This window comes from Aquila chrysaetos, chromosome Z (assembly GCF_900496995.4).
Source record: "Aquila chrysaetos chrysaetos chromosome Z, bAquChr1.4, whole genome shotgun sequence".
Taxonomy (NCBI): domain Eukaryota; kingdom Metazoa; phylum Chordata; class Aves; order Accipitriformes; family Accipitridae; genus Aquila; species Aquila chrysaetos.
In genome coordinates, this window is record NC_044030.1 from 10,232,613 (window position 1) to 10,780,253 (window position 547,641).

Consider the following 547,641-nt stretch of genomic DNA (forward strand, 5'->3'; position numbering starts at 1 on the left):
TGAGGTCAGGGCACAAATCCTTCAGTCAGACTTCCAGTTCATAGTGTTGTTCAGCTTGTCCAGTTGTAATGACCTTCCTGTAGTTCAAATAATTATTTTAAAGCTTCTTGCAATGCCATAGTAACAGAAAGAGAAATAAATAGTATTCCCATCTGACAAAAAACCTGTCTGTTCCAGTTGGGTACATAACCCCCCCTTTCAACACAATGTTTTTAAACGTGCTGACCAGGTACATTTCTCAGTGTTACCTCAAGGAGGTAAAATATCCATGAGTCATCCTGCTCCCGGCTGAGGAGAACCTTCTGCTTCTACTTCTTCTGAGGCTGATGTTGCTCAGTTGCACAGGGGCATGGGCAAGGTTGTGTCTTACACCAGCACTTCTGCAGGAATAGGTGGTGATTTGATAGTGATCCTTCAAAAAAAGAAGCTGCATGGTACCAGAAACCTGAATATTGGCTGGAATTTTTTTCACACTGGATGTCATTTATTAATTTGCACAGAAGCCAGAAGCATGATCAGAGGGCTATGTTGTAGTTTTCCATAACAAACATGTAGCTTGCAGTAGTTCAGATTTCCTTTGCGCCGAGCAGCAGCCAAGCAGTCTGCTATGCAGCATTTTTCAGGTGGCGGCACCCAGAACATAGATGTGGACTGGAAGGTCCTGATTCCTCATCGCTGACACCCATTGACAGCTTCTCCTCTGATTTCCAAAGGATTTAAAACACGGTGAATGCTACTGTGCTATTCAAATGGAAGAAAAAGTGGTCAGCCTTTCCTACTGAGAGTACCAGACATAAAGATTGTTGCAGGTTCACGGCATTTCCATGCACTGATCCTGTGTGTGCTGACATTGTTTTGGTCCTATTTCTATGTCCTTGTTTTTCTGTAAGCTTTCACACACTTTTATGACAGTCTGTGATGTTTGCAAAGAGGGCACAAAGCTCAGCTAACAAACCCAGACTCAGTGAATACAAGTCTGAATCATTTATACCAGAAAAGTGCCATAAAAATTACATAATCTAAACAGAAAGTACAGTAGGAGTCCTTCACAAATTATATCATCCCTCTCTGTAAATTTGTATTAGACATAAAGCAAAGACAAAATAATTTCTAGGGCACACCAAGGCTAATACAGGGAGATTAAATACAGTCAGCAAACCAAAACAGCATCTGGACTCAGTCGTTAATGGAACATTTCAGTATGAAGTTATAATGCAACCTAATGCAGTAATGTTAGCTGATTTTTCACAGACTGATAGTTATACATCATTAAAGCTTTTTATGCCCTGATCAGCAGCTCTGAGTGCTGCTCCTGCTTGCAGACTAGGATCAGCCATGAATAAAATTGGTTTAGCGTCTTGACTAAAGGAGTGCATTTTCAGAGAATACAAAGAAAATCTAGAGTTGAAAATACTAATCCTGCCATAGCCTTACTCTAGCCATGCATGACACCATAACGCAGCTATTCCTTCTTCCAAAAATAGCTTTCTTGAAAGGGGAGGCATTTCCTTTGGAATAGGAATCTACCAAGGATTTTAAAACCTAAGCTTTGTTTACTTGGTTGTTTGTCCTGTCATGAGTCATGTCTCGCAGAAGAGCCCAAGGCCCTGACTAGACAACCACTGTTCAGAAAAGAAGTCAGATATGTGTTGCTGCATATTATCTTTGTTAATTTACGCTGTAGCATCACTCCAATCACTACTTGTAGACTGCTATGGTAAATGTTGTGGAGATGCTATTCCCAGTTCTGTATAGGTCCTGTGATCAAACATTACCAAGAAGGACTTGCATCATACTTAAGGAGAAGAGCATAAGATTGTTTCTGTCCCTTATACATATATTATCCTGTCTGTTCAGTAGCACCTCCATCCATTTAAAATGCCACCCTCCATTTATACACTTCTTCAATACTCCACACACTTTACATAACCTTTCTTCACCCATATTTGGGACAGCAAGTTAATGCCAACAGTGCACTGCACCATGCCCCATGTAGTTAGGTGAAGAAATTATGCCAAAAAAATTAAGAAGGAGACTGAGGTACACAATGTTGTTTTTCCAGAATGGAATGCAATCCCATGAGTATTACCATCTGCTGAACTGCAGTTTGCAGAGATTACAAAACTTCTGGGTTTTTTTACATACCTACAAAGGTTAAAATTAAAAAAAAGTATCATCTTGTCATAGTATATGAGGCTGCTGATTCTCTGTTGATCTTACATAAACTGGGAGTAAAAGCTGTAAAATTAAGAAGTTGAGTTTCCCTTTGCTGAAGGTCAACATTGTTAGTCTATAGCAGTGCAGTCAATAATGTTTCAGTTAGCTGCAAGTAAAACAAGATGACCCTAAAGAGGTGTGGTGCAGAAATGTCTTTCTCAGCAAAAGCCCCTTTGTGACAGTACTGGTACTTTACAGTCAGACAGAGCCAAGTGGGAGATATTATAAAATTAATATTTTTCCTCATACAGCCCAGAAGGTGCTTTTCTTGAACACAGAAACAAGTGTCATCAGGCCTCATGATAGTTACTGTTCTCCTTCAGGATCTCACACAGACTAGTTTTTTAAATGGTTCTTAAATCTCATAATGAGGAACACTATACTGTCATGGGATTCTCAATGTGAATGCGGCAACCTAATTTCATGTGAAGCGTACGAAAGGGGCACAAATGAGGGGGGTGTAGTACACCCAGGCAGTGCCCTTTTGGATAGTAGTGTAGCTCCACATCCTCTGTAAGAGTTTCATCACACAGCCATGCAGCAGAATGAATGCTGCCCTTGACCAAACAGACCCTCACAGGCTTGACATATGCCTATCTGTAATGGGATTACTTACCCCCTGTTAGGTAAGCAAAAAGCGAAAGGAAAGCTTTGCTGCTTCAGAGCCTTAATTCATTTGCTTACATACCCTAGACACAGCCTGATATGAAAACTCAGCACTTTGAAGAAGCTGCTTAAGTGAAAATGCAAAGATCCCATGGCACTTTTTAAAAAGATATATGTAGATAACCTGTGATTAAGAGTTAGAGGAATATTGCCACTAATTGGAGAAGATTAAGAAGAGGCTGGGAAAGATGACCACAGGGATAGAGTCACCCTTTCTTGCAAGAGATGGCTGTGCAGACTGCGATTTGTTAGCCTGGAAAAAGATGAACTGGGGGAAGCATGGTAGAAATCCATGAAGCATGAATGGCTTGAAGAGGCATTTTTGACTGAAGGATGCTGTGGGTGCTAAAGGGCTATTGAGGTTCAAAGGGTGAGTGTACAGGCTTGGGGCAGCAAAGTCCAAGAAGGGTTATATACAGCTCAAGAAGTCTCTGAACCTCAAATGACTGGAAACTGGGAGAACACTTGGAGGAAGCATCATATATATGATCACCCTTTTAATGCATATCTTCTTCCCTAAGGGCCTGCTATGGCCCACTAGGCAAAGGCTCTTTGCTCTGATCCAGCACAGTCGCTCTCTCATTGTATGACTTCCTTGGGGCTGTAACTGGTAAGCTTGCCCAGATGATCTGACTGTCCTTTTCTCCATCAACGAAATGGTTTCTCTACATCAAGAGTGCTGTGAAGAATCAAGGATCTAACTGGAAAGTAACAGTTACATTGCTCTTAACGCTGCAGCTACAGGACATGAAGTATTTAGTTCTTTAATAGGCACTGTGCCTTGGGACTGTTGTTACATGCAAAGCTGCAGAGAGAAGTGAGTCTTATTTTATTAAAAATAGGTCAAGGAAACAGAATTTAACTTTTTAAATAATTGGATTCTATCCAGAACAATTATTTTTGCCATCAACATGAGTTTGAAGTGCGAAGAACGCAGGGCATTCTTGCAAATTGAGTAATTTGCTGTTAAAATGGACTGTCTTCATTTGACAAAGCAAACATTTATTTCATGGAAGAAGATAAACATATTCATTGGGAGTAAACACTGGTGTACTGAACTAAATGGTCTACAGTGATGACAATGGATTTTGTGTGACTAACTTGAGACACCATAGAAGATCCTAATTTCCAAAATACTCTATGTCTACCTCAAATTACTTGTTTCAATTCTGTACACCCTAAAATACTGTTTTATTTTCACTCTTATTTTTAATAGAGGCTAATAGGCTTCTTTAAGAAGAAGACATAACTTTCTTGCCTTTGGGAAAGATGGATGCCAGATTCACTTCTAGGAAATATGCCAAAAGAATATGCTTCCTTCCCTGAGTCCAAAGCATGTGTTGTACTAACAATTATTTCAGTGAGACTGATGGACTAGAGCAATTAAGCACACAGACATTAGCAGTCTGACCAAAAATCCCTCTATTATGCATTCAATTTAAGAATTCCAGTATCAGTGTACTGATGCAGTAAACAGGTGTAAAAATCACAAAAGTATCTTGCTTTTCAGAAGTTAAGAAACACCTGAATTCAGGAAAAACTAATAAATGTCTCCAATAATTAACACCTTTTTATCTTTTTTTATAAATTTTTATTTTTAGACATCATGATATCTAAGTTTTCCTAAGACCTTCCTCAGTAGTTACTAATGGAATGTCAATCAAGTCATGATGTACTGTAGCAAAAAAATATCTTCAGGGTACACCACAGGTAAGCAGCTCTGAAACACGTCAGACAGCATTGTTTTTGCATCAGATGCAGATCAGAAAGTAGGAAAGGAGCATAAGGACTTGGCTGACATGATCATTGCTCACTCACTTACTTACATTTTCTGAGACATCTAAAAAGACTGCATGTATTTAAGACTTGACTCTCTCACTAGCACTTAGCCTTAGTTACCCCTAAGTGAGGAACTGTTGTGTTCAATAAAAAATTATGTAACTGATTTTTCCTTTGTTGTTTTAATGAAGATGATCTCATGGAAATGGACTGTGGATGGGAGGGTAAGACATCCTTTGCAGAGAAGCATGTTTGCTACATCTTGCTTGGAAGTGGAACAATGATGTACCCAGATGTTGTAGCAAGAGTTGATCACCCTCTGCTATCACAGCTGAGAGAAACTCCTGGAGCTGGAAAAAAAGGAGGCTTAGTCTTAAAAACTGGAACAGGAATTCTAGGTATCAGATGGCCAGACTGCACTGTCAAATGCCATTGTCTGCAGTGTGTATCTTCCTATAAATGAAGGGGAGGGATGCTTTTCATAGGTGTGGCTGAAGACCTTATGCAGCAACACCTCCAATGGGACAATTACGAGCAAGCCAAGTCGTTATTCCCTACCATAACATCAGCTGGCAACCGTGATGGTGTTTTGACCGTTGAACTCCTCACTGAATGGTGGTGAATTAATTGAAAGAAGTCTGAACCAGTGAGAGCAATACAAAGTAGCAAAAAACACCCCAAAGTACCCTGGAAAATCAATAAGCCTTTCCTACAATACTTGCAAAGTCATGTGTTTACAACTAAGAAAGAAGTGTACATACAGGAAAAGATCACAGTCGTGCTTATCTGAGGATGAGACACCAGGTCTCAGTAGATGCCGTGCCTTGATAATTTTTTCCAGGAATGCTAATGTTCTGTCATTAGATAGGATAGGTCATTAATACAGAGGTTTCATTGGCTTGATCTAGCAGGCAGGGAGAAACATAATTGCACCTTACATGGCATAAGCTGAAACAAGGAATTAAGAAAAAACTGTAGACTGCTAAAAGTGCCTTCCTTGGGCTGGATTACTACTGCTAATATTTCAGTCACTAGACTAGCCACCAAAATAACATTAACTCTGTTTTTAGGTACTGAACAGATTTTTGTTTGCTTTTTACTTCAGGCATTGAAATTCTTATTATCCCCAATTGCCTTTAATCAGTCCTGATCGTCAAATGTTGGGCCAGAGTTTTACTTAGAAAACTAGGAAATTTTTATTCTTCCAGTTGCTGTTTGACACATTTCTGAAACTGTTGGATGCTGCGCCCAGGGAGGAACATGAGACAACTTCTCCAAATATTGACATACGTTAATAATGCCTTCACACTCTTGAAAAAGAGATTTTACCTTTGTGTTGTCAATGACTGTAGGAACAAGTTTGATTCACTGCGCAAAATAAGTGCCTGTGACAATCACCTGATGCAATTAAACTATTTTGCTGTGGGATTAGCTTTTCTTGTGAGGGATGTCTTCTAATGAAAGATGCTTGAGATGAAATGAGACATTGATTTCAAGCAACAGGGTCCCTGACATAACCAAAGGTTAAGCACTTTCATGGATCCCAGTTTAGGCATATAAAAAGAAAGGGCAAAAGCCTGTTCTCTCATCTTTGGCATTAATTACATATGAATGTGATGACAGCCAAAGCAATGTATCTTTCACACCACAACTTTCACTTTAGATTATACATACACCTTTACACAAGTTTCACATGCTTTTAACATCTGCATCCAAAACATAATTTATACAAGTTACACACAAATTAAATTCATCACTTAGCAATCTGAAGAAGTTAGGAAAATTGAGGTTTTCTGTTTTATTCTTTGAATATTGAGGTGAAACTACCCCTTCCTTCCCATTCCCTTTCCCTTTCTTCTTACATCCCTTCCTCCTGCCCTACCAGACAATATTCAGGGGATGGCAGTGCTGGATAGACACAACTTAGCTTATGCAAATGTTGAAGCTATCGTGAACATTCAATAAAATACTCACTTTAAAGGAATTATGGCTGGGTGGTCTTGCACTACAAAATGTTGCCAGCAGTGCTCTATTGGTAACAGATACAGTTGCTCTGCAAAATCACTGTTCCAGCAAAATCCCCCATGTACTTCAGCTGGTCTAATTTCATACAATGATACTGGTGCAAATTGTTCTAACCAAAACACAGTTTTGCCAGGTACAGCCATTAGCTCTAGAGCTTTCATTGGTACATGAGTATATTAACAAAGCAGTACTGATGTGGGTTTGTTACAGCATAGACCTGACAATGCTTTAGGACTTTGATCCTCAGCTGACAACACGTTGCATTCATTAAAACTCACATCAAACTTACTGACAGCTTGTTTGAATGCTTCCCTTGGTAGGCTGCTGAGTCCCTGCTGTTGCTCTTCATTCCCACTCTCACTGAGGTGTTATCTGAGCTGCAGCTGGAAGGTGGGATTGCAGCATAAGAACAGGCCCACAGTAGCTTTGTGTCAGCTGCCCTGGGTAGCAGCAGAACATCTGTGCAAATTGTACGCTGGATACTGAATTGGACGTCTAACCAACACTCCAGTTTGTATTGCAGAGGCCCTGCTACATTATTACCCAAGTTAGATGGATTTAAGCTAGCATAGACATGCTTTTCCTTTCCACAGAAGAGCCACATCCTTAGACTGCATTTTGTTCAACATTTGTGCAGTGACTGGCACAATGCAAGTCTTTATCCATGGTCAGGCTGCTACTGGAATCCAAATAATGATGGCTGTTTCTTTTTACTAGGTAATGGATGGCACCAGCTATCAATACAAAGGCGATGGAGTTTAGAGATGATCACTTATTCTTCCCTTCCCTACCCTGTGCTGCCCTTCCTTCCTCTCCATTGCTGTCTCCTCCTCTTCCCTTATTTTTCTCCCCCTTTGCAGCTTCCTGAAATACTAAAGGTTAGGGTGCGGTTTGGACTCCTTGATAATGAAATAAATACTTTTATGCTCTATCTGCAGTCTCTGCTGGACTTTTAGGAATATTGCATCGTTTCTAGTGTCTCACAGGGCTCAGTCTTCAGTTGAGTCACCAGTGGCACAAGGGAGTAATGGTTCTGTCGCAGGAACAAAACAACCTCTGTATAGTGCCTGTAGGAAATTCAATTGGTGTCTGTCTGGCTGCTTCCCTTTCTTCGTGGGGACACTTGTGAGGCTCTATAATTGGCTTAGCCGGGGAGATAAGTGACAATTGTGGATGGGAGGAGGAAAAACAGGAGGAGGAAATCTCTCTACTTTTTATCTGTCTATTGAGAGGTCAGTGTCAGCCAAGAAGCACTTAAAAGAGATCTTCTGCTCTTATCTGGCAAGAACAAGGACACATGGAAAGATCTAGTCATGAGAGGAAAAGCCAGCTACAAGGCTGCATGTGCCTAGGGCTTTCTGTAATGTTTCCTGACGAGTGACTTACTGGCATACTCAGGGCTAGATCACTGTTCTGGGAGACGACAAGAGAGAACAAGTACAAATCTTTGGGTTTCTACCAGGCACATGCATAGGTTCATAGTCACAAACATTAACCTCTCCTTGCCCACATTAAGTCAGTACAGCTCCACTGACTTCCTTGATCTCAAAAGCACACATGCCTATTTCCTACAAGTCTTCCAGCATCACAGGCTGGCTTACACGGACTGGGCAAATCTGAGCTGATATGGTTTTGCCTGCTTTTCTTAAGAAGAGTGCCTCTCTGTGTGATGGGGACACTTTGGAGTCTAATTACATGCAGGTTGATTCAAATGGTACCAAGCCATACGAAAATGAGAGAACCATTGGAGCTCTGAGAGCCTCTGTGTTTCCTGGTTGTGTACAAAAGACACTGCAGCAAATTGTTTCGATTGGCATAATCAGATGAATGAATCATAAAGCAGACAAACAGCAATTCATCCCCCCGTGCAGCTTCTCCCTCTAATAGCATTGTAGTTAGTCAGCTCAGTAATAATACTTTCAATAAAATTTCACTTGCAGTCAGGTCCCCCTGCTCTTAATCCCACACTAACCAAAAAGGATAGTGTACTCTCACAGGTTTATTCCATAAAATAAAATAGTTTTGTACCTCTACAGAATTTAATCCCAGGTACAAAGATCAGAGTTCCCCTTACCAGATACATGCCCATCAGCAGTCTCTGACCCAGGGTAACCTTGGAAGTGAATGTTCAACTCATTCTCATAGACCAGACCAGTACAAATCCTGTTGAACAAGGCACACGCTTCGAGCTATTCATCAACAGGGCAGAATACCCACCAAGTTGACTCTCAGATTTTGTAGGACCTGAATAGGCTTAACAAAAAAGTTTCTGGTCAGAAGCCAAAGCTTATTTTTGTACCTTTTTGACATCAGTTTTTCAGTTGGTACAGGTTTCATACACAGGCACATTGTAAAAAATGTTTTTCTCATTTTTGAGTTTCATTGCTTGATAGGGTAAATATAAAATACTAAATTCTGCAAACTCTGCTCCTCTTGCCTTCACAGGTATTTGCAGAGAAAACAGCAGCTTTTGGAAACATCTTCTGTGTTCAAAACTATGCAGCAAAAATTACATGGTAGTAATTGGCAGCATAGGCATTATCTTTTATGCATGCAAAATTTAGGTGGTGGTATTTGAGCTTCTGGATCATTCCTGAATACACAGTTTTGACACCAGTCAAGGGTGGCAGTATCAAAGATCTGTTCTGAGTCAAATGTACAACACTGAACTGTCTAGCTTACCTCCTTGGCATTCCTTATTTGTAAATACTAAGGGACTAAGCAAAATCAAACCCCAGCATCCATGTATCATTTTCTAAAAAAGTTTCTTTGGCTTCCAGCCACCTCTTCCTACAAGCTCTGGAAATCATTAGAGTTCTTCTTTTCTCATTACTACTGTGGATAACGATGCTGAAGATTAAAAAAAAAAGGGGGAGGGGGGGTGTGGATAAAACATGGAGGAGGACATAAAGAAGTTTCCATTGTCAGCAGTTTATGTCAGCCTGGAGTTTATTTTACACCACAAAAGGACTGCTTCAGGAGACTGGTGAAAGCTTTGCATGCCCTCAGCTAGACGCAAGCAGTCACGTATGTTACACACCAAATTGAGTCATACTTCAAGTCACTGGCCTGAACCAACCTTAATAACAGATTTTGACCCATCTGTTATATCTGCCTTGGCTAGTGGAGAATTTGTGTCCATTTCTATACTTTGATTCCTCTGACCTTCAGTGTAGCACTGATTTGATATCCACAAACTTGGTTCTTATTTGAGTGCATTTTTTTTCCTGCATGGTATTTGCTTACACTGCTTTTCTCTATAGTTTTTTTCTACTTGTTTGCCTTTACCATTAGTCTTTTAAAATAACTATACCTCAGTCTGGCTTTTTCTGGTCACCAGCTCCTGCTATTCAGTAGTTGAGAGAAGGCATTTCCTAGAGATCATATGCCTTCAATAAGAATGCTCTTGTGCTGACAGATTTCAAATGTGATTTTCTGCAATATTCATTTAAGGCTCTGTCTTTATGGGTGTGCCTGCCAGTTCAATTAGTTGTCTGTTTTTAGAAAGCCATGCAGAAAATGGTGGGTTAATGGTCAAAACTAATTTTCTGAAAAGTTTGAATACTTACAGACAATGTTTAGGTTTTGTTATGGTTACAGTACAAATGGCAGTTTGCAACCCTCTTTAGTCACTGTCAGTTGTCATCTGCAGATGACTAACTTTGCTATCAGCTCCTCATTGAACCCCAGTCACTTTAGCTGGCTGCTGATTTCCATATTACTTTTGGGGCACTGATTTACAGATGTGCCAATGTCCTGCCATCCAGTGCCCTACCAAAACTTAAGTTGGATAAGGCTGTCTTCTGATGAAGATGGTTGGTATGATATATGGTAACGAAGATGCATGGATGCATCTTTTGCACCCACGACAACGTGTGTCTCACTGTAACTAAACAGGTTGCAATGTATCTGAATTTGTCTTAGAACAGAGAGTTGGACTATGGATATGTCCAAAGTACTTCCAGTCCTATCTTTGGCATACATGAACAAGGTACCAACTGCAAATGATACGCATGCTTGCAAGCCCTTCTGGCATGGAAATCTATTAGATCAGTTCTTGTCTGAGGGGGTAGCCAGTGGACACCCAACAGATGCCCAGTCTGTTCCTCCTCAGATGGAGGAAGGTTACCTCCATGTGGCTTTCTTCTAGGAGGAAGAAAACAAATCTCAATTCAATGGTCTTTCTTTTTGAAAGTCATTCCACACTGGCATTCGCACCTTTCTATTACTCTTACAATTAATAAAGGTGCTCTAAACAACCATAGTCACTTTGGAAAAGTGACTAAATGTGCTTTTCCCTCTCGATGCCCATGTAAGTTTTAGGTCAGCACCTGCATAAAGTAAACAGGCAGCTGGGTAGAAACAGAAAAAGTAATTGGAAAGGATTTATTTTAAAGCATCAGAAAATAACAACGAAAGGGCTGGAACAGTAAACAGGCTTCAGTAAGAGAATGCAAATAGCAGAACCAACAGAGGAAAACATCAGAGAAACTGTCTGTTTGTGGGCATCCACAGGCACAGTTGTCAGACTGGCAGCAGTTTGGTCTGGCTTATGGGGGAAAGAGATGGCCCACGTCTTTCTGGCACAGTTCACTACTTTGTAAGTGAGTAAGCACCTCAGAGTATATTGAAGAGCATCAGCAAAGGCAGATTAGAGGAAAACTACTAAAAACTACTAGAAGCTGCAGCTAGCTGTAACCAACAAGCATAAGAAAAGGCAGCAAAACATGGTGTTTTCAGGCTTTGCATTCCAAGGCCTTTCAACTCCAGCAGAAAAGGACTGATGGTCCTCAGCCTTCTCGGGGGAAGATACTAAGCCTTCATCCTTGCCTCTGATGCACAGGGGTGCCACAGCCATGCCTGCTTCACAGCCACAGCAAAACGGCTCTGCTCTGAGGTCCCCAGTGGTGCAGCCTTTTTATTCACACTTTTTTGTTGTTGTCATTTGTGTTACTCTCTCAGTCTTCGGTGAGGGTGAGATTAGCTGGAGGAGGGTCAAAGCTTCAGCTATTTTCTCTCTATGTTGCATCTAAGCATACAGTGCTTTTCCTGCAGGTCCGTGAAGAGGGTGCAAGGCAGCTGTGCCACAGCTTCTCCTGAACCATGAAGGGAAAAGAGGAGGGGGTGGAAGTCCTCACACCTCATGACCCCAAGTGAGCTGGAGAGTGGCAAAGCAGGGCTGGTTTACTGTGGAGATTACATGAGCAAGGTCTGCTCATTTTGTCATTGTATTGAGTACTGCCACAGCTTAAAAAGATCTGGCTTGGCCAGCCATCACCTCACAGAGGCCTCCAAGTAAGTTTTCTGCTGTGGAGAGCATCCTTCCAGAAGGAGACTTGATGTGCAACTTTATGAAATCTTAAAGACAGACTTAATGAATGACACTTAGCTTGTCCCACTGCAGTAAAATGAATCCAAGAAGGGGACCCGATCTTAATTTTCTTGCTGAGAGTAGCCTGCAGGGCCTGAAATTCAAAGATACAATATCTGCTTTGTTAGTCTATGAGCTTGCTGTAAAATATGCTGTAATCTTTGCCAGGGGTATGTTGTGCATTCCCTGGAGGTTTTTCAGCACTGAGGAACACTTCAGACTGCTTAACAGTTTGTTCAGGCTTTGCCTTATAAGGCCTTTTAACTCCAGCACAGGCACATGACAAGCCCTCCAAGTGTCAGCCTGTTGGGAACAGATCACAGCAACAGTTTTCTCTGCTCAGGGAGCCACATTTGTCCCATCTGCCTTCACCTGCTGCCCTTCTAGGCCCTGTCCTGACAGCTAACATAAAAATGTGTCCTTAGGGTAAAGGGTGGGGAAGGCAAAAGCTTAACTGTGCCTGTGTGCATGTCCTCGCTGCAAAGGTTGAATTACTTTGAATGCACCGAGGTGGTTTTGTGTATTACAGTGACTTCGGTTACAGCTGTGATGCCCTGGGAAGATTGGTGGTCTACCACTGATATGCAGTCTTCAGCGGTAAGGCATGGGATCGGCTGCTTTTGGGGAGACATCTGATCTGCCAGTGAAGCTGAGGGAGCCATGAGTTAAAAGTTGCTCTCTGTCATTCCCACTCCGTGAGGATATGTAGCTGCAATGGTAGTAGCAGCTCTATATCAGGGCAGCAGAAACATTTTCACTTTTTCTTTTCTCAGTGTGTATATGTCTTATTTTAGCAGCTCTGAAACATCAGCAGATTAGGCTAAAGTATTGAAATGGGGAATGCAAACCACTGAAAGCAGAATATGCTCTGCTTTGACTTAAAATATCCTCTCTGAAAGCTGGCTGAGTTATAAGCCATGGGAAACAGCCATTTGTGGAAATCCAGAAAGACTCTCAGCCTCTCCCGCAGTTCCCGGCAGCGTTCCCATCACGGCTCGGCCGGGCTGCGCATTGGCAGAGACCGTACCGGACTTTGCAAGTGTTTGGAGCTGTGGGTACAAGGAGACCTATGTGGGGGTGACAGAGTGGGGCAAAACAGCCAGGAACAGACCTAGGACCTCCTGCATCGCAGTCCTCTGTCAGAAGGCTATCCCATCTCCTGCAGGCAAAACCCCCCTCCTTCAAACCTCTCCACACCCAAGAAAGCCTTCCATGGTTCAAAAACCTACAAATGGTAGCACCTTCAAATGGTAGCACCTACAAACAGTAGCACCTTGTACTACACAGGCTCAGCAGTTGAGTAAATCCAGACCGCATAGGGCAAAACATGCAAAAGAGGCCCCACAAGCCGAGAGTTGTGTGACTTCAGTGGGATTACCACTTGCAGAACATTTGTTCAAGGGCTCCAGATAGAAACCATGGCTTGTAACCTGCTCTGGGGGTGAAAGTGAGAGATGAGACATGGCACTGCATGTAATCCGCATTGTCATAGCCAGTATTTGTCATCACACAGTGATTTATGTGGAGCCAAAAGATCACAACTTAAGCATTAAAACTGCAATAACTGCAGTATCCATGGACCTTAGGTTGGTCAGTTAGGCATACAACAGGATGATTTTTTCAGCCAAAGGAAAAAGAACTGCCTAGGTTGCACATGGAGTTCCTTATACAGGTGGGCACATCCATATAAAAATTTGAGCTGCTTCTGCTGATTTCCAAAAAAAATTAAACCACCTTTTAAAGCCTTTTGAACCAATTTTTATTCACAGTCCTCTCTGATGTGGGCACTGCTGAAAGATTTTTCCAGCTTCCTACTTGCAGCAATGCTGCATTTGACTCTCTGGCTTTGTAGCTGCTGAAACTGCAGCTTACTCAAGGCAAACAAAAGCCAAGCTAATGCTTATTGTGGAATCTTTTACACAAAAATAACAGCCTAAAATACTTGCTCTGCTTCCCCTCAAACATCAGTTGAATCTGACAATGCACACCAGATCTCCGATCTAAAGGCAACCCCTGTTTTTCCTGCCATTTTTACATTATTAACTAACTCTTTTTTCTCAGTACCTTCTTTGTTTCTTTTCAAAGTATCAAGAATGTTCCTTTTGTTTTGCATCTTTCTTCCTCTCTGCCTCAATCCAGAAAATTATGAGCTACACTCTGTTTCTGCAGTAGTGGGTTCTTTATGGTGTTTTGGAAAACTGTGCTCATATCGATTGCAGGAATGATTCCCATTATAAAATTTCACAGCTGGTACACTTTCATCATGGGATGAGATAGGCAGCCTAGAGTATTAAATCAAAACTCTGATAGCTGGATAACAGGTGCACTGAAACCAAGAAAAAAAATAAAGGTTATTAAAAAGAAGCAATTTTTTTAGCTAATTTGTGGAACTCCTTGCCACAATATACCACTGACAGTCAGAACTAACTACAAATCAGTAGAGGTCTGGAAACTTAGGCTGATAAGAAGTGCAACATGGTTCAATAACAGGGTATTTTGAAAGGGAAATCAAATCCAGAGTTGTTGTTCAAGCTCTGATTGTGAACTCCCAGGCAATGCAGTATTATTTTGAAGGTAGTAATAAGCAGGATTTCAAATCATTTTTTAATCCAAAATAAAAATATATCACATCATTTGCAAGTTTATATTCCCACATTTACTCTGTAAAGAAGTAAAAAACAGTGTAAAATGCTTTTCTCAGAACATGTCTTACCTTTAGGAAAAAAATCAAACCTTTTGAGAAATTCACCAAATAAAATGGGAGTGTTTTTTAATCTTTCTATCTCTTTAAATTTATTGCACATCTTGTGTGTTAGCTAGATTTCATAAACTATCATTGTTTTGCCACTAATGATACTTCTTCTTAAACGCTAAAGATTAGCTTAATATTTTGTAGGTGCAGCTATTGCAATGCTGGATGTAATTTAACTAATTGTCACCCTTCCTCAGCAGTCACACAGCAGGCAGTCCCAGTACTGAGGAGTTCACATTAACAGAACAAGAAGACAGCAGGCAGAGAAACCCCTTCATGAAAGGAGAAGTGATTTGCAAGTTGTCAGGTCTTGATTAGTAACTACACCTATAGTATGTCTGCTTATTGATCTACTCTACTAAATAAAATCGTCTAATGCTGTTTAAGTTAGAGTTTGTTTTGTAAGTAGCGTTACTGATTTGGAGACATATAAGTTTGTTATTCAAGTAGAATACTTGGGGCTTGACATCGTCACTTACACACCCCATGTGAAATAAGTTGCAAATGTTGTTACACTTCCACATCTTTCTATGTATGTAATCGGGCCAGGGGGGCCAGGGGGGAAATACTGAAATTCCTAGATAGATCTGAAATGTGAGAACTCAAAATACAACTTTAAAAGTCCCTTCTTTCATGTCATCCCAGTTTTCTGAAAGGTGCCATCATCCTTAAATGGGACTCTTACATCAACATGGAGATAAGTGCATTCAGTATAGCTGAATTAGGGCTTAGCAATTAGTAATTTGGCAGCTAGAAGATCTGTTGAAGATGTTGTTTAAAACAGACATGTCCAGAGCTCCTGTCACCTCATTGCCATCACACACCAGATACAATATTGGCATCTGCTGTAGACATATGTACGTAGGTTTACGCAGGCTAGAAGTATCCTGAAGCAGCTATAAAACCACACTGTGTGATTGCCTGGGCACTGGAATCAACCAACACTTTGTCTTCTGCCAAATCTCAACTGGAAGTATTTTATCAGTCTTTAAAAAGTACACTTTTCCATGATAGGAACAGCCTAACATGTGGAGAAAATTAAATTGCCTAAACAGATCTGACACAGACAGATAGTACAGCATTCTCCATGCCTTTGGTGACTTCCCAAACTGCAAATGTTGTATTGCCCACAACATCAGAAGATCAAAATAAATCAGTCATCTAAAGAAATCAAGGGAAAACATAGAAAAAGGGAGATAATTTTTCTTTTTTATGAGAAAAGAGTAGACGATCACATTGGGTAACATCATGAAGAAGAGATGTATTTTTTTATTAGCTGTATCTCTTCTCTCTTTATAATTTTATAAGTAAAGCAATGCTCTTCTACTATCCTTATGAAAGAGTCTCAGACTGTTATGCTGTGAAGAGTGGGCAGTGGCAGAAGCAGGCCTCAACTGATGGATTTTCTTCATCTTCACTATATTGATTCAATCCTCCTAGGAAAAATCTGCAAGGCTCTAGGTCTGCAGAAGAATTATTCAAGAAAAAAAAAAAGTCTTATTTTGTTAAATTAACAACCTGACAAGTCTCCTTTTTCTCCATTTTGTGCAGAGGGCCCTGCTACATGGTTAGTATTATTTTAATTTATGATGATCTAGTGCCTAGAGCACATAATTACAGCAGACTCTGTTGTGCTACTGCCTGTTGTAAACCAGTCCCAGCCTCACAGGGAGCCTCTTTCTTTTCATTCCTGGCACACCTAGCAGTAACTATCTTAGCTACATGTGAACAGCCTTTCATACCTTTCTCAAGAGGTCTGAATTTACCGTGAGGCTGAGGATACCTGCAGCCTTACTCCATGTTTTGTTATTCTCCAGTACAAGAGACATCAACCAGAGCAAGTTGGAGAAAGATGAAAAGCCTGCTTAAGTACTAAATTAAGATATAATTGGAGGTTTTCAAGGTTGAAGCATTCAGCCTCTTCCCAAATATCTTTATTTAAAAGGTTGGGTGACTGCTTAGTGTTGAAACAATTACATATTGTACTCTCTTCCAGGTTCCAAAATTAGAATATATGCAGAAGCTTAAAATGTAGACATGTTAACAAGGATTTTCAAAGCAGTCTAGAGGATTAAGAATAATTTTCCACTAAAATTAGTGGAAGACAATGTCAATCACTTAGACTGCTTTGTAAATCAGCATTAAATTTCATCCTAGAAACTGCTGACTGCTAGGTTTAATGAATACTGTCTCCCCTGAATGCTACTTACCAGACAAGGCATTTGTACATAGTGGTGCGAGATGTAAAGATGATTTCCTAATTAGCTACATGCCAGAGATACTAGTTTAATGGTAATCTCGAGTGAGGCTTGTATGCGGTATGCAATATAGTGTAAAACAGTTCTCCAATTTGTACTTTATAACATTAAAGTATAAAGTAATACCATTAGAGTGACATGAATAGGAAGTCAGTGGAACTTGCATTTTCCTCAGAAAGCCCTATTACGATTTTCCTCAGCATCTACTGCTGCTGTCCATAGCACTACTCTTTAAAAGGCTTTAGAGGGAATACTACTTACTTGCAGTGGCCCTGAGCAAGGAACCGGTGGGGATACCTTTCCCATGAAAACGACATCACAGTGTGCTTGCACGCCTTTGAGTTGAGCACTGGAAGTGGGACCGTGGAGAAGAAACAGCCTTAACGATCCTTGGAAGAAATCACTCGCACATATGCAACACAGTGGCTTTGCATAATACATAACGCATGTTATGCTGGTTCAAGGCAAACTCTCGGCATCTTGTGGCTGCCTCAGGCTGTGAAAAGCTTCATGAATTCCCTAGCTAACGAAAGTTGGATGTACCAATTTGGGCATAGTGTAGACTGATCCAAAATTCATATTAAACTTCCATTATGGATCCAGAAAGTAGCCAGGTTTTTTGTCTCTGCTTCTTCTATGTGACTCTGCCACAATCTGAAGCAGAGGCCAAAAGGCCAGGAGATGATTTCTGTGCAAAAGGTTTCCAGTATTTTCAGGTCAGAGGACCAAAGATGGGATACTGCCTAAAAATCTGTCATTAGGGGGTCCTTTTTTTATGGCTGGTACCACTAGCTAGCAGGCTCAAAGGCTACATGACAGGTCTCTGGAGAATTTCAGAAAGATGGGCTGTGATAAGTAGACCTGACTCACTCCTCTTTCAAAGTACTGTCAGACCCCTTATTTGAATGGATGGATTTAACTCCTCTTCATCAAAGAGATTAAAAAAAAAATTCCGGCTCTTTCATTGCTATAATGTGCTGGAGTTGATGTGGACTGATCTGAAACGCCCATCGTTAAATTACGGCCTTGATGCAGACAAGCTGAAGACACCTCTCTGGGCAGCCCCTCCATGGAGGAGGAAGGCATGCTGTCATAAATTTCCTGGTTATTTAACCTTAGCTGAAAGCTTGTCATTAACAAAAGCTGTCCTTGTAGACTGGAGTGGACTCATTATTATTCTTTTGGCATTGCAAATCCAATGCCAATCCCCTAGTCCTTCTTTGAGGAGCCTGTTGTGATAGGAGACCAAACTGAGAACGGACTAAAGAGTCTGGAGCCAAAAGGGTGTTTAAAAAGGAGGTATTAAGTTATCTTTTTGTCATATATGGGAGAATGGAAGCAAAGGTCACACAGTGATCAGAGCAGCAAGAAAACCCAAATATTCAGATTCTGGCCCCAGTTACCTTCTGGGGCAGTAGTGTATTTTCACCTCTTCTATAGCTTTTGCCAGTTGGGCTGCAGGTAACTTCTTTCTGTTCTTTACTATCTCACTTCTGAAGAAAAATCCAGTGTACTAACCTCAGCAGTAAATATTTTGTGATTTTTAAGGGAATATCATTTCGGCTATGTACTATATGTGGAGGATGATCAGCAGGCACAAGAACAGAAATAAATGCTGCTAAAAGAAGCTTTCCTGCTGCAATCTGGGTTGTTTGAACAGAAAGGAGAAGGACATGCCAGAATCTACAGGAACCAAGCTCTAGTTTTTAAATCCAAAGTAAAAAACGTATGGTTTTTTCCTCTTTCTCTTGGCAGATTTGAATAGCCAAGCCAGCTTTAAGGAGCGAGAGGGGCAAGAGTCTCTTCCCTATCAGCATTAAACTTGTCAGGATCCATGAAACCCAATGCCACAAAATGTTTCTAATGAGCGCATAACAAAAGTCCTGGTGTACATGTGAATCTCAGCTCACTAACAGCTAGAGAAGGATACGCAGCTAAGGGGTGGTGACCTATTTCAGTGGCATCATTATGCTGATAGAATAGAAATTCAACAAAAATTCTCTTTTTAGTGTAGAGTTGTCCTATTCATAGATATATCTCTGCCCTGCACTGTAGTGCTGGGAGTGTTACTTGCTCTCGTCACCCCTCCCTGCACCAGCTGGATGTAAAGTGTCAAGGGAGGCACTGAGAATAGAAAGTGGAAGGTAAGGACTAACCAGGATTTTCTTTTTGTGTAATTTCAGAGAGAGTAAAGGAAATTGGGAAAGGTTGACTTACACTTCTCCTCTGCAGGTCATCCAATCACCCTCTGCTCCCCAGGAGCCACGCTGGGCTGCTGCAGCAAGGCATAAGCTGGGTAAGCAAGCTGTGGTGCCAGCAGCTGGCACTGAAATCCCAAGAGGAGACAGACTGCTTTCCTCCACTTGGAAAGCTTCAAATAATCCCAGCTACCAGGACAGGAAAGAAGGGAGTAAGGTGAAATGCATACATCATTTCTTCTTGTTCTTCCCTACTTCAGGGAAAGTCACTGCAAACAGGATCTCCTGGTTTACTGCTCTGCAGGCTTTGACAGGGTACTCTGTGGCTTGCTTCATTAATTACTGCCAAGGGCTGAAGTTGTTGAATAAATCTCAGGCTAACAGGAGGCTGTTTAAGCATGGCAGGGGGGCTGGCAGGGCAAGATGTCTCAGGAAAGCCACTGCTTCTTGTCCCTGGTATCAGCAGAATCACTTACAAGCAACTGTTTGTGGACAACAACAGACATCATTGGCCAGGAGACATCTGCTCTGAGGAGGCTCCTGACGGCCCCTTCCACTCACAGTATCTGGTGGTCCCTTGGGAGGAGGTGTCCTGCTGCTGGCATGACCGCATGGAGTCCCCTCTAGTCAGAGGATTTCTCAGTGCAAGCTCCCCATTGCTTCAGAATGAAACCAAGCAAACATGGAAAAACCTAATAGACTGCACTTATTAATAAATTATGGTTTACCTATTCATAAGCCTGCTGTCTTGGGAAGGTTTAAAACAAAGCCCTGTGCTCTAGCTTTTTATTTCTTAAACAATGCCATCTCCTGCTGTGTGTGCTTCAACTCTGTGTCTTGATAGCAAGTGGCAAAACTGAAACAACAGAAAAGGAGGGGGAGGAAACAACTTCAGTTAAACCAAGTCCGATATAAAGATGGGTTTTTTTCAATGAAGAAAGAATGATCTTGTGCACTTACAGAACTGGACTCAGAGGTACAGGCTGCGCTCTGCCACTGCCCTCCTGTTCAACCTCAGGCATACCGCTCATGGTTTCTCCATATGCATTTTCCAGGTGTGAAATCCTGTGAGAGGTGGAGGGGATATTTCCCAGCCCTTGCTTGTCCTGTCACTCAGGATGGTTTTCCCACCAGCCCACAAGGCCTGGGGGCTGCAGCCATGAAAACCCATGCGAGGGGCAGCGGGGGATGAAGAAGGTGTACAGGTGCTAGCATCTGCCACCCCGCAGCAGAGGGGTGAGTACACTTATTGGAGTGTTCAGCTACTTCTCACTTTCACGCCTGCAAGTCATGAGTGGCAACAGACCTGGCACCCTTACTACCGGCCACCCAGAGTGGGTGTGCAAGGGCTTGGACACACAGCCCCCACCGTGCAGCCATCACTTACTGGGTTAATGTGCCCAGGTGGGATGAGGACAACAGTCCCAGGGTGATGGCTCACTGGGATGGGGGTCCCTGAGGTGCAGCTCACAGTGGTGAGCTTCCAAGTGGCCCAAGCACAAGCCCTGGTGCCGCAGCCACTGTGCACCCCCAGCAAGCAGCCTGGGTACGGGAGAGAGAATGTCAAGAGGCTGTTGTCTGACAAGGCTGAGAGCCCCAATTAAAACTGCAGATGGAGTAGCCTCTCCTGGAAATGTCAGATGGTGCCACTGCCAAAACTTTCAAAGGCTGTGCTGTGTGAGACGTCGTGTTTGAGGGAGTTCAAAAAGTGAGCATGGACGATGGACTCAGGAATCTAGAAGTTTAGATGAACTTTTCATTCCTGGCCTATTTTAATATAGCATCTGAGGCCACAGTCTGGTAAGGAAGATAAAAAACAGATTAATCAAACCTCAGAATTTCAACTTAGATGAAAATAATATGGTTCAAATGTGCCCTAGGGAGGAATGCTCGACAATATTGAGGATGCCAGAACAGTGTTAGTGCAGCACAATGCAACATGCTGGCATGTGGTAATTTTAAGAGCCAGAAGTATCTCCTCTTAAACAATCTGAAATGCAAATGTGAAGCCTGTTTTCCCTCCTTGCTCTGTGTTTTCTTGACAACCGCTGCCAGGATCCAACCACTAACTTGTCACCACAAAAATATGTCAATGCATTTGCAACGGCTGAGGCGTTAATCCTGACCTTCATGTGTATGCATGTGCCTTCCTTACACAGTCTTCAGGCCAAAGTCTGGTTTCTTAGACTGATTCAGTCCTACCAACAGCCAGGAGAAGGGGAAGCCAAAGGTTTTGCCCCAGGGACAAGATGCCCATTATCATGCAGAAGGATTCTGGTTGTATGCAGGGCAATAGCGGAAAAAAAAAACCCAGTTTGTCAAAAAAAGGAAATGGCTTGTGAAAAGACAAACACGGGTCATTTAAACTAGAACCTTTCATAATCCAGCTCAGCTCCACGGCAAGAACAAGAACCTGATTTCCACCATATAACTAAGCTGTCTCATTAAAAGTTCAGGCTGCACATAGCTCAGAGTGCTTTCAGGATCCTCTCCAGCATTGAGCACTGCCTACAGTTTCCTACACTCTTCCAAAGAAATGAAAATAAAAACCTGTTTTGCATGGAACTAGGATGCAATTCACACATTATTAAGATGTAGCAGTTTTGCTCTTTTAAAAACTGTGGTGAAAAGAATAGCATTTTAACTGACATTTGAAAAATAATAGGGACATTTTTCCTTTCTTCTTCATATTTAGCTACTGAACAAAGTATATTAAAATATTTCTTTATTCTTGCTTGCCTACTCTTCTAGAATCTTCTTGCTCCTCCCTACACCCTCCATCCTCTCGTTTTCTTAGTGACTTCAAAATTTGGAAATACTACCCTGACCTCCTGCCCTAAAAGTAAAACAAAACAAATAAAAAACTGTGAGGCTTAACACAATTTCTTATTTTTTTATTAATTTTCCTTATCAACATAGCAAAACATTCTGGAAACAAAAATCTTAATCAACATTGTCAAAAAAATGTGTAAAGATGGACAGGGTGGTTGTTTTGTTTTGTTTTGTTTTGTTTTGTTTAATTTAAAGCTGCCTTCACGAACCAAATGTCCATAGGGGCTGTCCCCTGCAGACCCTGTCATGACCTAGTAAGTCACTTTATAGAGTTTATTTCACCTGGGTGTGCTCTGTGAACCACCTGGGTGAAGGATTCCCACCTCACTGCATTGTAGGCTTCAAGCTATACAAAAGACAGACACTGTAGAGAAGCTAGTGGCTGTTATTATTGCATGACTTCCAGCATTTCTACTGCATTGCAAGTCACCAGCAAGAAACTGCTCCGCTGCTGATGCATCCTCTATCATTCCAGTACAATTGTAAAGATTCTACAGGGTGGGCTGCTACAGCAGAGCTGATCCACGTTTCCTTGGCAAACTAAACTGAAGAGGGGTGCGCAGCCCTGCAGCATGTTTCACTGGGGCCAGGAATGCCCCAGCACTCACTTACCCTGCACCCTGCTTACCCCTTGCCTGCAACAAGCATTGCAGTTAAATGGGAGAGAGGATAAACACGGGGCAAATACAGTGTCAAGCTCAGCTGCAGTTACTGTGCTTCATGAACTGCTGTGAAGTTTCATATCAGAAGTGAGATACGCAGATGCACTTCTATATATGACTACGCTGAATGCACTTAAATATACGTTTAAATGCTTTGCTGAGTGGATGCTATGTGGAAGGAAAGAGGGGATGGCCTAATGTAGTGCATTTCACACACCACTTTGGCAGCATCTAACATGAACTACAGGTCGTGGAGTGTATAGGTTGCCTGTCCTAGCTCCAGTTAGCACTGGGGCATACCCTTGCCTTTGCTGGATATAGCCTGTAGCAGAATTCCTCCCCTGGGCAAGGCTTAACAGCAAAACTTGAGAAGGGTATTGAATGGACTTAATTGCATAGCTTGCAAGTCTTAGTAGGAGTTGCCCATATATGTTCTCAGTGCACATGTGGGAGTATAGATGTCTGGATCCTGTGTGATGGGATATTTCAAAACCAGCTGTAGTAATATAAGCAGCAATACATAGACCTTTATGTGGTGACTGAAAATGAAAGAGAGGTTTTGAAGAAAAAACTACAATCTGAAAGGGACCAAATAAGCTACAGGACAGATACCATCCACCAAATTACTTAAAGCTGGAAGACTGAAAAAGTATTCCAGTTTAAGCTGGAATTGTTGCATTTCCCCTAGCTGCGAGCCCACCCCAACACCAACTTACAGATACTGACGCACACGGTATACAGCAATAAAACTTTGCTTTTTGGCCACAGAGACTACCGGAATTATATAATGTTCTGTGAGTTTTCTATACAACAAAGGACCTCTTTCATGGAGGCAAATCTAAGCAAGAAGTCACTTTGACATGCTGTCATGAGACAAGGAGGCTGGGCACCAGTAAGGGAAATGGGACCAGGAGGTGGAAACACTTGAGAAAGCCGCTGCCTTGAAAAGCAGCCTGCAGCAAGTAGCACATCCCGGAGCTGGAAATGGGATGGAGGTGAAGGATGTCTGGGAGAGGAGACAGGGGTGCCAGCAGAAAGGTAAAATGCCAGGCTGGGTGGCAGATGAAAGGGAAGGCACAGGGGAAGCAGGGTGACCTCCAGATCGCTTTCCCCCAAGATGATGGAGTTTCCCTATGTTGTCAGCATGGGGTTATTAAACTAAAATTATACGCTGGAAAATGGACTTCAGCTCCTTGTGGCAGGACAGCAGCAGGATGCCACACTCAGTCCCCAAGTGCAGTGCAGTGGCTGTCCTGGCTTAGGGGCGTCCCTCTGCCAGGGGAGCTCTGTGCTCACCCTTGCAGCAGCACCCCATGGGACCAGGCTCAGAGAGAGGCTTCTTTGCCGTTTATGAGAAAACGAAGCAGATGGGAGATCATACAAAAAAATGTGAGGAGGTTGCGTGCAAAACCAAAGCCACACTTGAAATCAAAGGTACTCTCAAGATACTGGCTCAGGCCTCCCCTCCCTTCCCCACCTGCCTCCTTCCCTATTTAACGACACACCTGGGGTCTTCAGTCAGACTGTACATACAGCTTTGTCACTTTTGAGTGTCTGATGTCAATACAGTGCTTTAATGTGCAACGCACGTGCAGGGTGCATGGGCACCTTCCCTCTTCCTCCCCACACATGCTCTTCACCGCTGCTCTGGGGGGCTGCCCTGCAGCAGCCGCCTTCTGCAGCGTGCCATGCTCCTGCTGCATTCACGAGGGGCTGTGCTGCTCCCCCACCGTCCATGCCCTCCCTCCTTCTGCCGGCCCCATCCTTTCCCTTAGCCAAACCTGCTGTAACTCGGGGCTGCAGCCGCTGCCTGCCTGCCTGCCTGCCGCAGCTCCCGCTCACTGCGTCGTGTACCACAGTCCTTCCCTCCCCGACAGGCTGCTTGCTAAGGACATGCTGTGGCACAGCTGCCTGCCGCCTCTGCTGCAGTCATGCAGGTTTGGATTACTGTGCACGCTACTGATGTCGAGCTCCTGTCGTGACCCAGCGCCCCATAGGAGGAGCAAATGAGCTGAGACGTCAACGCAAAAAATTATAGCCATGCGAGCCATCCCTGCGCTCAGCTGCTTGGAGAGTGCATACATGGCTTGTGTGACAGCAACAGCACACAGAAGCAGCAATGAAATGCAGTTAGCAATACAGCTGGGAGACAGGCAGCAAGGCAGGCACTGGTCCAGTGACTAAAATGATCCTACCGTGAGCCAGCCTGCAGTGCCTCCAAAAGTGGCTGACTACTACACAGGAGCTCGGCTTTCTTTGCAATTACTCCAGTTCCCCCCGGGTGACTGCAGTGTGTGCTCTGATTTGGTTTTGTTTGCATTTTTTGTTTCTTTTTTTTTTTTCCCCCACCCGTCTCCCTCTCTCTCCTCCTGTGTCCTTCTCTCCAGGATGGCGGAAGCCGAGTTGCACAAGGAAAGGCTCCAAGCCATAGCAGTAAGTCAGTTTCATTTTACTTGCTCTTTTGTCCATAGCTGCGGGTTGCAGAGGGAAGGAGGGGATTCCGGCATGGTGGCTGGGAAGCGCCCGGAGAGCCTGGCTTTCGCGAAGTTGTGCGTGGAGTTCCCCGTTCGGGAAACGAGTGGTTAAAGTCTGCTCTGCAGTTTGGCGGAGAAAGAGGGCTCCGAGGAAGAGGGTTGAGCTGACACGTGCAGAAAGAAAAATGTGAATGCACAGTGGCACGTTTAAAAGATTGATGATGGAGAAGAAAAAAAGGAATAAGTGGGGAGGAGGGGAGGTTGCAGGAGAGAATCAGTACTCTGCTGAAAAGATATTTTCTCACAGTGGGAGCTTTAGCTCAGCTGATTAAGAAGTTAAACAAAATGATCTGCTGCAGGGTGGCTTTTACTGCAGAAAATAATTGTGATATTACTAATTTTTAAGACAATTGAATACAAACACTGCATTATCAAAATCATGTAATTATTTGATCTACTAGTTAAACTGTCACCTCAGCTCCACAGCTGAACACATGCTTTCAGACAAATTCCCTGCTGAGTTGCTTCCTGCCAGGGGTAAAGACTAGGCAGGATTTTGCCCCATTTTAGATAAAACTTTTGTTTTCATTTTTAGTACCATAATTTGGAGTGACCCATGGGCTCAGTGGGTGCAGACCTCAGAGGAACATGGGCAGTGACACCTGGTGAGGATTGGGCCTGCGTGTTTAAAAACCACCACCATCCCAGCATACAGAAATTGCCAGCTCATCTTCTAGCACAGCACAGGCACCATGTCAAAAGGCCTGTGTTTCTGTGGGCTCTGCCAGTCTTCCAGCCCCACACAGCCTGCCCTTGTTCAAGTGACACCCAGCTCTTCTTTTTCCCCATGGGTGAGATGTTGATGCAGCTGTGCCGGTCCCAGTCGGATGGCACGGTCAGTGCTGGGGGCTGCACACCTGGAGGTCTGAAGGGAAATGATAGAAGATGGCAGAGCCCACATGGGTTTTACATTCCCTTCCCCAGTTCCCCCAGTGATCAACAGATGCTACGTTTTACTGTAGCCAGCAGAGATTACAAATTTCCTTTGTAGTAAGAGGAATGGCTGCTGCTGCTGCTGCTGCTGTTGCTGCTGCTGCTGCTGCTACTGCTGCTGTTCCAAGCTGTTTTCTTTAAGTCCGCTATTCCGCTAATAGGTCCATGGAGATTTAAAATAACCAGATGTAAAACAAATAGACTGGGGTTTTTTTCACTCTAAAATATTTCCTGAAAAAGAGCAAACAGTATCATTTGATATGGGGGGGGATATTATAACGGTTTAATTTTCAGGCAGCAGAAAGTAGATGCATATTTTGAAGCTGGTTCACAGTTTTCTGGTAGCATAGGCATTGCCAAATCTCCAAATGGAAACACCGGGAACATTCCCCAAGAGGCAACCCTCGCCACTGCCTCTGGTATGGGACTCCTGTATGGCAGAACCGTACTGCAGAACTGCTCCGTGCATTGCTGCTGTATATAACTCTGAGAAACTTCTGTCTCTACATTAAAAAAAAAGGTTTACATTATTGCTGCTTCTTTTGACTGCTATATAACAGAGGACCAAGCAGCACATATTTCCAGTCCACGTGATGTGCTTAAACCTTTCACCAAAGTAAATCAGATGCTCTGCTTCTTGGTGCCTTGCATTTCACACCAATGAGGCCATTATGGATGTAAAATTATCACCTGGTGTATTGCAGCTTTTTACAGTAGGTTTATGTTGGTATAAGAGAAGGCCTTGGGAATCTGGATCTTTATTTTCTTTATATATTTTCTTTTTAGTTTCTGTTTCTGGCCACAAATAAAACATAGTATAGCAATGTATGCAGTGAATTAGACGGAAAGAATTTTACTTCAGCATGAAAAATATTCAGCTTATTTTAAGCTTGAATGTGGGTCCATGGGCTGGCTTGTTTGCTTACCCCCTCTGCAGAGCAACAGGTTTTCCATATAGGCTTGTTAGGTAGCATTATTCCTGTGGTTGGGCTGCTGCAAATGTTTGTCAGAATGCAGAGAAGTTTATTTCTACTGTAAGCTTTGCTCCATCAGGATGAGTGACATGACACAAGTTAGGCATTTCTCTTCTTCCACCAGTTGGCTGTAATAAGGTCAGTCCTCAAAAGTTGCATGGCCTTTCTTAGAATAAGAAGAAGGTGGCATTTTGGTTCAGGTTGGTGTTCCCCCTATTTTAACAAGCTACAGTATCTCACTCAGATGAGCAGAAGCTTACACCAGCACTCTTCAATTGAGCTGGTTGAATGCTGGGCATACAGAAAGACATTAATTTACCAGTGGGACTTCTAGACACTGTTGCCTGCACATTTGTGCTTGTTTCGATAATCACCATGGCAAATGAGCTTGCCAGGAAGACAGGCAGAGTAAATTTTAAGTGTACATCACTGAGTATTTAAGGAAAACAAAATCCAAACATGGAAATACGAATATTTGCACCAGAAGGCTGACACCTTCTGAAGAGTTTGATTTTGTACTTTGTTACTCTGACTAATCACAGTTTTAATATATGCCTGTCTGGCACAGAGGCAAGTGTCATGGGAAGAGGAGAAAAGGGGTCTAACTGTTAGGATATTTATCTAAACCTTGGTGAACATGAGTTACCCACTTGTTTTGCCAGCAGCAAGTAGTTAGCCTCTCTATGCATTCATTTTCCACCTGTAAACTGTGAATAATGGACTTTGCCCTTGTCTCAGAGAGCTGTTAGGGATGCATGCAAGATTGAGGAGAACTTGGATGCTATGTTTTACCAAGGCAAGAAACAGCTAAGTAAGTCTTCAAAAAATAGAATGCATGACTAAAAAAAGAGGAGGTTTAAATGTATATGTTTTTAATACCATTGTACATGCTTAAGCTGTGATTTTTAGATCAGTCTGTTTCTAAGTTTCTAAAATTCACAAACTGACTATAGAAAGACTAAGAGCACTGTGGCAGTCCAGTTTGAGAAGTGGGGAGATGTGAGACAACTACCAAAAAGTGGAACCCAGTTGTCTCTGCTTGGGAGGAAAACATAAGCTCTATGTACTGGGGAGGTCCTATGACGGCCAGGAGCGACTGGTTTTCTGATCCTCCCTTGACCAGAGATCACATCACATCTCCCCACTTGGGTATCATGTGTGCCACAGACAGATACTGGTAAATCTTTCTGTGGTGTCACATCGCTCTTAACATCTGTTTGAGCCTGACCCTAAATCACCACAGCAGCGATCTGCTGAGCGCCACCAAAAAAGCCAAGCGGTCCTCACTCTGAACACTGTGGGAAGATGCCTTGCAGGAAGCAAGCAAGAGGTTAAAAGGGGAGGTTGGAAGCCGTCTTCTCTCTAAGCTTGTTCTTGTAGCACACTTCAGTGCTTGTGCCTGCTGTTTTCCTGAGGGGGGATGGTGGGTAAAATTTTGGGTGAAAAAGGAAGCATTTTTGTGGCTTTAAAAAATATGCCTGCTGTGAGTTGCTCAGAAGTTTGGAATGCAAATAGTCCTGGAGGAAGCAGGCTCAGTGGCCAAGGGACAGGTAAGCTGAGTTAATTTATCACATTTTGGATAAATAAACTGTGTGGCTCCACAATTTATTATATGGTGCATTTCTCTGTGACTGCAGAGATCACCACCAGATAGTGATCTAAACATAGACAAGCATTTACAAAATGTAAATATTTTCTGTCGCTTAGCTAGCAGTCATAAAGCTGGGAAGTGGGGCATTGAGTATGTATCAGTGCACCTGGGTACAAATGCACATATAATGCAGTGAATATGTATTACCCATATATCAGGTGAATTAAAGGCAATCATTGAGGGACAGCACTGAGGAGAAATCGTCCACTAGAGCAATAATGAGGGCAGGAGCTGGAGGAGATTTTCTGGTTAAGGAGACGTCCAACCTACAGATGCAAGTGGGAACCCACTAAAATGTACTGATTTCTTAGCAAGTAAAAAACAACAGTAATGATGGTTACCACTTACCAGTGCCCAGCCCTGAGAACCAGTAGCTCAGTGAAGCATTAAAGAAAAGTAATTATTGACATTGAAGTAGCCACATCAAAGGTACCTCATGTTGAACAAGACCATTCTTGCTTTTTCTATGAGATTATGAGTTTGTTGAGCTGGATCTAACATTACTTAAATGTCATCAACTAAGTGTTTGACTTAGTACAGCAGGACACTGTTGTTTAAAAATAGCCCCCTTCTGTATCAGTGGGGTCTGCCTTAAATGAATTAAGGACTGGCTAACTGACAGGTCTCAAAAAGTCACTGTTAGTGAAGGAGACTGCTGAACAGACCCTTGTTCACTGAGAGCAAAGGCAGGGGAGAGCTTAGAGGAAGCAGCTTTTCAAGGCTTGAAGCTGTTCTGCATTGGTACTTTGATGTAAATGAAAAATCAAAATTCATAGTGTGCTGGTAACGTAAAGACTGGTGGAGGAGTAAATATGATGACAAAAAGCAGTCCTGCAGAGCAAGTTGGATTATTTGGTAAGCGGTGTCCTCCATTTTAAAGAAGTCCTTCACACCTTTATACAGCTGGTGTTAAGAGAGGCCAGTGCAAGATTGTGCACCCAAACATAAGGGAGTACAGGGCCAGCACCGCAGAAGAGGGCTCTGCAGTCTGAGCAGTGCTGCCTTTTGCAAGGGACTAGAACTAGTGTGGGAAATAATTCAATAGGGATGAGGAGGGGATCCTTGTCCTGCAAAGGAGATTAGTTTCACACCAGTTAAACCTGTACCAGGTGAGGTTTTAGAGTCCTCCCAAAAGGGAGGCAGGTGCATGTATGTTTACATACAGCATTGCACTAATTTTTCAACAAGTCTTTGAGAGTAGTAATACAATTATCTTTTGAAAAGAGAGTACCAGTATAGTTTCAGTATCACAATTGCTGGTAACCTAGGCATTCTACATTTCTGGGTTGGACACTCAGCAACTGCAGTGAGCATTATGTGGTGTCCATAAATTTCAGAATATTTATTCACAGAAAAACCAGTATGTCTCTTTTTTTCCTGCATTCACCTATTGTCTATTACCCCACAGAATTAAAACTCCTGACTAGTAGGTCTCACTCTCACAGTCATTTTACTGTAACACTGCTCCACAATTTTTGTGAGTCCTTCCAGGGAACATTGTTCATGAAAATTAGAATCTCTGGTGCTGGGGATCACATAGAAAGATGTGGCAAATTAATTTAATCAAGCTGTGATGACTTAGTACATTAGTTTCCTATGCCTTCATTTAGGAAGTAATGTTTTTGTCCTTATAGTTAAGCACGTGATCAAATCTGTCTGAATTCAGTTGTTTTGAGACCTAGAGCCTACAGGAAAAAAGGCAGCAAGATACGGAACGAGTAAGCCGGCTGGGATTTTTGTGCTTGGAAAATACATGAGTGAGAACAGCCTGCAGAAGTCTATAAGATCATGAGTGTTACAGAGGTAGAGGATAAGGAAATAGTACTCACCTTTTGGCACAAGAGTTAATAGGTGTATGCTCTTCCTAAAATGAGTTGTTAAGCTGTAGAGCCCCTCTCTCCAGGATGTGGTGGATGCTAAGAGTGCACCTGGGCTTGAGGAGAACCCAGGCATGCTCATGGAAGTGGAATCCATGAAGGACTTTCTCATTAGATAGAAGTAATTTTTGAGTTGCAAATTACTAGAGGCTGGCAGAGAAGTTTTACATATATTTGCCATGCTCCTGAGGTCTTCTGCTTTAGACACTGTGGTAGAATGGAGCATGAGCTAGATGGTCCGACGCAGTGCAGCCATTCTGTGTACTCAAACACACTCCAGGAGTAACCATACCTTTAAGTGCTTTCACGAGTTTCAGCACTAAAGAAAGCCCCCCCTTGTAATTCGTTGTGAAGCTCATTTGAATATTGCTGCTCCATATTTTAATCCAATTTTTCCATTCCTATTTTTCCCTCATTATCCTATTTTCAATTGTATTTACAACTCTGACTGATCACAAACATTCTTCTGCCATCTTGTTCCATAGCAGTCCTAACATCCAAGTACCTGAAATAGAAAATCCTCCTATATCTGTAGCTGTCCTCCTTTTATATTCTAAGCTGAAAAAACTTGAGGGCTAGTGAGACCTTAACAGATTTCCAGAGTACTCTATGGTGAGGAAGACGTGGTGGGATTAGGAAGAGTCTGTATCCTGCTGCAAATATTTCCAGGAATGGGTTTAGCATGTGTGAACTAGGGATTATCAGAAACCAAATCTAAAGAAGATCTATATTGTGAGCACGGTACGAACCTCTGAGGTTCCTGTGAACCTCAGTGGAAATCAGCTGTCAGAGAGGAAGTGTTATGTTTGCAATTGCTGTAAAGGTTGAATAGAGGATTCCCTGCACACGGATCTGGAGCCCTATCCTGGACTGCAGCAATATCATGAGTCAGCCTCATGGCAGACCTTGCACAGAGAAACCTGTGCGAGCACAGTTGTATCTTGTCTTTACTTCTGGAGCATATAAAACACTGGGAGTTCATGCACAGTGTGAGACATGGTATGGCCTTTGCCCATTCTAAGCCAAAGAAAAATGCCTGTAATGTCTGAAAACTAAAATTACCGTCTCGGGTTTTATCTGTATTTTTTGCTTTTGGAATGTTTACATGACAGCAAGAGAAGCGGAAATATGATGAAAAAATATTGCTGTCAAGGTATCAGTGAAAACTGGGAACAAATAGAAACCAGAAACAAACTTGCTCTTGAGAAATTTCTAGACAGTCTCCAGACTTACCCAAACTCAACTGTTTAAATTTAGAATTGTTTCCACAGCACATTCCTAGCCCTTAACACATCACCAACATCTCTTGAGCACAGACAAGGAGCTGAAATATTGGATTTCATTTTGTGCCTTTCAAATTATATTTTGCAAAAGAAGTTGAAAATGGGCAAAAAGTTTTTGTGATTTTGTTGTTAAGTCTCTGGTAAAGTAAAATAGTTGTGAAAGATTTACATTTTTGGAAACTATTGAACAGCTCTAGCTTGGAGTGTAACTTTAAGGACAGATGCCACATGCCGTGGTAGCAGTGGGGTAGATGTTCATATGAAGTCAGAGGTGAGACTTTGGGATTTACAGGCCGTGCTAGAAGTGATGGATAGCTGGGTAGCTGGGATGAGGGTGGGATGGGCCTCAAAGGGGGTGCACAGTGATGCTCTGTCTCTTGTCAAGCACTCTTGCTCTTCCAGGAATCACTCCTTGTATCTAAATCCTTACCCAGTTTACAAATACTGGTTTATTCTTGTGCAGAATGAAGTGTATTCTTTCATCAGCTGAATTGTTGCAAAGTACAGTCATCAGCAAGATGGTTGGTCTGCAGCGTGTGTTTGGGAAAGCACCGGACTGTGCATGTGTAGTAAATTATGAGGACTCACAGCAGTAATATTTAGCTTCTGAGCTGCTTTGTGAGTGGGTCCCAAGGAACTTTGGAAAGATTTCAGTGTATTTGTTTATTGATAGGGAAAACGAAGCTCAGACAAGGGATTTGTTTGCCTGTTTCACGAGCAAAACCAACAGAACCATGAATTCAATCCCATGCTTCCCTATTTGGGTAGGATGGCATTGAAATGTGATCTTAAACCTTGCCCTCTCTCGAATGGCACAGGAGCACATGCTGAGCCTGCATGTGCTGAGGCACTGTTCGGACGGAGGATGCCTTTCAGGAGCAGGACGCAGGAGCACGGGGATGCTACATGTGCCTCTGGTCCTAATTTCCCTAGTGTAGAAAAGCCTTTTCTGTTGCAATTTCTGATCTGAGAAAGCTACATGCTTGCAAGGGTTAACATCACCCAGCAAGTCCAGTGGCAGTGAAATGGGTATGGCCTTTTGGCAAGTGCACACCAGACCTGTGTAGCTCTTGACACACAGATGCTTTTTGTTACTTAGCTGACTTGCAGCGAGGTTAGGCGCTGGAGGCATGTAAAGCTTTCTTCCTCTTCGCCAGTAAAAACAAATGCTCTCTGTGCACAAAAAAAAGGCCAACAACCAATGCAGTTTGGGGAGCTCTTTTTGGAAGGAGACAGACCTGCTCTAATCTATGAGTTGCTGCCCTTTCCAGATGGCGCAAAGCTCAGGTTGTTGATTCAGGCAGTGCTCTTATTATTTTAATTTGATCTGCCAGCATCATTTGTCAGGATCCACAGACAACAGTTAGCAGGGTGGGGCTCAGCCCCTCTGCAATGTCTAATAATAGCAGTCGCTGACAATCAGCGGAAGATTAGGGACAGCAGAGGTGTGCTCAGATTTTAAAAGATACATACCTTGAAAGAAAGCCCTCAGTTTATCAGCAGAGGGCTAAATAAAAGGTGATTTCCAGCCTTTTGGGGACACGTCATTGTCAGCTCCTCTGCTTCGGCCATGTTCTTCTGCTATGCAGTTAGAAGCAGCACTGCAGCAGAAGGAAGTAACCTGGACAGGTAACAGCTAAGGAGCCCCTATTAAGAGGTTGAAAACTGCAGACAGAAATTAGAAGCCAGATTGCCATGTAATTTATTGCTAGAGGAGGAAGAGTTGAGCAGCCCGTAATGCTTGCTGCAGAGTCACACAGCTGCAGTCTCTTTATGGCGGCAGCAGGAGTGAGTGCAGAGCTGCGATTACTTGGGATAGCGGTGCTAAATGCAAGCATCTAGCTTTAACCAGCTGAGTGCCACATGCTGCAGTGCCAGCATCAGACTGACTGGTCTTTCCCAGTGGGCTTCCCAGAGGGAAAGGAGTTGGAGTGCACATACATGCCCGCACACACACACTGGTTAGCCTCTCATGGAACAGGTCTGTGCTGCACCGTGTCAGGTCCTTGGAAAAACTCCCGCTGACATCCATGGGTTTTTAAAGGATCCCTAGTCATCCAACTGTTTCCCATTTGGAGCATAAAGCAAGCATTTGGCATCCAAGGTGTCACTAAATTGACGATAACTGCAGCACAGGGGACTGGATTGTCTCATACACTGGCTTTGGTACAAAATTGCTGTCTTGGATGTGTTGGCAAGTTTTGGCAGCTCTGTGCAGATAGTATAGTGTTTGGGAGTTGGTCCCTTATCTATTTTGAATTTCTACCTACATTGACATAAAAAGTAATGCTCACTTGTTAATCATGTATTTGTTCTTAATAAATATAAGCATATGCAAGCACTTGCTGCACTTCAGAGAAGTAGGCTCCATCAGAAGGCTGATTGATTCATTTTCCGGCATTTTAAGCTGCATCTTTAAGACCACTCCTTGTGGTCAGGATAGCTGCTGAATTAGGAATGTACGTAAACTCATCCCAGCATCATGGTGAACTTAGTAAATTGTTCTACTTAAGGAAGTAACTTCTAATCAGCCAGGAAAAAAAAATCTCCAGTTTTTAAAAAAATGAAATAAAGAACAATCTAAACATAACATCTTTAAGAACTGTGTCCCTGTATCAGTAAGACACTGAGAAATATCAGTTCCATGTGCTAAATTTACACTTGTTACTGCTGAAGTTTCAAAAAGTACAAAATTTAGACTGAAATCCATATAGGATATCTGAAACTCATCTGTGAAATAGAGACATGTTCATACTTCTCATGCTTTTCATTATCAGCTTCCTGATCTCCAGAGGAAAAATAATAGAATCTAAGTGGTTTACAAGCCTTTTCGTCCTTGTTATGTGTGACATTGTATACCATGCTGAGCAAAGGTTTGGATGAGATTGATGTGACACTGAACAGTGCATACCTGCTCCTCTGTGAATTTCTCAGCAATTCACTGGAATCAATGTCCCACAGAGAAGTTGTTCCAGAATCAATAAAGTTTCCAATATAGACAACTCTTTACATTAATGATGATTTTTTTTTGCGGGCTTTTAATACAGTATAGTAATTCATAATTAAGGAGACAACATGTCTTTTAAAAATTATTTCGCTGCTGAGAACAAAGCGATGGACAACACTGCTGAACTGGAGAGAGGTAGTAGGAGCTTCCTTTTACAACTCTGCCACAAATCTCAGGGTGCCGGGAAGAATTCCCCTCTGCATTTGGCTCCTGTCTCTCAGGAGAGTGCTACACCATCCTTCTTTGCCTGAGAACTCACAGCCCATGAAAGCAGTCCTGAAAAGCAGATATAAGGAAACAAGACTGGTATTTTGGTGGTCCAAGTACCTACAGCTCCAGTTTCTACTTCGTATTGGTCTGTGACATTGTAGGGCAAACCACTGTCCTCACTTAGATACATAAAAGAACAAAAATAGTCTTTGGTCTCTGTTACTTTGAAAACACATGTTCCTTGGTGAAATAAATCCAATTTACATTGATGTGGATAACATTGACCATGTGATTGTGGGCAAGTCACAGGTGGCTGGTTGCAAGGCGGTAAGGTCCAAAAAGATCAGGTCGCCCTGGTTATATATTGTCACTATCTGTATGGATTGGAGAGTGGTTTAACTAAGCTCCATCCATGTGCCACTGAAGGCAAAAGCGGTATTGGCCTGTGTGCTTCCCTGAGCTGCTGTGACACCAGTGGGCTCACCAACCATGAAGCCACACCTGCAGGGCTTGTTGTGTGGTTTGTCCTTTTGGCCACACATGGCACACTGAGCTGGAGGAGGTTTCAGTGAAAAGAAGGTAGACCTAGTTTCTCATTGTCATTGTTGTGTTGGTCACATCTCTGTCGACGTGAAGCTAACAAACAGGTGCAAAAGTGGCTGGAGAACTGAAGCCAGAACATACATACTAGCAATCAGCTGTCACAGTGGAAACCTGTACCAAAGAGTGTCCAGCCTGGGTCTGACCTTGTTCCATTTCTAGACAGCATTTCATGAACCTGGATCAGGTAATGCAGCGCAGTCACTGTATCTGTAACCTGGGCTTCGCTGGAAAGGACTGTGAATGCAAATGAAAAAGAGAGTTTAAAATGGTACTGGAGGATTACTAGCCCTTTTCACATGGTGTCTCCAAAACAAATGAAAGATTCTTAACACCTAGTACTAATCAGTTGCTGCCTAGCAGGTCTGAAGAAAAGATGATAGGGGATAATCTAGTGAACATTACTCAGCAGTCTCATCCATTGTGAAAAAGGCAAACAGGCTGGTGTATATATAGACAGGAATGCTGCCTATAAGGCACATGAAATGTTGCTCTGGTCAGACCCATGCTGGATGTTAGTCTCCAAGAAAGACACGAGCCAAATGGAGAAGAGTCCAGGAGAGACAAGAATGATCAGAAGTGGGGGAAAATTACTTCTGAGGGAAGACAGAATAAGTCAGATTTGTCTGGCCTAGTGAAGAAAATACCAAGGTTTAGCTGATCTTGTTTAAGGGTAGGAAAATCTTTCCGTATTCCTGCTAAGGCGGATCACCAGTATTTTTGCTTCTTCTCAGGTGTTGCTCAGTCACCTGGTGATAAGTACCTTACATGTAAAGGGTTCTTCTGAAGGCAGTCAGTTTTCTTGCGATGCCAAGCAAAATGATTCCCTGAGATTTGACAGGCAACATGTGGATCCTTGGAGACCCAGGAGAACAATTTAATCCAACCACAGTGAAAGAAGTCTGAAGCTGGGTTGGTTTACTTTGTATTTTGGATAGGCTAAATGCATGGGTAGTCAGTCACTGGAGTTCACATACGTTGGGGAACATGGTCATGTCTGAGTAAATAAAATTACCTCTTTTGTTGGATTTAGACCACTAGTCCCTATACTCTTGTCCTGCAGTAGGACCCTGTCCTGCTCCCAACCAAGTTAATAGGAATTTTGCTGCTAGTTTCACTGGTGAGCAGGATCAGACCCACACTATCCCCATAAGTGTTCACACTATTTCTGACTCTTTATCATCATAGAAATCTCCAGATATGTGCCAGATCACATGTCCAAATCAGACTTTCCAGGACGAGTTATAAGGCTGAAGGTAAATAAAGTGGGATTCACCATTCCTCTAAACTTGAGAGGTGCATGCTTTGCCACTCATAATACGCTCTTACCAGTAGTACAGAGGCACAGTTAGAAAGTGGCTAAACTCACCTATTGAAAGTTCAAACTTTCATTTAAAAAATGACTAGATTTTAAACTCCACATGTTATCATTCACCCACAGGAAACAGCCAGTTTTGAGAGCCTGGGTCTTTTAACAGCTACAGCTCTTGACTTCTTCTCTTGTATGTTACCAAGAGTCCAGATTTTTAATAACCTTTGCTGGAATAAGCTTCCCATGCTTCACCTGCACTTCGTAAGGACCTGCTTTTTCAGTTGAATCTTCCTTCTAACAGAAGGTTTTTCTCTTGCTAGAATGTTACCAACAGAAAAAGAGGATAGTAGCAGCCTTATTTTCTCAGTCGGGTGAAGGGGGGGGGGGGGGGGGGAAGGAGGGAGGGTGGGGCGAAGAGGAGTTCCAGGGAAATCATGTTTGTGGTTTCTTTATGGATCGTGGAAGGTGTGAAACTGTGAAGGCTTTGCAAGCTGAAGTTTCCCTAATGCTCTAGCCTAAAGTCAAAGGGAATGAGACCCCTGCCCTTCAGCTAGTGTAAAATCATGCTAGCAGAAGCATATCAAGACAATACTGTCATTGAATTGCATTGTTTTTCTCTTTGTCCAGCCTAACTTGGTTTTTAGTTGCCTTTGCAAATCAATGCAAAACTTTGCACTGAAACTTTGGAGCAGATCCTTAGGACATATTTGGGGGCTGGAAAACAAATCACACATAATCTGTAGTGCAAATGAATTGTCAAAGGCCTCTGGAAAGCTCAAGTTCAGCAGGTGATTCCTTTGTGGCTGCATTTTGACCTGTATGTGCAGAAATCCATTCAGCATGCATTAAGGTAAGGCAACAGGTGCTCAGCATATAGCACAGCCTTACAGATTTATCTTTCTCTATTTAAGAAACTGATCAGAGAGAGCTTTCACTCCTGATGTTAGTATTGCACTCTTTCAAACAGTTCCTCCTTTTTTAGCCGAATTTTTTAACTTAATAAACCCCCACTTAAACCATGAACAATGAGCAATTGGTTTGCTTGTGGATATATTGCTGAAGCATTATATGTTTCCATGTGCAATCCTGAATTGCAGATACTGGGTACTTACTAGAGTGCAAAGGTGGCAAAGCTGGCAACAACCTTTTACTGTGTTGTAGCAGAGATTGCCTCCTGAGTTTTAAACCATTACAATTGTCACATTGGCCTGTGATTTAACAACTTAACTCTTTATTTTAGACCAATTTTGCTCCCTTTAAAAAACAAAGCAAAAAACCTATTTTGGATAACTGAGAAATGCCAACAGTGGTTTTGGTTGGTCCAAGAGTTGGGATTTTTTTACTGTGAAGTGCATCACTTTCTGAAAAGTGACTGTAAATGGCCTTCAGCAATTCAAGTTGTATTGTCTTTCAAAGGTTACCATAGCGTATTCCATCTACAAAATATTGGAAATGTTTTCCTTGGCTAAAAGGCACCAAGAGAACAATTACAATCCTGTAGGGCATGTCTAAATCATGCACTGAAGTACCTACATCTGTACAAAGATGCACATCTGGCCTTTGGGTCTGCTAGGTATCCAAAACAAGTTCTCATTGTGGCGAATCAGATGTTTATTGAAATGGATGTACAACAGATATCAAAGGTAATGGAAGCAAGCTGGTAACTTGCTCCAAGTTCAGCACAGAGCAGTTAGGATGAGCACAGCTGCCTCTGCACAGTGCTGTGGTGTATGGCATCCATTAACTCCTCATCTGACTCAATAATACATGCCAAAGAGCCTTACTCAGTAAACTCAGCATGAAGTCTAAACTTCTGTTTCAGAAAGGAGGCAATGCCGTTGTGTATTATTCTCCTTAGTGTCCTTATTCAGATTTTCTTTTTTCAAACAACCACCATCACAAACTTTATTTTTTTTTGTTTTCCATTGCTCTGATGAGGCCTAGCTATCTCCTCACTTTTTTACTGACACATGAGCAAGAGCAAAATTTTTAAAAGTATCCACTAACTCTTAACACTCGGCATGAGACATTTTCAAAGCCCGCATTTTTCAGAAAATAGATTGTTGTGTAATGCTTCATATATCCAGAATACTTCTTACATTGATGTGAAAGACATTGTGAAACTTCAGTGCACCTGAATTTTACAGCTGCTAGACATCCAAAGCAAATCTGCATTGTGGCAAATCAAGTGTTTATTGAAAAGCTTTAGCCTGAAGAGACTTAGAGCATTTTATAAGGTAAAAATAGTTTTTCCTGAGACAGCTGACCAGTTTCACAAGTGGCAAATGGAACAACAGCACACAATTTGTGATAGCAGAAAATTGCACTTGCCCTTTTAACACTGATTGCATCATTGGTCTTTGTACTTTTAAAATTCAATCAATATTCGTTTGTTTGTTTTTCTTCCATGAAACATAGATAAAAGGAAGAAGGAGAGAAACCAAACCTATTCAGTAGTAAGGAAGACAGGACATGCCAGTGGAGACCAGAGTATTGGTCATGCAAAAAAAAAGCACAAAAATCCCCTCTACAATAGGTTTAGTTTTTGTTTTGTCACTGAATCATCCTGTAGGATTTTTCGTGCCACTTAAACTTGCGTCCCCATCCTTCCTTACATGATGTGGATTGTGATACTTACTGTTACACAGAAACAATGTGAAAACCATCTATATCAAGTCTAAATGGTGTTTTGAAGACAGGACTCCTGGCACAAGTGCTTCCCAGAGCCTTATTATTGTGTCTCCAGCAGTTGATGAAACTTGATGCTACAAGGGAGGCAAAGGAAACCCCATTATGCACCTTCTGAATAGTTTCAGGGTAGTTTTCTTTCTGTTTTGGCAGTGGGAAAGACGAATCTCTATTGTTCATTACTGGCATTAGGACAGTGCCAGCTGAGGTCTACACCCCATTGTGCTCGCACAACAGCAAATGTGTGCCCAACGTCAACCTCCAACAGAGCAGAGACGAGGGAAGATGAGAAAGGAGCACAGAAAGGTGAAATCATTTACTCGAGGACAGTCAGCAAGCTGAACACTATAGGAACCTCTTTTGACTGCAACATTGGCAGGCTACACACTGAACCCCACTGTTCGTGTCCACATTAACTGCTCTGGTCAAAGATTCCCACCCTGCACTGAAACCCACAGTCCACTGAACTGCTTCTGTTATGGGTGCAGAAAGACTCTATGTGAGCACGGGGGTCTTGTCTTCTCTGTCTTCTTCTCTGCAGGATGCTCTGACCCTTTGGTGGCCCCAGCTCTCCACCACCTCCATAAGCCATGCCAGCAAGACCTTCAGCAGAGCATCTTCTGTAGAGCTTTCATGTATTTTCATTAGCTGGCATCAATAGATTTCATCTTCCAACATGTGCTTCAGTACTGATCCTCAGCAGTGTTGCGTATGTTCTGGTACTACAGTGTGTGCAATCAATTAACCCACTGGTTTTCTTTTTTACTGCCTTCCTTCATGCAAACAGCCTTACCAATAATACAATTTCAGAGATCCTTCAGAGGTGTCTCAGGACGAGAATTTGCATTGAGTGTCTGCCTCCAGTACAGAGGCATTGGAAGCTAGGGAAGGAACCTGGATCCAGACCTGCTGACCTGGCGGTTCTCCATTTTGCTTATGTTCATGATCACTGTTACTGATCGCCAGAGGGTATAGGGGCAGGTTTTGTTAATACCTTTGCAATGAGGGACAGAGAGAGTTTAGAAGCTGATAAGCCATCACACAGAATATGTAGTACAGCATTGCCCCTGTGAATACCTTATGCTTCTTTCTAGGGAAGCAAAACAAGAACATCCCTTCACAGTCTAGCATGACCTAGGAAATAAATAGAATGCATTTCCTTCTCTGCAGCAACACCACCTATAGACATAGCTTGATTTTGCTCCCCTTCTATTTTAATTCACAGACACATCCAAAGATAATGTCCCTGGGCAAGTAGTAACACTTAGAAGGAAAAAAATAATTTATGCTGTGAGTAAAGAATGGCTTTAGGAAGGAGAAGCATAGATGGAAATATTTTCAGCTGTACAGAACTGTTCTGTCCAAGTCATTACAAATCACGTAACTGTGGCATGTATTTGCAAAACCTAGCAGTGGAATGGATCATTTTTGCCTCTGCCTTTCAAGCTGTGATCTTGGACAGGTGGTGGGAAATTCTGAGTTTTTTAAGGCTGTTAAGATTCAGAGAGGAAAACCAAAAAGGTGAAAGTGTTGGCGCCAGTTTCCTAACATGCGTCTTTGAAAGAAGAGAGCCTTTTCCACTACTGCCAGTTATCAGGACTCTCAGCCAGCTGGTTGCTCAACAAAGATGCATCCTCGTGACAAGAAATGGTAAAAGAGTCATATTTTATTAGTATGTATATCTTCTGTGGATGCCAGTTGTTCAGCACAGGACTGCAGGAAAGATCATTATGGCAGACTTTGACTTGGCAAAAGTTACATAAGATGTAACAGAAAAGATTTTTTTTTTTCTGTATCTCTTTCTGTTATAGAAGCTTTCTTGTAAATGGGAGATAGAACTATTACTGCCGTTTCCACTGAATGCTCCATCATGTGGGTCAAGACATGCTGATAACAGTTTGTTTAGAAAATTATTTCTAAACCTCCTCCCTTTTTAATGAACCCATGCAGATTTAATTTTTGGCCTCTACTTGACATACCTTTATCAAGCACCAGAGGTTAAACTGTTTGTGAATGTGACTGAATGTGTGTTTGTTTCATTATCAAACTGACATGATCATATTTTTTTTAACTTTCTTCTTTACTTCTGACATTGGTGTGCCTTTGAACTAAGCAATGTAGCAATCCCATGCTGTGCTCTAGCATGGCAACTGGCCATAGTGGAGACAAGTCATCTCTTGCAAGTATTGCCTGATGGTTCAAGCGTATCAAAGGTTGTCATATTTGGGTGGCAGTCAGGGCCAAGCTTGATGTGGCATAGAAAACACCTAGTAGCAATGTACAGTGGCCAAAAGGAAAAATCCATTGTTCAACACCATGCTGTCTTTCTCTTTAAGGGTTTTCTCCCTCCCCTTGATAAGAAAACTGAGGAGCTTGTACAGCTGCTGTTTCATCCTCGGCATGTGTGTACTTGCACATTTTTAATATAACTCCTGACTGTTTGTCATGTTTCTTTCCTTCCCCCACAACCAACCTGTCTTGCAGTTTTTGTGCAGAATACAAACTCTTGACCAAATTTGCAGAAGAATTCAGCATGCAGCGTACAATAGGAAAGGGTTTCAATGAAAGATGCACCCTTGGAAGTACAGACTCTGTTGTGCATCCCCCTTACCGTTTCTGTATGCAATAGGTTATATTTTCATAATATACCTCTAAATGTAGTGAATATGTCTACGATAAACTCCTGGTGGGTGGATCCCATCTGTTTGCCACACTATAAGAAAACATTTCAGAAACCTAAGGAAAAAGAAAGTCATAAATGTACCATCCTTACATCTCATCCAGGCTTCTCATTCCTTGTCCTGTTTGATGTCTGTCTATGCAAATGCCAAGATTGAAATTCAGTCCTTTTCCCAAATCTTTTTTCACTCAAAACTTAACCTTCATGTTTCTCTTATCAGTGTTTGAAACTGTCTTGCAGTTTTCCTTTCAAAGAGGGTAAATAAGATATATTATTCTTGTACTTGCATGCCAAAAACTATTTTTTCCCCTGTAATCCAGTCTCTTCAGACCACTTTGTTACTGGAGGATCAACTACAAGATACACTTTAGATGAGAACCATCCATAGCAATTACCAGCTAAATCTTTTCTCATACCACACTTTAGAGGAAATTATTCCAGGGGGAAATTCTTGGCAAGCTTACTATTATAAATACTGCTTAAAGTATTTCATGGTTATAGAAAATGAGAGGGGAGGGGAAGGTCTGCAGGAACCACTGTCTTCTACACCTTTAGATTGTAAACCAATGCAAAGGAATTGTAGAAAGGCTATGGACATTTGAAAAAGAAAACCATGTAGATCTGAGCAAAAGTTAAGTTTTAATTTGCATTCAGTCACTTCCTTGGCAACTCTATTGCTTTAAACTTATCATCCTTGTTTCCTGATGACAATGTGTTACTGACATCAGCTCAAGTTGATGGCAAAGATATTACCAATTTAGAAAATAAACTGTCATCTGGCAGAAATGATCTGCCTTTGACAGTTTGATGCACTCCAAAGTGCCCAGCTGGAGCTGTGGAGTCATAACATTACCACTGCTTGGGGGAGCAAAAGAGATCACAAGGAGTCTAGAGTGCAGTAAAAGAGGGGTGTTCATCCTTGCCGCTTTGCATGGAAGAATATGATTATATGTTGGCTCCATAATGAAGTGGAGATTTGGCTTATAAAATACAGACAGTAAGAAAAAAGTACAATATTTTATATACTTTTTTTTATTCTTTTCCACAGTTGGATCATACTTCCACCTTTTCCCTGCATTCATAAGGACTCATAACTTGCTTTTTTATATGAAAGCTGAGATTCCCATGTAGTCACATAACTCTATAGCTAAAGTTTTAAGAAAAGCAGGAGATGTTGTGAAACTTGCTATAAAATCACAAGAGCTGGCAAAACAGAGCTAGCCGTAATGTTGTTTGATATTTATCCTGTGTATAGCCCACAGTGACATTCAAGACTTTTACTAGTAGATCTGCAGAGGATGTGATCTGCTTCTAGCAAGGAGAGGCTTGGTTAAGTATCAGAAACGTGCACTTTGAGACCTAGACTGAGAACAGATGCAAAGTTAAGACAGAGAGCCTGCAGCTGCAATTGACAGATTTCTTTCATGGTGACCACCCCTTAAAAAATAGCTTTTGCAGGACAAAATACCACAACTGAATTGCAGCAATGATGGAGGTTACACGTGAGTAAAGATTGCTGTAAATCTCCACGTGGAAATCTGGTAGTTGTTATAACTGAATCTTAAGTTTTGTCTCCTCGTCTGGGACTTCTTGGTATTACTGTAGTGCAAATGGTAGTACCTAGTACTCATAAGCTTCATTGTTGCTTCAAAGTAATTCAAAATTTTCTTACAAAACTTGTTTCTCTTGCACATTAAATAAATGGTGACAATAAGTCTGATTTTAAAAATTAGTAGTGCTCTGTTAAGCTGATACATCTGCAGTCTGCTCCCTACTCCCATTTATCATCTCATAGCAGGTTGAAGGCATTCCTCTCTCAAAGTATTGATTTAGCATAACAAAGTATGACCTTTCTAGCATTCTGACTTGGAAAACAGCTGTTGTGTACCACATTGCATATGACACTCTTCATAGGGCTCTGCAGGGATGTACCAGCGATATGGAAGAACCAGAGAAATAATGGTTTCCTACAACAAATCAGATAGCTTTGTGTATGCACAGAGCTAACCCAGTGTAATGAGTACCTTTCACATGTGGGACAAGGGGAATTTGCACTTTGCTAGTGGAGCACAGGTGATTCTTCCATGTGAGATGCCACCCCAGCTCCTCTGTCATTAAAGCGTGGTTTGAATGTTGAGATTACTGGCACAGGAAGGGTTTCCAACTTTGCAGCCTTGACAGCACTGCATGATACCTGCACATTCAGGAAGGGACATAGAAGTGGTAGAAATAAGTGTCGTGCTTTCTTATGTTCCATAGAAAAGGCATCTCTCCTTTCTAAAAACAGAATAAATTTTGGTCTAAATTCTCTTTGGACTTTGCAAGGCCTGTTTCATTGCATTTAACGAGGCTCTGGGAAGTGCAACATGCTCTCTGCAAGAAATTTTGGGTAACTGGGTAACTGTTGTTTTCTACACACAGTAACCAGAATTTTTGGGGGACCTCTGGGCATCTCTAATACAGAATGGCGAAATGGGAAGACCGAGACAACTTTTAAGCATGCAGTGTTTCAAAGCAGTCCCATAGAATATGGTGCCATCCACGGTCTGTAGGATTTGACAGGCACAGCATCGGCACAGCAGAGAGACAGGCAGAAATTGTGGTATTTTGGTTTACCCAAGATAAAAAGAGGTGGGACGGTATAGCAGAAGTTCTTAGATCTGAATTTTACCTGAACCATCAGTGGTCAAAGAGGCTAAGACTCCTTTGTTTGACAACGTAGCACTCAAGTAAGAGAGGGAGGTGTTAGGGAGGTATTATCTAACACTTCAAATTAGTATTGCCATCAGCAATGTTCCCCTCCCTCACCAGAGTCAGGTAGCACTAGGTCTGTAGCATCAAGGTGGTAGGCACACATTGAGCTGTGGTGAGTTTCACAGCACTTGGGGACCATCGGGCAATAAGAGAAACTCACCCTTTTGTGTATGCATTTATATCCAGATCCACAAAGGTCTGTTAGCTCTCTGTTCCCACTGAAAATGGTGGGCACCGAGCACTTAAATCTCCATGGGGAATGGAAAGCCTCAATTGCTTAAAAGCTAGATAGTTCTTATGAACTATTTGTCACATGGATTTGGGGTGACTGACTGCTCACCTACCCTGGGAATACTCAAGGGGCAGCCTAAAAAAGCCTTTAGCAACAATTCTTTTATTCTTCAGACTGGCTACCATTACAGAGACAGGGTGGGCTTCTCCTTCAGTAGAAGCCCTTACTATGCCTGTGGAAGAGCTTGACTAATGCAAACTGACTCTTGACTGAGGACTCTTGCCAATCAGCAACCTTTTCTAGCCATCTGTTAGCAAATATTAGTATTTGCATCATCCCCAGAATAGCATTTCTGCAAGTACCAAAGAGTTTTGCCAAATTATAAGTGCTGGGCACAGAGGTGTTGCAGAGCCTGAGGAGCTGTCGCAAGGGCAAGCAGTCACGGCATGCTGTCCCCATGTACATGCTGGGACCCAGTGCGTAGAAGATACTTCAGCTGCCCTTGCAGCTCTTGTACGTATTGGAGACTGAGGCAGGCAGAGCATGAAAGGATGCAACATGCAACATACAGTTCAGCAAATTTGACTGTTTGGGCTTGTTTCTTTTTGTGTTGATCCAGTTAAGTCACTGCCATTCACAGCTGGCTGGTTGGGTTTTAGAAGCCACCACAAGAAAATCTTTATTAGGAATACACAAACAGCCAAGTTTCTGATCTATCAGAAAATGGAGAAGAGAGATGCTCCTGAAAAGAAGAATGTATAGAAGTTTTCTATTGGGTGGGGAAAAAAATTAGTTCTATTTGTCCTTTCTAAGAATCTATGGAAAAGTGAATAAATTATTCTTTGCAGCTCCTTTTATTATTCTGTGCAGCTGTAGGAAAGGGCTGTATAATTTATGTGCATTCTTGAACTAAAATGTGTGGTCTGGTGACTAGACACGGTAAGAGGGCAAGCATTCCTCTCACTCCACAGGATTTCAAAGATTCTGACATGTCCTTTCAAAAACAAAACTGAAAAACTTAATCCAAAAAGTAAAAGCTTATCTTTCCTTTTGATCAGATGAAATATTTTACTATTTTAAAATATAATTTCTTTATTTCTGATTAATATTTGATTAGACATTGTGACAATATGAAATGCAAACATGGCATGTGAAATAGCTTAAAAGTAAAAATGTTAATTTTTAATTCCCACAGTGGCCCCCACTTGAGTCATACTGTGTGGTCATTAATAGCTCTTCGTTGTCAGTCTGTCTTGTAAGATGGCCACATAGCTAATTTCCCTGCTGTGCAAGTACCATACTATGAAACACAGAATTGGGTTTGTGGGCTGCATGTCACCCACAGGCTAGTTTGTTTTGCAGGTCTGCTGTAGCAGGTCTCCCCTAAGGCGGACACAGACTCTAAAAGAGACCTTGAAAGTAGCACAATATCTGCCCAATGAGATCCATCCGGTCTTGTGAAGAATTGGCCAGCCATGAGTGATGGTTCAGCATGGAGTAGAAACCGCATAATGTCCAATGTTTTGTATGCCAGTTGTGGGTTGGAAACTGTCCCTTTCTAATGCAGTTTTGCTTTAATTCCTGTTAGACAGGAACTGACAACTGTTACAAAAGCATGTCAGGCAGGTTAGAGAATCCAACCTTTTATGAATCCCAGACCATAATGAAGAAAAAATTTGCTTAATTGTTAATTTTTAATAGGATTAGACTGGAACAGTAATAGAGGAAAACTGTTTTAAATCTGCAGTATTCATTAAAAAATAGCAAACATGCCATTTTATGGTATCCAGGGGAATGATATATGCAAATGTACTTAGAGGATCTCATCTTCATTTTGGCTAGCCAGAACCTGTGTGCCCTATGCCCCAAACACCTCTGCTGCTAGGGCTGTTGACATGCATGGTGTCAGACTGGTCGCCAGCTTGTTGCAGAAGGCTTCTGCAAGAAACAAGGAGCAGGCACCTATTAGCTCACCTGCTATTATTTTCTCATCATCATGTGGGTTGGTTGACTACACTGTCCAAACACTTAAAAGGGACAGTGAAAGGGGGAAAACAGCAAGCCCACAGAATCCCCATTTTGTACACTGGAAAGCCATGCCATTGCCAGTAGTACATACATGTGCTGTAAAGGAGAGTCCAGTATTTCTTAGATACTGATTGAAGATCATATATTCTGTGCTCAGACTGCACTGTAGAAGAGTTAAATTAAAAAAAAAAAAAATTAGAAAAACTTAATGCAGGCTTTTCAGATCTTTGTGGCTGAACCAAAATGGAGAAAGTTCTTATACAAAAGTGGTGGGGCCAGCAGTGTGCTTGGCTGAGCACAAAGAGACATTAGGATTGGATTAGAATCAGCATTTTTCCAGAATACCTTGTGTATTAGTCCTGTTATGCAAATGCAACTAAAGTGTTAGCAGAAGCATGTCGTCAGATGCTCTGGACCCAGCTACAGCCCTGAGGAGGTGACAACACCCAGATGTGGGACCACGTTTTGGTAGAGGCTCCACAGTCAGTGGAGCAGAAAACTTGTTTCCTCCATTTAAACCAATGTGGCTGACTTTGCACTGAAGCAGATGCCTCCGAGCAGAAACGTTACTGTAGAGCAATGTAGCTTCTGGCAAGAAGGCAGTTACAAGCAGCTGGAGAGCAGTAATTTCCTGCAACAGTGAAGTCCTTTGGAAAGCAGATATGTGCCTGTGCCTTCAGTTGCACTGAGACATAGGTCCTAAGTGGCCGTTGCTTTGGAAGGTGAGAACTGATGTCCTCAAGCATAGGAGTCCGGTGCAAAATATATCTGGAATGTTCTGCATTTATTGCATGAATCTTTATGAAAATTTCTGACAAATTTTACTTTAAAATATGAGATTTTTAATAGATAAAATTTCTTCCTAGATAACAAATTAAAAACATAAAACAGACATGATACGCTTGATAACTGTAAAGGGAAGAAGTATTTTCTTTCATTGCTCTGGGGTTGCTATCAGTATCTCTGTGTATAAAATGGAGTTCAAATAATTGCTAGAAGATGTGTGCATCCACCATCCCTCTTCAGGAGTACCTTTACACAACATAAAGTGAATACTCCCCCAAATAACAAAACTTAGCAAGAGAAAAGGAGGTGGACAGAATCAAGTGTTAGTTTGACTGGGAACATCTGGAAAACAGAAGATAATGTTCCACAGACTTGTCTTTTGATTGATTGCTGGAAATTATTTGCAAAGCTGAACCAGTGGACGAAGCTTGATACAGAAGATGAAAAAAATATCCTGGCTTTGCAGTAGCTTCGCTGGTTTGTTGCCATTTTTAAGACCTGGGACTTAGGTTGAGTAGCAAAAAGAACTTTGTGGTTATCATTACAGGGAAAGGTGTTTCATGCACAGGTAGGCGTTAGACAGCTTCTTTGCATGGTATCCCTGCAAAAACTGTTGGTTTTGTCAGCGTACAGGGTAATTCAAGCCTTTCTGCTTCCACGTGACTATCCCTAACACCACTATCTATATTGTCCATACATTCCTCACATGCAGAAACCCGCAGCTTTGTGTCAGTTACAGCTACAGAGAAATTAAGTTAAAGAAATCTCATTATAAGTTTTCATTTGTAAAGCAACTGAAAAGAAATGGTTTTTTTTGTTATTCCAGAACTAATTAATTTAGTTTAAAAGGTCTATTTTCAGGGAAGTCTCCAAGCCTGCCTGTAGCAGAAATCACAATGTCTACCTGCAAAGTTTTGCTGTCACATGTTGTGCTGCACACAGCAATAGCAGTGTGAAGGGCACGGAGGAAAAAGTCTTTGAGTTCATCTGTTAAGTGTGTAACTTATTAGCACATGTGTAACTTCTTCCTGTTGGAAGATAAGCCAAGTATTTCCCTAATGAGCTTAGTGGGGCATAGAGATGGCTATCCTGCCTTCGGAAATGATCAGAAAGCAATTGTTGATCTTTGGAGTCAAACATGAGCTTCCCTTGGCACTACAAAGCTCTGAGTTAGATTTTGGATTTGTGCCACATCTCCAGCACATGCCTGTGACAGCAATGCCAGAGTCGCATCTCCCTCCCAGCAGAGATGGCAATGGCTTAGCTGCCTTAAGGAAACCCCTGGTTGACCTTAACGTGGGGAATGAATGTTCCTTGGAATAAACAGTTTGCAAAAGGAGGCTGCTAATAGCAAAACCTCAAAGGCTGTTGCACAACTTCAGAAGGAGGAAGCTGGTGCTTTTGACTTTTCCCAGCTTTGAGTGTTCTGGGAGGAATGCAACAAAGGAGCTGTTGACATCTGCACTCGGAGTGGGTCATGATGTACTCCTGGTGGGAAAAAAATTACATTCTTGGGTTTCATAGCTGCACTTTTTGAAGCTTTTTATAGCTGGTAGAATTTGTCTTATGTGAGCCCAGTTAGAGAGAGACTACTGTATCACATCAGGAATAGTGCTAAAGGCTAAATAGCTTGAAAGAGGAGCCTCCAGACTTCATCCTGAAGCAAAAGGTTAAAATTCTCTGCTGCTTCTGTTGCAGAAGCAATGATTTTTGTGTTTTCAGGAGTAGTTACTGTTCAATAAATATTATCACTTTTCATCTGTCATCTCAGACAGCAAAACATGCGCACAGGGAGATTGCTTTCGGGTTTGGTGCCCCTGCAAATTATAGACCATGGCCCCATTTCGAGCAGCAGCTAGACACCTATCTCAAGGGGGCCAGAGGGACACACGAAAAAGAGCAAGCGCTTCCTTAAGTGGGGCAGACAAACAGCAGGGTACTTGCTGTTAAAAGCTTTTGAACACATAATCACCACATCTTATCCCAGCGAATTCTGATTATAATTATAGGAAGGAGGAAATGACAAACAGAATGTGTGGGCCAAGAAAAGAGAGAGAGAAAGAGAGGGGCAAGGATGAAATTGGTGTGCAGCCTTCGGGAGGGTCACGCAATTATTCATTGGGTGGGAAGGGAAGGAGGTGGAGATGAAAAAAGGTAGAGAGCCAGGCTTTGCCATCATGAGCTTAAGAAAATGACAGGAAGACTGGGCTCAAGCCCACAGAAGTCAAGGGGAAGCTTGCCATTAGTTCCAGCTTGCTTTGCAGCAGGCTTTAATATCCTCATCTTTGCTTCCAAATACCTTTCTGAAATGCTTCTGGTCAGTCATCAAAATCAGGTTATGGGGTGTTCCTCCAAGCCTTTCACCTGTGCATCCGTTGAAAGCAAAGCAGTGGTCTGCCTGCCATCTTCCGCGTGACAGCCTGTCTCAGGACGCACAAGGCTGCGGGGAACTGACAGGGTTTTTATTATCATTTTCATGGGTATCGGAGAAAAGGGCCATTCAGTCCATCTAGTCTGTTGTACCATCCTGATGGTAACAAAAGCATTACTGCATTTGCCCAGTGCCCTACCTTCTAGGGGAATACAGTGCAGCTGTAAACCAGCTGTGCTTCATTTTGCATTCAGAAACAGAGCCCTTTTGTCTGCTTCTACTGTTATTTACCATCTTTTCCTTCACCTTTCCTTCCTTCTCCTTCTCCCCCTACTTTTGGCTCTTTACAGGCAAAGTAGTTGCTGAAAGACAGGTTCACACTTTGAAATGTGTCATTCACTGGCACTTAGCATCTATCCTGAGAATATTAAATGTAAGGCAGCTTTCCTTATTTGTCATATGAAGTGAAAAATGACTCCTGTTGAGTGGGTACAAAAGGGTAGCGCATGTTGCTGCCCTGGCTGCAGTTTCATTGGAAAGAATGGATTTCTCCCAGAGCTTTAAGCACTTGGCAGAGGCCCTGATCTGTTGACGTACTGAAGCGAGTTTGCCAGTCGGCCATGACTGCTCTGCCAACTCCACATTTAAAATAATTTCCACGAGCCACCTAGAGATGCTATGTTGATCACTGAGGAGAGATGTCGCAGTTCTAGCATCTCCAGGGTATCTCCCATGTTGCAGGAAAAAAAAAAAAAAAACACATTTCCCATTTTATCCCTAAATCAAGGACAAAGCTGAGTCAGAAAACAAGCACTTTTTCTAAGGCAAGATACTGAAATGAAAGTATAGAACCTGATTCTTCAAAGTGAGAAGGTTTGCTGTGAGCATCTCCATCAACACCATTTGGAGCATGGGTAGCAGCAAGCTCCTTCTCTCACTTTAGTCCAGCATAATTTCCCCCCCATTCCAATGGCATCTTTGCTTACAAAAAACCCAGGGCGTTTGGTGCAGGTACTAATAGAGCAGAAGTGGGTGGACCATTTCTAATGCATGGATCAAAAGAAGATAGTGACATATTACTTCCATTTATTCCCTGCTCCCCTAAACCAGTGCTTAGGGAGTTGCATCCATCCAACAGCTAGTAGAACTAATCCACTTCTTAAATGACTTTTCAAGTACAGCATTATGGCCACAAATCCCAAAAGAGATTTGGTGCAGCCCAAATTCCTGGTGTGCAGCTATGGTAAACAAGGAAGTGACATATTTTGCAGTGGTTTAGGTCACTTTTCCTCTGACCTGTGCAATTTTGGCAGAGATGGAAGTAGTGTTGCAGGCTGCCAAGGGGCTGCTGTTTTGAGCGGTTTTTTCAAGAGCCAAGGTTTTTTTCTTGGCCCAACAAATGCTGGGCTGGCAATGGTATTTTGGATGCTAGTGCCATCCAGTGGCCTGTAAAGAATGCCATAGGGTACTTCAGTATCCCCAGGGAACATTGATCTGTTGCATTTTCAGCCAAAGTAGACCCATGCTGAAAATACATCATCAAAAAAGTGAAAGTCTTGAATTTTTGAAAGGTCCCTTTTTTATTAATATTTTAAGCACTATGAGCACAGGCCCATTTGCAAAAAGGTGTTCAGTCCTTGGCTGTGTTTAGTTCCAGTTCGGTGCTCTCTGAACGAAGGTGGGTGCTGAGAAGTAAGCACAGCTATCTTATGTTGCACACTGTTAGTCATTTTTCTCAGGATTTAAAGCAGATGATTATCAGGAAGTAATTTGGCTCATATGAAAAAAAGGAAAAATAAGCTGATACTGCAGTGTATTATAGGTGGACAGTAATTCTGCAGTTTAGCAAAAGGACTATGTATCTGTTCAGGAATATATACGCATGCACCCACATATCAGAAGGAAATGAGGCAAAGTTTATTGGGCCAGCTGATACCGCTGGAAAAATAAAACCAGACAAGACCTTATTCGGGTAAAGGAAGAGGAAGTAGTAAACTACATATGAACCATTGGTCTGAGTTACATTACTCAGACAAATACCAAAAAGGGATTTCAGTGTAAGTAAAGGAATTGTACTGTGGGCCATTGGGAAAATTGACAGGTGCTGTGAAATTTGCCATGTCTTCGTCATTTCTTCATTTGCTGTTCTTACATGCTCTTCTTCAAGGGCAATGCGTGTTTGTCCATGGGAATTTTTCTTCTCTTTTAGTAATTTTTATGAGGGTAAGGGGTTGTCTGAAGACTAGGAGCAGGGGTAGGTTCAGGAAAAATGCTATTTTGAGATGTGAGCCATAAAATAGATGTTTGTAATCCAAGTGTATTTGCCAGTCTTTTTTGTCTATACAGAAGGTTTTGCTCTTGAAAGTGCTTTTATATGCCCCACCTTAACGTTTCCAAAACTTGAAGGACCTTGAACACAAAAGGCTTAACACAAAATAGGCATCTATTATGCTGAGCAGAGTAGTACCAGGATTTTTTGCCTGTGGAAATTTTCTTTGAGATTGCTGCTGAAAATTGCAGCTCACAAAATGCCTTCCAGGAGGAATGTGAGCTGCATGATCTATAGACTACCCAGCTCTGATCATAGCTAGCTACAGGAAAACAAACAGCCATCTTCCAGTAAAGTATAGACCTGACGCATAAACCCTTGCAATGGGATTAAAGTGTGGATACACATGGCCTCAGAGTCTAGCCTGATCCCTTGATTGCCTCACACAAACAGAATAAATTGTTGGTCACAAACAGAAAACATGCATTGCAGAGGCCTCTGCCCTGCACTGGCTTGGATGTGATGATTCTCGTGACATTAATATGAATAGACTGATTCACTAGTTGTGTCCCTGCCTAGAAGATGGTATCTTTATCAAAACATATTTTCAGTTCTCAGAAGAGTGCTAAAAGTAGTAGAAGTGCTAAACCAACAGCAGGAAGCAGACTCTATGGATCATCATTTTATACTCCAACCTAGTTAACTACATTGGCTCCTAAACAGTTAATAATGTGGGGAGGGACTCAAAAGAAATTATGCTTGTTGCTTTTATGCATATATTATATTTGTTAAGGATGAAACACAATCTTACCTGCAAGGAACAGTGTAGCATTGTGCAGCTCCGAAGGCAGACCAGAAGATAAATCATGGCTCCAGGAATCAGGATTTCTTTTGATTTTCCTATTTTAGGAGTTCAAATGCTCCCACTGATTCCCCTTTAGAGATCAGTTGTCTGTGTTGTTGATAACTCAGAGTATTTCCCTCCAGCCATGCAGCTGTGATGAAAAGAATTCAGCATGTTTCCCAGTGGCTCTTCTCACCTTGTGTAACTTCCCAAGGCATGAATACCTTGTGCAAAAAAATAGAGACTCCTCAAGCTCTTTCCCTTACCTTCAATGTCACGACAGCCTGGCAAGGTATCATCTAGAGCTATGTGCTCTAGATGTGCTATGGGGTATACTCCTGCTCCAGGGGAGTGACATGGGGTCCAGCTGTTGCAACGAGCCACTGTGCCAGAATAATCTCCTGTAACTGATGCCTGGAAGACTGAGGCAAAGGAGCCAGTAATAACAAAGTGTTGTGTTTCATTGTTCTGGATTCTCCCCGGGCTTTCTGCCATTGAAGTAGAAGCTCCTGAAGAAAAGGGGTAGATTAAGGGGAGCAAACTATATATTCTCTGGGTGGCAACCAAGATCCTGTTGTGTTCCAACTCTTCTGCATAGTTGTTATAGACAAATGATTGACTGAGTATGTGCTTTGCAGAGTTATGCTAAATAATTACCTTTATTTCACAAGCAAGGGCCATGAGAACCAGGTTTAACGTGTTCTGGAGGAAGAGGTCATATAAGAGAATATGTGTGGTCATGTGGGATTGTTTGGACCCAAAGAAATGTTCTAGGAAAGGTCTTGCTCTTTTCAGTCATGTTACTGACCTGATACTTACCACAGTACAGAGCAGACCAAATCTCGGGCCTGAAGGCACCTGGTGGAAGAGCACTGGTTTCCTAACCTTTGGTAGAAGATCTTCCTTCTACAATGTGTACCTTCTATTCTGTCATTTTTATTCTTTTTCCTTCTTTCCACAAAAGTGCTCTGTCAATGGTGGTTTTGATGCTTTTGCTCACCACGAGGGTGAGCAGGAAGAGTTTTTCCCCAGAGCAGAAGCATGAGTCAGATTTTGTGTAGAGATACCTCTAGAAGGAGCTCCTAGATACTATGATGCTTACATCTCTTCTACCACTTGGCAAAAGTAAACTCAAAACTCTTGTCCTCTCCAGGCTCTCCTTTCAGGTGATGTTTAGTACTAGCCTAAATTACAAATTGTGTTTTGCCCTACATAACACTGGTTAGGGAAATATGACGATTTAGGTTTTGTTTTCGCTAGCAAAAGCTAGATGGAAGAAGGTTTAAGTTTGGGTTTTTTGGAGGATGGCAAGGGGTCAGGTCTTTTTCTTCCCACCAAACCCAGACTGAGAAAGTGTGGACATCTGCAAATGAAACGCTTTCTCCTCTAGCGGACTTCAGCAATTTGCTTCTTCAGGCGTGAATATTATGAAAAAGCTTGTGATATTACTGATTGTTACCAGCACACCCTGTCCCCTGGCCATGCTCATGGGAGTCCATCTTGTAAGCTGTTGTAGGCTGTCTGTTGGCAAAAAGGGGACACAGCTCTCCCTTTCCCCATCCTTTCCTGGCAATAGGGAGTTTTGTACATTTGATTTTCAGGGGTCTGTGGAGAGCATGGATAAAGTGGCTTGAATTGATCAATAGCACCTCTCCTTCAGGCTGCATCATTCACCTCGCAGAGCAACCTGCTCGGCAGTGAACTCATTGTGAACTGTGTTCTTGCTGGAGCACTTCTATAATCAGTCCTTGCTTGAGTGGAGGGATACCTAGGAAACTCCCAGCATTTCAGGGACAGAAGCTTGCAATTCAGTAGCATCACTACTAGCAGTCTTGCCATAATCTGATTTTAGTGATAGTGTGCATGCTCTGTCAAGCAAAACTCAGCTTGCTGTAAGAGCTTAGTGCTGTGCCCTCTTTTCTTTGTGGTATGTAGCTAGTCTTACAACTTGTCATTTTTAAAGTTTTAGTTCCTGTGACAGTAGTCTACAGATAGGGAAAATCTATTCTTTCCAGGGGCTGCACAGAGGGGTGATTTTGCAAGCGAGCTGACCCTTGTCAAAAGTGGATCTCAGATGATTTTTGTGGTACAGGAGGCAGATGCTTGCCAGATCAGTGATGTAGCCTGTAAAGTTTATTCTGGTGCACTGGAAGAGCATGCACTGCAGATGTGCAAACAGTGACCTCATTCTGTTCATATTGAACACAATGGGTGAAGCCATTTGAAAATCCCAGTGATAATATACTTAAAGTACTACTGTTTTCTTTAACAGTTATACTATTACTTAGAGCTTGATAGGGTGTCAAACTAGTGTCCTTCAACAGAAAAAAGTTTGAATCATAAAAACAAGTTATAAATCCTGAGCAAGTCTTTGTGGAAAATCAGTTTTCCCTGTTTTTATGAGCCACCACCTCAGGAATCTTTTCCCCTGACAGTTAGAAAACATCCTGATTTCATCAGTGTCCATCTATAGCACTGCTGAATATGGTTAAGGTTTAATGACGAACACTGTGTTCTCTTCCTTGAGCTTCCACTGTGCTTGTACTCACATACTGAAATGTGATAGGAGGAAATGTTCAGGTACATTCTGGTTGTTTCTTCCTGGAGGAGCACAGTGCTACATCTCTGCAACATACCTGTCCAAGGAACTGAGCCACAAAAATTCATGTAATGCCAGGTTTTGATCCATCTCTGCTCAGGATTTGGGAATCCATTTAGTTTGAGCAGAACTCTTGTGCACAGCCCTCTGGCTGCGAGACTGTTGCTGTCGTAACGTAATGACCCCAGGCAGGAACTAGTACCTCTTTATGTTAGATTTTGTGCAAACATAGAACAGAGAGACTGTCTCTGCCATGAGGGTCTTGCAGACTAAATAAAGTTTCCCATGTCTGCCAGTGGAGCAGTTGGAAGCCCAATCAAGATAGTGCAGGTAGTACCGTCTCTGCCACGGATTTAGAGATCCAAAGAGGCCAGCAAGGAAACATCAGTGAGTGGCAGGAGTGGTTGAGGATGAAGGTACTTTTCTATTTTTAAATGACCTTACAAAAAGTGAATATTTTAACATTCTACACACTGCCCGGAGCCCAGGCCTGGTTTGCCAAACTCTCAATGAGCAAGAAATAAAATATCTTTCTAACATGACTGTACTGAGGCCTTTAAGTACTCTCCTCATTTGAACTATTTGGTCCCCTCCTGTGTGGAGAGTTGCAGCCAAGTGTAATGCTGACCTGAGCTGTGGGAACTGGCTTTCGTGCAGAGCTCAGCAGCTCCTGCCTATGCAGGACAAGTGGTTCACTAACATTCAGACCTCCATGAAAAACCTCCTTCAGATTCCTTCATTGTGAGGGATAACTGAATTACGTATCACACAAGTGCTAATGCCCAGAGGAGGGGGATTTTTCATCCCCTCTTCTGTACCTGGGAATAAGTTCCCAGCACTCTTCCCAGACTCTCCTGTCATCCCTGGAAAACAGTTGGGTATGTCTTTTCTTAGTGGACCACGGGTGTTGGTCTTACATCCCCTCCTGCAGGTCCCTGCAAAGACGTGCAAGTAGGTTGTGTGCAGCACTGTGTCCAAGCCTATAATTTTGTCCCGTTCGGGCTCTGCAATGATCCAGCTTTTCAGGTAGCAGCACAGCCATCAAACTGTAATCAGCTTTGTGTGGAAGATGTAAGTAGTTCAGTGGAGAGCCAGCAGTTTTCTTGAAAACGTGAAGAGATGAAAAACATTGGGTGTTTCTCAGCAAAGCTGGTTTTAGCTTGGTTTGAAACAAATAAAAATATGAGTTTTGATTCTCACCTCACTCTGTCAAATGGCACCCATTATGTAGGTGGGGAGCTGTTGTTGTCCCTCTACCTCTCTCCTTTTTCCTTTACCTTTTGCTGAAAAAAGAGACAATATGAGCACTGTACCTACCAATGTAACAGAGTACCTCTGAGAAGGTTTGCCAGTAATGTGTCCAGAAATTACATATCTCTGCTTCATAAACTGGCAGAGTCAGCTCTGCTGAGACAAAGCCAGCATGCCTCAGAAACTGTGGAGCAGCCTGACCACCAAGGGCAGATCCCATTAAACGTAGTTTATAGAGCAAGGTAGGTTTTTACTCCCAAAATTTATTACCATGCTGTTAAATGCAGGGAGCATACATGATGATGGTTGCTTTAGTTTAGCACAAGCACAGAGCAAATACCATGTTGAATTCGTTGACAAAGTGACCTTACGCTAAGGTATGAGAAGCAGGTGCTGGAATTTACGTGGTGTTTTCTGTCTCTCTTGACCAACATCCTCCAACATCTTTTGCCTTTTGAGCATGTTTCTTAAGGTCTTTCCATTTAAAAGGTCAGAGATCTCCCTTGTGGATGTCTCTGAGGCCAAAGAGAGGCTGCAGGAAGAGGCGGTGGGGTATGCTCCTTGAAGCCTGCTGCTCTGCTGCACCATGGCTTCAACGGCGCAGCCAGCTTAGGAGATTAGACTTTCACTTCTTCTATAAGCTCCTGCAAGAGATTAGAAGTTACAAACCATATAAAATACTGCAACCTGGCCACAAGCTGTATTTTGCACCTTTGTCGTGGTTTAACCCCAGCCAGCAACTAAGCACCACGCAGCTGCTCACTCACTCCCCCCCACCCAGTGGGATGGGGGAGAAAATCGGGAAAAGAAGCAAAACCCATGGGTTGAGATAAGAACGGTTTAATAGAACAGAAAAGAAGAAACTAATAATGATAATGATAACACTAATAAAATGACAACAGCAGTAATGAAAGGATTGGAATGTACAAATGATGCGCAGTGCGATTGCTCACCACCTGCTGATTGACACCCAGTTAGTCCCCAAGCGGCGATTCCCCACCCCCCCCTTCCCAGTTCCTATACTAGACGTGACGTCCCATGGTATGGAATACCCTGTTGGCCAGTTTGGGTCAGCTGCCCTGGCTGTGTCCTGTGCCAACTTCTTGTGCCCCTCCAGCTTTCTCGCTGGCTGGGCTTGAGAAGCTGAAAAATCCTTGACATTAGTCTAAACACTACTTAGCAACAACTGAAAACATCAGTGTTATCAACATTCTTTGCATACTGAACTCAAAACATAGCACCGTACCAGCTACTAGGAAGACAGTTAACTCTATCCCAGCTGAAACGAGGACAACCTTAAACCAGGAGCTGAGTAAAGACAAATATGCATTTCACACAGACCTGAATGAAAAGAGATCCTTCACCAGGGACTCCTACAGGGATGTGCAGAGCAACAGGTTGAAGACAGCAGCAGATGATGACTATTCACTGACTTTATGTTACTTAAATCCCTGGAGGTAACTAAGCTACCCATCTTAAAAAGATAAAGCCTGAAGGAAGGTGATAAACCTCCTGGGGCAGCCTCAGAGAAGGATCTGACCTTCTTTGTGAAAGCTCAGGTGTGCAAAATAGTGTGTCCTGTATGTCAGGATGGATGGAGTAGCAACAGGAGGAAGAAAGAACATGACTTGTGGGAGGGGACCTATCTGCAGTTGCATCCTCTCCCTCCTTCAGCTTACTGGGAGGAATTGCTGCACACATGCATTTTCAAGCTAACAGAAGAGCAAAACTGACAGGAACCCCCCCGCCACGGTAGGAGGAGAGGAGCTGTTTCAAAATCTGAGATTATGCAATAATAAGACCTCCTTTGCTCAGAGGTCTCCAGGAGACCCAGGCAAGGACAGAGAAGTTGCACTGGAGCAGTTAAACAGTACCCTCATGACATCTTGTAGGGGTTCAGGAGAAGAGTCCATGTTGCTCTGACTGGAGGAGGTGGGCAGGAATCAACCCACCTCCCTGAAGCTTCTTCTGGTATCTGCATGTTTTGGGGATTTTTGAGCACTGTTTGCTGTTCAACAAGCCGTTCAAATGGTTCACGGTTTTATAAACTTGTCAGGTATGTCAGCTGAGTGTGGAATCTATCCAATGTACAGGCTTTGTTGTTTCAACCCCCCCTACACTCTGAGCATCTGTGCAGGCAAACCTGCACAAACTACACAGCAGTCATATGGGTCACTGAGATGACCTTGAAGCTGTGAATTCCCAGCTACACCTCACACCAGGGATGCAAATCGCAGAGAAATTTGGGCATTTTTCTGAAGGGTGGGAACCTTTGATGGCAGGGCAGAAATTTGCCCATCTGTAAATGGATCCAGGCTCTGTTGCCAAGCATCAAAGCAGTCGGATGCAGACTGTTTTCTTGTTGCACTGCCCCAGGTCTCCCCTATCAGTGCAGCAGACTGACACTGTGCACTCCTCTGCAGCCTGCCCGAAGCCACTGTGACCTGCAGCTGTGAGCACCCTGCCTTGAGGATCTGCAGCTAACTCATCCCTGGAGAGCCCAGTGGGCATGTGTTGCAGGCTTTGCGTGCTTACCCAGTCCTCCTTACTTAAGGTGACATGCTGGTGGTGAGAAGCTGCTGTGGGTCTGTTTGTGTTGCCAGGACCAGGGTGGTCTCTGCCTTTGGTCATGCAGGGAGAAGGCTGGCAGATGAATTTGTTATGCAATCCATAGCGTAATGTCCCAACTGTTCCTATTCATGAAGAAAGCATTGGGATGCCTGACCTAAAGGAATGACATAGCGGTAATACCTCCTGCATACTGCTAAGGTTCAGCGTTGAGGCATGTGATCCTACACCTGTCAGATTAAATAAGCTTTCCAGAAGTAAGCTGTTTGGAGATGAAGCCAGTTCTTTTATGTGCTGCATAGGCAAGATGCCAAGGCCGAGGCTGGGTAGGATTTTTAGCATACCTAGATCACACACGGAGCATGCTTTTTTACCAAGCACACAGATGTATCCACCCTCTCAGTCACTATCACGTTAATCTTTTATGGTCTCTGGTCTCTCTATGGTCTCATGTTGGAGTAATGTGACTCCTCTGATGAACTTGAGAGGAGGCAGGGATGGCATGTCCAGCAGCCCCATTGGGCTCCAGTACTCAGCAGGGAGATGCCCCTAACTGGAGAGAGGCAATGGTGCCCTGTCAGACCTGTGTCAGTCTTCACAAGGTGCAAATGTATGGGATCTTTAAGGCTGGTCAAAAAGCAAGAGGAACCCAGCCCCTTACAGCCCCTTCAGAAAGAAAGAGAAACTTAGCCAGAATGGTGATTTGTGAACTGGTGTATCATCTCATTAACATCACCAGTTTGGAAGGAAACTGATAGCTGGGAGGTGGCAAGTCTCGGGCTTCCAATTGCATCCCCCTGTGCTTGTAGGGAAGTTTCTCTCCCTCTTTCTTTTCAGTATAAAACAAGGCAGTCTTTCCCTTCCTGGATGTAGAAGTTAGGACTCAAACACAGCAGCATCTGCAACTTAACATCAGCAGATACCCGAGCATCAGACGAAGTGAGTATCCTTAGCTCATGAACAACATTAGACAAAAGCTTAAAGAAAGGGTTTTGAACTAATAACTTTATCTTGCAAATGACAAGAAGTGCTTTTCAGCAGCAGAGGAGTCCTGTACAGTACAGCTGCTAAGCACAGCCCTGCGACACCAGGAGATCCACCATGGTGCCAACAGGTCAGCACCAAAAGCCTCAGTGTCAGCAGGCAAGCTGCCATGCTCACAAGCAAAGGGGAGGAAGCCTCAGTAAAAATATTTTGATGTGAGGCACTGAGACTCTGAAATAATTGGCTAATCCAGCCAGACTGTAAGGATTAAAACACAAAGCCCAGCTCTATGTATTAATTCCTTCATTTGGGTCTTTTATACCATTGCTTTGAAAATAACAAGCAAAAAGCTGGATATGATTCAAGTACCAGAATTAGCGCCAGTGTCGTCCCTACAGGTCCAGGCCATTGCTCTGTGCTGACCAGCCAGACCAGTTTGTTCCCTTTACACAGCAGAAAATCCAATTTCTTCTTCCCACTTAATATGCTGTGTCCTGGGGAAGTTTAAGTTTCTTGCAGTGGAACTGTCTGTCATATATGCAATTAAAGTGGATAAAGAGGGAAAATAAATTCTGCTGAAATCACAGTCTTAGTGATTCTGATCTAAGTTCTCACCAAGTGAAAAGTAACACATAGAGATCCTCACCAGGCACTTGCTTAGGGGGAAACCAGCATAAGGAATCACAGCTTGGATGCCTTGACTTAAAAACTTTGTGATTTATTTTTCATTTCTTAATGCAAGAGTTACAAATTCCTTAATGGTTGTCATAACGTTACAATCATCACCTGCTTTGTAGGTCAAGATCAGCCTTGTATAGGTGTTTCATTGCACATTCAGCATCTTGCTGCAATCAGAGTTGTTTCCCCAAGCTTTACAACATCGTGTTTGGCAGTGTGAAGAGATATTTAAAGAGTGTATGGGGCATGAGGGTAAAAAAGAGACACACACTTTTCTTTGGAGCTGTGGAAATGTGATTAAATTAAGCCCATACCGACCAAATCCTGTTTTTCTCCTTTTCAGCAGCAAACAGTGAAAGGATGTACATTGAATGATTTAAACCGAGGCCAATTAGTGTCAACATGAGGGTAGGGAGAGTTAATGAACTGGTTTTCTACAAATAGTCTACTCAGCCTAACAAGAACTCCTTGTTGTATATTTTTATGAATGAATACTTAGATCAAAGTCTGCTTAACATTGTTTAACCAAAATATATGAAGAAAAATACAGAAAAAAATAACTGAGTAGAAGTAGCTTCTTTCAGAATTTTGCTGGTTTTCTAGAGAAAATAGTTCCAGATTTTGTTCTACACAACATTATCTAGAAAATCCCACCTTACTTTTAGGAAGAAAAATAATTTTCTAGATGAAGACACTGAATTTTCCATCTAGCTCAGGCTAGAACAAGGTCAATGCTAGCAAGCTATAGACATGACCTTGGAGGTTAGCTGTAGTAGACACTAGGTAATGAAGTTCAGCTGCCTGGCATTTATGACTGCTATTAAGGATTATCCAGAATAATGGATAAATCTGTCTATTAGATTATTTATACTAACAATGTGCTCTGTACAGTCTTTTGAGTGCTTTCCAGAAATAATTGATGCTGCAGAGAAGGTTGCCACAGGACTCAGGTGGTCCTGAGCTCTTACCCATTTTCAGGGTTATTGTAAAAACTTGGAAGTTTTGGAAGAAATGCTGATGTGGAATTAATAAAGGGTGGGAATCTGGCATTCATAGGACATTTGTTTGATTCACTGTTGCATCTCACAGAAAAGATACTCAACTCCAATGACCTGTCACCTCTCAGCAGCCATTTAAGAGCCTGACACTCTTGATCAAATTGTAAATGCATAGGGAAGTGGGGCTTTATTCCTGTCAGTGACAGAAGGGAAGCAGCATCTGTGGGTCTCAGCCCATGTTCAGTTTCAGTTCAGACTTGGGAGGAAAGAAGGAAAGTCAACTAAACCTTTTCATATTTCAAGGACTCATTATGGTGGTGGCCCGCTCAAAAATGCACATGGCTTGTGTTAGACCTGGAACACTGCTTCCAGTGACCCGGTAGCATTCAGTGAAAGGCAGATATTGCAGGTAAATTCTGGGTTGCATCAAAATGGGGATGACTGCTCCATCAAAGTGGGAATTTCTTCATGGGATATCAGAGGAACCATGTTTTCTCATAAAATAATTTTACTTCACCATCTCAATGAGACATTTTTCCATTGTGTTCCCTTTCAAAAATGCTAATGAGGGAGTTTTTCAAAAGGAAATTCCTTCCCACATTCATCACTTTTCATTAAGAGCTGTTGTTCTGGGAGCAGTGCCATCCTTTTATTTGTTGTTTGACATGCATGGTGATTTTAATTAAGTGGTCGTTGTCTGTGTGCATCATGGTGATTGCATACGGTGACCGGGGAGCTATAATTATAAGCGTGCAGGGCAGCTGAAGTTTTTGGTGCAACCGTTTAGCAGATTGTTGTCTTCACCAGAGAGGATCCTTTCTCCTCTTGGACAGCTTTGTCCTGCATAGTCTCAGGTATGGCAGTGGGCTTGTAGCTGTCATGAAATGTTCATATTCAGGTGCCCCGAGCAGTAGTTAATCCTATAGAGCTCTATGTGGATGAACTCCTCCTTTGGTGTCCTGGACATGCAGGATGACTGCTACAGTTCTCTTACTTGAGCCCTGAATTGCAGGCAATGCGCATGTGGACACAGAGCTATTCTATGTGCTTTAGCAGGTCAGCACAGGAGAAACCCATCCTTTGACATTGTGCAAGGGTAGCCAAAGTGCTAGATGAAATGGAGAAAATGAATTTTGCAAGTGTGTTTTCCCCGACTCGAGCAAGAACTGCTATTATGCATGCAAGCGACAAAATCAGCAAGAAGGGGAGCTGCAGACCAGAAACGTTTGCTCCTTTACTGGGACCACTTAAGTTGGTTACAGGGAGATGTATCTCCTTATCTCTCTCAAACCACCCATTCTTGTACATACAGACATAACTTCTGACATTCACTACTGGAGAAAAGGGATGCAAGGCTGCAACGAAAGCCAGTGCATTTCTGGCCTGAGGGCATTTTCTTTCTTCACCCTGAGGGTTCAGCTCTCTGCAAGAGATTCTGCCTTCTCCTTAGCAGGACCCTGTTCAATATAAGAGAAACAAAGCATTTCCGTAACTTCCAGGCTCTTCTACTTACTCCCTCACCAGGGTCTGCCTCTGTGAATTAAGTCTATTCTGTGTCCAAAACCAACATGTCAAGACATTTTTTGCATGTTGTAGCAATCTGTCTATTTAATGGGAATCAATCCTTGTGACAGCAATCTCCAGTTTAAACCAGTTGCACAAGAGAGGAGGTGAAAGGCATACCTGATCATTAACTGTTCACCTTGCCTCTAGTCTCTCCTTTGCTTCCTCCTGTGCATACAACCGTGGAAAGAGCAAGCATGAGGAAGGGAGGTAAACCCAGCCCTTATTTTTAGGTGGGTTTCACTTGCTCCCCTCAGGCATTTATCTGCTGCACCTGTGCCATTGAGAACTCCTGTTGTTCATTCCTAAATAACCCATCTGCTTGTTGCTTGGAGTAATGGAAATGGCCACAGCTTTGTCATAAGATATGTGGGTATATGGAACATACATGGAAAGCATTGCAGCAGCATCCTGTACTCCTGCTGTCCCTGCATCCCACCTAGAACTTTCCAACATACAGTTTGCTTTGTTCAGGTATGGAGAAGGTGAAGTCAGGTGAGCCACCAAGGTCCTAGGCACTGAGGACATTTGAAATCATGAATCTGTGCTTTAGGTAATAAGCCTCCTGCACAGCGAGACTGTAAGGAAAAAGGGTGACAGTTTGTTAGATGCTACCTAGGAGCACAGAGTGCAGTTTCCTTAAGTTCAGAAGTTGAATTCCAGTATACACATGCAGGGAAATTGTCCCTGGCTCATGTTTTAAGTGAAACAAACCTTAGCCAGGTGGCCACAGGTTTCAGGGGACTGGGGCAGAGGAGGGTCTTGCAGGAGAATGCCTGAGGGAGGAATGCCAATAGCTTACATTTATATGTTGTTGATGGTGTAACTGCCAGAGAAAAATGGATCTCAGAAACGGACAAGTACACACTCTGGTTCTGCTGGGTGCAGGGTAGGAGAGGAGCTGCAGCAGGAGTCATTTCCCATAATCTGAAACAGGACATATTTCCCAGTGCTTGAAACAGGACACCACACAATCCTTCAGCTTGCAATTACAGAGGCTGTATGGCTACCCATAACAACGAGATTTTCACTGAGCACAGTCATGCCAGTGCATATGGTGATCTAGTTTGATACACTAGGCAGGACGATGGGCTCCATCTTCTTGTACTGGCAGCAAGTAATGAAAGTGGGCATTGATGATGCAAAAGGAGCAGGCATCCTGCCACCAACCTTCGAGGCATGTTTATTCTGCCGTAACAGTGTCTCTGCTTCAGTTCTGCGTCCTGCCTCTTCTGGTGCTGTGATTTCTTTTGTATGCTGTTTACAACAGCAGAAAACATTTAGAATTGCATTTTGCAAAGTGCTGCCAGTACTGGGCTGCATCGTTGCAAGTGGTAGGGATGGTTGCTGTCGGGAGAGTTTCCCACTATGCAAACACAACAGGAAAAGAAAAGAATTGACCAGATGGGAATGAAACAGGTGGGGGGAAAAAAAGAGAGGGAAAAAAAAAAAGGCAGGGGGGGAGAAAATTATCCTCCTGTCTTTCTTAATATTTTATTTCCTGTGAACCATTACTGTTGAACTGCAAAAGAGGAAACAAATTTACAGATTTGATTTCACTGTTGAGAGATGTGAAGTCACCACAGGGAAGATGGTCATTTAAACTACCACCCTTGTGAAAGTTTCAGTTTCCATGAGGAGTGATTTCTGGGGATTATGCTAACTGCAGTTTGAAATTATTAGCTGAACACAGATGCTCCTTTTCCCCCAGTGTTCTGGATGTCCCTGAACTGGCAACAGAAAAATGAGGTGTCAGCAGCTCTTTTGCTTGTTTGTTTCCTTACTTGCCCTAAAAATCTGTGAGCTTTAAATAAGCAGGGAATAATATCTGCTAACTGTGCAGAGTGGAGAAAATAATGTCTTGCTGAAGAAAATTGCATGATTCTTTGAAGACAATTATTTGTAACTGTTTTCCTTGCTTCGAAGCAGACTATAATTTTCCTCCACCTGTGCCATTTTTGGGTGCATTTGTTTTGCATTGGCATGACAGGCAGGAGCTCACCCTCTTCCACCCGCTCGTCCGTGGCAGGTTGGACACTTGCTGGGGGTGCAGGATGAAGTCCATGGGAAACCTCTTTACTGAAACTACCAGTGGTAGCTCCTCCAGTGTTGTGCTGCCTGTCTCCTTGAGGGCCACAATATCCCAGTCAGGTTTTTTGTTGAGTTGGGGATTATTTTGGTTTTCCTACCATGTTCTTCTGGATACCTGTACCATAAGCCTTAGTCTGCCATCAGATTTGGTCATGTGTTTTCCCGGTGAGGTCAAACAAATATTGTGTAGTTTCTGTGCTGCTCCATGGAGTGCTTTCTGCACGTGTCTGAGCTGGCTTTAAACCAAAGAAATCAGGTGCTTCTGCCGGTGCAAGGGGAGCAGGGGGCTTTACCAAGGCTTTACTGCCCCAAGGATTTACACAGCTTTAGAGGTGCAGGTTTCTCCACAGACAGTTATGACTCTGTAAGCTGAATAATCTCGGTATCACCTCCCACGCTGTGCGGGCAGATTTCTAAACAGGAACAAAAATGATTTTGTAATGGAAAATTGAAGTACTCTGTGACTGCAGTGTCACAGAGTAGCATTTTAGTATAACTTGTTTTCTTCAAGATCTTATGGGTGTGGATTTTTTTGTTGTTGTTGTTGGTTTGTGGTTGTTTTGGTTTTTTTGACTGGAACAGTTTGACAAGTCCGGTACTAAACTGTAGGTTATTTTGATCAAATGTAACACACGATTCAGACAAAAATCCTGCACCCCTTCTCTGATGAATGAAAAATCAGCAGTGTTAGGATGAGCATGAGAGAAGGACAAGCATACAAAAACTTAGCAAACACTCTTAAAACCATCTGTGGTTCAGGGGCTTCCTGAACCAGATGTAATTTCAGTTTGTGTAGTAACCCTTACAGTATTTCTTCTCTCTGACTCTCTGTCCCCAGGCTTCCCTGGGACCCCCATCACCTTCTAGCACCCACCGCATGCCGAGGCAAAGATTCCCACAGCAGACTGTTGCCTTGGCTTCAAAGCTGCCACATCCAGTTTCACTTGATGCCCTTTTTTTTCTTACAGGGGAAGACAGAGTGAGCAGTAGATGCGCACTGGCTGTCTCCATGCCCCACTCATGATTTTACAGATCTCCGTTTTGTCCTCCCAACACCTCTCTCTCCTCCAAGTGGATGGAGTCTTACTGAGTATCTGACGTATTTGTTTTTCAGCAATAGGAAAGTGGCACTGGCCACCTTTGTTGCCAAGAAGCAATTGCTTCCTTTCCAAAATCAAGCTTCTTGGAAAATGAAATAAATTTATTTTTCCATGTTGCAAATCCACATGTGAATGCCTGAGTACAAATCTCATTTTTCATTGAACAGATTTCAGAGTATGAGTAACCTTGCCATTTGACCTATGTTCTTTTCCCATCATTTGGGTCTGTGAGTAAAAAAATCAAGTACTTTCACTTTCCCATTTGCCTAGTATTTTTGGTGAAGAGGGATGTAAGGTTTAAATCTTATTTTACTCATGAATATCCCAAATACTCAAAGCATCCTGAGTGCACCTCCCAAATGGTACTCCTCTACCATTTTGGAAAGGTAACCATCCATGATGATTATCTGTATTCTTACAAACGCAGCACACCTCAGATAGATATAAATCTTTTCTTTTAAACCTACCACATTCACAGTAAAAGTGGCTTCGGTACCTGTTTTCTCCACCTTTTCGACAGGCATACTTGGAAAAAAGGTAGACGAACAGAGTAATGAGGAACACTTACTGGCTTCAAAGTAGAAAGTGCCTTAACAAATGCTCAGGTGTAAGCACGTGCTTTACATCCCCGTGTTTTCAGTAAAGTCCTGAATCAGGAGCCTGCTTAAGTGGGGGCTGGTTTCATCTACTGAATATCTAAAATCCTTGACATGCTGATTTTTCTACATTCTACATTCTTCACATTTTTTCAGAACACACCTATATAAACCAGGAACACATATGGTCGCAACCTTCCATGACTGGGAGAAACCTAAATTTAATGTGATTTAGTGACCTGAGGTGAAAAGTCCTGATAGCTAATTACCAAGGCTGCAATTCACACAATCTTCAGACAAAAAAACCCACCTTTGCTGTCATACTCCTCAGCCATAGCTGTGCTGTGGTACAAAATCAGAGGGTAGAGGCGTGCAGTCAGGCTGACTGAAAGCCAGTGAAATGGAAATGTGAACAATATTGCAATTTAACTCCACAGAAGCCCACTAGTTAGTAAGTAGTTCAAGTATTTTAGTGCCTGCTGTGTTGCTGCCTACAGGGAAAATACTCTAAGTGCTTTCCCTTTCTCACAAAGAAAAGAAGTTTCCATCTATGTTTTATAAGGCTGTCTTGTCACATCCATTATACATCATGACACAACCAGCCAGAGGAGGTACTGTGGTATTTCCATCGTGTTTTAGTGAGAAGGTTTTTGTGAAGGGTAGAATTCATATATATATAAAACCCCATATGTATGTATATACACACACATAAATGTAGGTCAGTTAACTGTGAAGATGTAGGTGTCTTATGCTGGACTATGGAGTGTCAGATGTGGGGTGTTAATGCCTACGTATATGAAATCCAAACATTCTACCATCTGGCCAGCTTGGCACAAACAGGGCAGAATTACCCTTGTTCTGAGAATATTAGGCCATTAACTGGAACAGCTTTATTCCAGTCCATGGCTTGACTAGCTATGTGAGGAAATAGCAAAGAACAAATTCTGGTTTTCAGTCTCCAAAGTGCGCCGTTAATATCACAGAATGAGGAAAATGGCAAGAGAGATCCCAACAGGGGTCTTTTAACCCCTCCAATATCCTGTTCCATTCAAAAATGCGAAGGGGAAATGGGGATTGGAGGAGTGATAGGGGGATGATCCACAGACTATCAATTTTACATAAGGAAGGATTTTTAAAGGTGCATGCATAAATTTTGTATGCTTGTGTATGCACAAATGCAAACTATCTTCTGCATGCACAGAGGAGTGAGATGTCAAGTTTTCAGCTGAAGACAGGCACCATTTGTGACATTTTAGTTATCCAAAAAGCCAATTTTGCTATTCTGAAACAACTTCAGCACAATATTTTTGTTCAGCAGTAATATCCTTACATACTTCAGACAGTGGGGAGTGTGTGTGTGTAGATGTAGATAAACACAAATAGTCAGCATGTAAGAGTGTACAGTGTATCACAGAACTGCTTGACATATGCCTCATTTGACTATTTTGCCTCTTCTGGGTTCATTACTCCAGCCGTCCCATCACTGTTCTGATGTCTCACTCTTCAGCAGGAGTGGTCCAGACAGTTATATAGCTCCATGGTTTGCTTTGTTTTGAGTGAGCCTGGCATGAAAAAAAAGGTTTCCTGATCTTCCTTGTAAATGTAATGCCTTCACTCAAAATGCCCTGGTTTGAGGTCCCATATAAACACAATTAATTTCTGTATAGGCATCATCTTATTGCATGCCCCTTGAGGGTGAAGCATGAAGGTTTGAAATCCCTGGACAGCAGAGAATTCCCAGAGCATCAGTAGGACACCTAGAAATGAGACAGAAAAATTACTTTGGGGATTTAAGGAATCCCCAAATGTCTTCAAGCCCAACCTTACAGCTACTGAAATATTTAAATAACAAAAACATGCTTTCACAGGTAGGGAATAAAAACTGTTGTTCCCCCAAAAAACTGAGGCTGGTACACTTATTTGACTGCCCCCGTTTACTACTCAGTATTTCTGTCTTGGCTGCAAAATCTAAAATGAGAAAAGACCTCCGGGAGAGGGAACCTGATCTGGGCTAGGGGTGGGTGAGGAGAAACACTCCCCAAAAGGTGCAGAAGACTGACAGAAAGCAAACAGTTGTAAGAGGAAGGTGATGCAAGTGAGAAAAGCAGGTCGTTCTCCTCCTGGAACGCCTGCTGAAGGGAGCAGCCTGGGCACAGATGAGTGGCGGTGTTCATGAACATGACCATGCAAACTCTCAGCTGTAGAAATGACCATGCTGTCCTTGGTGCCTCTTGGTCAGTCCAGCTCCTGGGAGCCAGTAAGGGCCAGCTGCTACTGTGTGCTGGTGGCTTGAATTTTAAACAAAGGCAGCTGGGGGTTGTCCATCCCATTCACTTTGCAGGTAAATCCCGTGCAATCTGGCTGAAACACTTTCTCCCCATTGAGCTCAGGGAAAGTCTTACCACCAGCCTTGCTGGGGAAAAAGACGGTCTGCAACCCAGCTCCCTTCCTCCGTGATGCCACCCACTGCTTCTGGGTCGCCTTACTGTCACACATTTGCACCAAGCAATCCATGGTTTTGGCCCAGTGTCTCAAATGCAAAAGCACATCTTTGTCCCTTTAACTTCTCTCTCAGCTGTTATGCCTGTTTTCTCCCCTCCTCTGGGACTGTGCACTCTGTTGCTGCTCCGGCTGCCGGGAACAAGCGAGGAGAATTTCTCCTGCTGGCGAGCGACTGGCTAGTCTGGGGCTGGCGTCTTCCCAGGACGCTGCTGTTTGCATACCAGCAGGCAGAAGAGCAGGTGAAATGGGACTGGTGACATCTGTACAGATGCGTTTGACTGCTTACATGCTCTTACGAATCCACTACCCTTAAAGCCTCCGTTTCTCTGACGAGATCTCTCTCTCTCTCTCTCAAATTATTTTTCCAAGGAGAAAAGGAAAAGGCAGACAGAAATAGAAGGCAAGAGACAACAGCTTGAGGACCAGATACTTCAGCTGCAGCATTTCAAGGTAAGGGACTGATGCCAAAAATTATGGATTGACTAAAATCTGTTCATTATTAGACATGCAGATCACACGTCTGAAAGCTGGGAAAAGCCCACTCCGACATGAAGCAGCTTTCATTGCCGGAGCCTATCTCTTGCAGTGATCGTGTCCTGCCTGCTTTTCATTCTGTGTGTTTCATACACAGGACCATGTTGCAGAAACAGCCTAGGAGCATGGAGCCTGGAGGGTGTGAGCGCAGGCAGCATGGCAGTGCTGTTATTATTAAACACTGTTATTTATTATACATAATGATAAGACACCAATCACTGTGGATTGGGTGTGAACTGCATGGCTTCGGTGAGCACTTTCTGCCTGCAGAGCTGCATTGGATTTTTCTGGTGCCTGTCATTAGGTTTTTTGTGTGTGTGTGTGTTGCAGAGGGGGTGTTAGTTAGCATGCGTGTGTGTGTATAAAGCTTTAATTTTAGAGTGAAGTTATTAGGCATATGTAGCGTAATAAAATGGGTATACGTGCACATGCAGTGAGGGTGTTGATGCATATGTGCGTGTCTACATGGAGAGGCGCCTTGATATTTAACAGGGTGCCGAGCAGCCCCAGTCCCTGTTGGACTCCATGACAGCTGCAGATATCATCATTTGAAAGCCATCCTGGTTATTTCTATCATTTATCCTTCCTGTCAGTAGCAGTTTGTCTTTACATTTGCACATAGCAAAGCAAAGAACAAAAAAGTGCATGTGATCTTTGTGAAACCAGTGCACATTTGTGGGTCACATCTCAATAGATTTGTTCAGTAGGGGAGCCCGAGGAATTTCAGTGATCAGAATATCTAAGATGATCAGGACTGGACAGTTTATCCTTGCAGCAAGTGAGCTGGGCTGTGTTTTTAAAAATAAGGTATTAGGTTGTTTGTGCAATAGTATGTGTGTGTGTGAACAGTGCGCTGGTGTGGGGAGATGGTGCGCAAAATATCTTCTCTGCCCACACATGCGCTTGAAGACCAGACTTCAAGTTATGCTACAGACAGGATCCTTATCCTGCCTCTCCAAGCCCCTGCCATCATGTTCTGTAAACCATTCCTCATTTTCTGGTAAACATGATGCAGTTAAGCCCAAGTAATTGATTGCAGCCTATACAAATGCTCCATCAGGTTCACCATAAATCTGTGGATGTCACACATAGCCTTTGGTGTTATCAGTAAATGATGTGATTGCATTTCTGTGGGGCAATAGGAGTTGCCATTTCGTTCAGACTGCCATTGACTACAGGCAAGGGAGAATTTCTTCTGATGGCAGCAGGTTGATGCAGCAGGGCAGTAAGATGCCTTTCCAGTGCCTTCATGATGCTTGCTTTTTTTCTTTTTGCTGCAAAACTGAGGACTTCCTTTGTCATGTTAACTGTTTCCAAGCTAGCTGAATTATGCTGTTTCATGAAATTCTTTAAGCAGACCCTTTTGGAAAGGCAGTTCTGGAAATTCTCTACTTCATCTGATTTATTTTGATATAGCTGTTGCTAAACTGAATTTATTATCATCCACAGGGAAAAGTAAAACCTCTCAAGGTGGTGCAGTGGGGTCAGCCCCTTGGCTGGTGTGAACAGGCACTGACTTCAGCCCTGCTGTGCTGATTGCCAGTAGCAGAGATTCAGTCTTGCTGCACGGATTTCTTGAGTGACACACATGAAAATTAACTATTTCCCGTTATTATTTAGCTCACAGCCTGGTGCAAGAGCAGTAATCATACAGGAAGCTAAGGGGAGATCAGGGCACAGAAATTTAAAATGGCAGCTTTCTCAGCTAAAAGCACAGCCAGTCTGTAATGCTGGATGCAAGGATGAGTATGAAGGTATGATAGGAGCTTCTCTACCTCACCATTCAGTGACATCACTTGGCATCAGAGGAGAAGTGCGTTGATTTTACTGGAGCAGTCATGGTGACTGCTGCTCCAGGAGCTGCCTGTACCACCTCACTGTACCACCAAACAACTCTCTGCTGGGAGACCTGGATGAGGTAATAGCAGAGGACTATCTGGGATTGCAGAGTTCATCCTCATTGCTACTAGGCCCGCCCCAAACAGAGGAAGCCCCCAGGCTCCAAAGAAAAAAGTAAAAAAAAAAAAAATAGAGGCACTGGCTGGTGGTAGTATTTGCCTTTCTCTGTGGAGACAGGCCAAGCAAAGTGCATTTTTTTTTTCATGCTTTGTTCAGTGTTCTTTTTGCTTAGTGGGGTGCTGACCAAAATGGTATTTGGCCTTCCAGGGTGCTTTGTTCATTTGAAAACTGTGTATCCTCCCCTCACCTCCCCAGGGCTCTCCCTCACCTTACTCTTGCTGCCCTGAGCCTCTGCAAGGCAGGGGCTCCAAGTCTGCAATGAATATAGTCCCCCAGTCTGATATGTCTCCCCAGTCTGGCTCACACAGCCCAGAATAAGTGCATCCATTTTCCTTTGGAAGTGCTAGGTAGAACATGGTTCATTTCCTGAAATATGTGGATTTCAACACATTTCTATGCAAGGCATAAATCGAGGTCAAAAAGACCAGGCATGCCTAGGAAGCCCATGTATTTACTTAAAATGCTGTGAGGTTGTTGATGTCAGTGTAGTGTGTAAGGATTTCATACCAGTGTTCATTAAAATCTGCTGTGGAGAAACCTTTGAAAATAATATCTGGGTTAATCCTGTGTCTGAGGTATCTGGGTTGATCCCACAAACATAACAGCTTGAGTTCACCCAAAGACATTCATGCCAGGATTCAATGGGTTTGCTTCATTTTTGTGCAATGCCAGAGTAATTTTCTTTTTAAAATACACTGTGTAAAATACCATGTTTGGTTACCTAATAAAGGTTCTGGAAGCTACAGGGGTTCTGTTAATTTCAGACAATTTTATTCACATAGGAAAAATATCTAATAGAAATAGTTTATTGCAAATGTTTATGCTGTATTACCTACAGTTTTCAAGTTGCTGATGCCAATTAGACCCCTGGCAAAATGACTTAACCCTACTACCAGTTCATTCATTTTTCCCTTGTTACATACCTGGCTGAAAATAAGGGAACAGTGGCCGCTGCCCCATTGTTCTAGGCAGAACAACCCAGCAAATACTGGAGTTAGTAAATGTCAGCACTGAATGTGGACAAGGATTTGGCAACACATTTTGCAAAGGCTTCTGAGAATGAGGCCAATGGCTTTATGGCTGAGGACACCAGGACATGGCTCAGCTATTAATGGTCTCTGTAAGCTTCTGAGTTAATCAAGTGAAACCCTCCAGGTGTGAAAGTCTGGAGTGGGAGAGAGTTTAGAGTAGTGTAGGCTCTAAAAACTTAATTCCATCATTGCTGACAGTGAAAGCCTTATCACCTCTTAGAATCATCGAACCATAGAATGGTTTGGGTTGTAGGGGACCTTAAAGATCAGCGAGTTCCAACCCCCCCGCCATGGGCAAGGACACCTTCTACTAGACCAGGTTGCTTAAAGCCCCATCCAATCTGGCCTTGACCCTTCTGTGAATCACTGGAAAGTAGGTATGTTGGTGGGCACAGAGCATGCACGTGGTACTTCAGGGCCGTTGGGGCACTCAGTTGAAGGCAGGAGGTGTATTTGTCTACATTACAATCAGATGCTCCACTGGAAAGGCCCTTGGTGTGGGAAAAGGTATAAAGGTGCTTTGAAGCCCCGTTTTTTGAGACTGAACTTGCCGGTTTGCTCTAATAAGAGGCAATTTACAACAGCTCCCCTTACCTCCCACTTACTTTAATGCTTAATATCAAAATAATTCTTCTTTCATACAACACAAGATGTGGTGTGTTTTTTAACAGTAGATAGAGTTTAAACTTCATGCTTTGGCAGTTCTTTGGCCATATGCCTACAAATGGGGCTTGCCACGTCCGTGGGAACTGGAGGTGTTACCAGCTTCTATAGTGTGAAACCAGAGAAGTGGGCAAAATTCACCTTACACAAATACACTGTCTGCAGTATCCATCAATATCATGTGGTTTCTTGAGGAAGACAATAATTGATTTTGGTTGATTAGTTGCACCAGAGATACAACCTACAAACAACAGCTGCTTTTAAGAACTTGTTCAGCTAGGCAGCAATTGGGCGGGCCTGTTTTAATGGAGATGTTTACTATTTCAAATAAACTCTAGGGTAGAAGTGTTTCTTCCAAGATCTGGCCTCCTCTGTAGTTAGTTGAACAGAATTTCTATAATTGTTTACTGTAGCTCTGTTTGGTGGCTGCTGGTAATAAAATAAACACAAAACCTCCTAATTGAACGAAAAATTACTTCTCTGCTGTTACTTTAATTATTACAATAAATCCATTTACCACAATTAATTTATTTCTGGAGTGGTATAAATATTAGGGACCTATTTCTGTTAACATCTGCTTCTTAAAGGCTGCAGTTCTCGAACACTTAATCTAGAATATAATTACATCTTTACTCTGAAAGAAAGGAAAGTAAAGCCTTTTTATGTTACAGAGATTTTGTTAGGGTATGGTTTTAGCTGAAACTATCTTATCTATAAATAAATTTTAACTTTATAATTCCACAGTTATATTGGTATCCTCAATTTATTCTAGTCTTAAAATAACTGGTGTGAGACAACATAAATAGATATATCTATCTATGTGTCTATCCATACATATATATATATATATGCAACAGTGTGAAAAAACAGAGATAACTTTTGCAAATGAAGGAATCTTGTTATTCCTTTATGTTGAATCCCTTTATGATTTTCAAGTAAATTAACCCTTAAACTGAATGGCAACTCAGTCAAGCACACAATGTTTGATGTCATGGGTAGTCTCCATTCTCTACAGAATCAGTGCAATAGCCCCCAAAACCTCTTCTTATTAGTAGTTGAGCACTTTTCTGGTATGTGATGTCTGCTATGATAGTCCCAGGCTGACCCTCTGTTTTTAATGCACTGAAGCCCACCGCACCTCTGTGAGACTGGAAGGTCCTGTCGTCTCCATTTCCCAAACACAGTTCTGGGGCATGGAGAGGTTAAGAACTAATTTGGAGACAAATTTCCATGTCCAGAGCATAGGGGACCCCTGTTTATCCCTTTCTGTGCATTAGTATCTTCAGGCTGATGCCCACCTTTCCCTGGAAATCTCACCTCTGACCAGGATTTAAGCTGATAATTGAGAGGCTCTCTGCCAGATTTGTTGGGCCAGAAAGGGAAAGGGAGAGGGAACAGGACTTGACAGCCTAAGGATGTAGGGCACTTGCTCTTTCTGAATTGCTTACAGCATACGAAACCTTCAGATATCCTTGCTGGGAAGTAGTGGTTGGAGAAGAGGGATTTCAAAAATCCTTATATGTTTTCTTTTCAAGTAATCAGAAAACAAAATATCTATCCCTAAGTAAAATCTTTTAGCCACAACAGAATAGCTTCTCCAGGCCAGCTGCACAAATTGACCACCCCAAAGAGATGAAAGCTTTAGTCCTTTAATTCATGTTTCTTATCTGCTTGCATGTCATTGCCATGCAGCTGAATATACTGTAATTATTCTAGTATAATCCCTCTGTGAGAACACTTTTATTCAGGAAAATGGTATTGTTGTGTGAGTTGTACTTTGAACTGGGACAGAGTTATCCTGGGATGACCATGTAAGTCTCTCAATACAGGCAGGAGTTCCTTGAAACCCATCAAAATTGACACTCATGTTTTCACCAGTAACAAGGTCCTTCAAGCAGGTCAGTGCCACTCGGGCAGTTTTCATTTTAGCCAGACTGTGTCAAAGTAGCTCAAAGATCTTTACAGCTTGCTGCAATCCAAGTCGCTTCTAATGGACCGACATGTGCTCAAAAATGAATTCACATGACCTGAATCCAGCTTTTTAAAACAGTGAATATAAGAACTTTTAAGACCAGAAGAGAAAGGAGTCTCTAAAAAATAGCTTTTCTTTTTGCCTCTTTTGACTGATGTGCGTATGTGTGAAGGAGTGATAAACTGAAGCTGAGGATAGACTAAATGTAGAGAGGTAATTATTCTTCCAGAAGATAACAGTAAAAGCAACTGTGGCTGTGTAGTCATGGAGGTAACTTGCAAAGCCTATTTGTTTTGGGGAGAGGGTTGCCAGTTTTCAAAATCTCAGATTGTTAACTATTCCAAAAAGAGGGGTTTTTTTTGGTTGTTGGGTGTTTGGGGTTTTTTTCTCTCAAAACAATGCTTTACTTCCTTTGAAAACATGGAGTGAGTACTCATAGGGAAAACCAAAGCATACCTAAATTTCTGGCTCCAGGACGTAAAAGCGTGATCGAAATCTTTTCATGTGTGTATCTGTAAAAGAGGGTCTTACTCAATTTTTCAGCCCAACCACATGAAGCCCAGAAACTTTAGCTAGCTTGAAGCTATTTCTTACTCCAGCTCCAAAATTCCCTGGGAAACAGAGATGTTCTCATGGAGTTATAAAGTAATTTATGTGTGAGGGGACCCTGGAGGTCTCATGCCCCCGCCAACAGGAGCAGGTTGTTCCCATGCCCATCCTTGTCCCATTATGTTTGGACTCTTGCCCAGGATGGAGATCCCATGGTCCCCCTGGGAAACCTGCTCCCAGGTTGGGCCGCCATCCTGAGGACTACATATGACCTCATTGCAGCATCCCCTTTTGCAAGCTGTGTCCCCACACTGCCAGTGTGTGCCTGCTGGGACAGCCTGGTCCCCTTATCCCTCCCCTCATCCCTGCAGCAGCTGCTGGCGGTTGTTTATTGTTTATTTTCATTATGGTGCTTAATCTCGCCACAAGCAAAATGCCAAATAATTGGACAGAGCCATCATCATCATCCTGCCGTGAAGAAGTCTGAAATCTTAACTGGACTTCCTGAAGAGAGATATTGAAGAATAAACCCCGACTCTCCAGCTTAGGTACCAACAGGATTGCTTTCACCTGTGACTTCAAGCAGAACTTTATGGTAGCATGGAAGTATAGGTAATAGGTGTAGAAAAGAGCCTATGTTTGAGTTGTCTTTCATCTTACTGTTGTTTTCTGTCTCAAAGTCATCTCGAGTCTTTAATGAATATTAAAACCCCTTACCTTGTATCAGGCCACACCTATGATCCCCTTCAGTGAAACTAGTCTGTACAGACCAGGGCTCTGTGGCTGATGAATAATCTGAGCAAAAAAGGCACAAACTTTGTGTCTTGTCTCATAGAGTCTTGATAATGTCTCTTGCTGTGGTGGTTTCCTTGCAGCTGAAAGAGCTTGGGCTTTATTTCTTCTTCCTCATCTTTGTATGGAAACAACTGTCTACTTGGTTTACAAAGTTAAATAAAATATGGGACCTGAACAAATTAAAAGCAATGCACGCAAAATGTTTACACTGGTGATCTTGCTAATGGATGGGAAGCTTACTCTGAGGATGTAAAACAATTGGCGCTCTATTCCCCCAAAGCTTTCTTAACTGGGCCCCCATCTGTACAGCTGCAATTTCTGTTCCTGAGAGTTTTTAAACAGACAAAGCATGAGACCTTCATGAAGGAGCTGTAACTATCATCATACCTACCCTTCAGGTAGCTTGCCACGGACATGCCTTCCCCAAGCATCTGCAGCTCTGGTTGCATGTGGCTTATACAGCAGCTGTGCCTTTGTATCCCCTTGCCTTACTACGGGGTCACCCAGCTGAGATCTAGCCCTTCCCAAGTGAACACAAATCATGCCAGCTATCTCGGTCTTCCTCACCCATTTCTGCAGTCACATTGCACTGATTAACACATTCCTGTCTGCTCTGTTGCTGTGCTGAAGACATGCTCTGAGAAGGAGAAGTACTCAGGGCAGCTGAAGGGCTGTCGAATGTACCAGGTACATCAAACAAACAAGGGGGAAAGATTCTCTCTGCAAAGTCTTTTGGCAGCCATGATTCCAGGTGGTGCTTATCATAATAGTGGCCATCATTTATTTTTATTTACTTATTTACTTACTTTATTTACTAATCTCCCCACGTGCACCCCCCCTTGCACCCCCTGCCCAGTGGCTCGCTGGTGCTTGTAGCAAACCTCTGTCACCCCAGGAGCTACAGGGAAAGAGGAGACAGGCTTCTTGGGGACAGGCAGAACAGTAGTCCCTTGGATGAGCAGACTGCCTTGGAGGCACCAGGAAACTTTTGATTAGCTCTGAAACAAGACCTGAGGACCAGTGATCCTGAGCCTGGGGGTCTGCTGCAGTAAGGGTTTTATGAAAAGGGAAAACTCAGGCAAGTGACATGGTAGCCTGTACCCATGTGGCTAAGAAGAAACTTTGAAGAGGTTAAGCCATCAGTCTCCAATGTCTGGTCACAAAAGGTTGTCAATTACAATGGGCAGGTCTTAACTCGCTTGAAAAAAGTTAGTTAATGTGTTTTAGTGTTCTGTGTGATGAATACACAGTAACTGACTGCTGGAAAATGTTTGCGACTCTTGGCCTAAATGTATGCTTCTTAAAAAAATTTTAAGACATCAGTTCCTTAAGATATGTCTAAGAAATGTTTTATTCATTTCTTGAACAAAGCATAACAACAACAAACTTGCAAATCTACGGGATAATATTTAATCTGCTTTATAAACATGCTATTTGATCTTGGGCTGGCTAAGCTCCACCAGCTAACATACTTTTTTTGTTGAATTATACTTATGTTAGCTATGACATTGTGATTGAAGTCAAGACTACAATCAAGCTGCAAGTTTTTCAGCATGACTTAATTCCCTAATCTGCGCAATGTTTGAGTCATATCCATGTGATGCATACATGTTCCTTAGGCTAGATCAAGTGTTTTAGATGACTGGAAAGGCAACAGAAAGTTTTGCTGCTATGCAAAACCAGATTATATCAGCAAGCTGGAAATGGCTGCTTGTTCTGTTTCAGGGCCAGTCATGCCATACAAGGCCACATCCATCTTGTGGCAGAGCAGAGTAAAATCTCTTGTGTTTGCTGAGGACCACACCTCTCCTCTGTTTTGCAAGCAGACTCTTTCACACTGAAATCCCACACTGGAAAACTCTGCATCAGTGTGGGCAAAGAGTCGGACAGTTTTGTTCACCTACCAGAAAATGAAATACTACAGCATCACTCAGGAATACATTTTGAGCAGCTGCTTACTTCAGGATGGACCTACCTGTCATACTGCTTATGTCTACAGTGCTTCTCTGCATTTGCATATTTATTCATGAATGGTTAAGTACATCTAACATTAACATGCCTGCTCACACTACAGCCATGTAAACGATTTTTTTTCTTTTTTTTTTTGGAAGTCAAGGGAAGGCCTGCTGGCAAAGGAACAAGCCTTTCTATAATCTCGTTACTTGTCCCAGTAACCTCTTTACTAATGCTGGCAATTGTGCAGCACACCAGCAGGTCAGACCCAGACCTGCTGGGTGACCTACACTAGCTGGGTTAGGGCCAGCTGGATGGCAGGTGAAGCTGCATAAAAATATGGCAGGCAAGAGATGCAGTGTTCGGAGAGGCCGTGGGAATAGGTTCGAAAGGAAAAGGGAGGAATCCCAGCAGAGTTTTAGTGGTGGTCATTCTTGCACTTGTGTTCCTTGCAAACTCAGTTTTATTGACCCAGGCAGATGCTTGGGAGCATGCACAGGCAGAGCAGGCTCTACCATGCCGGTAAGCTCTCCCTCTTGTAGCTGATCCACTGGCTGACAAAGCTCCAGGTAGCTGCTGAACAGCAAAGCAGGTCTCGCTGCTGCCTCCAGAGCTCCAGATCTGCCTGGAAAACTCAGCCTTATTGCACCAAGGGAGTTTTCTGAAATGCAAAGAGAAAATCTGAAATGCAGCCAGTTGTGCTAGCATCCTAATGGGAGTGTTTGGGGCTAATATCTGACTCACACTGCCAGGTGAAGGAAGAGTTTATTACACTCTTTTAGTAGGGCATGGGCTAGTTATATGCAGATTTGAGAATATGAGGAACCAACCTCCTGCATTCACCTTTTTTCCAGGACAGAAATACTGAATGCATGTAGGGAGAAAATAATTTCAGCTCTAAATCGTTAATGTCTGGTCATCTTCAAACCTCAAAACCCAAAGACTTTTGACAAAACTTCAATTTGGCAAAGATTTCAGTAAAAGTGCCTTTGATGTAGCACTACTGATTTCAGTGGAATTACACCAGTGAACATTATTTCCCATTTTGCATGGCACAGAAGAGCACCATTACCCTGAGTAGTCTACATTCAGTAGTGTTTCTCAAGAGCAGGCACATTTTACTGAAGGAGGCTGTCTTGGGTCAACTTTTGTCCTTTGTTTCACCTCAGGATTATCAGCTTCCTTGAAAATTACTCAGCAGGCAGAGAAGTGCTCCACTTGAGAAAGCACTGCTCTCAAGGAGAGATAGTACTGATTGCCCCTCTAACCACTTGTAAATACAAAAAAAAAAAAAAAAAAAACAACGAACTTCTTGAGGAAACTACATCAAAAGGTAGCAGCACAGCAAGAACTGGCTTTTATATTGTCATAAAGAGTCAAATGGCAAGTCTGGCAAATGCAACCGGGCTTCAGGTTAAGACACTGCCACACTTCATGTGGGACTGGAAATGTGTTATTCCTTATGAGCAATGTTTATGGAAGTAGGTACGAAATCAGCAAGACTGATGGGTAGAATTAATCACCTTTCACAAGTAGGGAGACCGGAGGTGGCATGTAATGAGCATAATGGTATATGGAAATGGTGCTAAAAAGATTTAGTTGCTGTAATAAAACGTCCCCCAATACTTAAACTTTTGATGCAACATTAAAGCACAATGCAGCATTGAAAGTAAAGATTTTTCTTTTCAATACAGCATTTATTCTACCATGTGCATTTGAGGGGCTATGCATTATTTCCTTGCTAGCACTAAATGTAAACAACTTAAAACCCTCAGACTTTACTGTCCTGAAGCATGAATCTGGAATAAATAGCATGTAAGGGAGCCGTGCACCACATTTATGGCCATCACTGTGTCTACTGCGTTCAGACATTTGGCATGATTTCTTTCTGTCCTGTCCAACATCTGTTCACTTATTTCTGTCCTCACCATGATCTGTTCACAGAATCATGACCTGTTTTTTTTCCTTTTTTGCATGGTGCAGAAGTCACTCTGCTTTCCTGTGCTTGAACAAAATAAACAAGGAGCTGGCATCTCTGCAATTTCACTTGTGCGCAGAGAAACCGAGTCACCTGAGAGCAGCAGTGACCTAGAGCATCGCAAGCCCAGTGCCCTTTCCACTTCAGTAACAGAGAGCCTTTTTAATGACATGATCTAATTTCTGCTGAAGGATTTAGCCCTGAAGAAACTGTACTGTTGCAGTAAATGAAGGAATACTAATACCAACTGTACATAGCATAGTTGCTGTTGTACCAGTGAAGTGGTGCCTTCTGAAAGTACAGCCTATTCACGTTCCAGTATTGGAATGAGCTGTACAAATACCTGTAATTTTATGACAGTATATCTGGCCACTTCTGGAGCCCTCTGTCATTTTGACAATGTTTAATCATACAGCACAACTTTGGTGCATAAAGAAGCTCCAAGATGCAGTAGAGGGTTAGAGCTCGTAACAGACAATGAAGGCGGAGCAATGCTGAAATAGTAGCTTGTGGCCATTTTAATCACAGATGGTTAAGTAAAGCAAATGCACAAAATCATTGTTAAGCAGGGGTAACTCGCACAGCTAGCTATTTTTGGGCTCCATTCTCATGCAAGCATTCTCCTTTTAGCAGATTTGAGAAACACCTCCTATTCTTCCAGGGATAAGATTTTGCAAGATTTTTTTGAGAAGCATAACCTGAATTTCATAGCTGTGGAGGACAGATGGCAGTGAACCGCCTTTTATTTCCAAGCCACATCTGGCTCTGGTTTGCATATGGCTGGACTGCCTCGATGCTGGCTGCCTCACTGTACTGTCTCATACCCAGGAGCTGTGCCCAGTGCAGCTCTACCACCACCTCCCTATTGTGCCCTACTCACCCTTGGTCTCATCATGTGTGCCAAAGCATTCCCCCTGGGTTTCTGATGAAAATGCCCTGGGAAAGGTTTGCTCAAAGCAGGTGAGAGATTCTTCCACCCCTGCTGACTCTCTCAGCAGTCATCTGGCCAGTCATCTTTCCGGACAGCAAGATGGTCCCCTGACACGTGCCTGCCTATTTGCCTATTGTATTTGCAGTGGGTGTATAAATATACATAACCTCAACAGCTTGGCAAATAGACCCTCTGAATTTTCAGAAATGCTTCTTATAAATGTTTCTATTTCTCAGAGTCTTCCTGTCTGGATTCCTCAGTGTAGTATTTAACGAATGCCTTAATTTTCATCTTAAAAAAGAGAGCCAGAAACATCAAAGTACCAGCTTTCCTGTTTTAGATAAAATATGCTGACATTTCACCCAAGAGGGAGGATTTTTAGTAGATCATAGCATTCTTGTCTTTAAATATGTCTTTTAAAAAATCTCATTGATGCTTTCCAGTTTCAAATTCATGCTATTAATAGGTCAAAAAAAGAGGCTCCTGGGAGAAAGAAATCATGTGATTTTGTAACTTAAATGTTTCACATAAACAAAGACCAAAACAAAAGCTGCACAAAGTATCTCATTTTTGGTGTACAGCAGTTGTACTGAAGCAACTGGCTTCTCCCTGTCTGAGCATCAGCATGGAGATTCTGTAAAAGCACATCGAAAAAAGCCTGGATTTTATCTGTCCTCCTGTAGCAAATGAGGACTGGCTGTTAACTGAATGTCTTCAGTGCTGCCCAAGCAGCACTTTGCCAAAGGCTTTATTAGGACTGCTGGAGCCATATCTAAAAGAGGTTTAAAACAGAGAAGGCTGCCTTCATCTTTAGAGTTTGGTCTTTAGAAACTTGGAGGTTTTTTTCCAACGTGAGTATCACTCAGGTTTTCAGATTCAAGACCGCAGGTGACTATGACACGTGTAGCAACGTAGTTCCACATGCAGCTGGCCACATTTCTTTTTAAAGAAAAGACAGCAATTTTCTAAAGAGCAATCAGTCTTCACAGTGCTTTGCACTGGATCTAGCCCAGAAGGTGTCCACTGAGTTGTGCTTCTGAGACCTCTTAAATGCCAAAGCACAGGTTGTTAAATGCTTAGCACCACAGGACCTGTAAATCAATTTTTGACTCTCTCACTTTGTTTCTTGGTACATGTTGTGACTTGTGAGTCTGCTGCTGAGGGGACATTTCAATAGCACATTGGGCCTGAACGAACTGATGAAACTTCTGGGCAGTAATCAGCTGGGTTGAACTGGAAAGCAAAGGTCCCACAGAGAAATCTCACTACCAGCCCACAAAATGCAGCAGGAGGCACTTGTAGATGGTAGTGGCAGCAAAAGGAGCAGCAAACTTGCAGAAACTGTGTCTGGAGATAGCCATCCCTAATGTATTGTGAACTAACACCTTGGAGGCCATAAGCAAAGCTGATTTCAGCGGGGTGGAGCATATCTCCAGCATCAACAGGTCCAACCATTGAACATGACTGCATGGTAAAGAGCACGAGACCTCTTCTGTCATGCAGAAGTCCTAATTTGTATAGAAATCACTTAAAACACACCTAGAAGCCCTCTGGTGCACAGCACAGTTAAAGTCAGTGAAAGCTGGAGTAATTTATAAAGTCTAATTCGCTTGTGTGGTTTGTATTGCTTTCTGTCTGCTGCCTTACTAAAATCTAATTGCCTGATGTCAAATAGGCCTTGGAGTGACAAGAATAGTTTGTGTATAGATACTATGTCTATATATACACTCAAAAACTAACAAGTAAGCCTTGTCTGTCATGTCAAAAATCTTTCTATTTTGGGCTGGGTTTGAAGCCTGCTTTTAGTAGTGAATGTTTTTTCTTTGTACATAGTTTGCACAAGTCAGGTTCCATTCCAGCAATGAACATGGCATTGAAAAGACTGATACTGCATGTTTGGGCAGCCTCTGCAATCCTATTTCTTTGAACTGATGATTTCCTTATTAGCTTGTCTTTGCTGGAGAGGATACACGCTCTCACAGCTGGTGCCTTGAACTAGCATTGCCAGTTGCTTTGCGAATTCAAAACCAAGGCTCCCCTTTTCTGGTCAGTGCAAGAGGCTAATTTGGTCAGTCCCTTGGCTGACCATTTTTTCCACCAGCTCCATTTCCTTCTTGCCAAGGAGCAAAGTCCTGCGTGGCTTTGGGCTCCTGATATTCCTTTTGACGGGTGCTGGTCCTGTCTGTCAAATGATCTGCCGCATCTCTCTGGCAGGATTTGGGCCAAACAAGACACACAGTCTGATGTACTGTTTAAAGGATTGCTTGCAACCAGTGCATCGCCACTGGTGAAGTCCCCTGGGTGAGCTGCAGCTGGATTAGACAGTGGCCAGGTGAGGTTGTAGCCATGTTTTTGGTGTAGAAAGCACAGCAAAATTTCCAGGAATAATTCTATTGGATGTATGCTATTGTTGCTTTCTGTGACAGTGTTGCTGTGCCCTGGGACACCCATGGTTTCTGGAAGATGTTTGTTCATTTGTTTTAATTTGTGTCTAGCTAAAATGTGATATGTCTACTCGTGTGAATGTATATGTGTGTGTGTCTGTCTGTATGCCTGTAAATGTGTGGAGACACATCTGTGGTATAAATGAAAAATAACATCTTTGATTAATTTAATAGTAGACTGATTTTATCCTTCATGAAACTCATTACATTTAGAGCACGCTGCTCTTTTTTTTTTGAAGCTTTAAGAAGTTTATGATTTTAGTCCTTCCAGCACATGCCTTGTCATTCACAAGAGATCCGCAGTTTTGTTCAAAGATTTCAGTTTTTGCAGAACCAGCTAATTTGTGTGGTCTAAGCTCTTGATTTTATTAGGATCTAAAAATAACTTCATGTTAAGGCATTGATGGTGAATAAAGTGTATACTGTAAAACTGACACTCTAAAACTGGAAGACCTGACATCTGGATAAACAGCCAATGGATTGCCTGAAATTGACTGTAAAGCAGTAATCAGAAATTCAGTGGGGACAATCTAATATTCAAAAGCAGAGGCAGCTCCTTCTCAATCTTCAGATGGTTTTTGTTCAGTCTGTTCCTAAGGTTTGGATTTTTTCACCTTACAGTCAAAAGCTCTTCGGGAAAAATGGCTGCTACAGGGAATTCCTGCTGGCTCTGCAGAAGAGGAAGAAGCCAGAAGGAGGCAGTCAGAAGAGGATGAACTGAAGGTGAAAAAGCTGGAAGAAAACATACACAGGTAGGGACAGCTTCCCTTTGCTTTGCCTAAGAACAGTCACTCCCACTAAGGCTAGAGACATTCCTCACCCAGGTCCTCATCTCCGGCAGCAGCTGATGGCAGCTGCACAGGGAAGAGTGTAAGAGGCAGGCACACATACAGCCAAACCTGCCCGGAATTTGTCTCCCAGATGTCCATGGTTTGCAAGGTAGAGCTATCATGGTATCTTTGTGTTTAATGGACTTTGATGGACTTCTCTCATGAGGGAGCTAAAAAGAGGGCTGATTTGCCCCTTCTGAAGCATGTTTATGACTTGATCAACTCTCAAGAGATTCTCCATTGCTTTACACCTCCTGCGGCCAAAAGGTGTTCAGAGAGGGGCAGCACTCTTTTCCACTCACTTTTCACTGGTGCAAATGACTTTTTGAAATGGAGCAGCAGATGCCACCAGCAGCTCAAATACCTACTGCTTTCAGAAGCAAGTTTGGGTGTTAGATTTATTTCCTTTTATCAGTTTCCCATTGCAGTCTGAATTGACATTTGTCCTCTTTTTCGTGTTTTCCTTTGTTTTGATACAAACAATGGGATCTAAAGCTCATAAGGAAAATGCTTTTATCCCTCACAGGACAGATTCCAGAGCTGCTTCATCTGCAATTTACGCTATGTGAATTTAGAGTTTTTTCAGCTGGCAGAAAATTGGCAAAAGTTGGTCAGATTTGGCACAACAGCTTTTACAAATGTGTCAGCTGAGGGATGTAAGTGACAGAAAAAAGTAAACAGGACCAACAGTCCAAGGGTTGAGGAATTAGCCTATCATCCGGTAAATTCAATTTGCCTTATGCCAGGTTTCTTGTGAAATTTCTTGGAGAAATCACTGAGAATGTTTCTTTGGGGATATACACAAGCAGACCAACCCTAAGCTTGGGTGACACTAAATGGCTTCTAGGTGGAAGTAATAGATCAGCATGAATGTAAGAGTTGCCTCATACTACTGGTCTCTGTCTTGTGATTCCTGTTAATTAAAACTGATCTGAGAATGTGTATTGGTTTTTTACATCTGTGGTAACACAAGGCAAGAAAGTTGGGTTTTTTTAGATTTCATATGCTACCTGATGTTTTACTCCATAAATTAATGCAGTAGATGGAAAAAAATCATGGGCTGAACTTCAGAAACATGTGCTGCAATACATATTTCATCTAGTGCTGAATGCTGCAAGGTATTAAGTGCTCTGACCCCATCCAGCAAAACACATCAACATGTGCTTAATTTCAGCTGTGTGAGTACCAGCACTGAAGGCAATGAAACCTGATTTGCTTAATTAGTTCAAAGTGTAGGATGAAAGTCTGTGTAAAACCTTTGCCCCTGTTGTTTGTTTTTTTTTTTTTCCTTAACTGAGGCCATGAAATAAAATCTTTTAATATTTGGAAGTAACGGAGCTCTCTTCTGGTGTGACCACCTATCTGTCAAATTGACAGATCAGCTGCTTTCTCCTAAGTTGAAAGGACATTTGTTTGACAGCCTTGCTAGCATGCTTAACTTCCCTGTTATCTTTTTAAGGGAACTCCAAAGACAGTAAAAAAGTATTTTAATTTAAATGAGAAAATATTCACCTGAACTGCAGAGATAAGACAGGAGAGGTTGAGGTCATTAGTCTAATTACAATTTACATCCATGACAACATGACACATCCAGAGCCCATCAAGATAGGCTGAGAAGGTAAAGGGCTGTAGAAGGGGTAAGAAAAGAGAAGTCAAGCACATTATCTGGAGGAGTGAAGTAGAATGAACTCATGCTGAAAAGATTTTTTTTGTGCCTGTGCACCACATTTCCCCTCTGCATTCCCAGGAGAGAATCAGAGAGGAGGATTATGGGGGAACCATTCATATGTTCATGTTTGCAGGGGCCTAACGGTCCTGTGGAATTGCACTATGCACTATCCAATGGGACCGCTATGAAACAGCCCAAGCCTTCTCAACAAGGGCAACAGAGGACAGACTAAGCTGGTTCACCAGAAAGATATAAAACTACTGCAAGACCAGCCATAGAGTTGATGCCAGGGGACTGTACAATCACTGTGCCATGGATCTTGCATATTCATTAGAGTCACACTGCATTGTATGTGCAAGCACAGAGCAGCTGCAGTATCAAGACATCTGTGAAAGAGTCTTGTGGCACACATGCTGGGTTTGTCCCTACTGCAAAATATGCGAAGTCTTTTACATTTGCTCCAGGAGCAGGGTGAAGCTTACTCGTGAAGGCCAATGTCCAACCTCTGCTGGCAGCCAGCACCCATGCCCCTGCTTTAGCAAGGGGGAACATGAAGTCATCCCCTTCCTATTGAAGCAGAGCATCCCACCATCTTCGCAGAGAGCAGCATTTCTTCTGCTCACACTGAAGCGCTCAGGAAGGTCCCTTTCTCGTATCTCTGCATTTACTACATGAACAGTCATGGCACAGGAGAAATATCCGTCTTTATTTGCAGGCCAGACATAAACAGTAGGTCTGACAAGCTGAGTGAACTGCAGCACTTAGAACAGAAAATGGAAGGAGATAGTGTTTGAGACCAGACTAACGTTCATAAATGAGGATGTGGGCTCATGTAGGTCTGTGCTGTCGAGAAGAGGCAAATATCTCTACCTTAGAGAAACAGTGGGGCTGGCTGTGGGTTTGTAGATGGTCCTGAAGGCCTTGCACATAACACAAATGCTTCAGTTGAGTATTGTTCTTTCTAATTCAGTTTTAAGTGACTTTGCCACTAAAATCAGATGTTTAGCAAGATGTACACGTGCTTGTAGTGCTTATTCTTAAGTTAGTATAACCAGTTCTCCTTTGTGTGGGAGGCATTTCATTTCAGCTGGACAGAAAAAGTGCATGAGTGTACAGACTACTCTTTATTAGACTTCCATGTTATCATGATACAAGAAATCACATACATCAGCTTGCAGCTTGCAAGGCTATGTGCATATGAATAAAATTAGACATGAGTAAGTGTAATGATTTAATGAGCTCCCTCATCTGCAAAAGCATTTGGAAGAAGGATGCCTACATTAGTCAGCATTTCTGTACACTTCATGCCAAGCAACTGAAAAAATATCTGCATCACAAAACTAGAAATAAAGCAGAACAAAGAATGCAATACAAATAATTAAATACTATCATTATGCTGATAATTACCAACAGGAGGACACAGAAGTACCAGATGCACATGCAAGTTAAAAAAACAGGGAGTGCAAGACTAGGACAAGATGCAAGCATATGAACAGTGTAACAATGGATCACAAACAGAATGATCATTTGATATTTGGGATTAGTTTAATACGTTTAGAGATTTTGAAATGTGTGAACACTAGAAACAGTCTTTGTATCCAAGAATGCAAAGTGGAAATAGAAGAATAAGCACACTTGAAGCAATTTTGGTCTAGGACTCCCAGAATTTCTGCTTGCCTAACTTGAGTCTTCAGAATAAGACTTATGCTGCCCCATGTAAAAACCCTGGTATTGTCTCTCACATTTCTTTAAAAAATTGTTTGGTCCAGTGAACTGAACAAGAAGATTGGACCCCTTATTCAACATTCATTGAGTGTTAAGTGGGCTGGAAATTTGTCAGTAGTGGGAAGGATGGAAAGGCATTGCTGCATTATTAATGTTTGAAACCTGGCTGCAAGTTTGGTGGTACCATTGTATCAACGGCAGAGCAAAGCCAGACATGGATTTAGGATATGTCTCGGCACAAACTGTCCTTAGACATAGACAAGCTTTAAAGCTAGTTTAGTTTTTTGGGTTCTCCTAAAGATCTCGGGTCAGTGTTAGAGGAAAGCAGCCACTTCTGAGTTTCTTTCCCATTGTCACACAGTGAGAAAGTGATCTCCTGTTTTCTGCAGCTGCCTTAGATTTGGGGTAAATGATACCAAAGGAGTAAAAAAAATGAACAAAAAGCATTTCTCTTCCCTTAAACTTATTCTCAAAATCACAGACCTGAAATATATTGTTTAGGATAGCATTGATATAGATGCTCAGTGAACTTCCACAGACAGATTTCTGATAGTGTGTTGTAGGTGAAACAAGCACTGGAATGTGTGGCATGCCTCCCATGGTTATTTTTACCACATGACAGTTTGTTATTTTGCAGCAGTGAATGGAAAGTTGGCATTCAACATCTGGGTATTAATAGGCAACATTCATAGAATAGAGCAGCCCACCCAAAGCCTGCTGTTCCTGCACAGCATTTGAAAGGCTCCCCAAATTAGTTAGTTTTACTAGATTACGTTACAGTACGTGCTGGCAGCCTGAGTTTACTACAAAAGGTGAAGAGTTTTCATTGCTCTGAAGCTTTCATGTAGCATGCCAACATGAAATACTCTGTGACAACGTATCTCCCTACTTGATGATGGACACTGGCATGAGATACCAGGACTGGACTTGTTGTGCTCCTGGAGAAAAGAAACCCACTTAGATAAATCCTCAGTAAAGTGGCATATCCCTTCAGTAATCAACAGTCCCTCTGTTCACGTTGGATGAGGAGGCACCCATCAACTCCAAGGAGAAAGAAATCATTGTCCTAGCAGAGCAGCCTTTTTGGACATGTGGACCACGCAGACAGGTTAGAGCAGTGGATGCTGGATCCCCAAAAAGCACACGCAAGAGACACTTGTGGCACTTTGGCACTGTGGCAGCTCTTGGGGGTGAAGCAATGCAGGACAGCAGCCAAGGTGTACGTGTGTCCCCTGTTCTTTACTCAGGGCTACTCAGCTGTCAGCACATCCAGCTCTTAAGGTTTGCAAAAGCCCTTTGGGCCTGTGGAGTGCTTCACTCTTGTGCACGCTGGTGAGCCACAGCTGTGTCACCTCTAGGAGAAGGTTTTTCCATGATGGTCCAGCATGCAGGGAGAGCTCCAGTGTTAATGGTGGCAGGGGCAGGTGCTTTGGACATAGGTCATGAGCTCTTTCCTGGGACAAGCACATATCTTTGCTGGTTGCTGTTGTCTTGCTGATGTGGGCAGGTGGTAAATACATGCAAAAACTCCCTCCCTCCCAGCAGCTCCCATCTCAGAGTGCTGATGTTTTTCTATACTTAAAAAACCTTGGAAAGTATTTTAAAGAAATGTCGAACTGAAAGATGTCTGTGAGAGGGACTGCAGGACAAGCACAGCTTCCATCCAAGAAAAGCACTTAACCTGATGGACCAAAAGAGATGCTGAATGTAAGCTTACACAAGAGAGATGACCAGTGATGGAGGAAGAGAGATGACATCACCTCTCAAGCAAAAGGTGCCTTGGTTGTATGAGGGTCTCTGTTGTTGTACTGTGCTCAACCTATGACTGCTTAGCAGGTATTAGACAGAAGTCCTAATCTAGGTAGAAGAAGATCCAAAATGGAGTAAACTTCTCCAAACCTGGCAGAATTGTCCTCTTCTTCCATTACTGCAATTGAATATTTCCAGGTGAATGCTCAGATTTGAGTGTTGTCAGAGAGACTGGGCTAGCCCCTGAGAGGAAAACCCTCACCAAGCTGATTTGATATGCAGAAAATAAAATCTTATTAATACACTATCTTATTAATAGACTATGAGTGCTTCACAGACCTCTGATGTTAGATGGGGTCTACACCAAAGTCTCTTCTCATTGCAGAGTCCAGCAAATACAAGCTTGTAGTTAAGCTGAGCTTGTCATGGCTGCAGCACCTGTAGCATTTTCTCTCCTCCCAGTGTCCATTCTTTCATTTCTTCCTGATGCCAAGGTTTGTTTCCTGCTTCTTTTTCCCAGGATAAAAACTTAGCATGTCTCAGACTGGGAACTCTGGCTATAATTCAGTCTCTCTTGGGACTATCACTAATAGTCTTTGCATGACAGAGGGAGAGAGAGCACGTAAGACACATGTGAGAGCACTCCTTCAAAACAAGGATCATCTGATGTCAGAACCAGCTGCTCAGACCACCCCTAGAGCAGACAGTACAAGCCAGGACCAGAGGTGCCATAAAACTCTCCTTAGCAAGGTCTCACCCATTTCCCTTCCATCTTAGCCTTTAGAGAGATATGAATGGTTGCTGAAGCTTACGCTAGTGCAGAGAACAGTGTGTCTTCCAAGAGCATGGTCCACATGAGTGTGACTGTTTTGCAACTTCCACATTGATGACAGCTGGAGAAAACGATCAGGAACATTGCTTATTCAACATTTTGGGGGTTTACCTAGAAAGCCAGATGTAGCTGTAGACAAGCCCTCTGTCTGCCTCCACATGCTGCCCATATGACCAGTTTCATTGGGTGAGCTCTCTAAGAGTGAAATAGCAAAAATGAGCCAGGCAGTCTCTCAAAATTCTGCTCACATTATGAGGAAAAAATCAAGCTTTCTGCACAGGAGCAGCTGTTTGTACCCAAGCCCTCTTGTCTGATTCTCTACTAAGATTGATCAATATCAGATCTCATCTGCTGAAGCTCCACAGATTCCAATTCCGGCAACCCCTAAGGACTTTGGTTTCCAAAACAGCTCATCCTTCACCTCCCATAAAGCTTTTGCTGCAGTGTGTTTCATATGTGATACATTTCTTGGGAAAACAAAAACCAAAACAAAACCAGGCAAAAAGCCTCAACAACAGGAAATCTCAGATTTCCAAAGGAACCCACTCTGCAGTGTGATTAGAGAATTCTTCAGGACTTGTAGGATGATCTCAGAAAAGCAATGAGTTAGGAGCTACTGGGTGGCAATGGGTTTGAGGTTTTTACATATGGTATAATATATTCAGATTATTTTAAAAAAAAAAAACAAACCCAAACACTTAAAAACAGTAACACAGCTTACCACCTCAGTTCTGAAACTCGACCCACACTTAAAATAGCAGAATGACATGCCAGTGCTTTAACAGTTGCCTAAATGCTGGTGTTCTGGGTTTAGGAGTTCTGGGTTTAGATCGTAGGATTTTCCACAACTCCTAGGCATTGCTAGCTTGTAATTACTTAATGATGCCTATGTGTCTTATAAAGTGGGCAGAAGGATTGACTGTTCAGTTTGAACACAGACCCCCTCCACTCCAGCTGTGTCTGCTCTCCTCAAATACGTGTACCAGATATGGACCTTGATAAAAACACCCATTTGCCTAATTTGGGAACAAAATACAGAAGAAATTCCAAAACCCCATCTCTACATATCAAGGAATTTCCACCTCAGGTGCTTTTGACACTTCATCCATGTCAGTATGCTATAGATTAAGAGACATGTTCCTCAAGAAGGAAGGGACACATAGGCTTAAATTCAGCCCTGGACAGAAGTAGCTTTTCAAGAACAACTCTTCGAGGCAAGCTAACGGATTGTAAAGTAGGATCAGTTTCTAAATGGATTAAACCTTTAGTACAGTAGATCATATGCTACAGCCCCTTGTGAAAGGGGCAGTTACTACCTCTGGGCCAGGTTCAGCAAGAAAAATGCAATTTCAATCACTGCAGTCTTTCCATAAAATGGACGTTCTGTGCAAGGCTGGGTTTCTGTTGCCATACCAGATGAGACCCAGTAACAAATTATCAAGTGCAAAACTTCAAAGCCTCCTTGGCTTTAACATTTCAAAGCTAAAAAATTCACTTGACTCTCTGTGTGATGCTGTTTGAAAAATGGGGAAATCTCTTCATAATGCATGTATTTATCATATGTGTTGAATTACCACACTCCCTCTGTATGCAAAGCCATCTAAGATCATCACACTTCTTTTAAGCCTAGTAGAATTGACAGAGGTGTCCTGAACCAGTAAATTGTGGTATAGAATAAAGAGTAGGAATTGTTGACTTCATTACATCTGAATTAAATCTTAATCATGGGACAAATGGGATTGTTGCCTGGAGTAAAACAAAAAGGACTTGTCTCCATTCCTTTCCTTGTTATGCTTACCTTTGCTGGAGTTGGCTGGTTGGTTGGCTTTCCTTGTACACGGGCAGTGTACTACCACAGGGCAGTCCTGGTGAAACAGTCCCTTCCACACAGTTAGTCCATATAGTGCTTGATGGATGGAAAAAACCAAAATTGTGGAAGTTCTGTAAAAGAAAGGCATGTTTGTGTGGAGGTGTCATACATGTGCACAATTTTGAAAGAGATGACAAACGTGTAGTGTATTTACAAAGAGAAGGCACAGAGCTGGGCAACAGCCTGGGTTGATTTTATTGTGTTTGTGCTTTACAGTGATTATTTACTCTGTCTGCACCTTAAATCAGAGGACTTTCCTCTTCCCCACCAAACATCTCTTTATGTGCTGTGTCTGTGTCTGGCAAGGCCAGAACATGCAGCATGCACAACATGCTCACACACACGTGCTTGCAGAGCCTGGGAAGTCACAGCTGCAGTTCTGGCCCTTGGTAGCTCCCTTCTCCCAAAGGCTCGGGTTCATTCTGTAAAACTGCAGGAGTTTAAATAAGTCACCTACCTATAGAGCATCATCTCTAATGTAATCTCATTAGCCCCCCATGCAGTCAGTGAGAAAAGCATCACCTCCATGGCCTGTGTAAGACTATCCCCCCTACTATAGGTGCCTCAGTAAAGTGTCTCAAGTGAAATGGGTGGAATTTAAGCCTTAATGTTACTTCCTGCACAGGCACCCTCCACTGGGCCTCTGGGTGCTACCGTGATGCAAATAGTCACTAATAACCATTAATTATGTATCCGGTGCATCATGCATTTGTAACTCCAGGCCCTGCCCTGTCATTCTTGCTAGTAGTCAGCACTTACACGTATTTCTGCAGAGCTGGGCTAGCTCTGAGTAGGTAGAAGTGCAATTAGAGGAGGAGTAAGGTGCAGTGTCTAGAGCCACCCAGTGGGCATTGCAAGTTTAGCCTCTTTTTTAAAAAATCTGCAGTCTGAAAAGCACGTCACCTTCCCTGTACGGTTTTTTAACTGCTGCATTATGTGAATTCTAAGGCAAAAATAATGCAAATCCTGGCTAGTGGTCCACAGAAGACAAAGAAAGTCTGAATGTGCCATCAGGAATCCTGATTGATAAGAAAGGGACAGCTGTAATGGATTTTATTAAGAAGTTGCAGTTGAAGAAAAAAGCAAAGTCCCAAGGAGGCACATTCAGTAGCAGAGAATAGTCTGCTGGCACGTGTTATCGTGGTCTCACTATAGAAAAGCAAATGAGTAGTAACAGGGAACCTCAGTGTGTTGGAAAAATGCTGGTAGCCATCCAAGAATATAACACATGAATGATATGGTCAAATCAACAACAAAGGACATTCAGAGGACTCAGATCAGCATGTTACAAATGTAAAACATGCTCATAGCCATGTACAAATATGGGCTTTGTAGGATGAAGTGATATATGACTCTGTAGTGTAAGACACTGAGAAATCAGGTCCCAGTGCCAGATTGTTGTAAGAACTCAAACTAGAAAACTGACTTGGTATGACAGATGTGCAGAGGGGCAAAGAAACAAGTTGGGGAGAGATAGGGAGTAATAAGTGGAGACAGTGGAAGAAATTAAACAAAAAATGCACATGGATTAAAACCATTTAAAAGTCAGACTTGCATGGCATCTGCTGTGACCTGTTGTTGTTGCCATGGGTGAAAAAGGACTCAACGGGGATGTGAAAAGTACTGACAAGCAGTAGGAAAAAAAAAACAAACCCAAAGACATTTTGCAAAACCAACAACATAAAAGACGAGTTCAAGGCCAGATATAGCAGAGCTTTACCACAGATTCCTACAATCAGCACCCAGAGCTGCAATTAGAACTCCTGAACAAACAGCATGTTGCAAAGTTTGTTCAGCAAGGTGAAGCAACTGGAGTAGCTTATGACCTTAAAATGTCATTAATGGCTTACAAAAAATATCTGGAGGGGGAGGTAAATTCCAATTTGCAAGGCATTGGAAGCAGACTTGGACAACATCCATGTTTCTCCTTAGAAGTCCTTCAGCCAGTGAAGACTACCTGATATACAAGGAGTCATAGCTATGGCACAGTGGAAGAGAGGTATATACTGAAATGAGTCCAGCTGGATACTACCCATGTAAAAGAATCTGTGGAGAAGAGTTTGTTACACCCTAGGTGTCAGTGACATGAGGCTGCTAGGGCTTGAAGAGGGATCTGCTCTCCTTTCTCTGTAGCTGTCAGTCTGCATCAGGACAGATTCACCTCAGTATGGTATCAGCATCCTAAAGAGATAAATAAGTTCAAGAACAAAGCACCTGCTGACAAAAAGATGCTCTGAAAAAGGTGAAGCTGATTCTGAATAACAGGATCACTGGTGAGATAGAAATTTCAAAAAGCTGTGAAAACAGACTGTAGATTGTAACTGGTCTAGAAGACCTGGCAGAACAATGCCATGTACATGCTGTTGCATGCCCAGGAAAATGCATTTAGTCCTTCACGTGAAAGATTGTTAAATTATGCCTACTCTGTACTAAAACATTTTTACTAATGCAGCTACAGAAGCAAAGCTACCCTTTGTGGATTCATTTTTTACCAGCAGAAAGTATGGACACTTAAATGGAATGAGCTCTACAGACAGAGGTTATTGTATAACCACTTCTCTACTGGAAAACATACTGAAATAAAAAGTGTTTAAAAATAATCTACCCTCTAGGCAACAACAGCATGTTAGCAGGATAGTCTGAAGTCATTAACTGGAGAGAGACATGGGGACCAGGTCTTTGCATCCTGCATTCCTCTAGACCATGTAAGTGATGCAGAGTGTGTCCCTGGGAATTGCCTCAAGGAGAGAAACCAGCCATTACAGGATGAAGCCCCAAATTACCCCTGGATTAAATTCTTGCCTCTACCACCGATTTCTTGCATGACTTGAAGCAAGGTACTTCAGCATTTCTTCCACATCTCGTATTCCAGTGTTCATTTGTGTAATTATCTTTCCCACACTTTTAGCATCATGTGATCCGAGCTCTCTGGTACCAGAATTGCTTCTCACTGCATGAAGGGAATATCACTAGTGCCCCTTAGATATCCTGAGCAAATTTTCATTCTTCAGAATTCTTCATGTTCTTCTCTTATTTTGAAGTGGCAACACAAATACGAAAGAGATGCTTATTAACACAAATGCTCTATGCTTCTAGAGAAAGCAGGAAAGAACAGCCTTTCACTGAATGAAGTGATTCACACTGTGACTGGACTTCTGCTTCTTGCTAAGACTGTGTATCTGGCTCTTGGTTGCACACCATACTGATGTATCAAAGCAGCATGACTTGAAAGCAGAAAAGCAACATAGTATTTGGGTGCTGTGTGCAAGTTACCGTGTGAAACTTAGGCTTTAACTCTTTAATATGCAAAAGACAGAGACAGGCAAGTTTAAAATGTTCAGCAGCATCTATTGGGTATAGGCTCTGGTGCTGACGAAGTAAATAATCCTTCAGTTAGCTCTGAACTTGTGTGCTGATTGCACTGCAGCTGTAGCAAGGTGGAGCAGCTCTGTAAATACTCAGGTGGTTGACTGTGCACTCCCATGGCTGGTGGTTGCGTCTAAGCTAGCTCAGATATCTTACCACTGTGTTACATAGCACTGAAACTGGTGCAGACTTTCACACTGCAGCACGATTACGTCAAAATCTGAGGGCTGGCTTCAGTCTCAGTGGTTGTGGTAGTTTCCACTCATCCGTAGGTAGCTGGTGCAGCACAGGCGCAACATGGTCTACCTAGCCACCCAGCACTCAGCTGGCTAGCTTGAGCTGGCATCTAAGCTGCTGCAGCCTCACTCATATCAGCACTGAAACAGTGCAAGCTCTGGGTGGGTAGGCCACACCCCTCTGTGCTGAGATCATACTTCTGGTGGTGCTGAAGACATCGTTTGAGGTGCCTCAGGCCTATAGAGTGACACAGCTGCATAATTAAATGGGTAGCTTTTGTTGATAATTCCTGGGGGTGTTTTATTTTTTAATTCAGCTGTCAAAATCCAGTTCCCAAATGATTCATTCATCTCTGGTGTGCTGGTGTTTTTCTTATTCTTGCCCATTAACCACTAGGCTTGTTTTATTTATGTGTGAAGGAGCTTCTTTTAGTCATTTCTGCGAAGAAGAAAAATCTGCAGCCTGCTAACTCCACAGTACTTTTGGACTGGGCTACTGAAAATGGCAAATGCATTTCATGGTTTTCCATGCAAACAGATGAAACATTGATTTCTGTGGCTTCTTTTTGTCCTGATGTCATTCTCTGTATGCAGTGATCCAGGAATCCTGGATCCCCACTGGATCTCCAGGTGGGGTCCATCACCCCACCAGATGCCATGCACAGTGATATATATATATTCATTGCTGCAAAGACTTTATAATGTAAGCCAGTGAGGCAAGCAATCACTAGAAAAGGAAGTGGGGACCAAAAGCATGGACTATAGCCTCAGTTTTCCAAGCTTGAGTGACCTGCCATGTAGATAAGTCAAGTCTGTAACCAACTGGTGGAATGAAATCGTAACATAGATCTTTAACACCAGAAGAAACGCATGTTCTCTGTGAACAGATACCAGAGAGGAAGGCAGTTCCAGGACAGACCTTGTCATCTTTGATGGCAGCCCAGGGAAAACGCCTTAAATAGTGGAGCTAGAGCTGGGTTATTTAAAGGACATTTCATTTGTAGGAAGCCTATTTGGGAAACATGAGCTTGCCTACAGAATCTTAACTGCACAAAAGGTGAATAAAACAGATACTCCCAGTAAACATGGGTTACTGGGTTACCTTACATAGGTAAGAGTGTATGTGGGGTGGAGTGTGTAACACTTTAGTCAAAGAAATGACCAGAGAAAACAACTTTTATTTAAGTCTTGGAGCCCCAAGCCTTATATGACAAGTTTTCCATTCAATTTTATTTTTGTGCCTTTTTTTTTTTTTAATTTAGAAAATTGCTAATACAGTTTCCTTGTAGGTGTCCCTCTTTAGCCTCCTTTCCACTCTTTAAATTTAAGGGTGCTTATTAATCAGGACAGTGAATTTTATACAAGTGATCCTCACAAGAACCCACATTGCAATCAGGAAAAGGGCTGGCAGCCTAATGTGCAGTGAGATGTTTTTCTTTAGGTCTGTAAGATAAAGGGACACTCGTAACAACCAGGGTAAGGTTTTTTAAGTCTTTCACTTGAAGCTAAACCTCTTAGTTCCAAAAGAATAGAAGTGGAAAATGAAATAATAGTAAGTCACAGCAAAAACCTAAGGGTTTTCTGACTTGTCTGATGGTCTCTGAGCTTTGTGACTTGGCACACCTGGAATGGGCTCAGAAAGGCAGAAGGCTCCTCAATTTAGAAACACGTTTCAGGCAGCAGCTGCTGCAGAACAGCAGTATGTCACCAGCAGAGCCAGGCTTGTAAGCCTCATCTTGCTGGCAGCATCCAGACTGGGAAACCAGAGAACCACGTTCATGCTCTAAATGCCATTCCAGATGGGTCACATGGGGCCAGCCATTGATCTGGTCAGGCGAGGACAATCAAGCCCACTGTTCACAAGTTACTCCCAGGAGCTTAAGATATCACTCCTGGCCTAGGGGCAGATGGTTCGTATCTGTTACACTGGCATTCCAGTTTTGATGCCATAGGATTTTCAGCTAAGTAAAGAAAGAAAGAAAGACAGAAAGAAAGAAAGATGCCATCATAACAGCATTCTGACTTTAGGAAACGCTGTAGCAGGAGAAAACAATGGAGCTGCGACAGGCTTTCCACACATACCATATTCATGTCCCAAAACATGCAAGAAGAATGCCTCATGCCTTTGAGCCCTTAACGCCTTGGGATTGCCTTTTGGGGAGAGCTGTGGTGTCCAGGAATGGGGTCCAGCATGAGACAACTGCAGGGTGTCACTGTGCCAAGAACATGGTGATCCTCAGCTCTGTTTTCTTCATGTGCAATAACTGTGCTTTCACTTAGGCATGTTCTAAAATATTTTACCACCTGCCAAAGGCTGTAAGTACCCACCAAATCAGATGTAACTTTTTATGTCACATGTATGACCACTGAAAGCCCGGTTTTAAGGCTATGGGTAACATTAAGTAGTCTTGCAGGCAGGCAGCAGTGGTCAACACTCCCTTGTATCGTCTTTTAGACAAGTTAATTTCAGGAGCAACCACCCTACAGACGAAAAAGCCATGTAATCCTCTGCTCTTTGCTACTTAACATCAGCTTGACAAATGTGAATCATCAATCATAATGAAGCTATGTCACAGAAAAACCATCCTATTTTCCTGTTGAGGCTATCAAGAAAAAGTCTTTCATGGTTGTGTAGCATGAAGTGTCTGGTAGAGTCTCTAGCTTGGTCTGGACAGCAATGTCTGAAAATGATATAAAATTTTTGGAAGGATGGATTGAAAACAGGTTCCAGTAATAGAAGTCTGCTTCACACCAGGGTTTTGAGAACACATTTTTTCTTAACTAGCTACTTGTTTCTTAATGTTGGTAGTACATAGTTTCTACGCAGAGAAATTCATTTATCAGGTATTGGTATAGTCAAGATGATACCACCTAAGGCAATGCAAAACCTCAGGTGTAACAGAGACACTGCTGTGTTACCACTGGTTTGTTAAATGCTTTCCTTTCAAACTTACAGAGCATGAACACAAAACATTATCAAACCCCAACAGATCAGACCAATGTCCACCATGTAAGAGTCACCCAAAATTCCATACACACAAAAGAGGACTTGCTTTCTCTCATCACATTGTCATTTTCCTAGCAGAAGAGACAGGCTTGAAATATCACATGAAAGCCAAAAAAACCATTGTTGCAGCAGATACAAAAGAGGAAGAAATTCAGAACTAAACTTGGAGTGAGAAACGTCCTTCCCTTCATCCATGCCTCAACTTTTCCCTCTCTTAGGACTGGGAATGTAATAGCTGACAAATGCTTTGATATCTGCAAGCAATAAGCAACATACATGAGAGCCATATCCTGACATCCTGGCTCATGGTGCCTACATCTACCAGGGATCCCAGGACCAAATTTCTTACCTGCAGTATAGGTTGCTACACACCACTTTTTTGAAGACTGCTGTTGCATAGCATTTTGCAGGCAGTCATGTCACTCTTCAAGCATTTCAAAGAAGAAAGGAGAACAGAGTACCCACACTTTCTCCCTCTCAAGTGCAAATGGAGGACAGGAGAGTGCACTGTGGTTCTAAGGTAGTGAAAACACCTCTTTAGATATGGCATGTAACAAATGAAGACATTTAATGAACAGGATGGCTTTTACAGGTCCCTCCTTGGTGCAGACACCTGTGCTTCAGCAGGCCCCAACAAGCACCACCAGACCTCCCTTGGGCACCAGGTTTGCTCAGTGTGGCACAGGAGCTCTGTTGGGTTTTCCCAACTAAATCACAAACTTGCTTTCTTCAATGAAGCTGTTCTACACTTGCCTTGATTGCAAACGAGATAATATGGCTTTTCTTTTGGAAGATTACCAGATCAACAATATTCTTGTACAGGAACGGATGTGAAACAAAACACCTGAAGCAAAGCAAAGTAGTGTGTCTGATATTACTTCCTTATTACCAGTACTTATTTTGTCAACTGTAGTGTCTGTAGGGGGTGACTGCAAAATTACCTCTCCTGAAAATGTCTTTTTTCTCACTAAAAGCAGTGGTATTTAATAATTTCAGAGCTTCATTAAGTGGCTTGTCTTAACACTAACTGCATCAGTACAGACTACAAAGATCATACTGGTATCCTGAATAAGATGAGAAATATATTGATATTTTTCCATCCTAGCAGTCCCTGCTCAGCCACCTCATCTCTCAAAGGAGAAGACATTTGAAAAACCTGATGCAATGACCCAGCGTTTCTGAAAGGTGATTCTTTCTTCATTAGTCTTTGCTTTTCACGCTGCTGAGCTGAAAAGGATTCAGGGCAAAAAAAGAAAGAAATAGTGATAGCTGCTGTTTGATCAGGAAGGAAGTAGATTGTGCTTAGTATTCTCTGGCTGAACTGCTTGTCATTGTATTAGATACATACATAGCCTAAATGACTATGCATGAACAAAGCTGAAAATGGGTTGTAAGTGGGCTTTTTACTCCTTTTTCTGAATACAAATGACCTTCTTTCAAAGAACAATCATTAAGGAAGCAACATGTATTATGGAGATCTGAGCTTTTTTCATGCAAGTATTCTTTGAAATACATGAAAATCCTTACTGGTTGGCACAAAAATTTTGTAAAGAGATTCTTGGAAGCTGTAGTAGCCAGTAATATACCAATTTTGCCCATAGGTATTCAGGGCAAATTAACCCTTACACAAATCTATGTTGGATTAATCTGATTTTTTAGTAAGGGAAGCTTTTCCTGATAGTAGGTAGGCAGTAAAATAGGACATAGAACATCTTGGGTTTACCTAAATTTTGTTTTATGATTTACTGGTGAAAAGTCCATGCTGTTCTATGCACTGAGAAAAATTTGTAGAGCTGCATATTTCAGAAGGAATTATTATTTTCATCTGAACACATGCATTTTGGATATGGTCCAATCTTATGTAATTCTTTGAATGATTTTCTTTCCTTCACAGGAAAGTGTCTTCAAAACAAATAATAGTGGGTTTTATCTACCGTAGGAAGAATGCTAACTGGGAAATAGCCCAGAGTGTACAAATTGTGTTAATGTGTCCGTTTGCCCCAGGGATGCTGAATCATGTTTTTGTGAGACTGTGCCGAGAGGGTTTGCATAATGAGGGGCTTGAAAATTCATTTTTCCCAGCTTTTCCTGACGAGCAAGAGTCCGGTGTCTGCCGGATAAAATTTACCTTTAACAAAGAACTGAGAAACCTTGGCAGGCAGAGCGCTTCCCAAGGAGAATCAAGGTGAAGTGATAAAGCACTACCTTCAAAATCACCAAAAGTGCTCCAGCAGCTCCCATTGCTGCTTTTTTTTATAAGTAGCTGCTCTGTAGTGGTTAGTTGCACTTCTGCTTTTCAGGGCCAGGCTTATTTCATGCAGTAGATACTGCTTGTGAGATGTCTGAAGTACAGCCTAAGGAGCATGCACCAGTTATTCATTAGGAGATTAAAATATTCATTGCCCCCTTCTCTCTCCATCACCCAGGACATATGAGAGGAAGTGGAAAGAACAGAGAGGCATTCCCTTTTTGCTGCAGTTGGGTGGATTGGCTTTTTGTTGGTAGGATGGATCATAAGGATTTATAGCCCTCAGGGCTATTAAAGTTACCCAGTCTTTAACAGCTCCCACAGCTTTCTGTCTCTTAATTGCTGTTCATAGCCATCTTTTCCCCTCCTGCCAAGTCTCTAGTTTCTGGTTTATTTCATTGTTTTATATTTAGGAGTTTGATAGCTTCTTCAACATTTCCATTCAAAGGGCTTGTGGGAAACAGCTGTTTGTTGCAGATTTCTCTTCTCTCACATCCCAGTAAGGTGACTTGCCTTACAGGCAGCCTCCACGGCAGGCAGCTAGGTCTGTAGGCAACATTAGGGTTCCTGCACTCCTCTTTTGCAGCCCAAACACCTTTTACCTCTGAACAGCAACATGGCATGGCTCCATGGCAAACCCCTCCTTGCCCTCCTCACCTCCTCACCCCTCCGCACCCATCGGTGGTATGGTTCTCCCTGTACCCTTGTGCCACCCTACTCACTTCTCCCTGGGGCGGCGGGCAGGGATGCTCTTGCCCTTTCTAGCAGAGTGGGCGCTGGGGAGTGCAAGAAGCTTTTCCAGGCTTTAGCCCTAGCATCTTTGCCTCCTTTTGTCCCAGGGATCCCAAAGCGGGTGATTTGCAAACACACGCCCTTGAGTTTTGCTCAGCAGCATTGTGGACCCTTGTATCTGCCAGCTACATCATCTGTGCTCGCTAAGCAGGCACCACAATGGGCTTCAGGCATTGCCCAGCCTGTGTGAGCGTGGCTGGAGAGGGCTGGACTGCACAGGTTGATCCTATTAATCCAGAAAAAAAGGACCACGGGTGGTGTGGGGGTGATTCTTTAATTTCAGAACACATCAGGAATTGTCAAAATTATACCTTCTGTTTCAGCACAGGTTTCTTCTCTGACTCCTACTAACTCCCCACTCCCCTCTTTTTCCTCATTATCCTCCAAGGGAGATTATTTTTTAATTAACTGGGAGGGTAGATTTGCAGAAGAGACTGAAAGCCTTCATTCTTCGTGTCCCAAATTGATTAACATTCTTGTAGCTTCACTGTTTGCTTATCTAAAAAGAAGCCGTGGTTTCACTGAAGAAAGAATAGCTTTTGCATTTTAATTTTCTCCTAACCAAAAGCTTCTAAGATACCCTAATGATACTGGAAAAGATTCTGGGACTCACTTACCATTCTCAAATTCATCTAACTAGTAACATCCCCTGAAAGGTCCAGTAGAAGAAACACTTACAGGAAGAGCAAGTCGTTAAAAAAACCTGCTTATTTAAAAAAAAAAAGTCATAATCGTCTTAACCTCACCTCGCACAGTAAAGCAAATCTTTGGAGCATAAGCTTATCTTTTTAGCTAACTATGCAGAAAGAGGAAGTTCATGAACTGTGCACTAGAGTGATTAGTCCATGGCAAGACCCCTCAAGATGGAAAGGTTAGAGAGCCTCTAAGATGACCGTGAAATTACAAAGTCTGTGACTTACAAATGGAAAAGCAAACTAAAAAAGAATGGGTTTGGGGTAGGCAGATTTCAGTAAACTCTAGAGAATTCATAACTGAAAGCTTTGATGGATAGGGGAGTTATACAGAGTGAACAACCATAAAAGCACAAACTGGCCCAGAAGAAAGGTAAGAGGTGTAGTAAGAGACTCACTGTACCAAATCAGTGGAAAAGAAGAAAGTTCACAGAAAATGGAAAATAGTTCAGATCACTAAGCGTAACTTGACTAGAGTTGCAAAAGCACATGATGACAAAAACCAAAACGGCAGAGGCATAATGTGTCTGGTACTGTAACAGGAAACGATTCTGTGTCAGCGTTACTGGTAGAGAGAAAGCAGAGGAAAATGTTGATCTCCTGTTCCACAGAGAGGAAAGACAATAGATGATACTGAGATAAGAGACTTTTTTTGTGCTTCAGTCTTCACTGGAAAGGTGTGTGGCAAATGTAGTTACACAAGGTACATATCCAGAGCAGAATTGGGAAAAACAAGTTGGAGAGTACTGAGACAAATCAAACTGGTTTCAGATCATCTGATCCATCCCCAAAAAGGAGAACTGGCTGAAGCAGTCTCAGAGACTTTTGTCTTTGAGATCTTGAAAAGGGCTGTTCATAGGAAGAGCAAATGTCACACTTAACTTTACCAAGGTGTCATGGTTTAACCCCAGCCAGCAACTAAGCACCACGCAGCCACTCACTCACTCCCCCCCCACCCAGTGGGATGGGGGAGAAAATCAGGAAAAGAAGTAAAACTTGTGGGTTGAGATAAGAACAGTTTAATAGAAGAGAAAAGAAGACACTAATATTGATAATGATAACACTAATAAAATGACAACAGCAATAATGAAAGGATTGGAATGTACAAATGATGCGCAGTGCAATTGCTCACCACCTGCCGATCGACACCCAGTTAGTCCCCGAGCAGCGATCCCCGGCCCCACTCCCCCCAGTTTATATACTGGGCATGACATCACATGGTATGGAATAACCCATTGGCCAGTTTGGGTCAGCTGCCCTGGCTCTGTCCTGTGCAAACTTCTTGTGCCTCTCCAGCTTTCTCGCTGGCTGGGCACGAGAAACTGAAAAATCTTTGACTTTAGACTAAACACTACTTAGCAACAACTGAAAACATCAGTGTTACCAACATTCTTCGCATACTGAACTCAAAACATAGCACAGTACCAGCTACTAGGAAGACAGTTAACTCTATCCCAGCTGAAACCAGGACACAAGGGTACAGGGAAAAGAGAAGTTAGGGAATAGCAACCAAACTTCAATCCTTAGAGAAGTACTTGTGGTTCTCTAGAATAATACATAGTGAATTATAAACAACCTGAATTTTTCATATAAGGTCTGTCAAGACTCACAAGCTTCCTTGACCGGCAGCTAGCAGACTTTACAGCTCCAGGTCAGTTGAGGATGCCAAATATCTTGATGGTAAGGAGACTTTGATACTTTTATAGTCAAGTAGTAGGTATATGAATTGGACAAAACTTCTGTGAGGCAGATACAATACTGTCAAGAAACTATTCAGTCCAAATTGAAGGAATAAGTTTTGATAGACTCTATGCTGGGTCTGAGACCATTTAATCATCTCGTTAACACCTTAGGTGATGAGAAGGTATATGAGTAGAGGAGCTGTTCATTAAAATTGAAGACAACATCAAACCCAGGGGCACACAGTGAAGAACTGTATGATGATTACAAATCAGAGATGGTCTTTAAAAACACAATGGAAGACAAGTACAAAATTCTACCTTTAGGCAGGCATAACCAACTGTGCAGACAGGGTGGGCTGTGGCTGTCAGCCCAGTTATCTCAAAAGCATGTGGGAATTAGAGTGAATAAGAAGCTGGATGTGAGTCAAAGATTTTGTGCTGTAAAGACACATTGGTATGTAGGTAATGAGACATAAAAGAAACCTCCTCTGCTGATCATTAATAAGGCCTCAGCTAGATTAACGTGCAGTTTGAGTGCTGCACTGGAAGTACAATGCGGACTGCCACAAAATCAGAAGGAGAAAATGGAAGTGGTTGGAGCACATGGCCTTCAAGGAAAGACTGCTCAATCTAATGCAGAGAGTAGGTCTTAAAATATTTCATCAGCCGTTGCAATGGAAAGGAATAACGTGTTCTTTGTGTTCACGGTAGAAAGGACAACAACTACAGAGATTAAGTGTTGGCAATGGAAATTCATTAGGGAAATCCTTCCAATGACCAGAACAGTGAAGCACTGGGGAGGCCATGGAGTCTCCATCGTTTCGGGTCTCTGAGACGAGGTCAGATACAGTCATCAGGAGCAGCGCTAGTTTAGCCAACACAGCCTGCCATCAAGCATCTGTCCAGACCCCTTCTCCCAAGGCACTGGGGCTTAGCACTTACATCCAGCCCCCTACCAGACTTTGCTCCCTGTTTCTGATCACAAAGATCCACAACCTGCAAGAGAAAACTATTTAGGCAAAAGGAAGGTGAACAGGGATATGACAATGCAACTAGTTTGAAAATAGCTATAAAGATGAGGAAAATAAATTCCAAAGACAAGAGAAGTTGGATTAAAATGCCAGAACACCAAACCTTTAAAAAAAAAGTCAAGCATTCTTCCCCCACACCTTTTCCAAGAGTGATCACAGTGAAACAATGGAATAGGTTGCTAGTTGCCACAGGGGGATCTCTGCTCCCAGACAATTTTAGGAAGGGGCCTGACAGGCGTTTGTTGAGAGGCTTGAGGTAAGGGGGACAGCTGCACTATTTTCTATGTTTCTGTAATTCTCTTGGAGAAGGGAAGTGCTAAAAGTATATGGAAATGAAACAGAGAAGTGAGAGCAGGAACTGCTTTTTACCAGAGCAAATCACAAACTGTGAAACCCAAACGAGGAAATTAAAAATGTGGGGACAGAGAAACCCCAATTTTTTGCATTATAAACAATCAGCTTGTTGCCCTTGTTGATTCATTACAGTGGCGTATTTTACAAAATTCAAGGCAGGGTCTCCAAGGATTTACAGAGTGAATTAGTGTTTAGGAAAGGGTGTTGGCTCTTACAGTGTAGGACAAAGCCAACTTCTTGCATTGAAGGTAAGGAAGAAACTTTCCTGCATGCAAGTTAACCCTGAATTTTTGGTATGTTTCCATGAAATATCTGGAAACAGCCACTGCCAGGCACAGAACTGGATGGACTACCAGTGCAAACCAGCCTGCCAGCTCCCAGTACAACTGCTTGAAATCGTGATGGAGTTGTCTTTCCATTCCACCTCCACTTGGTAGCTGGCAAAATATTTCTGTGTTGGAGTCACTTGTTTCAAAGTTCTTGTTTGAAGACATAAATAAATCTGGTGGTTTGCATTCAGAGCTCCAGTTTCATTCTCCAAATAATTTTACATTGTTTCATTAGTCTGAAACAGGCTGTGGATTTTCATCCTTTGTCATCAGAGTCAGAATAGACATCTGTGAAGAGGAACAGAAGGCATAAATTTTAGACTCTGTGGACCCTAGAGGGCAGGATGATGAAAAGCTGAAGCTATAAATGAAATGGCAGCATAAAGTGATGACTTGAATGGGTCAAAACTTAAAATTTCCATCTCACAGAAAATTCCAAGACTTTGAAATTTCACCTTGTTTCAAATACAGATGAAAAATAAGTTTATTTAAAATGTTATGAAAGAGAGCAATTAATATTATTTGTTTGATGTTCTGGAAACATTTATTTTGCTAAGACTGAAACATTATCAACATTGCCACTTTAACACTTTTATCTGTTCATAGTTTAAATGGTAATTTAAAAGGTAGATGTTTCTGCTTCACAGAAACAAAATATTGAGATAATCTCCTGTCAGATTATCATGAAATGCATACATTCCCATAAACATTTTACATATAATTAAGACAATGTTTTCCACAGGAATAATACTTCTCAGGGAAACCACCAACCATATGCCATCATTTTCTAGTGTCCTTTAACCCCACAAATGTCAAAATGGTAGATACTTCGAAACAAAGACAGAAAAATAATCTATGGTCAGGCTCATATAAAGCCATTTCCAGAATGAACCAAAACTGCTTAATACTGCGTATGAATGCTGCATAATTGTTTAACAGCTATTTATCACATCATGTCTGTGAGGAGAATTAAACAGATATATTTTCTGTCCTCGCAGTTGCTCCATACAAATGGGTCTTATGAGTATTGTACTTCCCTTAGGTAGTTTGTCACATCTCTTCATTTCATATCTTCCAGATTTCTGCTAAGAAATGCCAAGAGCATTTTCCGGTCTCTGCTATTGATACAGCATGTTAAACATCCAAGGCTACAGGGAATTTATTAAGCTACTTTCCTAACCTATATGATATTGCTAATCTTGTCACAGGCAAATCACAGTTCCTTTCCTTCATCCTGCTTTGTGGCTGTCACAGTGGCTGCCCCACAGCACCCTGCTGGGACCCAGTCTGGCGTGCTCGGCGCTATACACTAGCAGGCTTCCTCCCTCTGGAGGAGAAGTCTTCATTGGACTTGTGTTCCGTAATGACTTCTGCTTCCTGCTCAGTACTGTCCTAAAAGCAGATTTTATACGTCAAATAGCTCTCCTGCCATGCTTCGTGTTGTCCCAAACATGGATAGAGGAGATGTTGCTTTTCAAGGCTGCCAGGCAGATGTGTCCTGCAGTCTGCATGCCAACAGGCAAACCAGGAATGAGGTTTCCACGAGGGGTGCTGGTTGTTTACTGTGGTGGGATGGTGCCTGCCTTCTCTCGAGGCTCCTGTGACCTAAATGCTACTGGGTCACCTGCCCTAAGAGTACAACTGCCTGCCTCCCTCTTCCATGTCTTTATTTCTGCATAGTGGTCTTCTGTCTAAACACTTCCACCTTCATCAGCTGCTCATTTTAAGTTGAGAAGAGCAAAATCCGAGAGCATTTCTTGTACGACAAAGAGGCTCTTCTGACAACAATCCCTTCTAAGGACATGTGGAAAGGGTCAGCAGCAGCCTGACCCCATATCTGCTTCCCAATGGAAATGTAATCGTAATGTTGCAAAGTTCGTGCTTTTGGCATGCACTTTTTTTTAATTTTTTTTTTTTTTAACCTACTGGAGACTAGGTCCTGACTGAAGTGTCCAAAATACAGATAGTTAACTAGAATACTGAAACTTATATAACCCATTTTTCAGGATGTCAGGACCCCACCCCAGAGAGTGGGCAGCTGTCTGCAACCATTAGGAAGCATCCCTAGGAAGGCTCTGGTTTACCACAGAAAAGTATTTTTATGTCCCTCACATCCTCAGCTAAAACTGGAAGGACGCTGTACGTTTCATCTATTTTCGGATGTGGGACACACAGGTCACCTACCGGTCAGTGTGGCGTGGGAACAGGCTGCAGTGATGCGTAGAGCATCCAGGCTCGCCAAAAACCACTGCTGCTCCAGCCCTGAGGGAGAGTGGAGTGCCGTGCTGCCATACCCTGCTGCCTGTCTGCCAACAAAGATGGCTTTGCTGCACCTGGCCACAGGTCAGGAGAGCATTTCAGCACAGGTTTCTGCCAGGCTTAAACATCACATTTTAAGTGTGTTCCATAATCAAAAATGTTTTTAACAAAGCAAGACCAACATGAGGAATCCACTAATAAAATCAACTGAATCAAGATGCCTCCCAAAAGCTACCCAGAATGACACTGGACTATTTCCTTTCTTTAAAATACTGTGACTAAATTCAAGATTAAAGTCTGGTGGAAATCAAGGACCAGAATATCAACAAACATTACACTGAAATGTGCTCAGCAGATATCAGAGCTCATTTTGGCAGACCTCTAGAAATTCATTGTATTTAACATATCCCTTTAAAATACTCATTAATAAACATTTCCTTTGGGGAACCCCCCACGACCCCACTATGCAGCAGCCCTGCAGTAGGTTTCACATCACCACTATAGCTTTCTTCTTACCATCTGGGGTCTTAACATGAGCTTTCCTCCCACCACATGTCATTTCCAGTGCTCTGCTGTCACTGCAGCCTGGGGGTTGACTCCTAGATGACTGTAACCACCAGAGGGTTAAGACACAGCTCACAGGTCAACTCCACATCTGGAACAGCTTCTTCCCTATTATAACATTTACAGCTAGAAGGTTCAATGTTGTATTTTGGACTGTGTGATTAGTTCTTATGACATCTATTAATAGCCTCCTCCTTGCCATAGGATACCAGCGCATGATCTGTCTAGCTGTTTTTAAACCAAGGAGATGTGGGCGAGAACTGGAAGTACAACATATGCAAAAACTGCCATTTTCATTGTATTTTCTAAGTGAAAGGCAGCCTGTGAGAAGTCACTCCAGGTGGTGTTGTCCTGATGCCTCTGTCAGTGGAAACGTTGCTTGCTTTAGGGTTTGTAACTTGCAAAAATCACAAGGATGACCCACTAGCTGGATAGCAAAGAAGACTCTACTGGCCTTGTCATATATATTCACCTGCGCAACAGATTGAGGGTGGTAGCTTGCAGTCTTCTTTTTAATTTGGTGAAATACAACAGCAACTGGCATGTCGCAAAGATTAGAGAAGATGCCATTTGTTAATCAAGTAATTTCTATTTTCATGTTTCCAGAGTATCCACAAAGGGATGCTTCAGGGCAAGAAGTTCAGTGAATGTAACCAATGGAAAATGAAACCTTGGGCTTTCTCTTTTTGCCATGTTTTAAAGGAGAAATTCTTGTTCTTTGCTAGGCAAAAGCTGAGGTATGTATGGACTGTAGGAGAAAGCTTTAGATGGATTGAGGTCAAAAGTTACTTGTTCAATAGTGCAAGTATATGGTCCCAAAGACCATGTTTTATGCCTTCTTTGTTTCTGGTGTGATATCAAGGCGGCTTGCATTTATTTATCTTACAATGAATACTAGTGAGAAGAATGTTAAGAAGGCAGCTCTACTTAGAATAAAAATAAATTTGCATAAAATTACAGTAGCAAAGCCAGAGAGGTCTATGTTCCTAAAATCTGGCACCAAGTTTTGATGTCCATGTGTGTCCATCCACTGTGCAATATATGTTACAGTCTCCCAGACAGTTATACTCAGGAATGTGGGTTTTCAGACTCCTAAAGAAAGAGACCGCTTTTTTCTGCTTAAGGAACTGACAGATCACGTGAAAGATTTTAAGCAATAAAACCTTCGGGGGGGGGGGGGGGGGGAGTGGAACAAGAAGAAAAGAATTTTGAGAACAAATCTGTATTTTATTTGTATGCAAAGAATACTACTGTTATATCATAGTTTCCAGTCTTTAATCTAGAAACAAAATGTATCATCCTCCACTGAAATAATCCAAAGACTGGCTTTTTCATAGCAGTGTTACAGAGAATGTTTTCTGTTCATTAACATGCAATAATAGGAAGTTGTTTTCATGTAACAAATCCATCATAATTATAAGGATATAACAGTAATTCTCTGAATGAGGAAAAGCTCCATAAGAAATTTTTGGTCTCATGCCTTCACAGTTGCTTCAGGTTTTTGAAATACCAGCCTGATGTTCTTTTAAAGAATGACATAGCCTTTTTGTATAAGTTGGCATATCTGAAAGTCTCACATCTGTATAACATCCTTCCTAGATTGAGGACACTGTAAGGAGCAGGAAATGAGAATTTTGATTCAAGCCAAGCAATTGTTTTCCATAAATGTGAAAAAAAGTGCCATGTGACATACACAGAAATCATCTGGCAAATTCAACAGACAGAAAAGTGTGGCCTTTTTTTCTAGTGCAGAAATGTTATATTTTAATACTTTGCTGTTTCAAAATACCTGGTTTTGCTACAAAATTATGGTGATTTCTGAAATAAAAGTGCAGGGAAGCATTAGTTAAATACTACATAATATATAAAAAGAACAAATGAGGTTTTTTAAGTGAACTATAGTAAAAAGCTCTATTTTGTGTTTCTCCTGAAAAGCTTTCTATTTTTATGCAACACCTACTAGTTTCCTCCTCCTCTACCCACTGGAACTGTCCTGTATCTATTTCCTAATCTTCTAGTTTAGCAACCTAGACCCAGCAACCCAACCTTGATCCAAAACTGGCATTTCAGTGTGCTCTGGTCTTTCTCATATAAGCTATGAAATAATGTTTGCTGTCACATTCAATAACATTAAACTCACACAAGTCATTGCAGTGTTAACAGCATTTGGGAATTTTTTTAAACAAATTTGAATTTGAGGCCTAGAAAATTAGTTCTTTAAATTAGCTGTGGAAAAATTAGCCCTTGAAAATAGACTCCTCTGAAGATTTTCCTCAAAATCCATCTGATGACAAAAAAAAAAAAAAGGAAGACAGTTCAGTGCTTAAGGCACAGAGATGGGAAATAGGTAGATTTCTATCTCCATCTACAATGTGATGACGTTGCACTCAAAAACTTCTTATGACAAAAAATAAACACACTTTTATGCAAAGCTAAGAATTTGTTGTTAAGGTAATCAAAATCCTACCAATCTAACAACAGAATTATTTTTAGTCTCAGTCAAAGTATTATAGGAGGGAAAAAGGAACAGTATTACTTAAAAAGTCTCCAGAATAATAGTTAAAACTGTTATGCCTTCTAGTACTTGCCCCTTTCTCTGCTCTTACAGTTACTCTTCCACAACCCCTTTGGATCAGTCCTGGAGAGACATAAAAGATAAGGCAAGTGATCAGCATCTCAAGCATATTATGTTGATGGTGAGGGTTTCTTCCCTTTGCCAGGAGAAATGTGATGTAGATGTTGATGGTTTTCTTCTCCTCAGTTTTGAGTCCACTTTAGGCAATTTGTATACATTTTCTAACACCCTTTATACCTTGGTCTTTCTTCATGGATCAGTAATTCCATATCAGATACAAATTTGCTTTATATGGAGTGTATTATATATGTTAGATAGAATCATAAAATCATAGAATGGTTTGGGTTGGAAGGGACCTTTAAAGGTCATCTAGTCCAACCCCCCCTGCAATGAGCAGGGACACCTTCCACTAGACCAGGTTTTTCAGAACCCTGTCCAACCTGACTTTGAACATTTCCAGGGATGGGGCATCTACCACCTCTCTGGGCAACCTGTTCCAGTGTTTCACCACCCTCATCACAAAGAATTTCTTCCTTGTGTCCAATCTAAATCTACCCTCTTTTAGTTTAAAACCATTACCCCTTGTGCTATCACTACAAGCCCTGCTAAAAAGTCTGTCCCCATCTTTCTTATAAGCCCCCTTTAAGTACTGAAAGGCCGCAAGAAGGTCTCTCCAGAGCCTTCTTTCTCCAGGCTGAACAGCCCCAACTCTCTCAGCCTTTTTTCATAGGAGCGGTGTTCCATCCCTCTGATCATTTTTGTGGCCCTCTTCTGGACCTACTCCAGCAGGTCCATGTCTTTCTTGTGCTGAGGACTCCAGAGCTGGATGCAGGACTCCAGGTGGGGTCTCACCAGAGCGGAGTACGGGGGCAGAATCACCTCCCTCGACCTGCTGGCCATGCTTCTTTTGATACTTGTTCTTTGTTTTCTTTGTTGCTCCTAAAGTGGTTTTGTCCAGCTCTAGGGCTGCATGTCTTTGTCTGACCATTGTGCATTTGCTCATAGCCATGGGGTCTCCAGGGCCAACCTGTGCCCTGTCTCATCATCCCACCCCAGCCTCTTCTTCACAGCACCCTGTGTCCCGCTCTCCAGGCTTCAGCTGTGCCATCAAGCCCATCTTCCTCTGCACTGAATCACTACAGTGGGGTCATAAGTATTTCTTTTTACAGAAAAAGCTGCTTGGCACTGTTATCTGAAAATTGTAGCTACACCTTATGATGCAAACATGCACAGAAGTAAGACAAATGGGGCAAGTATAGACAGAGCCTGACAAGTCCTAAGGGCCTTGCAAAACTATTACAAAGCTTGGGACCTGTTACTAGCAATGGTGACACTGTATTTATCGGGCTGCAGGGTTACAAAGCTAATTATATTTTGTTTCTCCTGTCCATAGCCTGTGTAAACACACACAGACACATATTGGAATAGCAAATGCTTCCAGATGTGCGCAGTTATATTCACTGGGACTAATAATGACACGCTGAAAGTTAATTTTATGTCCTAACATTTGCAGGTTAAGGTTTCAATGACAATTCAGGAGAATGTGGAACAGTTTGTCATTGTTACAATTACCAAGCTCCAGGTTTACAGCTGTTCCAGAGACAGGCTGGTGGACATGAAGAGTTCACCCTTGAGGCAGGTCCAAACAGGTCAAATAAGTGTCCAAGAGATGAGGAAGTGAATCCATTCGTTCTGCTGAAGGTAGATAAACTAGTGGATCGTGTCCTTGCCTGGCTCCCAGCATTCAATGAGATTAAACTGATGTTCACTAGATGAGGATCTTCCAACCTTTCCCTTCCAGTTTTCTGAGGTACCTCTAGTGGAACAGGGCAAACTTGCTTAAAAACACTTGTGTCTATGCTGAAAGTGGAAAGTGTCACTGGGGAGCCAGAAGTCATGTGCTGGCACCTGAAATGCCCAAATATCATCCCGTGCTCATGTTCTCCAGTGTTGTACCGCTGGCTGAAGAAGCATAGTTTGTACCAGAACAGCATGACGCTGGCTGTAGGTTTCGGGGTTGGCCATAGGTTCAGGCATATTCAAGGACTCTTTGCACAGCCACAAAAAGCTACCAAAATCCCCAGATGTCTATTGTTGCTCTTATAATCTGGCAGCCTCACAGGAGACACAGGAGAGTGAATGGGTGGCATGGCTGGTCGTGTGTTCATGCCCAGGCAATCAGTCCAGTCTGCTCAGAAGCGAAGCGTGGTGACAGGACTTTGTGGGTATAATGCTTTGTACTGCAGCAGTTTTCCTTCCAGGACTATCAGTCCAGCACCATGCAAAACACAAGCATCAGTTCTCTAAGATCTTGAAATTGTTAACACATCACTTTCCCATCCTTTGCCCCTCACCAGGTGTTTGTCAGGGAAACCACCATGTACTATGGAGGAGCCAATGTCTCATTGCTCCTCAGAAGGTTTTATCACCACTCCAGTTGCTGCAGTGTCCTCTGGCTGAGCAGTTCCCCTTGTCATCACCAGCTCTGCGGCTGAGGACATGATTCAGTGGAAACTTGGACACTGCATTTCCACTGCTAGTGTAGCTGGATTTCTAACTTCCCACAGAAACTCAGCACACCAAGCTCCTTGGCATCAGCCGTGCCCTTTCTGCTGTCATCCTCTCCCCTCCTGCAGCGGTTTTCCTCCTTACACCTTGCAGCGGAAAATACTGTTAAAGTGTGTGTGTGTACCTTGCCAGCAGCTAGTGTGTGAAGTCTTGGCTGAGGCACAGAGTGCAATGGAGAAAGTGGAGCTGTTATAATGCCCGAGCTCGCTAGATGGCCCCGTACACTGCAGAGAAACTTCCCAGAAATCCTACCTTGTAAAATCTCTTCATGCGTGCAGTGGTAGGGATTTTTTATTATTATTGTTTTCCAATTTGTTTAATAGCCAGACCTGGACCCCTCTCCTTGATTCTTCACCGCTGTGGTAGACCTGTTTCTGTCCCCTGGGCAGCGGTGGTCTGTCTGCGGAGCAATCCTTTCCAGTTACCAAAGCAAGCCACATAGCATGCAGCAGGAATGGGAAGCAGAAAGGGAAGCTAGTATATGACCTTCAAGATAATACTCTCTTTGTACAAACTGGTGCAGGAGCACAAGTGAAGTTTAGCATTTGGGGCTATTCTGCAGTGCTCCTTAGGTCCATGGAGGTATATTTAGCATGTACATCTGAAGGTTTGTTGTATTATTTTTATTAGGGAGAAAACTGCTAAACAAGCATTTCCTAATCTGTGATGTGCATCTCCACACAATATGTTATGGGAAGAGCCAAGACTCAACAAAGGAGAAATGCATGAGGGAGGGCTAAGGGGAAGTGAGAAAAGAGAAAATAGCTATGGGTTGTGCAATATGGACTGGACATTAAAAAGTTGCACTATTTGTGGTATTTTCTTGGTCCCCCTGGCCACAGCCTTTGAGAGCACTCTTGTCAAGCAGGTATTTACTGCAATGCTGATTTCAGGGGCAGGAGTTTGAAACAGAAAGAGAGGAAGGACTCAAACTCATGGTCAGGTTACCAGAACGCATCACCTCACCATGTTCCAGATAAGCCATGGTAATGAGCCACAGTCCACCACCAGCCCTCTGCAAATGCAGAGTAAAGCACAACTTCAGCCACCTTCCTGGAGGACTGAGCGACCACAGACAGGATACACTGAGTCATCTGCTGGCTCTCAGCTGACAGGTTAGCTGAACAAGTTACAACAGCTAGACTTGTGTTTCTGGGTGAAAATAATCCATCCACGATTACATGATGTACATCCTACATCATGTACATGGACATAATAAACTGAACATGGCTCTCACCAGCTCTTGCTGGTGTGCTGTCAGAGAAAACCACTCCCCTCCTTTGTCCAGCACCTTTTTTTTACTGAGTTTTGGACCTCTTCACATTTGCAATTGTACCAACCTGTTCAAAAGAAGCAGCACCCCTCTGCTTTCTTTCCCTTACTATAGCTGACTATAACACCAGGAAAGCAGTGGCGAGGCAGTTTGCCTGGTACCTTTGGAAACAGTTTCTACTTTCTGTCTCAGTGGCACCCACCTGAGCCAGCCATAGGCAGAAATTATGCTGTGAAAACATGATGGTGAGGGCTGTGCTGCAAGGCCAGGCAGGAGCCATTCTCTGCAACACAAGAGCACCCACCGAGCCCTGTGTGGGACAGCAGCCACCTCCTGGGCTAAGCCTTCACATGGGCAGTTGTCGCATGACCAGCCTTTCCAAGGCAAGTAGATGTTCCTGTCATCTTTAGGTTCAAACGTCAAGCCATCCACAAGTAGCCTGAATCAGGCAACTCACGTTTCCCCATCTAAATTGTGGTTTGTGTTGTTCTACAAATCAATCCACACAGAGTTTTTGGAGCTCAGCACAAGGTCATTCCCAGGTTCCCTTGTTTCACAGAAATTGAGTTTTTCAAGGATTTCTTGGCCTCAAGACTTTAGTACTTCCCAAAGAGGACATGCCAGTGAAGAAGACAGGAACAAGGAAATGCACGAGGACTTTCTGCAAGAGGACTTCCTGACCTTGATGCTACAAGTCCCAAACACAGAGCAGGAGGCATGCAGTGGGGCAATGAGCAGGGACCAGAGCAGCCCTATAGCCAGAAGGCCACAAGAGCACTCAGTTTGGGTTTGGATCACCAGGCAGAAGCCAGGAAGGCCTACAGGCACAGCTGGCTTGGGTGCAATGCTGCATCTTTAGACTCTTCTACTTACCAGTGTTAACATAGCGTAAGGTGGCAAATACCAGCAGTCCTGTACCAACCTCACAAAATGCCTCTTTGTGACAGATCACAACAGCTGACATCAATAAGAGAAGACAAAAAAAATGAAAAAAGTAAAGGAGAGTGGCAAGAAATGGTGCTGTGGGTGTTTCACACTGCTAAAGAGGCAAATTTCTTTAGAGTATGAGGGCATAACCGGCAAATGCACAGCTCTTGCAGGGACTGTCACGCTGATGGGAGCCTGCACACTGGCTGCAGGGTGTATGCCAAGGGGGCTGCCAACAGCAAAGCTGAGAACTGCAGGCAAAGCCAGGGAGTTCAGCCACAAATGAGGCCAATTACAAATGAGGGAGAAAGCATTTAGACAGTTGGTGGTGTCCATCTGGTGCTTAGCGACTAACGTACCAGCCCTTTGGCCAGTCATCTCAACAGCCTGCACTTCCAACTGCCCTCATGTAGTGGTAGTCATAATGTATGATTATGCTGTTCCCACTCCCAGACTATTGCTGCTGCTCTCAGTTTCTATGCCTTATTTCGTATAAGGCCTTTTTAGTTCAATTTCATTTTTAGTCTGGCCATTCCAAAGCACTGGGACAACTTTCCTACTTTTGAGCTGTCTTCAGCAGATTAATGTGGTTACCCTTTAAGCCTTGAGTCAGAGAGACACTTCAACATGTGCTTACATCCAAGTGTATTAGTTTGTCTATTCAAACCACTGGAACTACATACACACCTACAGTTTAATGCCTGTTTATCTCTCTTGTTTAAATTCAAGGCTTTGAGTACTGCTCTGTCATCTACTGCCTTATCACTTCAACCATAAACATCCACAGATGAAGCCTCTTTAAACAATAAAGCTGGAAAAGTTCGTAACTATTCAACAATTGGCATGGAAATCACAGGAAACAAACTTTCAAAAGTACCTACATCCCATTTTCAAGAGCATCCCTATCACTTTTAAGTTTTTTTTGTAAATCCCTGCAGATGCCTACTTGCATCTTTTGTAACTTAAAAACTGGTCAGTAATTTCTTAACTTCCTGTACCCTGAGGGTGTACACACTTGCCTGCATGAAGTAAACTGGGAAATGGGGCATAGCCTTCTCAATAATATGGGCATCTGTGAAGCCTTTGCCCTTGGTCTCATGTTGGTGTGAAATTTTAGACAAAGCAAATGAAAATGTTCTGTCAGTGCTGTAAACCTGAGCAGATTTTCACAATGGTCTCACATTTATTATTACCCATTCTTACAAGAACTTATTTTACTTGAATGCCTTGTCCAACATAAAAACATTGTGGGCACAGACAGGAGACAAGAGGGCCAATTGTACAGGTAAAACCAAGAATGTTCACAGGTTTGCCAAGACTCAGCTGAGGTTTTCTCCAGGTCAGGATTCTCAGTGATTAAGATCACTGTGGGACTCAAAACCAGACAAAATAAACTATTTAGACTTTAGGAAAGTCCTGCAATACTAACCTCTTTTCCCTCATTACATAGCAGGAATTTCCAGACATGTGACAGGGACCATTTCCCCTTGGTACCCCATCCCTCAGTACCACCGTTCCAGGCTTAGAGATTGTTCACACAGACAAGGACATCCCTGGGAGGACGTTTTGTGTAGTCATGGGATCCACTGAAACCGCAGAAGGCAAACCAGCTCCTCACAACCTGTCAGCCCCTCCCCAGGACTGTAGCCAGGAACCCATCAGGCTACACTTGGCTTTCCTCAGCTTGCTGCAGAAAGAATAATGAACTGAGTGCAAAGTAATTTATCAGAAAGTAGGGGGTTACCACACTGCTAGATGGCTTTGAGATTCTCCTCTATGATATTTAATCTCAGAAATGCAGTCCTGTGCCACCTTTCTGTTATGCCTTGTGGCCAGCTTTGGGCCAACCATCAAAACGTAGATCCTGGCATGCTTTTGAAGGTCCTCTTAAAAAGGAAAATAATCCCTTTTCTAACCCATCCTGGGCTGCAGGTGCTCTACTGGCTGGTTTTCCCTCCCCTGAACCAAATCAGTCCAGATGCCTGCTTTATCCTGACTTGGAAGCTCTGTGGCTCTTAGGAAGTCCAGGGGTCAAGAATTTCACCCGTCCAAGACACACACAGGCAGGAAGCCATCAGCTGACTTCTACCACAAACATGCAGCACAAAGTCAAGACAAACTTTTCAGCTTCCCGCAATTAAAATTGTGCTTCATTCCAACTTTCCATGAGGTAGTAAGGGGGACTTATGATCCATTGTGGAAAATAAAAAGGAGGTCATTGTCATGTTATTAAACTCACTCTCCTTTTTTTTTATTCACACTCCAGCACTGTGAGGGATCAGACAGCAATGACTCAGGTGTGGCTGATGTTAGGTAATGTGGAGCAAAGGGCTGGAAAACTAAGCCCCAAGCAATCTCAGAGCAATTTTTCCCACTCGTTTCATCATTCACACGGCTCTGTAGCTGGCTCTATTCACCAGTACAGCTCAGAAACGACACTTCCAGGGATCTCTCTGCAGTATTACACATGCTGTCCAAGCACAAATTCGATCTCACAATTTCTCCACAGCACGGGAAGTTGTCTTACACTGTAGATGAAAACCAAAGATGTGTTCATGATTACCTGAGCAGGTGGTGGAAGCCTAGAAACTGGTTTTCTGTGATTTCCAGTTGAGACTGGAGCACGGGGACTACAGCACCCAGCTCCTCTCAGTCCTTCCCACTTCAGGTAGGAACTCTTGAGATGCATCTGATGAAAGAAAAACATAGTCATGAAACTCAGAGAATTAAAAAATGAGATATGGGCATTGTCCCTTGGAGGCCTGGATAGTTACAGCTCTTCTGGTCCTCTAATGGTGTGATGGAGTTAGACCATTGTAGGTGACCTCCTGTACTCCTGGCAAGAGAAAACTAGGCTCTGGATGGCAGAGATAAAACCAGAGCAGTCAATTTCTAGAGTACAGTCAGTAGTTCCTCAGCTTTCTACAGCTCTCAATGAATCCCAGGATGTTGTGGACTTGCTGCTTCCACCCACCCACCACCTGCTTCTCCTGGGGTGGTAAGCAATTTCTTGAGCTAAAATTCATTCATCGTTCTATGGCATGATTTCATTCTTGCCTGGCTAAGCACGGCCAGAGGAAAAAGGCACTTTGCTTTGCTGACTGAGATGCAGTTACCACCACAGCGCCACCTTCCCTGCATGTGTGTGCTGGAAATTTGTGCTGGGAGCCTGTGAAAGCAATAGCACAGAGCTCTCCATGTGCCTGACAGGACCGGAGGCCTCCCCAAAAACCCTTGCCGGCGGTAGTAACACCACCCACCAGCCCGGTGGACACTCAGAGAAAATGACAAGAACAATAGCAGGAAATGTCTAAGGGTGGAAACAACAAACCGAGCACAGCCCACGTTTCTGGGGGCTTCCTGATCGGCTTGATTTGCCTCAGCAGGAGCACTTCGGATAACCTTGGATTTACCCCACCAGGGCAAAACCTCTCCCCAGTGAAGCCACGTTTGTTCCAGTGCTTCCTGGGGCACGGGGACACTTGCTGCCAAGCACAAATAAATGAACAAACACAACATGAAAGCTCTAAGGTAGGTCAGATGGATGAAGCAGGATAGGGATGCTGCCGCCATTGTGCTCAGGGTGGCAGCAGCTTGGTGCATCCCTCGCTGCTCCTGGTGGAGAGTCTGTCCGTTCCCACAGGACACGTTCCTTGCTTCACATCAGCCTTCACCCTGGAAAAATGGACTGTGAGTTCCTGTAAGTGAATGACAGCAGAGGACAGAATCCAAGAAACTGTTTGCATCAAGAAACAAACAAAACAAGTAACGGCTCCTACTGGGTGTTCCCCTTCCTGCCTCGCTGCTCTTTTTCTGTCCCTGCTATCCAAGTCGCTCTTGGCAAGCAGTACAGGGGAAGGCATGTGTGTATTTGTGAGGGCCACATAATATGGGGAATTTTTAAAAGGACCTAATAAAGCTCAGTGCCTGAGGCACACTGACTGTCAGCTGCACATACCCACCTAACTCCTTTGTCAAGGACTTCTGAGGGCACTTACAGGTTCAGGCAGTCGTGACTAAAGCACAACACAAAAGGCAAGGAATGGTTTGTTAAAAAAAGGTCTGAAGGAGGCAGATGGGATCCCTGTAAGTTGCAGCTTACCATGGTAGTAAACTAGTTGTGTTTTAACAGCCGCATGACAGCCAGGATGCAGGGGAGGTGTCATCACACCAATTATAATGCTTTGGTTGGGTTTTCACATTTTCAGTGTAACAGCCTGAATCCTCTGGGGCTCATTTTCATTTTTAGTATTATTCTCAGACTACATTCAGTCAATCACATGGGGTACCTTAGGTCAGAGTGCTGGATGCTGGGCAGCACTTACTTCTTAGACCAACAAGTAGGCTTGTAAGTACCATGTTCCTTGAACCAGCACATTTTAAGCCACCACTGCAGAAAGCAAATAGATAATGCCTTGTTTGCACCAGACGTCCATTATAAAGTCTGTGCAGTCATTAGCAGCAAATCTGAGTCAAGTCAAACCAAAAATCACAGAAATCTCACATGTACAGTGAGCATCTATAATTAATAATACCAGCTAACAGATCTACCAGGGATAAGCATGGTCTGATGTATGATTGGACCGTATAGGATTGGCAAAATGTACTGGATCAAGGTGGGGAAATGGAGGCAAAGTGATTTACTGGAGGCTACAGCAGGAATAAAACAGACAACTCTAGCCCCTGATTGCTATTTTTGTCAACATTGCTTTTCTAGTAAATAACTGCTGTACCTTTTCAGTGATGATCAGATTGCCATATGCAGGAGTCATCTGTGTGTGCTCCTAAACTGCTTAAAGTCACACATGATGAGGGCAGGCAGGGATTCAAAATATCCAAAATGGGAAACCTGCAAGGAATGGAATCCTGGTTTGTGAGCAGTAAGGAACAAGCTGCCATGGACTTTGGACGGAGCCAGTGCACTGCCTCAGGAGGGAAGAAGACTGAGCTGGAGTCTGGTGTGGAAATAACCTGTGCAGGAATTCAAGGGAGACAAGAAATATGAAGGGGGGGGGGGGTGGGTGGGAAGGCAGCCTGTACAAGAAAAAAACTTGTCTTTCACTCAGTGTGCACATATCTACATATATATGTATTAGGCCAAATCCACAAATCAGAGCATTTTCAGGTGTGCTCTCAGGTATTCCTGGTTAGGCTTGGACTGTAACATATCTAACATATGTGTCAACAACTAGTATATACTTTCCTTAAACATGCCTTAATCTTCTCATTGACTTGAATGGGCATTACAGTAGGCAGATAATACTGTGCTTTTTGGTGCTGGTGTTTACCTAGACACCTTGCGTGAACAGTAAGAGCAGCGATATTATAGTGTAGCTCAGTGCATCATTTCAAATAATTTCTTCAGAAGAGATACAACACTTGCAATGAGTCTCAGAGTGAAACTTTGGTGCACATCTTCATGGCATTAAAGAACTTCTACATCTTATCAACTATCTGTGCAACCAGAAAATTAGAATTGTCCATGATTTTTTTTCCTGCAGTTCTACTATTTATCTTAAGAAAGATCTTGAGTTTGCTAAGAGCTATGTAGCACTGCAGAGAAACAAGCAAATGCTGATGTAATCACTGCTACATTGTATTAGCATCCATTCCAGGCAATCTAAGTAATAGGTACATCAGAAGAAGAATAATATTTACATCAAAAGTATTTACATCCTTGAGATTGAAAAAAAAAAAACCAATCTTTGGCGCAAAACAAGTAGAAAGAATTGTCACTACAAGCTGAGCAAGAGAGGAAAAGTGCATTTGAGAAAAAAATTCGGACAGGGAAAAAACAGCAGCACACGCTTTTGTCTGTTGTATGTAGACTGGCTACAAAGAAAGTCTTTTCATTAGGTCACTTGCTAGCTCTGTAAAATGACAGACTTTCTTTTTCCTCAGAATGTTTGGATGTACATGTCTTTGCTGGAATTTGTATGGCACTGTCAAAATGGCTTTTCTGAGCGTCCCCACTGAGGGGCAGAGTAATGTACATTCCACATCATGTACATCCCATGCTTCGTCCTGGATAATCAAAGCTGCAGATTAGCACAGCCCAGGGATTGCTGTGCCTCATGGCCCTAGCTTCATTATTCCTCTGCGTTCACTCTTCTCTGAGCAAAAAGGCCACACACGCAGCTTACGGAAAGATGTAGGGAAAAAAATATTATCAAGTATCTCCAAAACCCATTAAGTCTTTTCACTCTGGTGGACTCATGAACTTTCTTCCAGGCCCTTTTATGTGAAAGTTTTCCTATACACAGACTGAAAAATTGCATTGTGCTAACAAGATGTCCATTGCTGGTAGCACAGTCAGGCATCTCTCAACATCGATGGCAGCATTCATGCAGCCTGTATCGTCATTTCCCAGTGGTTATGACAAACAGAAATGCACCAGATGGTGAGTAATAATTTTTAGGGAATTATAGTTATATAACATACTATATGTTATTTTTTATATATATATATAAAATAATATGTAATATGTTATATATAACACTGCAGTGTGAGCACACATGGACTTCCTCCTTTGAAGTATGGGTGATCCCATCAGCTGCAGCTGATGCTTAGATTTTCCCCTTTCTGTAACATATTTACAGAACTTCTAAAGCTGCACGCACACTTCACCCTAGAAGCTGGAAAGGGTCTTGGTCCCCTGTGAAGCATAATCCCCTGTGCTCTGAACACCTCTTTACTGAGGAGCGCAACCTTTAGTGAAGGTGACAAGACAGCCAGCCTGCAGATACGAATGTTGGTTGAACGGTCAAAAGTGAATGCCCTTGGCTTACATGAGGGAGAGAGGAGAAAAAAGAGAAAGGACGATGAGGAGACAGTACACATGGGGATAATGCTTTAACAGGAAAGGAAGTGATATGATTGGAGAAGTAACGAATGGAGACAGGCTGTGAGGAGCAGAGGAGTTGCAGGGAGGCAGGGGTGGCCAGGAGGTTTCAGAAGGGCAAGCATGGGGCACAGGGAATGGTGATGAAGGGATGGGATCCACCAGGAATGTCAGCACAGGAGTGAGAAAGGATGCAGCAAGCAGCAGGAAGAGGACGTAGAAAAGGAAAGAGAACAGGTGGAGGAAAAAGAAAGGAAAAGGAGATGGACAAGGCTGGTATAGAACATGTTTGCCTGTCCTCTGGTCTTCTGCACTGTGTTAGCAGAAAACAGTACCAGTGTGCTGGGGCTGAGGAGCTAGCTTAAATCAAGGGAACCTGTAGGTCTCTGGTTACTTGAAACTGAGAGCAAGTCACAGCAACACTTGTCTCTGGTCCAAGCATGCAGCTACAGTTGATTCACAGGGTTGGAGGGATGGTGGATGCTGGAAGAAGCATTAAAATCAGAGCAAAGGAGTCAGGGCTGAGCAGCTCCAGAGAGGAAAGCTGGATTCAGGACAAGTTGGGAAAACCTGTCATGCTTCTAAGGCACCATCCAGTGTCTGCTCTTGATTCCTGTGCTCCACAGATAACTGCTATCAGTTCGCTTGCTGCCTAAGCATGTTCTGTGGACACTTCAGGTACAAGAGCGTTCCACAGCTGAGGAGCAGACAAGTATCGCGAAGTCCTCAAACACTACTCTGGGTCACCACCAGAGCTGATATCCTGATGTCCTGGAGCCCTGCCAGGTTCTCCTCTTGTGTTGTCCCCTCTGCCCCTGCCCTTCACTGCAGTGGCCCATGGGTGACTGAGAGGGACAGGAGCGCTGCTCTCTGCAAGATTCAGTGTGCAAGACCATTGTCAGATCCCTGGGAAGAGCAGCCAGGAGCACAGAGAGCACCTACCCAGGACTCGCAGTCCAAGGGCAAGAGGCCAGAGCAGATGGTTGAGGAAAAAGCTGCATTGACCTGAGGTCCAGGCAGAAGACCATGCGCCCGCTCCAGCCCTAACTAACAGTGCTACCTTTAAACCCAGCCTCCCATGTGTTTTGCTTTTCAATGTAGCACTGCTTGCACTCTGAGCTTGCAGAAGTTTATTGCATTTCTGCTGCAGCCCCTCCAGAAGCAGCTGTAATTTTTAATAAGGATAAAAATTGAAGAGCCAGTGTCTGAAGTTTCTGCTGTGGATAGCCACTTAACCTGGAGGTTATAGGACCCACCTTGCAGCAGCTGGCTGCCAGGGTATCCTTATGGTCATTCTGCTGCAACCCAAGGAGTGTAAATTTGATGTAATAGAATCATTGCATCATTTAGGTTGGAAAAGACCTTTAAGGTCATAGAGTCCAACTGTTAACTTAGCACTGCCAAGCCCACCACTAAACCATGTCCCTAAGCACCACGTTTATACATCTTTTAAATACCTCCAGGGATGGTGACTCAACCACTTCCCTGGGCAGCCTGTTCCAGTGCTTGACAACCCTTTTGGTGAAGAAATTTTTCCTAATATCCAATCTAAACCTCCCCTGGTACAATTTGAGGCCATTTCCTCTTGTCCTATCACTTTTTACTTGGGAAAAGAGACTGATCCCCATCTCGCTACAACCTCCTTTCAGGTAGTTGCAGAGAGCAATAAGGCCTCCCCTCAGCCTCCTTTTCTCCAGGCTAAACAACCCCAGTTCCCTCAGCCGCTCCTCATAAGACTTATGCTCCAGGCCCCTCACCAGCTCGGTTGCCCTCCTCTGGACACGCTCCAGCACCTCAATGTGTTTCCTGTAGTGAGGGGCCCAAAACTGAACACAGTACTCAAGGTGCAGCCTCACCAGTGCTGAGTACAGGGGGACGATCACTTCCCCAGTCCTGCTGGCCACACTATTTCTGATACAAGCCAGGGTGTTATTGGCCTTCTTGGCCACCTGGGCACACTGCTGGCTCATATTCAGCCGGCTGTCAACCAACACCCCCAGGTCCTTTTCCACCAGGCAGTTTTGCCTGGCTCATGCTCTGCCCTGAGCTCCCCATGACCCTTAGCAGCTCATGTCTCAGCTGATAGTATAAATTGTGGACAAAGACTATTCCCAGTCTGTACATGGGAGCCTGAAATCTCTTCAGGGCAAATACTTTTAGTAATTTCTTTTTTTTTTTACTTCCCTTCATTAAAAACGAAGGTGGAGATAAAACTCATACCCTTTTCCAGGCTTCCTGCCTTCCCTGTAAATGCTGCTAGGTAACTGAATGTGTATCTCCAGTATACCACTACGTATATGAATTGCAGAAAAACATCCTCCTTGCTTGGCAGCTTGTAGTATGGCTGCTGCATAAGGTCACGTGTTCTTTTTGATTGTACATCCACGCTACCCTGGGTAATGCTGCAGTAGCCAGTGTTGCTGCACTATGGAAGAATGAGCACTCAAAAGTCATCCCCCAATTGCTCTCCCTCTATTTCTTGGACCTCTCCCAAGATATAAATAACACAGTCCACTGTACAGCTGAACTGCTGGCATCTGTTGCTAAACCTAAATGAATTTTCATGTGCATAGCTGCAATGTGCCAGCAAACTGTTTTTCACAGGGCTGGCCACACCTGTGTTGCTTTTCTAGTCTCTGAGTGCGTGCTGCCGTGTATGGGGACTTTATGCTGGAGGGAACTGCACGTGCAACCCTCGTTTGCCTGGACCACATCTTGCAACACATGCCTTCCAAACCCAGGTCCCACCACAATCGTTGTGACCTTTCTGGAGCCTGTTCCCAGTGCTCAGAGTGCCTGGCCAGTCCACTGAAGTACACCTCAATGGTAGGAGCAAAGCACAGCATGGGAGGGGGAGAGGATTTCACGACAGCAAGCCACATGGGTATGTTTGTTTCTTGTAGTCTTGCATGTCCTCAGGCATCCCAGGGAAAACTCTCCTGGTGCTTGGCCTGCCAAATTTACTTAAAGCTGTGGGAGACCAAGCAAGTTTCTGCAGGGTTCTGTGTCTTCCCTGAGTCTTTGCACCTTCACCTTCCAATTACAAAGTACAGTGCACATGTCCTCTCTCAGATGACTATTTTATCTTCCCTGCCTTTCTCCTGCCATCCCAGTAAGTACTGAACAATGAACCACAGATGATGTGCCCCTGTACTTGCAGTGTGAGTTCTGTACGTTGTCTGGTGCGACTCCCTGTCTGTCTGGACATGGAGAGTTGTGTGTTTGGTTTTGTGCAGCCTGAGTGTTTTATATCAGTTGTGGCTCTGAATTCCTTTACTTTATTTTAATATTTTGGACACTGAACCAAGAAGCTCCAGAAGCAGGAGGCTTGCCCTCTCTCTGGGCTGGGAGGGAAGAAGAAAACAATAGCAATGGTGAAGATGCAAAACAAAACCCAGCTTTACCAGGAGGAGCCTAAATATCCATTTTCATATCACAGGGCTGGGCCGAGAAACCAGGACATTTGTGCCATTTGTTTTAAACACAAGTGCTCCAAGAGCTGGATGATTCAACAGCCAGACTGCCAGAGTGGATTAAGCTCTCAGGGTCTTTACTTGGCTGGTCAGAGAAATGAAGGGGTTCAGTCAGATCTGCCAAGTCCTGCCTGGAGCTAGTCAGGAGCACAAATGGGAACTTTCAGATCCAAATATTCCGGTATAAGCAGACAGGGAGAAAATAAGTGGACTCTTTGCTCTTTCACCTCTTTGGCCACTCGCCAGGGGACTGGGTTCAGACCAGGGTTTTGGGTTTTTTTTTTTTTTCCTTTTTCCCCTCTATTTCCCAAAGGAGGGTCAAGCCATGTGCTCCTATGCTGTAAGGGCAAGCATCCAAGGCACAGTGATTCACTGATTTCCAGTCAGTGATCTGCCCTCTCCTGAGAAAGTGGGAAGTTTTTAAGATTGCAGTCTCTCCCAGGCTGGAGATATCTCCTGTTTGAAGAAGACTGGAAGAACTTGGCCCTGGAAGGCTCACGCTTGTAAAAGTCCCCAAACAAGTGTGGGCTGTAAATGCTGTGGGGGTAAGAAGTTGTGTGTTAAGGTGATATGAGAATGATACTGAAATGAGATAACACCCTTCTAAAATAGAGAAAAAGCAGGTCATGAAAAAGTTGTTCCAGTTGGAAGAAGAGTCACCCCAGAGAGCACTGGAGGTCCCCATGCTTGGGAGATTTAACACTGCATCAGGCAAACCACCGACAATAATTAATACACAAACAGTGTTGTTTTGGCAAGGAAAGGGACTTGATCATCTAACTTCTGCAACTCCAAGTCAAAGCATTTGTGTTATGTCAACACTAAGCCTTCTATACCTGCAGCAGGCAACATTTTACTAACTAGATCAGGGTAATGATTGTTGGGTTTTACATCATCATGTTTAGCTCAAGAAATCCTGTGTCCGGTGCTTGACTTGCTGGCCTTGATTTGTCTAACCCAGCAGGGATTAACCTGGTCCTAAACAAGGCAGATGCAAAAGATCAATATACAGCTCTTTTTCTATGCACACATGTATACATTTACTTCAAACAGCAAAGAGAATTACAGCAAGTTTTTCCTCTCTTCCCAAGTTCATCAGCTGGTACTGGGAGGGAATAGTTTCCCTTCCTATGTATCCAGGAAGTTTCATATAGATTACCAGAGCAACTCATTCAGCATCATGTCTGAATCTTATTTCCAAGCATTGATTGGTGATAATGTATTCCCAGTCTTTCAAGTCACAGAGGTTTTGCCTTTTCAAAGATGCTAATTATGTTTTATTATCAGCTGCACTCTGTAAACAACAGCCTTTTGGAAATCACAAGATGTGCACTGCCAGCTTTCCTCTTTGAGGGTGCGCAAAAAGGATGAGCTCTGCAGAAAGACTAAACTAAGAAGCATTGAATTACTCAGCTCTGGAATCCCATTTCAGATCCTGCAAGAGACCTGAAATCAAGCAGGTTTTTTGCCATCAGCACTGGCTGTGTGTTGATATACAGTGACATCTACAAATGGTCCAGCTGGCTTTGGCACAACTGCCAGTGCTTGCTAAGAAAACTAAGCCAATGTGGAAACTAAATCAAGTATTAGTCAGTGATTCCCCCCTCCCCTACAGCAGATGAAAGGCACTGTTCATGGCTGTGGCATGTAAGTTTCAGCTCCAGTTTCTTAGGCATGTTGGTTTACAGCCAGGCTGCTGGTGCTTGGCAGTGGATACGGGTATAGGAAGCATGTCAAGGACTGAGGTGCTGGACTGGGATTTAGGGTACAGTTCCCCATATCTTCCCCAGTTCTGCTGGTTTCAAGAGCCTCAATGCAAAACTTACATATCTTGCAGGGAGAACCCTTTCCCTTTGCAAGTTCATTTTCCAAGGTTATTCTGAACCTGGGTGAGCTAACAGGTACCCTGCTGCCCCAAAAACCTTTACAGTGACCAAGAAGTGGTAATGAGAGGCCCATGGGGTGGAGCATTTGTGCCAGTGCTCTTTTGCACTGGGAAAAGGCACATGGATCTGCTCACAGAAGAGTTGGATCCTGCACGTTAAGTTTCAGTTTCTGTTTTTTCTGTATGGTCAAAAGCTTTGAGAGGGCAAGATCCTTGAAACAGGCACGGAGTTTGTGCAGAGATCAGTTTCATCCCTAAAGGCAAGCCCAGTTATCCCTAAACTTGGTGTTTAACTTTCTGTTTAGTAAGCATCAGAGGGGTTTGTTGCAGTTCTCTGCTTGTGAATCTGCCGTTTTAATACCAGGTGTAACACCTCAGGATGTTCAGCTCTGAGAGACCTGGCACTAATTACTGATAGACAGGCCATGTCTTTTTTGTGCCTTTTATATAGGGTTGATTTAGGGTGTCAGTCAAGCAATAGCAAAATAATCAGTTTACAGATGAGCCGTCCCCCACTCTACATATGCATCCGTCACCTTTTCCCTTGGAGTGCTTACCCTGATTAGGTCTTTCCTGTTTTCCTCTTAAGTTCTGAATACTTGTATATTTTCCTTATTAGTGCTGATGAATGTTCTTGTTTCCACTGACATGTCAGTGTGTATGCTGCAGACATAACTTCTATTACATTTCTATCTTCACTGCAGAAATGACATGAGTATTTCTCAGGTGCAACCCAGCATGCAGAGCTAGTACAGGCTAAAGAAACTGGTCTATAAACCTGCAGCTGTTCTCCCTGTTTATAATGCTGTTACCATCCCACCCTGAAAAACAACACACTGCTGAGCCAAATGTAGGTATCTCTAGAAATCACATGTCTGCCAGAGTTAATTAGCTGGATAGGGGAGGCTGTTTTCTTCAGGCATAGTTCTGCTTACCTGGGATTTGTGTGCTCCTGTTGCAAAGCAGTGTGACTCTGCACCAGCTATGTGAGTGCCCTGCAGGATCCTGCTCAGGGTGCCCCTCATGGGGTCGAGGTAAAGGCACCTTGTGACAGAACAGCCTCTGCCTTTCAGCAGAGAGGAAAATGACAGCCCAAGTCTGTGGGTTTCAACACCTTAGCATGAGAAACGGAGGAAATCCTTCACCTAGAGAAAGAGCATTCAGCACCTTCAGGCTGTAAGACAAAACAGAGCCCTACATCCAAGCATAATGTTTGCAGGGTACTGAGTGCTAAACATAAATGCACATGTATACATACCACAGTGCCAAACACCTCCTTCTGCCTCTTCACTTCTTAGATGTCCCTTCTTAACTCCCCTTTTTATCACCTAAATTAGTCTTCTGTGCTGCCTAACAGCTCTTTTGGTCCCTGATCACAGCGTCTCTGCAGGAGGGTTCATTTGCTGCTTCTGCCTCCAGTCCTCTCAGAAACTGCATTGGGTGCCTTGCCTACACTCATATAGCCACCTGGTTAGGTCAAAAAGCCACCAAACACACAGACCAGACTTCCTTTAGCAGTCTGTTCCATCCCCTTCCCCTGCAGTACTGAACGGTTCTGGTCTGAATTTTGCAGGGCATGATGTCTGATAGCTACCGACTATGTAGCCTTAAATTCCGCCCCCCCCCCCATCATTGGGGATTTTCAAGCCCCAGCTGGAAGAAGCCATGAGCATCCTGATCTGATCTCAACGGCTGACCCCGCTTTGAGCAGGAGGTTGGGTTAGAGACCTCCTGAGGTCACTTCCAGCCTGAATTATCCTACGAGCCTTTAATCTTACTAACCAAGGAATCAGGGTGTCCCCAAACAACAGCAAAATACTGTCCAAGAGACAGCATCCCTTCTGCTGTTCGTGGTTTCTTCCCCTTTATAACAGGCCAGCACCATTAATGTGAGCAGGAGGGTCACCTGGCTTACATGGGCAGCTCTTCTCAGCCCCACTGAAAATCATGTTATACCCTCAGGTGCTTATGGCAGCCATCCATTAAAGAAAGCTACAGGACAGACAGACTAGTAGCCAGGCAGGCTTGGCTTTCTGACTGGCAAAATCTCCCATTTGTTTCTGTGATATTCGGGGAAATAGGGCTCCATGTACATCCACCAAAAAAACATACCCATGCCAAAGCAGCTCTGGACTCCCTGAGCCATTTTTACTCCTTGTACAAACAGTTTAGCAAACCTCTGTGATCAGAAAACTGCTTGGGCCAATAAGCAGCAATACTGTCTGTTTTACACCACTTCTACCTCATCTGGATGTCCGTTTTGTTTCTTATTTTTTTCCCTTCAGCACTCCAGATATTGTGGTTGTTTATTTAACTGACTATTGTTGTGGCCGTCTTTCAAATGCCAGCCTGAAATCTGCTAAGAAGCCAGGAACAAGGGAATTATAAGGTTTCCTTGCCAGGTGTCAAATGACAATTAAAGCACATCCTTTTTAAACTGGGCTAGAAGAAAAGGACATTATTCAATATTTAACAGGTTTACACAGGAAGAATGTAGGCACTTTGTATATGTACGTATGTGTACATGTGCATTCTGAATGGATTTATTACTATTTAAACCATTATGTAGCATGCTGCTTGAAACAGGTGTGATATTAGTGCATTTTGGTTTTCAGGCCAAATTTGCATCTCTGTTGTCTCTTGTTACCAAAAAAGCAGGCAGTTCTTATCACTCAGCAATTCTGATCATATGAAGCTCACTAAAAAAATAAAGTGTGCAAAACAACCTTCAGTTTGCGTTATGATTTTAATTTTTACATTGCTGGCCCCTAGCTAAAACGGCCAAAGGAAGTGGTGAAGACTCTAGGTCCAAATTTTCCAGTGAGGTCTGTGGTGCCCAGGTGGTTTACTGATGAATGTATACAACATCTCACATGGAAACTGTACCCTTGAGTATTTGTTACCTCAGCACCTCAGCAGCATTACCTCAGCCTTTAAGCCTAGAGGGTACAGACGAGAGTGGTATAAAATGGAGCAAAAAGGTGTAAAGCAACCTCCTGTGGATATTAATGCTTGGTATATGATTCCTGTGCCACGTAACAGGTACCTTCTGGCTGAATGATCTGTATTTTTCCTGCCACAATTAGGTATTCAGACCCATTCTACAAAGTGCCTGGGAGACTCTCAGTCTGCCTGCACTGATTTCAGTGGAAAAAGGCCGATTTGTACCTATGGGATGAGTTTGTATGCATTCTTATTCAGTGTCACATAGGAAATCTGTGTCCCTACCAGCTTCACCCATGTTTCGAAATACTGGCAGCTATGCCTCCATCCCTTTCCACTTTAGCAAGTTGTTGTTAATACCACTTCTAAAAGGAACTGAAGAAGAGATTCACGAACAAAAGCCCACAAGATGTCTTGTCAAAGTAGGGTAGCCTAATGTTGTATCTGCCCAACTTGTTTTAATGGTGAGGGTAGGCTGGCACAAAGGAAGCAGAAACTAAGGAAGTGAACCAGGAGAGGAGAATAAAGGCGACATAAACAAGTAAAAACAAAAGAGCAAGTAGCCAGAAAGTAAGAAAATATAAATCAAATCAGTTGCTGGGTGTGCATGTGCAAGTGCACATGTGCCTGCATTAGAAGGAAACTTTCTCTGGATGACCAAACCAAATTCATGACAAACATTCTACAGTTTTAAGCTGGTGCACAAAAAATGGTGCACTTATGATCACCCCAAATTACAAGGAGTCTACTTGCTTATAACCTTATTCACATCAACATCAGTTGCCTTACACCACGTATACTCACAGTGTTTTCGTTGTCATAAATTATTAACTAATGTCCAGTTCATTTGAAAGAAAAAGGACTTCTTTCTTCCCCTGTATTTTGTTGTTGCTGACTTCTATACACTCCCATTTTACAGTCTTTTCCTGGATCATATAGTGAGCAAAATGTACCAGGATACAGAATATGTATCCTGAAAATGCTGCTTAGTGATCAACTTGGGAAGAAAAGAAATATACCAGTAAACCCCACCTCACCCAGCTCCACAATGTAATTTCAGCAGACAGCACAGCAGAATACTTCAGGTGTCTTTATCAGCAAAGTATAAATGTATGTGGATCTACTAATGTTCCCAGTGATAGGGAAGCAAAAGAAGCCACCTTCCTGTTGACTTCTAAATTCATTAAGTAGGAGTACGACAATGACTGACCTCAGTGACAAATTATTTTTTTCACTTCACTAGGTATTTTTAAAAATTTCCTGGGAAGAAAAGTCAAGATAAAACAGTATTTTTTGAAAGCATTCTTCCTGAATGACAATATGAGGGGGAATATCAATCCAGTATCAAATTGTTCCATTTCAGCCGAACTAAATATTTTGTTTCAAAATGTTTTGCATTTTTTAAGTTTTTGTATTGATTTGGAGAAAATATTAAGTGGATTGGAGCAGAACTTTCCAACAGTTCATTTTAAAATCACTGGAATTAAGCCATTTCAACTTGGGGATGAGGGAGTTGCCTTTAAGAGAGGAAAACAGCGGTTCGACAAACCACCACAAATTTGAGACCATTAAGTATTCACATACTTCAGGAGAGCAAAATCTGCCTTTTTCCATCTGCAACAACTTGAGGCTGTGATACTTTTGCCTCCCTCTAATGAAAAGCGTTATCAGCAAGTGCCACACATCTTTCATCCTTGCACAATTAGAAAGTGGGTAAAAATTTCCCAGGTGGGTGCCTTAAGTTAGACCCCTGCATGCATATTTACACACATGAATTTCAGAAGCAACTCACGTTGTCAAGCCCCTGAAAGGAGCAGTCCCTCCCTCCCTCCTCCCTGGCTGCTCACTGTCACCTTCTTCTCACCCTCTGCCTTATGATCGAACAAGCATTAATGAAGTCCAGTGCTAAGCAGGGCTGGGAAAGAGCGAAAATATGTCCCTTTGGCTTGGATCAAGGCACTGATCCTTCACTTGAGAAGTGGTGGCAGAAAGGCAGGAGCAAGCAGCCATGGGTGAGGAAAGTACTGGGCAATGCTGAATTGTCACATTCAAAAAAATATGGTCCAACAAGCTGTGAGAAGCTACTGTTCTTTCTGTAGACAAGGGAGTTTTAGGTAACTATCCGTGCTCAAAAGTGTTCATCTTAGCCCATATTACAGGTTGGGGGTTTTTGGTCAAAAGTGAGAAAATAAAGATGGTGGTATACATAAAAATAGAGGGAGAGAGGGAATATTACTGCACCTGCATAAACCATGTCAATAAAAGGAGGTTTGAGTTAAAGTAATGGAGAATCTAACCCTGCTTAAAGTGTATCCCAAATCACAATCAACACACCTTAAGGAGTGAGTGCCATTAGGTCTCACCAAGAGAAATGAGAGTGCTGAATCCTTACTGCCTAGCAAAATAAGTTTGTTCTCTGAGCAGCCTGTGTATTTTATTACCTGAAGCCTCTGGGGTCCCCAGTATCATGCAGTAAGAGTAGAAAGCATGGATAGGTATCCCAAAGTTTTACTGTCAGGAATGGGCAAAGTACTGGTTCAAAAGAAACCCCTAACACAACTGGCTGACTGCCAGCTTCCAACAACTACTTCCAGTTTCATTGTCTGGAGTACAGAAGCATTAGAAGACACCTATTCCTCCAATTACTACTGCACATTTACGGTTATATCCCGTACTGTGACTTCTAAAATGAAAGTCCATATCTGAGAGGTGTTACAGAATTGGGGTGAAGGCATACCGAGGTATATTTTTAGTCAATCTGCACATGCTTTTGCAGAAATGGATAATAAGAGAAATACTGTGTCTCTTTTAAATAGATGTCTGGTTTACAAATCATTCACGTGCCCTTCATGTGCTAGGAAACCAGTTGTGAACAACAAGAGTGAAAGTTGTTCCTGATGACATTTGAAATGCTACTTCATACCTAGGAAACAATGGCTTACTGAAATAATTTTTACATGTTTTATTTTTGTGTGTATGTGCATGTCTGTATGTCTTCCACAGGCTGGAACAAGAAATACAGAAATTAGAAAGTGAGGAATCCCAAATATCTGCCAAAGAACAAATCATTTTGGAGAAACTGAAGGAGACTGAGAAATCCTTTGACAACTTGCAAAAGGTATTATAAAAAAAAAAGGCACTTGAGCACAGATTGAAACCAAGGTAGACTCTTAGCATTGTTTGAAAGCAGCAGTTATAATTCATGCACTGACGGGAAGATTGAGGGCAGCTGCAGAGCACGTAGCTCAAACCAGGATGAACAAGACTAGAAAAGATACAGAGGCATCAAATCTATTTTGATTGGGTTATTTGGATTTCCCCTTCCCACTCCAGCTTTTTTTGAAAGGGGATTTCAGAGACTATGTCCCTAGCTTATCTGCAGGGAAACAATGTGAGCTTTCAGCCCCACTGAAAGATGTCAGCAGGATCCTGAAAGGCATCTCAAACTTCCCTGCTCTCAGTGGCACGCAGAGATAGTGGCATTCACCACATGTACCACTTCTGAACATTACAGCTTGCAACAAACAGCAGTGTTCTCCTTTTAGTTACACCATGTCCCTCTCCCTCAGCCTCTAATGGCACCTAAATCTGAGAAGCCACACCCCTAGTTACCCATTTAAAAATTACAAAGAACAATAAAAGCAAGCCTAGCATAAAAATCAAGACTTCATGAAAATTATACCCACATATAAAAGGTTTAACCAAATGTCTTATTTTTTCCCTTCGCAGAATTTCTCACATCAGGATGGTGGTAAGTGCCTTTTTATTATTGTATAGCTTTGGATTTAACAAGAGTTGTTACTATAGCTTTGTTGCAAAGGTTTACAGCATGGGAGTTGTTCTCTTCATTATATGTTTCTGATTTATTGCTAGAGCCATTGCCTTTTTCTTTGGTATTGCTATAGTGCAAGCACAAACATCACTACTGTGGTGAAACAGTATTCCTTTGGCAGAGCTCCACCTCTTATGTGAAGCAAGGGGAAAGAACAGCATGGATGACTTAAAACAGACATCGTACAGCTTCTATTATTGGCCTCTTTCACCACATGATAGCCCTGCACTGCAGACCCCTTTTCACCTCTCTGCGGTCATTCTTCTCCATTGTATGCGCTCAAGCTCTGTTCATAAACAGTTAAATACAATGAGGACTATTCCTAATATACAGGAACAACTATTAAAATTAGATTACTTCACTGATGAATGATACTCTCTGTGTGATGATTCTTACAGAAGGAAAACCTCACATGGGTGGATGAGGATGTAATAATTCCTAGTTTGTTACACTCAGTGTCACACTATGTGTGATCAGTCTAAATACTGAGCTATAAGTTTAGGTGTCTTGAGTGAGCAAATAATGTGGTTGATTTCCAGGAAGTTAGAGAGACCCTTGTAGTGCTTCTGCAGGACCCTCAGGACCCAGGAAGGATATCATGCTGATCCATCTGCAGATAAATCTGTGCTCTAGACACTCATTCTCAGTACATGTCTTTGAACTGACAAGATTCAAAATACTGAGGTCAAGACTAGCTCCTCCAGCTGCTGATAAAGTCATGCCCAACTGTACTGTGAGTACAGATTAGGGATATGTAGGATGATCCTAACATTAAAGCACTGGGACACAATGGCAGGTTAATATGTAGTATATGAGCTGACTTGGAGCTGTCGTTTTGAGATGATTAATATTACTTAGTAAGAAGGTTGTCTTTTTAACTCAAAGATCTAGTTCAGAAATTTTCACTTCTGTTAGCAATGTAATTCAAGTTTTACATTAAATGCCATTGTCAAAAAAAAAAAAAAAAAAAGTCCCAGGTATGATGCTCCATGGTAAGAACTTACTCTTCCTTCCTCCTGGAGCATTTGAAATTGGCTACCACAAAGTAAATAAAAATCCAGAACGGCAAATATTTTGTTCCTATGCAGAGTTTCACCATGGTTGTTGGTAAGTTTCCAAAAGAGGAATGGTGCCTACAGGAATTAGCACCCAAAGTGCACAGGAGCTTTTATGACTCCTGCAAGACGCAGTCTGCCTCCTCATCCATGTTGTGATAAAACAGGAACCAAAGGAAGCCCTAGCTAGCAAATACAAAGAGGTAGTGTCCCCGAGGGTATTTTCTTGTAGCAATGTAGTATTTCATTGGGTTCAAGAGGAGCCTCACTGCTCTCCAGATTTTGCCTGCTTTCAGTGGATCCCTCCCTCACAGACGAGACAGAAGCAAGGATAGCTCGTGATTTCTGAAGGGTAACAGAAAACTGCAAAATTATGCCAAAGAGAAGAGGGTGCCTCCGGAACAAATATGCAAGCAGAGGGAGCAGGGTTATAGCTAAGTTAATCAGTACCTCTTCTCTTCCAGACCACTTCCTTTAGATATCTCATCTCTTCCTCTCAGCAGCTGGTCCCTGTGGGCTGAGGCAGGCCCAGGTCATCCACAAAGCAGTGCAGTACTCTGCTCCTCTAGGGATGACTGAGGCTGCAAGCTGTCCTGTTAGCCCTCCCACTGTGGGTGTAATGTGACCATACATCTTCACATGGTGAAAGCTGAGCAGGTCCTCTGTTTTCTGCTCTCTGACAACAGTCTGGGAGGGTAGCTGATCAGAGCAGGAAGAAAACACGTACATTGCTAGCTGCGAGCCCTTTGGTACCATAGATTTTTCCTTCTTTCAAAAACATGTAGGACTTGCTTTGCTGCAGCAGATCAGCCATCTGTCTGGCAACCATCTGTAACACCTGCTACAGAGGAAAATGGTAGAAGCCATTGGATAATACAGGAAGGCTGTGTAAAACAGAGACACAAACTAACACCAACCTGTTGGGGCAATTTCTTCAATTGCTGCCACATCCTGAAAGACTTTGAGTCCATAAATCTCATATTAGTTTGCTCTGCATCCATCCCTTCCTTTCTTCTAAACACGATGACAGAAAGTGATTTATCTCACCATTGTGTCCCTGTGCATGTTTTTGTGCCATATATATGGTGGTGACAGAGCTTTTGAGTGTGCAGAAAGCACAACTGCAGGTAGTTCAGAACCCAGAGGGGTCCAGGTGAAGGCTGCAACGGAAGGGGAAAAGTGGTGGTGAGCACCAGTGGCTAATCAAGTGACTGTCTGTGTCCTTCCCACCCTCCCCAGAAAACAGCTGTGTTTGGCATAGAGCATTTCTGAGCTTGAAGTTATCCAGGCACAATAAACACAAATCCCATGTTTTCCAGGACATGAACACACTTGCCTTCATAGATCACTGTGTGAGAGAAAGCAGAGCAGAAATGCTGAGGGTGGGGGCTGTGGCCCTGTCACCTGCAGTTGTGCTTCTGCCAGCTCCTTCGTGGCTTTGTCACTGACAAGCTCTCCATTAAACAAGGCCTGAGATGATGCTAGGAATGACATCATTTGCTGCTGCTCATGTCTGCAGTCAAAACCAGGCATGCTGTAATGAACAAATGGAAAGGAGAGAGCTCTTACTCCATGTGTGCATATGTTTATGGCTCAATGTGTATATAAAACAAAAGCCACATTTAAGATCTGCTGTAACTCCCTTGACTGCTGAATTTGCCTCAGGGGTAAATTTGTCCTCTGCAATCTTTGGCCATCTGTATGCAAATTACGTGCTGCTACTTCAGCCAACATACAGAAGCCACAATTGCAGTAACTCTACAGTTTGCACAAATCTCTGTTTGAATTTGGTATGTATTAGCATATAATTGGCAAAGATGTGGCTCTGGAAACCTGGACCTGGCCTGGATTGTTTAGTTCCCAGCACACTGCTGAGAGACTCTTCTGGTTTTCTCTCCTCTGATCATGACCAGCTATGCAGCCCAACAGCAAAACAGACAAGCATGTCCTCAGAGGAGTCCAGTATGGATCTTCATAGAGTGCTTTCCACATGACCTGTAAAAACTCCTCAGTGATAGTTTTTCAGTTGAAGGGGTTTAACTTTTTAATGTGATCTGCATCTATGGCTGCCACAATTACAGCACCTCTGGCCACCTGACTAAAAACCATTGATCACCACGCTTTGAGTGCAGCTTGTTAGCCAGTTTCATACCTACCCCTTTCACAGACCACTCATCCAACCTGTATCTTGCCAGTTTGTCCAGGAGAAGGCTGTGGGAAACAGTGCCAAAAGCTTTGCTGAAGTCTAAGTAAACAATATCCACTGCTCTCACCATGTCAACAAAAGATGTTATTTTGTTGTAGCACAGGTGATCAGGTTAGTCTGTCATGATTTGCCCTTGGTAAATCCGTGCAGGCTTTTCCCAATCACCTGCTTCATTTGGTTTGTAATAGTTTCTAGGAGGACTCACTCCCCACTTTCCCAGGGAATGAAGACCAACGGGCCTCTAGTTTCCTGGGTCCTCTTTTGGTCGTTTCCTGTAGATGGGTATGACATTTCCCTCTTCCAGTCATCAGGGAAATCCCCTGATCTCCATGATTTTCAAATATTACAGGTCTCCTTGCAACAAAGTCAGCCACTTCTCTTAACACCCTGGGGTGGATTCCGACAAGACCCATGGATTTATGTGGGTTGAGCCCTTGCAAGAGGCTGCAGACCTGCCCTTCCTCCATTACTGGCAGGTCAACAAATGAGTTGTTGTAGCTACTTGATCTTGTGCTCCGGGGTCCAGCTACACCAGTAAGGACAGAAGCAAAGAAGGTATTGAGAGTATCTGCTTTGTCAGCACTGTTAGTGACTAGTTTCCCTGCCCTGTTCAGTAATGGGCCTATGTCCTCCTTGTGCTTCTGCTTACTGCTCATAGATCTGAATAACCATTTCTTGTTGCACCTGACATCATTGGCCAATTTCAGTTCTAGCTGAGCCTTAGCCTTCCTGACAGCACCTCTGCCTGCCCTAGCAAGGTTCTGGTCATCATCAATGGCTATTTGGCTGCCTTTCTGTAGCCGGCATGCTGCTTTTTTGCTTTTAATTGCACCTAAAAGCTCATTGTTAAGCCAGGGTGGTCTTTTGTTCAGCCTTCTTCCTTTCCCTTTGCAGAGGATGGACCGTTCTTGTGCTTTCAGCAGGCACTCTTGAATAACTCCCAACACTCACAAGTTCCTTGGCCCTCCATGGATGCTTCCCATGGAATCCCTTGCAGCTGGGGTCTGATCATATTGAAGTTGGCTCTTCTAAAATTCAGGGTCTTCGTCCTACTACTGGTCTTCAGTGAGCTCAGCAGGATCTTAAACTCCACAACATTGTGGTCACTGTATCTAAGGCTGTCATTGGTAGTTACATTGTAAAGTAAGCCTTCTCCATTTGCAAGCAGTAAATCTAATAATGTGCTGCTCCTAATCGGCATGTCCAGCATCTATAGCAGGAAGCAGTCCACAATGCATTTTAGGAACCTGATGGACAGCTTGTGCACCAATTTTTTTTTTCCAACAAAAGTCTGGGTAATTGAAGCCACCCATGAGGACCAGGTTCTGTTGGCCCGAGACTTCCTCGAGCAACCAAAGTAAGGTTTTGTTGGCTTCATCATCCTGATTAGGAGGTCAGTAACAGATACCTAACATAAGATCCTCCTTGGTGATAATCCCTCTAAACTTGATCCAAAGGCATTCATTCAATAGAACTGGCATGGTCTCCAGAGCTGTCCTCTATACACTAAATTTTCTCTTTCACATAAAGTGCAACTCCACCTCCTCTTCTTCCCTTCCTATGTTTCAGAAAGTATTTGTAGCCATTCACTGTGGTCTTCCCATCATGAGAGTTTTCCCACCAAGTTTCTGTGATTCCTGTGACATGTCTCAGACTGGGCACAGAGCTCTAGTTCCTCCTGCTCGTTGCCCAAGTTACACACATAGGTATACATGCACTTGAGGTGGCCGAACTTAGAGTACTTGCCTTTGGAAAGTGTTGGGGAGCATTCCTTACTGCTGTGGTAGGTACGCTCATCCACCCTGTTGCTTATAGATATACAGCCGTCAGCTGTGGACCCTACCCCCCCAGGTTCATTAATTTAAAGAATGATTCACTAAGTCAGAGACAGGCTATTCAGCTTTTAGCAAAGCTTCCTACTTAAACCTCCATTTGTGGTCTTACAAATGTGGTGGGAGGGTTGTAATCTCTCTTCCCTCTGATGTAGCCCCATGGAGCCCCAGAGGGCTTTGCAGGTGGAATAGCTCTGCCCTGGAAGCCAGTATTTGCAGAAGACGTACCATTAATTTTAGTGGTAGTCGGACTTTTTAAAGATAATCCAGCCCTTGGAAAATGAGCTCATCTGACATTTGGCCACACGCCTCTGCGTGGGAGCTATTCTGAGCAGTTCTGAAGGTTTAGTTTTGTGTAAGCACCCTTGAAGGATTATCTTGTCCCATATGCTTTCCCAAGCACTTGTCTGTTTGATAATATGGAAGAGTGCCATAGTCCTAAAACACAGTTTGTTGCAAGCAGTACAAAAAGCCACAGGACATGTTTTGTGGCATCCTTAGATATTAATAACTGAGCAGAGGTTGAAATGAAGATATTGAATGCAGTCAGTTCAAACTTATATTCTGTCTTAGTTCTCATGTGAATGAAATGATGATTTGTGTCTTATCCGCTGCTTGTAAAATTGATCTCTTATATCCTTTTTAAAGGTGCCAAATGAAACAGACCTTGTTGCCAGTGAGATAAAGGGAAATGAGCATGTTCGTTTCATCAGGGGGGTGGATGAGACAGGAACTGGCAGAATCAACTAAGCCCCAACTTCTAGTCAAATACCTCATTTCTGACACATGGCACCACCACTTGCTTCAGAAGAAAGTACACAAGAATCCCACCACCCTCCCCCTGGTGTTACCTTCTCCAGACAATGAGAGATTGTCAGGAGCCCTGAAGCTAATTTTTTAATATTTTATTCTAAGTAACATCCAGAGAAGTTTCTAAACTGAGTCAATATTAACAACACCTAACACTTACCTAGGTATTGTCTCCTAACGTAGGAGGCAAAAAAACCCCAACTTACTAAGGTCCACAGACATGTACAACATCAAAGTGAGATCTTCACCATCAAGCTGTACAACTGATCTTGCTAACTGCTAGATATCAGTGATGCTAGCTGCCAGGATGGTCATCTCAGTTCCTTGTACAGGCTCTGGGGAAAAACAAATGCTTGCAAAGGATTTTGCCTCCTGCAGTGCCCTTGGATGAGAATTGTACTCTAACTGTTCCTATTTATTCTCATGGACAGCTAAAGAAGTAAGGATGATTAGTTAAGCAGCACAAGTCTGCATTGATTACACCCACGTGTGGACAGATAGGTCTGTCACTCAAGTCTCTGGATAAGTGTGTACTGAAACTACTATTCCAGCATTACACTCTATGGAGTGAATAATTACTAAATTTCTGCCATTTCTAGAACACAAAGTGCGTTCTTATTCTGGCCCAGAAAAACAGTGCCCACTTCTTTCTTCTGAGAAATTACTTCAGTTTTCAATAATGGCCTGCTCATTTGCTGGTGATATTTCCCAGAATAACAACACTAAGCATTGTACCAATTTCTCATCAGAGGCAAGAAACACTGCAAAAGAAAGCAGCTGTTGCTGGCCATTGCTCAGTCAGCTGTGTCCTAAACAATTATTTCTTCTGGGCTTTACTGCTAAAAATAAAAAACCTTGAGGAAACAGTATGCATTGAAAACATAAAAGCCCGTTTGCCAAGACTGCCATTTGTCCACTGAAGTATGAAATAAAATAATATTTCCCTGGCTAAGTTTTTTTTCAAATTCATCTGTTACAAACTGAACTTACATACTAACTTCATGGCTTTCTGGAATGAATTTGCACTGTGCCATCCTACTCTGATGCAGGAAGGGGGAAAGGAGACCTCCTTACCTGAGTCACCTACAGTGCTCCATGGAGGGTTGGAGTGTCTTCTTGGGGACTGTGGTTACTACCTTCCTGCACCCAGCAGCACTGGTGGCCACTGCAGGATGTTAAGGCAGTAAAACCATTTCACTAATACCAGGGCCAATTTTCCTGCCAAAGGACCACACTTTGGGATTAGAGGTGGCACATCATGTCTTTGCTGAGGATGCCACCAGGTCTAGGGTTTTTTTCCTGAGAACTGTGTTAGCCCTTAGGGAATGTGATGAAAGTATCTCCATTCACCAGATGCAGTCAAGCAGCCTACAACAGGACATTTCATATTCTGCCTCCTTTCACCAGTTCACTTTTACGGCCTGCGCTGGTCTTCCTATCTCACCTGCTTGTAACAACAAGAGGCACCAAGGAAGGCAGATTCTGCCTCCTACCCTGACACATGGACCGGGCCATACTGAGGGCTTGACAACTTAAATTACATGCATTGTACCAGCAAATTACTCTTGGAGGAAAAGGAATGCTCTGTTTCACACCAGATAGGATCTTATGTTTGAACAGAAATTTAGCCATTTCCATACAAAACTGAAAACATTTCCAGCTGATAGGAGAGAATGTGATTTTTTTTTTTTTCTTTTTTGTTTTTGTTTCGTGCCTGAACTGTAAGTTGGTTATTTGCACATCTCTCCTCTAAGCTCTGCTTTTAGCTCAGCCACTGAATCCTAGTAGAACGATACACACTGTCTAGTTATATTTAACTCAGCCACAAAACATCTCCCAGTAAATATTTGTAAATTTCTTTAATGTCGCTTTTAAAGAACATATTTAGCTTATGCTAAACAACCATAAGCTCAAATGTAAAACAAGTCAGTCCTTTAAGATAGCTTTCTACTAGTTCAGGGTCTGTTAATGAATGTTAATGTTTGTTCAGCACTACAGAACTGGCAGGCGCTTAATACCTACTGAAGGTCACAATGGGCACCCTATCAGTATCTATATGTGATTTCATTATTAGCTAAATTTCAGCTTTAAGAACAAAAAGCCAAATGCTGGTTCAATAATATTGGAAACAACCATTGCAAAAGAGCTGGCCTTTCATCCCATTCCGTGAACACTAGCATTTTTAGGCTTTTATATCTCTATTTGAAAAGTCAGGTATTCTGGGTATCACGTTAGGTTTGTTCCTTACCTTCCCCCTCACTCCCTGCCATTTTAAAGGTCATGGACTTGATAAATCCAGAACCTCCTGACAAATAATTTTATGTGTTCAACTGACATAAGGTTTGAGTCATCTGGACCTATTGCCTCCTGCCTCAGCTAGTCTATTGAACACCAATCACACGACAGTGACTTTGCATTTTGTTTGCTTTGATCCAATTATCTAGTACAAAGCTCCAGTGACTATTGTCAGGGCTGACAATACTCTGCTGTCTAAGCAATGAAGCCACTGGGGCTCGTAGCATGAATCTAACTGTTTCCTGTTCTCTGACACCAGATGCAGTAAATTACATTTACTCCCAGATCCCTGAACTCCCAACCCTCTATTCACGAACAGCAGAGCCAGTTCCTGGGTGGGACGGAGCAAGCAGAGTAGCTGGTAAGTCTCAAGGAACAAAGTATTATAATAACAGTCCAGTAGCCATGAACTTTTTTTGTTGTAGTACCTTAATGGGTCTGGTGTCCTGATATCATTTAAATGCCAGGAAATGCCGTTTGATTTGTATTTTGTAAATAAGTCAAGGCTTTTTGAGCAGCAATGAGTACTCTCAAAACAATGTAGTTGAATACATACAAGTAGCATAGGAAACGCATCCAGTTTTTTTACATGCAACCATTCAGTTCTTTCTATCTCTGCTGATACAAATACATGGTATCTAGGCCAAGGTTTTGTCTCCTCTGTTGTACCCATGCAACTCCCATTAAGATGCCTGAGACAGACAGGCATTCACAAGATCCCATGTGGGCTTCAAATGTTCACGTCATTTTATACTTATTTGTATGCCATTCTTTCTTCTTGGGGAAAAGTTGGGGAGAATTACGCCATGTTTTGTGCTTGGAGTCATACAGAGAATTTTCTAACACTTATTTTTCAGATTGAGTATGTGTCTTAAATGTAACAACGTGATTGTTAAAAGCTGTATGTTTTTCTTACTTTCAAGATCCTTCTTTTCTAAACAATGTGTTCCCTATCTCACGACCAAATTGCTGGTGGCTACTTAAGAGGTGTCCCAAGGAGTGGGAATGCAAGGTGGCTTACTTGAAGAACAGGTTAACAAATGTAGCAAAGCAATGTCTGCAGCTAAGACACTGTACACAGCTACGGGATATGTCATATCGTTCAAAGTCCTGTTGCAAGCCATTCCAAAAGCTTCCATTCCACCAGTGCTTACCCTGATCTGTCTTAAAAGCAAGCTTTTCCCCGTGTGTTTTGTGCCATTTTGTCAACACCAAGAAAACAATAATTTCTTTCATTCTTCGGATGACCCAGAAGCCTTGTTCTTGTAGTCCTTGATAAGAGTATCGTGTGTGCAGTAGGTTAAAGAAAAGGCACCAGCATGTGTGCTCAAATGTAGACTGTAAGCATCCATCTTAAAATAAGCTCAAAGTCTATTAAGATTTTTTTTTTTTTAAAGAACAGCCTCTGAATCCACATAACAGGCAGAAGCCAGATCCTTTCATCTGCACATCAGGATCTTGTTGTCGTGAAGCACTGCATCATGTTACACTGTGATTGAAGCTTGTGCAGAAAACTTGTATTTGTGAATACAGGTTGTCATCTTCAAGTACTGCTTTCAGTTTCAACTCTATTGTCAGATAGTTTTGTATTGTTTTAATAGAGTATATTTTGCAGTAAATAAGCTCTGGTTAAATAAAGACATTTTAGAAATCAACATTAGTTGACTTTGACAATCTGGGCTGCTAGGTTTTCCTGCAGAGAACGAACATTATGCATACAGGCAGGCAAGCCAGGTTCTGCTATTCACTTCTCCCATGGCTATGCATTTCACTAGTGAACTGCTTTCTAAGAAACTCATGTATGTTTATGCATTCACTTGCACAAGCAGCTTTAATGTGATCCCTGGGGCAGGTCATAAACCACATGTTATGCCAATATCTAAAAACACTGCTGCTGAATCACGGTAGAAGAAATGAAAAGAAAATGTTGACAGTGGCAAATGCTTAAGCAAATTAGCCAAACATAAAATACACAAGGACCACACCTGTTAACTTCCTAGATCAGATCAGCCAGTAGGACAGAGTCTTCCAATCACTGCTAGAACTTGTTGCACAAAGTCTTCCTAATAAGTAAGATGTTACTTATCAGTACTCCATACCATAGATAAAAAGATATATCTTGCAACTCTTCTTAAATATGGCCAGGTCCACGTGATTTAACTATCAGATTTTCCCTATCTGCTTCTGAATTCAGGCCCACAATACAAGCCTTCTTTTAATGCACACTACTGAATTAAATTTGTTCATCAAAACAGAGAAGGTCTGGCAGATTGCACCCTCTTTTGAACTAAAAATATGTGCAATAACATGGCACTCAACTATTTCACAGGAAAATCAGCAGCCTTTACTGAAAAGTCATGCCCCAGATAATATTTTTATTTTTCAAAGAAAATGAGAAGCACAGGATGTCTAGGGGAGCTAAGCATGCTGCTTCTCACCAAGAAGGTAGCAGGTGGCCAGCCTGTGGGCCAGCAGCACCCTCCCTCCAGCAATGTGACGCTCAGGACAAATTAGGAACTTCTGCCCATCAGAGATGATTTTCTGGATGTGCTGTTATTCCCTCATAGTTCAGCTTTGCTTCAGTTCAGCTGGCTACCACTCAAACACCTCCCAGTGTGTCAGTTTTAGCATCTTCACCATAGGCTAGCCAACCTCTATTTTTACTTCTGTAATGTTGGAAGTTACTGAACAATATCTGCCTGAGCAGCCCTGGTGAGGTCAAGCAATGTTCCAAGCCCACTCACGCAAGGCCCGGGGCCCAAGCCAATAAACAAAATTGCTCTTCCTTTACTCATCCCCACATCACCCCCACCCAAGAAACTGCACCTAGAAGGGAGCAAATTCCAGAGTGTTAGTGGTGGCACCTGCACCTTTTTGTTTCATTACCTCTATAAGTTGGATTAAAGGCTTCAGGGCAGAGGTACTTGCAAGAGACTTGAAGGGCACTTGCTCACCAGCTCTTGGGCTGGGACGGTCCCAAGCAAGTGATCCATGCCAGCTGCTCTCTGAGCTGCACCATGGTGCAGTCTCCCACGGCTCCTCAGAGCAACCTGCTTCAGGGCTTAATTGCTACCGGCCTTGGGGTGACAGTGTTTTCCCTTATTTACAGCCTAAATCTCCCCTGTTTCAGTCCATGCTGGCTGCTGCTCAGTCTCCTGCCATACACCTCGGAGCAGAGCCCAGCTCTTGCCCCTGCAGCTTCCTGGCTGCTCAGGCTGCTGTGGGATGGCCAGGCATGAAAACTCCAGATCAAAAAACTGATATCCCTACTTCGTTGTGAAAATGGGCATCCTGTGCTCAGGGCCATGACGGCTATGGACACAGCTAGTCCATAAACCTCCCAAAGCAGTGGTAAAACACAGTCCTTAGGGATATTCCCCCAGCTTGCAATGGCCAAGGTGAGATCCCTGCTTCTGCAGCCCACTACAGCCTTCAGCAATGCCTTGCTCTCAGAGGTAGCAATGCTCCTTCACCCACCGGCACCTCCATCCTCCAGCTCCATGCAGGTGTTTGTGTGGCATTGCACTTGACCTAACCAGCCCTGCCAGTGCTGACTGAGGTCTGGGCAAATGCATACAGCACGTAGGTGGCCAGACCCCCCCCCCATTTGGCTAGGCTGCCTACCAGACTGCACTCCCAGGGGCCAGAGGACACCACCTTGTGGGTGCCAGCATCCACCCTCTCAGAAATACATGAGTTTTCTGTCCAGAGCTATAGGGGGTGTCATGAGGCACATCATAAGCTTCCTATTGCTGATGAAATACTTTGCTTTAAGGATACAGAAAAAAAAATTCTACTGTGTGTGAATAATAAGACTGAGGGAGTATATTGAAGCAAGAGTAGGTTTTTATATTCATGATTTTTTAAATACAAGCATACCAAGCTACAGTGGTTCTTGGGGCAAGGATATTCTGTACTCACTTGAAAATAAGTCAGGGAAAAAAGCCAACACATCAGTTTGTGGTGTCCCCAGATAAGACAAATCATGATTATACCATTGAGGTTCATTGGTGGAAATGGTCACCGTAAGTTTCACGAACACTTGTCACTGCCTGTGGTAATTTGTAATCAAGTGTCTGTGGATGTCTGTCCAGGAGCCAAATTGTCTTCATCTGCGTACAAGGAATGCTTAAACAGATGACCACTTCTGGAAAATCTGTGAGATCTTTGCACATTTTTCTTTGAAAAGCTGTCTAGTGAGATGCAATCGTATCTCAAAACAGGTGTTAGAGCAGTGTAGACTGCCTATCTATTCCTACTGTGTGGTCTCTACAATTTTCATCTTGTTACTGCGTCCTTCTTAACTGCTAGAAAAGCTTCTTTGCTATTCTAAAGCAGCATCCCTCACTCACATGTTTTTACCTGTTGTTTCATGAGGCTTTGAAAATCAGTTCATTATTACTTTCTTCTTCAACTTTGGCAATGGTGCTTAGGGCCTAATTCAAAAAAATGAGGGAGCATTTCTTAGCCATTTTGTACATTCTCTTAACCTGCAAGCAGAGGTCACTGTTGATGCCTTGGTGTGGAAGCTGAGACCTGCACTGCCACGCATCTGCAAGAGAAATTATCCCGTTCCTGTGTGATTTTGTTTTCCCACCTGTAGAACAGGGGTAAACAATGTTTCTTCACCTCTCTAAAATGTTTTGAATGCTACGGATGGAAGAGTTAAGCAAGAGCAAGCACTGATAATAAAACAGTCTGGGTGTTACTTGCAGCAAACAAAACTTGTTACCAGCTAACTGGCAGTTTGATGGCAGAGAAGGAAAAGAGAGTAGAGAAGTTCCTGGAGATGAGTTTCTCTCTGAATTTCGAGGCAAGTTCAGAAAGGAAAGGTTGAGGGTAACCTGCATGCTGGCATCTCCCTTTGTCTAAATTACACCTAACCCAAGTGCTCCTGGCGCTCCTAGTTGATCAGAGACAGCTCCACGTGGCGTGAGCTGGAAGACTAGGTCCTGTTTGCCACAGCCGTGCCTAGCCTCCAGCTGCATAAAAAGCTGTAGTGTAATAACTATCTCTGTCCACGGCATTGCATCCCACCTCTAACGTAGAATGCTTGGCCCTTTAGAAGCAGGAGGTAGGAAAAGGGGCACCGTAGTTTTCTTTGTCTGTTTGGCAATTAACCATTCACTGGCTTTTTTTGTTGTAACATGCACTTCCTCTCTTGTTTTCATTCAAGCTTTGTGCACCATGGAAATTAATGTGGAGAAAGACAAACAGACAGGAGAGACCAAGATTGTCTCTGCTTCACCTATTGGCCCAGATGAGGCCCATCAAAGAGGATTCAAAGTCTATGATGATGGTACCAAGGTAGTCTATGAGGTTCACTCTGGTGGCACAGTGGTAGAAAATGGAGTACATAAATTAAGCTCAAAGGACGTAGATGAACTTATGCAAAAAGCTGGACAATCAAGTGTAAAAGGAGGGTATGAAACAGTGACTGTGTCAGACAGAAATGCGGTAGCCGATGGAAACCTTAGCCATATGAAGGAGCAAATGCTCTTCAAGGAGGCAAAGCTGGAAATGGTACACAAACCCAGCAAAGGGCATGCTGTGAACCCTCAGCCCCAAGACAGACCCTGCGGTGGCAAAGCCCCAGAGGCCAGCACAGATCAGCCAGTGACAATGATATTTATGGGTTACCAGAACATCGATGATGAAGAGGAGACAAAGAAAGTGCTGGGCTATGACGAGACCATCAAGGCAGAGCTGGTCCTGATCGACGAAGATGACGAGAAATCGTTGCGGGAGAAGACAGTGACGGACGTCTCCACCATGGACGGGAATGCTGCTGAGCTGGTCTCTGGCAGGCCACTGTCAGACACGACAGAGCCCTCCTCTCCCGAGGGGAAGGAAGAGAGCCTGCCCTTGGAAGCTGCCCCAGGTACACAAAAGAAAAAGCGCTGTCAATGCTGTATTGTCATGTGAACACCTCCTCCTTCCCCGCTCCAGGCAGCTCCTGCTCCATCACTTACCTAGACCTCACTGTACTTCTAACTGCAATACTGTGAACTGGAAGTGAATGCCTCCATTGCCTTGCAGTTGGGTTGCTTTGCTTTCTAGTTCTTCAGGAAGAGGAACGCATGGTTATTTTCCCATCAGACGTACTATTTGGGGTTTGGGGAGGGGTTGGGGGATTTTTTCCTTCTTTTTTTTTGTTGTTGTTGGGGTTTTTTCTCCTTAATATTGCAGAGTGAGAGATAAATGGGAAATGGAACAAATGTTTTCATATTTATTTGATTTTTATATATATATATTATATATATAATGAAAACACTTTTTACATTTTTCTTTGGATATCTGGCAGGCTTGATCAGATTCCTAGGATTTTGCGGGATTCTGAGTTTCACAGCAGCCAGATATGAGAGCCTTAAAAAAAATGTTGCTTCTTTTTTTTAAGAAAAATCACATTTAAACATTATTTTATAGATCCTATTTTTTATTTCTTGGGGGAAGGCTTAGATCATTTCACTGGTTTAATTTGCTAAAACTCAGACAAGTCTTTCCCAAAAAGTTTGCATAGTTCTGTTTTATAGTAACTTTCCAGTTTAGTTTGCGGTGTCAGAAAAACCCATCAGCCATTTCTGCTTATTGGTGATACCAAAAGTGGACCTTAATTATTCTTTCTAGAAAATGTATGAATGATCATTTTGCCTTATATAAATCTTCCAGATTACAGTATTGTATGTGTACTTCATCTCCCCAAATTACAGTCGAAATTAACTTGACGTGAAAAAGATGCAGCTGTCACACCAACTGAAATGGAGTCACTGATCTAATTACTTGCCTTTCAGTAACTCTGCCAATGTTTATACATGAAGTTTTCCTGCTGAACTCCAGTAGATGAGAGATACTGCTTTCTATTTCCTTAGAATATAAATTAACTTCTCTCACAGTCTGACCCTGCTCCCACTGGACTCAGTAACGAAATTCTCAGTGCTGGAAATGGGGGCAGGGCCAGAGTTTTATTCTGTAGTTCTTAGGGAAGTGTAATTTCTCATAGAGTGTACCTCCAGTGCACCTATGTAATGACAGGTGATAGGTCTGATCCTGCCCTGCTTACCCAGGTAAAACTCCCGTGGAGGCCCACCAGAGTTTTCTTGGAGTGGCTGTTTCGGGAGAAGATCCTACAGCTGAAAGGCTAACATTTTCAAAAACTGCTGGTGGTTTTGGATGCTTCATTTTCTGGTGTGGGACACTTCAAAGAGGCCTGATTTCCAGTAAATTTTTCTTCATCTCCCCTCTGAAAATCAGGCCTGTTAAAAACAACTCCAGGTGAAAATGTAAAAAGGCAAAGGCATCCAAAATCAGTACATGTTTCTTTGATTCTTCTAACTACAATGAAAAAGCAACCAACTTTTTCATGGCAAGATATTATGAGCCTGATTCTTGTCTCACACCAGTTTTGCTTATGTGTAGCTTCACTCACTGTAGTGGAGTTATTCTGGATTTATAATTACATAAGTGAGATTAAAAATCAGGATTTACATTTTCTGATAGTGTTAAAAAGTACCGAAGATTATTTTGAAGTGTCTTTGAAACTATCAGACTTCAAAAATCAGTAACAGCAACTGAAAAACAACATTAAAAGTTAAAAAAAAAAAAAAAAAGAAAGAAAACAACAAAAAGCCTCTTTTCAGTCTGAGGTGGTTCCTATGATATTTCTGTTCTTCTTGGATGGTGCTTTTACTGCATTAATTGTTAGTTCAGAACATCCGATTAAACAGAGTTCTTGCTCTGTACTCTTTTCTTTCTGTGCCGGTAAAGAAGACACTTGTTCACGGTGGTGGTAATATGAGGCACACTGAAAACATACACAAAAAACATGCAAAAGGTAGTTCCTGCATTAGGTCACTCAGCCATCAGTATGGAGCTGGTCAATGTAACTTCTCACCATTGCCCAGGTGACAGTCAGGAAAAAAAAAAAGCACGCAGAGAGTAGGAAAAGACAGCCACATCCATATTACGCCTGCAGAAATTTTGCTGGCCTCCATATCTGCCGCAGTGGCCAGATTTAATAGACTTCCGCATGCTCCCTCCATCTCCCCCAGGGGGTCTTGGATGGGAGAAGGACCAAATTCACCCACAGAAGCTCTGCACATCATCCCTTGACTCAGGCTTAGTTAAGTTTTATCAAAGAGGGGAACGGCCGCAGAGCCCCACATTGTGACCACAGGTCTGGTGACTGTTTGTTGGTAATTAGCAACCTGTGTTTTGGGTTTTTTTGGTTGGGTTGTGTGGGGTTTTTTTTCTTTTTTCCCAGACACGCTAAGAATTTACAAATCTCAACATTTCTTAAAACGAGACCTTGAGTTTTCAGCCCTGGGGTGGCCTGGCAAGGCTGTCCTCAGGCACGTTTAGGACACCAAAGCACTGCAATGCAAAGGGTGAAGCCCTTTCTGTCTGGCCCCTACCCCGTGAGTGCCACAGGAGGTGGGCGTGCTTTGCAATAGTTCTTTCGCTCTGGGGCCTATTCACCGCACCAGGAACGCTCGAAAACAAATCTGCCAGCCATCTCCTCCTGGCCTGGCCGGTCATCTCCTTGCTCACCACCCATCCCTCTCTGGGTGTGATGCCACCTTCACGGCCATCATGGCTTCCCGGTGACTTTTCCCCCTGCTGCTCCTCTCCCTTATGGTCATTTTTTCCTGAAGCTTTCTTCTCGGGAAATTTGGGGTGTCGTCTTTACCCTAACCTGCTCTGTCCATACATCTCGTCAGCCACGTGCTCCCTTGTCAGATGACCTTCTGGTTCAGCACAGACTCAGCATTTTGGGGATGACTCCCTCAGCAGCCAGCTTTGGGAGATGCTTGCTGAGGCTGAGACCAGAACATGTCTGAGACCACTGCACCGTCCAAGGCACAACGTGGCGGGGAGATGGTGGCATGCAAGAGTCCAGAAGTGGCCCTTTAGTGGTTAGAAGTAGAGCACAAGCCTTAAACCTTAAACCTGCCAAATACCTACTGCTCAGTACTTGTAGCTAACATTGAGTGCCTAGGAAGGCCAGTGTTTTTTATGTGTTCATATGAACTCCATGGTTAATGGGCCCCAATAGATCCAGAAAAGCTAAAGGTTTGTCTGCATTGGGTTTGCCTTTACGGATCAAAGGTAGTTCCACATCTGAGGTCAGGAAAAATGTGAAACGGGAGCAAATTGGTCTGAACTCGGAGGGCCTTAGTTATGTCGGCTGAAACACACTTACCCCAATCATAGTCCTCCACAAGGGCAGCAGCCCTGCCTGGACATCGGCTCGTCCCTTCTAGATGTTAGCTTTCAGCCAAGTTACAGGGAAATTCAGATGTGTTAGCCTACGCTGATGAATGTAAACCGGTATTCCAGGGCTGCTTTGGGCTTCGAAGGGGTGGGTTTTCCCCTCGCCCTCAGATAGGAAGCTGCCTGTGGAAATTCATGCACAATCAGGCGTGAAGGAAGAGGTCTGCTCTACAGTCAAGCAGAGAGAGATTTTTGTAAGGATCATTATGGCAGGGGTTTTTTGTATTGTTTTAAGCAAACTCCCTGTCTGTTTAACTTACTCCATCACATGTACATTTTCAATTTCAGCATGAGGGCATACAAAAAAGTAGAGTCAGAAACTGGTTCAGTGATAGCATTTTGCCACAACAAACTGCTCGCCTTAACTTTTGTAAGAAAAACAAAAAAAAAACCTCTTTTCAGTGAATCTTTTCCTAGACTGGGAAAAAGTAACCTATGAAACTTTTTTATATTTTGTATTTTCTAAGTTTCTATGAACCCACTTTCCATGTTGTCCCTCGTTTGCATTCAGGGACTGTTTCTTTGCAAACCACTGCATTTTACTTCCATTCTTTCTTTTTGTTTTAACAGAAGAAAAATACAAATCAAAAACCACAGCATTATGATTAGTGGCTAGGCAATCTCTTTCAATTACAAGAATATCAATACAGAAAGAAAAGAATTACAGGGTTGTTTTCTTTTTTTAATTTCCTGTGGCTGATGTACTGTATGGTATATGTTTACAGAACTCCTCTGGTCTGCCTTTGTGATGTTATCTAAATGAATGACAAAGTAGGTATGATGTGCCATTTGACAGTTTGCCTTAGCACTCTTGGGTTTCCTTCTTCTTTTTGTATCTTTCTTTTCCTTATTTTTTTCCAAAAAGTGCAGGCTGTATTCCAAAGCTGTATAAACACAACATTATCTTTCAATCCCCAGCAAGAGAAGTGTGCACAAGCCCTTCTCCATGAAGCGTACCTCTACCAGTGCAATAGAAGACCTCAGCCCTGCAAACAAAAACGCATACGCCTAATTCTGCTGTGTGTAGACCTATTTCAGTCAACAGGACTACTCACAGGGGGAATATGTGTAGGTGTCTGCAAGATCAGGGCATGAACGATTAACACAGGGTGTAGTTTGGGTGTTATTTCTGTACCTGTACTGATTTTATGCACTGCTGAATTTGCCCAGGGTGGTGTAATCCTAGAGGCTAACTCTGAGCATTGCTACTTCTGCTGAAAAAAACACAAAACAAAATGGTGCTTAGCATCTGGTCCAATTAGGTCCCAAGTCAGCATTGCTGCCATGGCAGTGGTATTCATGAGCAAATATTAAGTGGGACTTCCCTGACAGCTTATATATTCATCCCCTGCTGTTCTACCTAAGTTCACTACTGATTAAAATTAAAGGGATAAAACAAATTAATCGGAGCAGAAAGATAGCATACGGAGTTGCTAGAGAAATAAAAGGTGTTCTGCCTTTTGATTTAGTCTAACATCCAAATGGCATACTTGGAAAGTAAGTGGGGATATAATAGAAAATGTAGTATTTTACATTTGTGTATTTTTTTAAGGAATAAATATTTTTGTAATGAGATACAAACCCTAAGTGGGAGTTGAGTTTCTGAATATCATCTTTCCCATGACATTGAGCCTTTGAAATTTTTCATATGTTTATGACAATGCCCAGCTTCTTGGGATCTTTTGTAGACCTAACCACAATTTTCTCCAGGAAGCAGGTTCACAACACTTTTTAAAGAGTAAAGTTAGAAGAGTAGAATCCAATATACCTGCTATGAACACAGCTAAATAAGTAAATTTATTTCATAGAAAAAGGTGGACCTATGCTTTCTATAGCTAGACAAACTTTGTTATCTAGAAAGTCAACATGGTAGGCAATAGCTACCTACTTTCAGCAGAGAGGTATGGCTAAATAGGAGAACTATACGTTTTTTCACTTTGTCATACTTTATCCAACATTAGATTTCAAAATGCAAGAGATGGTGCCACTGGAAAGAGTACAACAAAATCATTTAGACAAAGCAGAGGATTATCCCACAGGCTGAGATGTGGTGTCTTTTATTTTTTCTAAACTCACGCAGTTTCAACCAGTTTTCTCTGTCTATTAGAAAGTCTAGGATTTGCTCAGATTATGTTTCATGAGCCTTCTGGGCAGCAAGAGTAAACTTCAGTTCTGAGCTTAATCAGAGGTCACAGGCTATGACAATATCCAACAAAAATGTGGACTGTAATTTTTGTATGTAAAAGAGTAACTTGTATAAAATGGTTGAATTTATTAAGTTTAGAATATAAATGGATTGTCATCTAGTCCAAAGAGAATATAAATCCAACTTGTAATATAAACTTATAATAATAACTTAGCTTGTAAATAGTGACAAGGGTGCATGAAGTTCTTAAAAATGTCCCACTTGTATTTAAAATCAAAGCATTATAAACCCGAGCCTTTTTCCTCATGGGTTCAAAGAGTTGCAAAATCTATAGCTTTTTTTCCTGTGGTGGTTCCACTTAGGCCGTTCAGTGGATTAAGAATAGGCCACTTTTCTTAAGGGCAGACTTGTGAAGAATTCTGAGCCCCTTCCTCCAGTTTGCAAAAGCTTCCTTTATTTTCAGGGCTTTTGCTGTTATTGTATTGCAAAGCTTTCCTGCAATTGTTTCCCAAATTCTTCTCAAAGGAGGATTTAAGGGTTTGTTTTAAGAATTAATCTACTTTAGAAATTAAAAAAAAAAAACAACTTAGTTAATTTTTTAGAATTAGCTAAGTAAATCAAGTCCACCAGTTCAGATGTATTTGTACATTTTTAACTTGCATGGGTATGTTAGTGACTCATACCTGAATTTAGACCTTGCATATCTATTCAGTAGGTTACTAAGACTTAAAGACTTGCCCATGAGCATAAAATTAAGCACCCAAGCAGCCCTTTTTAGTTTGATGGGATGACCCAGACAAGTGAAATTTAAGCACATGCACAAATGCTTCTAGGGTCTGGTCTTTAAACAATATGCTACAAGCGAGGCTTATGCTGCTTTAACTGTGTCTTCTCATTCCTTTAATTAGATAGAATTTTAAATTATATTGTGAAACTGGTGCACTTTTCTGCAGAGAGGGGTTTAGAGCATGGTCTCCTTGCTGACTGTGTTTGAAAGTAGACAAACACCCTCTGGGAACTCTAAAAACTCTCAGTGCCTGAAGAGGGTGGGGTTGAATTTCATACCTGCACACAAACACAACGTAAAAGAGGCAGTGTAAGTTTTTCTTCAAAATTTTTCCCTCTGCACACCTCTGCTCCAGACTTTGCCTGTCCCCTGTCTCTGTACTTGCTCTCATTCTGGACACCATTGCTCAGCTGCTCCTTTCTTCCCCCTCTGCCTGCTTCCCTTTTTCTGGTCTCCTATGAGCAAAGACAGAGGGAAGAAAAAAGACTGGAGTTAAAAATCTCATCTCAGGCCTGTTGGCATGAGTCCCAAGTAAAAAGAAATGACAGTATCCTGTCCTCAGTGTTTGGACATCTTCCTGCATTTTCCTAGATTCCTAGGGCAGATATGATACTAGAGGAGCGCTCTCCCTATCTTTTCATCTGGCATCCCATGGGTTGCCCAAACAGTGCATCTTACTAAAATCTTACTGTTTAGGTAAATCTGCTGTCTCTCTTCCCATTCCTGTGGGAATGCTCTAAGCCCCCCAAGCCCGTATGAGCTAGCTATGCCCAAGTGCATAAAATATCAGCATTCCGAAGCCACTTACAGAAGCAGAAGGCAAGCCACCCCCTAATTGTCAGGTTGCTATTGGCAGGGTAAAGGAGCCAGGAGAAAATGTGAACTTCCCCGCAGACTGATCCAGCATGCAAAGGCATTCTTAGTAAAACTAGCTGCCAAGAAGCTACTGGTATCCCTCCAAGTAATGTGCTGGTCAGAGAGAGGCAAACTCAAAAATAAAGATGGTTTTGTGCAACCGTATAAAGTCCCAATTGAATGTGGCGCTTAAGCTCCACTAGTCTTAAGCACTTGCCTGAAGTGTAACACATAGTTAAGCACTGTGCTGGTTAGGGATAGCCTTGAGGGTATGTTAAGATTGGCCCTTATCTATGATTAAGGTGCTTTACTGATGATGCGCTCAAATTTTGTCCCTGTTATTTTGCAAGTATGGATGTAAACACTGCTTAGGGGCAGATACAGGAGAGAAATCCATTTGAAAGCTTTTTGCTTTTCCAGTGGCCACTGAATCTGAGTGCAGCAAAGGTAGCCAAGCAAGAGCAGGTCAGAACAAAGGCAAAGAACACATTTCTGAAGGTTTCCTGCCTCTCCTGACTATGTTCACTCCATAGATGAAGAATGACTCTTTATAGGGGTTCAAGAAAATGTTGTGTAAAATGCAGCTTTTATGGTGAATGTAGGTTGTGGTTGAGATTTCTTTTAAGCTTTAGTCTCCCACTTTCTTTGTGAGCTAATGTAAATAAAATCCCATTTTGCTGGGGAAAAACTGCTGTGCTAACACTGGATTAGAATTGCTGGGGATAGCTGCTGTACTTTGTAACCTGAAGTGTACTTTTTTGACTGTTATGTTTTTTTCTTCAGATTAAAAAAATGAGTACAAAAAAACAAAAATAAAAAACCAAGAACACTGCCAGCAACAGCCATGCTGTAACTGTGGCTTCTCTCTTTTTTTTTTTTTTTCTCTGTACAGTATTACTAGTAAATAAATCTGCCTTTTCACTGCGCCTACTTCTGTGTCTTTTTACTGTGTTTCTCTCTAACTACCACTCTTCAAGATGCTCTGTGATCACAAGGATGTACCGCACTGGAGCTGGCTCTCTCACTAAAAGAATTAAAGCACTAACTCCACAGTTTTCGTTTGTTCCTTTTTTTTTTCCTTCACTGCTGTGCCCTGCTGCTCTGACTGTTATTTTTATTAGATGCTTCAATACATGTTAACTCATCATACCTGTTACTGTCTCATTTCTCTTTTCCCTTTCCTTCTCATGTGATACTTTGCCAAGCACATTGCGGACCCTGTTGCTCTAGGATCACATGGCATCTTTTCATATTTGCAGAAGATAAAGGTTTGGCTTTCGTCAGCAAGGCAGTATGTCCCGGGTCAACTTATTTCCTAACTGAGGAAAGTATTCCATACAGCATATATAATTTCCCAGAAATAATCACTAAAGAATTTAAGGACTACCAAAATAAACAGTGTGCAGTTTTCTTCCAGGGCTTATCACAGACAGTGTCCTCTGTATTTCAGGACTGGAAGAAGCTTGCCATAGTCTGACTTGTAGGAAAAAAAAAGAAAAAACCCTCATGTAGTTTTTTTCTCAAGATGTTGTATTTACATAAGCTTAGAACAGTGATGGGATGGGTAACGTAGCCAGGCATCATAAGCCTCCTTCTCAGAAATTTAAAAATTCAGCTTGAACTCAGCCATTTAAGAAACTCACCACAAATTGCCCATTGCTACATAAGTACCCTCCCTCTGCTCCTTTCACCCAGTAGCCATACAGATAAATGTATATGCACACACACATATGTATCTGAGCCTTTGCAATATGGTACTTTTTAGCATCACAGAAGGGGAAATGGCCATGTGCCCTGCTTTGCTGCTTTACAGTTTAGTCCTGAAAGTTTTGCAGTAGGTGGGACTTCAAGTTGGGAGGTTTTTTCCTACTTGTGTTTGAGTGACAGAAAGTCAATTTTGTCTGTCCTAGAAGACACTGTGAATGACTGGAGAACTGGTATGTTTCTGTCACCAAAGGACTAGAATTGATTTAGCTGAGAGAAGTGATCATAACTATTCATATTTCTTTGGTTTTGCAAGGACCTTCCTAATTCAGTAGGTGTGTTAACATGGCAAAAGGAAGGATCACGACCCTGAGCTAGCAGAAGTGTCTTGTGTGAAAACCATGAAATGACAAGGGCATTATCATGTGTGACTAATTTAGTGCTTGGACACTTGGACACGTCAGGTACATATTCCATTTGTTGGTGCATACCATGGCCTGTGAAATACTCTTATTTTCATTCCACCTCATTTAATTGTATAGCCATGAGAAGGTTTTCAGCTGAAAAATTACTCCACCGCACAAAACTGAGTCATCCAAGAAAACATCAAAACCAAACTAGACAATTTTGATACTGCTGCTCTTACTACAGTTTCAGAAACAAAATATTTCTATGCATTTCTCCTTTTTATATCTCTAGGAAAAAGGTGAAATTTTGATTTATTTTTATTTCTTTTTTTTCCCACCCTCATAGCATGTAGGAAGAAAGAAAATGCTTAGCAGCTGGTGACATAGCGTGGCACTCTCCTGAAACTATTCTGGAGTGGTTCCCTGGAGCTCAATGACTTAACAGAGTAAGGGCATATTCAGCATGTGGGAGGCCAGCCCTCACAGGTTTTTGGTCTTTTTTCTTTATTTTAGTAGTTCTGTATCCTTCTCGTAACAGAAGGAAGATAGGTCCTTACTCTGAAAGTTCAATACTCGAGGTATTTCGGTAGTTTGTCAGGGGGTAGAAGTGGAATAGCTCATTTTCAGACAGCCCCTTACTTTTTCACAGGACACTTGCAACCTGCCCTTGATCCCTCAAGACTCATACCAACTCAGCAACACTTCTTGCCTCACACTATGATATTTTTGAAGTTACAGGAAGAAACCTTTAAGGCTAATAACTAGGAATGAATAATAAAAAAGGGACAAGAAATTAACAATAATTTTTGCTGTCCCAAGACCTCCATCTGCTGCAAAATGTCTGTTCCAATGTCCATTGCACTGTGCACAGTCACATATGAATCCTCTATAATGGCTCATGGGGGAAACACAGGCTGGTCCCTAAAGGAGTTTACAAAACCACAGAATGTGGCACGGCTGTGCAAAACATCATCCACATTTACCTGTGCTAGAAAAACTACCTGCTTCATTGTCACAAGTGTCTAGTTGACAGCAACCACCTTCTCAGATGAGACAAGGAAGGAGATACTTGCATAGAAGTAGAGGTTGCTGTATCAGACTTGGAGGAGGGAACTTCCTAGCATATAACCCAAAAAAAGAATAGAGGTAGTAATCAGCTGGCAGAGAGAGAGATTGTGTCACTCCAAATCAGGGGTAGGGAGGAGTTGTGTTGCTGCACAGACACTGGCCTGCAAACCTAGGTACTCAGTTGCCTCAGAAAGACGGGAATTGGCTTCTGTCTTTTATACACAGCAGTTCCTCCCCGTGTAATTAAGCAAGCTGTCTGGACTCACTGAGCACTAATAAAGATGCTGGTCCAGGTCCTGGGAAACATCATTTCCAATTGCTGCTGATCTGCACAGTTCAGCATGACCTCACAAAAAAGTCCCTCATCTCCAGATCTACAAAGGTATGTAGAGACATTATCCCCATGGTTTAGATGGGAAATGTAGGTACCTAAATAACTCTGTTGGTCCAAGTTTTTTTATATGTTTTACATCTGTAGTTTAGGATAATTAGCACTAGCCTGCCTCATGGGGCTGTGGTGATGCAGCTGTTAGTGTCTGTCACAAGACTGCGAGAATGTGGGGCATACTCTGGGTACACAGCGTCGCAAAATGTCTTCTTCACTGTTACAGGTTTTGGAGAGGTTCTGCTTGTAATGGCACTGCCAAACCAGAAACAATATGCTATATTGCAATCAAAACTGGCCATTCACAGCAGTCAGGCATTTGCTGGGAATGATGGGTTTGCCATAATTTAGGAAAAAAGGATGTAGCAGTAGCACGTTGGGTTGCTTGTAGGTGGGAGTACAAAGGGAGAAGAACAGGTGGAGGGGAAAAAGGAGACAAATGCAAAAAATGGATCACTTTCTCAGACATGACAAATCAGTTCAGCTTCCTTTTTGAGTATTTCCATAGCATGCAATGCATCACTGGCTACAGATTCCCTCCGGCTATAGATGAGTTTGCTCCAGCACTGGCAGCAATATGGTAGCTTTTGGGGGCGGGAGGGAGTTGATTAAGCTAATTACCCCTGCTGAGAAAGAGGCTATCTATTCACTTGAGCATAACCTCATGCTAAAATGACTGTACTGCTCTTTAGCTAGTATGGTTACCTCTAGACAGCATTGCATTGTGGTTTGTAAGCATCCTATGGCTTAAAAGGAAGGATACTGTTTAGTACCAGCAGGTCTTGATCATTATATTTCACTGGAGTGCGGTACATATATCATACAATTTAAAGCAAATGACATTACTTAACCGTGACAATTTTTTAAACACATTGTTGTGCTGCTTAGGTTTTGTTATATGGTAAGATGTTTCTTCTTAACAAGCTGCGCTAAGTTCTAGAAGCATCGATATCACTGGAGAAATAGGGGTTCATAGACCCTGGGGGTCTATGGTGTGGAGACAGAATAAATGCTTCCTTCTGCTGAGCAGCTTAGGCAATTTTATATTGTTAGATATGGTTAAGTTACCAGGGAGATGGGGTAAAGTGATGAAGCTGTTGAATACTACATGAAGTTGCACACTGAGGACAGGGCTGACATCTGTAAATTCTCCACTGCTGCTGTTTCAGTCTGGATTTTTTGTTACTGAAGCTGGAGGTCGTCAGGGAGTTAGTAAATTGGGAGAGTTAACTAAGATAGATAGTTTCCACTTACACCAGCCTGGGAAGAAAATAGCCCTTAACTTAACATGAGAAGTCATTCCCATTTTTGCTGCTACAACTTGTGCTGCAAATCCAGTGCTATTTGGGGTCCTTTTTGAATCTCCAGCTTGTGGAGTCAAACAATTTGGGGAGAGTCTTTGCTATCACTTAAAAGAGACAAGAAAAGAAACAGTACTTTCTGGGCTTCCTGGCTGAGGATAAAATCCAGAAAATACTTGGCTCTAGCTGCATGTACAACCCCTGCAGAACTGTGACGCTCTGTGTCTCCTTGTCTGTGGTATTTAAGAGACTACAGACACTATTCTTAAGCACTGTTGAATACAATGAGGAAATTATATTAAGACATATGGAGAAGCTACTGAAAGATCACACACTGTTTATTTTCTTCACTTATTTTATATGTCAGAATTTAGAATTCATAGAGCTGGAAATACTGTGATTACTTTACTGATTTATCTTCACAATATGCCAAACATTTGCCAAATATAAACCAAGCCAGGACCTACCATGGAGGCTGTAGCCTGCCTATCTCCATTTTCTCTGCTCATTACAGCTTCTACAGAAGAAACACCAGGGCTGAAAGCTGTAGACAATGTTCAGAGTATTTAAAAGCTGTAATTGAAAGTGGAGATAAAAGGAAAGCAACTCTTTTCTCTCATCCAGCATCAAGAAGGGTCCTCCTCTAATCCATAGACGAAAAGGGATTAAATCCAGTCTGATGTCAAAGGACAATTTTCACAGCTTAACAGCTGCAAATACTGCAAGCAGGGCCACGAAGCCTCTTAGAAAAAAATCCACATTTGCTTTCAGAATCAGGACCTTACACCCCGAGCTAGCCAGGTGAACTCAGAGTGCCTGTGTGGGGTCAGTCAGGGCAGACAATTGCCACAAAGCACTAGAAATAAAGAAAAGTATTGAAGTTAGTTTGAAAAACTATCTCTGATGCAATAATATTTTTTAAAGATAGGTCCCTGAGTGTCAGAGAGATTGCAGGCTGTAAATAACCAGTCCTAGAAAGAGAAAATCAGGGAGAGGAGCACAGGCTCTGATGCAGATACCAAAGAAAGCACGCCCAGCTTACTCTGAAAAAGTGCACTACCTGTCACTGGCAGCGCTGGAGAAGCAATTGGTTTGTCTTTTATAAGGAAAATAAGTGGCACACAAGCAAGATCTTCTCTTCAGGAAGGGCTCTGCTGTGGCCAGAACTTCAAATAGCAAATCTGCTTACAGCAGCAAGAGCCAAACAGGGGTCGAGGTTCCAGTTAAGCAGCCTGGAGTACCTGTCGTGTACCGATATTACCCACTATAAAAGCTCTTGAGTCCCCAGTTTGGCCAGAAGATTTTATAGAAAAGCTAATCATTTTTTTCAATAATAAGCAGTTAGGTTAGTGAATTATGGTGATACAGGTTGCTGAAAGCCATGTTGTTCAACTCGGTGAGAAAAAAAATGTCCAGTGAAAAACAAAGGATACCTCAGAGAACAGACCTGTAAAAGAGAAGTTGGAGAAAAATGTAACCCTTCTACTAGTCTTTGAACTCCCAGGAATGGCATTTGCCCTAACAGAAAAGAACTAGCCATGTGCTTGAATTTAATAACATGGGTAGCCAAATTTACTTCCATGGATCTGCTTGTATCATCCCATTTCATTAAACACTTCTTCACAAAGCCCCAGATAAATGGAAACAGCACAAGAGTCCCCCAGATGAGCCATCCTATAAAGCAAACACCATTTTTGGAGAACAGCAGAACAGCATTATTAAACAGTATCAGGCAGGGAGAAGGTAACAATGAAATGCAGTTAACTGCTTCAAATGAACTGGTCTGGCTTGACCTGAAGTGGAGAAGGTCTTGCTTTCTACATAACTAACAGCTTTTCTTCCAAGACCTCTATTTTGCAGAGATACCTTCCTTGGCCCTCCACTGCTAGTGGGCTTGGAAGTCAACCATATATGGTCCCTACAGAGCATGGGCAGCCAGGATGGTGCTGGGCAGGGAAGGGAAGGAGGCAAAAATTATTGCTGCATGCTCTTCCATCTGAAGGAAGCTGAAAACACTGTCAGCATCAGAGCAGAGTAAATAATATTGTTTCAATTCACTGGTGAAAATGAACAATCAAAAGCAGAGCAGGGGATTCTACCATGCTGAACCCAAATCGGAACTTTCTGAATTGACCAGTTGTTTAAAAACAAACCTGTTTTTTTCAAAATCGGGAGTTTCACTGCCAGCTGGAGGCATTTCCAAAAAAAAAAAAAACCACCAACCAAAAAATCTACACCAAAAAAACCCACCAATATCTCATGTGGAATATACTAAAAACATTGCTTTGACATTACCAGCACATTCCCTTCCACTTTTTTTATCCAAAATTATTATTAGTGGAATTCAACATTATTTCATTCTCTCAGAGCTCATTTTTTTCCAGAAACTTCACTGCTAGATTCTAGGGGAAAATTCACTTGGCTCCAGCACAGCACTCCTAGCTGAAGCCTGGAGAGCTGACACTACAATTTTGAGTCAAGTGTGTGTGATAATGAAGAGCTAGCCATGGGCAACAGACCCACAGCTGTACATTGTCAGTACTAGACGATGCTCCTTTATCTGCTGACTGTGGCCAGCTCTCTGATTTTCCCTTCCCTCTTGCTTTCTGCCTCTTTCCCTTCAGCCACACACATATTTGCACAGCACTCCTTTAAGCACTGTTGCACTGCGCGGATGTCACTGAAGTGGACAGCACTCTGATTCAGCTTAATGCTACCACCAGAAAGGAAGACTCTGGTCTGACATCCATTGCTGTGCATATGAAGACTAGCATGCTCTTTAACAGATGCTAAAGCTTCTCAGGAACAAACAACTGATGGGGAGTGACTGCTATTACTGGACTCATCCTCCTCTGGACACAAATCACTCTTCCAGTGCCATGTGTGTTTCATGAAAAACTTAGGCAATACTGATGTTTGTGGGAAAAAGGATTTCAAGCCAGATGTAATGTCTGATCCCAAAACAAACCTTCCCTTTCTCACTTCTGTTGCATAAAGTAAGGAAAACTCAAATCTGGTAGTAGAGATTGAGGCAAGAATATAAGATGTTTATGCCAAAAAGATCTTAGTGAAAAAATGTCTTGCAGATCCCCTAGCCCTCCAGAGGGGTCCCAGAGGTGAGAAGCAATCAGAGGTATTCTCTGGAGAGAAGAACACAGCCTTAAAGCCAGAAACTCTTTGGATCTGGTCACTGCTCGAGACACTGGTCTCTGCACCCCTTACCCAAGTCACCTGAGCTCTCTCCCTCAACGTATCTGCTGTCTATTTTTTCAGGTGGAGACACTGTGCATCTTACGATAGCAATGTGATCATTAATTAGTGTTTACAGGGACTACATCCAGTAGGTTGTAAAGCAGTTCTGGGGGCTTCTGCCTGTTTCAATATGAATAATTGACACTGAATATAACAGAGTTACCAAGACAGAGTTGCTAGCTCTGTTCAATTAATTTTGTCCTCAAGGAGAAATCCTCTCTTGAATAAAATCTATGTGTTTTTGTAGAGGTAAGCTAGCACTCTCTGTCCATATAAACACGTGGTGCTGTGTAAGTGTTGACACTACTGCAAGATAATTCAAGGCCTATGTGTTGATTAGTCATGTGAAGAGGATAGATAAGAGAATTGCCCCTGGCACTGGCAGGGAACAAGTCTCCCTCTCTAATGAGACAAAGTGGCATCAGTACTCCCCAGCAGGCTGTAAGATGGGTGGGTTTTTTGTAGTTCAACACACTTACATTCCTTCTCTGGCTCTTGCAGTGGGGGTCAGCAAAGACAGAAAAGTGCCTACTTGGGCAAGGCATGTCAGACATCCCCCACCTCATCTGAGTTGAAGGCAAGTCAGTCAAGGAGAAACCGGACCTACTGGTGGAAGGGAGTCCTGTGAGAGGAGAAAAGAGGCAATATTTGTAGCTTTTCTCAGGCCTGAGGAGATAGGGAAGCATCAGGCAGCACAGTAAATTGCAGGTGGACAAAAAGCCAATTCTTCACAGCACTAATGCTGAACATGGGGTCTGGGCTCCAGCCTGCTTGGCAGGTCCATCAGGGAGATCTCAAGACATTTACAAATCAGGGTCTTTCTTTTCTGAAAGCAACCAACACGTTACCTAGTCTGCAATAAATGAAAAGTCAACAGGCAAAAGTAAACTTGGGAAACACATTGGAAAGCTTGCTTTTGATCATTTTTTGTTTTGTACCATAGCCTATTGCAAGCCTTCCTTAGGTCAGAACTACCACAGACCAAATATGGGTCTGCTGTCCCTGTAATTCAGAGCTGAGAGGAGCATAGGCTGCAAAGATCAGGAGCCAAGCCAACCCCAAACTTCAGGGCTAGGCAAAGCATGGGTTTTGTACAAGGGTGAGAGACAGCTGTATGATTTAGAGCTGGACCTAGGTCCAGGCTTCCCCAGAAAATGGGTGAGCCAGCACATGTGGTTTGGTATGGATCCATCGGTGTTGTTTGGGCAGGGCCATGCTGTACAGAGCATTATGTCCACATCATACCCACTATTAACCAGACCTGTAGACAAAGATGAAGTGCCTCCATACCATTGACTTCAAACACAGAACATCCAAACCTCATCTAGACAAATTCTCAGACCTAAAGACAAAAGGTCAGCTTCAGCCAGAATAAAATGATAGCATTCAGGTTTCCAGATGTGAACTTCCCTCCCATTTGCTGTTTAGGTTTAAAAATAATCTCTCTGTGGAAAAGCATTGTTGTGGCAGGATCAGATGTTGTCAGTTTTGTCTTGAAGGCTTCAATCAATCTCAAAGATTGCATTGGCTTTATGCTGGAATCAACTGGGCTGAGCTTGACCACAGACCTCATAGTCGTGAATAGTTTTGTACTTGCAGAAACTCTGACTTGCGTGTAAGTGTGTGTGTGCTCGTGTATGTGCAAACAACTTCTCCCTCTCCTGACACAACAAATACAGACTTGAGTTTATGAAAAAATATTCAGAACAGTGTATCCTTTCCTCAATATTTGCCTTTGGGGTTTTCAAATTTGTCAAATCTCAAGCTCACTGAGACAGGAGTCACTTTTTTTTGTTGGCAATATATCACAAGTATCATAGAATGTGGCAAGAATAGGGCAAAGATGGGAAAGTTCTGATGCCTCATGTCAAAAAGATTGCCTCAGAACCTACATCTTACAAAATCTTGTAAACTTTCAGCTGTGCAGTACTACCTGTCGCGTCCCAAAGTTGCAGCGACTCAGGTTCGTGGATTTCCTTTGTCAGAATTAAGGTGAAACGACACCAGGGGAGTTCAAACATCAACATTTATTCAACCTAGCTAACCTTGCCCAAGTACAAGTGAACTTATCAATATGAACTTTGCAACATGTCATTAAGCAGCTGTTTGAAAAGAGAAGGGAGGTGTAGAAAAAGAAATGGAAAAAGGAACATGAAATGTATCAGAAGGAGAGCACTCCCGTTGAGTCACAAGGTTCAGAGCAGACCCCCTTGCTTTCTGGATTCCTTCTCAAAGAGGAGCCCAGGGGCGGCTGGATCCACTCCTAGTCTCAGACTTGGTCAACGGTTTATGTTTAAAAGGATGAGGTATAGGGACTGTGGAAAAGAGAGAAGGAAAAGAAGGAGAAAGAGAAAGAGAGAAAGAGAGAAAGAAATGAGAGAGAGAGAGAGAGAGAGAGAGAGGGAAGAGAAGGGTTTCACCAGTCCTGGGTCCAGCATCGGTCCAGCCAGCATAGAGGTACAGTTCTGGAGGACACGCCCTGAGAACTCGTTCTCCCTTCTTTGTTAGTGTGTTAGTTGATGGTCTTGACATGCGCAGTTCCCGTTCCCGGGGTTCTCTGGAATCGGTCAGTGAGCTTTGCGGGAGGGGGAGTTGCGGAGTTGCGGAGTTGCCTCTCTTTCCCTGCTGGCACGACTGCTTAAGATAGAAGCATAGTCCCATCCTCCATGGGGCCTCCTCCTCCAGGCACATATGCTGTGTTCCTTCTCCTGGTCACTTAAGATAAGGAATTGCGGCTTTGGAGAAGTGCGGTCCGTCCCTCCGTGGGGCCCTCTCCTCCGGCCACATTGTCCTGTTCACAAAACTCCAGCATTTTTACAGAGGCCGTTTTCTCCAGCAAAGTTCTTTAATGAATGTTTGAGACATTGACTATAATTTGTCAGACCATCACACTACCCTCTCTGGAAGCAGCAGCTGAAGTCCTGGCTCCACCACAATCAATAGGAGTCTTGTTTCTGATTTCTTGGGACCGGGATACACAATGAATCTGTGTGTGTAAATCTCTGCAGTCCTGGATCCTAAAAAATTTACATGGTAGGGTGGACTACTTTACATAAACTATAAATTTAAATCAATATACTAGTATTACAAATACCTGCTTTCCGTGGAGGAAAGTTAAGTTTAAAAGCAAAGTCTATTCTGCTGCCATAAAGTCCTGAATATCCTGTAAAGCTTTCCAATGTAAAAAAACCATTTATAATTCTATGAATACAGTCAGTGTAGTGTATCCCTTTCCCCTAGTAAAGAGAGATGAGAGTTCAGTCTGGACATCAAATATTTATGAAATATATATTAAAAAAAGGACTTCTAGTACAGCCATGAGGGATAACCTACTGAAGGTATGCAGAAAACTTTGCTTGGCATTTGTTTAGTTCTTAAAATTCTGCCTATGTAGACTTTAGCCTATGTGACTTGTTGACCCACCTTCAAGATTTTGCAGTGACATCTGTGGATGCCCAGCTTCAAGATGAGCAAGCTCAAATTCCAAAGCTTCTGAAAATACAAATCATCCAAAGAAAAGTTAGGATGACATTTGGATTAGTTCTTATTACCAGCAAAGCTGTGTGGTTTAGTACAAGTTCTTCTTGTTTTGGAGTTCCTCTTTTTCATTTCTATCTGAATCAAAACTGTCATTTGTACAGTACTGTGAATTAATGTATTAGTAAGATAGAGGGCAACATAGTCTGGGCTGCAATGTATATAGATCTTAAGTTAAACAAGATTAACATCTAGCAAAATGGATGGGGAATAAGGGGGTGATGTATTAGACATAGTATGGCTGCTGGTAGAAGTGAACTCAAGGGGTTATAGGGTAATTAAGAAAATCAGAACTGTTCACAGAAAGTGTTTAATCAAAAACCATTAGTATCATGAAAGTGACCACAGTTTAGAAACAGAATGTGGTTCCAGGAGACTATAATTTTTGTTTTCAGATAAAGTAATAAACCTAAGGTGGTTACACATATGGCTTGGCAGCTGACACAGTGTAAAGTTAGACCTCCCTCAAGAATCATAACTAGTTTAATGACAACTTACTTAATACAGCTAATAGCCAACTGATAGTATCTTGCATTATAGCATGTGTGCCTTGTGCAACTGACTTGGTACACTTGATTTTGTAAAGTACCAAACCACCTAAGTATTTGTAAAATACCCCTCATTTTTTCCAGGGAGTAAGTGAAGAATTGAAATGGTCTTTAACAATTAAAGTGCAAAAGATGCTGTAAGCTATATTTTAATATTTAATGTGTATTTTAAGACAAGACAAAGTTATTATTTAAGTATAAGGTAGATGGCTTCTCACCATAAGAGTTAGTGCCTTATGGCCATTCTGCAGAATAGGATTCAGGGTACTTTAAAATGCACTTCAAATCATTCCTGAATATTTGCACTAAAATAATTCATCATAAGGAAGATGAACTGGATTAAATTCCTGTGGCCCTACAATATAGTTTGCTGGTAAAAAACTCCTAAGAAAGCAATAAAATAGTTCAATTTCTTCTCCCTGAAAGACCCAAAGAATGGCGGCACAGTATATAAAGATAGCAGATACCTGTTTCCAGAGATAAGCATTCTAGGACATCCTGTCTGGGTCCTGCTGGAATTAGCACTTGAAATTCTGCTGTCTCTGACTTAGGCTGGTTTTGGTGTATTTCTGACAAAATCTAACAGCTACACCACATAAAAACCACCCTTTGGATGTTGCCAGTTTTAAGTTCCTCGACCCAGTGCATGGATATAGCACGGCTAATAACATTTTGACCCAGGCCCAGAAACTGCCATATCTGAGAACTTCACAGTCTTCAATGTAGTGAAATTTCACAGCATCCCATTAAGGCAGAGAAGTGCTATCATTGTTATATGAAAAATGAGGAACTGAGGCAGAAGGAAATGCAGTGGCTGTCTACAAAGTCAGAGCCCAACCAGTTTCTCAGAAACAAATATTTTCTGATGCTGATGTGGCTTTTCACTGTTACTGTGCATGTACGTTTCATCTGCACAGAGGACAAGTCATGAACAGAAAAGGTACCAGGCTTCTCAGCTGCAGGGAGCCCTGTTAAAAAGCCATACATCCATAGGATGCTTCTGTGCCCAGGGTGGGAACAATTATGGACCCAAAACCTCCTGTATGTACAATTACATCCCATCAGCTAACACTGCCTAGCAATGACCTAGCAACCGTCATGAGGAAATAATCTGCTTCTCCATAAGTGTGCTACATTGGCACTGGGAGCTGTTAGGTATGGAGACAAGTTCTTTTTATTTTATAGACCAGGCTGTTTTGGAGAGTGTGCTTACACAGAGCCAAAGAAAGATTACCCACCATTGCTTTATGGCTGTCTGTGCTGGTGCAATAATACAAAACGGGAGGGAAATGCCATGGCATTACATAGTAGAAGCATGACTGTTCCTGTTAGGCATCTTTTCCTGCTTCCTTGTACATGCAGCATTCTGACAATGTTTTTGGAGGGCACAAAAACCACAAGAACACAAATGCTATGTCTTCCTTTTTCTTTTGTTTTTCAATTTTCTGCAACATTCTGGTAACTCAGTCTCAACTAATGCACAGTTTTCTGGTGAGGATTACCCGAGTCACTGATTTTCAGCAGGAGCACCCTCACAGAGGCAGGCAGGGCAATCAATATGCCTTAAACCACCGTAGTCAGAGATGTCATTAAACAACAGCAAATGCAAAGTAATATCCATTTTTACCAGGATAAGATCTACCTTTTCATTTTATAGCCAAAATAAAATAACTAATTACAAACCAAGAGCCACTTGGCAAACACTGATCCATTAAAAAGCAAAAGGTAAGCAGTCCCCCAGGTGAAGACAAAGGGAGACTATTTGGTACCCTGTTAGTATCCCTGCATTCTCAGATCCCCCATAGCTGAAGGCACAAAAAAGGGAGAAGCAGAAATGGCTACCTTCCAATGCTTATTCTCCGACTGTGTATTTAGAGAATGAATATATTTCCCCTTATAATTCTAAGCAGAGTTGGGCACCCAACAGAGACTCTTGTAGAAACCCGAAAATGAGAGACATATCTCAGATTCAAGGAACAAGGATTCATAGTCCCATTCCACTTTGGTTGCACTGAACAAGTCTCTGCTTGTGTCTCCATCTGTTTATTTCCATTATGTTCATATAAAGCCTTAGGCCAGGCACTGTCTCTCAACTATATTTGCATTATGCAGGAAGCATCTCTGCTCATAAAGTCATTAGTTTTTAAAGTGTAGGCTTTAGGGTAGCACTGAAAATTTCATATGACCATCCTTGTTTTCTAAACAACAACAAAAAATTCTATGTGAATTCAACTATTCACCTCTTTCTGCTAAACATAGGGAAGCAAATTCAGCCCCGATACAAACATGTGAACATCTCATTGACTTCAATGGCCATTCAGCTTAGCTATGTCAAAGCTGAATTAGGCCTTGGGTCTCAAACTGTCTTGTCTGCTCTTGCCATCTGTCTTTCTATGCTAACCTAATTCCTTATTAAATAGGGTGTTCGAACTGAATGTGAACCAATTCTGCTGATCCTTTCTCTGCAACAAACATTGCTAGAGGCTAACATTCCTGAAAGTTATGACTATTTTGACTGCCTCTGCTTCTGGATACTATGTGATGTTCTTTTAAGGTGGCCTGAAATTCTGACTGTGAATGTTTAAATTCCTGAGCATTCAATCCCTTTGCAGTCATATCTTAGACATTCAAAATTACTAAGCCATTTAGCAAATCATAACTCAAAACAGTACACAGATTCATTGTCTATCTTCCTTAGAGGTTTGTGAGCTGGTAGTGCTAAACATGGTAGTTCACATACCATGTAGATGATGATGTGTTACACAGGAAAAAAAAAAAAAAAAAGAAAACCAGACAGATAAATGTCTCCATGTTAACAAACCAATGGACAGCAGATCCAGAAAATGTATTAAAGGGAAAAGGCAGAGGCATGTCTAACGACATCCCTAATCTAGTGATTGTGGACGGTGGAGAAAGTACAGGGGAAGGTCTGAAGATACAGGCTGAGTGCAGGTGTTCTTCCCAGATGAAGTCTCTAACTGCTGCTGTCAAAGATCATTGCTCTGTTCCAGTGGGGCATTTCTTGTGTTCTTAGAAACTGCCTTTTATTGAGCTAGGAGACTCGTTGTTGCTTTCGGCAACAGAATGTGGAAAATCCAAACAACCTACCTGCACAGTTAAAATAAATTAAGCATGGCAGTTATTTTTATCTGTTACTCAGTGCACATTGTGAAGAGAACATTTGAATAGCCTGAATAAAGGAAGAAGGAGCCATGAACTTAGTTTAAACTCAGACTGAACTATTCACAAATTGAGAGCTGCTGAGGATCAAGTCATTTGCTTGTCATTTAAAGGAAAGCAAGCAAACAAATGAAACAAAACAAAACAAAAACCCACCTCTCATCTATTCATTAAGTGTCCACAGTTTCATCTTCCAGGCAAGACTTGACATGAAAGCACAGTGGTTCTTTCAAAAAGAGGCTTTCTAATACATATCTAATTTTTAGAAATTCCACAAGAATTAGCTTGCTAGATTCCAACAGGAAAGGTTTGAATGTGCAGCTTGACATTTTAGGCCTTACTCTTAAACCATTTGAAATTTCCTGATCTTTCTTTGTTTTCAGAGCTGGAATCTCTCTACAGGGCAGGGTGCCTCTTTAAAATGTTACAGTGTAAAATCTGTAATAACTCTAGCACAGAAGCAATAAGTATTTGAGTTACAGGTAATATAAAAGTTAATTGAAGCCCTGATGTAATTTTATGCTTTCTTCATGCTCTATTCCACTGGTATTATGGGCTTATTGTCAAGATGAGAGCTGTGAAAAATGTTTATTGGTACTCTGGTACAGGTTCTATGCTGCTTTTTCTCAACAGGGTAGCTAATTCTCTTAGGAAGACACTTAACTGAATCAACACTCCTCACTGTTCATGCTAAGGAGGAGTGGAGGTAATCAAAGAAATAGGACAGATAAAGGGACATGCACGTACACTACAAAAGCTACATTTTAAAAGGAGGTCAGTTTTGTTTATCACAGCTTTAGCACATCCCCAGGTAGGCTCAAGGCTCAAGCTCTGCAAAAATTCCCTGGTCATATACATATTGTCCATGCATCAGCTTCCACATTGGTGTAGCCTGCACAGATGGACCGCCTCATCAGGCAGGGAAACCTATCACATCATGGGACTGCCTTGCACATGAGTTTTACCCCAGCAGGTAATGAGGGTGCTGTAAGCTAAAATCATGAGGCTCCTAAAACTTGAATACAAGCATAGCTACCAAAGGCAAAGCATCAGCCTTAGCTGTTCTTTGACGCACTGTGGAATGCAAGTGTGTAAAAACATTGCCTCAGGAATGTTTTTAATTTCAAATTTAGACAATGCATATCACGGGACAGAAAAACAGCTGAGAGAGAACAAGTAGAACTGAGCTGATAATTTCCACAAGTCTGCAGAAGTCAACCAGCATTTTCTTATTGACTTTGGATTGTGCTGTAGCTGTTTGTTCTACCCTTGAAGGGCCATGTTTAGCATACCACGGACACAAGAGACAGAGTTTTTGCATTGCACCAGCAGGGCATTCTTTAAGGAGCACATGTTGTGACTTTGAAGAACTGAGAGAGGACAAAGCCAGGATCCTGTCCCCTTGGGAATACATGGCTGGCCTGTGCTCATTTAGGAAGCACAGAAAGCATCTCTTTAATCTCCTGTCATGTTTATTAATGTGGAGGTTTTGTGGGCCTCTGAGGCAGAATTCAGGTTTTATGTTTCAGGATGCCGTCTTTACATAAGTCCCCAAAGTGCGGGACAGCCTGGAAAGTTATATCCAGTTAGCCCATCTCTGTGCAGCAGGACTCAAAAAGTACTCATGAAATGCAGCTTGTTACACTTCTCATAATGCCCTAAGTATTGGCTAGGAAGTGATGGATGTGGCATCATTTGACATTGCACATTAACTTGTGTTGTTAATATTAAACCTTTTAGGTGCAAAATGTAGCCCAATATCATGACACCAAAATCATAATTTATTTTCTTTTTAGTTTGGCTTTGCTTTCAAAGCATTTGATCTCTTCCTCTATTAGAGATCCAAGCAATCCTTTATTGAACTCTTTCAAGCATATGGCTTGGACAAGAAACTTCACTGGAGTTTTGACCAGCAAGTCATGCCTCTTTTGAATGTTGTGGCTGGGAAATGAAATATTTCACTACCTATTTTAATTCTAGGGAGGTGATATGTGAATAACTGAAAAGAATATACCATATCTGGATATTATGTTTGCCTCTCAGTTTGCTTTTTTGGGAAAACAAATAGTACTTTGAAAGCAAACACTATAATTTTTCCTAATTACATGTCATTTTCTAAGATTGCCAACCTTATCCACAGAGGCCAGAGGCTGCTACATCTTCTCTAATTGAGCAATAACTTATTCTATAAGTACTCCTCTGAAATGACTGAAACTGATTACCATGCAGCACAGCTAAGTTTAGGTGAAGACAGGTGTCTTCATCTTTAAACACTGGGATCTTATCTCTGATGTCCTTTTGTTAAAAGTCAGACTATATTAACCTTACATCAAGCAGTGATTTTAATTTGACTATAAAATTACTAACACTGTTCGGTGCTCTGGATCTCTTCTTGCAGATAATAGATCTACTCTTAACTTCAGGTGAACCAAATATCTGTCCCAAAAGGGTCCACTCTCCTGGCTTGCATGGCTTTCCAGCAGTGTCATGGCTTATGCCATGATAACACCAGTTCACCTGCACCTTTCAACTCTCATGTGCCTGTCTAGGGAAGAGCAAGCTTTGACTCTGCCATTGCAGAATTTACAGGATTTGCACTAACAAGTCTGTCTAGTACAAATGCAGGCTTGAGGTGGGTTCTTTCATACATGGCACATTACTCTTTACCACAACAGAAGATAGTGACAAGGCATTAATTAATACCATCCTCTGTCAAGCAAAACTGGCAGTTTTAGTTTTGCAATAAAGTGCTGACACAAATTAGTCTGATAGAAAAAAATTGCACATTTCTTCAAAGCAAGTGACAGTACAATCTTAACTCAAAAGTATGCAAAACTGGAGATCAAATGTTAGGCCAGTCCAGGCAGTTTGGGCTGGGTCTGCCTCACTGCAGTTTGGCCCTTAAAAACTACAATCTAATCAGGCAGGTAAGCCAACTCTCAGACTACTCAGGGGTCTTGCTGTTGCCGTGTCAAGGACTGAAATACTTCTTTAGGGTCTTATGCTGTAAAACCCTCTTGTTTTATTTGTTTAACTCCTGGGTTAACTGTGAAAATCTTGCAGTATGGCTTTTTTAGCAGTGTGGAAGGAGGCTTCTCAGTATAAACTACACCTATTTATTCCTAAATCCACGGTAGATGTGTGCAGTTCAATCATGTCTACTGCGCCTTCAGTGAGCCTGCCATTTTTGTCAGATCTCCAAATGCAAACCAGATCCAGAATGTGACCCCTGAAGGAGACAATGAGGTGAGAGGAAAATTGACAGTGATAGGTCCTCTTATATGCACTCTATTACCTACAGCTAAATGTCAGCAGAGTATGATTGTCCCTCCTCCTCCTCAGTAATGCAATCTGACACATATGAGGACTTACCCTATTGAGCCAGACTGGTTGTTCATTACAGGGAAGAGCAGAAAAGTATAACTGGAAGAGTCATCTAAAGGCATAGTTTGCTAAAAAATTGAGATTGCCTTCTTCCCTTCTCTACCAGGTACGCTGCAAAGCTGTGGTCATTTACTTCAGCAGTAGTATCCACTAATGCTGAATGTCCTGCCTGCTGCTTAAAGTCACCAAAGAGGAAATTAGATTTAGCTGGATTTATACCACTTTTGACTGTTGCAGGTGCATCCATAGCATCTTCCACATATGCATGTTGGTACATGCAGCTGCAGGTCTAACTCCAGGTAACAGCACGGGTCATAAAAATATGCCTTGTCTGCTTCAGCGTGGGCAAAATTAGTGTGATGAAGACAGGAAATAAACTGTCTCACTTTGCAGTTAAGGAAATCGAACACAGCTGTTGCAGTCCTCTATTACCTCTGCTGAGAGGGTTAGGAACTCATCTTTCTGGTATTTACACACATGCATTTCTTGGGGGCAAGAAATCCTCCAGGCGGATGCAGTGAGATGAGCACCACGGGCTATTTGTCTCCCTCACAGCATTACAGCCATGCACTTTCAGCACTGCTTGTGTAACTGATGGCTCTTCTCTCTACTAGTATAGTTATCAGTAGCAGATAATCTTTCTGCTACCTTCTGCTTTCTTTCTGCAATTGAGCTTAAGATTTCATGATTAAAAAGAATTTGCATGAGTAACTTGTGCCTCCCTTCTTTATATCATTCAAGGAGTTCTCTGCTATTTTTAAACCCTTGTGCAAATCAATGAATTAATTGTTTGGCTGCACTGCCACCGCATACAGCAACTAACTCTAGGCAAAGCTAGGAGGCTATCTGCTCTTTTAATGATAGAACATCACCCTTCTTACCTGGTATTTCCAAATAAGAGAATGTATTCCAAAACAAATTATTACAAGTAAGAGAAACAAAATTCACAGTTTTTCCCTTCTTCATGCCACCCAATTCATGTCAGAGTTTTAGGCTATTTCCTGCAGACGTTTTTTTGTCCAAAAACTTCAGTGTTTCTCTCTCAGTTTTATCATAAGCTGTTCACTGTGAACAAGATTGCTGAGATTGGGAGCAATTTTCTAAGCAACACTGCAATCTCATTCTCTTAGAATAGCTTTAACCTTAGGGCTGGTCTATACTTAAGGTTTCATTGCAAAATATATGTAGATTATAGTTCTGAGGGCTTTTTGCTAGCTTCACAGCAGAAATGGTGAACTTCATAGCACACTTGCAGATATTTTATGCTACTACAACTAACTATTGAAAGGGTTTTGCCCACAGGGTTAAATCTGCGATAAAATGCATGCATAATCTGAACCAACATTAGTTCATCACTGCTGTTCACCAGAAATAAATTATGTTGGTAGGTAGAAATTCTTCATTAAAACAAATAAGGGACAAAGTTTGATACTGAATGGCTGAAGATACAGCTGTTCTCCCAAGCTGCCATTACCTCCCACACAACTGAACCATGCAAAAGTTATGTCAGGGTATTCCTAGCCTGGGCTAGTTTAAATCACTCCTGAAAGCCTGACTGAGCTGAGGAGACCTAATCCATCTCAGTGATGGAGATCTAAAATGGCTTTAACTACTCCATCTGCAACCACCAATGTAAGTCTGTTTAGGCATTTCCCAAAATGGCACCAGACTACATGTGCAACTAAAATGTGCATCTGAATTTTGGAGACTGAGCCTTTGACACCTGTTCTTAGTATAGATGCAGCACAGTGCTTCTGGCATGGTCACAATCCAACCAGCAGCCTCTGAGGAACAGCACCAGCCAAGGCTCCTTCTTAATGGGGTGTAAGAAGGTGTGACTTCCCTAGTACTAACCCTAGGGTCCCTAGTAGGGAGATTTTTGTCTTATTTGTATTTAAGTCCAAAATACTTCACACTGTGAAAACTGGGGGGCAAAAAAAAAAAAAAATTTGGAAGAGAAAAGCAAATCAGCAAAAGATAATTGTGCCATTAGCTCTATAACCTGTGCACCCACCCCAGTGAATAACACCACTATCAGATGCGGAACAACACATTAAATGAGCTAGTGCTCTTAAGACAATTGCTGTCAGAGAGACATTCACATCACAAGAGAAGTGGCACTTTCAGCAGCCTCCATAATAGTGTTTTTTAAGACTGAAGATTCTGTGGAAATTGAGACTAAAGTATTTTCTTAACTCTTAGAGGTGAGCCCTCAAATCATGGTTAAAAGGGTAAGGAAGTTTCATTCCTTCCTTCAAAATATAATAAGGATGCAATGCCTCAGCATAGTGTATATTAAAGAAAAGTGCAAAAGAACAGATAAATGAGTGGTTTTCTTCACCACTTAAGTTATGCCTTTTTCTTCATGCTGATATGTGACCTCTCCCAATCTGAACTCCATGAAGCCACTAAGCCATTTAGTGGTTCAATACATAAACATAACAGCACTCTTGCTGAAAGGTCTTTTTTCCTAGACTGTGTCTTTTTTTTTCTCTCCCTCTTCTTCTTTGAGGATTTTATGTTTCTGAATGACCTGTTATTATTCACAGGAATAATTGGTGACAAAATCTGCTTTGTAGTTTAACATGGCATCTGTCTGCTGGCTCAGCTGGGCACTGCCAAGATAGCAACACAAGGATGTAGTTCGGCTTTTGTTTTTAATGACAAGTCATATGTAGCTGAAAGAAAGCAGACTGAGAAACAGCAGGAATCCCTGTGGTTCAAGTCAAGTGAAAATAGTTGCTCTAATAAATTGCCTCCTTGGCCTGTTCAAGACCAAATGGGCCCATTTAGAGATGATCCAGGATTTATGTGGTTGGAGCTGGCCTGTTTCCTTCCAATCTGAACAGGGCAGGATGCACTCTGGTGAGCAACAGACCAGCCAGTAGATCTGAGATGGCAGCACCCTCCAGCCAGCAGAGAGGGCCAAACTGGGAGTAGTAACATGTCCTTTTGGCACATGTGTGCAACCTGGCTTGGCTCTGAAATGGACTAAAACTGCTCCCGCAAACAACCTGTCTCAGTGAAAAAGGATAATAAATCTTAAACTGCTCCAGCTGCCATGCAAGTGAACATTTGACTATGTCTTAACCTTTCATAGCAGGTATAAATGACTATCATGTGAGAAATGAAGAAGGCTTGATTCAGTATGATTCAGTCACTGAAGGAGTTTTCCTGGTGAATACCCATAAGTGCTTTATCTACCTTTTCCTCTGAGGAGACAAATCTTTGCCCTAAAGGTGTTCCCTGATTCAGCTCCTCTTATGCTACAACCTGCCCGTTTACTGCACCAGTTTCTTTTGCAACAGGATGTAGGCTGTCAGGTTTCAGATGGATACAGCCTACCCCAGAATTAATGGTTGTATAATACAGGGCTCAGAGTTGTTTCCCACCAGCTTAACAACACAGCCATGGAGTCTATATGCTGAAAACACAGAGCACTCTGTAGCTAAAACAAATAGCAAAATTAAGAGCCTAAGTCTGCAGTTTCTGGGTAATTTCTGCATTTGTGAAGGACTTTCTAAGGGAGTTGTGGGGCCCTGTAGAAAGGTCACATACTTCAGTAGCTGAATTGCACCTTAAAGATTCCTTTCTTTGTCCAGATCCTATAGAAGTAGAGCAGAAATCCAAAGGGGCTGACAGACTGAGATGGATGGAGCAAGCATCCCTGAGATGAATGTACTGCCCCAGGTCACTGCTGACCAACACAGAGGTGCTTCCCCCACGGTCACAATGCTGACCACGAAGAACTGTGATTAAGGAATGAACTGCTAAAGTCTCCCCCTGTTTGTTAAGAGCAATGAGTGGGTATGCACAGCAGTTTTCCAGATCCTACATCAGTACCTCTATTTTTCATCCATATTCTGCACTTCCACTGCCAACTATATCACCAGGAACTGGGCATCTGCCTCTTACACTTAAATTTCATCCTTCCTGTCTTGACAACATCCGTTCCTTTCTCTCTTGGCTGATGCTGCTGAGCTGAGAGCCCTGATTCCTTCTTATTACCTGCACCTTGATTTCTCTCCTAAGTCTGCATGGATACATCTCTTAAGGAAAGAGACTGTTAGCTCAGCTTCATTCCTGTTGTATTGTCCAGTCCTCTTCATTGTTAAACTCCTGTCATCCATCAAACCCTATTCACAGTTGAAATCAACAGCAAATAAAAGGAAACAAATAAGTCAGCACAGTGCTACACAGAAGTGGAGCTAGCATGCACAGAGATGGATGAAAAGCCGCTGAGCCCCAATAGTGCTGATGGAGCTGCCCTGCAGCTGTTCTGGTTGAGTTACTTCATCACTGCTGTACAGATGATGGTAGACATAAAACTTTAGCTGTGATAATGGCAGCATGAACTGGTACTATGTGCAGCCTTACATCATGTCCATGGATGTGAACATGCTTGGGATTTTTTTTTTCAATCCAAGGATGATTATAAAGTTGCCATGTCCTTCATGCAGATCAAGTCAGAGGTCCATGCGGTGGCAGATATGGCCTGTCATCAAATATAGAGTGTGGAGATGAAGTCTATTCAGGCTTATGGTATTTGTAAGTTTGTGAGATTTGGGGGAAATCTATCCTTTTCTTATATGTGTTAATTTCTAGGCCTTGGACTTTAGTGACTTTTTTCCTAGTTAAGTACATGTATTACTGCTGTAATGCTCTCTTCTTCATCTTTCATGTGTTGCCACATCAATGGGGAATATCACTTTACAGGTGGACACCTTAAGTCAATACCAGTGCCTACCATGGGCTATGCAGAATGCTAGTTGTGTCACAGGTGCGAAATTAGGCAACCCACAACTCCATTTAGCATCCTAGTCAGCAGACTGCCCTTTCTTGGTGGGCATAGGCTGCATATACATCAGCACTTTAGCAAAGAACAGTAGTATGGTTTTTAGTGAACTCCTTCCTCTTTCCTCAACCAGACTTGCAACTCATTCAGATGTGGAGTGATTCACACTATGTGATGAGACTGTTGCGTCGCAGGCAAGAGTCCTTTTGGAGGAAACCAAACCAGAAACTCTTCTGCAGGGTCATATGAAATACTTTTCAAACCTAGTGGAAACACAAATATTCAAATCAAGTACTACTCCTTCTGACACTGTGGTAACATTCAGTCCAGGGAATCAGACTAAATCCAGTCTGACACTAAATCCTGGAAATACTTATAATATGGATCTAGAGATGACAGCACCAACTGTTCCCATCCTCTGATCCACTCCTACTGCACAGCTACTTGCTGATGCAAACAGAGTCATCCACACAAGGACAACATGCTGCAGGCTTCGCAGTTCCAAATATACTGCAGAAAAAGATGCACACGGACCTGAGTATGAAGGGATGCTTTAGTGAAATGGTAAAAAAGGGCACACAGCTTTATTTTATATCTGTATTTGAATAGCAGGAGAGCATATAGGTATCAGTAGACAATCAGAGGCCCACTATGCTAAAATGCTCTGCAGACATCTAACAAGGAAGGTCCTTTTGGCTTGAGATTAGCATGAATAAAACTATCAAAGTGAGCTGGAAAGAAGAAAAAACAGCAGAAGGAAGAAATCAGGACAGAATAAACTAGATGTCTTTTCTGCAGCACCACCTTCCAAGCAGCAATGCTCTAGGGGAACCCCAGCACAGATGAATGCAAAGGAAGGATCAGTCCTGTGGTAAAGTCAGAGGATTAGACCTCTGGCTTTGTGGACTATTCCAGAGTGCTGAGAGCACAACAAGAAAAAAGGTCCCAACTTCCCAAAGCAGGAAAACCCACCTGCCAATACTGTTAGAAAGAAAGATACAGATGTATAGTCAGTGCCTCTATGTACCAATAGGTAGACTACAGCTCAAGCTAGCACTGTTAGCATGTGCCACTGTCTGCTGGAGCAACAAATAAGCAAAGGGCATCTCTGAAGTACAGATCCTTTTGCATAAGTAATCGTAACACAACTGCGGACTATACAAAAACAGTAGTGGTTTGAAGAGATGCACTCAAGATTATAGAGTGAAGTAGCAGCAGAGGCCACGAATAACTGTCCTTGTATTGACCAAGGACTACAGAGCCATTTCAAACTGTATTATTACATGAGCTGTATTTCAAATTTAGTAGGTGCACACAGTGCTGTGGTAGCACAAGGAACATTATTCAACGTATTCTCAGTGTGACTGTGTACATTCAACAGTGCTACTGGAGATGTTATATAAATCCTTATACATCCTTATCCTCTATAGAGGAGAACGTGTAACCCCTATAATTTAATTTCACAGTTTAGAAAATATTCACTGATTTAATCTGACTCTAATCCACCATTATTTGTTGTAATTATTGCCATTGCTGTGGAAACTCCAAAAGCAATCAAACGGCTGTCTGTGGCTAGCTATGCTTAAGCAAGACTGTCCCTGGAGGTGAAATCAGCAGGTATGTTCTTACCTTCTTCAAGGCTTAAGCTTGATGTAGAAATAAAAGTGCAGAGGTTCTTCTTCCAGACAGGACAAACAGGCTGCCAGCACCATGCCCTGCAAGCTGCACCTGTAGCCCGACCTCACCCGATAAGCAGTTGTGACTACTGCCTGGCTGACAGTGTTGGCTAATGAGATGCTCATAGTTAGGGTCCTAGATGCTCTTAGTTACCCTTCCTTCAGGATGCACAGAAGTGCTCAAATGTCCTCTGGCTTCTCCCCAGGATGGGATGAGCTCAACCCAGGGATGGTGTGAGCACAGGCAGCCCTTCAGCACAGCAACACAAGCAAGCACAGAGCAACCTGTGTCTGGGAGGCTCCCTGGGGGTGGCAAGGCCGGACCTGACAGCCAAGGACATCCCACCACACCATCAGAGACCAGGGCAGCCCCACCTCTGGCACTGGGCACCATGCTAGGGACAGGGATGGCCACTGCAGGGGCTGAAATGGAGTATGTCCTTCCTGAGCCATGGCGTGCTGTGTCAACCCATTAAGCACCTGCTGCATTTTCTCCCAGCCGTGGCAGCCTCTCTACAGCATGCAGAGCTGTCTCCAGCTGGCAAAGATATTTTTCAGTCATTGTTTTTGTACCCTTTCTGCTTTCTTTAACAACGCTGAAGAAATACCGGGCTGGCAACAGAGCGTGGCTGGTAGAAATGGATCCAAGCAAAGCAAAGCAACCTCTCAGCCATGCATATTCTCCCGTAGGCAATAAAATGTCTTTGGTTTTGTAGGGGCAGGAGGATTGGATATGCTGCCAAGGGATCTGCCGGGACGGCGCTCCTGTGAAAGTCCTAAAGCTGAGGAGGGTGCAGGGGTAAGTCTTCTCCCACCACGTCCTTGTGGGATCTGTGCTGCACTCAAACATAATGCTTGATGGCACCCCATGCTCGGTGGGATGGGCCACACCTTCAGCTGCGAGGAGGTTGCCATGGGGGGAGTAGTTTGCACAGCAGACCCTGTTGGTGTAAACTGCATTCGCTTGACTACTGCAGGGTCTCCTCCTAAATATTTGAAAGCCTGGTGCAACAGTTGGGATTAGGAGGACCTTCAATAAAAGTGCATCTCTTGGGAGATCTTGTTAAATAATCCTGGCATCTCACTGCAAGATGGTGTCAAACCAATGCTCAATCTTTCCTCACCATCAGTCAATCCCCCACACGTCTTCCCTTGCATCTTCTCCTCTTCTCAAGCCCCTCTGTAGTTACTGCTACCCCACCTCCTTCCATCTGCTGGAAACCTGCACGCCAGCAGCTCGTCAGCATGAGGAGGGCAAGCATCTGAGATGCGTTGCCCTCACCTGGTAGCCTGGTGTGGCTGGGTGGCATGTGGAAACATGCCAGATTGCTGGAAAAGGCGTGATGGGGATATTCCTTTTTCTCTGTTGTTCTCGGTGTGATTGTGTGCAGCCAGGTGTTTTTAACAGCAGCAAATGAATTCATCAATAAGGTGGTGGGAATGGAAAGGGAGTGAATGGGCAAGTCAATTCCTGCAGGGCCAAGATGTTCATCTTCAGGGTTGCTGACACTGCTGAGCATGAATCACATATATCTAAAGACAAAAACAACCATGTTAAAAACTAAAGGCCTCTCCAACAACTTTTTATTATAAACGTATTATTAAATAAAGATGCAAACTTGGGTATACCTAGCCCATATTAATGCCTATAGTCTTTTACATTTCTTTAAATTAAATTAAAATAGTAAAACTGGTTCAGATGAAACTGATGAGGCAGATTCCAGACTTCTGCTGTAAAAGCAAAGGAATTTTTTCTTAAATTACAGTTAGTTAAATTTAGCCCAATAACTAACTCTTTCGTTTAGAGAAGCATTTAAAGATAAAAATGCAGCAAGTTCATATCTTCTTCTGGTCTAATAGTCTTCTGGCCTAATAGTAAAAACTGGTATGCAAAGCTCAGATTAGCTAGCTTTAAGATCTTAAAGGCCATAGTGAATAATCAGCTAAGGTCAGCACCTGCAAAAACCTTTTTTTTAATGAGGAACATGTAAATGCAAAACATGTTTTGAAAACCTTTTCTTAGGTTTTTCTAATCATATTTACTAGTTGCATTTATCATTTTAAAAAAAGCATTAATAATTTTCTCAAAATCCAGGTTTCCCACAGTTTTATTTAAGTGCTAATAAAATCCAAAAGGGTCTGGATTAATCTGATGTTTAAAAAAAAAAAAACAAAACAAAACAGATCTGCTAATAAACAACAAATATGAAACTGACTATATGTGGTTAACAATTTAGAATGGACAGTATAGCACAGAATTTCATACTCCTGGCTATTAAAAACAATGACCAAATTCAAGGTTAAATCTATGTAAAGCAGGAAACCAATATGTCCTCAGGCATATCAGTCAGTGAGAATCCACCTTTCTTTAGGCAAATAATTTACAACACAAACAATAAGAGTAAGGTTCAAATTGATAATGCAAAGCCGTCAAAAAGAAACTTTCATGTTATGGTTAAATCAGATATTTAAATCATTCTGACTGCAGCTGGAGCATGGACTTGCACAGGCATTTCCAGACATTTTGCACTGGTTGCTATCAGTGTTCTGCTCAGTGTAGTATCGCTTTGTGGCAGCTCACATATCGCAAGCAGGACCTGTAGGACTGCTGGGAAAGCTCTGAGCTAGAGTTTAATCAGTCCCTAACTTTCTCTGGCTTAAGCTAAGGTCATACTTAAGGAAGAGGGGAAAAAAGGTTCAATGACTGTGGAATGCAATTTGTTTTAATAACACAGTACTTCCAATGCTTGGGAGTGTAACACCACACAGAACAAAATCTGACTTAGCATTGTTTTCTCCTTGGTTTTGAAAAAGAGTTCTCATTTTTTTAATAATGACCCCCCGCTGAAGGAGGAGGTTTAATGGCAGAACTTTGTAAGAGGGAGGCTGACTCAGTGCTGCCACTGACACAGCGTGAGCAGAATCAGCAAAACGCTAGCACAGGAAAGTCAATAAAGTCCATGAGAGTATACTTACCAGCATGGAAGAAAATTAATTTAGTTATAGCAAATGATGAAGTGCTGAAATTTTCTTTAATAATTTGCTAACAATTTGTGGAAGGGAGAAGCCTGGTGCTTGAGGCAAAGACTATATGGATCAGCTGAATATAAACTCTTCTGAGCTTGCATTTGCTGAAAGAGACAAACCCAAAACAATTGTCCTTTCTATCGCTAAACAGTCAAATGGGAAACGTTATTTTCATATAAGAAAACCAGCAATTTTAGATTAACTCTGAAAGAATCTATGCAGACCTAGTTGCAATATTTTTTTGATGATCTTAAGATAAAGTAGATTCTCAATTATTAAAAGTCAGGAAATAGAAATCTGCATCTGTGTTATTTTCAACAGCCTACTTACTCCAAGCTGGGATGTGGACCACAAACTATTAACAAGCAGCAACAAGCTACCCTAGGCCCAGACTGTGCTCTTGATGTATGGTTCAAGTCAATGGTAATTGATAGGTAATGACATTCACAACCAGTGAAGACAGGATATGGATCAGTAAACAAATGTTACACTTGATCCTTGTCATGAAGCAAAGTAGTACTCTCCCTTACAAGAAAAGAAAAATATGGTCCTCCTAAAGAGCCACTCCATGTAATGTGCTCAGAACTAGCAAGGCTGGACCTATTGTTGAACAAGTGAAAGTTTATGAATAACCTTAGAGTTTTTTATGTTTCTTCTTTCTTTGCTAAATAGCAAAATACTGCCTCTTCATTGTTGCATTTAAAACACATCCTGTTAGGCCTGCAGCTCTTTTTGGACTGCAGGTTCAGAATACCATGTACTCTATTACTGAGCCTTTCTTGCAGCTTTTGCTCAAAAGGAGAACGTATATGTGTGTGGGAGTAGCATAAACTGCAGCTGTTTTTCTGGGTTTTTTTCCACCATCATTACTGCTGACTGGTAACAAGGAAGAAGACATACGTATACACTATTTGGCTTCTCTGCAACACTGCTGTACAGGAGGCTGGGAGATTATCTTGGTGAACTCCTAATTTCAGTACAACTTCTATGACTGTAAAAGGATCAGCAGTAGGCTGAAAGAATTTGTCTTGCAGTGAAAAGTATGCTGCTATTTTGCTGGAATATTTTATCAGAGATATAGACTTCAATTTGCTCTTTCATTGGTTTTATGAAAGATTGTATCACCAAAGAACCTATGTGAGTCCAGGAATCTCTGGAAAGATTAATTAATTTCACTAGGCAGCTGCTTAAAAACAACAAAAAAATCCAAACAGATCCAGGATACAACCCCTTCCCCTCATGCCCCGCCTTGCCCTGCTGCCATGAATGCATTGTGGCCGAAAAATTTACAGATAACTCAAAATGACAGCGGCTTTGATATTTTCAGCATTCTGGGGCAGTTTAAAAGGGAGATGCTCTTTCTGCACAGTACATGTTTCTGAAGCTTGTGAGGCCAGACAGCAAAAATCCCTGGTCATCTTTCGAAGTGTAAGCCTGCATGGCCTTACATCCCCTCCTCCCTGACCCTTCAGGCAGTTTAGGACGTGTATCTTGCTGCCACACCAGCCGTGGAGGGGTGCTGCTGAAATTCAGAGACATGTATGCAGTAAAAATCCAAAGAAAGCTACAAGCCTGCTTCAAGGAGTAAAATAGTTTATTTTCTGCAGATGATGCTTTCCCCAGTTGGTTCCTGCCAGCTCTCATCACCAGTTTTCCCAGGTCATTCTCTCCATCCCTGGTCCTGGCCACAGCTCACCTTGTGCTGAAGTCAGCAGAGCTGGGCTTGGTAACAGAGAGGATTAGTCTGAGTTATTGTACTGCATGTCACAGCACACAGCTAAGAGTTCATATCCAGTTATGGTCTCTGCTAATTTCTCTCAAATATGTCTTCATATCATGACCGAGGCAGGCAACATTGGTCAGGGAAGCCAGAAGATCGTCAGTCATTCAAAGCGCTCAGAGACATTATGTTTAACCTCTGGCATTGTAATTTTATTTCTGTGGCTCTGCATGGAAACTGTCAAAGCAAAGTAAGAAGATTGTCAAGCTGTGGTGCCTGCATAAAACATGCCCACCTACCTTCATATCCAAAGACAAGTAAGATTACCTGCTCCGACAGTATGTGAGTTAAGACATTAAAATGCACAGCAGTTTCGTAGCGCAGAGCTGGATTTCCATACAGAATACTGTGTATTTTTAATTAGCAGGCCTATAATCAGCTTGTCTTATCATCTCATTACAGTTTCATTTTGCCTGATTTCAGTTCTAATGATCGGAAAATGCTGTGAAACTAAGACCTCAGCTTACTGCAGGGACAGCCAGCCCTTCAGGCTGGCCACGGGTTTAGTCATTGGGCCTGTTCCCTTTCTAATTCAAGAAACAGACACATCTTTAGGGAACTGTGAGATTGTTGTTTGAGGGGAGAAAAACATTCTTTGTCATGAGACAAAGAATTTCTTCCCTGAGAATTATCCACTTGTCTCTGACTTTCTGAGGACCTTCAGGTAGGCTTGGTTTTCTCACTTAATCATTTCTAGTATTGCCATCCACCCTGCAGCAAATTACACATCCCAGTTGGAGGCATTTAACACCACTGGGATAGTGCTGGAAGGAGCAAGCATCCAGCCTTGAATATAGGGACGGCTAAGTAAAATGTGTAGAGAAGGCAGCTTAACTGCTGAAGATTTGTACTTCAATGTGTAAAACTCAGAAGATTAAAAGGTATCAAGAATTGCAGGACTGCTCATTAAGGCTGTGGCAACATAAAGGTGGAAACATTAGGAGTACGGCAAGAGTGTCTTGCTGTTCTTCTTCTACGTAGTAGGGATTTAAGTCCCCGGAAGCTGATAGGGTTCCTCATGTACGAGTAAAAGCAAAGACGGAAGGATTTCTCTTCTCCATAATTGTCAGAGCACACCTGTGGCAACCCTCCAGGAAAAGATGGTATGACAAAATGTGCCTTTCTGCATTTAGTTAATGTTTGGAACTGGAGTAAGCACTGTGTTGGATTTGCCTGGTAATTAAACGTACAGAATTTAGGAGTACTGACTTGTTTCTGAGGCTGCTACTTGTGGGCTGAAAAAGTTAGGAACATTTAAATGCGAGCAGGTAAAATTTAAATGGTATTATTTTTAATAGTTACAGAAATAGTTTTGTGTGATATCATTTATCAGCTTTTGATTCCCTCTTTCTTTCCTGGTATAAAAAGTTATGTGTAACGTCCTTTTCTGCTTATCACACTTTCTTGCACCAGACTCTGCCAGTCCCTTAGCTCTTTCAAAATCCACCGGTCTCTCCACATATTCATCATGAGGGTCTTTTTTGCTATGACTGCAACCTCTTCTAATCCAGGCTTCTTTCCCAATTTCTACTCTCTACATAAATCCATGCAGGTGTTTCAAAAAAACAGCCTGTTTTGTGTGCTGCTTTCATGCTCTCTTTCCCAACAGATCTCTTTACAAGAGCTACCCAGACCTCTCGAAACCCTCTGATCAGCTTCCCTTCATATTTTGTCTCTGCTACAAGACCCAAGTTCCCACCCGGCTTAGTTTCTGCTAATTGTGCTTCTCATTTGCTGCCACTTTTACTTCAGTCCAGTCTCTGGTGTCTCCCACAGTTGCTTATCTCCCTTGTCAGACCTATTTTCCTGGGGTGGCTCTGGCCCCAGTTTTTCCTGCAGGGGCAAATGTCTCTGCTCCTCAACACTCATTATTGCTTACATTTTGATAACATCTACCAGCCAGATAAGAAATCATTATGTTGAATGAGATAAACTTACTAAAGGAAAGCCTGCATCTAGTCGAGGTCTCAGTAAACACTTCAGACCCATCTAAGAGCCATGGCATAAAAACATTTCCAGCTCTCTCTTCCATTGCAGTTTTGATGATTAATTGCAAGAAACTATTTCTGCTTTATCTTTGTTTGCACAACTGGAATTTGTACTTACATTAATAACTCAGCCCTTGCAAATACTGAGAAGTTGAATACTCAGTGAAATACACTGTGTTTGGGTGTTTATGTGCAGATATTTAAACATTTCTGAACTGTCTATTTTGTGAATGAGCTACACCAACAATTTTACTAACTCTACAGGAACTTTCTTTTAACTATAGAGTATTTAAGCTGCTGTGGGACAACACTGCTTTATTCTCTGTAGACAACTTTATTCTTTGTCTTGTCATTTTTATTGTTCTAGTGGTAGTGAATAAAACCCTGCATCTGTTCCTCAGGAAGGACTTAATCCAAAGCCCATTGAATGCATTGGAAGAGCCTCCATTGGGCTTTGGATCAAGCTCTTTAGTACACAAACAAATGCTCTTTGTGCGAATATGCTATTCAAGTACTGTACAGAAGAGTTACAGAGGTTCCCTATTTCTGAAATAATGATTGCTCTTTAAATCTTTTTTGCTATGCCTGTTTAGTTGGAGGAACAATATGCAACTGTATATAATTGTTGAAGTACTGTAGTCTGTGATTATCTTGCCCCAGCAGTTGATATAAATGTTGAATATGTAACGCTGTGGTAACAAGTAGTGCTATATTTATATGGCTCTTCCTATTCATGCAGTAATTCAGAAAATATATAGAGATATGCTCCTTGCCCCTGAGGATGTTCAGGCTCAATCAGGCAAGCTGGACATGGGCAAGCCATCTTTCAGGACTGCCTTATGTTGGTGTTATTGATGGAGCAGACTTGAAAGAGGGATTTGTAGAATAAAAGAGGGATACTACTGAATGGGATTTTTTTCTGCGCTTAGGAAAAGGAACAGACTGAAAGGAGACACAAAGCCCACAGTAGGGGAAAGAAACAGGGGCTATTGTCGAGGAGGGTACAAAGAGAATAAGATAAGGCAGGAGTAATCAAAGCAGAAACATTAGCTGGAGTAAGACTGTAAAGAGCTTTAAGTGAAACCTTACAGCTCCAGATTTGCAATGACTGCATATTCCACAAGAAGGAGGGAGAGCCATGAGTCAGTTATGCAGCGGTTTCCCCACAGGCAGCAATGAAAAAATTTTCTTCCTTACAACATCACAGGTACTGAATACTTCTTTGGATTTCTTGTGAAGTGGAACTAACAGTTTCTGTGAACCAAAGAGAACACAATGCCAGTGAAATTAGGCTGTCTTTGCAACTGCAGAACAGAGTAACTTCACGTGGGCGTAGATTACACAAACAGTTACTACTGGGTATTACTCCTGTGACAGAATTGCTCGCAGTAAAATACACTACACTGTGTGGTAAGTGCTGGCAGGGCTACGCATGTAGTTTGTAAGCTGATGATGACTAAAACAGTTTATGGAGCCAGTAGTAAAACATTACTCTCTCAAGGAGTCACATTTAAGTCAATGAGATTACTCATGTAGCTAGCTGCCGATAGAGATCTTGCCAAGCTATTCCACCACATAATAGATGTGTGTAAATGAGCCTGCTAGTCAGCTGAATAACTTCAGAAAATAATTTTAAAGTTCATACTACATTAGTATTTGAACTCCCTAATCACATCTGAGGTCCCGTTATGTTCTGCAAACACCCACTAAAAGGCAGTCCCTGTTGAAAATTCATCAACTCATATAGACAAATAAGGGAAAGTGACTTGCCTTCAGTCACATCACAGGTCATCAGCAATGCCAGGAATAGAACAGGGATCTCCAGTCAGTTCCCTACCGGCAGCTCCCTGCCTCTGTAATACTCAACATTTCATCCCCGTACTGAGTATAAAGCATTTATGAATGTGACCTCCAAACTTCCCACAGCTCTTCTGCTAACGGACTGACAGATCTCTGCATTCATTAGTTTTATAAATGCACAGAGAATACACAGAAGTACCATTTTCATCTCACACGCATTACCGCAAGCCCGTGCATTCCCTCATTCAGCTCATCTGCATGTTATTCTGCAGTCAGAGGAATAACCAGAACCACAAGGAAAGGAAAACGAATCTAATCACAAAATTTCTGACAGCTAATCTAAGACACTTAAAAATCTGCATCCCAAGCAAAACTCATTTTTCATACTGAGTGAAATTCAGTGTGGAGGCTACCAGATCAGGCATCACCTTTCAGGACTGCATTTCATTTTATAAATGTTATAAAAGTGCCTGGCATATCCAGTATCATTATCACAGTATTTTCCTTCCTTCCTTTATTCTGCACTGCTCTCAGCATCTTTGGGAATTCATAGAGAACAAGAACAGTGTGCTGGGCTGTAAAACAGCAGCCTGAAATAATTTCTTCCTAACAGGAAGAGGTATCCCCTTTGAATTATTCTCCATTTGAAGGTTCACTGCATAACAATAAAAAAATCTGCCTCACTGCAACTAGGCTCCAATATACTGACAAAGTCCCAAAGCAAAGACTCTGAGTAACTCTTCTGTCTCCTGGACAAAGCAGGAGCAGCAGATACAGATACAGCTTTGCTCTCTTCTCTCCCTATTTCTCTCTTGTCTCCTCCAAACATCTTTGTCTTTCATTTCCTTCTCTTTATCTCCCCCTCCTGAGCTGCCCTGTGTCTCTTCCCCTTCCTAACTCCAGGCACGCTTTGTTGGCAATGGCTCTGTCCTCTTTCTGCCCATGGAAGAGGACGCATCTGTACAGAGGCAGATTGTAAACTAGGTCAGCTTATGTGGCAGAGAAAAAAAGATGAGAAATAAGAGCCTTTTTGTATAATAACAAGGTCTCACATAAGCATGTGGCCCAGTTGTTAGAGGTGTTGAATGTCTGCGGTTCCCACCGACTACAGTGGCACTAGTCCTCTTGTCCACAGGCTATGTATGTAGAAAAACATCCTCAGTTTTGCAGCCCCCTACAAGCAGAAGTTCAGCTACGCGGTCACACTTCCTTGAGCTTTCCCAAGGATGTCACACTAATCTCAGGATCTGTTCTTGTCGGTTTTTTCTACGTGTTCAGCACAGCCTTGGGATGTATATTGGTCAGTTGTTGGAGGAGGAATGAGGTAATACTGGGGGTGACATATCTGTTTTCAGTTCACAGGGCACATAAAGCAGGTCTGAAAGGGAATGACGGGCGAGGAACTGTCATTTGAGTGTTAAAAATAACTTATTTTCTTCACAAATATTGGGTTAATGCAGCTGATCTTTATACTTTTCCTACTTTCAGAGTTTTTAGGGCAATACTGACTAATCTTGCAGTTCCTTATTTAGGTAAAGGTATTTTAACTTCACAGTAAAAATTAGGGAAGGTTGCATTCTGGCAAAGATTAATTCCTTCTTCCCCCTACCTGAAGCCCTCTGTAATGCTGTAAAAATTTATAGATGATTAACAAAATACATCTTTAAAACAAAACTTTAAGACATCATTTTCTTCTGCTGTTGTAACTGTTGAAAATGCAAATTAGAAGCAATAGGGAAAATTCATTAAAATATACGCACTGAAATCACATTTGATTTCTTCTGTGGTATATCAGTCATGCATTACCTAATTAATACTAAATAAATGCATCCCTGTCATAAGAGGAAAAAAAAATACATTCAAACCGTATCACTATCATTTGTGATATTTCTTGATCTAATGGAACAAAATCTGTGCTGCAGTCACGCAGTTCAGTCCAATCCCATATGAGGCCAGTAAGCAAGAGAGGAGGAGAAGGTAACTGTTGGAACAAAAGGGCAGAGGGGTGGGAACCCAGGAAGCGGAGCTCTGAAGTTCCCCCTTTGGCAGTGTAACATCTTTGGTTGCTATGAATTCACAGATTTTTGTCTACAGTGCAGTATTGCCAGTATCCAAAACTTGAGGCCTTCAAAAAGCATGAGAGTGGACTATGCTTATTTTAATTATGTTTCTGAGGCCTGGAGGGTACCTTTCTGCATGGTTCTGAAGTTTTCTGCAACTAAAAAAGACTGATTCATTTTCATCCCTCCCTTGTGATAACTGGCTTATTCTGTTTCTAGCAGCTGAAGTTTCTAAGAACCTAACAAACACGGTCAGACCTGTGAAACATCCAAAGGAGATGCAACCCTCATGCTCCTCTTCCTCTCTCTCTCCTCCACAGCCCCACATTGCCATTTGGATGGCATACCTACCTGTGGGTGTACAGACCTTACACCTGTGGGGCAGGCTGGTGGGTGTGAGCAGTGATGCACGTCCATGCACAGTTGCTTCAGTCAGGTGTTGGAGGTGCAGCTTTCCTTTGCTCCCTGCCCACTCCCTGCAAATGAGCTGAATGGAAGCTGCACTGCAGTTCTAGCATGTGCACTGCACAGCTGCACTGTGCCCTAGAAGGACAAAGGGTAGGAGTCCTGTCTTTGGGCAGGTAACTGAATTGCAGACATTCCTGGGAACGTTCCTAGATGGTGTGGCTGAAACACCCCTACTCAGAGCTGGTCTCCCCTGCCATATGCTAGTGGCAAGTAAAAAATGTGCATTAAAAAAGGCCACCCTTGAGCCAGAGGATTTACAGCAAAGTATGAAACAGAAAAAAAAGATGGCTGCAGATACAGAGAATGACAGTGACAAACAGTTCCTTGGGTTAAAGACCTTGGTGGGGCTTTGTCTGTACCATACTGTGTGTGCTTTCAGACACATACATTTGCAAAGAGGGTCATGGCCACATACAGTTAATTACTAAGGTAGCTTCTTACTTAAATTAATAGCACTGGCTTACAGGTCTGCAGTTACGTAGGTATGCATCTATTTCCTTATACCATTAGCTTTTATTATAAGCCTTTTTCACTACCATGGCATTCAGGTAGCCTGTACCTGTGTGTGAGCATCTGTGTCCTTGAGTTCTCACCAGAGGATGCAGCAGCTGAATTACCAATAGCAGCATGTAACCTCCCATTTAAAACATTGGCACTTCTAGGGTGGAGGGTAGCAAATGTGATGCTAAACTTCAATACAGACTCTGGAGAACTAGAGGTTTGCAAACCTTGTGCCTGTACTGTGCAAATACAGAGATGCTAATTGGGTTAGAACTAAAGGACACCTGGATTAATGCAATCTGTCTGGGAAGAGTCAACATTGCTGCTGTAAAGTCCTGCCTTAAACAAACCTCTTGGAGGTCTCTGAAAGGGTCAACAAAAGTGTGGATAAGGGTGATCTAATTTCCATATCAGACTGGGTTTCTAAAAGGCTCTTGACAAAGGCTTTTAAGGAGACTAAGCAGTGATAGCAACAAGAGGGAAAGCCCTGTTATGGCTCAGTAATTGCTTAGAAGATAAAATGCAAAGCGCAGGAATAAATGACTGGTTGTCACAATGGCGGGAGGTGCTGGGTGGTGTGGGGTTCTGCAAGGGTCAATGCTGGGACTTGTGTTCTTCAGTGTACTCATATCTTACTGGGGAATGGAGTGAAATAGCAAAGTTCATCAGTGATATTAATTTACTCAGGTCAGTAATAATAAGACTGTGAAGAACTACACAAGGACATTATGAGGCTGACTGGGCGATATAAGAAATTCAGTGTAGGTAAATGTGAAATGATGCACATGCGATTGAGAAACAATCGTGTAAAATGCTGGGCCCTGAGCTGCCCATGGCATAAGTAAAATCTCAGGGTTATGACAGACAGCTCCATACAAACATCAGCTCTGTGCTCAAAAACTCCTCATGAAATACTAATTGTTAAGAGAAAAACATCATTGTGGCACTGTACGAATCCATGGTTTGCCCACACCTTAAATATTGTGTATTTCTTCACCTCAAATAGGATCTATTAGATCAGGATGATGTTCAAGAGGGCATCAAGGATGGCAAGACATATAGAACGGTCTATGAACAAAGGCCCCCATGAGCAACCTACAACTTTCCAGCCAGGAGAAGGAATGATGTAAAAGGATTACAGTGGAGGTCTGCAAACCCATGAGCAGCTGAAAGAGAGGGTTGGGAGCTGTTCCTCATCTCCAGCACAGGAGCTGAGGGGATGATTAAATTTGTATTGAAACTGAAAAGAAAAGGCAGAGTTCTTCACAGGAGGGGTGGCAGACCAATGGAAATCCTTGACACAGCCTGCTGTGAACGCTGCAAGCGCATTGGGGGGTAAGGGGAGATGGAAGAAGCCCATGGAAGCCAGCTCCACTGCCTAAAATATATTTTTAAAAAACCCCAAACACCCCTCACCCCACCCCCACCCCCACTAAACTGAAAAAAGAAAAGAAAATAAAAGAAGGGGGAAAAAAAGAAAACAGAAGAAGAAAACCCCAACAGCAACCAGCAGCAGAACCACCCCGAAACCCACGGCTCAGGAAAGCCCCGGAGCTGCCAGCGGCGGGGTGCTCCCGCTTCGCACGCCCCCCCGGAGGCGGGCCGCCGGGGCCGCGCTGCTTCCCCCCCGGGGCTCGCCCCCCCCCTTCGCCGCCGCCCCCGGGACTCGGCTCCCTCCCCTCCCGGCCGGCGCCGGCATCCGTAACAGGAGAGGGCTCGCACCCGGCCGGGTAACCCGACCGCGGCGGGACGGGGGGCGCGGCGGGGGGGATTCGCGGAGGCTCCGCGCGGGGCGCATCGCCCCGCGGGACGGGCCGCGGCGGGGCGGGGCGGGGCGGGAGGGGGCGGGCGGGCGGGCGGCGGCTTTGCCCCCCTCTTCCTGGCGTCGGCGAAGGGGGCGGGCGGGGAGCGGGGAGGAGGAGGAGGAGGAGGAGGAGGAGGAAGAAGAAGAAGAAGAAGAAGGGGGACCCGACGTGCCGGGGCTGCGCGCGGAGCTGGCTGCGCACGCTGCGCGCCGGAGGAGCGGGCGCGCTTCGGAGAGGTACCTCCGTGCGCGGGGGTGCGCCTGTGTCCGCGCGTCCTTCTGTCCGTCCGTCCGTCTGCGTGTGTGTGTGAGGGCGGCTGCGGGTGCGGAGGAAAGGGAGGCGGCGGTGGCTGCGGCTCCGGCAAGTTGTCTGGCCCTTGGTGGGCTGCGGGAGGCTTTGGGGGGGTGGGCGCAAAGGTGGAAATGCCGGGAGGGGGGGGCGGGGTGAGGGGGGGTCGGTAGAGATGCGAGGAGGGGCAGGGGAAAGGCGAGGAGGGAAGATAGAAACGCGGGGAGGGGGAGGCGAGGAGGGGAAGGGAGAATGAAAATGCGGGGAGGGGAAGGGAGAAGGCAAGGAGGGAAGGGGGGGGTGCTGGGGGGGGGGGGGAACCTGCCCTTGCCCTCGCCCACCCCGCGAGGTGTGCCCGCCAGCCCCGCGCTCGTGGGAACCCCCGCGCCCGTGGGACCCCCCACGCGTGCACATTCCCCCGGGGCGGGAGGGGCTGACGGCGCGGGGGGCCGCGGACCGCCGGGGGGTGCCGGACGGGGCGGGTACGGAAAGACGGGTCTGTGCGCGTATCCCCCCGATGTCCGCAGGTGGAGGGGCGGCTCTTCCCCCACCTCGGCTGCGGTGTGGGGGTCCGGGGGGGTCTCTGCCGCCCTCCCTGAGGGCCGGGCTGGGGCCAGCGGGGAGGGGTGAGAGCCGGGGTGGCGGCGTCCAGGGGGTTTGGTAAGGTCCTGAGAAACCCGTGACGTAATTATTTTTTAATCAGCATGGTTTTTTCATGGCCATCTCAATTTTTCCTGGACTCCCCTTTTTGAACCAAAAATCTCCTGTATCTTTGTTCCAAGTCTTTCTATTTTTAGATCCCTGAGTAACAGTGAACCATGAGTTTTAAATATTTTATTTCTTTTTATTTGGCTTCTGCTTAGGACCACTGCAGTGTAAACTTCTCAAACATTGGTGTCTCTCCCTAAAAAGTTATTGAAATTATTACTGAGATGGGCAGGCAGGCAGCTACTGTGGGTAACAGTGCTTGAGTTCCTGATAACGTTAATCATTAGCTGTGAAGAGCAGTCATCATACTGAAGTTTGGTTTTTATCTTAAGGTGAATCGCCTATCAGCTCCCAGAAGATGTACGTAAGGGCAATAAGTACCAGCCTAATGTTCGAAGAGATAGAGCAGATCCCCCAGTTGTGATTTTACCAATGAAATAAACATGTTTTGTTTTGAGCTGTGATTAACAGTTCAACATTGTAATGATATCCTCTGATTCTAGCATTGTCTCATAGCTCTGGTATGTCAATTTGTATTCATGCTGTGTAAGTGTTTTGCAGAGGTTTTGCGTATCTGACAGGGATTTATTCCACTTTCACAATTACATTTTCTGGTCTCACCAGACTCAGGAACCCAAGGAAGGTATATATACGTCAGTATCTGTAGTATACATGACTTCTTTTTCCTAAGAAGTGCAAGCTATTTCATATATTTTTAGATCATAGCTTTTCTGTCCCTGCACACAGCAGAGGATGAAGTTATAGCTGGAATTTGTTCATTTAAGTGTATTCATTGTAAGTATTTCTGACTGGTCAGTATTGAGTGTTTTTTAATCAGTTTATCTTCATATTATATCGGAATGCCAGTCCATTTGCTGCCTCTTGATAGCCTCTGCCAAAGTAAGTTTGCACAAATTAAAAATTTTACATACAGATATTGTATCTACAGGCTTTAGATAGCTGATATGTTGGGTTTTGTGTTTGTTTCCAAGCACCTGTCCAAAGAGTACAGGTCCCAGGTGAGTTCTTAAGTAAATTAAGCCATATTTATAGATGTATTGTAATAGTGCCAAAAAGAAGTATGTGCAGCTTCCATACTAAGGGATGTGTGCATAACTTCCCAGCCCTTTTAAATCACTCCTGTTGACTTCAGCCAGAGTTTTGGCTAAGTGAAGAATACAGCATCATATGGCTTACAGCAGTAAAAGTATACCCAGCAGAATCCTGAGCAGTCTGATGTATACTTTGATCATGGGATAAGTTAATTCATGCCTGGTTTGTCTTGCCTAAACTGCAAAACTCACTTTTGCTACTGGAAACACCTGCTGATTTAGCAAGTGCTGTTGATCCTGCATTTATAGCAAGACATGAAGAGCTACATAATGCAACATCTAGAACTGTCTGTATTATTACAATTCACTGCGTGATTTTTCTCTGGTCGATGTGCTGCAGTACTGATTCTCAGGCAGTTCTGACTTCATCTGACCAGCAGTTAGTTCGTTTGTGGTTGTGGGGTAAACAGGGTTGTTCACGCTGCCAAAATTCTCTCTCTCTCTCTCCTGCTCCCCCCCCCCCCCTTAAAAAAAAAAAAAAAGCTTTGGCAGGTGTCTCTCCTAGTAGTCTGTGCTGAAGGGTCACATCTTGGTTCTCACGTGTGCCCTGTCATTTGGCTGCCTAAAGTCCATCTTAAATTCTGTGTTACTTTGATACAACTTTTCATTGCTTGCTTCCTATTTCTAGGCTGATTCTTTGTATTTGTTTCCGTGCCAAAAGTTGGTGAAGGTACCCTAGCAAAATTCTGGACTCAATTCATTGAGGAAAAGTCCTTTCCAATATTCCCACCCACTAGGAGCCAGTCCATTGAAGTTGATATGGGTAGTCTTGGCATTCAAATTATGTGAGAAAAAGAAGTTGGCCTGCTTATTTATGATGACGCTCACTTACCCGAGTATTGCATTTGTCCTGTAGAGGGGTGTTCTTTAATTGACTGCTGACCTAGACCACTAGAGTACAGCTCTATAAAATTAAGTTTAATTATGAACTATAACAGCAGCACTGAATGAATGCCACCAAATGCAGTTATAGCTATAATTTATGTAATACTTTTTGAGCCATATGCCAAAATGGTACTCCTTTTGTTCTGCATCTCCAAAGCATCTCCAAAATTTTAAGTTATTTCTGCTTAAATAATTGTAAGACTTTGGGTTGCATTGCTCTGGTAAATTAGTATTCCACATCAGTCTGTTTCATCCTTGTGAACAATAAATACTAATTAGTTGTGGCAAGATGAATGCAGTTGAGCAAAGTCCATACTCTGTGAACTCTTGTATCTGGGATTCTTCTGCTGCTAAGAACATACTTCACAGTACAGCTTGATGGAGGGCGACCTGCAGAATGATTCTGTGGCTTAGTCTTCAATGAGGAAGCAAACCTTGCAGTCTTCCTCTATCCTGGGGTAGGTCAGTTAGAGTTGGTTTTCATCTCAGCCATCCGAAAATGAGACATCCCGTTTCAGTTGGTAATGTAAACCAACTCTGTGGTCCAAGAAGTGTGGAAGGTGCTTCCAGAGAGTCAGTCATCTAATAAATCTCAGATTGGGAAGATTTTTTTAAATAGCCTAACGGTCACCTGTCATCATAGCTGTTGTGGTTGACTGCAGGAATCTAGACATTGACTAAGGTGGCATCTCAGGGCCCTTCCAATACTGTTTTCTGTGATCAGGTGAGAATCATGGTAAATCAGTATTGAAATGTGTATAAAGCTTTAAAAAAGATGCATTGCACACAGTAACTTTAGGAGACCACAAACGTATCTCACTCCTTCCTGAAAAACAAGTCTCAGTCCTCAGTGCAGAAGTTTCCCTGCTGTAAAATGGAACTCTTGTTTCTTCCTTTTTCTTCTTTACATTGGAAGATCTTCAGGCCTATTCTACAGTCTTCATTCAAGCACAGTGTGTTGAAACTGTAATTTCAGCTGCTACTGGAAGACTCATCCTAGCTTACAAAAAAATGATGATGTACCTACTGTTCAAAATTATACACTACAGAAATCTAGATTTTGTCATTCCTTTTCTTATCTCCCAGATAATCATATTCACAAGACTTGGTTGTTCTGGTATTATGATAAAATGAACAAAAAAGAAGATACACTTTTCATGTTAAAATTCTGGGTTAGCAATACAAATTATAGGCTTATTTTTGGTGATGAACAATCTTCAGTAATCCATTACAACTGTAAATCATGCTGTCCTTAATTTTAAAAAGACATCCTTTGACTTAAGTTTATAATTAATGAGAGTTCAATGTTTCACTTTTTATTTATTTGATGACAGTAAGATACTGTGTTTACAGGAGAAAGCAGAACTGTGCCTTTAGAGTAATTCTTCAGAAATATGGTAAAAATATTTAAGTGTAACAAGACTTAAGTGTTATATTGCTGGATATGATACTTACATGTAATATACTGCAAAAATGAGAATTTTCCCTAGGTATTGTTTAGCAGAGGGAATGATTTCTGTAATCCCTTATTAATAACAGAGAAAAACAATAATTTAAAATAGAACAAACTCCCTTCAAAACATACATACATCTTCAGAAGGGTTAAAATATTACTTTAAAAGACCTGCTTGGGAAAACTGGTATGTGCTACTGAATCACGAAAGCATGTCCTGTTCATTTTAGAATTTTCTTTCCAGCTTTATCTAATTGACTAAATAGATGAATCATGATCCAGGGGAAAAGGATGCTTTCAAAGATCTGGATTTTTTTTCCAGAATCTGTTGATTCCACTGATGTCTTTTGTGGCTCTGGGCATTATAATTTCCCTCTTCTCCCATCTTCTCAGTGTTAAAAAGGAAAAAGAGCACAAAACTTTCTGTATGTAAATTGCTAAATTCATATTACTGTATATACTTTGGAAAGGAAGGTTCTCCATGTTTTACCAGCTTTTTGCTACATGTTTTTTTATTGCTTTATATAACACCTGTTTGTATAATAGATGCATGAATCAGGAAAACCTTTTAAGGGTGTAGTGGTTGTAATACTACCAGTAAAAGGTGGCTTGTATCTGTGTCATTTATTCCCTTTCTAGCAGCTAGAGTTTACCAGTTTACTCAAGTAGTGAGAAAAATGTATCTCCTGCGTTGATAATTGCAAAATACCTTTGAATTGGTGACATATTAGGATTGTACTGACTTCAATAGAACAAACAAAAAAAACCCAACAAAAACACCAAAACCATGAACACAACTGCCTCAATCACTGAGTAACTTAGTGTGACAATTCCGTTGACTGGGCCTGGGTGCGGGTGCAAATGCAAATGCATGTGAGGATGTATGTAGCTTCCTTCCTAACAGTTCTTGTCAGGTGCTGATATTTGACTTCACAGCTGTTATTTTTTGTCCAGTAAATCCAAGAATTCAAGTGGACATCTTGTACCTCATTATTTGGGGCAGTAGTACCAGCATTGTTTGAGTTGAGCTTAGTAACAGCCATTTTTTCCCCAGTACTCCAGGGAAAAATACAGCTCCATCTGTATACATGCTTGGAGTGCCCTATTTCTGTGTATCGTTAAATGTGGGGCAAGTTTAGTAGTGCCAGTTGAGAATAATTCCCTAATAGGATTGCTAATACACAACCCAGATCCATTCATCTTTGAAACAACTTCACTTTTAAGAAGTTCCCTTTTTTTTTTTAATAACTCTTCTTGGGCAGGCTTCAGGAAGACATTAGACCACAAATAGGAACCAGCTGAAATGTACACCTGTATTAGCATCCTGCACCAAACCCCACTGTCAAACTGATTAAATCAATATAAATCTATTAATAAAGGTTGCAGTTTTGCCACAAGTAAAGGAGAAAAGATTATTTTTGTTCAAGCAGGTGAGGTTTAACCAGCAGTTGTTGTACAAACCTTTTGCCTCTCTAGTTTTGTTCTAATAGGAATTTATCACAGCACTCCTGTAGCTTTGTAAGAAAGACAACACGAAACCAATCTCAAATTTTAAACATTATTCTATCAACTTTCCTTGTAAATAGGTCGTTTTATTTCCAGTTTTAGAGTTCCCCATTAGCCACTACCCTGCCCCAAGAGTGAGCACAAGAAAAGGTTTTTGCTGGTGATGCTCTTGAGAACACTCATGTTGGTATGGGAACTACTATCAATAAACCCAGAGAGTCACTTAACCTGATTTTAGAACAATTAAAGTACATGCAAGCTGAAGAGGCCATTGTGGTTTGTGCCCTGGTTTGATGTTCCAGCTGTCCCTATGTTTTCAAGACATGCTTTACTGGCACAGCTTGTTCTCACAGCTAAGGAGAGGAGGACTGTGGCCAGCCAAAGTCTCAAGGAAGGGCTGGAGGACCAGGTGTGTGAGGAGGAAGTGCAACCACAAGAGTTCAAAGGTGTTCGGGTCTTGACACCATATTGTTTTGACTGTTCACAGCCCATGGCTGGGACAGAGACACATCGGGGCAAGTTCCCAGCAGCATTGTTCTGACATGGTTTGGCCAAGCTTGGTGGAGCAGTGAGACTGATCCAGTCCTTCGTTATTCCTTGCTCCAGCTGCTAGTTGCGATCATCAAAAGGAAAAATTCAGCCAAAGTTGTGGTCAGATTCTTTTAAGTCTTTTCCCTTTCTCTGTGTATTTTCAGTATTGTTACAGATTCACAGAATCATTTAGTTTGGAAAAGACCCTTAAGATCATCCAAGTCCAACCATAAACTATTTAAGGCAATTCTATATTTTCCTCTTGTGAAAGCAGTGGATATACTGAAAATACTGAAATTGGCCTAATCAAACCAACTGTTTTGGTCATTTAGTCACATCTAAAGAGTAGCACAGAACATGTGCTGGCCTTAGATGCTGTTTCATCCAATAGGAGCCTGAGTCTGTCCTGCATCCAATTGATGCTCCCACTCTCCATGATGCTTCCTGTCTCTATCTTTGGGCTGCCTGTAGTTTTTACTTTCACTTACACTCTTTTGGTTCAATTCCTGGCTTTGTTTAATTTAGAAATGTCAAACAGAGACATACTAGCTTCCTTCAAATATCTTCTTGCCAATGCAAGCTTGTTCTTCCTCTCTTGATTCTCAAGTCCATGTGAGTCCCCTCTGAATCCCTGGTGAACAGAAGCTCAGAGGAGGCAGAGCAGCAGCTAGACTTTTGGGGACATTTTTGAAATTTGAGTTGTTCCACCTGAAATGCTCTAAAAGAGGAGTCAGGGTAGACTGAAGAAGTGCCCATTCACTTTCTGAAAATGAGGCCTTTTAACAGCGTTTTTGATGGGCACTCTCAATACCCTTATCCTGTTGCCTGTTTGGCTTTTGGGGGTTATATATCTGTAAGGCCCAGATTTATGCTCATCGTGGTGTATAAAATGTGTTTATCAACTTGGTTAATGAGAACAGAAGTGGCATGGTACAGCGGATCAGAATGTATATTGACAAAGATTTCTAGGGAATAGTTCTCACTTTAAATTAAAAATACCTTTTAATTAGTTGACATTTTTGACCAGGTTATATTTTAAGCCCTTAAACTTCTTGAAAATCTTTTTCCATCTAATTAATTTAGAGACAGCAGCGGGGAGCTCAGGTAATTTTGAAATTTCTAGGAGGACCATCCTTGGGGGAAAAAATTCACATTTGGAGCTGGAAAGCTGACAAGAGCTAGTAGCATATTTAGAGAGTCCTGGAGCCAGTCTGTGAAACTATTAGCACATACGCAAGAATGCCCAGAATTTAGGTTTGAGTGGCAGATTATTCCACGGAGGTTTTGCTAATTTCTTGGAGGGGGGTGAAGGTATGACAATGGCCAGTGTCATGGTCACATCCCAAGTAGTGTTTGCTGATTGAGCCAAACTGGGATTAACTGGTACATAAACCAGTCTTTCAGAATCAGCTGTGCTGGAAAGAAGACCCTGCAATAGAATTACGGTTTTCTTGTAGGGGGTTTCTTGCTCATGTCTTCCTGTCAGATGTCATCAGATGCCTTCTGCTCTGAATAAAATGTTTTTAGGCTATTGTGCCTCTCATTCATTCCCCAGGCCTCTCCGTAATTCAGGGCTTTCATCTATATACCAGCAACAATTCAACAGCAAAATTTCTTTGTTCTTCTCTGCTTCTTGTGGGATATGTGAGAAACCCAGAAGTTCAGCTCTCGGGCATGTCTTGCCTACTGTTCTTGTTGACTCTGGCAAGTCACTGTATCCTGCTGGCCTGGGTAAAGGACATGACTTTTCTGTGGTGAGCTGGATAGGGATTGTATTAAACCATCTCCCACTGGAGACCTGTTTTCTTTCTGGAAGAAAAGGATGATAGGACTGTTCCCTTGCATTCTCCAAGACTCTGGATTATCACAAGCTTTCTGAAGGGAAATCAAGCCAACACTCTATGTTCTCGGCAGCGTGAACTGTCAAAAAAGGGACTTTCCAAGACAGCCTGAGGGGATATTGCCAACTGCCTGGGATGTAGATCTGTGGGGGCAGAGGAGCATGTGTATGGTATTTTTTAAGCATTCCTCTTCCCATGCCTGTGGGACATGTTTCTGCAGGATGGAAAATAAAACTGGGATCCTGCAGGTGTAGATGTTACAGTGGGTGTGGCTGTTGTCATGTTAGGCACTGGTAAGCAACCCAGAGGCAAAAAAAAAAAAAAAGTAAAAAATGTCTTGTCACACCAACAACTCAGTTTCTATTAAAAATAGTGGTGAGTGTGGAAGGAGAGTGAGAGGAGGTTACTTACACCAGTGTTCATTAAGTGGAGAGCCAGATGGCATTTAAAGCCGTGGCCAGGTTGCATCGACCAGAAGTATTCATGTGCAGAGGCAGCGAATCCGAGATAATTAAAGACTAAAGCACTTTTGCCAATGTAACATGTGCCGCCTTTGCCCTCACGTTAGCCTTGTGACACATGGACAGCGCTCACGCTACGGTGCACGGTCTCTGGAGGACTGCAGGGTCAGGCTCAGGTTGTGCCCCCCTCTCAGTTTCGTGGGAGGGATTGATTCTTCAGTGCTTTACTCATTGCAGATGCTTACACTGCTGCAGAAAAAGCATGAAACGTCAGACTAGAAGTCTCTGCTCATACCTTCTCTTAGAGGGTTTGTGTCCTCCAGGCACAGGTGCAGCTGCTGGTCCAGACTCGGGGAGTGAGCAGTGAACATCTGAACACCAAAATGCCGAGTTACCTCTGCAGGTGCTCTGCCAGCAATTTCAGCTATGTGGTTTTAGGTAGCAAGGACCTGTGAGTTTAGTAGGAGTGCACAGCAATGCACAGTGGGACAGCTGTAGTTTATGGATGGGGACTGACTCGGTAGTTAAAAGGCCTGCACGTATGTGCATGCTTTGCCCAATATCCCACTGGCATCAGCTGTCTGCCAGAGTGCAGCTGCGTTGGGAAATGTATCATGCCATCTAAATCTTCTTTCTAGCTGGTGGATCTAATGAATACTTTAATTTCCTTGGGAGACAGAAGGGAGGGGGAGAAATAAAAAAGGAGACACTGCAGGGCTTGCAGTTCTTACTGTGGCAAACTTGAGTTTGAAATAGGATACATTAATTTTTTAAAAAAGAAAATGCGACCCACTTTCATGGCAGGAGGGCTTCACTTCGCTAGGCATGATGCCAGGATTTTGTAGTGACTTGATGGTTTCATTCCTCAAGAACATGGTGGTAAGCTCCAGCATTAGAGGAAATCCATTGTGGAGGGTCATGCTGACAAAATTTCTCAGGCTCCTTCTAGTCAGGACCTTCAGTGTTTTACGTAGTTGGGCAGTATGAAAACAGGCCTCTATTGCTCTGTTGTGTTTCATGTTTGGGACTAGATGCTGGGTGATAGAGTTAGCTTTGGGTTGGTGAAACAGATTTGGTTTGTATATTCTGTTGCTGGACAGCAGTGAGCTGCGAAACAGCAGAGTAATTCATGCTGTAGAACAGTATTCGAAGTTTACTTTTTCTAGTAAATTCAGATTTGCTTGGATTATGTGGGCTTGATATGGAGCTTGCTATAGATGATGTAAATTTCTCCACAGGAAAAAAGTCTCATAAGGAGACTAAAACCAAATTCTTCTTTTCTTCAGCTTACAAGAAGTCCTAAGGAATGAGTAAAGTCCTCTCTTACTTAACTAAAGAGCAGCTTTACTGATAACAAGTTTTGGCTTGTTAACCGTAATATTTTTATTTTTTTTTAAATCTTTAAAGTTTCAGAACATTTCTTGGGCTGAAGAGTTAAAAACTAACAAAAACATTTAGATTTTGAGTGCATTGTAAAGATCAGAAGAGACTGAAAGAATGAATTCTCTGGAGCCTTTGTTGTTGTTGTTGTTGTTCAAACACTGAGGTTTATACCCTTCTCCAAAAAGCTCTGATAAAAGCCACCCCTCCTCCAAAACACCAAATCATTCAAACCCAAGGCCTAAGCTTTCAATAATGCCAGTGGGTATGGTTTGGCAAGAGAAGACCCTATGATTTTCCTCTCTGCTAACAAACAGGGATGAACAGAGAAATATGTTATTAGTCTCTCTCAGTATTTCCTGCAGCCTGCGACAGTGTTGCCAGAGTTTCTTTGGTTTGGCTGTTACAAAGATAACAAAAACCCAATTGTCCTTGGAGTTGCAGGGCAGGGTCCTACTTATCCTGAAGTCTGGGATGGGAAGAAGGTGTGGAGATGGAGGGCAACATCATTCCCCTGGGGCAGGTGACTCTGCTCAGGGGACTGGCAAGGGGAGTCAGCTTGGCCAGGGCCATGGCGTTGGCTTCACATCCTTGCTTAGCAGGAGCAAGCAGCCCTTGCACCAGCATATTTTTCAGTCTGGGTCACCTTCGCACTGTCTCCTCTTTCCTTCCCAAATGCCAGCGTCCCCAGTCTCTTGTTCTGCAGGGCAAGCTGTCCCTTCCCTCCATCTTTAACCTATTTCTTCTCTTGCAGCCATGTCAAAACTTTTCTTCTTTCAGTCTTTTACGGGTTTCTTTTTGAAGTGTTCACTGGCACTAGGTGTCAAGGGCCTAAACAAAAGAGTAAAGTGTACATATCCTAAACCCTTCCCAGCTCTGGTCACTGCCTGATTTATGTGAGGTTGAGAGGAAGGCTGTTTCATTTTCTTCAGGCAAGCGCTCTGAGTGTTCAATTGATACTGGAGGTTTCTTGCTCACATAAGCTGTGTGTTTAAGACGTAACATGGTGCGTGACAGGAGCAGTAGGAGAACCCATGAGTTGGTTATCAGCTCAACCAAATTCTGCTGCCAGATGTGTACCAGTGAATGTCAGTAACTGCCCCAGCTGCTGGAGAGTTAATACAGATCCGGTGGTGGGGCAGATAAAAAGATTTTGGCCCTTGTCACCATGACAGTCCTTCAGTCTGATTCACCACAGAATTATTCCCGTTGTACCTTAGAGGGGCTTGACTGAATTACATTCTTGCTCTTGGGATATTGCCTACACTTACAAAAGCCCTCCTGGAATGCAATTACCAGGCAAGTCTTTTCACTTTGCTGATACATCCTGTATCTACATTTTCACCATCAGATATGTATGTAAGGCATGCATAATGCTTATCCAGAACATGAAACCAGGAGGAGACCTTGAAGGTTTGCCCTTACTCCTGGTCTCTTCCCACAGTGCTGCTTCCCCTTAGAAAGGGCAGACCAGGATCTCGCCTGACACAAGCTTCTGCAGGGGTTAATGCAAACTGCCAAAAAGCACAATTCATCCATGCCTTTCTGTTTCTTTCTAGAGTGTTACTTTCTCTGGAACAGCTGTGAGTTACTACCTTACTGTTGATTATTTCAAAGAAACAAGAGAGCTTTCCAAGCAAGAGCAGCAGTTGGCTTTTTTGCCATTAGTGGAAGTTACCAAGAGAAGCAGCATCAGAACGCTGCATCAGAAATAGCTTTTCACTGGAGAAAACCTGTTGAAGGAAATTAGAGTAAAGATTTAATTTTTGTTCTTAAATTCTTGCTCTTGCATGTTGCAGTATTGTTGCTGCAAGCCAAACAATTTATTCACAGCACCTTTTAACAACCAAAATTAAAAAGATATTTAGGAATCCCTGTTAGTCCAGTCTCATAGTGGGAATGCTGCTCATGTGCTGTTATTTTCTTCTTCCTTGCGGTGGTAAATTTGGCACTCTGTCAGAATGGAGTAAGCTCTTCCTACTCACTGCTTTTGTTAAGTTATTTGGTGAAGTCACATATGCTTTTTCTCACTTTTAAATCCAAATTGCTCTGTTCTTGCTTTTATACATTGCCTGGATCTTCTGTGGCCATTGTGTAGGTACTTCTACTGAGGTCGGGATTTCTGATTTCTGACGAGAGCGTGGCTTTTGCCTCTCCTTTGCCTTTCCTATGTATGTGGCTTGCTTTTTTTTTTCTTTATAAAATTAAGTCAACCTGCTGGGATCAAACTCATTGCACAGAAGGAAAAAATGTGAGATGTTTCCCGCAAACAATTGATGACAAACTCATTGTACTAAAGCTTGTTGAAAAGGAACTTTTTTTTTTTTTTTTTTGGAAGGTGAGAATAAAGGAATTTCCTCCTCCACCCTTGTGTTGTTGAGCTGTAAACTGATATTGTTGAGAGGGAAAAAAGTAGCAAGGCTTTAGTTTTCCTCAGGATATTATCGTGTGATTTTACTGAAAACTTTTAAAGATACAACTGTCTCTCTAAGGGTTTCAGCAATTCCATTCAGAATTGAAAAGTTAGTTCTTTGCTTGTTTTTAATTTAAAGCATAGTTGGTTCAGTTAATTTCCACAGAAGACATGCCCTTCTGAAGATTCAGAGATTCCTCTGGATAATTTTATAGTTCAGTGAGAATGAAATCTTTTTTATGGTGCTTTTTATGAAGCAGTCTGATAATTTTTCCAGCAGATAACTGAGTTTGCTCTGGCAAAACACTGAAGCCACGCAGAGTACAGTCTTGTGTTTTTTCTGAGGAGTATGACTACAACTTGGTTTTGTCAGTCAGTAGCAATTACCTATTTAGCATTTTGGCTTTTTATTAGAGGCTTCTTAACCAAGTAAAGCATTGCTGGCGTCTGACATCTGGTGCAAGAAGTTCATTCCTGGTCCAGCCTGACTCCCATTGAGGGAATGGAAAATGCTCTTTAAGGGTGGTAGCGGGGTGGAGTATATTCCATTTCTGTATTTATCAGGCAAGATGCCTAAACTCAGGTTTGACACTAGCCTTTTTTAGTTTGTGTTGAAGTTACTTTTACTGAAGCACACGCTCAGCAGCAGGGTCTGAATCCTGTGATGTCCTGTGCTTTTATTTTACTTTATCAGACTGTGAGTAGGCCCACCATCCCACCTTTTCCTGTTTTCCTTGGTACCCGCAGGATTTCCCACAGACACAGATTGTTGCAGGAAGGCAGATCCCAAGCTCTTGTTCTGACATTTCTCTCAAACCTCAAATTGTCTTTAATTTATTTCCCTGATGGTCTAGTTCCTGTTACCACTCAAGTGAAATAGCAGGGATAGATTAATGCTGCTCTGAATATTATTAATAGTTCATCGTTGCATCCCTAATTAAGATTGGAAATTGGATTTAAGTAATTATATAAACCCATTATAAGATACAGTTTCTGTCCCAAAATCTTAAGCAGGCAAAATAGAGAATAAAGAAAGCGAGTGCAGCTGGTTGCTTGGTAGACAGCATTGCTGACTCCACAGTGGGCTGCCAAGTTCCAGCAAAGAACAAAATCGTCTTGTCTCTTTGCATACTAGTTCCAGTAAAATCCAAACCTAAAACATTTTTTAGTGGTTGAGATTGACAGGCAGAAGTTTCTACAGGTCTTGGTTTGACTCTAGGTAACAAGTCAGTTCCTCTACCATGGAGGAGAAGGATGTAAAATGTGGGGTAGGTTCTTAATTTCAGGCTCCTATGTTAACTCTCACTGTTTCTGGACAAACTTTTAGATGTCGTAACTGTATCCCCCCTGAAGGACCAGCTGCTCACAGAAGTTGGAAGGAGCCTTCAAATGTTATCAGCGTTTTTTCCATTGTGGCAGGGCAGGATCAGGCATATTGCTTGTGGCTTATCCAGACTTTTGCATTGCTAGGAGTGGGTATTCCTTGGTCACAGGTGGAACAAATATTAATAGTTTAAAATGTGTAGCGGTTTTGGTGGTTCTGGACTTGTGTTACTGCACCCTGAAACTGTCATAAGTTGAAGCCTGGGAAGTGGTTGGAGGAAACAGCGAGGCAGAGGCAGGGTGAGAGGAAGCTCTCACGGTCTGAGGCTGGGATGATGTCAGGAAGAATAATTGTTTTGTACTCTTAATTGCTAGCTTGAATCATGCAACCCCAGTTGACATGGGTGGGGAGGTAGTGAGAATGCAGTGTGCCACAGTTGCACTGATTCATGGGGCAGTAGTCACCTGAGTGCTCATTGATTTTTGGCTTGTCATGAAAGATGCAGGGATGATATAAGCAGGTAGCGTGGGCTGATCCAAAGCCCCTTCGATTCATCAGCTTAGACCATGGCTCAGTCACCATATGTGTGATAACCGAAGCAGAATGGTAGCTCATGGCTTTATCCTGTTTCAGTAGAGCTGTTGTAGGGCAAGCTTTCAAATCTACAGTAGCCTCTCTAGAGGCACATGGATAACAATGACTTAACAAGACCTTGTACTTGTTTCTTACAGTTTTCCTAAAGCATGTCTGTTGTCTACCAGCTGCTTTGATCTGTTGAAGAGGAGTTTAAAGGAATATGGCACATTAAGTTCAAGGCGTTGGTTTTAGTATAGAAGTTGTAAAACATCACCAATATCTTGCAAAAATATGAATGTATGCAAGTAAAAACAAACAAAAGCTAGCCTTTTAGATATGTTATATTCTCAAATCAGTGTATTTTAGTTACCTTATTTGCATGTACCTATAGGTCAACCAAAATAGACTACGTACTGAAGCTTGGGAATTTTGAGGCTGAATCAGACTTGGAGAAGATTTAGCCCGAGCAATTTGCAAGGGGTTCTGCAGGAGGAGGGTACAGGGTTACTTAACTTCAAAGTAAGCTTCCCCTTAATTTCCTTGTTAAGAGGCTAACTGTCCCAAAATGTGAATGGCTTCTGGCTCCTTCCCAAACATTTGACTTTTGCATCAACTCATCATCTTCATAAAGCTGACCACATGAAGCAGATTTGTAATGGGGTCTCCATGTTGGTGTTGATCCTCTTTTCATACAGCTGTTTTTACTTGTGTGCCTGCTGTTGAGTACCAACTGTTTTTTTTAATTGGAGAGGTGCAGATGAATATTTTGATTTGAAACCATGTGTGCGTAGTGCACCAATTTGCTGGGTCTTCAGAACACTTGTGTGATCGGAAAGGGATGTGTATGCCAAACATTTGCTTAGCAGCATTTATAGGTTCCTTGATTAAATATCCATTTCAATGTATTCTTTAAAACCTGTTTCATACTAAAGAAAGAGTTGCCTAACAAATGGTATGCCCATAGTATGTCCTACTCTGGAAAGGTTTCCAGCAGTCTTGCCAGGCAGTGGAGGCTGTGCAGGAACAATAAAGCCAGCAAAAAGTTTTGTGTTGATTTCAGGTAGATTTGGATTTAATTGCAGTCCCGTACAGATGGCATGACTTGTTTAAGATAAGAAGCTGAAATTGGGGGGGGGGGGGGGGGGGGGGGGGGGGGGGTTGCAGAGAGAGAGAGAGGCGGCCTGGTCTAAAATCTGATTAGGGCCACTCCGCTGCTGCTTTTGATCAAGGTGTCGGTGCTCTAGATCAGAAAATAAGGCTGATCAAGTTTATAGGAAGAATCTAAAGCCAGAAGAAAATGTTGTGTCGTATGACCCTTACTATTTTTTAGTCTATTAAGACAACTCACTGGAAAATTTTTGAAATTTCCCTAGTGATGTATAACTGGGACAGTATTGAATGTGCTGGGGAAAAAAAATCTTAAAGGTTGACATCTGTCAACAGAAGCTAAATGGAAAATATGTGGGACAGCACTGCACAAAAGTGATTGAAAATCCCAGGGGTACAGCAGTGAACGACACAAGTTTGAATGAGTAAGGGCTTATAAACATGTTGTAGCTTTGGTGGTTATCTTGGTTAGAGAAATAATGCAGTGATGGAGAGCATTCTACTCAAATATGGTTTCATTTGTCTTGAAACTTAAGGCTTTTTATCAGCAACTTCAATTCCGATTAGATTTAATACTCTGCAGTTTGGAAATTTCAGCATTGTCATGCATACTTTTCCCAGCTCGTAATCTTACTATCCCTCGATACCTCCATTACTTGCCAGCAGTTCTTCACATTTTTTCCATATGGAAATTCTCCTTGAAATCAGATCTGAGTTTGTGTTCACTTGAATTTCAAATTATGCTCCCTAGTTCAGTTGGTAAAGAGTATCTTGGTTAGAATCCATTTGTAATAAAACCTTGATTTGGTCTGGTCACCATTAACTTGAAGTCCTTCTGATCAGTGAATTATCTCCTGTTGCTCGTTTTTATACACTGATTTCTTACTGTGTACACCCTCCAGCTTCATGTGGCAGCATTTTTGTTATTAATACAACAAGTCTCTAAGTGTTGTTATAAACCTAACATACTCTTTGCTCAGCCAACTAATTAGCATGACTTTGGCAAGCTGCCTGAGGTCTTCGGGTTTGCATAACTCACCTGTACACATTGCTTAAAACTAGAACATCACTGAAATATCAGTGTAGGGGTAGCCTTGAACAACTGGGTGACAAAAGGAAGGAGAAGGTCTAAGAGAAAGGCATTAGCAGGAGAGAAACACTTTCTTTCTCAAGTCAACATTTTGAAAGAGACCAATGAGTTTTTAAACCAAAACGTGGGTTCTTCATCTGCAGAAGGCAGAAAACAACATCTTAACCGAGATCATGCTTCCTTACGCTTCTGTGCACATTTAAAACTTATCCCTCAGGTCCAACATTGCCAAGTTTTAATCCTTGGAATTGAAGCTTACACCTTCTTCCCCAAGCACCTTTTGTCATCTCGAGCAGTCAAGGGATAGCTGATAGCAATGAAAAATGGCTTGCACAGGATGGGAGGGAATGTCACACACCCCAGATGAGCTACATCTCTGTGGGGAGCAAGGCAGTCAAGGAATGCAGCCTGAGCATGCTGTCCAGCCTTACACCTATCAGAAATGCTCACATGTGCTACCCAGGGTGAAACAGATCAACAGATGGCCCATAATCCACATTCTCTACAAAAACGATCATGTATGTCTCCTAATCTGTTAATGAGTGATAATAACATGTTTCTTTTGCTGTTCATAGGACTCTGGTTGTGCCTTCTGGCAAGCATGAACAGACACCCTCTGCTTTCTTCTCTCCCTCTCTAATGTTGGCTTTATTCAAGGTGAGAAAGGAAAGAGCCATGGTGTGCCATAAGCGGAGACAGTGCCTGAGAACCAACAGGAATCCTTCCTGTTGCTCTGTCAAACTTTTCTAAGTTTACAAGCATGCCTCTTCTCCTTTCAAGCACTCTCTGGGTGCAGACAGGATCCTTTGCCATTTGTAATAAAGGTATTCAAGTCAAATTTTGCTGTCGGTTGTGCTGCCGTATCCCCAGCCAGCATCCAGCCCCACCACCCAAATCTGATGAACAGCCCTGTCAGAGAGGCACTGGCAAGAGCAGATAGAACATAACCGTCCTATTTTGTCATGAATGCTGCTGCAACAGTGATAGTCCATGTGGAAAACCACTGTCCTGCCAGAATTCTGTTTTTTATCCTCTTTACCCTATAAGGGAGGCATGTGCAAGTCTGTTTCACCTTGAGAGCAGAGCTAAAAAATGCTGTATGTGCCGGTGTCATGGTCAGGTTTTGACCATGAATATGTTCAGGAATAAATGCAAAACCAAACATGCTGAGGCAGGTGAGAGCAGGTAGTCCATATTTTATGATTTTTTTTTCCAAGTGGGTGGGAGCTTTCCTAAAATGTGGGAGGTTTCAGAGTGCATGGACAGGTGTGGGAGAGGCGGAGTGAGAGGTCTGCAGCCTGCTGCTTTCCACAGTGGGTTGGTATAGATGTTTATTGCCAGCATTTGCTTATTTTCAGTGGTGTATTAAGGAACAGTAGTTTGCATAGGTTTTGGAAGAGAAAGGTGAAAAGTAGATTTCCATCTGTGGACAAGGACAGCTGGGCAAACTTTCAGATGAGACTGTCATAAAGTTTGGAGTCCTTAAGACCTCTGGCTAATCTGGAGAGCATGTACGGAAAGCATAGCTGAGCATGGAAATGGCCACAACAGATAACTGAATGTAGACCACCATCCAGGGAGGAGCGTCTGGGAGGAAGCTTAACAGCTGGAGAAGGAGTGGTTGGGTTATGGCAATGCAAGTGTTCCCATGGTGGCTTTTTCCTCACTGGAAGAGGCCAACAAAGTTTGGAAGTAGGGCTGGTTGGCAATACTTTGGCTACCTGAGCAGAGCAGGGAGAGATGAAGTCATGGTCATGGTGTGTAAGAGTTTCATGAGGAATGTGGAAACGTAAATGAGGGTTGACATTTGAGCTGGCAAAAATCTGGAGCCAGCTCAGAAACCACAACCAGAGGTTTTTGTCTCTGCCACAGTGCAGACAGCATCTTCCCACTCCAAACATCCACTTCCAGTAATGCAAAGGAAAAGGTTGCTCCCGCAGCCCCCACCCCCTCTATGTCCTTTCTCCTCCATGACAAAAGTTAGGGGGGAGCTTATTCAGCTGCTTGATAATGCAACAGAGCTTGGACTGCTGTCAGAGCTTTCATCTGGTTTAGTAATTTATTGCTTAATTAAGTTAATATCATGTTCTGCACTGAAGATATAGCTGTCAAGGCATTGCTTAATTAAGTTAATATCTTGTCCTGCACCAAGGCTGCGGCTGTCATGGCACAGCCAGCATCGCAGCTGGAGGAACGAGCAAGGAACCAGTGGCTGAGGGGTCCAAGCCCTGTGCAGACATACCCACGTCAATTCGAGATTGCCCTCAGACCCGAGAGAAAGCTTTTTAGCAGCCCGTCATGATCTCATGCTGGGCTGTGCTCCCATGCGAACCCTGGGAACCTTCTCCCACATCCCTGATGGCCGCTGGGCTGGGGTGGGGTGGGCCGAGCGGGAAGTAAGCCTTCCTCACCAGGGACGCATCTGGGTTATCCATTTTGCCTCGGCCCCAGGAGGACTTCTTGGTCTTGCTTACCCGAATGGCTCACACACCTGCCCCAGCGAGTGCAGAGAGTTACACCCTGACCTGACCATCAGATACTCTTTTAAAACTGCTGTTTTATTGCTAGTGCAATGCTTTCCTTCCTCAGTCTCTTGCAACTACCAGCTGTGCAGTCGTACAGAGCCGCGGAAGCAGAGCCTGGGCTATCTATCCTTTCGTTCTCCCTCTCTCTGCAATCTCTTTGGCTCTTCAGCCACAGGTGAAGGACCGAGCAATCAGCAGAGCCAGCAGGAACTTAATTTGTGTCTAATCTTCTGCCATCATTCACCTAGTTCGATTGCACACCCTTGCAAAGTTCATCTGCAACAGTAGGTCAAACCCATATTCCTTAATAGTAGGAAATTGAAAGCAAACACATCCTGCCTCAGTTCTTGAAAGCTTTAAAACAAAGATGTCCCAAATGTGATTTCATTTGTAAGTAGAGCAATTTTATTCTGCTTTTGGGTTTGTTTGGGTTTTTTTAAGGAAGTAAATATTTAAACAGTTTCTGCATCTGAAGTAAAATTTTTATGACCATCATTAGCATGTGTGCAGTTTTGAGTGAATTGGACCTAAAAATAAGCAGCATTCCTTTCCATGGGGTAGATTTAGTGGGCACAGTGTTACTCACTGTTACATCACTTCAGTGGATTTCCTCAGACCTGAGGAAAATACTTGCAAGTTGTAAATTTTAATTTATACTATTAAAAGTGTACAGTTTTAAGCTGCAATTGTTGCCTCCTGAAAACAGTTTTGTTCCCGTCTTCTGGTTGTTGTGTTTTTTTTTTTTTTTTTTAATTAATTTGATTCACTTGTGGCAGTGGCAAATTTTAATGGGATTTCTTTTTAATTAAAGCAAAAGCATATGAATCCCAGAGGGAAGATCCTGCTTTTGTTGAAAACTGCCCTCATACAAATAGGATGCTATTCCATTAACAGTGCTGCAAGAAGTAGATTTGAGGATTATCAGCCAGGCACGATGATAGCACAGTCCTGCTCTAAAAATGTCTGAGATTGAGACAGGCCCTTCTCCATCTTGATGTGCCTTTTATGAGAGAAGATAAAGGCAACTAAATATAGCAAGGATGGTAGCTGTAGCCGTTGATGAGGGAAGAAAATAAAATTAAAGCTAACGATCTTTGTTATTTGGGAGAACTTAAATGCTTGGGTATCTTTTCAGTCCCAAACTAAATGCAAACCTGTGCCAAGCCTCAGCCTCTCGTTCTTGTCCCCTGGACTTACATGTCTGTTTGTATGAAGTTGAGAGTGCTAACTTCAGGGTTGAGTGCTTAGAAAGCAAGTTTTAAATGCAAAATACTGTATCAGGTTTTTTTTCTCCTCCCCCTAACAATATCATCACTTTACTTTGAAGAGAAAGAGAGGCAAGGAAGAGGTGAGCCCAGAGCTGGAGGAACCTGCCCAGCTTCCCTACTTACCAACTCTTGTGTATGTGACCTGCTGCACAACCCTGGAGACCAGCAGAAATACTGGATAAAGCCCTCATACTAGTTCAATTAATGGCAGATACCTCATCAACTCCACTGTGACCGGAATATCACCTGTTGCATTTCTCTGGGTATTTTGTTGTTATTGCCATGTGCCTTTATAGTGCTGTGTACTACTTGCATTGTTCAGTTCCAATTCCCAGAAGAAGCCTATTCTAAGCTTAAAAAAATAATAATTTTGTTTGATTAGATAAAAGGGAAAAAAATCAGCTTACATATATGGGAAAATGCAAGATAAAACCTGTCAGAGGAAATTATATTATGTTTCTGTTGGGCTCAAAGAAATGTGTTTTGTATTGTGCAAACACAAAACAGTTTGCTCTCTTCCTGCACAGCTTGCCATCTTTTTTCTTTTTTTTTATAAAGGTTAAGACCTAGAAAACAAGTGTTTTCTGGAACATTTTTATTTTACTAGTTACAGATTAAGTAAATCTAGAAATACTTATCTCAGATGCCCTTTTTCTCAGGGACTCTCACAAAATTAAGAAATACAGTGATTTGCAATCTGACTTTCTTGTATACCAGCATCCCAATCGCTTAGTCTTTGCAAGTATCAAATAATTTGTAAATTATTTTGATAGCGAAGTAAGTAAAAATAAGTGACATCTCTCTGAACCTCATCAGCTTAAGGAGCTTGGTTAGGGAGCAAGCAAGATGAGAGAGATTTCAGTTTTGATTTTTTTAAAACTAAAATCTCATCCATAACGTTCTACAAAAGCAAAACCAAATCTTTTTTTGTGTATCCCACTTTTAATTCAGTAGCAAGAACAAAATGAAAAATTCTGTTAACTAGGTGCCTTTCATGGCTTGGAGAATAGTAAGGTTGTGTTTTCTTTTTATCTATCACTACTGTGACTGTTCCCTATGCTGTTAGTGGGTTTACTAATCTAAATTCCATATACCTCCCTCTTCACCAAAATGCCAGACAGTCCTTAAAAAAACTTAAATGAACATAGACTTGATGGGGTGAGAAAATCAGTAATTGCTGAGTCATGCCTCATATTCCTGCAGTCCCAGCTGCTAACCTGTTCTTTCTTACTAATCAAGCGATAGAGGCTCTCATCTCAGCGTGTTTAGATATTTGCACCGCACTGCATATTTTATGATGGAAATCCCATGTGAGTTACTGTTGTGGATTTTTTTTTATCATCCTCTCTCTTCTATGGTTAATGGCTTGGCTGGAGTTTACAGAAACAGATACAGAAGAGACACTGCAGCAGAAAGAGTTTTCGTTTGGCTAACTTGGCATGCTGCTGTAATTATGTATTGCTGTAATTAATCCAACATCATCTACTGCAGAATCTGACCTGAGCAAGAAAAGTCACTGTCCATGATGGCTAATCTTTTAATTGCAGGCAGTCCATATACGAGCTTGCTGATGTTTCTCAGTGCTTGCAGAGAGTGGGACACGGGATGGTCATGCCCACCCCACCCCCAAACAGCCCCCTATGCAGTGGGAGACCCCCAGAAAAGTGATGCACAGGCTTTGCATGGCAGGTTTAGAAGAGATGAGTTTCACATCTAGTACACCTGAGGGCCCTGAGATAACTAAGCTATATATGTCCTTCAGCACCTGAAGAGCCTTCAGCACAACATGGGGAACCTCTTGGGGGAGTCGTGACTGTAAATCTGGAATAGGGAAAAATGCTGCAAAGCCAGTGACCACAGTCTGAAATGAAAGTAAACCTAGAACTTTTCATGAAGAATTCAAAATTAACCTGGTGTGCATGAAGTATTTTTAACCTTCTTTGCATTCTTTTAGTGAAATACTAGTTTGTTGTCTTGTTGCAAGTGTCCCTCAAACGGATAAAATCGCATAATGCTCCTGATTCAAGGATACATGAACTGAGGGCAAATTGTCACATAGGGCAAATGGTTGAACATGCACTGGAGATTTTCAGTGTGCTTATGGAGCAGAATTTAGCAGCAAAATATTATGTTAGGCAATGAGACAGACCTTCCAGATAATGCCTGCTCATTACGTCTGTCTTACTCAGTCCAGGGGAAAAGCTTGGTTAAAATACAGTATTATGCACCATTTAGAGGTGGGAATTGCCGTTGGGGTACTTTCAGCACAAGTCCTGTCATGCACCTTTTGTATTGTTCTTTGAAATAGGAAACCCAGAGCTATGGCATATGGCTAAGATCTCTAAATTTACTTGAAGGTACAGCCAGAAGGAGTTCTTGAAATACATTTGAGAACAAAAATAGGTCAAGACAAAGTATTTTGCCTTTGGGTTTTCCACTAATCATTTGGTTGCTTATGTTTAATATTATAAACCTGATTTTATTTCATAGTATTACCTTAACAGCCTCTGGGTCATGTTCTGCTTTTGCATACAGCATCCTCAGCTCTTACTAGCATACTTCAGAGCTGCACACTTTGGTTTTGGAGGGCTAAACTTGGCCATACAGAGACCACTAACATCTACACACTGTTGATTTCTGGGTGTTCATGAAGTAGTCCTGATGCACATGAAGATTTTCCTCTAATTTAAGGCATACTAAAAGCATATGTCTTGCAGAAGATTTTATTTCTGGTTAGGAACCAGAGTATTTTTAAATAGAACAGAATAACTTGTCATTGAGGTGACCTTAAAGATAAAACCTCCTGCACTTCACTGTAGCAGGTAAGTTTGGACTTTTCATGTGGAACATGTTTTCTTAGTTGCTCCCTCTGTGCCCCCAGGATTTATGACCTGATTATTACACTAGATTTACACCTATGAATTGTAAAGTCCATTAAATTGTTCAATGTTCTCTTATTCTTACATTGCTCAAAAAATGCAGCAATGGAAATGTCTCCTTAGGCAGGACTTAATTGCCTGTGGAGTTGGGTTGCTTTATTATTTTTTTTTTTTTCAGAAGGGTTTTATAAGTCTGTCAGAGCAAACTGTTGGATTTGTGCAAGAATGTTAATGGATCTTTTGCCTTTGAGTTGTTTTCAACAAATATGACACCTGTTCTTGGCAGACCAAGAGCAGCGCTTTCCTGGTGCCTGCTTCCAGGGGAGTGGAGCGGTTTTGAAAGGGCCCTTAAATCCCTTACAAATTCAGGGTTGACAAATGCCATCAACAGTTAGAGCAGTTGTTAGTATAGTCTACTTAACCTGCAGCTGACCCTTTCTGCAAAAGATGGGGTTCACGACAGGTCAAGATTGAATAGGGAGAGCTTGAGCATTTCTGATTGACCAGGGGGAATGGTCAAGATTGGCCCCCAAGCACAGGTGGTTCAAGCAGGAGTGGGGTGTGATGCCTCCTCTGGAGGCACTCATGGCACTGTACAGCCAACATCTCCCCTTCAAACGGGTGAATGGCTCTGGCAATTTGCACCCTGCCATCCTTCCCTGTCACGCATCTCAAAGCACACCAGTCATGAAACAAAATGCAGGGATCCCATCCCTCTGTTCTGTGTGTATGTCTGCGCCTTCGATCTTTTGAGTTAGGTGACAGGAGATGCTTATGTGGTCCTTCACATGCCCAGATATGCATCCAAAATGTGATGGGGTAATAACACAATGAGAAGAGGTGAGACAAGTTAATTAAGATGAGAAGCTTAGTGTTGATCACAAGAGTATCATATCCTGCCACATAACTGGAATTCTGTCCATAATATCACCAAAATTTAGATGTCCTTTGTTGTATGAGCAAATATACATTCCCTCTGCATGCCAAAGTGCACATTATGTGATGCATACTGTTCTGGGCTTGTAAGTGAGGAGGGTTCAGGGCCAACTGAGGCTAAAGGTTGTATTTTGCATGTTTGCGTGGTGCATAGGTACATTGCAGTGGCTTCCCAGACAGAACATCAGAAATTGTGTTACCACCATGCCATAGTGCTTACCAGCACTAAAGGTTCACACAGGACAGGCAGAAACATGAGTGAAATATCTCTTTATTTAAAATTGTTTTGCCATATTCAGAGTATCACTTTTAGTGAGGTTCATCTTCCCAAGTCTTGTGAAGGTCAAACAGGCAAGAATGCTGGTGCTAATCAGACACTGAAATATTAGAAACGTTAAAAATACTTTCAATTGCTGTCAGAGGGCTCAAGCAAAGGAGAGATGGAAGGTTGTCTGGATGGCTTGATGCAACCTTTTAATCCTCTGGAATCTCTTCCATGATCATCTTTAGCTTTCTTGTCATTGTCCATATCATTATTTTTTTTTACTGTAGTGTATCTGACTCTGGAAGAAGTGAAGTAAGAGCACAAAAAAACTATGCTGAGCTATCAAACCAAATTACCAGGCTTTCAATTCATACAGTATGGTCCTCTCCAGGGAACTTTCAGACAAGGCAGCCAGATCACAGCCAGCCTTTCATTTCAGTCTTTGTTCTCAGCCCAGAGCACACCTTTTTGCGTTTCAAGATTGTGGTTCATTTACAGATTTACGAAATAACTTTTCCATTAAAAATCATTGCATAGAAAATCAGGGAGCAAATGCCTCCATTATCTGGTTGTCCTAGAGGAAGGAGATAATCACAAGCATCTGTTTATCAGCTAGTACAAGTTGGAGCTCCGTGCTTCCTCCTGGTCAGGAGAGGTGTATGTGCCCCTTGTTATGCAAGATTTAAAAGTGTATTAAAAGATAGCCCACCTCCTTCCAGGTAAAGGACTTGAATATAAGTGTGCCAGAAGAAATAATAAAATAAGTTACAAAAGCTACTTACATATCCACACTGAAGCAGGGAAGTTTCAGAGCCTCCTTGATTACCTGTGCCTTGTTGAAAGGACCTTCAAAGCAAGGGAGACATTTTGAGATATACAGATCAGAGGATGTCCTTGTGGATGTTCTGAGACACAAAGATTTAGACTATGCCTCTCTCCCACCCCACTCACTGGGAGGTGGTGCTGTGCTTCAGTCACTCACTTTTGCTTCCCTCGCAGTTCCAAGGGGTGTTTTCTTTGAAGCAGATACACCATCATCAAAGTGTACAGTCTAAGGCAGTCAGAAATTGCAGAGTGAGCAAGGAGGAAAATAAGGAGATAGGAAAAAAGTCAGTTTTTTCATACCACTGTCAGCTTCAGCTTCAGAAAGAGTGGATGAAAACACTCGGGCAGGCAGGATGGATGGATCAGCAGTGCACTTCAAGGACAGGCAGAAGATTTCTCCCATCATTTTTGGACTTACTCTTACTTGCTTCTCCTAAGGCAGTGTTGCTAAGATAGGGATTGGAAGTGGGGCAGAGAAAATGAGATGAAGTTTTCTTAGTTCGAAGTATTATATTGATATGACCCAAGAGAAGAAGAGAGAAAAAAATAACAAATGACGAAGTATTTTCCTAGCACAACTGGCGAGTTTGTGAGAAACAGTGAACCTTGTCACTTAGGCTTCTTAATTTAACTGAGTCAAGATCCTAACCACGTCTGGGAATATGCGTAAATGTTTTTCTGCAGAAATACTTAATTTTAGTCATACTGTTCTGTGTCTTCAAAGCAGTAACAGTCTCAAGAAGACCCATCCTTTTCCTAGATTATTTTTTGCACTAAGTGTCCATGAATGAGCTTAATACAAAGTCACAGTTCAGATTTTTATGGACAGTTACTTTTTTAAGTAAGAACTTTTGTCTTATGCATTACTTCACATAATTTTTCAAGAATGTCCCCTTCTCTTTTCATACCAGTTACCCCCTTGAATATATACTTTTTTAAAACAGCATATGCTTTTTCCTTAAAGGCACATGAAAAATGTCCTTTTTGACTACTATAACTGTAATATATGCATATTAAACTCTTTTAATGGAGCTTAAGGAATCATAGAGGATGCCCAAGGTGAAATGCAGCATGAGGGCAGTGAACAGTGGAACAATTGTCACTAAGAACAGCCCTTGTGTGTCAAAATGCACTTACGTTGTAATTAACCTATTAAAATGTCTAATAACACTTTAAAAATGTTTCTCCAGTTTCTTTTGACCTTTGAGGCAGTCACACAGGTCAGTCACGTACCTGTGGATTGAGGGAAGGGCTTGCAGTTTTACACTGCGCACCCTTTGGGGAGAATTCAGTACACACAACTGTGTTTAGCATAAGGAGGTGGTGTGGGGAGGACCTAGACAGCAAACCATGTGTGCATGCTGTTATTTAACATGGATGGCCCCTCATCCTGTCCTTTTACAACGTTAACAAACCAGCATCCCCCAGGACTTGACCTCTAAAAGGAGGCAGGCAAGGGGAGATAGGGTTGCTCCTTGGATCCTCTCTTGCCTTTTCTGATAGATCTTCAGGCACAGCTTTTAGGATCTCGCTTCAGGTGTTCATTTCATATGGAAAAAACATGGGATGGATCTGCCCCAGGAGTGCCACAGGCACTCTGGAACTCATAGTGCCTTTGCCTGTTTCTCCCCTGTAAAATGGGGCGTGTGTTTAGCGAAGGTGCTTAATGTTTCAGCAGTGCCTTTGCTTTGTTCCCATGAAGTCAGGTTCCCACTGAAGTTCTACACCCAATTTCAGTGAGATAAACTGTGATTAATGGATTAGGCAAAATTGGCCAGTGTTGGTGCTTTCGAAAAGGATTCCTCCCATAGTGCTTCTAAGATATACTAGGCGGCATCTCTTACCTCTGGCAGAGAGAGGTCTGACTGAGCAGTGAGAAAAGGCCAGTGAAATCAGAGGGATTAGGAGTCCTGGTAGGGAGAGCAGCAAAGAATGAGAAAAATGGGGATGGGCCGACAGGTTCTCAGTGGGCTTGGCTGGGAGTCCTGGGGTGCAGCATTTCATGTTTCTCCCTCAAACGGGTCTCTGTCACACCAGATGCACCCAGCCATTCCTGCTTAGGTTGGGGCAAATCCCTGTGCTTGCTCACAGTTTAGCTTACCTGCCGAGAGGAATACCAACACCTCCAGCTGCTGCCTGTAAACACAGGACGGAGTCCTGCACCTTCATGCAGTGCAAATAACCAGTCTTCCCTTTGTGCAGACATTTCTTTGATAATTGTCCTTTAGAGTAAAAGAGAATAGCTTTCCTTTTGACTCAACAAACAGACCTGGTTGTGCTTAACATGGGGTGATAATACTCACTATCAAGTGTGACGAAATGCCATCCAAGTCCTTCATCCTGATAAGCCAGTTGTGAAGAGGTAACAATGGTGTGATACATAAAGTGTCAGGAGGAATTGGAGGACTTACCTTACCTGGCAGGTAGGTTACAATTTCAAGTATCTACGGCCCCTCCTAAACAGGTGGCTGAGCTGCTTGTAAAGCATTTCATGAGTCCCTGCCCTTTGTAGCATGATGCCCCCAGGCTATCCTTAACCACAGAGCAGCTGCACAAGAGACTGCCATTATTTCTATACAGCTGATTAGCTACCACGCAGAAGAGAATATGAGCAAAATGTGTGGGGCCACGGCATCCTGCCCCAAATCTCCCCAGTGCGTGCGTCTGTTTAAAGGCTTTGCTTTTGTCTGCTGAGTGCCTGCTCTGCCTGTGAACAACATGTCCCCCTTGTTCCAGTGACTTGGGCAGTGCCTAGCCTGCCTACAGGGTGGATGTGCTCAGCATTTCCATCAGCCCGGTTAAATCTTCCCTGAGCCCTTTCCAGCACTCAGGCATCCGCCAAGAAACGGGATACCCCAACATGGTGGCCTTGCTGAAAGTAGTGCCATGCTGAGTTGTGAGGAATGCTCTTTAATGAGAGGAAAGGATGCCAAGCAGTTCCAACTGTGCAGATATATGATGTATAATGTAATTATGCTAATAATCCAATCTGGTACTTTAGGGCAAAATTCAAGAGTCTGTTATATCAAGAAGATATTTTCTGGGTTTTTTCCCCACTAACATGTATGAAGGCCAGGCATGCTAGGTTACTCTTCATTAGTATCCTTCAGAGTAAGCATTTGTCCTGATCTGTCCTCCATTTCTTTTCCTTCTGGCCATAAACAATTGTCTCATCTGCCCCAGCAGTTATCGGGGAAAACCACAGTGGGACTGTCAGAAAAATTTATAAAACCTACAAAAAGATAAGGCTCTGCCAAGAGAGAAACAAGTGGGATACTTTCCCCACTTTCTGTTTGGTTTTAACTTGAATTGCACAATGGCAAATGCTTCTCTCCAGCTGTCTGGAATTCTTTAATATCTTAGTGAAGACTACACACATTGACAAAACTGAATGTTGTGAACACCAGTTTTTAATTAGTCATCTTACTTCCTTCTTCCCTGCTGATACACCTCCACAGTCTTAACATCAGCCTTCATCTCTGAATGGAAGTTGCTGTGTCTGTTCCCTTTTGGCTCCTCCACACCTGTGATGCTTGCTGGAGTTTCAGTTCCCTCCATCTGCCTCCACCCATTAATTGGGACCTCCAAAGGTGTCACCAACATGTCCAAAGCATCCCAGACCCTTGAAATTGTTCTCCCATGGAGTAAGGTGTAAACCTAAGAGGAAGCTCTCAAGGAGCCTTTCTTGCAGCCTTCCCTCCCAGGAAGATTTCCATGTTTAACCTACTAGAAATAAGGAAATAAGCTAGATTCAATGACAGCCAAAAAGAAGTGCTCCAAGAGAAGTACAAACAGTGACTTTGGTTCATGTGCCTCCATTTCTTGCTTTTTCTCACCAGCACCATTTGAAGGCAGTCACCTTACTGCTTGACTGTAATAGAAAAGTATTTCAATTAACTACACGAAGAAGCCTTGCACTGACCTTGACTTTCTTTTGCCACACTTAATACGAAAGGCGCAGGAGTAAAAGCACCATTAAAACCAAGCCGCAACTGTTTAAAGAATAGATACAGATGGAAAAGGGAAACACAAAAATGGTTTGGGCATTATCTCTGTCTGAGGCTTTTAGGCTACATAAAATGGACAGTCTTTGAGGAAGGTGCTTGTTTCCTAAATAAGCGGAGAAACCATTGAAGAGACATCAAAAGCTGGGAAATGGCATCTCAGAGAGGGAAGATGGTGGCAGTAAGGTAATTTTAACTGTCTCTAAAGATGTGGGTGGTTCCCTGCTGCTTGCTGCTCACTGTCTTGTTCACAGGCTGGCTTTGGTAACCTGTGCCATGCATTGCAACTCATTTCTGTGGAACTGCTTTGACCAGAGATCTGTTAAGCAACAAAAAATTGCATTTCTCCCCAGCTGTATGCAGCATCCCTAGTAAGACGTGCTTTGTGGAGAATATACCTTGCTGGAAGCAGTGTAGAGGGAGCGCAGAGGGAAGCTGTGACCTCTCGGCAGGGAACAGCAGTGGGTGGGCAGGAGAGGGTGTGGAAGTGTTGCTATGCTTTCAGGATAGCCTTTGGGTGAGCTTGGCACATCTCAGCACCAGGCAGTCCATGCCTTCCTCCTACCCAGTGCTCTGGAACAGTGCCCATGGAGCACTGGGGGCTGAGGAGGGCTCTTCAGATGAACCCCATGGAGGGAGAGACTTTCTGCCTCCAAGGTCACTGTGCCTTGTCTCGACTTGCAAGGGCCGCCTCAGGCACCGTCTGGGTGTCAGAGCCTGGTGTGCAGGCTTTACACTGCACATACCTCCACAAAGCCCATTCACGTAAGTGGCACAGCAGTGGAAGTGTACTCCTCAAGCTTGGTCGCTCCCAGCCGGTGGACCTGGAAGCACAGGAGAGCCCGATTTCGTAAGAGAAATTCCTAGGTGGAGTTATGTGCTGAGAAACTTGTTCAGCCTGCAATGTTTGTCTTGTTTTGATGGTATTTTTTTGGTGGTGCTCCTTAGAAACCAAGTGACTGCTTCCTTTCTGGCTCAACAAGGCACTCTTAAACAATACTAATCAAAGAGTGTCAGGGTTTCCTTTTAAATGTTGCTTCTGACTCTCTTAAGAGGTGGGCTGCTACTTGCAGCCAGCACCCTGGCTCGTTACATCCAAAGGTGCTCCAGTTAGTCAAAGCGTCTGTTTCCATACAACTTTGACTCTTGCCTGTCCTTTGCTTTTGTTTGCAAATTACACAAGGTAGAAGGATGACTGTGTTTCGCTTTCCTTGCCAACGGCAACAGTAGTACGAGCACACAATGGGCTGTCCCTCTCTGTGTGAGGGCAGGAGTGTCTCTGAAATAGTCTGAAGGGATGTATAGGCAACTGACAAAACTGCAGTGCTGCATATAAGGTTAAGGAAGAGAATTCAGGGAATTGACCTTTTTCTTGTTTGTAACCTTTCAATTGAAAACCAGATCACATACCTCGTATTTACCTCATACATTATCTATATGCTTTATGATTATTGTATTACCTACCAGATTTTAAAATGCATGTGTTTGGTTTTGAATGAACATATATCACTAGCTGAATGATTAGCTGCAGGAATCTTAACTTTCATGGATTGGTTCTGTAGCAGTTGTTCAGTCTTGCACTTTAGAAAATGTCTTGAAGTGTAACATAGCTATTTCCAAGGACAAGAGTATCTCTCCGTTTAGCGCACCACCCAGTTCTGGGAAGTTTGAATCCTAGCTGAATGTTGGTGGTTGTCTGTGAAAGATGGGTAAGATCAGTCTCTCTATCTGAATTGCTCTAATCTAGCTGATCTTCCTTCTTTTTGTGTTATGCCCATCACTGCAAAAGGCAGCTGCACGCAGTGATAAAAAAGTCCTGCAAACAACATCATATCTCATCCCAAAACTGTTGCATGCACAGAAGCAACCTCTTGAACTGAATCTGGGATTTTAGACTAATTTATCAACATCTCTCTTCACATGTACTCAAATGACAGTGTTTCAGCCATAACAGTCCTCTATGGAAGGCACAGCTGGCCTCAGTATCTTGAGCCAAAGGAGCCTTTGTGGCTGTGTAATGAATAGCCACTTCTGGTATCCATACAGCACACCAGCCAGGCGGATGGAGGAGCTGGTGTAATAACCATATGGCTACCAGTTAAATACCAGTAGCAGATATTTTGTCTTAATGCATTGTGGCTACTCAATGCAGGCAAAAAAGCAGCACATAACAAATGATGCTGCAAAGGCATCATGGTACAGCAGTAGTCAGGGAGTTAGTCCTACTGCTGGGTTTCCAGGCAGTTGCTAATGCCCGGACTGCTTTCATCCTTGAAAAGGCTCCATATCTTAAGTGAGACTCTTGTGCAATAGCAGCCTTTATATATCCTGGCAGGTACAAAGTGAAATTTTGTGCAAGCCTCATGAAGTTATTGTCAACAGTAAGTGCATACTACTACACCAGAAACCCACTTGTGGGCACATACTGCAGGAATATATCTACTTGTGCACCAATACAGACATATACACGTGTGTGCGTGAGTGCTCACAGGCATCTGTATGTTACTGGGCGTGTGTGCATCAAAGCAGCCTTCTGCCTCATCCTCTCCCCCTACTGCAAGGTTATTTTGCATAATTGTGCCCTACAGCAGTGACATCTGGCATAAGAGAGAGCTCTGACTAGGTCAGCCTCGGTCTGCTCTGGGCAGACACTCATTAAGCACAATTAATGCCATGAAGGGAAAACTTCACTTGCCATAAAAAAAACCTCAGATTGTGCTGCATGTTGGAAACACTGTAAGTGGGTGAAGCTACTTATTAGTACTAAATGGAGGCTACTGTCTTAGAGCCTCTGTTCAGCGGATGGGAGCAGGAGGTGTATGCACAGGCATCCGTAGTTATTGTCAGAGAAAGTTTCAGTAGAAAGCCTTCAGTGTAAGAATTTCTCTAGGTGTTCAAGAGGCAGGACAGTAACTTCTCATAGCTTATATATAAACAGTGCTTCATTATAACTAATTAATGAACAGAAAATGAGGGGATTTGTACAAATCCTGTTACATTTCTCTGTTTTTAAAGGGATTGGGCTAAAAGGCAGAAGAAAAGAATCGCTGTACTGGAGAATTAGAGGAAAAGAGCGTGCCCTAAGGCAGTTGAGTGCTTTGCACGTGATGGGAGGATGTTGTAGCTGTTGAGATTTAAAATAGGATAAGACTTTGTGTATTGATAGAAAATGAAGAAGTGATGGGGCAGGCTAGGGCAATGCTGAGCATTCATCAAAACTCTACATAAAATACATGACACACCCGGAGCTACATTTGGCCAGAGTTGAATAAATGCAGTATTTATTAACTGAAATGACAGAGAAGAATTTGACATGGCTGGATTTTTATTGATGTTTGTCCAGCTGATTTTTACCTCTGTGAAAACCATGCTGCCAAGACCGTTGTGTCGTCATTGTATCTTTTCTTCTTGAGATGTATTTCTATGTGCAGCCTTGTCATGGGGTGTCGTGGTTTAACCCCAGCCAGCAACTAAGCACCACGCAGCCGCTCACTCACTCCCCCCCCCACCCAGTGGGATGGGGGAGAAAATCAGGAAAAGAAGTAAAACTTGTGGGTTGAGATAAGAACAGTTTAATAGAACAGAAAAGAAGAAACTAATAATGATAATGATAACACTAATAAAATGGCAACAGCAATAATAAAAGGATTGGAATGTACAAATGATGCACAGTGCAATTGCTCACCACCTGCCAATCGACACCCAGTTAGTCCCCGAGCAGCAATTCCCCGCCCCCCCCCCCCAGTTCCTATACTAGACGTGACTTCACATGGTATGGAATACCCTGTTGGCCACTTTGGGTCAGCTGCCCTGGCTGTGTCCTGTGCCAACTTCTTGTGCCCCTCCAGCTTTCTCGCTGGCTGGGCTTGAGAAGCTGAAAACTCCTTGACTTTAGACTATACTGTACTGAGCAACAACTGCAAACATCAGTGTTATCAACATTCTTCTCATACTGAACTCAAAACATAGCACTGTACCAGCTACTAAGAAGACAATTAACTCTATCCCAGCTGAAACCAGGACATGGGGTGAATTCACAGATCCTTGTTCCTTATCCACCAGTTGTTCTGCAGTGGTCTTTATATGAGGATACAATGCCTGAATATGCCCTTTGGAGCCAAAGCTTGTCTTCCAAAGACCTGAGCAGGGTACAGGCCATTAGCTGTGGCAGCTCACTGCAGGAAGGATAGGACCTAGACATGAAAAGACACAGTTTTGCAATAAAATGGAAGACCAAAACAAGGTAGGAAAAAGCCATAAAGGAGTTAGGAGGGATGAGGCTAACACACTGCAAGTTTCTAAGATTTTGGATTGAGTGGAGCTGGTCCCTGCTCCCAAGACTTACGCAAGTTATGTTGACAAGCTATTTACTTTGTCCTTTTTGCACATGGATGCAAAACCTACCAGCTCTAAGGAAATGCAGATGAGTTTCAGGCTAATGTTTCACATTGCCAGCTTTTTCTCCAATTAATTGTGTGATCCAGCACATTATTTGGCACAATTATGTATGGTATTACTCCTATCCCCTAGGAAAAAAGAGAAAATATAACATAGAAGCCATAATAAAACCATACCATATGGCTGGTGAACTTCTTTACATGGCTGGTGAACAGGAACGTCTTCATGTGGCTGGGGCTGCCTGGGACTTTCCGGTTGTGACTGTGTCTTTCCCTTTTCCCTCCTTCCATTCCTGGAGCTCTTGCAGTGAAAAAGTCAATGCACGTGAGACCCAGATGTAGGTTTTATGAGAAGCTTTAGGAGCGACGGCGAGACCAAGGGTGCAGATGAGAGCAGAAATTTTCCTCCATACCTAGCATCCCAGCGCCAGCAGAAAGCATGCCAATGGGCATTCATTGTTCTGCAAGCGCCAAGACCCGCCTGACCATGCATGAATAACCTCTGTTAAACCTTCACAAGGCCTGTGTGGATTTCTCTGCCGCACAGCCCTGAAATCAACACGGCAGAGAGCCTTTGAATGCCTGCATATAGCATCAGCACTGCTCACCCACGCCTGACGCTGTGCCAGCAGTGCCTGAACCATGCTCGGCCGTGCAGCAGAGGTGCTGGCAGAGGGGCCAAGGCGCAGCGGGGAGCGGGGTGTGAGAAGGGATGGGGCTGGTGTGGGGGTCAGGAGACAGCAGGAGCTGGTGCTGGTGGCAGGGGAGGGGGTGGTGGTGTGGTGCTGGATCCGAGGAGGCTTGGGTCCATATTTATGACAGTTATTTATTATTTGTTGCATTCTGCAATAAAGCTTGGCGGGGCAGTGCTTGGGAGCTGCTGGTCTGAGAGGTGATTGATTTTGTGGCTGTGGTGGTATGGACTGCTCCAACACGAAGCATCAGAAAGAGCGTGATGTGAAGGGAGAAGGGATTTTCTGCCCGAGTTCCCCACTGGGTTGTTGAAACTTTCTCCCATGTAAGCAAAGTGGTTGCGTGAGCATCCTCAGTTTCATTTTTTCCTTCTGGTGCCACTTCATGCAAAGGAAATGAGCTGCAAGTGTTTAGTTTGGCACTGTAACTTCGGTAATCATATCCAGGGCATAGAGTAGCATGGGCTGGTGCTTAATCATTCACTCATTATCTCAGTGTTGGTTCAGCTTCAAGACAAATAGAGGGTAAGAAATTGTGTCAGCCTGTCTGAAAGGAGCAGGTATGAGATGGTTTGGGAAGCACAACATACTTTCTGGGCTTCTTGGTGCACTGGCTCATTGCCTTTTCAGCACAGCTGTTGCTGCTGCTGCTACCAGTTTTAGAGAAAACGTCTGTACTTGAAGTGCCCATCTGCTTGCAGCTGTTGTCCTTTTTTAATTGGCATAATCCTGTCGGATGAGTGTAGCACAACTGTGACCTTTTCTCCTGCACTGTCCACCCAACTGCCAGCACCTCCTGTGTCACACACTGGTTTTGTCCATATGCTTTCTGTATAAATACCTTCCTTATGTACCCAGGGAGTCCCCTGAGGGCTGTCTTTACTTATGTGGCTATACAAAGAGGATTTCTCCACCTCCAGCTATGATTAATTACCAGTCAGGGCATTACCGAATGGGATAGGGACACATGAACACCATTGTAGACACTGCTGGTGAGACCGTACCTGCAACACCATATGCATTTCTGGCCACTCATGTTCCAAAAATGTGACTTGACACTGCAGTGGATGCAGGGGGGAGTCTGTGTGGACAGCAGGGAGATGAAAGCCTGACATGCAATTTGAGATTAAAGGAGCTTTACTTGTTTAGTCTAGAAAAATGCAGATTGGGATATATCAGAAGTTTATATATGCATCAGGGAAAGAAAAACCAGGAATGGCAGTAGGTTACTAAACCAAATGGTCAGTACTGGAAAAAGAACAAACAGAGATGAACTAGCCATTAGTAGATGTAGACTAGAAACTAGAAGCCAGCCCTTAAGGATCAGACTAACAATACCATGTCAACAGTGGGGACAAATTTTCTTTGCTGTTTTTAAGACGGAGCTTGAGTAGGTTCATGGAGAGGATGAGCTGACAGGCTTTCCTGCCATAACAGGTGATGCGACTGCATGACATAGGAGATCTTGTTTCCTTCTTGTATCAGTCTATTCACAACATGCATTTATTAAAGTTCCTGCAGGAGTTTTGCAGTGGAGCCTGAGATAGTGCAAATGGAAAGTGCATTCGTGGATCTGAACTGTACACAAACACCACTTCAAACTATGAGCTGAACAAGTTTCACGGGATTGGGAGGGGGATGCCTAGCCAGTGGCTTGGTAGCTGACCCCCCAAGGTAAACATGGTGCTTAGGAAACTGCAGTGCCAATGTACGCAGGGTCATGTTTGCTCACTTGGAAGCTGAGTCCAGCCAGACATGAACCACTTTTTTTTTCCCTTTTTACTGAGATTACTTTTCAGCCATATCACCAGACAGACAACAAAAATCAGCATGGCCAGCAAGGAGGCGAGCTGGATTACAGCAACTCCTTTAGGACTGGCTTGCGCTGCCATGTGACCATGGCTGCCTGCTCTCCTTGCGTCGGTATCAAACCACAGTGCTAGCACATTGTAAGTGCTGTTGGGCTAATGAAAAGGCTGTTTTTCCATGGTGATGCTACACATGATCCTGACTGTGGTTATGTAAGTACTTGTGATATTTTCTGCCAAACCACAAGAGATTTCACTTTCATGATTAGTGCATAATCTCTTGTGTAGACGGCCCAGGGACAAGTTTGGTGTGTAACCTATGGAGGGACCTCCTAGGAAAGCTGAGAAGGAGAATTGTTAGGCAGTCACTCAGTATCTTCCAGGACAGCCAATTTACATCCATCCCACACTACCTTCTGATGCAGATGTGTTCCTCTTGTTCTTTTTATACTGGGTGTCTCTGAGGTACTGAGTTAGGAAGCTATATATATAAAAAATCCCAGTTACAGTGAAGAATTTAAGGGAGTTTCCTCTTCTACTAATTGTTTCAGGATTTTTGTCATCTTTCCCACTTGTGAAAGTGTTTGGCTTTTGGTCTTTCAGAGGTTAAAAGGTGGGCAAGCAGCAGTTGGATCTGATTTGAAAAGAATATGAATGAGAATTCAGGATTTCCTGCTTAGGGAGAGCCATGTGAATACCAGTGAATGAGCCCACTCTAAAGCTCATTGCACTGTACAGTTAGTTAGATACCCATTTAATTCCACATGTTTTGAGCCATGCCTTAAAAGCACAGGTTACTGAGATCCCAGAGCTAAGCTATGGCTTGCAAAATGTCTTCTTCCTGCATTTTTGGTGGCAGGATTTATTTGACAACATGCTAGTAAGCTCTTACAGATCTTCACCAAGCCAAGTAATTTTCTGTATGATGTGAAAATAATTCATGCCTCTGTATCATCCCTAGTTGTATGCAGTGCACACAATGATGTATTCAAGGGAAGTTTTGCATCTAGTGGCTGATAAACTCTTAGTCTTCTTGATCTCATGTATTCCTTCTGAGAAATGTAGTCAAAATAACCACACTCATGTATAGCTGCATTGCAGAGTGTTTGGACAGACTACCTTTTTCTTACACCCTTTCTTACTGCTTTTCCTTTCAAACAGAAGGTAGAAAATTGTGCTTCTCAAGTTTCTGCTGTTTATGTGATTTAATCTTTCCAGACAATGTTAGTCCAGCCCATAGTCACCTAGTTAGGCTTTTTTTTTTTTTAACCTTTCTTTTTCAGAACAAAGGCATTTTGTCTTGATGGGATAAGCTTTTCCAAATATTGAGAAAATTATTTGGTACTGAGAAACTTCTTGCCTACACTTTTCTTGAAATACTCCTTATGGTGTTACTCCTTGGAGCACCAAGTATCAGCTGATGTAATCACTACACACTGTGTTTTCTCAGAGATGGCATTTTTTTGTTAGGAGGATGGACATTTAATAATAGGAGCAGTGTTGCATCCACAGAGGTTTACTGTGCAACAAGGGAGACAGGTTTTGTAGAAAGAAGCAATACCTTTTATTAGCCTGAATGAAAGAAGTAAGAGAAAAGACCAATATTTTGGGCTTAGCACCCAATCATCAGCTCACATGCATGATAACTTAACTTTCTTCCACGAAGCCACAGGATATTTTCCAGGTTTGCATGCTGCAGGCTTCCCATTCAGGCCCCAGATAAAACTTCTCTGTTTTTTCCACGCTTTTTCATTTGTGTAAGGAAATACGCTTAGCTTTTGGGATATGTGATTAGAAAAGACAGGCTCCTCATATTGCTGACATTGCAAATTTTTGGTGTACTGTCTGAGATCTTGCATAGATTGTCTGGTGACAGAGATAACTTCAAATCTGATCTTTTGTGTCACATATAAAATAGAGATAATAAAATTATGTGCAACAGAAGAGAAGAGGTAAGATGAACAAAGTGATAAATTTAAATCAGGAGATTTAGAGACTGGCCGCTTTAAAATTTCTGGCTCACTCTCCTTTCCAGCCAGGAGGTAGGAATGGAAAACCAGGTCTTGTTCCTGTAGGAGGACTCTTGCCATAGGGAGGGAGGAGCAGTACAGTATAACCATAATAATAGTAGTAAAAATAATAATAATAATAATAATAATAAAAAAGCAACAAATACTAGAAATACCTGTCACTCTTTCCTGAGGAGCTCACCAGACTGAATTCTTGGGCTTTCTTATTCAGTCCTGCAGTTCTTGTTATTGCAATATTGTACTCATGGAGTTCAGTAATTGGAGACTGAGACTGGGCAGGATTAGACTCCTAAGTACTTTTGCCCAAATTTCAGATAATCAAACCAGGTATTTTGCTGTTGCCAAACCTTGCAATTATTTAAAGTCTCTGAGTACTCATTTCCAGGACTGAGAGAGCCTTTGGATCCTATATAGCAATGTCCTATGTCAGCCAGGCTACATTCTGTACTACAGGTATGAATCCAGTTTTCTACCTTTTGTAAAGGGAAAAACAGAGCATAGTGATGTACTATTTCTCACACTAGTTTGGTTTTTGCACACTACATACAGCATGGACAAAACCAAAGGCATTTCAGGAAATTTGAATTGTCTTGGTGTCAAATGTCAGAAGTGGTGACCAGAGGAAGGGGAGCTGAGGTCTTCCTCACACTGCTGGGACTGTATCTGCAATACACTGCATGAGACATCACATCTCAGTAAAGCACTGACAGACCAGGAAAATGCAGTGAACCATTTTAATGCGGAGTAAAATGAAAAATGAATGTTGAAAATCTTGGGTGTTTTTTCCTCTTGGATTCTTTGAATACCAAAATTTAAAAAGATACAGTATGGGTACTTCTCTCACAGGCTGATTTTATGTGAAAGATTATTTTTCCTGCATTCTCAAAGAAGGAAATAAATTAGCAAGTGTCCTCATAAGCACACTTTTTGCACTCAACTTGCAAAATACACTATAAACAGCTTTCTGATAAAAGGCACCGTGAGATTAAGTGATTTTTCCCAAGACCTCAGAGCCTGGGACTGGATTTGATCTCATAAATTCCAGTCTAGTATTTTAGCCACTTGCTTTTTCACAGCAGGAGGTTTCATCTCTTTGATGCCGTGTCTCATTTTCTTTACTCATGGACAACTGGAAGACAAACAACTTTTATGGCTTCATCAGCTTGAGTAAGTTCTTAACCTTATCCAAAGGCTTTGTATTTATTGGGAAATAAAAGGAAGTGTAGAAAGGCGGCACTGGTAAATCCTGTGCTGTCAGTTCTCACAGGAAGTCGAATGACCCTTGCTTGAGGATCACAAACCACAAAATGTGGGTGTGGTATTTACTGGTATGTGCTTTGCATTCTCCTGTGAGGACTGATGGCATTTTGCATCATTACTGTAAATCCTGCCTACCTTTTCCAAGGAGATTTCAACACTAACTTATCTGAAGACAACCTGCTGGAGAGAAACGCTGTGAGGGTTAGCATTTTGACTTCTGAGTGAGTCCTGGAAAACTCTCCCCTGGTGTTTAATGATTTCTGGTAAGGGGGAGAAGGATGGGTGTTCAGGTGCAGTGACCATTCATTAGCATGTACCATCAGTCTCAATAGACCTCTGCTTGGATGGCACAGTCATATCTCTTTGTGGCTTCCTTTTGGTATATCTCTGTTTACTTTTTCTCCCTGAAGACAAGTGAACAATTGCATTAACTTTCTGATCTTGCTATGGGAATGTTTATATTAATTTCCTGTCATCAGCAGCTCTGTGATCTCTCATTTAAAACAGGCTATGGGGGGAAGCTGTTTCAGTAGTCCTGTTTTTTTTATTAAAAAGAGAGCAGGGAAAGCCCAAAATCAAGGGGGACAAAGAAGGCTAACTTTTGCAGAAAGTAAGCAGGTTATATTTGTATGGGTGTAAAGTCACAGAAGTTCAGATTATGTGTTGTTAACTGTTTACCTGTATGAATATTTTTTAATATAAAAGATGTAAAAGTGGCTTTAATGTGTTGTTCATAGTTAGTTAACTATCCTAAATATGGCTGATATATCACAATATTTTTGGCTTGCAGTTTCCGAGCTATTCAAGAGCACTCAGTTCATCCACTGGGAAAATCAAAGATCAGAGGTCTTCTTTCTGAGAAGCTTGTTTAATATTCTACATTAGGCCAAAACATTTTGTCGTTAGGATTTGCCTTGGGATCTCCTAGGTTTCAGGCGTTTTGGCAGACTTAGTTCACTGTTAATTCTGCAGACTCGTACCTTAGGACTTAGGTTGATCCATTCTGTATCTATATTCTCATTTACCTTCAGAATTAAATCCTGTGGTACAGACTTCATCATGTAGGTAATGAGCAAGGCACACAACCTTTAACAAAAAAGGGAAGATAGTAGGAGGCTACAAGATGAAGATGCATGTGGACAGGCTTGTTTCCATTGCACGCTGGTTGTTTGCGTATCTGACAAAGGGAAGGTTCAAAGGATGTGTGGAATAGCCATTGCTCACCAAAATTCTTATTTCTACCCTTAGCCATACTGAAGTAACTTGATGTTACTTCAGCAGAAGGCACTTGATCTCTTTTGTGTTTGCAGCCTAAGTCCTCCTGTAATCCATGTTAGAGTCATGTCCAGATTCTTACTGAGGAACAGGATTTGTCATTTGCTCTTTTTCTGGTTGTTATAAAAACATACTAATTGGTGAAATATTAGCCATGGTACCCAGGTTTGTTCTGTCTTAAATCACTTTCAGCTACTGAAGAAATAACCGAAATAATTTGTTGCTTCCAAAATGGACTTCAGAAGCGTCAAAGCAAAAGGTCAAAATACAGAGAGAGGTGAAGGAAAAGAGAGTTCCTCCTACCTGGTTATCAAGGAAAGCCATCTCAGTAAGCTAAGCAAAAGCCAGGGCTGTAGGTACTGCGCAGTCAAGGTTGTATAGAAATTGTTAAAGCCACTGCTAAGTGATGTGTGTAGTGTATAATTTGAATAATTTTAAACAGATCTGCACTTTCACATTTTTTGAATTGGCACCATTTCTGTGTTAATTGTGTATGTGCAACAAATCCCAGTATAGTAACAAATGTCTCAGCTGAGATGGAGCTCAGGTGTGTGTTTGTTGTTTGCCAAGTACTTGGTGAAATCAGCACTTCAGTACTTCTCTAGGTTTTTTCCGTGGCTGTCTATCACTTCACTGTCAAGAAAAGACAAAATATTTATGAGGAGGTATATTTTCCTCGGAATTTCTTTAACAAAACTACCGAGCGTGTGAGAGTGCTTTGGCTGGTATTCGTGCTGCAGTCAGACTTGCAGAACTGCGTTATAACTATTTTCAGTACACCGAGCCGATGGGGGAGCAGTGCTGTGCACAGGTGCCTCAGTTCTCTGCTAGAAGTAGCTGTAGAGACAAGTCTTGCACAGTTTTTTCTGCATCCCTGTAATTTATTTGGGTGGGATTGCAGCAGTACAAGTACTGGAGATAAAATATTGAAGGCCACTGAGTCAGATTTGAGTTAATATAAATCTAAAATTACTTCTTCTTCCCCTACCAAAGGTGGTGGTGGGGGGGAAGCCAGGATAAGTTAGTTACTTGATCTGTGTGGCTGGATTTGCATAAGTGATGTTTTCTGAGTACAAACAACTGCCATAAAAGAAAAGCAAACATGGCCACGGTGTGCATACAACATCTCACCATTTTCTGAGCAGCAGTAGGGTACAAAAGTACCATTTCAGTTCATTACTGAAATAACATAAATGTAGAAAATAACAGATCTTTACTCTTTTACCAGTTTAATCTCTTGGAGACTAGGCCTTGGCCTCTGACTGAAAAAGTGACAATCCATTAAGGGAAACTTAACCACCAGCAAGGCTGCAACTTATCATATTTGCCATGTTGCAAAGAACTCACTTCAATGTATTTTGGAGAAAAACTTTCAGGCTCATTTAAGGTAGTAACCTTATTTACTATATTGGTTTTATTGTGAGAGTGTTTATAGCAGCTTCTGTGTGAATTTATTCAGTAAAATCATGCTGATTGCCAAGTAGAGGTCAGGATGCTGGAAGCAGGTAAGGTGAATCCCTCCTGACAGAAGGAAAAGGGATTTCCTTTGAGCCAGGCTAAAACATAGTAACAAAAATAAAAAATGCAAAGCTACAGATGGTCTCTGATAGCTGCTTCTGGACTTTTGAAGCAGAGTCGAATGCCAGCAGTGGAAATACATACAAACTCGAGATTTGCAAGGGAGGGAGCGACCCTGCTGTGACGTGCTATCCACCATCGGCTCCTCGGAGAGGAGGAGTGGGAAGTTCAAAGGTTATCATCCTATTTATGCTAATTGAGTTTGAGCTAAGCTCTTCCCAAGAAAAAAAGCCTCTTATTGAATTAGTTATTCAGTTCCTCAGCGTGCAAGTGGAATGGCTGTAACGCTGTCTTAGAGTCTGCTCCGGGGGCCCTTGAAGAATACAACTAGAGGATTTCTCTCAATTTGAGCATCCCTCAGATGAAAAGCAACCAGGAGACCTGAGAGACTTGCGTGCCTTTTGCTATTTAGTCTGTCTACAGAAGGGGCCAAACATGTTCAGGTACACAGCACCCTGGCAGGTCCTCTGCTTGTCCATGGAGCAGGGGCTGAGGGTAAGAACAATTTATTTTCATACTATAGTTAAACAAGCATAATTTGTAATCTTAAGAATGTGCTGTAAAGGGGAGGCAGCATCAGAGCTACCTATACAGAAAGTGAAGGATCTGTAGGGATGTGTAGTGTTTATTCCTAAATTGTGTATTTCCATGTTGCTGTTACTTGAGGGAACAAGTCAGAAGAAGTTATGTGAAAACATGTTGTGTATGTTTATGTGTCTCTGCATTTATATTCATACAGCAAACATATGTCACTGTACCTCTGTATGTAGGAAAATATTGTTAATAATTTTCATTTCCATAGCCCTTTCTATCCCTAGGCTTTTGAAAGGTTTATAGGCACAAATTAATTAATTAAACCTCATAGCAGTCTTACGAGATGCATGTTAAGGTAGGGTTGCAGCCTAGATAAGGTAAGTCTTTTGTTCAAGGTCATGCAGCAAGTCATGAGCATATAGGAGAATGAAATCCAGATCTTCTGATTCTGAGTCCCTCTAGTTGCTTAATAGCTGTTAGTTGTCTTCTAAATTGGATTTTCTTCAAGACCGTTAGCCTTGAGGACTCATGAAAGTACGACAATTAACTGTAGCAGAACAACTATGGGCAAGATTGACGTCTGAAAAGCGTAAATTTAAGTCAACTTGGCCTGTCATTATTTGTACACTTATTCTCACAGTACACTGCAGTATTCTTTTTCATGAAAGCAGTCTACTAGTCTCTGATGGCATTTAATATGAAAGAGTTACTTTGCAATTCAAAAATACCTATTACGTTTCCTCAAGTCTCCTGATTTTATTACAACTCTTGAAATATTTGGTATGGTTTTTCTTTCAAAAAATGCCAAATGCCAGAAATACCTTTAATTTTTGAAAATATATTTCCAGCCTCAGAAGTTGCAAAGAAATACTGAAATATATGGCTTCTAAATACTACCCCCTGATTTGCCTTTCTGCCCCTGCCCACAAAAGGAGCAAATCAAAATTAAAATGCTATTTGTATCATTTTGTTTTTACAGTTTGCAAGACTTGCATCTCACTAGCTTTTATGATTTTTTGAAGATTGATCTTTTTTATCAGTCTCTCTAGAAGGCGCATACTTGGAAACAGAATGATCAAGGTCTACATACACTACTGTTTCTCTGTACAAGGATAGCTTGCATTTGTTGTTGCTAAGTCCATTTTGACTATTCCCTTTCTAATCCTTTTATCTTAAGGGATCCAAACTATACAGATTGTATGGATCACTTATCAGTCATTATGTAATCTTCTTTGGGATGGAGGTGGGATTTTGTGCTGTCAAAATGGTGGCAGCAGGACTTAATAAAGTACTGGTATTTGTGCAAAGTACCCCCCTGGAATGGGCTCTCTGGAATAGTTGTGGGATCTCCATCAGCAGAGGTTTTAGTTTTTTAACTATGCCTTACTATATTATAAAAGCTTACTTCTGGATAAATATAAATCTGTAATATATGTGGTACTGGCTTTCACAATTAGCATGTCTCTAAACACTGTGTTTTTGCAGGAGCTTCTCCCTTCTTTTTCCCCCTGGTGTCTTAATCAAGCATTACTGAAAAAAAAAAAATTCAGAAAGTCCATGAAGTGCTTTTTTGTCCTGGTTCTATTTTAACACAGACAGCTCTGCACTCATAAGTTACAGCATATCTGAGACACCCAGTATATTACCAGAAGCTGTAGATGAAAAGAAAATTTGGCCATGTGTCCAGTGGATCCCTGAAGGCATGGCATTCTTCATTGAATTGTGTGCAGTGCAGAGCTGTTCAAGTACTAAAGCAATGATAATAAATTTTGGATGTTTGGATCCAAATGCATTAAGGTGTCAGAAAGCAGAATGCCAGCATTGGCTGCAGTTCAGTCTCTGGGCTTCTATTCAAGGTATTGCCTAAGCCAAAAATTAAATAGGGTGCCTGGGGAACACTTACATCAAATGAAATCAAGTGCCCACTTCCTGTCAAAAAGGTTAGAAGATTAAATACCTGTAATGTCCTTGCAGTACAATCTTGTGGTTGTGATACCAGCTCAAACAGGAATATGTGTATTTCTATTCTAATTTAAATCCATCGGGCAGATGGCCACTGCATTGAAGTAAGTAGTGCCTTCAGCTTGCTTTCTTTCATTGCTTACTCAAAAACAGGCAGACATGGCTTCCCCCTAATAAGTGATACTGCACCCCCATATAGATGAAGTCATGCCTGCTATGGCTACGCCAGTCTGTGAAATCATAGCCTGCTGTCCACATACCCTGTGTTCATTACACATGTGTGTGGACAACTATCCAGGATCAAGCTGGGAAGTGTAATATACGGCTGTGCTCAGAAGGTGCGAATTCCACAGGACTTTCTCTGGGTAGTGTTAGGACACTTTGAAACCTTAAGTATGTCAATGATGTGGAAGCTGTCCATAGCCCCTGGTTTACAAATCTGCCTTGTACATGTTGAAAACAAACAATACAGTTTAATATAAATATTTGTTTCTATAAGTTATTTTCATTTCTCTATTGCAATGAGCTAATTTAGTCAAGCCAGTGATAAATTTCACATTACCTTTTGCCTGTGCAGGCACTGTTGTACATTAATATTTATTATATCATATTAATTAGACAGTTGATGAGAGTACACCATTGACCTTCCTGGAGGAAGGCTGCAGTATTTCTTCTCTACTCCTAGGTAAGCTTAGGGTCCAGCCAAAATCGCCATTTAGCATTTCATACTTGGAAGACTGTCCAGTCCACCTTTGACTTCCATGAAGGCTGTGGTCCACATTCAGGCTTACAGCCTGCTCCTGCAAGTCAATGGCAAAACTCTCCTTGGTTTGAACTGGTGCAAGGCTGGGTGTACAAAGATAATGTGGCAGTAGTTTGAAGGTACTATTTATAGTGATCCCAAAAGTGGAGAAGTTTGCCGAAACATTATTGCTAGGGGCTTTGGAGTTAGCACAGATACAATTAGTGAAAAGGCAGGGCCACCTCTAGTCTCTTGGTGCATAGCAACACTGTTCTAATACTAATTAGGGGCACATTCAGGCAGTGCAGTATTACTAGTAATTTGATTTAATAAATGCTGCTCATTTAAAAAGCTGTAATTTGTGTTCAGCCCTGAGGAAGTAAGGAGGAACTGCAGAACATAAATTCCCTAAAGCAGAGGCACAGCCTTTCCAGATGTGTGACTAAAGGACATCATAAGCTGTACCAGAAACAAACAAAGACTGTAAATCATTAGAGTTCTGCAGTTGATCTGTCAGGTTTGGCATTCTGAATTTTACTGAACTGTGAAGTGCTATATGTTTGCACTAAATCGTTTTGAATTTAAGATCAGATAAAACTGAAAAGGTCTTGTCGGTAAAGGTGAATGCAATCCTTTAATTTCATTGGGGTGCATTTTGCTTGACTGAGTGGTGTTTTTCCTTTATACAACCAGCTGTTTGTTCTAACATCTCTAGATTTTAGTACTTTATTAGGTGATGTGTTAAAGGCAAGATTTGGAAGAAATACTCAAGTTACGATTACATGCAAATAATCTGTTTCTAGCTGATGGTTCCCAGATTTCAACTACCACCTATTAAATCTGGCACTGAAAGCAAGTAAATTTTAATACCTCACCAAAACTGTTCTCATTATGTCTTCAGTGATTCAGATGAATTAAGTCATGGCTTGTTCTCTTCAGAATACAGAGCTGGTACAATTTCCTAGCATTCTTCAGTAAGGAGGCTCTTGAGAGTGATTTCTAACATAGCTCTCCAGCCCTTATAAGAACCTGTATTCCCAGGCAAATAAATAGACCCACACAGTGAAAAATAATCATCTTGTCTTGCAACTGAAGTGGTGTTTTCAGACCAGTGATTTGTCTTGGTAACAAGTAAATACAAAAGCATCCTAGGAGGAGCTGGCTTATGCTTAACATCATGTGGTAGCAGAATATGACTCTAATTGCATACATTTGGATCAGGTACTGCCAGTCCTCAGCATACAAGGTCCTAGCAAAACACCTCAGTGTCCTACAAAGTAAACAGAAGAAAGGGCAATGAACACCCAGCATGGCTGGATGATGCTTGCATGTAAGTGGTTCTGTCCTTTCTGTACTGCCAGTTTTTTTGGTTCTGTTCTGAGTGTTGGAATAGTTAGCATTTCTCTGAAACTCTGAGTTCATGAAATTGAAGGAGCACAGAAGAATTTCAGTTTGCTTTAAAAATAATTTAAAAGTTTCTAGCTTTTTCTGGTTGCAGAGAAAAGCTTGAAAAAAAGTCAGACTGGCCTCTGAGGGCTTAAAAAGCATGAGGAAAATAAAAAGGACTATATAGCTACACTTTTGTGCTTATAAATGGCATTTCCTGGCTTTCTGGGACTTTAGTAATGACATCTGAGCAAATGGAATTAGTTTTATTGCTGTATGATTAGGAAGGTTTAGTACCATCAAGGGCCAGCAATACCTGTTTGTGCACATTATTATTATAGTAACATGGGTCATTTTGTCTCTGCTATTGATAGTCACTCTTCTACAAACTGCATTTAAACCACTTCTAGCTTGTTGTTTCTGTTACTACGTGGTGCCCATAATCTGCCGTTCAAGAGTGCTCCCAGTTCTTTTCAACTTCCATTTTCTTTCTTAATCTTTAGTCTCTTAATGTTGACCTCATGCGACACAGGTCTGCCTAAGGAATAGAAGCACCTATTGCCCTTTGTTTTTCATGTGACCAATAAGCAAACAATTACATTTTTACTGGATTGAAAAGGAGGCTTCTGGGAATGAGATTTGAATGGTTGTCCTTTAAGGATTTGGGGGTGGTGTTTCCAGGCTGCACATTCAGCAGAAGACACTTTCAGTTTTCTCTTGAAAACTACAAATGTTATTTGTTACGTATTTCCATTCTTGTGGGGGGGGGGAAAAAAAAAAAAAAAAAAAAGAATGTTTAGACAACTACTGTTTTCTTGTACATTCCATATCTTGGAACTTAAACCTCATAAGAATTAGAATTTTGAAATAAGATTTTTAATGGGGTTGGAAAGCAAAAATACAAGCAAGCATACTTTAAATGAAAGATAATTAACTGAGTGGAAGAGGTAACGTCCCATACTGTAGTCTTGTGATATTTATCTGGTTGCCCTTGAGTAGCCCAGCAATTTGAAACCAAGAAATATTGTTCCAAAATTAAAGACATGCAAATGAGCAAAACACATCAATTTGAATTAATAAATCTGGGACCGCAATAATTTAATTTACAGAAGCATCTTCTAACAACAAGAAGGCCTGACTCTTTGTATAGTTCCTTACTTTCTAGGTTGTAATAATACTCCGGGCTAATTTTTAGCAACATAATTTTAACTGTGCACTTCAGAACCTAAACCTCTATTTCTCTCAAGGCCTTAATGCTCTTTGACTTTTCTATTTATTTCCTTCACTGTAAAATATATCAGCTTTGATACTACGCATTGTTGTTGGCCAAATGAGAAAATTGTCCTCAGTATACCAGCATCGTTCAGCTTGGAGGTTGCTAGGTAATTTTTGAATGCAACGTCAGAGCAAATCCAGGGAATAGTCTAGGCACCAAAGCATGAATTTTGGTGATACGAATAAAAATTGGGAAACCAGAAGCCAAGAAATGGGAGCTCCAAACATCCGCAGAAATTACTACAAACATAAAAAAATTGCTAATATATTGCAGAATGCCATGCATTAATCTCAGCTGAGCTCAGCCTGGATTTCAGATTTAAATCTTAACACCCTGCATGTAGGAATCCCAATCACTTGTCTGCCAGTGGGGCAGAAAGGAAATAATGGTGGCAGCAGACCCTAGAAATTATGGAAGAACCTGAAACAAAGGGAGGAGAAAATGAGGGATAAACAGACCCATCCATCTGGGAACAGAAGGTATAGGAAGGCCTTATACGAAATAGAGGTCCCAGTGCCCTTGGTGTTAAGAGACTGGAGAAGGCAGAAGAAAGGTAGTAATGATCAATTGGGGGAAAGAAGGAGTGATGATATCAGCAGGTTACCTGACAGGTAACTAGAAGCTGGCCAGCAGAAGTGTCTTAAACTGTTTTGAGCCGACCACCATGTTCACTGTCCTCCTTCAGTGAGAAAGACTTTCAGGGCCCCTTCTCAAGACAGTTATAACTACATGTTTAAGCATGCAGCTGTGTACCTTCACTGCTATTTTCTGGCAGTAATAAGAACCAGATTCTGATAATGTGTTCATAATATATTCTGGGCCATTTTGGTATAAATTCTAAATAATTAAAACTTGGCTCCAGTTCCCATTAGAAGATCCTTGCTCATTTTGTGCTGGGAAAGCATACCTGGACTTAAGGACAAAAAAATGGAGCTTTTGCTGAAGTCAATTTTTTATCATAATTCCTGGAAGAAGAACTTGTCCAAGCCATGGCAATCATCAGGGAAAAAAGTTCTTGAGCAAAGTCACAGTAAAATACGTCATTAATTGTAACCCACCCACATCCAGGCACCATATCACCAGACACTTCATTGGAGGAAGGAACAGTACAGTTGGTATTCATGACTCATTATATTCATGGGTTATAAGGTTTAAAGAGTCAGCTGTGATCACATTATTACTGGCATTGTGACATAGACCACTGGATTTCCCTAAATTGACTTCTGTTTGGATTAGAGCTTATCTTTTAGAAAAACATCCAGTTTTGATTCCACATGTCCTCCAAGGCAGTATTCATCACAGCCTGTATTAAATTGTTCCCTTCATTAATTATACTCAGTGCTAAGACCTTCCTGTTAGAAGACGTGCATTATTTTACTCTTGGTCTTCCTGAACACTCCCCAGTGCAGACTGAAATGTCTTGTGCTCCTTTCTTCTCTGAGGAGTTGGCTTTGTCTGAAGATTGTTGAGTGATTGCCTTTTTTTTTCCTTGCATAACTTGTGAGTGCTTGGAAGGAGTTCTGATTTATGGCTTTAATTACAGCCTGTCTAACCATCTAAAAAACCTTCTCAGTGTCTTCCTTCAAGTCTCACCCTTGTTGTGATGCCCACACACACATCTGGCTGGGAATAGTAATGTTGGTGGCATGTGCATGGCCTCCACTTTTCATCCATACTACTTTCACCTTGTTGTCACCTGATATTGCACCCTACCTTCATGTGTCCACCTCTTTGCTTAGCTCTGGTTGGAGGCTGTGACCAGGTTATTATTGCTGTGTTAAAACTAGGATAGTGTCTAGTACATTGAGGTCCACATCTGGGCTGTGTCTAGAGCTTCTAAGCATTAATCAGATTTCCTGATTAAATGGTCAAGGTGAAGTGTCTTGGTTAGAGTTCTTCGTGCAGTTTTGGCATCATTTAGGGCTGTACTTGGATTTCCACAACAAAATTGAAATATGTGTTGACATCAGAGACTTGCATCCTCATCCTTTGGGTCAGATGAGGACCGTTGGCAGTCACATGCATCCCTCACTGCAGAACGGGCAGTTTTAAAGGTGAACACAGCAGCCACGTGGACTCCAGCCTGTGTTACTAGCCCAGAATGGTACTTCTGCCAAACCCAGAAAAGAAGTTTCTGTGTACAAACCAGAGTGGTAACGGGATGCAACGTGCAGGTGTGAGTGTGGGTGAGCTCAGCTTTGAAGATGTACCCTTAATTACACTGCAGGTTTTGGCAGTGCTTCTGTAATAGCTGACTGTCACATCACCTGAAAAAGCTATGAGCTTTTCTTTATCCTTTTTGATACCATGCTAATTGGTAGGAATAGATGTCAGTGCTAACGTACCAATAAGCACATTAGCCAGGTTGTTACTTAGTCAGTTGCTGAGATGTTCACAGTTCCCTAATTAAAGGCATATATTACCTTTGGGTAAATTCTGCTTAGCTGACTTACTCAGCGAAGCTCTGTCCAGATGTGTTTCTGGAATTTATCAGCTGACATAATACGAAATACTTCTTTATGCACATCTGTACAGAGTCCAAAGTTGGAAGGTGTAGCGAAGCAAGATCGTGGCCACTGAGCGGAGTACCAGGGTGCTACAAAAACCATTTCTTGGTGGAAGAACAATGTGCTCTTTCTATGCCCTGACAGAACAACCCAGAGGTCTCACCGAGGTCAAGTTGAATTATCCTTTTGCAAGCTGGGTACTTCCCCTCCTAGTCAACAATGTGAATAATGATTGTCCTTGGTTTGGAGAAGTGTCAGCCCTTGGACTGTGGTGTGTATGTTTTAAATTCAGCCATCAGCAAACTTTTGAAGTAGTTTGGGTAACTTTCCTGTTGAGGTTGTGATGAAAGTTAAGTAGCATTGTACACCTTTCCTTTCAGAATCTGAGATTCTCAAGCATTAGAAGTTATGTTAGTGATCAGATTGGCCTTATGGCATATATTCTCTTTTTCCTCTTGATGGGACCTTGACAAATCTGAAACGTGCAAAATTGAACACCTGAAATTCAGCATTTAAATCTGAATGTATATGCATCAGTAACATCTAGATACATCAACCCAAAAAAACCACTTTCTAAGTGTCAGGAACTGAACCTGGGAGTTTAACTTTAAGCACCAGGGTTCCAGTATTTTTGTTTTAAGGGACTGGTCTGCAGTGTTTGTGGTTCCAAAAAACAATGAGCTCTGCTTTCAATACATCTGGAGCTGATCCAGCTCTCTGCTGTTGTCCATGTGCAAGCTGCCGCTCACCATTCCAGAAGAGAGGCTGTTTCCCACGTTCATCCCACTTGCAAACGGCAAAACAACTTGGTTTTCTTCAAGTGGCTTTTTTTCAGTGAGTGACTTTTTAATGGCACATTTGTATCCTTGTATTCACAGAATTGTTGAAAGTTCGTGGTGATTCTGAAGTGGTGCTATGATTATCGGTTTAATTTTATTTGCCTTTTAATACTAGACTTACTAAGAGGATTTTTTTTTTCACCTGTGATGTAAGAAACGTTAAACGCTATCTCATGAAAATGCATTTGTTATTTATAGGTAAATCCAATTATTCAGTTAGTTAATGGATCTTAAAAATAGCTATAAGAAATGATCATTCATATATTTGCCAGCAGCTGACTGCTACTTCCCCCTATGAAAAACATTCGTTCTGATTAATTGATTGGTGGGCATTCAGCTTTGTGAAAGGAAGACCAGACCTGTTAGCATAGCTTTATCTTACATGTCGTAGATAACAGACAAGTACGTCCTTCTTGAGCCACCCTGTAATTGCATTAGTCTGTAAACTTCTGGTGGCCTGGTTTCCTCTCTTACTAAACTGAATGAGAAGAGTTGGAGACATGCTTGGATACTTGCACTTGTAGATTAGAGATTTCCTTTTTTGGAGGTCTGCTTTACTGGCTTGTTTTTTCATTAAAAATGAGACATGGTTTTGGTCGGTGTTATTTTTTGTTCTGCCAGAAAACTGTAATGCATTAAGTCCTGCATGTAAAAAATGTTGGTTTGTTCTAAGCTAAGTTTATTTATAGCTCACAGATCTCACATGATGAAGACTGCCAGCTTTAAGTCATCATAAAGAATACAAATTGAGTTCTGAGATTAGCTATTGTATTTATTTTTCTAGTTATGGTAAATAATTTAGGTCCCTGCCTTATTTTGAATGTGTCAATTTTGATAAACGATATTCAACTCATAGAATACACATGACTCTGCTGTCATTCAGTGAGTTGCAAAGTATATAAAAAGAAAAATAAAATGCATTTTTATCCTCCTCATAAAAGTTATTTTGAATGAGCAAGGTCTTGTTAACCTGTCAGTCACAAAGGGAAACCACCAAAACTAACATGTCAGTGGGGGGCAGCAGGGGAAGTGCTGCATTGTTTTTGTTGTGTGAAAATCAGCTTGAGATTTTTCCCAGCATCCTGAGTTCCTAAGCTCCTGCATCAAAACCAGAGAAGCCACCTGGGGCAATAAAGTTAGACAGGTGCTTAAGCATGTTTTGGAAGCCTATGGCAAGGGGAAGGAGTTTGGGGCAAGGGGCAGGAGTTTTGAACTGATGCCACAGGCATGCATGGCTGCTTCAGCTGGCAGCTGCCACTGCCCCGGCCCCTTCCTCTGGCCCTAAAGTTGCTCCTAAGCAAGTAAACAGCTAAGGTTTGTCCCAAGTCTGCTGTATGACCAGAGAACCCTGTTCAGACAAGAGCTAGGCAAATACCAAACAAATAGACAGTTTGTACTTCAAACCTCAGGCTTTCAGCCTAAAAGTGATAACAGTTCCAGTACTTTTTAAATAATTTTTAATAATATGAAAGAATCTTGGTGTTAACCCTTTCCTGCAAGCTAAACCCCTGTTTACTAACCAGTTGGTCAAAAAAGTGGCAATGAGAAATAAAAGTGATTTTAGTAGTGATTTTATTAGTGATAGTCTAAAAGTCATTAGACCAAGCTAATACTTGGTCTAAAGTTGTGACCCTAGAAAGGCATACGGTGCCAGATACTATGGAGTCCTCCACAGTTATGCTATTGCCTTTTTCTATGGGCATCTGTTCAGCTATGGAAGGAAGAAGGATCAATATAAAACCCTAAAAAGGATTGATGCCAGCATGGGCGTTTAGTTTTCTTCTGGTGGACAGAGGACAGCTGTCATGAGAAATTTCTTGTAAGTCCCACACTGCATTTTACTGACAACCATCCTTGCCCTTCCTAAGGTTGTCTGTGTGCAGGAAGGTGGGAGGCTTCAAAATGGGCAAATTTTGTCCGAGTTTCATCCTAGAGTAATAATCTAAGAATAGAGGCATGTGTCATGTGGTTTCCCCGCCTTTGATGGCTGTCTTTCGCTTAGTGGTGCTCCACAAGTAATTCACAGGGTGGTAATTCAGCCCTTCCTACCTGAGTTTGAAGCTGCTCTGCCTCTCCCCTGGCCTCAGTTACAATTTTGTGGTGAAATTTTGGCCCAGTTTACCCTATTGCAAGAGAGGACTTCCTGCACTGCAGGGAGAGGAGGTGTTGGCACAGAGCCCTTCACCAGCAGCTCCCAGGTAAAATGGGGTGGAGACATCTCAGAGCCTTTACAGCATCTTGGGTGCGGTCTCATACCTAAGGCATTAATGCCCCGGCATCTAATTCACGAGTTTGGTTCCTTGCCATGAGTCAGATATTTGACACGTTGCTTACAGTTGTTACTTTTTCAAGCATTCCCCAGTTTTAGGTTGTCCCAGTTTGGTGGCTGCCTTACTGGAGAGAATCGGGGTCTGAACCTCTACACTCTTGGTAAAATGTAGTAGGAGGGTAGTCTCCTAAGAAAGGAAGACATTTTAAAGAATACTGATTTAGATCATTTTGTAAAATAGAGATAATTTCCTGGCTTGTTGTGAAGCACCTGGGTGCCTGCAGTGTGGTTTGAGATCTTTGTATAGTGAGACTAGAAATATGCAAGGTGTTGTTCCGTCCATCATCCCTGTAATAGCAAAAGAAATACAGATGGGCTTTATGGGTTTATTCTTGTGCCTGTGCTTTCCAGACTGCATCCTTTAATACATGAAATTGCAGTGCCATCCCATGTTTCTGCAGCTGCCTCTGTGCAGACTGCTACATTAATCATACCGGAATACAGTTTAGGAAGACACTCCAAGCTGGGCAGCCTTCCCCAGACCTAGAATATGCCATGAAATAGCATATATTGGCATATGCAGAGATGCATCAGATGAAGCACAGCATAAAGTCATCCTCTGGCCCCACAGTGAGTTACCACAGTGGGGGCTGCTCCCTCTCGCGTTTCCACCTAGCTGTATAAAAATGGCAGGAAGAGATGAGCTCCTTCCCTGTGCAGGTATGATCACTGTGACTCCTGTGTGTCTCACTGCTGGAGAGAGCTTTTCACTGCCCCTAAAGACAGCTGCACACGGTGGACACTGTCTAGTATAATATTTGCAATTCCTTTCCAAAATCCGGCATCCTTGTCATTGTTAGAGCCTTAATTAGCTCAGCAGCTGGTTTGAGCCCAAGAAATCATTATGGGTTGATTTTATTATTGCTATTGTTGTAATAGGAGGAGGGAATTAAAAACAAATGTCTCAGTGCTGGTGTTTGCCTGGAGTGTGAGACAACACATTGGTTTAGAGACTGATACATTACCCCAGATTGTAGCTGAACACTTGAATATGCCAAGCAGGAAGACTGCTAGGCATTGATCATTTTGTAGCTGTGTTTCAGCATTGCGTTCCGAGTGGGATCCGTACACAGAACCTCAGCAGAGGTCAGCTTGGGCAGGGGCAGGATGAACACACTCAAACCACAGGGATCTCGCTATTACAAGATGCTATGCGGAAGGAACATGGCTTGATGCACTTAGCATGACATCTTTCACTGAGATGTGAGCAGGTGGTGGATGGAGGAAGCCAGAGGAGAAAGAAGGACAGCTGGCACTGAAGAGAAAGCTTGAGGAAAACCAAAGACCAATACAAGGAAGAGAACATATTCTGGAAAAAACTCAGAAAAAAGAAATTGCGGACACATGTGTTTATGTGGGTAATCATCATTGCCAGTTCTGCAGTCTCCCAAGAGGCAGCAGCTCCCATTTCTCTCTCAGCAGTGATGGAGCAGAAGAGGTCCCTGCCAGACCTCCCCATGAAGCCACTGTGATGCTCATGGCTGCCTGAGAGAAAGTTCATTTTAAGTGACAGAAATGGTGGGAGGTATTTGCTAGATCTTGCAAACAGAGATGAGGATTAGCAATATAGGGAGAGCTTCAAAATGAACACTTTGTGTTCACAATGTGTGTTCAAGTGTGTTTACAACTGCTTCCACGTCTTTTTATCTTCTCAAACAGTTGTAGACGAGTCTTAGTGTGAAGGAAAATAAACCCTGTTAAAAGAAAAAAAGGGAGATAAACAGTTGCCCGAGATAATTCTAAGGTTAGTAAACTGTTTCAACCAACAGCACAGTATTTGTATAGTAAGATTTGAGGTCTTTCAATACCTAACAGTTTGTAATTTCTGTATCCAGGGCATAATTCATGCTGTCTATGTTGAATCTCTAGTGAAAAGAAACTGATAAATACAGCAACACAGTCCAATAGGGTATCAGCAACAGTCCTGTAAGCTCTCTGCATTTCACACGAGAGTACAGATTTACAGAGAGCTCTTTGCCATCAGTCCTTAAATGAGAAGTAAATTTGCAAGAGAATAATTTAAAAAAAATAAAAATCATGTCATCAAGAAATCATGTTGTAATGTTCTTACACAATAAAAAATAGGCTCTCCCACATATTCTATGAATTAATCAATTAGCACACAAATAAAAGATATCTGTAGCCCTCTCTTTAACAAGATTTTGGTATTATACATATTCTATTTAAATTGATTTTTCCTTTAAAATGCACATGACTTTCATAGTCTCAGATACACTTCAGGATAAAGTATGTGCCAACCTGTATGCACATGTGTTGGCTTTCACAGTGCCTTGCCTTTCCTTCTGATTATGTGAACTTTGAGCATCTGCCTTGTCCTAGGACAAGTTGTGCTGCTTAGGAATGTCTTGTCTTTGTGTGGTTTTTCTGCCCCAATATGGAAAAGCTCCTTCAGCATTCTCCTTCACCTCCCTCTCCAAAGTGTGAAAGGCAGTTCAGATATTTCCAATCCAGCATTTTTTTAAATAAGAAAATATTATTGCATCAGGAGGAGTATGCTTATAGTGGAACATGGTGCTTATTTCAGTGCATTTACTGTTGGCAAGCTCATTCCTATTTTCTCCTGTTCGACTTTATAGTTGAATTTGGTATCTCAGAAGGCAATGGAATTTCAAGGGGATCCTGTAGGCCCAGAATTCACGTGGTATCACAGTTTCACCTGCTTAAAGAGAAATTGATTAATTGCACTGAAGAATGAACTAAGTTTTAGCACTGGATTTATGTAGGATGTTGTACTGCAATCATTTCTATACCTTTTTGCACATTGCCGTCAATTCAGTGAAGCTTAATTTTATAGCAGGGAGCATTATAAGAAATCTATAATGACTAGGAAGATAAGCCAGTGCCTCGACACAAGCTTATTGTTAAGACACTAGCGGAAAAATTTAAATAATTGCTTCTAAATACTAGAAAATGACTGCAACTAGGGAATGCATGTTCATGTTTCTTTTGTAATTAAAGATACCTTAACATTTCCTGATATGCCCTTGCTCATTTGATAAGCAGCACAGTGCTCATCTTTGTATGCCTGGAGTCTTGCTGGATGGCATCATCCTCTACTGGTGTTAGATGTATGTCGTAAGATTTAAGCTGTGACCAGCAGACATCTTGTGTTTGCTTTTCCCATGCCTTTCTGGAGTCATAAGAAAGCAAGATTATGGATATCTGAAAGGTTTTAGTGAAATGAACTTAAGCTCTGTTTTTAGACCAGGAATAGCCTGCCTGCTGCTCCTAAGCTATGTACAGCTGTTTTTCAAGGAAAATAGAATTCTTTGAATCCTGGACTCTGTGAAGTATAGCCTTAGAAGTTGCTGCCTGTCACAGGAGAGACAATGTCAGCCAGCTAGCGAGCATCATTTTGCTGCTGTGCAGGATTCCCTCTGAACACCCAACTCTGCTGGTGCTGGGTGATGGTGAGGGGCAGGGTGCTAAGGGTTTGGGGTGGGAGGGAGGAGGTCAGGGAAAAGGACTCAGGATGGTCTTTTCCCTGACATAAAGTAATTTTATTGTTGCTATTGTTGTTTATTAAACAGAGGTACCCTGTTAAGAAAAACAGCTACCTTATTAATAAAATGAATCAATTGTAATAGAACAAAATTGGGTGTGTTTTGACATTTGCCAATATTAAGTATAGAAGAAATGGCAGCTGAGTAATTACAGCAAAAGAAGCATTAAATGCAACTTGAAATATACACATCTTTTCTAAGCTTGGGGCTGTCTGACATTTTGTAGTGTTGATTCTTGGTTTGTAATAGGCTAGTCATGTTCAGTTTATGTTGATAAGTTGCCTTGTGCTTACTGGTCTCCTTTAGGTAGTTGGCTGATAGCAATGTGTGCTGTAATTGCAACCAAGTGTTCTTTTCTTTCCAGGCTGCTGGGATTTCTTCTTTCTAATTTTCTCTGTATATGTTTAGGTAAAGTAAAGTACTGTGTCAAAGCTATGGCAACCCTGCGTCTGCAACAACCCCACACATTCTCTGGTTATGCTTAGAGGAATTTGCTGTAAGTCTGTTTTATTTAACATATTCAACAGAGGGTAATGGGAGGCTCTCCTGATAATACCTGACTTTCTTCTGAAACCCCAGGTAAACTGCAGACAGCCTGAAGGATTTTCACTCTGACTTCAGACCTCTAGCTCCCTCAAAATTCAGTAGGTTTTCTATACACCTGGGAAAAGCTTTGACTCCACTGAAGAAATCCTGACTCACATAACCGTGAACTATCCTCCGTCTCTTGCCAGTGCAGGATATGTAGCTCTTCAAGACAGCACCAGAGCTAAAACACTCAGATGAATAGAAATTAACAGGCAGAACTCTAGCTTGCAAGACTGGGAGTTACCTAAACATTTTGTTCTGTTTTAAAACAAACATTTTTCTGTTAGCTTTTCCAAAATTCCCAAGGATCTTTGTTTCCAGCCACCTTCTCTAAACAGATCAAAGCAAATGCTGCACACAGGTTCCTTGCTACCACAATAAATGGCTTGTTTTAACTCAGGTCGTTGTGGAGTGGGGTGTTTTTGTCTTGTCTTTTGTGTTTTGCCTGAGAAACAGCCTCAGCATGTAGGGTGCCAGGTCATCTCAAGCGCTAACAGTATTTAAAGTCAGTCCAGAGGAAGCTTCTTCAAATCACCTTGCATTTACAGAGAGGCAAGAGCCTGCACAGGACCGTTGCCATCGGGCAGCTCGTAGGGGACTGCTCAGTTACCCCTTTGGTGTCCGTGCACACCTAGCACTTGGGAGCACAAAGCAGCTGAAGGCGGTTTGCAGCAGGGCAAAGTGGCTTCCTACTTATCCTGTGAGCGCGGGTCAGGCCGGCTTGAGTTACCTCACCTTTAACACTAATGAGAAGCTCACCGGCTTGCATACCTCTCCAGCAAGGGATGCTGAAATGAGCTTTAGACTTTTAAACCTTAGAAGAGCGGAGGTGAAAAGTTTACTGTGAAGTGACTGAGTACCTGGCTGCAGGAATTACACTGGGTGGCAGTGGTCGCATCTGCTGTCGCAGGTTGTGGTGTGCAGCTTTCACCCACCTAAGCACCCACAGTGAAAGTGTATAGACAAGCCCGTGCTTTTGAGAGGTACTGAAAAAGTGGAGAAAAGGTGAGAGGAGAGAGGAAGTCTTTCCCTCTATATATGGCTTTCAACAAACATAAGTAATTTCTCATTTCCGATTTGTTGTTTACTTGCTAGAGTAGATAAGGAGATGAACAGCCAAACATTAACTGTAAGTATATGAGGAAAACAAGTAAGTGGGATGCTGTATGACCTTTCTCACTTGTTTTTCCAGCCATCATCTTTTCGTGAAATGTTGCACTGTCAGCTGATTGGCATTTATGGCTCCAGCCCTTGTAATTTTGACAAGGTATTTTATGTTTGCTGTGCTGGGAGTAGTAACCGTGCCACGTGCCGCTTTCTCTCTGAATGGAGAATGCCCCCGAGCCCCAGTTTTCAGAGCAGTCAAGTGTGAACACATCTTTTAAGAAGTTTTACCCGTTCAGCATGGGAAATAAGAAGGATGAAGACCATTTTTAGCCTTGGAAATGAATTTCAATCCAAGTAGCATCAGTAGAGGGCCTCCAGGTATTCTTTGAGTTGGGTTGAACACAAACTCTTGGTTTTCACCAGAGTTAAAAAGTTTTCAAGGTGTGAGTCCTACTTACATTACCCAATCCAGCTGCCAGCACAAGTAGACATTCATGTGAGTGTGAGTACACATGGGAGGCATTTTCTTTCTGAAGAAGCTGTAGTCTTTCTCTATTGTGAGAAGACACAGTCCCAACAGCAAGCAGTGGCAGAGCCTGGCACTGGTCCCACACTGCACCTCCCCACAGTGACTTGCCGAGAAATTGCAAAGCACGAGTGAAATGTAAGAGCCCTCTGCTCCCCCATCAAGGTTTAATGTGACAATTTCCTCTCAGATGTTTATTTCGGTGGCATCTTTGGGTAATTCATGCTGAGCAGTTATTCTCCTGCTGCTACGGCCACAGACCAGACTTTGTCTGAAATGCAGGTGTTGGGTGGGGGGTTTGCTCTGGAAAGGAGAGGTTTGAGGTGTGAGCGAGCTGTTCATGCAGCCTATCCTCAGAAATTGGTTTTATTTCTGTCTCATCCCAGTCGTCTTTATAGAAGAACAGCAGGTCTGGTTACAGCACCAGGGGAAATTAAACTGACAGAGCCAATTTGTTCTCATAAAATAAATAGAAGTGGCCTTTGGGTTTAAAGTGTTTGATTTCTGCAAAAGGAGGAGGAAGAACAATTAAGATTGCTCACCAGATTAAATTCTTTGTAACTGCTGGTTATCAAATAGCCACTTAAACATGAGGAAATATTCGAGAAAACTATTTATTTTTTAAAAGTATTTGTTGCAGGAAAGAATTCTGTCGGATTGGCTTCCCTGGCAGCTATGAGCCCTCTCTGCTGAAAATTGAAAATGGGCTTGTGAGCAGGCGTGACATGACCAGCATCACGGGTGGATGGGCACCTGCAGAGAAAACTGCCCCCTCCCTCCTGACCTGTGCTCTCTGCATCTCCTTGCACTGTGTGGGGCCATACAGAGAAGTCAGAAATGTTTTACCTGGAGAGAAGCCTGAAGCATGGAGCAATTCACTTAAAAGCCAAAAACCACCATACCAGCCAGTGACAGGGTTGGCATTAAAAGCTTTACCATATCTCCTGTATCTTTGTCGTTTTACTCTGGTCCCTTGCACATGACATCCTCCAATGTTCACTGCCCATATTTATTTCTCTGCTGGCTTGATAGGGTAGATTTGTAGAGGAGGTACTAAAAAATGAGAAGGAGATCCTTAAATTGTTTAGTATACTTTAGCAGTTGCATGCTCAAGTACCAGTTTTGCTTCCAGCAGCCAGCCTTGTGGGGTACTTTTCATTTTATGGTCCCAGACAGAGACAACTGTGGAAATAGTACAGTTTGAAGATAACGAGCTGAAACGGTGACTCTGGTCCCGTAAGACCTTCCTTCGTGCGCAGGCAACTTTGCTGTGATACAGAGGAGAGAGATAACACTTTCTCTAATGAGATATGTGTCATGAAGAGACTGTTGGTACAGGACGAGTTAGGGGAATAATTCTGGTATTTGTTTTTTCTTCTGCTATTGCACATCTTGAATTTAGTGGTCATGTAAAGGTGCTAGTCTGACAATGTCAGAAAGACAGGCAGGGTTTTTATTCCCTGAACAGGAAAGGGATGCACAAGAGGATTTGTTTGGATTTGTTTGGTTTACCTTAAGCTTGCACAGACTTTCCATAAAGAGGAGCACCTCTTCTTTTTTTTTTTTTTTTTCCTCCAAGCACATGTTTCAAGAATAAAATTAGCCCTCTGCAACAGGTTGTAATGATGACCCTGTGGTTCAAGTGGTACATTTATCTGCAGCATGGGAAGGTCTTTGGGCTGATAGGGAAGCATCTGTGTCCTGAGGTAGCTGAAAGGGCTTGCGTTTATGTGAACGCTATAGTTTTGTTACTGCTTAACCAGGAGGTGTAACACTGCAAATCTCTGGTTTTGCCACATTTTTAAAGAATTTGTGGCCCCTGCTTTGTTTAACCATAACCAAAAGTTGCAACCAGCAGCTAAAATCTGAGATGGCTTCTCACAGAAACACTCATAGTATAGACTGTGCCCCACATCCAGTGCTTCATCACAGATCTTGAGGGTTCACAGAGGAAGGCTGTTTTGAATTAAAGAAGTCTTCCGAAGACACGGGGCCCTTGCAGAGAACATGGTGCCGCCTACATCTTTTTCTTTGACTGGTTGAGCTCTTACTTACGTGTCTCTACATGTGGCCTCCTGGCATGGACAGAGCAGTCTTGTGGGCAGTTAGAGTCTTTCTCATTGATAAGTTTAATTCAGCACTGAAACTGCATATGACCTGCCATTCTGAGAGATAAATTTGGCTGCAGACCTGAGGATCCTCAGATCTGCAGCCAAAAACAGCTGTTGCCTGCCTCACATCACTTTTCATATACACAGATTTAGCCACAAAATCCAGTATTCTTGGATATGGATCCTTGGAAATGCACCTTAACGTGCATTTGTGCTGCAAATTTGAAAGATTAGAGGCCTGAAACAGGTAAACCACTTTGGAATGGTCCTTTTTTCTCAGATACTGAGGTCAGCATCACTCTGTCTTTTATAATCTTGCCCTTGATGCCTCCAGAAGACAATACTTGCTGATTGTTCAGTAGATCTCTGATACTCATACAGACTCGCCGCTGCATTCCAATCTTCACACACTTACTGTTTTTCAGTACAGCATGATGTAGGGGACCCAGGGCACAGTGACTTACTGCTTATAGTCATGCAGGAGAGGTGGTTTAAAATGCAGACATGTAAAGAATCTTTGCACTTCAAGAAGTTAAGAGGAATCATTTTAAAGTGTTCTTGGACCACTTTGAGATAGACTTCTGGCATTTTTGTTTCTTGATCATTCAGCCATTTCAAGTTTCTGTTCAAACTTTTCACTTCAACCAAGAGTACTAGAAATATTTTTTTTTTACTTAAACTTGAGGTTCTATTGGCAGGGACTAAGGCTTTAAGGAAAAAAAAAAAACACAACAAAACCCAACATATTTAAGCTTGATGGTAACAGTGGGTCTGAATTCCTGAGGGGAAAAAAGGTTATTTATTTGAGGCCAGCTCTAGCAGGAGAGGGTTTAACATCATGTGTCTGCTGCCTTTGCTACTAAGCTACACTGCTATACTGTACACAAGAGCTTCGTTACAAATAGCCCAGTTCATTCTTGCAACATACTAGTATGTTAAGGAAATGTTGTTATTCCTGTTTCCCAAAACTAACTGGTATGAGAAACAGATGATTTAAAAAAATATATATTTTCTAGTGCAACTCTTTTAGGTTTCAATGAAAACTGAGCGTTTGCATGTCAAGTGGGCAACTCCTGTGAGTCGGTAGCAAACAAGTCTCTTGAGCACCATCTCCTGCACACCTGGGTAGTGCTGCAGTTACAGCTCTGTCCTCCAGTGACCTCCAGGCCATGTGGGACTTTAGACGGTTGGTGGCAGGGAGCATACATAAGGTAAATATCTTGTGACCTTCTGCGCCTTCAGTGACCACAGGTGAAGCGGGGTTACTTGGACTTCTTATTTAATCAATGAGGAGCTATAGAAATTGCATTTTAAATCCATACAGTTTAATATATAATTTAATTTCTCTGTGAGACATTTCTCCCTCATCATAGTGTAGAATTCTTGGATGATCCAAGAAAAAAAAACCTAATATGGGAGAAGTTATAACTGTGTTTTATAATATCTGCCCCTTGTCCAGACAGTATGAGAGGTGGTGAATGAAAGCACACAGTTATTTCCTGTCACTTTAGGCTCACCAAAGCCACTCTTAGTTTCATTTTAGGACAGGGATGTTAAGTGTCTTTTCTTTTTTTCCTGTGAGAACCTTATTTCCATTCTGTTTTCATAGATTCATTCAACAGGTGACAAGGTGCTTCTTACCTACCCATTTTAAAACTGTAGAGGCTTGACTTGCCTCCTTTAACATGGCTCAGGCAGGTGGTTGAGCATCGGGTGAAATGAGCTACTACTGCCTTCAAGGGTTCTCATGCCAAAAATACCACTGCTATTCTTTTTTCATCATTGCTGGCAGAGGATGGCTGTGCCTTCCCTTTGCTGATGCCCTAGAAGTAAGTAAGAAAGCAAATTAGTATCTTATGTAATTTGTCAGGTGAGTAAAATATGCTATTCCAACACTTAAGCTATGTCATCTGTAGCAACATGTGTAAGGTGACATTAATTCAGGCCATTTTAACACCAAGTCCAGAGGGCCTTTGCAGGGGATGCCTGGTCAGCATAGTTCATATTTTTAGCTTTAACTATCGAGCCTTCAGGAAACCTAATCCAGGGGTACTCAAATGTCATTAGCCCACAGGCAGCAGTAAGGAACAAGTACTGTGCTGTAGAAAACATCGTGGGTTTTTTCCCAGTCACCCTCCCTTCTAATTTTTTTTTATGTTCCCTGTCTTCAGTTGTTTTCCATGTGGCTGACACATTTCCTACAGACTGGAGACCACTGCCCTGACCTGAGTCTTCTGAAGCAGATGATTACCAAAGGTGCCCTAAGCACTTCAGTTAATGTTTAAGCCTCTCCTGTGGAAAGAATATAGTCAATCCTTTTTTTGTTTGCTACTAGGTAAAAATTACTGCTAATTACTGCTTCGAGCTTGTGTCTCACAGCAGCCCTTAGTGTAATTACTCCTTTTTAGTACAAAGCCAGCCGCATGCTGTGTTGTTGGGTTGTGCCTCCTCCCCTCCAAAAAAAAACCCCAAAACCCCAACCAAACCACCCTACAGCAGTAAACCCTTGCTTATGCTAGCTGAAAACAGGTCTTGGGGTCTGTTGCCAACATCATGATTTTGAAGGGATCTCTAAGGAGGTGGGTCCCTTACAGGTTAAGTGAAGTCATGCTGGTTTTGAGTAGTGTGAACTGGCATTTTCCTTTTAAAACAGCCTCTTTGTGTGAATGGGCTGTGGGTGTGGGCTGCCTCTTTTCTTTTTTTTTTTTAAACCAGCCCTCCCTCAGCCTATGACATCACAGTCCTGTAAGGAGCTGGGGAAGGACTTTTATTTAAAGAGCCAAAAAAAGTGAAGGCTTTTGTGGAAAACGACATTTTGGGGGTTTACTTCAGAGTTTACAGGAACAGAGAGAGAGAGAAAGGGTAAGCTACGATTTCTGACCTGTGACTTTTATCTTTGTTGAGCCTTTATCATTTGATATTGGGAGGAGTATTTAAAATACCATTTTTCCCTATGATGGCTATGCAATTTGTCGCTCTGTGGCTGGTCTGTTCATTGTAAACAGTAGGCAGAGCTTTCTGAAATTCACAACTTCCTACTTAGGTGTAATATAGGAGAATATTTGTTCTAGGGAGAAAAGATACTTTTGTATATCCTGTGCATGTGTTAACTAGGAAAACCACCCACACGTTCAGTGTTTATATTCTTCAGGCAGCATCTGCAGAGTCTTTTGGCTGAATTCTTTAGTTGTGGAGGGGTACATTTCCCACTAGTCAAGTGTGTTATCCTTCTTGACACTGTAAAGCAAACTTCAGCTGATAAAGAGGCTTTAAGGGTGTCTGGTTAGCTTCATCTTTTAGTTGTTTAGTTAGCACTGAAAGAAATTAAGCGTAGTACTGTGAACAGTCACATTTAGCAGCAACAGCATTCCTGGTTTCTATGGCATGTGATGCACGCTGTGACACTTAGTTGGTACCTCTGTGCATGCACCAGGATAGCACATTCTTTAGCTCTTGAGAAATGAGGAAATATATTTTAGGGTAAAGTACCTGAAAGCCAAGACGACCTGATCTTTCCTTCTAGCCTGTGCTTTGCTTTTATGTACACAGACTCCATAGCTGACACCTCATGCAGTCACTTCAAATACTGAAAACTCAGTTACTGCTTGTGTGATGGGCTAGTAAACAATACTCTTTTGAGCAGATCTGGTTAAGCTGTTTTAGTCTGTTCCCCCTCTCCACTAAAGCAGCATGACCCAGAATGTGTCAAACTTCTGTTTGTACAGAAATGTGAGGTGCTGCTTGCAGTGTAATGGGAGCCTTCTTACGACTGTTTAAAATACCTGCAAGCAAGCATTTCCTATCAGATAGCAAATTATCTGAGAAATACAGATGACAGCAACCCTTAATGTAACAGCTTACTTGTCATTAATGAGCTTGCCAACGTTAAATGAATTATCCAGTATTTATTTCATTTTTCTGTAATTAGAAAAAAAGAACCCACAACTGAGGGACTGGAGCAATCGGACTTTTCAAGCAGAGCAGTTTGAGCTGGAATAGCTGGTTCAGTTAACACCATTTTCCCTCACCATTATCTTAATTCTCCACTTGCTGAAAGAGCAACTGATGAATGCCTTAATCAAATAATATCCTAATGTAGTCCAGATGTGCTGTAGGTCATTTAATCAGTGGCTTTTCAGCAGGAAAAGAAGGAATAATGAGTCTTTGGTTGGAAGAGAGGAGGCGAGCAGGGGCAGAGGGACGGGAAGTAGTAGGTGCTGAAAGGGAATGTCTTATTCCCTGGGATTTCTCAACTGCCTTTTTCCCAAATAAGGAATTAGAAAAAAATCCTATCCAAGTCTCACTTTCAATGAAATATTCTCCTGCAGGAGGTAGTGACATGACTGTAGTGCTTAGTTAGTGTAATGAACAAAGCTTAGATGAAGTTGCTAACTGCTGACAACGCCTAACAACTCACATGGTAGGTCATATTTATAGCCTGGGGACAGCAATGGCATGTGGAGAATTTAGCAACATCCTCCTTTATAGAGACTGTACACATCTGGCCTCTCAGTAGCAAAACTGTTCTGTAGACCCTGTAGTCTGACTTCTTTTTCTGTTAAATATTACTTATTTGCTGGCCATTTGTTGAAAGGGTGTGTCAAAGTCCCCTTGGCTACATAGGACTCATCGTTTAACGATAGCGGTTTTCATTTTGCGGGTGTGTGTCTTTGAATGGGTATTTTTCTACATGCACCATCCAGAAAGTTAAATTACATGCATGCCCTTAGAGAAAGAGCCCTGCGAATTGTAGTCCACTAGAGTTACAAGGTTTTGGCTCTTGTGTAAAACCTCTAGCTTGTAGCCCAAGTGCTGTTTTCACCATGGTGTGTTTCTGGCAAAGGGGACTGGCGTGAAAACATTTTTTTGTGGTGGTTTCCTGATGGGCTGTGAGCGTGGTGACACAGTGGAGAGCGTGACTCAGGGGAGGTGGTGCGCCAGGCTCTCGTTGGCAGTGGCTTCTCTTCCCACTTGTGTGCGTAACACAGCTATTGGCAGAGACTTCAGTTATGTCCTTTGCTCACCATAGTATTTTCCCCCTCTCCACTTATGTAATTCAAGTGATTTTTGAGTTAGGACTAAACTAGATTTCCTCTTTCTTAATGTCCTCTCAGTTTTCCTTTGATAATTTTCCAGTGATCTGCTTTTGCCTAAGTCTGGATGTAACAGCCTAAAATACATTTTGGGTAAAGCTAAATATAAACTGTGAACTTTTTAAGCCACTATGTGCACTCTCTTTGTGGAGTTTTAGGGGTCTCTTGGTTTGAAAACAGCCCATTTCCTTGAAAAAATGGGAAGAAGGCAATGCATAGAGTGCTCAAGCTAGCTGGCTGGTTCAGCCCTGGTACTCTAACCCTCCCAAGGCTCACTGCCTGCAGTGAAATAAACATTGTCCTGCTCTTTGTGCTCTGGGCAGAGCAGTCAACCATCAGGTGAGATGTGCTGCACCATGCAGTTACCTAGGCATACCTTTGTTTAAGGAGATTTCGCTGTGATGGGTCTTAACCTAATGGATGAGAGCAGCTGTAACAAGTCCTACTGATAGAGGCAAAGCATCAATAATAATTTTTAACCTTCTTCAGCTCTCAAAGAGAAAGAGGTTTTTAGCCTTTTTTTTCACATTTCTGAGCATAATTTTCCCTTTAGCCCTCTCTGCGGCATCACTCCTAGCTGTCAAACTCCAGTAGATCTTGAACAGCCATGCCCTTTAGAAGTGCAGCAAGTATTACTTAGTCTTTAGGAAATAGTTACAAACAGTATGATCTCCAGCAGTTAGTGTTTGTGAAGCAGAGAAGTGAAAGAAAGTGAAAACTTGGGCTTTGTTTGCAAAGGTTTGTAGGTGCTTGCTTCAGTTAAAGTATTCAGTTCCTACTATATTGCCCTTGAAAGTAAGGGGTGAAGGAGCTCCAGCATAGTAAGATCACGTATCTTTGTTTAGAAAATGCAGTTTAGGCCATTTATGAAAGATGTACAGAACTGTATAAGCCAGTGAAAGAATCTGTATCATCAGAAGACTTCAATACTAATACATCTCAGAAAGCCTACTTGTGTGCTTAAGGCACGTTTATCTCTGTTCCTCTAACGTATTAAAACAGTTTTCCTAGCAGCCATAAGATCTGCTCAGAGAACAAGTGAACTGTGTGGCCTTTTGTCTCCATTTACTGCCTTACTCCTGCCCCTGCCTAACCCGAATTCCTTCCTCAGGAGGTCCCTTTCTCATGCACCAAAATTATTAATATGCCAGTATTTTTCTCTAGATCTTGCATTTACAGAGGAGGGTTGTAGCTCGGTTCTTTAGATGGAACAGGAACTCCCCGCCCCCAATGAAAAGAGTAAGGAATTTTGGAAATCCCCTTGTCTCATTGTTTTTTCATGCACGTGACCGTAAAGGTCACCCTTTCCTTGTGCTGACATTATCTAGATGGGTTAGAGAGTATTAAAAGCAAGGCTTAGTTCAGCGTCCTTTCCCCTCCCCGCTGGGATTAGATCATGCTTTACCAGAGCAATTGTTCCATCCTCAATGGCTGTTGGGCAGATTTCAACTGCAACATTTTGTGAAACTCTGGTTTTTCATGCATACATTCAGAAGCCATGTTCTGCTCAACTTCATACATATATTGAGCACTCCGTTAAGCTGAACATTTTTTTGTCCTTATTCAATTGGGATTTCTCCGCTTTCAATTGACATCAAGCCAGAAGCTGAATGTGAGAGAGTGCTACTAGCAACAGAGCCCTGAGCTCTGAGCTTGGATCCATCAGCACCAACTGATGGGAGCCTATTGAAGTGGACTCTGCAAATGCAACAGTTCATGGTGCAGGACCTCATCTGTGACTTTCAGCTGCGAAAAAGAAATTCTCCTTCTGTTCCTTAAGGGTTGTATCATAACTTGTATTCCCTGCAAGGTAGTGGACAATTTTTCTAATTGTGTGATGTTCCTTATGTGTTAGTTGGATGTGGTGCTCTTCATTTCCTCCAGCAAACCATTGCACTTCCCTAGGTAGCATTAGAGACTGCTTCAGGAGATCGTATTTACCATTTTAAGTGACTTAGCACCACATGCTCTGTAAATCAAATATTCCAGCTGTTGGAAGCATTCATTCTTGTTTCAGCAAAGACAGATTTTAGAGACAAGGCATGGAAAAGTAAGCCTTTGGAAAAATGTGTAACAAAGTTAAAAAGTACTAACCATCTGTGGTGTTGTAGTTGATTAATACGCTAAAACATTTGTATTGACCTTGTCTAGTGCTGCCTCTCTGCAGCATTGTTTATTTCCTGTGCCCTCACACAGGGTGTAATGTCCTGGTCATTCTGTCCTAGGGAAGTGAGTGAAGCAATAGAAGAAATAATACTTAACTGTGCATTTTTCTTTTGAGATAAAAATCAATTTGGAAGTGAAAGGAGCATCAGGACTGGGATTTGAATGGATGAGAGTGATGAGAAAAACACATTTTTCTGGGTGAAATGCCTTCTTATGCATGCATTTACTGCTCTAATTCAGTTGCACCTTCAGGCTGACCTACATTACGAGAAGCTAACAGTGCAGAGAACAAGAGAATCCTCTTTTAAATTCAGGTTCTTGTACCTGCAATCATACTATCACCGATTTACTGATGTCTTGGGTACTAGGAGCTCCTGGTTCTTCCCATGTGTGTGAACGCCATTCTGGAGCTCTTCAGGGCATTGTCTTATCTGGATGCTGACAGAAAATGCAGGGGGTGGAGCGTGGCAGTACCAAATGGTGCTGCTGTTTCTGAATGAAAGTTTAATCACAGCTTCCTGTAATTTTAGATTTGCATCTGGATTACTGTAGAACTGAACAGAGCTTTCACAGCAAAGCTAACCAGCCCTGCACACTGTAGTATCCAAGTCTACACCACTTCAATATATACTGCTTTCCCTAGAGCCAGCTATGTAACCATCATACTCTAATAACCTCAGGAATGGTTTTTTCTTTATCAGAGGTGATATTTCTTTTCATTCAGAAGTTAGCAGCCTTTTGTCCCTAAACATTCATTTCCGTATACATCGCTTTGTCCATGCAGGTGCTTCATGCAATTACAGTTCTTTGCAGGAATGAAAATATTTAATAAAAAGTCGTTAGACTTTTGGGTTGTTGGTTTTTTTACGACAGCTGCACAAGCATTTAATTTAAAAAAGGAAGATACCTGGTTTTTTTACCCCTGTAGCAATAGTTGAATTCCAGTCATGAGGGTTGCAAATTCTTCACAGACTGACCACATCTGTATTTTTAGGGAGTAAGAGAAAATAACTGGCATAAAGGATCAGGTGGCTTCCTACCTGTAAAAAACTGCTTCCAATTTACATACCTTGGAGTTAGTGGGAATTAGTAAGGGTTATTCCAAAGGTGGATCCTGGTTTGCTCAGGAAAAACCTCAGCTATTTGTCATTGAGGGCACATAAAATACTGGAGCTATAGAGACATGTTTGGAAAAATATGGTATCATTCATTACGTGCTCATCATTAAAACATCCTACCATACAGTATATGTTCATCATTAAAGTATTCATAATTTTAGAGCCATTTTTCTCCATCGTTAATTTATTACAGCAGCAAAAGAAGATTGGACTTTGATTTGATAAAATAGCTTTATAGTGTGTCACATGGGCAAGCTGAAGCCTGTGGCTCAGCTGGAATGAAAAAGAATGTTGCAAAGCCTTTCATGTGCTTTCTGAGCAAATGCAATCACAACTCCTCAAAAACAGAAGAAAAAGGACATACGGAAAACCACTCAGAACATGTCACACAGCAAGCTCTCCAAGTAGCCACTTGTTTGGGCACTGTATCCCCATGTCCCTTATTACTATCTGTATTCCAAAAAAGCCCCCTGCTGCTTCTTAGCGGGAGGTAGTATGAAGCTGCATTGATTTTTAGATTGTACTCTTATAATTTCTGAAGTGCTCAGAAGGAGATAAACCACCTTTTCATAAAGAAAATTTGCCTATTGTACTGTCTGGCTACCTCAGACAAGTCACTGGAGAGCGTAGAGAGCTACTTATGGAGAATGTCACTTGTGACACTCAGTGTTTACACATTTTGGTCATCGGAAATGGCTTCCATCTGTGTATTGAAGACACTGTGTACTGCACTGTGAGAGGAACAGGCCAGGTTTTGCTTTTTGTGTGCAAGTAGGATTATGAATGGAACTATTCAAGGTAGTGCCAGCATGTGCCTAATATGTCTTAAATTCAACAAACTTTGGCAACGGGATTTAGGAATAATTTTTTTTTTTTCCTGAAACTTGAATTTTGTCCAATTTCATTAAGCGAAAATTGTAATTTTTCTGGACAACACTTTCCATAGTATTTTTAAAACCCTTAGAGGTCAATATAAAAATATATGGAAAAATGGGACCTTTTCACACAGGAGCAAGAAGACTAACACTTTGGTTTGGGGCTTTTTTTTTTTTTTTTAATGAAAAGACATGGTTCAAGTAGGTAACGTGAGTAGAAATCCCCTTCCTTTCCTTGAGCCCTGCATCATCAGCTGCATCCCTTTTCTACCTCAATTCCAGGATCTTTTTGAAGAGTTTTTCTCTGCTGCTGCTTTCTCTTAGATCACCCAAACAGGCCACATCCAAAACACAAAGTGTTTGGCCCATTTCTTCAGATTGCTTTCTGCAAAGGCTCCCACCTGGAGCATTCTTGTCCCTCCAGTGATGAGGAGGATCACCACATTTTTGGAGGTGGATGGGGTGGCAGCCACCCTTTGAGAGCCTCCCGTGGGAGGGATGGAGTGCACCAGCTGGCGTAAGATGGGAGCCATCACAGTGGTTTGGGCTGTCATTCCCATCTGGGATGAGGTGGGACGGTGGCACCTTTCTGAGCACCTCTTGTGTGGTAGTGAACATGAGCTATGAAGGATGGGTGCTAGCACCTTGTATGACTCTGCTTTTGCTTTTCTTGCTTTTCTTGCTGGTTAAGAACTGCAACACTTTGGTGTCATACCATTCTTTTGCAGAAAACAGCTTCTCTAAAGAAATACTTGCTGTTGCTAGCAAGAGTGGAACAATACCTATGTTGGCTAGGGGTTTTCTCGCTGTACAGGGTGGTCATCTGGAAGCACAGAGGTGCAGATGACTTCTATATCTTTGCAGTGCTTGGGACTGGCTCCATCTGTGATGCAGATGGTGACTGCATTCTTCAAAAGGATAAGCTGAATGAAAGCAGCCACTCTCATGAAGGTTTGCCAGAGTCAACCCCCCAGAAAATGCATCATTTGGTTCCTTCTCCTTTGCAAAGACACATCAGAAAGGTGGGCCAAGACAGTAGGTGAAGAGGGAGAAGATGATTGACATCAGCAGGGAGGTGTGGATTAGCCAGTCAACCATATGCAAATGTGATTTTAAGTTACACTATTATACTAAAACTGCTAGAGGCATGGCAGGCCCGAGAGTTAGATCCAAGAGCAGAAGGGAAAGGGTTGAGTTGAACAAAGCACTGGCTCAGTGATCAGGCAGTGGGAGGAGAAGCAGGTGCAGTACAGGACATCTCCAAAGGAAGATGAAACCTGAAGAAATGGAAAGTTGACAATGCTAATGATGCCAGGAGACCAACAGCATGAAAAGCTGTCCTGAAACTTGGCTGGAGTGATTGGTAGAAGCCCACAATGAGGAAATCATGTTTTAGATTTTTTAAACCATGAAATTTTTTTAGTTGTTTAATCTTCTGCCCCCCCCCCCCCCCCCCCCCCCCCCCCTTGCTTCAGAAGAATGTCAATGTGGCTCAGAAGGATTGCCTCCCACTTGTTGTCATAGGCATTTTGGATTGCATCAAACAAAGGAAGGCACTGGCAGTACATTTGCTGGGTATTGCTAGTAGCACACCCACATTTTTTCCCTTCTAAAAGAGTTGATTGCCCAAACACTTACACTTTTGTAAATGAAGAATTCAACCAAGGAGGAAATATGCTAATAATTCTCTAAGCTGCTAATAACTGCAGTTTACTAAAGTGCAACAGCATTGTAGAAATGACACTAATTACCCTGTTGCATCTTGACTTAAACAGAAATGAATGCACATTCAGAGACTGTGTAAATGTAACAGTAGCTTCTGGAAAATCTGGGTCTAGATGAGCACTGTATGGGAATCACTGTGAACATTGCTGACTACAATTAGGATTGAATGCCGCCCTTTTCCCATTTACAGGCCTTTGTAATGGGACAGGCTTTGAAAAGCCTCCTCCCTGTAGGTGGCAATACAAAGTTGTTGGTACATACTCATCACTGAGGAGCAAAAGCAGCCTCCAAGCAAGCTCACCTCCTTCTGCCAAACAGCTGAGGCAGGGGGTCTGTGTGCATCCCACCACCCTCCTCCCACCCGTGCTGTCGTCATCCCAGTGTGTGCCTTTTTCCTAGACCCAGCCAGTTATTCTGGACAGGCTCTGTGGCCTGGACTGTCTTGAAAAGCTTTGTTTTGTCAGCTGCTTCCATCCTTGTGATCTCAGTTATCTTCTTCAGGTAATTCATCAGTAGATTGACTTCTGCTCCTCACAGGAGTGTGTGGAGCATACTCTCATTGCTATGACCTCACAAAATTGTCCCCAGATTCTGCCAGAATGTGTTGAAGGAAAAACTGGGTGGTTTTTTTAATCTTATTTTTTCCTCCTCTAGCATTTCTCCCTGGCTTCTCTGCCCTGCTGGGAGCCCTTTTCCTTGCTCAGTTACTAATCCCGGGCAAAGAAAGGCTCCCTCCCATAAGTAGCAATGTTTCCTCATAGGTTTTACTGCATAATTGTCTGTTTTACTACATAATTACATGTGCCACACTAATTGCACAGACACATGCACTTTCAGAATTACATACTGTCATAAATGCATGCCCTGATTAGACAGTTATGTGTATATGCCTTAATTGTGAGCTATGGATTGCAGCTATGATGAGACGATGGGCTCTTACTCGTTAGGAAATTGGTAAAATACTGTGCCTGTGGTTCTGTTCCCTACTTGAATACCCAAACATCGTGTGATCTGAAATGGTTCATACATTAAAGCAGTGATGGAAGTAGACATGCTTTAGTGAATGGGGTCTCTGGGACAACCGGGGGCATATTCCCAGCTCCATGGCATGGAGATACTAGAAGCACAGAACTGGGGGGGCCTTCAGCTCTGGTTTGGCTTTGCAGGGAGATGTGTTTCAGTGGCTGGGGTGCATAGCTTCGTTACTTGATTTTCTGCATCCGTTGAAGATGTGTTCTTGCGGCTACAGAGGACATGTAGTTAGCTACCAATGTCACTAGCAGCTTTGATCTGTCTGATTAGAAGCAAATGTTAGCAGGAGTATGATGGCATACTCATGGTTTGTGTGAAAGGGGACAGCCAGCAGCCGTGCATTGACGTTTACGTCCCTTTGCACAGACTGCTCCAGGTAGCAACATTCCCTGTTTTGCACCAGCAAGTCAGGCAGGGGAGATTTAAACTCAAAATATCAGAAAGGTATTGCAGTCTTAGTCTTGTCACCTGACTACCTGTTATGTCATGAAACCTGAAGCTCTTCAGGCAAATCAAGAGCAATTCTTGCCCTTTCATGTTAAAAGAAAGTTTTTTCTTTCATTCCTGCTGTGCCCACTCAAAAAAGTAAGGACTTTGTTACTGGTTGTTCTGGATTTGTTTGCAAAGCATCTGATTTCTTGACTATATGCTTGGTAGGACTGAAGAAGAAACTGGCCACAGAAAGTGAAATGAAAGTAGAATGAGTGAAGTATGTCAAGTAAAATATATAGTCAAAAGCAGGTTGGTTGTCTGAATGTTTTTAAAGGTTTTTCCCAATGTTTAAGCACAATTAAGAAGAAAGTATCTAATGGCTGAAGCCAGCATTACCTTCAATTGTGTACAACTACATAATTACACCAAAAACTCTTTCAAAATGCTTTTAGAAAGAGTTCTTCTGGCTGGCTGGCCGTAATTCCTTAAGGTGTGTCAAATGCATTTTACTGCCTATATAAACCCAGAGGCAATGTGATTGTTCAGGTCACTGGTAAGTGCCGTTGTGCTCCTAGCTGATCATCTTCTGCTGCAGTGTGTATTAATAGCATGCAGGATAAGGGACAGCAAGGGTGGGGGTGAGTAGCAGACAATGGTGCCCTTGTTGGGTGGCCACTGAGTTCACAGCATTTGATCAGTGCCATTTGCTTCCCAAGCCCAGGCCTCACACATAGAAACACATGTGGAAAGGGAGCTGGAGACTTCAGATACCAAGTTTCTCTTTTAAAGTGTTAGTCAAATAGATGTGTCACTTTTGGTTTTCAGGAGTTAGGAAGAGTTAGCAAAAGTTAGCAAGTTCTTTTTGAAGAATAATGTTGAAAATGCCCTCTTCTTTTCTTTTGGTGTTTACTTTTTTTGCCTTTCAGCAGTAAAGAATTATTGAGAAATTCAATAACATGTTACCAGCTTAATGAGAAGTTCCTTCAGACTTTACTCACGGGAAGTTCACTAGGCTGTTTGACCAGTAAAATCTGTCCATACCAAAACATAAATAGTGTTTCTTTTAATACCCTCCTTGAGAGCAGAGACAACACATCAGGGAGAAATATGAATCCAGTGCATCTGCACTGCAGATCAAAGCCGTGGGAGGGAGGAGACCATGACTCTGGTGCCTGTCATGCTCCTTGTGGTGGTCTTCATGCCGTGGGAGTTGCAAACGCTTCCTGTCTCCCAGGTCCAGTTGCGTGTGGGTTTCCGTGTGGGCTGGAGAAAGACCCCGTGTCTTTCCAGCACCATGTAATTCTACCCTGCGTTTGATGACCAGGATTGATCCACTGAGAAATGAACATTCCCTGCTGTTGCCATGTCTTTTTTCCTAACCTGGGATGAATCACCAACTCTTCCTGCATGTTAGCATATGTTTCTGCAAAACGGGGGCAGTAATACTTTTCATCTGTAGAAGCATTATGAGATTTCCATTAGGCACAGAAAGCATTTTTAAAATACCAAGATGATAGGTGTTGTGTCCTGCATGTGCAAACCTTCAAAGAACCTAAACTGCCAAGTCATTAATAACTTGGAAATCCAAAGCTCATTTTTAGTGGCAAACCAGGACACAGGCATGCAATAATGACAAAGTAAGGATGGTAAGCAGATGGGAGATACTTAAATGAAAGTTTGTTGTTGGTTTAGTGCCTTGTCCAGCTTATGGTAAAGTAACTTTCTATCTTTTGTTTTGATGATGTGCCTTGCCTTCCCACACTCTGAGGGGCTGCTTTAATCTCAAGTTTAAGAAGTGCTAGGATTTGCTTTCCAGATGGTGTTTACTCTGAAAAAAAAAAAAAAAAATGTTGCTTTTTAGGACTTCATCATGGTTTTGTTCTCTCATTTTAGAAATCTTCCAGAATCCCTGAGGATGACATCAGGTTGAGAAAAAACAGAGACCAAAACTGTGCCAATTCCTTGGAGCCAGCTACTGTGCTTGCTACAAAGGAAGAGAAAATGGAAATTGAAGTTCCAGTTTCTGAACATAAAAGCATCACCACAGTGGCTTCACCACATCCTATAGACAATCCAACCCACTACTTTTCCCCTGCTGCCAGCCACAATGGACTTAAGGACAGGCACGAATCTCTGGACAGTGAAGTTGCTAAAGAGATCAGATACCTAGATGAAGTGCTGGAGGCAAATTGCTGTGATTCTGCTGCAGATAATACCTTTAATGGTACATCGTCCCCTGAACCAAGTGCAGTCTCCATTATGGATGGCTCGGGAGCATCTGTTAATGTCAATAATGATTCAGTACCCAGTGAAAGGGAAGAAAATGTAACTGACAAGCAGGCACCCTTGGTAGTTGAACCACGTGAAGGTAGCATAACAGATGAGACCCTGAAATCTAATGGCCATTCCTTGGGTGGACTGAAAGAAGACACTGGGGAGAGTCTGAAGGTGCCAGGAAGTCCCACTTCTTCAAACAGTTCTAGACGATCCTCTAAGGATGGAGAGACAACTCTTACAACCCTTAAGAAAGAGGCTAAGTTTGAACTACGAGCCTTTCATGAAGACAAAAAGCCCTCAAAGCTCTTTGACGATGAGGAAGAGAAGGAAAAATACAGGGTCCGCAAAGTGAGACCATCGGAGGAAATGATGGAACTTGAAAAGGAAAGAAGGGAACTCATTAAAAGCCAGGCTGTCAAGAAAAACCCCAACATTGCCACCAAATGGTGGAACCCTCCCCAAGAGAAGACCCTGGAGGATCAACTGGATGAAGAGCATCTGGAGTCCCACAAGAAGTACAAGGAGCGCAAGGAGAGACAGCAGCAGCAAGGTGTAACACCAACATCCCCCAAACAAGTCAGCTGCTCCTTTGTACCACCAGAGCCAGTCAATATCAAGAAAGAGGATATTGTCACAGAGCAAATTGATTTCTCAGCTGCCAGAAAGCAGTTCCAGCTGATGGAACATTCAGGTCCATCTCAGGGTCAGGCACCACCAAGACGGTCAGGAACACCCAAAATGTTCTCCATCAAACCCTTCTACAAAAGCCTCAATTCTCCGCATGTAGACAGGCCACTGTCCTCCATGACAAGACCCGTTTCAGTGTGTGGGCAAACAGGACAGCTTGAGGGTAACAATGCCACTGTTGTCAAAGCACAGAAGGTCTCCCGTACCTCAGAAGATGATACAAGTGCTCAGACTACCGCTGTTGACCCAGTAAGAGAATTACCATGCAGTGATAGCCCCAGAGCCGGACAGGCCTCAAAACTGTGGGCGGAGGATGGAGAATTCATGAGTGCGAGAGCTGTCTTCACAGTGGTGAAGGATGATGGACAGGGTGTGCTAGACCAGTTCCCAAAGTCAGGCAGTGCCTCTTCCCCTCCAGAGGAGCTTGACTCCGGTTTGGATGACTTGTCTGTCAGGTCTCAGGATACTACCGTCCTGGAGACCCTTTCCAATGACTTCAGCATGGATAACATCAGCGACAGTGGTGCCTCCAATGAGACCATGAGCGCCCTGCAGGAAAGCTCGCTGGCCGATTTCTCCCTGCCACAGACCCCTCAAGCCGACACTCCGGCTGAGTGCAGGGGCGAAGGCATCTCCAAGTCGTTCAGTGACCTGGGCTGTGACTCACCCTCCTCTGCTGGGGCAGACTCCATGCTGATTGATGACCAGCTGGCGTACCATGCTGGCCTGTTGGTTCAAAACGCCATCCAACAAGCCATAGCCGAGCAGGCGGATAAAGCAAACTGCAAGGAAGAAGAAATCCCAGCGGAGAAGGAGATCTCAGTCAAAGAGCAGCCAGCCACCACCGGGCCAGCTCCAGCCTCCAAGGAGCAGCAGAACCCAATGTTTGAGCCACCCCAGGTGTCTTCACCTGTTCAGGAAAAAAGGGACACCATACCAAAGACTTCAAAAGAGGAAGACTCAGAACTCAGGGAAGGGAAGAGTTTGCAGCAGTCGCCTGTGTACTCAGCCAACCAGCCGTTCCTTGTGGAGGAAAGTAGGCATGAAGTCAGCTATTTCAGCAAGTATTCAGAGGCCGCTGAGCTGAGGAGCACCGCCTCCATCCTGGCCACGCAGGAGCCTGAAGTGACTGTGGGCCCTTTCAAGTTACGGTCAAGGAAGCAGCGGACTTTGTCGATGATAGAAGAAGAGATCAGAGCTGCCCAGGAACGAGAAGAGGAGCTGAAGAGGCAGCGGCAAGGTCTGCAGGTGGCACCAAGTCATATTATGAAGAGCGCACCACCCATGCCCACCAGAACTATGTCTTACAAAACTGCACCAGGTAAGAGCCCAAAGCGTCGGAGGAGAAGTGAAATGTGACTGAAGGGTCAGGTCAGATTCAGTTTTATGTCATTTCTGAATGAATAAGTTGTTTTGCAGGGGGTTGGGAGGGTTGTCATGACTTCATCTGCCTGGAAACTGCAGGCAGGAGGAGGGCATGGGACAACACAAATTTCAGTCTGTGAGCATGCCTGTGGGCATTTTTGTTTTTTCCCAAATGTAGCGTAGAAGTAACTTACTTACCCTGCTGATCGTCATTAGGAAACCCTGTGCTCTGTTCATCCTCTGCCACGTTGTGGCATGACTTGTCTACCCACTGAAATTTAGGATTTTCACAAGGAAGGACAGCAGTGGTTTTTTGCAGCTCTGTGGCTATCTGAAAGACAAACATACAAAGCCTTTTTTAACAGGCTTACTGTTCTCTTGCACTTCATTAAGAAAGTGCAAAGGTAGTGGAGATGTACAGATTTGGGGATTTTGCATTGGATTTCTTTTTGTGTGTGTTTTGCTTTCTGTTTTCAGGTATTTCTTCCTCTTCTTAATGAACTTTGTCTAGTAAAAAGATCTCCAGAGCTGTGAGTTGCCATGTATTTCAGCTGGTGTCATTCACTAATGGATGAGACAGGCATCACAAACAAAATGCTCAATAGATTTAGTAGAAGTCCTCCTCTGACTGATCAGCTTCTGGGTCCTTGTGGTGGCATTCACAGCAGTTGCAGCATATCTTGCTCCTCCTTCCCCTTTTCAAAAAATAAAATCAAGCACTCATGCCTTGTTAATACAACATAAAGAAGGAAATCTTAAAAAAAAAAAATAGAAACATGCCAGGCTTGTTTCTGTGTGGTGATTTTTATGAGTGTAGACCTACATATGCTTTGCAAGTACTTAGAAGTTTTTATTAACAGTGATCATTGTGAAGAAGTATTAATTTTACCCAGAGTAGTTAAATTCCATCCTTATTTCCACTGGTGTAAATCTGAGCCAACGATGCTTCAAAAAATTGTGCAGCATGATCCTTTTCCTTTGAAAGTCATGGCAAACTTGAGTAAGGTCTGGATTTAGTCCATTACCCAGTCTGATTGTGAACTTGGAGTGTTATGCAGCACATAAATAGCTAATTCTTGGTTTTGTTTCTTCTGCAAAGAGGATGATTTTAACCTGTGTTTCTTGCCAAAAAATGCAGCAGATGTCAATAATTTATTTGAAGTGCTATTGTTATTACTCCCATAGAACAGCATTTTTGATAGGGAGTCTCCATAAACTGAGGTGTTTTGAGCCTGACAAGTTGTGAGAGACAGGGCACCATAGACCTCAGCTAGGAGAACTCGTATAAAGGTGTGCTCAAGACCGCTTTCAAAAACAGCATCATCTGTAGCTGCAAGTGCTCAAAATGAGGCTGATAATGGTTGGTTTTTACTCACAAGTGATGTTGGAAGGGCTGCTGACACTAATGCTTGTTTTAACGGAGCATCTGGGAAAACAGTGTACTTCTGCTTGTTCTTATTTCTCTACACAACAAGGCATTTACTTTGTGTCTGATGTAAAAATGTTCATTGTGAATTACATTCTAGTGAGAATGATAAACTTATATTTATAATGAATCATTCCAGACAGTTTCCTTTAAATGTCCAACTGCTGTATGTTCAAAAAAGGAAATTGGGATCTATTAGCCAGTGACTCAAGCTACTGCAATTTGCAGCTGGTGACAAGGCAAAGAATTAATTTCTAGGAAAAGATGAATATGTGGCAATGTGTAAGGATGTCATTGATCAAAAAAACCACAAAGAGCATTGCCAAAGTCACTCTTAAGTCTGCTACTTCTGGTGTTTTCTAAACAGCAGATGTGCTCAGCAGAGCTCTCAGCTGGTGGAAATTAGCTCGGCACCCTTAGCGTTGCAGGATGCATACCCTTAGCTCATCTCATCCTTGCTGTCCCTTTAGCCAGCTGTGTTGCAGTTAAAGCTTGCAGGCATCCTTAAAAGTAGGGAGAAGGGATACCATGCAGTCTCTTGGAAGATTTCAGCAACGTTCCTTTTATTTTAATACTTACAGCTTGTTTTCAATATTTACAAAAACGGAGGCAAAAGCTAATTCAGCAGAAGCAACAAAATCTAGCTGTAAAGCTTCATTGCAGCCACTTACAGAGGTGATTTACAGAGCAGAAAAGAATATCTACTTGTGGTAGGCACAGTAAGGAATATGCTGTAGAACATGTCTGATACTGTAATCCAAATATCTAGTTTCACATAGAAGAATAATAGTAATAGTAATAGCAGTAGTAGTAACAAGAAGAAGAAGAAGAAACAGAGGTACTTTTGTCACCAAATTGCCTTTGCCAAAGAAAGAATTGGCACTCTTCTTTTAACATCAAGATACCTCAGCAGAAAGGGATTAGGGGGTCAAGTCTAAATTTGAAAAATCTCTTGCTAATCCATAAGTAAGCAAGTGTAAACTCACCAGAACTCTTTTGAGGAGGTGCAGTAATTAACTTAAATAGCAATGACCTACCTATCAGGTTGCTTTTTTGTGGTGGACTGGGCAGAGTAGCTTTACTAGGACTCCTGGTGGTCCCTAGTTATTTATTACTCCCACTTCACTTCTTTGAACCATTGTTATGTTGATAACAGAAACACAAACCTCAAAAAAGGACTGGAGGGAACTGAATTGCTACTTTGACTGAGGTGTGGAAGATTAACACAATTCGTGTGGGTGTATGTGTGAAATAACTGCTAATTACTTTAGATAGCAAACAGGCTGTTTTTACTACCCTGACATACAACTTTCATACAACTGATGGTAACACTAAACTTGGTGTCTGCCAACCACCCAGCCGAAGCCAACGTGGTTCCTAGTAATAAATGTCTGTACTGCTAGTAAGTATCCTTTAAAGTTGTTTGGGATGATTTGAAGCAGCTTTTTAACCCATCTCAGATCACTGGAACAAGACACAGAGTAATTTCAGTGGAACAATGACTATGTGTTGTGTGCACACAGGACAAGACCTTCTCCAGGGTACACCTGGACAGGTGAAGGGCAGAACCTATGCAAACTCCTTTCCCAAAAAGTTGGGCTTCCTGCATGAGGAACCCCAAGAAAGAAAAAAAAAAAAAAATGCTTGAGCATGGCTAAATGGAGAGTCACTGTGGATCCCCAAATATTTGTGGAGCTGTATTTAAGTTTGAACATTTCCTGTGTTGTTTTGCTGCAGCACCTGCTGCCCTTGGTGAGGGGTTGAGCAGCTGCACAGCAGGCCAGTGGTTTTCTCCTACAATGTGTGGTCGGTACACCATCCCTCCTGGGCAGACCAACTGGGGCTGTTTGACAGTTTATTCGAACAGGATGATGAGTGTGTGACACGAGAGGATCCAGCATACATTTGGTGGTGTAATTCCCACGTTCCTTTTATTAGGAGTACTTAGACTGTGGAGAACTTGTGTCTAACTTCCTGTAGTGCCTGGCTCAAGTAATCCTGTTCATCAAAGGAGGTGTCAAAATCACTACATGAGGGGTCTTGGTTCAGTGAAGGCTTTTCTGTTGGAGAGAAAGCCTTTGTGAATATTTGCTGTCTTATGACAAGGCATGAGGAAATCCCTGACATGAGAAGCCATGCCTGGGAGAAGCTTTCCTGAAGCTGCCACATCTGCCTTTTTGGTGTTTGTCACCAAAGCATTGCCAGGTGAGGCAGAAGGCACGCTGCATTCCCTGCACCCATCTGCAGGCGCTTAGAGCCAGCTGCACACACGTCTGGGAGAGCTGCCCACCAAGCAGGCATCTTCTGTTGTCTTCAGCTGATGAACCAGATGAGAGAATTTCAGTGAATGGCAGAAGTGCAGGGCAGGAGTTGCAGTTTAGAGATGCAAGTGATCATGAACCTTTAAATTTCAGGTAACTTCCCTTCAAAAGGTGGGGGGGGGGGTGGGGGGAGCTGTTGTATTCTTTCTTCTCTTGCTTCTTCTCCTGAGTGACAGCTCTGGAGGGTAGGCATCTGCCAGAGGAGCCACTTCAGCCTGAAAATCATTTTCCACTTTCTTTTTCACTGGTAAATACCTACACTAAGGAAACTTCTCAGGTTCAACCGCAGCCTGAAGATATTTTTTGTATGGTGGGAGGAGAAGCAGAAACTTTGGGGTAAAATATTTTTAATATTTGTGGCCATTGCAAAATTTTTAATGCCCTGTATACATGTAAAGAATAAGGATCAGGTATAATACATATGCATGAATGCCTTTTTGAAATGAGAATTTTGAGCAAGGCTACAGCAGAAATTAAGCCTCTGAGTTTACAGAAGATACTGTTTCCTTAAGCCTTCATAATCACCAGTATGAAAAAAGCGAAGTTCAACATTCTTTTCAAGGATTCCTGTGGAGTGCTCATCACTCATCCCCTGAACACCTCCAGGAGTGCCTTAACAGCATACTAACCCAGCTCATTTGCCATTTGCTCTCTTATTCCTTCCCTAGCGGAGAATGTGTATGAAGTGAGAGGATCTTCAAGACGTTAGTTTTTTAATGTTTGCTTGTTTGTGTGTTTGCATATTCATGTTGCTTTACCTGGTGTTCAAGAAGACCAACGAAGCCCACCTTTCACCTGGAGTGGTAATGAGGCTCCACATTACCAGAGGGACTTTTTTTTACGTATTTCAACTATCCCTGACTCCAGCACAGACTAGTCTCCTAAAACAATGTCTTGCTGTAATACCTTATTAGTTTTCTCTGCTGTGCAGTGTCTTAAAAAATGCCAACAGCATCGGTAAAATAGTTGCTCTTACTTCTGTGAAGCCCTATTCTTCCCATCTCCTTTGTACCTTAGTTAACACTATATGGTGGCCCTTGGTACCTGCCGGTTCTTTAGTCATGGCTCAGACCCTTGTCCCAGGGCCTCACCTTGGTCACTCTGTCATCTTGATATTGCAGCAAATCAGCTGAGCATCCTTCCTCAGCTTGCAGCAAGTGCTTGAACACCCGTCAGGCTCCACAGGGTGGATAAATCACCATTCCAACCCCTCTTGCTCCCCAGAGCTGTGCAGAGGTTTTGGTTAGAAGAAAGCTAATTTGTCCCCAGCTTTTACACATCTTTGATTTTGCAGAGAGGGGTCAGGCGATGTCTTGCAGCCACCAGACTGGGACACAGCAGCAGCTGCCCCTTCCCTGAGCTTTCCCTTCCCCTCCCCAGGGCTGAGAAAGGGCCTTCTCCATAGGAGCATCTCCCGCCTGCCCCAAATAGCACAAGAGGCAGGAAATTAAGAGAAATCAAATTCCAGGAGCTTCCTACTAGATTGCTGAAGCCAGAGAGTGGAGGGAGCCATCACCAGAACTGAAGCCACAGAACATTTTTGGAGTCCCTGTGAAAGAGGAAAAAAAAGCATCACAAATCTTTACCTACGCATTTACTATCGCCTGTACTCGATAGCTTGCAACAGCTCTAAAGATGACCTCAGAGGACTACCTTCCCCTGGAGAGGAAGACACTGCTGATAACCACTGTTAACTTGCAAGTGTGACCATCAGGCTGCAGTTTTTGCTGGTATCCCTCAAGTGTGACCCTGTTTCCATTCGAGTCAGAGCACAGGTACTTTATTACTCAGCTTGCAAATTTGGGCAAGGACCACCAGCAGTGTCTGTGCATCAGGTGTGGGCATGGGACTGTGGAAGTAGAAAGTGCCTGTGATCATCATGTCTCATGATGATTTTATGCTGAATGACTCTTCTGCCTGAGAACTGTACCTTATCTGGATGAAAATCTGCCAGAAGAAAATTAACCCAGCAACAATTCTAACACAGTCCAAACTGGCAGAATAGTTCTACAATGGATTGAAGCTCTGCATGAGGTTCACGGAGTTTTTCTGTGGTTGTTCTGAGAGCCCTGAAGCCTCAGACACCCCATCATCTAACCACAACCTCGCTGATGGCTGTGCTGGTTGCTTGCCTTTCTGACACAGTTGGCACTGGTAGAATCTCTCTCTTCCACCTGCCTACCTATTCTCACAAAATTTTTAGGAACTTACTCTTCTGTGAAAAGTAGTTGAAATGATGCTGTGAATTCCTGAGTTTTTAGTGGAATTCACTTACACAGAGAAAATGGTTATATAAGCATAATTCATTGTGGATACAAACCAACAAACCACTGTTCCCTTGTGGGCAAATCTCCTTATAACCTTGGCTTCTCTGTTTGTGAAAAGGGAACAGTGACACTGTTCATGGTGACACTGCCCAGCATGCGCAGAAGAGTTGCGTGTTGCTGCACATATCCAGGGAGGATGGATCTGCTTGGAGATATCCATTTTTCTAAAATGCAGATCCCCAAAGCCTACAGTTTGCATTGTTTTCCAGGGGAAGTGGAGTGCAATGAGCTCTTTTCAGGCCTGTCCATAGGTCTGAGCATCCTGTGATGTGTCTGCATCCCTGGGGGAAATCAAAAGCTGGGCAGACATCTGAGAAGTGTGATTCTTCCTGCATTACTTGCATACATCCAAGACAGTTACTTTAAGAATTAAGTAATACAGCAAGATATCTCACCCTTAATTGGGCCTTTTATTTTCAGCAGACTTTTTTACCCACTGGACCTAAAGGGCGAGGTGACGGTTATTCTTACTCTCTTCTGCTGAGCAGTCCAAGCTGTGATACATGGGTGCAGGTGGGCAGCTGAGGACCTGCTGTTGGCCTCTGCTTTGGCAGCATATCTCCTGGTTGTCTGTGGAGCTGGTGCAACCCAGAGAAGAACCTGTGCCCATAGAAACTCCCCCTCCAGTCTCTGTGGTGGGGTGATTTAAGGAAGAGAAATTTCCAGCCTCATCCCTGCACTGGCCAGCTTAAGCTAAGCCTGTAACGAGAAACCAGTGATCTTGGGTTTTTCCATACTGGTGAAAAATGAAACAAGCCCGGCAAGGGGATTTCTTGTAACAGACCTCTGCAGTGTCGACTCAGGTTTCACTTCTTCCTTCAAGAATAAATCCTGCTGATCCTTACAGGGGGTTTCAAGGCTGCTCTCTAGTGGCTACCACTGTTATGATGCTTTTTGGAGGAGTAACTAGGGTTTTAATTTGTCTCAGCAACAGAAGTTTCATGAAAATCTGCACAATCCTTCCAATTACTTCACTTATTTGTAAGGGTGTGGGGATGGCTTTTTTCCTCCTTTTTTTCTTTCCCATCCACTGAACCATTTTATTTCGAAGACCTGGCGTGCCATGGAAAATAAAACCTGATTTTGGTTCCACATTGCTTTCTCCTGTCATAGCTGAGGACCCCCCCACCTTCTTCCCAGGATCTGCCACTGTCATCCTCATTCTTCCCAGCAGGACAAGGTGGGCGGCTCACCCTGGATCAGCACCTGGTGATGAGAAACACAGGCTGTCCTCCCCAGAGGAGCGTGGCTTGTCCACCCCCTGAGCTCTCCCGCAGCTCACTGCAGTGGTCTCCTTGCTCTGGCCTGCCTTTTACCCACCTCTTCAGCTGGGGTCACTCTGCCTAAAACAGGCTCCCCTGGGTGAAATGGGCTCAGTCAGAGAGCAACCTGACTTCTCGCTGACTTTCCTCCCACCAGGTGACTGAAGGGCCCTGTCTGAAGGAGGGGTGTGTGGGATGGAGACCCCATCCTGCTCTGCCACAGGTCTCCCTCCAGGAGCACCCTCTGCAACTTGCAGGAAACAGCTGCCAGGATGAGTTGCACCAGGGACCAACCCAAAGCCTTTCACGCTTACAAAGCAGATAAGCACTGGAAGAAGAGAAAAAGCCAGCAACGCTTACCAAGATGCCTTCTTTGGATATCTTGCACGTGGTCCCTGGCATACAGTGGTGGCATCCTATGTGCTATATTGTCTGAGCCAGAAAAAAATCATCTTGCAATTTTCCAGAATCTTACGAACATTTCCAGATCACTGAAATATGTCCTCTAGGATGAAAGAGGGGTAATTCAGCCAGTAAACAATAGTGGTGGGTTAAATTTGCATTGTATCATGTGGTAACTCTTCTAGGTTTTGTAAAAAGACTTTGTAGTGTTTTTGTAAAAAGATTTTGTAGTGTTTTGGTGTAGTGAATTTCAGGACAAGGGAGAGTGTTTTAAAAGCCCATGACCATCCTGATTTACCAGATTGTTTCATAGGCTTCTTTCCAAACTGTTTCTGCATTCAAACCCCACTGAAAACGCTTCTCCAGCTGTCGTCGTTTGGAAACAACTTGTGAGTCCTTCAGCTTAGAAGGGGTCATTCCTTTTCATGTCATTGCAGGAAAGATAGAGAAGATCAAGCCTCCGCCATCCCCCACCACAGAAGGCCCCATCTCACAGTCTGACCCGCCACCCGAGGAGCCTGCAGGAGCCCAGCGACCCAAGAACCTGATGCAGACCCTCATGGAGGATTACGAAACACACAAAACTAAGAGACGAGAAAGGATGGACGACAGCAGCGTAAGTGCACTTTTCTTTTTCACTTTTTGCTCTGCGATAGAGACCATGACTCGTGAGAACCAACATTCAGACAACAAAAACATTTATTTCCCAAGAATCTGCTCAGATCACCGTGCAAGTGCGTAAGGATTTTAGCATGTTTTAAGAGCCAGTGTGTTTGAAATGGAAGGATGAGGGCCAATGGAGAGGAAGAGTGTCACTGATGGAAATATCAAAGGCAACTCATATTAAATTTCATTTTAATTAGTTAATTAATAATAAGGGCAGTGGGCAATTGGCAGACTCTGTTAATTCACACATCGCCAGGACCCTCCAATGGGTTATTTTAGTGGCTCTTTGAACTTTGTGCATCAAACATGTATTCATGCCTGTGTTTGTAGACCCCCCTAAATCCTGTCCCAGTGTGCTCAGGATTCAGCGTAAGTGGATAACTTCCCCAGAAACCACCCCTTGCAGAACTGGATTGGGAATGTCTCAGAAATTAACTTAGATCCTTCAATGGGCAGCATGCTGTTTCCCACTGGATTTGCTGTCTTTCTTCCACACAAACAGAAAATCAGCAAGAATTTCAGTTTGCAAAATGAGTGCCTGCATTTCAGTCATTACTGTCGTAGAGTTTAACCCAATTAAGGTGTTCTTTACTGGAGGCACTAATAAGAAGAGCTATGAATTCTGTAGCTGGAAGTATCAAAATTCAGGTGCAACCTTTATGCAACCTTTATACAGCCTGTTTCCCAACAGAGTACAAGGTGTTTCTTATTCAGACTCATTATTACTGTGGGCAATGAGTGCAGAAGGTAGTGAGATATAAGTGCAATATAAAACTTATTAAACAGACACAGTGTTTGCTGAAGCAGCCACAGTCCTGCATGCATTTCCTGGAGGTGTCAGTATGAAGACCCCAGCATCAAGGAGCTCCTGCTCCAAACAAACTGCTTTCTAGTAATGTTCATTAAATGTAGAGTCTCATTAGCTGTATAGAAGTAAGTGAAGTTTTGTAAGGTGAATACTGCACTAGTCTGGCAGCTTTTAATCATTACTGGTGAATATTGCACAGGAGCACAAGATACTTGAAATCAGAAGGAATGCAGTGTAGAGGGGTCCTGTTGCATTTCTGCTGGTTTACTAAAACGTAGTAGGAGAGATGACTCAAAATGTAAACAGATAAATTTTCAGAGCACACCAGAAACTTTCTTGTCCCTTTTTCTACTGAAGCCATTGAAAAACATGATCTCGTCATCTTTCAGGCTCCTGCTGCCATGTAGGAAGCCAGCTTGTGCAGTGGAGCGTGCCTTGTTGTGGCAGCGGCATCTTGGGGCCATGTCTTGGGAAGGAGCTGGTCTCTGGTTTCCCCTCTTTCCCCAAAGCACTCAGTGAAATGGGGTGGCTCCACCTGCTCTGGTGAGTGCTGTTGTCTGGCATCTCCCCAGAGAATCTTTCTCCCTGAACGGTACTCAGAGGCTTGCAGGGAGACATGTCACACCCTCACACCCTTTGCAGGAGCCGGGAAGAACTTTAAAAAAAGAGGGCCATAAAACTCCTGCTGTGCAAACCAGAACTGGTCCTCAGGAGTCCCGCAGCACACATCTGTCAGTCTGGTGGCTTGAAACCTCGGCGTGGCAGAGAAGCTGCTCTGCTAGAGAGGTGACACTCAGCTAGTACTCATCCTGCACTTTTCCTTCATCTTGGTGAAGAGTGAATCTGACTTGCCCAGCCCGTGAAGCAGTGGCTTGTGGCTGAAATCTTCTCCCACAGCTGTGATGGTCACATGCCACTTGTCTTTTGTGTGCTACAACATGCACGACATGTAAGATGTCATTAGACCTAACTCCCTCTGCTCAGTTACCTGAGTGCAACTCCTCAAGTGCTTGCAGAGCTGCACATGTGCCACCTAGAAAGCAGGTTGGCTGTGACTGCATAGTCTCTTCTGCAGTTTGAAGTGAGCCCTGATGTCCTGACCGGAGCGCCGGTCTGGGCAGTGTCTAACCAAAGAGGTGTGCTCTGGGTGCCAGCTCAGCTGTCTGCTGCTGCTGAAGCTGCCCAGGCACTGACCGCCCAAATATGCACTGCCAGAGCACTGGTGCCAGTCAGGCAACTTGTGGGATGGATCCTTTTCTGGGACAAATTGTCAAGGCTTCAGTGAATTTACAGAGCCCCAGTGCACACCAAAGTCCTGCAGTGTTGTCATTCTCCTCTCCACTAAACCCCTTGCATACAGCCGAACAAGATTTGCATTCTTGCTGCTGCCTACCCAAAATCCTATTAGAGGGCTGTGTCCTGCAGAGCCCAGGGAGAGCTTCCTTGGATCAGCAGGAGTGTTTTGTTTCTCTTCCGTGCCTTTTTCCACTCTCCTTTTGTAAACAACTCCCACCATTGACAGCGAAAGATAATTCAAGTAAGAAGTGCTGCACTCGTACCACTGTTAGTTTGAGCTAAAATTTTACATGCCAGGCTAAGCAATAACTATTTAAACAACAAATAACTTTGATTTGTTGGCAGAGGACATTTGACCATGTGCTCAGGCAAAAGATTTCTGTAACTAACAAAGCAAAAGACCACACTGCTGGCCTCTTTTTAAAAATGTGTGAAATATATCAGGGGAAGGAGCATAACTAGCAACCAGACAGGCAGCTGCCACTTAGAGCATTAAGTCCTGAGAGCCGAATGTGGCTCAGCGTTGCTCTTTGTGAGTGAGGGGAACCAGAGACTTTCTCAAGTACTAGGAGCAGTCAGGGTCCTGTGGCACCCGAGGCTGAACAGAGCCAGCACTGCTCCAGGGGCAGAAGGCAGCAGCCACAGTCTCCTGAATGGGATTGTGGAGAGATTTGATGTCCGTGGAAACTCCCCGTCATATGCTGAGCACACCAGCAGTACTGATGTATAGAGCTTCAGTTCCTTCATACATAAGACACACCAAAAGGCAGGAGGATGATTTCAGTAGGACATCTGCCCTGTCTCTTCTTTAAACATCACCACCTTCTGTTTTATGTCTGGCTTCAGTGGCTACTACACAACCACTCTGGCTGGAGCTTGCAGGTTTTGCCTTTCAGAAACAGGGCAAATCAAGCGCATCTGCTCTTGGAAGAACTGCACTGCTCAAGCAAGGGGACAGTTTCTTCCAAAGAGAATGTGTTACAGTAGAGGTTTCAACAGGTGAGAAAAAGAGAAAAAGCAGCTGCAAGAAAATGAGTCAAGCACTGATGGTAAACAAGACTGAGACTGGCCAAGCAACGTCATTAAAAAAACACCAAAGTGACTAATTTATTTTTTTTTTATGACACCAAGTTGCTTGAAATCTTGTACTCTGGAATGTGCCAGTTCTTGCAATTTCTGTATTTTGTTCTTGTTTCCTAGTTGTAACATGCTTGTTCAATGTACTAATGCTGGTCTTTTCCCTTTCTACCAGTACACCTGTAAATTACTGTCTAGCAAGGTTACTTCTGAGGTACTTTTCGACTGCTTATTTATTTTTGCTTCCTCTTGCATGGTGATTCCAAGTGCATGTTGCTGCAGTTTGCATTTTCATACTGTGTGCCAGTGCTGTTTCATATCAAAACTGGGATGCAAATGTGTGTGTGGGATATTCCCTTGTACCTCTCATCAACAACTATTTGTGTGGCTGGTTTTCTAACCTTTGGATTCTAGTTACAATTTCTGGCATGGGAAGGGTTGTAAATAAAGGAATGGGAGCTGTTGCCCAGGAGTGGATCATTCCTGAGGCATGAAATGAGAACTTCTCCTTAATCCCTGTTATCATTTAGCTGGTAAAGCTAAACCTGGGATCCAAGCATTCTTAGATGCTGAGTGAAACTGCTGTGGCTTTCCTTTGTCTCTGATTACAATGTATTTAGCACTATCAAAATCTCTAGTATTTTGTAAAATCTGCACACCAACCCTTCATCTGTGGAAGAAGAGAGTCAGATCCAAGTGCACTGCCTCAGTCTTGTGAATTTTGTGAACCTGTCTTTGTGCCTGTCTGTTGTGATGTGACGACTGATTACAGTCCCACAACATAGCATCAGTGATGGTCTCAGAGTAGAAGAAACCCAGACCTGCTAAAGAAGGGTATTTACAGTGACATTTGGTATTTTAGCAAGGCAATAACTTGCACAGTCCTTATCCCTACAAAGCTGAACTCTGCCAAAGGCAAGAATTTTAAGAGCAGGGCATTGATACCAACTACACTTTTGCAATGTTTTTTAGGAATGACGTGCTCAATAATGTGGACATTTCCATTGCCTGTAACTTTCTGTGCAGACTTATGTGTAAATCTGGACTTCTCTAAGAGACACAGACTGTGGTAATGACTGACATTCATCTGTCCAGCATCAGCATTTTTGTATAAACATGAACCTTCCACTATTTCCCTATTCCATAACATATTTGACCACATCAGCTGTACCTCAGGCAAACATATGAACATTTTCTGTCCTGGAAAGTAAAGGAAAGTCAAGTCTATGCCATTTCCTAGTCATTAAATAATTTAGTGTGGGTTTTATCTCACTGATACAAGCCAGTGATTGATCTTTGTGTAGAGTATTTATAGAGAATTTATCAGTGTAGGAGCAGTGTGCTTTCAGAGACCTGGTTTTAGACACAGGTTGGGCCTCTTCTCCCCCATAGTATCTGCACAATAACCTGGGTTACAATTTATGAATGGTCAGTAGTGATCAGAGCGTTTGATGTTGTGTGAGAGACAGAAGCTCAGGTGTAGATTTTACACGCCCAGCCCGTGTCCTTCTGGTGGGAAGGGTCGCATGTCTGCCTTGTAAAAGGATAATGACGCAAGGAGTAATGAACTCAAAATGAAGGTGCATGGATGGGAAAGTGGGTAGAAATGAAAAAGGCTGTAGGACACAGTGATTCTGTATGCAGGTGGAAGTATGCCATCTGGCTAATCCCCAGTGTTAAGCCTCAGACTGAAGAAACCGTTTGGTTCTCACTGGAAATCTTTAGCTGAAGCTGGGCAGTTTTTTCGGAAGGAACAGCAAGAATTAAGGCGTGATGCCCCGGTACTCTCTACTGACCCCACAGCTGAGCTGTGTCTCCTGTTCACCAGAGCCCTCTGTAATCCGCTCCGGTGCAGGCAGGTGGCTCAATTTTAATCGTCGTTGGCAGCGCTGGAGGAGCAGGGGCTTCCACGCGATCAGCCTGGCAGCTCCGCTCTGGTAAGTAGCAAACCCCCAGCAAGGTACAGTAGCTGCTGAAGTTCTGCCACATGCAGTAAACCACAGCCTGCTTCGTTAGGTTGATGTGGTTTTATCACCTCCAAATTCCTGCAGCCTATGTTAAAAGCACATCTGTCTGCTGTTTTAAAGACACCACAGATAACTATGTGCCTGCACATATATATGTTGTTTTTATCCTCAACATCTTCTGCTTTTGTCCCTACAACTACACATATCTTCACATTTACAGGGCATTATCCTGAGTTTGCTTAATATCAATCATGCTGCAGGAGATACTACAGTAAGGTGACATTTATGCAACATTAAAGGCTACTGCTGAAAATTTTTGTGTTGCAAAATAGAAAACCAACATACTAGATTTGATGGTAGAGGGCACACAGTTATGTTTTAATACGTTTCAGGTAAACATATTTTTGTCTCAGATACCCAGCTCTTCACTGTGCTCACTAGAGGTCTGGTGTGTTCAGTGAATAGCATTAAGTAGGTACAGTAAAGAAAATACCTTTATACTGGAGAAATAGATGTTCTTTGTCTCTCAGTAGTTCCAGTTTTATGTTAAAGCATTTAGTTTATCATTCTTGAGCAGGAGCGCTCACATCTGCAGAAGCAGGCAGCCTGTTCCCTGCCTTTGTGCTTCTCTCAATTTGTGCACCGTGTGCTCCATGGAGCTGTCTTGTGCAGTGACTTTCCCACATGGTACTGGTAGATTTCAGACACCCAGACCTTTGCATTTTCTGGTTTTGTTGCTTTTAGTTCTTCCAGGTCCAAATGGGAAGGATCAGTAAAATATCAAGCTCCAGAAAAATCATTTTGCTTCCACATCAGTTTTGCTGCTACTGTGCAATAAAAATTAGCCTGTACTGTATAGTTGTCAGTGTCATTCAGTGGAGGGGATAAATATGCTTGGGACTAAAGCATATTTGTATTTTGCTTTTTATTCCCTTGTTGCCAGTAAGAAAGCAATTATTGTTACATCTGTTGGAGGGAAACTCGGGACAGTTAGTCTCCATCTCTAGGATGGATAGATAAATTAATCTTACACCTGACAGTAGCAGCTGTTTCAATCTTTTTTTTTTTTTTCCCCAAAATCCTCAATAATAAATGAAATCTGTCAGGAAGGAGCCCTCTGCAATTCTTAGCAAGACCCCAGAGCTGCAACCACAAGATCCACGCAGCACTTTTTTGCAAAGAGAGGTGAAGAGTGGTTTTGACAGCCCTATGTATCTTGAGATATTTGTCTTTCCCTCACACCTACTTCTGCTCTCCAGATTCTTCCTCTTCTATTGCAGCTAATAGTCAAATAGCCTCTCCCAAATAAGACATTGCTTTTTTCACCAATGTGGCCTTACCATTAGGGCATAGCCAGCTCAGTTCTTCAGCTTAAGCTTGAGTGAACTGTCTGCTTCATCGTCTTTCTGATTTTTGGTGTATGCCTTCTGCATGCAGTTATGAGCCTGGCTGCCTTAGGATGCCCTGACAACTCTGCCAGGGTTGCCCTGCCTGCACCTTCTGAGCTGACATGAGACATCATCAGGGAGGACACTTACAAAGCATTGAGGTAGCATTTTGTAACATGGCCAAAATGCAGCATGTTATAGATCCCCAAACCAGCCACAACAAGAAAAGCAAAAGACTTTCCTTCCTTTCATCTGCTGCAGAAAGCCTCTGGGTGCTGGACTCATGATGGGTCTACAGACAGCCCTGACACCTACCAAGAATATTTTAAAATAGAGATCATTTGCTATTTTCGGCAAGCGGCTTCCTGGGTTGTGAATTCAATGCTCCATTGAGGAGTCCCAATTCTCCACTCAGTCATTCCAGTTCCATGCTATAATTACCCCATTGTTTCCTGTAGCGGGTGTAAAACTGACACAGCCTAGTCAAAATGAAGGTTATTTTAGGTCAAACACTCTTTTCAGTAGATTAGAAGAATAATTTTGGTGTAACTATTCAAAAGGACCTTTAACTTACTTGTATCTGCTCTACTATTTAGAAGGCTTGTTTATTAATACTAAGCCAGACATCAGTACTTGTTTTTCCTGCAAAGGCTAAGTCCACATTCAATGCCCTCATGGTATCTCTGATATAATTCTGGAAACAGTTTTCCTTGGAGCAACCAGCAAGGTTTGCAGAAGTAGACAAGCTTCTGCACATGTTTGCAGATGGGATAACTGGAAGAAACCCTGTTGCTGTCTTTTAAGACAAAGACAAGCTGACTGATCTAAAGCAGAAATCTTCAAAGTTTAAGGGTCCTGACTGTTGCAAGCCATCACGAGAGACCATCACAACATTGTACTTTCCAGCAAGGGAGAAAACTGACTGGAAACTGTTGTAAATTATGTAAAATCCATTTTGTTTTCAGCTGGCATAAATCTACAGGCCAAATTCAGCAGACCTTATTTAAATATACCACTACTCCATGACAGTGGCAGTTTGGGTTTGAAATATAAGCTGAATTTGCTGTTTTTTCATGTAAATTTCAATGTCCAGTGGGGAGAACAGCAATATTCTGTGTTTTATTTAATCATTATCCCATAGTGGTCTTTATAGTTTCCTGTCTAGCGATATTTGTCTGTTGCCATCAAAAAAAAAAAATCACTGGGGTTTTTTCTCCCCTTAATTTCTAACCCTGGAGCAGCCACTGTCTTTTCTTATCCTGAGAAGATAGTAAAACGATGCTGATACCCAGTCCCAGTTTTGCTTCTCCATTGTTCAGTTTGGGTTGTCTTTCCCTGGTTCATGCACTCAGAATCCCAAACATGTAGTTTAAACCGCTGGTCCTCATCCCTGCAGTAGGAGTAGCTCCAGTATGCTGCTTACAGGCTGATGTCCCAGAAGGAATTTTTTTACTGATTTGGGGGGGGGGGGGGGGGGGGGGGGGGGGGGTGGGTTGGGGGGGGTGTTTAAAGATTTGTTAGGTTTGTGAGCACATTTGCCCTCTACTGGGTAAAATAGAAACTGCTCAGCCCTGTTCCCCCTTCCCAGTGGTTGCTCTGCAAAAAGAGGAGGCATGATTTGGGGCAAAATTTCAGCAAAAAATCCCTCCAGTGGACTTGGACCAGCTTTGTAGCCCTGGTCATTGCCAGGAATCAGATGGAGCTTTGGCTCAAAATAGTCTCTGTTGGCTAGATTTTGCCTTTAGTTCTTTGGCTTGTTCATAGTCATAGTCGAAAGAAACTAGGAGGGCAAAGAAATAATAAAGCTGGCACAACTCCACCCTACCTTCACCTCCTGAGTGGAGGTCTGGGTCTTAGCATAAATGCAGAAGTATGTTCTCATTGCCATAAGCAAAGTTATGGCCTGTAATTTCAGCTGACAGTTCAGAGCTGATTTCCCGATATTGCCTGTACAGGAGCCCCTAGTACCTGTGTACTTTTCCAGCTACAGCTTGTCATGAGCTGAAAAAAGAGTTACTGTAGTCTTATATTACTTATCTTTCTTCCAGTTAAGTCTTAAGTCCTCACTGCATCTAACTTTCTATGCAGAAGAATACAATAGCATCATCCTTTCTCAAAAGGCCAGCTACTCTTCCCCAGTCAAGGAGTGTCCAGAGCAGCTTGCAGGAAGCCTTAGGGACAGAGGACGGCAGGCATTGTTTCAGTGAAACCCTCACATATTTGTTGGGGTTTTTTAACAATTTTTTTTTTAACTGACTGTTTAAACATTTCAGAAGTTTACTTCTCTGGGAGGGCTGTTTTAAAACACGTCGAGGGCAGCAGATGTTGGCAGCTTTGTGGTTTGATCATGGAGCTGTTTTTCAGTGTTGGTCAGAAAATAAGATTGCCATGTGCTTCTGTAAGAAGGCCCCAGACCCCTGTATGTCTCACTCTGCTGGGAGGAAAAGAGTCACTGCCATGCATTATTTGCCAATGAGTACATCAGGTGCACATCACGATAACACCTTTTGGTTTCATCTGATAGTTTTTTTCAACCTTGTTAAAACTGTTTCTTACTTTTCTAGTTAATTGTTTCTGTGTGTGCATGTGTGTGCATATATATAATACATACACAACGCGTATGTTTTTGTAAGTGTGCATATATGTGTGTGTGACTCGGTGTGTGTGTATGCAAAATACATAAATGTATCGGGGCCCATCTTGTACCAGTCTCTGCAGGCTGTGCAGGTCCTCCTTGTGTAAATCTCCTTTTCGGCATGCACGGGGTGATTTTTCACTCCAAGAGCACTTTGATTACAGTGCGTAGGCTTTCCCGTTGGCGTAGCTGCAAGCCAAAGACCACGAGAAGAAGGTGTGGGGGGCTGCCTAGTTCTGCCTAAGGGGGTGACGTGCTGAAATAAGCAGCAGACTGCTTTCCAGGCTGCACATGCAGCTCCAAAGCAGTCTCTGGGCAAAGGTTGCTGGCTCCTGGTACCGAAAGTGTGCAGCTGCCCCTGGGGAAAGGACCGAGACCCTGTGCCCTGCCTTCCTGAGGCAGGGATGGGGCAATGTGCAGCTGGGCTGGTAAGGGCCAGCTGGGGCTCCCCTGAAGTGAGCGGGATGCTGCCAGACAACTCCGACCACTTCTGTCCTCCCATGGTATGGCTTTGCTCATGTGCCACCCCACACCGCCCACACCTTCACATCACCAAGTGCTTCATCGCATGAGTCCTCCCAGTTTGCACGAGGTGCAGCCCTGGGAGACCTGCGGGAAGGGCTGGCCCAGCTGGTCCCTGCCTGCCCGGGCACGCAGTGTGGGGCACCCCGGCACGGGGACGAGGGGCAGCTGAGTGACATGCTGTGTTTTCCCTTTCTCTCCTGGCCAGGTCCTCGAGGCGACCAGGGTGAACCGCAGAAAGAGTGCTCTGGCACTGCGTTGGGAAGCCGGCATTTATGCCAACCGGGAGGAGGACGAATAACCACACTGCAGCGTGAAGACAGCAACCGGGCACGCCGAAACCAAAAAAAGAGAAAGGAAGAAAAAAAAAACAAAACACAAAAACACCACGAAAGCAGCAGCATTTTAGTCCAATATTTATTAAATACACAACAAACTCAACAATGCACATAGACACAGAAATGATCCAACTCATGGCAATCCTAAAACAACAGGAAAAACCCACCTAGAAAATACCCCCTTCTTCTTCCCTCCATCCCCCCTCTGAAATAATGCAATGGGGAGGGTGCCGGGGGTGGGAGCACTCAGTTGTCCTCACGGACCGGAGAGGCTGCAGGTGCGTGATGGGAGGTCAGTGTGGAGGACCCTGTGGCCAGGGCTCACGCTTGTGCTTCCCACTGACCAAATTGAGAGCCCTGCCTTGCCGCCTTGCTCCCGTCGGACCCTCCTGCAGTTCCTTCGCCTCCCACAGCCGCTGCACCGAGATGGTCAGCATTACTTCAGCGTACTCTTATCCAGCCACAAAACACAACAATATTGCCCTCTGTTGCTGTTTCTTTAAGGGGACCGAAAAGTTCAGTTTGTAATTAGGGTGGTTTGGGGGGGTGGGGGGCAGGTTCTACTCCCCTTTCTAGTAATTTATCTGTTTAAAAGGAAAAAGAAAAAACAGGGAGGCAGTTACTGCAAATGTACAATCCAGTAGACTCAGTAAAACAGTCCTTGTGTTGCAAACACAAGCCATCACAATTTAGGAGTGGAATAGATGGGGATGAGAGCTAAGCCAAATGGATTATCTTAGCTTTAGGATCCTATATGCTTGCAATATCACCTGAGCTCCAGGTTCTCAGAGCATATTTACGTAACAAAGTTTCTAAATAGAAAATCTGTATTTAGCGGATGACAACTATTTTTTGATGGTGGGGAGGGAAAAGAATGGCGTATGTGTAAAATCTATGAAGATGGATAATTTGAAGTAGAAAGGTAGTGGGAAAGGGATACAAATAAAGGACATTTAATTTTTAAATGAGGCAATAATTGAACTAAGCCAGACTCTGGCCTAGAAAGAGGTATGAAATAAAGAAGAAAGATAGTTACGTCTTCAACTATATTTATACAACATAAAAAGCCTTTGAAGTAGAGTGCTTTGTGGAAGTCTTCACGTTTCCAGGCAACAAAGAAGCTAAAGGGCATAATGAGTTGGAAGGAGTGAGCAAGGAAGAGCAGACAAGGGAAGAAAATACTATCTTTGCCGTTCAGCCAGTGTTTTCAGTGCTACAAGCAAACCATAGAGCCTTTAGTTATTGCTTAGGCTTGGGATCAGCAGTGAAGGATTAGTGTGGATCTGTGTGTGTGTGTGCGCATGTGTGTGCGTGCGTGTGTGTGCATGAGGCTGGCATACCAGAAAGTGTATGGCAGTGCGTGTACTGATTATTTTCTCCAAAGCTGTTTACCAGCTATAGGGATGAGTGCTAATTTCTTTTTTTTTTCTGAAAGGGGATATAAAAACAAGGCACTGAGTTAATGCAGTATTTGTGATATTAAAATTTGACCCAACATGGTATTTGCATGAGTCACAATTGCAAAGTATTGACCAGTTTTGTAAGCTGACAATTAGGAAAAGAAATGTGGTATTTATTCTTGTGCTTTGTATTTGTATGTAGTATAGAGGCTGCGGGTTTACTCTTTCTTTCCACGCAAGCAATACAATAGGAATATTTTACAACTGGGAACCATAATTTCTGGATTAGAAACCAACAAGTTTGGGAGGTGACAGAAAAAAAGACACTGAGCTTTTTTCTATATAAAATATTCTGCCTTTTTTATAAACAAACAGTTATTATTTTGACACCTTTTTAAAAAATCATCAGCCAGGATACCGGTCCTCCCTTAAGCCTTTCCTTGGTTTCATTACCTGCTGTGCTGTTTTATCCTGAAACAGTGAGCTCATTTAGAATGAGTACCGATACTGTGAACATACTTCTGGTGCTTTTCTTAAACAAACACAGAGCTTGCAACCAAATTATTCCCCCACCCCCACCTTCAGTTCCTCCAGCATTTGATTTCTGTCCATGGACACTATCATTTTGAGGCTTATTTTCAGGGAATTGTAGCAAATACAATTATATATACCCATTAACTCAGTTCTGTCAATTGTCTTCCTAAGTGCTATTGAACAGAAGAAAACCCTGCTGAACCGAGTGTTCACTGTGATAAAGGCAGCGAGCTTATCTCAAGGATGCTCTCTAAACCCAGGTGCATGGGGAGGCACCACGCCTATGAAGGAATTACATACCTAATGAAGTGGACCCCTTGTTCAGACATGGCAATCGACAGTGGACTGTGATTCATGTCTGCAGGTGGGTCGTTACCGTAAGACGGTAGGAAAAGCAATGCCACCAATGCAGCACTCTAGTGAGACCATAGGTCGTGAAGCTGCATCCATGAGCTCTGCCCATCTGTACCAAGAGGAGTCCTGGCTCCCTCCACCCCGGGTAGAGCTTAAGTGAGACTGGGAAAAAGGGGTTTCCTGAGCAGAGGAGACAGCCCCTGTACTTACGATGAAGTGGTCTTGCACTAAACAACGCTCTTCAGAGTTCCCCCCAATATTTGCTCCCTGAAACCAGGGCAGCCCTGGGCTCCCTTCCCAGGAACCTGTATCTTCATTTTCTTTAACCTGGAGGCCAGTTTTTATCTCCTTCTCTCTCATTGGGAGCCAGTGACATTGATCACCCATCATAAGACATTTCTTCATGCTTTGCCACATCTTCCCCTACTGCCACATTTGGCCCTCAGTCTTTAAGTGAAAATTAAATTGTTCCCCTAGAAAGGGGATGTGGTGGTGGGGAGAGGCCAGGCGGGAGTCCTGTGCTCTAGAAGCATTCGCTTTCAGCCCCTGCGACAAAAGTGCTTGCATGTATCAGTCCAGGACAGTCAAACTTTCTACCCAGCACAGTTTTCTCTTCCAGAAATTATGGACACTCGTAAGCAGCAGCACACATTCAGTGCTGTGGTAACACGAGTGCGATGCAGTTTACTTGCCTCTGTTATTTCATTTGCATGCTACCAAGCTTAGGTGTTTATAAGTATACACCAGTAATACGTATCTTATCTATATATAACTATATCAAATGCAACAAAAGAGCACTATTGCAGAATTAACTTTGTCTCCACAAAAGAAACGCTCAGATCCTTTCCCGTGGCAAAGACTGGTTTTAATGAAACTGTGTATTGAGAAATAGTTAAGCATTAGCATTTGTGATTATAATCAGTTTGGGGTTACAGTGCAGGTTTTCTGAACAATTTGTTTTAAAAGCTGCCAGTTTGGGCTTCATCTTGCTCCGTGCTGACATTATCTGAAGGAAAATACAGTAGCATTGACATGTTTGGCAAAAAAAAGGCGGCATCCTTGTCATGACTTATCGACCAGTTTCAACAATACCTGGCTTTCTGTATGTTAACCACTTAAATGTTATCCTGCTTCTGTTTTATAGTGACTGTGAGGCCTACAATGCAAGTATATAATTATTTTCTCATTAAAACAGAAACCTGTGTTGTGTTTCTATAAAGCTGCCTGTTTCTTCTCATTCTTGCAGGAAGGTGTACCCCCACAAGCAGCACACGGCTGGAAGAGAGTGGCTTGTGTCCCACCTCCCAAGGCAGTCGGTTGGTCTCTCCCCCCGTTCTTGACTCTGCTTCTGTCTTTTTGTCTAGAGGCGGGAGAGATCTCTTTTTCTCCACTCAGTGGTGTCAGCTGTGGATACAAGAGCATCCCTGAGTATTTCTTTCCCATTAACATGCTTGTGGAGGGTTGCAGAGGCCAGATCTGCTTCGTGATGAATAGCACGAGCTTTCTTACCTTGCTTCCTTCACACCTGCAGGACCCCTGCCATCCCGCACAGCAAAGCACATCATTTCAGCCAGTCATCCATTTCTCACATTCACAGCTGCAGCAACCAGCCACTTGCCCATTGCCGCAGCCCCTTGCCCCCCCTTTCATGGTCAGCTAGACCAAGAGAGACCCCATCCCTCACCCCTGCTTAGGAAGCTGCCATCACATTTGGCAGTGAGAGCTGGAAGGTGCTGGAGCCCTGGGTGCATGTGAGCTGCAGACCGGCCACAGGTACCTGTTGGGAACTGGGCAGGTTCATGCCAGCTTCTGCCCTTCCCTGGGCCAGGAATAGTCGGGCATTTAATTATAACCCTGCTCCACAGCCCACGGGAGGAGGGGGAGGGCACCGGTGATTTCGGTGGGAGTTGGCTAGGGCCAAGCACAGCAATTCAGTCTGTGTGCTCTCAGTAGCACGAGCTCTCCTCTCCCTTGTGCACACAATATCAGAAATGCCTATGCAGAAAAGTCAGATGTGGACTTCCTTTCCAGTTAGTAAATACTGCGGAAGTTAGAAAATGGATTAGAAAACAAGCCTGAAGATTTACCCACCAGTTCTGGTCTCAATGTCTATAAAGAAAAAGAGGTTATTGTCTTTTCAACACAGAAGAGTATTTATTTCTGTCTTCCTTTGCCTTTCCTTGCTCTGTGCTAAAAGGGATAGTGTATTGGACTTACTGGCATACAGTGGGAAAGGGAACTCCTTCTAGACCTCTCCTTTGGGTTTTATGAGAATTAAAAGTGGAGATTGGAGATTTGCAGGGGAGCATTTAGGCATTGCAAAACTAACGCAGTGACGCCAGTGGGTGGCAGCAGCTCACGAATTTTTGCAATGCATTCTGCTGTTACCAGCTGTTGGCATTTGTTTAGTAACACACGCTTAGGACATCTAAAATCCCTTTCACCCCATTGCGTAGCCAAAATGGCATGCACCAAGCTTTAGAGTATTTTTACAAAGTAGTTAAGGACTATAAAAGAGCCATTTTATCCATCATTTCTGGCATAGTCCCCTATAAGGTTAAGGACTGTAAAAAAAAATCCAGTTTATCCCATATACTTACCCCACTACTTGTCCCATATAAGTAGTTAAGGACTATAAAAGAGCCATTTTATCCATAATTTCTGGTGTAGTCCCATATAAGGTGAGGATATTGAACCTCTAATAGTTGTAGGTGTCTTTGAGAAGCCTCAGCACAACGGGAAAGCAAATGGAGAGGCAAAGGATCTCCTCTGCAGAGGTGGGTTTGATTAAACTGCTCTAAAAGGAGGGAGAGATTTGGTACAGTGTTTTCAGTTGTGAGTGGGAATAGAAGATTTAAAAAAAACACAAATGAGGTCTGTAGCGTAAGGAAGCTGAGCACCACAAGCTGTAGCAGGGGAAGGACAGGGCTAGGCAAGACCAGAGCTACAAATATTAGCATGGACATTAGCACTAAAGATGACCTTCAATTATGTTCTAGTTATTGAATTGGCTAGGACGGGCAGTCCAGGAAACTATTAGAATTGTGTGGGGCCAGCCCTGCACTCCTCCCTGGGTTAAAGACCAAAGAGCATCCCAGTGTTTCACATGGCGCAAGACCAAGCGGCAGAGGCTAACCTGTCACATCAGCAATAACACAGGGGCAAAAACCCCACCAAATTAAAAAACAAACAAAAAACCCAAGCAGCAACAGAAAAAAACCTAAATGCCACCCAGATCTCAGGGTCTGCTGCTAACTCTGGCTGAACCCTGATTAATTGGCACCCAAACCCACTGCTTTTTACCAATGGGATCTCCAGGAAGTAAGCTTTTACAGTAAGCACTAAATGTGGCATCAGTGTGCGAGCTCCTGCTCAGTCCCAGGCATGTGTCATCTTTGCAGTGAATTCAGGGCAGTGTGCCACCAGGAGCTGGCAGTGTTTTGGATATTGTTCCAATCTAGAGTGTGGCTGTAGCAGTGAGAAAAATCGATGAAGGAAGAAAAAAAAGTGTGTAAAGCTACTTTCTTACATTCTCTGTTACTGCAAATTGCATGGCGGGGATTTGTGTGGCAGCAGTGACATCTGGAGGGCTGATTGCACTGACCATGGGAAGACCTTTATTTCCAAGCATGTCCCCTAGAAGCCAAATTCTGGGATCAACCAATACCTGGGATGGACGTGCTGACTGATGCATGAGTCTCGGGGCCCTATCAGTGCGAAGCCCACTACAGTGCCCACTAACACAGCAAGCCCTCTTGGGATCAGCAAAGGGTCAGGAGGAGAGCCATGGCACATCTCACAATCTTCCCAGGGGTAGACAGCTGGGATGGGGACCCCAGAAAGTGCTGCTCTGCTTAGCATGCACACCCAGTGCCCTGGACAAGCCTCCTCCTGTACAAGCTTCTGGGGTACACCAGAGCTCCCCGCCAGCCCTTGTTGGAGCAAATGTGAACTCTGCATTGCCTCAGCAGGCAGCTTGGTGCAGGGCTGTGGCTGGGCATACAAAACACTTTGCAAGGGGCTGTGCTGCACTGAACTCATGCTGTGGGGACTGTTGCTGGCTGGGAAGGTGTATATAGGGCAGGGGGCCAGAGGAGGAGGCTGGAAACAGCTCTATGAGGACAGGAGGGTTTCATGTTGGGCTGCAGCAGACAGACTGGGGCGATGCACTCCCCCTTGGTGTGTCACTGACGACAAGAGGCTGCGGTTCAGAGTGAGGTTGGATGCTTACATACAAACAGCCCCAACAAGCACTTCCTCCTCTTGTAGCATCTGAGAAAGCTGAACTCTCTTGGCCTTACCTTAAAATGAACATCAAGTCCTCAAGCTGCAACTGAAACACAAGAAGCCAGGAAAATGCTAGCAAAAACACATGGATAATGATATAACCCTGGTGAAGCAGCACCTCGCAGCACTCGTGCAAGGCTTCAAAAGAGTTGTAAACAAATAACCAGTCATTAGAAAGGAGGGAAGAGCTTGGGTATCTGCAAACCGTCATCTCCATAGAGAAAGGTGGAGTTTCCTGATACACAATGGGAATTGACTTGCTGGGCAGCTTTGTCACCCCCGCATTGCATGGAGGAGGCAAAAAGTATTCAGCCCTACTTAACTGGATTGAAAGAAGGAAGGTGCTAAAGTAGGGCATTTGCTCACTCCCTGGTAAGGCTTGTTTGCTTCTAGGAGCGTGGCTTTGGGGTACAGCACTGGCACAAGGTGGACCCAGACTTTCATAGTATTACCCTTTCCGGCTCCCTGCCATCTCCTTGCCCTCTGCTGTTCCCTTCTGGTCTCCATATGATGCTATGCGCACCCAAAACATGGCTGTTTTCGGGCAGCAAGACTAGATGGCTTCCATAAGCATAGGCATCTCACCCTGCTTTCAGTGAGCCTCACAGAATGGAGATGACCCTCAATCAGACCAAGTCCTCAACCATAGGTCCCTGACTTACCGCCACTGCAAGGCCCCATCAGCCTCCAGTCAGGCTCCCTCCCAGGCTAGTTTCCTCTCAGGTGTTTAACTAGATTTTGCCAAAGCACCCCACGGAAAATGGATAAACCGAGACTCATGAGATAAACCTTAAGTGGACCAGATCCAAATGTACCAAAGCACTTAGATACCTAAATACCTCTAAAAGTACTTTGTTCTTTGAGGGCTACACAGTACTGAACTCAGCTGGAAACTCATGGATTGAGCTTGTGCCAATGCATGATAAAATGATGTGGGTATGTTAGTGGGGTTGACTTGAAAGGGTGTTGGGGGACAGCCAGGTGAAACAAAAACCTTCTCTTGGTTGCATTACTCATGCCAAAAGGGACATGATTACAGCTTTTCTTTAATGCTGTGTTTGAGGAAAGCAAGGGAGCCAAGCTCCAGCCATGGAGTGCTGCAGAGAAGGCAGACACAGCTTTTATGAGGTGGAGAGGGTTGTTTTTAAAGAGAAAGTTAATTCCAAGTTGTGGGACTTGATGTACAAAGAAAGTGAAAAATTCTGGCAGGAACGGAGGGAGAGGGGGATAAGTAATGCAGGTCAGAGGGGAGTGGTATGAACAGTGGGAAACAGAAATATAAATACGGGGAAATCTTGCTGATGGGAATTTTTCATGCGGGGAGCCATTTCTGAAGCCAGCTGAAAGCACGCTCAGACAATGTTTGAGCAGGGATGGAAGCTATATGGCAAAAAGCATATTTACCCAAGCTCTCTGCAAACCAGACAAAAAACTCTGCCAGTTACAGCATGGGTCTCACATGCTGCCAGGTCCAGACCATGGTGGCACAGGACAAGATTCAGCTCAGCTGTCCTTCTTGGCCACTGTTTGCTGAATCAGTCTTCAGCAGAAGGGAGTCAGGAAATAGCTGAATGATATCATTGCTCATGAGCCCCATAATTTATTGACATGCAGACTCTTTGACTTTATAAATTAAAAGGTTAGTCAATATAGTCTATATAAGCTTTGCAGGATGTTTCCAAGGAATTATATTATCAAGATGCCCCAGCACTAAAGGATCAAAACAGCATTTCGGTGCCCCAAAGGGCTTTATTTTTCAAATCTTGCTTCATCTCTTGTTCCCTGCCTGTATAGAAGTATTAAATCAATGTGGTTTTAAATGCCAGGTAGGTCATTCTCTTGATTTACTCTGTAGGCATCTGCCTGCTTTGCCCTAGGTTGCCCTGGCTATGTGTCCTTGCAGAGGGTGCCTGAAAGCTCATGGCTAGACATGACTTGTTAGCTGGTAACAGCTCCTGTTGGCATCTTGGACACAAAAATTCCTGAAGGTGTTGAACTGGGATAGCTGCTGACCCTCGGAAAGTGGTGGTGTGGAAGTGCATCACATGTGGCAATGAGGGGCATGAGCCCACATCACCTGCATGTGGTCCAAGCCCTGCAGCAGCAAAGCAACCTCATCTACAGCAGAGCAAGAAAAGCAAGGCCTTCTGGAGGGAAGAGCATGCACTTGATATGGCCCTCAGCTGTGCCCTCTTTACTTTCAGCAAAGAGTGTCTCAGGTCCTGCAACAACTGCGAAGTTCTTCAGGTGTTAGCAGTCCTTCAGAAGGTGACTGCAGCTGGCAGTCCTCCTTTCAGGGGCATCACTGGCACTCAGCTGGTGACCGAGGCGCACTGTGCAAAGCCATGCTGAAATGGGTAAAGTGGTTGGGAGATGTCTTCCCACTGTCCATGTGCAGTTAGCAGGAGGTATGAAACCACTAGGAGGAACTCACCAGGAAATGCAGAGGTTGTAGTGGGAAGAAAAAGTGCTGTTCTTGGCCAGTATGGGCAATTCAGCAACTACACAACAGAGCATAAAAGTGAATTCTTAGCACAGCAAAGCTTTGACTACCCCAGAGTGCCGAAGTGAAGGGGCAAGGGAACAGCAAATACTAGTAACAGCAGCTGTCTTGCAACACAGCTTAAAATTTACAGTTGTATATATATTTATTCATGTTTGTTAGACATTAAAGAACTGCAGCCCGGAAAAAGCAGCAACAATATTGCTGGATAGCTGCCCAGACTTTCTTGTTTCACTGGTACCTTTTACCTGATACCCCTCTTCAACTCCAAAATTTCCTGCAGATACAACAGGACCCTTTAGAGAAAGGAGAAGAAGCACAATATTTCAGTCCCGTAAATGTCTTTTTATACACATACTGGAGTCTGAAGGACACACAAAATCTGCCAAGGCTGTTCATTCACTAGCTGCCTGGGAGGGTGCTAGCTAAAATTCTCCTGAGTAGCACGCAAAGAGACCTGCATTGCCCTGTCTCCATGAGCTTTCTCCAGAGCCTGGAGCCTTCTCCTGGAGCACCTTGTCTGAGGCAGAGTTGTGAGCCTGAGGAACCCCAGACACATCTTCCCTGTGTGTTGAGTAGAGGTGACACCTCTGTGTGGGGTTGAAAAGCCTCAGCAGCCCCTGCAGCTTACCAACCTAGGCACAACTCTGTTCTCTCATCTGAAGAAGATTACCCCAGTGGTGCCATTTTCCACTAGTGCCCTGCAGCAAAGCAGGTATGGACACGGTCCCCCATAGCCTCCCAGCCACCCTCATGGAGGATGCTGGTGCCTTTCCCTGCTGTCCCAGGGATCTCTCCACCCTGCCAGCTCCAGGCAAGTGCCCCCACCCACACGCTGCAACTTGGATAATTAGCCAGGCGTGGCCGCAGCACATGTTAAAAAACAGGATTATCCCTGTTATCTGCTGTGCCTCGTGATGCCAGGTTGCCTGGAAGTCCTCAGCTGGCATTGGGGACTGTTTGCAGTGAGACAAACAGTGATAGGCACTGCCTTGCAACCTCATACACCGAAACCACCTTGGGCTGGGTTCAGCAGCCGCCACCAGCTGCGCTGAGGGTCATGCGAGTGGTCCATGGAGGACCTGCCCGGCTCTGAGCACATGGTGCTCTGTAATCAAGGAGAGGGTTTGAGAGCTTGTTATCGAGTTTGTTGTGGTTTTTATTTCTGAGCTGCAGAGGTTCAGTAAACAACCCCCATTGGAAGAGCTGCCACATGGAGAAAGACAGTGGCGAGGTTCATAAATGTCACCAGAGCATGCTGCAGCATCTGCAGCTTTTGGGTTGTGTATGCAGTTTCTTGGGGTTTTTTAAACAAACAATGTGAACATGTTTGACAGGATGTTGTGCATAAAATAGCTTGGAATATTTAAACACTCAGGTGACTAAAACCATAGTTAATCTTTCTTGCTAATTTCTGTGCTCAAGACCTAGCACAGTGGAGTAAACAGAGAGAGGCTGTGAAGAGTGAATTACTATCTGCCTGCTCTGATTGTCTGGGGTGGCTATCACTGAGGGCTTACTGCAGCCGATGGCTTCAGCAACTCCTTTACCTGCCTTCAAAACATAAATTTAGTCACGCAAAGGACTAACCTGAGATCTGTCGGGGAAAACAGCTGGATTACCAGGCAAGGGTGTCTTTCCAAGAACTAAGATTTAAAGAAGTATTTTACCTTCCCTCCTCTCCTCAAAAAGCGCTATGCCTTACACAAAGCACAAGGGAGAGTCCCTTTAAGCATTTATGATACTTTTGATTGTTTCCACCTCTCACACTGGAAAATAGGGTGGATTTGTCCCTTTTCTCTCCACTGTCCTGATGTCCTCTGCCAGCTGCTGTTCTTACTTCCATGGAGGCACAGACTTATGGAGAGATATTAATTCCCTCCAATTGTACCTGACTAGGGCTGAGTTATCTAGCAAATGTCCTACCAGCCCAGAAAAATTAGCACTCCTCCTTCCCTTGCTCTTCCTTTCTTCTTTCACGCCTCACTCCACAAGGATGGGTGGCTTACTATTTCTTTTTCCTCCTTTATTCTGCCACATTCACCTTTCCAGTATGCTCTGTGTATAGTCTTCCTCTAATTCACATCCACACTTAACATAGTTCCTCTCCAGCCTTATAAATCTCAAGTCAAATTTACTCACACACTCCTTCTTCAGAGCTTTCATTCACCCTTAATGCCTTTTTCTCAAACTTATTATTATTTAAATGTGTTTGTAGGCTTTTCAGTACCCATTCACCTTTGCCATAAAGGTTTCTAGACCTATATAAAAAAATGAGAATGTGAAGTAGATGATAACCAAAAATATTTCTAAATATCTTTACAGAGCACTTGGGAAGGGGAGGGCAGTTTTTGGTTTTGAACCAAGTTTTAACAGCTTATTGACTGTAGTTCATTCAGTATTGAAAGTTTTTAATAGTCTTGGTTTTGCTATGGTTATTTCATTTTTCCAGACTGCCTCTTTTGCTTTATTCAACATCGGGTTGCTTAAGCTGTAGTTCTAGGATAGTTTGCTTCATCCCATTTCTCAAGTCCATTGCTGCCTGCACACTCTTGACCTTTGCAATGCTTCCGTGCCAAACCCATATATGCTGACAACAATTTAAAAAAGACATGAATATTAATGAAAAGAAGGATGTGCACACAAGAAAAAAGTCATTTAGCACCAGGATTATCTGGGGCCTACCTAAGAACTACAGCAGGATTTGTTCTGTGGTCCAGCTTATTAGGCAGACACCAGGTACTGCAAGAAGCTTTTTTTCCCTGCATCCATGGAGAGGATTAATGTTAAGGCATACCATTAGCTGTCAGCACTATTAATCACCTAAATTCCTCAAGCTAAAGAAAAAAGAAGCCAACTCAGCGAAGTGTTGCGGATCCTGTGTTTTGTCTTTCCAGCAGAGAGAGAAGCCCACAGGAGACTTCAACCAGGTAAGCAGGAAACTCTGAAATGAGAAAAATAGACAAAAGGATAACATCTGGGGGTGAAAGCCAGACAATGCAGGTTTTTGGTGCCACTTGGTCAGCCAGCGTCTGCCCCAGAGGAAAATGGGCAGCACTGCTGTTTCCAGCTCCTGGCTGCTCTCCTGCGTTGTTCCAGGACCTGCCCTACCCTGGCATGGGATCACCCCTCCTCACCGCCCTTCACGTCAGTGCATCCCACGAGGTCTCTCCGTGGAGCAAATCCATTGTCCAGCTTTTTGCAGCCTGCACATTGCCCTGGGCTTTGTTCATGTGGGGCAACAGGTGAAGCCTCAAGGCATGGGGGAATGAGGTTGGCATGTGCTCACATTGCCTGTGGCCTGGGCTTTCTCTTCCTCCCATCAGCAGCAGAGCAGAGCAGATGTCCCCATAGGTGACCCCAACTTATCTGTTGGTGCTGTGTCTCCTGACTGTCGGAATGCTGGCCCAAGGGTCCCAGTGTCTGAGACACCTGAACGTGCACCCGTTAAGGGCACGGTCCTGCGTTTTATTATGGCAATTGTGGACTTACCAGCTGTTGTGCTAAGACGCTGACACCAGCACTGTGAGTTTCCAAGCAGCCTGGATGTTGTTTTCCAGCGCTGCTGAAACAAGGCTGCTGGGGTGGCCTTTCACATCCAGGCATTTGCGTCTACCACGAGCAGCTCTGGATCCCACAAGACAACTGCCCTGGACCAGGATGCCGCATCCCCGTAGCAATGCAGCAGCTGCCAGGAGCCGGTCCCCCCGCCCCGTGCACCCAACTTTCCGTGCAGCCTCCACTTCCCCTCCACCTCCCCCAGCTCTGCAACCAGAACCACAAACCTTGGGAGGACAGGGGCAATATGTAATTAAATGCCAGCCAGAGAGGAAGCCAACCTCCCAAACCACAGAGTGAAAGAGCATGGCTTGGCCTTACAGTCTGTGGTCATTTATGACAAAGACATATTTTCCAAAGGAAAACAGGCCATCACCGAAATAGCTTCTTCTCCCCAGTGTTTCCAACCAGCTCTCCCTCTCTTTAGTGCTGTAACACGACTGCAGCTCCATCCGGGCTCAGACCCAGGCGCTTCCCAGTACCCAGTCATGTTTTCCCACCTTGCCACTGCCACCAACCCACAGAGTGCATCAGGACGATTCACATGTACCAAGGAGGAGGAGGAGGAGGAGTTACAGAGCTGATTTACCACTGTGGAAACAAAATGTCTTGCCAGCCAGAGACTGTAAATCACAGATCCCGTCAGCAGGCTTAGGCAAGGGGGATGAAGAGGGCTTATGCGCCCACGTTGGATTGCAGTCCTGGATGTCTAAAGGACATTTTCAGACAAGGAGTGTTGAAGACCAAGCTCCAAAATGTTTGTACCTGCCAAGCCCACCTGCCCCAGCATACTAAAATCCCTACAGCAACCCAGTTCAGAAAGAAAAAGTGATGTAACCGTCATAAATGGTTTAAATATAGAAAAACCAATACTGCACAGGAATGTATAACATTCCCACAGGGAGACATTAAACACATTTATTTGGCCAGACTGACAAATGTCCAAGAGCTGGTGAAACATGGTGCTGACTTGGCCTCTAGTGGGCCTCCAGACAAGACAACTCTAGAGAGGGGTGCCCTAAAACAATGTGTTCCTTTTCCAGTAGGCTACACCAGCGTATTTTTGCTTGTAGACTAGTCTCAGTGATTCTGTAGGTTCATTTTTCTTAAATGTCAAGGGCCAATCTCTTAAGGCTCCACTGTGTTTATGCCACAAGAACATATTTTAAAGTGGATGCAAATGTCCCTATAAATATTAGTAATATGAGAACTGGGCCCCATGGAAAAACTAATGCTAGAGAATAGTAATTTTGAAGTCTTTGTGGCATCAAATTAATATGGTATTCATGAAAAGTATTTTGCAATGGGAAATATTCTGGAGCCTGGGTTAAACTCTTGCTTCAGCACTCACTGTTTTGCAATTACTGACGTGAAATTATAATCCTTCCACGAGAACTAGTTCTAAAAAATATATTTAATGTGAATGAACACTCAGAATATCCTGGAAATATATACATAATTCATGAGATCACTGATGGCATTTAGCACAATTCATTACCTATCTAGGCCTGAACAGCATTAAGCATAACACAGTATCACCTCAGTGTCAGATGAATAAGCTAGGCAGTCTGTACATGCAACAAAGTGTGGAGGAAAAATATCCCTTATTTAAGAGTTGAGCAGATCTGCAGTCTTTCAAGTGCAGTGCCTGTAACATACCTCTGCACTACAAGACAACTAATGTCCCAAACTGAAGCTTGAATGGGACAAAGTCATTTATCTTTCCCTCTAATGCCTGGTGGAAGAGAAAGGGCTCCCTGCGTGAAGCGAAACGTGGCAATTCCTCTGGCTGCATTTGTTGCTTAAACTGGTCACAGGCTGATGCTTTGGGGTTTTCAGTAAGTCTGTCTGGAATTTCCATCCTCTGGAAATATTCCAGGGTTTTGAGAAAAAGATTTGTCCCACTTCTGAATAAAAACTAAAGAAACTAGAAAGCTTTTGCAGAAAATCTGGGGGAAAAAGAGGCAACTGTTGGAACAACCCACATTACATTTTACAGCTGGCTGGGAGTCTTTTGGCCTGACACAAAACCAAATTCTCCAGCGAAACTAAAATTGTCTAAGAGCAAATCATTCTAGCAGACAATTCCCCACTCATTTCCCTGTTAGTTCTTGGGTCTTTATTTCCTTGAACCTAAATACAACACAAAAATTATTGCACGACCAATCTAAGAGTGAAAAAGTTCAACTCTTGAGCCGTGAGTATGCAGGCATTGAGTAAATGTCACCTGAATGAATAGAGTGCAACAGATGGAGGTTTTAACATTGTTCTTGCAAATTAATTATTAATTTATTTTTTAAAGTAATCATCATAAATCTTCCTGGAACAGATTGTTATTCTGCCTGTTATGATTCATTAAACCAGTGCAGAATGAGATCATTATCATTTAAGTTAGCATTCCTGAGGCTGCCAAATATCCTCCAAGTATTTCCTGCAGCTGGGACCGCAAGCATCTTCCTTGGAACTGGCAGCCTGCTTGCGCCATATCCTGCTCCAAGAGCTTCTTGTGCCTCTGGCCAGCCACACTGTCGTGCCCACAGGGACCCCAAGCCACTTGGGGTGGGTCGCTCTGCTTGAACCCCTCGTGCAGCAGCAAAATCAGAGGCTGACTTCAAGCTGCAAAGCTCTGTGTGTGTGTGGCATCAGCGCCTGCAGAGAGGCACGGCTACCGCCCTGGGGAGCTAGGACTGGAAAACGCTTCCCCAGAGGTGGGCTCTCATCCACCCCAGCCTCCAGCTCAGCCGGCTGACTACTGGGGCACAGTGGTCTCCGATGCCTTTAGATAAATTGGGAGTTTTCTCTTCCTATTGGAAATTCCCACATTGTAAAGCCAAAGGACAGAGCAGGCAGAGTGGCAGCCATGGGAGGCAGGTTACCAAAAATAGTTTTTTTCTCTTTAATTTCTTTCTGGTGTAATTTCCTGACTGTGTTGTTGAAACAACGACATAAGGGGCACGATGCAGCAACAGGGCAGACAGAAGCAGGTGAGAGCAAACGAGCCAACAACATATTTTTGTAGAAGAAAGGAAAAAAAGCTGGCAGTAAGGGGAATTAAAAAATTACCTGACAAAAAAGCACACAGCCATCCCCTGCCCTCACAGCCACCCTGAGAGTCCTGTGACACGGTAAGGATGCCAAAAGTGAAAAAAAAACCCAAACCAAACAAAAAGCAAACCACCACCCCAAACTGCAGCAATTACTTGATCAGGGCATTTTCACTTCCTAAACTGGGAGAGAGAAATTCCCCTAGGTCATCTGATCTCTGTTGAAACTAGACCAGGAAGAGGAGCAGTGGCAGTCAGCGAGTGCAAGGGCGTTCTCCAGCTGTACAAAAGCCTCTCATGTGTGAGCTGGTGATCAGAGCAGCGCAGGGATGTGCATGCGTATGTATACGCAGCAAGGCGAGGTGCAAATATCCTCCCAGCCAGATCATCTCTTGCACAACTCTCTGACTCTGTGCAGCCCGGCAGACCTTTTGTTTTTTCCTCCGCTGCTCCTCTCCAAGCATGCCTCCAGAGCAGAACTTCTGAAGAGCCGTTTCCTCCTGCACCGTTTCCTCCCACGCATCTCCCTGAAAACAGTTCTCCCCAAGAAAAGGTAGTCACCAGCAGCATGGTGGGGGTGACAGTGATGAGGACGTGGATTGAGCCAGTGGTCGCGGGTTCCCAAGTAGCCAGCGCCTTCTATGACACAGCACTGCTGCTGGTGGTGAAGAACTACTACAACCAGACCAACACCACTGCTCCTTCCCATGCACTGGAAGATGCTCAGCAGAAGGCTGTCTCTAATTTTTATATAATCTACAACCTAGTCCTGGGCCTGAGCCCACTGGTGTCAGCCTACGGCTTATCCAAGCTGGGGGACAGGATACATCGGAAGATACCCATCTGCTTCCCTCTTCTTGGCTACTTGGGCTCCAAAACTCTCCTGCTCCTCCTGATGCTGCTGGGCTGGCCCATCGAGGTGATGTATGGGGCTGCTGCCTTCAATGGGCTGGCAGGCGGTTTCACCACGCTCTGGGCAGGCGTCATGGCTCTGGCATCCCTGGGGTCCTCCGAGAGCAGGAGGTCTCTGCGGCTCATCATTATTGAGCTGGTGTATGGCCTCGCTGGCTTTCTAGGAAGCATGGCATCTGGCTACCTCTTTGTTGGCTTCAGTGACCACTATCGAGATGGCACTGTGCTGGTGGGCTGCAGCATCGCTTGCTATGCTTTCTGCCTCCTCTACAGCATTTTTGTCCTGACAGTCCCCAGGCCAGCTGCTTCCTGCCCAGCCAAAGCCAAGAGTGCAGAGGAGGTAGGCAGCCAGCTACCAGCCCACACAGGAACAGGAGCAGCAGCGGCAGGGAGTTCCCAACCTTCGGAGAGCAGCAGCTCCACTCCAGTATCCCCCTCAAAACTACTCATCATCATGCTGTTTGTGGCAGCCATCCTCTATGACCTTGCTGTCGTTGGTGCAATGAACGTGCTCCCGCTCTTCTTGCTCAGGGAGCCTTTAAGTTGGAATGCTGTGGAGATTGGCCATGGCAATGCTGCTGGGTACGTGATCTTCATCACCAGCTTCCTAGGGGTATTTGTGTTCTCCCAGTACCTGAGGGACATTACCATGATCATGATTGGAGTGGCATCCTTCAGCGCTGGCATCCTCATTATGGCCTTCGTGCGGTGGACGTTCCTGTTCTATATCGGTGAGTCGAACAGCCACTCGCACGAGCAAGTGCACCTTGAGAAAGGGGCTGGGGTCTTTCGACATCAGGAGAAGGGCTTTTGCTCTGCTTCACTGCAAGTTTCAGAACAGGGAGCGTGGCAGACCATCGCACGAGCAATTCCCCAGGAAGCCTCATTATCATTCCCCTCTCCTCACATCTCCCTTTGTACTCTTACACTCAGCACCCTACAATATCCAGAGGAGGCATACACTCCTGCCAAGGCTTAGTTTAAGGTTGGTTGACTTGTAGTTCGTCACTTGGTCATAGCCCAGATCTGAACAGGGGAGCAATGCTCACACGGCGGGGGAGCAGGAGTTGTTGCTGGCTACCTGTACTAGTTGGACCACGCTGCTGCATTGATGGGAAGCACTTGCCTTTTGTGAGGTAAGGCTTAAGGCTACAACAGAAACAAATTGGCGAAGTTTTCCTATTAAGCGAACATCTTAAGACGTGATTTATTTTTCTTACATTAAGGCATTTATGGATGATGGGAAGCTTAATAGCAAAACATTGGAGCTGCTTTAGCAACTAAAATATAATGATAATGTAGTGTAAGGAATCTTACACTATGTACAAATGACCAAGGGACAGATAACTATAGATGGGGCAGCATCCCATGATGAAGGAAAGGCCAGTTTATTGTTGGGAGGTAGCCTCTGCAGGAATATAGATAACAAAACCCAAGAACCGCATCCATTGTGGCAGTGAGATGGATGATACTCTGTTTGTCAGGTATGAATCATGTGTTGCATGGCTTTGAGGTTTTGCTTCTGAAAGTGCGAAAAAGATCTAAGAGAAATGGCCTGAAGCGATTTTTCTGTCTGCCCCTACAGGGAATGAGAAATTGAAAAACCAAAAGTTATTCTAAAGGAAAAGATGGTAGGATATTATATTTGTGTACTAAGCCAAACACTGAGTGAAATTTTTAAGAGATTTTGTTTGTTTAGGCAATCAGGCTGGGGAACAAAAAATAAAAAATTAAAATAAAAAAATGCTTCTTAATATTAAGTCCATCGTGAACACACATTGCTACACACCGTGCAGGATGCTTATTCCCTGCATTGCAGAAACACCTCAGTACACTAGACATGAATCGACTTTTCACTGAGGTTGGTTCTGCTGACAGGAAGGTAATTCCAGCTCCCGAAAAGTTTCCACACTAGAGAAAGCTTAAAATAATGCAAGCCAGAAGCACCCAGGTAGAAAACAGCTGTAGTGTCACAAAGGTACTGTTTCTGTCAAGGCCATGTAGCATGGGGTGCTCCCTCTGCTGGTTAGACTCAAATCAGCCTCACTAGCTCAAAGGACAGTGCTATATTCCATCTAAACTGGGATTTCAGGCTGAGACCAAGAGACCACAGCTGGTTTGGGCAAAGTACCTCTGCTAGTGGGAGCAACAGGTGGCTTATCCACCATTGCTTAGATGAAGTGAGGACCTACACTCCTACCAAAGATTTGTACTTCCTTCTGGTACTCAAGGGACATGAAAAGGTGAAGCAAAGGCCCTGCCCAACCCAGAAGCACGTAGTCTTCAAGAGCAGTAGTTGTGTGGGGAAACAAGGAGCAGGTACTGATGACTACATATTCATTGCATTGCAGCACGGGCAGTGATGCTGTTTGCCCTCATCCCCTTACCAACCATCAGGTCCATGTTATCCAAGCATGTTGAAGGATCATCCTATGGTAAGTACTTCAGTTACCTTACTGATCAAAAAACTCAAATCCCTCCATTCAGCCTAAGGCACAAAGAGAAAGGTAAGTTATTGCTGCAATCTGTGCTTTACGTAATAAAACCAGAACAGCTGATACCACAAATGAGAAAGGAGGAGCAGAGAAACTTGCAGAACAAGATTGTCACATCCAAACTTCTCATCCTCGGTTGCATCATCATTTATCCACAAAATTTTCAGTACATGCTTCAAGAGATTACTATCAGTGTGCAGCTCAAAGTCAGGGAAAATACCTGGGGTGCTGCTCAAAAACACAGTACTCCAGGGAAAACCAAGAGGAGGACTGTGATATTCACACCATTTATATTTGGCTTCTTTTACTTCCAGTTTTGGGAAGGATGGATTTCTTTCATCTTTTTTCAGTTATGCTCTCTAAAGACATGTCCAAGTGTTACCTGGCAATTTGTTCCTGTCAGACCACAATTTAACTAACAAATGATAACCTTTGCATAAAATTTGGCCCTTTTTGGTACACAGGAGCAGAAATTCTTTTCTATGAAAAAATATATTAGAAAATAGTAAAATATATACACTTCACAACACCGTACTGAAGGCTACCATTTTTTACCCCAATGAGCTGGATTTTAGACACAACAGATGGGACTGGTCTTGCATTCAAATAGCACCTAAAGCCCATGACTGCTCATGCCTCCTCCAGACATGTTCTTACAGCCATCCTTTGCATTCTTTTCCCTTCTGCCATATGAACACAACACTCCTCTGTCACCAGTTCATTCCTACCGCTTCTGCTCCTCAGCGTGGTCCGTAGCAAACTCACCTACCTGCCACAAACAGCGCAGCTCACACCCCAAATTAATCATTATTATTAATTAATTTTTAACCTCCACCATGAGCCATACAGGCTGCACCTGATGCCAGCGGCAGGCCAGCTCTCAAGCAGGACCATGCAGCCAAGCAGCCCTTGCCTTGGTAGCAGTATTGTCTCCTTAGGTGGCGGCTGCTCACACTGTGCAGCTGGAGAAGGCTGCCAGGGCAGCAAGCTCAGCACACAGCCCTGACCTTGCTCCCACTTTGCACATCCTGGCAGGGCTGGGTTACTCCCCCTTCCCCCATTTACCACAACAGAAACAGAAGGGTGCACTTCAGCAAAAACCCTCTTTCAGTTAGAATTCAGTTTCTGCCTTTCATCCACCCTAAACATCATACAGATTACACGCACCTCCCCATTTCAGGCATTATTATGATTTTAACCCAGTGGACCACTCTTCTGGCCTAGGGCAGAGGCAGACCCTGACTAAAATCTCTCCTGTCCTGAAGGTGTTAGCCCAAGACTACTTTTCTACCTCCTAGGGAAAGGAGCACTTATTGCCCAGTTTATTGCTGCTCTTCCAAGCAGCCACCTCTAATCTAGACTGTTTAAACAGAGAGTTTTCCAGTTGGATCTTTTGTCCTCTGCCTAAAAGAAGGGAAAGTCATTTAATTCTGGTCTAGAACAGAAGAAGATACAAGTTCATGCCATCTGGCACTTATAAAGCAACGACCACATCACTCTTCCACACAGTGGTGTTCCTGGAATCGTCAGGGAGGTACCAGAGCTGGTTTTTTCTACCCGGTAACAAACTATGTTCTTGTTTTACAGGTAAGGTGTTTGTCCTGCTGCAGTTGTCTTTAGTCACCACGGGAGTAGTGACATCTACAGTCTATAACAAGATCTATCAAAACACACTGAACTGGTATAGTGGCTTCTGTTTCATTTTGTCTTTTCTAGTCAGCTGCCTGAGTCTCCTCCCTTTAAGGTAAGAAATAGAAAGGGTTTTGTCCAAAAGCACATGCTGTTATTTTCTCCATGCTTCCTGATTATAGGTCTAATACAGATAGGAAAAATAACTTTTTTTTTTTAATTAAAGAGAAACAAAAATCTTACAGAAATATGTTGACAAATATCAAAGAGATTCAAAGAAAGAAACTTGCAAGTGATTTAGCCAATTTTTTTAGACTTCTTTTTGTTTAATGTAACATGAATTGCTGTCAGAGGAATACTTGGCAGTTTAAGAGCTGCTAATCCCAGGGGACAAAGCCTTCACACAAATGTACTGCTTGATATTGCAAAAATAGTAATAAGTAGAATGAGGGAATAATCCTACACAAAGTAAAACATTTTTTAAAAAAATCCATTGCAGGTTACTTAATTGTGATAGAAAAGAATAATCTGAGTCTTCTTCAGGTGTTTCTTTCAAAGAGAAACCATTAACGCACAGTAAGGATATAGTTACTTTTCTGATCCAGTCAATTTGCCCAACTGTACAGCTACAGAATGACTGAGAGGTACAATTTCAAGAAAAAGTTTTAAGCACAAAACCAGCTTAATTTGAAGAGACAAAGCTGAAACAGCATCTCCATCTACTCTTCCAGAATTTTCGATGGATTTCCCTCCAAATCTCACCTTGCCTGTCATTCTCTCCCCAAGACCCTCCAGCTCATTGCATTACTAGAAGCAACGAGACTCTTCCAGTATGAAGTTAAAGTGAATAGCTATAATGTCAGTATTTAATCCATGCAACAAGAGTATTTTCATTAAGATACAAGGCAACTAATGGCTAGGCTAATGTCTGATCCCAGACAAAATTCTTGCCAAGTTTTGCTGTAATTTTTTAAAAAAATAACAGTAGAAAGTCTAAAGGCAGTACATATACCAACTTCACTGTTATCACTTAGGAAGAAAAGAAAAAGCAGCACTAAGGAAAGCTCCTACACCATCAGCTGTGCCTCACCCAGAGCACCAAAGGCTTTCCAGGCTTGTGAACATGTCTGACACCTGGTGTCAGCAGGACTACAACTGTGGGGAAGGCTACTTCATACTCATCATTCCCCTGGCTTTGCTCTCCTCCTATTTTCCAGACACAGGAGTGACTATGCACAACGCTGCTGTTAACAGCGAGTCACTGCTAGCTACTCAACTGCTTTTTAATACAGGCTCCAAATAGAAGTTAGCACTATTATCACCACAAACACAGGTTATTAGGACTTCAGAGTCTGAAAGATGACAAATGGTGCCAACGTCATTGTTTGTACACAGGAATAACTTACAGAGAGGCTGGCAGATCCTTGAGAGGAATCACATGAGCACTCAGTCAGCTCCAGACACCCCAGCAAAGTTTAAGCTAAAGAATTGATGGGGCAAAAGCAAACTGTAGCTTGAAAAAGTAGTTTGCTAGGTCTCTTGTAACCTGCATTTTTATTGCTCTTTACAGCATTGTGGCCATCAAACAACGTTCAACCACTGGCTCCCTTCAGATTCTGACTGAGTGACAGAGGCTGTACCAGCTAAAGCGTCTTCTGGTCTTTATCAACTCTTTGAGCTACCGAAGTGGAAGGTTTGCCAAGCATTAGTCCCCACAATTATCATCATTACAGGAAGCACCTCATTTGTGTTTCCATTTCACAGCATGCCATGGCTTCTCAGCCACTGAGCTCACCCATGACAAAGAAGTTTGCCTTGTTATTTCTGCAGTACATCATGTTGCAGAGTACATGCGTTGGCTATTGCACACCAGCAGTCTTCAGAGAATTTTGCTTTCCTGCTAGGCTGGTTAGCAATAGTGCAGAGGGATGAGAACAGGGTAGAAAAGAAGACACATCCTTCAACGTTGAAGGGGAAAGCAGAGGATCAGTTTTTCCATTAGTTCCTTCTTGTCTGTTCCTTCAGAAACCTCAGAGCAGTTCTGTGACTTTGGCTGATGAAGGAGGGGTCCACAAGCCACATGCTGCATGCACACGGTTGTCAGCAGGACAGACCTGCTCTCCAAGTGCTACAGAAGATGTGTCAGCCCAGCTGATCAATGTTACTTAGAAGACCACTAAATACAGAAATACCACTGTAAAAAAAAAGTAATATAAGACACTTTTAGTAATCCCTACAATAAAACACTCCTGAATAGATGTTCATGCCTCTGACTTCTGGGAGATTGTCCCACTGTCCCTGGACAGTGCTTTAACAGAGCTCATGGGAGGACACCTATGACTCAAGAGCCAATACCAGCATTTCAACTCACACCACCAGGACATATCAGATTAAGAACAGGTAAGTGCAGCACACTACTCCTACAGGCTTTACGAAGGTGTAGGGACACTAATACCAGGTAATAGTCACCTTATTACCTCAGCTTTATACTGGCTTGAAACCCCTACCAAAAGGAACCTCATACAATACAGCCGCTGGCATGAGATGTCAGCTCAATCCAAATATGATTCAAAAGACTGGCATGCCCCAGAGGGATGAGGGCTTAAATTATGTGTCTACTTACATGCTAATTGAATTAACAAGGATTAAGCAGCTTCCAAGCTCCTGGACTAAGTAATGGCAAGTTAAAAGCCCTTCAGTAACTGAAATCATCTGGAGGCAAATCAGGCAGCTTCAGTTCAAGCCAGGGATGCAGCAAGCAGAAGCTGATTACTCACTATGCAAGCCCTTTCTGAGGAAGTTGCTGCCACCCCTGTTCCCCACAGACACACACTCTTGCAATCTTTCCTCAGCTCCAGACTTCACTTTCAAGTAATACCAAATGTACTACAACAACAGACGGATGACTTTTAGTTAAATCAGCAGTGGAACAAGATTTTAAGGGAAGAGTATTTCTGGTATTTCTGCAGTATGATAGTGAGCTGCCCAGCAAAATAAGTGCACACGTCATTTCAATGGCAAAGTCTGCAAAAAATGAAACTTTACATTCTAGGTAAAGGAGTCATCTTTTAATACATTTATTGGTCCATTCCATTAAATTAATTGAGGTAAACAAACAGTGCATTTTAAAAAATGTACACACTAATAGAGAATTACAAACAGTTTTACCTCAAAGTGTTTTTTTCCATTAATACTAGTTCCATAGTAAACAATGCACAAAGTATATTTATACAGAGATATATGAAAGGGTATAGAAACATGCCAGCACCAGAAGGCAAGACAACATTTCCTAGCCTGCGAGTCTGAACAAGAGCACAGTTGCCAGATTTGGTCTAGTGCAGGAAACAAAAGCCTCCTTCCCATTTTTACATTGTTGACTAGCTAATTCACAGAGAGACAAATCTTTTCACAGCTTTCATTTTGGTTTTTAATGGTATGAACAGTGACTCTAGTTCTGGTAAGTGGGTTCACAGAGGCTGAAAGCAGAAGAGTCTGGATGATGAGCCAGCACCATTTTGGTCCCCAGTACTGACACCTTCAGCAAAGAAGGGGATGAGACCACCTCCACTCACAGCCAGCTTGCCTTCACCTGCATGACCCAACTCTCCAAACCTTAAGAAGGGACAGAGGGATGCAGGCACAGAGGAAAAGAGAACAAGGATGGTGCTGTTTTATTTTCAAATACTAAAGACAAAAGCCCTTTGGCTGTTTGCTATCGTAAGACCGTCCCTCTGCGACCTGTCTCCCTGTGCAGTGCGGATGTGGCACTGGCCCCAACCCTGCTGCTTGACCTGAAGATAGGGATTAATATCCCAGCAGCAGAGTTAAGGAAATGGTTTAGCTTCAAAGCATACAGTACCAAGGCCTTCAAAGTAGTCTAGGACAGCAAGTAGCCTTTAATGTTTTAGCATGTCACTTACAGAAGGGTAATCTACTTACGCCTTTTTGGAAAGTGCATTATTTTCTGCACAAGTACTGTGCCTTAGCCATGCAACCTTAAAACTAGCCCAGTTCATTACTGGGTTCTTGTACAGGTTGGATACCGTGGCAAGACTCCAAAGTGCTAAGCATAGAATTAAGCATTGCCATTTTATTCCATAAAATTGGTTAAACAGCACTCCCCAAAAGTTTAAAATGCAACATTCACACTGCCAGAAGGCAAGTTTATTCCTGTGATCCCCAGTTTTACTTTACAGTAAAAAAACCCAAAACACAAACCTGGCAAGTAGTAGCAACTCCCCTACCTTAAAAAAAAAAAAAAAAAAGACCCCATTTTCCCTATTCATTGGTTGTTGTAGTAAAAGTTAATATACCAAGGGAAACACTGTTCTACCTTCAGAATTTAAGAAGGCTGAACATCTAATGAGCTAGTTTAGTCTATGCAATTTTGCTCAGTGGTTATCAGCACCAGGATTTTAACAGTCTGCAACTTTAATCATAATCAGTTAAATTGTGCAAGTTTTAACAAAAGCATGGCTCCTGTTAAAACACTGAACAGTCCCTGGTGGGCTGGGAAGGAATTCTTTGTACCTTGGCATCTGCAGGACTGACACCTGAAACAATATGCATCACAAACAGACTATGCAGAGCCACTGCTGCAAGGCTACCTCACAGTACCCCTGCAGTACCGTCTCTGCCACTCATGCTTGCAGATGTTTCTTTCTACCACTCATCCCACTACTCTGTCTTTAGCACAAGTGTCAGTATGACAAAAATCCAAGTAGGCTTCAATGAAGAATCCATAGTTTATTCTTTGATACAACTCACATCAGAAGAGTTCGTGTCTTTAGGGCTACACCTATTACCTTTTCATTTTTCAATGGATACCTGAAAAAGCCATGATATTTCAACATCTATGTTTATTGCAAGAGTCAGAACCTGGTAAGAATACATATGAACAATGCACGGTTCGTTACCAAGCATGAAAACAAGATCTCAGTGCTTGGTTTATTGTGCTGGTGCCAGTTAAGAGAAGAAACAAACACCTCAGAAATTACACAGAAGTAACCAGGACAGCAGTGAATCATGCATCCTCTGAGAGGGAACTTGGTCTGGCTATGGATTATAAGGAAAACTGGGCTAATTTAAGGACTGTTGAAGGTGCTGCATGTTACATAGGCTTATAGAAAAAGTGCAACTACTTTTGACATCATTTTAGTGCATGTGCAGAGGGTGACCTTAAGTGACTGAACACTCAAGTTACTCAAAGATGAAGCTTCTGCACTACTCCTGCTTCCCTTTACCAACACCTCTTACTTTTCACACTTAATGTTTGGGCCATCCAAAGGACAGCCTCTATCCTGTAAGGATTACAGGATAACATGTCAGAGTTTCACTAACAGTTCAGATCTTAACCTCTCACTAACAGCAGTTAAGTAAGTGCACTCTTTACAAGTGTCACTCTTTACATCTTACAGGAGTTTCCTGCTCTTTTGTAGTTCTCCTGTTTGGCACTGCTGCCCCACACCTCACAGCCTCTCCCACAGTTGCCTAGTGATTTACAACAGCTCTTTATAAAGAGACTCCTCCGTAGGCCACAGGAGCTGAGAGACCCACCACTACACATCCTTACACTGCAGCAATTCTTACAGAGGACTCCTGTTTTGAGTGTTAAGGTTTGCTTCCCTTGTAGGGGCTTAAGAGGTTTTGGTGTTCCGGATCATTAAGAAATCCTATCAGTGGCCACAGCCTGAGGCACATGTTCCAACCTCTCCTCCAAATCAACTTGCAGGTGCCACAGAGCCATATACTCCAACAGGGAAGTGAAAAGCATGCCTGCCTTTCAACAGCTTAGCCAGAAAAGGATTTACCTGAATTTGAAACGTATTTTGGATGAGGACTAGTTTAAAAACTATGCTGCAGAATCTGTGGCATCAGCCTAAAGAAAATTTAAGCTGACCTTCAACAGCTCCACCCTCAATGGTTACATGTTGATTTGAACTCTACTTGGTACTCCCCACTATCCATTATGCTTCTCATGAACAGCTGTGATGTCAATTGCTAAATTCCCCACAACTAATACCCACTTCAGTTTGACATAAAACTAAGAGGGAACAGGACCTCAGTGTTGTAAGGCATCATACAAAACCTACTCAACTGTAGGAAAAAAACCCACCATCCTTTCTAGTAATCTTTCACTTCTTTTTTTTGACAAGGTGAAGGGAAGACTGTCTAAATATTAGTTCAAATTACATTTTGCTTGGCTCCCAGTGATGTTGCAGAGTCAACTACAAAATTCCATTTACCACACAGGAACCAGCTCAAAAAAGCATGTTTATCTCTGTTTGTGGGAAATAGGGAAGACTGTTACCCTGAAGGTCAGACTGTTAAGGGTATGGAAGTGCTTATTTTAGAAGGGAGAGATTGAGGAAAACACTTGGTTACTGCTTCAGTATGATCCCTTTAAGCACTTCCCTTGCACCACAAGTAGTTTGTCATTCTGGACATAACAACAACTAAAAGCAGAGTTCTTATTTACACCAAATAAGTATATATTGACAAACTGTGATCTTAAACCAAAAAGCATAGTTTGTTTAGTACCACAGAGTTGTCAATGGAGGCTAAGTCAAAAAGGAAGACCGCTTAAAATGTCTTAAACTTGACTTTTGCACCCAGAGAGCATCATCTCATTAGCCTGACAGCTACCACATTGCTGCAATAACTCATCTTGACAGTTGCTACAAAGTCACCAAGCTTAGCAGGGGAGCCTCAGGTGTTTATGAAGAGATAAAAGTCCAAACCAGACTGGTACCTGGTAGGTCATCACAGAACACAGAAGTTGCACATACTCAATTACTGCTCAGATTCTTCACAAGAATGTTGCCAGAGATAAGTAATGACTCAAGTTTAGCAGTAAGCACTCAGAATTATTTATACCACCAAATTCCAATATTACATTGATATCAGCCCCAAACCCCCTCACTTAGGATGGTTAAAAAGGATTTATCCGCATGCTGTTAAACCAAGACTCTGGGACCCTGGAAATTGCAGCAGCATTCCTAAGGCCATTAACACCAAGCAGGCATTTACTTGAGGCAGGACTGCAAAAGAAAGGGAAAAAAGGGGCCTTGAAGAAGCAGTTACATTTCTAAAGGCCAATAACAACTACTAAGAAAATACATCTGTACCAAAAGTAGACTTAAAAGACTTGCCATGTGGTTCAGTAGAGACAGGTATGAACACTACGTGTACCTAATAGGGTAGCCATCCACCCCCACCGACCTGTTTAAGGCAAGTTTCACACACAATGATGCTTGGTGTAAGAAAGCATTTGACACTTTTTGGCTTTTGGCTGCTGCAAAAAAAACATGGGGAGAGAAAGCAGAGTTCTACCTTTACTACAGCAGGCACCTAAGTGACCAAGCCCAAAGTGGCTCTAGTTCAGAAAAAAAACAAAACCCAGAAACATTTAAAGCATGGACCAAGAGAACTCTAACATGCAACTTCCAGAGCTAGCTTTAGAAAAAATACACTAAAGACTCACACTTGCTTCCACCATTCCCATAAGCCTTGAAAGGCCACTGTTCAACTCACTCCCGCAGCTAAGCTGACTTTAATTCCCAAGTCAGTCACAAGTACACTTCAGCCAACTGACATTACTTCATAATCACCAAGGTAAACAAAGATACTCAGTATGAACCAACAGCATGCCACACTCACAAAAACCACAGTTCATGCTTGCATCACAAGCTATCTGCAGGTGGTATTGGTATGTTCTGTCTAGGACCAGCCCAACTCCCACACAGAAAAGTCTCCAGAAACCATTTTATCCAGAGGGAGCATATGGGTGGTAGCAAACCAGAAAATACTCATTTCCAGCCTTTCCCTGTCCATCCAAAAAAAGGGATAAGGATTGGTTAGGGAGTACTGTATCATAGGAATAATTATAATTTTTTTTTTTAGCAAACAAAGCAGAATGGTAATAAAGATGTCATTTGGCACCTTGCAGTAGAGTTTTATTTTCATCTTTTCAGCGTTCCACTCATCAGTTCCTTCCAGACTAGAGAGGTAAGTTTTATCAAGATCCCCGTGCACTTTCACTATGAACCCCCAATCACTCCATAGGATAAAGAAGGAACCATTCAAGGTAACTCAAAAAGATGAAACATACCCCAGTTTTAACACAGAAAGTGAGGAAAAAAATTCAAATCGTTTTCAGAGCGTCTGTTCCAGCCTAAGTGCAGCTGGCATTTCAGTTAATTTGACAAAAGGAGTCCTTCATACAGTTCCAGTATGTCTAGTGGTACTGAGCATCGAAGTGCTAGACTGTCCATGAAGGTACTTCTTATTTGGTCTCTGGCTTGTCTTGCAATAGTGGTATAATTGACTCCCACGCCGTAAGGCACTGAAGAAAGAAATAAAGATTTAAAAAATGGATTGTACACCAGTTCTTGTAACTTTTGTCCAACCCTTCCAGACCAACAGAATGCAAATTCAAGAAAGGCTAGCCAGGTCTTTATAGATTATTACTGAGGGGGAAAAATAACAGAATCTCAAGCAGCAAGAAAATGTTCAAAAAGAACAAAGACAACAAATTAAAGCTTTCCAAAGTTATCAGCTGGCCCAAGCCATTAAAAATCACCAGAATACCCAGGATTTCCAAGTATCAAGCTAGCTTCTAAACTGAACACCACAGCTTTCAGCTAGGCAGACAAACTGTTTCTAGTAGAAATCCACATCTTTGCGGTGTGACTGTGGGAGAGGGCTGATTTGGACACAATGGCAGCTATTATGGACAACCTCCAGCAAACTTATTTGAAAAACCCATGCATTTAGGCAAGGTAGTTCAGAGACACGGTGTACTCCATCCAGTACACCTCTGGGACTTGACTCCACTGCTTGATGAACTGGTAGGACCTGGTATAGCAAAATAAAAGTGGATCCTAGATTCTGGGTTATTAGAAAGTCACTCCAGGCTTTGGAGTCATTTCCCCAGACTCATATACTTACTCCAGTGCTGTGTTATCCTTAGTGTCTTTCAACCATGTACAGCCCAGAAGTCAAACTTGGCAAATACAGACTGTGGAATACATATTATTAAACACTGGGAAGGGGCAAACTCATCACCAGCCCTTATACCCACAAGTCACTGTTGTCAAGCATCTTCCTTCTAATCTTGCTGATCATACTGCAGGTGAATAGAGTATTTCTAGTTGTGTATCCTGAAGCAATTAGGCACTTTCCTACCAAAAAGCTTCCTTGCTGCAACTAAGAGCAAAAGATGTACAGCAATTGCAGAGGCACTGCTGGATATTCAGTGGAGTCTTTAATACCCTCCTCCACAGCAGTCTCAGAAGAGAGAAGAGACCGGGGTGAAGGAAGTTCTGTGTGACTACTTATGAATTACTGACTAGAGACACTGGAAGGGGCAAAATAACTGCATATTAATATTACATGGAGAGGTAACCTAGCACAGGAAGAAGTTTTTAAAGTAGACGTGGAAGAAAGCAATAAGCAAGAAGATTAAGTATGTCACCATGCATAAGCCTAGTAGTGTCTAATGTATCAACCACTTCATTGGGCAGCACTGTTCTAGCGTGAAGGAAAATGAGATTGGCAGCATATGCAGTTAAATGTCAAGGCCCTTTCACTTAAAAAAATAAAATAAAATAAATGACACTGAATCTCAGGTACACATGCACCAACTGAAAAAGGGCAGAGGCACCTGACTAGGTATTTCCAGGACTAGCATATAAGGGACAGAACTATGCACAAGAGGACAGAGATTAGAATAATTTATGCATATCAGGTGTAATCTGAATATGGATCCATGGATGTACATTAACCCATGTAGTTTGGCTCATAAAAGGCAGAATCAAGAAATTTTCTAGTCTGGTAGTATTACTATAATATGCAATTTCGGTCTTTTTCATCCCCACTTCTGCTGCTCAGTAATTTGTTCAATTAAAGAATGCAAGACAGACGAGAATCCAGGATGAAATGCTGTTACAGGGTTGCCTTGTGAAAGACTGCTAGTCTCACGCAGATCACTTCAGTGTGACCAGCAACTCAACAGATCACACTAAGCTGCTGACAAAGAGCAGCTTCCACAGCACTAGAGAACTGATTTAGATGTCCAAGATTCTTTTCTTCAAGACAGCGTGAAGATTTCCTGAAGAATTATCACCACCTCAGGGGAAAATGAACTACTCTTATTCCTGCCAATGCTCCAGCAGTGCCACGTACCTTCTCGTAGTACTGGATGTTTTTATCTGCCATCCCCATGAGTAGCTGCCTAAAGTCTTGCCTTTTGTTGTTCTGCCATCTCTCCATATCTGCTTTCAGGTCAGCATTGAAACACTCCACTCGATCTTGACATTTCTCAACATCTGTGGGTACCTGCAGCAAAAGAAATAAAGATTGAAACCATCACTGAGAGTGCTAGGCTGCTGAATTAGCTAAAACCTCACTGAGGAAGCTACAGAGGAAAGGGTAAGTTAACAGCCCAGTAGTCATCCTGAATAAACTCTGTTATGGCTGCAGGGAGAAAAGCCCCAATTCGGTATTAGTGAGGAGATGGGATTGCTTAATTTGTTCTCCGCTGTTTGAGGTGGTGGGCAGTTGTGCTTGTCCACCTCCATGCCAGATACAGAGGCAGACTGAGAAAGAGCTTGCTAGAGGCACATAAAGAGGAAACCATTTGGTCTAAGTACCGGTGCCTAGCTCAGTTCCTAGTTCTCAAACTGAGCAGCGTGACTACAGCTCCAGAGCGAGCTTTCTCTCCTCCTTCCCATTTAGAGTTGCACTAGTCATTTCCCAATTCACACTAGTGTGTATGAAACAACAAACATTTAGGTTTGTCCAAAGAGCTGGATAATAGACCTCAGTGTTATCTCTCAACCACAGTATACAAACAGCAGTGATCAGCTACGGTTGCAGAATAAAATTCCTAAGCCTCTACTCTCTAGCTTCCACTTTTAACCTTACAGGCTGCCTGAAAGAAAAAAATAATGTTAAGTGCAAAGCACTGATGATCATCACTGTGGATTGGCTCATGGGCCTTTGGGATCAACACTGGACATGTAATCACACACAAGCAATAGGAGAAAACTTGAAGGACAGCCTATTGCAAGCCTCGGTAGAGATTTAAATAGATTATGACAGTAGTCACCGGCCCAAGGTAGATGCACTTTAGGCCAAAGAAGTTGGTGTTCTTTGCTTATGTTTTAACTAACAACACGTATACCACCAGGCAACTACAGGAACAACTTACAAACATTTCTTCAAGCAGGAAAGCCACAAACACCTTTATCTTCCTTCTCCTTGTGCTGCTTGGTCCACACAGACAGGAAGCCTGTAAGGACATGCAGACTAGGCCCATGACCTCAGAAGAGGAAAGCCCTGAGCTGTTCAAGACACCTGAAGCACATCCTTCATCCTCATGGGATTTGAGTACTCCTTTATTCACACAACTGGATTTACCCTACAGGCAGCTTGGGGGTTCAGTAGTGTCCTAGTTTCAGCCGGGATAGAGTTAACTATCTTCCTAATACCTGGTACAGTGCTATGTTTTGAGTTCAGTATGTGAAGAATGTTGATAACACTGATGTTTGCAGTTGTTGCTAAGTAGTCTTTAGACTAAAGTAAAGGATTTTTCAGCTTCTCATGCCCAGCCAGCGAGAAAGCTGGAGGGGCACAGGACACAGCCAGGGCAGCTGACCCAAACTGGCCAACGTTGTATTCCATACCGTGTGACGTCACGTCTAGTATAGGAACCGGGGAGTCGGTGCAGGGAATCACCACTTGGGCTGGGTGTCGATCGGCAGGTGGTGAGCAATTGCACTGCGCATCATTTGTACATTCCAATCCTTTCATTATTGCTGTTGTCATTTTATTAGTGTTATCATTATCATTATTAGTTTCTTCTTTTCTGTTCTATTAAATTGTTCTTATCTCAACCCACAAGTTTTACTTCTTTTCCTGATTTTCTCCCCATCCCACTGGGTGTGGGGGGAGTGAGTGAGCGGCTGCGTGGTGCTTAGTTGCTGGCTGGGGTTAAACCACCACAAGTAGCTACACACTTCCCCCGCCCTCTCTGAGCACTATACTTCTAGCTACAGAATCCAATCTGCTACAACTCCAGACATGGAGTTCTCTTGTAGGCTTCAGACAAGAACTACCAAGCCAGTGGCTAGGAAGTTTAGAAGATACTCCCCTCAAGGCAAGTATGCCCTGTGTCATATTTGTAAGTACTCTGCTATCTTAATGGGAAAGGGTAGGCTATCAAGAGAAAGAGTCATGAAGTCTGGAAGCAAAACCATGTAAGATTTCCCAATCCAATTAAGTTAGTTTCTAAGCACTCGCCAGCTTCCTGCTTCTTCTGCCAGGATCTGAAACCACAATGAAGCTATTAAAAAAAAAAAAAAAAAACAAAAAACAACCCACCATTCTTTCTCACAGCCAGTTCTCCTGCAGGTCAGGCCGAGAGGGTTGTATGAGTTCAGAGCTACAGGGACAATCCAGTGGTCAGCAAATGTGTCACATACACTCTAATTAAGGAACAACAGCAATGAACTCCAGCTAAGTCTCCACAAGCATCATAAAAGCAGTGTCTACACATGCACCAGTCCTATTTGGGAGAGTAAATACCTTTCCTTCCAGAACTGCAGCTTCCCAGAACACAAGTTGCAACTCAGTTGTCGAAACAAAATGTTAGGTTAATTAACAGCTTTTAAGCACTTTATATCTACTGCAAGGTTAATGAAAAGAGAGGTTCTAGTTCTAACATCAAATTTGGGCTTAAGTTAAAACATCAATGCTGATGTATCTGCTTTTACCAGTGCAGATATTCATTATTAGCTAGCAACTAGGAACTGAGAAGAAGGAAGATTGTACTTCAGGGGAAGTTGCTACTTTCTTAATGATGGCTGCTCTCAGCTGTTTGAATAGCTCAAAAAAACCAAACGCCAAAATCACGTGATAACTGGCTCAAACTGCAATACACTCCGGAAGGGCCCATCACTATTTTAGTAAGCCAACTTAAACTGAGAAGAGATGAACATGTAGGCAAGAACTGAGCATAAAATTGTATATTCAGGAGTCTGGTCACCTCATTATATGATAATGTAAGTTCTGCACCTACATTTATTCCTCTTCACACAGTTCTTCAAAAGACCAGAGTGTACCAGAGTGTGTATGCTTCACATCTAGAATTTAGCATGGTCTAGTGCAGATGGCATTGCTTGCAGCATAAGCATGTCCACTTTTTCAGAACTCCTGTACAGCATCATTACCACGTAACAAATGGTCCTGAAGCACAACAAATACAACACTTATTAGGCAACTAATCTCTGTATATGATATTTCTACCTTCCTAGTTCTCTGGAAACATATACTGTTACAAGCCTTTTCTTTTTTCTGTAAATACACATGGTCATCTTCTACTTCAAGTTCTGCACTGCCATATTTACTGTTCCCACAGATCACCACACTGCAAAGCCTTAAGGCAGACAGAATAAATTCAGCCATCAGAGGTGGACTTCATCTCACCAAAGGGAAACAATGCCTGCACTTCACCACATTGGTTGGATTACTGCAAAACCAGCTCCAGCGTGGGTCAGAAATGGGTAAGAAGCACTTCACCACTGTACTTGTTAGAAATAGAAAGGCTGCAGACTCTGCACTAACACTGTTATGCTAGTGTTAAAAACCACTACACACACTGTGTTTTTCGTGTAAACTTCAGCACTCTTGAGCAGTATTTGCTGATAGACATTTACAGTAGCCCTACAAGCCTTCTGCATTTATAGGCCACCGAGTTATAAGCTGATCATCTCAATGTGAGCATGACCTAATGACACTGACAGAGCTTTGTGAAGCCAATCTGATTATATGTACAGCGAGTCTCAGAATGCCCTCCAGGGGAAGAGATTAACAAGTAATGATAGGCCCTCATTTCATGATCCAAAAGTAGGCCTTTTTTCCCTTAAGGTTTGGGGGGCTTTTGGGTTTTGTTCTGGTTTTTTTTTAACATAATTCCTGCCAAATCAGCTAAATATGCCGAAAGGAACACAAATGCCGTTCACTGCATAACCCAGCTCACGACCCTCTGTCTGCTTTTAGGCAGGGAAGCCAGGAGACCTCACTGAATGTAAGATGTGGGGCTAGCCACAGCTCTGAGCTAACAGCTCTTACAGACGAGGACATTCCCTCCAGGTGGAACGATCTGAAAACCTTGAGCTAGTATTTTAAGAACATGCAAGGAGTTCTATTAGTTTGTTCAACTTCAACTTGTAAATGACACAAAAGACTTATCTTAGAAAAAAGGTACAAGGAGTTGCCAAAAGATATGCTTATACTCTGGAGAGGAGACATAAGTATTCAAAAAATTCTTAGACAGCTATTTAAGTGCCGTGCTTTACACAATAACCCCAGAGAGGTAAGATGCAAAAGCCTTTTAGCAGCTGAGACACTAGTAAAGTTCGGTGGTTCCGCTGCATCAAAACCTTGATAAAGTCAAATGCCTAAAAACCACAATTGGTTTGCTGAATATGCTAGATTTAGTTCCCTTCATCCTACATACAACTTGTTAGAATACCAGCTCATACAAACCTACACTGAGGAAGTAAGAGTACATACCATACCAGCCAGCAGTGGGGCAGGCAAAAGACCAAAATACAAGAGCACCACAAGATACCTAAGACACCACTATTTGTAGAGTCCACAACAAACACAAGATCAGAAAAATACTAGTTTGCATTTCTATGCCCTGGTCCTCTTCAGCTTCTTAGATTCAAGACATTATGTGAACCTCCTGTAAGATTATTGTACAGGAGTCCTAATACTGGAAAGTAATCTATTAATTATTAACACAAAGGGGAACCAAAAAGCCCCAAGCAGAGGAAGGGAACAAAACCTGTTGTCATTGTTGGTGAAAGTTGCAGTGATTTGAGAGAGGCCTCTTGCACATTGCTTCATGCAGAAAGCAGATGGCAGCACAAGCACGAGAGTTTACAGTTTTGCTTCTGCATGAAGCCCGGCCAAAAGCTGTCACCCAGTGACACCTGCTGTGTCTGTTCAGCATCACAGAGGAAGAGCTCCCTAGCAGAAGAGGCAAAATACAGAGTCTTACACAGCCAAAACAGGAGTCCTACAGTACAGTTCAACAGTGCCAGGGCTAGGACCTTAACTCAGCTAGCTGACATACTGCTAAATCACCATGGTTTATTCTACCACTACTTCAGTCCATGCCACTGAACACTCCAACTGATTGCCTAGCTGTGGTTGGAGTGTTACACTGGTCAGAACCACCCGGCTCTGAATGGTGGGATATCAGTAGTACATAAGTTGCTAGACAGGTTATATATGTTCATACCTAGGGCTTTATTTCACACCAGCTTGCCAACAACAAATTTCTGTTCTGCCAGAAACTGCTTATACTGCAAAGAAGCCACCAGAGCCAGACAAAGCAAGTTCTGTTTCTCCATTCTTCTCAGGAAGTAATGTAAGTGCAAGCTGGTTTTGTAGACTAGTTTGAAGTGCTAACCTTTGGACGGTCTTCTTTTTTCAAGGCTACTGCTTCCAGTTTTGCTTCATACTCCGCTTGAACTTGGTCTCTCTTCTTCAACACGTTCTATGGGCAAGAAAAAAGACAACTGTGAGCTCTTGTTCCTTCCCTCCCCAGCCTGCAAGAAACTGGGAAGTGATACAGCTTAAGTGCTAAGTCAGTCCAAAGTCAGACTTTCAGACTTACTTTCTCTTATTTTACAGTATTTAGGGAGTGGCTTTTAAAAACAAAGCATTTGCTCTCCAGCAGCTGGCAGGGTCAGATAAAATTCAAGTTTTGGACAAGCTGAAGGCATGCAAGATAGAAGCTGTCATGTCACTATGAATATTACCCTAAGTAAATTCAATTCATCATTTGACCTATTATTAGCATGAAAAGGATATAAACAAGAGCATCCAAGCTGTCAAGGACTAGTGCAAAACTTTTGACATCCTCAAGCACCAAACAGAAAACAGCATAGCCTAAGAGACAGGAAGGCCACCACAGAAGGTATTACATCTCCCTTTTCACTTACAAAGACTCCTCAAAGTCTTTTATAGCAAGCTGTTACATTATTGCATTAGAATAAAAGTGAGCTTTGCTTTTAGATCAGTTTGGGGAGTTTGGTTGTTGGTTTAATTAAAAATATTAAAATTTTGAAAAGCACAATTTACGTGAAAAGCACTGAACTACCCGAGTGAGTTTCACAAGCAGTAAAACATTTTATTGATGGAGTATTCTCAGCATAGAGAGCAAAAGATGCTACCTTTATCTTGTAATATAGCCACAAGCCAAGATCTCCACTAAGGTTGTACTACAGTCTTACAATTTAACAACAACCACAGAAATTAGTCTTTTTAAGAATATACTACTAAAAAAAAAGCAGTTCTGTGTCTGCAAAAGTGGGCAACTTACTTCTCCAGTCTTCACAAGGAAACAACTAGTAATTTTTTAGAACTCAGTTGATGGAAAGTTATTATTTAAAATGTTCAGAGGGAAGTCAACCAACACTCACTGCTGAGGCACCTGTAAATCTGAACTTCTCTTGCAGTCAACTTGGCCAGTTCATGCTTCGAGTCTTTCCTTCTGCCACCCAGAAGGCATTACCCCCACTAGGGCAAAAGGACGTAACTAGTCATTTTAAAATGACTAGTTTCAGACAAGGCTAGTAAAACAGGACTAGTCACATGCTCTGCTGCCTACAGAAATATCTGTTTAAAAGTGTAGTTCTCAGAGCTCTAAGAGCCAGTCTCACCAAGATCTATTTCCTAATTAAAGATGTACAAACCCTGTATCTACTAATCATCATCTTCCCCTTCCTCCCTCGTAAGCCAAGGGAACATCACTGGTGCAGGTGCTATAGAGTAGAGATAGGAGAAATTGCAATCAATATTCTTACAAACCTCAGTCCATGGTAAATTGGAATGGCACCCCATCCACAAAGCTGCTATACATTTAGGCAAAAAGAGGGGGCAAAACTGAAAAATTCACCTTCAACAGCTTAACACTCCCTTTTCTCCCCAAAGGGATGTAAGCAAGCATGCCACTGGTTTGCTTGAAAAAAACACAGCATTCCCATTCCTTTTGAAATCTAAGCAACTATGTGGAATAGCCCTTAAGCGACTGAGGTTACCAATGCAACAAAAGCCTGAGAGATTTAACAGATATTTCTACTTTGTATTACCTCTTGAACCTGAGTCAACTGAAATTTCTTCTCAGAAAAACAACCGCCTCCAGCAATTGCATTCAGCCTATAGAAACCTCAAGTTAGTGCAGTAAGCTGGATCTGTACCAGGAGTAGCCAATGATTAACAGGTATCAGCAGATTAGATTCAAAGGGCAGGTGTCTTATTTCTCCTTAAGTGCTCAAGTCCATCCACTGTGGACCATTAACAATATGCTTCTGAATACAGCTTTAAGTATCCATTAATGGCTGACCTGTAAGTCATGAGAAAAATACTGCCTTCCCTTTCACTTGTCCCATATGTGAAAGGAAGTATTTCCTCTGGCACCTCCAGGCAATCTCTTCTCAGTTGCAGATCAATGCCTTAAAGCTTCAGCAGCTCCTTCAAAAAGCTCTGTGCCAAGTTTCCCCAGACTTACCACAGCCCATGCAATACTTCCACTAGTTAAGACCTCACTTAGAAGAAAAAAAAAAAAAAAAAGTAAAAAATATAAAAAAAAATTTTAAGTTGGAAGAAACCAGCATCAAACAGAACAAACTCACACACCACGTTTCAGTTATTTGGGGACAGAACTAAACCACCAGTCCCTGTACAAACAAGACTTAGCTTGCTTTCAGTGAGGCAGGTCCTTCTCCATTTTGTATTTAGTTAAAACATTTCACCTTGGCCCAGATCTCTGAAGGAGCTTCAGGAGTTTGCCATCAGCCTCCTTTCTTGAATTGCAATCCTATGCCATTTGCACACCATATAGCCTCCTACTACAATTAGACCTCACAAGAGGATCCTTATTTACTGCACACTTTTAAAGACAGAGTTAGTTATTCATGTGGTGCTTGCTTTAAACATGCATTAGAAGTAATGTCCAAGCACACAGCTGGGGATCACAACACTGCCAGAAAGGCTTATCAGGTGATAAGCATACAGAGATCATATAACATTTTAATATCACCACTGAATTATGTAGAGCCAAGTTTGTCCTCTGCACTTGCCCCCCTGGGGAACACCAGCATACCACAAAAAATGTGGTACCTCACATTTGTTGACAAGTGCCTCACTGCACCAGGATTTGAGAAATCATCTGGCCATCTCATACATGACCTGTGTTTTGGAAAAGGTCTCTTCTAGACACTCCCAGCAACATTTAACTCAAGCCTGCAATGCCAGCCTCTCCCCACTTCAGTAAATCTTTCAAATGAACCCAGAGATGGGGCTTCCCTGGAGTCAGCCAATATTTGTTTCAGCCAGAACTACTGGGCTTTGCCTCCATATGTGCAGTTCCCTCAGTCTTCCCCCTCACATATAACAGTGCTCCTGAAGACACTAAAGTGAACAGTAATCTTTAAAAAAACCAGTGAAGATAATCTGGCAGTTCTTACACTGAGGGACATTCACCCAGCTAGAGACTGCTCTACAAATCAAGTTCCTATACCTACACCTGGGGTACAGTGTGCAACAGAGAAAGCTGTCAAGGTTGCACTGAACTCCTAGTGCCTAGAGACTTGCCTTCCATTGAGTACCCTGTCCAACAACTGTGCTCCAAAAGCCAAAACAGACTTCAATTTCACAAGCAGGTCTCACAGCAGCTGATGAATAGGACTGCACTGCTAGTGAAGAGGACAGCCTTTTCAGCAGAAAGCCTCCCACACTCCAAGTGTAGCCTCCTTTACAGTTACTTACATGGTTTTATGGCGTCTGGGAAGACAGTTCTGTAGCTGCTTACTGCAGAAATAGTAACAGACTGGTATTTTCTAGCATAAGAAAACTGCACTTGGTGTGACCTCAGAGATTTCAGGTTTGGTATTTGGGAGGAAAGAAAAATAGGAACAGTCTGCCTTGGCTAGCAATAGGTTTCTTTCTTGATTTTCCAACAAAGCTAATGAGATGCCCAAGCTGGACACAAAACAGCATAATCCTTATTTGCTATTAACTGCTATTTTGCAAGTGTGGTTTCTAGATCCAACCAGTTCCAAAGCACCAACACAATGAGTATGTTAAGTTCATTACCAGAGAATAACTGACAGGAAGAGTGAGTCCTTTAGGGCACTAGGAAGTTAAGTCAGCTGTCTAAAAATTAAGCTAAAAAGGGTTTCTTTAGCTGAAGAGGTGCTTCAGGCAAGCCTGTTAGCTTGGAGACTGCACTTAGTGTCTTTGCTGTCATCTGACAAGAGCCCTTTTAGAATGGGCCTGTCTCCAAGCCAATAGGTAGTCTAGCTGCAAGTCTTTAATGCCATGCTTCCTGTAGTAAGTGGTGTTTAACTGCCTGAAGTACCTCTTCAGCAGAAGAAACCCTTGCTTTTTAGCTTAAAAAAATTCCTCCCACGCTACATTTGTGAAAAGCACCTCTCACAACTCAGCTTGCCACTTTAGATGCCATCTCCAGTAGGCCATGGCCTTTGTAGCATCAAAAGGCACATGTTCTGGGCTAAAAGCTTTAACCACTAGCCTCATTGGTTTGGGTTTGTGTGGTGGGGTTTTTGGTAGCAGAGGAGGGGCCGCAGGGCCGGCTCCTGTGAGAAGCTGCTAGAAGCTTCCCCCGCTCCAAGTCGGACCCGCCGCTGGCCAAGGCCGAGCCCGTCAGCGACGGTGGTCGCCCTCTGGGAGAACAGGTTTAAGAAGGGGAGCCTGCAGCGGGGCAGGAGAGTGGGATGTGAGAGAAACCCCTGTGCAGGCAGCAAGGTCAGCGAGGAAGGAGGGGAGGAGGTGCGCCGCAGGAGGCTGATGCCCCCGCAGCCCGTGGTGAGGCGGCAGGCTGTCCCCCCCCAGCCCACGGAGGGCAGCGGGGCAGCAGACGCCCCTGAAGATGGCCGTGGCTCCATGGGAAAGCCCACGCTGGAGCAGTCTGTCACTGAAGAACTGCAGCCGGTGGGAAAGACCCCCACCAGAGCAGGGGAAGAGCGAGGAGTCCTCCCCCTGAGGAGGAAGGGGCGGCAGAGGCAATGTGTGATGAACTGACCACAGTTCCTCCCAGGGTGGGGAGGAGTGAGCAGCTTCATGGTGCTTTTCTGCTGGCTGGGCTTAAACCACAACACTCATGCTCTGTTTATTTGTAAGTACACGAACACCCACCCCCCTTCCTACAGAGTAAGGTTAAGTCTGAACACCCTGGGTCAAGGCTTCCATCTACATCTCAGGGTGTTCCAGCAATACTTGGGTGTTAATAGTCCTATAAATAAAATGCACCTTGTTTATGCTAGGGTCAATACCATGACTACGAAAGCAAAGAGCATACTCAGGGAATTAGTGCAAAGCCTTTGTAAGAATCATTCAGCCAGGCAAGACAAGAGCCATACAACTAGCCATCTGAAGCTGGGAAAAGAAAGCTCTAGGTGTTTCAAATCTCAGTTTGAGAAGTATAGGATGACTAAGATTAAGATGGAGAAGGACGACCATGTTCAGACTGTAGGTTTAAAACAGGCCATTAGATCTCTAAAGAAGTGCATACCATAGCCTTGTGACAGTTGTTCCAAGTGGAAAGTCCTCAGAAGGAATTTGTCTGTTAGTACCCTACAGAGGGACTGCTAATACATACTGTATCATGGCATTTGGTGAAAAGCTCTAACAGCCGAACCAGAGTCCTTAGGTTCAGTTTTCAGTGCAGTTAACTCAGTAATTCTTTTCCCCATGCAGTGGGATTGACTACCAATGCTCCTTAACTTCAAGAGAATAAAAACTGCATTGAAGTAGCTTTTATTACTTCTGCATGAGCCGTAAGATACCAAGTTCCTAGAGCGATTAAAAGTCACAGAACAAGCAACTCTTCAACACTTTGTGTGCACCCTAGCATTACTGACCTTAGCTTGACTGAATAGCAGAGCAGATAGGTAATGCTACCCATGCAGTACCCTGTAAGCATACCTAGGTTTGTTTTGATTATGAAAACATCCTCCTACCTAATGCATTATTTACTTCCCGACTTTTCCCACCACCAACCCTTCTTGCTGTTAGAAAGAATGAACTCACTGATGCATCACTGCATGCAAACACCAATGACAGTGTCATTTCTGCCACAGGCCTCTCTTTACCTTCATTGACTCCGAGTACAATATATATTCCCTAAGCACAGGCAGGAAGTCTTCTGTCATGTCTTCACTGAGTTCTTCAAGAGCTGTGCAGCAGTTCCCAATACAGGCAGACAACCCTTCCAGTGGCTCCGATAGCTCAACCTCCAGCGCTCCCCAGGTTGAATAAACAGGTCCATATTCTCGTAGTTCCACCAAGTATTCTGCAAAAAGCAGATGGAAAAGCAGATTAACAGAGTAAGAGTGAGGCACAAGGATCTGCAAACACTCAGACCAAACAGGAGAAACTATGTACCAAGTTTGGCAAACATTAACTCCCCCAGGAGTCAAGTCTTGTGTTGCATTAGCATCTTAATAGACAGAGCTCTATGGCTGCACAGGTGACAGGTCCAAGTTGCCTCCTGCTTAACTGACCATTCCTACAAGCTTCCAATACAAAGACACCTGCATCTGTGCAGTAGCCAAAGTAATTTTTTTTAAACATATGTAAAACTTGGGTCTGCTAAGACAGGTCTGTAAAGGTTATCTTCATCTAGGAATTCCACCTCTACTCCTCCAGATGGAAGGTACAGGTTTTTCCCTCTCCCAAAAGTCTTTCCAAAAATAACTCTAGTAAGAAAATAGGTTGGTATAACAACAAGAGCCATTTAAAAAAAAATATTTGGAGAGTTAAGCTAAAGTAAGATACTGTGTTAGGCTTTGGGCCTGTTTTAAATCTGCAAGAGGCATTAGATTTTGCTCTGTGTGGCTCATTACAGGCCAGAATCATTGACATAAGTTGTCTTGGTCACACCATCAACCAGAACAAGATACAGAGCACTCAGACTGAAGTATTGTGATAGAGCACCTTGTGTCCTTACCCAACTGTTCCTTGATAATCCGTTGTGCTATTCTGTCAATGGTACCAAGCTTTAGAGAGAATGTGTCTAGATACTCCCCAATGGCTGCAAACTCCAGTGGCCGGCTTCTTAATTTGTAGCCTCCTGTAACGTATTTGACAGACTCTCCCATCTTTGACAGCAATGCCATTCCTTGCTTTTTATAGGCATTAAGATCCTAGAAAGTTAAAAAAAACCCAAACAGTTTAGAAATATTTCACTTGCTTGTTGGAAGATTAATACAGTGAGGGATACTTTCCAGTCAAGATCAAATCATGTGAAGGCAAGAGATTACATGTGACATGTAGCCTTGGACAAAACCTCACATTATACAAGTTGTACAGCTGAGCACAGTTGCAAGACTACCTCTAGATGGAGATAAACTATCCAGAGGAATGGTATGAAGTACATTATAAATGAGTTAGTGGTCCACCTTTGCGCATGGCCAGACTTTCCCATGTTCCTGTACTGTCACCAGGGAAGTAGTGATATTAACAGCTCTGTTTCCACCGATACTGTTCATGCCATTCATCCATACATACTTTTAAGTCGTAGCCCACAATACCAGTATTATGCAAATGTACCAGCTGGCTCTGATGACCTAGTACAGAGCTACACATTGCATGCCTATTTGGTCAGCAGTCACCTCACACCAGTTGTGAGGTATAGATAGAAGATAGAAGGCAGGGAAAGACTGCACAGAAAACGCACAGCATGGGGAGACTAGCACAGCTTTTCCGCAAGACAGAGGGCAGCTCAGGCTGGGTCAGATGTAGCCATGTTGCCTGCACAGAGAGCTTAAACTTCCTCATCAATGCTTTACACGTTTGCATAAATCAACATTCAGACAACTTATGTTAACAAGGTTGTTTACCTACAATATTCAGGGGATTTCACCTTGACAGCACATCAGAAAAAACTTGTTAGCCAAAACGCCGTCCATTTTGCATTTTACTCCTTCCAGCAGGGGTCACTATTCAACATCGCAAAACAGGATTAAGCGCTCTAACTAGGTTATCCTATGCAGTCTGGGGAAGAGATGTTTTCAAACCAAGTAGACCCGTAGAGGTTAAGAATCAAGACATGGTATTACAGACTAGACTAAAAGCTTAAGTGTTCTTCAAAAGAATCCAACAGCCATCTTCAAAACATGTACGATGGTATTCTTTCCAAGTTCTTATAAGACAAACGTAAGTCTGATTAAGAGAACCTGACATATTAGCAGCTACTATAATTTTGGATTATGTTTGCATTTAAATGCAGTGGGTCCTTGACTCTTGCCTTCTACCTGTCCTAAGCACTATCTGCAAGCAGGCATCAGAAGACAACCCTTTAACTCAAAATTAGTCACTTACTCTCTCACACATTCTGGTGTGTTACTGGTCCAAACAGGGAACTTGAAGAAAGGTTGGTTTCTCTTTTTCATCCAGGAGGTGATCTCATGACTTTCTGCAGTAACTAAACTCTGAAGTGCTAGCACACTGAACTGACACCTCACTGCTGCAATAGAGCGAGTTCCAACACTAGAGACAGCCAGAAGAACACATGTCCTTTTCCCTCAGCCTCCCTGGATGCTCTGTATTCTCAAGGCAAGCCCTGCCCAGGGCTGAGAATACAGCCCCCACCATTTATTTTACAGAGGTGGGAGAAGATGACTAAGCAGCTAAGAAAGTTGCATCATGCTTTGACAGCTGAAAAGCAGAACAAAGCTATCTGACATTTAACTATCAAGGTGCTAAACAAATTCTGCATTTCTGGCTTGTTTCAGCAGTTAAGTTCACCATGGAGGGGAAATAAAAGGGAACTGGAGATTGAGTGTCACATTACCAGCAAGCAGAGCATGAGCCTGAAGTGAGCTCAAATTAAGTGTCACATTTGAGTGAGCTAGCATAATGTGACATTGGAAAGACGTGCTTTTACAGCTCTCTTCACTTATCAGGTCAAACTCAAGCATGACTGTAGGTCCTTCTAGTCTTATTTAAAACGCAGTTCAAAAGACAGGTAAAGAAAATTGCACCGTTTATGGGTGAGTCACGCAGAAGATGAGCATGAAGTTGTTGACTGAGAACAAGCAAGAATAAGGTTTTCATGCTTAGTTTTGAGGGCAACAAGTACAAGCAGTATAGAAGGCACAGACAAGAAAAAAGTCAAGAAACTTGCAAGCTTTTGTGCAAGAGATCTCTCCTCCTCCACCTTCCTCCTCCCCAAAACAGGATTTTACAAAGTCTACAGTTTTCTAAATTCTGAACCTTTCTTGCATCCGAGGCGTATGTTCTAGACACAGCGATACAAAACAAGCAAGTCTGGAGAACTGAATTTGTAAATCTACAGACCACCCCTCCCTTCAAGCAAAGGGACCCCATAGTTGTCACACACAGGTGTCTGTCACACACAACATTCAGGGTCCCTAACAACTCTCTGGTATTTTAGGGGAAGTTCTGACCTGCATGTGTAGTTTTATTAATGCCTTTTTAACTTCATTTCAAAAGAGACTGCAAAGGTGCCTGTTCTGTTGTCCCTGTCAATGACTGTGTTTGGAAGTTCCTGGCTTACCTTGGCTGTGAGAAACACGTTGAAGTGCTCATTAAAAGAAAGCACCGGGTGATCAGTTATTCTCTTCAAGAATTTGTCTAATGCTTTCCTCCTCGTCTCCACAAACTCCTCAGAAAAGCGATCGACAACACCCTTCACCACAAATTTCTCGGGAAGAGGCTGTCGGAGACAAGCAAAATGCACAACATTCAGAAGACCAAAAACTTGTTTCTCCTTTTTGGAAACATACAAAGCAATCAAACTGCAGTCTTAACAGGCACTGAAGTGTTATGTTTGCTAACAGGAACCATACATCAGATGGGATGCAAGCCTTGCTCTGAATTACTGTTGAGCTGGTCTGGCCTAATGCTAGAATGCTAGCAATTCTACTGAGTGGCTTCAGCTGAGACCCACACCAGTGAAGCCCAGACAGTACTCTCACTAGGTACTTCTAGCATAGCTTAGAGAGTTCCCGCCTACTGCTATCCACGTTCAAGCTCCAGCTCTAAAAGAGATGCCAGCAGAGCTGCACACTATTCACTACAGCAATTCGTGCACACACACACACTGATGTTAAAGCAAGTCTGTTCAGTCCAAGGAAACCAAGAAAATTTAACAATTCTACTTACTCTTTTCCCCTGCATTCTGAACAATTTATAGCTCCTGGACAGGGCCCTTCTGTGAAGGGCTGATAGTCTTAGTAATAGCACTACACTGAGCAAAGACAGACGAGCACGGTCAAGTGGTCCAGGCTGGAACCTTCCTGAAGCACTTGCACAGTCAGTCATCTATCATAGCTGACATTCTTAAGCATGTTTGTGTAATGTTGGCAGACCTTTGTTACTATCTACTCTTTCACCTTAATCCTATTTTGATGCCACCAGTTCATCTCTGCAGTTCAGCTTAACATGTAAGCCCAAGTCTGCCTCCAGACTTGCTAGTTCTGCAGTCCCTCCTGTTACAGTAAGACTCCAGACTTCAAAGTACCACTTCAGATGGAAGATAACTCTTTAAGCTTCAGCATGGTTAGTCTCAGCTCTACCACTAGATCTGCTTTTGTTCTCTCCAGACAGCATGGAGTCTAAGATTAATATAATTTTTAAAACTGTGCGTTGCATTTTATTCTTGTGAAACAGTCTGCCCGGACAGATAATCTGCTTACTCTTAGACTAGCAATGACAGCCATTTTCACCCAAATCAGGAATCAGAATTCTCCTCTGCAAAGAGTCTTTGTTACCTAAAATCTGTGACAAAAGTAATTCAAAGTAAAAAAAACTGCGTATACGTATGCCGTTCCCACCATACCCTAGATGATGTGGGATGCACATGAAGATTGCACCTCCTAAAAAACCCAGCCAGCCTGACTTAGCTGCAACACAGCTACCTTTTAAGCACTGTATTTAGTTCTTATAATTTAAGACTTATCTTATTATGCTTAGCATTCAGATTAGTCATTTTAGTTAAACCAGTGTAAGATACACTCTAATTAGACTTCTTCGGAAGAATAATGCTTAGTGCAGTAGTCTTCAGGGAGGAGAAACTCTCTTCCCTTGCTTTGTAAACTTTAGCTGGGGCTCTATACTTCAGGAAGTCACTACCTCAGCACCATATGCAGAAGGAAAAAGACAAGGTGGAAGACTAAAGAACCCTAGTTCAACCAAATGCATGCAAACTGCCACTGAATCATCACTAAAGTTTGAGCATTTTAGACCCACAGAAGAGTGCACCTCTATTAGAGAGGCTTCTGCCATTTAACCTGCTTTTAGCTATAGCAGTTGTTACAGTCCTTTACATTTTAAGCCTTTGAAGGTCCATCCCAAGTAGACAGTACACACAGCTAGCAAGTGATATTCTGCTTTAACTATGTGTTACTTATCTGACTTATAGTCTTCCAGCTTAAGAGTCTTTCTAACATTTTCCCACTGCAACATGTGAGCAGGGTTCACTATAGTCACAAAAGGCTTCAAGGATCCAAACATCACCATCCAAAGACAAGATCCTTGGCCATGTTAGGCTTATCTTTCTAGTCTAGAGACAGATCTGAGAGCATTTTTACTGTTGTTTGAAAGCACAGATTAGAGTAAGTCTCAGATAATTAAAAAAAAAAAATTAGTAACCAAAGAGATGAAAAGGAACCCCTATTGAGTTTAGTTTCAGCTCCTAAGTGTAGGCTATCATGACTCGCTGCACTGAGAAGACACATCATTTGTTACAGGAAGATTTTAGGCAGAGGCACTATACCGAGATTAGGAAGACAACTCCATTTCGGTATTTTGTTAGGCAGAAGGCCTCGAGGGATTGCATTATCTTCAGTTACAAATACAGATGCTCTTAGATTGGCTTGAAACATCCTTTCAGAATGCACTTGAGTTACAGTGCACCTGAAAAAGCCTTTAGCTTCTATTCCCCATCTACTTCTAGGCAATAAATACATAAAGCATTCAGCAATCTCCTTGCCGTACCACTGCAGGGAGGAGGTTAACAGGAAATTCCGCAACTGCTAACCTGCACATAGACAGATAAAAGAGGGCAGCGCATTCTTATGCTTCCAGATTGTCTAAATGAGAGACACTTAAGAGATTGCCTTGTTCTGCAGCCAGTTTCATGTCCAGTATTAGAGCCACTTGTGCCAAATTTGCCATTCTGTGTGCAACGAATTCCAGGTCACAGCAAAGCAGCTTGATTCCCTGGCTGTGACTCACCTTCTGCTACTAGACTATTATTTATTGTCTTGCAGCCTTCAGGCAGGACTGGCAGCCTGTTGGTACACTCAGGAATCTGTACAAGCTTAACCTCAACAGTTTCAGCTGTTCAGGGAACAGGAAAGGAGAAGAGAGGGTCTGGGCAGCTAACACATTAATCTCATGTCTCCCCCTTACCCTGGCAAGCTCACTCTCTCTCTTCTCCTCTCCCTATCCCTCAGTAAACATATTTGCTGCCAGTTAGTGGTGTCACATGATTTTGTGAAGTATTTCTTATCTTTGAGCTATTATTTCACTTAGAGGCAAGTCCCAGAGTAATTAAGGACTTAAATAGCTCTCTACCCTGGAACAGCCTAACTGAATAGTTCTCACATAGCCTAGTCCTTGCTGAGGGAGGGAGAGCAGAGAAACTTCCCCCTCATCCCAGATGGGCAAGCTAAGGTATGCTAGCAGTGTTGCTATTTCCCGATAATTTACCTCCTACAGGCCTTTTTTAATTTCTTTGTTCAAAACAGCTGATGGTGGTGATCCCACAGGCTTCCTACCTTTTCATATCTTCTACAGCATGAAAAACAGACTGCTGAAGATCAGTATCAATCTCTTCGTATCACATAAGGTGGTTGGGCCGCCAGCTTCAGTGACAAGAAGGCGTACAGTAGTTTAGCTAACCTCATTAGCTAAATTTCTGCCTACTGAAGGCATGCAATAGCTACCAAGCCAGACGCTAAGATTTGCCAGTCTCTGCTACTAAATGTTAGCACAAATAGTTTTAAAATACTGTCTTTAAAACCAGCTCAAAAGGCCATCTTGAAAACTGACTGACTAGGACTTGAAGTACCTGACTGGCCTTCCATAAGCCTCAGATAATTGGAAACCTAAATATAATAATTGAACAAACAGATGAAGCATATTCCATTTATGCCATAACAAATGTAGTCACCACACATATTGCCCTACAGGAGGCTGCCAGAGCTCACTTCTCAGGTGTGCCAACCAAGAAAAGTCTAAGCTTCATCATCAGTCAAGAATGGGAAGCATTTCCCACTCTGCTAGAATGGAATGAAGTATTGTATTTAAATCCAAAGAGACATATCACCAAAATAATCACCCTTGGAAGACAGATACAGAACTGTCCTTAATAGCAGATTCTTGCTTACTACCTACGGGAATGAGATGCGTTGGCTGAGACTCTTCCAGCTTGTTTCTCAACCAGTCGAAGTCTTGGTACCGCCGGCGGACCGAATATTCTGGCAAATCAAACTCTGCGCGTGTGGTCTGGAAAAGAACAACAGGATACACTTAGTATGCATGGAAACCCCTCACTTCAGAGCTTAGCAGCAAATGCAGTACAGCCATCACTGGCAAGGGTAAGGCCAGACAAGCCTTGCACGGGGACTCCATGCCCAAAATTGTGTTTGTAGCCAGCATGACAGAAGGATCCTCTGGCCTTTCAAGCAGTGGGAAAGCCAGCAATAAGAAAAAATGACTACTTGGAGCTGATGTATTCTTAAGATTTATTCACAGTTCATTACATGTTCTGCTCAGATAAGCTTTATGGGAGGAGTCTGTGGAGAGAAGAGTACTGTGCACCATGTAAAGCTCTTGCCAGTTACAAGTTTGCAGGGAAGACTGTGTGAAATCTTCATTCCAAGGATGAGGCTATTTTAGCCATCAAGAAGTAAAAGCAAAGATATTTAACGACTTGTTTATTCTATGACGTGCATTAACTGTGGGTAAAAAAATGTTTCACCACTGCCCCATATTCCAGAAGTGACAGGCTTCTTACACTCCTTCAAGGCTAAAAGATTAGAACATAAACCATTGCTAGGTTTGTCAAAGTACTGTTTTTGTTGATTCCCAAGTGGAAGAAACAAGTTTGTTTACATTAAGTTTGTATATGCCTGATTAGAGATATCAGTACATTAAGTTAAATCTTTAAAGTTTTCATTCTTTAGGGCACAGAGTTAAACTTGCCATTACAAGTTTGAGACAGAAGATAGGTATGCAGAGAAACTGCTGGCAAATGTTTTATCCAGTCCTCGAACAGTCCATAGCCTGGAAAGCCGACTGCGTGGGGCTGCTTGCACAGCACGTATTGCAACTGCCTAAAAGCACTAATGAAACTGTGTACCAACTAGGAGTCTCTGCTAAAGAGCCTGGTATTGCAATAGCCCTGATTGAAAGGTAGATGGCCTTTGTCATTATGTCCCACCGAGAAGCACAGCTCAGAGAAGCCTAGAGAACTAGAGAACTGCTGGTTACTTGCAGCATCAAGAGCATCTTGCAATGAAGGTGATGCTGCAGTGCCAGCACACTACATGTCTACAGCTAGACATCAAAGCCACTGCATTCTGGGGAACGCACCAGCTCTCCTAGCTTTGAACTGGCACTGAGTCCAGCACTAGGTTCCTTTGGAACTCCTAGCCACTACAACCACCTGCTAAATTCCAGCAGAGATTTTGTATTTACCTCCAGACTGAGAGCAACTGCCACATATGTGGAGAGAGTCAAGTAGCAGCCTTCAAATGCAATCCACCTCTTCACTTGCTCTCTGGATGACTCCAGCTCTTCAATTACTGCACTTTACTCCCACCAATCCCCACTGGGGATCCTGTACAAGTTCTATGCCAGAAATCTCTTTCTAGGGGGAAGCCAGCAGCCTTAACACACTATCAACAGAACAGTAGCTCTAGTATACTATAAACAGCATGCTAATGTGGTATTACCTATGAAATGGTTTGGTTTCTAGTAAAGGAGGGCATAGAGACAAAGAAAAGAAGAAATCAAGCTCACCTCCTCCCTCCTTTGACCTGCTAGCTACAGTAAGAGATACACACATTAGTCCATGGCCTAACATAATGAATGCTCACCAATGGAGCAGATGTGTTTGTAGATGAGGGACTACCAAGACCTAGATATCCACTGCAGGTTTGTGCTTTGCTCAGCTACACCTTGGAATAATAACAGCTTATTTAACATGTCAGAGTGCCACACTATAAATGAAACTTCTGAGACTTCATATGAACCATTTTCACCTGTTTTGAGCAAAAGACTGAATGGCATTACAGTAGAACAAGATAATTCACACGCACGTAGACAACCCTCATCAGCCAGCGGTGCTGACTGCTTTGTTCTGTTAATAGGGCAGCTATGTCTCCAGCCTTGCAGGAGACAACCAGGAATTTTTAAAAAAAAAAAAAAAAAAAAAAAAAAAGTAATGACTTAGTAGTAGGGAGAGCTTTTCTGAACTGGCTGTCACTGGCCTCTTAAAAGTCATCAGACAGTGAGTGAATGAGAGTAACCAGGATGTATACACACTACAGTGTCTTATCCTGCAGCATGAGGATGAATGTAAAGTCTGCCATCTGTTAGCACTGAGAACCTTATTACCAAGTATTCTGCTAACAGTTAAGGAAAACTGTACAGGTACTATTTAGTCTAGACATAGAAAAGCAGGATAAGTCTCAGTGCACAAACTTTACATTAGTTATCATTCATCTCTAGCAAACTGCTACTGCTGCTTTTATACCACAAGCAGATTTGCAAAGTCTTCCATATATCAAGGTATGTTCCTCAGAGGGAGGGAGATTAAAATACATCATAGCCATCAGCATTTCAGTGTTTGCTGTACAGGTTGTCAAATCTAGACAGCAAATAAGCTTTTCAAAGACTATTTGGACAGAACATAAGAGCCCTTCAAGGTTTTAATGACACCTCACTAATGCTGATAGAATTTGGATCTCAGATCAAACTGTCCATTAGCTCAGCACAAGTTATTTTTTCCAGACTGCACACAAAAGGGAAGAGGGTCTTGCCACTGTCCAGGGATGGCAAGTGAAATGTCTGTGGTTTTGACACAGTTTAATTCCTCCTGCTTTCTTAGTAGGATCCATAAATCTCATCTTGCAAGGACATGTGGGAAGGAAGCCAAGAAACTTATGTGGCAGATGTGAACCTCGCAAAAATAACAGGCAAGACATTTCTAGGGATTTATTGAAGACTCCAGCACAGTGCCAGTAAGTCATCACCGTAGTATTTTGGGCTCAATTTTACTTGCTGGAAAGCAGGCAGATTTACAGACACTTTTACCTCTGTTGTTGGAATAATTTTGACTTGAGGCAATGTTAAGGCAACCACCAAGTCCTGGTCTTGTGTAAGATTCTTGTCTTTCTTGAAAGGAGTCAGCAGCCAAACTTAAAAGCTAGCCTGTGAGGACTACATGAAAGTATTTTTGTACCCTAGTTCTCATCTCTTACTCGCTACACCTGATTGTGGATTCTCCTCCATGTTACTATTTAAGTTTGGGGCAAAAATCTTCAACTAGAAGAAGAGGAGGATGGCAGAAGGGGAAAGGGAGAAAGGCTGGTGTTCCTAGCAGTTCATAGTTTCATTTGCCTCAAATAGTTTAGCCTGTTTGAAGAAGACATCATAGCACTTACACCTGCTCCTCTCTAGGGATCAAGCTGTTTCATGTGCTCAGGTAACCCACCCAATGCAGGCACTGGAAGCAGGAGGAGAAGGACAGGAAAAAGAAAACAAGACCTCCACTTCACTATTGACTGCTTTGAAAGCCTCTCCCTTCAAGCCTGCAGAGCAACTGCCTGACTTTGTGGAACGGCATGCAGCTGTTTAGATCTCCATGGGAAAAGGCACAGAAGGCCTTGCCATCCTAGAAAGTACAACAAAAGTGAGGTTAGAAGTACACTTACTTATGTTTCCCTCGGGAGAGATGACTACCTAACATTATTTTCCCCCTCCCTTCTCAGAAAGATCTGCTTGATAAAATCCCTCTAGAGTGCACATCTGTCTATCTGAAGAGCACAAAGGTGTATCATCAAGAACACCCAAGACACTTCAATCATCACAGCCAAGACCAGTTAAGTTCCAGCACACCTTTTTGGTTTCACTGGCCTCCCTGTATAAGGAAACAGCTGCTAGCAAGAAGAAGACAGGGACAGAGTCAAGAGACCCAGTCTGAATCACTGTCCCCCTTATTCTGGGGATTCCCATTACATTCTTCAAACGTGTTCATCCAGAAGACAGTCTGGGAAATGCTACCTGGGTCTTAGTGGAAGCTGTGAAAGCCGGGGCACAAGCAGAACCAAGTAAACTCTAAGCTTTCTTTTCAGCTTCCCTGCAAGCCATTGTTTTGGACCAGATGTTTTGGACCCTTCCTCAGCCACCACCATCTGTTGACAAAGGTATCAGTAGATGAGAAGTCTGGGGCATACTGCAAGACTTCTTTTTTGCTGTTACGATGAAGGACCTTTCTAAAGAAAGAAAAAAACCACACAACACAAAAACAAGACTGTGGTCAGGTTACCCTCTTCCCTACAGTGGTGTCCAGTCACAACCACAAGCGCACTACAGCACTAGCAATTACATTCCCCTCTTCCACTTAGTGATGCTGCTTTCCACAGCAAGGAAGTCTTCAGCAAAATTCATCCTAGGACCTATGTTTATCCAAACGTTTGAGGTTCCAGTAGCATTCTTCAGTGGAGAAAGAAAAAAAGCAGCCAACCCTGCCTCCTCATCCAGAGTCACCACAAAGACCCTTTCAGTCCTTCACAGGTCCCAAACCCTTCTCATGCAAGGCTGCATGGGAGGTGGGGGGAAGCATGGCCTTACACTGATGACAAGAGCAAGGTCTGCTATAGACATTTGACCTACAGCCTGGTGGTGCAAGCATCAACGCTCATCCTCATCACTGTCTAGGGATTATTCCTGTGCAGATTTTTTGCCATGTTTAATTACTGCTTTCAGCTACAACGGCTGATTGGGCAATTAGTTTGCCATCAAAGAGGCCTTGTTTGTGTGGCAAGAATGAGTCAGACCATTAATACTGCTAGTCTTCCAATAGTCTTTTTTAAACAATGGTAGATAGTGCTAGAGGTGCTAACCCTAGAGGTTAGCCGAAAGTTTACAAGAATAATAAACCCTAAGTGGTGAGGCTTTCATGGTGATTGATAAGAATAAATTATGCACTGTTTCATAATAGTATTGTAATGCTATGATATAGCAGATTTACATGCTACAGTGAGATCCCAAATAAAACAAGTATTCACAGACAAGTAGGTAGATATGCAAAATCAGAAGTACAGGATGAGGCTTTTTTTTATTTAAAAAAGGACACTGTTGGGTAATATATCTGATCTAAATACAGTAGATATCTGACCCACTGTCAAGAGTTCTGCTTTAAGAAGGGAAACCTGTGTTCATACAAGGCTTCCAAGAAGAGGAACATTATTAGGGTGCCACTGCGTAGAGGTATTTTATGTTGACAGAATAACCAGGTCTTAATTTAAGGGAAAAATAACTTTAGCCAGTTTTAGCCATTTGGGTGTGGAAAGTTGTGCCTCATTTTGTGCTTTCTATTCCTTCTGATCACGTAACAGCTGAAGATTAAGTTGCTCCAAACAGAAAAGTTTCCCGCAATACTTCTTAGTATTTTCTAGTAGTTAAGATACAGCATTTGTTGCAAGATTAAGACACTTAGAGCAACAAAGAATGACAGGCCTATGTTAAGTGTGCCCTAACAGGTAGCTACTATTTTAGAGAAACCACATTTTCTCCTGTGAGGCCTGAAAGTGGAACTTTGGCACAGACATTCTGGAAAAAAAAAAAAAAAAAAAAAAAAATCTATGGCCTGTAAAGACTTCCTTATCTCAAAGGAAAATATTCTCTCCAGTGGATAGTGCCATCTAAGTAGGCCAGGGAATGTTAATCTTTTTGGACAAGTGGATCAAGTATATTCCAAGTGAAGTTAGTGAACACTTTGCCTTGGGTAACTACAAGTGCCTAAAACACGTCAACATCACATAGGAGCTGATGCTAATGAGAATGAGCTGGTTAACAGAAATTAACATTCCAGTTGTGAGTGCAGTAGACTTTTCAGATCACTTTTCCTATTAGTGTAATTAGACTGCATTAATGATTGAACTACAACACATGCTGAAAAAATCTCTAGCATGTTGCTTTTGGTAAGCAGCAGCATTCTTAGGCTACTTAGTTTTAGTAGCAGCTGTACAGCCTTCTGTACCAACAACTGCACGGAAGCTAGTGTATAGTTGAGGATCAAGATTATGATTTAGTTGCTGATAGAGGAAGTGTGGTAAACACTTCAAGCAACAAGCTTAAAGCATTTCAGAACATGACAGACACAAAATGTGAGATGATTAACAGTGAATCAACAAGGCACATTCCCCTTCAGGGGAGGTAACTCAAACCAAACAGGTGTCAGATTACTTTATATGAACAAACGTTCAAGTTAATGAAAGAAACTGGCCTTGCAAGCTTACAAACAGTTCTATTTAAGAGTCAGACACACAAATCTAAACTGACATTAAAATTTTGCATATTTTCATTCACTGAAGTAGTAACAGTTCTGCTAAGAGAAGTCATACCTTCAACACATTCACAAGGTACTGAAAGACACTAAGTTCTTGTCCTTAAGATAAGAAAATACAATGCAAGGCATAGACATGCAGAATATGACCTAAAAAACTCCCCAAAGAAAAGTACTATGAATGGAGAATGTTGCTTTGTACCTTTGTTGTAACCCTATATGTGATATATGTCTCCATTGTGCACACGTGTTTTTTGGGATCATCAACAGTAACAAAGAGATCTCTAGTTTCCCCATCCAAGTCATCATCCAGCTGCAGTCTGTTGAGGAGAGATGAGGAGGAAGCTGGGCTAGAAGTGTCCACAGGTGTGCCATTGGGTAGACTGAGATCCTGTATCGGAGAGAAAAAACAAGTTTTTAATAAGTGAACAGATTCACTGTGAAGCACAGTATTGTCAAAGATGCCACTGACAAGTTTCACTGATATATTTACAAAGGCTATTTATTTCAGCAGCTCCAAGGATAACCTTTCTCCAGGACACCTGGGCAATCCGCTAAGGTCTGGGCTTTGAGCATTAGGTTGTTCTACTGCCCCACAAGTTGAAGAGAAAGCACATTACCACCATACCTCCCCTTAGCGTGGCGCAACCTGGTTTCTATTCATGAGGAAGTGGAAGTATTGCTGAACCAACAGCTCCTGGTGAGACAAACAACTCTGAAAACAAAACAGCTAGGCAAATCGAGAGACCTACTTATAAGACAGGCTTCAGGCAAAATGGCAGCATTTCAGCTGACAGGAATGCAGTCAGCCTTCTCCTCTGGAGACTCCTACAGTAGAGTAAGGAGGGCAAACTTTTATCAGAGGCTTCCCATCCCGTCCACTAACTTCCACACATTGACAGCAGTCAGAGACTGATCTGCCATCACAGCACTACAGGACAATCACAGATCATACACTCCAGCACCAGTGCCTATGTACACCTCCCTTTTGGAGTCCTAAGGCCAGTGAAAACACTTGTGTTTTGCTTGGGGAGGTCCTCATTCCCATCCTCCCAACTACATGAGTATCATCCAGTGCCTAGGAAGACAGAGGCTAAAAGAACCAGCAAGTGGCTATTTTAGGAAGAGATGCACAAGGGTTTGGGGAATTCTGTAATTCCTTGAAACTGACTCAGCAGCAGGGAAAAAAAACCAAACAAACCCACTTTATAGCCAACTTGGTACATTCCCACACCTTTGAGTCTCACACTTTGACACAGATCAACTACTCCATACAGCTAGTGGTTACTTTGCATAAATACCACAGCAACTTCACATGTGTTCTCTGCTCTGGTTTTGTAGCAGAGGGAGCTGACAGCATGTGACAAGTTGTACAACATTTAGGAACATCTGACAACAGTGTTAGAAAGTCCCAAAGATCCATGGCTCTACTTTTCAAAGTGAGGACTTTGGGTTTTTGTGGTTTTTGTTTTTTTTTTTTTTTCTTTTAACTAGTAGTACAAGAATAGATTTATCCATAGAGTGTTTCCCTTGTAAGGACAAAGGTTCCTCTAGTTGGTAGACAGAGAAACCGCTACAGCTAAGCAACACATTAACTAGAAGTGTTTTAGTTTTAGAATTACTGCTTAGCCCCAGCTTCACACAATTCTTAAGTGGCTAAATGAAACATGTAATCTTAGCAGAGCAATCCTGTTTGGGTAAGATCCTTTTTATCCATCAGTATTCCTTATGCAATTGTGGTTTATGTTCCAGCCAGACAAGGGTAGTCCCTGTCTTCAACAGAAGTCCTCCTTTGTTCAAGGGTTCAGAATTACAGGTGAGAGCTTCAACTTAAAGCCACTTACAAAGGTCTGCATTTGCCAGTGGCTAAGACCAGGTCTAAGCTCCTACCAGTCTTTGTCACAAACCCATCATGGGAGTACTGGGATTTTACAGACAGTCCTCTGCCTGTTGCATTCCTGCACAACTGCGGTAGTATTACTCTTTACCTTGAGGATTGCCTTATGAATTAGCAAGAATGCTTTAGCCTAGACATTTTTGGAAAGTGGTGACCTAAACTACTGTCTACTAAGAGAGAGGTTAGATGCATTCTCCCAGATAATGCTTAGAAGTGGTTGCCAACAGATGAGAGACTTCAGATTTAACTGGCAAGTGAGAAAGAATTGGAAGGTAGGCACTCATATGCTCTCTCAAGAGATCAAAAGAGCAGGATGAGCACGGCACAGCTTGCCAGCTCATACAGGAGGTAGACAGATTTGACAACGCAAGCACATGGCTCAGACTCCACATAGCAGGAGCGTGTACAACAGGAAGAAGCAACGCTACAATAACTCAGCAGATAAGGAGTTCTGTTGGAGTTACACAAACAGAATAAGCAGACGACAGGATAAGATTAGCAACAGGAGATGGCTTCAGAAAATCTGCAGTTCAGTTAGACAGGAGAATTTGGCTCAGCAAAGAGCAAAGCAAACCCGGGGACACCGCAGTAGCTGTAGACAAATCTGTTCCTGTTTCCAAAAGGAAAAGACAGCTCTTCATTGCCCATGTGCAATAAGCATTAGTATAAGACAAGTTGTGCCAGAACTGCAGCCAGTCAAATTCTAAGCCTCCACTATGGAAATGAATTAACCTGTGAAAACAGCTTAAGCCTGGTTGCACACAAGATCTCAAAAACTTTTAACAAAACCTTCCAAAAGAGAGCTTAAAGAATGTGATGGAATCTGCTTGAAATACGAAAACTCTGCATCAAGGTGTCAGAACAACTGGAGAAAGGACCAAAACATGGACATTGCAGCCACTTGCATGAAGTTAGTGACTTTCCTCACCAATTCTGTTGGGAGATAACAATATCATACTAGCATGTCTTGCACTTTTTAAGCAGGGCAGAGGTTTGTGAAGGCTGGAATCCATTTCAGTCCACTTGAGTGTGTTCTTGCAGTCATGGGTCCTGTGGAATGTCTCAGGTCTTAAAATAAAGGCTGTGATAGTTTTACCTGATCTCAGCCTTGGATGAAACACCCCAGATCTAGATCAAGTAAAGCTTCTAGAGCAACTCTGGTTAGGAGCAGGAGGGCTGCTACCTGTGGTAGGGGGGAAAGGACAAAGGATGCATACATTGAAAGTACTACTGTGCTATACTGCCTCATCTGCGATGGCAGAACCCTCCCGGCAGTCACAGCTGGAATCATGCCCTGCTATTTAGCTAGTTTTTAGCAGTTGAAGAGCAAGTTAGAAGCTAGATATTTGTCCTTCCTAATGGGTGGGGCCTCTTAGCTAACTGCACAAGGAACAACGCTTATGAGTACTGAACCTTCATTTATCAGCAGGCAGGATCAGTTTGCTGAAGTCTTACGGTATTGCTAGAAACAGGTAGGCTTTGAAGTGTCTCAGCAGATGGCCTAGCAATCTAAGTTGTCTCAGGCTGTAATCCTTTCAGCAGAGGACCTCCTTGTCACGTTAATTGGCACTAGCTTTCTTCCATGGGACTTGGGGGATTTTTTGCAGTTGGGGAAGCAAGACTGTATCATCTGTTCTAGTCTGCTTTTACCACAGAAAGAGCAGTATGTCCTGCAAAGCCTAGCAGGAAAGGAGATCTGCAGCCATCGGCATTTCTACCTGTCGGTCTAGTTATCATATCCACAAGCATTTGAAATACTGACTAGTATTAATTGTTTTATGTAACAAAGAGTCTGACTTCAGTGCCAGAGACTCATGCATCAGCTTCACCTTTAAGTGCGCCACGTAGCTGCTCATCCACTGTTTTAAGTACCTATCTGCATTATCAGAGATCAGCACAGTCCAAGTCCCAGCAGGTACCTACTGCTAACAAAGCTCTTCACAGAAAAAAGCCTTTTCATCACAGCGCCTGTTACTCACAGTACAGTCAGCCTGCCATGAATCCGAGCAGTCCCACAGCAGGGAGGAGAGGACGCTGCTTCTGGCAGCCAGGCAGATGGAATGGAGGACAGGTTCTGTCAAGACACTCTTCAAGTCTTAGAGAGTATCCAAGAGCAAAGGTCCTTAGCCTGTGTCCCTCACCTCCTCAGGCCAGTCTCATAGCTTTGTCATCTGCTGAAGCAGGTCAGCTGAAGGTCTAGCAAGGCCTGGATCACAACCTACAGCAGATATAGTATGACATTCAGACCTTCAGCTTCATGATCTACTGGTTAAGTACTAGGCTTTTGTGCACAGTTGTACAATCACCTGCAGGCAGACTCTTCACGTATTCCTGTGGAGTTTGTAGGATTCCTCAAGACACCCAAATTTATGAGTACATGAGACCAGATGACTCCAGTAGCACGTTTTGTATCCTACAGTGCAGGGCAAGTAGGAACTAACTGCCTGTGTTGGAAATGCATGAGCCCTGCCAACTATGCAGGCTGCTATCTGGTAAGGAAGCAGTTTCACATTCTTCTACTGTATTATGCAGTCCAAGCACCTTGACTAGTTAGCCTGCCCAGAAACAGATACTAAATCTATCAAGAAGTTCAATTCATCCAAGTTTAAAATTCAGATGAATTTTATAAACTTGAAGTCTGCATGTGAGATGCAAAATGAGTTGGGAAGTTTCCAGCTGATGTCATCTTCTCCCTCCTTCATCCTCCCAGAAGATTTTCCAAGACTCTGGATTTACAGAGCAGCTTGGATCCACATAAAGTAAAACCCCAGGGGCTTGGTATTCAGCCTTCTGGATGGCAGCCTCCCCTAATGGAGTAGTGCACACCAAAGAAAGCATCCAGGATTCAATCCCTGAAGGCTAAAAAAGGGTCTAAAATTATGTAGGTATTGGTTATTGTCAAGTGAAGATCATGCGGTCTTCTGCTGACTTAAGTGCAGCTAGTCAATACTGCAGCTTCTACAAACTGAATGTTAGTTTTCACCTATCCTGGCTTAGCAAGTATACAGCTTACCCAGATAGCTCTGCTATCTAAGCAGTAGTCCATGAAGGAAGTGGAAGAGGTGGTTCAGCTAGGTCTTCCGAACACAGATAAGCTCATCTCTGGAAAGGGTTAGCCTAAAACCACCTGATGTTGCAAGCACATGGCTCTCATTCAACAAGTATTAGATGACACCAAGAGACATTTAGAAATGTTGCTGTTTAGACACAAGTGGTGCACTTAACCCCAAATATCCCTCCCTAACTCACGGACCTTACAGTCAGGCCTGTACTACTACTACAGCCTCACTGCTTCACTTCTGAAATTTGGAGTGCTGTGCCTTTCTCCCTGTGTTTCAAGGAGTTCCATTGCTTTTTGCCATCTGTTTCCCAGAGAGACACGTAACCACAGACACAGTCATGTCAAGAGGACAATGATTCCACACAACTGCAGCTGGTTTCTGCAACAACGCTTACCTTTGTACCTTCAGTACAGAACAATAAGCCATAGCAGAATTGCTGCTGGTGACTGGAAGACTAAAATGGTTTAGACATAAGTGTTCCCAAGAACACTATAAAAGCTTGCATTAACTTGGCTTTCACAGACCTGTTCATAGCACTACTTGTCTCATCCCAGCAAGTTTTGAAAGCAGGTATTTTTTTGTTTATAGAGTTCTCTGCCACTGGCCTGTACAGGTCAGCTCTGCATAGAAAGAAAGTACATTTCCATCCTCTAGTCCATCTAGATCAGTTCATCTGTCACTGACAGCATAGTATCCTATTAAAAGACTTCACTGAGCATTTCTGTAGTGAAATGTCAGTCTGCATAAGACTATTACCCAATACCAGCTCCAGACAACTACCTAAACTTCTCTTCAGGTAGAGAACAAGGGAAGAAAAGGCATTTGTTTCCCCTTTATGTATGTTCAGTTTCATTCTCTACCAGGCATCAGCATCATACTTTGTTTACTACAGGTCACCTTTGTTACTCCACACATATCTGAGGTATATATGAGATACTGCGTGTGTCCTCCTCTTGCACTTGTCTTTGGGCAGCTACTTTAAGGCAAGAGTGACCCAAGTGGGGGATCCAGACTGGAGAGAAGGGAAAATGCTCTGGCCACCGCAGGGAAGGGAGGATAAGACAGCAGTCTTGCTCTACAAGGTCAAAAAAAAAAAAAAAAAAAAAATCAAACAAAACCCCCATAGTTAACAAACTCCAAAACCCCTATTCGTTCCTGGGAGGAAGTACCACATTTCTACATTGATCCACAAACAAGAGAGTGCTAAGTTGTAGTTTGACAAGAACTGTGAAAATCAACTTCTAAGGCTGGACTTACCCTCCTGGGAAAGGGTAAGTGGTTACATGTACACCAGCTCCTGACATCCTTCTCCAGTAACAGGAAGGACAGTACAGTATGTGTGGGTGTACTCAGAAGGAACAAGATTATACCCTGAGAAAAGGTCAGTGTTTTCCACTACATTAATCATCTAGAATCAGACTGCAAGGTTGAGGCTATTTTGAGAGCAACAAAGACTAAGCTCAAATCAGAAGCAATTCTTCTTGCTCTTACCTGGAAATGTGTCAGCAGAGGAGGGACAGTGCTGGTTGTTGAGGACACAAGCCCAGATTTTTACTTCCTAGCCCTGGAGGGTATTATGCAGCAAGTCTGTGGGTCCTGCAGCATTGGGTGGAAAGCCCCTAACTCTAATGGGGCATGCATACCACACCTGGCCCAAGCCTCACCTCTACAGTTCCTGTAGTACCACTGGTATTCTGCCCATCTCACCAAAAAGCCACTAGGTAAAGACTGGATCAATTTGCTCTCATGATCTTTTTAAATAGGTGTCAGAGTACAGCATGCTGCCAAGTCATGAGTCTGATGACTTTGTTCTGGAGTTCATCACTCGAACTACTGTTTCTACTCTGTAGGTCTGAAATAATAAGAATTTCACATGCAGCAGCTGACCATAATGGCATGCAGTTTGGTACCACTCAAGACCTGGGAGCATTCTTGCTTATAAAGTATCATACTTGGAATAGTGTTTCTTTGCACTTTGCCTGGACAGAGAAACACTGGAACAAGGTTCACAGAGACACTACATGATTGATACAAACACTTGCCAAGCCTTCTCATGCAGGTCATGGGATTCCCACCTCTTTCCTGAGGGTAACACCCAAGTTTTATACGATGGATTATTTTACTTTGTGGTTTGTTTTCCCATAAGTCACCACAGTTAAGCTAACCAGAGCAAGAATGTGGGCATAGAAGCATTTCCTGCCAACAGCATTTTCAGCAAGAGCAATAAGCCATCTCCCACCTCTGTTGCTGAAGTCTTTAGGGACTCGGTTACAATACAGCTCAGTTTCAGCCTTCCTGTGCACAGGGGTAAAGGGGGCTGTCACAAGAAGGTGTCAAGTACCACATCAGACCATCTGTTCATACAGTCTGGCTATATGTCTGTCTTCTCACAGAGTCCTTAAGAGGGTGGCCTCTTCTCCCAGTCTGGAAGGGGAACTGTGCAGTATCACACTAAAGCTAAATGTGGTTCAGGTTACACTCTAAAAATGAGGATCGTGAGTGGCGTCTCACTGATGTTTTACAGCAGCTAAGACAAGTCCTTCAATATTAGTAATAAACCATGTTCCTCTGCTACTTTGTGCACAAAAGGTCATAAGGCAGATGAAATGGGTTGTTATTTGGAGCAGACATTAATTAGGCAAAATGTAAAGGGATAAGACATACTTTTGTCTTATTAACGCTCACCAGCCTGACACGTACTTCCTAGTATGCTTTGAACAGAAAGGAAAGTGCGAAGAGTAACTGGATGCTGGCCCCATCTTATAGCTCCCTTACTGTGGCAAGGTATTTTAAATGCAAAGAGGTATTTTAACACATCCACAGGATGAACTGTTCTCTTGGAAGAAACAGTTCCAGATGCAAGGTTAGCTTCTACATCTGTTTACAAAGCACTAGCGTCCTCACAGAAAGCCTTAACCATCTTCCTAAGCAAAAAGCCAGTCTGGCAACTGTCCAGTAAGATTAGTTCAGTTATGTTTAAGCTGTAGAAAGTAGTAGAAAAGTGCTTTTGACCCAAAGGAAAGCATGGATTTTAACATTTGGGCAGACTTAGATTTGCATCCTTTAGCAGAGCTAAAGCTTCTTTCTTCCTTCTACAGTTCTCAGTAGAAAGCAACAAGCACCAACTCCACTCTATCTTCAAAGATCTCCACAAATGGTAGAAGCTAGATTCTAGAAGCTAGAAGCAGAAACATTTAGAAAAACATAGGCCTTTTGAGACAAGTCTCCAGTTACTCTCCTCTAGCTCTTAAGTTCCACATCCATCTGTAAGGAGTTTCTTCCAATAATATTGTTTGTTATAAGACTTGAATTATCATCAGAAGGGTTCTGCAGCTGTGTGCACAGGAACATCATTACCCATTTTAACATGCTAAAGAGCACCTTGTTAATGAACAAGCTTAACACACCCAGTGTTTTGTTTAAAGCTTCATTTTCAGAACCTGAGCTCTGACCTTCTAAATAGCAAAGCAGCAGCCAGGATTCAATTCAGACCATGAGCAGGAAAACTTGAATCCAGCATATGACTAGGAGTCATTCCCAATCCAAAAAGCCAGATTTATATCTGATTACAGATGGAACAGTTTGTTAAGCTTGTCCAAACTAAACTGCTTTCTCCTAGAAACATATGGCTTTGTGTTAAAGCTCTGCAGACATACCATGCAGCAGGTTTTTTCCCTGATCTCACTTCAAAAGTAGGTTTAGCTGCATCAGTTATCTAGGTAGCCAGTGTCACTGAAGTGCCAATTTGGCTGAGATGTTTTTGAGAGCAAACAGTAGTATTTTTTAAATGTGTGTAGCGGGTTGACCCTGGCTGGACACCAGGTGCCCACCAAAGCCATTCTATCACTCCCCCCTCCTCAGCTGGACAGGGGGAAGAAAATATAACAAAAGGCTCGTGGGTCGAGATAAGGACAGAAGAGATCACTCACCAATTACTGTCACGGGCAAAACAGACTCAGCTTGGGGAAAATTAACTTAATTTATTACCAATCAACCAGAGTAGGGTAATGAGAAATAAAACCAAATCTCAGAACAGCTTCCCCCACCCCTCCCTTCTTCCTGGGCACAGCCTCACTGCAGGATTCTCTACCTAACCTCCCCCCAGCGGCACAGGAGGATGGGGAATGGGGTTTACGGTCAGTTCATCACATGTTATTTCTGCCGCTTCATCCTCCTCAGGTGCGGGACTCATCACACTCTTCCCCTGCACCACTGTGGCGTCCCTCCCACAGGAGACAGTTCTCCACAAACTTCTCCAACGTGGGTCCTTCCCACAGGCTGCAGTTCTTCATGAACTGCTCCAGCGTGGGTCCCTTCCATGGCGTGCAGTCCTTCAGGAGCACATTGCTCCAGCGTGGGTCCCCCTGGGGTCACAAGTCCTGCAAGAAAACCTGCTCCAGCGTGGGCTCCTCTCTCCACAGGTCTGCAGGTCCTGCCAGGAGCCTGCTCCAGTGCGGGCTTCTCACGGGATCACAGCCTCCTTCGGGCACCCACCTGCTCCGGCGTGGGGTCCTCCCCAGGCTGCAGGTGGAGATCTGCTCCACCGTGGACCTCCCTGGGCTGCAGGGGGAGAGCCTGCCTCACCATGGTCTTCCCCACGGGCTGCAGGGGAATCTCTGCTCCGGTGCCTGGAGCACCTCCTCCCCTCCTTCTGCACTGACCTGGGGGTCTGCAGGGCTGTTTCTCTTACATGTTCTCACTCCTCTCTCCAGCTGCTGTTTCTGTGTGTCCCGCAACTTTTTTTCCTTCTAAAATATGTTATCCCAGAGGTGCTACCACTCTCGCTGATGGGCTCGGCCTTGGCCAGCGGTGGGTCCGTCTTAGAGCCGGCTGGCCTTGGCTCCGTCGGACATAGGGGAAGCTTCTAGCAGCTTCTCACAGAAGCCACCCCTGTAACCCCCCTGCTACCAAAGCCTTGCCACACCAACCCAATACAAAGTGAACAGACGCAAAGGACTGGGGAGCAGCAGAGAGAAGAAACATGAAGGAAAGAGATGATAGAGGGCTGGAAAGCACTGTAGTATCCTGCTGAATACTTTGTTTAAACAAGCAAGAATACACTTCCATATTGCACTATGATGTGGGTTTCTTCATGCTCACTGTTTTAGATGAGTTGCATTAGCATTTCCCCACACAAGATCAGTGGAGGTTTCATAAGAGCAAGTCAGACTGATGAGATATCACTGTGCAAGTAAAGGAGGCTGAGATATGCAAAGGGGAGAACTCATATTTTCATCTCAAACCCTGGAAAAGCTGGAGGAGTGTGCTTTTGGAGAGGCTCTCAGAGTTAGTTTACGTAGGTACAATTTAAGGGATAGCCCTCCACCATGTTTGCTGATAAACAAGACATATTCCAGCAGAAAGGCATTTGCTTCCAGAGGGGTAAAACAAATAAAGTGTGTATCTGCTGAAAAAAACAAAACAAAACAAAAAACCAAAAAGCACACAGTATGACCACTTCTCTTCCTGCTTTAAGGACAACAAGCGAGGAAAAGCAGTCATGCAGTACTTCCTCACAGTATGAAAGCTATCTACAGAGACTGATGGGGGGAAGAAACAAGGCATGATATCTAAAGACTAATTAATCTATAGAAACACCCCTTATTTATATGGCCCAGGCTCCTGACAGCCACTGTGGCACACACAGGTGTTTGGCACAGATTCTTTAGGTAAAGCGTAGTGATCCAGGAGCAAGCTAGTCAGCACACTGAAAGTCAGCATACAAATCCTTAAGAGGCCAAGCTGATCACTGGCAATAATTGGTATTGACTAAAATTTTCCAGGGATTTTCTTGGCAACAATCCAAAACACAGCTTCATCTTGGCAGTATCCAAGATTTTCACTTACAATTGGCCTTACACTGGCATCTAAAAAGCTACAGCAAGCGTGCCAGTTCTACCCAGATAAGCATGGGTTTGAGTATTGTCTGGGGTAGTCTATCACTTGCCATTCCCACATGTCAGCACTTTCACCACTGAGCTAGTCAAAAGTAGCTGTTGCTAACACCATCTGCAGCACTGAGGGGGAAGGGGCTTCTCTGCCCTTGAGCACCACCTGCACTGCAGCATATTCCTTTCAAGGAACACATCACATCATTCAAGCTCACCAGAAAAGTGAGGGCAACTATGCAGACAGACTTTAAGATAGTTTTTTTTATACCCTAAGAGGTCCTTCAGGAGGATGCAGCAAGTTCCATTCAAGCAGTGTAAGGCAACACTTTCCCCTAAGGACAGGGCACTGAACCAGTGCAGTAACAGCTTTTCTGGTAGACATGAAAGAGAGAAGCTTCACCCCTTGCTAGTGCTTTGGCTTTGAGAGGCTACCAGCTACTCTCATCAGATATGCAGCATTAGGGTGGTTTAAAAGAGCTTGTTTTTTTCAGACTTAAATTCAGCTTCAGGTTAGAGCACAGACTAAGAGTAAGAATCAGGATTCAAGCATGTGCTTCAGTACTGTAAGCCATCCCATCACTAATAAAACTACAGACCACTGCAACTATTCTTTTCCAAGACAGGCAGAAAGCTTGTCATCGTCACAGTAGGGTCTGCACTCCTTAACCTAAGGGTATTATCTAGAAGCAAGTAAAGCCAGTTGCTATTTACATTTTGTTCGTTTTCCTGGAGAGTAGAGTACAACACATTTTTTGCAACGTCTTTGCTCCCACATGCTGGTATAGTTCTCTTCAACCTAAGACACATAAAACCACAAATCTGGGTCCAGGAGAAGCCCATCTTTAGGGGTTAGAGACACCACCACTTTCACTTCGAGAGTAACTTCTCACCTACTGCTTATTGCTTCATAGAGGAAGCAGTGTAGAAGCTCTGAACACGGCTGTCAGGCAGTGATGTTCTCCAAAGGAATTTATGCTTTGAGGACCACTCTAAATACAGCTCTTGGTTAAGGTCTTTCCTTGCCTGTTGTATGAATTTTGGATTATTGCCTTTATTTTCAGAACAATTTCAGCTAGTTCCACTAACCATGTCACCTACATGCTTATTCAGACAGATACTTCATGATTTCTGTGAAATATCTGGCTGAGAATCAACAGTTTTGGCATTATAATATCACCTACAGCCGAAGGCAATACTTCTTTTCATACTCCACCCCTCCCAATTTAGAAAATAAAACATGTCGCATAAATTCATCTGTCAATAAACCATTTAAGTTGGACTGGCATTGGGAATGCTAACTCATTAAAAGAGTTGCAGCTCACTGGATTTGTTTTCCATCTTCAATTGGTCGTTACAGTATTGCTAGTAGCTACCTTACTGTTGGTTATTGCCTGTAGTAACTGGAGGAGAAACAGGTTCCCCACAGTTTTTCAATAACTTACTAAGAGTAAATTCTTAGTAAGAGTGAATTCACTCAGCTTCTACCTCAGGGCTGCAGCTGCCACCACCTCCAAGGTGGAGTTTGGAGCTTTCTGCCCCATGTCATCCTAGTGATGGGAGTAGCTCTCCCCAGCCACAAGAGCTTGGCATCTCAGCTGCACTACAACCCGGGCTCAGGCAGTCAAGTCACCCACAGCTTAAAAAGTCAGGAGAGCTCAGCATTTAAGATCTTGCTTAAGGTCAGCAGAGACCAAGCCTCAGTGAAGTTACTTCTGAGATATACTCAAGATCAAATGCCATTTTTAATTGGTATATTGTCTTCTGCAGACTGAAAGCACATGCAAGTTACAATCTCAAAGATGCAGTTTAGGTGTTGCAAGTAGATTTTCATGTAGCAGTCCTGAGTTAAGTCTCACTGCACCGTAAGAGCTCCTGCCTTGTCTCCTGACCTACTTTACAGAAACCAGCCTCTCCACTCAGATAAGGAAGAGACTGGCTAGTGTGACAGCCAGACAATCTGTCTGAGATACCATAAGAGTAATCCACAATGCTAGAAGACACTAGGACAACAGTTTGCAGGTTAACGAGGAACTGATGTCTCCCAGATCACAGTGTGTCAACAGGAAAGCCTCTTTATCCTCTGCCCCTCCCATCATTAATTACAGGGACATGCTGCCTGAGGCTTATCACAAACCCCTGAGGCACTGACAGGACAATGATGTGCCCACACAGCTGTAAAAAGAGAGCTTCTTAATCAGCCTGCTTATCCCCTTCTCCCCATGAAGGAGCTCTGAGAGCATCCAGCAACTTGGGTAGGTTTGAGGTATTCCAGCACAGGCAGCCCAGAGGATTCTTTCCAACCACCAAGCATAACTTTTTCCACCATGGCTGACAAGTTATTGCCAAGACTCACCCTTCTGAAAACCAGCTGAAGAACCAAGTTCCTCTGCGTACATTTTAAATATCTGTTTTCAATACTCTGTCTCATTAAGTATGAAGCAATCCTGTTGAAAAGATTATGAAAGCTGTGCAACGCCGAATCCAACTTCAAAGTATACCCCTCCCTCCATTAAGTTGCAATAAGAAGCACAGAGTAATAATACTGTTATACAGTAAAAGCTATGTTCAGTTTTACCAGATGTAAAGATTTAAAAAGTAACAGTACTAAGATAGTTATGTTGATGCGTTTGTCCTAAGTGTTAGCTATCCCTCATCTTGTTCAGAAGAGATGGGGATTGTCAATTCCAGAAAAACTCACTGTACCAGGAAGTTGTGGATCATAAAGAGACCACCAAGTACTGTTTTACAACAGTACTAGAGCAGCTACACTGTAAGATATCATTAAAGCAGCCTTACCAATAAAATCCTATTTCTACAAATGAAGGCAACTGTAAGCAAGCACACCAATGCATTGCTGTATGTGCTTCTACACCATCAAACCCCAGAGTAAAAGCAAAAAGGAGACAAGCACTCTGTCTTTTCAGTAAGATACCATGGCATTAACCTATCCTATTGTGAGTTTGAGAGATTAAATACTAGAGACAGCAGTTCTAGTTACCACCGTTATGAAAGATGGGAAACTGCATTCAGCCAGCAGCTTGGCTGTGGGTAGAGCACTGATGGCAAGCTGAAAGCCATGCTAGGTTTAAGTCAGTTCTTTTAACTAGGAGACTAGAAAAGAGCTACGTGATGCACGCATGTTCACACATGCACACAGTGCAATAGAAAAGAAAGCAGTTCCTTTGAACAAGACAACGACTAAGCTCAGCCTTTGAGAGCTGATGGCCCACTTATGAAGCATGTGGCAGACAACCACTTGTACCTAAAAGCTTCCTGGCCTAAGAACCATATGGTTCCGTGATTTAACACACATCTACTATGCAATATAACCTCCCCATTCAGTGCAGTGACTGGGGGAAAAGAACCACAGACTTCCCAAAAGCCAGGAGAACAGCTTCATAAATGGGTGAATTGTGAAACAGTTAGGAGACAGTTCAACCCAACTAGCAATCCTACTGTCCTAGGTGGAAAACAACATTCCTGTGTTCTTCAAGCACTTCTTCTGCACACAAGGACAGGGATTTACTGGAAGAAGCCTCATGTTCACAGGTCCCTAAGGGCAACTTGAATCACAAAGGTATTTGCTAGAGGGACAACACAGCAGAGGTGCCATCACCTAGAAGGTTTCTGAAGTGCATTGATGACAACTGCCTGACACAGGTGACTGATAAGCTGACAAGGGGAGATGCTTTGCTGAACTTAGGAAGAATTGATCAGGGATGTGAAGGTAGGGAGCTGCCTTGCCCACAGTAGCCATGAGCTGGTGGAGTCTGGGATCCTGAGAGGAGGGAGCAAAGCAAAAAGCAGGATCACAACCCCAGACTTCCAGGGAGCAGACTTTGGCCTCTTCAGGGGTCCGCTAGGAAGAAGACACATGGCCCTGGGGCAGCATCCAGCAGAACTAGACGATTTTCAAGGAACACCCCTCCAGCCCCAAAACTGGTCAATCCCATAAGCAGGAAATCAAGCAAAGGTGGCTGGAGAGCCACATGCATCAACAGAGAGCTCCTGACTAAACTCACATACAAAAAGGAAGAATAAAAAAGGCAGCAGCAGGCACAGTTAACCCAGGAGGAATACAGAGACACTGCCTGAGCATGCCGGGATGGGTTTAGTGGGACGGAACCAAATCTGGCAAAGTATAAGAAAAGCAACAAGAAAGGCTTCTACAGGTACATCAGCAGCAAAATGAAGAACAAGGAAAATGCAGTCCTGATGGGGCAGAGGATCTGATGACAAAGGATGCAGATAAGGCCAAGGTACTCGGTACTTTCTTTGCCTCAGTCTTTATTGAGATGACCAGCCTTCAGGAATCCCAGGTCCCTGAGCTCAGTAGGAACGTCTGGAACAAGGCAAGCTCACAATCAGTGGGGGAGGACCAGGTTAGGGAGCATTTTGACAAATTGGACAGACATAAATCCATGATGAGATGAACTCACAAGTGCTGAGGGAGCTGGGTGATGCCACTGTAATGCCACTTTCAATTATCTTATCCTTATTATGGTGATGAGGGGAGGTTCCCAAGGACTGGAAGAAAACAAGTGTCACTTGTGTCTTCAAGAAGGCAGATACAGGGAACTACAGGCCAGTGACCCTCACCTCAATCCCTGGAAAGGTGATTGAGCAAATATTGGAAAGCACTTCCAAACACACAAAAGACATGGTAATGAGAAGTCAGCACAGACTTAAGGGAAGTCATGCTTAACCTACCCAACACCTGCTATGAAGATATGACTGGCCTGGTGTACAAGACGAGAGCTTTAATGTGGTTCATCTCAACTTTAAGAGGGCTTTCAACACTGTCTCCTATAACATCCTCCTAGACAAGCTGATGAGGTACAAGCTAGGCAGATGTACAGCAAAGTGGCCTGAAAACTGGCTGAACTGCTGGGCTCAAAGGGTTGTGATGCCACAGATTCCAACTGGAAGGCAGACATTAGTGGACTACACCAGCAGACAGTAATAGGGCCACTACTGTTTAACAACTTTATTAATGACCTAAATGATGGGACAGGGTACATCCTCAGCAAGTGTGCTGAGGGTACAGAACTGGATAGAATGCTTGATACATCACATGGTTGTGCTGTCATTCAGAGGAACCTCAACAGGCTGGAGGAATGGGCTGACAGGTACCTCATGAAATTCAACATGAGGATGCACAAAGTCCTGTACCTGGCAGGAATAACCCCATGTAGTAGTATGTGCTGGGGGCTGACTGGTTGAAAAGCAGCTTGGTAGAAGGGAAAAAAACCAACCAAACAAAAAAACCATCTCCACAAAAAGAAAACCCCACACCACACACAACAGATCCCAATGAAAAAGTTGGCCATGAGCCAACAATATGCCTCTTGGCAGAGACAGCCAACAGCCTGCAGAGGAGAATGATCAGGAGATCTTACCAATATGGATAAATACCTGATGGGAGGGTCTACAGAAGGGGGTGGGTCTTTTCAGTGGATCCAACAACAGAACACCAGACAATGGGCACAAATTGAAATACTGGAAGTTCCACTTAAACATGAGAAAGAAATTTTCCTTTGTGGGTGACTGGATGCAGGAACAGGTTGCCCAGAGATATTCAAAAACCAACTTCACAGCATCCTAAGCAACCTGCTCTACCGAACCCTGCTCTGAGCTGAGGGGTTGGACTAGAAGATACCCAGAGGTGCCTTCCAGCCTCAGCTTCTCTGCAATTGTCAGTTTTGTGTTCCTGTAGATTGGAACTGAGATCAACTCATCGATACTGACATCGCTTCATGAGTTCACCAACTTCAGTTCCTGACTTTCTGTAGTCCTCAGTCTCTCCTGAGACTGAGAACTTACCTCCAGCTTGCTTTAAGTACAATACATGGTGCTGGTCTAACAGTCCTTGTTTAGTCAGAGAAGGAAGAGGTTTGTAGAAGCTCAGGCAGAACTATTTTAAGCTTTCAGATTATACTGCAAACTGGTTTCATCTGTGGGTGGATGAAGTTAAGAGCAATAATTATAAACTAGCAACCAAGCAGACTGGAAGTAGAGCTCCAGACTCTTGGTATATTTTTTGTTGGAGAGCTGCCAGGCTCCCTTCCAGAATATGAGTGCTAAGTAAGAGCACTCCAGCAAACACACCAAGTATTTATACTTGATCAGGTGCTAATACAGGCCTATGGATTCACCAGGGTGGTAGCTTGGAAGCAGATGAGCAGGGGGTCCCACACAAGCAATAGTTTTCAGTTAGTAACCAGAAGTTTGCAGTAGGAGTTTTAACGTCCATCTCCGTGAATTAGCAAATTCAAGCTATGCATTCATTGCAAGCCTGGTATTCCACATCAGCTCTGCTTGATATACCTGTAAAACAGCCTTGAAGGTCACTTCAGCTGTCTAGCGTTAACAGAGCCAAATACAAGGCATACACATCTTCAAAGAAGAAAAGCTGAACAGGTTATAGGTAGCTGGCCACAAGTACAGTGTCAGGTAGTCAGAGATGTCTGAAAGAGGACAAGGGAGTCTGAGCCCTAGGACAGGTGGAATATGAAAGCTTTTGGAGTGATAGGCAAGAAACCAGTACTGGAATTTGAGACCCTATCAGCTACCAGTCTCAAGGCAGACCATAGCAAGAACAGCCAACATTACCCTGTTAGGAAGATACTCTCATGACACACGTCTAGGGGGACTACAAGGACCACAGCTAGAGGACAGAGTAAGTAAGCCATACAAAAAACACTTTCTGATTCTGCACAGCCTGGCACTTCCAACACTTAGCAGCATGCTATTAAAACTGCATAGCCTCAGTGGGGCTGCATCCTAAGTCTTATCACACTTCTACAAATATTTGGGTACTATTACCGCAGAATACCATCTACTTCTCAGGTCAGCTCTGAACGCAGTAACCCATTCATAATGCCTTTTCTCCTCAGTGTCAAAGTGTTTCTCCTAGTGCACAGAGCAGACTCGCTATTGAAAGTGACATACTAGTGAAGGAGAGTCAAGTAGTCACATGCAAGCAGAACTTTTTTTTTTTTTTTAAAAGGAAAAAGGAGGGAAATCCACACTGACACTTCCTCATTTGTCCTACCTTCCTCTGCAGAGGATCTGCTCTGAAAAGCAGATCTCAATTAGCTTGCATGCCTTCCAAAACCTCTGTAAGAGAGCAAGAACTCAGTTTTACAGCTAACTCTGCAATGGCCCCTGCTATGCATCCTGAGGGATTGTTTCCTCCTGTATGTTCCCTTCTCACCTAATGTCAAAAAAAAAAAGGGGGAGTGGGGAGTGGGGTGTGTCAATACTGCTTAGGTTCAGCTTTAGCTGTCTCCTTATTTGGAGGTTAGCGGGTAAAGGAAGAATAAGCTCGAAAAACCTGATGGTGGTCAGGTATCAGGACAAACAATTTTTTATGCAATTAGACTTGAGGGGAACAGAAAGATCTTTATGGAAAGATCTAGCCAATACAGAATGCTTCAGAGACAAGAATCTACAACTCAAGTGTTTGATGTTTGCTGCAGAATCACTGTGAAAGCCAAGTACTTAGCCAGAAATGTCCATTTCATTTAAGAGGTTAGATGCTGCTCAGAAGTAAAGGTCTTCTGGCTCCTAAAACAGAGCTCTCCTACAAGTCAGGAGGAAGACGCTCTCAGACAATGAGAGCTCTGCAGGCCTCTTCATAAGATTCAGAAAACTTGAGACTAGTCTACTTAGAGGGCCTCAGAACAGGGGAAGCCATAGAAAACAGCACAGGTGGTTTTCTTTCCCTTTCCCATGACCTGCTGCTCTAGCAGCATTAGCCACTGTTCTTGAACAGCAACCAAAGGTTTTTGAGACTAAGTTAGACAGGGTCTAAGCTCCTAGATTATTACCATGTTTGTATCAAAACCCATCAGGAGGCATACAGGCAGTGTTCCTGTCCTCCAGGTTCTTCTGTCTCAGGATAAAGTAGTGTTCTTACTCAGGAGCTCCAAAAAAGCAAGGAAAGCATGCTTTAAAGAATGCAAAGCAGTGATGGCAGAGGTTCAGCCACTTCAGGCTGCACATCTGTGGCAGTGGGAATTGAAGCACTGCTTTATGGGCAGAAAACTTCCCTTACTTCTGCACTTTCTCCCCTCAGAGGATTTCAGTCTTAGGTACTTATATCTTGCAGCAGTGTTTAGGAAGCATTTGCTCAGAGCAGGTAAGAAGAACCCAGAAAAGGCAAATTATCCAGTTCATGGTGATGTGTCAGCCATTGCCACTATCCCTCTGCCAGAGGGATGTCCTAGTACAGTCCTATTATGGACAGTGGTCCTTACAGAAGCTTACTGACTCAGAGCCACTTTGCAGCAGGAGACTTCAACCCAAACTTCTCCTGCAGTGCCATTCTCCAGAAAGGCCCTTGGAAAGACCAAGAAAGCAGACAAGCACATCTCCTGTTCAAGAATCAATAAAGAACAGCTGCAGACCTTTAAGCCCGAGTTAGACTTAAATACTGACCTCCCTCTGTTACCCAACTATTGGAGCTGTCCACACATTGTTAGCTGATTAGTGAGCCAGGCTTTCAAGAGATTAATGACCCTCTACCAGAAATTAAGACCAAGAGACATACTAACCACCTAAAAGGCAGTTTTACCTACTTACCTCCACTTAACATACTTGCTCTCTAGACTACTCAATACACAGTGCAAGCAGTTGAAGTTTACTAGTGCCTTAAAGTTAGGAACACCCGTTTGTTTGCTGAAGTTTTTCCTGTGGTGGGAAAAAAGTCAACTCATTTTTTTCTTGCCAGCGCATCAGGTATTAAGTGGAAGAAGGGACATCCCTCACACAGAAGAGCTGTTGGACTCCTTCCATCAGAAGGATCAGACATTTGTCTTTTTCTGCTAATTCAGCTATAAGGAAAAAAAAAAAAAGAACACTGCTGTCCTCCTACTGGAAATCCTTTTATTTTGCAAGGCTCATTACCCTAGTGTCATTTCCAGGTCAACCACAGAACTGCTCTCAAGTCTAAAAATTGCTTACCTCAGCCCCTTTTGGCTCTCCCCTTTAGAGTACTTCTGTGCTGCCAAGCGCCTAGAACAGGACAGTACTACATACAGGTACTAGAAGATGGACTTCACCTGTGTTGCTGGTGGAAAAACTGGGCAAGAACCTTCCTACTGACAAGAAGTTAGCTGACCACAGCCTGAGGCTAGAGAGGTATTTCTGCTCCTAGGTTATCAGGGATGGTGATACACTTCTCGGACACCTGAAAGCAGTAAAGGAGACAGGAGCTTGCTTGTGCTCCAAAAGAAAAAAAGCTCTTTAGTACAGCTGAAGAAAGAAGTTACAGGGTGTGAGCTCCTCAGAACAGAGCTTCTCACCAGCTACACAGCAGTGTGGATGGACAGTGCTAACAGAGTGAGTACAGTACTATCACTGCACTCCTGAGCTGCAAGAGGACCCATGAAGGCAGCTGCCAACTCCTATTGCTATAGGTTGGTCAGACAGCAACCTAATTGCATAAGTAAATCCAATCTATCATAGACAAAAAACTCCACAACTCCTACTCCCACCTTACTCACATACCTCCTTCTCTCAGAGGGCCATCGACTCTCTGACAAGTTTCATAGATGAAGGCATATGTTCCCAAAGGGAAGGTAAGCCTGGCTTCTCACTTGAGCAACAGCGGGCAAATGTTCAAGGAGAGGGCTCCTTAGACGGGCAGGAACAATTGCTGAATCTGTACAGCACAGTTACAGAGCAGCAGAAGGTGACACATGGAAGACAACAGACTACCTTGACCCCTTCCCCTAGAACACGGGAGTGTATTGGACCAGATACTGCTGGCAGCCCCAAGGCTTTTGAAGACTAGCAGATCCATCCTTCCCAGAAGCAGCTCCACCCTGCCCAGGACAACAGCCACAGAAAGCACCTCTTGCCACCAGCAGCAGTCTTAACACCTTGTAAGCACACTTACAAGTGTGCGAGCCCAGAACTGCTTATTACGAAGTTTCAAACCGATCTCACCCCTTGCAACCCTTGCTCCCAGAAATCCTACTTTAACAGGTTTCTGGAAATCTGCCCACAGAGATACTACGTCCTTGCAAGAGTAGTTAACATATCAGGAGTGCTGTGCTGCCACTACTGCTTTCACATTTGGGAATTATCACATCCAAGGCCCACACACAGGAAAGGCACGGGCAAGCCCGCTGGTGTCCTGCGGACACATGCCAGAGCTAGGGAAGGGAGAGCACGCAGATACTCCTGCAACAGCATCCTTTCCGTATTACACTGCTGTGAAGAAGTGAGCAGAAGCTCAGCTCTGGAGAGGGCAATCACAAGTTGATGGCAAGCTCGGTGGTCAGGAAACAAGGGCAGCTCCAAGCCTTCCCTGTGAGGGCTACAGGAAGAAGACGGCGAGGGAGCTCCAGCAATTCCTGAAGCATTCAGACCCGTCTGTAGAGGGTACGAGCCACGGGAAGATACGATCGGTAGAATCTTGCCTCTTGCACCCACTCCGGCGAGAGCAGGAGCAGCGGTGTCCCACCTGGTCCCTCGCAGAGAGAGGCACGATGCCTGCAGCCCCCACACCGAGTTCCTTCTCCCCCCGCGGGCAGCCCCGGGCTCTCGCAATGGATGTCAGCAGCGCCCAGGGCTTCATTTCCCCGCGGGCAGCCAGGGATGCAGCCGGAGAAGTGGATGTGGCGGGGAAAAACACACACACACACAGCCCTTCTCCCTCCTCTCCACGCTCCCCTTCAAAAGCGGAGACAACTCCCCGCCCCCCCCCCCCCCCCAAACGCCGCGGCCCCCCCTTCTCCGAGGCGTACCTTGTCGGCGATGCTGCGGGGCAGGAGCAGGTCGGGGCTGGGGGTGAGCGCCGGCCCCATCTCCTCGCTGCTGGACGTGGCCAGGGGATGCGGCATCTCCCGCAGGGACTTGGGCCCGGAAGACGGGAGAGGCTTGGGGGCGCCCGCCGCGCCGCCCGACATCGCGCCGGGGCCGGGCAGCGACCGAGGAAGGAGGGAGCGGAGGCCGCGCCGCCTCGGTGGGGAGCTGCGGGGCCGCGACCGGAGCCTGCCCGCCGCCACCGCTCTACGAGGAGGAGGAGGAGGAGGAGGAGGAGCAGGCCGAGGGGGAGGAGTGAGAGAGAGCAGCGCCTGCCCGCGCCGCCGCCCGCCCCTTTACAAAGCGCCACCGGCGCCACCTGCCTCCCGCGCCGCGCGGCGGCGGCCGCCCAGCTGCCCGGCCGGCCCGCCCCCTGCCCCGGGCGAAGAGCGGAAGGCGCGGGGCCGCCCCCCGGAGCGGCGGCAGCGGGCGGGGCTGCGGCGGGAGCAGGCCCCGCCCCCGGCAGGCCCCGGCGGGGCGGGGCGGGGCGGTCGGTGCCAGCCGCCGCCCGGGGCCGGGGGAGGAGGAGGCGACGGCGGCGGCTGTGGCGGCGGCCCGCGAAGCCGCGGGGCGGGGCGGCCCCGCCCCGCCCCGCCCCGCCGGTGACGCCCGGCTGCAGCACTGAGCTGACGGCGGCGTGGAAGCGCGGCTGGGCGGCAGACAAGCAAACCAGCTGCTCGGCTTTCGCAGGCTCGGTTCGCCGACTTCAAACTATTCACGTGTTTGAAGGGAAACTGCAAAAACCGCGGGCCTCCGCGCAGGACGGGAGCCCGCCTCGGTCGCGACGTGGGCCCGCCTCGGTCGCGACGTGGGCAGGCGGGCGGGTGGCCAAAACGGCAGTCGGGCTCTGGAGGCGCCTCCTCCAGTCCCCCCAGGAAGAGCGACCTACCGAGCCGGGCATGGGGACAAGGCCCTTCCTCGGGGAGCTGGTCTGTGCCACGGGCTGGGCGTCGCAGCCCAAGCAGAGGCGCCGGGCGATGCCTTGCGCCCGAGGCCAGCAAGCTGCAGAAACACGCTGTCGACGACGGCCGTGTGCTTACTGCCGCCGCGCTTGGGAGCGCTCGCATTTTTGTAGAATAACGTTTCCGACTGGAGCTGCTTGGCATGCATTGCAGAGAGTTCTTTTTATACTTGAAAAAAACGGAATTGTAAAGAAGATGCACTGGGAAGTTCTGCTCTGACCCTGTGTGGAAAGAATTTTTGTATTTTTTCAGGCAACCCTAAATTCAGGCTCTCTTGTGATTTGCTAAAATGAGCTGAAAAATGACGCCGAGTCCTGTAGAAATGGTCCGTGCGAATTCGCCTAACAGCATGTGTCAACTGCAGAAATTCAGCGATCGGCCCACAGTTAACAACATGAAAAAAGGGTTGATGACTGCTGAATAATTAATAAGTTGGAGAAAAAAATCATAGTCTGGTTTAAGTTATTCCCTGAGCAGATAAAGCAGCTACATTTGTCTGATAAATTATTCCTTTTGAATAATTTGCTTAGCACTAATTAGACGTAATAGAGTAACATGCTACTGGGGAAGAGGTGGATCACTGCAAGACTGTCACAATCCCTTCCTGCTATATACAGATATATAAAGAGATGCATACAGATACGTGACCAAACAGGACTCGGGTGCTGTAAACATTTTTGCTTGTGTTTAACTCCTCGCGGAGGAGTACAGCCCACTGAAATCAAAAGGGCAGCATCGCTACCTAAGGGAAAGCCAGCAGGGTGTCAACACCAGGTGCCACGCAGCAGGACAAACACAGGACTGCAACACTGTGGACTTTTCATTACAAAAAGAAATGCTATTTATCACAGGGAAAAAAAAACTATGAAAAAATCAATCCTTACTATAAATAACTACTCAGTATTACATAATGTTTGAACTCCGGTAACAATCAAAAGCCCCAATCAAGTCCAGGCCCCAGTGAGAAAGAGGCTGTGAAATATGCCTTGTTCATTACACTTAAGAAACAACAACCTATTTATCTATCAGGAAAAGGAGACAATACAAATTAGCCAGCATAAATACATACACCTCAGCTTTCTTCTAGACTATCCAAATCTTAAGTGGAAACTACTGTGATAAAGCAGCAGGCAGGTTCATGTATCTGCCACACTGTCCAGGAACCAGTTCTCTGCAGTTTTGTGAAAGCCTGTATCTCAAAGGCTTAGGACTTACCAAGAGCTCTTCCTATCTTTTCCTTAAGCATCCTCCCCCAGCTGTGCTTGCAACTCAGACTCTTCTCCAAAGGAAGCCTTTCAAGGATGCTTACACCAACACCGTCCAAACTTGGAAGCCTGGGGACATTCTAGCTCTGTGCAGGTACAAACAACCTTCTACACATTAAACCTGTTGGCTTGGTGGGCAGCGGGCCGAACATAAGCCTGTTGCACCCTTGCAGCAAAGAAGACCAACGGTATCTGGGCTGCCTAAACAGCAAGCAGCACCGGCAGCAGACGGAGGGCAGGGCTTATTGCTCACTACTTGGCACTCGTTACACCTGACCAGAAATACTGTGTGTGACTGCGGGCCCCTTAATACAAGAAAGACACTGACAAACTGGAGAAAGTTCAGAGGAGGGCACTGAGATGGCTGGCAGCTGGAGCACTTGCCCTGCAAGCAGAAGCTGCGGGGCCGAGGCTTTTTCAGCGTGAAACAGACATGGCTTCAAGGGCAGTTAATTGCATCCCCCAGTACCCCATAGGGAGGGGATGGAAGAGATGGAGCTGGGCTCTTCACAGAGGTGCCTAGCAGGAGGAGAAGAGACAAAGGACATAAACTGAAACAGGAAATTCCTGGTGGATGTTAGGTGGTATTTCACCAGTTTCACATGTTTTTTTCTGAAGAAAATAGTTCTGCCTCTGTGTCGCTGAAAAGAAAGTCCTACAGGCTACCTCTTTGGATTGTTACTAGGATAAATAGAAAGAGGAAGGATCTACAGGTTGCCGTCTCATCCTGCCTTTTCAATAATACTCTTGCACCTCCATTAAGGCAGTGTTATTCAGAAAGTACTCATATTACTTCTGCTGTTCAGCTGTATCTTCCCAGCCAGGGCTGATATATATTATAATTAAGCATCTCTGGCACCAACCAGAGATCATTCTGTGTATGCTACATCTCCTGTCATTTCTACTAAGGGTGGGATGTAGGCCAGCAGAAGCAAGAACAGGAATTGTGAAGAGCTCCTATGCAGTGCTATTGAGTTACATTAGGTATGACATAGACACAGTTGTTGGTATAGAAGCATTTTGGTGGTGGGTTCTAAGATCTGGGTGCTTTCTCTATTGCCTGTCTAAATCCTCTAAAAAAGAGAATTTTCTTATTTAATACAGTTCCTAATCTTAAAATAAGTTGACAGATGTTACAGGCAGCAGCAAATATGTTACATGGCAGCAATACAATCTTAGGTGGCAAAGTGCTCTTCTTCATAGCAAGAACTGGAGCAACTCCTTAATAATAACAGAAAGTCACCTATAGGAAAACCTATTTACAAATTTACAGATAGGCAGCACCAGTGGTTTACTGGTGTTCTGATCTGGAGTACCAGGTACTCCAGTAATAGCACTCAGGATGTTTTTATAATGGCAGATGGCTTTGTAAGTGCTCAGTATGAGCCTGAAAAGGACTCTCAGTGGTTTTGTAACATTCTTTTTGTAATGTATCTTCATCTCCTTGTTCAAATAATGAGATACAAAATGGCAATAAGGTTTACAATGAATAGCAGGAGGCTAACTTCAGGTTGAATTTATTTACTAGACCGGACATGTAAAACCCACTTGCTTTTCTTGAGTTATTCTATTTAAAGCCTAAATTACAGGATTCTTCTCCATAGCACACTCCAGACAGTACAGACAACAAACAGTAAGGTAGGCTGGAGGCCACACCAGCCAGACTGTCAGGCTTGGCTGGTTTGCCAGGTCAATGGCGGTAAAAGCTTTTTTCCCCACGGTCGACAGCCTCTCCTTGACCGCTTTATCTTTTTCCCCCTGTGCTCTACCTGGAGAGGATAACGTTTGTGTCTGCCTGCACATAGGCACATATGAAACTAGTACGAAACAAGACCATTCTAGAGGACATAAAAAAATTAAAATCCAACTATCTTTTGAAAAAAGGTCCTTCCTTCCCTATGCTACTACAGCTCGTGTCTCGTACTGCAGAGATTAAAGAGAGCAGGCTTTTGACCCGACCCAGTTAAATCTTATGCTTGTTGACTGTGTATAGAGACGGGATCCCTTAGCACAATCAATAGTCAACAGCACTATTCATGCACACATTTAAGCTAATGGGTAAGCTTTTGCTGCATCAAAGGCCTTCAAAGCTGTCAAGTTTGATGGGGAAGCAATGAACAGGATTGTGGAAAGATAGGGCACTTGTGATAGACAGCCGAAGTCTGTGCTAAAGGGCTATCAAATGAAAAATCAGAATTCCAACCATGGAGAAAGAGTACAACCATGGATACAGTATCTTGAGGCAATTGGATATAAAAAAGTAATCCAAATTAAGTGTTTAAAGACTCTTCAAAACATTCTAATTTGGTTGGTTGGTTGGATGGGTTTGGGGGTTTTTTTTGTGACATGTACAATAAATACAGAAAGAAAAGGAAGTGTTTAGAATGGATCTGTGTAAGTAGCACTGCCAGTTGGAAATAACAGCAGCGTTCTGGAAGATCTTGGCTCAAGCCAAGAAGACATCCTGCACAGCCCATTTTCACTTAGGGGGAAAAAAAAAGAAAAAAGAAAAAAAAAAAGAGTAAGTCATTATTTTACCTCAGCTTTGTCAACTGCAAGCAGCCTGTAGTGAACAGAACTGCCCATGACCGTTCTGAAACATTGCAGTTTATGATCACTCAGTATCACATCCAATTTCACTCAGCTTTTGTTTATTTAATGAGATACACAGCTCCCTCTACACCAAGATGATGAGAACAGCTTGCCTGAAAACCAGCATTTTATTGGCTCAAGAAGCAGCATGGGCAGATGTGTGAGGCAATGTTCAAGAAGAGCCTTTTTTTAAACTGAAGGTTTTGTAATGATTTTCCAATAGACATTCTATACATGCTATATTTTATAATTTTTTATTTGATTAGGGTGAACAGGAAGGAGGAATTTCAGGGAAAATGAAAGTATTCTGATGCATGAGAGATTAGACTCCATTCCTTTCAAGGGCTACATTCTTTCCTGTTGTTACAACCCAAAGAGGAAATTAATTTACTGATATGAAACTCCTCCCAAAGACAAAGTATCATTTAACTTGAGGCAGGACTATGTTTTCACAGAGATGCTCAGTTACTACTATGATCAATTTTTGTCACACTTGTATAGAACTGCAGAATTAATGAGTGCCAACCTTTCTGCACCTGAGTTTCCTTGCTGATGACTCCTCCTCCTTGCCCTGCTACTTCTTCCTTTTCTACCTTCCTTCCTCGATCCCCACCCAAGGACCACTGTCCACTACTTAATTCTTCTTAACAGCATTAGCTGTCTCAAAGGAGAGCCCAGTAGCTAAGCCTGTCTGTCTCAAACTGCAGCTTTTCAGAATCACTTATATCCTCAGTCCTGGCATGACAATGCAGAGAAATGCACCAGGCAGGATTATTAGCTTGGGCACTGCGCTGCTCTTCACTCGCGATGCTTCTCAGCAATTAAGGATTACAAGCGAGATGCCTAGCTAAAATGGACGGCAGATCATCCAAGAGAGAATAATTAAAAGGGGAAAAAAAATGGCACATATGACAGCTCTCAAGGCACAATGAGAAATCATAAAAATGAAAAAAAACCCAAACCCAAAACATCAGAAGGAGGGACGGCGCTCAATCAGCTGTTCAGGCAAAGAGAAGAGTTGAAAATAACGCCGCTATGTGGGAAAGGCAGCAATGTTTGCCTTCCACAGTATTAACACAGCTTTAAAGCAAACAGAAAACTCCATGAGATTGTCAGATGTTTGCTGGTTGCTCAGGTGCTGGTTTGCGTTTTCATTAACACACACAAACACACAGAGACTGTTTTTACCAGGCAAATGATCTAGGAAGCCAAATTTTAAATCTGGATGTTACAAGTCTCTAGACATAAATTTGTTCAGTTTTACAATTTTCACAGTTAATGAGGCTTTGAAAAGTAAGTATAAATGCATGGACAGCCAGCATATTTGATTAGCAGAACACTCCCTATCTCACAGAATTGTATGTATAATTTTTTTATTGCCTTCAGCAATTATTTATATTTTTGGTTGTCCAGGCTAATGGACTAGCGTGGCATTTAGCACCGTGTACACCCTGTGTACATTCTTACCAATATAAATAATTCCACTGTAACTAAACCAACAGTTTTTAATAAATCCTTTTTCCACTTTAAGCCTGGAGAGTGATGAGATTATGAATTTCTAAGACTTGATGGAAGAGGAAGCAGATGAAATTAAATGCCCTGCAGTGTACAGAACATTTGACTACCAGATCCAGGGTCACCCCTGCTGTAAGTGTCATTTGCTCAGAAATGGCTGTTACATACACCACCAAAATCTCAGTATTAAAAAGTTTAATGTCCTGCAGTAAAAGCACATCTAACTAGAGACACCTTGAACTAAGACTTATTAAACAGTAACTGATTTTCTGTACTTTAAATTTGGTTCTATTTAAACAAAAAACCTTTATTTCATAAAATTTGTTTACTGCCTTAAAAAACCCAACCCTGCATATAAAACTTAAGTAGGCAATGTGACTGATTTCTTGGCTAGCTGGAGGTCAGCATTGGTCCCATCTCTTTGCAGCCTGTTATATATTTATTGCAGTTCTTAAGAATTGATTTTACTCGTGTATGATCAGAGGCACAGCTGTTAGGGGCCACAGTTCAAATCACTACTCAGCTTGGTTTGAGTCGAACCGAAGTATTTTAACCACAAGGACGTAAAACAAAAGTCACAGATCGCCGCAGTTTAAGACTAAGGCTTATCCTCCAGGACAGCCTCGATCACTTAAGAAAACACACTCTCATTTATAAAGCTGTTACCTGACACTTCAAAAGCAAACCATGCATTAGTAACAGGAATGCACAGCCCCTTCTGGAATTCATGCCGAGTAATCATTCCTGCTGTGTTCAAACTCAAACTCCGTGGCTGTGATAAGAAATTAAACAACCCTTTCCCCTCTCCACTTCCCCCCCCCCCCCCCCTTTAACTGTGCTGGTGCCTGAAGTCCCCTTAGAGTCACCCTCACGCTTGCTGCCGAACCCCCCCACACCCAGGCCGACGCCCCTTGCAGGAGCCCTGAAGCAGGGACCGGTGTTCAAAGCCTGAGCTGAACACTTACTGGCGCCTAACTGAGCCTCGCCACGCACCAGCCCGTCTCCTCCGGCCCCGACCCCTTCGGCCAGGCAGGCCGGCAAAGGCGGCCCGGGCAGACGTCCGCCTCAAAGCGGGACCAGGCCGGGCCGCCAGGCCCCGCCCGGCCCTGCCCGTTGCCTAGAGACCAGGGGCGGCCCCGCAGCGGGGCGGGGGCGGGCCCGCCTCACCCCCACTTGAAGCGGACTGGCCACTCTCACCTGTCCGTCAAGCTACGCAACGTAAAGAGCTTCGCCGCCGCCCGGGAGGGAGTTAGGCGGCGCCGTCGCGCACTGCGTGCGTCATGCGCCTCTGCCGCGAGCTCAGTGGCTGCGGCGGGGTTGGGCTGGGCGGCGAGAGCCAAGTTGGGGAGGGGGGGTAGGGCGGGATGGCCGTGAGGCCGGCGGGCTGCGGCTAGGGCCGGGCGGGGGAGAAAGGTAAGGGGCAGGAGCCCTCGGGCAGGTGGGCAGCGGGAGGGCGGGTGACCGGCCGGGGCGGGCCGGGGCGTCCCGTCCCCGCCGGCCCGGAGAGAGCGGAAGAGTCCCTCCCTTGTAGGCGGCGGGGGGGGGGGGGGGGGGGGGGGGGGGGGGGAGAAGGTGCGCGGGAGAGCCCACACGCGCGGGGGGGGGGGGCGGCGGAAGGTGGGTGGGAGAGCCCATTTCGGCGGGCGGGGGCGGGCAGCGACGGGAGAGCCCGCTCCCGCGGTCGGTGCGAGCCTGGCGTCCCGGTTCCCCGCCGTCCCGGTCCCGGTTCCCGCCTCCTAGCCCCGGGGACAGCCCCGGCCCTACGCCGCCCCGGCCCTGCGCCGGCCCGCCGCCTGTCAGCGGCCGGGCGGAGGCGATCGGGCGGACCCGGCCTCCCCGGGCGCTTCTCCCCGGCCCGCAAGTTGCTCTTGGAGAAGCGTGTCCTGCCCGGTGTCGCTGCTCTTAATTAATACTGTTGTCGACTTACTTTTTCTTTGCGCTGGCGTTGCCGCTCAGGGACCTGCAGTTTCGGGGTGTAACTGTTTCCTGTAGAAATCTGACCGAGACTGGTGACTCGCGTATCCCCGCAGGATTCGGTGCTCCCATCCCTCCCCTTCACCCGGCTGAGCTGGAGCCCTTCGCCGCTGCACTTCACAGCCTGGCACCTTAATGGAAACAGCAGTTGATCGTGGCCCGAGGTGACGTATGGCTGAGGAGCGGGCATCCCTTTTCGTTTTGCTGCAGCTGTGAGGATGGTAGCCTTTGGCGGGCCTCGTAGCTGGGATTTAAATTGGCTTTCCTCAAATAATTGGTTTTCTTGAGTTGGAGCCTGAACTGAGGCCTTTCAGGGCTTTAGCATTTAAGGAGTGTAATGCTTTAATGTGATTCTTAAGCATACTCTGACATACTTTGTCAGGAAGAAATTGTGTTAGGAAAAAGCGTGTATGACTCCAGAATGACTCTAAAGGTTGTTCTTAAGTTACTAGACTCTGAAAAAGAATTGATCACAACTTTTGATATTTCAAGCTAAAAATTTCAATCAGAACAATATAAGTAGTGTTACATATTTTAAGAAATACGCATGCTGTATTTGGCTTATGCTTTATAACAGTTGCCACATTTATAAAACCTGTAGCAGAATGAAATCCAAGCTTTTCCTTTAAAGGAATATGTTTATCTTGTATTGTGCCTGTTTTGCAGATATTTGTGGGGTTAAAAGATTTGAACTGCAGCTGAATAAAACAAGGGCTGAGAAGTGAAGGATGGCAGCAAATCCTTCAGGACAAGGTAGGTTTTAATCTAAGTATTCAAGGGGAAAGACTATGTACAAAATGTCAGTGAAGTCACCAAAACCGTAAGTTTATTTACAGAAAGCAAAAAGGGAAAGACAGGCAGGAAGGCGGGGGTGAAAGTAGCAGAATGTGAGCAAGCCTTCTGGGAGAAGACACACATTTAATGATTGAAAAAGACCACTGATGGCAGGGGAGCTCTGAATTACTGCGCATTCCTTCTTGCTCAGGTTATGAAGTACCTATCACACCTGTGGTGCTGTGGTTATTTCCTGAAGTGTGTTTATGACACTTAAAATGCTTAGCGTTGAACATGACTTGCAGGTGTTGCGCTTAGCAGCAGGGAACAGCCAGAAGGCGAGTGTATTCCATGTCATGATGGGAGCAGAAAGACCCAGGGAAGTAACAGCAAAGACGGATAGCAAGTGGCCAGGCCTAGGAGGAAAAGCCAAATAAAATCATAATGCTAACTCCGATGAAATGTTTCTTTGCATGATGACTCATCTGAATTGCATCCGTAAAATCGTTCAAGCTGTGGAAACGATCCATGTATCTAGCCGAAGCACGTGCATTAGAAGGAGCTGAGAGTCTGGGGGCGGGTCGGTCACACGGTAAATTGAAGGAGGGTCTTAAATCGCCCTCTAGAGGTGCTTTCTGGAAATCTTAGTGGAACTCTGAGGCTTGTCTCTTCTATGGAAGAGCTGAGGAGAAAAAAGCTTCTCTTCACTTATTGGTTATGAGAAGTGAATTCAGAATTCAGTTTCCCAGCAACCAGAGACTTCTTCATGCACATTTGTGTGAGTGTCCTTATCCGGGAAAGCAGTCCCACAAAGCTGGGTGTAATTAATTCTGAAGTGCTGATGCTTTGAAGGGGTGCCAGATCACTTGTGTGGTTCCCTCCCCTCCCTCTGCAATGGCTCTCTGCTTTCAAAACAAATACAGAAGAAATGTGTTGGTCCAAAAGACAGATTTTTCTTTCTACTTGATAAAAAGAAGGTAGTTTTTGGAATGCTTATTGAGCTTTTGTGAAGTCTTGAGAGAGGAGTACTGCAGATGGCAGATAGTTGTCTATTTGCAAATTCTAACTCTGAGAAGTTTTTGGTATGTAATGGTAAATCTTGCTTTATTGTGTGAATACCAAGTCAGCATCCTTGCAAGGAATAAAATATTGTCATAGGGACTTAAAAGCTACTTTTTCTTAAATATGTGAATTTACTGAGAAGTGGGATTGGATTTTATTGCCAGAAAGCCTTTGCTTCCTTCCACATTCCAGAGGCTTATAATTTAATAGAGCGTTGGAATCTGCTTTTATACTTTTAGAGACTCTTTAGAGACTCAATAAAGGAACTGTTTCATTATCATATGAAAATTTTTGCACTAAGCAGGCAAGAAACACTATAAAGTTTAATCACCCAAATGAGCCTATAAATAATATACCTAGGAAAATTAGAAAGGAACAGGTAAATATTAGCAACAGTTCAAGGTGTCTATAGGTACCATTCAAGCAATTCATTCTTTCATTTCCCTCTTCTTGGACAAAAGGAATAGGGATTTACTGAAACACTCACTGGAAGGTTTATGAACGGTAGCACTTAACTCAGAACTGTAAGGATGAATTAAACATTAGCCTTCTACACAGGTAGACTGTGTTTGTAATTTTTTCTACTGAGTTGTTTCTTTCCCTTTAATCAGTACCAGGTATTTTCCTAGGAGTTAATTGAGTTTTCTGTTAATTGGAACACTCAGACTACAATGGTTAAGACTTTGTGGACTGGACTTCCTTTAATTCATTGGCCTCTTAGGAAAGTAGTCTTTTAATTAGAATTTCAAAGATGAGGAGCTACATATGAATGCAGCAAACCCAAATAGAATTGCATTAAAGCCTTACTTCAGGCTGTTAGTACCATGTGGAACTGATTGCATGAGACTGATTACAGTGTTTGAAAGAAATGGAGAAGCTTTTAGCATGCTGTGTATTGTCCACAAGATGAGCTCATAGACCAGAGTGGTACATTTGGGAGGGGGTGAGGGGGGGTGAAAATCAGCTTCTGAATTACAGAAATTACTTTCAGGTGCTTGGTAATACACTGCTTCTGCAGCAATACTTCACAGTACTTGTGCAACATGCATTAATAAGGCTGCTCTTGTAATGCTTTTGCTTGTGCACAGCAAGGCCAGAGCATACCTTGCGTGTTACTAAATTAAAGATGCTGTGTGTGAGTTCTTGTAGAGGAAGCCTTCTGAGATAAAAGAAATGTGACTGCTCAGGAAGGAACTCTCCTTTAGGTCCTCAAAGGTGAAACAAATACAGGTCCTGCTTCAGACAGGGCTGAACTTTTCTGAAAAGAAGAGTTCCGGTATGTTGGAAGAACCAAGCTCTTTAAATACGTACAGAATTCTAAGCTTCAGGCTGCAGCAATTCTACAAGGTCTGTTTCTGTCCTGGTGGTTGTTTATCCTTTTGGCCTAAAGGTATGTGAGCGCATTTGTGTAACACAGTGAGCAGCTGATATAGCATTCTTTTCACCAAGTCTGTGTTAAAATGGAAGGTTGTGCTGTTCTGCCTTGATTTATGTCATCATCTACAAACTTTGCTGCTCTGCATCTGAGTCTGATCTGTGTGCAAGCATAGTACTTGAGGGCTGTAGCCTATCTCTTGCCTGGAGAACTTTGTGGCCATAAAGCAGTCAATGACTTGGATTCAGCTATGCATGTAGCTGTTTTCTGGAGGGACAGATGAAATATATTAATATATCTTTTAGGAATTCAAGTTAATTTACTGAATTACTAATATGCCTTTTGTTTCGTTGTCACAGAACGTATATGAAAGTATATCCGAATGTAAATTGTTACTGAAAAGTATTGATGGGCAGCAGACTATTAGGTGATGTTTTGTGATGCCAGTAGTTACAAGCAGAAGAGGAAATCAAAATACAGTTACTCCATCCTTTTTCCCAAATATTGTGTGTTTAATAAGGTCTTTAGATTCTGCTTGTGAAGAGGTTGCTGCCTCACTTCATGAAGGCTAGCATTTATGAAAGCATGCACTTCAGTAACAAAATTCCTGTGAAATGGTTTCTGAATTGAGCAGGCGGAACAGTGCGCAGTGACAGTGCTTTTTCATGTACAGATCTTAGAGTAGACATCCAGGTTTGAAACCATTTTTCCAAGTAGAAGTGTATCTTGAACACAAAGTGGCCGTGGCCTCTTTTGTGCTGTTGCACATTTATGGACAAATGATAAATAGTCCATATTAAAAAAAACTTATACATACTATGAATTTGAAGCAAACAACAGATCAGGGAAAAGATATGAGATGAAAAGCAAGAACTTAAAGTAGATAAAGCTAATACTGTTTCTTGCCATGCAGAGTTAGCTAGTAGAACTGACATAGATATCAGTGAGGTAGGGTGGTAAGATTAGGTGTTAGGATTAGTTGGAGAGTGAAACTTGCTGTGAGCTCTTAAAGCTACCAGTATCAGTTGGCAAGGCTTCAGTTTTCTCTAGTTTTCTGCCTTTCACACGCAAAACATCAGTGCAAGTAAACTTTTAGCTCCTGCACAGAGCACATAATACAATGCTTGATGTCAGAAATAGATGTGTCAGAACAGGTTTGTATTTTGAATGTCCTGAATCTGCTACCTTAGAGATCCAGGTGCTCAGTTTGACATCTGACACTGCCATTAATCTGTCTAGCTACCTTGAACGGGTCATTTTGTGTCAGGGCTTTTGTGTCTGCAAAGCAGAGAAGAATATTAATGAACTGCAATAGTCATGAACTGTTCAAACTCAAAATAGTAGTGCTACTGAGCCCAGTTAAGGGAAGTGTAAACTTAAAGCTTTATTAAGAAGTTGCTGTGTTTGAAAACCTACACTTCCTTTTACAGATGAGAATCTGTAAGGATGGCTTTTTTTTTTTCATGTCTGCATTTTTATTACTAGAAAGTGGAACAGATGTGTCAAATCTACAGATGAAAAATTACTTTGTAATTGAAGTAGGAAAATATCGTAGCTGTTTCAAGTTGGTCTTTATGGAAGCACTTTGGGGTCCTGGGCAGGGAAAAATCTAAATGGAAGTCTTGCTTATGTATTGCCAGATATGATTGATTATTTTGTAAGGATGCCAGATTTTCTCTCTAAAATGGATTTCTCATGTCCCACCCCCTCCATTGTTAACTTTTAAGTGAACAGGTTTTACTTTGCATTTTAAAAAAGTTTAAAATACCTGTAGGAACTTCACATTGCTCAGCTGAGGAGCACTAACATGTACGTGTTGGATGTCCTCCTCCATTTTCTCAAGTAGGGTTTTTTCTACTTACCATTAACAAATTCTCTTAAACAAATGACTTTTTCAGTACAGCAGGTTGCTGATGGGTACTGTCTGAATTCTAGACCAAAATACAAATTTTTTTTTAAACGCTCTTAGTAGAGGGAGAAGAAAAGGAAATAAAAATACTTGGGTTTCTTCTGAATTCCTCTAGAGTTTATGCCATAAGATACTATAGCAAGTCTCGTACTAAAATAGAAGACAGTGATAATCTTCCAGTTTCTGATCACAGTTTAAAAACAGCATTTAAAATTTTATTCTTACACATGCCTCAAGCCTCTCTGAATCATACCATCTGCTTCATGATAAATGTAAGCATATTTGGTCTTTATTTTTTAGTTGACAGCAGCTTATATTAAAAAGTGGTCTCCTTTTTCTTGCCTCAGTCACAATATCATCTGAATTCCAAGCATACATTTAGATTTATGCAGTTTGGTACGAACAAGCACTAGTGGAAGGCTGCTGAGTAATATGTCAAGTATTAAGTTTTTTTGGCTGAAAACTCTAAAGAATGAGCATACAACATGATCACTTTAGCTCAGACCCCTCTTAGAGGGACTTCATTTATCCTATTATGGCATCGTCTCCAGAATTTACAAGAAAGTAAAGTCAGAGCTAGCTGCAACTCTGAAATGTTGAATTTTAGCTTGTTAGCAAGATCTCTCAGCCTTTGTATCTCTTAGAGCACACATTTAGCTGTGTTCTAATGTTTCAAACTCATTGCAAGTGCAGGGTGTTCAAAAAAAGATAGTGTACAGTACCTAAAGAACAGAGAAATGTGGAAGACTGGAATCAATACGCTTACAGAACAGTGTAAGCCAGTGTAGCCCAACTTTTTGCTGCTGGAGCCATGCTCCATCACTGGTATGTCTATTATCCAATCCATTAGCTATTACAGTAACCAAGGGTATGTTTTCTCCTTCCCAGGGTATTTGCCATAAGGCTGATTGAACATATGGGTCTGTCATAAGCCCCAAGAATTTGGTTGCGTCTATGCTGTCTATCAAAACTGTGTCCCCTCTTTCCTCCATGAGCCATACCAACCAATGCTGTGGTTTTTCTCCTGGCCTCTGTTTATATTTCTCTAAAAGGTTTTTAATATCCTCAGGGGAATAATCTTCCCTCTAATCCTGCCAGATAAATACACCATTAGGACCAGCCACCGCCTTTCGCTTTACAATGGGAACGGCTCACTTCCCTGACTCAGGCACTGCAGAGGTCGGGGGTGCTGCCTCTTCCCCCTCTGTCTTGGTGGGATCATCATCACCACTTTCCCATACATTACTGTCCCATGTCTCCGGATCCCACCCAGGGTCAGTTACAATTGCCCAGACATGATGACCACCCTTTGGCTTTCGGGAGCCCTTTTGCCTCTGGTGGGCTGCTCGCACTGCGAAACGGGTAGCGAGATTGGCACATTTCTGCACCAACTCCTCCCGCTGTTTTGTTTCACTAAGGAGGGCTTGTTGTTGTACAATTGTAGTCCCTTTAAGGTCCCGCAACTGATTCTCCAGCTGTTCAACTTTTGCCTCCAATTCCTGTGTTTGCCCCCATTGTACTTTATAAGCAAATAGGAGGGCACCCCCCGTCTGCCCAGCATGCTTAAGATGGTCCTTCCCCATTGTATGTGATGTTTCTATGAACCCTTCCCAATATTTTAAAACCTCTATAGGGGATTCATTAGTCCATGGTTCTGGGCATACCTGAGTACAGGTTTCCCACTTGTCCCACAGGGTGTTCCAGGGTCCAACCTGGTCTCTCAATTGGGGGTGCCAACCCACTGGTACCCATCCCAGATTTCCAGGGCATTTTTAGAGCCATTATGTCGAGTAAGCAAAAAGCTCTTTCCTATATCTTATACAAAAAATTATAAACTACTCCACTGTGTGTCAAAGGTATACTACACCCGCAACGGATACAAAAGAATTTTCTAAAAAATCTAGGGATTCATTCAAATCTAGAGATTTATTCAACAGTAGATAAAATGTGCCATCCGCACCAACCACAATCTATATTAACAAAACACGAACAACTACACAAGCAACAAGGACTCTGTCCTGCGGTAGACCTTGTTATCAGATTTCTCTCTAATCCTTCATGCGGGGAGCCTCCCATTCACTCCCTCTGCAACTGAGTGGCGCAACCAATGGATAGCTATCAACTCCACTATCCATGTCCTGCCCACTTAAGTGGGTTCCAGTTTTAAGTGGAACTAGTGCCATGTGGGAAAGAGACTTTAACAGACGGCAAAGTAGAGATTAATTAAATTTAATTAAAAAATCTGTTAACAAATATAAAGATGATTATGGGTGATCTTGCATAAAACCACAGTAAAATGTAATCGAATGACTGCTCCTTTCGAGAACTCTGAGACACTGAGGCCCAGGGATGTGTAAGGCATAGTAAAAGAAAAAGGTGAGGGTTTCATAGCAAGGCAATACAGATGCAAATTATTACTTAGAGCTGAAGGTTCCAACCGGATAATTTTCTCCTTTATTGAGCCATGCTGATGAAAGGAATATTGGATTATGTAATTGAGCAGCAACAGAAGATCTCTCAAAGGGAATGAACTTTGAGTGCAGCTACTGAAAATAAATTTGAAATCATTTTACCTTGACATGCTAATACTCCCCTTAAGAGTTAGCATGTCTGGCCTTCCGAACAGCTTGTGGGCTACCATTTTTTAGTGGTGGTAGCACTAAGCTACAGCACTGAGGACGGGGGTGAGGGCACAACACACAGCAGTTTCCAATGGGAATAACTTTGACTTTTTGTATGAAGGAAATAAAGGATATAAGTTGACTTTTACATCTTGTTTTTATATGACAGTGTAGTGGCTTCATTTATAGAATAGAAGCTAATTAGAGGTTTTAAAAAGGGTATATTCTTGTCATGAGGAGTGTCCTTAGTGGCATAGACATCTGTCTGTAAGAGTCGGCTCTGTAGCTGTTGTCCTCAATTGTGCTGTACAAGCATACTGGGCAACAGCAGGGACTTGTGTATCTGGTTCATTTGGTGGCCACAATGAGATCCTTTACCATGTAAGAGTCCTGTGTAAGTACAGTGGCAGTTTTGCCACATTTTCATTTAGAAGGCAACTTTGAAAATATAGAAATGACAGCTATTTTAGGCATTGTCTCAATTCCTCACCCCTTCTCGACTATACAAGGTCCCTTTGGGAGAATGATGTACAAAGCAAATAAAGGCCACATTCTCATATTTTGTCAGTTTACTTTTGTTTCTCTATTCCAGCATTGTGGTCATACTCAGAATAAGAGTAGTGTGTATATGTAAGGACATCAGGATATTAAAACCAAAACTTTTCTGCATAGATTAAATAGAAGGTTGCAATTTTGTGTATAAGCATATGTGCAAGCTTAGTGGTTGTCTCATTCTTACCTGTTACATCTATAAAACTTGTATTATAGTTTGAGCTCACTGGCATGAGAAATTAGGCCTTGTGTCTGTACTGTTCCATTATTATCATTGAATTGTATGTTCAGTGACTGCGTTTTAAATTTAGAACCTGGGAAGTTTACCTTTTTTTGAAAGGCGAGTATTTGATCGTGTATCTTGTTTATAGCTCCAGATCTGGCTTGGGAAGGGGTAAGATATAACTTAAGATAGAAACCTGTATTTTAAAATGTATTAATATGTATGATAGCTTCAGGAAGCTATTTTATGTTGCAAAATGAGAAAGGGAAAAATGAAACCTATTTAGTAATAGCCTTTCAGATGGGTGCAAAGCTTTGAAGATTAGTGTATTCATCATAATGTCATATTGTACAGAGACTTTTAATTCCGCAAGGTTAGAGTTGGGCCACAGAAATCAAGTAAATCTCTCTAATATTTTTCTGTCATTCCCACCAGGTTTCCAGAATAAAAATAGGGTTGCAATCCTGGCAGAACTAGACAAGGAGAAGAGAAAGTTACTTATGCAAAACCAGTCTTCCACAAATCACCCTGGAGCCAGGTATTTTATGTTCTTAGACCTGTTTGGACATCACTGATTACATCAAAGGGGAAAAAAAAATAGCAAGTGAGCTGTAAACTTACATAAACACTTATCAGAAGTGTTTTCTGACCATCCTCAATAACCAGTCAGTGAGACCTTGCACTTTAGGAACATACTAGTATTTAAAATTGTTTACAGACCCTGAATTTTGGCTTACATAATTTCCATTTGAGAAGGGGAGAAGCAGATATGCTTACTCAACAGTATTAAAGTCTACCTTAAAGAAGAATTAGGGAGCAGGCACTGAGAAAGCATTTAATTATTAAGGTAAAATGCCCTAAGGAATGGAAGTAGCAGACCATTAGGTTCAGGGTACTGTGTGTTTAGAGAAGAACAGTTACGGCAGGGAGTGAGTTATCCTTGAAATTCCCTGTGTGCAAGACAAAGCCAGTTTATGTTACTGCAGATCTTCTCGTAAAAGATGCTGTGTTGTAGGGATGATTCTACACCATAAGGTTATTACACCTATCTAATCTGAGTTTAAGAGCTGTCACGGATTTCTCCCATTTAAGACAAAAATATTAGATTGTTGTCAATTGTTGTCATAAATCAGTAACTAGAAAATCACATGCTGGTTTACATGGAGAAATTGAGATAGTTGAATTTTTGGGTTAGCATGAAGTGAGTGTGGTGCCATATTACAGACACGTTGTGTTACATGCAGTATCTGTACAAGAGTCAAATACTCTGAATAGTCTTGACTGCTGCCTGTGTCTTTTCTCAAGGAGATTCTAGGTCACCTTTAATTCCTTCATACTGCCAAAAAGCATGCAGAATATTTGAAATCAGCTGAGTTAGATCTCTGAGTGACTCTGTATACAGTTATTATTCAAGCAAAATTATTGATTAGAGAAGAAAATAGAAGTATCATACTGTTATGTACAACCCCTGACTCCTGGCAACAGTGTTTCCATACTTTATTGCAAGTCTGGCAGAGTTTCAGGGAGTGCTTGTTTGCTTTCGTTTTTCTGTAAGGAAAAATAACAGTATATGCTATTGAGCAGAATTAGAATTTACTAATTTTGAAGGTGGGGATGGGTGGGAACCTACAGAGCAGCAGTCAAACTCTCTGCTTTGGCATGGTGGGCTGATGTGATTTTTGAGAACCTGACAGTTCTGTGGCAGGGGTGTTGTGCCACAGGTTTTGGACCACAGAGTTGTCAGAAATGAGACCACAGAAATTATGCAAACTTGACAGAAAAGAGCTTGATGTACCTAAAGCACAATAGTGGCATGGCCAGTGCAAGGATGAATGAGTTAATTAATTTCTGGCCTTGGCATTTGGGAATCCTCTATCCAAGAACAGAATACCTCTCTTCAAAAGTGTCAGCTTATGATGAAGCTTTAAGATTATCTACAGAAACCATATTGAGAAGTTAGAGGGTACAGAATTAAATGCAAAATAAATACCTTCAAAATAACTGAAAATACTGTGTTTTATATAAACTGAGTAATACTTTTCTCCAGCAGTGAAGCTTATCTTAATATTTGTCACAAAATCTGTTCAGAGGATTGTTACTTAGTTTATATTGTGCATTTAGGCGTAGATTTGGCTAAAGGTCTTTTCATGAGCATGGCTGCTTTTGAAAAACTGATTTACTGCATCAGCTGTTAACACTGAAGCTGCTGGGAAAGGTCAGGTGATGAGTATGCTTGGATCCCTCATTGTCCTTCATACTTTTGTGTCTCTGACTAAGGAGAGCTGGGCTTTCAGCACCAATCTCCAGAGCCAATTTCAGAGGTAGTTGCGAATTGCCTTGCAATACAGCTCTAATGGCAGTCCTCACTGATTTCTACCTGGAGGATGGCTGATCATGTTACTTACATAGAGCTGGGAAAAAAAAGTTTGCTTTTTATTTCTTCTTTTTTGGTTAACAAGGTGGACAAGTCTGTAGATATAAAAGCCAACAAAACCTATTTAGAAATTTTAATTTGCAACCTAATTATGCTGCACTGAGATAAGAGAAGCAAAACCAATTTTAGGTAATCTAAGCTATCATCAGAGCATCATTATTTCAGTTATGTCAATAGGAAGCTCCTTTACCATAAGCAGTGATCTGCTGCCCCCCTGCCAAAGAACTGGTCTTATACTGAAGGCTGCTGAGCTCTTGTTAGTGCTTATGTTTATCGCAGTTGTTTAGAACAGTCACTGAGTGACTGAATATCGGTGAAAACACAAAGCTGATGTTTTAAAAACTGCTGACATTGTCTAACATTGCACCCCAGTGGTTCCACTGACTTCAGTGGGACTCCACCGTTGAGCAAAATCCACAACAGGCTTCAGGACTGTGACTCTTCTGGGTTTAGTTTGGCATCGGTTGTTTATGCTAGGTCAAATGATACAGCCATGCTCACTCATTTTCCTTTTCTCTCTTATGCTAACAAATAGTAATTCCAAACAATAGTTAATTATTGTCAAGCCATGAGTCAAATAAATCGTGAGCTGTGGAAATCATGGAATCTATGGCTAGAATGGCAAGGACACGTTTTTTTCTGTGGTATGTGTCATACCATCTTGTTCTTTTTCGCAGCATTGCACTTGCAAGATCACCGCTGAACAAGGATTTCCGTGATCACGCTGAGCAACAGCACATTGCAGCACAACAGAAGGCTGCACTGCAGGTAAGCTGATACAGTCAGGTAGAGTTTAGCTTGGCTCTGTTGTAGATGTGCATCCCTTCAGAGAGCAGTCCTGCACCTAGAGAGAATGAAAAGCCCCTTTCAGAGGTTAGGTTTCATACATTTCTGTATTTGTCACAAATGAAGTTTCTTATTCTCTTACGATGAAAGCTTAAATCTGTCAACTCATTCTCCCTTGATATGGTTGTAATAATGTAGCCTACAGTATCATCATAGCTGTTTTGTACATCTTAGTCAAGAGTCAGTTTCATCATACTTCTGAATGTCTCATGAAGTGTAGGGAGAACTAGCCACATGGCTTTGCTTGATTGAATCTGAGTAGATGCCAGGTAAATACCCTGTAGTTACATACGACAGGGTTGAAAGATCTGGAAAACTTACTTGTACATTTGCAGACTTCTATTTGCTGCTGTTTTGCTTATGTCAGGCAAGGTTGATTTTGGTGCTGAAATTGGAAATGGAGCAGGAAAGCCAGTACATGGCCACCTGCCTTCCTGGCTCTCTAGACAGCATGATTTGGCATAGGGGACAGGAATGGGAAAAATGTTGAGATGCAAACTAGCAACGCTGTTCACGTATCCTATGCCTTGTTGTGTTTCTACTACCCAGTAAAGGCCCTGCATTGCTTCCCCTAAAATGAATGGGAGCAGAAGTGAGCTCTGGGTGGTGTCCTCTGTTGATCACAGAACATTGTAGGCTGGGAGGATCCTCTGGAGGTTTCTAGTCCAGTGCCCTGCTCAAAGTATGACTAACAGCAGTGTTGTATTAGATTGTTCAGGGCATGGTCCAATCAAGTTTTGAAGCTCTCCAGGGATGGACTTCTCACAGCCTTTCTTGGCTCTGAGTCTGACTGTCTTCTCTCTATACTGTCACTGGGTATCTGAAAACAGCATAAGATCTCCCCTTAGCTTTCTTCTTACAAGAAGCTCAGTCCTCTCACCATCTCCTTGGGTGTTGAGAGCTCCAGGCCAGCCCCCAGCCACCTCTTCGGGTCTCTGTTGGACTTCCTCCCGTTTGTATCTCGAACTGAACACAGTATCTCAAATGCAGCCTCATGGGCAGCTTCCCTTGCTGATGCAGCCCCCTGTGCTGGTAGCCTTTATCACTGCAAGGGCACACTGCTGGCTTAGGCTAAATTTGATATCTAGTAGGGCTTTTCCATAGTGGTGGAAGGAGGGAATATGCAGGCTGTCTAGCTTACTGGAGTCCAGTCTTTGAACTGGGAAGGGCTACATAGGATTTTAAAAAGGTTGTCCGGAGCCATAAGCAGCAGCTGCCTTCCTCAGTTGAACAAGCATATATTAATCACATAGGCAGGATGATGGTGTCCCATGTTGTACAGGAGTGTGTCTTGTCACGTGTCATTTGTACATGTGGCCTCGGGTTGTGTGACACTACTGATGCACACTTCTGGCAGTCATATGTGGCAGCTGTCACAAACCAAGACCTGTAAGTTGGTTATAGATGAGAATGGAAGCATGGGGTCTAGGCAAGGAGAGCAATCAGGAGTTCATTTACCACTCTCCCCACCTCCATGGAATTTGCTGAAAAAGGAGCAGCAGGGAATGACCAAGTTAATTCCCTTGCTGGGCCCCATTCAGATGTGGCTGATCTAAAATGCTGTTTTTGAATTTGACTATCAGAGTTGAGGAGCAGACTGGGAGAAATAAATAATTAATGCTGCAGAAGCTATAAGGTCTTAAATTATATCAGTGCTGCAGGGAGTTATGCTTTAACAAATGTTTTTCTTTTTCCAGCATGCACATGCACATTCCTCAGGATACTTCATAACTCAAGACTCTGCATTTGGAAATCTTATTCTTCCTGTGTTACCTCGACTTGAGGCAGAATGAGGAATGTTGTTTCTCAGAACTGCAAGGTCTGATTTTTATCCATAGCAGGAACTGTCTGACCTTTTAATTTCTTTTCTTATCTTAAAACCCATTTTATTCTGGATTTTTGTGGTTGCTCTTTGAGAGTGTGAGCTATAACAATGAAAAAGCAATGTTGCTGAACAGCAATTTTTATCCTGTATTTCCATTCTTCTGTCAGGTCAAAGTCAGACTTAAGACTTCCTTGGTGCATAGCGCTTGCTCTTCCCTGTTTCTGTGCTTCCTTTAAATAAATGTCCAAACCAGAGTCATCAAGAGATGCACACTCTGTCAGCATTTGTGTTTCTTTTTATTGTGTACATGTACTATATTTGACTTTAATGAAAGACAAAAGTTACTTTTGTCCATCAAAACAAGACACAAATTTATCAAAAGCATCAGTCAGTCTGTTTTTTTCCTTTCCCCCTCCCCGTATGCAGGAACATGGCTAGTGTACTGTTTGCTGTTGTAGTCTCATCTGGTCTCAAGTCCTTAGATATAGTGTGCCTGCCTCTTACTTTGTTTTGTGAAATATGAAAATGAATTAAAGTGGGGAAAAAGTAATTGTTTCAAACAGTCTTTTAACAGACAAAATAAAAGAAGTCTTTTAAGTTCTCTGAACACTTCAGATGGAAGGTGTTGTCCGCAAGGACAATTCATTTTAAAAGGTCGCATTTTTCTAGTCATGCCTCTTTTAATACGTCGTGTGTTTCATTTTTGTTTGCTTGCTTTCTTGCTGGTTTTATCAGTAGTAACCAATTAAAGCTCCAGGCTGAAGGAAAAACTGTTGATCTTTTAAGGTAAATTATTTTTGAATTGTGATCATGCTACCAGGTTAAAGTAACTTAGAGTGAAAAATAGACCTTACATAGATGTTCTTATATCTCCACAGCTTTACTAATACAATTATACTAGTACATTGATAGTTTTACCTATGGAGGCAAGTTTTAGAAAACAAAAAGAACAAGAGAACTTAAGTGAGAACCAGAAATCAGAAATAATCTGTTAAATTGATGCCCATTTGAAGCAGCTCCATCCTTTGCAGAAACTTAGCTGTCCCGTGAAGTTTCCAGGGTTGTAGTCTACAGATTTCCTTAGTGACGTTTACGGTATCTTGTTTCTATCTGCAGGGGATTGCCTGATCCCAGTAAGCACTACTGAACTGTAAGCACTGTTAACAATTCCATTCCTCATGAGTACAGAGTGAGAGCCAAGAGATTGGTGCAGGTATGAGGAAAATGCCACAGCTCTCATATACCTTAGCTGAGTACAGACCCTTGCAGAAGCTGTAGCATACTGAAACATTTTCAAGAAGGAGAATCTTGTGGAAGAAGCCTGATAGAGCTTAAAGATGTGCAATTGGAACATGAACTATTCATATTGTGTGCTTTTTTGAGGGGTCTGATGTGGTAAGTCACAGGAATGACAGTTTTTGTGGGCAATGGAGAAGGGAGTACTGTCATTTCTGTTTTCAGTGGTTGGCTCTGTGGAGCTTTTTCTTTTTAATTACAAAGAGTAACTTCACCATGAAGCTGTCCTGACTACTCATTATTCTGCAGTGTGAGCTGAGTATCTTAGATGCTTTGAAGAAAAAGATCTGCAGATCTCTAAGTAGGAGAGGCAGCTATGAATCAGTCCACGCTTGGAAACATACAAAGGCAAAGTAGGTAAAGCAGATATAGCAGAAAGTTCGGATTTTAGATTTTAGTTGAATTTAAAAAGTAGGCTGGGCATTTTAATGGAGGGGTTTTTTTTCCCCCTTGAGAAAAGTGGCAAAAGAATGTCTGCTTTCTCTAGAAACAGACCCTCTTTGCTAATGAACTGAACTATAGAATCTCTCAGTGCTGCTGCACAGACAGGCAATGAAACAGTAAAGATCCTTCTCCTTTGGAAGGCTATAGTTGCTCCACTGAAGGAGTTAAACTTGCTGGCTGTGTTGTTTTCATCTCAGGTATGGAAAGATCTGCTTTTGGAAAGCCAGGGTCTAGGCTCAAAATGGAGGTATTCAAAAGAGGGGGAAAATTGACACAGCTGTTGTCATATTTTTAAGTTATAATGCCTCAAATCAGTCTGTGTAATCACGAGGGACTTGGTGATATATGTAGATGTAATTAACCATCAAAGATACAAATTTTGTATATGGAAGCTTCTGTCTTAGAAACCAGACTCTAGCAATTAGTGTCAGATGTATCAATTTGTCTTGCCACTCTTGCTTTTTCTTTTCTGCTATTAATCAGTATTAAAACTATTAATCTATCCCTGTACAGTAATTTCAGCAAAATCTTTTCTCCTATTGGAATTGCATGTTCAAATTCAAATCATTATTAGTCAGATATACCTGAACCAGGAAGTGTCTGGGATGTCTTACTTTTGGCAGTAACCATTAACTTGATCACATAAAAGCAGAAGGCTTGTAATATAGTGCTGACCTGTGTACCTAAAAGTATCTTAACACATGTAATCACTCAAAAGTCATTTTATTTCATCTGCTACAGTAGTAATCAGCCTTTCCACTCAACACAGGTGGCTGGTGTAGAGTTCATATCAGAGCTGGATGGTGGGGTGAGAGCAGGTCACAGTACTGAGTAGGTCTTACACTAAACAGATGAGATAGATGGGAGGTGAGCTAACACATAGTGAGATCAGACTTTCTAAGTGATGGCAGAGTCATAATCTGGCAAGAACAGGTGCAGTAAAGAAGTCAAAGATCTTGAACTGAAGCTCTGAAAGAACTGAACTACAGCTTCTTTCTTAGCTCTGTGCTCTTTTTCTTCCACTAGACAAGTTTTCCCTCCACACCCTTATTTTCCAAAGTCACTCACCATCTCTGCACCAATATAGGCTCTGGAAAATGCTCAGTTTTAACCCAGGAAGCCTGACCTGTAGAAGTACACATGGTCTCCTACCACTACAGGGTTTTAGCCTCAATTTTTTCTTAGTTATTTTCACTCTGCTGATCTCTTAGAGGCACTAGTATGAAACTAACCAATAGTACCTGATGTTATATTTGCACTTTACATCAGAACACAGAATACCCCATGAAACTCGTTATTGGAAAGAAATTACACCCCCTGATGTCACTTGCCAGGAACTTCCTAGTTTCTTTGATGTGTTTAATTGGTTAAAATAGCTAAATGTTACTTCTGCTCTCATGTGCAGTCAGCACAGGAAAGCCAGCTGTAATTTGCAAGTCGTATGAATGCAGCTGCGTACCACTGTTCATGCTGAGGAGTCCTGTCTGCGGTAGACACTTTGGATGGCTCTACTCTTTTATTAGACCACCTGTGTCATTTAAAGGCTGGAGGTCATTTATTGTCTTGCTGCACAGCAGAGGGGTCAGTGCTCTGACCCTAACCTTGTAGAAATGCATGAAGAGACCAGGCTTTTCCCATCCTCTTTAGAAGAAGAGGAAGGTATCAATTATCAACCAGGTAACAGGGAACATGAGCTTGAACTGGTGGAAGGAAATGCGGACAGCTGTGTCTTAGAGTGTACAGCTTTTTGTGACTTGACTTACCATTGCATTTGCAGTGTTTCATGGATAGACCACAAGGGCTGAAGGAGGGCAATGAGCCTAGAATAGTGTGGCATGCAGCCACAGATGTGTGAGCAGGCAGTGACTATCTCAACACATCCTCTTAAGCGTTATGGTAGTTAAAACAGGGCTTGGTGTATTCTCCAGGAAAAAGCATTGCTAAGAATAGTTGTCTTATGCAGGGGGTGTTCTTACACCTTGTGTCTGCTTAAATGTATATTCAAAATCAGGAGGATGCCTGAGAAAGCAGCTGGATGATTCCTGCTGGTCAAAATTATGGCACTGATGATTCCTCCTGTCAAACCAGCTCAAGTAGCAAGTTTTCTTGAAGGACAGGGTCATTGTGCTGTGCTATGGACTTGCTGAAACTGAAGCTGATTCCCATGTCCTAGGGAACAGGTGGTAACCAGAAAGACACATGAATCCTAAGGGAAAAGCTAAAAGGAGGCAGCTGTCTGCTGTGTGGTCTGTGTGCACAGAAGCCTCTACAGAAGGAGGAGGTAGGGAGAGAGGGAAGGTTTGTCTGCACCCAGCTGGAAGAGTTGTCCCATCCAGAGCTTTACGTGCCTGATTTATGTTTTGTTAACACACAGGGAAAATCCTGTAGCATCTGCTAGTAACACCCTTGTGTCTGGAAAGTCGGGTAATCGGTGTGTTCTGAAATGTGTTCTGAAACACTTCTGGAGGCTATAGGGAATCCTTCTTGGGCTAAAATACACTGTATGGGGCTTTTTGTAGTGAACGGTAACTTTGAAGACTAGTTGGCAAAGTGGATTTCACATGCTATTGAGTTAAAAGCTTCCTCCAGTGAATTTCTGCATTTGTTGGAACCACAGAGCTTGCCCCAGACTTTTTACAAGGGCAACACCTTCTCCTTGTTTCCTGGTTCTTGCTCTTGGTAGAAGGAATCAAGTGACATACTTCCCTGGGGAAATGATTTTTACACTCCTTCCTTGAATACAGGTTTTTTCAGAGAGGAAGAAAGCAGGTTCAATGCATTAAGTGGAGAAAACTTGATTAGTGGAGTGGGACATTATGAAAAATGATACTTAACTACTGGTGAGGAAATGGCTCTTCTCAGTTACTCTACTCTGCCAGGTTCATTCAGGCATTGAATTATGAAAGGTGGTGGCACAGTTCTCATTAAGGCCTCTAATGTGGCTATTTTAGTGTCAGTGGATGCTACTTTTGGCATGCACGTTTTGTAGACTGTGTCTGAAAATTGTTCAGAATCTACCTTACTTTTGTCCCAAGAGTTGTACTGGTTCATTTAAAAGTGCAAGTCACAAGCTTGCAGGCCACTTTCACTATGCATATACATTGCACTGTACATTAGCATATGTGTATTACCAGTTGGTAGAGTGTTTCTTTCAGTAGGGAAAGATGTCTCATTGTAAAACATATATTTAGATTTATGGACATACATCTTTACATCTTCAGAAGCTTTTTTTTAGTGCATTACCTGAATCCTTACATGAGGCGAAGTAAGTTACTGTTATCTTCAGTTTTGCAGATGGAGAAAATTGTAAAGGGGTTGCAATGCCTGCAGGTACACAGAAAGCCTGTGGAGTTGTCAGGATTAGCTCCTAATTAGTGAGCTGGTGTGAGGCATCATCTGGAGACTATCACTCTCCATCCCACACCAGCAGCTGGCTCATCTCCGCCTCCTAGGAGGTGCTGAGCTCTTTGGTTTCTGGTTTGTCTTTGCTTCACGGATAGCTAGTGCTTGGGTTTGGTTTGGGTTTTTTTTCAGATGGTGAAGCCAACAAAGTACAGCAGAGTTTGGGCCTTTTATGTTTGAAATTTTGGGTAGGGAAGATGGTGATAAAAAGACAGCAGTATTATACTCAGTGTTTGGAAGCAAGGCAAGTGTACTTTCTTCTTTGCAACAGTGACCATTATGCTGGAGTTTAGCCATCGTTTCATGCCCTAAGTAGAAGTACATTAGAGCGTCTGTCGACCTGGATGACTGTAGACCTTCTCCATCTGTCAGTGGGTGGCCACCTGTGGAAGTGGGAATGGCCAGATGTGGGCCTAGGCCAAAGCTGCTGTCTCCATGTTTCTCTGCCAGCAAGAGCGGTGGGCAGCTGGCTGACAGCTGGTGCAGGGGTCAGGAGGATTGCGTGTTTGCAGCCATGGATCATTACAGCCTGTCAAGAAGAGACACACCAAGAGTCATATATATGTTTTCAAACTCTGCCCTAGCAGATGGCTTGTTAGTCCAAGGAAAGCAAAATGCCCATGCACTCACCTGTGTACAACTGGCTGATGTGCATGCTGCAGTGCCAGCGACCCTGGCAGCCCCCCTAAGAACCAGATGGTTTCTGTCCCATCCAAATGAAGGTGTATTGTGCTGGCTTGCCTTGAAGCTACTCCATTCTGAGTATATCCTGCTTCCCTGGACTTCGAGGTTTTCAAAGTCTAAGTTACCCTCTGAGCTAAGCCTGGATATATGTCCCAGTCTCTCACACAGACACACACAGAATGTTTTTGAAAGATTCAGGCCTAACCACTTTCACATTTACTATCGTGAACCAGTCAGTTTGCTCTGTCAGCAAACAAGCCTGATTATCCTGTTGTTTTGGGTAGACCATCTTTCGTCGATGTGTTTGTTCATCACCTGGCACAGTGGAGTCCTGACATGAGACAAGCTGCTAAGCACAGGAAGTCATTTATAGTGGCGAATACTGCTGGTTCAACCTCTGTTACTGGTTTTCCTTTCAGTTGAGCATTCCTAGGGCAACTGCAAAAGAATAATTCCCATTTATAGTAATATCCCCTGTGCTACTTTGTATCTTATTCTAATGATAAACTCGGAGACAGGGTTTCAGAGAGAGCTGCCAGTATGATGTCCTGGTCCCCACATCGGGGTTTTAGCAGTGGTGCTACAGTAAGTACATCAGAAGAGAGCACGATGCCAGCACCACTCAGTGGAGCTTTCTGACAATGCCTTCTGTTCACATGTGTTAAGGGTAGCAGGTGATATTCAGCCATCTAAGAGTGGGAAGTCTCAAATCTAATAAATGATCGCTTATCCAAAACCCCAGCTCAGTGATATTCTCCAGGTCTTAGCAAACTGTTTGCCTCAACACATGGCTGAAGACACTTCAATACAGTAACTGAGCCCTGAAGCAGATAGGAAACATGGCGGTTCTTGGTCCCGTGATTATTACTTTCCAGCCTTTCCGTGCTAATGAGGTCTGTGATTCTAGCTGACCTGTTTATTGTACTCTTTTGGTCCTTTGGAAGTCTTTTCAGTATTTTCCTAAGACTTTCTAGGGTAACACCTGTCAGTGCTACCATTTCTTCCTTTACCACACACATTCATCTCTCTCAGTTGTGTTGCTCCTCCAACTCCACTTCTTCCTTCTCATCAGCCTCCCTTCCTTGCAGTATCCCTTACCTCAGCTACCTTGTTATACCATAGCAAATGTGCTTTAATGAAGCTCTATTTCAGTACTGAACAAGATGTAGTTACATTTCTTGACAGATGCAAGCAAGACTGGGATCAGAAAGTTACTTTTGGGAACCTGGAGAGTGTGTTCAGCTGCAAAAAGGTTCATGACACTATTGGGTAGCTCAGTATTACCCTAATGTACTCAGAGTCATTGATGAGGAAGTTGTCTTTGGCAGCACTTAAACAGTTCTGTTATTATTGGAGAGTGACATTTGATTGCCTAGAGTTTGGCAAGCCAATTCAAAAGAAATGCTGGCCAATTCCAGCCTGAGCCCCAGCCTGCTGACATGAGTGAGGGATGCTACCTGATTTTGGTGAACTTAGATTAGGTAAGCACCAACACCACCTGATAAAGCTCACATTAAGCCATCTCATTCCAGAGCTCTCTGGGGGACAGACTAAGGTGAGGGAGGTAAGCCTTCCCTGCCCTTACCCACAGAGCGTGTGCAGCCCTCATGCAGGCAGTCTGTCTCATCCCCAGGCTCTGACCCTGTGGAAGGCAATTGGCAAAGCATTCACAGAAACTTATTTTTGCCACTGGATTGTAAGGGTTGCAAAAAGGGGGCAAAGTGGGTGGATGGTGATTAGATGAAGGTTTCTCTTGTGGGCCTAGGGGCTGCAAGGTGAGATGCCAGTGCTGTTTTCCAACATAGGTTTGCATTGTCCATGTGGGAGCACCTCCATCCTTTTAGCCCTGGAGAGATCTCAGTCCCTCTTTGTTTCCAGAGGCAGCCTCAAACTCCAGCTCTCTGCTGGGAAGGGCAAATGTCACCTTAAACACCTTAAATGCAAAATGATGATTAGAGCTGCGTGAAGAATACTTCTCCCTTTCCAAGGAAGCTCTTGGGACTTCAGAATATTCTTATTCTGTGCTGGTCCTTCTCAGATCATCTGAGAAGGCAACAAGAAACCCCAGATGTAGAAGTTCACCACCCAGGAGCAGTATGTGTGCCGCTTCGTCCAAGGCCTGGAGAATGAACCTGACCTCTATACCACAGGATAGCACCCAGATTCATGCTTACAAAGGCAGTGTGCTCACAGTCTCCTCTGACGGAGCTCCTTCCCTTTGGATAAATGGTGAAATAATCATTGGAACAAGGACTTGACCCAGGGTTTTCCACAGGCCAGGTGAGAGCCTGACACATAAGGTAACAAGGCCAGTTTTGCTCCAAGCCAGTAAATACTCATCGTCTATCTAAACAGGATCAGTTCCAAAGAGAGAGGCTGAGAAAGGCATTTTCCTGACCAACCTATTCCATGCTAGTGAGTATTTTTATGCATGGTCAGGACAAGCATAATGCCAAACTGAAATGAGATGAGGAGGCTACATCTCCTCTCTGCAGTTGACACCCAAATGGAATTAATACAGGGCTTTTCCCTAGCTCACAGGACACAAATTTCCATCAGACAACAATTCACCGCCGCCCAGTTCTACAATGTGTGTTCAGTATGCATTGTGCATTCCATGTAGATATGTCATTATAGATCTCTTTGTTGCATTTATTACTTACAGCAGTGAAAGCCAATGCCTGGCCTTCTTCCCCCTCCCTGACTCTGTTTTTCTTTCCTGTAAGCTATTTCCTACGATATTGGTTTCACGTGGCAGAAGGAAATATACCTATGGGATTTCCTAGCGCATACAGTATAGTGTAAATTATACAGCCTTCTATCTGACAGCCAAATTGATTTCAGAAATATCCCCATAAACAATATTTACAGTGAGTTACAAAATGCACTTTGCAGTCCCCCATAAATATGACAGCTTTTCAAAACTGAGACCATTTTCACAAGGAACAAAGCAAAACACTGAATCACTGCTGTGGTTCTTACCAGTTTGACATATAATGCATTATTTACCAGCAAATGTTAGCTTTCCTGCATCTCATAATGTTGGTATTTCACAAAACAGGTGGGAATTGTGTCTTTAATTCTTTTGTGTTCAGCGTCTGGATTTGGAAGTGAAAAGAATTCAAAACTCAGGTGAGGGAAGAATCATCCTTTGGTGACTTAGGGATTCCAGTTGCAGGTAGATCAGTTGAAAGATTTTACTCTCATTAGTAGTCAGATGATGATCGACAATTATGCCATGGTGCTCTGCTTTATTCTGATGTGGCAGGGAAAAGGTGGGAACGTCTATAATCTCGCAGTAGAGCACTCCTTGCAATGAGAGTGTTTGTTCCAAGTGCAGACCACCTCCTTGACATTGTTCTGTCCCCAGGTTTGTGGAGGAACATTATCAAGCAGTAGCTGTTGTTTCCCTCACGGAACAGAAGCATAAACTGAGTCACAGAAAGGGGAAGTGCCTTGCTGAGGCCATCTAGTTATGTGTTGGCAGAGAACAGGTGAGAACCCAAATCTCCATATAACAATGGCCCATCAACTACCTTCTCTTCTCTTCAGTATGTGCTGATGATGCCCAGTGTCATCAGATTGCACCCATTCTCTGAGCCTAGCAGATCTCAGTGGTAAAGTACCTTAAAAAGAAAGGACAGCCCCCACCCGCAATGTCCTCATTACTGCACGTCCCCCCATCTTGCATTGTAGAAACACATGCATGTTCTTACAGTTGATAGGTTCTCTAATGTCTGTGGCAGGATAAGCTTTTAGTCATGCTTTCTAGATTAATTGTAAAGCAGAACACATACAGTGCTCTACAAATGTATACATTTATGTCACTGCAGTAGTGATATATTCACTTAACACACATAAATCTGCTGTTTATCACACCCCTTTAAGCTTCTCTCCCCACTGTTCTCTCATCACAATCTGCCCTGGAGCACATCTGAACAGCAGGGTAAACCACCTCAAACAGCTTATAGGGGTTTTTTTTATTTATTTCCTTTTTTCCCAAAATATTTTTTAATATCCCTTTCTGAGGATCAATCATCTACACTTAAAAACAACTTAGATAAAAAGGTAGAAAGAGGAATTTCACTGGAAGAGAGCTGAGAGTGTTTCCATAGGGGACACAACTCTAGAAAAGCAAGAGTGCAAAAGCCTCCAAAGATGGCGTACTTTTTTCATATCTCAAGAAACTGTTTTGAAGTGGTTTTGACTCTCAGTAATGATGCTTTTGGACACCCCATACCTGACTTGAGATACTGGTTTCCAAAGAAGCTTAGCAATACTCTCACTTGCCCAAGAGTGGTCCCAGACCGTTCCTCAAGATGCAGTCAAATCATTCAAAGCCTAGGTGTCAAGGCAGGAGGCACTTTAGCTGCTCACAGCATTTATCCCCACTACCCTTCTGGTCTTTAATATCCTGTTGAAAAAATCTCCCTGAGCTAAACAGCACTTAGCTGTATCTCCTGGAGACATAATCCTACACTGCTGCTTCATGCACCACTGGGGAATGAAATCCCCAATGTGAGTTGTAGGGTATGTTTCTATTCAAAGCATTGGGACCTATCCCAGGGGAAGATGAGTCCCGTAGTGATGTGTGGTAGTTTCTTCAGACCTGCCTACAGAGCTCTGAATCACACCAAAAACAGACCAAGAGCCCCACTTCCAAGTGTTAGCACCTGGCATGAAGGCAAGTACACACAGTGCAGCTGAAATTCAAAATGTCTTAAGGCAAAAATGTACATTTTTCCCTCCCAAGTTCAGGGCTTCCCTTGCTCCTCAGCCTATACCCATAAGATCTAAATGGGCCTCCTCTGAGACCTTTACAAGCTTAAACCTACACAGGTCTTCTCTCTGTGCATCGCATACACAGTGCTCAGGATTTGCCATGGAGCATCAGCAGCACATATGGTGTGGGGTATTCTTTGCTGTCACTAGTTGTCCCAGTCTAGAGCAGGGGAGGGAAGGAGCAGTGCATTTGCATTTGTTCACTGGATTATTACCTACGGTGGCCCTAGGTCTGTGGTTTTCATTTGGTCCTTAGCAGTCAACAAGCAGAAGCCCCAGTCCTGCCAGAGTGCCTAAGTGCTGAACTCACAGTTCCCCTGCAGGTACCACAAGGCACACGTATCACAGACCGTGGCTAAGACCAGGCCTCTACTGCTATGGCTTTGGGGACAATGTCTCTGATGTCAAAGCTCTCTGTATGGACCGTAGGCTGATTCCATACAGCTCTTGGGGCTGGATGGAGCACATTCAGGTCTCCTGCAAGTGTCTTGGTCAGTGAGCGATCATAGAATATCACATTGTTCCAGCGTTCAGAAAGACTCAGAAAAAAAGCCCAGCAGCTAAAGCCCCTATCAGGGCTGAAACAGGCTGGATGAAGACACTACCTTCCAGAGCACAGGTCAAATGTGAGACCTCTCAGAAATTGACTCCAGCTATTTGAACAGTCCCCTAGGACTAGCACTACAAAGATGAAGTCTTACTTCTCACTGTGATTCAGCTTAAAGGCTCCAAGGTGGCAATTCTTCATGTGTTACAGAGAAGCATTACAAAGAGCAAAAGAAGGCAGTGTTGAACTATAAAAATAATTTTGCTGTAACAGGATTTTTATAGAAGTCTAAGGTAGGCAAGGGACATTTCAGGATTTTATTAGAGCAAGTTAATGTCAAAAGTACAAACCATATCAAGTACAAAAGCCAATGCTATTGGTATGGTAAAAGTGAATCTCCCCCAGAAGCGTGTGAAAAAAATATGTGCTTGTCCTGTCATTTGGGTTTCCTCACAACTGCTGTATCTCTACAGATAATAACTAAATAAATGACACCTAGTAGCCAGGGAATTTTTCATATGGTGTGATAGAGTGAATGCATTCATGTCTCAGGCTGACCTCCATTTAGTATTGCAGCAGTCTGCAGTAACAACTATCTTTATAGAGGTCACCATTAGATCTCAATAGGCTGGTGGCAAACAGCTGGAAAATAATCAAGTGGCTGATGAGAAAGGCTACAACACCTTGACATGGACTTCATGTTACTAGATCACAAGGCAGTATCTGAGTGGGCAGCCAAGTGTGACTTGGCAGCCAGTTAGGTTTCATCCAAAAATAAGAATGCCGACACTGTTGGGGAGAGGGTGCACTGTCACCATAACTTGCACAGGTGTGAAGGAATAGGTACAGCCAAAATCAGTCAAGATGTTCCAGGGTGCCATCAGGCCATAAAAACGACACTGCCTCAATAAGGAAGATATCAGTCACAAGGCCATGATGGGAGGCGGATCAAACACTCATTACCCGGAGGGATGCCCACCAGGCAGCAATGTCCCTGTGTGGCAGAGGTGGGAAATTAAGGACTTGATTGCTTTGCTCAAAGGGGAGAAGAGTGCAAAGGAGCCCCAGCCCATGGTAGCCTCAGGGCAGGGGAATGTGCTGCTTCCTTGCAGGAGCAGGGTTGCTTGCTGGAGGAGCTCTGCAGCCTCAGCCCAGGGCCAGCCCTTGTTAGGGTGCTCAGGAGCCCTGTGAGCCCCTCAGTGCCAAGCAGTCATGAACAGCAGAGGGTGGCTCTCCCCTGGGGCCAGGACTGCTGGGAAATGCTAGGGAGCAAGTCGTCTGGCTCAGAGACATGGTGCACCCAACAAACGTGCAGGATGGCTCCTTGCACAGCTTTCAGTGACACTGTCAGAAGGACTTGGGTCTGGACGGTAAATGCTTGAGCTGCGTCTTGGACCACTTCTTTCTAGTAAATCCTTGTTTCTGACAAGCTGCGATTGCTTCTGACAAACAAGAGCTTGCTGCTGAAGCTGATGCCAGCTTCAGCACACAGGTTTGTCATCTCCTGTTTGTCCCCTATTTTAAGCTTTGCTCAGCTGTGGTCAACAGCTGTTCATGTGCTACATGAATGCCTGTTTCTAAGTTTAGGTGTATCCTTCATGAAAAAACAAGGTGACCAAGTAGGAAAGGAAAAAGAAAGACTGGCATGTTCCTCCAAGCTCTGACCCCAGCTTGAGTCAGCTTGGGTGTTGCGTCAAAATGACGCCAGACGCAACAGACTGTCCCTGTGGGGACACTGTCCTACCCACTCTGCTGTATTTGAATTAACAACAGAGTAATCAACATGGCATTGCTCAATTTCACAATGAACCTGCTCACATAAATGGCAAACCTGCCCCTCAGACCTACTATCCCAGGTATCACAGCTTTGTTCTATAATATCTGCGTTTAAAGCAGAGATGTTCTCCTTTAACAACATAAAGCACAGGCAAGTACCCCCCAGAAAACACCACTGCTTTGAAAAGCAGTAATGAGCTGGCCTCTCAGTTTGTACACATTTAAAATAGCCAGCATATAATACCAGAGGAGCCATTCAAATGTCATGGTGTTCTCGCCAGTCTCTGTTAGCATCTTCCTCCACCCTCGCCCCCAGAAATCTCCTCCCCAGCCCACAGCTGCTCTCTCTGTTCATGTGTGCAGCTGCACCCCAGTGATGCAGATGGTAACCCTAAAAAGCAGAAGGCGCTGGAGCAGACTGACAGACCCTGCTGTTTTTAAGGAGGGTGCTCAGCAGGCTTCGAGCCAACTTAGTGACTATCTCACCCTTGGGAAAGAGGCTACTTTGCAGCAGCACAGCCAGACTGCAGGAAATTGGGTGAAGTCCTGTCCTCGCTACACAGAGCAAGGAGGATCTCAGCAAGATGCTGGAGGTGTTGGGTGAGTTTTTGCTAGCAAAGTGAGAGACCTTCATAGGGCAGGGTTAAGGTTTAATCTTCCAAGCAGAGCAGAAATCCGCCCCATGGACTCATACCCAGCTGGCTGGGCCTCACCCTGAGCTGCTCCCAACACACACTGACAAACTGGGAGTAAGTTTTAAAAAGCAACAGCTTTATTCAAAATCCCCAGATTAAAAAGCTCCAGCCACACTGCGCAGGACTAATTCCAGGTAGACTCTCCTTCCACACCGGCAGCAGCAGAAGGCAGAAAGAACCCCAAAGCACAGAAAATACTCCAGAATTGTCTGTGGGACTTCTTCAAGTAAGATCATGCATAACAGCTTGTTCTCCAACTGCCAGCACACCTGTGACCTTGGCTGGCAGATCTGGGACAGAATCCTCCAAGCTCCTGAGAGATCAATGACTGATACCGTTTCATTTGGGTTTCATTTACCTAGGTAAGACAAGCTCTATTTTGAGAATAACCACTGTGACTCAACCTTACTTCTCTCACTCCAGCGTGACATGACTTGATCACATCTCCTCTCACTGGTTTTCCCCAGACAGGCTCCATTTTCCCACAGACCTCATCAGTGAGCTCAGCAAAGCAACCTTACCCACCGTACGTATCTACAGATGTACATCTGACGTATGTCAGATCAGGCCCCTTCAGGTAGGCCCTGAAGGGTCTTGGCAGGACCCTAAGGAATGGGTGGCTCACCCAGGGACTGGCCCTGCTGCAGCTGTCATGAGAATGACTAAAGGCCCTCAGACACCAGGCAGGGACCTTCTCTGCAGCTGTAGGACTTTCTCTATCCCCTGTTCACTTGGTGTCTCTGGGAAGGGCTGCTCTGACCACCCTCTATTCACTCCTAGAACCATGGGGAATGGGACCACTGGGAATGCTCTGTGATGCTCTGCTCTGCTTCCTGCACTCACAACTCTTCCCTAATGCCATCTGTTTTCTCTCTGCACTTCTTGATTAATTGTCTGTTCTCCTGCCTCTTCTTCCACCGTTGCCCAGTTGCTTTTCTCACCTGTCATGGTTTAACCCCAGCCAGCAACTAAGCACCACGCAGCTGCTCACTCACTCCCCCCACACCCAGTGGCATGGGGAGAAAATCGGGAAAAGAAGAAAAACTTGTGGGTTGAGATAAGAACAGTTTAATAGAAGAGAAAAGAAGACACTAATATTGATAATGATAACACTAATAAAATGACAACAGCAATAATGAAAGGATTGGAATGTACAAATGATGCGCAGTGCGATTGCTCACCACCTGCCGATTGACACCCAGTTAGTCCCCAAGCGGCGATTCCCCACCCCCCCCTTCCCAGTTCCTATACTAGACGTGACGTCCCATGGTATGGAATACCCTGTTGGCCAGTTTGGGTCAGCTGCCCTGGCTGTGTCCCCTCCCAACTTCTTGTGCCCCTCCAGCTTTCTCGCTGGCTGGGCATGAGAAGCTGAAAAATCCTTGACATTAGTCTAAACACTACTTAGCAACAACTGAAAACATCAGTGTTATCAACATTCTTTGCATACTGAACTCATAACATAGCACCGTACCAGCTACTAGGAAGACAGTTAACTCTATCCCAGCTGAAACCAGGACATCACCCTAGCATTATCGCCAATAATGAGAGCTCTTGTTTCTATCGGGGAACAAATTACTCAGAGAGGTGTAGAGTTCAAGGCAAGGTTTTCCTTCAGAGCAGAAAAATATTCAATAACTAGCACACCATACTTGATTGTGGCCCTGCAGACCTCCCACATCTGGACTTGGGGCTGCTGGTTGAGGCTGGGAGGTATTTCCTTGTTTCCTGGCCTGAGTGTCCTTCCAAGCAGAGTTTTTTCTAGGTAATATTTTCCTGTACCTTAGACTCCTTCGTGGAGATGTGAGTATAGGATTTGCAGCTCTCTGTCTCCCTTCACTTCCCTAATTTTGACCTGGTGATCTGCAGTCCTGGTAAGTTCATGTTTTGTTTTTCCTTTGCATAAGGTTACTCAATCTAGGTCATGGGATGAGCCAGACATGCCCTGTGGACGCTGCAGCATCTGTCTTCAATAGGAGCAAGTCCTTCTCACTGTTTAACTAAATAATAACTAAAACGCACGTGAATTATCAACACTGTTTCCAGCACAAATCCAAAACATAGCCCCATACCAGCTACCACGAAGAAAATTAACTCTATCCCAGTCAAAACCAGCACAGTACTGAAGAAGAAGTTTGGCTAATAGGCAAATATTCCTTGTGACAAAAATTGACAGTTAAACACCACATGTTCTTCTCCATAGCCGAGTACTTTCTGTAACAGTTCAGTTCATAATGTTTCCACAGTTTACAAATGCGATACTGCTTTTATTTCAGAACAAACACTGCTTGTAAGTGAGAAGAGAGACATCAAATTGTCAAACTCAGGGACATCAGACAAAGGAATAAGACATACTGTGAAACAAAATCAAGACCAACTCTTCTTCACAAAAGCACTCCAACATTTTTTTTCTCTTTTCCACTCACTTCATATCACTATTAAAAAAAACCCTCATAGTACTCTGATGCACTGTGAGCATTTCCTCCATGGTATCAGATGCCACTGCAGGAGAACAAGAACAGGACAACAAACAGGGTAACTCAAAGTCAGTCTGAATTGTATGATACCTACCAACCCTGGGGATTTACTTAGTTTTCATATATAGAATATTCAGTCCTTTGCAAAACATGGAAAAGGAACTATCGTCCTGCTTGGGATACTGGACATAAGCTAAATGCTTTCCTTGGATATTTATTGACTCTTACAAACAACATACGCATGTGTAGAGGAATGCTGTTTCATTACAGCCACTGCTCCTAGTTCCTTGACACTGTTGGAGGGAACAGGGAGAATCTTGCAATCATTGAGAGAAACTACAGCACTCCCTATCACCATGCCTTAAAGCAAACAGTTCTACTGCTCTGTATGTTCCCTCCGCTAATATATGGAACAAGCTGTTCGTTTTGCAGAGGTCTAAACCCAGGCAAGTGCCCACCTCTCCTGCAATGCCAGGTTTCCCCTGGGCACACGGGCAGAGAAGGGAGCTGAGGTCTTCTCAAGGAAACCCTCCATCCTGTGCTGCCACAGCGCCAGGACTCTGGAGCCCACCACAGAGCATTCCTGACCCACCAAATACAGCCACTTCAACTGAGCAGAGAAATTAAGGGCAAAAAACTTCTAGAGATTAGAGGAACAGCCACTGGCTTTCATACCTCCTATTTGTGCCTGAGAAGACCTCACCATGCCTGCTTTTACTGCCAACAGCCACCAGAAGGTCCCAGCCTGGGAACTGCTCTGTGGCAGTGACTGCAGGAGGAGATCCAGCAGGTCAGCACCTCTGAAGAAAACAGGTTCCTCGATTAGTTACCGAACAGAGTCTGATTTTCTGAGTGCACTCAGGTTTCAAAATGGTTTGTGTTAGAACAGCTTCTGCTCCTTTCAAAGACAAACCCTATCCCAGCCCAGCTTCTGCTTTTCCTCAGTCTTAGCTCGTGATTTGCTCTGCAGGACTCAGAATGGTATTTTTTAACAGGGAATGCCCCTTATGATCGCCCATGAAACAAAAGAAAATTATGACAAATAGTATTTTTCCTCTATGCATACCTGAAACCCTGTTCAGGAAGAAGCTCCTATTTCCATCACATGAGCTTGTCTGGAAATCTTGAGCATCCTCTGCCTCCTCCAGCAAAAGCTGCCAAGGCTTCACAGCATCAGAACCTTAAAAAACCACCCTGACAGTGGGAAATAATGTCCACAGCCTGTGAGGGTTGTAGGTAGCAGCTTTTCCTAGCAGATATTTCCCCTGCTAAAGTTGATGCTACTCTGTGTTTCAATAGCCAGCTAATTACATTTTTAAAATTAAAATAATGCTGTTCAAAAGCATGTAAAAGGCAGGAGCAATATTCTATTTTACAACATAGAGATCCTACAAATCAAACTAATATTTAAAAAAAGATAATTCAAGCAATTTGGGGGAGGGCAAAGCAGTCTTTCAAAAAAAGTATAGCTAAATGTCATTATTTTATCTTTGCAATCATGTATCTATTGCACTGAAGCTGTGATTTCAAGGTGTTATACAGTACTAGAAAATCAATGGCTGTATAGTAGGCTCAGTAAACCTCATCAACCCTCTCACAGTCCTGAAACCCGGGGGAAAAAGAACTGCCATTTCTTTCCATTAGAATAGAAGCAGATTGCACATCACCAAATTGCATGTCCCCAACTCTGTTTCAGGTCTTTCAGGTTTTCTTTTCTGTGACTTAAAGGCTTGCCACACCTTGAGCTGAAATGAAGGTTTCCTCTCAACAGAAAGTGGACCAAGCTGTAGGGGTAGAAGTTTAAGGCAATTATTTTTACAACTGACCACTGATTTTTGAAAATTACATCATTTGGATGCCAGACTTGAGACGCCTTAGAGTGCTTTCATTTTCAAAAGATGCTGAGCATTTTACTTCTGATAAAAGCCCCCTTTAGGATGTCTCAAAACCTGGACAGCCCGAAACTGCTGATTTTTTAGTTAAGTGCTCACCATTTATAAATGACTGAATGAAAGTGCTGTCCTTTGGGGATACTGTAATTAATTTCATCTGTTTGTTTCTTATTTGGTAAAGCCGATAGCAGTTTCTAGCAGTACGTACAGATCCAGTGTAAATGACCAGGTATTGAAAAATATCTATATTTCCAATACACCAGACAAGTGGAGAAGACTGTGAACCATCGAAAAATGTGGTTCAGAACAGAGTAATTTTTGCACAGTAGTTCTGAAAGAAAGCATAGGCACTTCTGCTTCAAGAGTTTTTGGTCCCCAAAACTCAGTCTCCTTTTGCCTAGCTATGCTTGCTAAGGAGGAAAGTCCATGATACACACGCACACTGCTGCCTCCAATGAGGAAAAAGCTCTCCACCACCTCTTTGCTCGGGAGACTGGGCGGTGGTGAAGGAGACCACTGCCCCCCTGGTTTTCAGAACAAGGCTGTATTCATCCCCCAAATGGGACCGCACCATGTGCAGTCCTCCTCAGGAAGAATTTAATGTCCCGTCTTTCCACTTCTTGCTCTTGTTTGAAAGCAGCTCACCCTCTTCACATCACACTAAAGCTACTGGGCGAAGCACTTTCTTGGGACACTGGCTGGTGAGAGCAGACAGAGGACAGAGTTACTGGCAGGAGCTAAGAGGGACAAACTTCCTGGAAGCCTGAGTGAAGGAGACAAAAGTAAAATTTTCACAGTGCTCCAGCTTCACTTTCTTCGCCAGCTTGGGGACGACACCTCTGAGGGAGCGGAGCCCCATCCTCTGCTCCTCGTACCAGACGCTCCCCATGCCACGGACCTCCTTCTGGGCTGTCAGGTAGAAGGGAGACTTGGCCTCCATCTGCGACAGGGGTCAGTGTATGTGCTCCTTGTAGAGGAGGCAGTATGGGCAGAGCTTGTGCCCTTTTGAGTGCTCATGGTAGATCTGGCCGTAATGTGCTCTGTTTACATTCACCCTGTTTTCTTGCTTCACACTATCCGTTCTGGCAAAAAATGGCCTGTTCTGGGCGTCTTTGAGCAATTCAATGTCGCCAAACATTAAGTCCACATGCTCCTGTAAGGTTCGTACGTTCAGGTACTGGCTGTTGTATTTCACCACCATGGACAGCAGGGCTACGGGGCTGTCATCTCCCAGGCATCCTGTCCTCCACATCTCTTCCTCATCAGAAAGGGAGAATTAGACAACGTTGCACGAGTGGGCACCAGACATCCCAGTCTTGCTCAGGACCTTAAGCTTCTCCTTGAGATTTCTGGTGGAAGAGCTGAAGTTGCTGCTGGTGACGGAGAAACCAGCACCTGCATTCTTGAGGATCCAGTCCGGGCCTCATCGGATAGCATGGAGGGACATGGCTAGAAAGCCAGACCCATCTGTTTTCTTCACGGTGATGTAAAAGTCCTCCACGAGTTCATTGAGCTTCACTGCTGGGATCTGGAACAAGAGGAAGTGGAAAGATGTGTCAAGGTATGTATCGGAAGGAAATGCAACACAGATGGGGAAGACACGTTTAAGGATTCTCCATGCTCTGTCTGAAGAAACCTGCCACAGCCTCCACGCTTCCCCAGAAGTTGTTTCTGGGCAGCCCCTTAGAGTCTTGGGAAGAGGCTACGTGTTTATCTAAGCAAAAGAGATGCAATGAAACCCCATGGTGTAAGGATGTTCAGGCAGACCAGATGCATTTCACTGGCTGGCACCACTTTTGCACCAGCTGTAGAAATCCATATCCAGGAGAAAGGAGCCAAATTCCTGGCTTTTTTGAAGTGAATGAAGGTTTCAGTCACACTGAGGTGCAAATGTGTGACCTACTACTTTGGTGTAGTACTCTATACTTTTGCAGTAATATGGTACATATGGAAACTTTTCAGTCAAAGAAGGAAGAGGAGGAGGAGAAAGAAAAGGAGGAGGAGGAGGAGGAGAAAAAGGAGAAGCAGCAGTAACTTCTTCTTTTGGCCATGAGATGTCAGTATTGCAGTCAGGCTGCCAGTCAGGCTGCTTTAGCCTGCCAATGGCTTAGATCAACCTAACAGAGAAACTTAGCTATAAAAATATGAGTGGGGCTTTTTTGTACTTTGGCCCTTAGCCACAGTCTTTATTTTTGGTGTGCACGCTTATTTTGCTGGGAGTTCATTTTTGGAGAAAAGTCCTCAAATGCTCTGAATTGCATTGGCTAGCTCTGGGAGCGGAAATCATGCAAACAGCGTGTCCTTAGGGTAACAGCAGGAAATCTTGTCACATGGCAGCATGAGGCCAAGGTTGTGTACAAGTGTCATGTACATGAAAATCTTTAGTATCACCCTGGGTTTCCAAGCTACTGGCTCAACCATAAAGGCAACATGGTGTGAACTAGAAAAGGTTACAGCTTTATTAAAAGAAACTTGGAAGGTCCCCAAGACCACAAGGATGTGAAGAAGGCTGAAATCCCATCTCCTTTCAAACTTCATGATAACTTCATTGACGAGGAGGGCTGGCTCCCACCACTGAAAAAACAGTATTTTGCTAAGTTTTCTGACCTTAGTGATGTCCATGTAATCTCTGAGTCCTTTGGTCATGCACCAGTATCTCCACACATTGAGAGCATAGAGGGTGGCCTTGGTGGTGTTGGGGCTCACGGCACTGATACACAGGTATCTGAGGTCATCATCAAAATTAAAGATGGGAAACTTGTTGAGCTTAGTTGAATACACTAGAAAACAAATAAAAGGGGGTAAAAATAGCTTGTCCTAGTGACATGCTGCCACCATTTCTGGCTAAGAGCAACTCGGTGTTTTTCACAAAATGTGAGGAATTTAGGAAAGATGACACACAGTACTTCCCTGACCATTTTCCACGAGTTTGTGTGCTGAAAACTCAGATGCAGCAGGAAGGGCACCAACATGAAGTCACCCTAAGGCTGCTGCAAAGCTAAAAATGTACTGCCACACAGAGCTAGTAATAGAGAGGGAGTAACACAGCATCTTTTACCTTGCTGCAGAAACAGTGGAAGGATGACAAAAACTCATCCTATTCCTATACAGCCTGACTCTGTGCTGCTGGTGTGTCACACCACCATGGTGTCTGTGCAAGTTGGACAGGCAATGCTAACCAAGTAGGATTTTCCACTCATACCCACTTTCTACTCCCTGTTAGGCACAACAGGATCAGGCCCTGTTGCTTCAGTGGAACAAAGGCAGGTGCATCTTGATGAATACCATGAGTTAAGTGTAGACATGTAGTGTGCATTTCTTAAAAGGAGAGCCTCAGCCCCACAGGCAGGAACTGAAAGTAGAGGATTGATGGAGAACCTTTTTATAGATGTTCAGACACTTAATATCCTCTATGAAAGAGTAATACATTTTTATGATACTACTATAATTTTATTATATCCACTATACTTTAAGTCTACTTTTTACAGGGCTGAAGCTAATGGATTTTGTAGCCCAATGCACGTTAGCTGTGAAAGGTTGCTCTGAACATCCATGCACTGACCTAGTGATCCCCACGATGATCATCTCAGCGTGGCAGGAAAAAGGAAGAAGTAGTACACATAAGAGGAGGGAGATGTTGGAGGTCTCCTTCTAACCTTCAATTCTGCAGCCACAACTGACTGTTACTGCAGCCCCAGAGGTGTAACTCTGCACACTAGAAAGAGGTGATTTTAAAAAGAGGTTTCTGTTGTTGCAGGTTTTGCTGTTAATATAGTATATAAAAGATAAAGGAACAGCATAAACCCACTGAAGAACCCACTGTAAGCAAAACAAGCTGCAATGCTGAACAGTTGCACCATGCACAGGCTAACAATGTAAGCATGTTGTCTGATCCTCTGAGCTCTGGACACTTCTATAACATGAGTCCCCAGTCTGTGGTCTGCAGAACCCTGACAGCCCAGGGTCCCCTCCTGAAGACTCCACGAAGGATTGGTGGAAAAAAGCATGCTATGCAGAGGGCACATCTGAAAAATGCACATTGCCATGCAAGCCCATCCAGGGGCAGAGGTCTCACAAACTGAAGGAACCCTCTCTTCCTTCTGTACACTGCAACTAGTCAGTGGACAAAAACAGGACTTGTTTCCATCTGAAAGGTAGGCTGCAAGTATCTTTTTCTAAACTGAGCTGCGTTTACAAACTTTGCTCATGGCAAATGATCCTCCTCTGTCTGTGCTGATGACCACTGCCTGTGGTGGCTGGCAGCCACCTTGCTCTCCTGCTAGCCCAGGGATGGTGCTGCCAAAGGGGTGTGTTGTGACAAATTCAGGTGGCATGAACTTGGTGGAAGATCTTCAGGTCCATGGCTTCACGAGCTTTGTGCAGTGAGTTATTAGGCAGACAACTGCTAAAGAAAGGCCAGGATGCTGATGGAAATGACGAGCTGTTCAGTTGCCAGCACTCTCCTCGGCAAGGGTTTGCCCTCTTGTGCCCTCAGGCCTTGCTACAACCCTCTGGCAGTGACTGTTCAGGCACTGTTTGCCCCCTACCAATAAAAAAATCTTAAGTCAGTTCTCCATAAGGCTTTGCACCTCCCAGGATGTTTGTTTGCCCAGCCCATGGATTGGTAACATTCACCCCACACACCACATTTTCCCACAAGTTGCTTGCTACTCTGCTTCTGAAATTGCCATCTCACGAACTGCCACCGGCTCACACTGCTGGCTCACCCGGGGACTACCTCTGAGAGCACCAAGAGCACTTTGGGAAACAGCATACTAAAATCAAGAGCCTAACCATACAATGTCAGTTGCCCTGGAATATACAACAGCACCAGCCCCAGTGAAGTTCTCATACTGCAATTAATCCCACAGGGATTAACTTCTGACAGGCCTCGCTTTGAAAATTATGGTGGCCATTTCCTGAATGACAGTATCACTTGGGCAACTTATTGAACCACAGCAGAAGACAGACTTAGATTGCTTCTGGCTTCCCAAAGCAGGGTTTATCATGTGCTAGGAAATTAAGTCATAGTTCCTGGTTTCTCCAAATTCCAGATTTTCAAAACTGGGGCACCTGGTTTGAGTGAGTTCTGACACTTGATAGTGCTAACAGTAACAGCTTGTTATTAGTGCTACTTCAGTCCTGAACTGGGACAGTGAGTCCTGCACCAGAACAGGATACCAGATGGCCATTCGGGGATGTTTCATACCTTATGCACAGTGATGCCCATTAAAGTCTGTAATGTTTTTTCTTTTTCTTCCCACTGGACACCTTGTCCTCATAAACTCAGAAACTACAAAAATTGGCATGAGTTGCTCTAAGACTTGAGAGTATAGCCAGATCAGAAAGTGATGGCTACTGTGAGCAGCGTGCAGCTCTAATACTTGCAGCAAAGGAGTCTTAGCATAACAAAATAAAAATTAAATAGAATTATGACTTTGTGATGGCAAGCATGTATCAGCTACCATCTGTAAGGGTGTTGTATCAGAAGGCTGGAACAAGAGTTACCTGATTTTCCACTCCTGCAGGAAATAGACCATCCTTGCTTCTCTTTTTTTTTATCAGTATAATGAATATTTGCTTTCTTTTGTCTGGGAGAAAACAGTTTATTCCTTTCATTCTTGGACAGTGTGGAAGAGTCCTGGAAAAGGATGGGATCTTGGTTCAAAAGCACACCAGTGCACGGGCTCTTTTTAAAGGTAAGGGTATTCTCATCCTGCCTTCATTGCTGACTTAAGTGGCTACACACCAAACCACAAAGCTCTTTGCCCAACATTGCCTGTCAGCAACTGTATGATGCTTTAAGAGCTTTAAATGATGTCTGAATACCTCGTGGAGTACTTGATAGAGGTGTTGGGACACTGCCAGGAGACACTAACAAAACTTACACCCTTACTAAGCATGGACAGGAGTTCTCACTGGGACCTGTCAGACAGAATTTGGAAAAGCATTAAACAGCCAGGAACACACATCCCATATCCAGAAGGGCCTTGCAAACACTGGTGCTCTGGGTTATAATCACATCAACACTTGCAGGTTCTGGATCAAGTCCCGTGAGACTGCATTTTTATGTGCGTAACTCACAGGCTGCCTGTGAAAGCAAGCAAGTCCTGACTCAGTATGGCTGTAGGTATGGCATGAGTAACAAACATGGAGGAGATTGTGCACCTAAATCTCAAGAGTCCTGCTCCCTCACCCCTCATATGCCTTTTGCTTCCCTCTTCCTGGAGGTTACCCAAGGGCTTATTTTCAACAACACTTCAGGGGATGCAGCCTAGGTATGTGAATACACAGCATTTGAACACCTCAGTAATGATGGTTCCTTTGAAAAAGTCATCTTTCTGTTTGGTTCATCTGATGCTACACTTGTGGCAGAAACCCTGCAAAATCACAGAAAACGGCCATCTGCACAAGCACAAGCCCCCTTGCCAAATTTCTGTCACTGAAATGATACATCATACAGGAAAAAAAGTTATATTTGTCATTGCTTGCCAAAACATGCACACACCCTACATCTATGCAGACAACCATGCTATTATCTGATGGTTTGTAGGTGCTCCATGCCAGACCTTTTAAGTTGAAATGCACATGGTGAATGTCTAGACACCTAATGCTCTCTGCTCCATGATGAGGCCAGGAGTTGTACTGTGTGTGTGTTTGGTGAGGGAAGAAGAGGAGGGCTGCCAGATGAGCTAGTAAGATGCCATGAAAACTGGTGAGGTCTCAGATCTGATTTCTCTTTACATCTCTGCATTCTTCCCCTAAAGCAAAGGCAGTTCCTCACACAGAGCCTGTTGCTGTTCATGATGCAAATTAGCAGTCATTGTCTTAGTGACACTATGTCAGAAAAGCCAGAGGACTGTATTCATCCTCCCTCTGTGGAAGCAAACATATTAATCCCCCACCCATCCACCCTAAATAAAGATCAGATCTCTGTCATACCTGGACGTTCCTAAAATCCCCAGATTCTACTCATCTTTAACTGGCCTTTACTCATTTTTGTGCTAGCCCAGTCTGCAAAGATACTGACATGTATCACAGGCTCCTGGCAGATACCACTGTTGTCCAGAAAGAGCAGGGATTTTAGATGCTGTTTAGAGGCCACCTGGCTCTCACAAGGTGGGCAGGGAGACACTCCTGTGCTGCCTGCTGGCTTGCAGGAACCAGGCGTCTGATACAGCGCCAACATGGCCTGACTGATTTCTGGTCTGCTGAGCAGTTTGATGACCGCATTTTACAACCATGTAAGCAGTCCCTCTTCCAGAAGGGGCTCCAGACCCAGAAGCCTGAAGGGCACAGATGATGTGGAGAGGCGACGCCCATAGCAGACGGCATTGCAGAGGATACAGCTTAGCTGTCTGGCATTGTAGGATGGGCAATGCTTGTCTGCTCAACAGTTTCCTCAGGCAACCCTCTACACATGAGAACGTCTGGCCACCCTGAGCCTCCAAGAACATTTCTGTGGTACCCTCACCAAGGCCCAGACTCACAGAAATCTCCTTCCAAATGCAGATGAATGGCATCACCTTGTATTACAAGGTTAATGGCTCCACGGCTAGCAGCATCCTATCTCAACACTCAATGCTTGTGCCTGCCTTTCCCTGGGTATACATTTGAAGCAGGTTTTTCTGCAGTCCTGTTCTGTTTGCCATTTTGTGTGGAGACAATAGTAACTAAAAATGTACTTGCAAGTACATTAGGAGCTCTGAGGTGAATAATCATGCTACATGCAGGAGTTTGTCTTCAAGCTCTTCCAGGTGTCGTTTCCTCACAGCTTTCAGAGGAGCAGCAATAAGCACGTCTTGTGCTGCCAGTCTTGCGTATGCATTCTCTTCTGGGTACCTGTAGGAATTTGGCCCTTAGAACAAAGTGTTCATATACAAATAGCTATATCTTCTTATACATAGCCATCTTTTTTTTTTTTTTTTTTTCTCCTTTCTAATTATTCTCTTTGAGAGCTCATCAATGCTATCAACAGTGAAGGTTGTAGCATGGTAAGCCATAAGGCTACTCTAAAAAGAAATCTTGCTCATCTTTCCAGGGACAGCTGCCAATTTCCATTTGTCTTTGGTGTATGTTACAAAGCAAACCACCAGCGAGTTACAGACTCCACTTTGCCATGTCCAAAGCCGATCTGAACAGGCAACGTGCCATAATGTCCCTGAGCAACTTCTACACAGTTGCAGTCATGATATTCTTAAGCAATGTCTCCAGCACAATGTTCAGATATATTCAGCTGCAACTAGGAGACTTCATCATGTTTGTGAGCTCATCCCAGGGAAGCACTCTGGATTGCCCAAGCCAAATTCCTCAGCGCTGTTTGCCTAGCTACCCAAAAGGCCTGAACCCTGCAAGACAGCACACAATGTGTGCATGCTGCTGCTAGTTATCCTTGGGTATGAGAGGAGGAGGACCTGCAGCCATCCCACCGACTGTAGAAGCATGGAGGTTCTTAAAGTGGCAATCTGGGTTAAATCAGTGTACTGAGGGAAAAGTGAAAGCAGCTGAGTTACCAGAACTTTACCAATCTGCTTAGCTGAACCTGCATTAACCACATTAACCATTAACCACCACCTGCAATACTCACTTTTAGACCAAAGGAAAGCACATTAACTTCAACCTCTGTGAAGACAGCTTAATACAGGCTATAGAGTTTAATCCAACAGGTTTACTGTGCATTTGCAAGAGACAGTGAAAGCACCCAGTAGCCCCTGGCCATCACCTGTCCACACCTCACTTCTCTGTCCCTTCATCCAAAGGCCTCCGTTTTTTATTTCCACTTGTCACTGGGACTACAGCAGGACCTTTGACACAATGCCTTTTATGTGCTGTTGTGCTGAGCAACAACACACTGTCCCAGCGCTCGCACCAAGCAGCAAGAAGGCGATTTATTTAGCAGAATTCACCAGGTGATGGAAATGCAGTTCCAGAATACCTGGTGAAAATCCTGTTCCTCTATCCCTAACCCATGGTGTCACTTAGCTCTTACTGTCCTGCACTGATGTCCTAACACCAACACAAACACATTGCTGTTCCCTAGGTGGCAGTTCCCTGAGGGATTGCCGCCTTCCTTTTTCTCATGTTCCTTTGGCAGAACCTGAGACACTCTGATGTTCTCCAACACGGTTGTCATCCCATGAACAGCAGCTCGGTGGAATTTCGTTGGAGCTCTCAAGGGATTTTTCCATTTGGGATGTTTCTCTTTCACAATATAGGGGCTTTATTAGCTTTAGTTTTCTGGTCCTTTAATTTTAAAACCTATTGAACAGAGAAAATTCAGACCTGACAAGCAACTGTCTTAAAAGATGCATATCCTTGGATGCACATTGAATTTTACTCTAGATGAACATTAAAACGAAACTATCAGAGAGCAGACCTTACTACTGAAATTCTAAGTGCAAAATAAGTAATTTCAAGCCAGACTGTGCCTTGGAATTGATGTAACCAGATGAGGTTCAGGAACATGACTTTAATCCAAAAAGGCTCTCAGGATGTACGCTTTCAATCCTACTGAAGTGAGATTAAATGAGTACATGGTTCAAGTCAAGCTTGCTTTTAAGTACATTCCCGAGCAGGGAAGGACTTAAACAACTGTTTAAATGTTTTCCTGAAACACAACCCCAGAAGTTAAAGAGGGTATGACAGCAACAATTTCTTGGTGAGCCTATTTGCACTCTGCTAATCAAAATGCATCACAGGTCCATGGGAACTTCCCAGTTATGCTGATATTCATACCTGAAAAGCAGGAGAGAGAGAGCTGTGCTTTTGTTATACAATGATGTGCTTCGAAATGCCAAGTAAATTGTTTTCACTTGATTAAAGAAAGCAGTCAACTTTGCAGAAAACAGTTTATTAAACACATGAGACTTGGTTGCTACACCTAATTACAGACAAAATACTGTCAATAAAGCATGCACTTATCACAGACATCAATGACTATCTTGATTATTTTTTAAATGGTCTTTAATTCTGTAAGTTTAAGGCTGTACCAATACAAATTTTAAAAAACGAAAATAAAAAGTCACACTACAATAGTAGCAAACATTGTACGGACAGTGAAATCAATCTCTAACGCAGCAGAACCAGACTTCTTGAAGATTATCATAAGGGAATAAAATGGAGCTGAAGTGCAATAAAGATCAGAATATCTCTGGAATTTGCAGATCAGTAAAAGTAAATGTCATACTCCAATTAGCACACAACATTCTTTTCAAAAGCCTAATTATCGGACAAGTAAGCAAGGGATGAAACTCAGACACCATCAAAAAAAAAAAGACCTCTTGGTTTTACTTTCTTCTTATTGAGGGCACTTTTGTACTCAAACACTAAAAGAGCATTTTTCAAGGAGACATCTGACTGAAGTGTGGCAGACTGCAGTACAACATATGTTTGTTTACTCCATCTCAAAGAAGAGTGGAGTGTCTTCCAGTAGGGGAAAAAAAAAAAAAAACAAACCACAAAAAAACCAAAAAACCAAAAAACAAAACAAACCAGTTCTCAACTGGCAAAAGTGACAGACAACTTTGTTGACCATGTCGGTCTTCACCTGTGAAGGGCCTTAACCTGTATGAAGTTTGCTTCTTAAACACACGCTGCAGAAATAGCAATATGGCATCCACACAGGTCAAAACTTATCCAGCTGATGAGTAAAAAGATTACGAGGCCTGAAAACCCAGCTGGGGATCTGGGGCTCAAAGTAGGTTATGAAATCTTTCCTCGTTTGCAGCAGCGAAGCCTTTTTGCTCATTGTCAGGTTGCTGTGCAACTCCAGAAAGAAGGTAATTTGAGGACAATGGAGTTGAACAGGTAGCTCTGAAAACAGACTGTAGTTGACAATTTTGCTCACGTTTTCATAAAATAATCCGGTAATCTCTCCCCTCCCCTCAGATATTCTAGATTTGCAAAGCTTAATGTATTAAAATGCATCAAAATATTACTTCTCCCTAATAAACCACTGTATATATAATCTCCCAAATGCAGGGGCAAGAGATCTGTTTAAGAAGGTGTCCTGTGTACAGAAAACTGCATTTTGAGTGGAAATATGTAGCACTGCACATGCTAAGATCTCTGCCTTAAATAGCTGATTACAGCTGGTGCTTGCACAGGGGTCTAAAAAAAGCTTAAGTAAGTCCCCCAATTCCACTGGGGTTTGGGTGGATAATTCTCTCCTGGCTCCTTTCAGCAGCGCAGCCTAAGCTACAGGTTTTTTCTTAAAAAAAAAAAAAAAAAAAAAAGCAAGCTTGTCCTGCAATATAACGCACTTCAGACAAAATGCAATTACAAGAGCAGTTACAGGACTGACATGTACACTGAAGGCATCACAGGAATTGGAAGGTGGTATCTAAACCAGCACACCATTAGCATCAGCCAGCTTGTGTCTTGAAACCAGTGAACCATGGTGAAAAACAAACAAATTCCACTTGAGATTTACACGCCACAGGCAGCAGGCTAAATCCTAATGCCAGGTCTGCACCTGTAGAACCATAACTGCATTTCCAGCATGCAAAGTGCTAAATAAAGGCTACTGGTTGCTTTCCTGATTCAGATCTAAGCTGGAGATAATGCAGATGTATCTAGCTTCACAATGGAAGAGAAGATGGGGGAAAAACAGCTGCTGTGCTGCAGGAATCTGATGCATTTTTTTGGCAACTTGGGCCAACACATAGAAGCAGCTAGGAAGACCAGTTGGTAAGACAATTAGTGCAATTGGTGGGACCGTGAAGACTCAGATCTAGCTATAAATAGAAATGCAGGAAGTAAGACCGTTTATCACTGTCTTGTATATTTAATATTAGGGCTGCATAGGCAGGAGTTCTGCGGAGTAAAAACTCTTCACTCATACTAGTGGAAGCAAGTGTTCATGTTTAAATAGCTACTAGACAAGAAAAACAATGGAGAAACACATTGCAACTGGTCTCAGCTGGCTCCTGATCTGGCAGAAGGAGCCTGAAGAGGCCACCAATTTTTAAAGGACAATGAAGGGGCCTAACATTTCCTCCCAAGCCCTATTTCCTCCAAGAGATGGGAACTGAGGTGCTGCAAAAGGCTTCTAAGCATCCTCATCACTTGTGGAAGGTTTAGGTCTTCAGCTGGGGTCTTCAAATTCATCAATTTGTGGGGAACTGGCTTACCACCTACTACATGGGATGACTTTCAGTGTGTTCTGGGCTGCTTCCTTTAATAATGCTTTTTGTAAATTGCCCAGGTATCACAAAAACAGAGGAGCTGCATTGAAAATTTTAGCATAAACTTTTTTGGAAGTATTTTACATCACAGGGGCTGTAAAATTTCTTGCTGGGGAACAGACATGGCTTTAGACCAGTACCTGTAAGGAAGAATTCAATGCACTCCTACTTTCCCAATCACACAGTTTTTCTGGCAACTTGGTATTCTGATTTGAAAAGTCTTTTCAAGATGTGTAACAGGCTTTCATCTCTCAGTAGAGATGGAAACCGGACGGTTAGTCTTTTCTTTTTTTCCATACAAAATACTATTTTAAAGACCAGCCTAGGTACAGCTGACCGTGCCTCCTGGCTGGGAAATGCACTAGACAGATTAACATCTCGCATTTCCCTCCTGCCTGTTTCTGTTATATGATTATAGTATGGCACTATTTCAGCCTGTCCAAATCTTATCAAAATCAACATGAATGTGTATACGTGTGCGTATTTGCTATATTGCCAGATTCTAAGCAGAGGGTGGAAAAGGAACTGAATGCAATGTCAGATTTTTGATAAACAAGGCTTGTCTGCCATGAAAGCAGTTGGAAAGAATGAGACCAAAAATCTTGGGCTTGAATTTCATCCAATTCTCATTTGGCAGCAATGTGTGGCTTCAGTGGAGGCGGAACCGGGACTGGAATCCACCACTTGACCAGGCTGACACTTGTTTACAAGAGCAGGCTCCCAACTGTTATGAGAGCTAACAGTTTCTTATGGTAATCAGAGGATTGCTTTCATTAAACGGCATTTTAGCATGCTCCACAATGACTTGAACAGGCTTGGCTAATCACTGGATCCATTACCAACAGGAACATTTGGGTACTACGCATTCCCTCATAACCCTCACATTCACAGTTGGCAGACTGCTGCTGCAGGAGGTATAGCTGGGGAAGATGGCTTCTTTTCAGCTCTATTAAAGGGTTTTATTCCCAAATGAAAATTAATGAGAAGACACTTTAAAGAGAGCGTTAGAGAATTTTTTTTTTCTTTTTACTTTTTTTTTTAAGCTTCAAGCTGGTAAGTGATCATCTGTGCAGAACAAGATATTAGAAGTTTGGCACCTCCTGTCTACCACAACATATTGATTCCTTCTACAGAAGGCACTAAATACTGGCTTTAAAGAGGAAATGAACAGCAGATGCAGAGTTTTATCATGACACACAAAAAAATCTGCTAACTGGCACAGCTTCGTAGTACATTTTTCAGTTACCTACAATGGCGGTGATTATAGCAGCAATGGTTAGCATTTTTACAAGTACCACATAAACGTACAAATGTCTAGAACATTTAGAAAACATGCAAAATTTCAACAGCAACATCACTGAATCACACAATGCATAGAAATTATTATTATTATTATTATTATTATTATTATTTGGCAAGACAGTGAATCTTTCTCTTATAAAACAAAACAAAAGAATTAACAAAATCTACTTTTTTACAAACTGTTCTTAAAAAAGTTGAGTTGTCATTAAAGTCAGTGAGTGGAATTTAGCCTTAGAGAGAGGTTTAACTCTGAGAATGAATTGGTTGCTTAGGAGAATTCATATTGTTAGGTGCAAATTTGGTTACGTTTAAGCAAAATATGTTTTTCAATTGCTGTTTTGGAAGAAACAGTGCTAATCTTGTCAATTTACAAAATGGGAGAAAACAGATGCACATTAAAAGATTAGAAAGATTAAACATTGCATGCAGGGAAAGATAAAAGCCTTACTTTAGCTGTTTCTCCCTAGCACTGCTCACCATGAGACCAAGGGTTGTCATAGCAAAAATGCTTTTCAAAGGCAGAGTTAAAACCAGCAGATAATTAAAACAAATAGAAAAGATTTTCTGATTCCAGTGTAAAACAAAGTAGGATATTAAAGGATAAGGATTATGCTTGCCTTCTTTAGAAAAAAAGACAAAATCTTTCATTGTGTTTGCCAGGTATTCCCACTGCCTTTCCACTACCTTCATCACACTTACATATTCTGCCACTTCTTTTTCTTCCAATCTTGAATATATGGTCTACCCTGACAGGTCTCAAGATGACCCTGAGATAGACGGGTCACACAGACAAAAACAAACACTGTCAACGCAGCTATGGCCAAGCGTCATCCTTTCCTGCATACTTCAAACCCATTTGTCCCAGTGGGGCTAGTCATGTGCTTACAGCTAAGTGCAGTTAACAGCCCGAGCTGGGTGGAAGCTGGGGGCACAGGCATGCATTTCTCACAGTGGTCTGCAGAACTGGCACCAAATCCTCTCCAGCAGCACCACCCGGCTTGCTGGCACTGCCATTAACAGGAGCAAAACCAGGTTCTCAACATTTCTTCCCCTTACTGCTTTCAGACTCCATTAAGACCTTTCATGTCACATTTTGTCTGCACACCCCTGAACGCTCTGGGTATTTCTGCACCTGCATTTCACATCCAGGCACCTAGCCTTCTGCAGAGAACCCAGTCTTTCAAGCTGCTCACAGAGAAAGCTCCCACAGAAGGCAAAGCTTGCAAGATCTGAACTATAAGCACCATGCAGAAAACAAAGGCCTCCACAAAGTGATTTACTCTGCAGTCATTGTTCAGTGCACCTTCAGCCTCAGAGTCACTAGGAGATCTGCCTTCCTACACAAAAGTTACCAAAATCAGTTTGAAGCCAGTTACTATTGCCTTGCCTTCTGTACCTATACTTTGCATCCACTGCTGAAGATACAGAAGCTTCAGTGTGCCTCCTACATTGGCTTCTTTTCAGGCTGGAAATTTGGCATATAGTAAGTGTATTAAATGCGTGATAGTAGAAGAGAAGAAGGAATTCTAGCAGGAGCAGTGTGAGGCAGGGGTCTTAAGGCTACATATGATTTAGGCCAGCTGAGAACATGCTATAATGGTAAGGAGAACAGTCTCGGCATGATTACAGCCTTCAGAAAGCGGATCAAATTCTTGGCATGAGGAATGTTAAAGAGTCATCTTTGTTCACGAAAGTAACAGCTGAAGTGGCAAAGATCATAGCTGTAAAATTAATTTTAAAAGTTTAGTTTTCTAGTGTAAGAAAAATACACTATTTTTGTCCAAAATATTTTCCATTTTATTGATTCTTTTCCCCTCACTTGGCTGTTTCATTATTTTCTTGACACTTAAGGACTGTATAAAACAGTAGTAACCAAAAAACGCAAAGGCAGATTCCTGAAGCGTTGTGAAAGAGCTAAACACCTCTTCTGATGCCCACTGAAACTCTATCCCACTGAATTTCAATGATAGCACCTACCTCACCAGTCTCTTAAACACTGTGAATGAAACCTCTATTAATTACAAAAGCTCAAATTGTAATCTGAAAAGGTACTGATTTTTTCAGATACTAGTGACTGCTGTGTAATGAATGCTAAGCACAAGAATAAAAGATTAGGTAAAAGCATCCTAATCCCTTTGAAACAGTAAGTCCATTTCCAATGCACAGACAAGTCATTTAATGGCATTTGTACAATAAAACAAACAGAATTTTGTCTGCATTACCAACTAACATTAACCAATTCAGTGAGAAAACAGAGGAAATAAATTCCTTGCTTGAGACTGAGACTATGTAAAAACCCATCAGTTCATGTAACGAGCAAATTTCGTGCCAAATGGATTTTTTCCCCCGTCAGATTAGGAATTAAAGCTTTAGACATCACCACTGCTTTGAACATGTTCCAGTGAATGGCTAGTGTCAAACTTTCCAACAAGCTCACAGGTGTCTCTAAGCTGTGGGGCTTTTTAGCTGTCCAGCATTTCACCGCTGTAAATGCCTCTCTGCTGCTTTTGGGAAGCACTGAGGTGCTGGAGGACGACTTCAGCAGAGCATCACAGGGCCTCAGCCAGAGACAGTGCAGTGGGGAGGAGCGGGCTGGCACCTGGTTTGCACAAGTGGAGCTGGAAGCAGTGCAACCACACAACTTGCCGGGGGCTCGGAGAAACCTGACTTGTCCTCAGAAGGTCCACTCCATCGCTGGCTGAAATTATGCTGCTGTGAAAGAGGCGGAGCAGTGATGTCCCTGGTGGCCCTTAGCTTTCCAAAACCCTTGAGGAGATATGGTGCAGCCTCACGTGCCCGTCATATGCTGTCCATGGGGAAAGCACCATCATTTAGTTGTGCTTAGGGCCTTCCCCCTTCTTGGCTTGCAGACACCTGGGTGATAGGGGTGTCCTTGACAAGCTATCCCCGGGCTCCCAGTTTTTGGAGAGTGGTGCAGTGACTCCCATGCTGCCTATGCACAGAGCCAACAGATGTGCCGGGAGACACCAGCTGATGTGGTACTGTCCCCGGCCGCCAAGGCACAGCTCAGCACATGAGGACCATCACCAGAAGGTATAGTTCAAGTTTTTTGGCTAGGAATATAGCCACACTTTATGCTGGACTGCCTTCTCTCCACACACCTCCTCAGCACTGAGAGTGCAGATTCAGCACACACATGAAAGCACAGAAAGAAAAGAAAATACATCCTCTCTCTTAAGAACAAGGTCAGCAAAGCAGCCATCTCTTCATACTGACATTTAGCAAAGAACACTCGTTAAGAAGTGCAGACCCACTTCCTGCCACGTTTCATAGTGAACAGCTGAGTCCTTCTCTACCCTAACCCAGAGGCATGAATTGGCTCATTTCAGGCAAATCAAATGACATTTCTGTGTCCTGTAAGCTCTCCTCCTTCCCACACATTCTCACTGCCTCTGGGAGTTCAGGGAGTCAGGGGGGTCCCGATGCCCTGTCACCCAGACCATGAGGTGTTGAGGGCCAGTCATCTCAGTCCTATTTTAGGGATGTCAATGGAAGACCAACCAGCACACAGATGTAGGCCTGGTCCTCTACACAGCAGTGAATTTAATCTCATTTCATGACTTGAAAGCTCTCTCACAAAAAGCAGCAGAGAAGAGAGAGGGAGAGCGCTTCCAGCATGAGAGACGCGAGCCTCCAGAGTGCTCGCGTGCAGTATCCCACAAACCCCGCGTACCCGACGCAAGGTGGTCTGCCCTGAGCATGTTATCCCCAAAGCACAAGGTCACTTGATAGGCAGGGAGGGAGCTCTCAGCCAAGAGCTGCCCTGCACAAAGCGCTCCCCTTGCCCCACGGTGTAGACGCCGGGAGAGGGGAATATTAGAGGATCAAGGATGGTGAGAGGAGCAGGGATGTCGGGGATGGGGAAGACCGGTCAGTCAATCACAGTCACTTGCAGCTTATTGTCAGAAGGAATGATCAGCCCATGCACCACATCTGCTAGTCAGGTCAGTCAATGCACTTACAGGATGTACTCAGACATGGTGACAAGAATGGTGGAATATGAGCTGGACAGGGAGGAAACCTAGTGCAACAGGAATCTCAGTTTCTTTTAAGGCTGTTTCAGTCCTTAGGGCAGCCCAGGCTCTAGAGTGACACAACACCTGCTCTTCCTGATCCCCATCTTCCCACCCCACATCGCTGGCTCAAGCAGCAGAACAAGATCCCGTCACAAACATCTGAGACAAGCATGCACAGCAGTACAACACGTTGCTCGCATCTCATTCTCTACACAGCTTTCTAAGAGGGCAACTATGCTGTAGACTGAATACCAGTGCACAGCAACTTCTAAAAACAAAAACACAAAACAGTTCAAAAGTGTTGATGTTCTTCATGAAGGAGAACGTGCAACAGGGACACTGATTCCATTGTTAGATTGTCCTATATGTCAATAGTCTGGATGTTGCTATCATAGAATTATTGCACTATGCAAATGAACAAGGTATGTGATGTTATTTAGGATATCCCTTGTAATTTAGTTTACAATGTAGTTTACAACAGTATTTCATTCTCCTGCACTTAAAAATACATTTTGTTGCATAAATTTGTATTTGAAAATTAAACAGGCAGTTTATAACACCCAGATATCAAAGACTTCAGTTCCAACTACCTGTGTGAATACGTGTACATTGTGCAAACCCACAATATCATAAATACATGCATGAGTCACTAATAGAACAGAGCTTAAGCCATCCAAGTGCTCACGGCTCTGCCAGCTAAATGTGCAATCACGTGAACAGATCCAAGTGCATGTATTGTGCACAGCTGCATCCAGATCAGTCCAGTGACATCCATGTATAATCCCCATGTCTGACTCTTGGTTTGGTGTCATGAGAAGGCCACGTGGGAAAGCCTGCGCTAACATTGGTGCAGACTCCTTCGCACTGTGTGCAGGCCTGTGCTTTGGTACTCAGCCTTTTTCTTAAGTTCAAGGCCAAATTTTGCTCTTGGTAGCACAGAGCAAACCTCCCACAAGCTGGTAGATGGTTCTGAAGGCAACCAATATGTCTGCAAATGATTCAGAAGGGTCTCAATCTGCATTACCCTTTTCATGAGTTTCCAAGGCTGCAGTAGCTGAGCCAGGCTAATGACTCTGTGATACTGGTAAGGGAACAACTTCCTCTGTCTCCTCTACTGGCTCTGCATCTCAATTTGTGAGCAGATTCAACTCAGTAATCTGGCAGAAAATTATCTGACTGCCCCCTTTTTCTGCTGCATTTTCTGCTGGGCTAGTGAGTTGAAAGGACTCTCTGAAGAGGTCTGACATCAGATGAAAGAAAGGTGAGTGGCAGGAAAAAAGGAAGGCAAAAGGAAAAGAGAAAAGTGAGCCCCATTTTGGAGCCAGCTACCCCTATCTACACCCCAGGGAAATCACAGCCTTACTGTGGGGCAAAACCTCAACTTCTACACCGGAGCACAATGTAGTCAGGAGCACTGCAGTGCCTAACCGTAAGCCACTCCACCCAACCACCAGTTTATAGGCTGTGCTGGACGGGAGCAGTACCGTGTTTTGCCAGCTGCCCTTTTGATTTCATGGTAAAAGGTATTCGGTATCAAGAGCCATGGCAGGAGACCCCAATCCTTTGCTTAGGCAGAGAGGAAGACTTGTAAGAGTTGGCAGTACTAGCCCCTGGCCACACTGCCATGTCTTTGCACTAGGGAAACTGTACACCACCACAGTGAGCTTGCAACTTGCTGGTGGCGCAGGTCTGACACCCTCAGTTGGAGTACTGGGAGACAATTACAAGCAACTGAGTTGTCACCTGTCAGCTAAGCCACAGTGACTGGGACATCTGCTCTCCCGCCAGCATGAGACAAAACCATGAAAGTGGTTTACATCAGAAGTCTTCCTCCCAGTTGGTCAACAACCCTCCCAGGGCCTTAATACAAATGGTAATTCATAAAGCTGTGGGCACTCAATTCCTTGCAACTGTCCACAAATGAAGACTGGGTAATATGTTGTGCTAAATGCCCTTCAAAGCTATTAAATTTATTTTTGGAGTATGATATTACTTGGGTATCATATTCTGGCCATATGTGTTTAACTGCTTCAACAAGTAGTCTATTTGGGGCTGCCCCGTCAGAATTTGCCAGGCAATCTGCCATCAGCACCAACTGGAAGCCAGAGTTACTAGAGATGTTGCAAAGCAGAACAAAACCACCCCTATAATATTGAGGCTATCACAGTAAGCACACATACTGCACAGCTTATCCCCCAGCCAGACATGCAAAAGTTGCTGATGTGCCCTCCTAAGCCAAAGGTATCAGAGACATTGCCTCACCCAGTGCATGGGCTGGACATTAGCACAAACCATCCTCACACTGTGGTAAACAATAACTGGGACAGTATGTGGAGCCAAGAAGTCACGGGAAATGCTTTTTATTACCTCCCAGCTCAAAACCCAAGAGTGCCTGCCTTCTTTCTTCTGGGTCACTCTGAGCATTTTTGGCTCCTGCCAGTGGAGCCGACATCTGTGCTGGGGCTGAACTGCAGCACTGATGTGAAGCACTGCTTCAGAGACCTGCTTGCAGCATGGCACATCTGCAGCCAGTGATCTGCCTCCTTGGAGACAAGAATTGTGGAATTACCACACTAAGCAGCCCACACAAAATAGCCCACTTTGAGGCAACATGCCTAAGGCATACCCACAGAAGATGTGAACCATTCCCAAGCTCTGAGCCTGATAATAGTGTCAGAAGCAATTTGGTTATAAAGTCTGGTTTCCTGCCATGTGGGGCTTGAGGTGAGACATGAGACAGCCACACCTTGCAGTGGCTTCTTTTCCCTACAAGATCAAGGCATCTCTTCCCAGCGCAGAGGGGTGGTTGGGCAGGGGAGGAGAGGTGGGAAGCAGAGATCTGCTGCCCCACAAAGGCCAGCTGATATCCAGCCTCGTGTTGCAACACAGGAAAGGCAAGGTGGGGAAGTAGGTCAGATCCTGCAACAGCAACCACTGGAAGTACTGAGATGAATGCCAGTGGGGGTGAAACAGAGATCAAAGGTCTTCCTAGAGGTTGGCTCTGTAGTTGAGCTCTCCCCTGGCACCCCTAGGGAACTCCTTGGCATGGGACCCCCCACACTCCAGCACATACTAAGGGCAGCTGCGTTGAGTCCTCAGTGAGAAACAGCAAAGAAATCCCACAGAGAGCGGCACGGGCCTTGCAAAACTATTTTTAACTGTCCCACATTAAAAGCACTGCCATGAAAAAGCAAGGCTATGCAAACAGCAATCAGATGGATGGCCTCAGCTGGAAGCTGGGCAGCTGTCTTGCTGGCTGCACCCAAAGTCTTTTTGTGCTTCCCTCTCCTTCACTTACAAGTCAGATTTGCCATGGCACTGAAAGTAATGGACACAGCTTGCACTCACCTCAGTAGTGTCATGATTTGGTCTCAAGCCCCAAAACCAAGTCACAAAAGCATAGCTCTGCAGTATGAATGACCGCCTGTGCTCACCAACCCACTGCCTACCCTACAGCCCTGAGAGGCAGCGGCCAGTAACTCAGAGGCTGTAGATTTGGTGGTTACACTGCCATGGCATGCAAGACCCTGGGACAGCTGGCACACAGGAAACCCTGATTTTGTACCAGCTTTGCTACATGCGGACCACAAAGAGATCACAGCCAGGCTGTTTCACCTGCAGGAAGCTTTGTGGGAGGACAGATGTTTGTTACAGTGGAAATCTCTGCTCTGAGACCTTCCAGGGGTACATCTGCTACCTTCCCCATCCCCAAAACAGACCTTCAATAAGGCTTAAGTGAGGTACAGGCATTCTGCCACCTTCCTCGCACACAGGAACATTTTATATTACCAACACAGAAAATGGGTTTTAAATGGTGCCAGGTGGGTTATTTTTATTTCTGCCTGCTACCTTTGTTTCACCCTTTCTTTGGAATTAGTGATGATTAAAGTCACTACACAGTTGCAGATCTAAAGAATATGAAGGATATGCAGGAATGTGAAGGAATAAAGACAAACAAGTATAAAAAACCACAACAATAAAAAACCTCAAAACAAAAAAGCCCCTCAGTAACAGTTTGATCCAACACCCATGGAAGTCAGCTGAGGTCGACTCTTTCATTGACTTCAGTGGGCATTAGATCACCCCAGCGGATTCATCTAAAGCCTCATCACAGCCCTAGGACGTACTAGTGGAACATAAACTAAGCTGAATTACTTGAGAAGTACCATACATAATTTTAAAGGTCATGAACTATAATCATTCACTGAAATACTGATTTTGTTAGAGTTTTCTCCATACTTAGAGAAGAAGAATAATTATGTTGCAAAGTCAAATGTTGGAACAGTAGCATTCATTATTTCAAGGTTTTAAGGACCAAATTCTGCCTTCAGATTCACATGCACATTTCCCACTATCTGCAATGGAAAAAGATTATGTGTAGCTGACTTAAATTTATTTTCCAGCACTTAAAACTATCCAGCTTTTTAATTTTCTGTAGTAAATATGAAATTATCATTACACTGTCTGTGCTATTTTTTTGTGGATTTCAAATGATGGCTTAAGACATATCTGATGCATTTTTTTCTGTACAGTTTGGGATAAGATTGTGGATTTTTCTGCACTGTTGCATTCCCCAGAAAACTGAAAGAGTGGCTCTAAGTCAGTAGATTTTACATTAAATATACACAGTGACAAAATACCAACAACCCGTGCTTAAACAGTTAAAATTATGTGTATGACAGTGGTTTCGCCATTATACTTTTGCATATTGTTGAAAACAATACTTTTTAGTCTAAAGACCAGCAACATTTTGATCACAGAAAATCAACAAAAACAAAAGTTAAAAATAGCCTTTAGCTGACTTCACAATTTTTTTCCCATTTAGCATAAATAAGCCTCAGGAAACAAAATAAAAAAGACGAAAAATGTTGCAAATGGTTTCATGAACTTACATTGATGTATCTCTTATTTCTTGGTCTTCCTGATCAAGAATAAGCCAGCAGGTAAGAAGCAGCAGCCAGGGATAAGTTTGTCTCCTCCACTCTGGGAGGTCATGTTAAAATAAGAAGTTAAAAAAATGCTTTAAAATAGAATTGCTACGTAAGCCTCCCTGGGGATTTACACTCATTGATGTGTGCATGTTAAAAATGGTATTTCCAGTCTATCTTGTGTTGCCTGAGAACCATTTTTGTCTTTTTAAAATCTGCATTTATATTATAACCCATAAGTACCTTTCATTTTTGTATTAACACTATAAATACTATGTTAGTAATACTAAACTATTTCTATTGACTTATTTGTAAAAAGAAAAATATATTATATATTTATATATTTTTATAAAGTGAATTAACACTGGAGAGAGGGCTATGGGGGAATAGTGTACAATCACAGTTGATGTGTATTATTGGGCACAAATTCAATGCTTGAAAAGAAAAGGAAAAGAAAAAAGTGTTCGGGTGATACCCCTCTTTCAAGCCGTGTCAGAGGAAGAGTCATAGGATGCTGACACTATGAAGTTGCCAGTATTGGAGTGGCTTGCCATGGACTGGGCAGCCTGCTGGCTCAAGTTATTGCAGATCAGCACCAGCTGGTTGCTCTGTGCTTCTGAGAGGGTGCTACAGCTCTGATAGACACTGAAGTTGGTCTTCCGGCCGGGGATGTTGCCTTTCTCGCACATTGTCTTTACCATCTTGGCAAGCTTGTTTTTCCCCAGGGCTTGGCAATTGTACCAGTGAAGCGCGGCCAAGTTGACAACAGGTTTGATGGACAGGTAAAAAGGTGCGTCCTCGTAGCGCATGGCTGGAGGCCGCCTCTGGGCGTACTCCTTGTAGTCTTGCACAGGGCAGGTCTGTGGGGAATGCTGGGTGGCATACACCCGGGAGTCCGTCCCACCTCTCTTGCTCTTGGCATTGACGTCTCCGTTGTCTGGCCCCATCCACTCCAGGTACTCCAACCCGGTCTCTGTCACCCGCAGCCGGATGTCTCCCCACTTGAGGGTGGACCCATGGAAACCCGTGCAGTGTCCAAATGCCTTAGTGTTGTTCAGCCAGACAAGGTTCAGCAGCCCTTCAGGATTGTACCGGCTCAACAAGCCTCTTTTGCGCAGGATAAGCTCATCAGCAAAGGTGAGCTTCATGGATTTGTGTGGCTTGTTTCCTTTTCCCTTACACCTCAGCTCTATCTGCTTTTGCTTTAGAGCTTCCTGGGACCTCTTGAACTCCTTATCCCTCGTAATACTGTATCCATACCTGTGCTCTTTGAGATACCGCTCCAGCCCACACTGATAGTTGGCCAGACTGTTTGGCTCGTATTCAGACCCATCCTTTTGTCTGGCATCCACAAAGAAGGAAGCAAGGTAGGCATCAAGCTCTTTGCAGGGGATGACGTAGATCTCCCGGGTCTCAGAGGGATACTTGGAGATGAGGAACTCTCGGAAATTGCGGAGAGCCGTCTGCGTGCTGCGAATGGTCTTCTCGTTCTGTTCTCTGCTGAGCTCTGCCGCTCTCTCATCCTGGTCTGGAAGAGGGAGAAGGGGAAAGACAAAAGAAAGCAGAAGCAGTGAGTTTGTGCGATGCGCTTTTCCCCAAAACAAATTCCCTTAAGAAGCAAAAAAAAGGAAAAAAAATTAAAATTAATTTCACAAAGAGCACTGGAAAACATCATTACATACCTGTCACAAGTCTGAAAAGCCAACTTCAGTTTCACAAATTATGTACTAGAGTATGGCACAAAACCAAAGTGAGCTCCTCATGACACTGGGGCACAGTTTTGTGCATGGAGATTTGTGGAAAACAGTGGGATTAGAAGCAACCTGCTTTTTAGAACAAATGCAAGGTAGAAGGTTTTTCTGTGGATCCCAATGCTGTGTGCAGGGCCCAATCCAAGTAATAACCCCATTCTGAATTGCTTCATTTGTGAAACCAGAGGTTGTACTGGTTCCAATTTTTTTCTACAAAAAATAACTAAAGCATCATATTTTTAACAGTAAAAATTATCTTTAATCAGACACATTTTTAAAGAGCTAAATAAATATAGACAGAAATGTACAGTACAAAATAATGCAGCATCCTAACAAAGGATTTGGCACGTAAAACTACTACAGAGCAATGTGTAATTTACAAATGTACAAGAATAAAAAAAAATAGTTAATATGTTCACATCAGAAGATATGGACGAAAAACATGATTATACAGTCTCTCTACATAATTAAGCTGTACCTTGACAGTGGAGGTACAGTTGTGACTATTTCTTTTCATTCTGCAGAAAAATCAAATTCTGGAAACTTTATATTGCTCTGTAAGGCTATACTCAAAGGTCCTTACAATCAGTGACATATTAAACCACCATATTCAGATGCTACTGCTACGATGGTTGTTACTGACAGCTGATTTCCGGGCTGATCATAAGATAAGCATAAAAAGGAATGCTTTTTACATGTAAGTGATGTGTGTACTTAAGGACTGTTTTCTTGGCATATGCAAACTATCCACCTGTACAAGGATGCAGCTTTCTACATAGGTGGAACTGTCATTATGAATGTGACAAACCTTAATGGTTTTAGAAAATGAACAGCAAATGCAAAGAAGGAAAAATTCAGTGATTTCACTATTCTCTGTAATTGTCAATAGAACATTCCTTTTTCTCTCTTCCACTTAATACACAGAAGAGGGGAAAAAAAGAAGTTCTTTTTTGTTCTATGTCATTGCAAACCCCATACATTTTGGTGTCCTTTCAGCAGTGCCATAGTAACATTCACCAGGTGTTTCCCACCCAACATACACACCACAAAGTGGTAGCAGACCAGGTGAAGTTCCCACTGCCTCTCTGTCATTCAGGCCAAACTCATGTCAGGCTCTGTGGCACACCCATGCTTTGCAGCAGCGCTCATACGCTTGCTCCTCATGCCCACTCTGCCCTGCAAGCCTGTTAACAGGGGAGGCAGCAGGGTAAGGAAGGTAGCCCTATCTCCTTCCTTCACTCACCTGCAATGTTTCATGCGCTGCAGAAACATCAGTGCACAGCTGGGCAGCTTCCCCTTGCACCCATCTACAGAGTGACTCTAAAGAGAGTTCATCCCATCACGTCCATAGCACAGCTGCAGACAGAGGCACGGAGAGTGACTTCCCCAGGACTTGCCAGCAGGCCAGAAACAGGGCTGAGTTTATATCCCCCGGGACCAGGTCCTGTGTCTTCACTGCAAGGCATCCGCCACATCCACAGCACTCAGTGAAACCTATTGAGAGGGGTCCTCAAACCCTCTGCAAAGCACAGAGAAGCAAGGGTCTGTAGCTGAGGCCTTTGGAGGCTTCTGCAGCCAAAAAAAATGCTGCCACAGAGCACTGAGGTTTGCTCAAACTGTGCTTAAGGGGAAAAAGAAAAAGTCACCAGCCTGTTTCAGAAACTGGTTTTAATATTGATGTCAGCATCAAAGAGCTCCTAGCAGCCTGCCGTGAAGTCTCAGACTTTAGACAATGTATGGGATAGATCCTTTTATTATGGCTAGATGCAGGCTGGAAGTAAAGAGACAACGCTGTTTGAAGCTCCAAAACAAACATTTACTCTGGTACCTTGTTCACTGCACCCACCACCACTTATTATAGCACTGTGTAAGCAATCAGTGCTTTGACTGACAGCCCACATTTTAAGTACTGTTTCAATATAAACAGCACATATAATGGCTCGGTTTTATACATGTCATCAATCACTACTTAGAGGATAGCCTGTCACAACACAGCAGTGACACCCAGTCAGTCATTTATGTTATGGCATCTTTCCTTAATCTGCAAAGGAAATTGCCGTATCTGCAGCTAACAGTTATAAAAACCATGCTGAATTAAAGATCCCCTGAAGCTGCATGAGCAGAACAGTACCCTAGAAACACTGCATTCCTGCAGTGCTGTGGTGTGTTACTCCACAAGGCAGGTGGGAAATGTTAAAGATAAAGGGTCAACTTCTCATCCAGCCACATCAGGAGAGCTACGTCAGTTTTGACTGTGAATCCAGCCTGCAGCGGTAGTGGATTATTCTCTTCCTGTGAGACCACTCAAGTGTCAGAGATATCTCATAGCATGGGACGAATGCAGGGAGGCAGTGAGACCTAAAGGACAGAGTCTGAGACAACCAACGTCATCAGCTGTCAGCTGAACCCCTGTCATCATCTGCATACGTTCTTCATCCACAGCAAAAGCAGACAACGCAGTGAAGCCTAACTTAACTAAGACAGCTCTTCACAGCCTAGAGTAGCTGAGGAAGGAGACATAATTCTTCATGTCATTAAAGTCTTAGTTCTTCATTTAACCGAGGAGATTTCATAGTGCTGAAAGAAACCACATAATCCATCTCCAACTACAATGGAGACATAAATTGTATTGAGGCATGCTTTTAATATTGCCAAACTTTGTGTTTTCTGCTGATTTCATAATCTTATCCTCTGTTATGGTGGTGGTTGACCCTGGTCAGCACCTAAGCACCTCACAGCCACTTGCTCACTCCCTACCCCAGAGGGACGGGGAAGAGAATAACAAGAGCAAAAGTGAGAAAACCCATGAGTCAAAATAAAGACAGTTTAATAACTGAAGGAAAGAGGAAAAAGAAACCCAACCAACAAGTGATGCAAAGGCAATCACTCAGCACCTCCCACAAGCTGACCAATGCCCAGGCAGTTTCTGAGCAACCACCTCCCCCCAAAAGCCCCTCCTTTCCATTTTTATTGCTGAGCGTGACGTCGTAGGGCAGGGAATATCCCCTTCGTTAGTCTGGGTCGGCTGTCCCTGTTGTGTCCCCTCCCAGCCTCTTGTCTACACTAGACCTAGCTCCTGGGGGGACAGAGTGGGAAAAAGAAAAAGCCTTGACGCTATGCAAGTCTGGGTCATCAACAGCCAAAATACCAGTGCGTCATTAACACTGTTTTAGTCAAAAATCTGAAAGACAGCAAGGTATGGGTGGCTATCAAGAAAGTTAACACCATGCCAGCCAAACCCAGTACAATTATGCCATCTGGATCACTAATGAAACAGTGCCCAAAACCAGGCGCACCTTGCATCCTTTCTGTACAACCTTTGACAGGACAAGGAGACCACAAAAATTATTCTCTGGGTGCAGTCTGAAAATGACCCTTGTAAAATACTTACAACAAAACCATCTACTCTACACATCTCTACTTTGCCTACAGGAAATAAGCAGAAACAGAATCAAAGACCTTACCACAGTCTGGATATTAGGCACTGATTGCTTCTGCTCTGGCCACAAGGCCTTGCAACCTTGTCAGGGAAGATTAGGCTGGTGTAACGTCATTTTGTTCCTTACAAATCCACCCAGACCAACAGACAAAGAAAGGAAGGCTACATAAAAGTAATTCAGTCAATAAAAACTCAAGACTAAAAGGCATCTCAAGTGTCATCACAGTGAATTTTTGAAAATGTGTATGTTATGGTAAAGATCTGACAAGCTTGGAGAACTGCTGAGGTACAAGACTTCATCTCTGGGTCTGGGTATTGAAAGTGAATGTTCTTGTCCTAAAACAGGAGTGTTCCTGATGTAACAGTTCCCAGATGCTTGCTTGGTCTCACTTTGCTGCATCTTGCTGAGTAGAGACCAAAAGCTCTTTTGGCCAGGGCCTACTTTTTTTTTTTTTAATTTTTGTATGGTCCTGCTGAAAACTACTGAAAACACAGGTAGGGATCTACATTAGTTACTTGACTACTGCAAACATAAACCTATTTGCTCATGGGCCTCCACTCCTCACAGTACCATCAACTCTTCAGTGTGCATGGGTTCCAAAACTGGGTAAAAGTACAGAAAAAAAAAATCACAAAGTGCTCCTCAATACAAGAAAACACCTCTGTATCAGGAAGGCCCTGAGCTGCAAATTTGTGGAGGATAGGAGAGTGGGGAGGTGTCATATATATTTGCACCTTTCTTACAGTCTTCTGTAGGTGTCTGTTGTTAGGCTCTAGGAAGACAGATACTCTCATGTTATGGTCTCATTTGTCTTGGCTAGTAAAATGGTCTGTACCAACCAACCAAGAATTATTGTCATCATTGATCTAACAAGCCAAGCTATCCTTAATGCCTTTTTCTTCTCAATAACGCAACCTTTGGAGTTGGTAGTGCTGCTACCCGTGTTTTACAGACTAGGAGCAGAAACATAAAAAATAAATTGATCTGGAGATGCATTTTCTGACACCCTGCCCCCTCAGCTGCATCACTGCACAAAGGACCTGGTTGGAGCTCTCGTTGTTTCCTATCTGATCCCACATTGGAGTTGCATTTCCAAGAAAACCAGAACATGCCCCAAAAAGTCAGTAAAACCCACCCTACTGTGGGATCTGGGGTAAACTCTCAACTAAGAGTTTGAAAAAGTGCCAGGTAGTTTAGATGTCCCAGTTTAAATGTAGCCAAAGAGATAAAGTGACCTGGAAGAGATTAAACAGACAACCTAGTGGGAGCTGACTGTTCCAGGCTAGCCCGCAACCATGAGATGATCCCTCCCACAGAGCAACAGCTGTCTTCTGATCTTTTCATAATCTGATCTTAACACAGCCAAGACTTAACATTATCAGTGGAGTTATCAAACTCAGGGTTGTTTTTATTTCAGCTCACACACATACACACACTCAGACTCCCTGAAAAGGACATAACCTCTGTAATTATATATGGAGGGGGGAAAGGCACTTGCTTTCACAACAGACAGATGCAGACTGTTAATGTTCAGAGAGGATTTGTAACATTAGTGGGCGTCATGAACCTGAGCTATTATTGCAAAGTCTTAAACTCTGCTTAAGGTAGGCAGTGAGATCTCTGAAGAAGTATATTAAAAGTAAGGTGGGTTTTTTGGTGGTAATCACATCACCAACCAATGTCTTCTCTGCCCAATTTGTATTCTGACTAGGAAAATGCTTCTGCAGCAGACCTGCTCCCACCAAAAAGCTTTCCTTCAGGTGAAACAGCCTAGTTAACTGCACACAAGATGCCATGTATCTCCATGCTGGAGCTAAGTGCTCTCTCTCCACTCCCCAGCACTTTGCAGGTTGGCTCTTGCCCCTGCTCTGCAATTATTGAAAAGCAGTGATATCCAACTTATGGGCCATAGCCATACACAGCCCACTAAAACAGTTAATGTAAACCACGGCCTGCCCTTACCTTTCTTTCTTCCTGTGCCCTCCTGTTTCAAGAAGGTATATGCAGGCAAACGACATTCTCAAGTCAACAACCGCACTGGGCAGAGGTGATGTGTTGCGCAAGGGAGGTATGGTCAAGTCATGGTGGGGAAAGGCCAGGGGACCCTCTGACAAACATGCCCTCCTGGAAGCAGTGCTACAGCTCCCCTATCAGGACCGGCTGAATACCACTGTTGTACCACAACATTCCTGAATATCAGTCCTCTTTCTGCATGCAAAACTCAGAAAGCTGACAGCTGGTTTTCACTATATCACAGGAATAACCAAGTGAAAGCCATTCTCCCATCTCACCACTGAAGAGCAAGGGTGAGGGTAAGAGCAGGAGGTCTCCCTGGCAGAAAAACCTCTAAGCATTCACAGAAACACTCTGAGATTAAGAGACAGGGAGAGCTAAACACTTGGAGAACGGTATTTTTGGCACTCTTACTGTCTGCTACAGACTAACTTCCTTGGGGCAACTCCTACACACACGCAGTAGTCAAAGACTTAAGTCAAAAATAAGTATGTTTTAATGTAATTATTTCATATCCAACAATAACCATTTCTTTAGGAAGTCCTAAGGCCAAATAAAGTGTGCTTCCTGTGCCATAATAATTTTACTTACTTAAGCTTAGGCTTGGTGAGTCAGAGTCAAAAGAGGGGGGAAAACCCTGTGACTGCCTGGAGACTTTCATCAGGTTTTGACATCTAACAGCTTCTGAGCTCTGCAGGATCAAAGGATCAACTTGTTAGCTGCAGATTACTGAAGTAGAAGAAAGTGCTCCTGCACTTTTTCTCAAATTTCTGCCCTACCCATCTGATATTGCTATTAAGTTCTGTTTAACAGTTAAAGTTCTGTACTTCCACTACATTAAGTCAAACTCTGTGTAGTTTAACATTTTCAGAAAAGGCTTTCATTAGCATGTAAAATCTGTAGTATGATAGAAATTTATTAATTAAAATCCATTTATGAAAGATGTTATGTTTTCTGGCAAAAACAAATTATGCTTCTATTCAGTTAACCTCCTCCAACAAAATTATCATTGAAATATTTTATGATTCTGAAATTAAAAAGCTTTAGATTCTGTCAAAGAAAAAAGGACATAGATTGCAAGCAAGTGACCATGGAAATATTTATACATTGGTATCTCCATGAAGTAAGAGTCACTAAAAAAACCTTTAGTTATCTGTACATTTTTTGCAAGGTACAGAATGGTCTGACAAACGGATTCTTGCTCAGACACTAGTGCTGGTTTTCAGTTTGTGTTCAGTTCACTTTCACTACTTTCTCACCACAACAGCCTGAAAAGATATGAGGTGCAATTTGGCTACTGGCAAAGTCAACAATAAAGTTCACATCAATATTAATGGGACTACTGCATGATCCTCAGATGACAGAAAATTTGTAGCCATGACAAGGGATTAAGAATTTATGTCCTCCTATGACTGACTGGATCAACCTTTTATGCAGTGGGTATTAGCAATCACTAATGAGTGGCACAAAACAGCAGCGCTTTATGGACTTTGTACAAGACTCCCTTCCTTCTCCACCTGACTGTACGCAACATCTGAGCTATTTCAACACAAAGGTTCTAAAAATGCACTTTCTAAATAAAAAATGCTTTCATTTGTTCAAAGTATGATCTCCAGTTCATTTAGTTGTCTGGTTTTGGTTTTGTCAGGGCTGGTGGAAAACAGGAGTGTTGCGTGCTAGTTTTACCTCACATTTCACTTCTGCCACTGAGCACTTACAGTGGTGTTTCTTGGGTATGAGACTGTATAGTTTCCTATCTTGTTTTGAAGCTGTTCTGTGATGCACTGGTATGAAGTGCTGCAATGCAAAATGGGATGCATTGCCCCTGTGCCCTGACAGTGGGGCTACTCAGCACATATCTACCCAGATCTCACCTCCATTTGGCAGGAACAAATACACCAACTCCAGCTCTCCCAGGCTTGCCCAACACTGCAGCACTTGACAGCAGAACACTGCAGCTGCTACCTGGGGCACAGCATGGAGAACAGCAGAAGCAGAAGATATTTTGCAAGAGCCCTGGAGAAACCCATATATATATGGTACTTAGGTGGTGTCCAGGCAAAATGTACTCAGCTGACAGCTGGACTGGAGTCTGCCATTTTAGCTGCCCTGTTCCAGGTCAGTCACCTGGATTATAAAACCAAGCCTGGAACCAGGTCCAGGTCTTATTTCCATATTAGCTATTACCTTTACAGGAGGTTTATAAAAACAAATTCTCTGGACCCTTATGTAATTGACTGAGGTTGAGGGACCCAACTCTTCATAGAGGTGGAGGATATAAAAGCCATGCTTGGAGTTTTCTATACTGCAAACCTAAAAATGTTAGAAAACTTTTCAAAAATGTGAACGCCCTTTCCTTTCAAAATAACTGACTAAACTTTCTTCAACTGTTTTCACTTCTAACACATAATTGCTCCTCTTGCAGAGCTCAGGTTAAAAAAATCAAGTAGATCGGTGAAATTGGAGTGCTGCTGGAGTTGCTAAGTGGCAAAACACTACCTAGAATGTGAAGCAAATGTCAGCTTTATCTTGAGCATGCATTTTTGCAGTCAGCCATATAATCTTCTAACAATTTCTCACCAATTTACGGCTAACTCCACTTACAAAACTCAAAGTACTAATTTCAGTTTAAGGCTAAAGATAAGATACATTTTTTGCCAATTATTTTCTTCAGGTTAAATATTTAACTCCGGAAAATAGAATCCTTTTTTACTCAGGACTTTTTAGCAACACAGTGAAATGTTGCCTTTTCAGAGCATGTTACTTACTTCATGATTTGTGGCAGAGGGAATTAAAGGAGTATGTCGGTGATTGTCTAACCTACCCTGCGAACTGGAAGCTGGATGATGCACAGCAGAAGCAATGCACTCATTTTGCAAGTGGATTTGGCGGGCCTGGCACCAGTCCAGAAAGTGTTGCACACACATCCTCAGCAGAATGTCTGTTTTTCTCCCAAATAAGTTTCCAATTCAACAAAGCATATTTTAAATGCATTCTGGATTGGGGACCCTGTATTTAAGTACATGCTTATGTAGAAATGTAGATATCAACTGGACTAAGCCATTATATGTTTAGAAGGTGGAAGAGAGGCACAACTGAATAACATTTATATGTATAAGATGACTCAATTTGAAAGTTGCTAAGAGAAAAACCAAGAAGAAAACATCAAAATGAGGAGAGAAAAAACTGTAAAGATCTGAGAAACACCTCCTTTGTTGAATTAAGCTTATAATTCAAAAATTAATGAAGCACTAGGGGAAAAATACAAATTCTCACGGCAAAATCCCATTTCTTACATAAGAAAACCAAGAAGCTACATTTGCCGTAAGGTTTCTACCTTTACATGCTCATACACAGAAAGCCAGATTTACATGTGTAAACAGATCTCACAAACACCGATTGCTCTGCCAGCAAATTAACCAGTGGGCTGGTTTGCAGAAAATCACAGGTACAAATTTATACAGCATTTTGGAAGATTTGGCGCAGTGGAACTTTGTGCCTGTCTGCAGTTGCAAGCCCTGTGGAAGAACAATTAAAAACGGGACAACAAACATGTATCCCATTACAGTTTAGTCTCTTTACATGCCACTCCACATCACCAGCCACTTAGTGTGTTCTCAGCTACAGCCTACCACCAGTTTTAATGTCATTGCATTTAAGAACTAACTTTAATAAGCATAGTTGAGAAAGCAATGTAAGAGGTCTTGAAGGGATGAGCCAGGACTATGAAGTTTGCCTGCTTTTGATTCACTCCAGACAGCAACCGGGAAGCAGCGTTGGGAAATATGGGAGGGAAATAAAGACGAGGGGGAGAGAAGGGAGAATCAGAACAAAGGGATGTGAAAAAAAGAACACCACTGAAGAAAGAGATTAAAAACAGATGAGGATCCTCATCATCTGAAATCTAATTTATATCACTGTTTCAGAATGAGGCAGTCTAACTGGGGCAACAAGCAGTGAAACAAAGAAAAGGAGTATGTAATAAATATTTTATTACATTAATCATAATAAGCTGCACTTTAAGCCTTAGCCAAAGCATATTCTTAAATCAAGCTGAGAATGTGAGCAGTTTCAGACTTAAGAGCATGAGGCCCACATGACTGTAATTAACATAATAAATCATGCTGTAGAGCTCTCTACACAGGCTGACAGCACTTGGTTGATATATTGCTTATTAGAGACTGCAGACATTTCTCCCTCTATTTTATTAAAGTGCCATTGGTAGTGAATCAAAAGGTATCCTTTTCTGTTCTGGCTGAACTATCTACTGCAGGTGTAATAGGCAACATGTTGGGAGCTCGTGCTATTGACTGCTGATAACACAGATCACAGCACATGCATCCCAAAGAACTGCATTTCAGTACCTTTTCTCCCACCCCCATCTTTAATTTAGCAAAGTACTTGAATTGCCTTTTTACTGAGCTTGCAGTTTTCTTTCTGAAATTCTCTGTTGGTAATTTTGCCCAACCAGACCAATTTGCTTTCACCTTTCTGCACTGTATATTCTCCAGTATGAGTGAAGCAAGCTATGAAGGGCACAAACTCTATGAAGAGCTCACAATTTACAACCTTGCCTAACTAGTTTCAATGCACACTTTTAATGCACATATTTCTTTTGTCTTCACTGGGTCAGAGAGCAGAATTTAAGGAACAGCTCTTTACACAATTCTCCAGAGAAGATGAAGTGCAACACTTCAAGTGAAACAGGTTCTAAGGTGGATTTTTTTAGCCTGCTTTTCTGTTTTGAGCCTGTGCTGAGAGTCCTCTCCTCCTTGCACTCCAGAAAAGAACGATGACTTTGAACTTCACTTTGACCTTTGCAAACACAACTCCCACCACATTAGGAAGGGGTGGAAGTTCAAAGATGTAAAGGCCCTACAAGGTTGGGGGAGACTCAACAGCTGAGCAGAGGGCGGAGACATGAATACATCCCAACTTGTGGAAAGGCCATAGACCTCAGTCAGGTGTTAGATACTCTGCTAGGCAGCTGCTCGCCCACCCTGGCTGACCAAAGCACACATACTTTGTTCCAGACTAGCCACAGCACGTCCAGGCATTTGTCAGGACAAGGAGTCCCAAGAGGAACAGGAGCAGCTGGAAATTCTGCACAGAGGGGAGAAGAGACAAGGAACACACATTCATAAAGAACCAGGCTGTTGTTCATGGCACAACTTGTTTATTTCTGTCCTTGAATACATGTTTAAATTTGCTTTATTATAGTTTAATTTAATAGATGTTTAGTCACATTTTGTAGCTCTGCTTGAGTAAAGTCTCTTTAAGTAAACTGAGGACTTTCAAAGTTTTTCTCGCTATGTACACACACAGAGAGCATACACACACATACACACCTCTTAGCTGCTCAGAATAGTGTTATTATTTCTCCTCTGTAATTACGTTGTCAAAATTCACCTGTTAGGACTGTATTGTTATATCCATAAAAATAATCTGTTCTTCTATATAGGATATGAACAATCAGCTGCCCTGCTACTGAATGAGTTCATAACAAAACCGACACCAACTAATCCATGTTAAGGGGTGACATGGGGTATAGTTTAATGCATATGATTATGGATGTATGTAATACATATATATGGCTATTTTATTATGCACTAGCACAATAAACAGTCTGATGTATTTAACAACTGTACAAGTGAATGGTAAATGGCCAAGTTACTTGTCAAACTGTAAGTTTTCTGAGGGCTATCTGAAATCAGGGGAGAGAAAAAGTAAATCCGTGAGCAAAAAGCAAAGCATGTATCAGCATACAGGCACGAATGCTGCACTGTAATGCTAAGAATAGTTTTCCTGTCTGTTAATTTGTTTTCCTGGATGTATAGTCGGTAAGAGAGAGCAAGTCCCAAGCAACTGGCAGTGCTCCATTTCCAGAGAGTCAATGACAAAAAAAAAAATCCCCATAACCTGGCACATCCTCCCTGACTGAAGGACAGAGCTCACCACAATCACAACAGTGCTCCAAGTTGTGGATAAATCAAATTATTCCCATACAAAAACATCCATGCTTCTGTGGCTCATTCATACTGCTATCCCTGACCAGTGACATTAGTGAAGCCGAGATGAGGCAGATACCCAGTTAAGAGAGAGGTGAGTGTAAACAGAAAATCAAAGCAAGCTATTCAAAGATCAGAGATGGACGTCCTTATCTTTCACAGGCTTGATCTTTGGGTACAGGCATGTCCTGCTTGAAATAATTCAGTACTACAGCACATTCAGTTTTTGCACCGGGGTGATGTGACCTGGGTCAGAATAGCTCAGAATCAATTTTTCCCTTCTCTGAACAAACAGGCAGCCAGCTTTTTTCTTTTTTTTTTTTCCCCCCCAAAGACAAATCAGTAAGCGATTAAGTATTATTAATCCATAGTTGTATGGTTTCAAGTGATGTTTTCATCATGAAAACGTAGTTAACGAAAATCAACAACAGACCACAGTGTCACTGCCAGTCTAAAGATATGCTGAGTTTAATCAACAGGAATACTTACAGTATTTCTCTCTGTGTGTACTTACTGTTTAATTAAAGTTAATGGGACCGACAGGTATATGTTAGACGGAAGATGCAGCCAATGCACTTAATGGTCAATGTATAATTAAGCATGTAACATAAAGCTTTCATCAGATTCAGCAAAGTCCTCAGCACCACTTTTTATGCAATATGCATGCAGGAAGCCCTGTCTGCGGCTCCCACCATGGGCAGGATTCGGTGGCAGCCAGGACCTGGGAACTTCTGCCTCTAACACGAAGTTCATGTGATCAGCAGCATCCTGCTATTTCTGCAGAGCAGCATTGCTTGGCTCCAGCCAAATGTGTGCTCATTTGGGAAATGAAAATACTGCTCTGCCCACTCATCCCACAGAGGCCACTAGCCACATTCAAGCTGTTCAGAACAACCAATGTTGAAAGCAGCTTCTGTGTGACCGGTCCGTGGAGTGCCCCAGCAAGAAAGATTCATAAGGGAAAGTAGGCATTTCGGTTTCTCTCTCTTGAGGCTCTGATTTAATAGCCTGGTTCAGCACTTCCTGCAAACAGCATGGGCATATGCTTCATTTAAGCATACTTTAGCAAAGAAAGATGGATTTCAGCATGTTTCAGTGCTTCCAGGATCTGGATGTTTTAGCAAGCACTGCTCTGTGCTGTGCCAGGCATGATAAAATAGCTACCATCACGCTTCTGTTTTCTTTTCTGGAAAAATTCAGACAAGAATTTCTGTATTCAAAATTGTTATCTTGCTTAAATCAACAGAAAATACACTCAGAAATCTTTAATGATCTGTTTCATGCTCAAGCAGGTTCTAGGTTCACTGCAAGCACAAAAAGAAGACGACATGACAGAACAAGACTCACTAAAAGGGAAGTAATTTAGGTATGAGGAAAACAGGAGAAAAGAGGAGTCACTGTGTGCTAGCTTCACAGAACTGCTTATGCAAAAATGGCAGGCTCCCATCATGGAGGCAGGTGAAAACAGTTCTTCCCAAGGTTTACTGCTGCTATTAAAAGCTTAGACCTTGAATACATATGTGAAATAGTCCTTCTGTAGATGTATTTACTGAAGTACCAGCCTCATCCAAAGTGGAAAAACACTCTTAGAAAGTATCCTGACATTTTAACGCCAAATCCTGTATTCCCTTTCTGTCCCAGCACCCCATCCAAAGTGCAAAAGGAAAGTGCATGTCTGAGGCCTTTCCAGGGTCAGCGTCTCTCTTGGCTGCTGTGGTGCATCTCCTCTGCAGATCCCAATCTTATCCTGCTTTGCCTCTCTTTTCTTACTTAGAGACTCACAAATCATAAAATGAAAATAGCTCCAAAATTAAACAGAGCAACTGCAAAGACCACAAAAAGAAAACAGATCTCTGATCAAAAACACCACGTTAAATAATAATCTTCTATTTCCTAAAAATAAAGTGATGTTCAGTACAGGCTTGTCCAGTTTCCTTTGTTGTTTCCATATGTTTTCAGGAGAGCTGGAACCACCAGAGGCCTTATTTTCTTCCTTTATCACGAAAGTATCACAAAACACAGCACTGTGCACAGAACAGTAGTCTGTTTAAGATGCCTTTAGTGAAAGGGAGAGCGTAGCACCACAGATCATGTTGGTCTTGCAAAAATGATTGTTTTCTGCTTCTCACTTGTGCTTCTTATTTTTTGCTTTTCTGCCTTTCATGTTGGGGTAATGGGGCAGAGGGTTCATTTCTAAGTCTGAAATAAGCAGTGATGCTCCAGAACATAACCATTCATTGAAGTGGGCGGTTTCTCTTCCGATATGACACCATCTTACTTAATACTGTTTGTGCTATGGAACTTGAACTAAAAATATATATTTAAATGAAATGTCAATAATTGTCAGTGATGCAGTTCCTCTACTCAAAACCCCAGGGAATATTCCCGACTGTTTGGCAGCTGAACTTGGCATGCTTTACAGACTTAATCCTTAAAAACTGCTGGGGCCTGGCTGTAGTAGATCTTTCTGAGGGTATGGATTCAACTCCCTCCTAGCTACAGGCAAGCAACTTCCACAGACTGCATGGAAACTATCATTCGTCACCTGTAACAGAGGATCAATAGGCCTATGCAGCTTTTATTGCAGGAATACAACTCAAAGCCCATACCCAAATGTCTCCCACACCAACCTACTTTCAGCGTGAATACTCATGAACAGTTTCTTCCAAAATGTGTATATATATCCAATAATGCTGCTGCCAGGAGCTGTCTCTGTGTGCTGCAGGTAGTTCCACTAGGAGAAGGTCCATGGTGAACAGGGGAAACAAGTTCTGACACCAAGAAAAGCAGCAGCCTAATGTCTTATGCGCATAGCTGCTTTGATAAATACTTAGTATTTAGGACAGCAAGACGACTGCCCTCTACACAAGTCCACTGCTTGTCTTCAAGGTTGCAGAGAGGCTGGCATGAGCCTTCTGTGTCTGCAAGGCATTTCCACTAAAGAAAATACATGTGGAATCCTGAAATGGTGACAAATATATTTCTTAAGTATAGTGAAAAATCTAAAGATGTTAATACTTGATGAGTCTTCATTTCAGTGTTCTCCTGCAAGAATTAATAGCTTGGTAAATGCTTCTTGTAGGAACAGCTTCATAAAACATACTTTTGTATTAGAATTATTAGTACTATGGTTTCATTTTTTTTAAATTTGATTGTCATGCTATGTACCCAGATGACAAAAGCAAATAGATGACTACTTTGCCAAGGCTGAATTTGTCCTTCATATGATACTGTCCCGCTTTTAAACAGAACTCCCTTACGAAATTGTAAAGATAAGCAATATCAGCCTCATCAGCAGAACTTCTAGAATAAAGCCTCCAAAACATTAGTTTCTAATTTAACAGCATTTGGACACAGATAATCAAGGGTGGGAATGAGCTGGCAAATCTATACTGCAAGATCAGAAGGCAGTGGCAGTGCAGGAGGTGGTTAATCAACTCACTAGCTTCCTTCTTCTGATAATTAAAACTATAATGATCTAATTTTATTCTTCTAAATAAGCCAGGACCTTGCAACTTAAAAAAAAAAAAAAAAAAGTGCTATGCTTTTTGTAATTATGTATCTCAGCACTTAGTATTTTTAGTTCAGCTACTAGAGCAAGAACAGATATCAATTATGGGACCTAAAGAGTCACCAGTGGACTCTGAACTCTTCAGGCCAACACAAAGAGGAAGAGACTGTCTCATCCCTACATATGTTTAATTGTTCACTTGAACACATTCAGCAGCATATGTCCCTGGAGGCAGGCTTCAGCAGTCCTTTTAGCCAAAAGTCATCAATCTTTGTATGTAAATTACAAATACAGAGACCGATCAGCAATTATCTGAGTGTTCTGGGGAGAGCTTAAATGAAGTTTTGTAACTTTCTTTTGACATGATTATTTGCCTTGTGCTACACATTCATTCTTGGCACAGTTCCACTGGACTTGGAAGAATTACAGCAGGGATTAATTTGGCCTTTCTATATGTATGGCTGATGCTTTATATACCTCTAAAAAAAGGCATTATTTTTTCTTGTTTGCACTTCTTTGGAATGTGCTAGCTAACAAATTTTTTTTCCTTGCAGTGTAAACAGTGATTTAGGAGTTTAAGCTAACCTAGTCAAAACTGGAAATTCATGAGGTTGGGGGCCTTCTTTCTCCTCTAAGTCTTGTAACATTTTGATGCTCACCTAACAGCTCCTAATCCATGAGTCTTATGATCACACGAGGACCTCAGCTCCCACTTAATTTAAACCCATACAATTGCAGAGGGCGGGGGAAGGGGGAGGTCCTAGTCCTTTTGATTGCAGAAAAATACTTAAAAATATTCCACCTAAAAGCTCTACATCAACATCAGACAACCTGCAAATGTACTGCATTTTATAATGGTCATGTTCAGATAGAGACATTATATGAACACCTGGAACCAACAGGGATGTCCACACTGAGAGCAGAGCAGGAATCAACCCACGTTAGGTGCAGTCATGAAAGGCTGCAATCCCTGCTTGCACCTTCCCATGATGACAGCACAGGACCAGAACTAGATCTTTGCGCAAGTCACCAGGCGAAGCTGATCACCAGGCACTGATCTGGGATCCTGACAGAAAAGAAAAGAACGGGGAGGGGCTCAGAGTGGAGACATCAGAGTTAGCAAGGCTAAGTACTGCCCTCAGCACAGACCAGGGGACCATTCATCATGGCACATATTCAACTGTCAATACCGTTCAATAACCACAGCAGAGGGACGGTGTGCAGCATCCTAAGAAAGCACTGGTGCTGTGGACAACCTGTTTCCCCTCCAAACTCTGCAAACGCCTGTACATGTAAAACACCACCCAGCAGCCCGGCAAGTTCAACGATGGATATGCATGATGGCATTGTGACGGCACCTACAGAGTATGATTTGCCACATCTCTGACAGAAGCAACAACCCTAGTCACTTCATTTACAGGATTTTTTATTCTGCATCTCTACTCACTACTCTTTGTGTTCTGCACATTTTGTACATATGGATTTGATGTCTTTTAGTGTCTCTTTAGTGGAACTCTTTGCACCTGTATTTATAGTGTTGGACTAGTGTTGGACCAGAGATGTCTTGCTGCACTGTATTGTTAATCCAAAGCACATCTTTACCCTCAGTCTTCGCATGGAAAGTACGTATTCTTTATAAATACTTCAGCAATTCTGCTTACAAAGTAAGTCCTACCTCTCCGAGAATCAAAACTTGCCTTCCTACACAATAAGCTCTATCCTCCTCTGAGCCATAGTCTTCCTCCATATCCTTCTTCAATAACACCAAATCTTTTTCGTTCATGGTTTCAGACATCCAAATGTCACTGATTTCTATAGCCTGCATGTATTGCAACCTAAAGCATCATGTTTCTTACCTTCCATCTTCACTGATGTGACCTACCTTACCCTTGCTTGTTCTTGGACATAAAAAACAGACCAAGTATTAGCAAAAGGAAAAGACAAAAGAGGCTGTCTGGGAAGCAGAAATTGCAGAAATTCCCTGCTCTCTGCTACTGCAAAAATCTCTCTCCTATCAGATGTAGGTCCTCTCAATTTTCCACACACAAAAAAAGGACTAAATAATACCTACATATATTTTTGAAGGCTTTGCCAATAAAGTGGTAAAGAACAATCTGAAAATTGACAAATGAATGTCTACTTATTAGGGCTGAAGTTTAACAAAAATAATTCAGTATATTCTGCAGTGCTTAGATGGAGACCTGAACCCAACAGAAATCAGTGTCTAACCTCACTGAATCTTCAGTGGGATGACACTTCACTTTTAAGACATGAAAAGACCTTTGTAAAGTCCCTGCTTACACATTCAGTTGCCATGGTTTAATTGAATAGAGTAGAAGAGAGAAAAAAGAAATGTTTGAAAGAGAAGCTAGTTCAAAAGTATAATGTGGCTTAAACTCGCCTAAGCTAATACCTATCATCAAGATTTTTGATTTCATGGAGAATCTCACTCAAACTTTCATGACCTACGAGATTACCATGCATGGAAACTATCAGCTGTGTCTGATAACAAATGCAAGGGTATGTGACTTAAGCTAAAACTCAAAGTAATATTTCTTCCTGGCTGGATCACACCCTTTAATCCTAACTTATCATACAAGGCCTTAGACCTGCAAAGGCCTCATAAACACATGACCAGTTCTAATAGGACCAGGAGCAAGGCTTCAGATATTATTTTAAAATTAAGCAACACTTTGTAGGGGACAAGGCAGAATTTAAACTCTCTGCTTACTTTCAAAAGTACCTTTGTTTCTTTGGCAAGCATCCACCGAGTCTATAAACTAACAAAAGGTCTAGGCTCCTTGGTGTAATTATTTCCTGCTTTTTTTCACATAAGAATTATACTCATCCTTGTTTCTGTCTGTTTAGGACAGAAACATTTTTACATAGGCTAGATAAACATCCTCTTGTAGTTCAATATTACACAAATTTTATATATCATGCACCACTTCCAGTACATTGCTCTTTGTTAAGAGACAGCCTAACGACATCACTGTACATGAGCAATCACCATACTCTAGTCTTTAATCAGGCCTCCACATTTTATCTGCAAGAATCTACTGTGCAGAACTACACATCTGTAATAAATTCACTTGCCAACATTGCCCACTTTTCTGCAACTTGAAAATTTATTAATGCCAGCACTTCTTTCTCAAAGGAGCAGGCTCTATGGAAATCGGAGATTTCACTACTTCACTGATGTATCAAGTTTTAGTCATATGTCAGTCATTTTACCCTAGTTAAAATGCAGCTACCTCTGAGTATTACAACAACACTATACCAGGCTGAGGAGAGGAACTGCGTAACACTTTTTTGAGAACACCACAAGAAATTTAAGTATTGAGAACATAACAGACTGAACTGGAGTTTGGACAGCACACTGAGGTAACACTGGTGTCAATGCAAGAAGCGCTAGGAGGTTTTGAGGGTTGATTTATGCAGTGGGTAAACCAATCCTGCTCTGGAAACTATAAATGTAAAAATGTGGCACTGCATCCATTCTTGCAAGGTTCAGCCCTACACAGTGACAACTGCTGAACTAGTTTGACTTCTGAGGACCTGGCAAAAGCAGTCTGAAAGGGTTTGGGTTTTCTAATGAAGCTGCTGAAAGTAAATCCCTCTCTCAGATAACACACACCTACATAGACAAATTCTGCCTAGGTTTGTACTCCATTGTCCCAGCTTTTTCAAGTTTGAGACAGAGCCAGTTGCAGGGGCAGGTTGGTAGAAACCAGCTATAGTATATAAAGCAGTGATATGCTTTATAAACTGAGGAATGTGGAATAAGTAGGTTTACCACACAATTCGGATTGACATCAGGCATCCCATATCGCTCGTATTTAGCTGAGCAGAGTTAGTTCTAAACCAGTTGGAATTTTGTAAGGGAATTTCCACTAGGGATGCTACATGACAGGACTACTGCAAAGTAACATCTCAAAGATGCAGCCATGCAGAAATGGGTCCCAAAAAAAGAATTTGCTTTGCTGTAACCAAGACAGCTATCATCCTTTCTAATTTCTAATGCTTAGTGGGGTTTACTTAGCAAAACTGGGTATTTAACTTTGCCCACTGTTTTATTTGGCAACAAGATCTGCAGGCTCTTGCCAATTATTAGATTTGCTAGCGTTCAATCAGGTTGCAGGATGTCCAGGTTGAAGTATCATCCACGCCGTTAAAAGTCATTGTTTTTAGCGCTTACAGTAGCTGCCAAATGGACTGCATATAGGCAATTTTTCCCCCCTCCACAGCTTGGCTCTGCTCTATCTGACCAGACACACCTAGGCTGAACGACCAAGGGAGCAGGCAGAGAACTGGCTCCTGCCCTCGCTTCACCCCAGGATGGCACCGTGCACCAGTTGGAAGAGCAAAGCCAGCACTGTCTGCACTCAGGTCCACAGGCAGCTGGTGAGGCTGCTCAAGAAACAGATTTCCTCCCCGTCCAGAAGACCTACGGCCAACACTAAGTTATTCTGCACATGGGATAATCATTCAGAAGAAGTACACTGTTTTAACATGCTCCTTATCCGATAATGTTGATCTGTTTGTTGCAATTCTCAGTACTTTGGCAGCAGCGGGAGATGAAAAATATGAAGGACATGGAATATGAGAACTTCCACTAAGAAGAAGGGAAAAAAAATCATTTTTTTACCTTGGATTAAAGTTTAAGTGTTACCAATTTCATGGTTAAGGTTGTGGTTGTCCTTCTCATCTCTGCAGCCTGCTCTGATTTACGGGTCAGGTAAGCCGTTTAATAAAGATTTATAGAAGTTCAAACCTCCCTCCAGGAACTCTCTGTGTGCCCTCCTTTGCCTCTCCATGTCAAACATCACTCTTCTGACAGGGTGAAGGCAGCACCTGACCCCCAACTCTAGGCTCCAGTGGCTGAGACCGCTTCTTTCTGGCTCATCAAAAGAGTGCACGGCCAGGTTTCACGTCCTCCCCGCCCCGTGACCCCAGCGAGGCAGCTGCACGCCCTCTCCCATGACACAACCGCACCTACAAACCTGTCCGAAAAGTGCGCTTTCCCTACGGCATCGGAACACTTTCTCGCAGGGGATGCTCCTAGCCTTCGCCCAGTTGATGTCCTCCACGTCCTCTTCCGATCGGGGGCACCTTCTCTACCTACTGACTTACAAGCCGGCAGGACCGGGGCACCCTCTCCTCCCTGGCTGCCCCCTCACCGAGCCCATGCCTGGGGGGGCCACCCCCAAAACGTCCCTTGACTCCCGCCCAGCGTCCTACCTGGCATCGACTGTGCTGCCGCCTCGGGGGTGGTGGCGGGGGCGGCGGGGGGCTGCTGCTGGCTGGAGCTGACCTCAGGCTCGGCGCTCACCGAGGGCGAGCCGGCCGCCTCGCCGCCCGGGGCCAGCTGCGGGGCAGGCGGGAGGGTCTCCTCAGTGGCCGGCGGCTCCTCCTGACCGGGCAGCTGCAGGGCTGAGAGGGGGATGCTGATGGGTTTGCCAGCGGTGACGGTGGCGTTGGAGCTGGTGGCCGGCACCTGGAGGGCGGCCGCGGGGCCGCCGCCCGCCCCCCGTGCCGGGGAGGCCAGGGGGCCCCGGGGGGGCCTCTGCGTGGCCAGCCGGGGCAGGCCAGGGGGGGAGGCGGAGAGACGCTGCGGGTCGGGATCGGGGCCCGTGGCGGGCTGGGGCAGGGCCCTGGCGGGGCCCAGGCAGGAGGGCCCGGCCTGGGCCTGCGGCTTGGGCTTGGACATCTGCGTCAGGGCCAGGGCCGGCCCGTCGGCGCCGGCCGTCAGCTCGGCGTTGGCCACGATGTAGTAGTCCTCGGGGAGCTCCTGCTTGATCTTCTTGAGGAGGACCTCGCCGCCGCCGCCCTCGTCGGCGGGCTGGGCCTGGGCTGGGGTGGGCAGGCTGGCGGCCGGCCGCTTGCGGGGGCCGGCGGGGGCCCGGTGGGGGTGCGGCTCAAAGTCGCTGTCCTCGTCGGTGACGGAGGACTCGCAGACCATGTCGAAGAGGGTGGCCTCGTCCTCGTACTCCTCCACGGGCTCGCCCAGCTCCGACGGCTCGCTGCAGTAGGAGAAGTCGCAGGAGTCGCGCGTGCGGGTGCAGTCCAGCTTGGCCTTCCCTGGCCGGCCTGGGTAGCGCTCCAGGGGGCTGGCCTGCGCCTCTGAGGGCACCCCCAGCATGCTGGGGCTGTCCGAGTTGAAGCTGCGGCTGTCCTGGAAGCAGACGCGCTCCTGGGAGCCGGCCCGACAAGTGGCGGCCAGGGGCCAGTGGTAGGCATGGCCGGCGCTACAGCCCCACATGGCCGTCAGGTTGCCGTGGGCCCCCTCGGAGAGCAGGTGCTTGAGGTTGGGGATGAGGCTGCAGATGGTCCCATGGCTGTGGGCCCAGCTGACCAGCTTGGAGAGGTTTTCGGAGGAGGTGTGAAGGCAGTCCTCCATGGCAGGGGACCGGCCGTGCCTCACCACCGGGAAGTCAGCTGAAGACGCCGTTCAGATCACGGGGGCCCGGCGCTCACGGTCGCGTGTTGCCAAGCTCATGCTTGCTGCTCGCCTGCAAACAGAGAGCAAAACCCCGCTCTTCAGCACTCCCAAAGCAAGACCGCGTTTGCGCAGGCAAATGAAACGTTTGTAAGCGCAGCTAAACCCGTCTCCCTCTCATCTCGTGCGCTCCAAAACACGTTTCTCAAAACAGCGCCTGCTTTTGAGCCGCCTCATTCCTCGTTCTGCCTGCAAAAAATCTGCCTTTAAACCCAGGGGAAGGAGTATTCCTGCAATACACAACTAAAATAAGTTAAAATGGCTTTTTAAACAAGCCAGTTTAGTATCAGTGGCAATGGGATTTGAAGCTTGAATCTCTGACAAAATGCAAATGTAGCCCAAAAGATGGTGATTGTGTCTTCATACTTGGGAAATTAAAATTGAATAAAATCTTAAACCACACAATTCATCTTGAACAGCAGGGCAGCAATCAAGCACCAACTCAGACACTCCCTCTCCACCTGAGGAAACTTCATAACATTTTATATCATTTATGCAGGTTTCTCAAATGTATCAAATATCTCCTTTTCAACTGAATTTGAGAGGCATCAAAATGAAGGCCAGAAACTTTAGTTTTCAATAAAAGGAAAGAACAAAGAAGTCCACCCTTTGCTGTGCTATACTGACAGTCACCAGCTGATCAAAGGCTTAAGAGAAGCTTAGAAGCTTAAGGGACCTGCAAGGTTTAAGTCATAACCTTCCTTAAACTCTTGAGAGTTTTGCTTTTTTGTCACACTGTCTATTTTCCTAGATCTAAATCATGATTCTGTTCAAGACAAACACTTGCCATTTTCATCACAACTATTTAGAAATTTGCTGCACAAGGCATGGACCTCTGGGGCCAAAGCCATGAATCCTACAATATTTCAGGTCAAACATAAAAATACAAAACCTATCATGTTCATCTTTTTCTGCCAGAAAGTGCTTGCTGCCCATGTTGTACAGCTACTTTTCAGGCAAGGTCTCATCTCACACAAGACTGCAAGCCCTCAACTTCTCAGGACTTCTGTGCTAGGACTTTCCAGGAGACCTTGCAGTTGTTTCTCAGATCCGCATTTCTTTTATCACCATAAAAAAGACAATGAAACATGATGCAGGAGATGCTTCATTCATTTAAGTGAATAGCAGGGAAAAGAAGGAAAAAAAAAAAAAGTAAATTTAAAGAGTAATCATTCTTTCAGTAACAAAGAAGAGCAAGGAATTGTAACATAACTCAGCTAAAAATACTGAAATTGTTTACAGTTAACTTCTTGGACTGTAGCTTTCTTTTTTGGTGTCAAAATTCAATAATCTGAGTAGTAAGCTTCTGATGGTATGTAAGCATGGCTATAAGGTATGTCTGGAATTAATGGCATGGGGCTTGGTCACTGCTTGATGAACATCAGGGCACTGCTGGGGCTGGGGGCCAAACAGCTGGGGCAGCCCCAACCCCAGGCATTGGGCACTAGACTGACAGACACAGCCTCAGCTGAAATGGGGCTCCTGGGCCATGGGCAGGGGATGGGTGGGGGTCCCAGGGCAGGCTGGGCAGTGCTCTTAAGGCCCATGGGTGCCCTCAGGGCCCTGACAAAAAATTAAGGTTGCAGTGGGAATGCTCATATGTATATGCCTGTTGGCCTCTCATATCAGCTCTAAAGCATCTGTTACTATAGGAGGTTGTTCACAGGAACACTTGCTGTTAAAAATTAAATCATCTGTTACTATAGGAGGTTGTTCACAGGAACACTTGCTGTTAAAAATTATTTTTTAACTTTTATTTTGCTTATAATGTTCTGTATTTCACACACTTACAGATTTAAGCTGCAGTCAATGCCCATTTTCCTGTTACCCAGGCATTTTATTACTTAACTACTGTAATAACAATATTTATTTTTTTTTACCACAACCAGATGAGATATAGTTAGTCAAATGTCTGCACAATCTTAGAGCGATGATCACATTGAGAAAGACGGCACAAACCAGTTTTCACACAGTCCCACTGCTAGTACACTGGACCCCTCAGTAGTCCATTTCTGAGGTGGGAAATTATTACCCCCTACTGTAAAGATCCTCAAGGACTGTGGCTGAAATAGATCAAAGTCAAATGTGAAGCTCTAGCTGACTTCAACAGGTCCAGGTAACTCGGACTCCAGGGGTCTGTAAGAAAGTCAGCACTTCACAGAGGGACCCCAACACATAGCCCTCACCCAGGGTCCTCACTATTATTAATACAGAACTGGACAGTCTCTCTTTCTTTCCACTATTGTCTTACTTTTAAAAATGAAGGTTATCTGAGTTGCTGGAGAAGATCAGTAACATAAGAGCTCAAACAACTCAAAATGTCATGGTTGCTGGGCACAGGCTGGGCTAAGAATGTTTTGAGGTTGCTGCTCAGCTAAATTAATAGAGATTAAATGTACATTTATATTCCTCTAACGACATCCATGGTTCCTATCTTGCCAGCTGTTACCTGCTAGAGGTCACTTTTTCAAACAAGGGATCACATCTCAATACAATTTCAATTTGGTAAATATATTTTTTAAATTATTAATCAACTAAGTGGAACTTTTTTCATTATTTTAATGAAGGGATACCAGAGAAACTGCAGCGCTGCCAGATGATAGCAAAGCCTGAGCATGTCTCTTTGTGTACACCTGGTAACAGAGAAGTCACCTCTGGTGACCTTCTCAGACAGCTAAAAAGTAACTGGGAACTTCTGCTCATTTCTGCAGGCCTGTTTGGAGGCTCTCCCTAACCTTCTCCCTCCTGTGCTTTGGGAACATGACCTGCAAGACTTGAAGCTCCTGTTGTTCCCATCTCACTTATATTTTTATACAGGCAGAAAAACCCTTTACATTTTTCCCAAATGAAATTCAGCATTCATGCCAATGCTACACCTTATTTTGTTCCCTGTCCTCTTCTACACAAGCATTTTTAGATGCAAAATGAACTGCATTGTGGCTCGAAAAGACAGCTAAACAGTGGCTAACTGGCCCGAGAGAATGCTTTCCCTAAAATCAGCACAAATTACTACCTGCCTACTCAGTTGCTCTTCAAAGACGCCTGCCAGCTAGCTGCAGATAACCATGTTTGCTTTGTGCCAAGGGAAGCGAGGAGGCTGTGTTTCAATGGTTTTGCAGCCTGCATATCCCTGCCCACCCACTCTCGTTCACCAGGCAAAGGGTTGCCTGTGCAAACCAAAACTGGAAACAGAACGGACAAGTACTGCCTACGATTCCCTCCATGAGGCTTGCCATGGCTCTTTCCTCCCCACCCAGGCACTGTGCCTCACTGGTGCCGTCAAGAATGGACCCAGCATGGGACTTTCTAGGTATTTTGCAAACTTCTAGGTATTTTTCCAACATCTTTGAAATTAAACGTGACATGGAGGGAAGTCCTGGGTAATGGATGACCAGGAAGAAGCACATCATTAGGAAACACAGTTAAAATAGTGTAAGATTCAAGCTTGTTTTTGCAGTGGCTCAAGCCACGGTGCATGCACAGAGAACAACTGCTACAATAACTCAAATTCCAGCTTCTATTATTGCCCACACGAAACCCCAGCAATGGTACAGACCTCACAGCCTCACCCGTAACACAAAGCTCCTTGCATGACCAGTGCCTCTGTACAGTATAATAAATGCAGTAGGTCCTCTCCTTGCAAGCCTGTTAGGCACTGGAGAAGACTCCCCTTTTCAAACATACAGCTTTTAAACACCTAAAAGTTGTTTGCTATATTTTGTGATTTGTTTTAAACCTTTTAAAGATATACTGTCAACCTGGACAGGGGTCAAAATCCCCAGGGCATCCACATTTCTGCTAACTGGTATATTCAAAGATACGGACTCACAATGCACCCCGCCACAGAAGAAACACCAAGAGATTGGAGGAGTAACACCATACTCACATACAGCAAGGAGCACAATCTGTAAAGTGAACAGGGGAAAGGAGGGAGAGCTATAGTCAGGGCTATAGTCCAAAGCTACATCAGTGCAAACCTGTTGGAAAGCATGGAACTGCTCAGTTGCTGCACAACCAGGATGTATCTTGGGAGGATAGAAAGCCCAGTTTGGCTGAAGAACCATTTTCCCCACAGGCAAATAAGATCAGGTCAACTGCCACAGTGTAGATGGTTTGTGCAGGGCTGAAAGTCCAAAGACATCAGTTATTCAGAAACAATGTGTCTTCGGTTCTCCAACCGCAGCAGAAGTTGACAGGGGCACTTTGGTGGGGAGGTGCTTTCTACAGCCTGTAGAAAGTACAGCAAATCCATCATAATCTACCTGGTTTCCTGAAGAGGGACCTTGCCTGCTTAGTCAGACAGCATGCTCCTGGCTGCCAGTCTGCTCTTGTTTGCTAAATCAAATTTTAAAAATTATATAAGTCCTTCATTCAGACTGGCAAGATTTGATAAGATGACTCATGCTTAATAACCTGCTAATATGTATACTCTGAAATCATACAGTAGCTGGCAAAAACAAGCTACATCTTCAGTGTGAATAACACTGGTATTTTAGCTGCATTACAGATGGTAAAGCTTTAACCTTCCACAACACTTTTCTGCAGTTCAGAGCTTAGCAGTATCTAATTCAGAGTGAAGCATGTCTAGGTGCTGGAAATTCACTGCAGCTATCTGGACCCTAAACTAAGAATCTGATTTTATGGCTTGTTTAGCTTTTACGACCTCATTTACAACATGTCGCTGTAGTGACTAATGTGTACAGAATGCTATGCCAGAAAGCCTTATTGTTGCAAAACCATTCCTTGAGAATCGTTAATGCATTAACTGGAACATCATTTGATTTGGGAAAGGGAATATTTTCTGTATCCAGAACCAGGGCTTTGCCATAGGAGATCTACTCGGAGACCAAAGGGTAATGAAAAATAGCAACCTCTGAAAAGCAGCCCTCTTCCATGTTCTAGGATGGGACTTGGCTTAGCTAGTTTCATGCAGACAAAATTCTTCCTGATTTTGCACACAGCAGTAGGAACAGGCCCTTTGTTATGACCAGAGGAGAAGCACTGACACCAGGCAAGTCCCAGGAGTAACAGCAGTTGGTAGCTGTGGCCACCATGAACCCCTCCCTTTATCCCATGCAGAGAATGAACAAACACCGGTGGGGAGCAAAGACCTGGCTACCTCAATTACCTCTCCTTCTTTGCCTCCTTGTGCATCAGAGTGTTGCAGTGGAGTTTTGCTTAGGACCTCATGGGAGGTTCCTCAGGACAAACGGGGAAGTCTGTGATGTGGCTCCCCCAGAAAGGAGGCAGCAGAGGTGAGAATGCAGTGAAGGAGCTGAATGAAAAAAAATGGGATGAAGCAGAGGTGTGCAGTGGGAAGTGGGTGTCCTCCAGCAGCATCTGCACACCAGAATGTGCGTTTGGTGGACCTACAGCTCAGGGAGGGTGACGGGTGCATTTTGATGTAAAGAAGGTAAGAAACCTTGTTGAGATCCTGTCCTCTCACAGACTCACAGGCAGTCAGCAAAGGATTTCCTTCCCAGGGTAATGTTAGACAAGTTGACACAGCATAACTTGCATCACACAAATGTATGTTTGAAATTCTATTACCACTACTGATTATTAGCATTTCAGGAACTTCCACGCTGATCAAATCAAGGGAACAGTATAGCCATGGCTACATTAACCAGCTCTGGGGATATGATCCCAAGGCTGATACTACTGTAAGTTTTCTAAAAACCCAAGATTCTCAAGTAAGATTACAATGCAAAAATTACTTTTGTTAATAATAAAAAGTAATCTTTCTAATCTCACAGCTGTATAAAAACTAAAATCTGAATCCTAAAACATTAAAAGACAGGTGTAAAAAACCCTGCATTTAGTCATTTTACATAGCATGAATTTCAAACCATTCTTACAGCAGCTGAAACATGACTTCTAAGTGCTTTTGTGGAGAAGCAATGTTTTATCAGCTTTTACACTCAGAGGTCCCAAACTCTTGTGTGTTGGGCTCTGCTTTCTCATACTAGCAAAAGAAGCGCAGAATGTTTTACATCTTCTTTGTTTTCAGCCTCTCTGTCCTGGCCAAACATACTGGGCTGTTACTACATCAACATCTGAAGGGGAAGCACTGCTTCATTTTGAGGATCTTTTTCATACTTAGAAGTAAGGAAACACAATTACTAGCTAACAGATTGAGAGCACTGTGAATTAAAGGTTTGGCCACCATGTGTCAGTATCTATGTGTGTAAATGTAAGTATCTATCTCATTCAAGATTTTAGCCAATGGACAATATTAGGGCTTCTTTTACTATTAGCAGTTCTTAAGCCAAATGCTTAACATTGCTAAAGGACTGAAGTCAACAACAGCAGAAATTCAAGTGTCCATTTGTCAGAGAAGGCAGAGCAGTACTGTGGTTCCCTAAAGGTCCTGCTGCGGTCCCACAAGCTCCACTAGCTATCAATCCAGGATCACAGGCAGTATTTCTCCTTCCCAAAGTAAAAGGCTGAAGCAGACTCAGCAGGAGCTGATGTCTCCCCCAGACAACGCTCTCCAAATGCCAGAGGCACCAGCTATGCAACAGAGCACCCAAAATCATGCCACTGGTAATTACCTTCCTTGCTATCTCCTATGGGGGAACTGCTATTAACAGTGGAGTTAAAGCACAGCCTCTTTGCCCCGGTGTTTTGATTTCTTCAATGATACCGCTAAGGATGTCATCAACTTGTCAAAGGACTGAGATGGACAACCACTCATTCAAAACAGGCCAGCAAACTGGAAGGGCTGGGAACAAGTCAGTGCATTTTCTCTAATTTTTTACTTCAGAAGTACAAAACTTCTATGTCAACTCAAATACTACTGAATTTATTTTCTGCTTGAAAGAAAGACTATGAGACAAGAAGAAGCAGAGAGGGAAAGAAAGAAAGCATGCAGAAAATAATGACATCTTATAGGCAAGGTATGAATCAACTAGGTCTTCCACTTCACCGTGGGGGAAAGAGGCAGACCTCCATCTCTGACACAAACTGTACATGGCTCCCTTCAGTTACAAAAACACGTTTTTAATTGAATGCGTCTCCAGAGAACAAAAGGGTATAAATTACAGAGGAAACACTCACAAATTCTGGCAAGTTCTGCAAGCCTGTGAGATAGTTTGGCAATGTATCCTTAAACTAGAGGATAATTCCTCCAGCTATGCTCATTTGTCACTGTTTCCTTGTCACTTTTGTACAGTCTCCAGGTGGTGTCTTCAAGGGACAAACAACCTCTCACCTTAACAATATCACTATTTCCGAATTATGTAAGCTTATACTATTTGTTCATGTTTTTAGCTCTCTGAGAACTGATTTAGAAATAAATAGGGATGTACAGTAGGAACAAACCAAAATCTTCATGGTAATTTTCCACCTCCACAATTCTAGGCTCATCCCAAATTTTGTATCGATTCAGTCATTTATGTGTAGGAAGTACCTTCGCTTTTGTGTGTCTCAGAGCCTCTGTACTTCTATCTTGGGCTTTCTGAAGCCAGTAGGAGCTCTGCTATTGAATAAGCAGGCCAGGGTTTCACCCACAATGAACCACAATTACCATTCCTATCACCAAGGAGCAGCAACAAGAACGCTTTCCTGAGATGGGGGTGCAGGGGGAAGTAGGAAGAAAAAATAACCACACATCTCTCTAGGCAAGTAGTGCTGGTCTCCATTCAGAAAAATCTCATGGTTGTCTGTCACACGTGCTGCACAAGACTGCAGCTCCTCCTCAGCTGATGGTTAGTCTTGAGGGAAGATGCTCTCCCTGCCAAATGTGGCACGCCTTCAACTGCAGCCATCATCACAGCAAGCCAGAGGAAAGTGGCAAAACCTGTTTGCTGGTGCAACTACTTCAGCTGGCTGAGACAGAAAAGGATTTGGCGGGGACAGTGTTTGGGGGTTTCCTTGCCTTTTCACACGGAAGACTGCCACAGGACTATGAGCCTCCCAAGAGCCTGCCTCATTCACAAAATTAAATGATCCATCCATTGACAGCAGAACAGACTGAGGAACACTTTGGGGGCTCGATCCTTAATCCAAATGTAACGCTACAAGCACCACTGCTTCTATTTTTGGTTTTTTTCCTCAGTGCCCACTAAACAGGAGCTACATGAGCCTTGCTCTTGCACAGCATGGCTGAAGGCTCATAAAGGGACCAAAAGAGCACCAAGAGGAGAAGCAGGTGAAAAGGGAGCAGCATAGATGGTGCAGCAAATCTGAGCGATCTAAGCAGGATCTCGTCACCTAAGAAACTCTTCTCATCCAAACACCAATGTCTCAGTTTAAGCTTCCTGAGACTGACCTGTTGTCACTCTGTGGGAACACATTTAGCTAATGGTCACAAGAGCATTCCAGAACCCTTTAGAAGGCCTTGAACAGAATAAACAAGAAGACAAAAAAAAGAAAGATACCAATTAGAAGAACACAGGTGTGCATTCCACAATAAAGGGAACTTGGCACAAAGAACCTCAATTCGGCAGTTTATCTTGACCAATTAGACTGAGACAAGTTTCGCATGTTTTAGTTAGTATAACCAATTATGTCTTATGTTTATGCGCATGTACAGTGTTGATATAACCCATCATTAAGTGTAACTAGGCGTGTGGACAGTGCGTGAATAATGTGTGTAACCAATAGTAAAATAGCTAAACGCATGTACGGATGTAACCAATGTATAAAATGATGTCTGATGCTCTAGTAAAGGGTCTTCAACTATGATCATATTGATCTGTCGCTGAGTCCATGATTATGCTCCCGCAGTCACTCCATTTCTCCCAGCTCACTGTGACTCTCCTAATAACTGCTCACACATGTTAAGTCCTTATCATGAACCCTCCACCATGCCACTCCCTGTGCTGGTGCTTCCTACTCCTGAGCTTCAGTCCTCAGGAACATAGGCCTGATTTGTTTGTCTTCGTTTGAAGTAAGCAGGACCATCAGAGAATGGTACAGAAATGCATGGGACTGCTTCCTCTTGCTGACGAAGGATCTTCTTTCCAAGGAACGTGTCAGAAAGGAAAGTGATCTTTCCACAGTCGATGAATGTATCAGCAAAGTTGCTGAGCACCTCCAGCTCCAGAGAAGTCAAAGCACTTGGCAGTGCTACACTTCATTTTTTTGACCTTGCGTCATCCTTGCATATCCCATAAAGGACATGTTCTGCCATGGTCTTCCCAGAAGCTCCGTAGCACTAAGGTAATCCTGTAAAATATTAACTCTCCACATTGCTTACAACTGAGCTGAACCCAGACAAGATTTTAGGATTTTGAAAGCACTGAATAGTGTAAACATAGTTACAGTGCTTGAATAGCGTAAACATGGAAGACGGAGAAATCCTGCTTGTTCAATTCAGCATTTAGCAACTGCACCCCTGAAACTTTCTCTCAAAGCCTCAATGAAATATAACCAATTCTGTTAACACAGACACTTCTTACTGTGGTCTGCAGTGAAGACCTGAGGGATGAAATGGACTCTGCCCTGGCTTGAAAGCTGTGTTTCTTCAGGCTGACAAATGAAAGCAAATTTTAGAACTAGCAGTTCTGCAGACTTACAGACTTTTAGATGAACTATCGGATGACCACTGTCTGTCCCCAGGTTAGTGGCACAGGCTGAAGGTAACTGCAGGGACCTAACGTGGAAATAATTTCCCCCTCTACTTACAGTCCGTGAGCTGCATTCAGATTCGGTGTTTCACATCACCAACATGCAATGCTGGGCAGCATTTGTGGCTGCTTGCGTCACTGGTGTAATCTAGCTCGCCTGTCTCATCCCTGTGCCGTCACTATCTCTGCCTAAGCACTCCAGTTCAAGTTGCATCTCCATGTCAGAAATCAATGAACAAGCACCCCCTTGCAAAACGGTTTGGGGCTTGTTGGAGGTTTTTTTTGCATATATATGTACCACTGAATGAACACAACTGTGTGCTCAGTGCACATATGTGGATTTATTTCTGGCTATACCTTAAATTCCAAGTCTGGAGAGGGAAAAGGAGTAGAAATAAACTTTCAAGTCTTCATCATGTCACCAACCAGTTTTCAGAAGGTTGTTCCCATATAGCAATTTTCAATGCACTTTTAAATATGGCAGAGTTTTGATGGAGGGAAAACACGATCAGTTTTAAATGTCCTTGAACTGAAGCCACAAGTCAAGTCCTGCATTACTGAACTGCTAAAGCATCAGACTCCTCCTGCAGCTAGGATGAATCTAGCCCTGCCTCACCTCTCTTTGAGCTACTAACAAATTCACATTTACATTTCAGAATGCTGCCTGCTGCAGTGGCCAAATAAATACAAGATCTAACACACATATGTGTTAGGAATGCTTCTATATAGAATAGAAGTTTCAAAATAAAAATACACCAGCTGGACCAGCTCAAATCCTGCTTTTAAAAACATAAATGCTCCATCATCCTACAAGAAACAATGATTTACTCTACTGTTCACTCCAGCATTCGTTCCTACAATGGTGGAAAGTACTCCAGAGCAAAAGCAAGGAGAGAACAAACATTTTCAGTTGCACTCATGGCTTTCTCTGCTAGCAACAGTGGAGGACATGTAGCAAGAATGATGATCAGGGCAGAATCTATCCTGGATATAAACCCATGGAACGCTGTGCAACTACCACTTGTTTCAATTTGGCTCTACCTTCGAGGTTGTAATGCGTCTGACACTGCACTTTTCCACACCTTCAAACCCAATCTGTCCTTTTCATAAAGTGTCTTTCTACAGCAAAGTCAAAATGAAGGTTTCCAGCTCTGACATTTTATCGCTGCACTGTGGATCATTCCTTGAATACAGGCAGGACCACTGCTGCACAGAAAGAAACAGCTGTTGTGATGCAGCCAAACTATCCACCATCAAATCTGCTTAGGAGAGCTTGATCTAATACCCACCGAGGTGAAGACTCCATTGAGCTCAGTGGTCATTGACGCAGGCCCAAATGTCTATTTATGAGTTTGGACTTGCCCAAGGAATACTGTCACTGCAGACACTTCCCTGGATGGGTGAATTTTGACCTCTCTTCTTTGGGGAGCCCCCCTTATGGCGGCATAATTCAAATATGCCTCTACACTCACATAATTCTTGTATCATTAACTCTGACAGATGGCATTTTTTAGCTGAGTCACCAGTCTTTTGATCCCTGTAGCAAGCCAGATTCTTTTGCTTTGAGTTCACATTTTGCCTACCAAAATTTAATATAAAAAATGAAAACAAAACAAAAACCATCAGGACAAGTGATTTACCATGCTCTGGCTCCAACAACATTTGCTGAGGAATTCAGCATGAGTGCGTAACCCCACATACATCAGTGCCTGCTCATGGGTTTTTCTCTAAAGCTCTTTCCAGAGCTTTGCAAGCCATGTGTAAATATACAGGCTGTGCTCAAACACAGCTGTAAAGGTATGTTACAGCTCTGGAAAACAGCCTTTTTGGAGCTGTTTGGTTTTGAGTCCAGGCTCAGATTTTACCCAGGAATTTCCAACTGTTCACGAGAGCCCAAAGCCACCCCTGTAGCCCTCAGAGTAGGGCTGAAGGGTAGTATGGGGATCAAGCCTCCAGGAAACAAGACTAAGACCTCTTGCTCCATTTCTCTCAATCCAGCCTCTCTTTAAGTGCTAGAAACTCTTACCTCCACTTTTAACGACTGCAAGCTATGCTTCATAGAGGAGCTGACATCCTCACGCAGAGCAAGCTATGGGGGGGTGACAACAGCAACACTGCTTTCCAGAACTGGGTCTTGCAATAACCAAGGAGGGACTCTCAGGTACCTCTAGTACTCGATGTGGAGCCTCTGGGATAAAAGGTGCTCTGGGGAGGAGGAGGCAGAAATGACAGTGACAGCGAACTCTGCTTCAGCCAACACCTTAATAATTAAACAGCTCTGCTGAAACAGTGCCAGGGTAAAGCCCCGGTATTCACAGCGCCTCCACGAGCCTGGTCAATATAACTGTGGACAGCAACGTCAGCGTAAATATGATGGTGACATCAGTGTACACCACTATACCATGCAACCAATGGGACAGCTCAGAGGAGTACTTGAGAAGATGCCTGTGCATTAGGATTAGCAAAACACGGCAGGGAGTTTTAACTGTAGCCTCCAGTCAATCTTGGCCATCTCTCATATTTTACTAGTGAAGGACATTTTTAAAGAATGAACACATTTTCTGGTAAATCATTTCTGAAAAGTGTATCAACAATAAAATTTTAAAGTGCTACCAGGGAGCTTATGTATCGTGGCTTGGTTCTTTTGTGTTGTTTATGAAAATTTGTTCCAAAATTGCATCTTTCTTCACACCATTTCTCAGGATGATCTGAATATAAAACCGCACTGTATCAAAGATGCTAGCATTTGCCTCACCTTGCAGGTCACAGTCATTCTTTAATGGAGAAATTGCACCACATGTTTGGAAAAGTCTTTAAAATACATGATTTCCTGAGTTTACAATGAAGTGTGTAGCCTCTCTAATTTTAGAATTACAATGAGGAGAATGAAGCACCACAGCCTGAAGGCAAGATGTTTTCCCTGGTCTTTCATTTTCCTAGAAATTGTATTAAGAGAAAATCTGCATGTAATTTACTAAAAAGAAAACAGGAATATTAATGTTGACTTGCACACAAATTATGAAGACCAAACTCTCCCATATTCTTGGTGGAAAACCAATGCCTTCAGTTCCAGCCCAGACAACGTAACGATACTGTGCTATTCCTCACAAGCAAATGCAAGCAGCTTCTGTTGATGACTTTACTGTGCCAGATTTGGTCTGTGTTTTTTATTTGTAGGATTTCTCTCACTTCAGGACTTTTCTAAGCAAAGGGAAATTGGAATAGTGTAACTATGGTAATACTGAAAACATTCATTATTTGGCTAAACAGTGCCAGTGAAACCACACTATTAACCATCCACACAAATCAAGAGGGGTTGTTTTCTGTAGAAAATCAGAACAATCACAGGAACTCATCATTTCTGCATGAGGATGAAAATCCACTTTCTACACTAGAATGTAAGGGTTTAGGTTTTCCCTTTTTTTTTTTTTTAAACACAGAGATGGTTTGGGATGTTAAATGATTTTTCAAGGGCTTAATTCTCAGCAAGAAAAACATTCTGAAACTGTCTTTACAATGCACTTTTTGAAGTATCAACAATTATCCTTATCATTAAACTATTGGTATCAGACTGAGGTCCTGCCCTGCAGTTGCTTTTTAAAATCTACAAAAAAAAACCAAAACAAAAACTTGGAGAAAAGAGTTGCAAGAAAGAACAGACTTGAAAAAATACAAGAAACATAAAGACAGCAGATTATTCCATGAACAGGCTTGTATCCAACTATGCATAACAGATCACATGCAGCTGAGTCCCTAATAAAGTTCCTAGACAAGACTTCGACATGATGTAGAAAAAACTGTTATATGAAAGCTGCCCTAGAGATGAGCCAGTAAAAGCAAGGATTTTCATTCAAATGTAAGCCAGTCAGAAATCCTGTAGTCAACAGCCAGTGGAAGAAAAAATTAGAAATGCTGCACCCAACTATGTGCCAATTTTTCTATTATCCCTGGAAACACTTCTAGCTGTGTGCCTCTAACATAATATAATTGATCAATTCAGATTAATCTAAAATTTAAACCAAGGTCTAAAACAGATGACATTTTAAGATTACTGAGATGGGTTCCCTGAAAGTGCCCAAAGAGCTCAAAGCCTCATGATGCTGTACCTACATACAGGTGAGGAGTTGCTGGCAACTCCACGGGGCAAGCAGCCTGACCCGCTGTTGCTCTTGATGGAGAAAGCGGGGAGGGAGCGACAGTGAGACGCAGAGATCTCAGGGACAGAGGTCGACCTAGGCCTACCTAGGCTGTGCTGCGTGGCATTCGAAAGCCTGCAGGTCTGAGTTCAGTGGGACTGGAGCTACAGAGCCTTAAACGTATGTACGTGGAGAAGGTCCCTTTGACCACGGCTGTCTCAGTCAACCCAGGCCCCAGTTCTTAGAGGCATTTATGTAATCAAAAGGATGGACAACCACTGGGTGGGATTTTCAGAGTCTCTGTAGGCATGTAAACATCTGTAAAATCTGACCCTGAGTATCTAAAAACCTGACAAAGCTTTAGCCAGGCAAGTTCCAAAGCTTTGGCCAAAACAGCTAAATTTGTGTTCTCAAGCAAGCACAGTTGTTACTAACATCAGTGCAAGATTTGGCAGGTACAACATGGAGATTTAGGGATGGAGCATGCTTAAGAAACAGAGAGAAAACCCAGAATATTCATGTTTTACATATAGAGGCACTGGCGGCTGGCACACAAAAGACGACTTTGGAAGAAGAGCTCTATCTATCATGGAGGACTCTCAAAAGTCTCAAGAACCCTCACTTATTTCCTCTTGGAGATTCAAAACCAGAAATGTGGCCTTTGGAAAACTGGAGTTCAGAACAACATGCTACTTACACTGCTGAATGTTTGGCAGAGCAAATGAAAGTAAGACAATATATCATGCAACCAGTTAAAGGGAAGGGGGTATGTAAGAAAACCCATTAAAATATTGATACCTATATTGTTACATTGTTGCGTTAAAGTCTGTTCTTGCTATGCTTCATTAGTACTGGATCTATTGCATGAAATAGATGAGGAAATTCCTTCCAAAATTACCCATTTCCTCTCATACTGGTTCATTTCATTATTAGAGTGAGAAATGGCCCTAGACGAAATGCATGCTAGTTAAAACCAGCTGAATAAAAGTAATTACAAGCAGGATAGTAATTTATTTTAAGGTACATGATTCAAAAGCACACCACTAACCTCCTTCAAGAAATGCATCCAGATAAACTTCTTAGTCTCTCCAAAGATAACAGAAAAAAAAACACTTTAAAAATATAAATCTTTCCATCTGTGGTACTCCAGACTTTCTCTTCTCTTGCCAATTAAAAGACAGACAATAAACCAAAATATTTCTTAAAACACAGTAGGTTTCAGAGATACCAGAAGATATTTTACAATATCAACTTGACAGTGTTTCCAACAAATTCTTTCTTGTGGTTGCATTTATTCCAGCCTTTGAATAGAGTTAGTAGAATATATACAGCCACTGCCCATTCAAAAAAAAAGAAACCTTTATCCCATAAATATAAGCTGAAGTGTCATACCCTATAGTCATTCCAGGGACATTGATACCAATATCTAATTTCTTCTAACTCTCTCCAGATATGAATAACCTATTAGCAATTAATGACAAACACTAGAAAACATGCCAGGAATAACTGAAGATCACAGTCTAGGTAAAACAGAGCTTTCTAACATACGTAATTACTAATCTAATTTTTGTAAACATTTTCTGCAAGGACATGCACACATTAGATACCTATTCATCCAACTGTGTCATGGAGTGTATTTACATTTGAAGCCAGTGAGGTCTCTTACACATAATTGTTTATGCAGATTCAGCAGACACCTGGACATGTCTTGTATGGAGGAATAATGCAGAACCTAGAAGGGCTATTTTGGAATTATACTGAGGAATGACACAGGCTCTTACTTACAAATTAGAAACCAAACAAAAAGGGGAAAGGGTGAGAAAGAACATGCTGATATTAATACAGGGGCTAAGTGTATTGAACTGCCCTGACCAGCCTTCTTGAATTTCTGCTGATGTTCTTCCAAAAGGACTTCTTTGGACAGCTTCATCTCCTCTTCTCTCAGAAAAAGTGGCTCCAGTCAGAGCTGCTGATTATTTACTATTTCAGTGAGTCCAAAACAAAAAAAAGGTCTGTATTGTGTATTCTTGTATTAATGCCTTGCACCATTTTTTAGGTGTCTGCAAACATGGCTGGCTTCTTCCAATTGCAAACCGTTACCAGTGAGATAGAGTTGGTGGAGCGAGCACTGAAAGCTACTACCACCAAACACAGCAGTGATGTTGTTGGTACCCCTCTCTGGATAACACTTATTCTGACTTTGCCAAGGCAAGATGTCCTTTCACCCAGCTGCAAATTGCAATATCCATATTCAATGCTGCAGAAACCTGAGAAAGAAGCCAGAGGGACAATTCCTGCCTGCCTTACACCAGATCTAAGCCTTGAGCTCACTTTCACCCCTGCTTTGCACTGACAGCATCTCACCTTTACCTGCATGCATCTCAAGAGCCACTGTGCCATGTCAAGGCAGGAGAAAACAAGATCCACCAGATTTGAAGGGCAGTCCCTGTCTTCCACCCCCCACACTTCCAGCTGCCCAACTGCAAGTAAAAACATGCATGCTGGCACCAAAGAGAAGGATGGGAGCATAGATTGAGTATTATCACTGAAATCACTGCAAAAGTGACAGTGGCCTGCTATGTTCAGCTTCCTAACCCTACTGATGCTGCCAGTTCAGTCTAAGGTTTCAATAGCATTTGTCTACTGAGATTACATTGAAGGGTCAGAGCGAGCTGGCACCTCCAGCTGGAGTCCCATTACATGTACAAAGCCAACAACAATGCTGCAAACCAGCCCTTAGCAAAGCAGCCCCCTGCGTGGGGACTTTGCTGGTGTGCCAAATGGAAGGGCACATTTCACTGACTGCTGCAGGGGCACAACACACCCCTGTCCTGGCTAGATGAAAGGTTGGAAGCAATTTCTGACCCGCACTTTCCTGTAGCAATAGAAAAGGTAATGCTGCCACACTCAACAGATGAACACAGGTAGTCTTGCAGGACAGACATACGTTTTTCCTTATGTCATCTACAATATGACAAGCTGATCTCTCTGCAATCACCTTTTGAAATTTAACCATTTCGCTGGAGTGGAAATGCAAGTGCTGAAATGCTGCTTCAGATGGAGCACGAACGCTAGCACTTCTGTAACCATGCCTGTTTGTAACCAGATTACAACAGCCAACCTCCATGAAAACAATGGCACTGAGATGAAGCACTCAAAGGCTTTACAAAACACAGAGGACACCTCAGAAGTTTGGGCATCCCAAATTATATTTGCAAAGGGCAAGCTCCATATTACCAGCTTCATAAAGCCCAGCAGCAGCAGGAGATAAAACTGAACATCTTTTGTGTCAATGCTCTTAGATCAGTTAAAAACATAAAGTGTGGTCTTCAGTTTGGCCCTCAGAGGAGCAGCCACCTTTGTTAAAATCAGGTTTCATTTCAAGCTGCACCAACATCACGCTACAGTGCAGTCTAACCCTACGGTTGCTAAAGCAAGCAAAACACTGAGGGATGTCAGGGGAAATTTAACGTACTTACTGTCTGCCAGATTGGAACAAATGGACCTAGGAATACTTCTAAAACATACGAACAAAAATAAAGCCTCGCAGAGCATTTTAAAAGGCTTGTGTTTAGAATAGCTGTGCAGCATGAGAATAAATCTGCCAAAGACAAAAAGGCAAGAAATTAAAATCTCTTGGCTGTACACTTTTGAAAGATGACAGATAGGGAAAGGGCAGTCAAAAGATTTCTCTCTCTGCAGCACAGCTGTGCAAGTTAAACATTTCGTAGCTACAAGCACTGTGTTTGGTAACTAGCCATTAAAAAAAAGTTATTTAAAGGTAAGGCTTCTGGTTGCCCACATTTGGAGTCCAATCCAATGGATAGAGCAAGAAGGGTGGGGTGGGGCAGGGAGAAGGAGAGCAGGATCCGGGACAAATACATCATTTGGCAGGCAGTATTGGTTCTGTGCCAGCAACTAGAAGGGACACTTGAGCCAACCCTGCGAAGACACAACACATGCAGAAGAAACGCTCTCTCCCATTGCCCTCCAATGCGTGGAGACCGTTCAGGCCAGTGGCAAGGGGTGAGAGAGGGAGACAGCACCAGGGACTACCTCGCCACTAAGCAGGCAGTGCTCGGTGAGACTGACCTGCTCACCTGGGCGGCTGCAAACGTGGGGTGTTCATCACTGGAACACGGTGCAGATCTGAACCACTGCGACAGCTGCGCAACATCCGATGTTGGGCTCAGCTAGAGCGGAATCCTTCAGGGCTCCCTGTTTTGGTGTTGCTCTGTATTTATTAGTTTCATGCTTTAAAAACAACCAGCTCACTTCTGCTACCTATGGAATATTTTTAATGCCAGTAATGTACAATGTCTTTGACACCAGCAGTTAACATTAGGAAAATACTGACTTTAGAAATGAATGTCAGCAAAAAGCCCCCCCAACCCAAAACACACATATATTTTAAACGAATGTCCATGAAGAACACAAGTGGTAATGTTATCACTGGACTAAACTGTTCAGTGAAACAGAGCAACACTGTCACCTGCCTCTGCTTTAAGAAGTGCTTTCACAGAATGTTAAAGACCAACTTCAACAATTACTATTGAGAAATTCACTCTTTACCCAACTGTCTAACTCAAATACTCACTGCCAGTTTCAGCAAGGCTCACATATGCCTGTAGCTTTCTTAATCCCTCCTCATAGCATCCGACTGCCCCAACAATGCTCGTAGATCTACCATTAGGCATAAAGCCACAGAGAAATATGTGAGATGTCTAGGCCCATCCAGAGGGACTGGTGGAAGGTAAGGCGAAGGTTTCATGCCTGGCTCAACTTCATCAGCTCCATACACCCCCTGCACCTTCACGGCACACGCTGCTGCCATGCATGTCACAGCCAAGTGGGATTCCCAGCTGCCAGGTCATATGCCAGATCCTGAGTGATGCATACAGTAAGGGCAGTCACTTCATTTTCCTTGCACCTCCTCCCTTCACGCCACACTAAACTCCTTTATCACTAAGGTTGCAAGATGTATCTCACTAGTGCGATAGACTGCAGAGTCTTGAAATGGGGCGGGGGGGGGCAGATTTTGGTCAGGGTGGAGCAGCTTCTGCCCTCCGTGCCAAGCAGCAGAGACGGAGCAGTTGGGAGCACTCTTGGTGAGCAGTGCATGCACAGACGCCTGTAAATTTAAATTCACAATGCTTGTAAATCTTCTCAAACCACCCTTACCACAGAAAATCAAGGATTGCCCTTTATGGCAGTTTCTAGACAACCTTCTCTGTTAATGGTGAAGAAGAAGCTGGCAACAAGACAGGCCATGGGTTTCATTTACAGGAGCAAAAGTTCCTGAAAAACTGCTCTCCCCAGCAGACTGCAACTTCCCACTCCCAGCCCACTCAATCTCCAGCATGCACTGCAGAGGCCTTCATGAACACAAAACAAGCCAGAATAAAACAGGATTTTGTCAGAACAAACACTGTGTCTTGCCCCAGGGTATGCACAGTCATTCTGTCTGGCTGCCCAGGTTACTCCGTGCTCCCCTAGCATAACAAGCAAATGCATCCCATAAGGAAGAGCAACAAAACTTTCCCTTTCTGTCAGCAAAATGCAGGCATATTGCTTTGCACAGGCAAGCCTGGTGGCTTGCATGCTGCAGGTGCAGTGGAGCGCACGAGGTGCACAGGCACCACACGCAGCAAGCTGCTTTTCCTGATGAGCATCAGGCAGCACCAGAAAGCTCTTCCATTCCTCATTTTTTGTCTTTTTGCTGCATAGCTGTAGTCCCTTTCCCCTCAAGGTATCACTGGCTAAGGTATCATCCCCAAAAGACACTGTTGAATATCCCTCCTTACCAGAAAAACCTATTGTTTTGACCCTGTCTGTGGGGAAAGGTATTTTGTGTCTCGCTTCTACCACAATCCCAGCCCTTGCTGATGTGAGAGCCAAGAAAGCAACAGGAGCAGGTTACTGCTAAACTGCCAGGACAGCTCATGGAGCTGTCCAGGTGCAGGTTGGTTTGCAACTGTTCATTCATGTCTTCCCTCCTTTATCCCTTGTTATTGCATATGTGTCCTCCACAACACAGCTCAGCAGCATGAACCCAGTGGAGCTCAGCCTGCTCCTGACCTTGGGCATCACCTGGCAGCCAACCGTGGTGGCTCAGGCGCTCATTAAGATCACAAACCATTCCTGAACCTTCTTTCTTGAGCGCTTTTCACCTCCACCTGGAGATGTGCAGATGTCATCAGGGCGGCAGCACATGACACTCCTCAGGGGAGCTGTGCATTTACCAAAACACACTGCTCATTATTGTTGCCCACCTCTGTAGCCGAGCGAGCCTCTTGCACACACTTACCCCTCAAAAGAAGTAATTTTCGCATGACTTTGGAAAAGGACCTAACTGTTCTCGGTGCTGCAGGTGAGAGGGTTGAGGTTATTCTCCCCATTTTGTGCCCCTCTGACCTGTTAGACCACCTGACCTGCAGTACCCATTCCTCAGGGATAGGATCACTGGTTTTGCGCTCTGGAAACAACTCTGATTTTGGAGTGATGGGGTGGCAGCGGCGAACAGGCTGGTTTGCTTTAATTATAAACCTGACACTGCTGTGCTAGCTGAAAATCCAGCCATATGATTAGGAAAAAACCCTAAGAAACAGAGGTCTTGTTCTTGCATCCAGCCTTGGGGAAGGTGGTCTGTTCAAACAGAAACCTTTCCAAACTCCGGGCCATGCAGCAGGATTGCGCAGCTTGAGCCCAACACTGCGATATCCTTCTTTCATCCTCGAGCTCATCCCTTCGCAGGCAGGCAGGAAAATCACTGCAGCTGTCAGCACTCTTGGGAAGAGCAAGGCAACCCCAGCTCATCACCCCAGAGGTGTTTCTCATCCTGGAGCACAGTCAGGAGCTCAGTGGTCTCTGACTGCACACGATGCTCTTTAGCAACAAAATACCCTTTAGCACAGGCCTCTCTGACTCAGTTTCTCCTTCTGTAAAATGGGAGCCACGTTTCTCTAATGCAAAGGGTAGCGTGCTGTGGACAGCCCAAGTGGCCCTCCTTGGGGTCTTCAGGGGCAGCTGGATTGAGAGCAGACAGGACGATGGTAGACTATTGCTGACCGCACCATTTCAGAGGGAACTGTAGTCTCCTACCTAGCGAATCTGATTCAAAACTTGGTTTTCCCTTGAGAGATTTATGCCAAAATACGGTAAGTTCTTTCTGGAAGCACCAGTTCTCAGTTATGTGGCTTTTGAGGAAAACTCAAGGTGAGAGTCCTACCTCATCTCCCACCTGAACAGCGCCGAGGAACGTAACCACCAGGTTACCTGGTGCATCAGGTAGTTTCTTTCATCAGTTTATTTCCTACTTGAACAGCTGGAAACCTCCCTGCATTTCTTGTGTTGTTTTCTTCCTTCTCTCATTCTCTGTCTAAGGATATTACTGACATCTATCTCTTCAGAGCACTCAGGCAAAGTGTTTTCTCAAAACTTGAGTCTTTCTTCCCCTTCACAGTATATTCTGATACTGAACTATCCCCAAACTGTCTGCCTGCAGTCTCCTACCCTCAGAGCACAGGAATATTGGTTTCTTACAACAGTTGATCATAACTGCTGCTTTTCACTGTCTTGAGATAAAATACTGGGACCACTGCACACTAGCAGGCAACTACTAATGCAAATCTTGATTTTTAATGACAGAACTACAGCCTTAGCAAAGGAAGCAAATTACCCAGAAAAGCACTAGCAAAGTAGTTGTTCATAAAATAAAAGCTTTTCTGAGGCAACTCTTGTACAGAAAGTCCAGACAGCACCAGCTTACCCCTTCCACATGCAAACATGGTATCTGATACCAGGCAGATGGTGGTAGTATCAGGTGTCTGCTGTACGCCTCTATCAGATACAATAAATAATACACAACTAATGCAAAATATCAGTTTCATTCTGTTCCTACTTACTTGAGACTGCACTGCATGCATTACCTTATCTCTAGCTGAATGCAACACATCTGCCCAAACCCATCACTGAAGACTGAATTAAATTTCCTTGGCAGTAATATTATTATATATGCAGCATGTTTATCTAGTGCTGTCTTTTCTATTTTCTATCTTAAGTGTCTCGAAAATGTAAAAGCAATTCAATTTGCCGCCTACTCAAATACCTTCTACCAAACAATCTAATGGGTCAAACCATGTGAAAAATTGTAATGCTGTCTTCTTCTGTCAGCCCCCTGAAACCAGCAAAAAAACCCCACACACAACAAAACCAAGCCATTGTTTCTCAAATAGCATGTCATATCAGCAGAAATTTTACTTCTATATCCTTCTGATTTTCTTATAGTATAATTACAAATACAACATTAGTGATAACACTTCTATTATTTTTGAGAAAGTATCTTGCACAGGCAGAGCATGATTAAAAGTAGTGCAGCACTTAAATGCTACCAGATAGGATCGCTCTTGTACAACAGTCATGAGGGAAAACTGCTAGACCCCTGACGGCTGTGAGTGTCTTTCAAAGGAGTCATTAAATAGAGAGGAAAGGTGAATCAAGCAGATGAAAATGACCTATACGACTTAATTTACTTGACCTTCAATAAAGCTTCAAGAAGATACCTCATGCCTTAGAGAGCAGGTATTAATTCATGTAAAAGCGGTATGCAATGGCAACAGCAGACCTTCCCACTGCATGAGAAGGACCTTGCTGGCAGAGGGCTCTGGCGTTAAGTGATGGGGGCCTGGGTCCAACTCTCCCAGTCACCTGCTGGCTGGGAGGATGCTTTTAAACCGGGCAGCGCTGCAGATGTCTGCTTAACCCAGCCCCAGAAGCACATTTCCTGGGACATCAGCCCTGGACAAAAAGCCCATGCAAGACTGCAGGCAACCCACCGCACCTCCAAACTGCGCACTCTGCAAGATGGACAACCCACACAAAACCCAGAGGAATAGTAGGTTCATCCACACAAAAAGCCCTGGTCCCTCTGCACAGCCAGAATGTCCCCACTTATTGCCCTCCCCAAGGCTACCAAAGGCTGCCTTAATTTGACAGGAAGATTTGTATAGCACCGTCAAGGCAACCAGGTGTGTCCTTCAAGCCTTCCTACTGACTTGCCAACCCAATCCCAAAACCCTGACAATGACATCTGTGGGGGTAAGGGCAAAACTGCATTTGAGCAAAGACTCCAGCTCCCTCCTCCACAGGGGAGTCTCAAAAGCCACACACAGATGCTCCTCCACCTCCTCACCGAGAGGCACAATGAAGTCCCTCCTGATGAACGACCTGGAGCAGGAAAGGGAATATGCACTGATCATCCCAGTTTCTTCTGAAAAGCTACAGTCTGCCAAAAAAAACCAAGAGAGGAAAAAAAAGACTGCCAACTCCCTTGGAACATGTGAATGAAGATTACTGCCCAGTGGCCATCAGCAGTGGAAAAAGGGGCATTTGATGAAAAGAATGGAGATGATATAGTATTACAAATTTACCCCAGCTGTGCCAGTGGGAACAAGAAAACCTGTCTCCCAACGCTGCACAGCGTAGGCAAGTAGTGGAATTCGCCGGGTGGAGGCAGCCAAGGAAAGACACCAAACAGCTGGGTCTAGATATGTTCACTCAGACTTCCTGCTTTTTAATTGTGCTAGGACAGTGGTAGTGCATCAGTACTATTGAAGTAAAACACAGAGCAATCTGCTCTGCTCTCATCCTGTTAAAAAGCATATTCCTCATGCCCAGTGTGAATCTCACAGCCATGGGCAGGGCCCCAGCACCAGGGTAGGGTCACAAGAGCAACTGCTGCAATGAGGAAAATCATCATCTTCCACTGAAGGAGAAAGAGCGACTTCTCCTCCACAAGGAAAATAAATCACTGACCCCAAAGGGCAAGCCCTGAGATTTTAAAGTACACATACACATGCTGGATTCATACCTCGTTGTTTCATAAAACCTGCTGAAGTGGTTCCAGGTTTTTACTTCCCCCATCTTAATCTTCACAGTATTATCCCATGTAAATACTTCTGCACCGGTTAAATGGTCTGTAAACTAAGCTAATCAAACACAGCTGAACAGTTTAATCAGTATCTAGGAGGTCAGCAGAGGTGAAGACAGTTTTAGAGATGCCTGACTAGAAAGAGGTCACTTAGCTTTACAGAGTTAACTATCCAACAGGAAAGTATTGAATGTTAACACACACACGCAAAAAATTAAATTGCAATGGTTAATAGTGCATATCTTTGCTATATGGCTCCAAGCCGCTATTTCTCCTTGACTCCTGGCTAGACCAAAGCAAATTTTAACCATCTTTATGAGACTGTTCAAATGCATACAGCAAACACAGTGCATTAAAGCAGATGCAGCATATTGAAGAGAGCTCAATTAAAGTGTGGAATGTTTCTTGCAAATAAAGGGCCGGGTGGATAACCACCCTCCATATAAATTGCCTGATGCTTTATTCCAGTAATGCTCCTCTATCTTGCAGAGCTGTTCCAAAACACAACTTATTTACGATGCTCAGTATAATGTATTCTCTTGCAATCCAAAAGAAATTGTAAATCCAAATTTACAAATGTTTAATTTTTTTTTCTCTGCCAGACGGCCTTTTTTTTTCATGCATGTGAATGCATTACTAAGAAGGGCTGCTGTACATTTCCATACTGAAATCAGTCTCATTATTTCGGAATAGATTATCTAACCAGCCAAAAAAGCTAGCTGAAAGAAAAACATATTCACAGACAATTTGGGCAAAAATACAGGAAAAAAAATACATGGAACTTAATGAACTACTAAAATTTGCAAGCATTAATTGACTAGTGCTTCTGTTTCTGGGAGGATCACTCACCTGTGTTTTGCTGGATTGCACCATAATGCCTAATATGTTATAAGACTGAGACCTTAGGGTATTTACGGTAAGCAAGTAACCGTGACCAGGGTAAGACAAGGGAAAAAAAAAAATCTACATACTGTGGATTTATATATATTGCGTATATAATTTTCTGGCTTTCTTCACTCACCCCCACAATAACTATCTTCTCTCCCTCAAATCAAGACAGATTTGTAAAATCTAAATGTCTGACCCAGCTCTCCTTAGACAAAAAATCTTTATCAGTCACCAGTATTTCAATCAAATCACACTGCCTGTTCAGCAAACACTCAGCACTGTGCCCAATTTTTAGGCTGACGCCAGGCACCAGGTCAGACAAAGTGAGTCCTGCACTGCTTGTTTAATTCATAATATTCAGATCAGTGAAACGAGCCATTTACAGGGTTCTTAGCTATATCCTGCTATGAAGTGAAGCTGTGTAGAGAAAACAGGATTTATCTGAAAGAGGTTTTTGGCAAAAGTTGTTTGCATGAGGGTTTTTTGCATGTCTTGACTTGGCGGCACAAGTTTTAAACCTGTACGGAGAATCTACATTGAAATGTAACTTGAAATCTAGAAAATTTGGAAATTATCAACCTGCTGGTAGGTATTTAATGTTCATTCGATATAAAGACAACACTTCTTTTTAACTGGTTTAGTTCCACAACAGTTATCTGTGTTTTTGGAAATCAGAGATGGAAATGTTAAACCTGAATGGTTTAAAATTAAGTCATCAACACTCATCAAGTCTGCTAAAATTACTAGGATTCATACATCTGGCACAGACCATGCCAAGCACTTTACAGAACAGTTTCAATTGTAGTTTACTGGTTGCACAATAAACATTAGCCTCTTGGGTGTAAAAAATGTAATGCTGAGTCTGTGAGAGCTCAGTTTTTTAAAAGGCACCCTTGATTTTTTAGTTACAGATAATAAGGTTAAAATACACTTTAACTAAAAAAGGAAGAAGTAAAAAAAAAAGCCAGACATGATTTTTGCCCTAACAGAGCTTAAAAAAAAACCAGTATGAAATCTAAATTTCAGACACGAAATACTCATTTTCCTAGTTAAGCACAAAAAAAGAAGACTCTATAAAAAGCTTCCAGTTATAATAAAATCTGAACAGATATTTAACCTCACAGTGGAGAGTGGCATGACCTGGCATGACTATGGACTGCTGTAGAAGGACAATGCACAGGATGGAGAACAGAAAATGTTCCACTGAATGAGTACATCGACATCTTCTGTGCAAAACTTGCTCAACAGTAAGGTTCAAAATCTCACAGATTAAAAAAAAAGTGTCAGCTTCTACATTTTGAGAATAGTTCATTAATTTAGTTCCATCCTGCAATCTTTTGCAAATTCTAAGCTATGACATTTGGAGTGCTACCAGCTAAAATATGCTGGCTCCTTATGGTGTGTTGCAGTGGATTTTGCAAACTATCACGGGGCGACAAGGGTTTTCTCTACAGCTTCAGGAAAACACTTAGCAAAGAACATAAATAAATCCTCTCCTTTCCTTACCGAGACTGCAGAGACACCAGAATTATGGAAATTATGGTCCGCGGCTTCAGGTTTAAGGAGAGGAGACAAACAGAGAAGTTAAGAAAACACAGCGATGCCAAGTGCATACCAAAAGCTCATCTTTCCCTAATGTCGGCTGTCATTCTGGAAACTCGCTGTGCACAACCGCACGGAAGCACCTGACTGTAGCCCAGCTCAGGTGTAAATACTGTACTAGCGTGCTGTTCAAAAAAGGGAGGAGGTTTCTAACTGTTCAAGCGCTTTCCTGCACCAGGACTACTTCTAGGGAGATATCGGTACTGTGACAAGGACAAAGCTGAAGGTACACCAATTGAAATGTGTTTCCATTTCACCACAGCGTTTTCCTCTTCATGCCACTGACATCCCTCCATGCACCTGTTCACACCTCACACCAGGTCACGATGCTCTACGTTATGAGGTTGTGCTTTGCAGACACTTACCACTTCAGATAGGCACCCTTTCTCTACCACCCCCACCCCTTTCCTATTAAAAATATTGAGTTTCTGGTTGTCTTTCTTCAGCCCTGTTGGGAAATGACCATTATACTCTTGTTCTAGAGAAAAGCTTCCTACAGGCAAGGGGTTTAATCATGAAAGAAAAATCACTACAAATTAGGGCTCCTCCTCGGCAGACTCACAGTTCCTCTCTCCCTGCTGACAGACACTCATTTAACCCGGTTGTGAGGACTTCCCACGGCAGCATCCTCACAGGTTATCCCAGAGCTTCATGAGCCTTCTTAGACAGCACATTCTGATGCCTAGCCCTGACTTTCCCTCCTACCGAAAATGATCGTTTCTTGTCCTATCTATCTTTGCCATGGAGCAAAGTTACTCCCTTCCCCTTTGCAGAGCATTTTTTTTTTTTTGCTAAAAAAAAAAAAATTTGGCCATAAAATTGCTACCCAGCTTGTAATTTCAGCATTTCTGTAATCCTACCACAGAGCAGAACCCTGCGTGTTATACCTCACACCCTGTCGTCTCCAGCCCAGATCTCCAACCTGTCGAGATGATTTTGAAATCTGATTCTGTGCTCCCACGTCTTTGCGGCTCCTGCCGGCCCCGTGCTCCGCGCAGGTGCAATACGGAGGCAGGTGCATTATTCCTTCCACTGTATCATTCGGGAAAGCACTGGATAGGAGCGGGAGCAGGACGGATCCCAGCAGAACCACAGCTCCCTCACCCTGTAAGTCAGGTACTTTCTCTGTGAGACCTATCTTTTCTCTCTCATCTGACTGCAGAATAGACTAGAATATGTATAATAATAATAATGTATAATAATAATAATAAACATATATGCCATATTAATATATTACATTATAATATATTAAATAATATAGAATGCATAATAACACAATATCAACATAAGTTCTATTATCTATATGTCATACAAATATTATGTAAGTACATTACATATATATTTATAAATAAGCATAACTGTATCTTTGTATATTATTCCTATTTATATATGATACACCTTTACATAATTGTAAGAGCAGTTATTTTGGGTCACTACTGGGCAAACTGTTAAGTGATTACCCAAAACAGCTTGTAAACCACAGCCCTTCCTTGACGGTGCGGAAATTTACACCCACAAAATACATGGCTGGGTTCAGCAGAGGCATATTAGAAACTGCTTTTTTGTTGGGGGGTGTGTGCAGGGGCAGGGGACGGCATTTGACACTGGCAGCCGAAACAGCAGAACCCAACAACAGCTTTTAACAACTGCAGCTCCCTTGTTCGCAGGCCAGCACACCTCCACACAGGGGAAAACACTGATTTAAAATGCTGCTACTCGAAAACTAGAGATGACGATCAGCAATCAGGAGCCCAAATACAGCGTGGTGTCTGGCTGTTAGCCATTTCACAGCTCTCCACTGGAACTTTCCCGTGAAGACAGATTTCCAACCCGCCACTTGTTCTAGTCAGTTTTATTCTGTTTGTCACACCAATCAGCAATCTCCAAGGCAGGATGGGTTAATAGGCAGCGAAGTACCACAGGTCATTTAGAGGCTGCTTCTGGCAGGGCAAAGAAAGAATTTCAGTGCAAACTACTAGACCATCAGTGGTTTTTATTTCCTCCAGCCTTAACCCATGACAGGATAGCCACTGAAATTTGAAATTACTAAATTCAGTTGCTGCCAGCTTTACACATACTTTGAGTAGAACTGCTATAGAAGATAATTATATCATGGCTACCTTTCTGGTCTATTTCTTTCATTAAGATGCAGCTGTTCATAGGTGAAGGGACTAATCAATAAAGTTTTCAAACTATAGTGTTGGTGATTCAAGAAAAGAAAACTACTTCTCATCTAGTCCAGCTGCCAAAGCTAAGCAACATGGGTGTCTGGATGTTTGCCCACTGCTATATATTTTTAAAAAACATTTTGGAGGGGGTTTTTGCCTGATTGTCCACACTGACCAAAGACACTCCCTTTACTGAAGATCACAGAGGAAAATAATAGGGCAGACCGCACAAAAAAGGGTGGGAAAATTAATGAAATAAACAAAGCTGGAGAGAAGAAGCGAGAGGCATCTCTTCCTTCCCTTTACCTCTTCCAGTTATCTTAGGTATTATTTATAAATCATGTATGTAAAATATTTCAGGTACGATGACTGGTTTTAGAAAATAATTACTTTGAACACTTGCAGTGGAAATAAAAAATTGCAGAATGTCACAGTGCTCACTGTGACACCATTATGTGAACACCATTAAACTAATCCTGTGATTTTGCACTTACAGGAAAACTTTTGTTCCTGTAACTTTTCACAGGACTAAAACCCTAAGATGCCTGGGTCCAACAGGACTCATGTGATGTCTCTGAGCTAACATCAGTCAAGTGAGCAAAAGTTTTCAGTCCCTTCCTGTTGCTAAAGAGTAAGTAAGAAAAGGGAATGGAGCAATATGAAGGAACTCTCCAGCAATACAAGGACTGTGATAAAAACTGGCGGACCAGAAAATGTGGAAAACACCTCTAATTGAGACTAGCCCCCAGATGATGCAAAATAACTTACTTCTTTGCACATGTATCAGTCAGCCACAGAAGAGGTACACAAAGCTCAAACTAAACCAAGACCTGTGATGGGTCCTTTTCACCATACCCTTCTCAGAAGAAAACACAATACTGAAAGTTACCTGCTTTATCCCATCCATGTATGTATGACTGAGGCTAAATTACAATACATTCTCACTCTGCTGAAGGCATCTGTTCTTTTATTTCTGTTTCCATTTTGACTGCTTGAGTTCAGACAGTCATATGAACAAGACCTTTTATTTACTTCAGGGCCCAGAATTACCAAACCAGAAAAACACAGACAATCAGTGGCCAGCCAAAGGTCTCATTAGGGAATCTGTGTGCTGTACTCGTTACCACGGAAACGAGAGGGCTGGCATGCTGTAATTTCTGTCTTGCAAGAGAATTCACCAACCCTGCCAGTAAATAAAGTTCATAAATCAACAAATCTGAGCCAAGGTCAAGTAAGTGAAGATGAAGCAGTCGTGCTCCACAGGTCTTTCTTCATTATTAATAGTAGTAAGGTGTAAGTCTTTTAAGTTCCTTTGAGCTGTTATGCAGATCCATCACAGACACATTTGACTCAAACTAACACTCCTTTTTGAGTACTTTTCACAGAAAAGGAACCAGAAAAGCTGATAAAAATTTGCACTACTTTAAGTCACTAACCTTCCTCTCACCCCATTTTACTTTGCAGAAAGGTGTGCAGCAATAACCTTTGAAAGCAGAGCCTTATGTTCAGCTAGCCACACTTCAATTACCAGATGCATAACAATCCTTGAGAGGACTAATTGCCATATACGTTTCTGTGAAGTGCCTTACAAACAGTAGTTAATTTTCACACCACCTCTGTGAGCTCTGCATGAATGGGTTATCACTCCCAGTCGTGGAACAACAGTGGCACTGTGGAAATGAGCGCCAAGGCTGGGTGGGATTACAGGGCTGCCCACACTTAAGACATTCAGACCTCTTCTGTCTGCATTTTATAACTAACAGGGAAGGGAGGCAGAGAGGCATAAGGTTGGGAGACTGGAAATACTGAAAGACAGCACTGCTGAAACTCCGAGAGCCCCCGCTGAGCTGGAGTGGGCGGACACGCGACAGCCCGGTGGAATGGCCACCAAGGCGAGGTTCGGTGGCCACGTAACGAAGGTGCACCTGGTGACTGCCAGGTGTGAACTGCCAACGGAGCAAACTGCTACCGAATTGTGCTGTGCTTTTGAAACTTTCAGTAAGTTCAGTTGTAGGAAACTTTCTGGTGTAGTACAGAGACTACCAGTGCACAGGTGTATCAGTACAGGAGCAACATCAATATGTATTTGCTTAAAAAACAAAACAAAACAAAACCCCAGCTCGCTAACAATGGCTAGAGAAGTACTTGAGCTGTTACAGTTCCTCCACAAGTTTTAGGTTAGCCCCTGGAAACCTAGCTATTTTAGTGGAACACAAGGAAGACCTGTGTTACGCTGTTGAGAAGAGTTACTGGCAACACCAGAAAGAGTAACTCCTCTGCATATCTCTCTCACAACAAGCTTCACACTGCATGTAAGACCATCTATTACCCCCTGAACACTTTCTGTTAATACTTAGTTCACACAGTATCTTTTTGCCAGTTCTTACCTCTTTATTACTCATTTGCGTGCAAGGTTTTTCAACTATCAGGTTGGCTTGTTAGTTTACCTATAAAGGACTTCAAAGAGCTGATGAACTTGAGCAGAATGTTGAAAAATAGCTTTCTGCTGAAAGCCAGAGGCAGATGGAGAAGAGGGGTTGCAGGTATCGCTTAGCCAGGTCGCGTGCCAGGCTCAGCACAGGACGGCAGGTGAATGCATGAACCGCATGACTTCCAACTTTGACTTTTGTGTGGCTTTAGAAGCTGGCAAAAATAGGTTTAGCCAAGCCTGAAATGACGTTTGAAAAATCAGCCTGAGACAACTGGCAGATCAGGCCCCCAAGGCAATTTTACTCGGCTCCTGGTAACGCCAGTCAGTTGGAAGCAGTATGAACCGATGCACATGTGCTGTGGGGCAGGTGTGCAGCCCCAGTGTGGTGCAGGCTGGGGTTATTAGGTTAATTGCAGTACCACATGAGTACAGTCCTGTCGGTCTGAGCTCTGAATTACATGGAGGGGAACAGAGGCAGCCATGGAGGGGGGAACAGGAACCGGCCACTCCTCACCTGAAAAGACTTTTGGGGGTTACTCTGTTTAAAGAAGAAAAAAGTTAAGAAAAACAAACCTAGTCCCTGACCTGAAAAGTTGTCATCCAGAATGTAGCAAAGGGATGTAATCATTGGATTTATGCAAATTGTCACTGCTGCTAACAAGCACGCTAAGGGCTTGGTGCCATTTCTCTTCAAATCAACAGAAAAAAGGAAAAACATTACCGTCCCCGGCAGTTCACAGTCAAGCTTTAGCACCTATTGCAGTTTTAGTGTTGCAGCACTACTTGCAGAGGTTGTATTTCTGAGAAGGATAGCGGGGGAATGGCGGAGAAGGCAGGCAAAAGCAAACTTCACGGATTAACAATTCAAACGTTGAAAGCCAGGCGTATGCGAGGACTTCATTTTTACCCGGTGTATTGTTTTGTTTCTATAACAGATCTTCATTCACTTGAATGGAAACAGCTTTACTCTACATCTAGTACTACTGAATAACCAGCTGTGTTCAGGGGATATTTATAACCATTAACACTGTAGATGGAAGGTGAGTTTTAACGTATGTGTCATAGTTATTCCTCTGGCTGGAAAGCGGCTCTCTTTCTGACAGCCGGAATTAAATTGCGGAAGGCTCAATACATCTCTCCACCGTTTTCACTCTTTTCCTTTGCACTTAACCATCTTTTCCAAGCTTGTTTCACAGTTTTCTGGCTTCCCTTATTGCTCCTGCCTCGTCTCCATGACAAGCCAAGTTTGCGAGGGGCTGCCTTTCCCAGCACGCACCCCACTGCCTGCTCGGGCTGGGGGCGACAGGGACCCCCGGCCTTCCCCTGCCCTCCTGCAAGAGGGGGCGGCGGGGGCCTGAACCCCTCGGGGCGGGCGGGGCAAAGCACACTGCCAGGCACTGCCCCTCTGCCCCCCGCTCACTGCAGCTGCCAGACCCCCGGGTCCCCAAACCACAGCCCTCCCCGGCTGCCTCCTCCCAGCTCTATTTCAGCCCAGCGCGGGGGGGGGGGGGGGGGGACACGGACGGGACACACGACGACGGTACAGGAAGGCTCGCTTTTCTTTTCGCAAGAGGATGCAACGGAGGGGGGGGGGGGTCACCCCGCTCTCTATGTTGTGCCAAACCCCGACCCCCTCGGCACTCCTGCCCCCCCCCCCCCCCCGCTGCACGGGGGTGCACACCTACCCCTCCCACTGCACACTGCCCCGCGGAAAGGTGGGGGGGTGCGGGGGGGGGGCTCTGTATCGGCCCGGCGAAGCTTCCCGGAGAGCCCTCCGCTGCGCACAAAGAGAGATACGGGGAACATCGCCCGCCCCCGCGGCGGGCAGCGCTGGATGCGCGCACACGCACACCCACCCGCACACCCACCCGCACACACACGCGCGCACGCACGCACACACGCATGCACACGCGTGCACACACACGGTGCGGCCGGGCGGGTCACGTACCTGCAGGTGCCTGTCCGCGGGAGCGTGGGGCGGGGAGGCTGTGCAATATCGCCTGTATTGCATGGGGGGGATTACTGTGATATTGCTCGGGGGCTGGGGAGGGGGTGCTGCTCTGGTCCCTCCGCCCTCTTCCTCCTCCTCCTCCTCCTCCGCCCCCCCGCTCCCCCCCCCCCCCCCCCCGTGTGTGTGTGCGTGTGCGTGTGCGCTGCCCTGCGCGCTGGCACTCCGCGCCGGAGGAGGCAGCGACGGCCTCCGGCTCCTGTCAGCTACCGGAAACCGGCGCCTGGTCACACTCACCGCAGGAAGTGTGCAATGGCACACCCGCGCACGCCGCCCCGCACACCGGCCCCCCCCCGCGCCGCCGCGGGCCGGGGCAGGCCGCCCCCCGCGCTGGGCCCGCAGCCGGGGCGGGGGAGCGCGGACGGACTGCCACCGGGGAGGGGAATGCAGCTCCGGGCTGGCCGGGGCGGGGGCGGGGGGGACACGGACACACACGCAGCAGCGCCTTCGCGTTTGGCACAAGGCAGGAAACACCCCCCCCCCGGGGGGGGGGGGGCGGCGTGATCGGCGCGCACCTCTGCGTGGGTGCGGGCGAATAGGGCGGCCTGATCCGCCTTGCCACGGGCGGGAGAGTTTGCCTGGAGGAAGGAGGAGGGGAGCGCACGTGAGACCGGGGCTGTCTCGCTGATGCCGAGCGACACACGCTCGACTGACATAAAATAATGTAATTCTAGTTATTCCCATGAAGATCTGATCACGCGACACCGGCCGAGTTACTCAAAGTAGCCGCGTCCAAACCACTGCTACTCGGTTGTTCCGTGCGGATGCAGAGAGGCACAATTTACTGTCAATTTCACTTTTTTGCATGAGATCGTAGGTACAGCACCCTGCGTTCATTTCATGTGGGGTATATATGTACGCACGCATATATGTGCACCCCTCATAGGTCTGTATATATGGCAATAAAAATTGCAATTTACCTGTTGTAAAAACTGCAACTTTCTCGTTTTGTCGGCAGCTACAGATCTCAACAGCAACATTACTCATGTAGGATTTTTTTGCGGTTAATCGGGGAGGGCTCACCATGTGCTTGCAGCTTTTTCTCTGGGTGTTGGTTGGTTCTCCCACAATAAGCAAGGCACATGCCAAAGCAAACTCTGCTCACCTCCTCAGTTGGGCGTTTTTCCCTGCCTTGTTGCATCACTCCAGAAGGAGACAGGCCTGGCTGCTGCTGCTGGGAGAGTATCAGCCTTCCACGCCGGCTGCTTCATGCCCCAGAGGTTTCCTTTCCTCATCTTCCTTATGCCAACATTTGCAAAACTTGAATGGGCTAACACATGCTGCTAGCTATGATGGCAACAATGCTTACGCAAGAGTATAATGGAGGCAATCTGGAAGTGTATTTGTGCCAAAAGTAATGCTCTTTCCGGGTTTGCCTGTGATGCAGCAGGGGAATTTGGTAGCAGCGTTAACCTTGCCTGGGGAAGATTGCCATTCCTTCTGCTCTTGTTATTTTCGGTAAGTCGTCATTGTCATGTCACTGCAGCTCAGCAGAGGTCTTTAATACTTTAAAATTAAGGGTTCAGTGTTAGACTCCTAAAGACGGAGGACCCTAAATGGAAGACGTAATTACTGCAGGGAGTAAAGGGAGAGTCTGCCTCCATCCATGATGATCAAACATATGACACCCTGCTCCCACATCTTCTCACTTTTAGTTCAGGGACCTGGAGTCAAAGCACTGGCAACACTGAGGACAAGACCACCACTTCCCCGGACTCTGCTGTGTCCACAGCCTCCCCGGGGGCTGGGATGGGCGGCTCTTCAGGCATATGCCCCCACAGCACTCCTTGAGCCACCAAAGACATGTCCTGGGCAGAGGCTGCACAGGTTGTACGGTTCAAACCAGTGCTCTGTTTGCCTCCAAAGTGGAGCTGCTGAGCTATCTTTTCGAGATCAAATAGTTCATTTTCACAAATGATGTCAATAAGGAATTCCTGAAGAGGAGAACTGACTTCTAACAAATACTCTGCATTTCTGGAGGCCTTAAAACCAGGCACGTCATGTGCAGTCAGGCAATGTAAAGGGCTTGCTCTTCACTAACAGTCTTCAGTCTTGTTGATTGTGTCCTTTCTGCGGTGGAGGAGCTCACTCTGCTGACCAAAACTTCTGTGTAGACTGGTGAATTGCACATGAACTTGCTTTTTGCAGTTGACTTTGCAGAGCACTTGGAAGCAGTCTGCAAGCCACAGTTTGAAAGCCATTACCTGTCTTAACTTACATGGCTTCTTCATTCTCATTTCTGACCCCTCCTTCCTTTCTGCCGACTCCTTTGCATTTTTTCTTTGCCTTTCTCTTTTTCTTTCATGCTCTTCTGTGGCAACAGGACAAAGTAGCCTCCAAACCTGCCCTCGCCCCACCTTCTCCCCCCGCCTCCTTCTACTCCTTCACTTCTTCATTGTTAGGAGCAGCCCCAGGTCAGTGCTGTGTCTGCACTCATTAATTAAAAAGAGGGTTTGAAAACGCTTCTCAAACCTCTGACGTGGTTGCTTGGCTTATTTTGCCCTATTATCATCACAGCATTGTACACAGGGCTGTAATTGCATCAGAGGTTTCTGGTTCATATCACATGCGCTGCCAGAGCGCTCAGGTAGCCTAGTAATGTCACCAGCACTTCAGCAAAGAACTGCAATTTTAGATGAACTCATTTTACCTCCTGTATTAGTAACTGCACTGGAAGGGCAGCGAGCAGTGTGTGCCCATGTTCCTGTGAAAGCAAGGTTTTCTCCGTGAAGGAGAGCTGCTGGTGTTGACTTGACAGGACTGTGCTGGCCGCTGCAGGGTGGACAGACTGCCCTGTTGCTACAGGGCCGAGGGATTGCCATGGTGAGGTGGCGTTTCTCCTCCTATCCCTCACTTGGTATAAAACACATCGAGGCAGAGCTCTGACTGTTGGCATGGACGCCTGCCAGAGGTGCTAAGCATCTCTTCATAGATGGTCTGCATGCTTGGCTGAGACCGCAGGATGCTGTCATTGATGCGGTGGGCTGAGGAAAAAGGTGTATCACATCCTCAACCCAGACCTAACATAGACTTTCTTCTATAACCTTGGGCAACTCACTAACTCTGTTTACCCATTTATGCTATGACCATTTATCAGCCCTATTGGGTTGTGTGACAAGGAGGAATTTGCTCATTCCAGGCCCCAGTGCCAGGAAAACTACTGCTCATGGTGCGCAGTGGACCCTCGTGCTCTCCCCTCCTGAGCCACTGGGCAGCCTGCCAGATTACCCACCATCCCATTAACACCAGTGCCACCAGTAGGCCAAAAACAATGGGCAAAGGCAAAAGCATCCCAGATCCCTCAAGAACTGAGTCTTCTGCAGGGAAAGACTGGCTGGGCCAGTAGGCTGTGAGATAGGACGTACAAGTTGCCAAACAGGAGGGAAAGGAATCGCTGCCCTCCTGTTTGGCAACACCTGCCTGTCTTCTTGAAGAGAGGTCGCGCAGTCCCGGCGAGTCACAGCTACATCAGAGCACAGGTGCCTCCACCTCACAGACAACACGTGGACACTGAGTGACCGCGTGGCTTCGTTATGAACCCGCTCAGCTTCCCCAGCATCCCTCCAGCGCTACGTCTTTCAAGCAGTAACGGAGCGGAGCTTGGCTTTTCCCAGGGAGGTCCTCCGTGAGAAGAGACGGGTACCAACTCACATCAGTGGTGTGGACAAGGACCTGTTTCCCATTTGTGCAGGACTGGCAGGTGAGCTGGGAGTCTTGCTGAGAGGTTTGTTTCTGCTGTCCCACTCTGTCCTGCATTTGACCCAGGCAGCAAGGAAGCAATGAATGAGTCACGTCCCTACAGTCTGTGCTCCGGCCATGCTTGCTCGCTCCTGCCCAGTTGAGCAGCATGTGCCAGCAGGCATATATGCTTGCCATCAGCCCCCACCAGCGGTCATGAGCCTGACCCTGTGCCAGAAGCTTGGCCAGCTGAAAGACAAAGGTGAAACAGCAGCCTGAAATCCCCCAGCTCTCCCAGCAGGAGGGAAGCTGCTCTGGAAGGTGCTCAGCAGGCTGGGAGGGAGACAGGGGCAATCAGAAAATACATCTGTTTTTAGCAGAAGGTCAGCCATATGCTAAGGACCTACCACAAGAGCAGCTGGGATGAGAGTGAAGGACGAGAAAGACCAAGTATGATGCTTTTCACCACACATAGGTTTTAATCAGGACTGGCTGCATCACAGGTAGAGGGGCAGGATCAGGCCACTGCCACACCAGGGTTTTGCATCACTTCACCAATGGTTCCCATTGGCATGTCTCCTCCGAGGCCTGCTGATCACGGCTGGCATCAGCCAAATGCAGATCATGAACCGGTGTCTTATCACAATAGGAATACCCTGCTGTGTTTTTAAAAGGTATGTTCCTCAGAGGAACGTGTGCCCAATCAAACTAGCTCCTGCAGTGCAAGAAGTTAAGCTAGAACCACTTTTGAGTCAGGAAAAAGTCCTTGTACAGCCAGTAGCTTGCTGAAAAAGGCAGCCCCTTGAGACAGCAGTGTGAGTTAAAAGAAATGTCTTCACTTTTAGACTTCATTTGCTGTGACCCCATCAGTCAGCTGGAGCATGTAGTATCTGGGAGGTCCCAGGTCTCAGAAGAGCTGCAACGCCTGGCAGAACCTGGTGGTGTCCCACACCACCTCCTCTGTACCACTGTGAGGGGAGCCTGTTTCAGGCAGCCTTCCAGCATGCCCGCAGGCAGCTGGATCTTCACTGGACTGCCTCCAGCCGAGTCAAAGATAGAAGCACGGAAAAGCCGGGGAGCCAGCTTCCCACCCCAAATGTCCGTGTGTCAGTCTGGAGCGCTCCTGCAGTCCCCTCTCAGAGGACTAAACACGCGTTAGACCCGCTCAGCCTTTGCTCACACGCTCCTCTGGATGAAAGGGCTTGGTGAGAGACAGGCACCTGCAAGTCAGTAGTGATGGGTTGGACAGGGGGTGGGTTCCCTGGTGGGACGTCAGTGCTCTGGAAGGGCAGAGCGAGAGGTGGATCTGCAGGACAGGTACAGCTTCCAGACACCCAGCCATGAGGACTGGAAGTCAAGGACAGCAAGGTGGGTGGCAGTTTCCTCCCCAACTACAGGAAGACAAGTGGTCTGCCTTGCAGACAACCGGTGTGACGAGTGGAGGTGGGGTATTACAACACTCCGCCGCGACGCTGGGAGGGAGTAAGAAGGCAGAGTCCCTCTCTCATGGCCTGTGCAGAGGGCTTTGTATCCCAGTGTTTTCAGTAATAGTGTAACAGAGCTACATGGCTGCAGGCAGGACCAGAATAAAACCCATCAAGCGGGCTGAGAGCACCTCTGTGGACACTGGCTGTCTGGCACTGTCAGGGAGTAAAGCACGGGACAGGACAGGGACGCTGCTATTGGGAAGTTCCTTGAAAAACTGCTAACAAAGAGAACAGAATATAGCAGTGAATAAGATGTTTGTTGGGGTCTTTTTTAGGTTTCCTATAGAAAACATTGGAAATTTAATGTTTGAAAGGTCAATTCATTTACCAAGCATGGCAAAGCAACATCACAACACGACCCATTAGGTTACGAGTGATCCTTAAAGAGGAAGAGCAACCAGGCAACTTCTCCCTCACACCCCCACACCTTCCCTATATGTAAGGAAAGTTCTTAAAAGCAGAGTCTGTGAAGCATCATATCTATATTCCTGGAACATCTGCAATTAAATACAGTATTTCAAAGCAAAGCACTGCCAGTTAATTTACCCTTCACTTACCTGCCAGTCCAAAAATTACTTGTAGGGGCACTGCATGTTGCTGTAAGATTTCTGTCACTTCTGGAGATGATTTCAGAACAAATTCACCTTTGGTAGACCATGGTCCTTCTGCTCTGCCAGTCCTTCACCACAGCATCTGGTTGCATTCTGGTCGACAGTACTTCAGCACTTGTAATGCTGCTTTAACGCTGACCCTACATCCCTGCTCCACCGGTCAGAAACCAGTGCACAGAGAGCTAAAGGGATCCACAACAGAGGAAGGCATGCTCCCTTCTGGGTCAATAACAGGGGACTCAAGCCCACAAGGAGCCTGATTCGAACAGGGAAGCTTGAGGAGAGTGGTCTTCTGCACCAGCCGCCTGCAGTAGATTGCTATGGTTAGGTGTTGCAAACACTGCTCTGCCTGACAGGGGCAGAGCAGAATTATGCAAGTGCTCAAGTAGACGTCTTTCTGGTCCTGTAGGAAAGACCAGACTGAATTAAAAAGGGTGATCAGCAAGGAGTGTCCTGAGCTTGTTTCCTAACTAGAAGGCAGCGTGGGACAATCTGAAGAGCCCGGATTCAGCCATCAGAATGCACTCCAAAGGTTTTGTCTTTTTCCAGTAATCACTGATTAACAGAAGACTTCTGCCCTTCCTAGACTCCTTTTGGAGATCCACAACCTAGCCTATGGTACACATGTAGGCACTTGCATTTTCCTTTGGACATCCTGAAGGAGCATGGGGGAATGAGTACCAGCACTAAAGACTGCCCAACTCACAGTGACTGGATTTGTTAGCATTGCAGTTAGCCATCAACTTTAAAAAAAAAAAAAACCAAAATGCCTAGCTTCAAGTCAGACTTAAGATCAAAGTGAATAAGAGTGTGTATTGATGAAATGCAAAACAGATAACAGCTTACAAAAGCCTACAGAGAGATGGTAGTGCCCAGGAAAAACACCCAGGCTTTGGGTCAGCTCTAAATTTTCTTCTTCCACCATCTAGGGCAGCTAACAACCTGACAGAGGTACCTGTTAGTTTTCTCCTGGCCGAGACCTCAGACTGTCATGTTTGGCAGCCACCCTTCCTTCACATGTGCATGATGCTGAAGGAAATACTGCAGACAAATCCTGTCATCGTGGTCATCACGAGGCTACTTCACATTCACACCCAAGCATATCGGAGCTGAACTAACTTCCTGCTGGTCCTTCCTTTGTTAGTTTTGTTACTAGACTGCAGCTAACAATTAGTAGTAACACAGAAAAAGGCATATGAAGATCAGCCCCCAAGGTGCTTTTGAAAATCCTATGCTACTTCACCAGAGGCCTGAAATATACCCTTGAGAATCCAGCCTGCGCGTTTTCAGAATTGTCACCACACAACTCTGCTTTGTATGAAATTCCTGTGGATTTTAATTTAGTTTCCTTTCCAGGCTCCTCTTGTCTGAGATGGCTTCAGAGATTCCAAGAAGTCTCATTTGCAGTGCTCATTACGCTTCTACTACACAAATGAAGCAGTTTCAGTCGCTTTTTTCTTGTGGAAGGACAAATGAGCTTGACAGTGCTCTCTGTGTGTAAATCAGACAGAATATGAACTGCTGCAATACAGAAAAGCTTCTGATTTCTTCAATGTTTGCTTGGAAGACAGAGCTTTTACAAAAATTATTTCAAAATTTAAAGAATGAGCTTCTTTCTGTATTGAAAATTACTTCTGCTTTAGGTGAATAACATAAACGTCTTACAAGCAAAAAAAAGACCAACCTGGAAAATAAAAACCAGAGTCAGAGAAAGCTTTGATGAAGTGCATATATTGTACAGCTTCCCCAGAGCAGCTGTCTGCGTGAAAGGGTTGAGACAGAAAAGGACGGGACTGGAGTTCTCCATTTCCTCTTTAACTTGATAGCAGCTTCCCATATGCTTTGGGAAGACCCATAATGATAGTAGAGACACCCGGGGTTTTGGTGGAACAGGACGTATTTGTGGCAACAGCAGGCGAGTGTCAGCTGTTGCATGACAGAAATACACAGGTAAAGCAGAGCAATTTAAACAAAAGCCTGAATAATGAGTATGGTAAGAATGTGTAATAACAGCTCAACAAGAAACCCACTTGAAAGAAAGCAGGGGACTTGGCAGTATAAGTATGTGCTAATTATAGGATGGAGATTTGGCTGACATTAGTAAGAACATACAGTGTGCAATTTCTGTATATAGGATAAGGACAATGGGCTGTTTCTATGTCTAAGGTACCATGACACTGTGGTCTTCAGCCTATGGCCTCAAGTTATTCCCTACTGTGCTTTACAACACAGAGAGCGACTTTAAAACATACCTGGGTCGTGCTCTTCAACCCCTTGCATTGCTAGCTGTGAGTTCCTGGGTTCAGAAAAGGGGTAGCTTTCTACAGGCGACGTATGAAGGCTGTAGCAGACCCACAGTGTGTCCATTTCTGTTCCCCTCTTAACGCTGGACTGTGAGGACAGACCCGCTTTTTTACAGGACGCCTTACAGAGCTCACAGTGCAACCACAAAAAGGTGGCAGGTGAGGAGGAGCTTTGCAATGACAAAGCTGGGCTGGTGCAGAGGTTGATTTTCGGTTCCACCACAGAAATCCTGGGACTGTTTCCAGCCTTTGGTGCAGTTGCCCACCTGTAACAGGCTGAAAACAGTGTCTCATATGTCATGTCTTTGGGGGCTCTCCTTTTCTTCAAAGAAAAGAAAATAACAGCAGCCAAGGTGGTAAACATGAAGATGGGGCATTATTTACTTAGGATATGTTCAACTGTCATCGTCACAGAGCATTTATTCCTCTGGCAAAGCAAAAAACCAAGTGAGCCAGCTGGGTTTATTTCCTCCCAGCTTTTTTTTTTGCAACCACGTTATTGTTTTGTTCCCTCCATTTTTGGCCTGGTAGACTTAGGAGTTTGAGGGACCTGAGTTTCAGTGAATAGACGTGACCTCGGGCACTCTGCTTTTACAGTAAAGTCTGGATCACAAAATTCCCCTGTATAACATTTAAATATTTTTAGCAGAAATAGTAAGCTTATAATGAAATACCTGACAACATCCTTCTGGACAAAATATTTTTTATGGAGTATGAATTATATTTCTAGGAAGAAAATCCAGAATTCTGTACACTGGCTTTATGCTATTTATTCTCCCAGTACCATATCTCACACATACTCACACACCATTAGGACAAAGAATACGACTGAAGATAATGATGTGGTAGTTATCCCACCCCCTGCTAAAACTTTAACCATTAATGAAAAGGTTATGTTTTGAGAGTTGATGCTTATGCCATGTGGTTCCTATCAATGGGGGAAAGCAAGAACGGAAACAAGCTTAAAATTACAGTTCACATTTAAGAAATGTAACAGAACCCACTTCTTCTTTCTTGCATAGAGACTCAGCTTAACCACAGAGCTTGAGCTTAGCCATGCCATGCAGAAACTGTGTGCACTTTCCTGCCTGCTTGGTTGTGAAATTCTAATGTGTAGGCCTCTGAGTCCAATCTTGTGATCACAATTTAACTGTATAAACCCTTTTTTAGCACTGAACAGCAAATGCCAGACACATCAACTGCTGCATGTACACGTGCACAAGTGCCTTCACCTTTGCAATGCCAAGGGCCTTCTGTGCGCAGTTCTGCGGCCAGCCTTTCACTTGCAGCTCTGCAACCTTCTACCTGAGCTGCTGTGTCAGTCTTTTTCCCTTCTCCTTCCTATGCTGATGCCTTTGCGCTGTTATTCTCATGGCCTTCCACCTGCAAATCTCAGTATTGTAATAGGTTTTCATGGAAAGCAATTGCTAACAGTCTGAGAATCCCCCCTTTTTTCCCCCTGCATTTCCTGCCTGTTTTGTAACTTCAGTTTACATTAGGGGAAAACCAAGAGTTAGCAAATAGAAAAGTAGATAACAGTCATGTAAATATCCTGCAAGCATTACCAGCCATAAACATGCACAAAGTGGAGTGACCGGCATGCACCACCTGCGACTGATTAAATGTTATCCTGTCAGCACTGGCAGCATCATATACAGGAACAACCAAGAGGGACCTTGGCTGGGTCCTAATGCCAAGCACAGAGTTAGCAGAGGAAAAAGCCTGACAAGAAGAGTTATAGTCATTTTCCTCATCCTCACTGCTTGCTGACACTGGAAAGGACACTATTCTGGGGTCTCTATTGCTTCGCTTCTTGGCTGGCCACTGGGCAGTTTCCCCCTTCCTTCTCTTTCCATTCTTTTTCTGCTATGGTTAAGTTCAAGTTGATGTGTGGACCCCACTCTGTGATAAAACTCTGTGCAGATAAACCTGTCTCAAAAGGTGCAATGATACTGTTCCCATACAGCTGGCAAGATCCCCTCCTCTTCTTTCAGCATCAGTCCCCAGTGGGAGTGGTGGGAAGCAGAGCTACAGAGGAACAGCTACACCCCAGTAAAAAATACTGACTCTGTGTATTATTACTTGAGTTAGTTACATTTAGTTATTGCTTAACTTTGCTATATAAAACAACATCTTATTCTAGGATAGAATGGTGCCCAGAACTAAGATTAACCAACACTCCATTTTAAGGACAGCGATTCGGTGGGTTTTATTTTTGTCAAAGTTTTAAGCACTCAGGCTAACGTTCTTCCAAACCAAGTCTCTCCCTGACAACAAAGCATTACACTCTCACTAATTATTTTGGTGGGACAAATAAGTATGACAAGTCCTGGTGCTCTGCCACCAACAAGTACACCCTCACTCCTGCTCTGGAGATGGGACGTTGTACCAGAGGCGAGGGAAGGGAGGCGAGAGGCTGCAAGGCACAGATACAGATTTTGCTGTTGCCGCAAACCTGCTTATCCCATCCTTTCCCACTTTTGAACCCTACTAAGAATAGAAGAAGGTACTGGTGCACGTTAGCAAGTCTTGCCCTTTAGCAAGCCTGACGCAAGCCTGGCAGCACCACAGCGTTTCGCGGTGCCCGGGGGCTGCGGGTGCAGCCGTCGCCGGGTTTCTGCGCTCTCGTGTGCTGACTGCTCCCTCTGCTGGCACCGGGCCGCTGGATCCTTCCCAGCTCCACTCAAAATGGGGAAGAACCCACAAGCGGAGGAGCTGAAACCGTACTGCGGAGGCGGGAGAGGAGACATCGAAACAGACCCCTTGGGCACATGAGGCATGAGCTTACATTTCCTTCGCAGTACGGTGAGCCATCAGTCCTGTTCATCACTGTCAGCAGCATGCAGATAGGGTCTGTGCTGTACATGGGTCTCAGAGCACTTTCTTTCAATTATCAGCCGGAGCTGTCACCCAAAGAACCTGTAGCTTTCTCTCCAGTTACTCACAGTAGCAGAACAGTCACAGTTTGTTTAGTCACTTCATTTTTATGGGCCTCAAAAGCTGTGAACTGAGCAACAGATTAAAAAGAAACACATTTCTGCCCTCATGGAAAAATCCTCTGCAGAATGCAAATACCTGCAGTAATTCCTCCATTACAGCACCCGTTGTAGCTTTTGTCCTAACAGTGCACAGCGGACTGTTTTTCAGCTATTTCTGTTTACAGCAGAAGCCCCAGGAATGGCATAATATAAATGTTCGTAATGCAAGGATCAAATATCCCTAACACTCAGCATCACCCGGTCCCACAGCACCCATCCCATGGCACAGCCACTACCCCACTTATCCTAAGGACTCAGAGGCAAAGGCAGTGGGATACCTACCCACACACTCATGATGCTGCCTCCAGGATGCACACTTATCTTGGGTCAAATAGCATAGTGTAAATACATTTAATTGAAAAACAGAGGTCCAAGTTTTCTGTTTTTCTTGCTAATGAATCGCTTGTCCTGTTGGGCGTGAATCCATAACCGCTTACACCAATCAAAGTGCGGGATGTGGTAGTTCCTGCCCTCCTCTCCCTGGCCTAAGCAATTAATTACAGAATGGCATCAGTGGTCAGGCACAGCCCTGATCTGGCTGCCAGTAGCAGTCAGTATCCCCCAGAGCAGCATGGTAAGCTCTTACTCTTCCATCATGTAAACAACACTACTGATGTGCTAGAGAGAGAAGAAACACAGCCACGTTGTGCTGCCCTGGATCCATCTCCAACAAAAGCACTTCTCTTCTAAAGATGACACCTTTCTCTAGGATTACACAGGCATCACAGTCCATCACCAAATGACATTCACAACTACCAACCATTTTGTGCGAGAGCGGTATTACTGACTGCACAAGAAACACACACACCATTAACTACAGACGCAAGCAGGGAAGCAAATAAGCACATTCTTCCTTCAGGTGCCAGGACATAGTTAATATTGAATTGGATGCTGCATACCTTTCCCCTCCACTCCTGCAATACTGAAAAACAAAAGCTTTGGCAGAAAAGTTGCATAGAAGGGAAAACTGCAAAGGCATGGTGTTGATGATGAAGTAGGTATGAAATTAAACAACCTTGCTCCCAATACCTGAGTTCTTTGATCTGCTTCAGTTCTTATGGTGTTACAGGACAGTGTTTGGAAATGTACTATCAATACGTATGCTCACTGGAAAAACACTTTCTAGTATCTGTAGGTTTCAAAAGATGTTTTGTATTTTGAGGTGACTCCCCAAAGAAAATTTATGTGACCATACTTTGCACACGAGCACATACATTGTGTTTTCCAACAGCTTGGGATCATCAGCCTTTTTTAATAACATCTGATAGAGATGGTCCGTTCCTACAAGTTTTGTGAAACCAGTACAGGAGAGAAAAGTGCTATTTGTCTCCCAGTCAGAGGAAAAGTTAGTGCTGAGTTCAACTCTTACAGTACACTGGAGACATGTTGTGCATACCCTAATCCTGGGATCAGAACTCACATCTCATTAGACAACAGCTAATTCAAAGACAAGGTAACATTATAAGAAGTAAAGCCCTATTAGGTCTACATCTCACAGTAACAGAGGACAGTTTGCAATCAGAGGAAGAAGTGAAAATGAAAAAAACTATCCTTGAAACATCAGAACTTTGGGACATCATTTTTCTTTTAATCATTATAGCAAGTTTTAAGGAACAGTGTGTTCGTTGTTGGGCATTGCAATCTAACAATTACAAATTTTATTGATACTTATACTGCATCAAAGAAAAATTGAGGACTGGTGTATTAAAAGAGCATTATAGTTATATATGAAAGGCCACTGTTCCATTAGTGTTCAAAAATGAACTGTGGCAGCATCTTTTCCAGACTCATTGCTACCAGCACTGTGTCACCTTTAACACTTAATTTTCCTGACATGAAGGCCAGGGTTGGCTTTAGTTTACCTGAAAAGAAGACACAGAACCATCAGAAAAAGAAAAAGGAACTGGAGACAGCCCACGCACAGGAAAATGTAATGCCACTACAGCGAGACCTAGCAGCTATATTGCTACCAAGTTCTGCTGTAAAAGCAGTGCACATTTAGGAGACACAGATTAGAGATGTGCAGAACCGCAAGTCCAACAGATCGACTGGATTCTTTCTGAAGCTACGCTCGCGGCTAGAATTTCAGTACCTGGTTAACAAAAGCAGTATAAGCTTTTGTGCTCTTGCTGCTCGCCGAACAGCAGAGTTCAGAAAAATCCGAGGAGTTCTATCCTACACTTTCACTTGCGCCGCGGAAAGCCGAAAGCTCCTCCATCCCAGGACCACAAAGCGAGCAGGCTGTCCGTTCGCCCAGCAGCAGAAGGTTTTCTGGGCACCGGCACCTGCGTCCGCCCTGGCAAATGCCTTTGTCACTCACCCGTGAACATTTTCACAAAGTCGGCACTCGACATGCTCATAACCACATCGGCCGTCACAGGAGGCTTTCCGAAACCGGCGCTGCCACCCTTGGTTTTCAGGTCAATGTACCAAGTGCCTCCGTCATCACCTGAACAGACAGTGGGGAGAGGTGACAAGGCAGCAAAGAGCACTGTGCCCTCCCTACTCCTCCCTGCCCGACGGACGCTGCCGTGTCCCTTTGGAGCAGTTACTCCACAGTACGTACGCTGGTGGTGCTCTGCGAGAAGTTACCACTTGCCCCACGTCCTGCGTGCAGGCAAAGCCAGCCTCTGGCAGACGCCCCGCGGCACCACGGATCGGGGACACGGGCAGAAGCGCCCGACGGCAGCACTTTGCTGACAGAGCTGGTGGCAGCCGGCGCTCTTAACGTGACCCTGCGAGCACCCCTGTCCGTCGTCACGCTAACCCTGTGCCGCAGGGCCAGCGCTGCGACGAAGCCTGCCCGCCTATGCCGGCAGCGGCAGCAGCTTCCTGCGTGTGCTGAAGCTGGTCCTGAGAAGGAGCCTCACACAGAACAGAACGAAAGGCGGTCTGTTCCTGGATCAGCTTGAAAAGGCGAGCGTTTCTGCCCGAAAACACCGAGCGCCTTTTGCTAGGAGCGTGACCACGGGAAGGTTTTACAAGCGATGGTCTTACCAGATAATTCAAACTGAAAGACACCCTGAGTACTTCTCACATACTCTTCGCTCATTGCCCCCTCAATAACTCTGAAGGTTTCTGCAACAGGACTCAACGGCTTGGCTGGAGCAGGTTCTGTGTTAACCGTAGCTCCATCTGGTCCTTCATGCTGGGATCCGCTGAATTTCCTCTCTTCTTTGAGTGCTTGGGAAGCACCTACAAGAAAGAGACTATTTTTCTCTTTCAAATGCAAAACACTTTAAAACTGCATATAGAAACATGCCTAGAGAATTCCGTTTGAAAAGATTTAAACTTCCCAGTAGGGAAAATGAGTATTTCTCCATTTCAGTATTAATACTGATAAAGGATGGTTTTGCACCTGGGAATCTGAACGGGTGTAGAGCACTAAAGGTAATTCTGCAATATATTTCACCTCCTAATACATTAAAAAAAAATTCTAATTCTGATTGTTCACGGTTAAGTACCAAGGCTTACACAGCACATTGTTTTCTAATGCAACCCATACGCTCCTGACAGCACTCACAAAAAAAAAAACCCACCCCAGTGTCTTTAATAAACAACTCTTTCACCTCAAAATACTTCTGTCTTGTCTATCTTGCTAAGAACATGGATGTTCTCACTAATTCTTCTGCAAAGGCTTCTAAGCTGTAAATCAATTCACTGCTTTAACCAGCATTTTACTATACTGCAGTGAACACGTACAGTTAACAATAAAGGACAGCATCTGCAATTTTTACAAGGCCGATCAAGTTGAACACCCTCTAAAAATGTTGTAGAAAGTCTCTTAGGTGACTTAAGTATCAAAAAATTGTTAGGAGTATCCTGTGGGCCCCTACTAAATAACCACCTTTGGGAGGCCCAGGGAACTAACACCACCTGTCCCTGCAGAACAGTCCTCGTGCGATTGCTCAAACACTATTTTCAAGGGAAAGGGACTCTGTTCAAACTTTGCCTCCTCTGCCTTTCTCTCATCCCTCTTTTGGCACTCCTACAAAACCTGTTCAGCGTTACTAGTTGCCCTCCAACTTGACACACTACAATTCTGAAAAAGCAAAAACAATGCTTTTCTAAAAAAAGATTTCTGCATTTTGTCTCAGAGACTGTAAATCACGCGAGTTTCATGTACAAAGCAACAGAGACTGTTTTTTGTATAAATTTATCAAGACAGATCATATGACACTCCTGCAAAATGTGCTGTTTGCCATTTAATTTCTTTTTCCAGCAATATTTGCTATGACATTCAGTATAAAGAAGGATTCTTCAAAATAAGGCATTGATTATAAACCATGAAAGTTTCAAAGTCCTGCAGGAGGTAACATTCTTTCCCTAGCTTTAAGTAGAGCGGCTCCACAGCCACTTCCAAGAATCTTACCCTCCAAATGGGAAAAGAGGTTTGCCAAATAGCTTGAATGGAGTCCAAATTCTTGGGAGAAACAAAGCCCCAACCAACTTGAAATCCAGAGCGCATTCATTATTACCAGAAATGATCAACTTGTGCACACAGTGCTTTCCATACCACATCTTTCTGTCTTCACTGCTACCATCAAAACTAGAAGCCTTTTTAAATTGCGATGAAAAGCATTTGAAGATGAGAAATCATGTCATTAGCCGGTATGTAGTAATATAGACATTGTTCTGAGCGACAAAAAAGGTAGTTTTGAGTTGGAGAATTTCAATCAATTTAATTGATTAGGAACTGATATAAATATGAAATTATTTTGTTATTAAGAAATAAAAACAAACACACACTTCGAAAAACCCACCTCAACCCCCCTCCGCACACCTTTCCTCCACCCTCCTTATTATAATAAATTCTTAAAGTTTGAGCCAAATTCAGGAATTGCTTCTAGTAACAGTGTACCCAGAAATGTTCTTTGCCTTTGTTACGTATCCAAACGCTATTTAATATTCCAATCAAATACTAGTGTGTTTAAGAGGAATATTTTAAATATAATGATTCTACTCCTAAAAATTCTCATCTTAATATGTTGAAATAACAGCACTGTGCATTAGGGTGCACATTTTTTAACAGTGAACAGATGGAGGAAATGATACCAATACAGGCCATGGAGTGGGCATATCACTGATCTATGGCGCTGGCATGCTGGGTGATCTTGGACAAGTGTTTTTCTTCGGCTTGCCTCACTTTCCACCTGAAAAACTGGATTTTTCTACCTATTTCTATATTAATTTTAAAATATATTCATTAAAACCAGTGCTTAAGACTTGAGTGATGATAAAATGCCAAGTGCCACTCAAATACACAGGAGGCTAGAAGGGCAGAATCAGAGCAGGGCACTAGCAGAGACAGCGGTCCACGATGGCAGGGGGAGCAGCGGCAGCCAGGGAGGTGTTGCTGCAGTGCCACGGCAGCGGCTGCGTAAATTAAAAGGCTGACGGGCAAAATACCTGACCCGCAAAGCTGAAGACGCAGCTTTCGAAAGAGAAGGGCGTACCACGTTCTTCTGTGAGCAGCTGTGGCAGTCACGGGCTAGCTCTGCTCCAGGGTGAATGCGGCACCGTCGGAGGGAAGGGCAGATTTGGGGGGTGCCTCCCCCACCGCAGGACCCCGGGCACAGACGCAGGGGGGCTCAGCCCGTGGTAAACCTGTGCTCCCCTGCGGCTCATCACCGGGAGTGAGGGGGGGTGAGCCGCGTGGGGCTAACGCGCAGGCACCAGCAAACCTGCAGACAGCCAACGCACGAACGAGCCTTCCAGCTTCCGTAGCGCCTTTTCGAATGTTCTCTGCTTCTCACGCAAAAAAACCTCCCGGGAGGTCGGCTGACCCTCCCGGTGCAGAAAAAAGCCCCATCACGCCATTCCCCCTACTAAATACCGGAGAGAAGACAACACTTGAGGGCAAGAAGGCCGAACGCGATGCCTAGGGCTTCTCCTGCAGGTACTTCTGGGCATGGCTGAAACCAGCAGCTCTCTACACAGGCACGACAGCTCGCTTACACGGAGCTCGCTGCAGGCACAAGGCTTACGATCCCGGCACGGAGCTCTCACAGTCAAGCCCGTGTTCCTCCTCACTTGGGCCGAGTGCCGGAGACAGGCTGAAGGAGAGTCATGCCGGAAGAAGATCTTCTCAGCAAAGCGGTTTGGCTTCCATCTGTGCAGGATGCCAACCCTGGGAAAGCAAGCGGCACGGAAGACGTTCCAGTTGCAAAGTATTCAGGCAGCCCTTGGCCCCTTCGGCGTGGTCGTGCGTCGCTCCCGCAGGACTCTGCAGCTCTGTGACAGCGGGAACCGCAGCGACAGCGAAACTACAACTAGCATTACGTCAACACGCAAGGACTAGCGCGTCTGCTTACGGCTTAATGCGATTTCTGTTTATGCCGGCAGAACGGTCCGTCTCAATCCTTACGGTGGGTTCAGACCCACCGGGCGGCTTCCCCTTCTGGCATCAGCTCCCTGTGAAGCCCGAATCCCTCTCAGGACATTGCGCAGGATCTCTGCGTGAAAGCTGAAGGGGGGAAAAACAAGCCAGAGGGGGAAGCTGGTGGAAGATCTGCCAACCGTAGCAACAGGCGGGCAGCACGTGCAGGGCAGGAGGAGGTCAGAGCCTCCGTCAGGCAACAGAGGGAGGACGAGATGACGCGGGAAGAGTTACTTGCGGCCGCAGCCGTGCAGGATTCGGAGGCGAGGGCCGACCTCACCGTTACCGTGAGATAAGAGAGGGACGAGGCGGGGAGGTGAAGGAGGGGACGGGTATGCCTGGGCGAGCAGAAGGCAGGCGATCCTGCCGCAGGCATTCTGATGAACTGGGGAGGCAGAAGGCGAGGCGGAGGCAAAGGCTGCAGTGATTTGAGCGGGACCAGCACCGAGTTCAGGTCAAAGCGAAACTTCGCCCATCCAGCAGAGAACGAAAGCGTGTTGCAAACCACTCGACTCCGCTCTTTTCGTTCCGTGTAGGCCCCCATCTGCGCTGGGGCTGGCTTATGTCCCCCGACCAGCCTACCCCGCGCTCCCCGCAGCCTCCCTCACGCAGCCGGGCCGCCTCCTCCCCGGCCATCCCCGCCTCTACACACGGGGCCGCCTCCCGCGGCGCGCATCGCCCCGAGGGCCGCGGCTCGGCCCCCGCCTCGCCGGCCCCGCACCCCGGCGCCGACCACCCCGGCGCCGACCGCCCCCGCGCCTCACGCAGGCCCGGGCGAGGACCCGGGGCCGGCGGCCGCCCTTCACCTCCGCCCGCCCGCTCCGCCCCTCACCGCCGCGGCGGCTGCGCGAAGCGGGGCGGCCCCGGCGGCCCTCCCGGGCCCGCTCCCCGCCCAGGGGCAGCCCGTACCCGCGCCGCCATGCTGCCCAACACGGGGTAAGCCGCCCCAGTCCTCCCCTCTCCTTCCAGCCCCTCCCCGCCCCGCCGGCGCGGACAGCCCGCTCCGCTCCGCTCGCCCCAAGCCCCCGCTTCCCGCTCCCCGGGCGGCGGCGGCGGCGGCGGCGGCGGGCAGAGCCGCGGGGTCGGGCGCCAGGCTGAGGTAAAAGCCGCGGCTCTTCAGCCGCCGAAGGCCTCTCGGGGCGGGGCGGCGAGGTGGGCTTCGGCAGGGGGTTCGGTCGTGGCGGTTTGCTGGACGCTCACCTCGGCGCCGGTTTGCTTTTCCCTCCGGCCGGGTTGCGCGGGACGGCGCGTACGGGACGGCGCGTCCAGGCCGGGGGAAGCGCGCCGTGACACCGGAGGACGGGAACGCTGCCGTGACGGCGGGCTTCCCCCGTGAGGGGTGCGCCGCCCGCCGCCCTGGCTCCTCTCCCGCGGGTTTGTGCGTGGGCTTTGCCCGCACCGCGGGTCACGCCGGCCGCCGGTGACGGCGGTCGCGGGGCCGCCGGCCGGTGCTGGTGTGAGGTGCGGTGACGCCAGAGGTCCGGCTCGGGATGTTTCCCCACGGCGGAGAGGCTGGAAGCGCGTCCAGGAGCTCGGGGGGCGGGTGGGGACTCGCCGAGGTCCTGGAAGCCTTCGTGGGGGTGGGTGGTCAGTGTCCGTGCGCGGAGGGCTCTGCAGTGGGAGTAGTTGCTGCGGGACTCTCATCTAAGCTGGGTAGTGTGTTTGTAGTGGTATCTGTATTAAGCTATTTTTCACTCTCTCTCTCTTAGTCCAAGCCAGTACCTCCTAACCTGGCAGTCAAATTTTCTTCCAGTGCAGGGTCTTAATTTAGAGGCATTTTCTGCCTTTCTTCACTGCCAGCACTGCTAACAGCCAGGAAGATGAGTTGGTATTGTTTATTCCTTTATGTTATAAACAGGTTTATTCATTAATTTCCTAACGTATGTGTAAGCAAGCAGTAAAAAGTGTCCCTGTTGTGGCTTGCAGGTTTCTGCATTGACAGTTGTACCTGGTGAGAAAGGAACCTGTCTTATTTTTTCCCAAGATCCCCGAGACTTGGGGCACAGAGGTGAATTTGACATTTTCTGTCTTATTACCAGAATTCAGCTGCAATGGAAGCAATAAAGATGCGACCTTCACAATACAGGTCATAAGCAATTTTAGACGAGTGCATGCTTTAAAAACTTGTAAACTGTTGGACCTCTGAGTGAATTAAGAAATAAATCCTAAGTCTTGCAAGCTTCTCAGCTTGCTTAGTAGAGTAAAATGCTCTAAACTCTGGGCAGTCCTTTTGGGGACACTGAATAAACATTTTAAGAGGTTGGTGCATCTGACTTTGTGGATGCTGTCACACCAACTTGCAGGGGATAAATGAAATTTCTGGAGTGAGACACGATTAGAAGTAAAATCAAGGAAGAAGCAAGAATGTTTAAAAAAAATAATAGGAGTGTGAGAGATTGTATCAAGTCAGCTCAATGATTCAGAGGGGATGAAGTGAAAAAATTTTTCCTGTTAGTAGGGCTTTGCTTATTTTGGTGAACACTATTTCTGTGGGCTGTAGGGACAGAACTGGAGATTGTGGAGCTAGAACTGAAGGAGGGGAGCTCCAGAGAGTGAATGTAGTCAGTGGTGATTGTAAGCCTAGGGAGAAGAAGGAAATTTATGTAGGCTGGAGATGCAGTTGTCTGAGAAAAAAGAAGATTTGAGGGTGATGGCCAGTGTGGGAAAGGTTGGAGGAGAAAGCTAGAGAGAGTGTAACTGGAATGAATAGAATATGTTCCGTGACATTTTGAATAGAATAATAATTTGGGGAGAGGAGTTGAACCTGCGGTGGACTTTTCCAGATTTGATCATCGGATAATTCAAGTCGGAAGGGACCTTGAGAGGTCTGCAGTCCAGCCTCTTGCTGAAAGCCAGGTCAGTTGGGAGATCAGACAGGGTTGCTCAGGGCTTTGTCTGTTTGGGTCTTGAAAACTTCCAAGGCTGGAAACAGCTCAGTCCCCTGCCCTGTTGCCTGACTTTCCTCATGGGGAGGACAGTCTGAATCTCTCCAGTTTGAACCTTTCTTCTTTCAGTTTGAAAGGGCCTGTTGTCTCTTATCCTCCAGCGCTGTGCCACAGCATGTATGCTTGGCTCCAGCTCATCAATCACTGCATAGGTATTGGGGGGCTGCTGCTAGGTCCCCCCAAAGCTATCCTTCAGGCTGAACTGTCCCTCTCACAGAAATGCTGAGCCTGCAGCCATCTCTGACTCCCTTCATGGAACTTGTCCCCATTTGTCAACATATACCTTGTATTGAGGGACTCAAAAGTCATCACAGGATGTAAGTGTGGTCTTATAAGTGCCAAATAGAGGGGGCATAATCCATTCCCTCGATCTTCTGGTTATGGTGTTCTTGTAGCCCAGGGTGCTGCTGGCTGCTGTTGCCAGGCACGCTGCTGGCTCATGCTCAGCTTGCCCTCTGCCATGTGCCCCAAGGCCTTTTCAGGAGAGCGTTCCCTGGCCATTCAGTCCCTAGCCTGTGTCATTGCAGGGACTGCTTCCCAGGTGCAGGACTGTCCATCTGTCCTTGTTGAATTTCACAAGGCTGCTGTTCATGTAGCTTATCAGGGACCCTCTGCATAGCAGCCCTGCCTTCAAGCTAGTGAATCAGTTGTTGTCCACCCCCAGGGCATTTTGTCACCTCCTTCAGGTTGTTGATAAAGATGTTAAACAGGATTGGTCCAAGAATAGAGGTGGTACCCCACTTGCTACTGGTCTCTGGGCAGAGTATGACTTATTAACCACCACTCTCTGAGCCTGATGAACCAGTTAGTTTTTTACCCGTCAGGTTGTGCACCCATCCAGACCAAAATATCTTAAATTGGATGCAAAAGTATTGTGAGAGATGGCGTTGAAAGCCTTGCTTTCACCCACCCCATTGAGCAAAGGGTCTGCTTTTATGTCTAGTGTAGCAGCAGAAGCCCCTGTGCCCTTGATGTCCTTCACAAGCGTCAGCTGCAGGTGAACTTTGGTTTTCCGGACACCAGCCTGACAAGTCTGGGTGATATTTCTAATTCCTCCTTTGTGGCCTGTCCTTGGTCCTGCTCCCTGTATGACACCTTTGTACATAGGAACTGAGTCATGAGTTCGCTGCGTAGTCATGCCGGTCCCTTGGTACATCTACTTGTCTTCCTGAATGGACCACTCTTGCCCCTTGATGGTCTTAAAGCCCCACCAGCTTTCCTCTGCTTCCTTCTCCTTCAGAGCCACAAGGACCCCATTTGCCTCTTCCCTGACTGAGGTGGAGTCTGCTGACCTCATATCAGTCAGTTGGTTGAAGGCAGAAGCCAGGTTCTGGCCTTATTTGGCTGAGTTTTACAGTCTGACTATGTATTCCAGAGATGAACTTGCCTCAGTGTGTGTGTGACTCGACTCCCAGCAGCAGTTTTTTGTGATTTGCTGTGCTGTTTTGAGATTTTTCTTCTGTGCCTCTCTAGGACCCAGTTTGGCAGAGGAAAGCTGTTTGAAATGGCACCTGCAGGGCTTCCTTGACTTCCTGGGACCCCCCAGATGCCTAACCATGCCATTGCAGGGGAAGATCCCTCCCACTCCCCCGCACCATCCCTGTTTTGTGCCGTCTGAAACCAAACGCCCTCCTAGAGAGTGTTTTCGAGAGGGATGCTCTCGGATTGGAGGGAAAAAACCAGACCTGGAGAAACAGTAGTAAGTCAAGTCTGGCCCAGACTGAAAGAAAAACTAATGCAAACTTGAAAGCTGGTGTATAATGTTTGTGATGTGAGTGAAAAGTGAAGTTGCTGTAGCACATAGTTTATATTCTCTAACTGGAGTGGAAAAATTGGACCACTTGTTTTTTTCCACTGAGTTGTGGAAAGCAGCACAAGCTTTATGCAGAACACTGAAATGCACATTACTTCATATGGAAAACCTGTCATCTAAGAGGCTTTATTGTCAAATATGCTTTAAACTGGAGTTGATCTTTTGCTTTTCAAAAATTCAGTGACATTGTTTGTGTAAGCCAGACATCCTTCTGAGACTCTAAAACTTGTTAGTTTTCCCAGAGGTTTTGATTGGACCCATTTTGGGGGGGACCCATTGGATTAGATGTAGTTACTGGGCAACTTGAGTTTAGTGTAAAACCTTTAAGAGAAATAATTGTAATTTCTGAAAATCAAGTTTTTGGCACTTTTGTGTGGCACCCTGCATTAGTGTTGTGGTTCTGGACTTGAACTTTATGCCACATTGAGACAGCAGTTGTTTCTGTTTAGAAGGGTGTGTCTAGTAAATTACAGAGAGCTATGTAGTCATGTTGTCTCATTAGAAAATGGCATTTTGTTTTTACAACTTACTGCTTTTCCAATTTTGGCGAACATAGCAGCTCTGTTGTAAACAGTGTGTTGGGCCGTTTTACAAAAAGGGAGAAATGTGATTGGGTGACCTGCGTAACCATCTTGCTTTATAGTGTTTGCAAGCTTGGGGAATGGTCTTACCTTTGGCGGTACTCTACTTTGCTGTAGCTGTAGCCATTTCTTTTGTATATAGGGGCTGCTTTCTTAGTAAAAGGATGAAGGCATTTGTCTGGTTGGAAGACTGTGCTAATTGCTTTTGCCCTTAAAGAATGCTGACAGTCAATGATTTACAAGTTTTGCTTTGTTCTCTCTCTTCTTTACCCTCCACTTGCCCCTCCACCTTTAGGAAACTAGCAGGATGCACTCTCTTCATCACAGGCGCAAGCAGGGGCATTGGCAAAGCCATTGCTTTGAAAGCTGCCAAGGATGGTGCAAACATTGTGATAGCTGCCAAGACAGCTGAGCCCCATCCTACTCTTCCAGGGACTATCTACACTGCTGCAGCAGAGAGTAAGTTGTAATAAATGAGGGTGGGCTTCAGGTGCTGGGCTGAGTGTATGCCCTAGCTTAATTGTCATACCTGAGCGGAAAACTGTGTAAACTCTCTTAGCTCCAATTCACCTTTAATAAAATAAGCTTAGTGCTTCTCTTGCTTCCCAGGAATGCTGGGAGGTATCGAAATATTACTGTAATGAAGATGTGTGTGTATGGATGTGAAAATGCTATGTTACTTGGGATGTATGTGTATACCATACACATTCTCAGTGTTAAGATTTGGTTTTGGCTTCCCTGTTCTTTATGCAACGTGTAAAGAGGTCGCAATTTGAGAATGCGATTTTCAATGCCTTCTTGCAACATGTCATTGAATGGGAGATTCTCAGTAGGTTTATGCTATTTGTTCTACCTGAAAGCAAATTTTTAAATGTTTAATTTTATAATTGTGCAGTTGAGGCGGCTGGAGGAAAGGCTTTGCCATGCGTTGTTAATGTGAGGGAAGAACAGCAAATTATTAATGCTGTGGAGAAAGCTGTGAAGACTTTTGGAGGTATGCTGAGGTGTTGGGGAGACATTAACAGGCAGATTGTTCAAACAATAAGAGAAAAGAACAGCCTGCCTTACTCGTGCTTTTTATCTTTAAATGCTAATGTGAAATGGCTTATTTTAAAACCAGGGATTGATATTTTGGTGAACAATGCAAGCGCCATCTCTTTGACTGGCACTTTGGAAACAGAAACGAAGAAGGTCAATCTTATGATGGATGTCAATGTACGAGGAACCTACCTTACGTAAGTGCTGAGAGAAGGAAGGAAAGTAAAAACAAAATGCATTATGTTGTCTCAGTTTTTCTGAGGAATTGTGTAGCTGTCTTGCTGCCATAGAGTCAAAGTGCAAGTATTCTACATGTGCTCACAGGAGATTGCTCAGTTATTGGCCAGCTGATTGGAAATTAATATTTGCAAGAATTAATTGCAAGTTGGAGTAAACAGGAACCTTATTGCTGTAGTCATTAAGTGTTCACAAACCCCTCCATGCAGGTAGGAAGCAGAAACTAGTTTATTTCAAATGGAGCTTCAGCTTGGCTGTGCTAAATGGTGTCTGCTCTTTCATTTCAAGCAAAATGACTAACTCTTTGCGTACATCAAGTGCAACATCTTGTTTGTCAGCTTCCTTCTCATAAGCTTCTTTCTCATCTTTAGAGACATTACATAACTTAACCATAGTTAGAAATGCTAAAGATGTAACTTAACGATCTAAAGTGTTCTCTGCCTACTTTCAGCTTATCAGTCCTATCACTTACTTAAATTAACAGACCAAGATTTGATTTCACAATTCCTGTGGTCCTTATTTTGCTCATTTTTTGGAAATGGATTCAGTAGGTGGGATAAGTGATAGGATTGATAAGCTGAAAGTAGGTGTCCCTTCTGTGGCTGACAGTATGTGTGGGTCGTGTTGAAATGTGTGATTAGTAGGTCAGTAGTGTAGTCCACTGCGGTGCTGTTCTCCCTGTGAAGCTTGATTAAAAATTCTCCAGCCGAAATGAAATGCAAACATGTACCCTAGTGCTAGAAGTGAAGTCAAAAGATGGTTTCTATAAAGTAAAAGTTACTATTTACAGATATGTGTAAATTCTAAGTTGAATGAAATAGTGAGTCTTCCAGTCAGCAAAGAATAGGTTTTCAGTTTTGATTGGAATATTTGTAATAGACTTTCACTATACAGTATTATTTCTTTAACGTGGTTTTAAAGAATAAACAGGTATGGGATCAGAAGAGAATATATTTATGACTAAATGATGCTCTGCACTGTCAATTTCGCTTGTTGCCTCATAGTGTTTTGTTGCCCCTACCAGAACTATTACAAGGAGATTATGGCTTCTGAGCATCTGGAAAATCAGCGTTAGTAGATGCTGCTGCACTATTTGGAGAATGTGGTCCAGTTAGCCGGAATGAATACCAGGCCTGACATAAATGAGCTAGGACATATTTTTTGTTGTTGTTCTTTATGTCAGTTAAATAATTGATACATGGGCAGGGTCTCAGCTTAGTATTGAACTTCCATGAAAATGAAAATACTGGTCTGCTAGTATGGTTTTTACTGTAATTATAGGTGTTCCATAAAATAAGAGGTGACTGATTTGTCAGCATCTATCTTTCAGGTCTAAAACATGCCTTCCCCACTTGAGGAAGAGTAGGAACCCCCATATCCTGAACCTCAGCCCACCTATGAATCTGAATCCCATGTGGTTCAAAAATCATTGTGGTGAGTAGCATTCAGAGGCTTTGTTGTTATTTTTTGAGAACCACATAAATACCTGGTGAAATGTACAGGAGTGCCAGATCTTGTATCTTTAGCACTATATTCAGACTGGTACTAACAGTTCCGAGAGTGTTTTGTACATAACCTAGAAGAAATCATTTTGTGGGAAAACGTAGTGCAGGTTTCATGGCCTAATACGTCCTTTATGTTTTCAAGAATGTTTTCAAGGTAAGAGTCTGTGCTTTTTCATGGGAATTCTTAAGACTACAAAATATTTTCTGTTCCAAATAGAGATTGATCCCAAAATCTATTTTCTTACCGACTCAGCTTCACATTTGATTTAGTAGAGATAAAGCTCAATGTTGTCTTTTAAAATGGAAATTAATTTTGAGGGGGGAAAGGGAACCCATTTTGTCTTGAGGTTAATGTTGCTCATTTTAAAGCTGTAAAAAAAAAAAAAAATCCTTTCAATTTTGGACACTTGTCATGTAAAACTCCTCCAGCCTGTCCCAGTTCTTTCCCCCAAAAAGTTTCTTTTATCAAAATAGATGACAAGGGTTAATAATATTCTCCCTGCCCAGCCCCGACTCCCCGCTCCCCCCCCCCCAGCTTTTCTTTTGTTTTCTGTAGAATACTAGTTTGATCATTAGCAGCATGCCTTAGATCTCTTGAATAAATTGAGCACTCTTGTCAGTGTGCTGTGTGTAAAAAGCACAACAAACCCACCATATAGCTAGGCTTCAGTCATTTTTGTCAAAACGTGTAGCGCTCATTTTATTTGTAGTGAAAAAAGGCAGACTACAGTTTGTATCTGCTGGGGGTGGTGGGAGAAGGGAGAGATTTTGACTCTAGGAAGATACAGTTTTGTCCCCCAAAACTTAGTTTTCCTTATGAACACATCATTTGTTTTTCTTTCCTTCATAATTAAAGTTCTGTTGATGGAGTGTAAATTTTTATATTTTTTTATGCTTCTTGTCTTAGCTTATACCATTTCTAAATATGGGATGTCCATGTGTGTCTTGGGAATGGCAGAAGAATTTAGAGGAGAGGTTGCTGTCAATGCTTTATGGCCTAAAACAGGTGATTTTTTTTTTTTTTTTTTTTTTTTTTTTTTTTGTAATGGTACTAAAGTAATGACTTTCTGTATTTTTTCTTCTACAGCTTGTTTTGTTTCACTTTGAATATATTTCAGAATTCTTCTGGAATTGATTCAGGAGACTGAGCAGTTATTTTGCATATCCTTTGTTCATCCTGCATGAGTGCTGGTTTTCATTCCTAGTTCTCACTAGACCATTGCCACTTTAATCCAAACTCATCTTCAGCTAGTTTGCAACCCATTCAACCCTTTCAGTTGGCTTGTCTGCTCTTTCTCATGCACCCAAAGGTTTGGTTTGGACAGAATCACAAAAGCATTAGCATGCTTTCATTAGTAGGTATTAAATGTTTGTGTATGTAGTACTATTTAGAATTCCTTGCTAGTTAAATTGCCAGAGCATAGATGGAACTGACAAGATATATACCTCTGTAAATGCAGAAATAATTAAGAAAAACCTTGTTCCTACAAGTTTTGTTGCAGTGGGCCATCAAATGGTTGTTCACAGAACCATCAGCTTGCAAGTCACAGGAAATTAAAGAGCTCTATGGAAGAAAGGCAACTTGATGCTCCCATGTTGTATTAACTGCAGTTTGTTGTCTGTAGGTCAGTGGGGATCAGGGCTGCTGTTTGAGGTCTGGTCAGCTGTTTGCCAAAGAGGCCAGTCTCTTCACCTCAAATACATCTATGTGCAGAAACGATACTGATGTTAAAATCAGTAAAGACAGAGGGTCATCCTGCCCTTTAATGGCGTTAGCCCAGTCATTGTGTTATGAAACATTACAGCAGCAGAGTTTATTCCCTTAACTAGTGGAGGGACGGAAGAAGGAATAAGAAATAAAAATATGAACCAAATCCTCTTCTGGGGCTAGTGCTCCAGTGTAAGAAGTGTTTGTACCCAGACACTTTTCAACATTTTCCTGTTAGGAGTTGCAGGCCCCTTTTAACTTCTAGTGTGAACTAGAACTCTCTGATTTTTCTTCCTCTAAAGTGAGGAATATGAGCAAGACTTAATTATTTCAGACAAAATCAGCTGAGTTTCTTTGCTTAAATACTCTAGGTAATACTCAGTTGAACACTTGGGTTAGTATGTCTGACAGACCTGGTCCTTTTTCATTGGTCTGGATGCTTGCATCCTAAATTCTCCCAGTAAATGGATGCCTCATAATTCTGCTCACACTATGAGTTTTACCCATAGAAATATTTTGGTAAGCGATTGACTTTTTGAACGATAATTATATCATAGATGATAGTTACATCATCAGAAAACCTGTACTGTCTATTTTGAAGAGGATAAGCTCTTCATCTTTGAAGTACTGAAGGCAGCTGCATGTGTAACTTCAGGGTCTGGGTTGCCTTCCTGCCAGTGGAGTGGAAGCCAACCTTTCAGGTTTTGGGTCTCTGTTGTTTGGTTTTTTTTATTTCTGAAGGAGTTAGAAGAAACATGCTTCTTGAGTGCTCCAGGGAAACCTCAGAAAAGTTTCAATGGAGATTTCCCAGGATCTGTCTTTGTCATCTAAAATAGAGCCATGAAACTTGGTTCTTAAAGCCTTTAGCTCCCTAGACCTTGTGCTCATCCCACCTGGCTTGTCCCTAAAATGCCACTGCTAAATGGGTTTTACATCTCCTCAGAGTCCTGTATGTAGGAGTAATTTGGTTTTCCATTAGGAAAGGTGATCTTTTACCTACCATTCTGTGGTTTTTGGTCACTGACTAAGTAATGTAAATCGTATAGGAGAGTTAGGAACAGTGAAGGAATTAATCCAGAGTATCTCATTCAGACAGAGACGTGGTATCAAGCTGCAGACAACATTACTAATTTGACTTACTTTCTCACACAAAAGGTGTTGCAAGATTACCTGTCTTGTAAATGCACATACTTACATGCTGCATAGGCACATTATGTGCACCCTCCACAGCTTTCTGATTCTTCAACGCCTTCTCTCTGTGATTCTGGATATGCTGGAGAAAACATCCACTACCGTTGTGGAAACGAGTTGGTGGTTTTATGGGTCCCAATGTACTGTTGAGAGCTAAAGAATTCTTCCTGCAGAGACCAGCTGGTTATACTAGGTCTTTATTTTGCAATGTAGGTGTTTTCCCCCACCCATCTGAGTAATTCAGACTCTTGTGTTTCATGGCAAGGGAAAACAGAACCTAGGAGAATTTGTCCACCTGCTCACAATGAAAAATTTTTCAGAGGGATGGCTAACCTTATAGGGAGAAGTTACATTAAGTGTTAAGTTGCATAGTTGAATACATTATTTCTTTCCAGTGTTTGCATATGCTGTAGCACTCCAAATGTCAGTAACAGTACCAGTGTCCCAGGTATGGTCTGGTATTAAAGGATGTCTGTGATGGTATTAATTAAACTTCTACAAAATCTGACGTTCTTATTGGGGTGGAAACCCAAACCAAAGAAAGTAGGATCTTTTTCTTGTGCGCTAGAGTGCCACTGTGTCCTTGGTAACATATTTGTACCTGCTAAAATAAGTAAGAGGATAACACTGCAGAAGCTGGCACTTGTTACAGAGTGCAGTTAATATCTCTTCCCCTCAGGAACCTGCAGAACATGAGGCTTGGAAGTGCAGGAAGATTCAATTTACAAATGACAATAGTATATTATAATAATATACTCTGTGAGACGCTGCAAAGTAATTTAAAAAGTAATTAAGCTTTCTATAAAATCAAAGGTATGCAGACAGAGCTTTGTATTTGCTCAATCCATTCTTGCTCATTTGGTTTAAGACTGTTAGAAACATTAGACGAGCTCTTGAAGTTTGTATAAATCAGTGATGCCTCTGTGAAAACTGATGTGCCCCCAAGTATAAAAGAGAATAATAATGTGCAAATTCTTCAGTACAAAAAATGTTCTTTTGAAAGGTTTCTCTTCCAAAAGTGAGAAAGTTAACTACTTTCCTGTGGTCGCCAGGGAGAAAGAGTTACAGACTTCCATGGTATCTAAAATACAGTTGCAAAGTTCTTAATTAAAAAATCCACTATAATCTCATACAAATGTGATTAGCCTCAGTGCTAGTATGGATGCCACTATCTGTTGATTAATCTGACTCTTTAAACATGTGAAAGTATGCTGGTAATAAGAAGCCAGGAGCTCTCCATTTATCTAAAAGTGAAAGAGGAAGCCTACAAAAAGGGCAAGGGGCAATCCTGTCACCAAGAGTGCCTATGAATAATAGAGGTGTCCTGGGACAGAAGTGGAAGGCTCTTTGTGTGCGTTAGAGGAAAACCAGCAGCACTTTATATGAAATAGGTGGAACAATGTGCAGCCAGACTATGAGGCGATACCTGTTTAAAACATTTTTGCCTCAGTCTGTGCACATAGGCTTACTGTGCTCAAAGAATAGTAGTTGACACTAACAGAGAAGCAGCAGAAGCATGGGCCAGGAAAAGTGAACAGGTTAATGAATCCTCAGAATAGTGGAATATATTCAGGACAACAGAACCTGGTAAATTTCATCAGAGTATTTGACAGAAATATTCTCTGAACTGTTGATAGTTATTTAAAAAAAAATTTAAAAATCTTGCAGGACAGATCACATTTCAGAGGACCAAAGAAAGGCAAATTTATTTCCTAAAAAATCAGAAAAAGACCTAGGGGGACCTAGGTGTATGTACAGTAGAAACCATATGTACAGTATAAATCTATTGGCCACTTTTTATTTAGGCGCATATTTATAGCGGTTCAGTTGATTTGAAAAAAAGAAGCTGAAGTTGGTCAAAGGTAAATGAAACCTAGGGGCTAATCCTCACCATAGAAGAGTAAAACATGGGAGTCAACGAGACCATCTACCCACTGTTGCACTTTCCAGAAAACACTTTGTCAGGATCTCCCTGGCCACCATTAAAGACTGCAGTCCTTTTTCCCAGTTCCTACTTTGGAAGGTGGATGGTCCAAGCTCAGATAGGTGTGTCCTGCACAGTGCTTATTCCTTGCTTCTTAACAGATGTTGGAATAATTTCTGCATCAAAGCTGCCATTACTTTGTGTGGAATGGAAACACGGAAAAGAGGACAAAAGTGATTTAAAATCAGGTTTAAACTTCCACCTGTAGGATCTGCCAGTCCCAGGTGTAGGAGAGGATTTGCGAATCTGTCCCAAAACTTGAGGGCAGAGTGTAGAGTCTTAAACAGCAGATGGGAAAAAGTCATGAAGCAGAACTGTATGAGGAGAAAACAGTAACATGGCAAATGCCAAAAGCTACAACCAAACAGCCGTTCTGTGGAAGAGGATGAAAGAAAAATGAATTAGATACCTCAGCCTGGAAGAGCAGATTACAGACTTAACCTGGAACGTGCCACACTGTTAGTAGCTCCCTTGCAGGAAGCATAAAGGCGACTAATGGAATGGTACAGAACTTAGTAGAATTGGTTAATAAAACAACCAGATGATTAGGAGATCTGGATTTTATTCTTGGTTCTAACACAGACTTTCTGTGGACTATTGAACCAATTATTTGGGGTTTTGCTATTTGGTTTCTCATTAACTTAGGAGAGACACTTTGGTATCTCATGGGAGTTACTACAAGGCTAAAATTAAGCATCAAGATTTTCAGTGTGATAATCACCAAAGGAGATACCTCTGAATGGCTGATGTATCATATATTCACTTTGAGAAAAATAGTTGTCCTGTTAGTTTTTCATTTCCTGAATAACCTAGAGGAAATCCATGGCGCGGGGCAAGTGGGGGGGTGGGTGCACTGATAAAAGGAGAGAGGGATGTGAATGTCATAAAAAGTCCTGCCCATTATTCCACTTTTTGGTTCCTTTAGTAGTTTTCTTTTTTTACTGGTGCTTGTAGAGGATTCTTTGTTAGTTAGTAGTATTTCATAGCTTTGTCTTCCTACAGGTCCCTTTGGCATGAAAGGAAGACAGTTTGTGTGCTTTCTAAAGAAATGTGAATTTCATGTTGTCAGTGTTAAAGCTTTATTTTCTTACTCTCCAAACTTTATAGCCATACATACAGCTGCTATGGATATGCTCGGAGGATCTGGAATAGAAAAACAGTGCAGGAAAACTGACATCCTTGCAGATGCTGCATATTGCATTTTAACAAAACCAAAAAGTTTCACTGGAAACTTCATTATTGATGAAGTTCTGCTGAGAGAAGAAGGAGTTAAGGATTTTGATGTCTATGCAATTGCACCAGGTAAAACAGATCTTTAAGATTAGGAGTAAGTCCAGGAAGGAGGGAAGGCTGTATGGAGAATATTAATATAGTTCTGTTTCTAGGGGCTTTTAAATTAGTCTGTAAAAAGTTGCTTTGCCTCAGCTTTCAGAACATGCCTTCCTGGCAAGCACATATGAGTCCACTGAGATTCTAATAGTGCCTATTAAATTAAAAAAATACTTTAATGAAAAGAAAATGTACCTGCACTGTAGATGTATATATTGCTATTTACCACTAGTGAGATAGATTTTTTTTTTTCTTCTTCAAATGTTTTTCATTGCAACTTAAGAGGCTTCTGCATCAGATTTTAAATGAACCAAACTCTAAACATGTTACTTCATGCTTGTCTTTCCTTCAAATTGTAGTTTATTTAGTTATAAATTTGGCTGTAGTTTCATATGAAATGGATTCCTGTTTGTGCTGTTCCACTTTACTTGGACTTACTATTACATTTTTCATGCTTTCTAGGTCACCCCCTGATGCCTGACTTTTTCTTGGATGTTGCAACTGACATGACAGCCATGAAACAAGAAAGATACGGTAGGGAAAGCGATGTGTGTACAAGTCGATCATTTCTGACAATAACGAATGCCGTCTCTATTTCAAGTTGTTTTTTCTGCTTTTCTTTTCTCCCAAGAGCTTGGGCACCATTCAAGCTATTTGACAAGAACCCTTTTCTCATTTGGAGGGTATGATTTATGGAAGTGACTCTGTACTTAAAGCTAGGGAAGAAATGTTCCCTCCTGCAGGACTTTCAGGGTATAAAATCAGTTCCTTATTTTGAAGAATCCTTTTTTAACCATCTGAGTTGTGGTAGTATGAAAGTCACAGGCAAATATTGCTGGAAAAAGAAATTAAATGGCAAACAGCACATTTTGCAGGAGTGTCATATGATCTGTCTTGATAAATTTATACAAAAAACAGTCTCTGTTGCTTTGTACATGAAACTCGCGTGATTTACAGTCTCTGAGACAAAATGCAGAAATCTTTTTTTAGAAAAGCATTGTTTTTGCTTTTTCAGAATTGTAGTGTGTCAAGTTGGAGGGCAACTAATAACGCTGAACAGGTTTTGTAGGAGTGCCAAAAGAGGGATGAGAGAAAGGCAGAGGAGGCAAAGTTTGAACAGAGTCCCTTTCCCTTGAAAATAGTGTTTGAGCAATCGCACGAGGACTGTTCTGCAGGGACAGGTGGTGTTAGTTCCCTGGGCCTCCCAAAGGTGGTTATTTAGTAGGGGCCCACAGGATACTCCTAACAATTTTTTGATACTTAAGTCACCTAAGAGACTTTCTACAACATTTTTAGAGGGTGTTCAACTTGATCGGCCTTGTAAAAATTGCAGATGCTGTCCTTTATTGTTAACTGTACGTGTTCACTGCAGTATAGTAAAATGCTGGTTAAAGCAGTGAATTGATTTACAGCTTAGAAGCCTTTGCAGAAGAATTAGTGAGAACATCCATGTTCTTAGCAAGATAGACAAGACAGAAGTATTTTGAGGTGAAAGAGTTGTTTATTAAAGACACTGGGGTGGGTTTTTTTTTTTGTGAGTGCTGTCAGGAGCGTATGGGTTGCATTAGAAAACAATGTGCTGTGTAAGCCTTGGTACTTAACCGTGAACAATCAGAATTAGAATTTTTTTTTAATGTATTAGGAGGTGAAATATATTGCAGAATTACCTTTAGTGCTCTACACCCGTTCAGATTCCCAGGTGCAAAACCCATCCTTTATCAGTATTAATACTGAAATGGAGAAATACTCATTTTCCCTACTGGGAAGTTTAAATCTTTTCAAACGGAATTCTCTAGGCATGTTTCTATATGCAGTTTTAAAGTGTTTTGCATTTGAAAGAGAAAATAGTCTCTTTCTTGTAGGTGCTTCCCAAGCACTCAAAGAAGAGAGGAAATTCAGCGGATCCCAGCATGAAGGACCAGATGGAGCTACGGTTAACACAGAACCTGCTCCAGCCAAGCCGTTGAGTCCTGTTGCAGAAACCTTCAGAGTTATTGAGGGGGCAATGAGCGAAGAGTATGTGAGAAGTACTCAGGGTGTCTTTCAGTTTGAATTATCTGGTAAGACCATCGCTTGTAAAACCTTCCCGTGGTCACGCTCCTAGCAAAAGGCGCTCGGTGTTTTCGGGCAGAAACGCTCGCCTTTTCAAGCTGATCCAGGAACAGACCGCCTTTCGTTCTGTTCTGTGTGAGGCTCCTTCTCAGGACCAGCTTCAGCACACGCAGGAAGCTGCTGCCGCTGCCGGCATAGGCGGGCAGGCTTCGTCGCAGCGCTGGCCCTGCGGCACAGGGTTAGCGTGACGACGGACAGGGGTGCTCGCAGGGTCACGTTAAGAGCGCCGGCTGCCACCAGCTCTGTCAGCAAAGTGCTGCCGTCGGGCGCTTCTGCCCGTGTCCCCGATCCGTGGTGCCGCGGGGCGTCTGCCAGAGGCTGGCTTTGCCTGCACGCAGGACGTGGGGCAAGTGGTAACTTCTCGCAGAGCACCACCAGCGTACGTACTGTGGAGTAACTGCTCCAAAGGGACACGGCAGCGTCCGTCGGGCAGGGAGGAGTAGGGAGGGCACAGTGCTCTTTGCTGCCTTGTCACCTCTCCCCACTGTCTGTTCAGGTGATGACGGAGGCACTTGGTACATTGACCTGAAAACCAAGGGTGGCAGCGCCGGTTTCGGAAAGCCTCCTGTGACGGCCGATGTGGTTATGAGCATGTCGAGTGCCGACTTTGTGAAAATGTTCACGGGTGAGTGACAAAGGCATTTGCCAGGGCGGACGCAGGTGCCGGTGCCCAGAAAACCTTCTGCTGCTGGGCGAACGGACAGCCTGCTCGCTTTGTGGTCCTGGGATGGAGGAGCTTTCGGCTTTCCGCGGCGCAAGTGAAAGTGTAGGATAGAACTCCTCGGATTTTTCTGAACTCTGCTGTTCGGCGAGCAGCAAGAGCACAAAAGCTTATACTGCTTTTGTTAACCAGGTACTGAAATTCTAGCCGCGAGCGTAGCTTCAGAAAGAATCCAGTCGATCTGTTGGACTTGCGGTTCTGCACATCTCTAATCTGTGTCTCCTAAATGTGCACTGCTTTTACAGCAGAACTTGGTAGCAATATAGCTGCTAGGTCTCGCTGTAGTGGCATTACATTTTCCTGTGCGCGGGCTGTCTCCAGTTCCTTTTTCTTTTTCTGATGGTTCTGTGTCTTCTTTTTAGGTAAACTAAAGCCAACCCTGGCCTTCATGTCAGGAAAATTAAGGATTAAAGGTAACATGGCACTAGCAATAAAGCTCGAGAAGATGCTGACACAGCTCAACTCTAAACTGTGAGGGGAAGCCGTTACTAGCGCAACAGTGGCCTTTCATATATAACTGCAACGCTGTTTTAAAATTGTAGTCCTTCTTTTTTCTCTGATGCAATATAATAAGTATGCATAAAATGTGAGATTTTAAAAGAAGAAATATCTCCATCTAATGAAGACAAGAAGCTGTTTGTGATTAAACTAACTTCTCAAGAATACAAGTATTAGGTTCCGGGTGTTTTCTTTACTTCTGCTCCTCTGGATCAATGCAGGACACCTGAAGTGAGTTTCTTCCCACATAGTTGCTTGCACACATGTCCCATAAAAAAGGGGGAGCAAATGTCACCCTGCAGACCTGTTTCTGTGATAGAAGTGCCATCAGAGATTCCTGAGCTGGCTTAGAAGTGGAAGCAATACGGTCAATTTAGCAGGGCCCCAATTACCCTGGTGAATGGACATCTCAATTTTTTTTTTTTTTTCCTTTCCTGAGTTTATTACCTACACTAGTTCTTATACCTTTGTATTGCACTGAGTTAGGCTGTACAGACATGCCGAGTGATCCTGACTGCCACAGACAAGGTACTGCCTTCCACAGCACCTTCATGTAGCATTACAAGGATTGACCTACATCACTGCAGCCAGCTAATTCCCCTTCCTTCCCTTTGGCAGGTAAAGATTGAAGCTCACTTGTGAAAGGACGCATGCCCCCACTCTGTAAATGGACAAGCGCACACATGGTCTGTAACTTGTGTGACAGCATCTGCAAAGCCCAATGCACTAACCTCTTTAAAATGTTTATTCGGTGTCCCCAAAAGGACTGCCCAGAATTTAGAGCATTTTACTCTGCTAAGCAAGCTGAGAAGCTTGCGAGACTTAGGATTTATTTAATTCACTCAAAGGTCCAATAGTTTACAAGTTTTTAAAGCATGTGCTCATCTAAAATTGCTTATGACCTGTATTGTGAAGGTCGCATCTTTATCGCTTCCATTGCAGTTGAATTCTGGTAATAAGACAGAAAATGTCAAATTCACCCCTGTGCCTTGCAATCTCGGGGATCTTGCGAAAAATGAAGGTGGGTTCCTTTCTCACCAGGCACGAGGGGCAGGGGGTGCAGAGGGAGGGGGCGGCTTACCCCGTGTTGGGCAGCATGGCAGCGCCAGTAAGGGCTGCCCCAGCGGGATGGGGAGCAGCGTTGGGCTGCGTGACTGTTCCAGGCTGTCCCAGGCTGGGCTGCGCTCAGCAGCGTGCTCTTTGCTGACAGGTAGCGAGCTGTGCTCAGCTGAGCCCCCGCCACGGCTGTCGGCTTGGGGCACCCTGCAACATCAGCGTGCCTGCTGTGCAGCCGTAGCTGCCTGCCCCTGCTGCGTGTGCTGCGGGTCCCGGGGGGCCTGTCCAAAGGTTTCAGTCTCCACCGGGCAGTGTCTGCCTCCCACCCCCATCCTGGTGCCTGGGTTGGTAACTGCTCTGTCCCTGGCCGCTGAGCAGAGCAGTGTCAGTCCGCGCGGTCCTGCCGGCTGAAGGAGAGCAGGAGCACTGGCATGCACTGGGACATGGAAGCAAAGGCTGCGTGTGGAATAGGAGTGCAAGAAGATCCAGCACTGGAAACCAGACTCCTCTGGAGGAGACTGAACATCTGAACTGATGGTGCAATAACGCACGCATCGTACTGCCTGTTGCAATACAATAAAGAAGTGTGTATGCTCTGCCTCTCTACGAAGCAGTTTTTACGGCAAACGTAAGAGTTTTTACGGAAAAAAAAACCAAAAAAAGAGCAAATAATGTGTCACGACCCGGGCTGGAGAGACCAGGGAGGGGTCCTGGTGAATTCGGAGTTCCCCCGGGCTAAATTAGGGTGAAAGGACGCCAAACGGTAAGTTAAAACCATGGCAGAAGCAAACTGCACTTGGAAGGCGTTAACAGCAGGTGGCGGCGTTTCTCAACAGGAATTGGCATGAAACTACCTCGGTAACCCGTGGTAACCATATACATCAATTCAGGGAAGAAGGAGATCCCTCCCGTTGGGTCAGGAGGTTCAGAGCAGACCCCCTTGCTTTCCAGACTCCTTCTCAGAAAGGGCCCAGGGGCGGCTGGATCCACTTTTAGTCTCAGACTGGGTCAACGGTTTTATGTCTTAAGGGGATGAGGTGTAGGGGTTATGGGAAAGGAGAGTGAAAGAGAGAGGAAAAGAGAATGATTTCCCCGGTCCTGGGTCCAGTGTTGGTACAGCCAGCTGAGGCGTCCAGTTCTGGTGGGCATACACATGTGGGGCTTCGGTTTGTTTCCTTTTGTCATCTCCTTGCCCCTTCTTCAGGCGAGCACTCGGACTCATTAGCCTAATTAGGTGTCATGTGCAGTTTGTGCTTTCAGAACCTTTGGGAAATGGGTCGGTGGGCTTGGGGGTCGTTTGGGGAGTAACTTCCCCTTCCCTGCAGACATGACCATTGTCTGATCTTTGGCCATGCATGGTGAGCTGCCCTGCTCAGCACATCAGAACATGGAGCTGTAGACCCTCTGGCACAGCCTCCCCATCCTGTGCTGATGTCCTGGTCCTGTGCTGGCCTGTGCTGATGGGTTTCTTTTCACCTGTGGTTCCTGGCTAGGCAGGGTTCCTTGTTACGCAGAGTTTGTCTTAAGCGGAACTTGCCCGACCGCAATGTTTGAGACATTGACTCACTCATTGTCTCTCATAATGCCTCAGGACTGCTTTGGGTGTTGGATCTGGAGAAAGCAGCTATCAGCTATGGCTTGTTCTGGCCTGGATCTGAGGTAGACTCTACTGAATGGAGACTGCTAGAGACAGAACCTTTGGGAAGCTTTGCTGTGCAGTCTGAGGGGATGATGGTACCAGATCCACAGCTAAGAAAGTGGGGAAAGTGTTTCACATTGATACCTGAGGACTGATGCATACACTGCTGCTCTCCTGGCGGGATGGACAGCAGACTGGCACAGCACAGTGTACAGGTGGGTATGGCTGGGGAGGAGGCCACTCCAGCTGTATGAACCACAGCTGTGAGCAGAGCAGGGGTGGCTGCGTTAGAGGACATAAGCCAACCTGAGATTAGATAGGGGCCTACATGGAATGAAAAGAGGATTTTGCTGCTGGCCTTCCTCAGAACTGCGTGCTGGGAAACAACTAATAGGAGCGAATTTTAATGTCTCCCTCTTGAGGAACTCTCAGGGGCGTTGAGGTGTTGGACTGCATCTTTTTTCCCCAAATATGAAGCCTTTTTATCTTGAAAAACTAGGTACTAAAGTAACTATCGGGAACAACACTCACCTGCAAAATAGCATGGGTTTTGTTTTCTATAATGCAGTTCAAGCCTATTGGCCTTTGTGTCTAGACACCCATTTGTCACCTTCTGTGGAGTCGAGTGGTTTGCAACATGCTTTCGTTCTCTGCTGGATGGGCGAAGTTTCGCTTTGACCTGAACTCGGTGCTGGTCCCGCTCAAATCACTGCAGCCTTTGCCTCCGCCTCGCCTTCTGCCTCCCCAGTTCATCAGAATGCCTGCGGCAGGATCGCCTGCCTTCTGCTCGCCCAGGCATACCCGTCCCCTCCTTCACCTCCCCGCCTCGTCCCTCTCTTATCTCACGGTAACGGTGAGGTCGGCCCTCGCCTCCGAATCCTGCACGGCCGCGGCCGCAAGTAACTCTTCCCGCGTCATCTCGTCCTCCCTCTGTTGCCTGACGGAGGCTCTGACCTCCTCCTGCCCTGCACGTGCTGCCCGCCTGTTGCTACGGTTGGCAGATCTTCCACCAGCTTCCCCCTCTGGCTTGTTTTTCCCCCCTTCAGCTTTCACGCAGAGATCCTGCGCAATGTCCTGAGAGGGATTTGGGCTTCACAGGGAGCTGATGCCAGAAGGGGAAGCCGCCCGGTGGGTCTGAACCCACCGTAAGGATTGAGACGGACCGTTCTGCCGGCATAAACAGAAATCGCATTAAGCCGTAAGCAGACGCGCTAGTCCTTGCGTGTTGACGTAATGCTAGTTGTAGTTTCGCTGTCGCTGCGGTTCCCGCTGTCACAGAGCTGCAGAGTCCTGCGGGAGCGACGCACGACCACGCCGAAGGGGCCAAGGGCTGCCTGAATACTTTGCAACTGGAACGTCTTCCGTGCCGCTTGCTTTCCCAGGGTTGGCATCCTGCACAGATGGAAGCCAAACCGCTTTGCTGAGAAGATCTTCTTCCGGCATGACTCTCCTTCAGCCTGTCTCCGGCACTCGGCCCAAGTGAGGAGGAACACGGGCTTGACTGTGAGAGCTCCGTGCCGGGATCGTAAGCCTTGTGCCTGCAGCGAGCTCCGTGTAAGCGAGCCGTCGTGCCTGTGTAGAGAGCTGCTGGTTTCAGCCATGCCCAGAAGTACCTGCAGGAGAAGCCCTAGGCATCGCGTTCGGCCTTCTTGCCCTCAAGTGTTGTCTTCTCTCCGGTATTTAGTAGGGGGAATGGCGTGATGGGGCTTTTTTCTGCACCGGGAGGGTCAGCCGACCTCCCGGGAGGTTTTTTTGCGTGAGAAGCAGAGAACATTCGAAAAGGCGCTACGGAAGCTGGAAGGCTCGTTCGTGCGTTGGCTGTCTGCAGGTTTGCTGGTGCCTGCGCGTTAGCCCCACGCGGCTCACCCCCCTCACTCCCGGTGATGAGCCGCAGGGGAGCACAGGTTTACCACGGGCTGAGCCCCCCTGCGTCTGTGCCCGGGGTCCTGCGGTGGGGGAGGCACCCCCCAAATCTGCCCTTCCCTCCGACGGTGCCGCATTCACCCTGGAGCAGAGCTAGCCCGTGACTGCCACAGCTGCTCACAGAAGAACGTGGTACGCCCTTCTCTTTCGAAAGCTGCGTCTTCAGCTTTGCGGGTCAGGTATTTTGCCCGTCAGCCTTTTAATTTACGCAGCCGCTGCCGTGGCACTGCAGCAACACCTCCCTGGCTGCCGCTGCTCCCCCTGCCATCGTGGACCGCTGTCTCTGCTAGTGCCCTGCTCTGTCAACTGTTTCTCATTCCCCTGCCTTCACCCATGGCTGACCTGGGTTCACCTGAGGAAGGTGATGAGGACAATGCAGCCGTTCAGAAGGAGGAAGCAAGAACGGTCCTAGTGAGCAATGTCAGCTGGGCCCTGAGTGTCCTCAAGATGGTGAGAAGGTCTTTCAGGCCAGCAATCAGCTCTGAAAACACCACGTCTCCTCTAGCTGCCGATCCCAACTAACTTGCTTCTGCCCTTCCAGCCTCCATGTCACTGTTCCTGTCCTGTGTGTTTGAGTGGCATGTTTCAGAAGTCCCCGGATGCTTCCCCTGTCTCAGTTCCATTAACTCTTACAGGAAAAATTTCTTCGCTAGCTGTCTCGCTCTGTTTAGGAATGCATCTTTTTGAAATAGTAGGTTTTGGCTGTGTTTTGGACACGGTTGCTCCCACAGAAATCTTCCTCTCATCTTGCTGTTGAACCAACCGTCTTTGGAGTGTACTTGTTTTGGGGAAGGAAGAAGGATTTCAATTACTTAATTTCTTTTCCATGTAAGAGAGATTTTTTTCCTCATGGTGTAAACTTATATAAGCTCATTTAAGTGGAAATACTTGTACTCTGTTCAAGAGACATTACACCAACCACACCAAGTGTATAGTACAGGCTTCCAGCTACTCTGAAGAATGTGGAAGTGTACTCAATCCCTTCGGCACTACAACAGCCACTCCAGAGGTGGTACACATGCTTTTCAGCAAGCCCCAACAGCCCGTCCACAGCAGTTCTGGCAGTGACAATTCAGCAGCAGGCAACGAAGAGATCAAGTCACCGGCACATCTCTTACTAGTTCAGTCTTGGAACTTTTAACTGAATTATAGAAGATTGCAGGTTTTTTTAGAACTGGAATTTGCAAAAGGCAACACATTTCTTCCATCAGTGTTTTAAATAGCCAAGCAGCTACTTCTGGAGCTGGAGCATCTTCTGTGGAACAGCTGTTTCTATAGCCAGCATTATTTCCTACCACCACCTGACAAACACAGTCTGTTTAACACAGCAAGATTGCATTTTCAGCTCCTAATGACTGAAATGTTGAAGACTTGTACTGCATATTGTAAAGCTTTATGTCTGTTAACAAAAGGGGAAAAAACAAGGTGGGTTCATGAGTAAGTTACAGTAAGTTACCTACTAGCACATTTAATTCATTACCAAAGAGATTATCTGGATTCATTTTAGTATTTCTTAATTATATAAGTACAGGCAGGAGACTAGTTACCGTGTCAAGCATTTGCATCTTTTCCGACTGTTTTATCTTAGAGAAACTCCTAAAATGAAGGTCCTATTTAATCTCAATTGCATTTATTTTAAAAAGAATGTTTGGAGTCTTGGTGTACTGATGACTCAGATAACTGTTCTCTGTTCCCTTGCTTGTGGCCCTGTATTTTTTTCACATGTTGTACCAGCATTAGTCAACTGTGTGTGCTCTAAGATTCTCCTTTCTCTCTCTTTTGCCTGTACACCATACTCAAACGTTTCCTGGAAAAGCCCAGGGTATTTGAATATCCTTGACTCATCTGATTGTTCTTTCAGAATAGAGGAAGGAAAAATCTGTCAGCTTAAGTCTGTTTTAAGCTTGTTTATATGAACAGCCTACTTCACCGATTAGATTTAATCCAATGTATATTAATATCAGCTCTTCTCTTCCAGTTTAGCTGTTCTTTTGGAAACATTAACTGTGAGCATTGTGTTAGGAATACTTCATGCAGTTAAGATTTGCTGGAAAACCTAATAACTCAGTTTCCTTGGAGCAGAGGGAAGAGCACTGTATTATGCATTTTTATGTCTAATACAACAAAGCACTCTTACAATGCAGATAATAAATAACATGGACTCAGCTGTAATATATATCTCCATGAACACTTCAGGTTAAACTGGTTTACTGAAGTTGAATTTTATCAAGTGTCTCAAGTAAGATCACCCACCCTTCCTCAATGAAAAATCTGCATTAGTTGTTTCTTCATTTAGTGCAGCTTCAGTTTTGGCTTTTCAAAATACATGTTTCTGTGTGGAAGGGAACCTTTGAATATTTTGCATAGACCAGCCCCTAAATTACCTGAGGTCTGGTTAACCATGTCAAAGCATAGCCAGACTATTCCCAGTTCATATCATTATCAGCTACTCACTGTGACTACCATTGCTCTGTACGTTCATCCACAACACAACAGTTTAATGCTCTCACAAAGGGGAGTAACCTACATTATGCACAGGCAAACACAGCCTTTGGCAGCCCTTAGTGGTTCATCACATTGGGCAGATGTGAAAATGAGAGGAAGCTTAGAGAAGGCACAAAGCACCACTGTCAGGTGCTCTCGTGGTGTTACTCAGGGCATTATGAGGACCTTTCCATCACTGAAAGTGTATTCATGGGCTCAGAGACCTGTGGAGTTCTGAAGATCCTCCAGGACAACATGATCTGGGATGCTTTGATCTACACAGAGCAAATGAACCAAAAGATTGGGGCACTTAGTGATAGGATGGATGTTCTTGTGTGCCAGGGCTGCACTCTGTCATTTTGCTAGCTAAGGTCCCCCCTCCTCTGTGTTTAAGGTGAATGGGCAAATTACAAACAGAAAAAAAACCTCCATTGGTAGCTGAAGCAGTTCCAGCCCCTCCCACATATTCTTCTCTGTCCTGCTGGGTGCCTGTGGCTCAGCTGTGCTGCTATAAAACTGTGTGGTCCTGCTATGAACCAGAATGAGAAATCCAAACAGTGAAATGATCTCCTTTCTCTTCAAAGGTAAGCCATATGAATTATTCAACTTTGTTCACAGTAAAAAAAAATTCACCCAACAAAACCTAAACAAATAAACAAAACCAAACCAGTAGAGAAACACAGTTAAATTTTGTTCCATAACAGTAGGAAATAAACAGTGGAAGGTGGACATGTAAAGCTGGTCATAATGGATCCTTTTGCAGAACAAAGAGCACACTGAATTCACACCTCTTTAACACTAACAATGCTACACTATTTTAAGTTATTCTTTCAATTTGTGGTTCTGATTTATCTGAAGTCAGCAAAGAAGTTCATACTTTATCCTAGTCATATAAGATTTGACTCCAGTGGAACTATTTGGGTAAAACATTTCACTCTGTGGGATCTGCTATGTCCTTCTAGAAGAACAATCTTACGGCCTAGTGTCCTTGAGTGTCTCCCTCCGATTCACGGTTCAGCTGATCATGTGTCCTGAAGACATCTAATCTACAGCACTGCCCAGGATTCCTCACTTAACTACTCAGCCAATGCAGATATTCTGAACACTGCAATCTTTAGTATGAAGGTCAGTTATTTTTTTTGCTCAGAAACAGTTGGCGTGACTGCAGATGTCCTCTGATTATTACTGTGCAAACAAAAATGTGAAATAGAAAATATTCTGTCAGGATAAACACAGCTGAAATACAGAATTCTCTCAATCAGAATTAATTATCTAGTTAGGGACCACACTTTCCACTGCAAGATACTTCACTCCAAATTATTAACAATTTTTAAATCCTTTAAAAAGGACTGCAATAATTTTGTTGCAATGGAAACATCTTTCTACATGTTCCATACTCTAAAGTCTGAATCTGTCAAAAGAAATTGGTGATTGAGAGAAATGAAGTTTCATAGTGTTGTATGCAAACTTCAGAAACTGATAGAAGGTTGAAGAGCTGTAAAGTGGGAAATGCAGTGAATCTCACCACAGGTTTTGCTATTATTCCAGCAGTTTTCTTCTTAATAGCATGAACAAAGAATACATGGTATGGTATGGTATGGTATGGTATGGTATGGTATGGTATGGTATGGTATGGTATGTAAAGACCATCATGCTCACAAGTAAAATGCACAAGCCTGACCTGACATAAAATAGTTTCCCTCACCAAATGAGACTGTGTGTTAGTAATACACCTTTGCAAAGATTTTTCTCTCTTTTCTAGGGAACTTTGAAATCAGTGTCTCTCTAAGGCCTACTGCTCCGATTTTCCTGTTTAAAGCATGACTACAGTGTTTGCAGGCAAGACCCTTTTATTCCTATATCTAATTCAGTCATGCTGTGCAAGTCAAGATAGTCACATGGATTTATAAAACCAGCCCGGAGCAATGAAGCATGTGCACTGAGAGACTCACACTATTTAAATATGCTTTTTCTGTGTCAAAGCTCCTCTCCGTGTTTTAGAGGATGCCACGGTGAGACAGCAAGACGCTTCTACTGTGGGTGATTTACTCTAGAAAACCAGGAGGCGGAGGGGACTTTACAGAATTTGCCCACACGGGGATGCCTGTGAGTAGTAAGGATGAGGCGGTCACCCAAGTATTTCAGGAGCAAGACACTGGCAGATAAACCCCACTGTAAGCTGTGCGGGTTTTTTCCACTGACTTCACCTAGCATTCGGTGGAAGTCAACACCATATTGTACTTCTCTATGTGTATTCTAAACAGCACGGACATAATAACTTCATGCTCAAAGTGTAGTCACTTAAAGGACTACGTCAGACCAAAGGGATTTTTACCTACAGCAGGAAGATGAAAGACCACCTGGATAAAATAATAAAAATAATTTTTAAAAAAGAGGACAGTGCGAAAGGAAGAGAGTGCACGGGCTAATTTTATTCAGAGCTAGCTTGGGGGTGCCAGTCCATGATGCACAGAAAGATAGTCCAAAGATAGCCCACACTACTTTCACATGTGTAGTGCTGCAAAAAAGGAATGTTCCCTGAACAGCGAGTATAATGAGAACAACACAGTGCCAGAGGATTAATCTGCAGAAGATATCCTCCTTGATTTCTTAAGGAAAACAGAAAGTGGATCTTGCAAATAGCTCACTAGGCATGAAAACATAAAAAAATGTGTTAACAGGCAGAGAAAGCTGCTCTGGAGCAATAGCAACCTGTAAAAGTTGTTAAAACTCACCAGAGAAGTGAAAGATGTTTGAAACAGCTTGAAAATTAGGTAAGATCTATCCATTTTAAAGCTGCTGGAGGCTGTTTGTGCTGTTTTCTTCTGAGCCTGAGAACATTGCTTAAATTAACAAAAAATAAACCTTTTTATGTGGACACAAGGTCATCTTGAGCTACCTCACAGGCCATATTTCTACTCCCTTTATGTTTTTATCTGACCTTGGAGATAAGAGAAGAATCTCAAAAGGAACTAGCGGTAGACAACTGTTTTTCAGTTTTGAGAAAATTTTAATCCTTCTTGACTTGAACTATTACAAATCAGGTCAGGAGGCTTAACCTAAAATACAACAACAATTCCAAGGGGAGGACATCAAAGTCTCTTCCTTGTTTCTTACTAATCAGTACATAAAGGAAAGCCTTCTATTATTTCAAAATTAGTGGAAAATTTAATTATTATGAACTTGAAGCCAGGAGATGAGTACTACATTCGAGAGCTAAAGGCTATGACTTTGATACTGAAGCAGTGGAGAATATGTAAGATGTGTATTCTTTTCATTTACATCTTGTTATATTTATTCAGCATGTATTACAGATTGGTTTGAAACCAAGAGAAAGTTTTAAGCAAGATATACTAAGTGTTTTGGTCTTGCCTCTTGTTTTAATGGACTAAAACCATGAAACCTGTAAGGAAAGAATCATACAAGACTATTTCAGATTAAAAGACTTAAAATAGTATTTTCTATTTTGACAGAGTAAATAAGGAAAATCCAAGCTGTACAAATTGCTAAAGACTACATCCATGGTGTCTAATCCTGCAAGCACTTATTTACATCTTTGCTTCCAATGTTTTCAAACATCTCACATACACTGGAAGGATTCATAAAGTTAAGTGTTTAGCTTTTGAATAATATGAGTAAAGAAACACTCTACAAACATGACAAAACTGTTTGGTTCTTAGGAATAGTATTGGGATAAATTGCCATCAGACTTAAAACTTAGAAACTTGACAACTGTATCTCCTACAGCTTTTATGAATTCATGCGTATGATATTCTTCAGTCACATTTTGAAAAAGTGTTAACACCTGCCATTTCCTATGCAACTCCATCAGGCTATTTCATAATAGTATTGCAGTTCCATCCGGCAAATGGATTGTAAAAAAGTGCTGCATAGCAGAAAGGTTTTGATTTAAATGTATAGCAAGAAATCCTTGTGAAGTAAGAACTGCATTAACAAAGCTGGCACTTGGCCACAATTGACTTTGTCCTGGTTGCCGCAACCTCTGTCACCTGCAAGGCTGTTTACTCATGAAAACAGGTGGAGTACAACTCGTCCCACCGCTGTCCCCAGGAGCCTCTGGTACAGATACAGAATATACAGTCCAATCTCAGGTTCATGCTGCAGATCTTTTCTGTCATTCACACTTGCTATAACAAGGTGAATCTTACAAGTGTGCTACAGCTAATTGCTCTGATACTTGGACACAGAGTTCCAGCTTCCTACTTCATCTGTTCCCTGGCTTTCATACAAAAGCATAGCTGTCAGTTAAGTCAGAGAAAATCCAAGTGAAGGAGTGAAAAGGCAAGGGAAGGCTACTTTCTCTCTTCAAAACATTCCACTAACATTTTAAAATTAGGGTCTATTTTAAAAAAACTCCTTTGTTGATACCTGTCATGTGACATTCCATGTGTCTGTACTGCTGCAAGGTCGCTTCATCCCTGGCCTTCAGCCAGGTAGGCAGGGAGGAGGGCAAAATGCTTTCCTCCCTCATACCTTGGCAAAAGGATTAAGACTACCTGGCCTCTGTGTGGAAATTTGGTGAGGCAAGTTATAATGGACTCTTACTGTGCATCCTAATCACAGGCAGCAATAACTGTTTGATTCACTAAAGGTTCCGCGTGTGGTTTTCTCTTTGATAACTCCAAAATCAAAGCTTCTCATTTCTTATGAATTGCCAACAGCAAAAATTCAACAGTGTACATTTCACAGCAGTGAGAAGATAGGTATCATAGTACAGAGTTAATTAGCCATTATATGGGGCTCATATGGCTGAAGTATGGATAAAAACCACAATTAGAACATGTATTATGAAGCACAAATGTTTCAAAAGGGAGATACTATGATTCATTTACTTAAAATAAGACAAAGTCAAGTTAAAAGCTAGAACCAAAGAGAAGCTTTATACATTACCCACTGTTACTTTTGCTAGTAGGTGGTTTATTTCTGCAGTGATACTGTGGCAAGTTACAAGCTATTAAGCAGGGATACTGAAAGCAAAATCCTGTCTGTGCGGGATATCCAGCATCAAAACCAGAAATATCTACCTAATTGCTGCCTTAAAGCTTTATCTCATCTCCTTAAGAAAACTAATTCAGATTTTACAGTTAGCAGACAGTTTTAGTCATGGGCTAGAAAAGAAGGAGCCATGCAAATAATCCATAAAATGTCATGTACAAGAAATATTCCTGGATTTACCAATTGCTTTTAAAACTAGCTAACTTTCAATAATGCTACTATTTATGGTGTTTTCTGACTGTATTCAATATTTGTCTCACTGATATCCTATGTTACACTGTCTTTGAAAGTTGACTGAGAATTACATTCTGGTTTCACTCACTATAGCCCTGAAATGAAACTAACATTATATGAAGAGTCAGAAATCAAGCTAATGCTTCAGCTAAGAGTTGAGCTATGGCACAGAAATTTGTGGCTCAGCCCCAGCTAGCCCTTCTGTCAGCAGACATCTTTGGCCCCAGTGGAAAAGATGAAAATGTAGTATCTTCGCCACTCATGACAGAATGCACTATTTCTTCTTAATTTTGGACTTTGACTTCTGTAGAATTTATTCAACCTTGATAAGCATTGTAATGGAAACCTGTGTGGATGAATTAGTTTAGTTGCACTTGGCTAACAGATGAGGGCGAGAAAAGGTCGTTCAGAGTTTAATGGGTTTTCAGTGCAGGAAAGGGTTAATAAATGCTGAGTGGTTTGCAGTGAGGGAGGGACTTCCAAAGAGAGTGCAGCAAAGACATTTTGCAGGCTGTTACTCTTCTGGCAATTAATACCATGAAGTATTTTCCTAAAAGCCAAAGGAAAGAATTTTTTAAAAAGAGGCAACTGACAAACAGGAAAATGTGCCATGCTGTTGTCTGCCAGAACACTGCCCATCTGGGGAAAAAATATTGATGGTACTAGGAGAGATTTATTTTCATACAGACCATGCATTGAATCAAAGCATTACTCCGTCACACTTTTTTTTTAAACCCACAGATAATCTCATTGCTGTGTTTCAGAAAAGGAGGGAGCCCCTAAAGAGGCCCTTTAAGAGGCCTCTGGACAGAAGAGCTGCTTTTCTAGTCTCTCCAAGTATGCCTGCTGTTGGGGTCATGGTCCATGATTGACTGGGTGTCTCCTCTCTAGCAGATTTGTTACTGCAGGTGTTTGCAAAAGACAACAATGGGGTTGAGGGGTCTCTCATAATCAGTCCGTTTAATCTGATTTGAAACCAGAGGCCTCTCAAAGTCAGACAGGCGCCCTCTCGTCAACCTTGCTCTTAGCGTAGGAAGAACTCTCTCCCTTTGTTGCTACATTGGTGGGGGTTTGTGGCTGGAGACATGGGCACCTCCACGTGTTCAGATGGCAGCAGAGTCTAGGATCTCTGCCATGAACACCCTAACTGAGCAAACAACAAAGGCAATGAATTGCCTTATGGGGCAAGAGAGAGCAAGGAATAGGCACTATTACCAGATGTGTTCAAAGGGGTTGTTTCCACTGAAAAAAGGTCATGAGAGTTTATGTGAAGACAAACTACACACATTCTGCTGAGGCTAAAGGCAGCTGTCACCTCAAGGAGGATAATTCCAAGAGCTGTGCTCAGTTACCTGCATTCGAACACTGATGATTTATTTAAAAAATCTTCCTTGTGATCACTTCTCTCTGACAGGAAATAATGTAAATTATTTCAACTTTCAAATGTATTCAAGTATTTGCTAACAACCCGTAAGTTCTGCTTCCTAAGCCTGGACGGTTGAGAGAGTTCCCACTCCAAGTTACCTGCCCTACCCTTTCTGCAAAGGGGTCAGGGACTTTCGTTTTGCTGCTTGCATAGCAGCTGCTGAACCCATCCAGTTTACCTTCAATATGTTGGGCTCCGTACTGTACTGCGGTGGTTGCGCATTACCTGACACAACATCCTTCCAACACAGAGGCAGATGACTGCACATAATGTTCCAGCTGAACCACAGCTCTCTTATTTGGGAGCTGCCCACAGTGTTACCTGGTCAGAAAGTAACTCCCAAAACACACAAAGTACGTTTAGAAAGAAGATATTGCTTTATTCTGCACAGGGTGCAAGGTGGAAGATTTCCACAAATAAAGCATACCTACTGAGGTTTTCAGTTCATATTTATACATTATAGTTAAAGCACCACACCTATCTAATACATACGTTCCGCCTAACTATTGCATATTCATTATGTTGAGCAAGCACGACGTGTTGTTCTCTTGAGCAACCATCCCAGAGTCTTCTATGCCTGCACGGGGGTCTCTGGTGGTCTTTGGCGGTCGTTTGGGGAAGAATACCCCTATTCCTTTTGTCCTTCTATGGGCATGCGTCAATTGAGGATACCAGGGGCTTCATTTCTCCTGCCACTCTCTCGTTTCTCAATGCAGACGGAGGATGTACGTCCTTAATTAGCAAGTCTGTGACTCCTTAAGCATTCTCTGTTGTAAGCAGAATCTTAAACTAGATAAGCTTTACCTTGAGTACACATAATCTAAACAGTCCTTGAGTAGCAAACATATCACACTTCTTATGTTTTAGTTTTTTTTCTGTAAACCATCACTGCCTTTTTATTTGTTAATCAGTCTTTTGAAGGCTTGAGGCAACAACAGCCCATGTTCCATTTCACTTTCTGAATGTCACTGGGACTTTTGGCCCTTACACTGCTGGGAGTGTAAATTAAAGTCATAGTGAGTCTTTTGTTCAGGCAGGCAACCTGTGGGCTGAACTGCTCTATCACTTACTTCTCCATGTTTCCTAAATGACAGACACAGCCCTTCAAAAACAGCATCTACAGTTAACTGGGAAAATACCATACACAAATCATCTCTAGTGTAGGGCATCTCTGTGAACCATGAAATACAGTCCCATACACCGAAGCAATACACACAGATAAATATATAGCACCATCCAGCAACTTACTTTGCAATCTGGCTACTCCTGCCCATCTCTGTGTGCCAGTCACTTGAATTAATACCCAATGAAACAGGCAGGTAAGGATTATGCTTCTGTGACTGAACAAATTGCCACAGGCATCAAGTGGGCTGGAAGTTTCCCATGTAGCTTTTAAATCCTTGCGTAGCAGAGGGAAGACCAATCCTTTACAATTTACTTCTACATACTGAGTCACTCTCTGAACACAGATGTTCATACTAACTCAGCAATGCTAAGTCAGTCGTCCATGAATGAGAACGCTTGTTGCTAGAGGCTTAGCTTCTACAGTAACCCAGTCTTTATTGTTTCGGCCTTTCTCGTGTCTCCTTGTACTTCTGCAGACTTACACTGATAATACCAGACTCATGGTGCAAATAGCAAAATGCAGGTTCTTTCTTCCATTTCCCTCAGGATGCTGTTGCAAAGGTTTTCATTCTGCATATCTTGGTTCATCTGATAGATTTTTCAAAGCCTTATCACTCTAGCGTACAACAGCAGGTATCAGGTAACCATTACCTTAATGGAGTTTTGGTGTTGTTTATACTGTTTCAGATGGAACATTGCAAAAGGAAAGCTCCTCTTTGCTAGCTACCAAACCATTCAGTGCTGTTCAGATCCAGTCCTGGAAGCTGTTGAGAATCCCTCACTGAAAGTCAAACCCAGAATTTTGCAGGACAAAGTCCACCACAAACTTCAACAACCCATCAAACTCAGTGAGGAAATAAGTAAACTTTGGCTTGGTGCTGTGCATTATATATGCATTAATCTTAGTCTTCCAAATCATGAGAATGAGAATAAAAATAAAGGCACAAGTAAAGGCTGCAGTATCAGTAAACTAGTCAATCTTTAACATAATTCTGTTTTTGTTTTTTTCTCAAATGGTAGCACCCCCTTGTAGCTCTCCTGCAGATTCTGAGTATCAGATATTTCTTATTTTGATGCATCAACAAATGTTTTCCTGCTCACTCTGTAAAAACTTGGGGCAATACTCCATGCTGAAAAGTAGCCCTATTGTTGCATAAATCAACCAGCGACTCAATTAGTAACTGCATTCAACAAAGTACAGGTCAGTATAGGATTTATCCTGACATTTGTCACTGAAATAACTTGCCTAATTTCATTCTGAGCATGCAAAGCTGAAGCAAATAAAGTTAATCATCTTAGCATGGTAAGGCATCTGGCAGAGAAGTGGAGGCAGTGGCTGCATCAGTTCCATTTTTTTCCTAGAAGTGAGTGAGAACAAGCAATTGCAAAGGAAAACATCCCCCTACACGCACACACAGACACAGACTGCTGTGTGTGAAGTGCCCACAGCCATTAAAGGACCATGCAGCACTCCTGTAGAAGCTGAACAACAGCTCACCAGGAGTGGTGGTTTCCAAACTAAGAGATGCATCTCATTAATAGTAGACAAACTTCTCCAAAGTGATAGGCAAAATACTGCTTGATCAACCAAATGTTTTCTGCTGCTGCGCATCCACATACCTGTCACCTCTTCCAACCACAGTTCCAGAGAAAACTCAGGCTGGGAGCACTTGCACTAGGTGAGGCCAAGAGCTTCAGCCTTGTGATCCATGCAGGAACCTCTCTGGGGAAAGGCACACTTTATTTACAAGGAATTGCCTGAGAGGTCAGCTTACAGAGCAGTTATTTTACAGATCAAAGGGAAAAGAAGGGAAATGTGCCAGCAATCAGAATTACTATCTTCTGAGTTATGTGGTATTCTAATAAACAGGTCAAAGAAAAATTCTGAGAATAGGTCCTAAGCTGACTGCAACAGTTATCTGAACATAATTAAAACAAACCAAACCACAAAAACCCAAACCAACAAAAACCCCCAAAACAAAGCTTTCCAAAACGAGAGTATAAGCCAAGCAAGTTGAAAGAAGATCTGATTAGAAATTCAGAAGAGAAATTCAAGGCCGAGCAAGAAATCTTGTTTGTTGGAATAAACGTAAGGGCAGCCCTAGCACAATGAAATAATATCAAGTATCAGCAGGACTGTGTCAAATACAAAACAAAATTATTTTTTGAAAAGGAAGTCAGTTAATAATAAGTCACAGTGAAACACAGCAAAAGAAGAAAGCTGTGATGCTAATGCTTGGAGCAATGACTTAAGTCTATGAATACTCTTAATGTAGAAGTATTTACTAAAGCACGAGAAATAAATGTAAAAGACAAGCATTGTCAGATGCACAGGATCAGAACTGAGCAGGACAACTTTACACAAATATTAAAACAAAACTTCATTAAAATAAAACTAAAACCTTGTACATAAGGATGTTACAAAACTGATGCTTTGAAATACTAGCATAGGGTTTCTGCACATGCTTGGTTGAAAGAAATCAGTCTGCAAACAGAGGTAACAAAATGGGTGTTAAAACTAATCTAAAACAAGGGAAAAAATACAACAAACCCCAAAACCCAGGAGAACCTGGTGAAAGAGTTTTTTTGTAGCCTAGCTGACACTACAGTTTTATAAAACATTACTCCTCATTAAGCCAAAGGGATCCTGTATCCACTAGCTTCAGTGGCTATTATTATAACAAAAAGCTGCCTCAGGCTATGCAATGATTTCAATTGGACACTGTGCAGGTACAGAGGTCTGCCCACAGGGATCTAGCTGTGAGCTCGCACTTGACAAGTATGGCCTGTGATAGTGCCTGGCAGTACCCCCAATTAGCCATTCACCACTATGCTGTTAAGGCACTACACTCCTGAACTCTCAGCCAGTACCAGCTTCCAAGCTCTGATCTGAGATGTCTTGGACTTCAGGTTTCTGTACTTCCTCCCCAGACTACCATTTAGTTTTTTATAAAATCTTTTCTTGAGATTTGGATTCTGAAGTTCAGCTGTCAGTCCACTGAGTTTGGCTCTGTCCAGCCTTCAGTTCCCACTGCAGATGGAAACAAGCTGTTTCCAAGAATCCCAGAAAACTGAAACCCTCAGGTTCACACCTAAACCCTTCAGAACACCTTGGGCCCACACAGGCAAATGAGCTGATGGTCAGTTTGCTTAGTGTTTCTAGACACATCATTACCTTCACTTCAAGAAGGAAAACCAAAACCATTAGAATAACCCCAAACTTCTCTTTAGTGCAGCATCCTTCCTTCCAGCTCACTGGAAGATGAATTCCTTTCTTCTCAGCAGCAGAATACCCTTTCTCCACCCAGCCAGAGATGCTAAAAATTGTCAAAGCAAGCAAATAATTTGGCTCCTCTCTTTTTATAACCCTGCATTTCCCTTCTTCTGAGGTGATTGATACAGGGTGCCTACAGACCTCCTCCACAATTTTCTGCAAGCAAACAAGTTCCTTTCAGAAGCAGTTAACTTGGTTTTTTCCAGCTCATATTTTGTGGTAGAGAACAGGAGTCAGCAGGTCTTCACTGCTAGTCTCACACCAACAACTCTGTGGAGTTTTACTGTAAAATCACAGTGAGAAGGCAAAGCAGCTGAAATGGGACCAGCAATCTGACAGCTACCTCTGGAATCCCCCACCAGTCAGAATCCATACGTCTGCAGACAGACTCCCAATCCGCCTTAGGCGTCCTCCTGAAATACTGACCTGTGGCGGGACAGGAAGCTGCCCTTAAAGAAGTACACAAACTGTGAATCTGTACCCCATCCTCTGCTTTATTATTTTTACAGCTGCAGCTAAAAGTAACAGGTACTTTATAAAGTATGCTGTGGTTCTGTTTGTAAGAGCAATGCAAGCCTCTACTGACGCAGCTAAAAGCAAGTGTCCTCTCCTGCTTGCAAGCAAGACATGTCAATGATAATCTTTTTGTTAGTCTCAGTTAGCTAGTTTTATATACTGGCAAAAGGATGGGGTTTTTTGCCAGTATAGCTACATTTAACCAAGCTATGTTCAGCTATGGGGGTAAGCAATCTTTCCAGGCTCCTTCTTAATCTACATCACTCATGTCAGGAAAAGTTCAGTCCCACCCAAATAACAGGCAGTCTCATGGGGCTATTTCTATTTCAACTACATTTCCAGGTTGAAGCAGTGGTGAGGACTGGGTGTTGTATTCAGTTTGTGGATTCTGCATACTTTAGCATACGTATGTATCAGAGAGAAAACCAAGGAAAAAAGGTAAAAGCAATAGCTAGCCTATAGTCTTCATAGTACCATATCTCAAAATAAGTTGATAAATGGAGAACACCAATTGTAACAGCACACCTAAATGCAGATGGCTAGAAAAATGTGTGAGTAAGCCAGGTGTCCAAGTGTAATTTCTTATTTCTATTTGATGTCTCACTGATGCAGATCTTAGAGGTTTTGTTTTTAAGAAAGCCAACAAGCGCATAGCAAGCCAAAACAAAATGCTGTAATGAAGCCATTACCTTCTTCAAAGTGAAGCTTTTTAATAAGCCTGTAATAAATTACCAGTGAGTGCAACTATCATAAAAGCTAAGCTGACAAAAAACCCAAAATCTCACTACGTAACATATTAACTAAGGAGCAATCTCCCCTTCTCACATTCAGATACACAGGCATACAAAGAACTGAAGGGCCAATGTAAACATGAAGATTAATTAAAAAGACTCCTTCTGCTACATTTTTCCTTCATGTGATATGCTGAGGCTAACTCCAGAGAGGGGCAGATCACCTGTGCCAAGCACAAAACTTGCTGTTCCATTTCCCAATGCCTGTACAAATAAGGCACTCTCTTATTTCTACCGGAAATTTTCTTTGCAACTTTGAATCGTGCAGGCTCTTAATCACTGTAACTTATTTAAATGCAGTCTGAAGCATGAGATTACAGGTGGCTGTTTATGTAGAACAAATTATACATTCTTTAAACATGTTGTGATGAATCCTAGTGTGGTTCTCCTTGTGATTTTCTTCAGAAAGCTCCATTTAGCTAGTGTTGTCATAAGTATGGATATCCGTAACACGATGGGCAAGGAACGAGACAAGAAGCATTCAAAAAGGGTGAAAAACAGCACAGAAAAAGGGGGCAGATTTCAGCATTTGTCATGCTGTCAGCAGTGGAGAGAAGTAGGGTCACGATATAACCATGCTTTTCTTGATTAAGAATATATCAGAAAAGCGATTTCAAAGCAGGTACAAATGGCTAACTCCATTTCAGTGAGATGAAGCAAAGCTGGTATGCAAGATGAGGTGGAAAGGACACTGTCAGGTTTCAGTTCCAGCTCAGCTGTGTGACCCTGGGCAATTATTTCTATGCACATTCATCTACCCTATTTTATCTATCTACATTATGAACTCTTCAGGACAGACCTCTTTCCCCACACGTTTTAGGAAAGGTGTCTGTGAAACTAGGCCATATTTCTAGCAAAGGGTAGAAGATTCTAAAGCAGTAATGATCATCTATCACACCAGGTTTCATATGTCCAGGAGAAGGACCTAAATTTTGGAATAGAGTGAATGTTCAACTTCAAAGGTTGAGAAATAGAGTCTCCTTGGAAAAAGGAAGTTTAAACAAAAAATCAAAGTACCATATCTTACAAACCCAAGTTTTTCAAAGCTTTGAAAGAAGGCTTGCAGCTTCAAATAACATGCACAGCCAAGGAAACATGCTTAATAATTAGTAACAGCCAGGAGGGTTGCCACTGCTGTCTTGCGTCTGCTGCTCCATACAACTTATTACAGAAATAAGCCACAGCAGGGTATGCATTAGGCAGTTATTGGTGCCCACATGCAGTGGGAGCACGCTAGAGGTTGAGTATGTCTCCCACCACCCAATGAACCTAAAAGTGTGCACCCTCCTGTTTTGCTGTAAGCAGGATAAGGCTCTTCCATTTCACAACTTACTTTCTGCAACTTTTATCTTGTAATTCTGACATCTAGGATGGAGGGAGTGTCATGCAGCATATCTGTCCATGGTTTACTGTTTTGCACGGCTTTAAAGATGGAATGCCTTTTACTTAAGTAGGTGAATTACCCTACAGACCCTTACAAAATTAGTATTGCACATGCTTACGTTGTATTTTAACATGTCGAGGTATAGTAAGGCTCCTCCTTCAGTTGGCGGTGATACCCTCAACGACTTCTGCCCCCGAATGTTACTATGTTTAAAACTTGTGCTGTGGAGCCCAGTTTAAGGTTTGAACTTAGAGATCTGCCTTCCAAATAAAACCTCAGTTTCTCTTTGCTCTTGTTATCTCTTTGTCCATGAGATACAGACGTTCAGCTTTACATTCAAAGAGAAGGAGTAGAGATGGCTGAAGGGCAGCTGAGAAGCAGAAATTCCCACCCTTCCACCCTCCAACTAACATGACTTTTACAGGGGTAAGAATGTCTGACCATGCCTTCAGTGTCACGCATGAGGATCAATGCAGAGCACCACTGCCAAAAGCAGCAGCACATTTGTATGTCCCATCACGTTTCATACAGATAACTGAGCTCCAAGAGATTATGCATAGCGTTCTTACAATCTCTGTAAAAGAACTCCAAAACCATAAGAGCCTTTGGAAACACCCTGATCAATTTCTTTGTACACATGTCTGGCAAAGGCAGACAGGCCTGTCTAGGGTGCTCTGCCTCAAGGCAACATTAAGACTGGTCCAGTGCCCTTCTGGGAACACGGCAATGAGTTAGACAAAACAGTACAAGTAACAATTTGTGATGGTGCCCTCCTGGTTTTGTTTGCACTCAAGGTTATATTAGCAGAATTAACAAGGTTGCTTACTACACATAAGGTCTGACTTTGCTTAGAAGTCTTCTGTGGGGTGGTGAAGCACAGACTACTGTGACACTCCTGTCTTCTTCAAATGAGTCAATTTCATAGGTAAAGAAACAAGCCAGCAACATGTTCAGTCCTGTTCAGGTAACACATGCTGGAGGTCCCACCGAGTTCAGTAACACCGCTTGAATATATGGAAATCTGAATTTGACCCTAAGAGTGTGTGGCTTGAAAATACCAGCTTTTTAAAACAGATTTTTTTGTGAGCATGTGTGCACATCACTCTTCTGGGGTTTTAAATGAGTGGGTGAGTAGCAAGAAATAACTGACTTTGGATGAACAGTGAATCTGCTCTAGGCGTGTAGGATTTGCCCTGACCGTATCTATGACTATTTTTTCATGCACAAAGCTCCTGCTTCTGAATATGTGGATTTACTGGATTTAAATCTTAGAATACTCACAAATATGACCTGAGTGAATGACAGCAGTAAGGATTCTCTAAAAAAAAATGGTATATTAGTATTTAATATTCTTCAAAATAGCATTTCTGTTAGAAAAGCTTTTAATAGTTTCTTTTACCTTATGACCTCTGACTGGAGTTTTTCAAGAGGCATTTTCTTTTACATTATTCCCTTGAAAAGTGGCATTTCTGTGTAGATTTAGAATGATTAGAACAGTCACTAATTGGCTTTTTTTTTTTTTTTCTTTCCTATGTGGTTAGATTTAGACAAATATTATTATCCTGTGCAACAACCAGAATGGTGAAATTTGAAGATAAGTTTCCACGCAATTTTTGAACTTTTTTTCAATTTTTTTGAACTGCACTTCTGCAGGGTGTGCTTGAGGAAACTTGCACAGTGAGTGAAATGGACAAAATGCTTTAAAAATTATTAGTAGTAGCATCCATAGCTTAATTCCTTTCCATTTATGTTTTCAACACCTACGTTTCATTTCCATTTAACAGCAATGAGCATGTCTAATAGATCACAGAGGCACTATTCGTCTTGACAGCAAAGAACCAAAACCATAAGGAACCAGCTGAAATAATACTGTATGCTTGCTAGGTGTTCCCTCCTGAACATAAGAAATTAAGGTAGACTATCTGTTCCTGCCTCTCAGTTTACAACTGTAGGCTACCTTTGCTTTAGCCTTCATCTTTTTTTTTTTTTTTTTTTTTTTTTTTTAGTTTCCCAACATGCCAAGTATTTCTTGGCCACTTTTACAACAATAATACAAGGATAACTTATGGTTAATTAATGTGTTTCTGACATGATGCCCCTTAAAGTCTTCTCAAAAACCAGGGATATTTATGACTGCTC

General features: G+C 43.3%; 8 protein-coding genes and 1 long non-coding RNA gene across 21 annotated transcripts; 4 read left to right on the forward strand and 5 right to left on the reverse strand.

Annotated features, from left to right (window-relative positions):
* Positions 1-24,766: 24,766 nt before the first annotated feature.
* PALM2AKAP2 (PALM2 and AKAP2 fusion) lies at positions 24,767-297,626 on the forward strand. 7 transcript variants are annotated; one of them, XM_030003825.2, is made up of 12 exons: positions 24,767-25,193; positions 71,093-71,173; positions 86,214-86,344; positions 136,316-136,430; positions 137,042-137,063; positions 145,602-145,703; positions 150,519-151,223; positions 184,354-184,436; positions 273,249-275,640; positions 283,860-284,038; positions 287,445-287,483; positions 293,990-297,626. In XM_030003825.2, the coding sequence occupies exons 1-12, from the start codon at positions 25,149-25,151 to the stop codon at positions 294,080-294,082; spliced, it is 3,987 nt and encodes a 1,328-aa protein (XP_029859685.1). In that variant the 5' UTR covers positions 24,767-25,148; the 3' UTR covers positions 294,083-297,626. The 7 variants fall into 7 exon arrangements, with proteins under 7 accessions (XP_029859685.1, XP_029859687.1, XP_029859686.1 ...); XM_030003827.2 differs by lacking the exon at positions 145,602-145,703; XM_030003826.2 differs by lacking the exon at positions 287,445-287,483 and having other exon boundaries at positions 24,770-25,193.
* Positions 154,636-168,536, reverse strand: LOC121232666. The gene is made up of 3 exons (XR_005931553.1): positions 168,451-168,536; positions 163,397-163,400; positions 154,636-154,647 (listed from the first exon to the last, which is right to left on the reverse strand). It is a non-coding gene; the product is annotated as an uncharacterized LOC121232666 (long non-coding RNA).
* A 12,422-nt stretch (positions 297,627-310,048) lies between the features above and the next one.
* Positions 310,049-317,841, forward strand: SLC46A2 (solute carrier family 46 member 2). Its single transcript, XM_030005849.2, has 4 exons — positions 310,049-311,442; positions 313,063-313,146; positions 314,794-314,950; positions 316,406-317,841. The coding sequence occupies exons 1-4, from the start codon at positions 310,368-310,370 to the stop codon at positions 316,461-316,463; spliced, it is 1,374 nt and encodes a 457-aa protein (XP_029861709.1). The 5' UTR covers positions 310,049-310,367; the 3' UTR covers positions 316,464-317,841.
* Positions 317,842-317,888: 47 nt separating this feature from the next.
* Positions 317,889-371,438, reverse strand: SNX30 (sorting nexin family member 30). The gene is made up of 9 exons (XM_030004359.2): positions 371,088-371,438; positions 349,683-349,871; positions 343,300-343,410; positions 339,455-339,613; positions 336,884-337,079; positions 336,027-336,226; positions 330,320-330,406; positions 325,021-325,173; positions 317,889-323,179 (listed from the first exon to the last, which is right to left on the reverse strand). Exons 1-9 carry the CDS (start codon positions 371,247-371,249, stop codon positions 323,120-323,122), a joined length of 1,317 nt encoding a protein of 438 aa, XP_029860219.1. The 5' UTR covers positions 371,250-371,438; the 3' UTR covers positions 317,889-323,119.
* Positions 371,439-378,800: 7,362 nt separating this feature from the next.
* On the forward strand, positions 378,801-393,624 carry LOC115336795 (INTS3 and NABP interacting protein). Of its 4 annotated transcripts, none has more exons than XM_030004362.2 (6): positions 378,801-378,892; positions 379,510-379,627; positions 380,118-380,206; positions 388,405-388,507; positions 391,081-391,171; positions 392,947-393,624. In XM_030004362.2, the coding sequence occupies exons 3-6, from the start codon at positions 380,182-380,184 to the stop codon at positions 393,040-393,042; spliced, it is 315 nt and encodes a 104-aa protein (XP_029860222.1). In that variant the 5' UTR covers positions 378,801-378,892; positions 379,510-379,627; positions 380,118-380,181; the 3' UTR covers positions 393,043-393,624. The 4 variants fall into 4 exon arrangements, with proteins under 4 accessions (XP_029860222.1, XP_029860221.1, XP_029860223.1 ...); XM_030004361.2 differs by having other exon boundaries at positions 378,805-378,892; positions 379,510-379,617; positions 380,120-380,206; XM_030004363.2 differs by lacking the exon at positions 379,510-379,627 and having other exon boundaries at positions 378,867-378,892; positions 380,120-380,206.
* A 17,209-nt stretch (positions 393,625-410,833) lies between these two features.
* On the reverse strand, positions 410,834-414,385 carry LOC115336675 (uncharacterized protein KIAA1958-like). Its single transcript, XM_041120847.1, is given in 3 exon segments — positions 410,834-412,771; positions 413,677-413,849; positions 414,355-414,385. Coding segments are annotated over 3 exon segments (1,182 nt in total). The 3' UTR covers positions 410,834-411,793.
* KIAA1958 (KIAA1958 ortholog) lies at positions 413,595-489,512 on the reverse strand. 4 transcript variants are annotated; one of them, XR_005931501.1, is made up of 4 exons: positions 468,342-468,509; positions 455,486-456,756; positions 433,486-435,049; positions 413,595-413,849 (listed from the first exon to the last, which is right to left on the reverse strand). XR_005931501.1 is itself a non-coding variant. In XM_030004247.2 (4 exons), the coding sequence occupies exons 3-4, from the start codon at positions 456,642-456,644 to the stop codon at positions 434,004-434,006; spliced, it is 2,205 nt and encodes a 734-aa protein (XP_029860107.1). In that variant the 5' UTR covers positions 456,645-456,756; positions 460,721-460,866; positions 489,417-489,490; the 3' UTR covers positions 420,904-434,003. The 4 variants fall into 4 exon arrangements, 3 of the variants coding, with proteins under 3 accessions (XP_029860107.1, XP_029860105.1, XP_029860106.1); XM_030004247.2 differs by lacking the exons at positions 413,595-413,849; positions 468,342-468,509 and adding exons at positions 460,721-460,866; positions 489,417-489,490 and having other exon boundaries at positions 420,904-435,049; XM_030004245.1 differs by lacking the exons at positions 413,595-413,849; positions 468,342-468,509 and adding an exon at positions 489,417-489,512 and having other exon boundaries at positions 420,904-435,049.
* Positions 489,513-502,160: 12,648 nt separating this feature from the next.
* Positions 502,161-503,788, reverse strand: LOC115336803 (hydroxysteroid dehydrogenase-like protein 2). The gene is made up of 3 exons (XM_041120903.1): positions 503,591-503,788; positions 502,914-503,042; positions 502,161-502,455 (listed from the first exon to the last, which is right to left on the reverse strand). The coding sequence occupies exons 1-3, from the start codon at positions 503,643-503,645 to the stop codon at positions 502,340-502,342; spliced, it is 300 nt and encodes a 99-aa protein (XP_040976837.1). The 5' UTR covers positions 503,646-503,788; the 3' UTR covers positions 502,161-502,339.
* Positions 503,789-507,786: 3,998 nt separating this feature from the next.
* On the forward strand, positions 507,787-524,804 carry HSDL2 (hydroxysteroid dehydrogenase like 2). Its single transcript, XM_030004384.2, has 11 exons — positions 507,787-507,908; positions 512,607-512,770; positions 513,207-513,305; positions 513,432-513,546; positions 514,917-515,020; positions 515,999-516,097; positions 521,082-521,276; positions 521,766-521,837; positions 523,166-523,363; positions 523,912-524,040; positions 524,499-524,804. The coding sequence occupies exons 1-11, from the start codon at positions 507,892-507,894 to the stop codon at positions 524,609-524,611; spliced, it is 1,305 nt and encodes a 434-aa protein (XP_029860244.1). The 5' UTR covers positions 507,787-507,891; the 3' UTR covers positions 524,612-524,804.
* The last annotated feature ends 22,837 nt before the right edge of the window (positions 524,805-547,641 follow it).

What these genes read in the sequence shown, in the direction of transcription:
- PALM2AKAP2 (XM_030003825.2), top strand. Translation starts at nt 25,149, where the DNA reads ATGGCGGAAGCCGAGTTGCACAAGGAAAGGCTCCAAGCCATAGCA. An exon ending in TTCAGCTGCAGCATTTCAAG is followed by an intron (nt 71,174 to 86,213) that starts GTAAGGGACTGA and finishes TTCACCTTACAG; the next exon opens with TCAAAAGCTCTTCGGGAAAA. An exon ending in CTAGCAAGGTTACTTCTGAG is followed by an intron (nt 287,484 to 293,989) that starts GTACTTTTCGAC and finishes TCTCCTGGCCAG; the next exon opens with GTCCTCGAGGCGACCAGGGT.
- SLC46A2 (XM_030005849.2), top strand. Translation starts at nt 310,368, where the DNA reads ATGGTGGGGGTGACAGTGATGAGGACGTGGATTGAGCCAGTGGTCGCG. An exon ending in TGTTGAAGGATCATCCTATG is followed by an intron (nt 313,147 to 314,793) that starts GTAAGTACTTCA and finishes CTTGTTTTACAG; the next exon opens with GTAAGGTGTTTGTCCTGCTG. An exon ending in CTGAGTCTCCTCCCTTTAAG is followed by an intron (nt 314,951 to 316,405) that starts GTAAGAAATAGA and finishes TGCTCTTTACAG; the next exon opens with CATTGTGGCCATCAAACAAC.
- SNX30 (XM_030004359.2), bottom strand. Translation starts at nt 371,249, where the DNA reads ATGTCGGGCGGCGCGGCGGGCGCCCCCAAGCCTCTCCCGTCTTCCGGG. An exon ending in TGTACTCGGAGTCAATGAAG is followed by an intron (nt 330,407 to 336,026) that starts GTAAAGAGAGGC and finishes TCTTGCCCATAG; the next exon opens with AACGTGTTGAAGAAGAGAGA. An exon ending in ACATCCAGTACTACGAGAAG is followed by an intron (nt 323,180 to 325,020) that starts GTACGTGGCACT and finishes TTCTTTCTTCAG; the next exon opens with TGCCTTACGGCGTGGGAGTC.
- LOC115336795 (XM_030004362.2), top strand. Translation starts at nt 380,182, where the DNA reads ATGGCAGCAAATCCTTCAGGACAAG. An exon ending in AGCAAATCCTTCAGGACAAG is followed by an intron (nt 380,207 to 388,404) that starts GTAGGTTTTAAT and finishes CATTCCCACCAG; the next exon opens with GTTTCCAGAATAAAAATAGG. An exon ending in ACAAATCACCCTGGAGCCAG is followed by an intron (nt 388,508 to 391,080) that starts GTATTTTATGTT and finishes TCTTTTTCGCAG; the next exon opens with CATTGCACTTGCAAGATCAC.
- KIAA1958 (XM_030004245.1), bottom strand. Translation starts at nt 456,644, where the DNA reads ATGGAGGACTGCCTTCACACCTCCTCCGAAAACCTCTCCAAGCTGGTC. An exon ending in GGCAGCACAGTCGATGCCAG is followed by an intron (nt 435,050 to 455,485) that starts GTAGGACGCTGG and finishes TCCCTCTTCCAG; the next exon opens with ACCAGGATGAGAGAGCGGCA.
- LOC115336803 (XM_041120903.1), bottom strand. Translation starts at nt 503,645, where the DNA reads ATGAGCGAAGAGTATGTGAGAAGTACTCAGGGTGTCTTTCAGTTTGAA. An exon ending in CTTTCAGTTTGAATTATCTG is followed by an intron (nt 503,043 to 503,590) that starts GTAAGACCATCG and finishes CTGTCTGTTCAG; the next exon opens with GTGATGACGGAGGCACTTGG. An exon ending in CTTTGTGAAAATGTTCACGG is followed by an intron (nt 502,456 to 502,913) that starts GTGAGTGACAAA and finishes TCTTCTTTTCAG; the next exon opens with GTAAACTAAAGCCAACCCTG.
- HSDL2 (XM_030004384.2), top strand. An exon ending in TGCTTTATGGCCTAAAACAG is followed by an intron (nt 516,098 to 521,081) that starts GTGATTTTTTTT and finishes CAAACTTTATAG; the next exon opens with CCATACATACAGCTGCTATG. An exon ending in CTTTCAGTTTGAATTATCTG is followed by an intron (nt 523,364 to 523,911) that starts GTAAGACCATCG and finishes CTGTCTGTTCAG; the next exon opens with GTGATGACGGAGGCACTTGG.